This window comes from Semicossyphus pulcher, unplaced genomic scaffold, assembly GCF_022749685.1.
Source record: "Semicossyphus pulcher isolate SPU_LCO1_2020_fin unplaced genomic scaffold, fSemPul1.0.p SCAF_25, whole genome shotgun sequence".
NCBI lineage: Eukaryota > Metazoa > Chordata > Actinopteri > Labriformes > Labridae > Semicossyphus > Semicossyphus pulcher.
Genome location: NW_027211699.1, coordinates 9,841,985 through 10,418,700, shown reverse-complemented (window position 1 = coordinate 10,418,700; position 576,716 = coordinate 9,841,985). Strand labels below are relative to the sequence as shown.

The following is a 576,716-nucleotide window of genomic DNA, read 5'->3' as shown; positions in this document are numbered from 1 at the left end:
AGTGAAGGAAGGTTCACACTCATCACCCTTTGCAACAGACTTTTCCTCATCTTTCCCACTTATTGATTTGAATCCACAGTTCACCCTTTTCATATACTTTGTTACATCTTCTTGTCTTGAATCTGCCCTCTGCATATACGCATGATTTTACTCACTGTAACCTTTTCCATTCTTGATCCTTGTCTTCATGCACCTCTACAGTAGCCTGCAGGTAACATAATGTTGCTGTAGTCACGTGTAGTGTATAATTGCAAATACTAGTTAAAATTGTATTTATAACGTGATATTAGCAGTCCTAGAAGTAGCTTGTTGTCTTTGGTGGTGGCGGTGTCTTAATGTATTTGCTGTGATGTTCGTTCGTATGTAGAAGCCGACTGTCCATTAATTCTTCAACCAAGTTTTCAAAGTAATAACTAGGTTTATGTATCATTTAATTTAAAGAGCTTGCAAAACACAGACTACTTCCTTTTCAGTATCATTTGTTGCTAAATACTGCACTTCAATCAATCAATCAATCAATCAATCAATCAAATTTTATTTGTATAGCCAAATCATAACCAGAGTTATCTCGAGACACTTTACAGAAAGAGCAGGTCTAGACCGACTCTTTGTTCTGTTATTTAAAGAGAGGCCCAACATGAATCACCATGAGCAGCACTTAGCAATTCGGCACATTGGCAGTAAAACTTCCTTTTAACAGGCAGAAACCTCGAGCAGAACCAGACTCATGTTGAACAGCCATCTGCCTCGACTGGATGGGCCGAACATGGGAAAGAAGGAGATGCAGGATAGAGACAGGCAAAGAGAGCAACAACAACATATGTCCTTGTTACATTTAAACCCGGTAACTGCCAGTTGTTGTGTAGGTAACCGAACCAAAAGACAAAGCTAGCATTAGCTTGCTAATATAGCCTACAACTTAAGTAAAAGAGGTAATATGGAGTACTGTCGACAAAACAGACGTACAACTTGATAAATGCGACTACGTAACAAGTTGTTAAGATGTCTGGTGCACCTCTAAAACTGTTTTTTGGAAGTTATGCTAGCTCGTGATAGCATATGGATGTTTCCTAGCAACCCATTTACAAATTAGATAAGACATTTTTTATTGATTTTACCACTCAAACAAATTCATTTGAAACTAGAGTCCAGTAACAAAGAAATAAGTTCTTTGCATTCAAACTTCGTGAAGGATTTAGCTGGTGCGACCCCGTCAGGTGCATCACTTATATATTTATGCCGATGTCAGTCAGTCCGTCTGTCATTGATCTCTTAGATACGCATAATTTGGCACAAATGAGAAGTTAGATTAAGACTTTTTTCATAAGATGGATTGTTTAAAGCCATACCTCAGATACTAACAGAGCTAAGACTGGCGTAACCCCACGGACCGGTCCTTAGATCCAGACAAACTGTAAATAGATAGATTAAAACCTAAAGCAAGCAAAAAGTATTGTAAACAGTGAGAGAACATGCCATTGGCTGCAACCTGTGATGGCTCAGATAATTCTAAGTATCAATATGTCTGTTATCCTCTTTAATTGTACATTTGTGTACAGTGTGCCGAATCATTTTTTCCAAACCATTTCCTTTCCTTTGCTTGAAAAACATGTTACAGAAAGGATCAGAGATGTGTTATGCATCCTCCTGCAGCTGTTTTAATTCATGTTTTTGTTCTTTATTCAGAGCTCTATGAGAAGGACTTCAGTGGACAGAACGCGATCTACTGGGAGGTCATTTACCCTTTTCCTCTGTCAAACAGAGACGTATCCTTCTGTGCATTAAGTACTAATTATAGAATTGAAATCGGGCTATAATGGAGGATCCGTTCACAGAGTGTCTTCCCTAACTGCTCCGACCTCAGTACGTGTACATGAGGGAGCGCAGAGACCTGGACGTGGACGGCAGGAAGATCTGGGTGATCCTGGCCAGAAGTTCTCCGGAGACGGCGTGTGCAGAGAAGAAAGGGATCCTGCGAGTCAAAGACTACAAGCAGAGCGTGGCGTTGGAGAGCGATGGAGCCTGTGGAACAAGAGGTAACACTTTCAAGATACTAAAGCAACTCTTCATGAACAGATATCAAGCATTTCTTATTGCAAACTGTTATTTATTGTAAAAAATAACAGATTTAATGGTTTCATGCAGCTGTGATATCGATTATGAATGTTTGTTGGTTTCAGTTTTCTTGAATTACTTCGACAACCCCGGGGGCATGATTCCTAGCTGGCTGGTGAACTGGGCGGCTAAGGTGAGTGCACACAATATTTGCTGAACTTTATTGTAATCATTTTAATACAGTATACACAAACAATGCAATCATGAAACATTCATAGTTTTGCCTGATAGGAAAAATATGACCGGTTAAAATTCCTTAGCTGCACAAGAAAAGAAAAAGAAACAGATTCAGAGTTTAAAAAATTAGGACGTGGTCTTGTAGTGATTTTTAACACATGTCACTCTAAGACTAAATCAGCAACAAAAGGAAAACAGCTGCGTTTCTCTTCCTGTTTCTGTCAGCAAACAAATAACTTGGTGTGAGGATTACAGTTTTGAAGCTTCGGGTTCGGCATTTCGACAAACAGAGGTTTTAAATTGTAGCATCATTAGCGTGCATGACATCTTTACCCCACTTTGTGCTCACCCACTGATGCTTTGTGTAACATGCATGCACCTGAAATAGCTTTAATAGTTTTATTGTCATTAAATCTCAGTAACTGTTTGTTGTGGCTTCATAGCGCTGTAGTGAGACAGATCTCAGCCCACGTGTGACTTGTTAGATACAGTGAAACTGCCACTCAGCGGAGACAGATGGACAGGCGCTCCACAGCCGAAACAGAACGTGTAGTTGGTGTCCATCAGAGAAATCCTGGTACTGAGCCGAGCTAACAGCTCATCACACTGGGCACTGGTCAGCCTCAAGGAGCTGGAAGCAGCAGGAGAGTTAATCCAGACAGTTCCTGGAGAAGGAGGGGACATTAAACGAGCTGTGTGTGAATTCAGGTGATGTTATGAACCCTGACATGGACATATCTGCAGGGATGCATGTATAAATTACCTGAATACGATCCCGCCTTCCTCTTGCAGAAGTACATTGAGGTAAACATTTCTGAGGGTGTTAAAAGCTTCTCTCGCAGGCCTCCATAAAGCTCCGCTCCTGCTTTATGGTCTCCATCATTATTATTTGCAGATGTGTTGCAGGGTGATGTCAACAGCTCCTCTGCACCTGGGCGGGTCCGACACGTTTGTCACATGACGCTCACTGATGGATGCTCTTTGTGTGTCTTTCTTTAACAGACTGGAGTCCCAGCGTTCTTAACAAACATGCAGAAGGCCTGCAGCAACTACAGCAAGTATTGCCAGGAGAAATGAGCCCAGCTGACGGGAGGAAGGCTCGTGCACAAGGGCTTGAATGTATTTGTCTTGTTTTAGATTTGGGAGGTATTTTAATGCTTTATGATCAAATGTGTCTTTACTGTATGGGGTGAATGAGGCTCGGTGTGGGATGCTACTCGTTGATGTAGCATGCTGTTGACTCAGGCATGACGTGCATGACCGGCCGCCCTCATTAACAGGCTGGTGTGAAATCAATTCTGTAGCTGTATTTAACTCTACTGTATCGTCTTTACTGTGCAATCACTTGAAGCTCCAGATTTAGGAGCTTTTTTAGATTATTTTTAAGTCCTGTTTATGTAGAGAAAACTGGACTGTACTGTTTTGTACGGAAGCCCTGAGAGGCAAGTGAACATTTTTTTTCTCAGACAGTTTAAAAAATAAGAAAAAAGTTAGTCTGGGTAATTTTTCTAGGTTCCCTTTTTTCCTGGGAAATCAGGGGGAAAAGTTGTGGAAGAAGGAAAAAACTTTTATTCCGGCTCATTTTATTTGTGTTTGTTGTTGTAATCCCCATTTCGACCACAAGAGGCTGTAGTGCATTGTAAATAGGACTAAAAGCGATCGTTCTTTCTTTTAGTTTAGTTTAATTTCCTCCATGGCGTGCATTTTAAATGAAAGGTAGCTACATACTTTATATTTTGTGTATGTAAGTGAGCTAATTGTAGTATCATGTCTTTTTTTGGATGTAAATTTATTTTGTGGATGAAGAAATTAAAACACCTTGATTTTTTTGGTCTAATTTAACATACAGACTAGAGAAGAAAAAAAAATCTGCCAAACTATTTTTTTATCACCTTTTCATAAACACAGGAGAGAAAACAAATTGAAAGGAGGTAGATATGGATCAGAAACATTTTTCCCTCTCTGGCCTCTCAGGGCTTCCGTAGAATTTGGAGGTAAAATTACAGCTTCTCACATTGGACTTCACTTCTTTCCGTTGTTTTGAATCAGTTTACTGTACATGTTAAATGTTTAAGATGGAATATGATTTGGTTTATTGTATGTCTATAAGCACTTGAATCCTCAAATTGTCCGTGAAAAGTAAAGGACAAATCTGTACTTTTAAAGGAATGTTGCCTGACTTGTGATTATGATATGCTATGCTGATTTATTATGGGTGCATATGGTCAAAGATGTGACATAATACTGTAGTGATCTAGTCCGTACCTTAGTTCCTCTGTATGATATCAGGAGGATGTGATTTAATCTGGTCATGAAAAGCTGATTACTGTGTAATACTGCTGTGTTAATGACATGTATAAACTGATTTGAAATTCAGATCTACACTCTGTCTATTGTTGCATTTTCTCACATCCTCTCACATACAATTCAGCTTTACTAGTAAAATAATCATCTCAAAAGTTTAATGTTTGCATTCACTGCCATTTTGGGCTGCTATGATGTTAAACGTAGCACTATTTACTTCATAATACCTATGTAAACGCTGCATCCTGTAATAAATCAATAAAAAGCAGTACTTGAGCATTATACCTGGATACTAGACTGTAGAGAAAAATCTGAATTTGGCTAGTCAAAACAAAACCTTAGCATGCTAGCTAGCTACCTGTTATGAATGTATGCTACCTGGCTACTCCTGTTTGTTGCTGTCTGTGATAAAGTCGCAAAGATAACACTGTATTAGAATATAACACAGACATTTTTAAGCTAACAGGACAGACTAGCTTTAAAAGCAGAAGGACTTTAGCTTTGTATCAGGGAGGTACAATTAAGATGACAAACCGTAGCCTGCTAATGCTAGCCAAGCTGGATGTAAACAGAAGTAGCTTAACTTGACACAGTTTTTTAAAATTATTTTCTGTGATATTTTTGCTACGTCATGTAAAGCTAATACACTTTAAGTTTTAATAAGTATGGTTTCTTATTACTTGTTAGACTTTTTGAAGGATTAAACTAATTAACTATGCTACATTAGGTTTTGGGGTGTTAGCTTAGCCCTGTTTTGTGAATCACTGAACTCAATATCCATTTTCTTCAGGAAGATAAATCATTGTCCAACAAACACACAGTTTGTCAATTTAATCAGTTAAGTTAGCTTCTGTTAGTGTTACACTATATACATTTATTTTAGCATTTACAGAATAACATTTATATTTTTTCTTATGTTGTTGGTTGTGGTCACAGAAATGAGTTTCAGTTTCTCCCAGGTCTGTCACTCTGAAGAAGGAGCTCTTCCATGAAATGTAGAAGCTAAGGTGTGAAATATACAAGAGCCAGCAGGTTTGGGACTTCTTTCCATAAAGAAGGTGATCCTGTGACACATCTCTGTCCACAGAAACGTTATACGGAAGCAGACAGCCGGATCCCATGAAGGTTGGAGTCTAGCGTTGTTGAGGGGGCTGATGCAGATGTTCGATGAGCCAGACGTGCACTGATGAGTCTGAAACGTTCACCAGGTTTGTAACTGACGTTCATCTCTGAATTCTGGTCAAATGGATGTGTGCACGTGAACATGAAATCCAGACATGATAAACAAACATCCCAGAGCCACGGACGTTATTCTGCTGCTATTACAGCCTCTACTTCGTAAGACATCAAAACAGACACATTTTATACATGCAGTGTAAGTCGACCTCTCGCTGCCTCGGAGGACTTCTCAGTGGAAACAATGAATTGCAGGGTCATTTCCTTGTTGCCCTTATAATCATCCTGATTACTCCCCCACCACGCTGATAAAAGAGAAACCATACGACCCACCCATCCACCCCTATCCGTCTTCTCTCTGCTGATCAGCGGTTAAAGCTGTGAAGCGTCGGCCCAGATGTTTCCTGAAGGAAGAAGTTGGTCGTTGTTTCCTGTGAGGTCACTTTTCTGACGGTTCTGATGGGTTGTTTTATTTCCCCCCTTTACCGTCTGTCTGCCATAGTAGGAAGCCTGGATCTTTGCATTAGCCACTTTAAATGGAGCCTTTTGAAATGTAATCAATTTAAAAGTTTAAACACAAGAAACATTTGAAAATCGAATAAACAGGCAGTTTGAGACGGTTGCAGAAGAGAAGTTTAAACCTGTATTAAGACCTCAGGATTGGAGAATTTGGACGTTGTTAAAGGAGTAGGTCACAGTTTTCCAGGCAGCATTATGGTCATGGATGTATTGTGATATTTTTCTCAGCTGTGAACAAAGTAATGCAGTACAGGGATGCTCTGAATGAGGATGCATTTACACCAAACCTTATCAAGCGCTCGGCTCAGACACATCTTTGATGTTTTTCTGCCCTCTGCTGGAGGAAGTCGTGCATTGAAAGGTAAAAGTGTTGCCTGTGCTTTGAGAACAGAATAAACTCTGAAGGACGACAACAATCGCTAACTCTTAAGTGCACACTTAAATATGAATGACAGCTAGCATGTTTCTTTTGTCATTGCTTTAGTGCAGGCCTGGAATATCTGGGGGGAAATAGCTTAGAGCAAGAGCAGGTTTAAGCAAAGATGGATAGAAGATGTGAAAGATGTGAAGACGAAACGGGACAATAAAACATGTGAAGAATAAGAATTAAACATTTTTAGTGCCTAAATTTAAACAAGACTATTTTTAATCCAACAAGACACTGAGGGGCAAATTGTGGAACAAATTTCGGACACGTGTTCTGGCAGAAGCAACAAAACCAGTGTCCACATGCGCCGATGCTATCCATTTATTCAGCATTGTCTTTGAAATATACAAAACAAGGTTTCCATTAATCAGCTCTTAATATGAAACAGATAAACTCAACTTAAAAGCTGTTTGCTTCATTTGCACCCCTGACCACATTCCCTTGGAGCCTTCCCAGCTAGAAATATTTTGTTCTAAGAATGTTCTGAGAATGTTACGTGCGACGTTCTGGTAATGTTTTGAGCGGAAAGTTTTTATTCGGTTCCCAGAATGATCCTTTTATTAGCAGGAGAACGTTCTCTGAAAACATCTTCAGAAAGTTGCATTGAGAACGTTCAAGTCACATTTCAGGAATGTTTTATAAATCACGTTCTGATAGTTCAGGCCGAACTAACATCCTGAAAGGATCCTCAGCATGTTGCAGTGAGCGTGTTCTACCTTTGTTTTTATGTGACGTTGAGCAAATGTTTTATTAAAGGCGTTCTGACGTCCCAGGCCTCGATAACATCCTGAAAAGATCTTCAGCATGTTGCAGTTAAAACGTTTAAGTTTTAACGTTACAAGAACTTCATTTGAAATGATAAACATCCTTAAAATGTTCTTTGGATATTAGATTAAAACGTTTTCTTTCTAACGTAATTAGAACTTGTGGGTGATGTTATGGGAACGTCCCCTGCTCGCTGGGTTGGCTTTATGCACAGAAACCGCCCAGTGTGAGGCGTCTGAGATACAACCTAATGCATAACAATCTGCGTACCTAGTATCTCATGCGAAGAAGAAAAAAAAACACATTGTGGCTTCAACAACATTTACAGAAAAATACATTTACTAATGACACCTCAAACACCTCTCACAGCCTTGTGTCTGTAGTTCCATAGCTTTGGTGTATAGCTTCTAAGAGGTCTGAGCTGCTGGTCGTCTCTTATTGGTGGGATAGATTCTCTTAACACGGCTGCAGAGGATCTCCGAAGCTGTGAAGGACCCGAACCATGAAGAGATTTAGACGGATAGACAAGTTCAGACACTTTAAAATGAATCCTAAAAGATGCTAAAAGTCAGCGCAGGTTTGTTTCGACTGGGGTGACATGTTCTCTCTTTTTGTTGTAGTTAAAACCTGGCAGTACAGTGCTGGAATAATTGTGATTTAACAATGGATTGCATTGAAATACCTTTAAAATAGAATTACTAATCTAATCTACATGAAAAGAAAGCATGACGAAAGAGAGAGAGATTTTTAGTCATGAAAAGATGCAGATATGTAAAGTTTTACTCCCGAGTCGATGTTATAATTGAATCTAAAATGTTTTCATCCGTTTGTTCGGGAGTCTCAGCGGCAGCAGTGACAGAAATCAGACGTTCGATCCTCTTTAACATTTTATCCTCAGGAATGTCTCGGGTGAATAATATTCAGCGCTGGAGTTTTTCCACTGCCAGTCTCTCACAAATGGAAGACAAATATATTCCTTGGCCGGCCGTTTGTGTTTCGGAGCGCGGTTCTTGTGATTGGTAATATACAGGGCTAATTAGCTTAAGAAAGTGATCTAGTTTTTCTGCTGGACGGCTGCTCCCCCCTTCACGTCAGCTCAGATTTCCCAGGTGCCTCGCTGTCTGCCAGAGGTAACAAAATAATGGCTCTGCTTGGAAGCCTATTTTTCAACCTGGTTTTTCAGTGATTTTTAATAGATTTCTGTTACAGATATTGGTTTACTCTGGGGAATCTCTGACCCTCAAAGGGCTTTTCTGTGTTTTCTTCTTTTTGTACACTCCGCTGTGCTAATCAGCTGTGTTTTAGTGGAAGGCCTTCTGCTCCATTATGCATGCAGATTCACATGAAAGCTCAACGTGAGACCATTTTACAGAGAGGGAAACTGGAGGTACCAATTACAGTCCTTGGATTTCTTTTATTCTTTATCACAGGATTAAAGAAAAATCCTGATGTTAGGGTGTTCCTGCATCCACACCACAGTTGTCATGGTTAATCTGGTAAATATCATTAATTTATCATGGAGTTTGCTTTTTGTTCATCCCTACCTAGAGGATTTTATGTGATATAAATGTCTGTAAAGCCACTATATATCGCAAACTGAGTAAAAGGGAAATTCTGGTATTTTCAAACCTTTTAAAATCGTATTTTTTTATTTGGGTCTACATGACTAATAGGTAAAACGTTTTTCCTCAGCCTGCAGCAGTGAAACAGGCTGTAATGGCTGTGACATAATCCTTGATGGGTCAAAGGTCGTCCACTAACAGTTCTTGTTGTTTCCACTGACAGGCTCAGATTGTTATTCTAAGTGTGTGACAACATGACAGAAAGGATCCCTACAGAGATAGACCTTTTTGTTACAGAGGAAGATGATTGTTTTAACCACACACAGACGTTACATCGCTCTCTGCACACACACCAGACTCCACTGACAAAAACGCTATTTTAAGCATTTGGAAGAATATGTTTCCCAAATATTGTGTTGGGTCTAAACTAACATATTAAAGCATAAGAGACACACTATAACAAAAATAAACTAAGTGGTTGATGCAGAAGTCGACTAGCGCCTCCTGTGTTCTGCAAGGTAAAAATTGCAGTTTTTTTTCAATGGAGTCTGGTGTCTTTGGAGAAAACGGTGAATAGGTGGGTTAGGGTTTAAAAAAAGTCATTTAGACCCCAAAATATGTAAAAAGTATAGTTTAAAAGGTGTTAAAAAAAACATTCAGCTTATGAGTGGCAAAAAGAAGCACTTTTAAAAAGATAGGCTGTATTAATTTGAGCCAGAAAACGAGGCCAAAGAAATGCAGCAGAGCGGGGTTGTGGCTGCTGCATTTGGCGTGCAATGCATCATGGAAGATGTAGGCACTGATGGCAAGGATCAGCAAGCAGGCGATATCGGCTTTCCCTGAGTGTAAAGCAGGCGCTGAAGAGCAAAAAAATAATGTACATCAAGATAAGTTTCTGATTCAGAATTGTGGAGATGAAGTTATTAGATAAGGAGAGAAAACTTACAACGCATGCCAAACTCTGATAATGCAGAAAGAAAGTTCCACCTTTTGCTTTGTCTTGACCTGAAAAGGCGTCCTCTAAAAAATAATTGAATTGATTCAGTCTGTACTGTATTGAACATGTATTTAATCAGGGAGAGACTCTTGGACAGACACCAGCTGATAATGTTGTGATGTCTGTCCAACATTTTTCCTCAGGCTGCAAAAGTTACATAACCCAGTTTTCTTTGCAGTCATGCAGCTCAATGTCAACATCAGCGACTGTTTCTCTCTGCCAGCTTCAGTCAAATAAATCAAACACCGAACATGTTGAGCTAATTCACTGAATAATAATTCATCAAACTGCACTGAGTTTAAGTGGTTATTCACAGAGGTTCCCTATAAATGAGGGGGTTGTTTTCAGGCGGTGTAATTTAGATATGATCTATGTGTGCATGTAGGGAACTGCCAGAAGGTTAAGAGTTTTTAAACATACTTTTATTTTCTTTGGGAAATATTAAAGAACTGCATTATTCTTAATATCAAGCTGCCAATTAAACTTCTAGAGAAGCTATCCTGATGCTTCACTAAAGATTTAAGACCATTTAAAAACAAGCTCACCTCTAAGATTAGCCGCTGTCTTTGTAACCGTCTTCCATCCTCATTCTGTGCAGACAGACTTTGCTTTACTTTAAAGTAGCAGTATATTTTACCTGCTTAATGACTGAATGTGGTAGGCTATCCATACTGTACATTTTAGATTAGGGGGGCTTTAAAGATAATGTTGTCAAGATCTTCTTCCACCTAAATGCCCGACTGATCAGCTGTTTGACAGACACTATAAATACTTTTAAAGTACGGTTTTGAAGTTCCATGTTTGGCATTGGTGCTGCCACCATCTTGATTTTCTAGAGCCAGAAGTGACCATATTTGATTGAGAGGGTGGAGCTGTAGAGGATCCAGAGGTTAACAAACGCTAACTTATTAGCTAATGCTAGATCTAGCTTGTTTTGCAGGGTGCATCTGCAATTCAAGGTCACGTAAGGTAATATCACATTTCTCCTGGATTCCCTCGTTGTTCTTGGAGTACCACAGGGATCCATGCTTGGACCTCGGCTGTTTTATATTTGCTTTCTGTAGCTATATTGTCAGAACAATCCATCATTTTCAATGTTATGCAGATGATACCCAATTATTCTTATCAATGAGGCATAAAGAAACAAATCTGCTGAAGAAAGTTTAAGCCTGCCTTAACGACTTAAAGACCTGGATGAGCAGAACATTTCTGCGACAGTCCAAACAGCCTAGAATAGAATGCATGTACAGTCTTCTCACCGGCAAGACGTTGGATCATCCACATACGGGTCTATCCTGTTAAATTGGTTCTTTACATTCTGTGATATTGACATGTGGCTTTTGAGAAAACAAGCACTACAACAACTCCTGTTAGTGGTTTCCAAACATAGTAAAAGGCAGACACACTGCAGTAAAGTTGACCCCCTCTTTACTGTACGTTTACTGCTGCCTGTCTCTGCTAGTACGGATCTGATTGCATAACAGCATCACTCATGTTCTGCACGCTTAATGCCAGCTATTTGTTTTCCTGGGAGTTTTTTTTCTTGCATTCATTAAAAATAATTGTGTTTTTTAACCGGAGCATACCACAGACTGGCACCTCCTCTGAGTCGCAGCTCTTCTGCGGGCCAACATAAGCTCTGCATACCAAGGAGGGACGACTAGTGTTTACCTCTCCCCACCGGCACAGACCGACGGCAGACTGACTGAGGGTCCTCTCCTCCTTTTTTCTTCTGTGGTTTCTGGCAGCCAGCGCCAGATTCCTGCATGTCTATCACTGCAATCAGCAGGCCAGACCCAAAGTCAGCCAAGCAGCTTGAAACAAAGCAGCAAGAACGGCTGAGCGGAGAGGAGGTGAAGCGTTTCTTTCTGAGAGGAAGGATCTGCGCTTTGCTGTTTGTTATCTTCTCTTTCTTGATAAGCCAAAGTTGCTGCACTCTCCATTTCCTCCTCCTCCTCAGAAGAACTTGTTTTAACACCATCTTGAATAAGTCCGTATATTTTCTCCATGGTCCAGGTGATTTATGATTGGCTCCTCAAATTATGTCATTACCCCTCTCCTCCTCCTCCTTTGTCTTTGCGTAACCGTACACATAAAACCAAAGTACGTGCTGATATGCTTAACGTCTTATTTAAATGGCAGACGGTGTAAAGCATCCAGAAAATAAGGGTGTCGGTTAAAAATGCATGTAATGCAGAGACATGTTTACCGAGGAATGATAAATAGCGATGATTTGCGCTGGCACCATCCGAGTGCTTTTCTTGGAGTGCAGCTTTACCTTCTGTGATTATTTGGATTAGACTAAATCAAACTTAAAGCGCTCCAGAAACGGGAGAGAAACACGAGCAGCAGAGAAAGTTTTTCTCTCTTTGAAAAATGAAACAAACGTTTGACCTGTGACCGAAGTCGTAAGTTGTAAAAAGCAGTAAGTAGGTTCAGTTTTAGCGAGCAGAGCTGTCTCAGAGCTCTTTACATAAATACACATTAAATGCCACCATTAGAAACGTGCACAAATTTGCTCAATCGATCGAGTTAGTTTGAAGCAGTTTGTACACAAACACAGCGACATTTAAACAACAAATAAATCGTAGATAAAGAGCTGAATGTGGAACATGATCTTAAATGAACACTGATTTATAAAACTATGAATGAACACCATAAAAGAAGAAAAACAGACACAACCACGACCTCACTAAGACGCTTTAAAAAGCTGTATTTTCATTTAGTTTTGACTTTATTATGAAGATATCAGATATCGCAGGAATATCAGCAGTTTGAATATCAGTCGTGTGATTGATTTATCCGTCCTCTTCTACATTTTATTTAACCTTTATTTGGGACAGTAATCTCATGGAGACAAACCAACCGAGATATCAGCGTTGAAATATGGTTGGAAACAGGGTGAAATCTGAACGTCTAAAATACGGTTACAACATCAACGATTGTTTTATAATTCAGATAACTTGTTAATTTTAGCGTAGAAAGGGTGACAAAAGTGATGATTGTAGCAGTGTTTCTCCAGCAGTGGGTTAAATCTGTTCTACACAAAGACGTGATTTCAACAGATTTTCATAGGAAAATCTAAAACACGGCGCTTTATGGGAGTGTGATGTTAAAATCGCTGTGCAGCTCTGACTACGAAGGCAGAGCGACCGCTGGATGCTGATGGAGTTCATTATTAGCTGACGGAAAGACGAGTCTTCAGAGACATCGGTGGTCGACGGTGATGAATGCTGGACTTGAATGCAGCTGGCGTGAGATTGACTCTTTGAGATTTGTCGTGCTGAGTTTGATAAACAGACTGAATGAGTGATAGCTACAATAAGAGCCTAACCACCGTAACATCTTCACTGGTTACTAACCCTGTCTCCAGCGCGTCTGTGACGTCAGACGGTGACGCAGCAGAAAAGAGACCGACAGGAGGATACTTCACTGGCAATGGGAAAAGAGACAATCAGCATTTATAAGCGGGTCTTCCCGGGTCTGACAGACCTGCATCAACGCGCTAAATTTCAGTGGGAAAGTATTATACAATCATTTGAGCCGCTCAGTATGAGCTGCGACTTGAAAATGGCCGTTAATATGTGCGTGAATGTGTGATGAATCTTGTGACAGAAGCAGATTTCCTGCTGAAATCAACAACTTTGACTTTTTGGGTCTTTTCAATGAAAAAATTGTCATTGAGACACAACAGTTCTCATTCTTAAGAGACACTCAGGCTGTATCTTTAACCTTTTAATGCAGCTGCAATCTTGACCGGGAGGACATCCAGTAGAGTCAAAGTTCATCATAATCATGGAAGCTAGAGTATGTGATGCAGTTAGATTAAAGTGTGTCATATTCGTTCTAGAGGTAAAGGAACGTTCTGTGTATGACAGTTAATGATGTCACCACTCTGAGCTCTGATTGGCTCGGTTGTTAATCACAAAACACAACACGGCTCAGCACAACACCAGACCTGCCGTTGGAACAATCAATTGTTGGTAGATATCCAGAGGCCTGAAAACATGCGATTAAATGTTATAACAACAAATATTGTAATTATTAAACTGTAATGGAGGGAAAATGTTTAAATGCTGCTGTGAAGGACGTCTGGGTTGAGACGTGTGTGCTGTAATAAGCAAATACTGCGAGTATCTTATATTGGGTTTCTTTCTGATTAATTATCTGTATCTGTTTATTTTTAACTTTTACTCGTCGGGCCAAAAGTAAACGCTTTATAAATGTCTTATTCTGCCGTGAGGCAACTGCCTCATGCTTCATTTCACACCGTTATTATCAAATTATCCCAGAGTGACATCGTGCTACGCTCCGCGCAGACACCAAAGAAGAAGAAAAAGCGCGTTTGTAGATATGAATCTGTGTGTCTCCTCTGTTATTTGTGTTGCGGTAACCCCACACTCTCTCCTGAGCAGTGAAACAGTTTTAAGAGAATTGTTTGTTATTTCACACCGAGCGCACGGAGCCAGCAGTAAACCCGTCTGTGAACTTAAGTGCTCTTCTATAAACTTCCCAACAGTGTATTCCCCAGTAAAAGGAAAAAAAGTGTTGGTCAGAGATGGATAGGGGGCAGTTTGGGACCAATAAACCCAAAATACACAAATACCTCAAATGAGATGTCTCATTGTGGCCCTGCAGACTGATTTACTGATTCCCAGAATCAAAGGCCGTCACCCTCGTTCTGTCGCCTTCCACAAACAAAGAGGGAGTCGGGGGAGGACGCACAATGGCTCAGACAATATTACTGTTATTATCACCCTGCTTTTGTTCAAATCACTGGTAATGTATATAATCCCTGTGCTGCTGACAGAAGTGTTGAAGTCTCGCTTCTGCAAACTCGTAACTCAGAGCTTTATGCTCAGCAGCCCCCGAGAAGGCGAGAGAAAACCCGGCCGAAGTCTTGACAGGCGAGTCTTTGAGTTTAGTTTGAATTTACCAAGGGGCCGACGTATGTGCAGGTCTCCTCTCCAAAAGGACCATGGCGGAGACACAGGAAAGGCTCTTTACTGGTTGGATAACTAATTTATTCCTACCCCTTAACTATAACGTGCGGAAGTTTCATGGACGATAACAGTTTCAAACATGAACATACACTCTGTTAATATCAAAGAAAAGAGAGAGAGAGGAAAATATTAGTTTTAAGGTTTTTATTTCTTGCTTTATACATTTCTGGTGCTTTATGAGTGCAGAACATTTATCATGATTTATTTTCACTATTTGTTTTTTTGTGCAGTTTGATTTTATAATGTGCAAGAGCCGTGCTTAAACCAAAAAGTGTTGTTTGATTTCTTTTATGACGGACGACAAATTTACATTCATAATTATGTAGGTGGATTAGCGCTGTTGCCTCACAGCTAGAAGGTTCCTGGTTCGATTCCCGGTTTGGACGTTGTGGGCCTTTCTGTGTGGAGTCTGCATGTTCTCCCCGTGCATGCTCCCCGCCGGGTACTCCGGCTTCCTCCCACAGTCCAAAGACATGCTCGTTAGGTTCATCGGTGACTCTGTAGGTGTGAATGTGAGCATGAAAGGTTGTCTGTCTGTGTGTCAGCCCTGTGATTGACAGGTGACCTGTCCAGGTGTAACCCCCCACCTCTTGCCCAATGGATAATTATGCAACAAAAATGTTCTTAATTATTCTGAATCATTTAAATATTTGCATGTGTTTAGCAACGCAGGAATGAAGGTGACATCGAACACAACCTAAACTTTGTCTTTGTCGTTGTCTTCCACACAACTCTTAAATTGTTTCTTTATTGAATGGAGTTTGGCTTGAACATTTCTAATGCAACATTACGTCGTCAGGAGAACTTCTCTGATAGGTTTGTGTGTCAGGCGCAAAATTCAATTAATTCAGTGTTTTCACGCCGTTATTATTAGGAACATGCTGCACACACACGAGCCCGAAATACACACGGAGCGTTTGATTCGACTTGCAGGTTTTACTTTGAGCATTAAAGCAAAAGTAAAATGTCAGAATTTCAACCTGAAGCTTCATATTTTTGTTCTGGGATCAGAAAAATAAAAGATAAGGCTCCTTCTTCCTCGTCTGACCTGATCTCTTCCTGCTGTCCAGTAATGCTCTCAGATACGACTGAATCCTGCTCTTTGTCGGCTCTTTTCTTCCCCTGTTACGAACCCAGTTATAAGAGCAGTAATTCAGGCTCTGGCGGGAGCACATCTTGCAGGATCATTAATGCCACTGCTCATTACGGCTCCGGCCTTGAATCCGAACTCAGCGGCAGGAATCCAAAGAGTTTAACGGCTGCAGCCATGGACACAGAAACTCTTAAACTCCTGCGTGTTGCATCAGTTTTTTGATTGATTTATCTTTGGCTCAACAACCGTCTGCTTCCTCTTACACAAACAAAGTTAACAAAATAAGAGTGTGTACATAAATTATTCAATCTACCTCAATTAAATCCGGTTATTTTGTTAGCGTGTTTCCAGAATCAGGAGATAGGCCGAGCTCCAGCCTCTCCGGGTTGTTGTCGCTGTTAACTTTGTGTTTGTAATTAGTTTAATTCCACGGTTATTAAACCGTCGGACAAACGCTGACAGGAATCCGAGCTGCAGAATCTCACAGATCCTGTCTGGATGAGTCTGGTGCCGCGGTTCTTCCGTGGGCTGATTCCTCAAGTTGTAGTTTGTTTAAACACACGCACACAATCAGGAGCAGGCTGAACTGTACAAATATTATGGGAGGACACCGTTCACCTCAGAGCACCGTCTTCATAAGAAGGCTGGGATGAGATGGTCTCTAATCTGAGCAAGTGTGATAACATCAGCCTCGTCCAGGTTCACTGTTTCATGATGTATCATCTCATCACAGGGCCAGTAAGATGCCTACGGAAGCCCAGGAAGGCAATTGAGGAAAAAAATGTGTTCATTGTTTTTCTAAGTTAGATTTCTTGTTGTCCTCTCTTCTGTTTGAAAAGAAGGAAAATAAGTTTTTCCAGGATCACTTTGTAAGTTAACTTTTTGTCTCATCTTGTGTACGTGTTGTTGTAATACAGATTTCGGCCACGAGAGGCTCCAGTGCACCACCACTACCTCATGGTTTTAGAATACATTTCTACCGAAATAAAGCCATGACAGTGATGTTACATAGAAAATATGAGTATTTTCTGGAAATATAAACTCACCTGGAAGTAATAGAATATACCTCCAGGACAGTTGAGAAGGTGGATTACTGGTGCACAATGTACGGTGGCCGACAAGGGCGATCGCGCTGTGTTGCATGTGTTTTCTTTCTTCTAATGGAAACCGTTCGGGTCGTTGCAGCACGACTGCCCTTGTCGGCCACCGTAAAATAGTAAAGGAGTATTATAACAACACTTTTAAAAATGAGCGATACAAAATAAACGTGTCAACGAGGGATGCACCGATTGAGAAAATCAGGGAAGATACGGATGTTTCAAACAACAGTTTTACCGATGGCCGATACGGATGTTATTTTCAGTAACTGTAATTTGTAATTGTTAACGCCCTCGTCTGGATAAGAAATGAACTTTAATTATGAAAAATAAATGTTATTATTTCAGATTCCCAAAACGTCTTTTTATTGAAACTTCTTTCACATAAAAATAATCTGTTTTCACAAAATAACTCTTCAGCCTGTTTTAGAAAGTCTTTCTGAAAACAAACACTTTAATGTTACATTTAAATTTACTGCACTGTTAAAGCAGTTAAATAATAAAAACATTGGTGCATGCTTCCTTATTCGCCGATGGCCGATGGCCGATGTCCGATGTCCGATGTCTGTCAACACGGCCGATATCGGCCGATTCCGATGTTCCGCCGATGCATCGGTGCATCCCTAGTTCCCTAACAGAATTTTCCCGCCCACCTACTTTACAGATAAAGAAATTAAAGGACATGTTTTTCCGTTTGTTGTAAATAAACAGAAAACAGTTCAGATCAAACTTGAACATGGATCTCTGGAAGTCATTTTTCTCTCCTACCTGTCAGGGCTTCCACTGATGCCTGAGTTTTGTTACAGATCAAAAGAGCACAACATTGGCAACAAGCATTTTATATATTTTGAATTATATTTTTTGTCTTCTGGTGCTTCCAGTAAAAAGTGCCTTTGCCAAAAGTTTGCAACGCCTAGTGACACATCTCAGCTTGTTTTTTGGCTTGAACGATGGCTCAAAACTCCAAAGAATTCAGTTTACTACGGAATAAAACAAGGAGAGCAAAGATTCCTCACATTAGATCTACAGGGATGGAAGAAAGGCAATCACTTCCTGTGTTTCAGTTGTCTGTTCCATTTCCTTTTTTGATCACCTTTTACCTGTAATGACCTTTACTGTTTTAAAACAGGCCTTTATGTGACAGATAAGCACACCTTTGTAGTGACAGGGTGTTCATCACTTCCTCCTAGAATATACAGCCTCTGATTATGCGTGTTAGCGTCTAATCCGCACGCTCTAAGTGGTTTACCTGCCGCTGGTCTGGATTCGAGCTGGATTGAGAGGAGCAGCTTCGGCTCTTTGTAGTCCCCAGAGGGTCCGGGCTGGACGGGGCTTTGTTTAGTCTGACCCTCCGTGTGTCTCTTCTGCTCTTTAAGCCTTTGGAGACGCCAATCTGAGAGAGTCTGAATGACCGGCAGAAGATCATTCACTGTCAGCAGAGCATGGCCTCTTAACTGCTGCACCTCAGCCCATCACGCAGCGTTACTGTCCTACAACAGACAGACATGCAAACAGCAGTGCGAGCTGCCTGCAGACTTCAGCTGGAGTCAGACTGACGTTTAAGAAGCAGAAAAAGGTGAACTCATAGCTGTGAGTCAGACTCGGAGTCGGGTGGATATTTTCGTACTTCAGTGTCTGTGAATCTGAATCGGAGCGATAAATGTTCTTAGACGTGTGATGGATTTTCACGGCACGGTGGAGAAACGGTCAGAGGAGCTGAATGTAAAAACAGACGGAGCTGAAGATGATGGATGGACGTCAGATTTATCATACAGACACATCATCGTTCCAGTCCATTTAAACTGCAGTTCCTCCATCATTTTACTGTGACAGACAGGAGGGCATTAAAATTACATCAAGCTAATGTAAAGCTAACGTCAGGAGGATCATTCCTCTCTGACAGCTAAATGGGCCTTTTCTTCGTGCCTTAATTCCTCTTGCGACAACATAAAAAGTTGATACAATCCAAATACATATCGATATGTAAACACAACATGCTAAATTATTAGTCGTACAAGCTCATAAATTATACGTTTCCCAAAACCTGCACAGGTTATTTCACTGAGGCTTTATTCTGCATCTCTGTCACGTCTCATTTTACAGTGATGTGGACACCGCAGCGAATCGGTGGAAGATATATTGACTACATCCAGCTAGCCTTTCTGGTGTAACAGTATTAAGAAAATCCTCTGGTGTAGGTTTTACCTTTTCACTCGCTTGTTGGTTGATTTTAATATCTGGCTGATCCGGTCCAGTTTCTTTAATCCGTAATTTTTCACTTAAACTTCTCCTCTCCAACGGATTTACACAGAGGACGCTTTTACGGAGCGTACAGAGTTGTTTGCGGTGTCGGCGTCCATCATTGTCATTTCCATCACTCATAGACTGATCAGACTTCAACCACCGAGACTAACTGAATTTACCCGAAGGGCGATTATTTTCTACGACGCAGATTGGCGCTTTTTCCAGCGCCCCTAAAGCAGAGACGAGTAGCCTAATGCTTGTTTCCCACATTTCCAATGAACATTAATTAATGTATATGTTTTTTTGTATATATACATGTGTATATATATTACGTATTTAAATTAAAAAAGTTATTTTGTTAATATTAGATTTTTTAAAAACGCCCTAGCGCCCTCTATTGGCCAGCCGCCACTGGTACATTAACATACTACTGGTGTTCTGCTACATGTGCTGCAGACAGTGTAGAGAGTGTTATTAACTCTGGATTTTTTTTATGACTTCAAGTTTATTGATTTTCAAGTTTTCAACAACACAAATCCACAACGTACAGAACCAAACGATGAGAGGCAAAATGATGAAAAATAAAGATGAAATCTGTGAGGCTGACATCTGTTCGAGAACAGAAACAGACAAAACAAGAATAACAAAAAAAAGTACCTTGTGGACAACATCTTAATCACTCAAAGATTGTAATATAATGAAACAGAAAGGCTTACTATCATTGCATGCTTAACAAAATTTGCTGTGCAGCTCCTACAACATGAATATCACTCTCTACATGCCCACAAACATTCACCTAAACTTCCACATGCATTTGATTACCCTGCACCTTTATCTTCAGCACAATGTTTTCTCATCTAAAAATATATCTCTATAGAGGTCTTATTGCACGTTTTTAGCTATAAAAGCCCTCAGCAGAAGTTACATAATTTAACCCTTGAAAGACGGTGAGGAATGCACGCAGAGGTTCCTGGTAGGAGTGGATTTCGAGGGGTTCCTGTTAGTTTTAATGATGCAATATGGGGTCAATACATTTGTTCTAAGGATGAAAGAAGTTAAGTAGGTTTTTTAAACAGCCGATGCTCCTGTCTTTGCCTTCATATGGGCATTTAGGCACAGCGTGTGTTGTTTTTTAATAAAGCAGCAGCTCGAGTCGACAGGGATCGACCATCCGGGTTTCTGAGACGAGTTAAAGATCGTAAGCTGGGTGTCTCTGCTCTGCACCCAGTGGGCTTAAACATATATCACACTGGCAGAAGGCTGTTTGCTTTCAACCCCCCCTCAGCCGGGCAGACCGCTGATCCCCTCCTCGTCTCTATCTCGCAGTGAATCCCCTCTAACGTTGAGTTTTCACAGCCAAACAGCACCCATGCTGGCCGAGAATTTCTTTGATCCCAGAGGAGCTCGAATGTGACGGAGCTACTGAAAAACCTTCCTCTGCCGGGTTAATGACGTGTACTTAACCTAAAACTAACACAGTGAAAGGAAAAGTCGAGTTTTAAACCAGGAAAATATCTCCAACAACACTCGAAAGCAACTCAGTGAGCATCTAGTTTATTAAAGGTTAAAAGCAGTTATAAATTCAAGGTGTCGGGTACGTTGTCCTGGGATACATACTCAGAAATAAACACCACGTACAGAAACTTAAACCCTCAGGCTGCGTTGGTCGACCCAACTTTATTTTGTATTAACAAATGATCTCAATAGAAAACCAAAAAAAAATTCACATTGTTTTATTGTTTGATATTTTGTATCTTGTGTTGTTGTGTGTGTGTTATTGTTGAGTTTGTTCTTTAGTGTCCCTAACGTTTGTTCATTTTTAAAGCCCACGGAGGGACGAGAAATGCAAATGAGCTTAGGCTATAAATGCTGTAGTGCGTTGCATCGGTTTACATGCTTCATGTGTTTCCTTATACAAATAAACAACAAATAAATGAATAAGTGATATTTAATTATTTAAGCAAACAAAAAAACAAACATTTTTCAGCTTTATAAATGACCCTCAATAATTAAATCATTATCAAATGTGTTGATTAAAGTCCTGTCACTTATCTCACTAATTAGTCACCTGGTGCTGCAGATAGTGTTTCCCTGTGTTCTCGTAGCGCCTCTGATAAATGTTGTTGCTCCGAGGGAAATCTACATTGATAGATGGTCTGCCACGTTGTGACACAGCAATTTGGCCTGGAATGGAGCACTGTCACCGAGGTCCAGTGATCAAAGGGGTCACCGGGGTCAGCAGGACAGTTCACAGTCTTCACACCAGAACCAGCCCTCCTTCACAATCCTGCACATTTCGACATCTCCTCCCCTGCTGGGCGAACTCTGGAGGCCGGACGTTAGGCTGCAGGCGAATCATTTCCAACATTTTACTTTGAGACGCATTGTGAAACATTTATAAGTAGGCTAGTATTAGTTAGTACTGTAGTTTCAAGCAGATACGTGTTAACTCCAAACACTGTAATTTAATGAACACTATGAAAAAGTTCTTATAAGACATTAAAGTGTTATAAACCGTTTAATCAATGTGCTAAAAGAGGGATTTAAAGGCACAGTATGTTATTCCTGCTTCTAGGCGTCTGTTTAATGACCTCATGGAGCAGTGAAGGATCATGGGAGTTGTTGTCTTTGTAATAACTCGAAAACCGAAAATCTATCTGACGTGATTCAGCCAGAAGTCTCGGTAAAGGTAAGCTAACAAAGTTTAATTCTTGTTACTTTTAGTCACATTCATGACATTTTATTCATTGTTGTATTTGGATGAATAGCCACCACCAACGTTAGCTAATGTAGCTACATTTTTCTTTTATGTTCCCCCGAAAGATTGGGAAGAAAATTAAATGAAAAAGAAAAACTGGGGATTATTGTGGGTTTAAACTTTTTGGAAAAAACATCTAACTGATTTATATGGAAGCCCTAAGCGGACATCTTTATCTCGTTATCTTGAGATAATGTGATAAATAAGTCGAGATCTCGAGAAAACAACCAAAATGTAACCCTAACCTTTGGCACGGGAAAACGGAGTAATTAAAATGTTTGGATGTATGTCCGCTTAGGGCTTCCGTACACATCACTATACATGTAAGATATATCACATCTTGGGGCAAGCAGGTCCAAGACGACTTCGGTGTTTGGGTGCATTTTTGATCGAAAGACAAATATAAATATTTTGATATTTGATGAATCATTTTGGTGATTTTAACAATCAGAAAGTTAAATATTTTCTGGTTCCAGCTCCTGAAATGTGAAGATTTGCTGCTTTGTGTCGTCTTGTAAATAAAATGTCTTTGATTTGAGACGTTGGTTAATCGTTAAAATAATAGATTTATCGATTAGGAAATTGTCAGTTGCAGTCTCAGACTTCAGCTCTGAGTGTTGCGTCTTGATGTGGAGTTCAAAATGAAGCTCGATTGAATTTTCCAGAGCAAACAAAATGTTTCGTTTTTCATCTTTGTGTACAAGTCAGAGAGACAACAACAAATGAACAACAACAAACAGCAGACTGGATGTAATCTGAAGAAGGGTCTCGGTTAAATGTTTGATTATTCAGGGGTCCGTGAAGTTAAATATTTGCAGATCTCGTGTCTTGGAAGCAAATTGTGAATGCAAACTGCTTCTGCTGTTCACTGTGTAGTTTAACTCTTATTATCTGCTGTGTCTGTTTCCCTTTGTATTCCTGTCAGAGGTGCAGCAGATCCAAGCTTTCAATGAAGCTGTGCAGCCACCTCAGGGCCAAAAGATGACGCAGGTTGATTCAACACGTGACTCTGACTCGTGTCCTGTGTGGACACTAAACGCAGCACCTACTGCAGCATGTCTTTACATTTCATCGTGCGTGAGAAAAATGCTTCAGAAAACAAACAGGCGGCCGCCCGACGCAGTGGAAAAAGTCTCTCTCTCTCTGTGTTTATGTGACGGTCTAATTTAAACCAAAACAGATCTCATTGGTACAAATTGCCTGTTAATTTGCTTGTGTGCAACGCAGATGTTCTGCTTCAGAGTCCAGTAAATCTGCCCTCAAGAATCCCTCCAAAAACGTTTAAGTGTCCTGATACAACGCTTAAGAGAACTTTTGTAAATCCCACTAAAGACTACACATGCATTAACATGCACGCACTCCATCCTGGTCCTTACTGGACTTAACCTGGCCATCTCCTGGTTCCAAGGTCACGGAGCTAAGGACGGAGCTCATTTGTCACAGATGGCGACTTGTCATCGTTAAGGTCTCGTCTTTATGCTGACTGATTTTCAGGTAGATTGGATTAAGCTCCAAGGAGGAGTTTGTTAAAGCATGAGCCCATTTTACATGTAGATATAGATTTAAACGTTTTTCTGTTTCCAAGCACCTTTAGAAACTAACAACGTTTCTCAAGTAGCCTAAGCCTAATTTTTAATGACCTTAAACTTCGAGTTTTTGGACACCTTTACACCTTCTGCAGAGCTGTGCATTTTTGAGCACATGAAGGGCCCGGTCAGACGGAGTGCGTTGTGCAGGCTGTAAAACGTGAGGCGCACCGCACTGCCTTTTTTGTTGAAGCGTACGGTTAAAAACAGAGCAGCTCGCCTTGCTGCTGTTAAGGCAACCACCGAATCATTAGCTGTCCTTAACCTAACCGTTTGTAAACTGACAGAAGGCCCGCCTCTCCTTTCATCCGATTGGCCAATAAGAAGAAACGCCCATGACGTCGTGCGTTTTCCTGCTGTGAGTTGTTTTTTCAGCGAGAGGCGCACGGAGAGGAAAAACGTGAGGCGCTCTGCAACGCAAAAGCAGCGCGCGAAAAGCTTCTAATTGAAAACAACAACAGAAAAGCCCCCAGCTGCCAAAACACGTTCTGTCTGATCGAGTCCCTCAAAAACTGTAGCAACACCTGAAGCCTCTTTAAAGACACGTACTGTACATGTTTTAGAAACGGAGGCCCCTGTATGCGTTTTCAAACAGCTTCAGCTCTGTTAAAACTATACGGATTTCTGAGCAACTTTGGACCCTGAAAAAGTTTTTAGGTCCTTAAAATTATGATTCAATTTGGAAAAAGAAGGAAATGATCATTAAAACATAGAATTAATAATTATCCTGGTGATTCCTATAGTCTTACTTATGAGCAACGTTAGCACATTAGTTTTACTGAAAGTGCATTTTAATGAACAGTACATCGGCATCCAGGTGCCTACAGGAAGATTTAAAGTTGTAATAAACACATAAAAAATCACTTTAATCTTCTTACAACTACATTTTAGTTTATTAACGATTCATTAATTATTTAAATTCTGCCAACAAACACTAAATAATGGGACTAAAAGTCTGAAAACAATAAGTTAGTTCCTAAGGCCCGTTCTGATGAATGTAACATGAAGCGACGTCTTTATGCTCCTGCAGGCGATCCAGGAATTCTGTGAACCGTCGGCGTGTGTAAATCAGAGATAATCAGCCACCTGAGCAGGTAGGATCTCTCACTAGTGTTTTTATGTTTGACCAAAGAGAGAAGGAGTCAAACATCCGACACATTTCCAGCGTCTTGCTGCAGGGCCCCGGGGAAGAATGCGTCTCCCACTAAAGCGTCACCTCTTAAAGAAAGCAGATTACGTTACATACAAACATGTCATTTGTGGGACACTGGGGTGGAAATGTCTCCCCGGGGAGCAATCAGACTGACTCCAGCTTTTTAAAAAGTCTCCTCTCTCCGCCACTCCTCATTTTTCAGACTCCTGGAATTAGTCGAAATCTAAGCTCGCAGTATTTGCCTTCCCCGCACAGCTCGGTTACATTGATTAGAAATCAATTAACATTTTCCTGCTTTTGGAAGTCGCTTTGTAATTTAACTCCAGAGATAAATCAGAGCCGGGAACATTTTCTCTGCTGCAAAGAGTCTGCAGCACCTTTTCTGTTTTATCTGAAGTTTAAGAGCAAGAAATCCAGACACAAAACTTATGCAATTATGTTTTTTCAATGTTTTAATGTCCAACAAGAGCAAATTCTTTCTGCATAAAATCAATAAAAACACAATTAAGAGGAGGGCACTGCAACATAAGAGTCCAAGCCACTTCATTTCACTGATTAAATGCATCTTTAAAACGGCTCTGAATACATAATTTAATCTTTCATTTAATGTTACTCAGACAGGAGGAAATGGTGCGTTTGTTGTGCACTACTTCCTGCAGCACGTTTGGTGCTGTTGTGAATGTTTTGAGGAACAGGAAACACAAAGAATGTGGCTTATTAACGTGTTTTTAATAGTTTTTGGACGACGGTTGAGCTCTACGGCGCAGCGGGAGAAGGTTTTGGATGTAAATCTTCAGTTGTATGAAGTTATTGTTGGTTTTGGCATTATTCTGGGATTCGTTCCAAGAAGAAAAACATATAAAATCTGCACAATTCTCTCCTTAAAAGATAAAACACTTCTAGACTGACTTTGCTTTCCGTTCCTTTTGCTGTCAGGCTTCTGTACCACTCGACAAAGCTGCAGTTTGCACGTTTATTTCTTCTTTAGTTTCTATAATCCTGTGCCAACAAACCAATCACACATTTATGATGGAGGAAACATCTTTACATCACAAACTGGGGCCAGTTTTTCTCATCAAAACCTACAAAAAGCAAATAAAACATGATGTGGTAAAAGTGATATCTGTTCTTCAAAAATTAGCCGTCAATAACCCACAAAACTGTCTCCTTTAATTTGACGATGAAAGACGTCAACTCTTCCAAAGATTGTGCAAAGACAGTAAACGCACCATCTCTTAATTCTTAGCAGGGTTCTCGTCAGCTGATCTGAGAGACTTTAGGTAACTGTCTGGCCTCTTTGGGTTACATGCTGGAGCCAGAAGACCCAGACCCGGTCTATCCTGTAAACTCCAGCACCAGAGAGGGCATCTGCTCGGTCGGGGTGTCTGTATAAAGTCGCTCTGTAAAATTTACACGCTTGGCACTGGAATAAAGCGGCAGCCATTCCTGTGGAAGCAGCGCCGGTCATTAAGCATAATTTGTCTGCCCTGCCCGCGCAGCAAACGCACAGAGCAGTGTGAGTAAAGCCAGCGTGAGCTCGTCTTCTGAGCTGTCATGAGGAGGGATGGAGGGGGGCCCCATGCTGGGCGGTGGTGGGAGGGGGCAGACAGCGACAGAGAGGCTGGCTGGGGGGAGCTCCCACAGGACTGTTTGGGGACAGCACAGCAACCCGAGGAGGGACCCCCACCTACAACCGCTGCACCACCCCCTCCTGCAGCCGCGTGTCTGACGTTAAAACAACAGCCCCCGCGGCCAGCCAGGCTCCATCGCCCCTGCTGGATTTACGCTTGTTTCTCAGTTCCCAGCGCCCTCTGCTACACCCCCCCTCTGTCTCCTGCTCCATCCTCCATCAGCCAGAGATCCTCTCCTCTTCCTTTTGCACTCTTATACACAACTTTGACAGACGCTTAGTTTTACCTTCATCTACTTGCAAAAATATTCCGTCCTGCAGCTGTTTTTATTAACTTTGATAATTATCAAGCGCCACATTATCAGAGCTTGAGTGTGCGTTTATCCAGGAGGGTTTTGGACATACTGACACACAGATCAGAGACCAGTGAGACTCAGAGACGAGTCCAGGTCTTGTGGAGACATCTAGGACATGGTTATATTGTCTTGCGAGGGCAGAAACTCGCAGAAACAGAGTTTTTAAGGGACAACGTTGCACATAGGAGTCGATGCATTTTAAAACAAATCCTCATATAGATGACAAAAAGGCTGTTTTTTTTTAAGGCCTTCCAAGAACCTGTATGGTTCAGGTGTAAAGCCCGTCCCTGCAGGAAGTGTGGTTGGCTGTTCAGCTAAGTGAGTCAGTGCACAAGAAGAGAAGCGAAAGGCAGGAAAGCATGCAAACAACCAGTCCCATCTTCTTTCATGAGCAAAGTTCCCCGTCTTCGCTGCTGCTTCTCTGCTGTCCGTTTGGTGCGTCTGCAGCTTAAAACAACCGACACTGAAAACTCAATGTACCCCTGGCCCATCTGAACTCACCCCCTTCCTGTTACACTACTTCCTGTTTAGGCGCTGACGTAACCTCAGGTTACTTTAGCTGTTTAAACAAATAAACTCTTGTTTTATAGATAAAGGATTCCACTTCTTCGTAGTCTTAGTTAGGTTTGCCATACCCACTGAAATATCGCACCAATAAAAATGTGTCCGTCTATTTTTCTGCCTATTTCAGGTCGCACTAGCTCCATCATCCTGTTACTGACAGCCTTTTCCTGGCCTCTCACCCATTGCATGCTGGGATACTTGCACTTGTACCGTCATAAACGACAAAGAAAAGCTGCAAATTCTCACATTAAAATATTTGATTGAAAAATGACTTTCACATTTTCAGGATCATCCAGTCAGAAGTGGCCTATAAAGTGTGCAACCCCAAACCAAACCAAGTCTTTTCTATGTTATTTATACTATGTCTACATTCTTGCTAATACCAGTGTTGTGACCAAGTCATCTTTGCTCAAGTCCCAACTAAGTTTTTCAAGCAAGTCAAGTCCTTTTTTTTCCACCTAACATCCAGCACTCTGACCTGTAGTATCCGCTCTTTATAAAGACAAATCACAAGGTGTTAGCAGCCCGTCTCATAATGATATTATTGACCAATCTTTATAACCTGTTCAGAAGTATGACAGTGAATTGTATCTGTGTTATCTTGGCACAGACGCAGCCATGATGATGGTCTGCTCTGAGAGCGTGTTGAGTAGTAACGAGTACGACTGATGAGGCTTCTCTTTGGGGGCTTTGATGTTGCGTGTTGCCATAGCGAGGAGTTTGACTGACAGCCAGTCCTCCAATCATGACCATCACATACCGGGGAGCTTTTTGAGTCGTCCAATCATGATTCCCAGTTTGCGCTGCGTACATACTTGATAGTTAGACAGAAACTTGACAACATTTAGTTTTATCATTTTATATTTAACAGCTAACATTCAAACTTATGAACACACACAAACCATCCGAGTCATCAGGCCTCAAGTCAAGTCAAGTCATTTATTTTTTGTCAAGTCAAGTCATCAAAAGTGACTCGAGTCCAAGTCACAAAGTCTGAAGTCCACGTCTCTGGCTAACACCTTGTCATTTAGAAACATGTAACATGTGCTCCATTCACACCGACACTACGGTGTCGTAGTGCACTACGACAGACTTTTAAAAACGCTGCTGACCTCATTTTAGTCAGAAAACGTTTGTGTTTCTCTGAGTGAAGAAGGAGACTTGAAAAAGACGACGCGATGACGTCTTTTGGTCTCGTAACAACAGACTGCACTTTACTTTCAGTAGCAGCTTGATGTCGGTTAAGACAAAGTGACCTCTGGTCGTTCTTCACTTTTCTACATTAATGTTCTTCATTCGTTTATTTGCTGCCAATAAACAACTGCAGAGCAAACACTCTGCTGCTTGTTTACACCAGCATGCCCGTGCCCACTGTAGCTGTGTGATATTCTTTCTCAGGAGTGTTAGTTAGGACAGAAATGAGAGAGATTGTTTCCTTTTCAAAGCTGTTGGTGCTCCACAAATAAACCTATAAAGGCCGACCTTAATCCTCCCCGATCGAGAGTCTGTAGCACAAAACTGTTCGGGCTCTGATGTGTCAACTTTCTGACAAACCGGAGACGTGAACCAGCCGAGCTGCTGTTAAAGAACAGAGCACAGAAACGTCACCGCCTCAGCGTCACGTCTGATGATGAAAGAGAAGAAAAACGCGCTCCTGTCTGCCAGAACGTGAATGAAATCCTGTCTGTGTGAATTCACAGCAACAACACTGTCGCATGTTGAACCAACAGAGAGCTGAGGTGTGAATGAGAGGAGGTGTGAGGAGCGAGCAGAGCCAATAAAGTGATTATAGGTTCCTTCCTATCGGGCCTGACGGGGAGACTCGACAGCAGCTGATAGTTAAACACACGGAGCTGTGAGTGACAGTGAACACACCTTTTAAATTAAATCACTCAGATTTAGTCTGAAACAATTAAAGTTATTTTATTTGTTGATTCAGAAGTTCAAAGATTTGTTCGATGTTCCAGAGCAACTAATCAGGCGTCATGATTCTGATACTTTTTGATTTAATGTCATTTATTCTGCATGTTAGAAATGAGTGCAAAACGCCTTCAAACTGCTTCTTTTGCTTAATAAAAAGGCCAAAAACTAAGATATTCAAAAGCTTATAATCAGTCACGGACACCGAGAAACAAGACGAGGTCAAAACCTGGTATGTGGCTGACCGCATCAGGTCACTGGAAGCTTGGCGTGTGCGTGACGGCTGCAGGACGTGTTCATTTTCATTTTAAATGCACGCCGAAAATGTAGAGAGTAGGAGGCTTGCCTATTTTTACCGCGATGTTGCAACTCTCTCTCTTTATGGCTCTGTAAGACTCACTCACTCACTCAGTAAGTCACATACAGACCCACGTGTGACCCATGTGTAGGGCTGACCCCGGCGGGCAGCCGAAAAGGCAAATGTGAGAAGAAGGCAGGATTTTTCACTTAAACTGACTCTGATCCTTCAGATCATTCTGTAGACTGACTAAGTGATGAATTAACTTGCTGTTTAGGTAACTTCTCGTTCCTTTATTTAAATCCTGTTTCTGATGGAAACCCAGTAAATTAAGATTGCATGAAAGTTTCCAAGTTGTTGTTGTTTGAGTCCTGTTTAAGCTAATCCCAAATACAAACTGTAATAGCTCCAGCTTTCGTTCTTTTTGCAGAAGACTTCTCCTATATTGGCATCTTATTGTCACATGCAGTTTAAAACGAGGTATAAATGCATGTGCGACAACGCCAGGTCGAGTCTTGCTGGGGGAGATAATAGTTGCATAATCCCGTTTAAATTAATTAATTAAAACAATAAAACATAACAGCAGCAGCAAATGTTTAGAACGTGCAGAAGCTGTAGGCTGAAGTTTTTAAAGATACACAAAGAAATCACATCACAATAAGCATGGAGCAATGTATTTCTATTGCATTTAACTCAATATATTTGTGTCTTAAACTCTGTTCATTCTTTGTATTTTCTGTACTTATACTTAAATCAAACATTAGCTTTTATTGACTTACATAACCTCTGTAATTAGGTTGCACAGATTCCAGGGACATTTGAAAAAACTGCAAGAAACTGCTAGAAAAGGAAGTAAGAGTAAGTACTTGAGCATCAGTCCGCACACATCTGCACGTCACCACGACAGTCTTTCAGAAGCCTCCTTCAGCTGAATGTCTGCATGAAATCGCTCCTTCTTTTTGACTGGACGCAGAGCAGAGACTGACATGAAGGTGAGGTATGATGTCATGAGTCTGTCGCCCGTCGCTTAACCACTCCTCAGTGAAAGTGACTGCCTGTCTGTCTACCTGCCTGCTTTACCTCCTGGTTGCGTCTCACCCCTCTTACGGTCTCACCCCGATCTGCTGCGGCGGCGGCCGGAGCTGTGGAGGTGAGCTGGGAAGCGCCTGGGTGGCAGGGCAACACACGGGGCCTCCCTGGCTGGCGCCTGTAATTTTACCTTCCCATTCATCAGCCAGAGATATTAATAATAACAGCACATCTGGATTCACTTTACTGTCTCCTGTTAACCCTTTCCTCTGCAGCGCTGACTGCTACTGCAGCCGCTGGCCCAACAACCCCCCTTTTCCCTCCAGACACAAGTCCCATTCCTCTCGCTGTCAGTCTTCATTTCTCTGTCTCACAGGCGGCTGCTGTTTCCTTTCTCAGCCTCTCAGAGAGCCGGCCAGCTCATCTGAAAAACTGTGTGTGCTCACTCAGGTCCAGCCAGAGGAGCTGTCTGCTGATGGCACAAGGAAGAGGCATTACATTTAAATAACGTGTACAGCTATTCAATCCTTAACTATTATTTATCTTTACAAATGTGTGTAAACAAATTGAATAATTTTGATTTGCACAAGGGAATCCAGAGTGGATACACTTTTCTACATTACTTACCATTGCTGCACTGTAATGCAGCAGATACCCCTTTCCCACCTAAATTTAGTGTGTTGGTTTTTCAGACCCGGGAAGACCTGCTTTTAGATGCTGATTGTCTCTTTTCCCATTGCCAGTGAAGTATCCTCCTGTCAGTCTCTTTTCTGCTGCGTCACCGTCTGACGTCACAAACACGCTGGAGACATGGTTAGTAACCAGTGAAGATGTTACGGTGGTTAGCTCTTTATTCTATCTATTACTCATTCAGTCTGTTTATCAAACTTGGCGCAGACAAATTTTGAACGATGTTCGAGCGCTGCTCGGACGGAGACGGGCGGAGTTTGTAGCTGAGATGACGAGGAGTCGCAGAAGTTACTGACGGAGCATAGCATCGCGCCGGGAAGGGGGCGGAGATTAGCGTGTCGACACGGGTTTTGTGTTCCCATCAATGCCAATCGGAGCCGAGGCCATAATTACCCAGGTCGACTGCAGAGTCATTTGGTCTGAATGCCGATTGTAACCTTTCCCACTAAGCAAAGAAGCCGAGTGTTAGCGTGTTTTTTAACCAGTGGGACAGCAGCTTTATTTGCATAAAGTCTGCTTAACTGTCTCCAGTCACTTAGACGCCTAGGTCTGTCCGCCATCCTTCCCCTCTTTTGACTCTCCTCGACTCTTCAACAGTCTTCAAAGCCCAAATTTTCTCCTGGTTAAATAAAGGTTAAATAAAATAAATAAATAAAACATTCTGCGTCTGTGTGACTTAATTCTCAATACCAGCAGGTGGCGGTAGTTTGTTTTGGTCATTCAAAAAGGGAAAGCAGAAGCCATTGCTACAACTCTGGCTCAGCACTTAGACATTTAGAGAATAAAGCTGCTCCAAATGAAGAGAATATTTTAAAACAGGGTGCAAACATGGAAGGATGAAGAAGACATCGGTAACAACAAGGGGTTATCTGCTTATGTAGACATGTTCAGTTGCCAAAGCCTGTTTGAACACCATTTGGCCAACACTGCATGGACTTCAAACCTATACCAGAATGTCTTGTTCCTTTCCGACAAAGTGTGCATTCTTGTTCAGTGATCTGGTTATAGAGATCAAAGAGAGACTGACCACTTCAGTCGGACTAGCTGGTCCAACCCCTGAATTGTATCCTGCTGCCTGGACTCCGCAGGGTGGTCAAGTAAGCAGTGGCATCTTCAGGGTTGTTTCGCTGATAGGCCAACGACACCTCCAGAGGCTTCAGCAGTGGATCCTGGCTTCCCAGGCTCACCGCCTAGATGCCATCAGCTCACCTGGGAACCCAGGTGGGGTCTTTTCGCTTCATGCAGTGCCACTGACTGCCCTCTTCAGCAGCTCTGGAGAGCTCCTTTTTGGCTTGGTGGAGGGCGTTGCCTCGCATCCCCATCTCACGGAGAAGGTTTGGTGGTGAGCCTACTTCAACTGGCCGGACCTTCAATTTCCAGCCTTGATGTTGGGCGTCAGCTACAAGCTCAGCGTCCCTCAACTTCTTGCGCTCGTAGGTATAGAAGACACACAACCAAAGACAGAGCAATGTAGAGTGTTATGGGAGGCAGTGGGATGCAACCTGGACCAAGCATGGAAGGCTTGGTATGGCCATTTGGTCCAGGTATAAACAATTTTGCCTTCAGATTTGATGACGAAATTTTCCACAAACTAGTTTGTTCCAAGTATACCGAATATTAACCGCTCTATTTGAGAGTGTCCCCTTCTACACTACCTGAACAGGTTTGTTTACGCACATAATTCAGTGGAGAAAGAGCTAATCAGCATTTGAGTTTTCTCACCGCGCCAGTCCAAAAATGAGAATCGTTTTAAGTCGACATGAGACTGGAGAGTAAAAACATTGGCCTGGCTGTGTGCCGCCGCAACTCCAGCAGTGTATACAGGACGAGTGTCCGCAGACACCTCGGCGTGGAGGCAGAGTAAATCACCCGCTGAGCTGTCTATAGGTGGAGTCAGGGCCCGGCTACTGGCCGCCAGGCTTGGCTCCTCGCCCGTCGCCCCGAGCCTCCCGCTGGTGGCAACAGGTGACAGAGGTCTGCTGTGTGTAGAGCTGACAGCCCCCCTCTTTCAAAGCATAGGAACACTTGCTTCATTACCACCAGACCCCCCCCTACCCGAGCTGAGAGAGAGACAGGGAGACAGACAGGAGCAGAGAGGCTTTACTGCTGTTTGTGTGCCACTAAAGTTTGAGAGGAGGCAAAAAGCTCAGTGTGCATCACTCATCTGCTCATGAGTCAACACTCATGATGTCACACGCTGCCGTGCCAGCCTCACACACAACTATACTGTATAACCAAATTTTGGTATAAAAGACCTTATTTATTAAAGAAAGGGGGAGAGTCGGCTCTTTTTCCATGCAGTGGACTGAGCCGTACCTCCCAGAGAGCCCCGACTGTTAAACCATCGTGCCACAAACAACCTGCTAAAAACACTTAGAGTATTTCTCCCAAACAGAAATAAACACTGGCCAATTAGTGTTCTTATTTTTGGAACTGTTCGAGCTGCCAGAGGAGTTGAAAATATAACGGACCAGACGTGGCCTGACACGGAGGAGGACTGCACTCTCGGCCCTCCAGGAGCTGCTGCGGCTATCACAGCGAGCTCGGGGATAGTTTATGTCCATGAAATGAATCCTCGCTGCGGAACAATAGCGCCACTATTATCCAGCACAGAGAGAGATGAATTCACACGAGGACAGGGCATCTTGATTTATGAAGTGTGAATTAGGAGCTGAGAGTTTGAGACCAAGGTGGGGTTGGCGGGCTGGTGGAGGGGGTTGCATGGCACAAACAGCCGTCTGTGTTTGAGGGGCTGGAGACACCGCGACCTCCCGTCATCCCCCCACCTCCACCTCCACCTCCACCCTCACTACGCTCTGACTCCGGCCTGTTCGCTGGTTTGCAGTGGGCTCTGGCACGGCTGCAGCGCTGGCTTCTGATGATCCGTAGAAATCCAGCCGGATCGCCACGCGGGGATCAACGCCTCTGCCTCTGCAGGGGCGTTAAATGCCCCCCGCTAGCTGCAGCAGACGCCTGCTAGCTGCTGTGTGTCTGCGCTGGTCGTCAGGCTTCATTTATATCACACGACGGGTTGATGGAGTGCTGAGTCATCCATCAAGAGCTCAAGTGTTTACTTTGATTCCAGTAAAATAAAGGCTGACCTGGACTTGTTCTAAAGCCAACATGGCAAAGTGAGAGAGGCTGCATGCTGATTGGTCGATACCAACCAGGGTTAGACCAGTACAACCTGATGCATTAAAGCTAACTCTAGGAGATACTGTTTGACCTGCAGGCTGGGACATGTATAGTTCAGGTGTAGTTCAGTTTTAGGCCATAACAAAGCCACCAGTTGACCTATTTTGCGCACTTTAACTTGAGTAACACTTTATACCTGACTCACAGTGCAGATTTGAATCCTTTCAACCACACAATCTCTCCAGGACTTTTTGTGTTTTTGAAGACAGAAAGAGAAGAACATATTTTCCTCCAGCTTCCCCTGAAGAGTCTCTGAACCCTCAAACGGAAGCACTGTTTGTTTCTTCATGTATATCGCACCCACGGGCCCGTCTCTCACCTGTATGCCTGAGCTACAAATTCAGCCTCCTGAGTGATCACCGAGCACTTTGGTCCGACTGTTGGTTTAATGACTTTGTTTGGATGCAGAGTTTCTGTCTGTGAGAGGTTTTATGGAGGAATGGAAGGAACACACACTCACACCAGGCTTTGAGCATCCACTCTGCAACCTGTGGGAAAAATGAGCTAAATGTGCTAATTATAGAGCTCGTTAAAAGCCACAGATATTTATGAGTGTTCTCTGCAACCTGACAATGGCTCTGTATAGATTTTACATTAAAGCTTCAGTTGAATCATATCTTACTGAATGTCAGAAATGTTGACTGATCTTAATGACAATCTGTCCCTAAGCTAAAGCTAATTAATTTCAGATATGAGACACATGACTGCATAAAAATGACTACTCAAATATTGATTTTAAAGTGTCTGACAACTTTACAGAGGCATCCCTATTAGAGATAAACATTTGTTTAAAGAATAGGATCCTTTTTTAAAACCAGAAACAGCCGTTACATCGCTCTCTTCAAAGCCACCAGACTCCATTGACCAAAACAGTAATTTAGACGTACAGACTTGCTTGAATATCACTGCTTAGACCAGGGATTCTGTTTGTGCTATTTTGTGACTTTGGTGTTTAAGTGGTTAGTTCAGTTCCAAAACAACACTTATGAAACACAGGACAACATACAAAAATCACTCCGATCAAAGTAGAGGTAGATCAGCAACTCCTGTATTCTGCCAAGTTAAATTACTGTTTTTGTCAATGGAGTCTGGTGGCTTTGAAGAGAGGTTAAAAAAGCATCCTATTTGACTAAAGGTCTGTCTCTGTAAGGATGCTTTCTGTAATGTTGTCAAAGAGAAAGATGCTGTCTTTAAAACCAAACAGCTGTTACACCACTTCCAAGCCACCAGACTCCATTGACAAAAACGTTGCAACGTTCCCATTTTCACCTTGCAGAACATGGGAGATGCTGGTCTACCTTTGCTTATACCAGTTATTCTGTTTGTATTATTGTGGGAATTTGGTGGTTTAATTGATTTGTTTAATTGATCAACTAACCGATAAAGGCAGTGATAGACCAGCAACTCCTGTATTTTGCCAAGTAATATGACTGTTTTTGTCAATGGAGTCTGGTGGCTTTGGAAGGAGCGATGTAGCAGCTGTTTCTGGTTAATAAATACATCTTTCTCATTGACAAAAGGGTCTATCTCTGTAGGGGTCCTGTAATGTTGTAAAAGGGAAACATGCTGTCTTTAAAACCAAAACCAGACTCCATTGACAAAAACTGTAATTTTAGCTTGCAGAATATGGGAGTTGCTGTTCGACTTTCGATTTTTGTGTTATTGTTTGTGTTTTAAGTGGTTGTTTTGGTTCTTACACAATATTTGTGTACTGCACAACAACACAAAATCTAACTGATTAAGGCAGAGGTAGACCAGCAACTCCTGTGTTCTGAGCTAGTAAAATTATTGGTTTTGTCAATGGAGTCTGGTGGCTTTGAAGAACGTCTGTTTCTAGTTAAAAAAATCATCTTCCTCCGTAACAAAAAGGCCATTACGGCCTGTTTCACTGCTGCTGGCGCAATTCCAAAATGTTTTGTACCCACTGATATTTAGACTCCAAAATATTTCAAAAACGTTCCCAGCTTTAAAAACACCACAGTTACCTTTTAAATTCTCAAACAGAGCAAGAATAGCGTGACCTGCAAGAATGCAAATCAACCATCGGCGTCATGGTCAGCGGTCAGAAGTACCAATTAATTTTAATTAAGCTCACAGCAGGAGTGATCATTGTGATTGTGTGGGAATGGAAAAAAGCGCCAAACAAACTAGCAAATTGCACACCTCCCATGTGCCAGAGTAAACAGAACAGCACCCACTTCACGTCTGTGTGTATTCAGCTTGGCAATGTGGCCTCAATTAGCACGAGGTGTGAAACAGCGAACTGAGGGGAGATAAAGCTGGAAAGGTGCTTTGTGTTGTCTGATTGACACTGTAACAGCTCTCTGTCATTGGTAACCTTCTGCACAAAGCCTCTGCTGCTCGGATGATTTTGTTTCTCCTAAGTCAGACTCTCTAAAGTATCTCCGGCCTTTTTGTGGTTGGCTCTAGCATGGATGAAAGCTATCAGAGTCACAGAGTCCTCTCTGCTGTGTGTGTGTTTCTACCTGAGCGTGCCGTTTCTTGCTTTCACCGCTGAAGCTCTCTGCCAAAAGAGAAGTCTGCTTTTCTTCACTAAATGAGAAATCAGCAGGGAAGTCTACAATGACCTGCGCTCGGCTCAAACAGGGAGATTCATTTTAAACGCATATCCTTAAGCGCAGGTTTAAACGTCTTCTCGGGGACCAGACCCCGCTTGGAAAAAGGTCATTACACCAGCAGGTTTATTAGCCAACGGGAGCCGTGTTTGGTTAGCTCAAGAATAAAAAAAAAACTCCTCAATTATGCAGGCGTCTGTCTCAAGTGGAACCTGTCATTTTAAGGAGGAATATTTCACTATCGAAACGTTCCTGTGGTAAAACAGTAGGAAGGGATTAGTAGAAACAAAAACAACTCAGCGTTAAATGAGCCTGGCAATCCTGATGACACTTAATGAGAACCATATTTGGACTTCACCCGTGCAGCCACGTTAGAAATGAAATATTCCAACGTGTGAAATATAATTAAACATGTCAGTTTCCCTTTGAAAATTCCTCAAGAGTGCAATGAAGCACTTTAAAGGGTACTTCAGGTATTTAGAAACCTGGGCCCTGGCTGCAGTGTACTCTGTCACGTCCTCTAAAGAAGTTGTTTCCACTGACAGGCTCAGATTGTTATTCTAAGTGTCTGACAACATTACAGAACGGATCCCAACAGAGTTGGACCTTTTTGTTACAGAGGACGGTGCTTATTTTAGCCAGAAACAGGCGTTCTCTTCAACCCCACCAAACTCCATGGACAAAAACTGCAATTTTATCTGTCAGAACACAGGAGATACTGGTCTACTGCAGCTTAGACCAGTTAGTCTGTTTGTGTTATTTTCTGAATTTGGTGTTTTAATTGGTGAGCTCTAACAACAACAACACAAAGAAACTATCCGATCAAGGCAGTGGTAGATCAGCAACTCCCATGTTCTGTGGGGTAAAATTACTGTTTTTATCAATGGGGTCTGGTGGCTTTGAACCCCTGACAGCAGTAAAAAAACGACCAGTAACTTTAAAAAAAAAGCGTTTATATTTCTCTCTTTACAGCTACCAGAGTCCATTTATAAAAACAGCAATTTTACCACAGTAGTTACTGTTTTACTGCTGCCTCAATTGGATAGTTTGTTTGTGTTATCCTGTGACTTTGGTGTTTTTAGTTTTTAGTTTAGATCCGACACAAAATTTGTCCAACACACAATAACAAAACAATCACTTAATTGAGACAGCGGTAGATAAGTAACTCCCATGTTCTAAGACGTTAAATTAGTGTTTTTGTCAATGGAGTCTGGTGGCTTGGAACACACGTCATCACAAAAAAAAAAAGACAGTTTGAGGCAGTGGCAGAGCAGCAACTCCTGTCATATGCAAGGTAAAACTAAGATGAGACTGAGAGGCTTTCTTTTAAATGAAAATAGTGTTTATATAGGGGTCTTTACAGCCACCAGACTCCATTTACAAAAACAGCAATTTTACCACGATAGTTGCTGCTTTACTGCTGCCTCAGTTGGATAGTTTGTTTGTGTTATTGGGTGACTTTGGTGTTTTACAGTTTTAGTTTGGATCCGACACACAATAACAGAAAATAAATGAATTAATAGAGACAGCCGAAGTAACTCCTGTGTTCTGTGAGGTTAAATTGCTGTTTTTATCAATGGAGTCTGGTGTGTCTGCAGAGAGCGATGTAACGTCTGTGTGTGGTTAAAACAATCATCTTCCTCTGTAACAAAAAGGTCTATCTCTGTAGGGATCCTTTCTGTCATGTTGTCACACACTTAGAATAACAATCTGAGCCTGTCAGTGGAGCTCTTGTCCAAAACATGTTTGTCATCTAAACTCCAAATATCTAAAGATTGTGCCCCGGTTTGAAAAGAACTTGAATTGCCCTTAAAATAAGGTCATCTTCTCCATTAAAATAAGTGATTCATGTTTAATCCAGTATGCTTTAAAATCAGTGCTTTCTTAATGCGGTTTAGGAGGCAGACAGCAGGTTTATACGTGTCTGTATGTGTGAGCAGTTTACTCCGCACCGTCCCACATGAATGCTGGATTGAACCTAATCTGTCAAGCGTTTTTTTGGGGGGCGATAGTTTATGATACGTGCTGGTCAGATGAAAAATATAACGGTGACATTTTCCAGACTTTTCACCATCATTTGACCGTAAACTAAATGAGTCGTGTGCTTCGAGCGCTTGTGTGAATTAGCTCATTCAAAATGAAACAGAGATGCATTTATCTCAAGCGGATGGTTTATGGCTGATGTAGCAGCTGGCTAAGTTCTTCCATTAAATTATTTTTTCAAAGAATGATTCTCTGAGCTTGAGTTTAGACAGGTTCGCAAATTGTGATACTTTCCATGGCTTGCTGCTTAGCTGAGCGTTGTTTATTTGGGCGCTAATTTGGCCGGCTTTATTGAGAGGCTCGCTGTGGCAGCGTTACAGGCAGAAATATTGTCCCACTTGAGTTGGACACGAGCTGTAAATACGCTGCAAAAAGTCTACTTAACAAGCCATTGCATGCCATATTCAGGCTGTAAATCCTGCCTGTCCTCAGATGAGTGAAATGTTCTGCTAATTGGGTGATATGATTTGGCTTTTTATGTGCAGTGTGCGATGTTTGATTGTGTCTTTAATCAAGACATTAGTGAGCAAGTTGGAGCAAACGGCTTTCTCCTCACGTTTCCTCTGAAGTGCTGCAGCTTTCATGTCTGTCAGTATCACGCTCATTTCAGCTTTTAATTAACGTTGTGAATATGATATTAATACGTTTGATCATTAATCTAACAGGTAAGTCTAAGAAATATAAATATTGTGCATGCCTTTTGCATCATTCTTGATTCATTCCTGCAGATTTCCTTCAAATTCAGCCTCGTGTGTTTGGTTCTTTTGAAACTTTAGGATCTCCTCGAGAATTTAATGTGAATTTTAATGAGTTTGAAAAATGTCTGTTGTTGCTTATTTAGCAAATTTAATCAGCAGGTACATATGAAGTTTGTGCTAAAGGACATCAAAACTAATGTCAAAGATAAAATTGTCCAAACGTGGCTGATGATTGTATTTTATGCAGTGAGGATTAGGACACATATATGTTCAAATATATAAGGTACTCTTTAATCAATAATTTAAACATTTGGTTCTTTATCTGCAAGCTGCATCACAGCTTTGTGCATGCCTCCTTTCTTTCTTTCATCCATCCCACTGCAGAAAACATACCACATGTTACAGCTCCCTGTTGGATAAAAGTCACGATTTTTTCAATCAATTTGTTTATAGTGACTTCATATTGTTTTCTGTTTCATTTTAAATCAAAACTACCAGTGGAAAAGCAGCCGTTTCTGCAGTATTAACAGATGGAACTTTTATTGATGTTTGCTCTGCGTCTGTAGTTAAAGTTCCATACATTACAGGGCTCACTTTGAAGGAGACAGATACAGATTCATTTAACTTTTTTCCTATCATTTTATTTTGCACAATATGCAAAGTCCCTGTCGCTTCCCGAAACCACTTTTAAGCAGATTTCTGGATGACGTTAAACATCCTTTGTGGTCCTTGTATGCTTCATGTGTTGGCAGGATGAGGGTGAAATCTGTGCTCGTCAAAACTTAGTCCAAGTTGGTGAAATATTTTGAACCTTTACCAAGAATTAAAAGTACGTAAAGTTCTGCAAAATGTGCCTAAAGTTTCAAATTTAAAAGTATTAAGTGTGCAGAAAAATGTCCGCTGTCTGTGTGACGTTTAATGGCTGCGTTTGCTCTTCATGTGGTGACGAAGAGGCTAATTTTCAGGTTTTAATTTACAGCAATACGTCTAATAATACATTTAAAAATAGATCCGGTTTTTAAATAAAATCCAATGCAGCAAAGAAACTGGTGAACAGAGCAGTCAGTCTGATGAGTGGGGAACTAGAGAATAAAGGAACTTCCTGAGTAAATGCTTGTTATAGTTCCTTGTTCAGAGGAAGTCACAGGTAGGTCCTGTAGGACTCTGCGCCGGTACCTTTGGGTTCTTCATTCTGCAGCTCAGGCCGAAGGATCCTCCAGATGAAACGACTCCAACAATCATTCCCACTGTGAGAATGATTTAAGGACGTCTGGAAAACCGACAGGGGGCGTCTCCTCTCGCTGCATGCCCCCACCTCCTCCCCCTCCCCTCCTCCCCCTCCCCTCCTCCTCCTCCTCTTCAGCGCGGTGGAAGAAGGAGGTATTGGGGATCTCCTCCTAGACAACAAACCCACATTCAAAGAGGGGGCACACGAATTACGTCACGCTGCGTGCGGAGGATATAACGGAGGTCGCGGGTTACTCTCACTCACTCACAGCTCTTTCTGATGTGGAGACACCGCGAGCATCATGCCGAGCCCGCGCGCACGGACCCCGAGGAGACATCTGAGCTTTGTCACCCAGTTTGCCATAACGAATAGTTTCCACTGATGCTAAATGGAACGAGTTCTTTTATTCCTGTGACGGACTTTCATCATGGGAAACTGACTTTTTAAAGGGACACTCGAGACGCAGGTTTGGATACCTCTCACGCGTAATTGCGCACAAGAAAGCGGCCCTTTAGCAGCTCCGTGTGCGCACTGATCTCACCTCTGGACCGTGTGTCATGGATCAGCCTCAGCAGTGTGTGGCCATGTATCTGCTGGTGCTCTCCCTCGGACTCCTGATGGACAGGGGGATCTGTCAGCACTACTACCTCCTGCGCCCCATCCCGAGTGACAGCCTGCCGCTGGTGGAGTTAAAAGAGGACCCGGACCCGGTCTTCGACCCCAAGGAGCGGGACCTTAACGAGACCGAGCTGAAGAGCGTGCTGGGGGACTTTGACAGCCGCTTTTTGTCCGTTTTACCCCCCGTGGAGGACAAGTTCACCGGGAACGAGGAGCTGGAGGACTTTGACATCCAGAAGCCCGGTGGAGTACTCCCGAAGGAGATACGAGCGGTGGATTTCGACGTCCAGTTGGGCAAGAAGCACAAGCCGAGTAAGAAACTGAAGCGGCGGCTGCAGCAGTGGCTGTGGGCGTACTCGTTCTGCCCGGTCGTGTACACGTGGACCGACCTGGGGAACAGGTTCTGGCCGCGGTTCGTGCGCGTGGGCAGCTGCCTCAGCAAAAGGTCGTGTTCGGTTCCGGAGGGGATGGTGTGCAAACCCGCGAACTCGACCCACCTGACGGTGCTCAGATGGAGGTGCGTGCAAAGGAAAGGGGGGCTGAAGTGCGCGTGGATACCGGTGCAGTACCCGATCATCACAGACTGTAAATGTTCCTGTTCGAGTTAAAAAAAAGACTGAAAATAACTTATAAGCTCATTATTTTGTGATTCTTCTCTCACGTGCACTACCGAGTGTAGGAATGTATTTTCTGTATATGCGGTGCCATGCAGTTCTATATAGCTCCCTGTACAAAGTCAGTATTATTTTGTAACCAGAGTCTACTTTATTTGTGGAGAATATTGGTTATATATTTTGTATTTATGGAGATCTGGCGCACAGAGCCACGTAAGGACTCGCTGTTCTGTCCATATTTGGATGAAGCAGATCGACCTCAGAGTGGATTATTGATACTGCCATGTGTCTGTGACGTGTTTTATCCTGTAAATTAAGGAAATGTGCTATTTATTCTTTATATTCGTACAATAAAACGACACTGAAACGACTTTAAAGGCTTTTCCTTTCTTCCTTTCATGCGTGGTCACCTGCCACAGTGCGCGCAAAGTGTCGCACCATTTTACGCACCACCTACTTCTTACAATCACGCGGTGATATCCCGCCGCAGGGTGTCAGGTTTGATCCCTGTTAACATTTAACACTTCAATTACAGAAACAGAAGAGGATCAAGTGTTTGATTAGAGGTGTTTGGAAACTGATATTTCTGATTAAAATCAAATAAGGATCCAGCCTCCAGCGCAGCAGCTCTATCTTATCTCACCTGTCAGTCAAACATCAGACCCATTACATGCTGATAAAGGACGGAGCAGTGATGCAGTGATTGAAGGAATCAGCAGCTGCTAACAGTTCTCACTCTTTCATCTGCACGACCCCTCCTCCCCGTTTGCAGCCCAGCAGGAGCTGAGGAGGAGAGGAGAGGAGAGGAGGAGAGGAGAGGAGAAGAGGAGAAGAGGAGAGGAGAGGAGAGGAGAGGAGGAGAGGAGGCTGATGCTCCTCATGTCTCTCTTACTGAATCTATGACACCATTACAGGCTTAATGTCGTATACTGTAAAGATTTTAACATGCAGCCTTTATAACATGCTATATATTGCAATATACTTTACATATTTTCACATAAATCTTTTTGCAGCCATATTTTTACACATATTTACAGTCAGCATCTGTACATCGTAGTTTAATGTACCTTATGAGTTACAAATACTGAGATGCTTTCTGTGTTAATCTGCACTAACAGGTAACTAAAGCTGTCGAAGGAATCCTTACATCTCTTTTCAGAACAATGTTACAAAGTGTTATAACGAGACGGGGAAGATAAAAGATCGCAGAGGACAAATAATATTTACAAAAGCTTTTTTGTGCTGCTTCTTTTTGAGTAAATTCACCGTGTTTCCCCGCACGTGTGAAGTCATTGACCAAACTCACTTCTTTGATATTTAAAATATTGATCCCGCGTGGTCTGTAAAGTTGTATCAACATGAGGACGTCTTTTACTCTTTCACTCACTGATGTTTGTGTCAGCGCTGATTTCACATGAGGTGCTTTTCGACAGCAGGAACTTTCACAGGAACCAGGGTCTGAACTTAGATCCAGGGTATTAGTCCCCCTGAAAAGTTCCTGCTCAGGGGGTAGAACTTTCCAAAGGTCCAGGAACTTTCAGGGCGGGGCCTGCAGTGCTGAACATTTCTGATTGGTCGAGTACTCACAGTTTTATTTCACCCACTAGGGCTGCATGATGTTGGAAAAAAACACATAGTAGCAATATCTTGGTTTGTTTTGTGATATTTATTGCGATATAGTCGTAGTAAGTGAGACAGTGATCCTCCCGTCTCTTATCAATGCTTTAATAAGGCCTACTTCTGCAGCCGCCGAAATAAAGAGTACAACATTTAGATTCTGCCTTGCACAGATTGAATGTGCACGTGCAGCATTTCATGTGTCTGACTTTAGTGTCATTCAGTTTTCACACATTTCATTTGGAGTCGTGTCCCTGAAATCGACCGGAAGTGATGTCAGAAGACGAACAGCTCGCTCAGCCAATAGACTGCTTTATCGGAGCGTTTGTCCCGGTCGCTCACAGTGAATGTGTCGTGTGTTCAAATGCCTCAAAACACCACAACTTTCATCGCAATGTTTTAAAGACACTGCGGTGACATCAGGTGTTTGTGGCCGCAGAAATCACATTTCTTCTGCTGCTTAAACCACTCATTCATAACACTCCTGTATTACGTTGCTGCAGTAATAACTTATTGGGGTCTTAAGTAAATATATTAAATGATAAAATGTCTAACTTGTACTTTAATGTACTTTGTCGTGCAGCAGGTCTCATGTTGTTTGTTCTCAGTGTGTCAGTGCCTCTTTAATAACCTTACAGATCAGCGTTGTTCTTCCAGCGCTGCGTAACGCTCATCGTTTGGCTCCAAACATCCGTAATTGCTTCACATCTTGGCAGTCAGGTACCCTCCTCATTTTACTACCACCACATAATAGCTGTTTCTGCTGCCGGAGTCTGATGCTAATTCATCTCTTAAACTCTTCAACCGTCTCTGTTTTCCACAGCGTCACATATATTCTACTTCAGCTCCTTCCAGCACTTTATTAAAGGCACATGAACGTAACGGCTGCTCCGTCACATCAAACAGAAAATACTGTCGACGTCTTCTCAATTATTTTATTAACATTTCCCCAAAATTCAAAGTGACAATTTAGTGCTTTTGGAAACTTTGGGATCATCAGCAGATCCAAAGTGCTTCAGGTTTAAACACAGAAGGAGCCTCCGCTGGGTCACGCAGCATTTAAGAAGTGAAAAATAACAGTTGTTAATAAATTAGCGCCTCTAATCGTCTGCGTGTCTGCTCCTCTCTCCGACTAAAGACGACTCCCCCCTCCCTCTGTTCTTCCACAGCCTCCGCCGGGCAGACTGTGGGGCACCAGCAAGCCTGTGTTTTGTTTTACTTGTGTTTAGTCCGTAATGATGCTCCTTAGCCTCAGAGCCAGCTCTGCACGTACACACGCTGCACACAAATCCCCGTTCTTGTCACCGGATAGCAATGTAAGGGCGAAGATCTCCACTACAGCGCTTAAACAAACACAGTAAACAGCCTGCGACGTGCGTGTGTGTGTTGGATCCTGAGCGTTTGACGCTGATCCTCCTGTCTTTTCCATGATTCTGTTTGTCCTGTCGCGTTAAGCTCACCGCCGTCCGGCTTCACAGCGACAAGCTCCGTGGATATCCTCCTATTTCAGGTGATGTGTGTCACAGTTAAAGCTGCCACGAGGATTAAAGGATGGACGGTTAACAGCTGCCCCGGAAAAATCACCGAAAAGTTTCTTATAACTTTTGCTTTCTACTATATTTGAACCTTTACTGCTTTAAGTAACAGGTGGCCTACTGAGTTTAACTCAGCTTTCTTTTGTTCCCTCTTGGCTGAATAAGAAGTCTGTGAAGACCCTCCAGCTGGTCCAAAATACGTCTGCATGTGTTCTGACAGGGACGAGGAAATAGATCTTACTGCAGCGCTGCAGGATAGCTCGGTGGATCGAGGAAGATCCAAGAGGAGGCGATGTGTGTTTAAGAGCTAAGGGAAGCTAGATGGAGTCTATAGTCTTAGTTGTCGCCGCCAAACGAAGCCTTTACCTTCATACAGCCATTTAACCACTGCTATACCCAACGTTACAATATCGCCCCCGTATTAGCTTCTCTGGCTCGCTGTAAAACCTTAATAATCCTTTTCACCTATAAAGCCATCACATCTTAAAGAGCTCAAAGTGCCCTTTAACCCCTTACCGTCCCAGGATGCAGGCCTGCTTGTGGTACCTAAAGTCTCATTTCAAGACATTCTGCACCTGAAATTTCCAGAGCTGCCCTTTCACACCTCCCTCCCAGCGAGAAGGACATGACGTAAAAAAGTACACTGCTGACGTCCCCGCAACTGGTGAACAGTTTCAGCGTAGGCCCTCGCAGCCAGAAGCTCCTGAATCTCCTCCTCTCTGCCGTCTGCAGACGTCTCGGCTGTTGTCGTCTCAGGCTCGGACCAGCCCCTAGTTATGCTGCTATAGGCTTACACCTCTTCCTAGCATACAGCGAGGAACTAAGATGGAGCGTGTACAGTTGTCCAGATATAATACAAGCAATGCAAGTGTGTTAAACTTCCCAAATGTTGAACGGTCATCTTGATTGGGGAACTATCTTATTTTTACTCGCTTGTTTGCATCCCTTCCAAGACTGAAACCATTAAGGTGCTTCTTCTCGTCTGTTTAAAGCCAGCTTTCTTGGATAAGTTGTGTATCTTTAGGTGTCTTATAGATAAAAATGGATAAATTAATAGATTTTAAACCATTTAAAACGTTCCTAACGACCTCAAACGTCCGCTCTTGTTTCTAATCATATCTGAGAAACCTGTTCTTCTCCCAGTTTCTATCTTCCCCTCCGTGTTGCTGCTGTAGCTCGGGCACAGCGCTGAAGCCGGTCAGATGATTTGTGTGTGGAGTAATACGTGTTGACAGGGCGCTCGGTGCCTGCTAATACCAGCTGCAGACTGGAGGATGTGGGGCCGCTAGCACCCGTCGTCACTCCTGAGCCGGCTCTCAGCTCTCAGTGGCGTCCGCTGAGCGCGGCCTCGGCTGTCCGCAGATCTCTGCAGCCTGAGATACCCGGGCAGGCGGTGTAATGCTTTTAGCCACCAGTAATCCATTAACTTAATGATCTCTTGGGTTGGGGCTTGTTTTATTGCCTCTCCACTCCCTCCCCCCTTTAACCTAATCAACCTTTTTTCTGTGCAGATATTCTGAAGCCAAAACCTCGCTGCTGATTAAATTCTCCTACAGGCTGCAGATATTTTCCTGATCAAAGCAAACTTCTCCTTGTTAGTTTTGCCAACAATATCAAACACAAGTCGTTCATTTTTCACTACAGATGATACAATTAGTTTTAATACCGCTGACTGGCTCATTAATAGGCCAGAGGTAGCCTTAGCAGCAGAGCTCAGAGGCAGACTCACGAGTTGTGTTTACTCAGTGGAAATGACAAATTTCAAAGATGCTGTTAAACAGTGGAGCACATGAAAGGATGTGCTGTAATGATCACGTCTGAAGGCTTTGAATAAACTTGGACCTCGACTCTGTGATAAAATGATTCACAAAGTTTGTTCTGCTGAAAACCTTTTGATCCTTATAATGCTCATAACGCAGAGAGAGTTTTTACTGGTGAGAACGAACGTTTCTTTTGTTTATAGAAGAGTCTTTATGTTGGAGGTACAGTGAGCTTTTATTCCAAAGATTGTAAAGTCCCCAAAGATGTCAACTTAATCAGCATCATCAAGCTGATTTAGACGTGAGAAATGTCCTTACGATGATGCGACCAACACGTTCTCACTACCAGCTCTTTTAAACTGCTCGGTCAACGGCTCGGCTTCAAAATATGATGATCTAGGCGCCCGTCTGAAGACACTTTTGCCCATGCAAGGCCCCGCCATTACTTTAGGGGTAGTAAATAATCAAACATATTCAAAGCTTGCTGGGAAACGCTTCCCATTTTATGAGTTTTATATGGTCGCAGTTTGTTCAACAATAAATCAACTTGGTTATTTCCTGGAAAAAGAATATTGTTTGGTTTGCACTTGTGTACCTTTTTGAGAGCCAGTGTGAGGTCTTTATACGTTACCTCTTAAAACTCTTAAACGGTTGCTTTTCTGCAGTGACACTGATGAGAGAAGGGTGAAAATCATTTCGACCAAGCTTGTTGTTTCCTGCATATAGGACCATTTTTGAGGTCACGAATCTATCTGACCCACATTTCAACTTCTCTTTAAGGAGTATTTCACAGCTTGTCAGTGAAGACAACCCCTGCTTTAATGACCTGAGTGATCTGTCAATACGATCAAATATAAAGAACTCTCTCTCATTCACTGTCCAGATGTCCGGCTGTGGCTTCGGCAGAGGCCTCAGGGAAACATCCCTGAATGAAGGCAGGTGTTCGCGCCCAGCTGAACAGGGAACAGCTGTTTCTGTTGTTCACACAGCTCAGATATGAACCTGTCGCTGGGTTAAAGCCTCATTCTGTTTCGTCTGATATTTTGTTCATTGTAAATAGAAAGTTTTTATGCTCCTGTTGAGAGTGACCCTCAGGTGTTCAGCCAGCAACTGTTGGTGTCAGTTGGTTTTTCCCATCGCTAATAACGACAACCTCTCCTGTAGCATTTCCTGATAAACTCTGAGTCTCTGCCTCAAGCTCAGGAGTGTAAGTATCTCGGGGTCTTGTTCACGAGTGGGGGTAAAATGGATCGTGAAATTGACAGGCGGATCAGTGCAGCATCAGCAGTAATGCGGGCGTTGTACCAGACCGTCGTGGTGAAGAGGGAGCTTTCGATTTACCAGTCGATCTACGTTCCAACCCTCACCTGTGGTCACAAGCTGACCGAAAGAATACAGAGCTGCTACAGCGGCTGAAATGAGTTTCCTTCGCCGCTTCTCCTTCGCATCGCAAGGAGCCAGTTGAGGTGGTTCAGGCATGTGGTTAGGATGCCTCCTGGGAGGTTTTCCGGGCACATCCAACTGGGAGGAGACCCCGGGGCAGACCCAGGGCTCGCTGGAGGGATTATATATCCCGTCAGGCCTGGGAACGCCTCGGGATCCCCCAGGAGGAACTGGGAAATGTTGGGAGAGGGACGCCTGGGTCACCTTGCTTAGCCTGCTGCCACCGCGACCCGGCCCCGGGTAAGCGGAACATAATGGATGGATGGATGGATGAAATTGTTGGGTTTCCATCATAGACTGCGTAGAAGAAGCAGACTTACCGTTGGATGTTACCAATTGGTTTTTGGAGTCTCAAGTATGGAATTTTGCCCGGTGCCATCTTTGTTTTCTAGAGCCAGAACTTTCAAGTAAAAACAAGATATACTATAAAATGATCGTTACCAAGGAAGTAGCTGAAAGCTTACATTACAGTTTTGTAGTGTTACCTGATTATTGAGGTATGGCCTTGTAGTTAGGGTCGGGTTTCCATGGCCTGACTTTGTACCATATCCCAATGATTTCTAGTAAAAAGTCTCTGGTATAAACTGCCAACTAACCTCCGTGTTGGAGCCATAAAGAGGGCAATTGATAAATTAAGTTACTGAAATCAGTGAGCACTGAATACGAGGAGCGTTTGTCGCTGCCCTGCATGAGCAGTTTGTTGGTGTGCAGTCCTCTGAAAGGCAGACACGTCCTGTCAAAAGTTCTATTTGTTTGGTAAAGGATGCTGTTTGGCATGCGGCCCAGTTCATTGTGCTCTCCCACACATCAGATAATTGGAGGGCTTTTGAAATATCCTCTCTGCTGCTGCTGCTGCTCCCCGTCCTGGTCACGATGTTCAAACCGAGATGCGTGGCAAGGTTGATGTTGATTTTTCCAGCATTTTTGTCCGCTGTAAATTTCGTCGAGCTGGGTTTGATGACTTGTGCGGGGGTGATCCTGCTGTTTGATGTCCAGAGCTCGTTAATCCAAACCTCATCTGGTATGCAAGGTCAGACCCAATACTTTGATGTGCACGGGCCGGCTCTGCCAAGTCTGGAGAGTCGAGAGGGCACTGTTCGTTTATGAAAGATCAGGAACTGTAGCAACCCTGACACATTTTGGCTTTTGTCCATCGACTACTGTGAGGATGAGGTCTGGTTTGTTAAAGGGGCCTCCAGGCTGAAAGCGCACACATGAACGTTTCCTGAGAAGCTGAATCAAATACAAATCTTTCCCCAAACATGCAGGGTAATTGGAGGAATGTGTGGAACCTTCATGTTTTCCTCAGGGAGGCATCAGGGCAGTTTATAAGATGAAAGCTCCGTGATAACTCTGAACATATAAACGAAATATTAGCCGATATTAACCTACAACGTTCATTTGCTTTTTTAAGACTTATTGAATTGTCTTTTTGATAAAACCTCTGCCATCCCTGTACCCCATAAAAACAAGACATAATGAATCATTTGTTCGTTTTGGGTGACGAGTTTTGATTGATTTGCAAGAGCTTGAAACTTTCTTGCATGTTTGGTTCAAGTTCCTTGGAAACGGGGAGGAATGAGTAGAAACAGTGTGTTTGTTATGTAAAATAAAGCAACAACAGCCCCCAGTTTGCACCCAGCACAGGAATTCAGTGCAATTAACTCTTGAGCGTCGCATGTAAATATGAAGGATTGGGGCTCCGCGGGCAGGCCGGCACTCACTCACACACAGGGATCCTGGGCCTTTGTTCTCCCGGGGCTTTGGCTGGCCGCCACACTGCCTCAGTTGGCGGCACCTAGCTATAATTTTCTCACAATGGCTGGCGTGTGAGCCGTCCATCATTCCTCTCCCGTGTCTCCCTGTTTCTCCCAAGCATCCCCCCCTCACCCTCCACTCGCTGGCACCTCTCGAGCCTGGAGCAAATTCAGGTTTACCCATTCCTGAGTGCTTGCCAAGTCTTTCCTATCATTCTGTCATCTTGCACAACTAAACAAGCCGCCTAAGGATATTTATTAATTCGCTGTCTTCACACTTGGCTGAGCTTTGATCAGATGTTTAGTATCTAAACAGATCATTTTTTTGAGATCTGAGGGATCTCAGATGTACTCAAGGATCTCTGCAAATTGTTTCCAGATCCAACTCCTTTTGATTTAGCCTCTCACCTGCAGTAACTTTCTGAAAGGTATAACAAGGAGTTCTGCTCTGCTGATCTTTTCATACTCGTTAATATTCAAGGTAAAGGTGGCAAAGGAATTGGCCATAGGATGGTTGCAGAGTGACATAAACCAGCAAGGATGTCGCTGTTTGATTTGGATTTAATGATTCATTATTTGATGTTGCTTGCATTGCATTGCTTAATACACGTGGGTTTCATCATCGGACTTTGACTTCCTGCAGTGTAGCATTCTGGATGTGCTAATTTAAATCCTTGTAAAGTCAGTCAATGCTTAAGTTCAGATAACAATGCAACAATTCCTTAGGTCTAACCACAGCGTTTGTCTGAACCTGACCAGAGAATCAAAAGGAATCACTGGAGTCGAACCATGTTTCTGGATTTGTTTTGTATTCGCAGTCTTGTCTTCAGGTTTTCATGCATGCCCAGAGGTTTTGGGTCAGAATGGTTCAGGACAATTCACAATACTTGGCTTGTCCTGGTAGCTTTAAGATGATGGGAGGCGAGGTGTCTGGTTTGGGAAATTGGGAATACGTTGGCAGCTTTCCTGGAAAGGCTCAGCTGGATTTTCTGTCTTTCTTTCTTCTCCCTTGGTATTGAACATTACCTGGATGGACTCCAAGTGTTGTTCAAATGGGTTCAACTTATAGAAATACAGTACATCATGCTATTATTGTGCATCAGTAAAGGTGAACACTCTGTTTGCTGGCAGCCACATTCTGCTGATCTCTTCAGGTCTGCAAGGAGTCCTCAGGACGGGTTCTGTGTAGCTCCCTTTGCAGCCTGTTCTCATTTCCAACTTGAGAGCTGGGGACCACTCTAGTGCATTTCTGGACACTGGTTTCTAGCTTATTGTTTTGAGGTCTGATGATGGCGTTTGAAGAGCAAGAAAGTCCGTTTGGCGTGACAGTGGAGGGTGATGGACAGGTCAGTAAAACACAGGACTATCCAGTACACCAGGGTTCCAACGCGTTCTTATTCCTGGTCATCAAATACCGCTGCGTTATCACAGCCTTCTGCCACCTCATACATGCGCCAAAGGTAGTTAGCTCCCTTGTCTCCTGGGCGAAGGTAGGTCCCATCAATTCCACCCTGCGAGGACCTTCTTGGTCTTTACACTATCTCAAACAGCTGCTTGTCTGATTGCTAATAGCACAGCAGTAACTCAACAGTACCCTGATTACCTACTGTGCCTTTATTGGGGTAGTTTGGGACATGTTTTCAATTTCGATCCGTGATCTTGACCAGTGGAACTTTGAGTTAAAGTTTCAGGAGTCATTCGTAGTTGTTGAAGTTTGTCTCAGCATGCTGGCATACCTCATGACGCTGAAGGAAAAGTGGCTTGGTTTAGCGCTGTTTTGCTGTAGGGGCAGGAGGTGATGATACAACTTAAAATGAAGAGGGGGTCATAGACTTCAGTTGACCAGAAACTTCCAGAGGACACAGGACCTTGTCTTGCTAAGGCATCACTTGGGAGTTTCACCGTTTGGTCGTCAAAGACTCAGAAGAATGTGAGTGCATGCGACAACCTGAGACGATCTGAGAATGACGGATTTGGCACCTCAGTCTAAAGCAGGATTACTGAAAGTTCATAAAACATGAAGGTTATCAGGAGCAAAAGCCCTCCAGCACCAGAATATGAGACTGAAACAACTTCACGGCTCCATCCTGATGACTGAGCACCATCATTAACACGCCTGTGGTTGGCTGATATAATTGCCTTCTGTCAAGGTGCTGCACAAACATGTCACATAAATCCTGTATGTTTTATGGGTAGGACGTAATCCCACATTTCAGCAGTGAGATTTAAGCAAATCTGTCCGCCACAAAGAAACATTTCTTCATTGTGTATTTCTCACTTATTGGAAATGAAAACCTGACAGACAAGTATCTCACACTCAACCTGCAGGCTTTAATACTCACAGTATTTAGATTTGGCTTAACAGGCGTTTCAGAAGTTATTGTTAGTCATGAAACTGTTCCAGCATGTGACTCCTCCTAAAACCACAAATTGCCGTTTTTACATTTCTGTTTGTGTAAGAGTCAAACAAACAAGATACAACGTGTTAATTAGTGAGTTTCAGGAGAGAGCCAGGCTAGCTGTTTCCCCATGCTTACTTGCATTCTTTTATGCTAAGCTAAGCTAATCTCTTTACAGCTGCTGCTCCAAACCAAACACACAGATCTGATAGTCGAGCCAATTTCCTCATCGGATTCTTCAGAGCCGATTTCCTCATCAGATTCTTGGACAGAAACTGAAAGAAGAGTCCCCCCCACCCCTTAAACTTGGACATATTTGCTGGATACGAAGCATAAAGATCTCATACTGTTGTCGTTTATTGAAGACTCAATGTCCAAATCGATGACATGTAACACCATGGGTTGCATCCCAATTCCCCTAGTTGGTCCCACCCTTCCATTGGCGCTCTACGATGGAGTGTTTGGTGGCCTGCTCCTTTCGGGTAGTGGTCTTCTAGCGCCTTGGCTTAACTGCACGCCTGAACGTCGCATGTGCATCGTGGAACCTCTTGCGTTTCATTTCCTGGGCCATGTCAACAGATTAGAGCAGCCTCAGCCGAGCCGGGGCTCGTGCACCGTTGCAGCGCCGCAAGTCTAGAATTTGGGACTCTTGCACATTTTTCTGCAAGCCCAGCGTGGTTTGGGGCAAAGTAGACTGTGAAACGGATCTATTGATAGTCATATTGGCATAATACCAGCAATATTACACCTCTCACCTCAATGTTATTGTCTGTATCTGTAGAATATGTCAAGTGCAAGAAATGTGCGACTGCCAAACCAATCAGGACTCTTTGCTCCAACATTTTGGGGGCAGTAACAAAAAGAACAGCACTTAAAGTAAAGTACAACATAAAGCATCTGTAAGAACACCTGAATGAGCTAGGAAGGGAGGATGAAACCTCATGCGGCTTTGGTAGAAAATATCTGGGCTTCAAACTACAAAACACAGCAACATCAAAACTGGAGTAAGGCACAACTACACCTTGCTAATTTTAACAGTTTAAGTCTCACAAGTGTTGAAGCGTCTTCCCTTGAACTGTGCCTGTTCTCAAGGACATTTCCTCGTGCCTTTTCTCCGTTGTTCTGCAGATCCAGACTCACAAACCGTCATTCTTTTCCTCTACCTACTTTGAGGGCAAAGCTGCCCGAACAGAGAGAAGAAGAAGAACGCTTATAAAACAGAGGAACACGGGAAGCAGGCGGCAGAGGATGGAAGACAGCAGATTTATCACCCGACCGTGGAGTGGAAAGAAGTGCTGCTCGTCTGGAGAGCCGGTTTCCACTTCACTTTAATTCAGTGTGAAGAGTTCGGGACACACGAGTGCGGTTTGGGGAAGATAAATGGGAAACCCAGGCGTTTTCCATCCAGACTGACACCTCTCTGTATTCTGATCTGTAATGAACCCTCTCGGTTAGTTGTTGACAGGATTCAGAGGTTAATCTGCTGCATGTTGATTCAGGATTTCAAGCATGTCTTGTTTTGGGTTTGAACTTCAGATGAGTGTCCAAATTTGTTTTCGGCATCTGAATGTTCTTTTTTTCTCACACGATTTTCATCCAGGGAATATTAACGACAGCTGCTGTGTTCTGAACAGCAAGAAAGACGTTTATTTTAGGGGATATCTGCCCCCTAGTGGTGCAGATGTGCGCAGATGTTTTCCACAGCTTAGAGATGATGGATACAGCGTGCAAAAGCATGTTAAATAGGACTTTTGTTTGCACAGGACATTAGCTAAGCTTTTGTCTGATATATCTCGATCTGTGACTGACAGCGAGGAGTCTGATTGGACGGGACGGTTCCTCCAAATATTTGATTTAAAACCTTTTTTTTAAATACTTTCCAACGTGTGCGTTTGAAGACATTCTGTATCTGCACAAAGAAACCTGCACTAAATGGCACGTGTGATGAAAGTAAAATGACTTGGCCCTCATATTCTGGGGTCACAGGCACGTCAACGTCTGCTTTATTACCGTAGCATGTTAACCTGAAGCGCCGCTTGCCATCCAAGAAGAAGCAGAGGAGCTGCATGAAAATGATTACAACACAATTATATCGGCCACTTTGTTGCGACTCCTCGCTGCCCAGCTGTCTGCCGCCTGCTGCCAAGAAATGGATTAGTTTCACCGCTCCTCTAATAAGACTGTTAGACCAACAGCGTGAGCTCAAATAAATGAATGAAAGCTGCGGATGGGGTGACAGAAATAGATTAATAATGTCGGGCTGCGGCGTGTGTCTTCATCCAGTCAGAGCTGGAAAAGTGGCAGAAGCAAGAGGAGCTTCTCATTATCTGTGGGCAGCCACAAGACTCTCAGCAGCATCAAAAAGCTGTCAAACGTTCTCACACAGGACAGGCCGACGTCAAACAGAGAGTGTTTTGTATCCCCGGAGGGCAGAAGCACAACCAAGGCGGTAATAAAACTCAAGCAGACCATGTTGGTCCTGTAAACGTAATCTGCAAAGTGTTAATTACAACCTGGCGCCTCTGTGAAGCTGTGTGTGCTGGAAGTCAGCTGAGTCGTCAGCGGCGTCCTGATCTCCTTTCCAAACAACACGGCTCGAGCCATGGCGACAGCCCTGGAAACGAGATTGTCCCTCTGTTGACGCTCCCGTTTGAATGGGCCGCTTTAAACAAATTAAGAGCCGGTCGGATGCTGTGTTTGTGTGCAGCCCTTTCTCCTCGGGGGTGGGGGGTCGCAGCCAGAGATCCTGTGTTGTTTACTGTCATTCATGTGAAGGGCCGACGGTTTGTGTGTTTACCACACACAACTTCTCACAGATGACACTCAATGAAAGTGCTCTTTACACGGCATTATGGCCCACACAGCAGCGAGACGCCGCGGCTGCAGAGCTGCAATCATTAATCAGAAAGACAATTGTCCAAAATCAAACGTGTTTTTAAACCTGAGCTTTGACCTGACCTCACTTTTTGGGTCTAAATGACTAAAAGGTACAACACATTTAATTTTTTTCCCAGCAGTTAGTCAGCTGGCAGTAATGGCTGCAACATAAAAATGTGAAAATACATTTAATTCCCTTTGAAGTGTCTGACAGTGCTCGACCTTTTTGTCAGAATCCTCTTTTTAAACCAAAAACAGCCGATGCGTCCGTCTCTCCAGAGATTCGTTAGACACAAGGAATCATTTTAACCCACAGAACACACAAGTTCCTGATGGGTTAGTTTCTTTGTGTTATTGTGTGGTACAAAGATGATTAGCTTTATCCACACTAACAGTTTAAATCACCAAAGTCACACAAGTGATTGTTGCAGCTTTAGACCAGGTAACCCTCGGCCCAGTGAGGTAACATTACAGTTTTTGTCTACGGAGTCTGGTGATTTAACAGAGACAAAAAGCTTTGGGTCTTTTTCAACCAAAAATGCCCAAACTTTAATGAGGAGCTTCTCTTGATCATTTAAAATCTTTTGACTACATTTCCAATAAAAAAAGGAATTTTCCGGACGTCTTCTTGGACAGGAAACTGGTAATTGATTTATTGAGACAGTATTTGAAAGACTCATCGATTATGAAAACAGCGGCCAGCTGTCGGCTCTGTTTGATCTTTTGGAGCGTAAAAACAGTTTTTATTCTCACTCTGCCTTTCAGGATTTTCATCCCTCCTCTCCTTTGTGAGACTTAATTCAGAAGCCTCTGTCTCCGTCCTCCTCGCTCTGTGCGGCCCCAGAGGACAGGGGTTCAGTCAATGAGCCCCTCTTTCAGATTTTGTTATTTTGTTATTGTGTAATGGCCTCCGAAGGTTGAAGGATGGCTCCTCTACAGGTCTCCCCGAGGAGCAGGCCCACTATCTAGACATTAATCTACTGCTGTGAGACAGACACGCTTGTTTAGCTAGCACAAAGCCCAGTAAGCTGTTGTCTCTGAGAAAAAAGCTGGCCGTCTCCAGAGCCACTGGAGGCTGCGATGGCTGGAGCCAGAGTAATGACCTGTGAAATTCACCGATAGACTTGTCCTGTTGCACACAGGTCCGCCGGCACCGGGCCTTGTTCGCGGCCTGCCGCTGATTTATCAGCGTGCCTCTGCTGGTGCCATGGGCTTTATGGGGTTTTATGTGGGTCGACCAAAGGACCCCAGTTTGGGGGAAATTAATGCAGTGTTTGTGCGTGTCAAAGCCTGAAAAAGCTGAATTTAAAACTGTTTCTTATCCATTGAAATGGTTTAAAAAGATACACTTTAGGTTTCCAGATAAATAGTCAATATTTGAGCTCTATTTCCACTAGTGTATCACAGCAATGGCTTCAAATATTTACACTGCTTTGTCCTGTGAAACAGTCAATATTTTCTCTCCTCCTCAATCAGATTAGGATGTGAGGCTGAAAGTAAAGGAGAGGCGCCTTTGAAGGTGGTAAGGAGAGGAGCTGTGTCTTCCCCAGAGCAGATTATACAAAGATCAGAAGGGCAAACTCCCCGCTGGCACCTTCTGTCTGCAAGATACAGTTTGACTTTGTTACCTCGGCCTCACAGCAGAGGGAGATTCCTCCTGATTCCTGCCCCGTGGGTGTTAAAGAAACTGCTGGCTGGAAGAGAAATCTGATTTAATGTTGGAAGTGTTTTAGAACATAACTCCTCAGACTTTGTGACACTTCTCTTTCATCTCCTCTGGTTCTCTCGATTATCTAGAAGCAGTGGTTAACCGTATTGTGTTATTGCTTAATCAAGTGTAATTAAGGCAACAGACATGTAAGATGTCTGAACTTGACACATGTTTCACAGCCAACAAACAAGAGGCTACACCTAAGCGGGCGGCTGTGCAAAATGCTAATGTCAGCATGCTAACTTGTTGATATTTTCTGTTAACATTTGCTAGTCAGCACAAAACACAAAGTTCAGCACAGGCTGATGAAAATGTTGTGCTGTGGGGCATTTACTGTATATGAAAGTAGGTTTAGGATTTGGTTTCAAAAGAGAAGCTAATGCAGGTTTAACTCGATTAGTTCCTAACTGCCAGCGAGGGGCAATCTCAGCACCATGTTGATTTTGTAAGTTATGGTCCCAACCATGATGACCTGACATTTAGGATAAAGCAGTAGCAATGGGTTCCAAAAAAAGATGACATCATTTGGCGTGCCACAAGGCGGAGTTTTAGGTCCCCTGATTTTTCTTTCTTAATTGCCTGTTTTATGATCCAGGGACACAGTTGTGAGAATTTGATGCAACTACATGTTGCCATTCATCCAACCCTGGGTCCAGTTGGTACCTTTTTAAATGTGTGTTAGATAAACAGTGTAGTTGTTCTTGATGTAATTCGTCAGACTTACCGTAACCGTGGTACGACTTTTTGGCTCCACCGATCAACAGTACACTGAGTTTATGGCAGATCCATCTCATTTAATTCTGCTGCAATTTTTAATTGATGTTCAACAGTTAATAAGGACATTAATGGAAATTGCACTGTATTATTTCCTTCAATTAAAATTAGTTAAAATAATAATATTATCAAACTCAGGTTGGGCCCAAAGATCCAACCTTTACCGCCCTGTCCAAAGTTATTTTAAGATCTTATTAGTAGCTTCAAGTTACCAGATGTTGGCAGCTGAAAATTTCATGACACTCAGAAAATGTGGTTCATTAAAATGTTTATTTTCTCGTTTGTAAATGAAACTTTTATTTTGCAGTAACTTAGAAACCCAAGAAATTAAATGCACTTTTATTTCACTTCTTATCTGCACCTCATATGTTGCTGTTTGGTTCATACGTTGACATGTTTGTGTTCGAGGCTTCCAGTTAAGTGTTTTGTATAATAGGTGTCCGTCACATTTTACAGGTAGCTGAATGTTGTTTATGACATCAGATACCAAGACTAATCAATAGGTCTCTCTCTGCCTGCTTGCCCTTCAGGTGTCCGTGAATTCACAGGGAAGGAGGCGGAGTCCAGGCCGTGTAATAAAAGTAAGCTTGGAGGGAAAAAGTGACAGATGTGGAGGGCCTGTGCCAGCGCGAAAAAGCGAGAGTGGGACTGTCAGACATGTCGACTCCGGCGTAGTGATGGATGGAGAGTGAGGTAAGACAGATGACATCGTCTGTCTGAGGCCGTGTTGTCATAGTGGAGGATTGCCGCTTGTCTTAACCTCTCAATATCAGAGAGCAAACTGAAGTTTGTTTACACTGCTCCAGTGGAGTGATTTAGAATGAGGGGGCTCGGGAGACGAGGGTGTGGAAGGTATGCTCGCTGGAGGGTCGGATCAGGTTTCTAAACATTCCCTTTGAAATCGAATAGCGGCCATCCCAGGCGTTTCAAACTCAACCAGCCCCGCTTGGTCGCAATCCTCAAGATAGAGAGGAGTCCAAACACAAATACAAACACAGTTTAATATCAGTGTCAGTGCTGGCCTTTAAGTACTCGTGTTAGTCAACATCTACAGGCTGGATTCTGCCAGAAGTACAGGGTGAATAAGGGCCTCTAGTTTTTATGGAAGAGCATTCGGGACATGCAGGAGGAAAGTGTTTTTAGTTTTGCATTTCAAGAAGTGGAACAATCAAGCTCATTACCAGATATGAGTAAATAATCAGAGGAGGAATGTGTTTTTTGTTTTTGCATATTGACGAGAACATCACCAGTTATGGAGAACAAAGTCGAAATGTTGTACAAAAAAAGTCCAAATGCGAAGAATGAAACACATTCAGAGTTTAAGAATTATTCTCAAGTATAAGAAAAGAAAATTCAAGCAGCAAGATTTAAAGATTTATTTATTTATTTTGTCCTTGAAGAGGAAAGTACGGTGGCCTGGAGCAGCCTTTTCCTTTTGCATGTGTTTTCTGGGTTTGTGTTTCTTTAATGCATTTGTTTTCGGCCTTTTGCAGCACCTTCTTTTTCCATCGTTGCTTTTGTTTTAGACTTTCTCATTCTGTTTTCTTCCGTTTCTTCTAATGGAAACCGTTCAGGCCGTTGCAGCACGATTGCCCTCTTTGGCCACCGTAGGAAAGTCACCGTTTGAGAATAAAGTCGAAATTGTAAGAAAAAAAGTTGATCTTTCTGGATTGTTGCCGGATATAAAAAGAAGAAATGAAGTTTCTTGAAAACCAGTTAAAAATAAAGACAAACGTTGAGAACAAAATGCAAATGTCCAGAGTATAATGTCAACTGTATTCTAGCTTTGTAAAATATATATCTAATGTTCTGTTCTGATTGGCACCAATATTCCTCCATACGTTCGGTATGCAGCTTTTCTTTTCTTGATGAGATATTTTGTAGTTTTCTGATTATTTTAAGCCTTGACGATTATTGTCAGCCTGCAAAGGTAAGTAAAACATTTTCTGCAAATAATAAGGTGAAAAAAAAAGTCCTCCTCTGCTCCTAATCAGGCGTTTGTTTGCATCTTGTGTATCAGTTGCTTACATTAAACAAAGCATCATGGAAAAATCTTATTTCTGGCTTTTAAACAAAGACCGGAGCGGAGCGGAGAGCTGATTGATTTACGACATCTTGTGTTGCTAAAACAATAAGACGTCCTGGGGAAAAACACCAAAACATCCCTGGAGATGAACTTGCTGAATGCTCTTCCAAACAGCGCGGTGCGGGGTGTGTGTTATTGCGATGGAAGATGGATTGGAGTCTGGCTTATTTTGCCAGGAGTCAGGTGTGGGGGATCGGGGTTGGTGCATCGGCGCTGGGGGCGAGCAGGGAGGGTTTAGGCTCTTTTCCAACCCCGGCCTGAAGTCAGCGCTGGGCCGAGTTTGTTGGATATGTGTGTGTGTGTGTGTGTGTGTGTGTTGGGCTGGGGGTAGTTGGGATTACACTGTCACACTGTTCATACTGTTTATGCATACCAGGCCACTGTGAGTGCCTCTTTGTCGCGTAAGTGTTTACTTGAATTTATTTTGGGAGAGTTCCACATGACTGCGACGGGGATCTCTATAAATTATGGAATCGAGCGCTTTGTGTAGTGATAACTTCTGTCAGGTCGTCGGGCTGTGTGACAGTGTTTTTAAGAGCGTGTAAATACAGGGGGTGCTGAGAGAGGGAGAGGGGTGTCCGGGTGTTGAAAGGTGCTGCAGACTTTCTTGTTCATTTAGTCTCTTCAGCAGAACAATAACAACGCTTGCACTTACTCACACACGTTTAGTGCTGAGAAACAGCAGTGGAATATATTGTAACTACTATTAAGTATTATAAAGTTAAATCCTCAAAGACTTTCAGTTAAATGAGCGTCTGTTTGAGCCACATGAAACCCAAGTCCACCACAGCCTTCTTGGGTCTTATGTATATAATAATAAGCACCCACGCTTAAGAAAGTAGTGTCCGTCCAGATTGGAAATGTTGTTATGTATTGGGTTTTAAATGGTCATGACTTTGCTTGGATATTTATTTAATCTCTTGCCCTAATCATTGGAAAAACACGGCAGCTATTTGCCTCTTCACACCTACCTTTAGCAGCTTTTACGGGCCAAGTATTGACGACCACGGGTGTCTCGCATCGATTGCAGTTGCCCTTTTTCGGAGTTAGGATCAGGCTGTTGATCGAGCCATCGTTTACGCATAGCTTTGATAACAAACAGGGACATCTCAGCTAACAGTGCTTGTGTATGCTAACGGCTAATTATGATATGGATAGCAAAACATTTTGCAGCTCACAACTTCCAGACAGGACTTCTGCTTCCTCTGATTCTGACTCACTGTTTTCTTCAGAGGCAGCAAAATGAGCTGCTTTCCGAATCTTTACTTTCACTCAGATTTTTGTGAGAGTTAAAATCAAACCTGCATTTTTACAATTTCAAGCCACCTTTTCAGACGCATTAGGGCACAAACACTACTTAGCTAAACCTGGAGGAAAGTCCTGAGCTGTTTGACCCGTCCATCATCCTGTAGGTGTTATCATTAGCTCACAGTTACATGGCTTATTGCCAACACATGGCCTTTATTTAATAATGCTTAAACGTTTTGAAATAGTCTTAATAGGTCATTGATTCGCTATAGATAACATAGCACTTTTTTGTTACAGTTGCAGGTCATGCATTTTTACACAGGTCAAGTGAGGCGAAAGCTGGACACAACAAAACGTCCCATGCTTGGAGAGATTATCTGGGTTACCAAGTGAGTGCCAAATCAAAAGTTAAGTTATTCTGTGGTTGCCTTAAGTCGTGTACAGCCAAGCCACACACACGCAAGACCTACAGAGAGCCAGAGGCAAATCAATACTGAGAATCCACATCTTTCACTCTGGACAAAGTGTAAGTATGCTGCTGTGCAAAGGTTATAAAGTCGGTTCTGTTGTGGTTTTAAATCTGTAGCCTTTTATTTCAGAGTCTGATAAATTACACTTATGTTTGCTGCATATAATAACTGTCAGGATTTTAATCTCCAGTGTGTAAACCAACAGATTATACAATTATGCTTCATGAAGACACTGAAGAGCCGTAAAGTTCAAGGACAACAGCACCACCCTGTGGCCGCAGCCGTGGATGTGTCCCCCGGTCACATTTGAAAGGTGGTTTTAGATGGGACTTTTTTAGCAGGCTGGTTTAATGTGAATTAAAGATCAAATCCCGTCTTCACATGTTGGAAATGTTTTCTGACAAAACATTTTAACCCATCTACTACATCCCAAACATACTGAATGTTTAGCAGCAGATGTCCACATTAAAGAAGCGGACATATTTTTTACTCGACAGAAAAGAAAAACACGACTCAGACAGAAGGTTGTACCATTTATTAGTCCGTTTGACAAGCGGCACAATACAAGGATTGATGACGCTGTCCTACCCTGAACGGCTCTCGGTTTGAAATAAATAGATTGTAAAGAAAACAACAGTCTCTTGAGATGGTTAGTAGATCTAAAAACATAATTATATCTGTTTAGGAAAGCAGATACAATAAGAACACCTTGCATTACCCCATGTGGTAGGTATACATGCATTGTGGTGGAGTCTAAACTAATCTGTCCCTAACTCCTGATGCACTTTGAAAGAAATCCATGCTGGGGTCGATATATACGGTTGAAAAGGCACCGAATGTTGTGCACGATTTCACCTGTTGCTCGTGTAATTAAAGAAAGACCTCATTTTGTTTTGCCTATCCTAAAGGAAACTACTTCTAATAAGGCATCAAATGTTTGTCTGTCCAATGCACTTGTGATCCAGCGGGCCTTTTCCGGTCCAAAACAACACGGCCACGAAAATAAGGACGGTCCGCTCTCCGTGCTATACTCTAGGGGTACTCCTTTATTGAACAACCTGAAATTCTAGCTATCTTTGGGGTAATGCCTTTTGTGTGGAGTCTTTGAGAGGAAGAAAGGCACAGTCTGCAGAGCAGGATTAGACAGGAGAGTTCAGTCGAAGTGCTTGGTTGCTGAACTCCTCTCGAGGGAGCAGAAAGTAGCTCGCATTGTTGTGGTTTCTTTTCCGTTGCATCAGATAAAAACCTTTTCTTTTTTTCTTTTCTGGGAGGTTCCGGGCCTGCAGCTCCTGAAGCCGTGCAGGCAGGCGGGGGTGAAAAGTCTGCAGCTGCAAGTGAAAAAACAACTCCACACTTTGTTTTTGACAAACCAGCAGCAGCAGACAGAACGAATCTGGTGTTCTGTGGCCAAACGTTTTATTGTCTAGCCACACCCAACCTCTCCCACGATGGCTTCAGAGCCACAAAGGCTCATGGGACGCTTTGACGGAGAGGCATCATGAGGTGTGCAGCCGTGTCAACACAAACACTTATCCTCTCCGTATTTCGTCCATATTAACTACATCTCTAGTCTGATATGGTCATGATAAGTTGCTGGTGGATATCTTGTTGAAGGACAGCTGACGCAAAATTCAGCCCGGATCGAAGGAGTCTTATCTGAACGCTGGAGCGGAGCAGACGTTTTATCCGACCCCACCAATGTGCTTCAACGTCGCTTCTGCTCGAGCTGGTCGCTGCTACTAAAAGAGGTTCATCCAGCATGAGAGTCCAATACATTTAGAGCTATATAAAGACAGTTATATATAGGACACAGTGATGTATACCCTGGAGGGACAGGTCTTCCCATCCCATGAGAAATGAATATACAAATGCAGCAAACGTAGGAAAAAAGAGGTAGCTAATTTATGAAAAATAAACAACACTATACTAAGAATTAAAAGCTGGTTCGCTATTGGTTGATATGAATTCACAACATTGACATATTTTGAACTAAATGTCTGCTAGCCACAAAAGAAGCTAAACATCTCGCTCATGCTACGCTTTCACCTTCATTAAGACATTAATCTTATCTGCTGGTTTATATCAAAACAAAACAAAGAACAGATCAACAGGAATTCATGTTTGAATCCTAAATATGGTGATACTAAAAAGATGAATAAGTTATGTTGTCCAGGATCCCAGTGACGACACAAATTCGGACTCGCTGAACGCTCAGAGATCTGGCTCTTGGAGGAGATCAGGCAGGTCCAAAATTCAGACTCCATGGGTAGTGTCCTTCCTCGACTGTTAGCACACATGAGCAAATAAATAAAAGTCAATTAACCTCCATTCCTCCACACGTTCCTCTTGAATTATCCGGCTGAAGATTTATGGAAACTCGCCTCTGCTTCAACGCCCGTGTGGTTTGCAGGTTCAGTAGTTACGGATGCTAAAGAAGCCCACGCTGGTCGGCGACTCCTTGACTGTGACGGTAACTAGATTAGCCGTGACATCCGTTACAAACACGTGCTCTATCAGGCTTCTCGTCGGCTTCCAGTCCTGGTTCTGGATCGCTCCTGTGCCATCCTGTCCGGCGTATGGAGAGTCCTGGTCAGAGTCGGAGCTGCTCTCGTCCTCCCCCGTGCTCATGTCGTTCATTTTGGCTTTCTTGCCGTCTTTGGAGGATGATCTTTCCTGCTGGATCTGGACCTCCGTGGGAGGTTTCTGCATGCTGCTCTTCTCCAGCCTGCCTTGCACTCTCTGAGTCTGGATTTCAGTCGCCTCCATGACCTTGTCCACTCCAGGCTGGCTCTTCCTCGCAGGTAGTCTCCCAGGTGTCGCCGGGCTCTTTGGGAGAATATACTCCTGATTTTGTGTGACGGGCGTCTTCCTCGCTGGGTTTGTTGCGTTTCTTAGGCCTGACACTGGAGTTGTGCCATTTCCAGGAGCATCTTTGCTTTGCACCAGTTTGTTCTGAAGGTTTAGAGGCTGAAGACCAGAACCTTGATTGGAGGAGGCGTTCTTAGATGGTACGGACGCCACTGCTTTAGTGTTGGGTATCCGCTGCAGTGTTGACACAGGGGCCTGGGGTTTCTTTTGTCCATTGGGGGAACTGAGCGTATGCTGAGTGGTCCCTTGAACGGGGTGTTTGGATGTATTCAAATTCAACGCTGCGACCCCTTTTGATTTACTCGCAGCTGCTTTCAAATCCAGACTTGTCCCGCTGTTTACGCTGGAGACGGACAGTTTACCCTCCGTGACATTCCTGCTCGGGGTGGATTTGTTCAGGGCGGGGGAGGCAGGTTGGACGGACCTGCCGGATCCCACAGAACTCACTGAGTTTTTAACCGCCCCTGCTTGGGTCAGAGAGCTCCTGTTCTGACCACCCACTGCATCCCGAGGCGATCCCCGATGGAAGCCCATGAAGGTGAAGCTTGCCGGGTGAACAGGCTTCTTGATCGCCCCTGGAAGATCCAAATCTTTGGAGGGCTTCAGGATCTTGCGAGCGCCCTTGCTCTGCTGAAATTCCTTCACGTCGGGGGATAGAGGTTTCTTGCTCCGTTTCTTTGGGGGCTCCTGTTTCGCCACGACAATCTGCGCCTTCTTCTGGGGGACGGGATGAAGCTCTCGCGTTCTGACGCTCGGGTTCGCCTGTTTCGCGTCATCATCGTCGTCCGATGAGGAATCGGAGGAGGAACAGGAGGACGAGGAATCAGAGGAGGAGGATGAGCCGGATGAAGAGCTGCTTGACTTTGGAGCTTCAGGCACATTTTCCTAAAATTAAGGGTAAATATGAGACACTGTGTGCGACGCCTTCAAAGAATGATCCTCTGCTTCAAGTTCTACTTACCAATATTTTCCGTGGTCGTCCTCTCGGCCTTTTCCCTTTCTTACGCATCAGAAGCTCCTTTTCTTGCTCTCTGTGAAAGTAAACATTCAAGAAAGGCTTCATGGAAGATTGAGTCCAACATTTTCCGTAAATTGTCTTATTTTTAAAGACTGTTGTGATGAAATTCAAGTTATTTGTGAGCATGAAGTAGATCAGCAATATGATAGCCAACAAATATCTTTAGAAACAGCATATAACCATCATAACTATGGATGCAAAAAGTCTATAACGGCTAAGATTGTTCGAGTCACTTGAACATAAATGACTGTGTTGCAAAGCTGATTTAGAAGTTCAAGGATAGACCACGCGATGGTGTGTTAATAACGCGATAAGGACACTCACTTCTTGTTGAATGCAGCCAACAGTCTCGGGTCCAGGATGTTTTCTTGGGGCTCCCAGCTGTTGTGTCTGAAATAAAGCGACATGAAGAGTGTCAAACACCACAGTGACAAAGACAGTTTGATCATTCGGCGATGGCTCAGTGGTTGAGTCGGTTCTGTCCCAATCGGAAGGTTGGCGATTCGATCCCTGACTGCTACAGTCTACATGTTGAAGTGTTCTTGGGCGAGACATTGAACCCCAAATTTCTCCTCTAGGCACAGCCAGCAGTGTATGAATGTAGTTCGCTCCTGACTGGAGATTGGCACGTTGCCATCAGAAGGGCTAGAAAAGAGCTCCAGTCCGTTTTACCACTCAGAAACAGGGGGCTCTTTTGTTTCAACAGCTAGTAACTCACTGAGGACAACCTGTGTTACCTGAGACAAATTCTCTCATTCACGTCGCATTCAGGTCCCATTCAGGTAAGCTTAAAACAAGGCCGGAACTAAAGTCCGTTATTCAGTAATAATGAAGAAAACAACACTTCAAACTGGGACTTGTTTGCTTTTAAGAGACAAATAGACCAAGTAGTGCTTTAAAGAGCGAGTAGTTCAGACACAATGAATTTACAACCTAATAAATTAAAACTCCTCCAGCTTATTATATAAAACAAGACAGATTTTCTTCTTGCATTTCAACCTCTGACCAACTGCTCGTGTCTGCAGATCTCCACAGTGTAATTTAACAACCACACAAACCTTTAACAAAGTCAGAATTGCTGAGTAGCTGTTGCTACTTGACAAAATAGTCAAGTCTTGACTTTTTTTTGCACTCATTTTATGCAACAGCTGTCCAACTGTGCAGAGGTGATGACACAGGCAGGTTTTGAATTTCTCTTACAAAAATGAAACGGAACAAGCTTCACTATCAATTTGCGAAGGCTAAAAATAGGATGCACGAGGGAAGAGTGGAGAATTTGGTGCATTTTTGGCGCTGTAGCAGAAACATGTGGGGACTTTTTGGGAAAGTTTTCTTTCTTTCTCTTACAGACACCGAATCAGATTCAGTTCTGAGTTCTAGTTCTTTCCAAAGCGAGCATGACTGTGGTGAAAATGCTACCTGTTCATCGCTGTACAAAATGAACACGCCAGGAAGGAAGGACTTTTTTAGGCTGTGAAAGAGCTCTAACATGTACGGGAAGACATGAAAATAAATTGGGTACTTAGTCCAAATTTTGCCGTCATTTAATGCTAACATTTACTTTTTTCTCTACATTTTCTTTTTCTGATTGTTACTTATTATTATTATATTATTTGTACAAACAGAGGGGAATAAAAACTTCCTTAACAGCAAAAACTATCTGAAAACAGACACAGTTTTAAAGTGATCTCAACTACATGTATGTTTAATGGCCTTTCTCTCCATCACTTGTTGTTGAATAGCCTATTCTGATCGGCAGTCCCCAGTGAAATAATCAACCCCCACCCTTCCCCTGCACACACACGCACACTCACTCACACGCACACACACACACACACACACACACACACACACACACACACACACACACACACACACACACACAAAGGATGTGGGTCTAACAGAAAGCCATGGAGCTGGCAGGCAACAGTGTGCATTGATGGTGGATTACAGCAACAATGTGGAGTGAACAGAAAGGGCAAGTGACAAGAAATGAAGGCAGACTGGAGCCTTAAAAGCAGCAACATAAAGGCACAGTAAAAACAGACTAACATATATTTAGAATTAGGAGTTATGTAACAATTGTAATGTTATGCAAGGACGTTATTAATCAAATATTAAATAGGAAAATTAGAGTGTTTGGTTTTTGAGTCCTACACAATAAAACTTGTCTAAAGTAGGGGATAAAATAACATAAACGTCACGATAAACTGGATAAAAAGAGAGAAAAAAACAGACAAATAAAATGAATATACCTTTTGTGTTTGGCTTTTCGCTAACTTCCCCAAATTTGCGGTGTTATGAACAAAAGAAAGCGAATGTAAAGGGATAATTTGGGAGCTAATTTCGAACAAACTACCAACAGAAACAAAATATGGTGGTATCGCTCCGCTGTTGTTGTGTTGACTCGGTAAATTGACGTAAAACTCGTAACGTCAACGCAACAGTTGAACTAAAAGCAACAAGCGACACGTTGTTGTTGTTTTCATTGTTTCGGGCAGAGCAGCACCACTTGTACTTACTTGGATGACCATCCCCTCCACTTCACCAGAAACTCCAACTTGCCCTGAAAGAAAACCAACAAAGAAGAGCGTTTATAAGAAGCCGCGACGCTAAAAACATCATCTGTAAAAGTAACACTGTTCTCACAGCTCGGACCTTTCTCAGCCGTTTGTTTAAAATGCATTCCGCATCAAAAACCTGCTCTCCCACGGCGCTCAGCTCCTCCATGTCTGCCTTCGCCCCGAATAAGAATCCTTTATCAAAAGACAAGAGGCGCGTCCAGCCAATCACAATTGCGCTCGTGTGGGACCGGATGTTCATCGCTTTGCCTTCAAAATAGAAGTCTTGTCAGCGAAAGCACTAACCGTAGTCGCTGGAAAGTTCGTTTAGCAGATTGAACAGTTGTCTAAACAAGAAAATTACTGTTTATCCATAGTTAGGCTTACGTTGTGATGTTATAAACGAAAGTCATGGTTTCGTAGATTTGTGAGTCAACTCTAATCTGCCCGATAGTTAACGTCAATCCTCGCTTATTAAAAAGTAAAGTCATAGGTATCTATGGCTATTTTTCATCCGTTTTCCAAGGCCAGATGTTAAACACTCACTGTTATATAACATAAAACGTCTCTTAGAACATTTGGATCTACAATATATATAGCATAAATTAGTGGCACTTGTGGGGGAATGAGCTATAATAAGTAAAGCAATGTCAGTTGTCGTCTTAGTTATGTAATGTAATTTAGTAATGTAAGTTTTTAATGTAGCCTTAACATTTGTAAGTTGATTAAGGTAATTGCTAAATTACATTAAATTCATGTAGGCCTAAATTATTTGATTGAAAGATTTGTTTCAAGATTCATTTTATAGTTTGTCTGAGAGGTAAATTTCTCATCCTTATTAGAATCAGAATCAGAATCAGCTTTGTTGGCCAGGTATGTACACATGCAAGGCATTGACTCCAGTTTAACTTCGTTCTCTATGTACAAGCATTAAACATTAAAAATGAAACTAAAAACTACAAGCCTGCATTAAACATTAGATATTAAACTAATATATACACGCCTACATTAAACATTAAGTCAAAAAATTTATTTAAAACAAAAAATAATGTCCAGGTGTCACTTTAGTGTGCTTAAGATAAAATGAACTTAACATTTAGAACATTTGTTAGTATAGTTATTTTTATATTTATAATACATTTAGAATATAAGACAAAAATATTCCCGTAAGTCGTCAAGAATACTTCAGTTTTGAAATTCATAACCGGAAGTTCCGTGCTGTGGTGCGGAACTTGACGCTTTTACACGACGAGGCGGGCAACTGTGAATGGGGTTGCTTAAATCTGTCCCTTGGCAGCCACCGTCTTCTGATCGAAACCCTTATTGTAAATAAAAGTGAGTTCACGGATGTGATAGAAGAGTAATAATAGAAGTAATGATAGTAGTGTTACATAAATAAAAGACACTGACATATACAGTTAAACTTTAAACCATATTTTAGACTGATAGGTGTATAACGTTTAATATTATTACACAGTGTCTTTATATGTTTTATAGTTGTTATAAAATAAAGACAATGTAATGTACATTAGAAATTAACATCAGTAGCTGATTAATGTATATATAAATTTAATTTAATCATATTTAAATGGAGTGTATGCATTTAAACATTTAATTTAGAACATAGATAGATACATATAAACCTTGTTCATTTACACACTGCAGCAGGAGTTTCAAACAAATACTGAGCAAAATCAGCAAAAACTGAGCTTTGAAAAACATCCTTGATTTTATTCTATTCTCACAATTCTGTTTATTTGCGTTCTCGATTTGTAAAGAAAGTAATAATTGCTGCAGCGGTTATGTACATCTCTTTTCTTTGGTTCCTCGTGTGCTTCACAGAGTTCATTTCCTCAAAGGCGGCCGTGTCTCAATCTGTATGAAGTGTTTTTGTGTGAAGCTCAAAATGAAGTTTGTTTTATATTTTCTTTTTCTGGGAGGTGGTCTGAACTCCCCGATCTGAAAAACAGAGAAAGAGAAAGTCATGCAGAGCGAGCTGAGAGAAAATATGATTGTTTATTAACTATAAGTAGAATGGCATGAAAACGTATCGTGCCATCATCCTGCAATGAATGATCATTTTATAAGCAAAACCTAATCACAAATAAAACGTACTCTACCTTCTGCTCTTGCGTCTGTTCTTCAGTAGGTTGTGCGACGTCACTGCTACAAAAACTACAACAAGAAATCCAGCCACTGCAGACAGCCCGATGAAGAGCTTAGACGGGTGATTTACAGGTTCACCTGAAACCAAGCAGGAAATAGATTTTAAAGCTTGGTTAGACTCATTTAACCTCTTACTAAAATTTGACCTGATATAGAATATCTTTTTATTTTTGTTTAACCACATTTGCTTTATTTTTTTAATTATTATTTGTCTGCCTCTTACCTAAACATTTAAATTCCCCCACTGTTAAAGTACTGCCCTGACTTATGCACTAAGTAGCACCAACTGACCACCTGATGGCGCTTTAACAGCTCTAATGTCTGTCTCCCTCCCTGTGCAGCCCAGACACGAGATCCCTCTGTATGTTCTGAGCTTAAAGAACAGACCAACACCATAATGAATGTATCGCACCAACAAACATTGTGTGTCAAAGCCTGTTACACACATTATTCCTTGTGTTTGCAGTGTAAAAGCTGGGTGACGTTAACACACACTGACTGGGTCCCACACACCATCCGGCTGCACAGAATGTTTACAAAAGCACCACATGTGGATTCATCCGCCGCTGAAAATAGTAACCGTCTGCTTGTTTTATTAAAAAGAACTTTTAAAAATCAAACTGTAGATTTGTGAGACACATTTAAAGATTTATCTTCTGAATTAGAAACATGTCAAGTGTTTCGATCCTTTTAATGCAAATGTTTATAATCAGAAACATATCAGATATTTATGGATGCCTGCATTCTCCTTTCAAATTAAATGAATGATTTTCACTTTCTCAGTTTAATACTAATGCCTCTATATGACCTACAAAAGCTAACTGAACCTCTATATAGTTATTTTTTACGCCCAAGTTGAATTTCGACAGCCTTTATTTAGATTTTCTCGGCAAAAATTCAGAGTTAGTAGTACTTTAAATGACATTAAACCACAGTTAAAGTAACCAGGAGGATCATTTATTATATATTTTCAGCAAAATATTTAATTTCTGTCTAAAAACCTCACCGTAAATTTGCACGTATGTGAAGCTCCTCTTATCTATTGAACTTAATTCCCCTGCCTTTGCCTTTGACCCGTTTATCTCTGGCTGTTTTTCTGTAGCTATCCAGTTAAACAAACTCTACATTCTTGTTACAAAATACTTCTTTTAATTCTCTTTCTTTTGTAGTCATGGCTCTGAAAATGTACCATGTTCCCACCAGTACTTTTATAAACATTTGTGCTGCCTGTAACTGTAACAAAACTGTATTATGGAACAAAAATGATTAACAAATCAAATGCTCTGCGCACATGTACAGGACAGAATCAGCAAAGAGTACATTTTCCACTTTGTCCACAGGGAACGCACAAATATTACACAGAGTAATCCCTAACCCTGTAAGACCAGACCCCTGGCCTCAGATCTAAAGCCCTCCTTTCTTATAACCTTTACAAACTTACCACAGCTGTCACACCTACTCCAGCTTTAACCCACAGTAGCTGTGATTCGTTATATATGTAGTCAGAAATGATGGATGAATGGCCTAGTAACGCAGGAGCAGGTGTTGAAGCGACACACTTTCTCGGCCTCGGGGAGAGACTCATTAGTCCGATACAAACTCACCCTGTTTGGGGCTTGTGACCAGCATGTGTTTGGTGGCGTTCAGGTGGCCGTCGTTGACCTCCGGCGTGATGCCCAGGATGTGACACATCAAGGGGTAGATGTTAACCGTCTCAAAGGGCCCCACCTCCAGGCTCCTGTGAAACGCCGGACCCACTGCCCTGAAGAAGGCCTTCATGTCCAGCTCCTGGTTGTCAAAGCCGTGCTCGCCCTTGTGGAACTGAACTGGAAAATACTGCAGGGACACAAAGGAAGGGATAACACAACGTGCATGACCCAGTTTGTTACATTCAATTAGATTTGTACTGTTTCATAAGCCAGTGATGTTAGACACAGGACAACAGAGTTCACATGCTGTGCTTTAGTCAGCAGAGGGAGGTATTGGCCAAGCAAAAAAAACATGCCCAGGTTGGAAAATAAAAGCCTGTCTTGTCTTTGTGACTGCTACCATCCGATGAAAATGGCTAAACAAGAATTGAATCCATCGCTCAAGTGTTTCATTTGCATATTTTAACTAAATAGACATGAATTCTTTGATATTTCTTGTTTATGAAAGAATTATCTGTTTACCTGGTTATCTTAAGCTGTTATGTAACAGTGCTTATCCTTCTCTGAGATCAAACTAAAAGGCGTTAAAGTGGCCATAAAGGGAGTGAAATAACACTCAGATAATACCGTTATGATCCTAACCTATATTCTTTAGATAACCTGTTTCATCAGTGGATCCACAGACTGATTATTTCCCTCATATTCAGCATTTCTTATTGAATTACTTTGAAATGAATGATAATTTAATGGTTCCCCGTACTGACTGACACATTCGGCGGCAAAGTTACAGCACAGTGGAGTGACTGAGCGAGCGTGCAGCCAAGAGAAAATGCTAATTCTGAATTCTGAGGCATGAATAGCTTCATGAAGCATTTGAGAGCCCTGCATGTCATCAGCCCGGCCTGGATTATCCCGAGGACATGCAAATGCACTTGATTAAAATTGTAATGTACTAAGATTAGAATTGAACTGCTCAAAAGAGTCCAGTTTCACCAGTTTCTATGAGCAAAGTACGACTGGTGCTTTTAGCATTTCTGTGGTCAAGACGTGAAGATAGTTCTTGTTTGAACTGCGCGGCGTCTGAGACTGCTCACCTGTTCTTCTATCTGTATCATTACATCAGGGCTTGTCATTTAATTCATCCAGTTTACTGTTTTATTATAATCATATAAATGACTGCTTGTTGTTAACGAGTTACCAAGCAATTACAGCAGGATGGTAGCAGCCTTCCTGGAAGTACTGTTTGCACGAGCTGCACTCTGCAGTCGGGCATGTTGATGGGGCACAAATGGCAACCTGAGGTAACTGTTTACTTTAAAGGGTAAATCAATAGGCCTTGCAGTGGGCAGAAAACTGCTGCTGCACATCTTTCTATTGTTTTAAACTTTCAGGTTTCATTTGTGGACAAACACAAGTCACTGATGCATTTTTAGGTTTGCAAAATGATTACCTGCAGCCTTTCAGGTCTCCGACGTATCCTCAAACAGAGGTTGGTATGATATCTTCTGAAAAGTTATGCATCATAATCACATTAATGTCCAACGCTTTCTCATGCACGGTCATCGAATACTGATGCTTGGTCGTCGGTTGGTTTCCTTCCTTTCTAACATGGTACTGGGTCTGTTTTAAGTTAACCTTTAGTGTCCTTTTTTAACACTTGGTAAATGTCTGTGTGGTCAGGTTGAGGCATAAAAACTACTTGGTTCATTTTAGGAGATGCATTCAGTGGTCATGGGTTGTTCTGCCTGATAAAAGGACGTTTTTCTTGCTCTTGGTGGGTTAATGTACGGTCTCTCTGTAAATATTATAACACAGAGTACAGCCAAGACTTGCTTCTTATGTAAGGTGTCATGAGATCATTTTTGTTAGGATTTGGCGCTATACAAATAAAAATTGATTGGTTGATTGACACAGGAACCGAACCCTGTTGCTGCAGATGGGTCTACATTGGAGTTATCCAAAAGGCTTGCGTCTCTCGCAAATGCTAAAGAGTTCCCCGTGTGCCTAAATGAGATTGGCTCACAATCACGGGTCATATATGACCTATAGTGCATTACTTTGTAGGCGTAAGTAAAAGCATTAAATGGGACGGGCCTCTACCAACGACCATTTCTTGAGCAAGAAAGAAACAAACAGAAACTTTGACGTTATCTGTCAACCCACCCCGTTGATGACATATCCGGGATCGGCCCATAAAACGATGGGGAGGATCCGATCATTTTTGGCGAAGTGGAGACGCTCTGGCATCTCTTCCTTCTTGTACACATGGAGGTGTGGATGGGACCCCTTCAAGGCGTTGTACACCTTCTCCAGCTTCCCCGGCTTTGGCAACAACATTCCAGATGGGCCAAAGTCTACCAGGTGAAAGGACAGGTCACGAAAAGAGAAGCCCGGGATCTTGGACAGGGTGATCTCTTTCACCAGGCCGTTGCGGTACACTGAGGTCATGCCGTGGTCTGCTGTGATCAGGATGTTCAGGTGGCTGGCAAGCCCATGTCGCTCAGCCGAGTGTCGGATGTATCCCACCGTTCGGTCCACTTGCTTCACCATCTCCCGGCGCTCCGGGGAGTCAGGGCCGTATCTGTGGCCTGTGCCGTCCGGCTCGCCAAAGTACAAGGATACAAAGTCCAGATCCTGGTCCCTGAACCAGCCCATCACTTTGTCAGCGTTCTGTCTCCAAGCGGTCTCATTCTTGTAGTTGTAAAGTATTGGCTCCACTTCCCGAACCATAGCAACCTGTCCCTGGTAACTGGAAGCTGTGCCAGGAAAGTGAAGAGAGCCAGCTTTTAGGCCCTGGAAGGGTAGGAAAAACAGACACATTAGCATCACACACATAAAATATGCAACACATTCACTCCAAACTCGGCAAATACAGCAGCTTTGTCAGGGGCCCTATACTTCAAAATACGATGCTCTACTTGTATCCCTCTGACAGTATATCAAAGCTCCTTAGTAAAGTTAGTCATGCATCAATAATAGTTCCAATTTGGTTTGGTTAAGGAACCAAAACCATTTGGTTTACTTTTAGGAAAAAGATCCTGGTTTGGGTTTAAGGAAGTTTCCATCATACATACACGTAAGTTACGTAATTAACAACTGGTTGAAAGTCCAGTGTTTGTTTCACCTATCCATTGCCCTGACCTCCACCTCAAGCTGACTCTTGTACTCACCCTACTACCTTAGCATACTTTAACAGCACAGCAAAACAATACGCAAGAGGACAGGGTCCAGAAAGAAAGGTAGAGGGGTACCTAGAGAATCATATTGTGAAGCAAATGGTCACTGTCCAAGCGGCCATATTCGACAAGTTGGGTTTGAGAACCAGCTGAAATATGATGCATGTAAATGGCATGCCAAAGGTTCATCATACAAGTAAACCAGATCATCAGCTGTGAGATTTTCATTGATTTTCTTACTTCCTCTTTTGGCAGCCTTACAGCCGCTGTTATTTGCATGCAGTTCACATCCACACACTCAAAATAATTTGCCATATAACTGCGGTGATCTGCCTCAAATTATTCAGCAGGCCTTCAGAGGTGTTTTGTCAAGAGAAATGGTTTCTCGTGCTGTAAACAGCAAAACAGTCTCTCACGGAGATAAGCTGGAAATTGTGCTGCACAGACCTGTCTCTGCGCTGTGATCCAGATAGGCAGACTGCCATTGTCCCACCACTCATTCACAAACTGAGTCTGATAGTACGGCTTCGTCTGAGTGGTGGTTGTGTTGAACCACATGTTGTGGATTACCCCGTGGTTCTCAATGTAGCGGCCTACAGAAGAGAATCGCTGTCAGTCTGCTTGCACTCATTATTCATAGCGTGACACATTCACATTAAAAATTCTATCAACTTAACGGGCTGAGTGGCATGACGCTTTTGGACAAGGTCTTATGACCAACTTCGGAGATTAGAGGAATTTAATTTCAAGGAAGTTAAATTTCTTTTAGCTGGCGCTGATGATTTGAGAGTCAAAATAAGAAAGAGGAGCACAGAATTCTTCCCTCAGTCATCCAAGCATAATTATCTTACTCAGCTATAAAAGCTGTTGGACCCTGGGACATTCAATTACAACTAATTCCTTTTTCCTGTGGCTTTTTTCAATCCTTCCCAAGTTAAACCCAGAGCTGGTTCCTATTCTGCCATGATATGCAGATCCCCTGCCAACTGGGGAGCACTGTTGTAGAAAATGAAACACTTTACCTGTCAAGAGGGTGAAGTGTGAAGGGCTGGTGATAGTGAGGTAAGGAGGTGTGACATACAGAGCTTTGACTCCGTCCCTGGCCATTTTGTCGAGGTGCGGCGTGTCCACATCGCGGTCGTAATCCCAACGGAAGCCATCGAAGGAGATCAGCAGCACCTTCTGTCGCTGTTGTTTGTTTGCCGGGGCCCCGTGGATGGCCGAGGCCCAGAGGAGGCACAGACTCGCAGTCCACAACATGGTGAAAACAGGCACTGCACAGATCTTGGACTGACTCTATCCTCCAGCTGCAGCGCTCTTTAAAAGGCGATCCACCTCTTTGCTTCTCACCTGAGGCCTTTAAAGCCAACAGCTTCTGAGCAAAGTTTCTTCAGCTAATCTTATCTGGTAGATTGGATGGACTTTCTGCGTGCAGCCCGATGATGTTTATGAGCCTATTTTACAGCTGGTTGTTGTGTTCACAGTGAATTTCAACCCCCCTGATTTGCTCTTGAGGACTGGCAGTTAAAGCAGATTAATCTCCCCGGGCATCACGGCTGTTTGTTTCCCTCTAACTCGCTTGTTGATGCTGTCTTTCTGTTTGTCTGGCCGCCCGTCTGTGCGCTGCAGTTTCCTGTATATCATTGACAATGGGGGAATGACACTTTGATGGGTTTCACCTTGAGTTGGGATGGTGCATGATTGATCTGACACCAGGAAAATGAAGAGGAAAATGAGAGTGTATATCTCTTCGTCAGCTCGCAGTGGTCTCTGGGGAAGAAGCGACCCTAATAGACATATTCATTTTAATAACCCCGGTGTGTATTTTAGCCCCGGGATATTGTTAAAAGATCTTCTAAAATCTACATTGATTTCTTTAGCAGCTGCCATGAAGGTGGACAAACTATTCAAACTGCAGCCTCCTCACTGTTTCAGATCATACTCAGCTCATCCACTCATTATATATCACTTGCATTGTGATGTAATCTTATCAACGTCCATCAAATTGCCAGACAAGGTAACTCTTCAAATTGGTTCTTTATTGTGTGTGTCCTTGGCAGAGGTTCAAGGGAATCGTCCAATCTTTATGGAGATAAGGGATAACATTCATCAGCTTTCATTTACCTCATTCATATTCATTAGCTTCCTCATATTAACTCTATCCGCTCGTCGTCCAATGTCAGCAAGATTCGAAGGAGTGTGTTTTGGACTGCTGAGACCGGAGCAAGTCTCAGATCTTTGCTATGAGAACTTTATCAAACACACACACTCTGAACTTGAGGGGCAAGCAAACTTTATCTGACCTGCTCAGTCTCTGCACAGAACCTCCTCAGGGATTCTCACATTTTCTTGAAGGAGAAAAGTCAGGTTTTTGCCTTTAGCACTCCCTGCTGCCTGTGCAGCACCACTGCAGCGCACCTTCCACAGACCAAAACAACTTCATCAGGCTGAGCGGGAGCATAAAGCACAACTCAGGAGCAGGGTATTTCCCAGGCTGAATTTGAAGTGGTAAATTAGACTCTTGTTTTATGATACCTTCGGATCTTTCTTTGACAGTCAGTGAATCCTCTGAGAGATTGAAAAGTGCACACTAAAAACTTTCACTGAAAACCAAAAAAACTTTAAACCAACTGAACAAAAACTAACTGGAGATAAAATCATTTGTTGGAAGGAATTGTAAGTTTATGTTTAAGACTCTTTTACTCGTTTTAAAATGTATTAAGGCTCATGCTGTACAAAGGTGCAGGATAAACCCAAGTTAATTATTTCCATGAAACACAATGAGAAACACATGAACAAGCCATCAAGGTCATTTCATACAGACAGCTTCTCTGTGCAACGAATGGTTGGCCCATGTCTACATTGTACTTTTACCTTTGCAATCTTGTTGCCTTGACTTATTTCAAATGCTTTTTCTCTAGAATCTGTTCAACTGAAGCTCAAAGGTTTTTTCAGTCAACAAACATAATAGTTATTGAGACTGTCATGAAAAAATACACAGATCGAAGTTTTTATCAAATTCTGCTAAATAAACCAAACATCGATCCAAAAACATTCTGAAGTTATTTGATCTTTTTTGAGACATAATCATTTTTATGAAGAGAGTGCAAAGATACTTTGATAGTTTAGATAAACAATGCCTGAATGTATTTGTTCTTATGGTGATGTCATTTCTTGGGGTATCCTCAAATGGTTCATATCCCTAAAACGTTCACAACTTGAAGGTTAGATATTTAAGTTCAGTCAGAAATCTCACGTTTGTGATGGTTTGAAATGTTTGCTTGTGTTTAGCATCGAGGCTCAGAGCTCATCACTCCTTGCAGATTTATTTTACATGCAGAAATTTGAGAAGTGATGAGATCAAAGTCTGGGCTGAAAGTCTGAGCGCAGTACTGATAAATCTTGCAGCTTAAATAAACCACCACATTAGGAGGAAGTGTTTGTTGCTCCATTTTTGCAATGTTTTTTTTTATCAATGAATGTACAACATTGTTTTGCCAAACATTGACGTCTTAGCTTTCAGGTGCAAAAAGAATGAATTCTCGGGCTATTACGGTTTTTATCACAGACTGATTTAAACAGGATTATAAACTGATTTCTGAAGATTATTTTTTGGGCCGTGTTGCTTGTATTGATAGGAGAGCTGAGGACAGACAGGGAGTATGGGGAGAAGAGAGTGGGGGAGGACATGCAGCAAAGGCCGAGGGCAAGAGTCGGGGTGGGGGTGTTTGCTCTGACTGCCCCAGAACCTGATTTCTGACGGTTAAAAAATCCATATTTACCTTGATGTGAAAAGCTTGGATTCATAATCCAAAAATATGCCGTTGTACACGCAAGAGCACTGGCCAAATAAGGGATATAATAGTAGACATGGTCATATTTTAGGAGGTTTGTTTATCTGTTTGATCATTCAGCAGCTGACCTAATCTGTGAACCTCTGATTGGATCATTCTAATAGAACCTACGTATGTACAGTCAGTACGGGTATTAACGAGCAGCATTTATGGAGACAATAATTAGGTGTGGTTTGATGTGTGCTGTCCTCAGATGCACACTTACACACAGCTGACTCTTTAAAGATGAACACAATCGCTAAATATATATTTGTAATGTTGCTGCTGCAGCCTTTTTATTTTTACATACAGCAGCTATAAGCAAAGCTGCTCCGTGTCAGCCAGTTCAAATGTAAGTAGGTGTTTTAGTGCTGTACACCTGGATGTAAGGATGTATATTTTATGCAATAGACCTAAATGTCACAAGTTATAGCACATAATTTATATAACTTAGGATTTAAGCTGTTTTTGTCCTCTTATCCTAAAAGTAGCATTTTTAAACATTTTATACTCAAAGTTTTATTAAATAAGAAAGTTTCAAGTGTCTCAAAAACAGTTTCTGCAGAGCACATAAAAAGTTCTGCACTTCTTGAATCAGAATTTCAGATGAAACAGGAGTGAGATCCAAATGTAAAACACATAAACACAAGCCTCCTTTAAAGGCACATATAAAATTCTGCTCTGCATCTGTATTCTGCTCGCTTTGCAGTTTGAATGGCACGCGGCTTCTCTCCCTGCTGTGACTGGAAGTAGACCATCAGGTTCATGCCAGCGTGCGCAGATCGATGTGTTTTGAATTGTGAGCAAACAAACTTTTAATGCATGAATGGCTTATTATCAAGTTACATGCAGGCAGGTCCAGGCATAAAACTTCAAACCACAGGAGAAATCCACTGGAGGTGTGCTGCACTCCAACAAATCTGCTCCGAACAACTGCTACACATGTTTTTCTTAATGAACCAACAGTCTGTCCAACATAGCTAACTACCGTCATGCAGGAGGAACTCAGTATGTTGTTTTTATTTGGTTTTGTTCAGAGGCAAAGAGCTCAAACCAGATTATATGTAAAATATTGATCATAATTCAAATTAACTGTGCACCCTCATGAAGTTGTTCACTGCCAAAAATGTTTCAACAGATATTTTTATAGACCGGCACATATATTAACATTTCTTGAATCAGAATTTAAATTTTCTTTTTTGGGCAAAATGCCAGAAAACATCAAACTTTGACCCCCAGCCAAGGCCACGCCCCTTGATGAAAACTCAAGCTTTTAATATCTTTTAATATTCGATGTCTTGTCAATACACTGACTGAATTCGAAGAGGATCGGATGAAGTCCCTAGGAAAAGTTCGTCAAAGTATGGAACCTGTAAATATGCCGAAATAGGCCAAAAATGAACACAACATACAAAATGGCTGACTTCCTGTTTGTCTACATTTCCGCCCGATTTTGTTAAGGCATCAATGATTTACCATCGACTCTGAGTACTTAGTTCTTATTGATCTTATTGATCTCCAGTCGAGGCAGATGTCTGTTCAAAATGAGCCTGGTTCTGCTCGAGGTTTCTGCCTGTTAAAGGAAGTTTTTCTGCCACTACTGCCAAATGTTGTTAAGTACATTTATAGTGGATTCATGTTGGGTTTCTCTCTAAATAATATTAAAAAGAGTATGGTCTATAGCTGCTCTTTATGTAAAGTGTCTTGAGATCCACCTTTACCTCGGTAAACTTGTGAAGTCAGGACCATCAAATCACTATAGATTTATCGTTGCTTTAAGAGGCTTAGATCCATATTTATGTAATATTATTCATATTTTTATAATAATAATTAAACAAATGGAAAATGGTTGCAACCAAAAATATAACCACATCGGTTGTGCAACAGCTAGTGGCTGAAGTAGTTTATTCAGGATATTGAAGTCTAGAGGTGATGATGGCTCAAAGAAACACAAGAGATCAAATATAGTGTGTTACATATATGAAATGTCGCTCATTGTTTACCTGTCCGGCCTCAGCTTCACCTTTTCTGGTTCACTCTTACAGCTTAAGAGTTATTTTCAACCGATGCAGGAAGCCATTTTCAGCACCCCCCCCTAACTATTTGGCGCCCGAAAGCTGGTGGCCACAGTGAGAGTGACGCATTTAGCATCAAGAAAATCTGATTTTTATTTATTTATGTATTAGGCCTTTCATGCCTTTATTTGAGAGAGAGGTCAGTGGATAGTGTTGGAAACGGGGAAAGAGAGAGTGGACAGACGGTGGGGGTCAAACCCGGGGTTGCATGTGACGCATTATTGAACCGCTTAGTTAAACCAACACCCCAACAGTCAGATATTTTGCTCAGAAGTTGGTGGAGACCAATAACAGAGATAAAAGAGAGTGAAATTGGACTTAAGTTCACGTTTGCATGCACTGAAACACCTCTTTAGTGCCAACTTCCTGCCTTTGCACTGATCATTGCCATATAGTCAATTTTAATTCCTTGTATTTGTACACATAGGCCTACTTTGCCAATTGAAGTAATTCTAAATGATTGGACATAATTGGCTGATACATAATGGCAGCAAAAGATGATCATTTATAGCTTGGTTCCCAGCCCTCAGCCTTGGACAAGTCATGGAGAGATCCAGAATGAAAGGAACAATCAGGATATTTGTTTCATTTACATCCATTGTTTTTGTTGCTAGCTAGTGGCTAGCATTAACCATCTTACACTCAAACATGAGTGTGTGTTTCCTCACACAGAGTCTATATGTGAAGCTGCTGCTGTTATGTGTGTTGACGTTGATTGGCTAACAATGAGATTAACATTTAGAGTGGGTGGCGGTCGGTTCTGCCTGAGTGGCACAGTGTGCGTAACGTACTGTATTAAAACTGCACAGCAGGAATATGACAGCACATATTCCTATAATAATAATAATACAGTAGTTCTTCCACCAGCAGGCCACTAGCATGTAATCATTTCCTCTTCGGTCCAGTTGCTAACCTGCAGAGTATCAGCTTTCCTCTTCACTACGTCTTCCTCCGCTCTCCTGAACAGTCTGCATGGTAAACATGGCTGCTCTTTCTCTGCTGGCTGCTGCTTGTAAAAGGTTGTGTCTCCAGCGGTTATAAAGCAGAGCGGAAAAATATGAAATGTTGTTAATGATCAGCTAAAGACTTCAATAACTATAGATTAAACTGTGCTTTGAGAAGGATGATTTGAACTTTGACCTTAAAGCTAACTTTGACACAACTTACCCGGTCAATAGCCAGATGTGTCAACATTTAAAGAAAAAACATTTTGTCGCAATATTCAATATCTTTTCTATTTTGATTGACGATTTTCAGGCCCCAAAATACTTCTCTCTGTCTATGTTTGCCCAAAATGTATTTTTTAGAAAGAAAGTTGTTTGATCCTAAAACAACTTAAATCAGAGTCTTATCAAACTGTTTTACAGTCAGAGTCGAGATTCTGATCTGCCTTTAAAGAAGAAAATAAACATCCCTCATGGAGTTTTCTTCCACTAGAGTTCACAGACAATTAACATTAATGCCTTCCTGACTTGTGATAGTTTGCTATTGTTGTGAGGGCGGCGGCTGCTCTGGCGATCAGGACAGCACGTGTCCGTGATGAAGCTTTAGCCAGATTATAGCACCATCGTCTGGGTAAAACGCGCACCGTACCTCTCTCTGCGTTTTATACTGGTATGTTGGTCACACAGGTACGACCCACTTTTTAGACGAAAAATAAAAAGTGCGTTTATACACCGAATTTTACGGTACTCAGAAAAATGGTATCACAATATGCATAAGCTACAGTAAAAATATACAAATATACAAATAAAAATTAAAACATTAAAGCTTAAAAATGGAAATAATTCAACTGACGAAATATTTTCTTAATGTTTCTACATTTTCTTTTGGATGTTTTGTCGGTTTATTTAGCAAAATCTGATAAAAATACAAGCTGGATTTTAGTTTTTATTCATGGCACAATTTCAATACTATTGCTGATGATTAAGGTGTGTTGACTTACATAAGCTTGCATCTTACATTGTACAGATTCTAGTTTTATGACGCATTTGAAATTAATAAAATTTGTAGGCACCCAATTGAAGACTTATTTCTACTGCAGAGTTCAAAAGGGTCAAAATTTAAATGAAGTTGTTTAGACGTCGCCTCAGATTTAGATATTTTGTCGTAAATATTTGTGTGTACATTTTGTCCTGATGGACATGAAGAGTCTCTAAAATAAGCCTCATTCTGACTTTTGGGGTTAACAACATAGTTGGGTAAATATGGAATATTGTCGCTGTAGTGGACAATGCTGAGCTGACATGCTATACGCAATGTGTAGTAAATGGCCAATATTACCTGAAATATCTCTGACGTGTGTGTGTGTGTGAGACGCAGAGAGGGAGAACGGAGGTGAGAGAGTGAGTAAGAGCCGGGAGCAGAGTGGAGGAGGCTCAGGCTTGTGGAGGCAGCTCGGCTGATTTGCGGCTTCATTCCAGCGCGTGGGCCCTTTCAGGCTCCGCTGCCTGTAACAGGTTGACGTGATAAACTCTGTAGTCGAGCCAGTCAGATGTGGCACGGCGGAGGCGCCCTCCTCCTCGCTCCTCTCCCCTTGGCCTGGTGTCTCATTGTGGCGCTGTGGGGCTCCTGTGTGCTGGCATTACACTTTCACACGGCAGTAATTGATTTCTTTAATTTGCTTCAAGAGAAACTGTTGTCAGCCAAGCAGGCAGCCATTTTTCAGGGCCACTTTAATTAAATGCCAGGTCTTTAGGTGTGATATGAAATTCGTTTGGCTCCTCTGATCTTCTACTCCTCAGACAATTCATTAACATTTTCCTTCTCTGCCTTTATGCTTTACACAAAGCTTCAAAAAGGAGCTCATCAGTGACATTTCGGTTCCTGCGCTATATACATTCAATCATTTATTTAAGTGCATTCAAACTAGAGATTAAGTGCAGTGTGGCTGTTTCACTTGAGATAATACAGAGTCTGTCGAGCCGCAGTCGGCCGAGGAATTCAAGAGAATAATAAAAAAGCAGGCCTCAGTTGGGTGTCTTTTATTGGAGGCTCTGTTATATCTTGTGGAAGAATTGACTGCAGTGAATGTCAGAATTATCCTTTAAGAAAGGAGGAGACGTAGACCTGAATCTTTGGGCTCGAAATGACAACTGGGGCTGGAAGGTCTCCAGTAGATCGCTTCAGCCTGCAGCAGTGAAACAGGCTGTAATGGCTGCAACATAATCCTTGAAGGGTCAAAGTGCGTCCACTTAAGTTCTTGTTGTTTCCACTGACAGGCTCAGATTGTTCTTCTAAGTGTGTGACAACATGACAGAAAGGATCCCTACAGAGATAGACCTTTGTGTTACAGAGGAAGATGATTGTTTTAACCACACACAGACGTTACATCGCTCTCTGCAAACACACCAGACTCCATTCATAAAAACATTGATTTTACTGCTGACCAATTGAGGGAGTGGTAGTGCAGCAACTCCTGCGTTTGTGTGGGCCTCACATTTTTGGGGGTTTAAATGGTGCAAAAAGTTTTAAAATTTCTGGCAGCGGTGAAACGGGAAAAGTGCGTCCACTAAAGGAGCTTCTCCAGGCTCAGATTGTGATTTAAATCAGAATCAGGGTTTATTGCCAAGTAGGTTTACTCATACAAGGAAAGAAGCACGTCTTCTGTCATGCAACAAAAAATATACAACAAACAATAAAAATAATCAATAATATGATATAAAATATTTACAAAACTGTCTAAAAACATGACAGAAAGGATCCCTACAGAGACAGACTTTTTCGTTCAAGAAGGAAGGTGATTTTTTTAACCAGAGACCGACGTTGCATCGCACTCCGCAAATCCACCAGACTCCATTGAAAAAAACAGTGATTTTACCTGGCACAAACGCAGGAGTTGCTGCTCTACCAATGCCTCAATTGGTCAGCTTGTTTGTGGTGTCGTGTTGTGTTTAGTCAAAGCTTACACATCAACACACCAAAGTCACACAGCTTTACAAAAAAAACTAAGCATTTAGGCAGTGGAAGGACCAGCATCTCCCATATTCTACCAGTAAAATCTACTGTTTTTCCAATGGAGTCTGGTGTGCTTACAGAGTCCGATGTAACATCAGTTTCTGTTTAGAAAAATCAAGAAAATGTGAGGCTCCCCTTTAAATCTTCCTCACTTTGTTTTTTAGCGGCTCCATCAGTCCATGTCGGTGGTGAACATCCTGCTGCCCTGTCACAACGATCAGAAGTGTCATTAGCCCTATAATCTGACTGGAATTATAGGTTCAGCAGTGTCACATCACTTTAACATCTCACATGTAATACCTGATGGAATAACACAGGCAGGTGTATCTTTAGTCCAAAGCAGCAGAACCATTTATTTCAGCCATAATAGCAGGGCAGCAGGCACACCTCCCTAATAATATCCTGATGCCTCCCCACTCGCTGTGACTCAGAGATCTTCTGAAAGGCCCCTCTCCACTCATCCTCACAGAGTGGCCTTCCTCTCATGGAGATGAACAGCAGCTGCCTCCTCCTGCCTCCCACCATACGTCAACACATCAGCACCACTCTGCCTGCCTGCTGCTGCTGCTGCCTTCAAACACCGAAAAAATATGAGGCCTCGCTAAACCCGAAAAAATAAACCTGCTGCAGTTCACATTACAATGGCTGATGTGTATTGACAGGTATATTTTTGCTGGAGGATGCCTCAGTTAAAGCCAGACTGAGCTAGCAGAGCAGGATTTTGTGTCCTAGTTGTGGGATTGAGAGGAAAAATGAGGGAATGTGTGGAGAGTCGGGGGCGGACATGTGTGGTTTTTACTGAAACAACTCTGATTGACACCATGTTTGACACAGATATTCCTGGTCTCCAGAGGATGGATCTTAATGACTTTAAACACTCCAACATGTCAGAGTTTCACTCATCAAATTAAAAACAACAGAAGGAGTCGGGATTGTTACAGACAATCATGGTTCCCAGAAGTGGGTATACTCTTAATTCATGCCCTGTTTTTTAGCAGCCCATTCAGCAAAGGATAGACGCCCCGTTATATAAACAGCGACATGTAAGACTACTCTATTTAGTTTACCCAAAAATGGGCCAGTAGTATTTGCCACTGTACCGGCATCTTTAGCTGTGGGCTAAGATTAGCGTAGATTCGCGAGGACATTTGCAATTGATAAAGGAAATCTTTGTTTGAATAGCTCGCTGCATCTTACCTGGCTGTTCATAAACGTTACATAGCGTATTCTAACGGCGAATAGTTTAAAAGTGAACTCACAAAATTACTGTTAGGCAATAATTCTTTTCCCAGGTATCCCCCGCCCTACTCTGCCTCTGATTGGCTCATCAGTCCTGCATAATGAGTACTGGCCAATGAGAGGCAGCGAAGGGTGGGTCATGCATGCCACCATCCTATGAAAGATAATTGTGCAGTTTGGCTCGCATACATGAATGCTGCGCATCAGAGGGGATTGAGAAGTGGGTATACGGCGTACCCACATATACCCTGCACTACACCATTGAGCCCGCCCCTGGAAGTCCGGCTGATGTGGCTGCGTCTCACTCTGCTGCTGAATTTCAATAAATATTAATTATAATTGAGAGTTGTTTTCCATACATATTTCTGTGTTTGAAAGCATGATCGATGTGGCAACGGATACCTCAAGGCTGGACTTGAATCAGTTTAATTACTGTGTGCAGAGGTGTTTATTTTGTAGCTGTAGAGGTCTGTTTGTTAGCAGAGAGGAAACGTCTGCGTCACACTTTTAAGAAGTCACATAACCAAGAAAACAACTAGTCTGCTGTGGGGACATAAAGTAAAATAAACACATCATTAAATATTTATTTCACATAGCATAAATACTGACATGTATAAATGTTGAAGTTAAATCCACACCACGGATCTGCGAGCCGCCCCTGCATAAATAACTCCAAGCACTGGAGGTGAAAAAAAGCTAATAAACATGTCGACTTTAAAGAAGCTGTCCACACAAACATGTTAGTTTGTGACAAACTGAAGAATCACGCCGCGTGCGATGTCGGGGCTTTGTCCCAAATGAATAAAAGAAAGGGTTTTCATCTGGAAATGGAGCGGGAGGCGTTGTAAATGGGACATTAAAAGGAATCCCACATCAATTTCCCACACCAAATGCTGCATAACAGGAGCCATTTTGACAAAGTAGCCGTGTGATTATTTTTTATTTCCATTTGAAAGCAATTAGCTGAAAGGTCCTTCCCTTGAGTTCTGTGGCAGAATGTGTGGAATGACTCAGGATAATTGCTGTGAAATGAACAGAGTGCCAAGTTGAGAGAAGCACGAAAAACCACAAGGGTTCCCTCTCTATGGAAACGCCCTCTGCCTTTGTCAGTGCACCAGGAAATTAGGCAGCAAGTGATAACTGGGCTTGAATGAGTAACAAATGCAGGGGGGCGAGTGATATTTACTCCATTTCAAGCCATTACAGAAATTGAGTGTTTCCCCACGTCTCACGCTGTGCCTACTGAGCGCTGGATACAGGAGGAGGAGGGTCATTAAACATGGCAGCCGCCAGCGACGTGCTGCAGAACGCGCGCTTGAACAACACGGCGCTCGCACACCACCGATGGGCAGGACAGATATAATGAAGCCCGGCGCTGTCAGAGCATGGCACCGACTGATGATACTGATGCCTGAGAGGAGGACAAGGTGTGAGACGAGAGACGGGGCTGAGACGGAGTTTGCAGCTCGTCGCCTGTCTTTGCCAAAAGCTGCCTCCTCGGCTGCTGCCCTAATTGCTGCCTTGCTTGGAGGCAGCGCTCCCTCGGTGTGCCTCTCATGCCCCCCTTAATTACGTCAGCCGAAGAGGAACGTGATTGTTATTGTCATTACTCTCGTTAGTAATTAAGCAGCTATTGACTCCGTCCCTACATCAGCCTGTTTGATTAGGCCCGAGGTCTGCACATATGGATCGGGGCTCTCTCGCCATGTTGCAGCCGGAGAACGCCGCAACGCCATCTCTTGTCGGGGATACATGCCGAAGAAGAAGAGGAGGATGGAGAAGAAGAAGGAAGAACTTAACTTCCTTTTTCTGTCAATGAAGCAGACAATCACGATGGAGCACATTTACCTTTCAGACTACATCATTCTTGTTGACAGTGGAGCTGGAGGACACGGGAATCAACCAACGCCGGGATGTCAAGAATGTGCTGAATGGATGCTAAGGTGGAGGCGGTGCGGTTTTGACTTGGCAGTGATGGAAAGAAATATAATAATGTAGCAGCAGAGCCCTGAAAAAGAGAAGAAAATCAATGTTTTGTGACTTATCCTGCTCTTAAGTCTCTCAAGGAAAAGTTTCAAATTAAGAAAAGATACTTGAAACCCTTCCAGCGCAAAGTGAAAGTTGATTCTTGACCTCTGAGGCGGTTTTATTTTCTGAAGGTTCGTTTAAAGCTTTTGTGGTCTGAGCGCCATAAGAAGGAAACCTTGAGTTAACAGCAGTAATGTCCACAGAAGCGGTTTCCATAGAGCCTTTTTTATTCACCGACTCAGTCTGAATTTAACACATTGGTTTATTTTGCATTTTAAGGCGGTATTTGGACTTTCCCAGGACAGTCACCTGGATGTAAAACAAATTTCCACTCGGAGACAATGAAGTTATGTTCACGTTGAAGTTCTTTTTTTTAGTCGTAGGTACACGTCGTGCCTACAACAAAAAAACACTTTCAGTGCCAGCCAGAAATATTGCATTACGTGGTGGTGGTGATCACAGCTCATCAAAGAGACGACAGTTTGTGTCAAGAAGAAGAAAAAGTCTATCTTCACATGTAATCTCAGCCCAAACCGTGAAGTACTCAGGTGTGTAAACCTAAAAAAAGTGGTTGCAGTTCGGTTAGGTGTAGGTCAGTGACTGTATGTAAAGATGGCCGATGCGTCTCCTCCTCCTCTCGTACTAAAAAGAAGCCTAACCCCCCCCTGAGTGGGCGCTGCCATCTTGCTCATCTGTATCCAGAGTGTGTGCAGTAAAGATCGTCCGCCCCTTCCTCTACCCGACACACACCTTTACCTTGGCGTGTCGGAGCCCTCAGGTGTCCTTGGCGTGTTGGAGCCCTCAGGTGTCCTTGGCGTGTTGGAGCCCTCAGGTGTCCTTGGCGTGTTGGAGCCCTCAGGTGGGCTCAGTCTGCAGCAGAACAGCTTCTTGTGTCGGTCTGAAGCAGATATTCACGCTGATGGAAAGTTCAATGACTGTAGTGTTAGTGTTAGTTACGTCTCCTCTCGCCGTTCCTCCTCTACTCTGCTACTCGGGAACAGAACGCTGCAGGAGCCCCATTTGTCAACAGAGCTGTCAATCATGAGGCCACACCCCCTTTTTATAGCATCAAGTAACTAATTAAAATTAACTAGTCAGAAAAATGAACACTTGGACATAAATCAGCATGATAAGAACTAACTATGAAGACAGAAACCATGTTTGACGTGTATTTTGATTTTATAGTTTGACTCATGTCCCATCTGTTAACATGGAGGAGGCGGGGCTTTTTGAGCTATACTGCAGCCAGTCAGCAGGGGGCGATAGAGAGGGTTTGGCCTCTCTTTATGGGAGCTGTCATGTCGGCCATCTTTTTTAAAACAACAAAACATGCCTCCAATGTTATTACTTGATTCAAGTATTTTAGTCCACGTACACGTTTGTGCGACCGGGTTGAAAAGGTTCCTCGTTGACTCGGCACGCTTTCATCCACAGGAGGAATAAAGGCTCAGTAACCTATAAAGATAATGGTGCGATAAGTAGACGTCAAGGGTCAAATTTCAGTCATCAAGAGCCGGCAGCTGCTCCTGATACAAATTGCATTAAGGCCTATTTGGTGTGGGTGGGGTCCCATTGCCTGGCACTGGGTCCTGGGTTGGTGTGTCAGTACGTATCCCCATCAGCTCTGATCACGTACTGGTCGTAATGATCGCAGTGGAATAAAATGTGTTTTCACAGGTGAGACTGAGAGTGTGAAACGTGAAGTGCCGGAGAAAATTGCTGCTCTTTTTGACCGCGGCTGCTCGTTAATTGGTCGGAGCATCGTGCAGCTGCCAGTGTTGGTGTTCTTTCTCTTCGTCTGTTCAGGTCCACCGCTTTTTGGATCTGGTGAAATTATCTTTCCTGCACGTCTGTTTCAGTCTGAAATGGTGGAGGAGGGCTGAATTTGTTTGTGCGCTCACAGACGACTCGGCGCTGACACGTTTTTAAACTTTAAATGAGATTTTCTTTGTAAACGATTTAGAGAAAGTGACATAAGTTCTGTTGGTTCGTGTAAACACAGAAGTCACTGCAGTGACAACTTATCACCAAAGGTGTCACCAAAATCAAAGGCGCTCAGATCCTGCTGGTTGCCGTTTAAAGCCTCAGGGATCCCCTGCCTTTGGGGAAGTGGCAGAGAGGGATGAGAATAATAGTCTGAGTATAGAAGAGGGAGTTCAATAATCGTGCAGGAGTGACAAGGACCCAAAAGCAATTCCTGACTGAGCACTAATCCCCACTTTTTTCATGGGACGCACAGAGAGCGAGATAAGCCTGGAGGTTAATGCAGAGGCGTCTCTGCTCTGTCCTCGACGGTGACAGCCCCCTGACAGGCGGACCCCAGCAGCACGCCTTGTTTATGCTAATGCAGGTGGCCCGGGCCAGCTCCCACACTGAGCGCGCAGATAGAGACGTCAGAGGCTCGTCAGAGTGGCACTCTTACCTCTCTCCAGGCCGCCCAGGATCTCTGCGCTTGCATGTGTGGGATTGGCCGTGGAGGAAAACCCGGGGTGAGGGAGATGAGCTAGGTGAGGCCTCCCTCCCCTCTCATCATCTGTGGACGCTTCATCTCCTTCTTCACACTTCGTTTGAACCATTATGACATCTCGGAGAGAGAAAGAGAGAGAGGAAGCTGCTTCTGATGCACGCAGCTCTTATACGGACTGTTCCTGTTTTATGGGGCGGACCCTGACAGTTACAATCTGAATATCTACGCGCTGCCAGTGTTTCCTTCATGTTCGATGCACGCTTTGTGTTAATAAAACAGGCCATGTCTTTTTTGATATTAAACCACATTGTGAGCTTTAACTGTAACTATATTGGGGAATTTTGGGGGGCTGTCGAATGTGCACCAATTTGCCACGGATTGACCGTGCACAGTTACACAGGAGGCTTCTTCCTTAAACCCTTTAACCTCCTGCTCAACCATTTGGTACAGCACATTTTAAGTCACTACATCTTAATGGAAAATGTGTTAAACTTAACTCAACCTGATTGAGCCATCTCTACTATTCGGTGGAGATATGCTATGCTGAAAAAATCCACCAGATTGTGCAGTGTCTGAAAGTGGTGGTTCCTTTTCAGTCTGCCGCCTACCAGGATGTGAGCAGCCAAAAACGTAGGTCCGACATGTGTACTCGGTCTGGCTACATTTTCGACGGTAAGCATATTTTCTCGACGTATTATGGTTTCAGAGGTCTAACTGAACAGAATCAAGTTACTTTATACGTCAAAAATAAGTTTAATAAGGGTCAAACAATTTTTTATTATAAACATGCTCAACCAAACGGTTGATTTAGTGCTTTATGGTAAAGGTAATGATACAAAGGTAATGTAAATAAAATTGACTCCTGCCATGAAATAAAAACCTTTTGAATAATCATATTTTTCAATATGACACAATTAATGTTAGTTCATTACATATATGTTAAAATAAATTCATTAATACGATTTTTTAACTGTTTAAAAACATCCTCTACCAAACGGTTGATTTGTCATTGTCAGGTAAAGGTAGCAATAAAATAGAAAAAATTCCAGTTTTTAGTAGATAAAAAATGTATGAATATTCACTCTTGTTATTACCATGTCAGTAACACTATTCCATTACATATTTGAATTTAAAAAATCCATCATTAAAATGTTTTACCATTTCTAAAATGTTTGGAAAGTACATAAGGTAAATCTCTAGACTAAATACATGGGAATAATACTCATACTGGTAAAACTATTAATTCTATGGTAACAAACTGAAACATTTTGATATATGTGAACATATTACTACTGTTACAAGATAACATGTTTTAAGGAGTTTGAGATGCACAGATCAAGAATATATCCGAAGAGGGGAAGGTACCATCGGCGTGACTGGGCTGGGGTCTTGTACAGGTGTAACAGCATGTCAGAAAGGTCACTGCCGCCCATATGCTGATTGTAGGCAGGAATGAGTGAGCTCATGTGGATTAAAGTAGAAAAAGTGGATCTAATGCCCAATGCATTCAGAAATGCAATGTTCTGTGTTCGAATGAAAACCTGCAATGTCTTGTAGCATACCATGAGATGCAAAGTGGATTTAATGCCCCCAAAAACATCTGTGATGCTTATTTCTTCAAAAAAGTCAGCATGTGACTTGTTCTACCTATTTCAGTATTGTATACATTTTCATACTTTTACCACAGAGCTTCATGTCAACCGTTTGGTGGAGGACAAAATCTCAAGAATTGTGGGGTCTGTTAAAAAAACAAACATTGATTGTTGTTGTTATTGTCCAAATGCATAAAAAATAATTGCAAAACATTTTTCCATTGCTGTTTTCTTTGTGAGGATGTTAAAGGGTTAAACTCAGCTCTGAGTTTGTTTCACATCATTTTGAATGTGATATGTTGGATTTCTGGAGCATTTTGAAGACGCCGCTAATGTCTCTGTCAACGTGCAAAGGCCCGGGGGTTTTGAAGAGACAGTAGTTGTAAACTTTGTCAGCAGATCTTCCTCCAACGATCAGACACCTCACTTCCTGGTGTCCGCCCTGCGACCGCTCTGCACACGTGCCATCTTCCGTTGTCTCCTTGTTTATCCGTTTGCTTCTCTGAGGTATCGTCCTCATCATCTGCCTTGTCTCTCACTGATGAATGGTTGCGCCTCGGTGACCTGCCCCGCCCCCCCTCCTCTTGTTTGTGTCAGTGTGATGTAGGGCTGACCCGTGGAGGGGGGGAGCAAGGTGGGGACATTGAGACAGATGAAGGGTCAGGGATGTGTGCTGAGAAGCTTCTCCTTTGGGTCTCCTTCACCCCTGCGTGCTCGACCCGCGCCAGCCTTTCATTCTAATCTGATGATAATGATATTTGCTCAGGACGACCTCTGCTTGCACAGTGTAATTACCCACCCAGCTTTCTATGATCTCAGCTATTGGAAATCGATGGGCCATAAGAGGGCCCCATCAGAGCTTATTATTATCACTGCTCGCTTTTCGTTACAGCGCGATCAGATTTAATATGTTGTCCACTTTTTTACTGCATGTTTTCCCCCCTTTTTTTACGAAGACCGCTGCGAGTGTTGTTAAGTCAATGCCGTGGGGGGGGTTCCTTTGAATATGCACTCATCGTAATTCTTTAAAAACATTTGATGCTTCGCTCATTTTAGCCTGCAAAGATAGAATCCCAATCACAGACAATCAAAGTTTTAATAATCTACTCAAACGCTCCCTAAACTCTCCGGCGAGTGCAACCAAAGCAGCCTCTGAGTGTTTTTTGTCTCCTTAATAGCACCTTTGGCTTCGCAGCACTCAGCAGCTCCATGCTTATCCATGTATTTGTGAGTGGATGCCTATTTAAATGGGTTAGGTGAATCTGCTCTGGATGACTCCCTCCATTAGCTACTCATCCAGGGTTAAGTACCCTCTGGAACAGACGGCACCGGCCATCAGGTGACCCTGCCTCTGCAAAGCCGTGATTGAGACACTTCAGTCGAAGGCCTCGCTGCCGTGACCTTCCCAAAGCTTCCTGCAAATAGACCTTTCTTGTAGCGCCAAGGGGATGCGTGTGGTCCACTGATCTGGACATTATTGCCACCGCTCCGGCCTTTTGAAAGCCGAACTTGTTATTCGGAGAGTAAAGCAGTGTCTTTGCGGTGACCTTCGCGCTTGTTATTGTCAGCCTTGTCAAAGAGATAAGAGGATCACAGGTGAGATTTCATCATTGAGGGTAAACGAGGCCAGAGTTAAGACTTTTTGGACTGAGCCTGGCGATACAATTAAACAGCGACAATGCCGGCCTTGAAGGAGGTGTTCTTTATTTATTTTGCTTGGTTCAGGTCGTCGCTTGAGTTGTACGTCTTACTCCCACAGCTTCTATGAGCGGCAATTTCCTTTTATTGACCCCAGTAAAGTGCCTGGCTCTGTAAACGTCAGGGGACTGTCATGTTTTTTATGAGCTAAAGGAACCTAATAACACAGCAATCAGCATTTATTTGAAGACGGCACTTTTGTGGGTTCACGGATTTCGACCATTGTGGGTCCTCACAAAGGAATTCAATGCCAAACACGTCCCCAAATGCACAGGGGATCTTCTGACCTCGGGATAACAGCGATCGTATCTTAAGGTCGCGGAGTCTCGAGGAGGTCGCAAGGTGGATTTTGATGAAACAAACATTCTAGATACAAATATGAAAAGGATTAAAGCGGGGGCAGAGAGGTCAAAGGACGGAGGAAAGAGGATTGTGGGTGGTCGCTGGCGTTCAGGGATTGGTGGTGAAAATGTATTTTTAGCCCAGGACAGAAAAGGTGACAAAGGAGGAGAGGTGGAAGTGATCGATATGTTTGTGCAAAAGGCAGAGGACTGCTGAGACACAACAGTGGAAGTCATGAGTGAAGCGGTCCCTCAAGGGGACGGCAGGCTCGGTCAGTGTGGAGACACAACGAATGAGGGAATGCTTGCAGAGATATGGCTGATGAGCAGGGGGAGTGCTGGGGGTGTGGGGGTGCTACTAAGTGACAGGAAATATTTGTTATGAACAAACTGTAGGCCATCTGAACACAAGAGGAAAGTCCAGACCTCCAGTAATACGGCTGAGAAAAGACGACATGCAAAGAGATGTTGGCAGGAGGAGCTGAAGCTGGTCCAGTTCTATTCTGAGAGGAATCAGAATGAAGATTTCGCTTTAATATGTCCTACTCCCAAAAGTGATCCGAAGTAAACATGTTACTACAGATCTTTGCCAAACTTATATGGCTGTAAAAGTGCTTCAGCTAAACTTAATTTACTGCTAGTTGATCAAAAATACACGGTTAAATTATCATCGGACTAAAACTATTGTTTGTTTGTCTGATTCTCTTCCACCAATCTGTCTTTTCTAAACTGGACATCGTGAAATTTCCTCCCCCCAGAATCTGTGACACAACATAACACACTGTTTTTATTAAACCACTTTCCCCTCTCCTCCAAAAGTAATACAAACGCTGTTTTTCTGTTTTAAAGTATCTTTCAAACAAATTTAACCAACCAGAGAACAAAATTTATACTGACGTCAGTTTCTGTCACGAGACTTCTGAATATCAACATCATGTCATCATCGAGCTGCATCGCCTCGAGAAAATGGTGTCGCCCATTACTTGTAAATATCCGAGACTGTCCGCACCAGAAATATGACCGTATAGGTTGTCCGACGCCGCTAGTGGCCGTCGTAGTTATCACAGGATACAACAATCAATCAGACAATCACAGGGCTGTCACCCGCTGACTTGTAACACCTAAAGTTAATGTCAACATGAAGGGTAAAGTTAGTAGCGTATAACCCAAACCAGAATTCTCTTTATAAACAAAACAAAGACGTTTGGTCCCAACATGTGAGGACACGTCGCTTGTCATTCATAGAGATGTTTATTTAGGAAACACTCACAGGTCGTATGAGAGCGTAGAAACATAAACCACGGGTTGAGTGTCAAAGAGTTTTCTCTTATTGTTGTTCTCTACGGAAGCCCTAAGCGGACATGCATCCGTACATTTTATTTACTCTGTTTTCCCGTCATAAGAAGAAGAAGAACTGGACTTCTTTATCTCGTTATCTCGAGATCAGACAGACAGAACAACAGGCTGGTCACTGTGATGTCACAGAGCAGGACATGCCATGCTGCCGTCGCCCACACTGATGAGGTCAGTTCAGCCTGTTTTAATGTTTGTTTGGTGCTTTTGCAGCTCCGAGGATATGAGTTATGATCATGTGACGTTATGGTGCTGCAGCTTTGTTATCAAGAAGACAAAATAAATAAGTCGAGATCTCAAGAAAACAACTGGAAATTACTCATTATCATGCACAATAAAAATGTATGGATGCATGTCCGCTCAGGGCTTCTGTAGTTCTCTCCACAACATCCGAGCTAACTCCACCTGTCGAGGAAAACTGGAATGTGGTAAAAATCCAACAAGCGGTCTTTTTGTCGAGATTCTAAAGGTACTTCCCACTTTCAACGTTAATGTACTCAAGCAGCCTTTGGTCTTTACTGCACAGTGTGTGTGTGTGTATTTGCCTGACGTTCTGCGTGTGAGCGTGAGCATGCATGCGTGTTTTTCTCTCAGCTGTGACTGGTTAAATGATTTCTTGAAGGGCTATAGAGAGACCATTTCATTTTGGCACCTAATAACAGGCAGGTCACAGTGTGCCCCGGCTGATCCTCTTTGATATGGTCCGTGCACTTGCCCAAGCCCTCTTTCACAGGTGCCAATCATTATAATCAAGCTCCCCAACCCCCCACTCCGTCCTCCAGCCCCAGCTCCGTCTCCACCCCAACCCCTGAGGGCAGGTGGGGGCTTCACAGCAGTCGTGTTGAGGAAGAGGAGAGTTTAATCTGCCCCCTTTCTTTGACCCTTTCTAAAGCCGGTTGGCAATCTTATTCCCCATCGCAGCTTTCTTTAACATACGCTTGTGAGTAAAACGTCCATTGGAAGTTTCTGCTCTGAACTCTGAGCACTGAAATGTGTCTGCAGAGATCCGAACATGCACGCTTTGCTTTGTGCAAGGGCATCCTGACAGGAGGAACTAATGATTTGGGAAGGCAGAGCTTTCCACACTCGTGTACCCCGGACACATTTCCAGCTGGTGCCGGGATTCAAAGGGGTCACCTGGCAAAGGCCAAAGGTCAAATGTGAACTTGGTTTCCAGATTATATTTAGAGATTGGCTGCCTCTGACACTGCCCTTTTCTGAGATGAATTACTAACTTTATTGCCGCCTCCCCCCCGACGGACTGGTCAGTGTTAAACCAATGACAGCAAGACAGAATCAAATTGAACTCCAGATCAAATCAGGGCGAACTGGCGCCAACGGCAGCCGCACCTTAATGAAAGCTCGTCGCCCGGCTGATTGCTCCTGTTTGTCACATTTTTTGATGCTGTTTCGTTTCCAAAGAACTGGTTGGATCGCCAAATCCAGCTTGTTGTAGGTAAAGTGGTAACATGTTGCACACACAGCTGGTCACAGCGTCTTGTTACCATCAGCAGGTTTGTCCACAGATTCAGCAGAGATCTTTGAGTCATCATTAATTATTCTCCTGCAACAAGACGACCAACTCAAGCTTAGAAATCGTGTGCAAACAAACCCCGTCCAGGTACTCCTTTTGTTTTATTAAGAAGTGAATTTACAATATATCACATAACCGGAGCACTGCTTATTCATGTATTTATTCATGTATTCATTCGTGCCCAGGGCCAACCATCATGTGGTTTACATTTGTGCTCTCCATGTTACATAGGAGAGGGATCTATATTCTGTCACAAAGTGATTGTTTTTCTTTAATGCAGTCTCTTCTAACGGCGAATATGAAAACAATCCAGTGAAGCAGCCGTATAAATACATGTATTCTGTCAGTCTTATGTAAGGATTAGGTGGGCGTAATCCTGAAATAAACCACATTTTGTTCTACAGGTACACAGGCACAGATAATATAACCTATATACGGCTTCTCAAACACCAATGAATGTCATTATTGCAGCTTCTCCCCTCTCGTTCCTGTTGTTGAGTCCATTGTGATGCATTAGTTCAGTTTCTGGAGATTTAACTACCCAAAAAACCGAGCTACTTCCTGTCACACGCAGGACTGTTGTCCTTGCTCTCCTTCCCATTTTGGGAGACAATTATTCTGCCGTCTGCTCTTATCAGAAACTCTAAAAGCTGAAGTTGTTTTCTGCCAGAGGAAAAGCACCATCAGTCGTCTTTAAGGACCCTTTTAGCCTAAAACCATCAAACCAAACTCCATCCTGTTGCATCGCGGTGTGGACCTCTGTCAGACGTGTTTATGCTGATTGTATTAGAGTTTCAAAATGACCTTTAACCTGAGTCAGTTTAGTAAACTATCGTGCTTTAATAAGCCGTAATATTGTGTAATAAAACCACTGGATATCTGTCGTATGTCTAAGTGAAGTCTTCAGATGTCTTTGTATGTCACAGTAACATACAATATCTATACCGCTTATCCTGTTCAGGGTCACAGGGGGGCTGGAGCCGATCCCAGCTGTCATTGGGCGAGAGGCGGGGTTACACCTGGACTGATCAGCAGTCAATCACAGGGCTGACACACATAGACAGACAACCTTTCACACTCAAATTTAGAGTCACCAATGGACCTAATGAGCATGTCTTTGGACTGTGGGAGGAAGCCGAAATACCCGGAGGGAACCCACGCATGCACGGGGAGAACATGCAGACTCCACACAGAAAAGCCCACTACGTCTGAACCGGGACTCGAACCACCACCACCGTGCAGCCCTACGGGAACATACGATTTAACACAAATTGTTGGTGTAGTTGTTAGGCGCGAATGTGCGCGAGGCGATGCAAGAATGATTATGTGACTCAAACCTGATTAGCCGTGAGATTCCTCTGGATCACCGAGATTGTAGATGGAATAATTGTTTCAATAAAGTTGTTCTTCACTTCAGTGGAGGTCTATGACTCAATCACAGAACACAAAAGTGAACTAAAAAACTGGACGACATCATGAGGTCTGAAAGTATGTAGCTGGCACTTTTCTACAAGTCACGTTAGCACTAGCATCAACATCTCCTCCTACTGGCTGTCATCTGCAAACACTGGGTTGCATAAATACTCCATATACCAGATATACCAGGCATGTGTGTGAGTAAGGTGGCACAAAAATTAGCTTCACCTGTCTGAACTCAGTGTGCGTCACTTTACTGGGTAAAATAACTGCAGTGGACCCCTTAGAGACGACAGTGACGCCACAAACGGTGCTTTTGCTCCTCGGTCTCGATACACTGATAAGTTAAAACAAGGCTTCTTAAAAGCAGCCTGTTTCTGAGTCGCTGAGACGAGCTTGATGTCTGTCATCAAACGGTTTCTTTGTCTCCTATAAATGGGCGGCTCGGTTGATCGTCTGCAGTGATACAAAAATCTGTGTTTTTCTTTTTGCGACGGAAGAATTTCAACACTAATTTTGACTTTAAACTCGGGAGAAGCGGTGTTTCCGTTTCCACGCGGTGCAGAGAATTAAACAACCTTTAAAAAGGTCAGAATGTGCAGAGGTGGCAGGTTCTGTTTGTCGACGTATTTCTACATGTTAGGAGTGATGAGTCATCGGTAAACACTGTGAGGACACGCCGCTTCCCGAATGTGACTTCTGTGGGTTTAAGTCTGCATGTACTTTTATTTAACTTTATTCCTGCTCGTCAGTGTGTGTTGTTTTCACTCCTCTCCACACTGCTGCATATTCAGCGGAGGCTGCGGCGGCAGGAGGAGTGGTAGCAGCATGGCCTGAACCTGTGTTTTAGCCCTAATCTGTAATTGCATCCAGTGAAGGAGGAACGGCCTCTCTGACGTGACCGGCCACGGAGCACGGGGCCGGAGCGGCCGCGCAGAGCCACAGAGCGATGGAGAGATTGAGCAGGAACAGCAAACACAGATAAAAATGAATAAAAAAGGGGAAAAGCAAACGGATTGACTTTGGTAAGAGGTCACTTTTGAAAGTCCTCCCAAGTGATTGTTCGAAAGTACCATTTTTTCTCAGTTCAGGACACCCCAGAGATGTGAAGTGTAAGGTTATAGTATGGCCCAGTGCTCTATATTAATGGTGACTTTGGCTCACCTAATACGGATTCTCAGGGTTATAGCCCCCGGGTGCCTGCTGAGCAGAATGTGAATGCAAAAAGAGCCGATCCCTCTCCCCATCCCCTCCCTGGTCACCAGGGCCCCACCAGCCCTCGCTCAAGGTTACAGCTCGTACCGCCTGGCAGCTATGAAGCCATCACGGCTGATTTTAAATGATACCCTGGACTGGCCACCACTTAATGTGTTCCCTCTCCCTTTACTTTTTCTTTAAACTCTTGATTATCCCCTTTTCAGCTGGATATTGTAATGCATGATCAGAGGAGAGGCTGAATGGGGAAGACGCGTTTCTCCTTGAGTCGGTCGCCGGAGTTCCTGCTGGGAGAGAAAAAGGGGAGGTTATGATCAAGGGCCTGCCTCTTAAGCCCTGAGCGACGCGCAGGCTTTGCTTCTTTTTTTTTTGCAGAGCGTTTCAATGTGATCCGAGGCTCCGTATAAATAATTTGCTTTGCTAAAATCCTGCACAACAAGCCTCTGGAAGTCTGACACGTCACGCGAACACGTTCCAGGGAAACACGGCTCTCGCTTCCCGTTGCTCGGTTCCTCCTGCAGGAGAAGAAGTCGCCGCCTCGGCTGTGAAATGATCCCTCCAAAGGACACTGACACTTTTTGTGTGTTACTCCCTTCTCATTGCTCATGTAGATTCCGCTAATGCTTACTTGACGAGTAAAAATGTTATTCTAATGATGGTAGAGGGAGCAGGGTTTTTGCAGGTAGTTGTTATGGAAACTGCAGCTGCAGCTTAACTGTACGATAAGCCTCCTCTCTTACCCCCCCTCCATCTCCTCTTCCTTTTCGATCTAGTGAACACAGCATGCCGGAGTCATTACCAGAGTACAAATGGTTAAGGACAGAGCCGAGACGTGGGGGACAACATTCAGTCAGATGTTGGAGGATGTGTGCAAACTGTTCGCCGTCGTTATCTGTGTTGTTTCTGTCCGATTGTGGAACACTTGTTTTCCTCTCTTTAGTGCTCACTATTGATTTACATTTAGCCGCCTAAAACAGCTCATTATAATCTGCTGTTTGTTTTGTGTCTAGATGCAAAATCAACAAAGTCACGCTGAAATTCACAAAATTGGTTAAAATTCTCAAACAAGTTTTATTGTCGTTTCAGTCGCACAAGCAATTATATCATTTCCAGACCCTGAGAAGCTTCTCTGTCTCCCACCTTAATATCCAGCCATCGTTTGTAGCAGTGTTCGCACAGAAACATCCGGATGATTGGAATTAGCAAACTGTTTTATACATAAACTGTTATCTCAATAATAAAAGGCTCAGAAGTATTACAGGTAAACTAGTTGCGTCTGAGATGAGCAGAAAACACAGTCAAACAGCTGATCTTGTTGTGTACCAGAGCGTAGCCAAGAAAGAATAGGTCAAATATAGTATTATACATATACATACATATATACATATACAGTTTAATACCAATGTAGTTGGTATAAAAAACAACATTGCTTATTTTGTATTTGATTTCCAACCATATGTAAACACTATGACGATGTATTAGGGCCACTGTGTAAAAACAAAAAATGTTGCTGGAGGAAAAAAACGTGAAAATTCTGAGATTAAAATTACCGAGAAAAAAAAAGAGGCAAATTTGTGAGAAAATAACTCGCAAATTTATGCGCACGAGTCTTTTCTCTGGACACCCACACAAACACTTACACACTTAATATAGTCGTCAACAACAACCTTGGTGCTGTTTGTTGTTTAAGCCTCCATCCAAACAACACCACTGATTTAAAGTAGTTTGTATGTTCTGTCTGTAATGTTTGTTTCCTTTCAGTCGGCGTCATGAGGTCGTAGGGTAACTGTCATGTGTGATGGTAACCCCTGGGGCAAACAGGCAGCATAGAAACGTGTTTCTGCAGCAGAGGGTTGCTCAGTCTTTCTCCTCTCTGCAGTCTTCTTCTTGAGTGCAGAGAGGCTGAATCAGCTCGAGCTCCGTGCCATGCACGCCTGTGTGAGCAGCAGAGCCAACAGGGCCGAGAGGAGACGTCTTCTTTTTGAGGGGTCGCAGTTCATAAAGGTTCCTATAAACACGATTTTACCACTTTTAGTTTCTATTTATAAAGTCATAAATTTGCTGTTTTTTTCACGTATTTTCCACTTTTTCTGGCAAATTTACGACATTTATCTTTTTCTCGAAATATGACTCTTCTCCTCCGGCTCCATTTTTTTTTCTTTTTAACACTGGCCCAAATAAATCGTAGAAAAATAACGTCAGATAAACAAAAAAAAATTACATATAGCATTAATTTTAAAGTCATATGGCTAGGTCAGTTATATTTTCAAGTTAACAAAACTGATGTTAAAAATGGTCACATGACATCGCCTTCCAACCACCGCTTTATATCAGAATTTGACGTAGCCACTGTGACGTCAACCAGTGGTTTGTGGACTGCAGCTTTGCAGCCTCCAGTTTGGACGTTGGCTCGCCATCTTGCTTTTTCAGAGCTGGAAGTGACCATATTTGGACGACCTTGTTGACAGGTTGTAGTAGTAGAAACTCCCAGGTAGCTCCGCCCTAACCCCTCCCCTCTTCCTGGTCTGTGTGGCTCTCAATTGGAGCATCAGTGACTAAATGAACATCATGCTGTGTTGAAGAAGACTTGAAACTAGAGACTGAGACCATAAACTCATTAGTTCACTGAGGCTCATTCTGCATCGACCCTTTTTCGTTCTGACTTATTTTTTACACCAGTGCGGTCACCCCCTGCTGTCCGTTAGAAAGACAGCAGGTTCTTATGCTTGGACACAGAAACTACTTGGAAAATATAACGTTACCAGCAGCCTGCCGTGTCAAATGTTAAGGTTACACTTGGAGTAAAATATTAACCCGCAGGTACGATGGAATCACACCAGTATAATAACTGTAGGCTTACAGTAGGTGTCTCCCTGTGACTCGTGCTGAGGTTCAGGGCGAGGAGGAAGTCATCCCTCCGTCCTCCTCCTTCTGTTTGACTAACGTTTGTTTTCACTGAGCACTTCTCAGAGGCCGGTCTGAAGTCTAAATTAGGGTTTTAAACGAAGGCTGGACGCGTCTCTTTTAGGCTGTAATTTGAAGCCTAATACTGGGTTTGCTTGTCTAGGCTGAGCGTGTCCCCTTTAATCATGTGTTTTATTAAATTGCCATGTTTTAATTGATTGAGGCATTATCACAGAGTGCTCAAATGATGCTGGATCCCCCCCGCTGCGGGTGTAAGAAGCTGCAGCTGGAATTTCTTTCCCATGTAGACTTCTTAGCACCAACACAAGCGGCGCAATTAGTCAGTGATGGGAACCTTTTATTAAGAAGTACCTTTAGATAGTTTGACGGAGGAGACCTCGCAGATTCTGCGCACAGCTTGACTTTGACCGGACAAAAAGAGGTTGGATTGCAGACGACTGAAGGCCAAACAAAATGAAATTACTCTGAATAAAAAAGTGGATATTTTGACATTTGTATTTGTGCCTGCCTTCGACGTGGCTGGTTATAGGATTGAACTGTTTGCGGTGACTAATGAGCTCCGTGTGAGATCACTCAAGGTTACAGCCGGCAGCACCGCAGCTCAGCGCGACTCTTTTCCCTCCAGTTCCTGCCGAGGCTCCGTCTCACTGAACTTCCACAAACTTCAGCTGAAACTGCGGTGATGTCAGTAATGATCTCCGAGTAAACCCAGCTAAAATAGCACGGTGACCTCATTATTGTTTCCATAGTTACAGAATGGCAGGGTTACTGTTCCTATCTATAGCTGCATTCACTTCACACAAAATGCTGCATTTTCACAGATCGTAGTGCTTAGCGGCTAAATAGCAAAAAGACGCTCCTGATGATCTTTGAAGGCGTGTCGGTTTGATGCTGCCGGTTACTCGCATGTCTCTCTTTGAAAGAAGGAATATGTGTGGGAAACGTCGATGCATGGCTGTTGATAACGTTTACATCCGTGTTTCGGGATCTTATTTATCAAATATTATCATCATTTAAATTGCACAAACAATGATATCAGTTCCAAACTGCTTCTCCACCGCCCACCCACCTATCCCACTTTCTGTGCCAGAGAAAGCATCACACACTTAATTGAACCAGCTGGCTTTGTCAGGCAGAGATCCAAAACATGGATCTATATTTACTAGATTATATCACTGTACATGAATCGAGAAAAATAAAATTAAAGTCATGTAGTGATGAAAGAGCCCGCTGTCTCTCAGGCCTGAAACAGGTAGAAACAAACCAGCGAGCAGAGGAGAAGCAGCCGGTTTGCATGTGGTTAAAAAGCAGGTTTGATATCCTGGATTATATTTGGCTTCACCACCGAGGTGTCGTCTTTGTTGTTCTGTTTCACAGGCACAGTCATGCCTGTGCTGTTTGATATTTCGGTGACTCATCGTAAATTGGACTGCGCCAAAGGTGAGGGGGAGGCACAGCGGGGGGCGAGTCAGCAAAACTGGGACAGAATGGTGTCAAGAATAACAAGCGTTTTGGGTTTATTGTCTGCTCGGTCTAGGTCAAATGTTTACACCACAACTTACTGACATGTTTGCTAATTGTGCACCACATTAGTCCATCACAAGCGTTACTATGCAGTGGCTCAGGACGCTTTATAACGAGAGCAGGTCGAGACCGGACTCTTTATGTTCCTGGCTGCAGAGATGTGTTTCCATCTCAGTGACACACACTCACCGGCCACTTCATTAGGTACACCTGTACAATCATATGCAGCTCAGTACAACAGCGCTGCCATGGACTGTGTGTGTGTAAATTATACTGAGATGTGTCTCTAATATTTTGTCCTCCCTATTTACATACACGAGGGGGCCAGAGTATTAGGAACACCTCAGTACAGCCGCACCACCACATCATCGAATTAACACCTCAGTGACAGGTTAGAAAGAAGCCTGTACATTACAGGCAACATGAAATCTTATGGCTGAGCTGGTGTGTTGGGTTACATTTTTTCAGCACCCATCGTCAGGGCAACCGGTGGACATAAATGTGTCAAACGAAGACAAGACTTTCACCCAGGACGTAACGTCTCGTAATTTATTTATACAACTTGTCTGATTTAGGTCCTTGAGCCCGACAGATTTGGGACTTTTGAGACATAAAGTCTATACCTCACGATACCAGATTAACTTCTTCGGACAATTCTTTTCCGCTCACGTTACAAAATCGAGTCAAAAATCTGTTTAGGGAGTCAAAAAGCTTAAATTAAAATACCGATATTTGGCGACAGCCTATCGATAATTGTATTGCTGAGTGAGGTCGACTGGATATTGCTGTATCGATATCTTGTCACAACCCTAATACGAATTACCCCAACCATTGTTTTCTGCATCATAGATTCTTTAAAAAAGTTTCCATATTGTGAAAATATTAAATCTGCAACAGACCCCTTATCGGCCTGATAATATGGTCAAACCAATATATCAGTCAGGAGCTGTAAGTCCCTGTTTTTAACCCAAACACGATCTTTATCTAAACGTAATCATGTGAAACAACGACAGCTCGATGTTAAAAAGGCTTCCTTCTGCTTCCACGTGCACTTTGCATTAGAATTGTTTCTGTGATGCTAACATGCAACACGTGCCACTAGCGTGTTAGCAGTGTCGAGGTTTTTGTCATTGCATGTGTTTCTGTCATGAATGGTTGCGTGAATTGAAAGTGAGCTCAAACGCCGATGTAAGTTGCTCACAGGAGGAGTTCAGTTTATCCTGAAGGTGTCGGACGGGGTCGAGGGGGGTTCTTTGACACGGCTTGGGAACAATCTGCCTGAGCGCACCGGGGCCTTCCCCAAACTGTTCCCGCTGTGTGCTGAAGCTTTAAGATTTCCTTTTATTGGAGCCAAGAAGCCCAAACAGCCCCGGGCCAAGAAGACACAGGCAAGTACGCACACAGGATGTCCACTTACCTCCCAGCACATATTAAGTCTCTAACAGGAGTTCCCAAAAGATGCAGGAAACATTTTATAATCATGTAATTGCTAGAAAACAAAGCCTAACAAAGCCTAGAGAATAAATGATCATTTCATTCAATAAAACATCTCACACGTTGCGTGTGCAGGTGAGCTCCAAAAGGTTGTTTTTAATGTGCACAATGTTAAAACACAGAGCGAGATGTTAACAGAATAACTAAACATACACACCGTCTTTATTTAAAGAGTGTTTTCTGCTCGCTGCTCCCCGGAGTGTCACCCAACACGCTCGTGATTTCTCATTTCGCAGAGAGTAGCACGACTCCATCTTAGAGACTCCGATTGAGCGGCCCGACCACGCATTGTTGAACCGCGGGTTCAGCTGCAGACAGGTGCTCCTGAATATTCATTGGCAGTAAGCCCTCACAGATTCTAATCACTGTCAATATGTGTGCACTTTGCAACTGTCAACTATTCAGAAAACAAAATGTGCCCCCCGCTCAGCCTGCTTATGAAAATGTATGATGCAGGTAGAAAATAGTTTGCAGTATATTTAACTGAGATTTATTATCGGCTCGAGCGATGGGACTGTTTTTAGATTCTGTGCAGTCATGGGGAGTGAAGGTGCCTTTTTATGTCACAGATAATCTTTGTGAATATGTCTGTCTCATACTAATGATGCTCACATACCAAATGAATGTCCAGTACGGCAACCAATATGTTTCCGGTATTGGTTATCGATGAACCTGAGCAACAGATATCTTACTTTACGAGCAGACTGTTCCCTCATTAGCACATGAAGAAATGAAACGTCTTCTTTCAGCCTCAGGTCAGCTTCTTTTCCTTCAACCCTGTCTCAACTGTCCGTCTGCAAAAAACTTGTAGCCGCCTTCATTGTCCTCCAGGATCTATCCTGCTTCGGCGTGTCACCGTCCTGACGCCGAAGACAACAGCTGCTCAAACTCTGCCAGCTCCTTGTTACGGTGACATCCACACATCCCCGTCCTGCTTGTTTCCACTCTTTAAAAAAGGTTAGTGTCCAGAAACTCTTCATGGTGATGTGCAAACATTTGTTTTCAGCAACTTTCTGACAACAGTCGGAGCCATTCAGCGAATATCTGACAGGGTCCTGCAACACTTTCAGTCAAGATGATTCTGCTGAGGGTCAGATCTATCTCACAGCTGTGGTGAGGGATGTGTCTGAAACTTTCAATAATACCTTTCCCCTCAGTGAGCAGCTCATAGCAAGCCACTAAGGTTACACTACAGACATCAGGTAATAACTCAACGTTCCTGAAAGAGTAAATAAATCAGCACTGGGGGATTCAAACTCTTATACCCCCCAGATTTTCCAGTTGTTTTGTCCACCACTTTCCATTGCCATTGTTTCCGTGTTGCTGCCGCGACTTTAACACATTAATTGCCAAAACAATCAACGTCAGCCATCAACACGTTTAGTTGTGGACACGCCGCTGACTGTCTGCATCAGAAGAAGAGCTTTGAACTGAAGCTTTTAGAGAGGATGGATGCAGCAGTAAAGTGGGTTAATAAGACATGGGAGACTGCATCACATTTCACAGTGTTTTCTTTCTCTCTTTAGTTTCCTTGAGCCCAAACCGTGATGTATATTTCCCATCTACAAAGATGGGTCCTTTTAAACAGAAGCACATCGATTTTTGGAACAGCATTATGTGTTTTGGAAGTCGCTGACAAACAGGGCTGCTCTGCATAAGGACACAGACGCAGGAGCATCCTTGCCTCATCATCAGAGTCTGGAGAAGCCTCTGTGTTTGAGGGTTTTAGCCTTTAATAAAAACCAGACTCTCTCTGAGAGGAGGTCTGCGTGAGGCTTGTTGCATCGATAAAGTGTCTGTGTTGGTTTCCATGAACCCAAACGATGATCCACATCCCTTTTCTGATGCAAGGATGGATTCTTTTAAACATGAGCACATGTTTGAAACTCCTGTCAGAGAGCGCCGAGGCCTTGATGTAGAAGATTTTACACCTTTTTATGTTTCCTAAAATCAAACGCTGTCCTACAACCTGCTGCACGAGCCCTGGGCCTGAGGACTGCTCTGATTGGGGATGAGGAACGCGAGGTCAGAGCCAATGCCACTGCCAGGGCTGACTGAGTCATTTTACACTCTGTCATCACTCTTATCACAATTTTAGCCCCTCTTTCACTCTATCTTGATTGGTCACTCTTCTCTGGAACACGTCTGCACCCTAGAGGCTTTATCTGTGATTCCTTATCGTCCCTAACTCTGCCGATCTCTCTCTGCTCCCCCTCTCTTTTTCTCTCTGCACCTCCCTCACTCTTTCTTCCTGTTTGTCGGTTGCTCGTCATGTTTGTGTTTCTCTATCTCCTGGACTTATATCTTAAAGCAAACAGAGTTGAGGTAAAGTAGATGTCGGCCTCTCCAGGGGACGTCTTCCCCGGTCGTGTTTCTTGGTTTTAATCACGCAGATGAACTTATCGCTGCTGTACATCTGTGACGATAGCCGGACGTTACACTTTGCACAATGTCAGCCAGGCTTGACACTAATTATGATATTTTCAAAGGCAGTCAGATTCACAGCAGTAGCACATTTATGCAGGATCCATTTAAATTCTTAATTGTGCCTTACTGTTAAAAGCAGATAGCCTGGGTATTTGGTGTATAGCCGTAGGAGCTGTTTGCCCTTGGCGATTCTTTCATCTTCAGATTTAATAGCACGAGTCAAACAGTGTTTGGTAAATTTGACTGGGGTACATCAAGTAGCTGGAGTTCCTTGTGCTAATATTGACCTGAAGGAGCGGGTGAAAGAGGAACGTGTGGGACATGAAGATCCCTCCGAGATAGAGCAGGGACCGGATGCCGCGAACATTGTTAGAGGACGGCTGTGTTTGATATGTGTCCTTTGTCTTTCTTGCCTTGAAAGTCACTCGTATCCAAGACTTTTGTTTAGCATCTGATTTTCATAATGAAGGTGACGGAAGCTGCTTTAAGGTCTTTCAACTCCGCTTTGAGGTTTCGTACGAACCTGGAACAGAGTTCAGTCGACACTTCCTTTCAGACGGAGTACCATGTACCTCTCAGTGCATAATGAGAGCTTCAGGTACGGATGTTTTTATTCACCGTTCTTATTAATTACACATGAGGAGTAATGTCCTAGGATTGGTGTATAACCCCTGCAGTTAGAGCCGAGTTCGGTGTTCAGGAAAAAGGTGTTGAGTTTAGGAAACAGGTTGAAACAAAAACAATTTCACTTCAATCAAGACTCAAACCCGTCTCCTGGATTTAACAACGTCGTTACGTTTTACTTTTAGATTACTTTTATCTGACGTCGTCTCGTTTTTGTCTTTTTATTGCTTTTATTTCTTCTGATTCCTTTTGTTCCATCTTTACTCCTGTCTGCTGTGTTTTTACATTTTTGTCCTCTTGGTTTAAACTAAGATTGACCAAAGCTTTTGTGTTGTCTTACTGTGTCGGCCATGTTGTTTTGGGGTCCATTCTGTTGCCTGCTGAGTTTCCTGTTTTGCTTTGTTTGTCAAAGCACTGGTAAACTCTTGTTTTTAAAGGTGTTATATAAATAAAGTTATTATTATTATTGATATTATCATAACATCAATACCAGTGGCAGTGTCTGAAATGCCTCCAAATGTCCTAAAATAGGTATCAGGTTTAAGGCAATGCACTGATGTGATATCAGGATGTATTAGCCCTCCAAAGAATGGACTGTCTTTTTCTCTGAAACAGAAATGACGACTGTGTCTCAGTTCAGGGGCCGCATCCTTCGAAGGACACGGTCTACGGAGGATCATTCATAGCCGCACCTAGAAGAGACGGACCGGTCTACGGAGGATTTTTCTGTTCGCGTCACAAGGTTACTGTTACCTAGCAACGGGTAGCTAGCTGGCAAGTTGTTTGTTTCAAGGCCCCTTTCGTTATTTTTAACATGTGTATCTCTAGATATTTGATTGAGTTGAAACCAAAAACTTTACTCCTCGGCCGCTTGAGAATCCACATGCACTCGATGGATCCTTTGAAGCCAGGGATAAGGAGGATGCATCTGAAGGAGCCTTTGAAACGCAATGGGCCTTCAAATACGTCCTCCGAAATATGCAGCCTCTGAATTGGGACACAGCTAGGATTTATTTTGGCTGCAAAGAGTAACGACTGTCTTATACCCCTTTCCCACTGGAATAAGCTCGTTGACGCAGGTTTTTCAGACGCATGAAGACCCTCTTATAGATGCTGATGGTCTCTTTTCCCATTGCCAGTGAAGTATCCTCCTGTTGGTCTCTTTTCTGCTGCGTCACCGTCTGACGTCACAAACGCGCCGGAGACAGGGTTAGTAACCAGTGAAGATGTTACGGTGGTTAGGTCTTTATTGTATCTATCACTCATTCAGTCTGTTTATCAAACTCAGCGCTGACAAATTTGGAACGATGTTCGGCGCTGCTCGGACGGAGACGGGCAGAATTTGTAGCTGTTAAGACGAGGAGTCGCAGAAGTTACCGACGGAGCATAGCATCGCGCCTGAAAGGGGCGGGGTAGCGGGTTTTTTGACCAGTGGGAAAGCGGCTTTAGAGTGGAGAAGAACTGATTTCAGGTAAATAACCATGTGACGATAGAATGGACGAGGCACGTCAGGAGGGTCAGCGAGACGATCGTGCAGCCTGTGTTGGATTTCCAGCATTACTTTGTTACAAAGTGCAAACAGTGAACGACAGCAGTGAGATAAGCAAGAGATAAGTAAGTGAGACAGATTCTATGAAAGCTTTAACCACAAAGGTTTTAGTTTTGTTATAGCCGGACGTCTGCCTCACTGGATGAGCTTGTGTCATTTTTATGGCAGCATAAATACAAGGTATAGACTGCAGTGGCACTAATCAGTCTGTAATAGTAGTAATAATGTTAATATTATAAATACATATTTTAAATCAGTGCCTCTTCATTAAATGTGCTTTGTGTTTGATGAAGTCTCTCGTCCCTGAATGTGTGCTCTTGACTCTTAATGGCACATTAGTATGTGTGCGAGACTCCCCGTAACACCTGCCTTTCCCATTTCCTGCTCTCCAGTTCATTCAGCGGCACATTGTGCTGGCACCGAGCGGACTTTTGATGAGTATTTTGGCACCTAAAACATTTTCCCACTCTTTGAAGTGAATATGTTTTAGAAGCGGCTTGAAGCCCTCGCCGTCTGTGTTTAGTGAAGCTGCGGTTATCGCGGGTTACAGATCTGGAGACTTCCATCATTTCCCTGTTTATCAGTTAATTCTGGCCAAAATGACTTATTGCTATTTCCGCTATTTGTCTAATGGAACAGCATTATCGAGTCTCTGTTTTTATGAGATAATGCCCGGGAAGACAGTGTTCAAGGTCTGGCGTGGTCTACCAGATGTCAGATTAGCAGAAGAAAAGGCACTGTAAATAAAAGCACTGGCAGTCTTGCTGTTGAAAACCACTTTACGCAGCATTGTGAGGTATCAAAACCATCTGCCTATTACAGTCTTGACTGTGTTAAAATCCAATGCATGGCCTTGTTGCATCCATATATAAAGCAAGTGAAGGCATTGTACCGTTAAAAAAAAGGGTTGTCCAGTTCCCAGTGAGCCCCAGTCGCTGCGAACATTGTCTTATGTTTGCTCCATGTTGTCATTCTCAGCACATTTCATAATGGATGAACATATTTCCTTCGTATACAGGAAAGCGCTGATAATGAGAGTTCTCGTTCTTTAGAATTTGCACCACTGATGATAATGGACTTCATTATGTCCCTCTTCCAGTAAGCTGTCACCCTGAACAAATTTAAATTAGCCAGCCCCGGAACAGATCTTACACCAAGATTATTTCCATTCAAGGCACCATTTGGAGCTGTTTTGATTCCCTTTAATACAGGACTTTTTCACTCCAGCAAGCAGCAGCAGCCCTGTTTATTTGACTGTCACAACATTATAAATTACTGGCAGCTCTCTAAGCAATGACACGAGGGGGGGAAAGTCACCTCGAACCAGCCGGGGCTAAAAGAACGGGCTGGTGTGAAGGATGCTGGCTCACCGGCTCCGAACAGGGCAAGGTGGGGTCTTGGGCGAGGGACCCTGAGGGAGCCATGTGGTGGAAACCATACTGTGACTCATTCGATAAAGTTAATTAATGATATTTTATACATAATGAGGGTCGGTCTCCCGTGCGGTCCCCCCTCGGCTCGGGTTCATGGAGGGACAGCAGTTTTGCTGCGGCTGCAGGGAACAATGTGGAAACACAACAAGGGTTGTGTCAGGTTGTGTTGAGGTCATTTTGTTCTGACTTTGTCTGTTTGAAACACACATTTTTCTTGACAGAAGACTGTAATGATCATCGGCTTGTGCTTCTACTTGTTATATGAAAGCTATTGTTAATATTTAGCCATGATAACAACGATTATTAGCTTTTTTACCTGTCAAAATGTATGTGTCATGTTGTCACTTCAGCTGCTTTACAAACACGCATGTCCTCTTTCAGGACCTGATGATAATGTTTAAACATGCCTGATGATTCCCAACATGCAGGTGATCAAACATAAGGTGAGCAACGCAAAGAGTCACCACCAAACAGCAGTGATGGCAACACTGTCGACTAAACAGGGAGAAATAGACGTGTGTGCAAAGCTCAGATGAGTCTGAACTGATATAACCAACAGACACATGACACAGCACACCTTTAACCTTTAACCTTTAACAAAACACTGTTTTCACTAATGCTAAGATGTTCTGTTAAAGGGTTGTGATACCATATAAACTGGATGTTGCTGTGCATGTCAAAATGTTCTTGGTTCAGAGCATAGACTGTAAACAGGAAGTGGATATCACCACTGTGCGTGTCGTCAGCCATTAGTTTGAGTTTATTATTATAATTAGAGATGGGTCAGGATCTCTGAATAGTCAAAGAGTCATTCATTTTTTATATTCACTAATATCTCATCATGTAATGCGGTAGCGCATCTGAAAGCTGTTTGCTAACCGCCATTAAATAACCAAAGAAGAAGAAAGCATTAGTGCCAGGTGGCGATGCAGAAACTTCTGCAGCCTTCGAGTTACGGTCAAATAGTTCCCAGTGAATATTAAGTAGTATTTTTTGCTTGAAATGCCCCTCCCTAATATTTACAGATTAACTGCCAGTTCTATGGTAGACGTTTATGCAATCGATTTTATACTCTGTAACCAGTGACGTCGCCATTAGAAAGTATCAGTTCAGTGTTCAAAGTAGGGCTGTCGATCGATTACAACAAATCAACTAATTAATCGCAGTGCTGCTGCGCACAGGACATGGGAATGAATTACAATATGATTTATTTCACTGGTCTGAAAAAGACGTGAGATTTGTCGCTAGTTGCTTTAGAGAAAAAAGAGAGATTGGCAACACTCACAGGAAGTGCCACAGGAAGTAAACACAGCTGCGTTAATTGCGTTATTTTTTTTTTTACGCGTTAAATATTTTTGAATGAATCGCAAAAATTACTGCGTTGATTTTGACAGCACAAGTTTAAAGCATTTGAATACAAGAGGCCGTCTACTTCCTACACAGAGTCCACAGTTGAGAGGCATAACAAGGCAGACTCGTCAGATTGTGTATAGAAAACCTTATTTTGAAAGGCACTTTCTTACCCTTTGTACTGAACAGGAAAACACAGTCTGGCTGCAGACCTGCACTCTCAGGTCGGTTCTGTTGCAGGCCCCACTGTCAGGACAGGAAATTGCACCCAATAAATTACATAATAAAATCGTGTTGATACTTCAGGTTTCATCATTTATCTTTCAATTGTTCTTCTGTTAGCCTGGCGAACAATATCTTATTTATACTCATTATTAATGCATTCTGTAAAAACAGGAGATAAACGGGAGTCACATGTATTTATAGAAACAATAAAGCTCCTTTAGTCGGCTGTTGGAGCTTAAGGTTCCCTTCTCTTTCTGGAAACTTCTTATTCAGAATTTCCCTTTGAGAAATACGTGCGTTTTACTGCAATTAGCTCAATTTAATATGAAAACCAGACAACTGTAGGACACAAGAAGCTAGCAGGTCTACTCGTACTGTAAACATTCAGACTTTTAGAGGCCAATATGTATTTTAATTTGCAGCGGACGAAAACGAGTGACAAGTCCGTCACTTCCTGTCCTGACAGTGGAGCCTGCAAAGGAACCGGCCTGAGAGTCTGCAGCCAGAGCCCTCTCGGAAAACGCCGGAACAGACAGGAAGACTGATGGAAAAGCAGTCTGTAAAACTCGAGCATTAACAACACCGCTAGTGGGAGATAAAAGCAAAGCAACTGTGTCTACTATTCTCTCATTGTTGTCAATAAATATACCAATATGTCACATCTGATTTAACAGTATGCAGACGATTAAAGATACTACATGAAGCATCTGTATCGTGGAGAGCTGGATTGGTGACGTGCCAAAACAACAACATCAGGCCTGCATGGTTTTCAGCAGCTCTTCCTTCTTTCAGAGTAAAATGTGTTGATCACAGTATGAAGTGTACACACTGAAATTAAAATACGCAGCCAAGCTTTCCCACATTTAGTGTTTATCCGTCTGTGGGCCGATGAGTCAGACTTGCTGCCAGTTTGTGCTTCTGATTAGCATGTTTTCAGCTGTATTGACTGATGGTGAGACTCCAGCCCGGCTTTCCTCGAAAAAGGTGTAATAAACAGAACCTGGGGAGGCTGCAGCATCTGCATTAACACCTTGCCGGGTTGTCTCCTAGGGCCCAGGAGCCGAGGACAGTGCCTTCCCTTCACACCTCGTTACTCCTGTTCCCTCCCATGACCTTTCCCTGCAGGCAAACACGCACCCCATGAGACGGCAAGCCAATCAGTACCCCTCTCCCATCCAGCCCCACCTCTCCCAACCCTTCCTCTTTGCCTCGTTCTCTCTTTCCTCTGCCCAAAAACACCATCCCTGCCACTGTCACGGACTCTCTCTCTGAGTGGTATTGTTGTCACCGGCCCCATCATTGTCCTCCACTCCATCAGTCAGCGCTGTTTACGTTCAGCTGATTTTTGCTTTGAATCACTCCAGTGGAAACTGATGTGACCTTGAAGAGAATGTCTTTTAAACCTGAAGAGGAAGGAGAGCACTCTTTGAAAGTCTTGTCTTTCATGTCACTAATAGACAGGAGGCTGTCTGAATTACCTTTTTTTCCGCTCTTTTTTTTTGACCAATCATTACAAAGATCAGGACAGGCTTGAATGCATCAAGCCTTGGAGAGTGAAAATGGAGTTCTCCAGGTGAAAGGAAAAAAACAGGCCCTCTGGCAAGGTTGCGTGGTTTGTCTTTGATGCTCCTGGTTTGACATGAGGAACTCACCTTGACTGGGTCATTTATTCAGACACACTCTAAGTCACCTGGCACCGGGAGGCTGAGCGACAATTGCGTTTAGCCTTCATGGAGCACTGGTGCCAGGTCACCAGCAAACATCTATATTTTAAACTTTTAATGGCCCGTCGCAGTTTGACTGGTTATCCAAAATTCATAACATTTTTTTCTACCCTGGATAGAATATTAAAAAGCTTCTGCTCTCAACTTTAATTATCGGTTAATTTCCCTCCAAAAAAAAGTTTTAAAGTCTCCCAAAAAGTAAGAAGAAGTGAAAGAAGGCATGAGAAACATGTAAATGCTGCAGAAGCACTGGCAAGATGGCACTGCCCTTATCCTTTATCCCTGCTACCGTCTGAACAAACCATCCCAACCTGACCTAGGACGACTGCAAGTCTCACACCGTAGATGAGTTGCAAACTGCAGTGTGGCGAGTCAGAGCACAGAAAAACCCTGTTAATTGGTCCAGTCTGGCTGGCCCCTGTCAGACGAGGCCTTTCATGGCCTTTTCATGGGTTTCTCCTGGGAGAACTGAGGAGGCTGCCTGTAATGAGGCACCGTACCTGGTTGCAGAGGGGGGAATCAGGAGGGTCACTCGTGGGCAATTAGGGAGAAATAATGAGAGCTTTCTCTTTCGCTCTGTCTCTGTTTTTACCTACCCCCCCCTCCTGTGAGGACGGTGGCTCATCAGGTAACTTTTTAGGCGAGGGGGGTCCTGTGAGAGGCAGCGCAAAGCCAAAAGTAGCAGTGCAAGAAGAGAGCCAGAGCTTTGAGGATCTTCAACAAATATGCACAGCATTCACCACATATGCTGCAGCTCCGTCAATCTTCAAACCCATCAGCTATAAACTTATTCTCTCTCTGGGGCCGACGGCCAATATTTTAAGGGCTTTCGGTGTAGCCGGGAGATATTTGGATAACTGATATCCAGGCCAACACTTCCTCTCTCGTCCTGTCACTTTTATTGAGTCCAACAAGCAACTTGAAGCACAACAAAGGAGTTTGAAATGAGAGATAACACCTACACGGATTGTTATCTTCACTCATATGTACGATTCAAAGATTGATAAAATGCTAAATTGTTGGTGATGATAGCATGGAGGCCACAAATTTTGTTTTCTGTACAACTGTTTTCCGGCCTAAAGCCAAAGCCCACTGCGAGCGACTGACAACCTTCGGGAGCTTCCGGTGTAGCCAGCAGTTAGGGATGCCGCTACTTTGTTTACAGCCTGACTAGCAACGTGAGAAACAAGATTGTTTGGAGTTGAGAGATGGTGGACGGATACCAAAACACGGTCCCATGCCTTACAGATACTGTATTTATTATGCAGTAAATGAAGATCAGCTGCTCTGAACCATTAAAGACCAAACATGCCTGTGCTACCTGCTACATACCAGACATGTTGTTCAGGCCCAAGGACTAACATGAGACACTGTAGCTTAGCATGTACACAGTTCATTATACAGGGCTAATATGAGATGCTACATGTTAGCGTGTACACAGTTCAAATACAGGGCCGAGATGAGATGCTACATGTTAGCATGTACACAGTTCATTATACAGGGCCAATATGAGATGCTACATGTTAGCGTGTATACAGTTCAGTATACAGGGCTGAGATGAGATGCTACATGTTAGCATGTATACAGTTAAGTATACATGGACAAGATGAGATGCTACATGTTAGCGTGTACACAGTTCAGTATACATGGACAAGATGAGATGCTACATGTTAGCATGTATACAGTTCAGTATACAGGGCTGAGATGAGATGCTACATGTTAGCGTGTATACAGTTCAGTATACAGGGCCAAGATGAGATGCTACATGTTAGCGTGTATACAGTTCAGTATACAGGGCTGAGATGAGATGCTACATGTTAGCATGAATACAGTATATTATACAGGCCCAAGATGAGATGCTACATGTTAGCATGTATACAGTTCATTATACAGGGCTAATATGAGATGCTACATGTTAGCGTGTACACAGTTCAAATACAGGGCCGAGATGAGATGCTACATGTTAGCATGTACACAGTTCATTATACAGGGCCAATATGAGATGCTACATGTTAGCGTGTATACAGTTCAGTATACAGGGCTGAGATGAGATGCTACATGTTAGCATGTATACAGTTAAGTATACATGGACAAGATGAGATGCTACATGTTAGCGTGTACACAGTTCAGTATACATGGACAAGATGAGATGCTACATGTTAGCATGTATACAGTTCAGTATACAGGGCTGAGATGAGATGCTACATGTTAGCGTGTATACAGTTCAGTATACAGGGCCAAGATGAGATGCTACATGTTAGCGTGTATACAGTTCAGTATACAGGGCTGAGATGAGATGCTACATGTTAGCATGAATACAGTATATTATACAGGCCCAAGATGAGATGCTACATGTTAGCATGTATACAGTTCAGTATACAGGGCTGAGATGAGATGCTACATGTTAGCGTGTATACAGTTCAGTATACAGGGCTGAGATGAGATGCTACATGTTAGCGTGTATACAGTTCAGTATACAGGGCTGAGATGAGATGCTACATGTTAGCATGAATACAGTATATTATACAGGCCCAAGATGAGATGCTACATGTTAGCATGTATACAGTTTAGTATACAGGGCCAAGATGAGATGCTACATGTTAGCGTGTATACAGTTCAGTATACAGGGCTGAGATGAGATGCTACATGTTAGCATGTATACAGTTCATTATACAGGGCTGAGATGAGATGCTACATGTTAGCATGTATACAGTTCAGTATACAGGGCCGAGATGAGATGCTACATGTTAGCATGTATACAGTTCATTATACAGGGCCAATATGAGATGCTACATGTTAGCGTGTATACAGTTCATTATACAGGGCTGAGATGAGATGCTACATGTTAGCGTGTATACAGTTCATTATACAGGGCTGAGATGAGATGCTACATGTTAGCATGTATACAGTTCAGTATACAGGGCTGAGATGAGATGCTACATGTTAGCATGTATACAGTTCATTATACAGGGCTGAGATGAGATGCTACATGTTAGCGTGTATACAGTTCAGTATACAGGGCTGAGATGAGATGCTACATGTTAGCATGTATACAGTTCATTATACAGGGCCAATATGAGATGCTACATGTTAGCATGTATACAGTTCATTATACAGGGCTGAGATGAGATGCTACATGTTAGCATGTATACAGTTCAGTATACAGGCCCAAGATGAGATGCTACATGTTAGCATGTATACAGTTCATTATACAGGGCCAATATGAGATGCTACATGTTAGCGTGTATACAGTTCATTATACAGGGCCAATATGAGATGCTACATGTTAGCGTGTATACAGTTCAGTATACAGGGCTGAGATGAGATGCTACATGTTAGCATGTATACAGTTCATTATACAGGGCTGAGATGAGATGCTACATGTTAGCATGTATACAGTTCATTATACAGGGCTGAGATGAGATGCTACATGTTAGCGTGTATACAGTTCATTATACAGGGCTGAGATGAGATGCTACATGTTAGCGTGTATACAGTTCATTATACAGGGCTGAGATGAGATGCTACATATTAGCGTGTATACAGTTCATTATACAGGACTAGCTCTCCAATCACTCCTGGGATTCCAGTATTTTATGCAGCTGCCGTTAGCTACTTTAGCTGCTTGTGGCTGCTGCCTGTCTGGAGACACATTTCCACTTCTTTGACAGAGATTGATGTGCTGCTTGTCCCTGGCTGTAATAGCACTCAATATCCACTGCACTTAATATCCAAATGGCACCAAATCAAAATCACCGCCAGTCTTGACACCGGGGTGAAACACCTCGGTTAAGTGCAGCGCCTTATTTACATGCACAGGGCCGATTCATTTTTTTAAGCAGTTGAAGGGTGATCAATAATTTACATGCAGGTAAGTGCCGTAGATGTGTGAAATTGTCTGGACGCCTCTGAGAATAATGGAGTGTTTGAATCGCTATGCACATGGTTAGAGTTGTTATTAGCAGAAAGATCCATAGAAATGATATTGTTAGAGAATAATTTAGTTGTGCCTGTTTATGTGTGAAGAAGCCTGAGCATATGAGATAAACATTCTTCCTTTGTGCAGCCTTAAGGTTGTGCATTAAATCAGACTGTGAGGCCCACAAACTGAAATCAGTGTGAAGCTGGTCCTCCCACTTCCTTCTACTTCAGTGATAATCACAGATTCCCTCTTTACCGGCAGCCCCGGTCTTGTTTTTATTCTTGTTTAGCCTTCAATTTTGCTTTTGCTGCTTTCAAAACCCTTTTGAATACATTTCTCGTCGAGGGAAACTAATCCACGGCGGGTTGAAATGTACCTGCTGCCCTTTCCCGTGGACGGGTCGCACATTAAGCTTGAAGGGGAAACAATAATGCTGCCGCAGACGGGGACCGAAGGCTGCATTTTGCATTCAGCTTTTGTTATTTTGAAGTGGTTCGACACAACTCTGACGGCATGACAGATTTAGGTTAGAATCCAGACCTTGTTTTGAATCTCGCCTCGGATAAAGGACCATTAATGTTATAGCAGTAGTGGAAATCTCTCCCTGGTTAAAGCTCCATCTGTGCACACGAGGAGCAAACGTGCACAAGGCAGTAAAAAATGAATGTGAGGATTGCGAGATGGCCCAGGGAGTCTGTTACGCTGATAGAAAATGTAAAGTGCTATAGTCATGGATGTAATGTAGAATGATTGTCTGTCTCCCCTGTTTATTTGCCGGTGTAAGGGCTGTAATGGAGACAAATGCTCGCCTGAGCCTGTGAACCTGCTGCTTTGGCAATCTAACGCCTCGCTATATGTAGCCGCGGAGGCAGCCTGCACTGAGAGGACTGTGTGAAGGCAGGTGAGAGGTCCTCAGGTGACTAACCTGGCTTTTATGCCTTAATGACTCCTTGTTACTCTCATAGCTATTTCCCAATTGCCACCAGCAATTCCACCCTCTGTGTCCATTAGATGCAGGGAACATGGATCAATATGTGATGCAATTTCCCTGGGGAATGAAGCAGGCTTCTTTAGGGTGGCTGGCCCACTGTCTCCCCCTCTTTCTCTCTCTCTCTCTCTCTCTCCTGCTTCCTCCTCCTCTTTCCCATGCTATGCTGAGTAAGCCTCAGGTAGGTGTTGCAGAGACAAAAGATTCTTGCTCGATCACTTATCTATATAAAGTAAAATTCACCGACGACAGGAAACACTTTGTAACAGCAGCTTAAACAGAAACCTGTCACCCAGGGCTCTCCAAGGCAGATACAGAATGAGTCATCACCAGCCCGACACCCACCCAATCGCGGGGCTGGCACTCAGCATGCCAGCAACATCATCTGCCTTACAAGGAATGTTGCCCAGCTATTATCTTTGAACAATGAGACACGCTTTGCTAGTATTCGATTTCGCAAAGGTCAACATCATTTTGCCACTGGAGTAAAGTGTTGTTTTCATAATGAATATGCCCTAGATTATGCACAGACACAACACAGCCTATACAGTGTGGGAGCATTAAAACCCAGGGAGCAGAGCACATTATAAAGCAATCGCATACTTTTGTTAAGAAAACTGTAAAAGTCACTACCTCTTCTTTTAGTTTGGTGCTTTACTGCAAATTGTGTTATTCATTTAACCGCTGCAAAAGCCATTAGTAATAAAAGTAATGCTGAGCTGCAGAGAAAGAGGCTCTTCAGTTCTGGCCCTCTTTAATTAGTTATATGTATTTAATTATATTTATGCCATGAGGAACATCAATGTGAGTAAAAACGTTGTTACTCGTCCCCGTCATGATCTGTCCATGATCTGTAAAGCCGACAGCTTTTCTGGGACTGTGTCAAGTTTTACCACAAACAATCTACTTAAAATTCAGCTGTAGTTCGTGAGGTTGGTCTCTGTCTCAAGACTACTTTGCAATGAACTTGGTCTTCTCTAGAAATCATCATTGTCTTGTCTCGGCCTCAGACAACTTTATTTCAAGACTGGTGAAGACCACAGCTGCAGAGATATACATCCAGTCTGATTCATTGTAATTGGACGCAAAATGTCCTCCTTCCAGTATCAACCAACAACTTGTTTCTCATTCGTTATTGTTAATGTGGATCTTTCAAATCAATTTGATCAATAGTGACCATGGGTAAGATGTTAGTCTGTAGGTCTTTGTCCTGACCCGGTGTCACCCTGCTTTGGTCTTGGTCTTGCCTTGGTTTTGATGCTCTCTGGTCTTGGTCAAGACTTGATCATGGTTGAGATATTCTTGACTACAAAGCTACCTAAAAAAAAAGGCCAACAAATACATGTTTTGAAACATTTATGTCCCAAAACAACTTCTCCCACCAGAACAACTTCAGTGTTTTTCTTCAACTTCGACTCATCAGCCTTCAGACTTTAAAGGATTTATCATTTCAGCTTTTTGCATTGGATTGCAGCGACGCTTTGTCAAAACTAACAAATGTGTTTAGTTTAAAGTTTGCTCAGTTTCACTCTGGATTTGCCTTTTTAGCATTACAGTTGCTCCAAACTGGACACGTGTGCTATCTTCTCATGACGATTCAGCCTTAAAGTTGAGCTGAAACGGCATTTCGAGAGTATCTAGCTTCCGTATCGTGACGTATTTCTGAGTGAAACAGGATGTGCAGGCGGGACATATCATTAGAAGGATTTGATTTGATCGTTGAGAAGTGGGCGTAGACAGACGTTCTCCACAGCACAGTAGCTAGCTAACTGACCGAGCGTTCTTGGTGCTCTGCGGCTAAATGTTGCAGATTGATTGGTTGAAATTGTTTGGTGCTAACTTACGTAAGCACACGTGAAATTTAGTTTTACCGGAAGAAAAAATGATCAGATTTTGATGTAAGAATATGAAGAAATGGATTTTCTGTATTTTTTTGGCCTATATTGTCACATAGATGCACAATATCACCGGGGAAGTGATCTAAAAGGATTAAAATTACATTTTTCATTTCACCTCGACTTTAAGGGCTCACAACCAACATGTCCAGGCTTCCAGTGTAGGCAGTGGATATCCGGATAACTAACGGTGGGTATCTGGGCCAAAACTTCCTCTTCCATGCGCTGGTCATTGTTTAAAGTCTGACTGCAACTTGGGACTAGATTGTTAGCTGCACACGTATGCAGATATCTGTTTATAGAGATCAATTACAACAGATGATGTGCTCTGGCAGGGTTCCCACGCCTCCTGGAAACACCTGGACGTTGATTAAAATGACCAAATATCCTGGAAATAATTTATGTTGTCCTGGAAAATTTTAATTTACTTTAGCCCCTCGCTCAGATCGCCTGCGTAAACCTGGGTGTGTATTTTTGTTTGAAACATGTTTGTTGGGTTAAACTGTGCGGTATGACTCCAATGTCTCCTCCTAGTGGTCGCGGTATTTTTAAACCCATTTCTGAGTTTTGACCCTTTGAGGTTGCTGTACCTGGTTAGTGTGCAGTATTGGAGCAGCAGATTGTTAGCGAAGTAAAGTGAGCAGAGAGTGGGAACCCTGTCTGGGATTGCTTTTACGCCTTCTGCCTCTTTGCTCTCTGCACGACTTGTTTTACTTTAACGCGAATGGTCGATACTACTCTGACTAGAAATGGAGTACAAACAGAAACCAGAACACTTTGGATACCAAAAGTCTCGTCCCCCTGCCCACAGTTTCTCTATTCATATGAAGAAGTCTGCTCATAGAGATAACAGCCGGCCTGGCTCTGGGTGCACCCGCTGATTCTTTCAGGTTGTTTGGTAAAAGCCTTGTATTGATGGGGGCTGTCAAGTGCAGCATCCGAATTCTTCCTTGCTGTGATAGTTTGCAGCTTTTGTCGAGGTTAATTTCTTCATGACAAAAGTTGTAAATGCAAAATGCAATGTTTACAAGGCAATGGAGCACAATTTTTCTCTCCAGTCCGCCCTGCCACGGGTCAGTGATTTTCTGTGGGCTTTAGGTTTTTGTAGTTAGCACAGTGTAGCAGTTGAAAGATGTGCATGGTGCGCTGGGTGATCAGAAAGTCTGAAATTGGCCCAGAGAGAGCACCGCTGTCAGAAAAAAGACCACAGCATTGAAGAAACGAAATGGAAAATGCCATCCCCTGCTGAGTGAATGAATACACGAGTTTCTCTGTGAACTTTTGGTCGTGCCGCTTGGATCACAGCATCAGCGAAAAGCACTCTTAACAGTCTACAGGTTTCTAAAGGGTATAATAAAACAGGGCGGGTTATTTATTTCAAATGCATAGGTTCGGGTGAAGTGGGAGCAGGAAGAGGGTATTACTCTCATAAAAAATGTCAGCGTGAAAGCAGAAGGAACAGTTAACATCTTCACTTTGTCCCATTGTTGTGTTCGTCCGCAGGAAGATATTTCTGTCAGGCCTTCGATGTTGACTTGAAAAGATGTTGCAGGTGTCTTCCTCCCTGTCTTTAATCAACACACAATGTTATCTTCCTCCAGCTCCGGCCCTGCGTTTGTTTCCTCTGACTGTTTCACGACTGTGCCGCGGCGACTGAATGGCACCATTTTTAGATGAAAGAGCAGAACGACACCCCGGAAAGACAAGACGGGAAAAAAGGAACGGAATGAAAGAGCGGAGACAAAAGCGACCAAAAAAAGTCTCGCTCAGGATCTGAAGGAGAGACATCAATATGTGTGGGCAGTGTTAAATAATTTACTGCTCCCTGATCAGACCCTATTTAATTAGTCCTTGTTCCGCTGATTTAATCAGACCCCTCTTGGTTGGGGTTTTGGGCTATGAACTGTGAGGAGAGAAGAAGTATCATATGGTGGCCTGCTGTGTGATCACAGCGGGGCCTCAGGTAGAGGACACGGGGACACGTCCTGACGGCTGGCTCCAGTTATTGCTAACAAAACTAACAGGGCACAGCAGCCGACCCCAGTGTTTCCTGTAAGCAGGCTCACAGGTTGCCGTCGAACACCTTGTGTGGCTTCTCTTAACAAGGGTTAGCCTTCTAATTATGTTCCTCTAAACATGTTATACAATTATCTGACTATGTGACGGTGCACAGGCGGCCCACTACCAACTGGTTCAATACTACAGCCTGGTCAGCAGCCCATTGCTTCAAAATATAACACTGTAGGTACCCCTCTGGTGTCATAAGACCTGCCCTCACTGGAGGGGGAAACTATCAGTGGCTCTCCATTCACTTTGTATTGCTTCCTCCTCCTCCTGACTTTGTCTGTGAGCAAATGATTGCCTATAAGCTGCAGCAGGGTAACTACGATTTCCTCCACACAGAAAACGTCGAATGTTTAAGGAGACAAAATCGGACACAGGCCATAAAAAATGAGCCATCGGCAGGTACAGCATGAAAGCTGAGAGGTTAGAGCTAAAATAAGCTCGGCCTAGTTTTGATCTTTGATAAACAGTGGTCTTACCTTTCCATTAGATAGTTGTAAACATGAAAGTAACCGACTGCTGACACATCAGTGGGATCATTTCTTCAAGAAAAACAAGGTGAGGCAAAGAGACGCAGAGACGGTTTTGCAATGTAGCTTTTCCTTTCAGGTGGACACTGTGCTGAAATAATCCTTTGATAATCTGTGGTCTAATGTTTTTAGCTCGTTACAATCATTTTGTAAGTGTTGTGGCACCAGTTTTACCTCCTCCAGAGGACCTCGTTTGAAGCGCTCGGTCTGCATTGTCTTGATGTGCTGTTGCAGTCAGGTGAGCGTGCAGAGCCCTCTAGTCTGTCTGTGGTGGATAATATCAATAGTCAATGTTGACTCACTGTAAAAGTTCAATTTATATAAAATACCTCGGATACTAAACCTGCTTTGTCGGCACATTAGCGGCGTGATGTTTGTTATGTTACAAACGTACCGTTTCCCTCTGAACTTAAACAGGTATTTTGATGCCAAACTTTTGGGCCACGTGCTCATTATGTTTCCACATCCGATACTCAAAGAATGTAAAATGTTTGCGACCTTATTATGAAAGTCAAACTTGACGTTGCTCGCTTGATTGCGGCAGCCTAAACCGCCGAACTGATGAGTTGGGATTGACGATGTCCCCTCAGCCCCTTCCTCAGGATTAGTGGCAGCATCTGCAGATCTTTCTGGTAAAGACAGCAGGGAAGAAGAGGTGCATCTAAGAATTGTGTTGCCCAAGGCCAGTTTTGAGGAAGAGCAAGCCGCGAGGGGATCCAATTTCAGGCCATTTCCTCCCGGAAAAGATTGTCTGAAGTGGAAAATCACAGCTGATGGTCCACTAGCATGGCTTTCAGGCCACTAGATGGCCGTACAGAAATCCTCGTACAAATCAGTTTTCTGAAAAAAGGGGTTATGATGAAAAAAGGAAAGGTTGGACAGATGACCATCTGTGCCCTTTGCTGAAAGATCGTGTTCTCGGTTCTTCCCACACTGAAGAGACCGACTACCAGAGCATTTCTTTCCTCACACTGTGGGATAGACATGAATCTGCAAGTGAGAGGACATTGAATTTGTTTTAAGCTTCACTCCCACAACGTGCAGCCAGTGCTGAGGTATACACTTTGATTTGTGACATGCAGAGACTGGGGAAAAGAGAAGAAGAAGAGGAAGAGAAAGAAGAAGCTAGGGGAACAGAAGTGTAGTGCCCCGCTGAGGTAATTTGCCGTGGGTCTTATAGAGCTTACTTGCACTGCTGGCAGAGTCATATGCAGGCTGATACGGGAAAAGGAGAAGATGTGGGAACAGCGTGAGAAGCCAGCAGAATCACAAGTGTTGTGGCTTTGCCTTGTAGCTTCAGAGGAAATAAGAAAGAGTGAGACGGAGAGAAGGCTGGGAGTGGAGTAGGGTTTAACTAATACTCAAACAAAGGCACCTGAGCATGTGTGCAGGCACATGTGCGCGCGTGCAGTCATCATCCGGTGCATCGGGGAAGGCCAATTTTCATGGGAGCGTAGCAGTTTTGAGCACACATAAGCGCCTGTGACACCTTTGGCAGTGCCAGAGCCCGGCACATCAGCCGGCGCTGACAGCATGGCTGGCACATGCCTGAGGGGCTGGGAAACTTCCCCTCTATAATTGCATCCCATGTCAACCTGTGACAAGTCAGGCTCAACCAGCACGGGAGCTCACTAATCACCGGCCAGACGACCTCCACCTCCTTTACCCTCTCGTTCCTCACCTACCCCCACTTTCACCCGCTGCTCGACACACTCCCACACCGGCTTCCTGCCGTCCATCTTTGTTTTTGCATCTGTTGTGGTTTCACCTCTGAGCAAACTTTCGTGTCTTTATCTCTGCAGCAGCCAAAGCAGTCCTGTCTCATTAGTCCGCTGCTTTAAAGGTATCTGTTAGAGTCCCTCTCTGTCCACTGTTTTTTTTGTTAACACTCTTTATGATTCACAAAATGAGTTCATAGCTGGACGTAATCCAGAACCATGCACACCAAATTGCCAGATTGGATTGTTATAGTGCAGAGGTTTGTCTTGATCTCACTGGAACCCCACCGTCTTCATCTTCCCCTGACTCAGGAGCCTGGTCGGAGCCGCTGTAGGATGCCATAGTGTTGTATTTCCTGCTGTCCAACCTGCCTCTGAAAATCCAGGTCCTGCTCTGTTAGCTAGGAGGCTGCTGGGTGCAGTTCTGTTGCCTGCTGCACAACTCTATGCCAGCATTCAGCGTTTGGTCCCACGCCAGCCCTGGACTTAAAACCTTGCCCTCTTGGTGGTTCCGTACTAAGGAGTGTAAACACTAACACTCCTTCGGTGATTCAAGCCTCTTTTCAGGCTAACTAAGCTAGGAAGCTAATGGCGACCAGCAGGCAACCGGTCTATCAGGGAACTCTGCTAACCGAGAGTTCAGAGAGAGCAGGCGGAGGGAGAACCAGGAAGTATTTTATCCATAATATGATAAAGTCTTCAGCTAGGCCCGACCACCAGAAACGCCCAAATAAGGTGGGTAAACTTTGACCTCGACCCTATAGCTACATGAGGTCATGTCACTGCGCCTTGGCAGGCTCGGAGGATGTTGTACGGCTTCCAGCTTCTGCAACAGGCACACAACCTGATTTAGCAAACAGTGTGGTTCATCAGCATCGTCGGAACATGACTCAGAAATACATTTAATCACCCTGTAGTGGGACTTAAACGTAGCCGTATTATTCCCTCCTTTTCTCGCTGGCACTCTCCAGCTGACACATTTCACTAATTTCACATAAATTACATCAAATTTGTTAAAACGGGTGCTGGGATGAAAAAGATAATAGACTGTTTAGTTAAACAGGTCTGCAGGAGCTTCTTCACACCTCCCGTGAAAAGTCTGAGTGTGACTACGATACAGTCAGTCACCAGAGGCGCTGTAGCAATGCACCTTTGTGACTTCAGACCTGGGGGGCGATTCGCAACAAGTTTACATGCGTGACGGCAAGTTTGTAGAAGTCTGAACGGACGGAGAGTCCTTGTGATCTTCGATAAGAGATATGAGTGTTGTGCGAGTGTGTGACCACATCTTTGATCTCTGAGTGATGTGTGTGTGTGTGTGTGTGTGTGTGAGAGAAAAAGAGCGACACAGTGCTCGTGCCTGCTGCCTCCTACAGATTGAGGTGAGAGCAGCCAGGTGGGGCCCCGGCCGTGTCTGTGTGCCACAGTAACTGGATGTGATGGCTGGCCTCTGGGGATCTCTGCCTTAGAAGTGCTAAACGAGCGAAGCAGAGCAATCACACTCTTCCTGTGTGCGTATGTGTGTGTGTGTGTGTGTCGCATGCCCGCACACACCTATTTTTGCTTTCCTGTTGCCAGTGGCTCCGTGTCTGCGTGGGCGTGCGTGTCTGCTATAAAGGACACTGCATTTATCTGCGGACTAAATATAAGCGCCAACGCGATGGATGATAACATAAAAAGGCCTTTAATGTGTTAAATGTTGCCTGGTAACAAGGCTTTTAAATAACAAATACACAAACATGGCCGCCGCTGCAGGTCAGCGCGGTGACGATAAGTGCTGCAGACAGTGCACATGCGGTGGAGCTGTAGCGCTGCGACTCCAGTCACAAAGGTGGTGACAAGACACTGGTTCCAGACTGGAGAGTGTGACCCCCCCCCCTCCTCTAAACACCCCCTCCCTCTTCATGTCTCATTGTGATTGTTAGCCTGATGCCCCTGAAAGGGCAAACTGCCCCCCAGCCCTTCATTAACCAAATGGAATTGACTTAATTCAATTAAGGAGTAAAATTTTCCTCCCATGAGAGGAGGCGATGTTTGTGTGCATTTATCCTTTTGCACATCAGCCCTGACTGTGTGTGTGTGTGTGTGTGTGTTCCCCTGCATGCTCCCACATATATTACAACCGGTGCAATGAGCTCTCATGCATATGAAAACAAGGTAAACGAGTGTGTCACAGGTTGCGTTCTTGCCGCGGGGCCAACAGAGGCCCCGGTAGTGACGATACAGAGGCCTCCGGTAGCACCTGGGCCCCCACGGCTCCGCCCGCGCCCTTGTGCGCCGCCACAGCCCGAGGTGAATGCCAAGAAGTCTCCGAGCCACTCCATCAAGCAGCACCCCCCCCTCACCCCCCAACCCAGGGGAACACCAGCCAATGAATTACAGATTAGATCATTGTTACAGGATCATAACAGTGATCTAATTGCCAATTTCTCTTTTTAATTGAATTTGGTGGAGTGAAGAGGCAGAGATAGGATTCATGGGACTTTGTGTGCAGCCGATTTGGAGTCGGCCCGCTGTTGACCGGACGCGACGGGTAATTAGGGGAAAAAATACCGGAGCTTGACATTCGGCTGCAATCTGGGCGTCGACTGCAGAGACGTCAGGCCCGATATCCTCCACCCTGCTTCTCGCTCAGACTGAATCTGCTTGTGGAGCGTGTAGGGTGTTGGCTCGCTGACATTAGTTAAATTGTATTGACAGCATGAGGACTCAGAGTTAAATCAAGGTACATGGGTTGCACACATTATCTTGGTGATACTGATTTATTATCATCGACTTTCTACATTTAACAGCAGTTTAGATGGAATATGAAAATAATCACCACTTTTTGGTCCACTTGTGATGTTTAGAAATGGTCGTAAAACAGCACGTGGAGACCATAGCGGCCAGATTGCTTTCCTCCATATCCAAATGATGTGCTTTCCATCATATCTCCTGAACCAAACACGATAACAGGGTGAGGGTGATGTCTACTCCAATGATTTGAAGGTCAAAGGTTACAATGGTACCACTGACTGCCTCACAAAGTGTTCAGGTGAATAGTTCACAGGGAATTTAGGGACTTTGCTGGAGAGAACCTCGGCTAGACATATATAATATGGTTGTTGCCTGTTTTGTTGAGATTTTCAAGCTAATTCCTTTTCTTCATTTGCTCTGTTACAGTTACTGTAAATAACAATACCCAATATGACCCCAGGACTGATGGCATATCTAATAGAGCAGAGGTTCTTACAGACCATGTCCCACATACCTCTACCAGGGGTGGGAATCACAGGGTAACGCGGCATACCGTATGATACGATATGATTCAATGCGCGATACGATATGACATGCAATACGACACGACATGCGATATGATACAATACAATACGCAATATTGTGAGACACGCTACAATACGCAATATGGTACGGTACGATGCGCGATACGGTACGGTATGATACATGATACGATACGCGGTATGGTACGGTAAGATACGCGATACGGTACGGTATGATACATGATACAATACGCAATATGGTACGGTACGATACGATACAAGATACAATGCCCGATATGATACACGGTACGATACGATACGCGGTATGGTACGGTATGATTCATGATACGATTCGCTATATGGTACGGTACGATACGATACCCGACACGATACGTGATATGGTACGGTGCGATACGATATCCGATACGATACGTGATATGGTACGGTACGATACGATACAAGATACAATGCCCGATATGATACACGGTACGATACGATACACGATACGATACGCGATATGGTACGGTGCGATACGATACCCGATACGATACGTGATATGGTACGGTGCGATACGATACCCGATACGATACGTGATATGGTACGGTACGATACGATACAAGATACAATGCCCGATATGATACACGGTACGATACGATACACGATACGATACGGGATATGGTACGGTATGATACATGATACGATACGCGGTATGGTACGGTACGATGTGATATTGTACGGTACGATGCGATACACGGTATGGTACGATATGATACCCGATACGATACCCGATACGATACGTGATATGGTATGGTACAATACATGGTATGGTACGGTACGATGCACAATGTGATACACAATATGGTACGGTACGAAACGATACCCGATACGATACGCGGTATTGGTACGGTATGATACATGATACGATACGTGGTATGGTACGCGATATGGTACGTACGGTACGGTACAATATGCAATTTAATGCGCAATATGGTACGGTACGATACGCGATACGATACGTGATATGTAATGATACACGATATGGTACGGTACGATGCGTGTTACGAAATGCGTTACCATACGATTCGCAATATGGTACGGTACAATACACTAGCCGGGGCCCACAATAACAGTTACATAATGATACAGCGATTCTGCGATAATTGATAAGTCACAAGACAGTCATGAATGTATGAACAATGTACTGCAATTTGGTGTCAGTTTCAATGAATGAAACGTGTTTTTAGTCTGTAAACTAAATTTACAGAACTGAAGAAAAATTGTAAAAACAAATCAGGCCTTAGCTTTGAAAGTGGCCGCTGCATCTCTTAACTTCTTCTCACCGCTGTCCGACATTTTCCCACTGTCGTTTTCTTCTTCTTTTATCTCACTGTCAACGTCTTCATCTGCCATTCGTTTCCGTGACCCTCATTCGTGTCATAAGTGCCCCCGTGAGGAGTCAGGAAGTAGTGACACACTGAGACTTTGTTTAGAGCACCGTATATTTGTAAATTAAAATATCGACATCGCTAATTGTACTGCACGAGTCAGGACGACTATATATTGCCGTAACGATATTTTGTCCCATCCCTAACCTCTACCTGTCATAGATACCCACGAGGATGAAAGAGCTACCATGCTAACCAAAATAACAACAACAGCCATTTTGAATTTCTTGACTTTGAATCGAACCTACGTTAAGTCACTGATTCTTGCTGCGTCCCGTGTCATGTTGTTAGCACCCGATGCTAAGCACAGCCACATTTATAATTATTCTTGTTTATTTGAGTTTAATTTTTACATCATTTAAATGTGACATGGACACATCGTGTCTGTTCTCTGTGATGAACTGAGATCAGATGACAGTATGTTGTTTCCCTGTGTTACAGAAACATCCCCACACATCACCTGGCCCCCCCCCGCCCTGCGTCTGCTGTTCTGTTTGTTCTCTTGTTTTGTTTTGTCTGCTGCACATGTCTTTACCGTGCATCTTTAGCCCGCTGCTCTCTGACCCGGCATGATCTAATTGCAGTTTGTCTGTGTCTCCCCCCTGCGTGCCCCCCTCCATCCTCACCCCCGCCTCCTCACCCCTCCATCCAGTCCAGACCATAAATGAGCTCCACAGTGTTGTCTGATTATAGCTCGGTTAAATTAGATGAGATAAGTTAGCCCCGCGTCTCCTGCACAGCCTTGCTTGAGAGCTGACAAGCCCAATACATCTGCTGTGGCCATGGTAATTGAGATGGGGAGGGGAGGAGGGGGGTAGGATGTGAGGGAGTGATGTGTGTGTGTGTGTGTGTGTGTGTGTGTAGAGGCGTGTGAATGGGAGTAGAGGAGGAGGGGGGGGGGGCTCCCTCTGTCTCTTGTTCCTCAGTACCTGTCATTGATGAGGAGCCAAGGAGAAGCTTCAGCTTGAAGCTGTCATCGGCCCTCTGAATGTGTCTGCCTCACTCTATCATCCCTCCCTCCTCATCCTCTCTCTCCCTCTCTCTCCCTGTGTGTGTGTGTGTGATGTGGATGCAGAGTGTGTGAGTCGTGAGCCAGCCAGCTAAGCGTGTGTGCACCGTAGGAATCCGTGCGACCAGGCTCTCGAGGCGTTCAAATCGGAGACGCCGGCAGAGCGACTGGGGTGCTCGCCCGCCACCCTGACACCACCGAGACCGACGCTCCCTCTCCCGGACTGACAGGCCAATCGCAGGCCACCGCTCGCCCTCCCTTCCCACAGCACGCTCTCTCTCTTTCTCTCTCACACTCACTCCTCCTCCTCTTCTTTCTCTCTCACTCCGGTTCTCATTCCTTTGCGCTCAATCCGTGCATCCCCTCCTCCTCCTCCTCCTCCTCCTCCTCCACATCCTCCTCCTCCTCCTCCTCCTCACACCTTTTGGTCCGAAGAGGAAGAGGAAGCCCAGCCCAGCGAGAGACGCTGAGAGGATGAAACTCTGACACGCCGACAGACCACAGGGAAACAAGAGCACAACTGTGAGTACAGCAGTCCTTTCACCTCTCACTCAGGCTTAACGCTGTCACACACACCTCCACTCTCACACACACACACGCACGTGTCCGGCACATTTACTTCAAACACTTGACTCCATATCCAGAAGTCAGCCTCCATCCTCTGCTCGAGTGTCTCTGTGTTTCTCCGGCAGTCAGAGAAGTGCAGCGACGTGTCTTTGTAACATGTGTTTCTTCATGTCGCCTCTTTGCATCGAGCTTCGTCTGGTCGTTCTTCCGTGTGCTGCTCAGGATGCAAACCAAAACAATCCAGCACAAGTGTGTTTCACACTTTACAATGTGTGTGTGACATTTCTGCACGCTTTAATGGATTCACTTTTATGCTCTCTGCAAAAAGTCAACAGCACATTTTTCTTTGTTTGGGCTCAGATGAAAAATCACCCCGGCAATATGCAAGGTCAACTGAATAATGTTTCACACGCTGCGCCTCATGTTGTGAGCTCCTTTTGTTTGTGCCGTTGCTGCTGTTTTTATTGGCAATATAGGCACGCTGGATCACCACATGAGGAAAGCATCCCTGTTCTTATCTCCCATCTTAAACGTATAAGCTGCTATAAGCCAATAGATGCCCGCGGGGTGAAAAAAGGGGGCGTACTTTCTTCTCAACAGCACAAGAATCCCAAGCAATCCCCACTGCTTATTGTTTAGCGCTCAGCCAGGGGGAGGTCTGCATGCACGCCGCGGCTGATCTGCACCGTTTGCGCCACACTATTTTTGATTATGTTCCCGGTTCATCTCTGGCCGAGGCGATTTCCTATTTCCTTCTCCCATTTCGAGAGCGGGGAGTATAATATGATAGCGGGGAAGTGCAGACAGTGGATCCGTACAGAGGACACAGATTGCATTTCCCCTGGAGAATGCTCCGGCTGTATTAAAGGCACTGGAGGGCTGCTCGGCACTTGTCATCACCGCTAGTAATGCCGGTGAGGGGGGGGGGAGTAGACGTGGTGTTTACGGCCACTCTCTCATTTAAAGAGCTCCCATTGGCCCCTAATGCCACAGCTGCATCACACCGGCCGGTTGCAATCCAGGTTATATTACATCTGCGAGGCCCAGGATATTGCGTGGCGCCTCGCTTTGCTGTGACAATCTGATGAGCAAATGTAGAAAATGAAAAGATATATATGTTAAACATCCAGCCGTATATTGGATTTGTTGTTGCACTATAAACTCCAGGAGTGAGAAGTACAGTATTTGCATTTTAATGATTTGATTTAACATGCACTGCGGCGCCTGTTTACGCTCCAAATTGAATTCATATTACTCCTCGTTTCTTCTGCAGCTCTACTTGTTGTCATTTTATAACATTTCTTTGTAGTTAATTTATAATGGTAATGATTTTCTGACATGTTTAGCTGCTATAGGTGATATTTCTTTTGTTCCCCACGTTGCTGAATCCAAATGAGGGATTGATTTTGACTGTTTGAAATGAGAAGTGACACATCAATGGCTCTCGAGGCCCAACGAGCCTCTGGTCGCCCGTGTGTCAGCAGAAGTGAATGAAAAAGCCTGAGACTCACTTCCTCCTCTGTCTGGCCTTGGCAAATTTACAGAACCCTTGTGGTTTAACACACACAGACACACACACACACACACACACACACACACACAACGTTAAATCAAGGTAAACAAGACAATTATCTATCCTGCTCTCCTCTGTAGTTGCCCCCCTTTTTTCCCAGGCGAGGATTATTGGAAAAGACTGATTAGAGTTGGAGTTAAAAGGCAAACTGATTCAGTGTCCTACATACCTGCACGGCCCATGCATCACCTGTAACTACCATCAAAGCTCCGGTATTCTTTGCGCAGGAAGATTACAAAAGCTACATCACAGAAAGTAATTTAAACTCTCTCCATTAATGCGGCTTTCATTTCGGACTCGCCCGCGGCTTTCACTGAAAACTCCTCTTATTTAAAAGGGAAAGTCTGCCTGCGTCTGACTTGGTCACATTCATCTGCTCCATGTTGCGCGTTTCATTGTTGAGAAATGTATTAAAGGGAAGTTAAAAGCCTGCCATGCAAGGAAACATATACCTTTAACCCCCGAGGTGCCGGCGTTCTCTGCCGTTATTAAAGCGCCTTACGATAAGTTACCGCCGTCACGTATTTATGACTATCTGCTCGTGTATCTGCGCTTATTGATTACATGGTTGGTATCCAGTCCCGATCATCAATAGAGATCCTTACAAGGCGAGGGCCAGATAGTCTTTCCACTCTCCCTGAAGGCTCAATTACACAGCGAGCACGAGGAAGTGCGGGGGGGAAGCTTCTGACAAGGTCAAATTATATATGTCAGCCTCAAATCATGCGGCGGCGCTTTTCGGCCACATCTGAATGTATGAAGAAAGACCAACAGTCAATAAATGTTGTATGCTCGAGCTCCTGAAATATTCAGATACTTTGCTGATTAAATGATGTGGACTGGAAGAGGCGTTTGAGGCCCCTCTGGGTGTTTCCACTCCACCTGACTTTGGGCTGTTGGATGAAGTAATTGCACATCTTGAATAAATGAGTGAAGGAATTCACTAATTTGCCGACTTGTTACCATTTAAACGATTTTGATTACAATTGCAAAGCCCATCATACGTGTTCCAGCCTTGACTCCGGCGCAGCGCTGCGAGAACAGTTGTAATTGGTGCTCTGCCGGGCTGTTCGCTCTCTCTCGTGCTCTTAGACAATGAAAAACACGGTCTATTCACAAACTCATGAATATCACAATTCAGCGATGAAGGACTTGTGTAGAAAATACTGAGAGAAGTTCTTCCGTCTCTTGGTCGAGAGCCAAAAAGCAGAATTGATTTGTTGGGTGAGCTTTGGAAGGATGGCGTCTCCTGAAAGAACCTTTGTGAGGAAGATGGTAATTGTAGGCCGAAGTGCTGCAGGAGGATTAGCCTACGACTGCAGGTCATTTCACCTGACAGCAGCCTGGACACTGGAACATGTTGTAAGGGTCAACGCTGCTTCTGATTTACCTGTTGTGTTTCTATTCATGCAGGTAGCTTTGTTTCATCTGTCTGATATCTGTCAGCAGCACAAAAACATGGAGGGCAATGGAGTATTGTTGGAGTCCCGGATATTATATATGGCTAAAGTAATATTCCATCCATCCATCCATTATCTATCTACGTTTATCCTGTTCAGGGTCGCGGGGGGGCTGGAGCCTATCCCAGCTGTCATTGGGCGAGAGGCGGGGTTACACCCTGAACTGATCACCAATCACAGGCTCTAAAGCAAAATCATCAGTGCAAATAATTATTAGTCAGACAATTCCCTAATCATTTTTTATGATAGATAAATGTATCATATGGATTTTGAAATGTTAGCAAACATAAGACATGTTTTAAAAATTATCCAAAACCTGAAGTCTACTTCCATACAAGACCGAGAAGCCTAAAAACAGGTTGTTCCAATATTAGAATATTCATTAATTTATAAATAATGGAAAAGTTAATGCGACTATTATCTTGTCTTAAAAATATGTTTTCTATTGTTTTTATCGGCGCCTGGTTGTAAGCAGTGCTGCCGCCAGGCGGCGGCTGTAGCGCATCTGAACCGCCATTAAATAACAAGAGAAGAAGAAAGCAATAGTGCCGCGTGCCGGTAAAGTGCCGTCAAAGAGTCGTGTGTGGAGCTCCGTCATGAGGTCACTTTTAAACTTTGCCAGGTAACAGTTGCTCATCATCTCCGCTCTGTCACATCAGAGCAGAACATAACCAGCAGTCAGTCTCTCTCTTTCTCCTCGTGTCTGCGTGTCGTATATTTACTACAAACACGTAGCTTTTAAAATAGTTACAGATTATTAATACAGATAAATCTAGTTTTGTTTGTGGTGCTAAAACATTGAGAAATAACAGGAAGGTGCTCGACAGTGTCCTAATGAAGTATATATGATAATAGCCGGAGCGAAGCTAACACAAACCTGACGCTGTGCAGGTTTTAAGGAACATACAGGAAATGACATCACAGTAAGCAGAAATAAGAAAGTATTTGCAAATAAAAATTACTTTGCATTATGTTCATAAAAATATTTCCAAGTCTATAAATAATTTGCAAACCTGAAATGACTGCTGATGTTTTATTTTACAGTTAAAATAGCTGGATTGGATCATTAAATGTGTTATTATAGTTTAGTGACATATTGACCTTTGAGCTCAGGTCGTACAGGTTTTAGGGACATGAAGCCTTATACTCCATACCAATGCAGAACTGGTGGTCCGTTTCTATTGCAAAGTTCAAAGGTTAAATGGACTCAGGTGTGATGAAGTCGCAGGTAATGTCCCCTTAATGATGCAGACTAAACAGGACTGTTGAGTTTGAGCTGTAACTGTCCTTGCAGGGCGGAGGCGGTGCGTCAGATCTCTCCGAGCCCGGGAAAGTAAACCCAAACTGTTTACATGATCCGTTATCACTCGGGGTGAGAGAAACACTGTGTTTGTGAATTACCTTGTTAAAGTTGTCCTGTACCTAAATTGTGCCGCGCAAGTGTTTATTCAGTCCGTTTTATTAGAAAGTTTATAGCAGCCCTGGGTGGGCTTCAGCCGCTCAGTCGCTATTTAATCAGCCTCTACCCCCAGCGTTAACCTTCATTACCTCTCTGTGTCATTCTCTGCAGGGTCATGCAAAGTATCATCAAATATTTATGATATTAATAACTGCCTTTAGGAAGGAAAAAAGGAACATAAATAAATCTGCCTGGCAAAGCACACGATTAAGAAGTCCATTCCATTTAATAAATGGGGTGAAGGGGAAATAAAAGGGCAGTCCTGGAGCAGAGGGAGGGCGAGACGTTACAAAACAGCCACTCAAAGATGGAGATGCTACGAATTAGCAGCAGCAGACGTCCTTTGTGCTGCAGCGGGGCATTTCTCGTGTAAATTTGTGCATTATCTGCTGTGCAATTGTTCTTCTGAGAGCTTATGCGAGCCTGAGAGGAATCGTTGTTGTGGATGGCTTGAGCATCCACGCTCCCCTGGGGGGGCCTCCTACATCGACAGACTCCAAATAGACAAACATGCAGACACCCACACACATGCGCGCACATATGTACACAGAGCTGTTTAGCATGGGAGCCGATTGAGGCAGCGCCCAACATTAATTATCTGTTTTTCAGCCGAGGTCTGGTGACAGTGATTAGAGCGAGGGGTTTTTTGGAGAGTGCTGCACACGCGGTCTAATGAGGAAAACTGGCCTCTCTATAGAGCTCTCCAGGCACACTTGATCTGCTCCGTGGCTCTGCAAGTGTATTTGTGTGTGCGCATGTGTGTGTGTGCACAAGTGTGTGGGTGTGACTGTTGCTCCTCCAGGCTCGCTGCTCGCAGAGACACACTGTGCATGTGAGCGTTCGGAGCTGATGTAAGAGTCCAGACACTCCCAAAGCAGAAAAAGGTCTTTTACATAATTGCCGTTTAATTGTGTCGTATTGTGTCGATTAATGTTCGGTTTGCTGGTCGAGGCTAAAAGCTTGAGCTGCTTAAAAAATAATGTGATTCTGCGAGCAGACCACATGACAGCATGGACCCGTCTGCATCCCATGGAGTCTGTTTTGGAAAAAGAAGCAAGCTGCTTTGCTTGTGAGAGAATTATAAATGGCTGTGTCCAAACTTTGGCAGCACTGAGCCAAAAATACTCTGCACAGTAGTGTCGGAGCAGCAGTGCATCTTGTGCTCGTCTCAAAACAAAGGCAGGGTTTTTCTACAGGCTGACTTGAATCAGGTTTTAAAATTCAGAGTCAAATGCTCACAAGGTTCAGCGTACTTTGACCTAAATATGCTCCGATACGCTGCAGGGTTTCACATGTAAAACATTGTTTTATGTGAACATGACAGAGTCAAACTGAACCGAGCGCCGAGACATTTTCAGCAGCAGGAGCGGCAGATTGCATGGCTGGAAATAGTAGTTTTCCTTCACCAGAAGCACTGGTCCAGCTCATCGGCTCTCCAGTGTTGTAGACTAAATCACATTTGTGAAAATGCCAATGTTGGTGTGCACCTGACTGATAGATTTCTGGTTGGCTTTAGGCGAGGACCTACACGTCATTTTCCACACCATTTTGTCCCAAAGTCGATTACTTTGCCTCGGCAGCGATGGCCGCCTCTGAATTGAACCACACATTTAGCAGTGGAGCTGCCAATAAAAGTCAGAGAGCCCGGGCTTCCATCAGCGTAATGATATTTCAGCCTCAGTATTAGTTCAGCACTGTTCTCCACCGCCGTTTCTGCTCAATTAAAGATGGTCCATATTTAAATATGTAGGAAATCACAGAACGCCGGCCGGGCCCGTGTGCACTCAGATATGCTGCCCAATGGTTAAATGATGAAGTTTGAAATGGACTTTTTTTATAAAGCGGCTCCACACCTTTCGAGTTTGAATAAGGGGAACTGTTCATTTGTAGCTGTGAGAATTTCCTTTAACGTTATTGATGTAGATTAACTTTTAAAAAGGTAAGTAAGTGAAATGTGAAATAATTCATCAAGAGGCAGCCATGTAGGAAATGTGATTTTCACTGGCAGAAAAAGCTCGTAGACCATTACCCCAAACAGAGGGAGTAGATTAAGGGCGGGTCTGTCTCTCGCTCTCTCTCTCTCGCTCGCTCGTCGGGCCTTACAGTATGAATAGCACATTTCCAACTAAATTGCCAGGCAGAGCGGAGGAAATAAATTTCAGCTAGTGTCAGCCCTGTGCGCTCGTGGTTTGGAACTTCCGTTGTCTTCCCCCGTCCCCGACCACTTCGGCTTTATTTAGCGGGAGCTGTCATTTCCCATAAATCCCTAGGAGGAGGCGTCCGTCAGAGCTGCCAGCTCCCCTGTGTGGAGCACCTGTAACAGGGGAGCGAAGTGACAGTTGTGCCGGGACGGTCCCGTCAAACGCGCAGACACACACACAGAGGATTGTTGCTCTGAGACCTTTGTAGGTTTCCAAACAGAGAAGCAGCTGAAGAATCGATTTATCATGAGAGGAGATGATTTGAATATTTTTACCTGTTTTCTTAAAGCACAATTTAAATAAATATTAGACTGTTCTCACGAGCCTCAGTCAGTGTTTTCTATTTGTGTCTGAGCCTGTCAGGCGCGACACCTGAATAAATGACCGCCGTGTAAGAACGTACAGTGCTCACAAGGACATGTTATCTGTCATTTGTCATTTGCGGCAGACTAATTGTTTTATTATATTTATGAATGCCGCTTTAAAATGCTCGCGAGGTTGGAAAGAGAGAAGTCTCCTTCCTCCTTTTTTATCAGATTCAGCTGTCAGCACACATGCTCCATCATCTGCGCTCCAGGAAATTAGAAAGGAGAAACGTTTGACAGCACAATTTCACAAAACACCGCCACGCCATCATTTCATTTTCTCTCAACCCTTTTTTTTCCTCCATTTATTTATTTCATTGTCTTTTGAAAAACAAACAGAGCGATAACAGCGGCTCCTTTCAGGTAATTTATCCTCGTTGCCGTGTTACTCCTCGCACGGCTTTAACCTCGGCTGATTAGAGAGAGCACAGGTGGGATGTTGGCCAATCAAAAGAGGAGGGTCATATCGTGTAGGGGATGACAAACGTGAATAAAAGGCGGTTTGATGAGTTATTGGAGGTGTTGCTTGGTCCGGTTCTGTCCTTGGCCTGCTGCTAGTGACCAAGACAGCAGGAAGTCACCAGTGCACGTGCAGCCACGGCGGTTATACATCACCAATATCAGTAGCTGACGGCTGCTTATCTCACAGGTATCGATTGGAGGACTTTGCAGGGGGGACCAAAGCACCGCGGCCAATCAATGGGGGCATTTCATTCTCCTTGAACGTCTGCTTTTTGATCCCACCACCGATTGGCCGGGCTAACTCCGATACTGACGGGATTTTTTCTCCTCTGTGTTATGAAAAGCAGTGGGAGGAGAGTGATGAACACTTTGGTGTTGGCAGCCTGCTGAGCTTCTCGCGGATGTGCACGGCATATGTGCGAGGATCCTGTTGTGTTTCCCCCCTCGCTGCCAAGAACCACAGATCTCGCTCAGAGGTTTGATTTAAATTTGCACTCTAATTTGGGTACACATAATTCCATCACAGAGATACGGAGACCGAAAAAGCTTCCGCTCTCACAGAGTTCCCCTGGATTACCTCCACAGTCTCTGCAGCCGACGAACATGTGTAATGTGTGCAGACGCTGGGAGAGATCTTTGTGTTCCACACGGTTGTTGGAGATTTCACAGATTTAACCAGCTTTGCTCTCCACAGCTGACTTTTGAAGCCATTAAAGCCAATTGTAAACAGAATCTGTCTATTTTCAGCAAATTGACATCTGCAAGTAAGTTTTTACGCGGTTACAAGGGACGCAGTCTGTTCCAGGAGGCTGGTTCCAAACCTCATGGTTGGGAGCGCCCGAGGAGTCACAGGATAAGTCTGAGGATTTGGAGGATGATTATCAAGATGGTGAAGAAGCTCCACAAAATGCAGCTCATTATCGCTGACTGTATGGTCTGGAAAAAAGGGAAGTTTGGGTTCATTATTATTACTTTTTTAGCATTTACATGAGAGACAGGAGAGCGGATAGTTTCAGAAACAGGAAGAGAGATTGGGGACGACATGCAACGAAGGGCCCGAGGGTCGGAGTCGAACCTGGGGCCACCGCATCGAGGACTGTAGCCTCTGAACACGGGACGATTTAACCACTGAGCTAATCTGGTGCCCCAGTGTTGACTAGTTTCACACGGGTCTTAAACTCTGGTCTGTAGGGTGAAAGTTTCTGTCTGACTCATCCCCGACCACCCCGACAGACATTGTTGCTCTTTGTACTACGTCACCTGACTACAGCCGCTGGAGGTCTCTGCCTACTAATGACCCCAATGGACAGAACTTATCTGTTACTTAAATGTCCTCTGTCCCCTTGAGAGGAAACCTTATGGAGAGAACATTTCATGTAGCCAAGTGGGAGCTGTTGTCCAACAGAAACACGGCAGCACACATGAAATACTACCTTGTCCATTCAGTCGCCGTCTTTACGGCACTACTTTGACTCGTCTGTTTTGGATGAGCGTGTGAAGCAGGTGAAATATGTGGACGTTTTATTTAGAAGTTAAAATATTGATCGTGAGATCAGGGGATAAAAGGTTGATGGAGTTTTTGTCAGTCTGGCTTTGGCATGACTCATCATCATGTTTGTAATGAGGATGACTTACAGTCTTAAAAATGTGCTAATTAATCCTCTGACATTTACGGGACAGTAAATCTCAGACGGAGGACACTATCGTGTTTGTCCTCTTCTCTGTTTGTGCAAATAACCCAGCAGCCAAGGTTGTTTCAGTTTGAGAAGTTCGGATGAGTATGTTCAACATATTCTCATACAGCTTATATCTTCCTGTCCTGGTTTGTTTCATGGTACCTATTAGCATCTGTTTTAAGGGTTGTTTTCCCTTCTCCTAAAAGTTCAGCCTTTACCACTAAATATGACTCCGTGCAGACTATATCGGCCTTTCTATGTCCATTCGTACATGCTGGACGTGGGTTTATATTCGAATGTCTGGGCACGACATTTTGTAGGTATCACGACAAATATTTCACTTGGTCGTCCTCTGTTCATCTGGCCCGCTCGCCAGTGCTTTCTGCCCCTGCATCTCACTTAAGAGCGTCCACGTATGTTAACGTGGTTGATGCCCATGTGTCGGCTCGCACAGCACCGGCTCGCTCGCTGGGAGCTTCATCTCCTCCAAACAGAAACACAATCTGCAAATGTAAGGCTTCTGCTTCCTGTCATGCTCAGTAGGTCTGTCAGTGCTAGCTAAAGTAGCCAATGCTACATGATGTATTGATGATAAAGGCATCCATTGGCTCCATTATGTAAACCTTCAAGGATCAACACATCATAATTGTTGTCTGTAAGGGGCTTCCAGTCTCTGCCGTCTGATATGCTGTCGTTCACTCTCCGTACTTCGTGTTGTGTCTCATATTGAATTCATAAGCCAGTCATGCAGGAGAACGGAGCGCCTCTCTGTGATTCATTCTCAGATGGAAAACGAACAAAGATGGTTATGCCACTCTATTTGTGGTTGTGCTGGATCCGGAGAGATGGCTGTTTGCATAATACGTTTCTTATAGGTCTCCTTAACCTTTGCGGAAGGCTTATTGACTCTCACTAACCTTGCAGGGAGCTGCTGGAGGACAGGAGATGATGAGCGTGCTCAGTGTATGGAAAAAGGCCTATGTGGAGGTTTTTCCGCCCCCACCTGCCCTTGCCGAACGAAACCTCTACCAACGCTTTGCTCGACCTTTGCCTTCTGATCCCTGTTACCATGGTGAAGCTCACAATGCTGAGAATCCAGGCACAGCAGACGTATGAAACAGTAACTCAGTGTGCCTTTGATGTACTTCCTGCAGGTACTGCATAAAAATAACGCTGGCTAAGACAGAGGTAAAATAAGGTGAGGACACGAAGATAATCTCAGCACATTGATCATGTTGAGTAAATTATAAGTCAGATTTTCACGGGCCCCTCCTCGACACAACTTTCAGTATCCTCCTCCTCTGACCAGCAGGGGCTCCTTCGCCCCCCCGAGGCCCTCAGCTGTGAAACTGCACCGTCTATTTTAAACTGTCCAGTTAGTATTACTCTCCTGACTGAATGTAGACAAACACTACTTATCCCAACACCCCTGACTCTGAACTGTATCCTAGCAACATTTTTGGCAGGAAAACACCAATTCAAACATGATGGCCGACCTCCGCGCTTCCTCTCTTGGACCGATTTCAACAATTCTCCAAGCAAGTACTCGACCTGTAGTATTTCTTTTTCCTGCTTCATTCTAACCAACAGAAAAGTTTTCAGAGTGATTTTATAAAAAGTACAATACACAAGATTTGAGTCATGAGTAAATTCATCAATTGTTCCATTTATGGCAATATACCGTGTAAAGAGATTGTAAGGTAAGAGAGTTAACCCTGTGTAAGGGTATTTACTGTAACCCTAACCAATTAAGGTCATGGTAGACGAGCAGCCCTCATGCTCTTCAAGGAAAAGATATTAGTTTTGTCAAAGAGTCTGGTGGCTTTGAACAAAGCCTTCTAACAGCTGATTATGATTCCAAAACAAGCATCTCCCTCTGTAACAAAAAGGTATATCTCTCTGTAGGGATGCTTTCTGTAATGTTCACCCTGTTCAGGCACAGTTGCAGCCTGTTTTCCAGCAACCTACTGGAGGAAACGGAAACCTTTTTGACCCCAGAATGAGTGAACATAGAGCCCAGATTAAATTAAAACCTTTAATGGAACCAATGGGACCCACAACCTCGAAGGCGGTGCCTGTACTCATAAATTGTGTCCCAATCCAGGGGCTGCAGCCTTCGAAGGCCGATTGCGTCACAGAAGCGCGTCGAAGGCCGTCCCAATTCGGCGGCTTCTTCAGATGCGGCCGACAAATGCGTCCTCCGTTTCCCCGGGCGCAAAGGATGCACCCGATGGATCCTTCGCGGCCCACCGTATCCCAAAATGCATTGCGCGCCAATTCAACTAAATGGCAGACTTTAACGCGGCCGAGGAATAAACGTCTCAACTCAATTGAATAGCAAGTGTTACACATGTTTAAGAAAACGAAAGGGCCCTTGAAACAAATTATCTTTAAAATAATATGCTAACTTACCCGACGTTAGTTATGCTAGTTAGTTAGCCCGCTAGCTACCTGCTGCTAGGCGGCAGGAGCGGCGTTTGGTGACGCAAGGGCAGACCAGACCGTCTCATTTCAGTTTGGCTTTAACGTCTGTGCAGGCTATGAATGGAGCATGCTCCGTGGACCGCCTCCTTCGAAAGCTGTGAATGAAGCGCTTCTAAACGTAACTTATATCAGCCTGCAGCAGAACTCTGAACACAGAAGGAGAGAAACAAGAATATGTTTTCTTAATCGTATTTATCTTGCAACTGTTTATGCAGGTGCAAAGAGCTGAACTGTATCATTTCAACTTCAGCCACCTTTGGAACAAATGTTACGAGACCACGACCTATAAACGACACGATCACAATCAGTGTTACAGTTTGGCCACAGAATGGCAGATTCTACATGAATCGTCCAGGCTCGGTTCACTCGTCTTGTTTCCCCTTTAATCCAAAGAGGAACAAGCAGAGACATAAACAAAAATGAAAGCAGCCTCACACCAAACACCCCAAATATCTCCATGCGATATATTAAACAGACCTTGTAAATAAATTCCAGAGAGGCAACTGAGAAATTTGTCTGTAAAAGAGTTCTTAAAAGGCTCGACTCTTTTTTTGAGAGTAAATATTTACTTCACTTTTATGTTTTTAATTCGGCTCTGCACAGAAACTCGATTTGGCTTTCGGCGGATTTGAAGAGAATACAAAACTACCTGATAAAATACCACAAATATCACATGTTTAGGATGATTTTTCTTGCAGAAGAATGTTGACAAAGACGGGGCAGGGCCTCTATGGTTTGAGTAAAATGAACCGTCAGTCTGCCAGCAGGTAGGCTGGTAATGCATCAAACAGAACCTGCTGTATGACTGTGTTTTTCCTCGTCTCGGATGTTAAATCCAGAGAATGGGGTCTTGTGTTTGGTGGTGTTGCAGGAGACCAGGGAGGGGTCAAAACAAGACGGAGCTGTCGAAACACTGAGAGCCATCCTTCAAGTCTGACTGTAGTGGTTAAAGGGCAGCCAGGCTCTTAAAGAAACCATTAGCATTTAGATTTGAGACGCTCCCCCCACAGAGCAGCGGGGAGCGGTTGCGTCACACCTCAGACTTTTTCTGCCTTGAGTGGGCCCAAGTGGCAGCTCTGTAGCTCTGATCAATCTCTCAATATGCCTAAATTGCTTTGGATGACCTCCTCGAGAAGAGGCAGGCTTGGCCGTACTGATGCTCCTCCAATCAATAGCAGATGCTATCATTGCCCATCAACAATGAAGTGTGTTTAATGGAGGTCAGGGCATGGAAGATGTAATTCATTTTAATTTGTAAATTGTGGCATGACAAAATTCTAATCAGGGCGCTTTGCTATCAGATATGCAGACTTCAGAGCCGCGCGCTCCGTCTCTTGCTCTCGCTCCTCCTCGGCCTCATTTGCATTCATGTCTGTCTGTGAATCCACACAGGACCGGGAAGCATGAATGTATACATGACATATATTAAATATCAGTCAGCATCGAGTATCACTGAGCTTTTAATGCTGAGCGTTTCTATTTTAAAGTGTATCGTCTCTACCAGGACAACTTTCCCTCAGAAACACACCCGTGCACGTGTTCCACCTCATTAAGTAAAGATTGAAAAGATTACAAATATGACATGTGCAATTTATTATCTTAATTAATTCACTGTCTTCCGTGGGAGACAGGCAGGGCGGCTCTGTCATCTAGAAACCATTTTTCGGCGAGGATGTTCATAGGAAGCCGACGCCGTGTTGTTCGCCTAGATTAGTGTAAGAGGTGAGCCTTTTCCATCTCTCCTTCCATTTCGGCTAAATTTGCCTCAGCCACAGTAATATGCACCGCAGGATCTTTCCCCTCCCCGTGAGCGGAAATGCAATTGGAATGGGATGCGGCCGTCCGTTGTGATTGTGTGCAGATGAACCTGTCTGCCCTTGCACCCCGTGCATGAGTGAGGCCGCGCAATGCTCATCGTCTGCAGAGGCCTCTCAGTGCAGCAGAGAGGAGGGCAGGTCCGGGGGGTCACCGTCTCCGCACAAGGCTGCATGCTCGCCGAGCTGTGACCAATACAATCGCTAGAGAAGATCGCCACGCCGTTTCAAATGGATTACGCTCCCTTTCAGCTTAGAGGAAAATTGGCAAAAGCCTCCTGTCATTGTTGGCATAAACACAGAATGGGTGGCTGTCATTACAGAAATACTCAAGTCAAGGATACTGCCAGTGAAAAAATCTGTTTTTGTGCACTATCAAAGAGCCTTGACGAATGCACATTCTTTTAAAAATGATGGGCTGAAACTATTCAAGGACTGTTGTACCTCCCCCATCAGCTGTAACGCAGAAATCCATGTGTGAATTATGGAGAATGATTATTGATGAGAGGCAAGGACATCGTGTTGTATAGAAAAAAGGAAGCTTCAGAAGCAAGCGGCACCAACCCCCGTCTTCACTCTCCAGCGTCCCCATTGATTTATCAGGACTCTATTTTTAGTTGCACATGGAACAGTAATGGATTCATGGGAATTAACAATGATTCATGCGAAGCTAATATCAGAGATTTCAGAGGCTCGATTAATGCTGGAGAAATTCAGCACCTCAACTCTCCCAATTATTCATAATATTTCTCCAGCTACATAAACACAGATGCTTCAACCTTATCAGGAAGGCTTGTTAAAACGGAGCCCGTGTGCCTGCTCTCTCTTACACCGTAAGAACATCTAATGGATCGCAATTAATAGCGTGAACTTTTTACCTTCACGGTTCAACTGTTCATGGAGTAATGTTTTTGGATTCCTGTTATCAGCACAGAACGACTGTAAAGCCATGCAGTGGAATACACCATTCATCCCTGCTGGTATCTTTCCTGTTGTTTTCAATCACTAAGATTTCTTTTGTACGTGGTCTTCAAAGCTTCTCATTTTAAATGTGTGGCTTTATTTAATTCTAGCCTGGGTTCAAACTTCTGCATCGCCTCCCTCATCTTCAACGTTAAACGGCGAGACACACAGATCTGATGTTCCAGGACTGCAGATAAAGAACGTATCTCTAAAGAGAACTATCTGTAGGCGAACGCAGTCGTCCACCACATTGTTGTCTCTGAACTCTAACTCCATTCTAGTTGCTTGTCGGACGGTAAATACAAACCGCTGTACTCTTAGAGGAAGTCCTGGCCGGGGAATATCAGTCATCCAGACATGCTTTGGTGGAACTGGAACATTTGAAACGTTGGCTGTATTTCCAGAAGCTGAATCATGTCGATGATAGCAGATGGGTTTCAGGTTGGGTTGAAACTAGCCTGGGTCTTCTTCTCGATCACTGCCCTGACCTTTGACTTTCATTGTTTAAAATGGTAGCAGTCGTTCTGCTTCCTGCCTTTGTGTCTTTCCCCCCCTGTGCGCCTCGCCCTCATTGTCCTCCCCCGTCTCTTTTGCCAGTTTTTGTCCAACCGTTGCTCCTTGTGTGGATTTGGTTTCCCGTGGCCGTACCGATGTTTCACCGTGTTTTCTGGACTTTGTAAGTTTAAATTGGATATTTATTTCTGACCGGTTCCCCTTGGACTCTCAAACTGTAAGCCTTAGCTTTGGTCTTTTTGTTTATTGAATTCATTCTGCAGTTGGGTCCTCTGCATGTGAATGCACAGTCCTTAGACAAGGTGTTTCCGTTTATAGTTTGGGCAGCATTGGCCAATCAAATTTGGGCGGTCTTTGGTTGTTTACAGGAAGACAGTCCATGTGGAGAGCAGAAGAGATGGCCGTAAAGCATCCCAGAATCCTTTGGCGTTCATCAATTTAGCTTTTCATTGATCTATAAAAACAGATATACATAGACATCAATCAGATTGTCGATGTCGCCTCTCAACTCCAACTCCATTCTTGTGTCTTGTGTTGCTAGTCGGACTGTAAATGATGACCAACGCATCGAGAAGTCTTTGTCAGTATATTCAGTTACACGTTCCCTGATAGTCTTGGCCGAACGGTGAACCCCGCAATATAGCTCGTTACCACCAGGGGCTAAATTGTCGTCAAACTAAAGCAGATTGGTTTGAAGATTAGTTCATACTCGCCTGATCCAAGACTTTAAAAGACAGGATAAAGAATGTCCAGAAACCATCAAATGACAATGAGAGAGTTGGATCAAAGTGGCAGAGAGCCTACATGAGATTTACACTGACAAATTAAAAAACTTTTCCCTTCGGAGCAGATGCATCAAGCCTCACTGATTGGTCAGGCCAAAATAACAACCCCTCCCAAACAGGAAACGGCCAGCAAGAACATAATGTCAGGCTGAATAATGAAGTGGAACCGAATGGCATTTCAGCTCGATTGTCAGGCTCGGGTTATACAGCGTCATTTGTTGGTCCGCAATTGAGTTTAGATTGAATTAGTCGGTTTGCTTCTCTGGATGAATGAGCACTAAGTCTGCGGCTCTGCGTTTATGAAGACTTGTCGGAAGTTGCAGTTGATCCTAAAAGGTTTGACTGCTCTGATCTTTTGTCCGGATAATTCAATCAGCCAAACATTGAGAGCCTGCAGCTGGAAAATGTTGTGTGAGGTCAACCGTGCAGATGCAAACTGGAGGAGATGAGACCGTTAGAAAAACCTCGACCGTTTTCTACTTTGCATTTCCAATTGGCAGCGCTTGTTTCAGTCTGAGAAAAGCTTTAATCAAGATGGAAGTAATGGGGGGAGCATGCAGTACCAAGCAATCCTTTAAGTTAACTTTGCTATGTTTAACGTAGATTCATCTCTATCAACATGACCAAAGAACATGACCAGCCTTTCCTCGTGTTATATTAATCTAATCGTTGTTCTTGATCTCAATAGTTTCATCTAGAGAATCACTGACAAAGCTTTGAAACTATAAACTTAAAGTTACTCCTAACTTGGTTTGCACATCTAACCTGACAAATACTTTTATATTTATATTTATAAACACATTTATATTTGTAACATTTATTGCCATGTAGTCATGGACACCTCCTCCTTAGCTCAGTCCAGCTTGCACTGAACTGTCTCCCATTTTCCTCGACTCCTTTCTCCGGGAAGCCCGCTGAGCTAACGTGTTGCTTCCATGACTCGTTAAGTTTAAAATGCTGGTTGCCAAAGGTAAAGAAATGAGTACATTGGTCCAACTTCTCTTTTTTTCAGTGCAGTAAATACCCATCATGCATTTTAAACTTGAGCTATTTGCAGTACCAGCAGAACTTGCAGACAGGCCGAACAGTACAAGGTTGTCTAGAAACATTGTCCCAGTTGCACGAACTAATCCGAGGACTCGCTGTGAATGGTTTCCATTGGTACAACTTTCTGCAGAGGAGATAATCCACACTATCGAGTGGGTTTATTTGAATACAGGCAGAGGAAGAAGTCATTTCAGTGTTATTACCCCAACAGATGCCCCGTGGAAGGAGCAGAAGCACACTGTAAGCATGCACTGACAGAGTTAGTTTGGGTGTGTAACATTAAATAGTTTGACTGCTGCTTGGTCGGTGCACAGCGAGTCATGGCAGCGGCCTGGTCCTCTGTTAGGACAGCACAGGAGTCAGTCCTTCTTAGACGTGTACTTCACAGCAGCACTTGTGTCGCAGTCCTCGCCTCACAACATTAACCTTACCTCAGAACTCCAGATAGCATCTTGTTGTTGTTGTCGACAGGATCAATGAAGCACAGAGAGCTCCTTTAGCTTTGAGTTTATGAAAGGAATTATGAGACGGTTCTCATGAGTTTAGTCTTCCAAGCGAGACTTTTCTTCTAACAGCTCTGCAGTGTCTGGCAGAGAAGACTCAGGTCTCCTGTTGAGTCAATATGTTTCCTCTCAGAGCTTTTCTTGGCAAATATACTGAATAGAAGTACTTCACTCAGTGTCCTGTACCATCAATGTCTGCCTCTATCAACTGCCTCACTTCTGTTGTCTCACTTTTTCATTAGTGGGATAAGCCTTAATAAGCCTGCCTTTGACTGGTGACGATGCTTTAGGTGAAAACAACGTGTGGTGTTGATTGGATTTGATCCTGTCTCCTTGAAACACAACATAAACTATAAACACCAACGCTCTGTCATGGCCGTTGGCGTCTCGTAAAGATATACACGGTACCTTAAGAGACATGAGACACATCTGGTTTTTAACTAAGTACGAGGTAGTAAAAGAACTGCTCCAGTCTTCAGCATGTAGGTCAGGTGACGTAGAAATGCAGATATAGTCTGACTCATTCATCACCCCAACAATGACCCAAAGCAAAGAACACGGACGCATCACCAACCTGAGTGTAAAACCAAAAGTCAGCGCAGAGTGACGTCGTGTTTCTGTGTCGAAACAAACGTTCTCTGCTTGTTTTACGTTAACGCACATGTGAGAGAGGAAGAAAACAGACTTGTTCGTCTTCATGAAACATCAAAGGAAAACTGGGTGTTTGACGATATGAGGACCTACCTTGGCTCAAAACTACAGAAACAAGGTTATCAAATGAATCCTTACTTAGGGAGTATAATTACTGTACTATTGTCCTGTTAAAACCTTTGTGTTTACCACTGAATGCAGCGCGTAGAAGACAAAAAAAGTTCCATTCTACAGAAGAAAGCATGTACAAGTAGAAGAGACGGTCTGTGCGATAAAGTCAGCGTGCCACGTCGGCGTGTCCGAGTCCAGGTCGTGTAACATCTTGTGGCCTCGACGTTCCTCTGTGCTTCTTCTTCTGAAGTTCTCTGAGAGCCGCCGAATCACACTGTGAAACTTCTGAGCCGTTTTAAATCACCTGCTGCTCACCGCTACCCGGAGCTGTCCAAAAGCATTTGAAGCAATTCACTTGTCAAAATGTGGCACTTTTACTTTTCAGACCTGTTACGCAGCCATCACTCCTCTAATCAATAATTAATGCTTTCAGTCAGCTCCTGTCCAAGCCTCTGAATTGTGAGAGTACGCCACTTCAAACTTAACAATGTGATGTGGTCCTGGCTCCCTGTGTTGCACCGAGATAATATTTAAAAAAAAACACTTTTTGTGACATCAAAAATAAGTTTGAAATATCAAACAGCCCACAAAGCTTTTATTTTTGCAGTTGTCATGGTGGAATGAATGACAGCTTTATGGCGTGGACTTAGCGTGCAGAAGTCTGAAGTTAGTGAAAAAGAGTTTTATTGTATGTGAAGAATGTTTTCAAAGCTCGGTAATATTTCTCACTTTATCTAAACTGTGCACCAGCGTACCTCCAAATTATCTCCTCCCGCTGCCGCTCCTCCTCCAAGAAACGGACAAACACTTCACACGGGCCTTTCATATCGCAAATGTTTTTTTCATTACTTCACAATCTTTGGAAATTGGACTCAAATGCCGTCCATGAATGCACCATGAACTAAAGTTAAACATTTAAAAAGCAGCTCCACACCCTGCCACACGATCTAGCCCAGCGTTCACACCAGCTCTGATGTTACCGATCAAAACAGTGTCAGAACTGACTTTTACACTAATTCTGTTAGAAAAACAATGACTTGTCTAAAAGCTCGCCCTGTTCACAGCTGGGAGGAGCCTTTCCCAGCATGCACTGGTGGAGGGTGGGGTCCACCTTTAGATGAATCAGGTTTAAACACTTTCTTGCAGAGGGGCTTCATGCAAACGACTGAACCGCGGTGAGCGCCTGAAACGTCTTACCTGGAATATAAAACACGTGACAAGACGAAGGCTCTCCTGCTCACTGTGAGTTCATCTTTCACGTTGTCAGACGGTAAACACGAAAAGGTGCATGTAATAAAAAGGTCAAATCAATAGTGATTCTTTTAATGAATACAAGTACATAAAGACACACCAGACAAGGAGATGCAACTGGTTATCGCCTTACACACAGGATGTGTCAGCTAAAGACGAAGCCACACTAAAAATTCTCACAAGTTAAGTTTACTTAAAAAATTAGGAAACTTATTATCTGGTGTGACGTGTTATCAGAGTAAGCTGTACTTTTTAAAGACGTGAACGTACACTGTAAAACCTGATCAGTTAGTTAAACCGACTCTTTTACTTATTGTTAAGGTAACTTAAAGTCGAGGTGAAATGAAAAATGACATTTTAATCCTTAATCCGTTTGACAATATAGGCCAAAAAAAATACAGAAAATCCATTTCTTCGTATTCTTATATCAAAATCTGATCATTTTTTCTTCCGGTAAAACTAAATTTCACGCGTGCTTACGTAAGTTAGCACCAAACAATTTTAACCAATCAATCTGCAACATTTAGTCGCAGAGCACCAAGAACGCTCGGTCAGTTAGCTAGCTACTGCGCTGTGGAGAACGTCTGTCTACGCCCACTTCTCAACGATCCAATCAAATCCCTCTAATGATATGTCCCGCCTGCACGTCCTGTTTCACTCGGAAATACGTCACGATACGGAAGCTAGATACTCTCGAAATGCTGTTTCAGCTCGACTTTAAATAAAGTAAACAGGAACCTTTCCATTCAGTGTACTGAATTTAAAATGAGTATTTGAAGATGAACTTAGTTCAGTAGTTTATCTGAATCATTTCAGGTGAGGAAACCGATTACCTCAAACCTTTTAAGCTGCATTAACACAAAACAAACACAGTAAAAATCTATTTATAGAAAAACAAAAATTCAGTAGCGTCCATGTCATGTGACCCAGTGTCCTCAGATCAATGTCAGATGTTAACACTCACTTTGACAAATGAGACGCTCCTCATTACGTTGGATTTAATTGCTGCTAATATTTTATATTCATATTTTAATGAGAGGAAAGAACGAGTACACAATAATCATGTTTAAGTTACTGTTAATTCATTGGGACGAGTTACGTCACATTTCTTTAACATGTTTGCTGTCGGCTTTTACAGCTGTGATGAAGCGTTACCCTCACTGCTTCAGAGATTCTTTTATTTTTTTAATTAAAATGAGTTTTTTCTTTCCATCCTTGTAATCCAACAAAGATTACACCTTCCAACATAAGACAGAATTTCCTTCTGAAGAGGACCGTCTTACTTTGATCATTCAGATATGATCTTGTTCTACTCGATCGATTCAAGTTCGTCGTGGATTTATTTTTAGTGTGTTAGTTTTCAGTGAAGCGTCATTTTGGCTTTTTAACACAGATCCTCATTTAAACCAACTTTGGGATCTAAATGACTAATGTGGGTAAATGCACAGATCAAAGTGTGTCAGCTCAAAGTGCATTTTTAGTTCAATAATAAGACGTGTTTTTAACCAAAAACAATAATTTAAGCGATATCAGGAGAGAGCCGTGATGATATCCAGAACAACATCACGACCTCCAGTGTGATATTGTTAAGTGACCAATAGAAGTCAACAGTAATTCCACAAACTCAAGTAGTTCCACAACTTAACTGAAACTGGACTGTTGTTGCCAAGCAACCTGAACATTGTCCTGCTCTCTGTGTCGACAGGTGACCACAGATCAGCTGTTTTATCATCAGTTTGATCAGTGTGGTCATACTCAGTCTGCTGTAATGTTAACAGTATTCAGAACGCCTGCCTGAGGCGGAGTGATACACAGAGTGAGAAGTCCCAGTGATGTTCTCTATATCAGCACTCATGGAATGCCTCTTATCCAATCAGATCACCTGGTTGGAGCTAACTGCTGTACATTACATCGTAACAGTGAAACTACCTCGCAGTGGCTCCATTCACCCCTCGCTAAGCTCCTCCCTTGACCGGCCAATGTCCAATCCTACGTTAGCAACCGTAACTAGGTGTGGGAAGCCCGTCAAGCTTTCAGATGCCGTAGCAGTGTTCATATGTCTGACAGCAGATTTAGCAATGGCGTCATATTTTTTAAGCTTTTCCAAAGCCAGAAACTGGAGAGGAGAGATGGACGTGGACATGGATTACATTTGTGGAAGACAGCACCTGCAGCTTAATCCGGCGAAGATCAACATAAACTCCTTCGTTTATATTCCAAGTTGAGGCGCTAACTTGGCTAGGTTAGCAAGTTAATCCAGATCCAGCGTGTGGATATGTGAGCGATTTCCTGACGAGCAAAGAAGAACATTGTTGTCCCTGTATGATTGTCCTAAACATGAATTGTCGAGACGTGGTGCCTCCACTGACAAACGATATTATGGATGCAGCTATTTGGGAACTATTTTTCCAGAAATGTGCTATTATTTCCCTTGGAACATCTCTCACTGTTATAGTTGCATTAATATTTACATGCTGGTGTGAAAGCCTGATAGGCGTAGGAACAGTAACCGAGGGGGGCGGGGCTTAGCGAAGGGTCGATTCGTTTACTTCTTTTTAGTTATCGTGTCTCACAAAAAACTCGCTTTGACCATTTTAAATATCAAAGTCAAACAATAAAACAAACCAACACATTCACTGCGGCAGCACGAGACAGCAGCTCCTGTGTTCTGCAAGGAGATATCAGTGTTTCTGTCAGTGGAGTGTGGTGGCTTTGAGCAGAGCGATGGAACAGCTGTTTATGGTGCAACAAGAAAAGTTCTCCCTCTGTAATCAGATACTTCATCCAAGGATCACGGTGCAGCCATCACAGCCTGTTTGGCAGCCGCCGGCTCAGGAAACTAGCAGCTGCGATTCTACAAAGTTCTCGCTCCTAAAAATGAGAGAAAGGTTTAAAAACACCAGAAATCCCCTTTAATACACACCTCGTTAAAACAGCTCTTTTTTTGAACAACGAGGAACGTTCAAATAATGTCAGGCTGAAACAAAAGATATGAGCTTCACCCAAAGCAGACGTGCAGGAGTGCTTCAACACCTGAGAGAATATTAAAATGTATCTGCCAGTCTGCGGGCGCGTAATACGATGTGAAAGATGGGGCGGAAAGCAGAGAGGAGTGAGGGCCAACCTCTCATCACCTGGTCACCCAGACAGGCAGACAGAGCGCCGGCCGTCTGTCCACACGTCTGATTTCCATCCCCCTGGCACACTGGGTAATAGAGATCAGTAATTGGGTGCTATAAATCCTGGCCGAGGACAAGGTGGGTCAGAACAGGCTGATTACTTAGGCATTACAGTCAATCTAAGCAAGTCCTTGAATTGAAAGATTTGGTGAGGTGGATTCTCATTATCGGGCTCGGTGCATGTATGCATTTGTGAGCGAGAGTAAGGGCCAAGGTCCCCTTCCCGTCCCCTGTTGTAGGATGACATTATGCAATGCTCCAACGCCCTCAGCCGCGCAGACTCGTAAACATCACAACAAATTTATTTTCCTCATCCTGCTCAGTTTTACAAGAATGTTTTCAGAATCGGTGGAACGGCCCGCCTGGAGTTTTAAGACCTCTCCATGCGAACGGCTCCTCGGCGCGTTAAGGACCTCCGTCTGGGCGGCACGTTCGCGGCAGGTTCGGCGTCAGACCGCGGGAAGGCCTTCAGCTTAAACCAGCAACAGGCGTGAAGCAGGACTCTCGCCATCTGCCTCCATCATCCCTCAGCTTCAGCGGTGTTTATCTTAGCCGGAGAACAAGCTCTCAGGATGATTAGGCCGTCATTTAACAGGAAGCAGATTGATGGCTAAATGAAACGCACCTTTCTGTTATTTTTCATCTCCGGGCCGATGAGCTAAATCCACTTTAAGCTCCTCGGAAAGAAAAAAGAGTCTATGGAAGGTGAATTAGAGAGTAAAGCCGATAGTCTTTCTCAGCATTCTCTCCAGCTGAGGGTGTGACTTACTGGATTATGGGAACAGTAGTTTCTGCTCCAGCCCCCCTTAACTCCTCTGATGTGGCTTTTATATTCCTGCCTATTTTCAGACAGATTTTTTGAACACATTCTGACTGTGAATTTCTTCATCACAAGTTTCCCTGCTCCTTTGTGCCAAAAAAAACCTCTTTAATTCACAGAACTCAAATCATTTGTCTGAGAAATAAAATCAGCAGAGGCCTAAAAAAAACAGTGATGTGGCTTGAATCCCAAATAAGAGCTAAATGAGCAAATGTGATAAATTATCTCAGCATACATTTGGAGCTGCGCAGAAAAAAAGATATATGACAAATTTATGCTGTGGCATCAGAGCAAACCCCTGCAGTGTGAAGTGTTCCCACTCAGAAAAGCACTCATGCTACCATCATCCCTCGACTCCTATAACAGCATGCTACTTCACTTAGCAGCCTCCATTTGGGATACAGCACAAACACTGTTTTAGCGCTTTTATCTTAATGCACTGCAACACTCTGCAGCACTAAAGGCATGATTATTGTACAGAGATAGGAGCGCCGCGCATTTAAGCAAGACGTATTTAGGCAGAACTTAGCACCAAGCTAACCACTCAAGGGCACACGGCGATGTGATTCTCATTGCTCACTTGGTTCATTTAGTTAAATGGACTCTTCCCATATATTTTAATATATCAGACTAATTCCTGCATCGTTATCCCGGTTTAAACCAGAACGTCCTGCTGAGCGTGGTCACTGATTTAGAGAGGAATTTATTCAGCAGATACCAGCAGCCGACGGTCGCTTTAACCCTTTGAACTCCACGTGGATACATCACATTGGCATGTTTTCTTACGCCTGGATCCCACAGGATCCGTCTCCGGCATATTTCGTCTGTGCCGCAGTTCTGGTCCGTCAAACGACGCAAGCCCTCGCCCACAGGAAGCGTGTGTGATCCACAGTGCTGGCCCAAGCAGCTGGATTCGCAAGATCACAAGATCGAGCGAGAATTGCAAAATCACGCGATAACATCAACGTTAAACAGAGCAACACACAAACTACAGTTCACAGTTTGCACCGCCGAGGTTCTTTTCTTCAAGATCTCAGTGTGTTGTTGTTGTGAAAACGGAAAAAAAAACGGGAGTCTGTATCGGTCTGTACGTGGTGTTTTATTTTGAAATGACCGCGTGCTGTATGCTGTTTTCGTGTGTGACTTCCTGTTTGGAACGATCTGCTCTGTTCCGCTTGACGCGTGCTTGAAGCAACCTCCGTCGCAAATAGACCCGGAGGCCGTCTCCGGCGCGTCCCAGAAGCGTGTCTCCACTCTGCTCCGCTAAAGATACGCGCCGGAGAAAAAACCTAGAAACAACAACCAAAGTTTGTATACAGAGTTTTTTGAGGATATATATCTATTTTGTTTTTTAAAATATGTTTTATTGTTTTTGTGATTTAATCTGCAAAGAAATACTTTGCCTTCAATAGTGTTTTTCTTATTGTGATCAAGTGACTTCTTCAAACACTTTATAGTCCTTGAATCTGTGCAACATAAAGGTTATTTAAGTTTTGTAAATAAACTCTACATACTCTACGTACTCTATGTACGGTACGCGCTGCAACGGCCCAAACAGTTTCCATTAGAAGAAACAGGCTGCAAATTCAAAAACACATGCAGAAGTCCAAAACACATGCAATCACGGAAACACGCTGCAAATGAAAAAGACGTGCTGCACAAAGAAACAAATGAGTCAACATCAAACGTGCTGCAAACCGAGGTCACACACGATCAAGAAAACACGTGCAAAAGAAAAAGGCTGCAAATCCAGTCAACACAACAGAAGTGCTCCAGGCCTGTAGGGGGCGCTTGGTGTACGTGTTGCTTCCCTTGGCTACGGATCTAAGTGAGCCTGACACCGGGCAGAGTCTTACTCGCAGCAGCGGTTACCGTAGCAGAGCTACCTGTCCATCAGGAGCTGAGATTTCTTTGCTCATGTTGTAAAGTTGTGTTTCTGCACAGCAGTCAGGTACGTGACCAACAGCCTTGTCTCCCTCTCCTGCCAACAACAAACCTGTGCTGCTGAGCGCCCCCTTTTCTTTTGCATGTGTTTTAAATGTGCAGCCTGTAACGTAACAAAATGACATCATCAGGAAGCAGACAAATGTCTCAGCGTGCAGCTGCAACAAGAATAAAGTCTTCAGCTACAACAGTTTATGTGTTCGACTGATTCAAACAGGATCATGTTAAAACAACTCCTCTGTTTTTAACCATCAGCATGCTGGTGTGGCTGTGACATCCTGCTGAAAGGAAAGAAGCAGCTGAAGGTTAGAGGGATCAAAGTCTGGTTTCCTTCCATGTTTGTGAGCAGCACATGGCTGCCGTGTCTTTGTGGTGAAGCCAGGTGTGGAGGTGAGCCTCAGCAGAGCTTCAGGCGCCACACCTCTCTGAAAGCGTCTTCAGCAGGGAGGATAAAACGTCCGTCACCCTCGGCTGTGAGCGTGCGAGGACCTAGTGTGACAGCCTGGCTTGTTCTCACACTTTCAGAGGCCACTGATTTAATAGAGGCACATTGTCAGCGCTGACCTCATCCTCTGATGTCTTCACAGCTAATGCCCTTACATGTGACATTGACACTCAGTAAGACAAACAGTAAAGGAGGGAGATGGATCGGCTGAGAGGCTCATACGTCTCACTCTGGATGGAGGAGAATGATGGGTAAAGACAGCAGTGTCAACAGGAAAGAGCAAAATCAAGCATGACATCATTTTGTCTTGTCGTCATGTTGTGTGATGTTAAAATGAACCATAATCTGTCTCAAAGTGAACGCTCTTTGTTAAAGTTGTAGCAACACAAACATGCTGAAACTTTTACATTAAAATGTGACTAAAGCTAATCAGGAAAAAAACGAGATGCAACCAAAGAGAGAGGAGGAGGGAGAAGTCCAACACATGTAGGTTGTGAATGGATGCCCTTCAGACAGCAGAGGCTGCTCAGACAGGCTGCAAAGAGAGAGGATCCAACATCATCACGTATTAGCTGCTTTTGTGGCGAGCTGTGCTGCTGCTTTGATTACTGCCTGTTATTAAAGGCAACCTGTTGCATCAACATCACGTCTAAATTGTTCTCTAAAGTGATGTCAGCTTTAGAAACTTAAGTCAAAGTTTATTAGTACCTACGCTTCGAAGCAGGTGATGAAGACGTAGGCTCCTCAACGCTCACTTTCGAATGAAACCGCAAAGATCCGGCACGTCGGCGTGTTTAACATCAGAACAGCTTGTGTCTGTCTGAAGCAGATATTCACGCTGATGGAAAGTTCAATGACTGTAGTGTTAGTGTTTGTCAACAGAGCTGTCAATCATGAGGCCACACCCCCTTTTTATAGCATCAGATAACTAATTAAAAGTAAACTTGTCAGAAAAATGAACACTTGGACATAAATCAGCAGGATAAGAACTAACTATAATGACAGAAACCATGTTTGACGTGTATTTTGATTTTATAGTTTGACTAACACGGAGGAGGCGGGCTTTATGACCTGTCAGCAGGGGGCGACAGAGAGGGTTTGGCTTCACTGTCATGTCGGCCATCTTTTTTTACAGCCTATGGAATCGAATAATAGTCTCCTTTTTGAGAGTCCCGCCCCTACCCGACTTTAGCGCTCTCGCTACAGTGTCACCGGACATCAACATAATAAGAGGGCAGCGTCCAGAGATGAGCTAAGAGGGGTAACTACATCGTTATATTTTCAAACACAGAGCCTCTGACCGAGCTGCTTTATTTGGTGGAGTCGACCTTAAAGGAAAACCTAAAGATCAATTCAAAGAGAGACAAACGGAGAGTAACACCACAGCTGCCGTAAAGCAGAAAGCCGCCGTGTCACAGAAGTCGGAGGGAGTCGGGATCGAAGAGATGTTTACCAGATGATCTGAAATACTCAGCCTTGAAAAGGTGCAGGGACGTGCTGGACTGAGATATGAAAATTTCCTCCCACCTGAGCAAAAACAAAATATGGATTTAAAGTAAAAAAAAACCTCAAATGAAATTCTGCAGCAAAGAAAAGCTGATTTGAAAACTGAAGTAACCTTGATTTGATTTCTCTCCTTGCTCCGCCGCGCTGTGTTTTATTATGTTTGTGTTGTATTATACTCACTGTTCATACATAGCTGAACTCTGCTTAATGGACTAACCTGCCAAACTCACAGCAGCACAAACATAAAGGACCTGCTGTTTTTAAAATGATTGAGCCATGACTTGTCAGCCGGCGTCTACTTTCGTCCTTGAATGCTAAATACGTGATGTTTATGCAGAGTCACGTACGCACTCCCAGAGGATCTTAGGCTGGATTTCCAAACTCTTAAAACAAATCTTAACATGTTGTCAGCATAACAATGTCAATAAAATGACACTTCACTTTCTGTGTCAGCGAGGTACTTCTCTTTCCCAAAACAGGAAAAGCTTCAATAACCCCCCCACCTTCCCCCCCCTCCAGCATTTCACATTATCTAAATCTGTGACACCGTTTCTACAATCAGCCTGACAGCTGCCCTAAAACAAATTAAAATGTATGAACTGAAAAATGCAAATGCAATCCAACTCATTTCAGAAAGTTTCCTGTTGTTTAAATGTTTGCTGTAATCATTGTTCACGCTGTGGAGGGCAAACCCAGAGGCATATTTTATTAATGTTTAAAACTCTATTTTTATTGGCAACTTTCTGACACAGAAGTTGAAGAAAAGTTTGTCTTTGCAGAGTTAGGCCGTCTCACTGCTTGTATCAGTAATTGCAGGAGACAGTTTTCTTTCCCTTCTGAGGTTCACTTGATTTATTGAAATGTGGTTAAAACTCTTTGCAGTCAAGTTTTATGGAAGCTTTGTTGATGTGATGTGCGTATACATTGTGCACGATGTATTTTAGGCTTATACTAAACACCACGCTGCCGGTTGCTGTGACGACGCTCCGTTTAGCAAACATGTCCGTAAACTCCTCATAGAACAGTTCATATATAACTTTTGAAAAGGTATGCTCAATTTTTAATCCTATGAATGTGCAATGCCCGTGCAAGCGTGGAGCACTTTTGTTGCGTTGACTGGATTTACATTTGGATTTTTTTTGCACGTTTTCTGGGTTTGACTTTGCATCGTTTCTGTTTTTGCAGCACGTTTGATGTTAATTAGTTTCAGCCTTCCATCCATCCATCCATCATCTATACCGCTTATCCTAGAGGTGGGGCTGGAGCCTATCCCAGCTGTCATTGGGCGAGAGGCAGGGTTCACCTTGGACTGGTCGCCAGTCAATCACAGGGCTCGACTTTTGCATGTGTTCCTGATTCTGCAGCCTGTTCCTTCTAATGGAAACCGTTTGGGCTGTTGCAGCGCGGTTGCCCTTGTCGGCCACCATGAAACGCATTCCTAGGATGCAAAACATTGTAATGTTTCAACGTCTTGAAATACCTATGCTCAGTCCCGGCCCACTTTGGTGTGTTTCAGGATACCCTTTGGCGTCTGTTTTAAGTTTTTCTTCCTTCTGTGTCGTAAACATTAAATGGTCGGCTTGGTTCAGTGAAGTCGGGGGGTCTGCTGTTGGTAGAGTTGGTCGACCCCCACTCGGGAGGTTGGCGGTTCGAAGTGTCAAAGTGTCCTTGGCACGACACTGAACCCAAATCTGCTCCTGTAGTTACTTCCTGATTGGAGATTGGCACTTTGCATAGCAGCCTAGAAATAGATATATACGTGCGGTCCGTTTACTATTAAAGGCAAGAACAGAAGAAGTCTCTGGAAACCTGTTCTCTTGTACTTTGTTGTTGACCCATCCGTACCCTCCACCGCCAACCCAAGAACATCCAGCTTGTTCTTCCTTCTAAAAGACTTGGACAGCAGGAACAGTTGCTTTCTGAGTCTAATATCACTGCTGATGGGTTCATTGGAGGTAAACAATGGAAGAAGTGTGTTTCATGCAGACTACCAATGATTCCTTGTGCATCGTTATTAGATGGCAAGAGGTACGACTGAGCGTGAAGAGAGAATGTAGGTTCTGCATTAATATAGCACTTTGCTTTGCATTGGTATAGATCCGGACAGTTAATGAGATCGGCCAGCGCCTCTCCTGGCCCCAAACAAACATGCAGACTGGATTCCTTGGCTGTCTTTGTTTGGGTAAAATTGTCGTTCACGCTGATATTTAGTCTCTGTTGGGGGGAAAGGACCAAAAACAAAGGATCCTTCACTTCCAGTAATGCTTCTTAATAGTGTCTCTTTTGACCCCCCCTGCCTGATAACCACCCATGTTTTTAACACTCCACACCAGCAGTCATAATGAAGGCTTTTTACCAAACTATATCTACCCAGATGACGTCATTTGGACTTTTAAAACTCTTCTGAAACCACAGAAACTCCATTCAATGCAGCACCGTACCATTAATTTACCGGGCTGAGTCGGGCCCTGGTAAACTGATCTGATTACCAAACAAACCACTGTTTCATCGGTGAATCCACTGAACCTTTGCTTTGGGTCGTAAACTTTCTGGTTTTCATTTGAAGCTGGAAGATCTGAACCGTTCGGAACCCCAAACTAAAAACTCTGAAAGTGCAAATGTGCCATGAAATCAAAGGTTATTTGTCCAAGTGTCATCAAGCCGTCGATCAAAACGAACATCTATGTTACGCTTTTTAAACCACCCTCAGCAAATCAGAGTTTCTCACCTGTGAAATTCACCTGATGCGTCATCAACTAACGAGCTTAATTTGGAAAGGAAATGAAGGGAAGACAAGGAGAGGAGAAGAAAGATGAAGAGGGGGAGGAAGTGTGAGGGGAGTCTCCGCCGCCCACCGCTGCCTGGCCCTGACACCTTGTGAAGAGTGCTCATTCATCACGCGGCGCAGGGCTTGAGCCTCCGTAAATCACTGTGGATAAAGGACGCGCCATAAAGAATGGAATTGTGAAGGTAAGGGTTTTAAATCCCCCTAGATGATCCGAGATAAACACGGAGAGACTTTTGACAGTCCCTCGTTACCGCCACGAGCGAGAGGAGCTGTCACCGCTCCCTCCTTTGCCTTTCATCTCTTGGTAACAGTCTGGCTGCTAATATCCTCAATTATCTCGGCAATATGTTGCTGGGAAAAAGGGAAAGTTCCGAGGAGGCATTCGCACAATTTAAAAGTTTTAATTTGACAGCTTGTGGTGTAATGATGGCTTGTGATGAGTGTAGAGGGGGCCTGCGAGCCCACACTGACTGTGTGACAAGCGATTGGGCCGGACTGAGAATGGTTTGTGGATGTCAGGACTCCCTGGATCAGATGTCAGGAAGCCAAATAGATGATTCACAGGTTGATGTGGAAAAGAAACTCCGGGCTCCTAATTGCAGGAGGCAGTGGCATTTCTTCTGGTGGAGGAAAGGCAAAGAAGTCCTTCACCTGAAGTCCTTTTTACAGCGAAATTAGATGCATTAGGTTCAATTTTTCCAGATAATGTTTGTCATAATGTGTCGTGTTAATGCGTACGACACCTCCATGACATTTTCCCACTTTTGCCTCAGACAGAATTGTACAAAAGCAGCAAAGTGTTTTCTGCTCCTGAATGCATCCAGACCTACAGGAGACATGGCAGAGAGCATTTGCATAGACAGAGCAGCCGTCCGTCTCATAATGACGGCGAAGTCACAGTGCATGATGGAGACACAAAGGGCACGAGACTGTCGTGTGAAGGTTGACTCGCAGGAAATATCCTCCCACCTCGGTACCTAGCCAGGTAATTGTCTTTTTCCCTCTTCTTTTCCTTCTGATATATATACATAGCTTCTACTTGGAGGATAAACCAATCGATCACTCCAAGTGTCTCAAGTAATAAGCGAAAGTGATAAATCACGGCTTTGCACTCAGGTTTATGAAATATGGTCCGTCCTGCAGGTGTGGATGCATTATCTAGCAGTCAGTGTTCCTGGGCTTAAGGTGCTGGTGTCGGAGCACGTAGGCAGCACTGTGCTGCCACTAATAGGAGGATCCGCCTACGGTGGAAGTGCCTACTCCATCAAGGGCTTTGTGCTGCAGTGCAATTAGTACACAAAATATTAACATAAGGATCAGACGTGGCGTTTCCACCGGGGCGCAACTTAAAAGTTCAAGGTAGTTCACGTCGCCCGTAGTTGTGATCTTTTTTTCTCGAGTAATTGCCTCAGGTTCATTCAGCTTGAATCAGTATAAGGTGAAGTCGCTAGCCTCAGTGGCATAATGACAGAGTACACACTTTCTGTCTCACATTAACAGCCTTTTCTTGATAGATAAAAGTCCCAAATAATGGCTTCTGTGATGGAGTGAAACCAGGATAACAAATTGGCCCTTTGTGATAACAACCCCCCTGTGAGCTTCTCGGCCGAGCGAGATAGACAGACGGCTTTGAGGAGAGTCAGGTCTGCAGCAGCGTTGCGCCAGGGGAAAAGGCTCCATGCCCTGCAGAAGGATGGATAGTGGAGATTTGTAATGGTTCCTCCTTTCTTTTGACAAAGTAACCCAACCTGCAACTTTCATCCTCGTTGGCTGAGTGAAAGGGCATTGGCAGAGGAGCCGGCCGGAGATAAGTGAGGTCTGTCGCTCCGGCTGGGACGTTATAAATTGCAGCTACCTCAATCATGCGCTTGAGACAAGCGAGCTGTCTCCTGTGACAACCTCCCTTTGACTTGACATGCAAAAAAACAAATTGATACAAGGCGGAGAAGCAGAGATTGAAAAGAATGAGCGCTGAGCAGATGTGGGGGGTGATGTCTTCCTCCACAACTCTTATTTAACATTACATAATACAGGATTTTATATTAAATTAAAACGCTGTACGCTCTTCTTATAAAGAGAGGGAGGGCTGCAGAATAACACCAGTGTATTAAAATCACTCTCCTTATTTAAATGTATTTAATGTAGAACAAGTTGTATTCCTGCTCTCAGTGGAGGCATTATATGTTTTTTATCTCAATTATGTGAGCAAATCCTTAAATTAGAGGTTAAATGAAGGTTAAAGCCTCTCCTCCACCCACCAACTTAACATGTTGATCCACTGAGTGTGCAGTTAACTGGATCAGTGATGATATCTTCTTAAAGGGGAATTGTGGTATTAAAACTGGGCATTGCATTAGCCGCTGCTGTGAAACAGGCTGTTATGGCTGCAACTGTTTCCACTGACAGGCTCAGATTGTTATTCTAAGTGTGTGACAACATGACAGAAAGGATCCCTACAGAGATAGACCTTCTTGTTACAGAGGAAGATGATTGTTTTTAACCACAAACAGACGTTACATCGCTCTCTGCAAACACACCAGACTCCATTGATAAAAACAGTATTTTTGCCTTACAGAGCACAGGAGCTGCTGCTCTACTGCCATCTTGATCTGTTAGTATTTTTTGTTATTTTGCAACTTTGGTTGTTTTGGATCTATGACAATTTTTATGTGTCATACAATTACTTACACAAACTCTACCATAGAGGCAGCGGTAGACGGGCAACTCCCATGTTCTGTGAGGTAAAATTACTGTTTTTCTGAATGGACTCTGGTGGCTTTGAATGTCTGACATTACAGAAAGGATCCCTACAGAGAAAGAACTTTTTATTTAAGAGGAAGATGCATTTTTAAAACCTGAAACAGCTGTTACATCGTTTTCTTCAAAGCCACCAGACTCCATTCAGAAAAATGGTAATTTAGCCTTGCAGAACACAGGAGTTACTGTTCTGACGCTGCCTCTACCGCTGAATTTGTTTCCATTATTATGTCAATTTCGGTGTTCATATTATATTCGTATAATTTACATTAACACAGAAAAATGATCTAATTGATCCAGAAGTACAACAGCAACTCCTGTGTTCTGTGAGGTAAAATTGATGTTTTTGTGAATGGAGTCTGGTGGCTTTGAATCTCTGAGATTACAGAAAGGATCCCTACAGAGAAAGACCTTTTTTGTGACAGAGGATGTTTTATGTTTTTTTTCCCCCAGAAACAGACGTCACATCGCTCTCTTCAAAGCCACCAGACTCCAGTAACAAAAACAGGAATTTTAGTGGGCACATGTGAGTTCCTGGTCTACAGCTGCCTAGACCAGTTAGTTAGTTAGTTAGAGTTATTGTGTACTTCTCTTAGGACGCACATTTGCCTGCAGAGATGAAGACATCTATTGAAGCAATAACAAAACTTTCTTTGTCCCTAAACCCACACATGTACAAAGAAAATAGTCCCGGGTTTTAAATGATCAGATTTCATCTTTTAAAAGATTTAAAATCTCAACACTGCTGTGTTTTCTCAGAGACAACATCCTGTTTAGAAGGACAGTAACCTAACATACCTGTCGTGGACAGTTTATCGGTTTTAACAGATTTTGTAAGCAAACATGTCTTTAAATGAACCCCAACAATCTGCATGACTTTCTGTGAACTAACCCGTTAATGCTCTTAACCAGCCGCAGTGAAGCCTCACAGGTGTTTTACTTTTGTGGGCTAATTAGACCTTTTGCTCTGCCTGTGTGGGCGCGTGCAGACTGCAGCTGACTGACATCTCAGCCGATCTTTTGCTTATTTTAACACCTGTTAAAGTATAATTGAGTTTGATGTACAGGGCCTTTTATAACCTGTGATACACATTATAGTAGAGATTAATTCTGCAGCGATGTATCTTATGGATCAGCTTGTAAGCGTGCCATCCATTTCTGCAGGTCAGCAGCATCAATGGACGTTTTCTCTGTTGCTAAGTGCTGCAAATGGGAAAGATTCTTCTGTTCTACGTGATGCAAAAGAGATTACACAACCTCGCTGTGTGTTTTATGTGGGTGTTTCCATGGACAAGCACAGTACTTTGTTGATCAAAGTCACTCTGCAGTAGTGCAGATATTTGACAGAGGAGTTGGGCTGAGGAGATAGATGTTTACTTTTAACCCACACTCCCACCGAGTCGGCTCTCGCTCTGGAACAAATCTTTTGACTTTTTTTGCTCTTGTTTTGACCGTATGCACAACACAGATCTTTTGTTATTGTGGACCTAAAGCCAGGCATTAGCTCTTTGGCAAAGTCTCAGACAGGGGTATTAATCACATGACCACAGTTCACTGAACTCTGCCTTGAAATATGAGACTCATTTCTCCTTCCTGGATAATCAACTTACGGGGAGAAAAAATCTGATACTTCACCTTGAAATGCTTCATAACTTGCTTTGTGGGATTTTAAACTCGTCATGCTCACGCCTGATTATACCGGGCTGAAAGAAAACTAATGAAATAAAAAAAAAAAGCTGGAATTCTGCAGCACAGCTTCTTTAACACATGCATACCACTCTGTGCATGCCAACAAGCAGATGAATAAATCTACATGAAAGCTCATATTAATTGAAATGTTGTTTTCCTTCTTTTAAAGCCGACAGCAGATGCAAAAAATTGGACTACATGAGGTATATTTTGGCCAATTGTGCCTACAGAACGGGCCAAGGATGCAGCTATGCCACACCGTTTTCTTTCAAGATCATCAATCAATCACTGAGCCTGTTTTATAACTTCACAGGATTAATGTGAAGGCCTGTGACACAGTTGTGTGCCTCTCTTTGTGCATGGGAAACATTGTACAGTGTGTCTCTCTCAAACTAAACCTTCCACTTTAATTTAAGCTGTGGTCTTTCTTTCTAAGCCTTACCAGCATAAAATACAAACTATTGTCTCCGTAAGAAAACCCTTAAAAACATTGGTGTACATTAGTATTCCTGTTTGGCACGTTGAAGGAGGAAACACTGCAAGATTCACACCTGATATTGTCGGTGGTTTCAGTATGCTCGTGAATATTGTTGGTCTCTTTTTTGGTTTCACACGTTTTATGCAAATGATGCACTCGTCAGATGCTAAGTTTTAACACAATAACACCTTACTGAGCCTAAAATATTCTTAGAGGACACGTTTGTTGCTGTTCACCGAAACATCAAGTCTCCACTAACATCTCAATAAGTTCCTCTCACAGTGCTAGCTGCTGCTAGCGAACATGTTCTCTGTGGACTGAACTCCTGATCCTGCCTGGTAAACTTTTTTCCTTGAGGCTTATTAACTCAGTTTCTGTTGGACTTTTGTGGTTTGATTCCTCGCCCACGGTTAGCTCGCTTACGGATGAGAGTTTTCTTTATAGTGAAGTAGCAAGAGCAGGAGGGTCTGGGTTTTGTTGACGTGGCTAAAGTTGGGCGCTAAAGTCAGGCGCATGCCAAGCCTCGGATTTTTGTTTTTTTATGAGATTTTTCAAAGATTGGTATCGTGCAGCGTTACTATTTAAAGACTCCATTGAGATTATTTCCCATCATGCTCCTGGTTAAAAATGTACAAGAAAAAAGACGAACAAAGACGCAGCTTTTAGCCACAGCCGCCCTTATGTGTGTGTGGTTTGTGTTACAGAGTGAGTATTTTGAACTTATTAGTTGAGTAAGTACTTAAAGGGCCAGTACTTACTTAAAGGGGGGGGTAGGTAGGTGTCAGATGAAGGGATTAACTACACACTGCCTTTGTTTACATTTTCCTGGGCAAACATTTAAAGTGAGTGATACATGTTACAAAGGAAGCAGGATGAGACTTTTCAGTTAAAAAGCACCACTTAAACATGTACAGGACAAAAGAGATAAGAAGTACGGCTTTGTCCACAGGGGGCGCCAAAATCAACACAAACCGAGGGTTCCTCACAGGAGCTTTAGGATCAACAGTTTACAGTGTACCTCAAACTCTCTCTGGTTTGTACGGGCTAACCACCGTCGTGCTAACACCTTGTGCTAATAGCAAAGGAGCAAATGCAGATTCCCTTCTTTACATGGCTTGCTTTCTCCTGTTTGGTGCTGGAGGGCGCTCTAATGGTTCTTTACTATGTTTACGTCACGTTGTTTGTATGAGCCAAGACTTAAGATAACACTCAGCCTGTTTGACTTCAGAGGAAAGGCCACAATAAAAAAAGAACAATTGTCTGAGAGTGAAGTTGGTGCACAGTCTGGCACAAGCTTACATTTCTATGTAGCATGAACAATATGTACAAGCTCTAATCGACAGCAGGAAGGAAGCAGTGTTTGTTATATCGTCAGCGTTAACGTAGCTTCCTGCTACAGTTTACTGCTTTCCTCACACGCCCACATGCCTAACAAAATAACCAAAATGCCAACATTTCCTCCCATTTCTTAAACTTTGGAAAACCCCAATTACTCTGAGAGACTTGAGAAGGAGAAGAATGATTATTCATGAAGGCGGTCAGATGTTAGAGGTCAGAGTGGTTCCCTGATGGTTCCACGTCCTCGTGCTGAGCAAAGCCTCCCCTGTCACCTCCACTGCGCCTCTCCTCTCAAACAACACTCTGCATTCAATCTTTTCAGGAGAAGCTGTGCCCTTCCTACCAACACACTGATGTTTAATTCATTCCCGGACACCTGGGGGACACTCATAACAACAACAGGAAAAAACAAAAGGAGGGAGAGAGAGAGAGGGAGAGACGGGGGGAGGGGAGGACAGAAATTAGAAGGAACTAAATGTTTGCTTTGTATTCGCTATCCGTGGGTGTGGAATGAATGAAGACCAAGCAGATTTAAGACGTTTGAGAGGGAACATCAGGGAAGTGAAGACAAATAAATCCTGTTTCCGTCAGTGAAGATGCTGCTGGACACCTCGGCGTGCTCCCTCTTAATCAGAGGTTGATTAAGCGCACTTTCAGAGGCATGGATTAGGGGGCTCCCCTCGGACTCGGCTAAATTGGTCGGAAGGGAAGGAAGGCAGAGTGTTGAGCACTGCTGAGGGAACTTTTGATGTGTCAGTCAGAGAGTCTGGCATGGTTTGCTTTTATTGACCTTCCCTTCCTTGATTTGTGACAGATCCCCTGGTGCTGGGGTAGGTGGGGAAGGTGCCTGAGAGGGTGGGGAAGGTTAGAGGAGAATCAGCTTTTGAAGAATTTCCAAATTCTGCTGATCCGGTGGAGCTGCCACAAGCATTTCCTGAGATTCATAACAATGAAGGGCATGGAAGTACGCAGCGTCTGCAGCCTTGACGGTTTTTTGAAGATTATATTTCTGTCATCTTTGCTTTATTTGACAACAACAGGAATAGGCATGTGGCAAGGGTCCCGGGGCAGGACCCAGATCCAGGATGTTCCACCTACATGTGTGCCGCTGATCTGCCTCCCTGGCCTCGTCATATTTTATCAGCAGATTGAAATACGCTCAGATCGCCTCGGCACCTCAGTTCAGCCCTAAATATGTGCGACCCCCTGCGTGGACAGTGTGTGTCACTTATGGATTTATGGTTAATAATAGCCTGATGCTTTCTCCTGCTGTCACACCGGTTTGTAACCCCTTCACACGAGGAATGGCATTATTCATGTTGCGGCGGTGGCACTGCTATTAATGTAATGAGTCAGGCTGTTAATGTGATCCCGCTTCAGACACAAAGGGGATCTCTCAACCTGAGCTCCTGCCGCAGACAGGAGACCTCTGCGCCCTACATAACAACGACGGGACGTGTCATCGCTGATTTATTTTGCCCTTGAACCTCCTCGTGATGGGACCTTGTGGGATAGCCTTTAAAAGAAGCGCCCAGAGATGAAATGAATGCTCTGTACCAAACTATTGAAAGACGTGCGCTACAGGCTGAAGGCTTTTAGAGGGAGTGCTGTAATCTAAAATGTGCTATTTCTCACACACAGCACACAGCTCCGGGATGGGCTGATCTGATGAATCTGACTTGACCTGTGAGCAGCAGTGGCTGCCTCCTGCATCGGCTGGCCATGAGAGGAATCTGCAATGGATTCCACATAGATAGAAATCAATTCAAATTCAGCCGCGGCTCTGTACCCCGATAAGGCACCGCTACACCTATACTCACAAATTTCATAATGAATAGATAAGCATTAATGTAATTTCAAACTGTCAGCGCCTGCCAGATGGCATGTCATGAATGGGCTTATCATTGTGCCATGATTTTATTTACATCCAAGGGCCCGGCTCATTTGTGTACGATCCATAAACACGACGCCATGGTAACGGCAAACGGAGGTGCATCTCTGGAAGTGTTTTAAACAGCCTTATTAACTGAGTCCACTTGCTCATGTAATTAATGTCTGCTTACAATGCAGCTAATATCCGCTGTGTAACCTGTGAAGACACACAATAATTATGTGAGCGTTTGAGTGACAGAGATCTGGAAAGCAAATAGAGGAGGCCTGTCCTCGGCCTCATCAGGAGGGGCAGAGTGTTGGCCCAGGTTAATAGGCATCCTCCAGGGAGGGATTAGCCGGAGTTAAAGAAGGTAAGGAGGGCGCCATTTGAATTCAGTGTAATAATGTCAAATACCTTAAAAGCCTCTCCTCTACACTTTTGCAAGTTCTTGGTCCAAGGCTTTCTGAAGTTCCCCACGCAGGCTTTTAAAGACACCAAGATCCTGTGAAAGAATATTCGAGCTGGACACCGGACCATCCACAAATAGCCAGCCATCTGTTTCCTGCTTTTACAGCAGCCAAAGAGTGAGCCAGAAAACATTCTCAAACCGAGCGAGTCTTCTTTAGTCAGGAACAAAGGAGGAGGACAAAAAGAGCTTTGAGTGCAGAAACTGAAGAAGTCGCAGGAGGCAAAGTCCAGCAAGTTGTCCGGATCCTGAGAGTCAGCGCGGGGAGGAAATCTTATGGTATAAGGGGAATGCCACTTGTAGTGGAGTGGACCTGTGATCGATTGGGATGTGAAGTGGCTTAGCCGTACCTCTGTGTGTCAATAGCTTCCCCCTCTCCCTCGACCCTGTGATAAAACAGAGGCTCACGGTGCTAAATCTCAGTCCTGGTACACCTGTGAAACTGCCTGTATGATGACATTTTTATCTTTCACTTGATTTACCGCTAAATCCCTCGATCACGCGATCCAAAGTTTAACTACAGCAAACTCACGGCCCGGGCACAAGACCAAGACGAGCTAAAGGTTGACGGCACATTAGGATGCGCTCCACAGCGCCATAGATTGAGACAAGGATTTAATTGGCTCCATATCGGGGTTAGATAGCAGCGTTGTTGACTTTTGATTAGAAAAACTAGAAGAACAAGGTGACTTGATATCGTGGTGATAAGCAAAAATCCCAACTCGATCACATCAATAAGTTTCTCAGGTGCACGTAGGTGGCTCACCTTGTAACCAATGACAGTGGGCGCAGTGGCTCGCTGGCAGATAGACATCAGAGCGTTCCTTGTAAGCGTGCTTTGTCATACATTTATTGCTGTGTGTGCAGGCTCTGTTTTCCTTACAAGCGTTCCGGTTGTTCTCCGCGTACTGTTAACGTGGAGGTCAAGCCGCTCAAAGGCATTCATTTTCTGCAGCGTTAATGTTGGTTAATTCACAGCGTGTCACATGGCAGCTCTTAAAAGTAAAGGTCAACTCTGAGCTGCACATTATCGCTTTTAAATGTGTTTTATAGGAATCTGAGCAGATTCTCCGCCGCACATTACCACAACCTGAATCACCCTTTGCACGCTTTTTACCTTCACACAAGAAGCAAACTGTGAACGACTGTGTCACAGCATACATCAAGTTATTCATTTCACTTCTCAAAGATTAGCCAGATTATTCAAACTCATTACCAAATATGGAAGCAGGGAGGTCTCTTCATTTGCCTACCTATAACCCAAACAGCCTGCGTCGTTAGAGAGGGCTGCAGAGTGCTGTTACAGTTCTCAAACCTCTCACAGGCGACCAGGACATCATTGTTTGTGTTTCTGAAAAAGGATCATAAATAAAACAGCTAGAGAAGAATGTGCACGACCAACATTAGTTTTAGGTTGTACATATTTTTTGGGAAATGAACCTTGAGAAGATACTACAAGAAATTAGCATGAAAAAACACGAATTTTGGCACTGACTTGCATCCAAACGCCTTTGCACTCTGCTCATCAAATGGAGAAGATCTCAAAAACGAGGAAATGTACGAGATTGAAAATTCTTCTTGAGTCTTAGGAAATATAGAAATCTTTTCTCCACAGTTACTATTGTTTGCATTCACATGTTTTATGTGTTTATTTAGCAAATTCAATGTCCGAATTTTTAATTTTCTTTGATTTCTAACACAATTTTGATACTTTCATCAATTATTTTTGGTTAGTGACTTGCATAATCTTTTATATTTCTAAAAAAATATGACGCAATTCAAGATCCTCCAAGAAATTAATATCACAAGAAGCAAAATAACCAATAAAGGCAATGGCAGACGTTTGCATTGCAGGGTTCAAGGGGTTTATTGGTTTCCCCCATTTGTGAATCATTTTAGTTCCTGCATCAATCGGACACCACAGACAGAGGAAAAAAATGTAAGACATGACAGCTCCCATAAAGAGAGGCCAAACCCTCCCTATCGCCCCCTGCTGACTGGCTGCAGTATAGCTCATAAAGCCCGCCTCCTCCATGTTAACAGATGGGACATGAGTCAAACTATAAAATCAAAATACATGGTACAAAAACATGGTTTCTGTCATTATAGTCATTACAGTCATTGAACTTTCCATAAGCGTGAATATCTGCTTCAGACCGACACAAGAAGCTGTTCTCTGCCATTAAAATATCTTAATAGTTCCTGAAAGTTCAATATATTGGGGGGGAAAAGGCAACAATAGCTTTAGCTTATAGTCCAAAGGAGCCCTAACTCATGGCGTGAAAGTCAAATGCATTACATGTTAGATAATTCTTTCTGTAGAGCCAAATCGTCTGATAGAGAATGTGTGGTTCAAAGGCTGATTAAAAATGTATAGTTGATAGTTTAGAGAAAAATCCTGTGCAGCATCGCAGCATCCTGTTTTAAAGTCCTTGAAGAGAGTCCTTGAAAAATCTGATTACTGTTCAATGCTCAGGGTTTTTGGGGTCGCTACAAGTGAAATTTTTGCATTTGTATTTTTCCTAATTTGACTTCCTGTCCCTCGCTGGGAATCTAACCTTGGCCTTAAATTCATATTGACCAGAACACAGAGCTAGATTACTTCTTTTTACTCCTCTGAGAAAATAATATTTCTAAAAGCCAAGAGGTCATGATTTATTTCAATACCACACAGAACATTTTGCTACTCGAGTTTTTAACTTTCAAACTTGTTGAATGTGTGAAACGCGCCCACCTCTTTTTATTCAAGCTGCTCTCAGCTGCAAGAAGTCAGATTTTCCATCAGAGGAAATATTCAGGTTTGTGCTACTTTACCATCCATTATCTGCACCGCTTCTCCTGTTCAGGGTCACAGGGGGGGGTGGGGCCTACCCCAGCTGTCATTGGGCGAGAGGCGGGGTTACACCTGAACAGGTCGCCTGTCAATCACAGAGACAGACAACCTTTCACTCTCAATTAAAAAGGAACCTTCTGGCTATAAGACGACAGCGCTAACCACTGCAGTCTATTTTTCATAGTTTTTAATGGAACCGTTGTTCATATGCTCGTGTTCTTTTACGCAGCATTCCGAGCTCGTTCCTTTAATCCCAAAAATGCCGTATAGCTCTAATGTGCGGCTTTTGGAGTTAGTCACTTACTTTATATTTGACATTCAGCCGTGTAAAATGTCTGCAGCTGCCGTACATGCAGATTCCAGGTCGAGCCCCGTGTGTGCGACACAGTGTTGACATTACGTCTCTTTGTCTCAGCCTGTTATCTTTGTGCCCCACGGTTTGCTTCACTCGTTCCAAAACACCGCTCTATGTGTCTTTAGTCGTGAGCATATTAGTCTCCATGGTAACTCTTTTTTACCAATACTTCATTGGCGCCAAATGACCCTGTACTGTTACTTGGCTTCTCGCTGCTTTGTGTGGAAGTGTTTTCTTTTGGAGATTAAACGTTCGGAGGCAAATTGAGGTCCTGCTGGTATTATCGCCGGGATATTGAATAAGCATATGTGGGAAAATACCAAAGCGTGGAACTGTAACACATCATTTGAAAACAGATTATGATGTGTTTCTGTGCTTGTGAGGGGCCAACACGGGTGATGTCGGGGGTAGTGCTCAGTTTTATCAGGTGGAAACAGTGAGTGGAAGGTAGCACCAAACACATTTCACTGCTGTTTGATTCCTCGACTCTTTAATACAACATGTAACAGCAAACACTTCTTCAAATCTGCCTGTAGTCGTTTTATGTAAGCATGTTTTACTTCCTCTGCTTCCACCTGCTTGTATCGAACAGTATGTGTTCGGGATTCCCCCTGGAATATTTATTCCTCTCTTCAAACCCTTCCGCAGATAATTGCTGGAAGGAAGCGCCCAGGAAGGTCAGCCAAGAATCCCGCCGTAGGTGCCAAAGTGAAATCTACAGGACTACAATTACTTGGACAGACTGAGGCTGCGGAGCAAAGTGAATGACAGGTAGGAAATAATTCATATGAATCACCTGCTGTATTATGAATAACCACCTGCTGAGAGGACATAGCACGGTCAGTTATCCTCGGAATTGCTTCTGAATAGCCCTTTTTGTCATTTGTTGGTAATTGCCTTAATTCTCTGGGTAATATAGTGAAATTAACCTCCGAGAACATTTCTTCCTTATGGCATTTATTAGACAAGGTTGAAGTTGACATGCCAGCAGTCACACAATTATATTTAGATTATTCCACTCCGCTCGCAATTTGGCTTCCTCTTTTCATGTCGACACTTTAGAGGAGAGTTTTTCCTTCCGCTCATAACTCATCATCTTTATTTTCACAAAACATACACTGTTGAATCCTACACGAAGGGCGTCCTTTAAGAAATTCAGGATCACTCACTTCTATTTTTTATTTAGGATACATCTGACCTTGTAGTGAACAGACATAAAAAGGCTGTCAGTCAAGCCATCACGCCGTCTTTGTTTCTTTGTGCTTGTCATTCTCCTGAGGAGTCGAGCCGCGCCGACTTAAATCTAGTGATTCTACGCTTCTGGCAAAATGCTTCTCTGTCCTCCTTTCTACCCAACTCAGCGACCGCCTCGGGGTAAGGTGGAACGAAGGTGAAAAAAAAAGTTTGAGATGGATGGTTACAGAATATAATATAGGCTGGTGGATGGTAAAATAGTTACGTTTTTATTAATGATTAATTCCAACTAAACTTTCCATCATGCTATAGTAAAGAATAAGGAGGGTGAGAGACTGCACTCGTTTTTACAGTCAAAGTGATTTATTTTGTGTCAGGAGATGTGCACTCTACGTTCACTGAACATTTTTAACATGGGATAAAGACCAAATGTGTTGCTAGAGCACAGGCTCTGCTGTGGTAACCACTTAAATAAGTGTCCTGTATTTGCTACGAATGTTTTCTCCAACACGTACTCATACCATCGGATGTTAGCGATCTTACATTCTGCCCGGTTACAACATGAAACATTACTTTCCGTCCTCTTAAGTTTGTGTTCGATTTGAAAAGTGAAGGCTAGTTAGCTTAGCTTGCTAACATTAGCCCTGATTCCACTCGATGTTTTTTGGGGCGGCTGTGGCTCAGTGGTAGAGTCAGTCGTCTCTCAATCGGCAGGTTAATATTAATCAGAATCAGCTTTATTGGCCAGGTGTGAACACATGCAAGTCTTTGACTCTGGTTTAACTTTGCTCTCAGGATGTACACTTAAACACTAAATATTAAACTAGTGTCTACAAGCCTGCGAAAGACAATAGTGCCAAAATGAGGAGTGCAACGATGCTGAACTATTTAATATTGTTTGCGTAATAATGTGCATCATTTATACACAGTTATCACTAATAAAGGCAGAAGCTCGGAGCCAAATAAAAAGAAAGTGGTCGCTTTGAAACCAATATTCAAAACAAAGATTTGTGGCCTGCTATCACGACCAAGCCTCCAATCAATAGCAATTATTAAAGACGCAGACACCAGATGACGACATGCAGCGAGTTATTAATGTGTCCTGATGCTGTTCATGATTAGTGACTATAAATGCACCAGCAAACATGTACTTATTTCCATTAATTTCAGTTTGAATGCACTGAAATGTCCTCATTTTTCATCTTAATCTTCAATTATCGATGTTTATATACTTCCATTGTCAGATAAAATAAATGGTATGTTAATGCGAGCGTGATGCTGAATGTTAACGGTTCAAACAGAGGCCCGCGTCACCTTTAACCCGGCGTGTTGGTTTGTGTTTGGCTGTGTCGCCGTGTGTCGCCTCAGATGTCTGCGTGTTGTTGACCGCAGTGTTTAGGGGCATTTCAGACGTTTGAGCGTCTAACCACAAGCTGGCCGAGCGACTCAAACCCCTCAGCACAACATCAAACATCACAGTATCTCACTGCTTGGCTCAGTTTCACATAAACAGATCAAGGCTAGCACAATGTTTTTTATTCCAGTTGATATGGAAATGTCACATCATTTCAAAGAGAACTTCTGTTTTATTCATGTCTAATATCCTTTTACTTCTGACTGTCTGATACTGGCCTGGGAGGGCTGCCATGCAGCAAAATAGGCTTTACTGTAGCAGATACAGTGCACTGCACATGCAATTGTTTTGCTGCAGATAAAGTGAAAATCTCAAATTGAAAATACATTTTCCTGAACACTTCTAAGGAAGAATAAATCCGCTTCCTGTACGGATTCAAACCCCGCTTTGAGACAAATGTTTCAGAACCGTCCGGAGGACGTTGTTTCATACCGTCCTTTGAAAGATAAAAAAGGTTTTATTATTTAAAAGCAGAATAAACTGAATACCTGTCGCCTCCTCCTCTTATTGTGACAGCAGCTGTTCACGTTTCCCACCGTGCATTAGCAGATGTGATGCTCTCTCTTTAAAGAATGAAAGTATTGGGACTGCCAGCTCCGCGGCAGCTAACAGGAAGATGTCTGTGTGCTAACGTTTCTGATTTCAATTTATTTTTCATAATATTACACATTTATATTTTTCTTAATAATGCCGATGACACTGTAATTAGTTTCTGTACTCAAGCAAGATATCTCGAAGCAATTAGGGCAGAATGTGTAGATAATTGGAATAATTCATCTGGGGCTGCAACTTACAATTATGTTCCTTATCATTAATCTGCCTATTGTTCTTTTGAGTAATTGATGAACAATATGGTGTATGAAATGTCAGAAAAGATTGCCAAATGCCCATTAAACGTTCCTAACCCGAGGTGACTCAAACTAACACACTAAAAACTGTTTGCTATCATGTCACAGGACACTCTCTGTTGGACTCGTATGTGTATGTTTAAAGTTTTGAGTTGGGGTCCTAGATTGTTGCACAAAACAGAAGTTGTGTCTGCGTTCAGGAGCTGCATCCTCTGAAGGATGAGTCATTCGTAGCCTGTGCGGACGCTGAAGCTGAACTGAGACGATCTGCTCTACGGAGGATTTCCTTCCTCTTTACAAGCTGTCGGAGTCACCAGCTGTTCACGCCCTTACCTTCGCCGCTCCTGTTGCCGAGCAACATGTAGCTAGCTTGCTAAGCTAACATAACTGATGTCACGTGACTTAACCTATTATTTTAAAGATAATTAGTGTATATCTCTAGCTATTCGATTGAGTTGAAACCAAAGACATTTAACGCTTATTCCTCGGCCGCTTGAGTCCCCCATCTTGTTTGAATTGGCGCACAATGAATCTCAGGATACGTTGGGCTGAAGGAAACACCCGATGGATCCTTCGTGGCATCTGAAGGAGCCTTTGAAATGGGACAGCCTTCAACGGCACTGTGATGAAATCGACCTCCAAATTCGTCCTTGGAAGGATGCAGCCCCTGGATTGGACACAGCTCTAGACTTGAACTGATGACGGAAACATATTTCAGATTTGTAACTAGTTTGAGTTTTGTCCCGTGTGTGTGTGTTTGTTTGTATCAATAATTTCCAGTGAGTTATGGGAACATTTTGTCCAGCTGCTTTGGATTAGTAACCCAACAGCCCGTACAAATGATTTCTAGAACTGAAGATGTTTCTCTTTTTTGTTAGTCAGTGAATTCTAACATGTTATTAGAGAATGAAATCTGTGTGTTTTGGCTGCTTTTGCTTCTTATTTTGCTGTGATTTTAGGAATAAGCATTTAATTCAATGAATTATCTGTGAAGGCTGAACACGTGATGTATAATTATTATAACTCTCTTTTCCAAAAATGGAGCAAACATAGAATATCAGCCATTTTCACTGCTGTCTTTGAGCTGGCTTTACATGCATACACAAACCAAACCATCCACCCTGTTTCACGTTAACCATGTGACCAACAGACCTCACCACGTGTCAGAAAGGTAGACTCATAGACAGACACTAAGGGTGCCTTGAATCAGCACCTTGGACATTTTTGCATCACTTTTCATAGTCTCTCTTTCTTCACATGATTTGTGCTCTCCTGCACAACACAGTTTAATTTAAAGCTTTAGATATTTTGCTGATGAAGTTTGACCTTCTGTTTGCAATGCTTATATAATCATCTCTTCACAGTACTTACCTATTTCATGCAAAGATGATATATATAATAAATACACATGAAGCATCACTTCTCTCACGCCAGAGGCAATGAGCTAGCAGGTACCATTTGTTTAAACCCTTGGAGTGCAGACGGAGCAGTTGTTTGGCAGCAGCAGTGCTTTGAACTTAAACACTTTGTGATCTCATTCAGGCGTGCTACAGCAGCGTGTCCGGATGGCTTGTGTATGACTGGCACCTTCCTCGAGGCCCCGGCTTAATGTTTCCACGAGTGCGTCTGCTGCCACACCCTATATATCTCCATTCTCAATTAAACATGGCTGGAATGGGAAATGAACATAGGGCACATCATAAAAAGCTTGATAAGAGAGCTAATACAATTACATGGGAGTGATTAGAAAAGGTTAAATAGGTGATCTATTACATTGATCTTAAATGCATTCAGACGTAATTTAATTTAACAGTGCTATAATGCTGTAGTTAAAGTATGTCCTATTAGTGTTTGGAGCCTGCATGTGTAACGATTAATTATTGAATAATTGTTCATGCATTTCAACAGTGGCAGGCTCTGAAGGGTGATTTATTTTCTTCAGTGGCTGTACAGAGATAGGGCTTAATTACAGTGGATAGCCTTATCTCCCCTCTCTAATCCTCTCTTTGGAGTCTCCCGCGTTCACGCCATCTAGTCGTCGATATCATCAGACTGTTGGCAGAGCCAGACAGAGAAAGTGATCCCCAATTTCTCCGTCACATTAAGGCTCATTCATGAAGTCTCCGCTGTGGACCTGATTTAAGAACTCCAAAGAGGGAGGAAAGAGGAGTCGCTGAGTGCTGGAAAAGCTCTCCCCCCGGCCTGAGGTCGGCACGGCCGGCACATTAACCACTTGTGCCGTCTTTGTCGGCCGGACTGAAGAGCGCGTGGTCAAATCTGATCACATAATAGGCCCAGGATATTACCCACTTTACCACCTCACTTCAAGTAAAACTGTACGTCTGTTATTCACAGCGATGTCTGCTAGAGCTGCAACAGTTACTCAATTAATCGATTACTGACTCCAACAATTTGCTGCTTTTCTTTGTTATGTATAACAGTTCACGTGGAGCCGTAGCATTTTGGACTGTTGGTCGGACAAAGACGCATTTTGAAGACGCCACTTTGGAAACTGTGATGAGCATTTTTCACCATTTTGTTTCGCCATTTTATAGACTAAATGTTAACTAATTAATGGTGAAACTAATCTGCAGATCTTGCAGCTGGCAGCTATTGTAAACTGCATTTTAAATGCCAAATGGAAGTGGGATCATCTGTCGTCCAGCGTTACAGTCCAGCTACAGTGAAGTGATGTTCAAGCCTTACAGTCTCACAGAAAGATGTGAAACGTCCAAAACTTTTAATGCAATAACTGAGTTTAACCGGGACATGTGGGGGTGGCACGTAATGTGTTAAAGTTACATGTTGGAGCCGTGAAACAAGGCCAGAGGACATTCAAAGAGGGTTCTGTTTTCATGGTGGATACATGAGACATCTGGGAAGTCTGGTGATGGATGGATGGATGGATGGATCTGGGATTCTGCTTGGTGTTTAATTTCAGGATAGACTGATGAACAAAACACGGCTTCAGTCTAACCTTATTAAAACCTGGGACCATGTATAAAGCCTGGTTTGGGTCAGACATAATTGGTGGAGCAGTTTAGACTTGAACACAGTGGACAGACACTCGTACCACGTGCTGTTACAGGACTGTAGGAAGTAAAAAACAAAAGAAGAATCTGTTTACTCAGTCGGCACAGGATGATGACGTGTAAAGAGACATGGAGTCTGCTTGGGGATGCATTCAGGAGCGATGGATGTGTCAAACAAAAGATTTCACCAAAGGGACTAGAGCTCGAGTTTCATGTGACACCAGAGCCAACATTGGCTGTTATACTTTTTCGCCATGTACGTAATGTGAAGTTAATTATGTCATGCACTTAACCAGTATACTGTACATACACATCTTTACTCACATAAGTCCTTATTTTAACCCAAACCAGCTCTTTTCCAAACCTAACCAAGCAGTGGCATCAGCATACGTTATAACTTGTGGCTTGTTGAGTCGTTTACAGGGACGTTATTGAGTTCCTTAGTTTTGAGATATGAGGTTAAAGTATTTTTTCATAGTAGGTTCTACCTTCTTTTTGTCAGCAAAAATATAACAACTTCCGGTGTGTATTGCAATGGTATTAAGTCAATACAGTGAGCTATGTCAGGGAAGTCTGCACCCCGAGGGGGACTTGCTGGAAGTCTGCAGAGAGTCTGCTTGGCTTTGCTTGTGGACCGGGGAGTACACCTACAAAGTCTGAAGCCTGCAAGAGGGTACACTACTTCCCGCGTTAGTGCCGAAGAGTCCACGGTTGGATAAATGTCCTTGGGTTACTGGCCTTAGAATAACAACTACGACTTCTTCTACAAGGAAACAACCAGTGTGCTCTGCTTATGGCAGGCAGGTTTATTTAGCTTTCGGACAGTGGCTGGTTAAATCATCTTTTAGGTGTAAATCTGCCAGGTCCAGGATTTGCATGCGGGAGAATAAAACTTTAAATGAGCATTGCCTGTACCTACCAACGCTGGCAGAGGTTAGGAAGTGAGTAACAACTAAATAAAAGGAAGAGGACGGTCTGACAAGAAGATAACTGAAGGTCTTAACATGAGAAAACCACGTCAACTTTCCAGTGTTGGTTTTGGAAACACTAGAAAGTGGACGTGCATGGTTGATGAAGTGGAATTTTACACACTGACTGTCTTTGAGTCCTTCCCTGCCCTTCCTGTTTTCTGGAGGGATGAACACGGCGCTGGAGATGCTCCGTATGCTGATTTCCCGGGGAGATGACAGGAGAGGCTGGATGTTCTGCTGTACTGTTATTGGCTGAGTGGGTTCATGTGTGTCGGAGCAGCAGGCTTGTGACTAGTTAGGGCATCCTTAACATGAGAGCCAACGCTGCATTCACAGCTTTTAGCGACCGAAGAGAGGAATGTCAAACCGAACGACAGATTCTCTCCTAAACCGTCGTTCGGCTGCGTTCAGGCTCTCTGACAGCTCAACTAGAAACTGACACCAGTCCCAATGCAAAGAGACAAGTTAGATAACTAATTAGAGCAGAGATCCAACACAAGTGTTTAATGAAGACGTCCTGGAAGAAGAAGAAGACTTCTTTTGTCACCCTTCTTACAGTAGGTGCTTCTTGCTTCTGGAAGTTTTTGATGTAAGTTAAAGTTTTCTTTAATTGCTGTTCGTAGCTTCATAATGATCCACCCTTCCCCTGATGTCGTTCAGTTTTAGAAGATGAATGCGTTTTAAGGAACATTAAGCTCATTTGCTCCCATTTATTCTAACTAAAGATATTTTTTCATCTTAATGATTCTTACATTAAGTTTCATGGAATACTTTGTACAAAAGTACAAAAAGTAAAACTTGAATTTGCTCATATCTTTTTGTCACTATTCTAACGTCTCAGCTTCCTGTCATGGACTGTAAATACTAAATGGACATAGCCAACATGACCTCACCCATTGGATTGTGGACGACCTTGAAGCCTTGATTTTGGGGCATTGGCCGTCGCCATCTTGGATTCTTAGAGTCAAATAGGCTGGATACGCCTTCCTATGTCTCTATCCCAAGTTACAGCTTGCTGCTGAAGCGACTTATCAACCATAAGGTAGCCACGCCTTAAAGCTTACTGTGCTTTACCTTATCCTAAATGGGACCGTAAATGAACGCCATGCTGTGCTGATGAAGCCTTTAAAGTTGAGACCAGAAACTCGTTAGGAAAATATTCACCGATGGTCCAAGTTGGGAAACAGTGGGCTCATTTTATTGCCGTCTATACCATCCAGAAAGAATGCAGCTTTTAGGCACTCCCACATTGGCTTGACTTTTTGGATCAAAGAGGCTTCATTGACTTCTTATGAACATTAAATGCTTCCTGTAATACACGTCTTCCCATCTGAAATGGTTTTAAGGCCCCGGTTTTTAGGCAGTGCAGTTGTTTCTTCGACACTAAATGTGGACAAAAAGTGGATTTGCTTGGCGATGAATGTTTCTGTGGCTGATATTTTAACCTCAAATGATGAACCTTTTTTTCACAATAGCGTGCGATTGTCAATTAACACCTCAAGTAATTAATTCTATTAATTACGCAGCCGATTAGCACTTTAATGACGGAAAAGATAAACAGAGAATGCCAGTGTGAGTGGTGTTTCTTCTGTCAGATATATGATGTCCACAGGCCTGCAGAGATTTGGTAACGCTAAAAGTTAGATGATATTCCCCTCTTCACCCGTGTGTAAAAAGTATAGACAATTATCGGCTTCATCAATATACAATGAACTTCCACATTAGTGCATCTCTGTTTTTCCCCTGATGAATATTTGAGTCTGCTTCCTCATTAAACCTTTAACAATAAATGCAATTTTAAAAACCACACACTTCAGCTTCCTGTCAACCAATTATCAACTTATTGCTTCTGATTGCAACTTTAATTCATTCCCACCTCCTCCTTCTTTCTCCCTAATATTGCAGCATCAAAATTTAAAAGAAGGTAATAACACTAAGCCGTCCTCCTTCCTGAAATGTAATCAATATTCAAACGAGGTGGCTGATTTCTGCTAACTGAATACCATATGCCGGCACCTGATGTTATAGTGATGGTAATAGCACTGTCAAGTTTGACAATGTGGAGAAAGCAATACTGTCATTCCCCATATTCACTTTTGAAAATCTCATTTTGCTTTCATCTCTTCACTAACACAGAGCTGTCAACATGTAATTCAATGAGTGTCAGCACTGTGCTTCAACGTTTCCTTCATCTGTTTCGCCAACAGTGCTCGCCCCATCCAGCACGACTTTACTTCTGCTGTGTTAAATCACGTTACGACCACTTTGCTTGTGCTTGTGGGTAATTAGAATACAAAACATCTTCCCGCTTTTTATATTATGCGCAGATTTTTGCCGAAGGTCTCAGTTTTGTGGGTCACATCAGATCTGAAAGTGGCGCATTTATTCAAAGTCACAGATGAAATGGGCTGTCAGAGGGGAGGAAACTGAAACCAGTCAATCTCTCAGGCATTGTAGCTCACTATCTACAAACACTTATATAGTATATACCCTATAGGACAAGTGATACCTGTGTATCAAACTTCAATGCTCTTCCTCTGTGCCATCGGAAACTGTCCAAACTGTTCCTTTAGAACCACGAACACACAGCCTTATTGTGCGATCCTTTTGCTCTGGCTGTTCCCATTCACTGTTCATGTGTGCACCGTGAAAAGTATCGCACTAGCATTTGTATAAAACACACACATGATCGTGAGCCAATCACGACCCATTTGCAGCTGTATTGGACGCAGCAGGAGAAAGCAATGAGGTGAAGTCGTGTGCAGACTGTTTGCTTGTGTCGGTGGTTGGGGACAATGGATGGGTCAAACAACGACATCCACATTCACACTGGAGCTGCATTACTATCTCGCATGCGATATGCTCGTGTGCCTTTACGTATATATATATTATGTATTATATATATTACGTATAGTATCGCTGCTGTCTAATGCTGATTTCCACACCATGTCGCATTGCATTTTGAGGCTCTTATTTAACTGTATTTAATGTTTAAATCATTTTTAAGTCTTAAATGATTCTAAAATGTAGTTGTATTGTGGTCTTGCACATCAGCTTAAAGTTTCGTAAGTTGTAAGTCACCAAATTAAATTTTGAGATGTTATTTTAAACCACACCGTGATGTGTTCACAAAACTCAAATAGTTTCTTCGCCTAAATCAAACCAAACAGACCGTCTCATGTTAAACTCATGTTCGAAAGCACTTAACTGACAGGTTCTAAAGGATATCATGAAAACGATGGTACATTCATGGTGTTAGATTACGAATGGGGGCCATGACAAAGCGTCAGTGTTTGAAGACCCTGGATGAATGTGTGATATTTGGTCGACTCGCAAAAAGTTGTGCGTACGATATCGGAAGAACTGTTGTTTGTCTTTTTTAAAATGTTATCCATCACTTGTTTTACCCGTCCTTTACTTTGAGCTGTCTCGTCTCGTGTCGTCTCGAGGTCGGGATGATGCGATTGAAATGTGTTCAAAACCCAACTTTTTCTAAGCACTTAAAGGACTTGTCGTCATTGTTATATGATCTTCATGGTTCATCTCCATTAGCTCGTACAACATGGTGGAAAGCTACACAACGTGAGCACGTGGACCTTGACAGGGAAAATGTGTTGTCAACCGCAAGGTCAAGAACGAAATTTGAAACTCGACTTTGAGTGAACACGAACGTGAAGTCCTCTAAACGCCACCAGATCCAATCCCACAATGGTCATTTCCATGACGACTAAGCAGATGAAACAGAACAGAAAGTAAAAGAAGCTCAGGGTGAGGTTGTTTTGTCAGCAGCTGTTTCTCAGCCAGTCAGAGACAGGACTCGTGTAACACACAAAGAACAATAACTGAGCACTGTTATAAAAAAAGAAAGGCATTTCCAGGCAGACATGTTCGGTCCTCACACAGGATCTGAGTCACATGTTTAATCTGCTTCCTTGTAAAATACTTTTATCTGCTCCCTTTCTTTCCCGGAGATCCAAAGATTCAAACGGATCATTTACATACAAAGGGATGATCCCTCTTCCTCAGCCCGTACAAGTGTCTGGAATTATCCGCTGTAGTGCTACTTGTGTTGTTGGCTTGTTTTCACCATAAGACGTGTGAACAACACTTCAGTTGTTTCCAAGCAGGCCGACACTACACTCATTTTCATCAGCACTCTTGTTCAGGTAATGTTCCTTCAGGCTGGCTGATTTCAGGGCTTATCTTGTTAAGAGCCCCCTGCTTCGCCGCAGATCTGCGCGGCTGTCAGAGGCACGGCCCGCACATTTCAGGGCTGTTACTGGCGATGGTAGAATGACACTAATTAAAGTCATTGATGTTAAAAATCAGGCGCCGCGCGTCCCGCTTGTTTTGTCACAAAAGCTCAGATAGCTCCTCAACCTGGCCCCCGCCGTGTCGTTATCATGTCATTTGTTTTCAAGCCATGTGGAGAAACTAGCGTGTGTGTGTCACTTCATTAAAAATAAAACACACCTCAGGATGGCAGAGAGCTCTGCTTCAGCTATTTACATTTTAATTTAAGCTGAGGCATTCATTTGCTTATGCAGGGTGTGATACTATAGCTCACTGAGCCCAACTTTAATCTAGCTTTTATTACAACCGAGCTAAATGAACAAAGCAAAGACTATTTATAAAGCGCCTTACTTCCCTCCCAGCTGACATCATGTTCGATCCATGGTTTCAGTATTCGGTGAGTCACACTCCAAACCTGAGTCTTTACTGAATCAGTGGGTCTGATTTTTGGAGGAACTGGTGTTTTGTTTTCCCTAAACTTGCAACTTTTGGGCCAACAGTAGCAGGCTGTAACCGCACTGCTATTCAGCAAGCCTTCCGACCCATATCACCACCTCTAACGAGACCCACAGGAGCTGATTTAATGCTACAATCAATGGCAGGTGACACGTCCACACACCTACACGGTTTGGGTTTATAATTTTAGGCACCAAGACTAAACGTGGAGGTTTAGGTTAGTAAGTAAGCTTTGTTAGGACGTTATTTACAGATTGTAAACCCCCATCATCGAGGTGAAAGTCTTGTGCTTGTATGAACCATCCATCACCCCTGACCGCCACACCAAGACCTTGAACTACACACTGACCTGCTGCATGTAAACACAGTGCAGGTGAGCGCCTCAGTTTGTCCCACTCATTCGGCGAGCGTGAGGTATCTGCCCACACGTTTCCTCTCGCTGTTTGCATAGAGACGGCGCCAAACGGACACATTTTATTGGATACATCAGTCGATACTGATTTAAATTAGCTGATCAGAATTATTCAAAAGGCCTTTCTGAAATGACTTAAGGCCCTGATTCGACCCAAGGACCACCATTTGAATAACCCTGCCTTGGGGTGTAATGAATTGACGACCTTTGATTTGAGAGTTTTGCTTCAGTAGCCACACTTCACCTTCCTGTTGTCGGAACGGCTTCACCGGCGCTCCATGCATGTTCCACCTTTTATTTATGGCCGTAGCAGCATCTGGCTGGCAGCCACAGCCCGCCGCCCCCCCTGCTTAAGATGCAGTGGAGCCTCTATGGGTTAGGAGGGCCAGCTCTATCAATCTGCTCCCTTCCGGCCCCCACGTTCCCCAGCGCGGTTAATCACTGCCACTAATTAGTGCTAATTACTCATGGCTGCCCGGGAGAGCCCCCCTCGCTGGCTCACACTGATCTGAAGGTCCTCCGTGGCACCCCGCTGCTTGGCATTCCTCAGGTACAGGACGTGGGAGGTGCTGAGGGGACGGAGGAGGCTACAGGGGAGCTCATCTCTTCTAATTTCCCTTTTTTTGGGCCGATATTTTTTGCTAAATCAAACACATCCCTGCTGTTTAGCCTCCAGCGGCTGCAGGTAGAAGGCCTGGTCCCAGGGCTCCGGCAGACTGGTTTGCGCTGGTCTGCTTTGGTCTGGCTGATGGCCTTGTCTGCATGCGCAGGCCCCGGCCAGGCTTAATGAGCCAGCACCTTTTTGCTCCCTCTGTCATTAATTGTCTGCGGCCGTGACTCTGTGGGTTACGTCGCGTTTGGCTGACTTTTTTTTCCCCCAGTAATTTTGCTTTAATAGATTCAATTTGCTTTCATTTGCTTTGTATTGATTTATTTGTCCTGCTTTGTCTTGTCAACCATAGAAACCTATAATTTCTCACAAAAGTTTGTGAGAAAAAGGCCGAGAAAAAAAGCGTATTTAATTTGCTAATATTGAGCGTGTTATTAAAAAAAAGAGAAATGACAAATGATGTTGACGCGGCGTGCAAGTGAGGCTTGACTAAAGCTGAACTCGTTGCTCGCAGGCGAGAAGAGAGCATGAAAATATTCCAGATTTCAGATCAGCGCGGACCGGAGCTTAATAACAGGGTGAGAGGTTGTGAAGTCTGACGGGTCACGCTGCTAAATGCTATCATTTGATCTGTCAGGCTTTAACCTGTCCAAAAAGCAGGACAATCTCTTCTATCAGGTAATGGAAGGTGAGCGTGTCACCCCAACCCTAAATAATCATACAGTGACAGCAGATTGGGGAAAATGAATAAATTGGTATTTCAGAACAACAGTTTAGACAAAGGGCTGAGGATGGGTCTGAAATAGATTGCTTTAGCCTCTGTCGGAGGGACGCGGAGCACGGCACCGAGTGTCACCGGGAATCAACGGGAGTGTAAAGCCTTTACCTCTCACTGACCTCCAAATGTGAAGCGTCCAGCTGTAGTAACTGTGACAGATGAACCAGCCACAGCCATCACACACACGCACACGCACACACACACACACACACACACACACACAGAGTCAGACAGATTCAAACTGAAAGTTTCAAAAAGATAAAAGTAAAAGCTCTGAGGTCGCTCTGACTGAAACAACCTGAACTCACAGAAATATACGAGCTGACCTCGACCTCTCAGCACCACATTATGTGATGGTTATGTTCTAAAGGTTCTGTGTCTGCCTACAGAAAGTATGCCAATACAAAAGGAGAGGGACATTTCCTTTTATAACAAGTTATTAGTGTTGCACCACGGCAGCAGTTTGGTCGTGTAGCCACCAAAAGTACACAAGATGGTGGTTTGGGTTAAAAAAATGTCCGACATCAGTTGAGTTACGTTTGTAAAATACTTTATGTTCATGTATGTGACGTAAATAAGATGTGGTTAAAGGTACATACATGGATTACATGTTAAGACTAGGTTATGAATGTGACATAAAAAGTTAAAACCCACGTCAGTGAAGTTTTTTATTACCTTAGGTTACTTCATGTTACATAATGTGATGTAAAATTGTATGTAAAAAATATATACTCGCAAGTTAGCAAGTTGCATCCTTGCGTTACATTATGTTACGTATGAGACATAAGTAACATTATGTTTCATAAAAGAAAATAACTCACTGGTTTCGTCTAGAAAAACAGTGTAGTTTGTGTTAAAATAAATACTCACTCGATATTTGATTTTATGCCGATATTTTCCAACCCTTTTTGCCGATTTCGATACCGATATATGAGACACCTGTTTTTTTCCACCTAACTGCAGAGAGCATCAAGTCCCCCTGTAGTGGAACTGATATCATGCCTACTCTTAGTGGCCCACTGGCAGGTGCAGAGATAACAGAATACAGTGCTTTTTAAAATGTGCACATTCACTGGGTAATATAAGAAAAGTATTTAAACTGAGGTTTGGTACAAAATGTTGATTTATTTGAATGTAGCATTTTTTTCTTTTTTAGGGAATCATCGAGCATTTAGGTAGAATTAAAGCGCTGTGTTATCGGCGTAAAATATCGGCAGAAAAATGATAATATCGTGCATCCCTAATACTTATATAAGTTATATGAGTTTCTTTATGTTAGGTATGAGACTGAAAAAGAACGTCGTGTCGGGTTAATATAAGTTGTTATCCCTGTAAAGTTACATTCTTATGTTACATTGTGTCACGCACTGGGCGTAAGTTAAGTGAGAAAAGCAACTACTCGGTTATTTCTGGGAAAAATATTCTAGTTTGGGTAAAAATCAGATATTAATAATGTTACATATGAACATTACTTTATGTTATTTGATGTAAACATGGCTGGCTTGTGGTTTGGGTTGAAGTTCTGCATGTTTTTTACTTTCTGTTACGTATGGGACGTAGAAACATGGTTGGACAAACTGTGGACTAACATGGTTATATAATATTAAGTAATGTTACGTTTCATACATCTACATTAAAAGGTTGTCTTATTGGTTAAAATAAGTTAGTGATATGTACCGTATATATTAATGTAACGCCTATGATGTAAGTGACCTTCACTTATGACGATGTTGCACGTACCTGTGCTTTATAGAAGAGGCGTTATGAGTCACCATGACGCAAAATCTGGTCTCCTTAATGAAAGTGTTTGTGTGACCCATTCAACACTTTGGCCAGAGGTTAAAGGGTGAGTTAGCATTGGGCAGCCTCCCAGGACAGGTTTGAATGTATAACACAGAGTGAAGCAGGGTGAGCTCAGCCAACCTACACAGGGTGAATATAACCCGAACCCTAACCCTGACCCAGAGCAGTCTACTAAGAAACCAAACTCAGTTTAGTCCTGTTTGTGGTGCTCATCATTGATCAAAGGTTACAAATAGGATCCTATATTTCCCACAGTTATAAACAGCATGTTTCTTATCTCATGCAACAGCCGCCCAACAACATGAAACCTAATGTTTCTTTCCCGGCCAGTATTCCATATCAATCAACCTTTACATGTGTGCTCTTACACCTACCTTACATCAGGTCTCCATAAACTCTCGCTAACAGCTACGAGAAACACAAAGCTCTTTAATGTCAGCCGCACATATGCTTTAAGAAACGAACGTTAACATTTGATTTCTGACGGATCTTAAAGTCTGTTTCATTTCAAAGTACATCTTTTATTTTACGTGTGAAGTGATGTCATCATGAAGGAACTGCTTTATAGTTGGTACATTAAGATTCTCTAGTTTCACGCACCTGTTGTTATTGTGTACCTTCTTTATCATGAGCTTTACTTAGGGAATAAAGCTCTTTAGCAGTAACCTATAACCAACTGAAATGATTTGGTTGAACAGAGGACGCTTCGACCAAGCCTGACCCTCCAAACAAACACGTCAGTTCTGGGCTTAAGTTGTGCAAAGCTAAAAAACAAAGCATATAGAGGGTCTCTACATGAGGCTAACTTACTATGAGTTAAAATGTGCTTTAAACCAGGACTCACACTCTTCTTTTGTCACATTCAGGTGGAGGTATGAAGTGTTAGAAACTTATTTTCACCACTTAACTTTTATAAAGACTTTTATAAAAGCCTCATAAATGTGCTTGTAATTCATTATAGACATAATCGTCTTCAGCGCGGGAAGTTTGCCAAGTTGTCATGGATTGAAATGTTCCAGATTTCCGTTTCTTTTACACTTTTGTCAGTGTTTGCTTAAAAGCTATTATTCAAACTTCATTCTTGACCTTGGTAGCAGCAGTTTGAGTCTACAGTCGAACAGCAGCGCAGGGCTCATTGAGCTGCTCTGGAGCTTTTTTTACATGGCACACAACTTTTAAAAAATGGAAATGCGAACACCTACAAGTCAATTATGATCGGGCTGTCAGTGAAGATCGTGCAATGTGATTGAAAGCTCCAGGACACCTACAATACGAGGCAATATGAAGCAGGTTTTAACAGCTAAAATAATTTATTTTGCAGTGAGAAAAATGATTGAAATAATCTTATTAAGCTCGAGAAATGTTCAGCTTGTTTTCAAGAAAAATAGGATTTTATAACAAAACCACAAGGGCAAAAATTTGGAAAAAGGTACAATAATAATCACTTGTGATATGCGGGCGTATAAATGTAACAGCAAACAGAAACAGGAGATTGTCAGAAACTGAATTTTTGAGTTTATGTTCAATCAGCAGCTGAACTGAGCTGACCAGACGCTCTCGCATTGAAGCATTTCTTATCTTTGTGATATTTGCCGCCAAGGCCAAATAAAAGCTCTACAGCTATACAGACAGGTTAGACCATGAATAGAAAACACTCAATGTTTATGCCTCTCTGTGTCATTACTTTCAGGGAGAATAGCAGCGGTTTTGAAAGCAATCTCAGTCGCAGCCTCTCAAAGAAAAAGGGAAAGTGTCAGAATCAGAAAGGCATCCGGCGGGAGCGTAAACTTTTATACAAATGACAGGAGGACGCTCTCTCTCTACCCTGATGGATTCCTTTCTCTCTGATGACAGGAAGGTGAAATTAAGTTCTGGTCTTTCAGAGGAGCTCCAACAAGTGTGCTGACAACAAAAGATATTTTTTAATTGAGTTATGTCGAGGTCTGCATTAGCTTTTGTCACATTAGGAAGAGAATAAATTAATAGAGTTGCCGCTGTCATTGAATCAAACATTTATTTCCCCGTCTGCGGTCACAGTGAGCTGCTTTTGTGTCTCAATTCTCAAGTTTTCTAATCAGGTAGACGGTTAACGGCTGTATGGGCACGATATCAGGAGCAAACAACAAAACAACCACATATATCACTTCTTACCGCTCTTCAGAACAACACATGGATGTTTCTGATCTGATGCTTCGATATTTAATCATTTCTCTATTCAAACTGTTACGAATGACCCACTTCTGAATGACTTTAAGGAGAAATTGTAGTTTTAGCTCAAAATAACGTCTTCATAAAGGTTAAAGAACCTTTTATCATGCTAACAGTATTCAGCACATGGTCAGGAGATGGGAACGTTCAAGGTTATTGGTAAAGGAAGCTTTGACTGGTGTTAGGAAAATGTCTTTTGTTGACCCAACCGTCCACCCAAACCTCCTCCCTTTGTGTGTTTTTATAAGAGAGATTTTGAATCTCCCATTGATCCAATTTTTTTAACATCTTTTTGGAAAAACAATTTGAACCAAATCAAACTTTACAGACATTTATTTCACCTTTGTGCCCAACTTTCACTGCCTGTCCAGAATCCACGCCCCCAGTTCCACCCCTGCAACCAGTTGGTGGCAGTAAAGCACCTCCAAGATGGTTTGCCAACCTTCAATAATCACTAGAAGAAGAAAGAGACACACTCGCCTTCTGTTTAAGCTTGCAGTGAGAACCTGCCAGTACCAAGACGGATGCTGTGCCCGAAACCGCATACTAACGTACTGCCTACTACATACTCAAACAGTATGTACTGCATACTGCCTACTAACCTGACTATTAGGATACCGTTGGCATCATACTCAGAGCCGTCTTCTCCGTATGACGTGACTTAATCGTTTACATATGTCCGGTCTGATCTCCGGTCCATCTCCGCCATAGTAGAAGCTGAATAGCCGCAATGCATTTTGGGGCGGCTGAGTACAACCAGTGAGCTCCCGTCTCATACTCAAATGTCCGGGCCGATCTCGTATACATCCGGGCATTTCTTGCATACACGAAGTTGCATACTATGAGATGGGAACGCATGACACACTCAATTTTACGTCAGGGTTAGTATGATTAGTATGATTAGTATGATAGTATGCGGTTTGGGACACACCGGTAGACACGTTGGACAAACTTGGCGTCACATGGCGTAGCTTAATGTTTACACCAAACGATGTTTACACCCTTAGCATGTCGTTTACCCTCGCCCAATCAATAAACATCAGCCATTCAGCCGTTTACTTTGACAAGGACACACAAGTGTTTGGCTGACATTGATATTCAACTATTTTAATCGTTGCGGAAGAAATTATCGCGCAGTGCATGCTGGTACTTGTAGGCACTGCTGGCAATACTCCACAGTGGAATTCATTGCTTTAATTAGTGTAAAATTACAATTCATATAAAAATAACAGTACTTGTTTTAGATCAAACAACAGAGCAATATATCAATAAGTTGCAGTTTGATCCACTTGGAGCTGCTACAACATTAAAGGGCTACTGACATGTAAATCTCTCTTTTATCTGCATTATATATAACACAGGATAATATACATTTCACTGGGCAGTTCTTCTGCATAATGTGTACTGTTAGACTTACATTGAAGCGCTGGATCACACGTCTTTAAATTATGTAGATTAAGTGTATCAAGTTGATATTTCCAGTAGCATAGGAGCAGAACTTTATTCATGTCACATATCGGACAGATAGGAATACAATGTGCTTCACATTCATGCACGTCCTGCTAGATGGAGCCAGTCTAATTGCACTGAGCGTTTCCTCTGCAGCAGTGCCCTTAACTGTGCTCAGCATTGTTTTATGCAAGCATTGTTTCTCTCTCGTGCTCATTTCTTGTAGCGGAAACTGAAATACCAAAGCAATAGTTTTTCAGAACAAATTCCTCTCAATAGAGGATATGAAGCCTCTTTACGGTTTGAAAAGACATTTAAATCTAGTCAGTATGTCTCCCTTGAAAGTGTCTTCATCTTTCCAATAAGATAAATTCCCTCCGCACAAACTTTGTTCATTAAACCTCCGAGATTCATTCAGGTTTATTTTTAGAGATATATTCATTCTTATTGCCGTGTTGATTTTCTGCACAGTCTTGTGGGTTTATAGTCTGTTGCTGCAGCTTCTCCGGCAGCGCGTTTTCTCGGAGCAAACATGAGTGAGATGAGGTTAGAGGTGATCTCCTCTATCGTGGATTTCAGTGCGTTTTAAAAAGTCGTGTCCAGGGACAGGAATGTTGTCCTCTTTGTCAGGAATCTGCAGCATTCATACATCCAGCTGTGTTTTCCTCTGGTCCCTGACAACATCTGGTGTGTGAAGGTTGAGTTCCCTTCCCGTCCTTAAGCACCCAGTAAAATACTTTTAAATCATATTAGTCAAAACTTTGTAGCAAATTATAGAATGAATAGAGATATCCTGTGCCAAGTTTTCAATTGCAAAGGATCTTCTTTGGTATTTGGAGCAGCCTTTGCTAAAACAAAGCCCCCCCTCATCGCTATAAAAGATGCCAAATCTGTGCTTTGTTTATGGGAGTCTTCAGGAGGATTTGTCTGCATGATACTCTGTTTGCTTTGTGTTACATTTCCTCCACCACTCTAAACCCAAAATACTTTCACATAATTGAGAAACAGCGGGTGTCAGATGACAATGCTGTATCTGCAAATAATGTTTTTATCACCACATTGTTAACTTCTCCACATGCTAATGTATGCAGATGTCCCCAAAAAGCCTCTAACAGGCACCTCCGTCGAAGAATTAGAACGAAGCTCTTCACTTTGCACCAACGGTTTGTAAATTGGAAATAATATTTCAGCAGAAATGTCACCGACAGCATCAAACAAACTGTAATCTGTTGCATTCAACCAACTCTTAATTGACCTTTTGTTCTATTCTCTCTTTTCATTTCTTCTTTAGTCTCAGTTCACAAGAAATATAGCCGTAAACCTGCAGCAAAAGAGCCAAATCTAAAGGCCATTCTTATTCATTAGCTGGAGCTCGCAGCGTTGTTGGCTGTCACTGCCACCGAGGGGCCCGTCCATGTCTGCAGCTGACATCTGTTGGCATAATGCAGCGTCCAGTGCTGTGATAGGCAACGGGAACTGATTTATAAGGTTGCCTGTTTAAGTGGGTGTCTTAAGGTAATTATAAACTGGTGGGGGGGTTGCTACTAATTGCACCTTCCCTGATCTGTAATGAAGGCCAAACAGCGTGAACGAGCTCATCCTGCGCGTCTCGGGCAGCTGAGCTTGACCGGTTAGTGTTTGGTTTAGCTCTGGGCTGGAGCTCCTCACCTGCTGTTACGCTGCGTCTTCAGCCAATTCCTCTTGAGTAATTAACTGTGATGCCACATATGGCGCGGTGGTGGAGATGTGATCGCTGGCGGATGCAGAGGAAGTGGAAGAGAAAAACTGAACACGAGGAACCCTGCGGTGACCAAAGCTCCAAACACCCAGCGCGAGCACAAATGGGGTGACTGGAAAATTCTTTTGACATGCACAATTAAAAACAAATGTTGTTTCCACACGACACAAATTAGTGTAATTAATCACTGAACAAATGAATTATTAGGAAGATTAGAAAATGAGGTAGATTAAGTACACCAATGAGGCTTGAATTATTAACAATATTTGTATCAGTTGATGAAGATGTTGTGGAAAGAGAGAACATTCTGCCAACATAAGATGAAGTCATTAGAGGAGGAGTTTTGCATTCAAGAGAAACAAAGTGAAGAGCTGCAAACACCATAGCCTATTCTACTACTCTCATTGTCTCGTGTCTACTACATATGATTTCACCCTTACTAACTACGTTAATGTATTTTCACTCTGTATGTATGAATGCAGTTTTTATTAAAGACATGCATGAATGTAGACACAGTTCTTGACAGGATTTAGGAAAGGGTGATTTGCTGAGATGGTGCAGCAGGTTGATTGTCTAGTAAGCAGCCCAGGTATCAAGGCCTGCCTCAAGTATAGAGTATAGGTTGTGTAAATGTTGGATGAACCACTTTGTTGATCCATTTTCGTCTATATAGAAAGGATAGCTGAAGAGAGAGACAGTAAATATTGGGAGGAGAGAATGGGCGATGTCATGCAGCAAGGGGATGATGGTTGGAGTGGAGCCCCGGGCCGTGCATCGAGGACTGTGGCCTCTGTACTTTGGGGCGCATGCTCTAACCCCTGAGCTATTATGGTGCCCCGTATGAGGCCACGTTTACGCAAACCCTTTGACGTGACCATATTGATCAGAGATTGGTACCGGAGAAGAACAAGGGGTTGGCAAAGGGGTTACCTGCAACTCTGCTCTACTGTATAAAAGTCCAGTGTTATTTGACCCGTCCATTGCCCCAACTTGGCCCCAAAGCGGACTATACTGCTATTTCTACTACGTCACTTTGCTTTCCACGTGCTGGATGGCCGGAGCAGTTGCTCCGAGCGTCTAATATGACTGCAGATGGGTCCAAATTGGCTCAAGACTCGATGGATCATATACAAATTATAGTGCTTTTATTTTCAGTCAGTGTAACAGTGAGTGGGAACAGCTTGGAGAGTGCAGTGTGCGTAGAGTGATTATTTATGAATAATGTATGTTATTAATATTGAGTTAAATTAAATGAATGGAGAGTATAGCGCACAGTGATAGAGACGATGCATGTAAGAGACGGTAATTAAGTTTTAGAAGTTGACCAGAATGAAAAGTGGAATTCATATTCAACATTTCTGAGAAGTGAAACGGCTCGAAACACTCGATAAGCACTGCAGGATTTTATTTTACTATTTTTTTTGGTAGAAGACATTATGATGGCCACAAATGATTTTGGTTTATAAAGGTTTTGTCAATTTATCAAATAAGCACAATAAGCTGCATTTAAAGATCAGTGTTGTTAAAGCTTCAGGTATTAAAACAGGGGAGGTGAAGCTGCGTTTAAGCACTGAGTTACAGAGGAAGAGTTTCAGTCGAGTGAGTGACACAAAAGCAAGATTAGGGGATCAAGTGCTGAAAGATGAGAGAGGAATTTAGTGGAATTGACAGCACATTCAAGGGTTTCCGAGAGGAAGAGAAGACAAGAGACAGGGCGATAATTTTAGAGATTTGAAGGGTCAAGATTAAGCTGCCTGATAATAAGCAGAGTGAAATGAACCAATTTTGAAAATATATGCTGATGCAGTCAGGAGGAGCGAGACAAAGGGAGGGTTGTCAGTGCTTCCACAAATGACTCGGTATCAGACAACAGGCTTTTGGAAATATTGGATTGTACAGTCAGACAGTTACTCTGCCAGCCGCACTATATTTATGCACAGATCATATTCGAGGCTGCATTAGGCCTCCCGCACGCTGCCGGTTCTTCACGGTAAATGCAAAAGACCAATAAAGAATCCAGATTTCTCGAGGATGTAATTAGCCAATCGTTTCTAATAGTGTCCATAGCAATGCATTTGCACGGCGGTGTCATTTTACCCCGAGCAATATGCCTTGGAGTGTAATTTCTGCTCGAGCGTTTAGACACAGAGCTATCGATTGCATTCAGTGAATGATCTGCTCAGAAACCCATCATCTGCTTTAATAATGTCACTCACCGCCACATTCTCTCTGCTTGGTTCCCATTAATAGCCAGGCGACGTGACATTGTCAACATTCACTGCTCAAACAACAGGCTCTTTGAAGCATGGCCGCTTTGCAATTGGGTCATTTAATCAATTTATACAATTGAACCTATTTAACATATTGATATGCAGTTACCCTGTAATGTGTGCGGCCTTTTATCCCCCCACCGAGAGAAGGAAACTCCAAGGGAGCTTTTCAGATCTTCTGCCGTTATTTATCATGTGACATTTAGCTGGGCCCTGATGGCGGCAGCTCTCCACTTTAATTAAAGGTTCAACCTCTTCACTGGATGACAAATTGACTGGTTTGTGCCTTGGAAAAGTGGAGGAACATGTCTAGTCCACCCTGGCCCTCGCTAACGCTGGGCTAACACCAGGGAGAGGAAGGAAGAGCTGGCATTTCAGGCAGCGAGCAAGGTCAGAGAGAGAGCCGCATTATCCACCGCACAGCTCTCTGGGGCTAAAAAAAACACAAATATTTCCATCTTTTATCAGGTCTGTTGTGAAATTATTTTTATGGTGGAAAAAATGTCATTAAAATAGTTTTTTTCTTTTCTTTGAGTAGAAACGACAGGTACAATGCAACTTACATTTTATACAAACCAAACAAAATAGAACTAGAGCAGAGTTCTCTTTGTGAAGCAGATAACCAGCTGTTCAACATGTTAACTGTTCTTTTATCTGAAATCTGTTGGGTATGGGTATCGATAAGGATTTCTCAATTCGATTTGATTCGATTCGATATCGATTTGTTTTGGGTTATTTCAGTTACAACATCAGAGCACCTCTAACCTGGTACATTATCAATATTTTTCATGTTTCCAGTAAGAATTGAGTTACGTCATGTACTTTTTATTCAACATGACAAACACACAGCATTCATCACAGCATTAACAATTCTATTGATTAAACAGCTTATTAACTTTTGTTCCAGTTCCAGATTTGTAGTCTGAACATCTTGCTCGCGGTTTTGATTAAACTAACTGGGGTTCAACTTGCACGAGATCTCACAGCGCGACGAACAAAATTCACAGGAGACTAAGAGCTATGGAGAAAGGCATACTGTATAACAACACGCCGAAAATACACTCGCGGTCAAAGCTGATGCTAACAGAGAGCAACATAAACATTAGTACAAAACTAACGTACATATTCATAGCTGTACACCATAAGAAGAGTCTGTCGGCGATCACTGATGTCTCCATAGTAGCTGCAGTAAACAAGTCTGGGCATGTCTCCCTCGTGGGGATGCGCTGAGTCGTGCTGCATTCAGGAGCGCTCAGAAATGTGAGTGATCAGACACGTTTTTACACATATTTTTAAAGATCAATCTCTGGATTTATTAATCGATATTAGGTCATTCAAATGATTATCGATTTTTTAAACCCAGCCTTATCATTAACACAGTTAATCCTTCATTAAATATGTCACTCTGTAGTCTCAAAGCAAATGTTATTTTTTCCATCACAGATATTTCACGCATCAAATAAGACCAGTTTGCTCATACGGGTGGTCCTTGACGTAACCCTTTTACCGACATGGCTTTTTTTTGCTCCTTGCATCATAATGAATCTAAATAATCACATCATGCAGAAGAACAGCCAAGAAGTGATCTTGTAGCATCTAGGTTCATCCTCACCCAAGTTCAGGACCTGAAAACAAACATAAATCTTCATTTTTTAACCGTTAAACGTGCACTCTTTGATGTCTTTCTTTTAATCCCAGAACAATCCCAAAATACATGACAATGATTCGCTCTCACAGTATATCCTCTCCAGCAGGCTTCCTGCTGTTAGAAAATATCTGACCGTATATTCTGATAAAACTCTCCCAGCACAGCGAGTTGGCTGATTTCCATTGCTCAGAGTAAGTTTTCCTCGCTTTCCCACTTGATTTTTATGTAGGATTTGTTCACCCGGCCTAATCCTTGATGTTTTTCTCTCTTTGTTTGTTCCTTACATTATTTCCTCCTTGTGTTGTCTTTTGTTAAGTTTTTTGTGACCTTCTGTTTGTGCAGATGCGAGATCTGCAACTCGGTCTGCAGCGGCAAATGGCTAATGGTCCATCCCCCGGTTATTTTACGGCAGGCTGGAGAATATGTCCACTTTGCATGGTTCCCTTCTTCCATTTTTCAAACTTCGCCTGAGTTGGGGGGTGACACAGCTTGAAACGGGTTTCAGGAGAAGCAGCAACACAAATGGAAGAGTAAGCCCAGATGATACAATCACTTTGTTCAGCATGAACACTTCTGCAAACATGCTGAGGGGGGGTTAGGGGGGGCTTCTGCAGGGCAGGCGCCAAGGCTTCTGTGTAAGATGAGATGGTGTAAACAGGCAGATTGGCCCTCTTCTCAACGTTAGCTCCTTGAGATTTCATGCTGGCTGGATTTATAGAGAGTCACAGTGCATTGGGATGTGCCTGGGGCTCCTCTGGGGGCCAGTATCACAGAGAGCACAGAGCTGTGAACTTCAGATGATAAACCAAATATAAATCCATAAAAAACATGAATACATTGAACCGTCTTAAAAATAGAGGCCGCTCTTTTTATTGGGAGCCATCCTCCCTCCTCGGCCTTCATTTTCATTATGTCTGCACGTCATACTTTCCCCCCTTTATTGCATATTTTATCGTTGTTGTGTTTGGAAATTAAGTTTGGTGAGCTCATATTCTCTCTTATCCTTGTCCATTTGTGTTTGGTCTCCTCCTTTCAAACTTTATTCTCTGAAGGATTTTGGGCCTCGTCTCTGCATGTAGCGACATTTTTACTCTTTACTGGATACGAGGACGGTCAGAAGAGTGAAGCAATATCATCTATTTTAGACTTGGAATATGGTGACTTGACACTCTATCTGCTTTTTTGAGCTCATACATGATGTTTGTGAAAGTATCAGTACATTTTTATTCCACAATCTAAAAACCTGTGATAGTTTTTTTAGGTAGTTTTGTTCATTTCAAACTAAAATATTTCATTTTTAAAATGAAATCACAAACTTCTGTTGGTCTGTATAGATATATAGACTATAGAGATGTTAAACTAACCTTTACAGGTAGGTTAGATTTATAGAACAATAATGAAACATATCAAAACTATATCAGAATTTGAACCTAACAACTGTTTTTACAGGAATATTTCATTTTCATACCCAACAGAAAAAAGGATTAAATGCAAATGTAATGCACCAAAATTAAATCTCCCTTTCAGTACCATGGACAGCTCCACTAATTTTAATATTCAATAGAAAATAATCTCAAAATGAGACATAAAAATAAAAAGGTGACAGTATACCGAATCGACAGGCTGCAGCTTGTCGCTCCTCTTGGATCCATATTTCTGCAAATTATTCAACAATCTGTTAGTGACATAAACATCAGGTCAGCGTGAAGATGTTCAGTCTCATCGCTCAGCATCGACTGTTCTTAAATTCCAGCACTTTATCACATATCTTTAAATAAAACACATTATTTTATGTGTTTCATGTGGACTACTGGTGAGAAAGAATTCATCTGAATAAGGAGGGATACATTTGCCCCCATCATAGATAAGAGATGTACAGTCATAAATCACCGCTTTACATTTTTATACTGCCACACAGATAATAATTACCTTCACTTAATCTCTTCATAATCAAATCTAAGCCATACTTTTTTAATGTCATATTTTCTGCAGGCATTTGATCAGATATTTTGTATGTTGAAACATGCATGTAGCTTTTTTTTAATTGATGGTGGAAGGATGTTAATCTTCTTTCTTAAACGGAATACGACTCGGTGTTAAGTTGGTCATTAGTGCCAGTGCAGGAGGACTATTGTTATTTTTGTTGTCCATATCGGACAGGAGAAGCAGCTCGTCCCTCTGCAGCAGCAGCATGCACGAGGACCGATGGAGGGACGGCGGCTCCTTAATAACGGTCCCCGAGCAGAGGGGACAGTCTTTTCGGCTAGAGGCCCCACTTCCTTGACAGCCCCTGGGATCTCTTTGTCCTGTTGTAAACTATTCTGAAGGAAGGACATTTAATTGCCCGGCACACACTAATGAGTTTGCAAACTAATTAAAGGGGGTATATTACGCCCTGTGGAGGCCCACATCACTAAGAAAGCCAGGGACATCTTTAATGAGGAGCCTTGATAACCCTTCAAAGGAGGAATGTGTAGTGTCTGTAATGATGCCCAGGGTAAAGCCGAGCTCAGCCAGGGAAAAGTGTGTGTGTGTGTGTGTGTGTCCCTCACCTCGGGTGTGTGGAGACTTGCAAGCAGATGCCAAGTGTTTTCAGTCCATCGCCCACAGCTACCTACCTACATGTCCTAATCAAAGAGCTTCACTCTCCTTCCAATAGGTTCAAAGAGAGCGGCTCGGGCTCCTCTCTCAGTGGGTGGTACACACAGACTTCTGGGTTGTTTCATTTTTCTCTATTGTATTATTCACTTCAGAATAATTTGCTTTATTAAGGAATCAGAGGAGGCATTTAAGCAGCATTTTTATGAGCAACTTGTATGACCTATATTGCACATGTGAATGGAAACACACGCAGAGAGAAAATCTTGGCTGGGTTAGGCAAGAATCTGACAGATGGACCCCAAGTCCTCTAAAGGTGCTCGCTTTTTATCTTTATTAAAAGAATCCCCACAGAGATGCTGCTTTTTGCTCAGGTGGGGTCCTTTTTTAAACCAGAAACACCTGTTTTATCGCTCCCTTTACACACACCAGACTCCATTGACAAAAACGGTAATTTTAGCTTTCAGATAAAAAGAGTTGCTGCATTGATTGGTTAGTTAGTTTGTGTTACTGTGTGAGTTTGGTGTTTGAAATGCTTAGTTTGGATTAATCATAATATTTGTGTCGCACACTATAAAACAAAAATAATTAAACTACTGAGGCAGACTTAGATCTGCAACTCTCATTTCAAACAAGGCAAAATGACTAATTTTGTCAATGTAGTCTGGTGGCGTCAAAGAGAGCGATGTAACAGACGTTTCTAGTTTCAAAAAAGCAGAGATAGGCTAAACTTTTTGGTTATTTAATTCCCCTTTATTGTATTATGCACTTTAAAGAATCCACAGCTTTATTAAAGAATCAGAGTTATATCACATTTCTGCATGAAGACACATGCAGAGGAGACGGAGGGAGAGTCTTGGCTGGGTGAGAAAGGCAGGGGCATGAATCGGACAGATGGACTGAATTTGCCATCAGAATCGATGAAGGTCATGATTAGTGCTCATTTTGTAATTCATTAAATCACCCAGGGTGCTTTATGTGTTCAAACAAATTAAACTCTGTGACTGTTGCTGCGGTTTACCCGCCTCTCTCTGTGATATCTGCCTGAGCTCCTGCTGCGGCTCGCTGCAGCCTGCAGCCCTTTTCCTCTCGCTAAAGTCAACCCCCCCCCCCCAGTAAACAAGTGCTTCTTTTTTTTGTTTGGTCACAATATTTTCCTCCCAGACAGTGACGGCTGTTATTTCGCCCGTGGCTCCTGTCAAAACTAACATGGCTTAATTGACTGCGAGCGAATGAGCTCCTGGATTGATCCTGTCAGGCTCCTCAGGAAGTGATGCTGCTCCATCTGTGAGGCGCAACTCCAGCGACAGCAGCAATCTGTTGCTTGGGAATGAGCCAAGTCTTAAAAAAAGGGGGGGAAAAAGTCAGAATTACAGAAAGTACCTCAGGCGCTGTGTGTATTCTGATCAGCTGTCAGTGATGACACACTCAGATGAACACGCACATGGAGATGCAACTCAGAGAAGGAGACAGAAAGACAGACATGCACATATACACAATGTAATTTTTGCATCATGGTTAGCAATGTCACATTCAAGGGGCCCTGCGTCTCTCCCTGAAGGTACGGCAGGAATCAGAATGGTCTTGTCTGGCTTGTTAGACATTTGATGTCAGGCGACGTTGTCCTCGGGGTATATCCAAAATACAGCCTGTCATCTATTCCTGCACCGCTCTCATTTGTCCAAACTATCGTGGCATATACTGTCATCTTAGGTTTTTACCTGTAACTCAACTCAGCCGGGCCTGGTCGTGACCCCGCCAGCCTTTCACCTCGTCCTCTCCTCCTCTCTGTCCTCGCCTTCCTTTCATCTCTCACACTCTATCTCTTCAGCTGGAGATACTGTATTTCCCCAGCTAAAGTGCACCGTGCAGCAGCGCCTTCTGGCTCGATTAAATATTTAGACGGCTGTCTATGTCGGCGGTGGCTCCGGAGACGCCGAGGAATAATCTGGGAGACAGCTGCTATGGCACATCTGGGTGTCACTGATAGCAGAGGAAGGTGTGCGGCTGGTGTTGCTATGGAGGGGGAGACTTAAGAGACACAGCTGTCAATCAGACGGGTGGTAACGGGTGCCTGGGCTTCATAGCGTCCCTGCATGGTGGGCCCGGCTCGCGCAGACTGATGCCTGACAGGCTGAGGCTGCCGCTGACGTCTGGGCCGAATGCACTTTTTGGTGGGGACGACCATATGCTAATGTTGCCACAGGCCACACGCTATTCTTTAAAAATACATCAGTTAAACTGTCATACACCTCAATCTAACCCAGCTAAAGGTACTTTTTGTGTTTTTATCCTGCGCTTGATTTCTCTTTTTACATAACTAAATGAATAACAGGTACGAAAAGGTTTTAGAATTACTACGATAGATCAAAGCACGTCCACCAAAAGTTAAGTTCTAAGTGTCTGACAACAGTACAGAAAGGATCCCCACAGAGATGGACCTTTTTGTTACTAAATTAGATCGTTTTTTAATCAGTTACAGCTGTTACATTAATCTTTTCGAGGCCACCAGACTCCATTGAGAAAAACAGTAATTTTACCCTGCAGCACACGGTAGCTGCATGCCTACCGCTGCATCGATCGAGTTGTCTGTTTGTGTTATTGTGTGACTTTGGTGTTTCAAACGGTTAGGTCAGATCCAACAACATACTTGTGTTTATCAGAATAACCAATAAACTAACCGGTTTAGGTCGCAGCAACTCCTGTGGTCTTCAAAGTAAAATGACTGTTTTTTTCAATGGAGTCTGGTGGCTTTAAAAATAAGCTGTTTCTTGCTTAAAAAGATCATCTTCCTCCGTAACAAAAAGGTCTATCTCTGTAGGGATCCTTTCTGTAATGTTGTCACACACTTAGAAGAACAATCTGAGCCTGTCAGTGATTTAAAACCAGCACCAGGAACTTTGACCGAGCACATATGCAGGATTACATTGCAACCATTTCAGCCCCTTTCTGAAGTTTTTGTACCCATAAGTCATTAAGACTCCAAAATATGTAAAGCAGGAACTGGAATGAGCCTTTAATCTCGTACTGAGAACATGCTTTAATGATAACTTCAAAATAAAAGCAGCGTATAATCGCTCTTATCTTTCAGTGTCACTGTGACTTCCTGCAGGAAACATTTGGGGGTTTTAAATAGTGCTGATCCTTGTTTAGGTTTGCTGGTAACAGGGTGGCTGTAGGTGCAATGTGTCAGAACATTTGAGGAAGATTGAGTGTGAAAAGCCGCCCACTTCTTCCCCCCCCCCCGCACTCCTCATCCGCCAGCAGCCTGAACTTGGAGGCTGCACGGCGGCGCTACGAGGCCGGCTGGCCTGAAAATCACTTTGTGTTCCTCTCCCAGGCACATGCGGCGCGGATGCGTCTCCACTCGGCTCAGGCCCTCCCGACACACCGTGATTAATGGCACTCGCTTCCCTCCCCATCTCATTCTGTTACTGTCAGAGTTAAGTGGGCCGAAGACAATAATAAACAGTCAGTCTTCTGTGAACCCCCTAACACGATCATTCCACCCCACCCCGTTCCCCCCTTTCCAATGAGAAAAAGAGGAAGAGAGATGGAGTGAGAGATAGAGAGGAAGTGTGTGCATGTGTTTGTGTGTATACGTGCTGCAAAAGAGCCACAAATGCAGGTTAAAGACACAGAAATGGGGCTCGGTAATGGAAAAGGAGGATGGGAGATATGTCAGTGAGTCATGTGAATTGTGCCGCACAGAAAGGGAGAATTGTTCGTTTAATCTGAAAGAAATTGGCTTTTTAACTACAAATTAAACTTATATTATGCGTAGTTACATTTTACACATTTCTATGCTCTCATTTCTTTTTATATTTGTAGATCAAGTTGCTCCTAATGACTTTCTGTTTCTGTTTAATCAGTGCTTTTTAAAAATAACACTTTCCTCCAGATGGCATTGATTACATAACTAATACTGTAATGAGAGGTTTTACTATGAGGGCTGTTTCTTGCAGCAGTTTATTCTTGGGGTCCCCGGGGGCCGGTGGGTGGTCCTCGCACGATAAACATGTTGTTAGGATGAGAGATAACAAACAGTTGATTACATACATGTACAATATGTTCACATATGATGTACAGGGAAGGCAGGAGAACATATGTGCACGAAAGCTAACAAGGGGAATGATGTGTGGGGGGCAACAGCAATAAATACTTAATGCAGCTTTGTTTGTGTTTGTTTTCTTTTTAACAACAGATCCTTGAAACACTTCTCGTTATAGCTCATCATGTTTTAGAACAAAAGACGTCTGTTTTTAAACACGTTGAGTTCTTGTGACGTCAGTTTCGTGCTCTTGAGCGCCACCCACTGGCGATAATAGGTAATTATGGTAGGACACTTCCCAGTTTAAGCAGACGTCCACGGTTGGCTCCGGTTGTAACTCTTGATTTTCCTGGCTGACGGTCGCTTTCCTTTTCAGACTGTTTGCTTCATCTGAGCGTCGAGTTTGTTTCTTCTTCTTTGGAGTTTCACTTCTTGTTGAAGTTGTATCTGTAGTCATCCATCTTTTCTTTGTTTGTTCAGCCATAGTAGATTACTGTTTACTCACAACACTTGCAGAGAGCGGAAAAGCAGCCGCTTAGCTCCGCCTACCCTCTCTGGCAGACCAACCACTGCTGGCTGATGGAAAACGCGTCACTAACTGGGCGCCGCTTGTGACAGCCAGTCCATAATAATACTATATACTGCAAATGTGGAGGCTTTCATCAGTGGTTTCATTCACCATTGTGTTACCTCATTTAGCGATAGAGACTTAGTTTAGTTTAGTTAAAGCTGTTTACTTGCAGATGGTATTAAAAAGTCTGTTTTAGTTCAAATCTACGGAAGCCCAAGGTGGACATGCATCCTTACATTTTATTTACTTTTTTCCCCTGATTAGTTATTTCTGGTTCTTGTTGACTTATTCATCTCATTATCTCGATATGAGTTATCATGATCATAACATGTGTCTCCGGAGCTGCAAACAGAAACAGGCTTACCTGACCTCATCAGTGTGGGCGATGGCAGCATGGCGTGTCCTGCTCTGTGACATCACAGTGGGCAGCCTGTTGTTACTACGAGAAAACCAGCTTTGTTATCTCGAGATAACGAGTTAAATAAGTCGAGATCTGGAGAAAACAACAGAAATAACACGGGATGTTATGAAGGGAAAACAGAGTAAATAAAATGTATGGATGCATGTCCACTTCGGGCTTCCGTACACATCTTTCATGTATCTTATATTATACAGTAATTTTCTATGGAAATACATATAAAGCTGTGGGTGCTCAGAACACTAGAAAAAGCACATGTGCATGTGTAAAACAAATGATATCACTTTAAGTTTTTCTGTGTAACTTTAAGTACTTTAATTCTCAACATAGGGTTCAGTTTGCTTTATCTCACCAGGATAATCCGCCCATCTTTCCAGGCAGTCCTGGGTTTACACGTGCCAATATTTGATCAGATACACGCTGAACACTGTCTCCACAAGACGGATTTATCGATTACAACTGCAGCGTTTTGCCATCCCATCATCAGGTTATACTCAGCATATGGCCAATAAGATCCATACACAGTTTACCTCACCTGATTTAACACAGGTATGAAGCCGTGTCGACCTTTAACATCAATCATGTCAACATGAGCCCGTCAGATTATTTATGGTTCTCCCCGTAGGTCGTGATGTTCTTCACTGCGACTCTTCTGCCTGTTTCCAGACAGAAGCAGAGTCAAAAGTTCAGCTTAAAAAAGTCGAGATGTTAAAATAAATGTTTAACTTACTGTGACTTTTACAAACACGCTGCATGCAGTGTTTTACCAGAAGAAGAAGAAGAATGACATTTTTTAAGTAAAGATGAGAGAAGAGAAGCTCCCTCTTATGGTTTTGTGTTATAGAGCATTTTTAAACATTGATTATTGGAACAGTTTTGCTTCAGATTTCCATGTTTATTGATCATCTGACTACGGCTGCACGATGAATCCTTTAACCAAAGCAATTAGGATAGTGAGGCAAACTGACTGCAACACATGGAGCTGCTACTTTATTGTTACTTGTGAACATGCACGAGACGCTCCTGCTGTCACAGATCATGTCGAGGCAGGCTTTTAGTTAAACGTGGTGGCTTACGAGTGAGTGTATTGGCGTTATCAGCGGCACCTCATCCCCGTGCTCGTTAACACTATGGCCTGGTAACGAAGCGAACATGCCGCAGAGTGTCTTTAGCGGCTACACCTGCAGCGCACACAGCGTGTGGCTGTGTGTGCCGACAGGAAGTAGGAGACGGTGAGCGTTCGTTTACAAAAGTTACCGTCACCGAGTGATCACGCTGCTTAAACATTGTTTTCAACTCTTTTAGAACGGTCGATGACGTACCGTGTAAATAATGCAGCTGCAGAAGTCTGTTTGTGTTTGCTTAAAGACCCCTCCAGTGAATTCCAGTGTTTAACCTTGTAAACATCTTCAGGTGGTGTTCATGTGCTACAAGACATGTCAGGGAAACATCAGCAGTCATCACCATGGCTCGGCCTGTCTGCTTTTAATGCAGTGTACCAAGGACAGGCTGAACAACATGCTTTCTGATTGGCACAAACCTAAGGAGCCAATCCCGTTAATGGGCGGGGTGACGCTATGCATATCATTATGTGTAACCTATGGCAACCACTTCTGCGATGCGTGAGCCAGGTGTAACCGCCATTTTTGCAAACTCACGCTAACGCTAACGTTACTACTGCTAATTACTACATTTCAAGCTAGCTAATTTTCAACAAGTTGCCACTAACGATGGCAGAGATGTGTTTTGTTTGAGCGTAGTGGGCGGGGCCTATGAGGGAGAAGGAGGAGATGCTTTGGGAGGGTTTTTACGAGCTGTTCCACTTTGAAGGGGCTCCTGATTTGTCTCTAAGATAGCTGTAAGGTAAAGGGTTTAAGATGCAAAGAGTTTTAGAATATTAACGCTTTTTACGACCCATATGTGTTTGGTAAAGATCATGGTCATTATTATATGAGAAAAAGCAGATATCAGGTGTCCGGGGCAACGGATGAGTCCGACAAACGCAGGACTTTCACTCAGGAGACCAGAGATACAGTCCTGCGTGAGTTCTAAGTAAGTCTACCTAAAGCAAGAAGAAGAGATTGAGACGGCTGCAGCAGGGGACAGAGAAGTGAACATGTAGGTGACACTTTGGATCTCAGACCTGCGGCTTAAGTCACCAGCGAGCCGTCTCTTCCTGCAGCTCCGGCCTCCTCCTCTTCCTCCCTCCCCAGGCCTGTCACTCCACTCCTCCTCCAGTCCAGCCCTCCCTTCTTCTCTTTCAGTTTCTGCGAGACGCCGACCAACACGGAGCTCATGCGGCCGCAGCATCGTTTAATCCTCTGAGGGTTTCCGTACACAAGCAGGAATAAAGAATCAGCGTTTGAGTTCCAGTCACTGACCTCGGTTTCGGGGCCTCGAAAGCCTCCACCGAGGCCGCGAGACCACCATTACATCCCCCCCCGTCCTCTCCCTCCTCCTCCTCTTCTTCTTCTATTTCTTATTACCGGGGCTGACCTGCCTCACGGCCCTGAGCTCAGTGACCGAGAAATCCTCCGTCCCCTCGCCGTCCCCGTCCTCCTTGCTGCAGGTGGATTGTCTTTGTGTCTACCGGAGTGGCCTCGGAGAAATGAAGTGCCGTGATCTCATCACGCCGAGCCCATTGTTTTCACTCTCATGCACACTGTGTAATAGCCATGGAGATAAGGGGATGATTCAGGCCTTTCACGCAAGGAAATGTGAAAAAGCCCTGCCTGTGAAAAAGTGAAATTACTGTTTTGATGGCTTTTGATGGCGGGGGGCATAATTGCTGGATGGAAGGAAGGATGGAGGGTGAAATACACGTCGGAGATTAGTATTTCTAATACTGGAGACGATGGTGGGAGGCCTGCAGAAGGTTATGCACGCAGTGGGTAGTTCTAATGAAGCTGCCATCTATGCAGAATAGCAGATTGACTAAAATAGCTCATTGTTCTTCTTTCCACAGCAACCTTTGCCCCGCTGGATTGAAACTACATTCCTGATGGCAGCGCTGATTGTGATATTGTGCGGCGCTCATAGCCATAGTAACGGTGATTATTTTCACATTGTTTGTGCATGGAATAGCAGCCGGAGCCTTCAGGAACGAGGAAACGAGCTTAAGTATTTTTGGCAACTGGCATAAGGCTCATCAACGCATGCAGACAACACAGGTCGGAGGATTACAGCTTGTAGTAATGACAGGGGCAGAGCGTAAATAGTATAAATACTCCCTGGGATTATAATTAGCCTTACTCCGCGCGTTTAGACACACTCAAGTGGAACTAAAACCTTATTGACTTCTGGAGACAATTTCATATTAATTGGATGCCTCTACTTTCTCGCTGTCGGTTTCTTCGGGTTTGTTTTGGAGGCTGCTGACAAACGCGGCGCGGTGCAATAACAGAGAGAGGAGCGGATTAGCATTAGCAACAGCAGCACCCATTCCAACGCAACAAAAAAACAAAAAACGCACCCTTTCTTTGCCGTGCACGGAGGAGAGAGAGGGAGGGGGAGGGAGGGAGTCGGAGCAGCTTCGAGGCCGCCGATGAAAAGCAACTAAAAAGTGCAAAAAGGGGATCAATGTGAGGCAGGCTGATAGATTAGGTGCATGTTGTAGGGCTGTATCCCTCGGGTGGAGGTGAGGCGGACGGGGTTTCCTGGTGATGCTGGGGCGGCAGGACATGAGAGGAATTAATGTGTCTGCCACCGCCGCCCCCTCAAACACACACATACTATATTTCATCTTCCATCTCAGCATTCAGCATATGTCCTCCTCCCTCTTTGTCTGCCGCCACCCCCCTCCCTCGCTCTGTCGGCACACCGGCCACAAATTTCTCCCTTATTTTCCATCCAGAAGTGGGGGAAAGTTGTAAAGCTAATTAAAGAGCGGGGATGCGGCAGCCCGACAGATGTGCACTGAGATGGGTGCTATTGAGTAGCGGGGATAATGGTGTGTGGACCTGGTGGGCAGCGGGGGTGGTGTTGGAGGGAGCTCCTACCTGGGCGTGCATGTTAATCAGCGCGCCTGTCTGTTGAGAGCCGGGGAATTAAGGGGGAAGGGAAGCGTGTCGCCAGCCTCCAGTGAGGAGACAAGGCTGGCAAGCTGATTAAGAGCACAAATTTGCCAGTTTGGTCAGACAGGGAGATATGTGTACCAAGGAGGAAAAGGGCAAGAAAAGTGTGTATTGATTAACAGTGCTGCAGGTGGTGGAGTTCAGGGGGAGAGCGGAGGGAGGAAATCTACCTACCGTTGTCAAACTAAATATTTCACAGTACTTGAAGGCATCACAATACTTCAAAGGGGGCAGGAATCACAAAATGGCCATCGCGTATCTGTAGGGAGGCTGTGGAAGTTGATAAATGTTAATAACTTAATGATTTCTCGACCCGGTGCTGAGATTTCTCCCCGTGAAAACTCACCTCGCCCGGCGCTCCGAACAAAAAAACTCGCAGCCTGATGAATTTCATGACATTCACAGTCTCCTTCACGTCCGCACGCATTTACAGCTGCTCAGCAATGGAGGACGCAGCCTCAGTGTGAGCGAGCAACAATCCGGTGATGAAAGCTCCTGGCTCGTTTTCAAGCCCAAAACGGAAAATGACAAAGAGTGTTCGACTCGCATCAAAAGGGAAGAATGTCGTCCTGAATCACTGACAGGCAGACGCAGGGATAACCTACAGATACCTTTGAAGCAGACATCACTGACTTTAGCTTTTTACAGCCAAAGTCAGTCATTAACCTGCTCCACATTACAGTGCATGGCAGTGTGCAACATACAGGAGATGAAAGCTGCTGTATGCATGCTGAATATTCATGGAGGGGGTTTAAAGTATGTCTCCTGTGTTGGGGAGTAATGAACTACATGTCATTAAAGTGGTCGTGTAGGGGCGTCGGTTTAGCTCAGCGGTCCTCGATGCGGCGGCCCTGGGCTGGACTCCCGCCCTCGGGCCTGTCTCCGTAAATAAAAGCATAAAAGGCCACAAATATTAGTCGTTAAATTACTTTTACGTGCAATTTTTTTGTGCAGGTAAATACAAACAATATTTGGGCATAAATTATCTGAACGTTGCTTGTATACTTTTTAACTGCCAGACCTCTGAAGGCGGCTCGTGCAGGCCATGGATTCATCATGATGCTCAATGTTCAGAGACTGGCTAACTTAGCTTAGCACCTGGACTCTGGTTTCTGCTTGATGGACATTTTGTAATGAAGCTGCTGAGGTTAGGAACTCTAGTCAGTGATATGGGGTGTGTGGGATATCCTTTGAGCGTTTATTGTGAACTAAATTATAGGTACACAGACGCACAGGCGCTGTTCTTGTTTATTGTATTACATGTGAGTGGAACAAAAGCCCACGTTAGCTACTTAGGCTATGCTATCTCTACAATTAACACCTCACAATATAGACTAAAAACTTTAAAGGCTTACAAGAAATAAACAGTGCTGAGCAGGTGTTAGAGACTGTAAGATAACAGCTTCTAAATAGGCAACAGTACTTCTCAATTTAAACAGGCGTGTTAATTGCTTCACAATCAGCTGTTAAACAGAAACTATCGTCTTTACAATAAAATACATTAGCACTCACTCGTGGTCGTGGACGCGCGCAAACCGTGGAGACACCTGAAACGTGGCTTCTGTTAAACGTCTACCTTTAGCTGAAAATGAACTGCCAGCGCGAGCCGCGAGCAAAAAAAGGTTGTTGCCTAGCAACGAGGTAAAACGTCACTGTGCATACGTCTTCCCGTTCCCTGAGCCTTCTGCACACATTTCCTTCGACTCTTCCTGCAACAGAGGGTTGTTTTCTTTGTTTTTGTTTTATGTGGATGGCCTGTGAACAAGTGGGCACTTTTTGAAATGCACTGAATTGACCTGCATTTTTCTCGCTGGCGTGCGGCTTTCTTGTAACGTCTATTGTCGGAAACGGGAAGGGGCCGAGGGCGGGAGTCGAACCCTGAGACTGTAGCCTCTGTATACGCGTCGCCGATTTAACCGCTGAGCTAAACCAGCGCCCGCAGCTTTGTTACATTGTTGCATCACATGTTGTTCAACCACCCCCACTCCCCTGTGGCTGTGGCTGACCAGTTTTCAGAGTTTTCTGTGTAAGTGTGTGCAGTTAGAGCAGCTAGATTGGTGCGCAGCTGGAATGATCCACCAATCAGGAGAGAGCACCCTCCGACTCACCCTTTAAGAACCCAGCTCGTCGTTCAAGGCAGCTTTGCCCGAGCCAGCTCGCCTCTGTGCCTCTCGTGCTGTTAGCCCTTTTATTATTAGCATTGTTGTAAATGGTTGTAAGCTTCCTGAGAGGCACTCGTTCTGTCCGGACTGCGACAGGAAGTGGTTTTATTCCAGGATCACACACTCACGTAGGATAGTTCATTAGACACTCTAGGTTTAAGGGTGCTGTTCATTTGTTGTTTGGTTTGATTATTAAGGTTTTATTTCTATTTATTTGTTCCACTTTTTAGAAAGAGTCTGTGTTTTAACTCGAGCTTAAAGTCCTCCTTTTGTTCGACTTATTTATTGATTTGGTTTCTTTTTTACAAAATGTTTTTTTGATGACGCTCGAGTCAGTCAAACTCAATTTCTCCCCCTCGTAGCTTTGCTGTTGTTCCACGTCTGCCAGCACAAAGTAAATAATAGCTTACAAAGAAATGCTTTTATAACAGCTTCCTAAGAAAGTCTTAATAAACTCTTAATATCTCCTGGAAATGGATGTCAGATTGAACGTAGCATCCTCACAGTTACAGAACAATCGGACTGAAGGTGTGATTTTTGTTTGTACAGAACATTAGAGATGCCCGACATCCTGTCATCATCGCTCACTGATGAAAAGAAAGATTAAACACTCGTCCTGAGTGTCTATGGATTCTTTCCCACTTCACAATGTCCAAGGATTTAACGTGATTCTCTCCACGACGCTCAGTGAAACTGAACCAAACTCCTTTGCTGCTGAAGTTACACAAAAGACAAGAGACACAATGAAAGATGACAAGACAGTTAAGCACGAGGACTCTGAGTGGAATCAGGTGCCATGAACGCAAAGTGCTGTCAAGCCTGTGAAGAAAACGAGGCCCTCAAAACAGTAAAAGTTCTTATTGATACAAAGCTGTTTATAATGTTGTGCATCGCATGAAAACATCTTACAGCCATGAGATTAGCTCGGGCTTTTGTTTTTAACTTTATTGTCACTTTGTCAAGATTACAGGAACAAAGGAAAACATCATCACCTTGGGGTGGATGTAGGTGAAGCAGCCGCGTACGGAGGGAGGAGTTTTTTTTAGTTTTTTAAAACCAAATATGTTGCTATGGTTACCCTTTAGACAGCAGCATCGTATAAAAACTAAAGCTGTGTCCCAGTCCAGCTGCAGCCTTCGAAGGAGGCGGCCCACGGAGCATGCTCCGTTCGTAGCCTGCGTAGACGTTAAGACAAACTGAAATGAGACGGTCTGGTCTAACCTTGCGTCGCCAAACACCGCTCCCGTTGCCTACTAACAGATAGCTAGTGGGCTATCCTAACTAACATTGCGTAAGTTAACCTGTTATTTTAAAGATAATTTGTTTTGAGGGCCCTTTTGTTTTCTTAAACATGTGTATCTCTGTCTATTCGATTGAGTTGAAAGTTTAATCCTTGGCTGCGTAAAAGTCCGCCATTTCGTTTGAATTGGCACGCAATGCATCTTGGGATATGCAATCGGCCTTCAAATACGGCCTCGAGGGCTGCAGCCGCTGGACTGGGACACAGCTTATGTTTAAAAGAGGCTTTGCACTTTGGATGCAAATGATTCTTTAAATCACCTGTGGTCATGAGCTTTGGGTAGTAACCGAAAGAACAAGATTGCGGATACAAGCGGCCGAAATGAGTTTCCTCCACAGGGTGTCTGGGCTCAGCCTTAGAGAGAGGGTAAGGAGCTCGGACATCTGGAGGGAGCTCGGAGAAGAGCCGCTGCTCCTTCACATCGGAAGGAGCCAGTCGAGGTGGTTCGGGCATCTGATTAGGATGCCTCCTGGGCGCCTCCCTGTGGAGGTTTTCCGGGCACGTCCAACTTGGAGAAGAACCCAGGGCAGACCCAGAGCTCGCTGGAGGGGTTATATATCCCGTCTGACCTGGGAACGCCTCGGGATCCCCCAGGAGGAGCTGGAAAACATGTAGAGTCACGCCTGGGTCATCTTGCTGAGCCTGCTGGCACCACGACCCGGCTCCGGATAAACGGAAGAATACGGATGGATGGATTCTTTAAGTTGTGTTTTTTGTTGCGTTAAAATCATAAATACAAAAGTAAAATTAAACTTCACAATTATTTAAATCGAAAATTTCAAACTGCTTCAAAATAGAGAAATAAGAGAAAATTATGTGTAGACGCATTTAAAAATTAGCATTTGCTCCTCCCACAGTCCAAAGACATGCTCGTGAGGTTCACTGGTGACTCTTGTAGGTGTGAGCGTGAGAGGTTGTCTGTCTCTGGTGTAACCCCGCCTCCTGCCCAATGACAGCTGGGATAGGCTCCACCCCCCCGCGATAATGATGTCATTAAATCCAGCCGTTCCACTGTGATTGGATCACGACACTTCCTGATCAGAGTTGATATTCACATCAAAGAACAGGAGTGATTTGTGTCAGTGACACCTTGTAAACAACACAAAAGTTTTCCACACACGAGTGCACCGTAATTCCCTCCCATGGATAGATGTTTTCCTCCCCACATATCTGCGAGTTTTTAATTAGAATTATCTCTTTTCAGCCGCGCGCCCTGATCTCATTGCTGCCCTAATTGTTGTTATTTACACAGCAAAGGTTTATGGGTATTTATCGACATTTCCCTTCCCCGATCTCAGTGTCTGCGGTTGATAATGAGTGGGGAAATTATTTTTAACACTCAGTCATTATCTCTGTGTTCAAGTAGTCTTTCCTTTTAATATGCTAATGCGGCTGATATAATCAGCTGGTAATTGTAAAACACTTCAAGTACGACACATTTTGTGGCGCTCGCTCCTGAATGAAGAAATCACAGACAGGCAGAGCTGCGGTCGGATCTGTTTGTGTCCTCGGGAGACGTTGTGGAGGGAACGCCCGCCATTCGATCCCGCATGGCACCAATCCAAATCACACACACACACACACACACACTCCTATAGAAGTGTGTAGGCTGTGTAGTGATGCCCCCACCAGCACCACCCACTCCTGCAGCTTTCTCTTTCTTAAAATCCACCTTTGATTAGCATTGATCCTCCCATATGGTTGGTTTATACCTGCTAGCTATTCATGTCACAGCATCTTAAATGAATCTTTTTTTATTGCGCGTTAACCAGAATGATGAAAGGAGTGTTCTCCCCACGTCCTCCGGGAATGCTCCTGCTTTTCTGTGGGAAAGGATGGAATCCTGACTTTGTTTTTCTCCTTCGGCTGTTATTTCCCCGAAGAGAAGAGAAGGAGTGAAGGGAGCTATGAGTGATCGACTCTGCCTTTATTCTCCAGGTTTTCGGGGGATTTGAAGTTATTGAAAGTCTGGGGATGGGTGACAGCTTGGAGATGTCTGTGTGATGCCCACTGGGTGTGCGCCGGCCATCGTGTGTGCGTGCGTGCGTGCACACGCAGACACGCACGTGTCCAACCCTTGCAGGCGGGGAGGCAGAGGGCACGGGCTCCATGTTCTCAAATACATGTTATTCTTGCGGCCAATCATTTCTGCTCACACATGACATCTCTCCCAGATTGATTTCATTCAGCTGTAGAGGGCGGCAAGATCAAACAAATGTTGTCTGAAATAGCGGCGGCGGTGCAGGGAGGAGGGAGGGGGGAGGAGGGGGGGTCAGGGGTGGGAGGTTGCTGGCTTGAAAGATGAAGTGAGGGATGGAAATGGAGAGAGAGAGAATCAGTCATCCAGTCAGGCCTGTGCCATGCGGTGACATGGTATAGCGAGGGAAGGTCTATAAAGCAACGATCCTTTCAACGTCTCCTCTTCACAGCGAGGCGGCTTTCTGGAGAGGTGGAGGTGGTGGGGGAGGTGGGGGGGGCCCTTTTCCTTCACGATGCCTCTGAGTACCCATGCAAGGAATAATGGATGCGTAATATGGAACGACAGCTTGCAGAGCACTATCATTAATGTTGTAATTCACTTTTAGTGTTTCTACTATTGCGCTGCAACAGGAGGCACAGATGTCACCTGAATCTGCTCCTTCTAGCAGCCAGAGCACACCCGCTTTTCACCAGCTGTCTTGGAATGCACCCTGCCAGCCCCCCCCTGTGTGGGCAAATGTGGGCATGAGTGTGTGTGTGTGTGTGTGTGTGTGTGTGTGCGTGGTCCTGCTTGCTCGCCTTTTGAATGCAAGTTTGTCTTTTTGGACGGAGCTTGTTTCGTTTTATGTTCGTTACTTTAGTGCAGCTTTGTTCCTAAACGTACTCCAGGGTTTAGTTTGAACTTCAGCGTCGTGTTTAAGGATAAATAATCGCTGCTGCGTGTTCTGTGAGGCGGCGAGAGGGTTTGATCTTTATCATCTCTTCTTCTAATCGGATAGAAGACGAGGTTGCACTTCTCTTTTGGACGTTTCCTCCAGTAACGTCAGTCCGTAACTTTTACGCGTTACAGGACAAACATCCTGCTTTCACACATTCACACATTAGAAACACAGGTTGATTATTTAATGTGCTTCATGTTACACAATTGATGCACAGTTAATGTCTTTCTTTGTCTTTAATGTCTCTGAGTTTGGTGTGTAGTCTCGTGAGTGTTTGAATGTCTTCTTACTGTTTTATCATTTTACGTACCTGCCCCGGACAACGGGCGGGAAATAGCAACTTGCTGAAACCTGCTGCAAACCACGTCTCCTTGTTTTATATGAGGTTAACGTTCTTTGTGCGTCGTCCCTGCTCAAATATAGAAACACAAAATAACAAACACTGGACTCCTCCCAATCTGTGTGAAAACTTTTTAATATTATTGTTTGTATTTCTTTTAATACTAATTATTAGTTTAAGTTGATCTGCAAAGCTGCAGAGATGAAGGAACTTTATTCAGAGTCAGTTTGAACTTAGAGAAAAAGGTGTGTTTAAAAAAACAACAGCAGGACAAATAAATTGATAAATGAATATGAGTCAAAGGGAACTCGTGGAGAAGCTGTGACAAATCATTTTTCCACTTTGTACATGATTTTTTTTTAATAATAAGGTGGTTAACAAATAAAAAATTGTTAAAGTTTTAACTTTTTTTGTGGCTGAAATGTTTCAAACTTGTTTTTTGTTTAAATTTAACCTTAGAGCCGAGAGCTGCTCGTACGTATAAGTAGAAACTGTGGGTATAATAAGCTGAAGCTTCAGCCTACTCCTTTTCAGTCTTGTTTTCTTTATTTCTTTATAATGTTTTTATTTCTGTGTGTCTTTATTTCGGCTTTTAGTCGACTCAATTAAGCAAAACATAAAAACCGTCAAACCTGCCCTGGAAACGATCAAACAGGAGAGCTGATGCACCTCTGCACACTTGTGCAGCGTTCTTAAAGTTAATTTAATGTTTATATTAAATTTTAAGTCAGTTTTATTTTAGAGGCATTTTTGAACGAGGCAGATTCAAAGAAAAGGAACATCTGAATAAATGTGTTAAAAATCATATTTAAAGCTCAGAATCTTTACAGATAATAACCTCAGCATTATTAATACAAACTAAAATAATTCTTGTGTGTAAAAAAAAATGACACATGACAGCCCTCTTAAGGCAGCTCAATTACTGAGTGTTACTGAATGGAGCCGGGCTTCACAGTTAACTATTAAACGGTGGCATCGCTGTACAAACAAGCTCTAAAGATAATGCATCAAAAACAAATGAAACGGCACCACTGTATCATTCTGAAAAAATACAACTTGCTCAGTTTTATCAAATTTTCTTTTATTAAATGTATTTTTAAATGTGTAAATAATCTCGCCCCTGCTGTACTTCGTCCATATGTCACAGAAACAAATGCTAATAGAACAGCCACCAGGGGATCAGCTAACTGCAACTGTAAGGTGGCACAGCGTTAAACTACTTTCGGCCAATCAACACACTTCTGGAATGCACCACCATCAGAAATAAAACCACAAACTGATAAGAAGACTTTTAATGAAAAGGTGAAACACTGGCTGAAACTAAATCAAACCTGCGACCACTGAAGTCGGATCATGCACACAGGCACGTTAAACACACATTCTATATGTGCCACTTTTAAAATGATTGGTGTATTTTTTATTTTTTTTGTGTGTAATTTTTAAAAACTTAAATACATTATAACGTATGAGAATGCAACTTAAGTTTGTGCTCTAGTTAAAGATGACTTGTTCTGACCTTTTAGTAGAAATGCCTAACCAGGGATGGGGGCTGCAAATTAGCCTCGGCTAGACACCCTGTATGCAATACATATGTATCTGTAACCTGTCACAATGTGTTTGCATTGTCCCTGAAAAAAATAAACTAATAAAAAAAAAGAATAGTGAGTAAGAAAGGTTAACAGACACAGACGTGGTTCTGTTGGCCTCGCGGCGCCGCCCCTCTCTGGCCGCGCCTCTTTGCATCGAGGTTAATGAAATGCAAATGTTCAAACATTTTGTCACATTCCTTCAAAGTGCAGTGTTTTCTTTTCTGAGGCAAAAATGCAAAACAATAAGTAAATACCGATATGGATTTCACGGACACCGAGGCTCTAATTGAACCAGGTGTGATTAGCATATTGTTTGTGCTCCACGCTGCACCGTAGGCCTGTTTGTGTTAGACGGGCGACCTGCATGGAAATGAGCGCTTTGAAAAAAAAATCAACACAAAATGTATCCTATTCCTTTAAAAGGGGGCACAAATTTAGTGTGAAGATCATCCTGGCAAAACCACAGAGGGAAATGTCAGCGAGGGGAAAAAAAAGGTTCAAAGAGAAAATAGCTGACTGACTCTGTAAGTGAAGCTAAGCTCAAAATGAAAAATGTTCATTATATGCCCGTCAAGGTGAAAGGAAGCCATCTCTCGCTGCTGCAGTTAAAATGTCGACCTCTCGTTCTCCGAGGGCGAAAATGTAAAAAGAGGAGAAAACGCTGCTCTCTCTCTCTCTCTCTCTCTCTGTGTGTGTGTGTGTGTTAGTGTGTGTGTGTGTGCGTGCATACATGTTCTGCGTGTGTGTGAGTGACTGAGCTGAGCTCCAGTTCAGACAAGGGCAGCGATGTTAATGGTGCCGCTCAGTAAAATGACCCTCACATCCGTTTCTTCATACATTTTACAGAAGTCCTCATATTTTCCCCGTGTCAGCACTGTTTGCGTATCATTGTTGTGTGTGTGTGCGTGCGTGCGCGTGTGTGTGACCTCTACAACGAGCCCGCCGCGCCCTCTCGGACCTGCGCTTGTCTCTTTGTGTGTACCTGCTCATGTAAAGGCTGTTAGATCGCCCTCAGGATGCATTTTATTCAGCAGTGAAGCAGAATGTTCCGGTTGACCTCTGCAGATCACAGATGCCGTCCCCGGTGCCTCATTACTGACAATTTATATAATCTAATGCTACTTGAATCGCTCGCTGTGTTGGCGAATGTGTTTATTTTTAAAGCAGCTCTCGTTCGGGCCGTCGTGATGCTACAAATCGTCTGAAAGAACAGAGCAGCAGGTGGGGGCCGAGCAGCTGACCACACTTCCCGTCTAAAGATTTCAGAAACGACCCTCGTGGCTCGACTGCAGATGAAGCCTCGCAGCTTTTTGATTTGTTGGATGGTGTGCTCGTGCCAAGGCCCGTTACAGTTTTCATAAGGACTGGATGCCAGGCTTTAACTATCTGTTGTGGATTATGAGCTCACCTTCCACCTCTCCGTCTTTGCTGGAAGACTCTCGCGTTATTATGAATGCGAGCAGCGACATTAAAGTAAAACTGGGTGCAGAAATAATTTCTCATCATTAGAAAGTTTGCGAAGGTTTAACCTTTTTTTAATCTTTGTGATGCATTGATTAAAAAAGGTTTCAGTGAAATTCTTTTTATTGTCCACAAATCCATTTAAAGCTAATGCACGATGCACAAGATAATCAATCTGGTGCTGATTCCCTCCTTCAGACAAAAGTAACAGAGTCCTGATGTTCTGACGGTTCTAAAGGTGATCTCTCCAGATGTTCCTGTGGTGTGACGGATGTTCAGAGTGATTTTACTTCCCCCGATCTGCTCAGAAGAACGCCATGGTGACATGTTCAGTATTTACGATCTGATATCCTGCCGAGCACGCTCTCTGTGGATCGTCGCGTGGAACCAAACAATCAGCCAATCAGGAAGCGAGATGACAGAAGCAGGAAGCAAAACAACCGCAGCCATGGCGACAAAAGCAAACGTGCAGCATAAAGTAACATGTGCAGCCCGTGTTCACGCCGTCTCCATCTTTTCTATCATCGCCAGTTCTTCCTGCCCGTCGTCCGCCATGTTTGTTTACTCTAAAGTCTCGTTTGAGCGCCAGAGATCCTGTGAGCTTTCCAGCCGTGAGAGTCGGACTCTGGTTGTTGGTGAATGAATGTGCTGTTTGGGTCATATTGTTGTAATCACCTGTCGTCACGTGTGCGTTCTCTCTGCTAAGATTTGAAACATCTTTCAGAGCGGACCAGCAGCCTCAACACTTCTATTGTTTCCAGCAACTATTAAAACCAAATCAGTGAGCTGAGCTGCTGCACCCTGTGACTCCTTCTTCATTACAGTGAACTTCATCTTTATTCACTCCCCCGCACTTTCATGCTGCTGGAATAACTAACTTAAGCAATACATGTGTATTCATCCGCTGGAGAAAATAGTTCCCAAACAAACTTCTGTGCTTTAATTAAAGGATATGTTTGAGTCATGTTTATAAAGATCTTGTGAGCTCACAGCTGAGAGGCACAGACAGGAAGTCAGGAAGGACACATTGTTGGTTTTGGTCGTCTGTAATGAAAGCACAGAAGAAGCAGAATTATACTTTAGATGTTCATTTTCTACAATTTAAAACAAGAACAAAAATATAACTCATTATTACGCTTTGAGCTTAATGACTTTATTCCCACAGAAATATTCTGACCGTAGACGACAGCATTCAAAGTGCCTGTTTGTAATTTATTTTTAAACTAAATGTGTCTTGCTTGTTACTCATATGACTGAGTATGACCACCTAACACGCTGTCCTCTCTTGTTCCGACAGACACTGATTGGTACGGTGTGCCGTCGACACCAGACTTCACCCTCAGCTTCAGCAACAAGTGATTTCTCCTTCGTTCCCAACACCTCCGACCTCTGACCTCCGACCTTCTCACAGGTAGGATGACTCACTTTCACAAGACGTTCATACCTCATTGATAGTGTCATAAATGCTCATCTTGTAGTGGCGAGTAAACAGGGAGAGAAACAGAATCTGCACACAAGACTAAAGCCTCCAAGCGTTAACGGACAAGAAGGAGGCAGTGAAACAGCGAGACTTATTTATGGATCCATTTAGAAACACAGTTTAACCGTCTCACTCCCAACGCGTCAAATACTGCAGCTTGTTCAGTGACCCAGAGCTTCATATCCTGCAAGCATCTGCTTTACACATGCACGATTTTTCGGGGGCCGTTTATGCCTTAATTCAGAGAGAGAGAGAGAGAGGGAGAGGGAGAGGGGGAGAGAGAGAGAGAGAGGACAGTTGAACCCAGGGCCACCACATCGAGGACTGCCGCCTCTGTATATGGGACACACCCGATTTAAGCGCTGAGCTAAACCGGCTCCCCATGCAGTGTCTGATTAACTGTTAACACATGCAGTGTCGGGCTAGACTTTCAAAATAAAGCTGTCAAATTAGCAATTCTAAACAAGCAAAGCCCTGTTAGACTTTCAAAATAAAACCTTCTAATTAACACTAAACATTTTAAAAGGTGTGGAAGTACTGCAAAAATGTATTCATGCTTAACGTGGTGAAACGGGAGCAGTTCTTTAAGGTTTACGCACCAAAACAACTTTGTTATGTTCAGCGTTTTGGTTAAATAATCAGAATCAGAACTTATTGTAGGTTTACAGATACGTTTAGGTGCAGAACAATGAACACAGATGTTGAATAAAAATAAGTAAAAAGCTATTAAACAGTAGTTCTCCTGCTGAAATAGAACAGGATAAAAATGAGACAATAAGAATGAGATATAAAAAACAAAAGAGCTGCACAGATGTGCAGGTATGTGCAAGACGACGGTTGTGCAAATATTTAACAGTCTAAAAAAACCATAATGCAATGTAAACAGACAATATATAAAGGGCATTGATGTAAGTTAAGGCCAGTTCAGATCAATGATTCACGACGAGCCTGGATGCAAAAGAATCCCTCGACATTGTAAACGTTCTAAACTTTGCCGCTCACATCAAAGCAACGCAGCGAGCACAGACGCAGCTGAGCGTCTCCATAGCAACGACGCACTGACATACCCCACTACCTCTGCGTTAATACTATAACGTTAGTATGAATTAACTAGACTGGATTTCTGTTAGCGTCATAAATTGTTACTCTGACCACATCTTCTGTTTGAGTCCTTAAAGAATTAAGCTCAGAAGGAAGGGTTAATTAAATGCTATTCATGTGCGTGTGTGTGTGGACACACACTTGATGCCACCCCTGCATGAGACAGTGCCCCAGTTGGGCCACCGCAGTCAAAGTCTGGATCCGCCCCTGACAGTGACGTGCTCGCAATGTTAGCTGTAACTTTGACGGAGAGTTAGGAAAGAGAGGATCTGGAACATTCTTCAGCTACGGCGACGCATACTCCAAGTTTCCTGATTGGCTGAAGTGAAATAGTGACATCATTCCGTTCTAAATGTTAATAACTGTGGGCCTTATTAATGAATAATACTGTATTAGATTTTCTAACGAGTTAGTTATGTGTTTTATTATGACACTTCAGAAAAGAGTTCTGGTTCCGAGTTGAATCCCAGCCTCTGAAGAGCTTTTCACGCTGCATTAGCCGGACAACCAGAGAGCAGACAACAAAGGAGGAATCTACAGCTTCATGTTCTGAAGCGTCAGGCAACAGAAGAAGCTGCTGCGTCTGAGACGTCGAGGGTTACTGACCAGACAACAATAACAAGGAGAGGAAAAAGTTTGTTCTCCCCAAATTTAGGATCTAATAAAACGAGAAACGAGAGAATGTGAAGCTTCTCTTTTTTCTCACTTGAAGAATAAAAGAACAAAAAACTGTTATTTTTTCTCACAGAACTAAAAGTAAAGAAAGTCGTTTGTTCGGCTGCGATGCCCGAAAAGTAAAATTAATAAAGCAGAGAAATCCTTCTCAGTACACTGCCTCTGCACTTTCTCATTATTTAGCTCATCTGCTAATTAAAAGACGTCTCAGCAGGTCTTTAAATGCCATATTGACTTAAGTTACAATCCGCCGGACAACAAAGAAACACCATTTCTCTTCTGTTGCCATTTCGTGTAATGAGCCTCTGCTGCCTCGTCCCCGCGCGCGGCGTTCAGACTGCTTTGTCTCGTCAGCCCGAGCTATATGCAGACGGTTAGACGACATGAGGACTGACTCATTGGAATGATAATCCAGTGTGTGTCTGCACTTACGGAGGATATCTCGAAGCATGTCACACTCGCATCAAAGCCGCTGTTGTAATTTTCTTTTCAAGGGCAACTTGAAAGAGGAGTCGGGAAGAAAGTGGCATTAGTTTCTTGTTTTCTCCTACGAGGCAGCCGGTTCAAAAGTAACCCGGCGCTTTTTCTGATGGGAGTGTAGGATGATTCAGCAGGAAGCCAACAGCCCGTCTGACTGATTCACATTTAAACATAAACAGAAATATGGCTGCTCCCGGGAGCTCCGCGCAGGAATGGAAAGTAGCCCCAAATTTCACAGCAGCAAATCAAACGTCTTTTTATTTAACTCTTCCTCTGTTTCCCCGTCCTCGATGGCTCCCTGTAGCATTGCACACACATAACAGCGCCTACTGATTGGGCTTATTTGAAGCACGCACCCTGACACAAAAATGGAGAAGAGGAGATTTTCCCGTGTCACGAAGGGATTGAATGTGGTTCTCCAGAAGAGGAGGGCCCTGAGAGGATTATATGGCTCAGTGGGCGCTGCATTGTGTGGGGAGTGGATACAGCAGGTACCCACCGAATCCCAGCCAAGAGACAGACACAGTGTTGCTAGGGATAATGTTGCCTCCCAGCAATTAAACTCTGGAGGTTTTGGAGTGGTTTAGGAGGAAGCTTGTTAAATTATCCCATCGCTTCTTTCCCCCCTTTTCTCTCCCTGTCACTCTGCCTCTCTGTTATTTCTGTTTCACTGCAGAACTACAGGGGGAGTCAGTCGCCTGCACTGCTCCGCTGCTTCATTCAATCCTCTTGTGTTCTTCCTTTGCATCTTTTTCAATCGCATACAGAAACAATGCACACACAAATAAGGCAAATGCGCACACACACACACACACACACACACACACACACACACATTCCGGAGAGAAAAAGTGAGACTAAAAATGCTCAAAGCTGCCAGGTGATGGCACCTTTGAATTATGAACATAAGCTTTTAAAAAAACACAAATTAAAACTGTTAAATGCTCATAATTATCAAAAAGGTTTTTTTCTTGCACTAATAATTTGCAAACAGGAGATTAAACTCGACGATGAGTCACAGGCTGTGTGAATATTCTAAAGCTCGTCATTACTGTGACGTGCGCGAGCTTTGCAGGACAACACTCCTCTTACCGGCTTCACTCAAGGCTTCCATGTGTCATCACATCTGTCTGTAGTTAAACAACGTGAGCACGTCTCCCCTGCTCTGGCGTCCCTTTTAAAACCACCATCTTTCATCAAGCGCGCTCAGATCCAGGGACCGGTTGCTGTCTGGCTGTCCTGAGGTCAAAGTTGAAGCTCGGGGGTGACCGAGCCTTTTCCAGTCACAGCTCCAAAGCTCTGGAACGGCTGTCCCTCACACCGCCTGTCTTTAAATCACGCACTTTTCCTCCTCGGCCTTTGGCTCTGCACCTTTAGTTACCTTTTCCTTTCCTTTCAGTCCTTTCACTATTTTATTGAGTGTTTGATTGATTTGACTGTTTTTAAATGTGCTTTATAAATACATTTGGATTGGATGCATCAGACTCAAACTTTGTGCTTCATGGGCCTTTTTTTATGTTTGTATATTTTATTAAAATACAGCTGAGCTGACGTTTTTATTCCCTCCATCATTTTCCACCTTTTGTATGTTTGTGTCAAACAGTGAGCCGTATTTATCTTTCCTTAAAGGTTCAAACACATTTACTCAGTTTCTCCACTCATGTGCAACGATAGACGGATATTTGTCCATTTCTATTTTATGCTACTTTGTGCGTCTCCTCCACTAAATTTAAAAAGTGATGTACTTTTGTTCTTCTTCTGCAGCTGCAGGAGCAGATAAATATTTTCTATATAAAACGACCCTCTTCATATTGCACTCTTCGAACGCGTTTTTGCGTGCTGCTTTTGCGTTGCTGAGCGCCTCACGTTTTTCCGCTCGAGTTGCAAAACTTCAACTCAAAGCAGGAAAACGTAATTGGTTTTTTTTTCTCATTGTCCAATCGGATGAATGGAGAGGCGGGCCTTCTGTGGGGGTGACGACATCGAGTGATCGCCGTGATCTTTCCTCTTCCTGAAGGTCTCATGTCCCCACACAGATCTGTTCTCCATGTGGAACACCTTTACCGAGATATAACTAATCTATTGAACACAGATTAAGTTTATTAGCTAGCCAAAATAAATGTGAACAGTAACAGTTAGATTGACAGCTGATGATTGGGTGGTTGCCTTAACAACAGCTGCTGCTCTGTCTGATCGAGCTCTTCATATAACAAAGAGTTCCGTCCTGCTCTTTTTGTGAAGTGTGTTGAGGTAACTTTGGTTATGATTTGGCACTATAAATAAAATATGATTGATTGATTGACATAAAGATGCCATAAAAAGTAAATCTTGGGTTGATTGGAGGAACATTTTTACAGATTCAGACATTGCATTTACATTTTTTGCTCTTGAATTTGAAATATCGAAGTGTGTTGTTGGTTGATGTCCACTTGATGTCCTACATCCTGTGGAAAGGAGTGCTGCTTTAGCTCAGTCAAAGCAGGCGTCCCATGTACAGTCCTCGTCGCACTGATCGCAGGCTCGACTCCCGGCCTGCTGATCGTCTGGTGCGTGTCCTCCCCGACTCTCTGCTCCACACAGTTCCTGTCTCTTTTCAGCTTTCCTTTCTAATAAAGGCAAAAAAATGATCTTGTGGAAATAGTCGGAAGACCGGTTTCTCCGAGGAACGCGTGGATGCGGGGTTAATTCTTTTTCACTGGGCCGCACACAGCGAGCAGAAAGACCGCCCGACTCCAGAACCAGCTCACAAACAGATCGCTCTCGTTCTCCGATGCTCGTGCTGGATTCACTTTGTTGTTATTTGTCTTTGAGTTCAACCTCATAAAACTCCTGCCTTGCTTTTGGTTTTATGGGGGGCGGTGTCGCTCACTAACTTTGACCACTGTCCTCGTCCTCGGGCGAACAAACAGCCCATTTCAAAGGTGAAAGTCCGTGGCATTTCCTCTTAAAAAACATCCTCTCATTTATTTCCAAACGCGGCACTGTGCTTCCTCATACCCTTGGGACTTCTGTGTCCGTAGTTCCAGGTCGGTTCCCAACAGCACAGCAATGCTGCGCTAACCTCTTTTCCATACACACACACACACACACACACAGACCCTCACCCACACACACCCCAAGGTAACTGTGGGTAGTGGAGCCCCAAAGCTTCGTCGTCCAGGACAAATTGGTAGCAAGCGGCTCATTTACTCGGAGCCGTCATGAATGGACTGTGCCGTGACTGTGTAAACAAGTGCAAAGACTCCCAAGGGCATTCCTGCATAAATAATGACTCCAAGAGATGTTTGCCATTTGTACCACTCACTGGTTGCAGACATGGGTCAGCTAGTCTCCTCTGTGGGGAGTCTTCAGTAAACAACAGCCGCCGTGTCCATTAAGGACTGTGTGGAAAGTTTACCTGGTCACAGGTGCGGGGGCTGGTCTCCCAGGCCGGGGGGACTGGGGATTGTTTTGGCTTGTTCTCCTGCTTTTTTGGGAGCTTTTGGAGGCCGACTCACTCTCAGGCTTCCTGCTTTGGTGTGACCAAAAGTGAACTTCATTAGAGGTGTTTGTTTGAAACAAGAAACGACCGAGCCGAAGTTTCATGGACTCATTGGAAGTTATTCCGTCTCGTGGACGTTTGAGGGGTTGTGTTTTGTCATTCTGCCAGAGCAGAGATTTCAGCGGCAGGTGAGGAGTCAGAGCGCATCACATCTCCTGTCATTTCAGCCGACCGTCGGCCTGTCGACGGCTCCCTCCAGAAAGTATTCTTTTGGTTTAGCGGGCTAGATGAACTGGAGGAGCTTCCTGTTGCTGCCGGTTGATTTCTAACAAGTTGTTTTGGCACTCTTAATTTTCAGTAGTGTTTTTCTCACCTCCTTTAATTAACTGGACGGAAGTATTCAACACGCCGAGTGTGATTAAAATTGCTGAAAACATCAGGTTGACATTAGAGGAGGCAGTAATGTGGCTGTAAACACGGATTGTTTTGTTCTGGTTTCATGTTGATTAAACTGTTGAAAGGCAACGTGCTCTTATTTATGAAAATGTGCTCCTATAAAACACAACACACACTGCGTTTACTCGTCTTTAAATAGCTTCATCAATGCCTCGTTTAATGTTACACCACATTCCTGTTACACCACGAAGCTGCATCTTTGTCTTATTTTAGTCCTGTGGGTCGGGACGCGACGGCAGGGAGAGAGTTTGTTACTGACGTCCCCAAACCTTAAACTCATCCAGTGCACAGGTGATTCTTTTACAGCTTGTATTAACAGATCAGCCAGTTTTATATGAGGCCGATCAGCAGAGTTATTTGCAGCCGCATTCATTTAAAAGGAGTCAGGTCAGAGTGGAATATTTGGGCAGATAATGGCGCTTCCTGTACACACATCAGAGCAATCCATGCGTTGGATTGTAAGATAATTTGTCATGGAGATGTCCCACTTTGGACCAAAGTCCTGGACCAACCGTCACAAACTGCCACAGAGCCGTTAAAAGGACCTGAACGCACCTCTCCTCTCGTTGTAGCTTGTGTCGGGAAGTGAGCAGCGGTTGAGCGAGTAAGAGAGAGAGCGCGGGGTGAGGATATATGCGAGCGGAGCAAAGAGTGCAGGTGTCAATCTAGCAGTGGTCTTATATTTAACATCGTACCTGGAGCGGCATTCAAAGCGTTTAAGGCAACTGCCTATATCGCCTATGCCTCGAGCCGGCCCTGCACAGAGCCGCAGACCTGTGCTGCTCCTCTTCTTCTTCACTGACCTGCCATCATCTCCACCTCCATGAGCTTTATGTTCTCGTTCTGTCGTCGCCGCACATCAGCGGCTGCCGGGGAATCTCTGCAGTCGGCTGTGTGTTTTAGCCGACCACCCGGGCTGCAAACAGCACTCCGAATAGTGTTTCATAATTGTTTGGCATATACGTTTCCGCTCGGAGCGTGGGTTTGAGGGAGAATGGAGCGAAGAGGATGTGTCAGTGGGAGAGAGGGGAAGAAATAAAGAGGGAGACAAAGCGACACCCACTCCTCATTAGCTTAAACATTGCGTGTATCCGTTATCCTGTAAGATAACAGTGAGGAAAAAGGAGAAGCGGAAGCCCACATGTACTGCGCCACAACATGGGATGGAGATATAAAACAAATCCCCACACTTAGACTCCGCCATCTGTTCATGTTGGAGAAGAGCACGCCTTTGCGACACTCCCCCCCCCCTCCCTTAGAAACCATCATACAGCTTGACAAAGTGACACGCCTGGATGCCAGCCCTGTGGCTGCACACTCTCTCTCTCTCCTCCACTTTCTTCCACATAGTTTGCATATCTAAATCCACTTTTTGATAGCATATGCGAAATACAATGTGACATAATACATTTTGAGCTCCATGTGAGAAATGGAATTATCTCGGCGGTGATTGTTTGCGCGGTGTTACAGTAATCACTTTCTTCCGGGAGCGACGACGTGACTCACTCACAACTTGACCTGCTGTCATTATCTATTCCCTCTGACAGTATTTATGCATTTGGCTTGATATTTTGTTTTCCTTCAGGTGAATTAGAAATGAATTTGGAAATAGGATAAATAAATAAAAGGATGATGAAAAAATGAGTAATCCCCCTTGCAAATTGGAACAAGGAGTAAATCCCAGCGGCAGTAAATCCTCCTCTGTTTCCATCGCTCTCTTTTCTCTCTCAAAATGGTGTTTGGATGCTTCAGAGGAAGTGGTCGATGCTCACAGTGAACACACGTCATGGGCTGCTTCCCCGTGAGCTCCACAGCCAGACTAACTCCCCGGTGGTCTAATTGATACAGGATGTGTTTTCCAAACTCTAGAGGAAGGTCACATCGCATGAGTCCGACGCACCGCCGAGACATACACAGCACAGCAGAGGCCTTATCTGTACCACGAGTGACTCTGGAGATGTTGCAGATGTATAGTAATAGTTCTCCTCACATTGAGACCGACTGGACCTGTTGTGCTTTATTTACCAGCTGATTCACATTTTAAATGTCATTTTTATGGCGCAGGGAAAAGGACAAAATTGAAACTATTGAGAGGCCGAACGAGGCTACTGATCCGGCCAATGATAAGCCAGCTCAGGTAACTGAGAGGCCGCCTATTCATTCGACCAGGGTGGCATCTAACATAGCAACCCCTCGGATCGGCTACTGGATCTGCTGGTCATTAGCTTCTGAGGCTGGCGACTAGCACGCCGAAGCTAGCGACATTAGCCATTGATTTGACTGGTCTTCTTTTTCTGTTGTATTTTAGTGGCGTACTGGAGCCATATGCGCCGTGTTACCGCCTGGGAAGCCTCTGAAGCTAATGACCAGCCGATCCAGTAGGTGATCCAGTGGGTTGCTAGCTTTGGTGTGCTAGTTTCCGGCCTCTGAAGCTAACGACCAGCCTGTCCAGTAGGCGATCCAGTGGGTTGCTGTGTTACTCGCATGACTTGCCGCCCTGGTCGAATGAATAGCTGGCATCTCATTTACCACCGCCGGCCTCTCAGTTACCTGCGCTGGCTTGTCATTGGCCAGATCAGTAGCTGGCTTCGGCACTACATAGCCTCTCAATAGTCTTAATTTTGTCCTTCTCCCTGCACCATAATATTTGAGCCTTATTGATGCAATTAAGATCAGAAAAAAGCCGTTTCTGCAGCGTTTGTTTATTTCAATACTCTGTTTCAAAGCGCACAAACATGACCCCTGACCCTCCTTAGCTCTAAAGCCCAAAGGATTTCTGATTGGGATTCAACAAACAGTTTAGAAGCTAAACCTTTATCAACTTTTCATGCTTATAAAATAAAAACACGAGACTGCCTTACTGACTGTTTCTGACATTATACTCCCATCCAACATCTTTAGTTTTCTGGAAAGAAAAGCAGGATTTGGCGCTGATGATGGGTTAAACAAGTAAATACTGATACGGTATTTCCTGAAACTACAGGTTGAGCTACTGATCTGGAAAAATTAAGAGACCACTCCACATGTTCCTTAAATCTCTCTCTACCTGTCATGTCTGAACCACCTGAATGTGAACAAGAGGGAGAGGGGGAACAAAGCCGAGCTGCTCCGAGAGCGGCCGAACGTCACCCAGCAGCACTGTGACAGGCTGGAGGAGAGCAGGCAGAGAGGCACGAGAGCTGTGATTAAAAACCAGCTTATTTACCAAACACTGACCTGTGAACTCTGCCTGAGTCACAACATGAGTATTCTGTTGTTTCAACAGGAACATGAACCGGTTTTCTTTATTCGAGCTCTGAAAAACATATTTTGGTTTTCTTAACCAGTCGTCATTTTCTGCCAATAAAAGAGCTCAATGAGAATATTTGATTTGGACGTAGAAGAAATGTTGTTTACAATAAAACAAACACAAACGTATAAACAGAAGAAGCAGAGAAAAACAGATGTCTGCAGTGATCTCTGTGTGGCGCTGTAAGCAACCTAAAGACTGAAGTGGACGTCGCCATCGTGAGTTATTGATGCAATGTTGACTTTTTGGATCTTATTCTGATAAATCAATCAATAAACAATACGATCAGAAGCGTGATCACTTAGCCACATGCTTGTTAGTGAAGGACGTAAACACTGAAGAACAGCTCGAAGGGTTAAACCGTGTTGGTGCATTAATTGTCGCCAGCACAGAATCGTCCTTCCTCCGGATTGCTGTGGATTAATTGGAGCTCGTGTCTCTCTGTGTTTTGGGCATTAGTTTGTGGGCGACACACCCCCTCCCGCCCGCCCGCCTCTGCCAGGCGGTGACACATGGCCGGCTGTGCATCATTTTTTTTTGCAGCGTTTGGTCGAAGCCGTGTCCTCTCTCCACGGCCCCCAGCCTGCTTCCACTGGCCGTAAAGAGGACATCCATCAGGACAGGTGTAATTTGCCATGCAGTCACGCTTCTCTGCTAATACAATTTGTTAACCACTTGTTAAGTGTGTGTGTGTGTGTGTGTGTGTGTGTGAGACGGACCCGTGCATTTGCTTTATTTTCCTTCAACTTTGCTTCATTTTCATTCGTGTCCTTTTGAGTTCTCGGCTGCTTTAAAGGACGCAGTCGATCCTAATTGGCTCGTTGGCTAATTAACTTTCATTTTATGGAAATAATTAAGAATTTGTTCTCTTCTCTTTTAATCCTGTTGAACATGGCCGACATGAAAAGAGCCCTGAGCTTTCAACTCATAGATGCAGTGATAATTTGCAGGCTTGACGTGACGGTCCGCCCGCCGCTCTTCGCTCTCCAAACTATTTGTTGCTCGGTGACATTGAAGTGACCCAGAAAATTCTATGTCATTAAATGCTTGGAGGATATTTCGCTGGTTTGTTCGGCCGTTCTTCTCGCTGGAGTTTTTTTAAAGTGTCATCCTTTTCATCCGTCTGCTGTAATGAAATTCTACAATTACTGTGCTCTTCAGGCCTGTTTGTTTTCTCCTCCTGCTTCCTCTCACTCTTGCATCACAGCCCCAGCTCTGCACTGAACGCCAGCAAATGGCTTTCCTAGATACCCTCACACAATGCAGTTTAATTCTGGTTACACAACACTAGATGTCACTCCAATGTTCTGAGATTAGTTTGATGTGACTGCATTTGCCCACAACCTAGGTGGACATCCCTCTTCGCCTTTTAGTGCGTTTCCTCACATCAGCTCGCACGCCTTCACTTCACATTACATCACGTCTCCCCGTAGTTAACCACGGATCAAATGCTCGTGTCATGCGAGTCGGAGATGCTGCCTCAGATAAGCAGATTTAAAGTGTGTGTTATTTGAGCAGAAAAGTGAAGAGGGGTTAGCGCTGTGGTGTGATCCCGGGTCTCGAGGGGAGGCTCCCGCTTGTCAGAATGTGCTGTTGCAGGATCTTCCTGATGAAGTCATTAAGAAGTCATTAAGAAACCATTAAGAATCATTAAGTCGGCGAGGTGGCACTCCGATGCGCGCACAGCGAAGCGCCAGGCATCAGGAAAACTTGTTAATCACGCAGTTTATTTGTTTCCCCAGTGTGAGACTGTAAATACTATGACAGTGTGTTGAAGTGTGCCTCCTAATGAAAGTCTGTATTAGCTCCTTCGCCAGTGTGTGAACGCCCGTCTCCAGAGGGGCCACTCTCATCATCACACAATGGCTGCCTCCTCGCCAGCTTACTCTCTAAAGCAATAAACAAGAGCACGCGTTTCTGATTCTGTTCACTCATTTTCCCCTTAATCGGCCAGGTGGCTGCTTTGGAAGATGGCAGAGGAATCGGGGAGCTGTGTTTTTGTCCTTTCCGCTTTGATTTGGAATAAATGCACCGCTGGAATAAAAGCACAAAAAATATGCTTCTGTGTGAGGTAGTGATACGTCTGTAGCTGTCAAAGATAGGGACAACACCCGCCAGAGAACACACTAGAGCTCTGACAGATTCAAATCCAGATATCCAGCTGGAAATATACATTAAATATCCCATAAAAGATCGTTTCATATATTACATGCATCTTTAATGTGCATCTTTGATGATGTTCAGGGGAAGGGTCACAGGTCGTTACCGGAGCCTTGACCTCACTGCATTCTGCAGCCCAACAGATGAAACTAAGAACCTTAAATAAGTGTTGATCTTTTCCGTCTTTTCTTGTGTCACAACTGTAAAAACAAAACAACTGGATTTTATTGCAGTTGAATGTTCTGACCAACAGAAAATAGTCCCTAATTTTGAAGGCATATTGCATGATATTTGAGCAATCAGAGCTAACGGGTGTCTGCATTTTGGGCTGCTCTTGCTCTGTCAGTCAAACTTTAAAAAGGGGTAAAATGTTCTATTTAAATTCCAGCTTGTAACACTTTTAAATTAGGAAAAGTCCAAGGGGTTAAATATGTTTGCAAGGCACCGTATGTTATGTTAGCCCAAATATGTAAACTCTACCTTCGTGTATCTTTCCACAAACATTAAAGGAAACATCATAAATCCATAAATATTGGATCTTTGCGTATCCAGCTCCCTCGTACTGTACGTGCACGCGTGCCTGCCAAGTGTCGGCACTCGTCATGCGTATATGCGTGCCCTCAGTGTTTTTCCAGCTGATTGTGTGCGACCACTAGAAGCTCCATACTGTGACAGGTCGGGAGGCGGAGGGCGCTGCTTCACCAACCACTGAAGAGCTCTTATCTTACTCATTAGGCCTGAGCGAGATGTTGCCCTCCCCCATAATTATCTCCATACAGTAAATCTCTCATTAGGAGGTCGCTCTAAAGCGGACCCTCAGAGACACGGGGGCTATCTCCTGGATGATGAGGGCTGAGGTGCCACCTGACGCTGCTATCAGACAGACTGAGGCTCGATGGGGCCGGCACACATTCAAGGTCCTTCATGACAGGAGGTGAGGGGTAATTTAACCACATTTATTAGTAGTTAAACTTGGTACATATTTGATGGTAGTTGAAGTAGTCAATATTTCCTGCAGGTCTTTTCCTTGTTACAAGTCCAGAATGAATCGCTTGGACAGGTGAAGGTCTTAGGGTTATTCAGGGGGGTCACCAGTGAAACTATTGACTCTCAATTTGAAATAAATAAAATATTCAGTAAAGTTTTTAGACTCTAGTTTCTGGAGGAAGGTGTCTGACTGATGCACTTTGATATTTCTCACCGCTGTTATTACATTTATTTGGGCGTGTGACATAGATCTCTCCTGAGAGTAACTTTGCCGTAGTTTAACTTCTTCAAAACTAGAAAGTAGTCACTTTGGTCCTTTGAAAACACCTCATCAGCAGCTCTGACACGACATCTATCAGTCATCCTTGAAATGTTCCCGGGCCTCTGAATCATTTAACGCCTCATCCGCTTCCTGCTGTGACCGAACATCCAGAATAAACAATAAAAAATGCAGGTGCAGCCTCGTAAATCCCTGCATGAACTTTTACTGTCGTTCAGCTGTTTGCAGCCTTCGAGGAATATTGACATAAGTGCTGTCAAAATAGCAGAAAAGCTGCTTGACAGATGGCTTTCAGCTGCCATATTCAGCTTATGGATGTGGCTTTGTCCGCACATTTGGCTCGACACCTCTCCCCGCCGCTTTTCTAGCCGAAAAACACAACCCTCCTGCTGACCGCATGACCCGGGTCAACCGACTTCTCTCAGGGATTAATCCTTGCTGTGTGTAAACACATTAACTGGCAATTAATATGGTGATTCTGCTCCAGATGTGCTTGTAAAAGTGGAGTTTGGACTTGGCAGGCAGCTTTTTGCATCCATATGGGTTAGCTGCCGAAGCAATATTCCACCTGCTCCTGCCGCCATTATTTTTCACACATGCAAACAAATGCCCCAAATGAGAGAGCCACAGCATTTGGTTTAGCTGATGAGGAAGGAGGGGGGAGGAGGAGGAGGGGGGGTACCTCATTCCTGCAGCATTCATATACACCTGGTTAGTATGTGTAGAGAATCTGTTTCTGCTCTTCCGTTATGTTAATTCCCGTCCTCCTCCCACTCTCCGAACATGATGATGTGAGGGTTTCATCAACAGCTGCAACTGTCTGTCGAGTGATACAACATTACTGCAGTATCAGTAGTTTTCCGTCAACTAGTAAAACTTTGTCAAACTTTCAAACTGTCGGATTGCATTGATAACGTGGAAGAAAATGATGTAAAGCGGGGAAATAGTTTGAAGCCTGTAGCGGCGGCTCAATCACCGTCTGTGACATTTCACCTCAACCTGCTAACTGAGACGCGCACGCCGCGCAGGATCCCTCAAACAAATTGAACCGAATTGTGCTAAATTACTTTTTTTATCGATCCGGCTTATTTTCGAGCCGTGTAATTGAATCCTCCTATTACTAGGCCTATATATCATCTTTGCTTATAAAGAAAGGGGCGATCAATACAAAAATAATAGTGACTCTCTTTGAGAATGAGCCAATGTGAAACATGATGCTGCACTATTATCATTCAAAAGCAGCGTGGCAACCCGATCTGCCTCACATTGTACCGTCGCAGCGTCAGTGGCAAAGGTCTTATCTGCCTGGCAGCATGGAGGCATTAAAATAAAACAAACAGGGAAAATAACACACTGAAACTGATAAAACTCGTGCCGTGTGCCAACCACAAACTTCATTTCCACCCTGCGTGTCGGATGACTGGATGTTCGCCTGTTGCTCTGCAGTCTTCCTCAGTCAGGTGCATGCAGGTCACAGCTGAGATATTGTGTAACGCCTGCTGAGACCATCAGTGGCATCAACCAGCTGCAGAAAGAGTGATTGCATACAAGCTCTGTTAACTCCTCTTCTCATCAGGATTTCCTCAAAATACACCCACTTATTCAGAATTCAGAGCAGCAGCTAAAAGCGGCTAGTTTTCATGTCACACATCCTCTCAGTTTTTTTTTTCTATCTCTGCCACAAAAATTGCAGCACTCTCATCACCCACAAGATCGACTCCATGATAGAAATATAAATGTATGCATATTTTAAAGCCGTCCTCGGTAGAAAACACCCACATTTTAATGCTTTTGTACTGAATAATCACAGGATTCCCAGGCTGGTTGCATCAGTTCCTTCTCTTCGCTCTGCCTTTGCCTCTGTGTGTTTAAAAAGCAGGTGTACAGGAACACATTGATCTTATTTTTGACATGACAAGTTACTCTGGTGAATTAAAACTCATTAAATGTTCATCTTGCATACAACAGTAAACCTCAGATGCAGATGTTAACCTTGCAGATATTGCCATTCAGTGTTTGTACTTCCATCTAATGAAAGTAATGCATGATAAGTTGTATATTAACCACATTTTTGAGAGCCTACGTAAAAGGTGACATCTTAAAACTGCTGTCTTTAAACGGCCTCTAAAGGGTACCTTGAATCAATAGCTAAAGGGTAAATTTGAACAGTTGCTAAAGGGTATATTGGAACAGTAGCTAAAGGGTATATCGGAACAGTAGCGAGAGGGTAGGGGTCTCCAACCCTGCTCCTGGAGAGCTACCTTCCTGCATTTTTTAGCTTTCTCCGTACTCTAACACACCTGATTCGAATGTTTTGCTCGTTATCAATCCCCTGAGACGCTTCGGTTAGTTGGTAACGTCGCAGATCATTCAAATCAGATGTGTTAGAGTACAGAGAAACCTAAAACATGCAGTAAGGTAGCTCTCCAGGAGCAGTGTTGGAGACCCCTGCTATAGGGTATATTGGACCAGTAGCCAAAGGGTATATTGGAACAGTAGCTATAGGGTATATTGGAACATTTGCTAAAGGTTATATTGGAACAGTTTCTAAAGGGTATATTGGAACAGTAGCTAAATGGTATATTGGAACAGTTGCTACAGGGTATATTGGAACAGTAGCTAAAGGGTATATTGGAACAGTTGCTACAGGGTATATTGGAACAGTTGCTAAAGGGTATATTGGAACTGTAGCTATAGGGTATATTGGAACAGTTGCTAAAGGGTATATTGGAACTGTAGCTATAGGGTATATTGGAACAGTAGCTATAGGGTATATTGGAAGAGTTGCTAAAGGTTATATTTGAACAGTTTCTAAAGGGTATATTGGAACAGTAGCTAAATTGGAACAGTTGCTATAGGGTATATTGGAACAGTAGCTATAGGGTATATTGGAACAGTTGCTAAAGGATATATTGGAACAGTAGCTAAGGGGTATATTGGAACAGTAGTTAAATTGGAACAGTAGCTATAGGGTATATTGGAACAGTAGCTATAGGGTATATTGGAACAGTTGCTAAAGGGTATATTGGAACAGTAGCTAAGGGCTTAAATTGGCCACTTAAGGGTACATTAATTCAGATGTTAAACAATCACCATCAGATGAATCTTTATGAGATGCAAAAGGTGGGACTAGTGGATAGGAGCGCAGTAGATGCATAAGAACAGAATTAAGCACAAAAAAAACTACACTTAATTTTTATATAATTATATTCCAATATGTTTTATGAGGATACGTATAACTTTAATAGTTGTGTGCCTTATCTGTTCAAGTCTTTTCTGTTCCAAAGGGCCACAGTCCAATGCATGGAGCCTTCAGGGAGATAATGATCAATGGATGACAAACGTTTATTTACTATCATCCTAAAATATTTTATTTCTCGCTAGGAAATTAAGTCAGTAGGGAAAAAAAGTCTAACATGCATTTCCCTCAGTAAATGAAAACATGAAACAAACACTACTTCCACTCCAGGAGGACTTCATTACTAATATCCACTGTGTGACAGGAAGCGGTGGGATTTGTGGGAAATGTGACATTAATTTTGAGAAACACAACCACCAATATCACCGCTTGCCACAAAGGAATCACAATTAATTGGACTATATTGCTGCACTGTAAGTTCATGTTAAAAAATGCTTTACGTGGCACTTTTAAAGGCAGTGGGGGATGCTTTGGCTTAAATTAGACATCAACAGAAAGAAACTAAAACAAGACACCAGGCTGCTGGCTGTTTCTCGAGTAACAGCTACAAACCTCCCACTCTCTCCCTCATGGGGTCTGTCCTCCAGCCCGGCCCGGATGGACTAGTGCTCCCCTGATGGTTGCATCCTTTCCCCTGAGGTCCGCCGTGTGCCGACGGGCAAAGGGGAGAGATGCACTAGCAGACGCTGGCCACAGTTGCTCTGCCTGGCATGAGCATCGTTTTGGCTCCGAGCAGACCCGAGTCTTCCAAGAGCTCTGTCTTTTCCGGGCCGGCCTGAGCGCCCGCATGGGGCCTGGCATGCTGAGCGTGAGCTTGGCATCCCGGACAAACAACAGGAGGTGGAGGCATCCTCGCTCTTTCTCTCGCCTGATGATCTGCTCCAAGGACGATTTCCCTTCTTTCAAAACTGGCTGCGGTTAGGAACACAGCAGCAGCAGCAGCAGCAGCAGCGTTTACAGACCTTCAAAAGGAACAGAATAGAACAAAAAGGAACTGTGGGAATATGTTTGATTTGCCTGAAACATATTGTAAAGAATCACATCCAGGCTAATTAAATTCTATTCATGTTTGGACGCAGACAGATTGACATGCAGAAGATGCAGTATATGTTTGAATCTGTGGTTGTGCCTTGGCCTCTGTGCTTTAGCAAAATATTTTGCCAAAACACGGATACCTCAGTATTTGCCAGATTTACTCAATTTGTGCTTATTGTGGAATATAAACTAATGGCATGTTTGTTACTGCAGGGACTGTGAGACTATGTTGATAGTCAGTCTGAACTCACACTATGTTTCACTGCATCATTTAATCTGACATTGTTTTTACATCCTAGACTGTATAAAAGAAGTAGCTATAGCCACTGGGAGCGTCACTATTAGCTTGTGGACCGCTGTTTTGATGCCTGAATAAGGCAGTTTTTGTTGTTGCCATGTTGGATTTCTGGAGCCTGAAGTGACCATCTTTGGATGTAAGGGGGAGCTAGACAGGAGCTAGGGGTTAGCAAATGCTAAGTTAAGTTATCAGCAAACTCTAGTGCTAGCTTGGTCAGCAAGATGCATCCCTAATTCATTGTACTTGTGATATCAACTGGGATGCTAATTGGGTTGCAAAAAAACAACAACCTTGAAACGGCAGCTTTAGATGACCTTAAAACAGTTGATTAAGAGTACCATAAAAATGTTGCTAAGGGGTACCTTAAAATTCCCCTAAAGGGTACCTTAGTAGCTAACGGGTATATTAGAACAGTAGATAAACAGTATATTGGAACAGTAGCTAAAGGGTATATTGGAACAGTAGCTAAAGGGTATATTGGAACAGTAGCTAAAGGGTATATTGGAACAGTAGCTAAAGGGTATATTAGAACAGTAGATAAACAGTATATTGGAACAGTAGCTAAAGGGTATATTAGAACAGTAGATAAACAGTATATTGGAACAGTAGCTAAAGGGTATATTGGAACAGTAGCTAAAGGGTATATTGAAACAGTAGATAAATGGTATATTGGAACAGTAGCTAAAGGGTATATTAGAACAGTAGCTAAAGGGTATATTGGTACAGAAGCTAAAGGGTATATTGGAACAGTAGCTAAAGGGTATATTAGAACAGTAGCTAAAGGGTATATTGGTACAGTAGCTAAAGGGTATATTGAAACAGTAGCTAAACGGTATATTGGAACAGTAGCTAAACAGTATATTGGAACAGTAGATAAACGGTATATTGGTACAGAAGCTAAAGGGTATATTAGAACAGTAGCTAAAGGGTATATTGGTACAGTAGCTAAAGGGTATATATATATATTATATATTGGAACAGTATGAAAAGCTGACTCCTCTTCCAGAGTGTCTTTTAATACAACTAAATGGTAAAGTGATGTTTTTCACCAAGTTGCATCATTATAGCAACTTGTCAATCACAGGAGCCCACGCCCAAAATCAGACCCTCATTAGTCTCCTATTTAACTCTTGACTTGAAACTTGGTATTGAGACCATAAACTCATTAGGAAGATGTCTGGTCACCACTCAAGTGAAAAGAAGGATCATTTTCTCAATGACTTCTCTGGACATTAGACCAAATGCAGTTTTAAGGCACTTCCTCATTGGCTTTACTTTGACAACCAGAGGCTCCAACCACTTCTATTGTTCACATCAGAACATTTCTGTTTGTGACTGGTGGCATCATTATGAATCAACACAGACATGGTTAACAGTAGCAAGCTAGCAGCTATCAATGTTTTTTTTTCTTTATGTCAATATGACTTAAACATTCATGTCATTAAACAACTGATTACATCAGAAAAAGAATCAAAAATATTAATATCTTGATTCGAAAATATTACAAACAACAACTTACTCTGACTTTTGATTGTAGCACAAATAGCTGGGACAATATAATGTAAAACGTCAGATGTTTTTGCACATAATTAATATAAAAATTCAGTCCTGCATAAATTAAGTTAATACATATTTCACATTTACGTATAAAAATCCTGATTAAATAATGGCAGCAGAAAGTTGGCAGGCTGTGTATGCAACAAAGTGTTTTGTAAATATAAAAATTCAACCTTTTTTTCCTACATTTTAACACTTGTGCATCACAAACCGGCGATGCAATTATCTCAAGTTTGATGTACTTACAACAAAACATCTCATCTTAGAAATCCTGTAAACACCTGTCGCTGTATTCAGAATCAATGTCAAGTCAGCTCCGAGCATTAATTAACAAACTGTTGTGCCAAAAGCTGCCAAATGATATCCAGAAGAGCATCAGAATGCTGCTGCCAGCTGTATTGTTCTGTATCTATTACTGCTTTTAATTCAGAACACTTTCTACAGCTGTCCACAAGAATCTAACTTGTTCCATTACAGCATATTTTGAAAGTTAGCAGTTACAAAAGGTCAAAAGTGAGCCGCCATGTGAGAAGCAACCATCCACTCTGTCCTGCTTGTTATTCACGGAGCTTTAAAAACACACAACTCTTATATTTGATTTACATCTCCATCACTCTTTCCTATGTGTCCACATTATCATATTGATCCCGTACTGTGGCTAATGAGCCGCGAGCTATACTCTCCTCACTTCTCCCACCACGCTGACTGACCAACAGGACATCTGAATCCTAACAACGTCCTTCAGGCGTCACGTGACCCAAAAAGGAGCATCTCATTTCCATACGGAGCTCTGCGGATGGCTAGTTTCCCGACCGCCCCAGCTGATGAAAATAAAGGAAACTGTATTTTAAAGCAGCGCCCTTCCCGCAACCCCCATAATTCATGCTGTTTATGATGTAAATATTTCAGAGAGGTGAGATGACCCCACAGCATGGCAAAGGCCATTAATAATCATAAAAAATATGAACCGCCCTCTCGGTGATTAATTGCATGCGTTTTGCATAATGCTTTGTTTGCTGTGAGCTTTAAGCAATTTACCATCGGCAGCCCAAACTGTCAAAGTAACCAAGGCTACTTCAAAGTGATATTTGTGCCTGTATCACTAGTTACTCAACAGTTATCTCCATAAAGGCTCAGAGAGAGTCAGCCTGTTATGAAACCAAGAACTGTGAGTCTGCAGAGAAGCATTTCTGCAAACACTTCACAGAGAGGGAAGCCTCAAAGTGTCCTCAATAGAAAAGTAGAGAGGTAAAAAGCTCCATAGCACCGTGATGGGATGAGTCCTGCATTGTGTAATAGATTCATACTCATATCTAAAATGTGAAACCTCTTTGTGAATGAATGAATGGATTTCCTGATTAAAGACAGGTATAGTACACTGAACTTTATTTATATTATTATTAGAGATTTTACTGCCAAGAAGTACTTGTTTAATATTGACTTTAGTGAGATGAGGGCAACAAATGTCGGCCAAGTGAACCTAAGATCTTGGCACCTTCAACACTTCTTGCTGGCTCAGCTGAGAGCAGTTCGTCTAATGGATCACTGATGTTAACTTAAATTATGAGAACGTTTCCTTTTATGGAAAACAAAGCGACCGTCTGCTCTGCTGCTATACTGTAAATAAATAGTTACTTGCTTTAACATTGAAAGAAGATTGACGAGGTTGTCATCACTGAGTATTGGAGTATTACTATAAATAGTTATCACTGATTGTGCCTGTTCTTTTTCCTTCTGTCGTAGCATGCTAGCCAGCGTTAGCCTCTTCTTTAAAACACAGTCCGCTGCTCCATCTTATTGTAGACATCGCTCTCATTGGCTGTTGAGGTCCTGCTCGATGGCTGACCAAATCATCTCGATTCTACTCTGTGATTATATCAAACAGCTTTGAAATTATTAGAACAGACTGGATGTGTAAAACGCTCACATTACCGCATTAAGCTGGGCCCAACATGGCTACCAAACCAAGGGCCCAACCAGATTTCTCCTCTGATAGTCAGAAGCATAGACTGTATAAAAAGATGGCCAACATGACAGCTCCCTTAAAGTGAAGCCAAACCCTCTCTGTCGCCCCCTGCTGACTGGCTGCAGTATAGCTCATAAAGCCCGCCTCCTCCATGTAAACAGATGGGACTCGAGTCAAACTATAAAATGAAAATACACGTCAAACATGGTTTCTGTCATTAAAGTTAGTTGTTATCATGCTGATTTATGTCCAAGTGTTCATTTTTCTGACAAGTTTACTTTTAATTAGTTATTTGATGCTATAAAAAGGGGGTGTGGCCTCATGATTGACAGCTCTGTTGACAAATGGGGCTCCTGCAGCGTTCTGTTCCCGAGTAGCAGAGTAGAGGAGGAACGACGAGAGGAGACGTAACTAACACTAACACTACAGTCATTGAACTTTGCATCAGCGTGAATATCTGCTTCAGACCGACACGAGAAGCTGACGTGTCCCGGTAAGTGTTTGGTCGTCATATTTAATCATTGATGAGCAGAAACGGCGTTTGTGTGAGTAAAGGTGTTCAGACAGGTTTACGCTTTGATTGGTCCTAGTAATAGGTGTAAAGGAATATTGTGTATTGAACAGAGTGCTTCAGAGTTCTGATGAAGGCTCTGTGCTGTAACGACGGTGCTTTCTGCTGTGATGTGAGCCAAATAAACGAGTGAGTATTTTGTCCTTCACTTGGAAAACTGAGAGGTGTTACTTTATAATTTGTTTGGGAAAATGTTATGTTTCAGAACTTTCTAATTAGGTATGATTATAAGTTGTGTAAACTTTTTCCAAAGTGCGGCATTTTCACGTTTTATCGTGCCGATTTGTCCACCCAAAAACTGCAGTGACATATTTCAAAGTTGCAAAAGCAAACACAGATTTGAGAAGCGGGTTTCTCCAATATCTCAGGTGTAAAACACACAAAACAAACATTTATCTTATTGTGTAACTGTCATTAAATTTCAACATGAAGGCTTCCAGGAGGATTTTAAATTAGATGCAATATTTGAAGGGAAGTTTGCTTAATCAGCTCATCGTTTTAGGGGCGCAAGACAAAACACGTTTTGCCTTTAATCTAAGAAACTAAACACCTGAAGGTTCATGAAACTAGCGCACATGTATCATCTCCCATGTGCCTGTACTCACTTGTTGCATACAGCAAACGTGTGCACCCTGGTTGATGCTTTTTTATAGTCTCCTCTGCAGTCATAAAATCCACCTCGGCCTCTCACAGTTACATTTGGTGGTAAATCTGCTGGATCTTTCTTACAGCACAAAGACAGATTGCTTCACGGCCCAAGACAGGAAGCATGTATTGTTCTCTGGGTGTGTACAGAGAGGGAGCATCAAACAGGAGAAAGCCAAGTCAGTGTTTGTTTGTGTCCTTGTGGCAAAACGCACTTCCAAGTTATCTGAGAGGAAATTGAAGAGAGAGAATGATCCTTACAGTTTGAGATGGGCTGCGTGCTTGATATCGCATGTGTGACCAATTAAAACACACAGCTGTTCTTTCTCCCATCTGTTTGAAGCGGCTCTGTATTATAGACCGTTTTGGATGTGATGTGTCATTCTCACAATGAATCACCGGGCTCCTCATTTGTTCTCATCAGCCGAGCTGCTGTCTGATTTATCCTCATCCATCTCCTGTCCTCTTCTTCTGTCGTGGTGGAATCTTAACTTGGACGATTAGACAACACAAACAAGTTTAAAACAACAGTTTTACTGGAAATGAGATCTTAAAGTTAGACTGCGAGACTTTTCAAAGTAGACGGAACATTTTCTTTCTTTATGCTGCTGCAGGCTTACTTGGTGTGACCGGTAGCTTAACAAATAGTAGATCGACTACAGTTGTGTGTTCTGCAGAAAAATCAATGTTTGCTTGACTTACACAGAGTAAGTTATGAAAAGAAGAGAGGCGGATCTACTCATACATACTCATACAACAGTCCGTATGTCTGGTTAAAGTTATGCAACCCTAAACCCTTACAATTGTCCGTGTTCTCAGCCCATGGCCGCCATACATCAAAGGTTTGTCGTTGCCCCCTTAAGCGGGATACACACGAGAAGATAAACAAGCTGGTTTTGGGCCTGATTCCCTCCTTCAGGCAAAAGGAAGTCCTGATGTTTTGATGGTTCTAAAGATGATCTCTCCAGATGTTCCTGTGGTGTGAGCGATGTTAAGAGGGATTTGACTTCCCCCGATCTGCTTGGAAGAACCCCGAGGACAGCCGAGCATGCGCTCTGTGGAACGCCATGTGCAAACAAGTGATAGCCAATCAGGAAGTAAGCCGACCGAAGAAGGAAGCACAACGACCTCAGCCTTGGCGACAAAAGCATAGCCCGTGTTCACGCCATCTCCACCACTTCATCCACAGTTTGTTCTTTTTTCTTCATGAATTTTCAGTTAAAAGTCCAAAAACTATCATCACCAATTATTCCTGCCCGTCGGCCGCCATCTTTGTTTACTCTGAAGTCTCGTTTGAGCGCCAGAGATTTAGTGACTGTTGAATCGATCCTTATCTGTCGTCGTGTGTGGGCTCTCTCATCATCTTTTAGTGTGGTGCCAGGCCTCGCTTAAGCAACTGTTCATCATCCTTTTAACCCTTTAGAATCTGTTTAAAATGATGTTGTGTTTGGTTATGATTAAGGAGCAAAAACTGCTTCGGTAAGTTTAGGAAACATCGTGGTGTGGGTTCATATTATAACCTGATTTTGACTTTTGTTTGACACAGGACTTGAACCTCGGTCTCCTCGGTGAAAGTCCTACATAGACCGTTAACCCCCATCCTAAACGAGCTATAAACGCCTCTCTATTACGTTAGCAGACTCCCCCGCGTTGTCGTCTGAGCGTCTTATATTGCTGTAAAAGGTTTCAGATTGGCTCATGATGAATAATAATCAATTACTTCAAGCTGCTGGAAGTACAAATAGATATCGTGAACACATTTGTTTCCTGTCTGTGTTCCTGTTTCGCTCTCTGAAACAGTCTAGTTGTGTTGATGTCTCCAAACCCACTGACTCCTGAGTCTTGCATAAAGACGGAACATGAAGCGTACCATTATGCTGTAAAAAATTACAAAGCTTTCTTGCTTTAAAGGAGAAACCGATGAAGACAAAAAAGCCGGCACTATGCCAATGGCTGAGCAGCTACAGCACCAATTATCCTGAAAATAGTGCCGTTTCTTTAATGTTATTTTTAGTGCTAAAACAAGTTGGCAACGTTAAAACGATAAAATGTGTCAGTGATTTATCAAGCAAGAACGTAAATCATGGTTCAGGCTTCTCCATCATGAGGATATGTTGCTCTGTTATATCATTGTACATAGAATATGCGACCATGTGGGGATGAGCTGTTTTTATTTATCCTCCGTTTAACCAGGAAAACAATCTGTTCAGAGGACGTCCCTCAGGAGTCTGACAACATGTGACGGATGTTTTACAGTATTTTCTGACACTTGAGGGAATAAACAATTAATCAATTCATTGTTGAAATAATTGACTGATCAGAGAAGTAAGTAACTACCTGCAGCACCAGAACTACATTTCACAGACGTGTGAGGACAGTCTGATCCTGAGGTTGACTGAGTCTCGGGCGTATTGGATCAAGCAGACAGAAAAAAGTGACCAAACAAAGGGCTTCTCTGGTGGAACATTGCGAGCGCTGGCAGTCAATAGTCTTATTTGATGTAGATTCCTGGGAGGCTGAACGAACCCACAGCCTGAGTGAAGGTTGGCCCTGGATACAAACCACTGCCTCCCCTCTCTTTGGACAAAGACAATACATCTTCTGGCCTTGTGAAACAGGTGCTGGCAATTTAGCCCCGACCAGCGAGACACGGCGTCTGATTGGAGCGGAGCCGGATCAGATCGTTCCCGTCCAATTGAGCCACAACCAGCTGACATTTTCACAGTATTTAATAAAAGCCACTCTTGATTAGCGAGGCCTAACCACAATCTTTTTATTTATTCTCTGCGGCAGAAAGCATTAATTCAGAGTAATTAATGAACAAGTGGTGGAGGGCCTGGGAACAGCTGCCTCCTCTGGGAGGCTGGAGGAAGGGACTCTTTCCTTTGCCCTGATTAGATGCACTCCATTTCCAAGCTCCCCATGACACTCTTACTGTCTAATGATAGCTGCTGCTGTAGTGGTGTACCTGGGTTTCATATTGTACAACATGCTGGATGGAGCTGGGACTGTTTTGGCTTTCTGATTACAGCTGCTGTGCAACATAACCATGTTTCTTTGGGAACAGTATAATGCTGGGGTGTGCAGGCTCACTGCTTTCTCACTGCATGGAAAATGATGACTACTTAAGCTGTCTCTGATACAGCTTATTCAGGCCAAATGTTTATAGTGATTTAGTGACCTCTAATGGCTTTAGTAATTATGACCGGAGGAAGGGCGAGAGTCAGGTGAGATATTATATAAGACGTCCATTTTGGGGGTGCTTGGAGGCGACTGATGGGTCAAACTAACACGAGATCTTCATCCAGGGGAGTCCGTGGCACAAGTGAAAATAAGTCAAGGTTGATGTCTGATTTTTGGATGGGGAGTGAGTCTCTGCCTCAAGTGAAGGGGCGTAAGTATCTCGGGGTCTTGTTCACGAGTGAGGGTAGAATGGATGGTGAGATTGACAGGCGGATCGGTGCAGCATCAGCAGTAATGCGGGCGTCGTACCGGACCGTCGTGGTGAAGAGGGAGCTGAGCCGGAAGGCGATTTACCAGTCGAGCTACGTTCCAACCCTCACCTGTGATCACGAGCTGTGGGTAGTGACTGAAAGAATGAGATCGCGGATACAAGCGACCGGAATGAGTTTCCTTATGAGGGTGTCTGGGCTCAACGTTAGAAAGACGGTAAGGAGCTCCGAGATCCGGGGGGAGCTCAGAGTAGAGCTGCTTCTCCAGTTGAGGTGGTTTGAGTATCTGGTTAGGATGCCTCCTGGGCACCTCCCTCTTGGCACGTCCAACTAGGAGGAGACCCCGGGGCAGAACCAGAGCTCGCTGGAGGGATTATATATCCCGTCTGGCCTGGGAACGCCTCAGGATCACCCAGGAGGAGCTGGGAAATGTTGCTGGGGAGAGGGACACATGGGTCACCTTACTGAGCCTGCTGCCACCGTGACTCGACCCAGGATAAGCGGAAGATAATGGATGGATGGTTTGGGTGGGTTGGGGTGGATTAAATCCAGAGATTTTGAAAGTATCCAACTGGAAATATATCAATGACACCATCCCAACAACAAACAACGAACGCCGCCTGCCTTATGGTGGAGTTTTTGAGGTACCATTGGACAGAGGAGGGTAACCAAATTGATCACATCGCCTGCCCTATCCAACTAGCATTCCCAGCATAACCTCGCTGCATAACGTCACTGAGTCGTTACCGTGCCTTTACCTAACAAAAGCACGTCTGTTTTACTGTATTTACCAGTACGAATGTGTTGGTGTACGGACATGTTGCCTTGCATCGACTGGAGCGCTAATTCAGGAAAAGAAACAGCTATGTTGTCGTATGTGTTGGAGGTATTGTTGGAACAATGCTGTGCTGTTTTGTCCAGACTCACCACTTTCTTACTTCATGGAGCGTCGATCACACCCATAGTTCAGTTTCAAATCAGTGCAGAACATAATCATGATCAATTCATGAATATTCAAGTAACTAAAAGCCGCTTGGCGCGTTCCTTCCTGCAGCCACTGTTTAAAAAGTGAAATTCACAACAACTGATTAGAAGCGAACTGAGATGAAAGTGTTAAAATCTAAAACAGCCCATTTTCCAAACATGATTTCATGCAGCAGCCACAGCAGACGTGTTATGAGTCCATTTGGAGTCGTTCATTTTGCCATCCATCTTATAATGTGCCCATTCCTGCACTGCGTTTTATTTTTTATTCAGTTCAGAGTCATTTTGTTGTCTTCCTGCAGCCCTTCCCGTCTCATATCCTCTGTCTTTGGCTGTCACTCGATTTTAGTCAGACGGATAAGCTGATCTCTTTTATCCACACTTGATCTTTTTCTCTTTTATCACCACGTCTTGATTTTTTTTTTCCCCCTGACATCCCTCTTCCTTCCAGTTGGCTGGCCATAGAGCTCCGCTTTATGAAAACAGTTTAGACTTGAAAGGCAGGAGCGAGGTGGCGTGGGGGGGGGTGGGAGAGGAGGGGGGGGGGTCGACTAGCCCACAGGTCAGACTTTCTTTTCGCATCTTGTCTGTCAACGTGAAAGCAAGGCCTCAGTGGTTGGCATCCTATTAGCCACTAATTGTCTGCTTGCTTCTTCCTCCTGGCTGAAGACCTGGGCTTAAATTTAGACCTGCTTACATGCCAAAAAGTAAGTTTATCCTCCCACAAGGAAGCGCTGGATGTGGTGTGAAGCCGGAGGAAATTGTTTCCTCTTTCCTTCCTTCCTGGCTGAGACAGGTGGGAGTCAAAGTTTCATTGCTGACATAGACCTCATTTATACTGTGGAGGAAACGTGACCATTAAGACCCGATTCCTCTGCACCTCATTCTGTTAATCGGTAATTATGATACGCAACGTGCCTATCAATCAATCGATGTAAAGACAAATGTATTTATTTTTATTTTGTCCTTTTAGTCTTCGTCACTTTCACATTAAAAGAAGCATCAATCTGTCGAAACACCTGGAGCTTCTAATAAAAGTGACTATTTCTAAACACTCAAGAGTCGTATTATTAACGTTACATTTCCCCATGTTTAGTAGACATATTGTTAATTGTACCCACATAATTCTGCAGTTTGACTCCACCTTCTGAAGCTCACGTTATGTAACTGTCTGCCGTTGCACCAGCCGCAGACAGAGCACTGCTCATGTTCTGTTTCTGACGGGGTACATTTTGATTATCTCTCAGTTCAATAATGACATTCTCTGTGTCATCAAACAGGCAATAATCATCTAAACTTTTTTATCAGGAGTAAGTGGGAGTGTTTATTTCCCTCCGCCGTCTAACTGTCCCTGTGTGAACCATCAGTGGAAATCAAACTGAACACTCTTATTCCCCATAATTGGTAAAATAATTTCAGAAACTCAGACTGACACGAGTGAACCGCTGTGTGAACAAAACTCTACAGACATACCTGGTGATTTAGTGCTATTACCATCATAACGCTATGTGCTATAAGATAGACGGAGCAGCTGGTCCAATTTTCGCCCGAGACTCTCGATAATCACTCGACAGTGTTTGGGCGACATTACAATGATTAGTATTTGTCGAGACACGTGTAGCCACGCTATGTGCGGGTTTTAGATATTACATTTCATAGTATGCCGACGATTAGATGGTATGCATGATCAAGCTCTGATGGTGTCACGTTGGAAACGGACAGCATATTTTATTCAACCTTCTGTTCTAATTTGTTTGAATGTATGAATAATGAGGAGAGCGGAGCGGCTGTCTATTGAACCTTGTATTTATGGGCCCAATGCATTAGAAAGTGCAATTCCTGAATGATAGAGAAAGCCATTAAAGTAGTAATAAAATTGCAAATGTCTTCCTTCTCTGTTTTCCTGCCTTTCAGTACGGGCAGCCGAACACGTCGCTCTCACCAGCTGCGTGCGAGCCTCTGGCGAACACATACATAGCAATATGATACAGAACACATTTCCCAATCCAATTCCTCCCCGCTGCGTCGGTGAAACACTTGGTGAGATCCATCTTTTTCAATTACGCCGAGAGAGGACACGCATTCCTTTAAGCCTGGAGGGAGAGGGAGGTTTTAAGGACAGGTCTCATCCCCAGATCTCAGGCTGCATTAAAATGTATTGGTGCCATTGGATATTGAAGGAGAATCTGCAGGATTAATCGGTGAGAGGCTTGCTGAGGAATCGTCGTCCGGAGACATACACTTACTTACAGGAAAGACTGCTGTGATAACAGATTAGAAAACACCAGCAGCATGGCAGTGCATCTTAAACTGAAGGATGTGTGTTTTGAATCAGGATCATATGTTTCACTGGAATTGTGTTTTAATGAAGGTCTGCGCACAAAACTTAAACAATCCATGCAATTCATCTATTCTCCACCGATTACCTGGGTCATGCTGGCATTAAGGCGAGGTAGGCAAGACTTCCTTTATAACCACGTTATCCAAGCTCTTCCTGTGCTACTGAGATGTTCTACCTCCAGAGATGCACAAGTCTGCAACAGGGTCCCAGTTGGGACTGTCCAACCAAAAATATGATACGAGTCAGTACAACAGCTAATCATGACCCTTGTTTACATTGACTGGCGGCAACCTCTAGTGGCCCTGTTAACTATTATGAAAGAAAAGGAGAAACTCTGCTGTATAAATAATGATACAGTCTGTTAGGGGTCGTGGTTAATTGGTGATGGAGAGGTCAAACAAACCAAAGACTTCCTCCAAGAATATTGAAGTGTAAATTGTGTAAACGTACCGTAACCCAACTTCGTGGTTTAGCTCACACCACGATCTTTTCTTCACTAACATAACAAATTAGCCCGGTTGTTTAAATCCAACCAAACGTTAGTCATGTGTTACACATGTTTGTCTTGAACGATCGTGTAAGTATTTGGACTTTTTGCCTCCCATAGCAGGCACGCAACTTTATGAAACACTTTAAGTTGGGGCGCTGGTGTGGCTTGGTTGGTAGAGCTGGCGCCCCGTGTCACTGATCGCAGGTTCGACTCCTGGTCTGCCGATCTATTTGGTGCATGTGTTCCCCCACTCTCTACTCCCCACATTTCCTGTCTCTCTTTGGCTTTCCTACATAATAAAAGGCAAAATGCCAAAACAATTATCTTTAAAAAAACAAACAAACAAAAAACAAATTGACTGAGCAATACCCTTACGAAAATGTCACACGTGAAAACCACATGTGAATAGTCCACATGTGAACCAAACACACATGTGGTTTTAGGACTCATGTGTTTTTCATGTTGTTATTTCCACATGTGAAAAATACATGTGAACTGCAACCACATGTGATTACTTCACATGTGACACATTAATCCACATGTGAAAATATAATATATATATAGGAAAATATCCTCTTAAAGGACCAAGCTTTGGATTTTAGGAACAGATGACCCATGTGATCATATGGGTTTGAGGTCTTGTTGTACCAGTCGGATGTGCCCATGATACTTCCTGGAAGGCGCCCTAGTCAGACGCCCAGTCCGCCTTAAGTGGCTCCTTAGACGCACTTGTTCCTCTACAAGCAGCTGCTGGAATCTTAGGGCGACTCCAGCCACCAAAGCTCACTACATATGTCAGAGTAGGTGATAGAACAATGTCACATTGTATTTATAAATAGGTCGACTGTAATCATATTTAAGCTAAGACATGAGAAGGTAATAAAATAACCGGACTGTGAAGCCTAAAGGTGTAAGCAGAGATTCGGCCTCTGATGGTGTCGTCCAGCCTCAGTGTGAAGGAGCAGGAGCTGTGCAGTTAAAGGTTACAGGAGCGGAGTGCGCCCCCAGCCAGGCCCCCCTCACAGTGCACTATAATCAGTTCAGTATGTGATCATGGTGTTCGGTGTGTGATCACTCACAAACCCTATTGTGAATGGGGATTGGAAACACCAGGACTCTTATGAGTAATGGACAGAGAGGGGTCCCTGTTCTCTCACCCCCCTTCTCCATCATACACTGCCACACTGCCCTGCAGGCAGGCGTTAGGGGAGGGTGGGTGAGCCGCGCCAGCGGGTGGGGAGGGCAGCGAGTGTTTGATGTTCGCCCCACCTTACCCATGATTCACAGCTGGTCATTTGTTTTGCTTTATGTAGCGCGGCGTGAGCGCTGCAGCGGCCTTTCTGATCACCTTAAACATGCACGGGGGTGTGTGAAACCACGCCGGCAACAAGCCAACGCATCCTCGGCTCCTAATCAGGGAGCCAGGCAGCATCCCTCCTCCTCCTCCTCCTCTTTCTAGTCCCCGCTCCCCTGACCGACCAGAGGAAGGGAATTACATTTCCCTTGGGTGGCCCAGCGCTGGGAAACAAGCCCCCACTGGCCTCGTGTTGGGGGGAAGATGAAGATAGCCTGTGGGGTAGATTGAAAAAGTGACAAAATCTTCCCCAAATCAGAAAGGTGACCTAGCCCAGATTGTTTGGCAGATTAAAAGTCTAAGTTTGTGATACTTTTCATTTGTCAGGCTACGGTGATTGATTTGTGCTCTAAACCCCTTTTAAGTGCAGAGGCATCACGGCAGTCACAAGAGGCTGCGTCTCCCCCAATGACATTAAGAACACTGAGGCAGAGATATAGAGAGGCTCCAACCTCCGCCGTCACACTGTTTCTGTTTTGTTCCATCCCTGTGCCCGGTGATGAAAGAATTAATCGATTGAACGACGAGTCAATTTACAGAAAATGGAGTTTTGATCATCGCCAACTCTCGAGCACAAATGCAGTTTGAGCATTTTAAATGAGAAGATTTTATTTATTTTTACATTTTGGACGGTCGGTTGGAGAAAACCAATAATTTGAATCAAAATGGAAATTTTCTCTATTTTTTTAAACGTTTAGTTTTTGTTGAATTAAGCTCCCAGAATATTGTTCTCTCTTATTTGCTTTAGTTGTACAAGTGACCTTTTATGTTTTTACTTATTCAAATTATTCATAAATCCTTTGACTTCTTTATTTAGTTGCATATTTTCTGCTAAATTAATCTGCTCTGAGTTCGGCTGTAAGAGAAAAGACACGTCGTGATAAACACCGGCTTTTAAGACGCCTGCATTAGAGAATGACGACTTTTAACTGCACATTATGTTTGTGCTGTAACGTCGACATACCTCGTCTCTATCAACAGTCTTATCTAAACCTTGTTATTCCATTAATGCTTTTGTGGAGGCTCCATAAAGAGCGGTTTAAATAGGCTCCGGATGCCTCTTGCCCGATTCTGACCCCGTGAAGGTCACTGTCAGTCTTTGTAGTAAAACTTTATGGGATGAAAGAATCCCCAACCGAGTGGAGACCTTGGTCTGTAATTGCTTGATACCCTTCTGCTTAACAGAAGAGAAAGAGAGAGAGCGAGAGTGACTGAGGCTCCGACAGCCAGAGAGTCTCATCTGCGAATATCACAGATGAGATTGAGTGACATGGACTTGAATATTCCCGATGATTCAGTTGGGCGCAGCGATCGGGGCTCATCCTCCATTGTTTTTTCCGTCGGGCCACAGATGGGATAAGAGTGCGAGGGGGCTTTTGTTGTCTCTGTGCTCATCGCTGCTCTGTTCTTTATGATCCCGATGTCCCCCGTCTATTCTACACACAACCAGCGATTGTCTGTGCAAACAAAACCCCCCTCCCGAGTGATCACTTTCATTGAACCATAGACAGTGTATGAAAATATGTTCTCCGGTATTCAGGCATGGGAAAGGGCAGCCGTCAACAATACCTCTGCCTTTTTCAATTCGCAGCGCACATCAAAAGACAACAAGGGAGAAATGCAGGACAGTTGCCAAGGACTTCACACTTTTTTTTTCTTTCATTGTGGCTTTTTGTGTCCTCTTCATAAAGAATAACAATGGCTTATTGTCTCCGCCTCTCGCTCGGAGCCAGGCAGGGACTATCAAAGGAAGAGTAATAGGACGTGCAGGTTGGGGCATATGCTAGCGCAGACATGGCCCCTAAACTTCCTCTCCATCATTCTCTCCATTTACCCACCGCTGAGGCACATCTGGGTCCAGGTGGCATCCAAACATGTTGTCAGCATGTTGTGGTAACCGCCTTAATGGCTCGAGTCATTCTAACTGACACGATGGGAAAACAGACATGGCAGAGTCTCACTCAGCCCCTTTATCTTGTGTTTACCCACCACTGTTCCATTGATAACAAAGAGCCTCACACCTCCACGGCCGGCTGCAGCCCCGACACGGCCGGCCAGGTTAGACTCCGCTGGGGTTTTCGCGGAGCAGATCAAATAGAACAGATACCCGCGCGGAGGAGGTCGATTGTGCAAACACATGACTGCAAATTAACAGCGAGCGAGATTGAATAACAGTTTTTTGTGCAACTTTCTTTAACGTACAGTTTGTCAAAGTAAACATTGCACATTTTATTATTTCAATCCGCATCAAACTGGCCTTTCTGATGAGGGAATGGAAATAAAATGACACCCCAGAGATACAAGATCTTTACATACCTTTAAAAATGGAGTCAAAATGTAGTTTGTCACGACGTCTGTTCGAAACCAAGCCAAGCCAAAGTTTCGTGCTCTTCGATAACAAACAAAGTTCATGCAAAGACGAGAAGACAAAGAAATCGACAAGACTTTGTGACAGCGCTGGAAGATATTCACGCCGTCTGATCATCTGCTGTTTTGAGATAACAACTGAAATAATACCCACAATGCTTTTCAGGGCAGTCATGAGGGCCAGTGGCCTCTTTGTCACGCTGATAACCTGCTCCAAGATGTTAGCAGCTGTGTTTATTTAGAACCCACAAGCTCAGCCGTAAAGTTCAGTCAGTGCACACACACACACACACACACACACACACACACACACACACACACACACACACATTGAGGCGACATAGTCAGCTTGGTAAGTGTGTGTATGAATCACTTCCTGATACACCTTTATTTTACCCACACACACAAGCTAATGCGTAAAATGTTTAAAATAAAGGATAAAAGTTGGCTCCGGATGAATCCTAATGAGCTCAACTCCCAAGATGAGCTCGAGGATTTTTAATTGACAGCACAGTCAGCTTGTTGCCTCCACACACACACACGCACACACACACACGCACACACACATGCACATCAAATAAATTGGCCCTCGCCTCCGCTGAGCTTCGAGTGTTGCACACGAGCTTCCAGGTACATCCTTAAAAGTGAGGCTTCTCTAATAAAACTTAAGAGATCTGCGCGTGTTTGTGGTGATGTGCGGAGACGCGGTGACCCCCGAGGAGTTAAGGATATTATCTGGACAGAGGGGGGGTGGCGCGAACCGCCATAAGTTATACTGAGACGTGCACTTATGTTTAATTAACGCAGAGTTCAAGAACTGCTGGCTTCATCCGTTACAGAGACGGGCAGACGGAAGCGGCTCTAATTGGGGATGAGGGAAAAAAAGCAGCAGAAAAAAAACAATTGAGCTGAGATGACGGGTCGTGCGTTAAGGTCAACGTTTTTCATAGAAACCCCCGATCCTCTCTCCCGCGCAGCATGATTAACTTTGTCACAGCTTCATTTTCTATTTGTGCGAGCTGAGATAATGAGTTTAGAGTTGAAGCTATAATTCATATATTATCAATTTCCGCCTCAGTCGGGGAAAAAAAAGTTACTTTTACGATTTGTTAGTGCTGGAAACGAGTCGGTGGTGTGACCCAGGGACGGACCAGGTGACTCAGGTAATCACAGATGGACTGATTATTTCATTCTGTCAGGGGCAGCAGGCACGTTCATGCAGACTGCTGTCTCACACACACACACACACACACACACACCCTTAGTGAGATCATGTGGCTCATCTGATTCATTTTCTTATGAAAACATTGGCAGAAAATATTTTTTTTCCACAATGAAAACACAACAAAACAAACAACTAAATGACTTCACGTGTTACAGTTTTGTCAACAAATTTAAATCACATAACACATTCTCTGCATCCCATTTCTTGTAAAACCGCTTTAAAACCAAAATGTCTCTTTAGAAATTAAAAAGCCGTTTGACCTCTCGCACTTCTAAGTAGAATTATGTGGTAATATTTATCTCTAATGTAAGCTGTTGTAAGCAGTTCTAGGATTTATGGGATAAATGCATCCAGACAAACGCAGATAAACTAATGTTGCAGTGATGATTCAGGGGCTGCGGGTGTGACGGTTGTGTTCATACACTGTCTTACATGTGTTTAGAGACAGAGTCAAAATATAGGTCGTCTCTTTAACAGTTTATTACAACACATATGTTTACATTAAGGCGATGTTGTAAATATGACTGTAGTAGAGGAGCTGGTGTAGTAACACCTGGCCCACGCTACAAGATGTTTTAAATCTAAACAGGTGTGTAAAATTTGAGAGAGCCGACACATGACAGTTTTGTTCCTGTAGCTCGGAGAGCAACGATCTGACCCAAACAGCACACCGCACACTGACACATTCATTCAACAGTCCGACTCTCAAAACTGGAAATCTCGCAAAATCTCTGGCGGTCAAACGAGACTTTAGAGTAAACAAACATGGCGGACGACGGGCAGGAAGAATTGGAGATGATTGAAGAACAAACTGTGGATGAAGTGGTGGAGACGGCCTGAGCACGGGCTGTACCTGTTACTTTATGCTGCACGTTTGCTTTTGTCGCCATGGCTGCGGTTTTTGGGCTTCCTGCTTCGGTCAGCTTGCTTCCTGATTGGCTGTCATTTGTTTCCACGTGACGATCCGCAGAGAGTGTGCTTGACAGGATATTAGATCGTAGATACTGAATGTTTAACATTTGAAATCACAGAGAGCAGAGATCATCTTTAGAACCATCAGAACATCAGGACTCTGTTACTTTTGTCTGAAGGAGGGATCAGGCCCAAACTCTGTAGTGTGGACCCTGCTTCATAAGAGGAAAGGTCCATTTGTGGCGCCAGTGGGAGGGTCGAACCGCACGAGGTCGAGTCCTGTTTCAAACCAAAAGACAGCATGACAGAATGAGCGATTTTGTTTCAACCAAAAGCACATGTTTTTGTCCACCTTGCTCGGTGAACCAGACGAGGACTGTTTTAACCTTAAGCCCGTGTTCCAAGTGTTTGTCCTGCATAGACACGTGTTGGCATGAGGACGTTTCGCGTGCCGTTGAATACAGAAACTGCACCAAAGCATTAAAAAAAAGATTATTCCACAACGAAATCACAAGCTTATACCAACACTTGTGACTGTTAGCGGCACAACGATTCATCGACATTGTAGGCAAAAATTGGTAACAAAATGAGTCGCCAACAAATTTAATTATTGATAAATTGGTTACGTCATGTTTTTCACGCTGTGCGCAGACATGACATCGTTTTCCGGAGCCGAGTTGCTGAGGGGTGAGCCATCTCGCATCCTTACTGTCTCTGCTGAGAGTTGTGCAGCAAAACAGCGACCGGGAAGCAACAGGTAAACAAAATGTGGCAAAATGGCGGCGGCCGATGCAACACCATCGCGTCCTAAAGCGGGAGCACGTCGGTGATGAGCGAGCATTGAGGCACGATGGAGTTGTGTATTTTTTCGTTGGTTTTAAACGGACTGATTGTTTTTCCTGTTTTGTGTCTGTCGGAGCCGAATCAGCAGCAGAGTTTATTAAAGACATATTTGTGAATGAAGAACTACATTTAAAGCTGAAATAAGAGACGTTGTGTAATCGATAATCGATGAATAGCCGACTCAAAACAGTCGTTAGGCTTAGGGTTAAACCCTGACTGTTCACACACAACAAAAGGTGTTTGCTCTTTTGAAGCACGCTTTGGAAACACCTCAAACTTTCAGTTCTTTTCTAGAAACAGTGAAATATTAGCATTCAGCCGTTTCCTGAGGTCAGCTGGGGAAGAAATGTGAAACTATAGCCGCAAATGAAAAGAAAGGTCAGTCCTTTTTGCAGGGACGGTGGTAAAAATGTATGTTAGTGAAGAATTGGAGATTAAGTAAAGACGTGCGGCCCCGGCACAGACCTTGTTTTAACTTGTCATCTCTGATTTACTCCTGCAGATGGAATATTAAGTATGTTCTTTTAAACACAAGAGGGAGTTAAAAAAAAAAAAAAAACGGCAGAGAAAGGGAATTAATCCGCTTGGCTTTATTTTGATAATGTTTGAGAGCTACGCCTGCCCAAATCCATCGGCAGAGCTGCTCCACTTTCTCTTCCACAGACAAGCCAATTCTTAATCCCAATTCATCTAATTGTACCTCAGAGTGCTAATAAATATTGTTATGAATTATTCAGGCTCTGAGTGGGCTGATGACACAGAAACGGGTGCAGTGAGCAGAATTCAAAGCACTCCAAATTGGAAATGGGAAAGTGCACTAAATTCTCTCCGAATCTGAATTAATGAAAGTTACATGGAAAATGAATAGTGTAGGGACCTTCTCCACACGATGATTGTTCTAATGGGGATGTTAGTGCAACTGTCCGAGGCAGAATGCTGTTAGTTCACAGAATACAAGCTGATATAAAAGGTAAGTGGCATTAAACCGTAATGTTGTCAGTGATAATAAACACCGCTGCATTAATACGCTCAAGTTTCTGCACTCAGACACTAAACGGCATCGTCTGCGCCCAGCGTGGCACCAGGGTGCCTCTGTCGCAGAGAAGTGGTGCGATAATCTGTCCACGCCGCACCTGGCGCTCGTTTTATGTCGTTTAAGTGCCGCTTTTAATGCATTCATCTCTTAATTTGCCGCCCAGATACTGTATGTTTTCAAATGTCAGCCATGTTCTGCACAGCTGGGGGTTTTACAACTTGCTTCACGGCTGCAGGTCCGCAGGGAGCAACCAGGGATTAGGCTCTGTGGCAGCATTGTGCCGAGGCCTGTCTCGTCGCGGTGCTGTTCCACTACTGAGCTCCACTAATGGCCACGGCTCAGACCGGGCCTCATTAAGGCAAACTGACACCAGGAAACGGGGGCTTGCGGTAGGCGTGATTAGATTAAAAGTTCAGACAAGCCTTTGGTCTGTGTAATTTGTGGGGCTCCGGTGATACACAAATAAACAAAACGCAAGAGCACTTTAGAAACAACCCCCTTAATTAGCTCATTGGGACTTGGGTAAGCAATATCAACACCGTGGCCTTGGGCTCTGGAAGTAGCTGCTGGAATAAGGGAGGAGCGCGGGGGGAGGTGTGGGGGATGGAGCTGAAGGGAAATGAGGGACAGGAGAATTATTCACCGTAGAGTCATGTTTGTGTGAGTGTTAGTTTTCGGCGGCGGAAGCTGGCGGGAGGTCATTGGAAGCAGCAGCGCAGGTCCAAGCTGCTGATTTGGGGCTGGAATTAAAATGTTCCACAGCTGTTTGGCTGGTCTCTGTACCCTGACTAATGAGTTGTGGAACAGGCTGATATCGCGCCAGTCGGTGACATCCTCACTCCGACCAGTCAACTGTTTCAAAGTGTTTTCTGACTAAAATACCACCTGCCCCACTCAGCTGTTGCTGCAAACAGCTGCCTGTCTAACACGTGGACCGCAGTGCGCTGCAGGCAAACTTAACTTTTCATCAGACCGACGGCACAATTAAGGAGGCTTTTCGTACCTGACACCAGATACAGACGCACTCCTGACGTGACGACTCTTGTTTGCATGCTCGTTCATCCACTGGAGCAGAAGCCGCTGTTGTTCCTGCTGACAGACCCCCGTAATCTAAGGTTCACAATCTGTATCAAAGCTCCACAATGAAGACAACATGTCCCCTTTAAACCGCCGAATCCAAACAGCGAGCTCCTCCTTTGTGTGCCGACGCTGGAGGTGCAGCTGCCTCCTGAATGCCTCCATCAAGGTTGTCCTGAATATCATTTAGAAATTTGTGAGAATGAAAATAGCCACATCGTTTCATTCATAATCTCTGAATGACAAGATGCAGTTATTCTGCAGCTTTCAGCTTGGGAGGAAGGACGAGATGAAAAGCCAAACAAATCAAACAAACAAAAGAAGAAACAACCTTGACAGTCAGGGGCCGCCTGTACAAGTCAAACGCCCGTCCAATTATTCGGGTCTCTTGCCAGCGCTGATTGGACCCCCGTCTGACGGATTGAAGTGGTTTCTGAGCCCCGGTGCCGGCCCTGGATGTTTTGATGCCAGTTTGTTGGTAATTAAAGAGAGTGATCCTTGTCTAGCAGAATATGAACCATCACCACGTGTCAGCAGATGCATTCCGTCCGCAGCGTCTGTGCTTCTGTAACACCTTTGATAAGGTATAGTATATATTTCTTCCTGTGGGAGCACCATCAGTAAACATTATTATAGAAGCTGCATGATAGCTAATCTGATTGATGGCTCATGCATGAGTAATGGTGACACATAAGTGATGGATAGTGTTAATATCTTTGAAAACATTTTTCCCTCTAAAGAAGGGAGCAGCAGGCAGCCGCGCTCTTACACTTATTTTCCATCCACCAGTTAACTTCCATTTATCATTTGTCAAAATATGTGTGCTAAAATGTATTTTTACTTCTTCTCTTACTCTCCGCGCTCGATAAAATTTCCCATGCGGTGATTTGCAGGTGATAGGTAATCAGATTTAAGTGATTCTCCAAACCTTTAACATTTAAAATTGTCATTTCAGACCAGCTGTCAGAGAGAAGAGGAGAGGGAGGCAGGTTGTGTGTGTGTGTGTGTGTGTGTTGTCATGGCTGCAGTGTGTTTAATAGGCCCGTGGCAGGTGATGGAGAAAGTTGGTGGATTTTTAATAAGAGATGTGCTTTTTCTGTTTGCTTATTGACTCAGACAGAGAGGGAACTTTCTGTTATTCAGAAGCCTGATCACGTTAATCAGTTCTGAAACGTATGAAGGCATGTGATAATAATAGTCCGGTCTCCTTCTGCATCAGATAAATAAACTGTGGAGACTTGCAGAGTTTGGGGCGCTGAACATTTTGTCTGCCACGGTGGCTGATCGTCACCGTAAACATCTTCCCCCAGTCAAAATTATATAACTTCAATAAGCAGCCGTGACTTAAAAACGATGCGTGGGAACACCACCTCCTACTTCCTTGTACCCGATCGTAACGACAACTGGAGAGAAAGAGCTGTCCGAACTGTTTGGAGGATGTAAATAACACTAAACAAACCTGAAAGATCCAGGCTGGTAAGACGGAGCTGCTCCTGCGACTCCTTTGTTGTGATGTAGTATTGTGCAACAGTGCGACGGGAAATTGTGTACTGCACACTTGAATGGAGAGTTCCAGCATGCTTGCATCAGAATTCAGTGTCAGAGGCTTTTCTACTCTGACGGGCCCAGAAAACGAAGACGAGGAAATCATGAAGCTGTGAGCTCGCACTGCAGAGAGAACACGTTAAGGTTAAAGATATCATCTGGAAGGTTCTCATGTAAATAAATGTCTGTCTCTGAATGAGGTGACAGGATGGTGACTGAGCCGATGGCCCACTGATGAAAGCCTTTGCAGTATTACAGACTGGGTGTCTGTGGCGGCTGCTTTTCCGCTCTCTGCAAGTGTTGTGAGTAAACAGTAATCTACTGTGGCTGAACAAACAAAGAAAAGATGGATGACTACAGATACAACTTGAAAAGGAAAGCGACCGCCAGCGAGAGTTACAACCGGAGCCAACCGAGGACGACTGCTTATGTCGGATGTATGCAATACCTTTTTATCACCGCCAAATAGAACGAAACAGAACTTTGAGATTAGCACTATTAGAAACGAATGCAACTAAGGGTGTAATTCATGAATGGGGAAAAGCAAAGCAGCACTCTTCCACTTACCCGGGGTCGGGTCGCGGTGGCAGCAGGCTACGCAAGTTAGCCCAGGTGACAAGACTCTGTTTGATTCTCCTCATGGCTCGTTTTTTTAGTCCACAGGAGAAAACACGGGCGACTTGACGAAGGGTTTCACAGAAGGTGACTTAGACGAACTGGCACAGGGACCGAGGAAGACAAAGGCTGTGTTCGAAATCACATACTGTGCTATCAGTCAGTATTCTTTTTCTGTAACGACGCAGTACGAGGAACAGAAAGTCTTGATTGGAAGATTAGATTGCACCTGCAAAACACTTACACCCCTTTCCCACCTAAAATTAGCGTGTTGACGCAGGTTTTTCAGATGCAAGAAGACCCACTTATAAATGCCGATTGTCTCTTTTCCCATTGCCAGTGAAGTATCCTCCTGTCGGTCTCTTTTCTGCTGCGTCACCGTCTGACGTCACAAACGTGCTGGAGACAGGGTTAGTAACCAGTGAAGATGTTACGGTGGTTAGCTCTTTATTGTATCTATTACTCATTCAGTCTGTTGATCAAACTCAGTGCAGACATATTTGGAGCGATGTTCGAGCGCTGCTCGGACGGAGACAGGCGGAGTTTGTAGCTGAGATGACGAGGAGTCGCAGAAGTTACCGACGGAGCATAGCATCGCGCCGGAGAGGGGGCGGAGATTAGCGCGTCAACATGGGTTTTGTGTTCCCATCAATGCCGATCGGAGCCGAGGCCATAATTACCTGGGTCTACTGCAGAGTCATGTGACCCAGGTCTGAAAGCTGACTGTTTTTTGTCCAGTGGGAAAGCGGCTTTAGATGAGTAATCTACAACAAAGTGTTGATTTGTTAAAAGCAACATGATTATTGGCTCATATTTGTAAATAAAAAGAACTCATCTCTCTTAAATAATTCAAAAATACATTTATAAATTATTTTATTTGACTTTTGTTTCACGTTTTCCCCCGGCCTGTGATTTTTCGGCCGGCCTTTATTTGTTCGTGCCGACCACGCCCCCGGCTATTTATAGAGAGACGGCTTTTATTTGACAGTTTACGGTATTTACAGTATTTTGGTGTTGTACTGAAACTCTGGTATCACATTGGCATTGTTTTTTTATTGAAATGATATCCAGCATAGCAGAAGAAGAAGGTAAACAAAGGTTTGGTGCTGAGCGTCGAGGGGTTGTGAAAATGACAGAAACGTCAGGCCGCTTTCTTTCCCTTTTAGATTCCTGTCTTCAGGTTTCTGCCACCCACAGAGCTAAATCAAGGGGCCAAGTCGAGCTCATTTTTGCTCTATATGTGTGTGTTTGTCTGTGTGTGGCGGGGTGAGGGTCACGGGGAGCTGTGAAGTGCAGCAGTCCCATGCCTGTCAGCGAGCCTACACCGCACGCCTCGTCCAAAGGCCAGCCCTGAGCCGTGGAGAGCGCCGCGGTCGCCTCCACACCGCTCTGCTCCCAAAACATCCACCAAACAAAACCCAGAGAGCGAGCAAACACAACCTCAAAGTAATATTATACAACATACACTCGGTGTGTTTGCGCAGGGGCACTCTGTTTACAGTAGACATTACAGTATATACATAGTGTATATATAAACCAGCTCATAGAAGGTGTAAGCGCACACACCACCACCACACACTCATCTCAGGAAGTACAGAGTAGGAGGACAAGCCGGGTATCTCATCTCTTCCCCTCTTCCTGTCACACTGCGGTGGTGTGGTGGATTCAGGCCTTGTGTTTGCCACAAAAGGCCTCCTACGTGCCTGGAGGCCAACTCCTACAGGCCGGTTTTACCCAGCAGGTTTCCTCCCACCAGGATCCCGTCTGAATCATTAACTCTTTCTGAGGCTTTTCCACAGTGGCAGGCATCCGCGGAGCTAAAGCCAGCTAACCGTTAGCTCTGAGGTCACTGTCATTACGTGTCAGAATTTAGCAGCACTCCTACGTGACAAAGATTGTTCTTCGTCCGACAGAAAGCTTTACATCCTCGTGAACAATCTTTCTTTTTCTACCTGCACAATAACACACAGGTAAAAACTGTTCTGCAGGCAGGAATAAAATCACTGGTTGAGGAATAATGTGCACAGCATAATAACCACCACTTTTACTGAGTGCATTTTACCAGAGCTAAGATATAAAACTGCTTCATTATGTAATCTTCTCTCCACATTTTCATCTGGGTGTGACAGGTTTGCTTTTCGTGCTTTTTGGCTTCAGATTTTTGGCTGCAACTAATGAGATTATTCCTCCGCCTGGTTCTGACCTCTTAACTGTCGAACACATCTCAGGCGGCTTTAGCTATGGGAAATAGGTTGGTGTTGTGCTCAGAGGCCTTTGACTTGTCATAGCAGGAGAAGCACAGGTGTTACTAATATAGCAATAGCCATTTCTGTGTCTTCTTGGCACAGCTAGAATCTATTACAAACAAAACTAGAATAACCGCCTCGTCAAGTTGCACTTTACATCCAGTCTGTCCAGACGCATACAGCTAAGACCTTGAAGGAATCTGATCAAAGGTATTCAGTATGTTTCCTGGTGAAACGTGGATGCTTCACACACATCTTCAACCCGGCAGCACAGAAGATCTAAACAATCAGCAGTTTCAAGGTGAGCACCAAAGACCAGCGTCACTAATTCAGTATCTGGCCAAATATGGTCACAAGTTCTGTTCCTGAGTTATGGCGTTGAATAATAGTGTTTTTGCAGAACATTATGTTGTCACTGTGAAGTTGACCTTTGACCTTTTGGTTATAAAAAAGCATCACTTTATCACCTATTTTGTCATTTGTCATACAGTAATTAGCGCATGCATTCTTGAGTTATAGGTAAAAACGTGTAACGTGTAGTCACAGTGACCTTGACCTTTGACCTTTGACCACCAAATTATTAACAGTTCATCTTTGAGTCGAAGTAGACGTTTGTGCCAAATTTGAAGAAATTCCTTCAAGGCGCTCCTGAGATGTCGTGTTCACACGAATGGGACGGACGGACGGACGGACAACCTGAAAACATGACGCCTCCGGCCACGGCAAACGACGGAGACACTGGTGACAACACTACTGTTTTTTTTTATGAAACTATAAATGCTTTTAATCTGCCCTCTTTCTTTATCACAAAAGTCTAAATGGCTTAAAAGTTTTGGAATCGCTCAAGTTGATTGATTCAGCCGGCAGCCACGAAACAGCCTGTAACGGCTGCAACATACTCGATAAAAGTGCGTCCACTAAAAGTTCTTGTTGTTTCCGCTGACAGGCTCAGATTGTCTGACACGATACAGAATGGATCCCTACAGATATAGACCTTTTTTTTTTAAAGAGGAAGATCCTTTTTTATCCAGTAACAGCTCTTACATCTCTCTCTTCAAAGCCACCAGACTCCATTGATAAAAAGACGAATTTAAGCTCACAGACAACAGGAGTTGTTGGTCTATCCGTGCCTCAATTGGTTCGTTTGTTTTTGTTATCGTGTGACTTTGGTGTTTGAAATGGTGAGTCGGAAACACCGTAACACACAAAAAACAAACTAACCAGTTGAGTGAGCAACAAACAAATCCTGGTTTTTGTGATGTAAATTTGCTGTTTTTGTCAATGGAGTCTGGTTGCTTCAAAGAGTAAAGAAAAAAGCTGTTTTTATGTTCCTTTTAATCATTTAGACCAAAAATTTTATTACCCTTGAATTACCCTTTAAGTGCTGCTCACAACTACAACCGCAGAATGGGAACGAGCAGTGCGACCGAAACATCAATCCCTGATTGGTTTGGGTTTAAATTATAACCCCCTCCTAAACAGGAAACATCATATATGAACATGATGTCAGGACTAATAATGAAGTCAAAACGCAGTCAGATTATCGGGCTGATTAATCCCTCTTTCTGCCTCCCTTCCCTCTCCAAGAAACACTGTTGATAAGCACAACTCCAGTCTGCTGTCTCACCCCAGGAGACATTCATTTCTCTGAGATGACCTTCAGAGAAAAGCCAGTGACACGACAAGATTAGTATGTTAGAGGATAATGGGTTGTGTGTGTGTGCGTGTCTTTGTGTGTTTCAGGGGTCAGGGACGTTTCAAGGGGGAGTCATTAACAAAAGTCACCAGCAAAATACAAGTAAACTCTCTGAGTCAACCTGTTCAGAGAGAAGTGAAGTTGTTGTGCAGTAATACAACAGAAACAGCAGATTGATCCAAGCAAAGAACTGTGGTATTGGTGCACTTCACAAAGGATGGCGTAGATGGTGTATTAGGGCCACTGTAAAAAAAAAAAACAGAGCCGAAAGAGAAGAGTAGTAATCCGAGAAAAAGGTCGAAAATTCGGACATTAAAGCCGTACATTTTCCAGAACAAAGAGGCACATTTATTTGAGTCTTAAATTCGCATGAACCGAAAACAAGTCATTTCGTAGATGTTTTATCTTTAATGCAGGTGAGTTCCTTTTAGTATCCGTCCCCGGTAACCCTGGAGGCAAACGGGGAGCATAGAAACGTTTTGCAGCGAAGGGTCGCTCAGTCTCTCTCCCCTATGAGGTCTGCTTCTTGTGTGCAGAAAAAACAGGTTAAATATGCTCAGGGCTCCGTGCCATGCACGCCTGTGTGAGCAGCAGAGCCGACAGGGCAGAGGAGAGACACAGGTGAATCAGAGGGAGGGGGCTGTGAACCCCAACCTACTTTTGGGGGGGTCACGGCTCAGAAAGGTTCCTATGAACACGATTTTACTAGTTTTTGTTTCTCGCAAATTTAAGACTTCATAACCTCATCATTTTGCCATTTCTTTCTGGCAAATTTACGACTTTAATCTAAGATTTTTTGAGTTTTTTCTGGTAATATCACTCTTCTCCTCCGGCTCAGTTTTTTTGCTCTTTTACGATGGCCCTAACACGCCGTCAAACTTCTGACTGTCAGTGAAGACATAAATACATTTCTAGCTATTTTGACAGAACTTAATGGGCTTGTATAAATGAAACTGACCGACAGAGCAGCAGGTCTTTCACCACTCTAGATCTGCAGATAACCGTGCTTTAAGCGGTTGATCAAAAGTTGCATTTGTAGGAAAATTAAGGAAAGAATAGATTTTGGCCGTAGTGATGAGAGGACCAATTATATTAAGTTGTTCACCTGCTGCCCTCTCTGCCGCCGAGCGAGCAGCAAGTCCGCTGCCTGTTTAGTCTGATAAATAAACAACAGCAGTCAGTCACAGAATCTCCTCTGTGGGAAACACCAAGTTAAACTAGCTCCTTCACAAGTTAATGAATCAGACACAGACTGTTCAGCTTTGATAACTCTCCAGCTCCACCCTCTCACCTCTGTTATGTTTACGCTCCGGTAAACCAACATGGCGGCGGCCATATTTTCGGCTTAATTTACGCAGTCAAGAAAGCAATGGGTGACGTGACGTGGCTACGTCCATTATTTATACAGTCTAAGGTCATATATAAAGCAGCAGATGCAGAACACTTAAACTCGGCCTTCTAGTCCAGCCTGCTTTTCCAGATGATTGCAAGAACTTTAACGTGATTATTACAGCGCCACCTTGAGGTCAACAAGTGTAATTTTATGTGCCTGAGCAGTTGATTGACTTTGCATCCGTTCCACCAATTTTGGTGAGTTTTGGTCGCAGAGTTTTTGCTGCAGGAACATTTTTACAGCCTACCATCTTTATTTGCACCATGTCGACTTTGCAATCCTGCTAGCTACCACCGCTGTAGTTGAGCTCAGCCTACGGTGACAGTGATTGATGTGAGGGTGTCGGCTGCACTTGGCTTTAAAAATAGAAGTGAATATAGTAATGACGACCTTAAGACATTCTCTTTTAAATGTGCTGAATAATTAGACACAAACTTCCACCATCTTCATCAGAGCATCATCTTCAACTCTGGATCCAACACCAACCATCAGGACGCATGTCGGAGGCGACTCTGATGTCATAATGAGTCTGGACAGAATCAATAAACATCAGCTGTGTGATGGATGAAGACCCAGAGCCCCGCGCGATGTCTATCTCCACTGTGATCCACTTATACTCGGATACAAATTAGCATGTCTTCTTTAACGAAGGAACAAAAAAACAAGGCGAGCTTCTCGGGGGACTGTTGTCTAATTTTTTTCTGCGTCGCGCTTGATTGGGCTCGGTGGCGTCCTAGTGGCCCATTCCAGTCACCATCAACTAACTGCTGTACTCTGGGGCCCGAGACCTGACTTAATCAGACCAGATATACATAAATAGCAGGCCAGCCATATGGTTCCACTGTGACGGCTAGTCCTCATTACATCGGGTCTTTACAACAGCTAGCGAGCAGCTACCTACAGAGCGTCTCCAGCAGGGTTTAATATAAATAATAAACAGCTGCACATTATGAGTTTAGCGAAGGCCTACAGTATGTGCACTGTATACGTGGTGCCGTAGCCTCGGGCAATGCAACGTTTACCATATGTGCCAGCCCTTTAGGTCAGCGTGGAGCTGAATGCACAACATGTAATTTCATTCCAACTCTCCGCTTGTCAGGCAGGCTGGTGCAGGAAGGGGGGGGTGAATGTATCGGCGCTGCTGGCTGTGGAGTTGGTGGGAGGAAATCTATAAATGTTTGCCGTATATTGTGTCAGAAGCGGTGTAATTGTAGCCCATTAAATCAGCAGGGTGTCCGGTGGGCTAGCTCTGATGAAACGCCGCTCCGCCATCCACAGCGGGGTCAGCAGGCTGGGGATCAGCCGGGTGATTTAAGGCCCGAGTCGCTGGTTAATAGTTAATGAGAGTGACTCGTTCGGAGGCTCCTGATGGTTTCAAAGGTCTGTTGGGCGCAGGAGCAGCGGCCTCGTAGCTACTCAGAGGCAACAGAGAGGTCTAATCACTTTGTTAAATAAAGATGGCCTTCATTTTATCCCCCATGCTCGCAGTGAGATGGAAAACAAACACATCAGATACACCTACGCGCTGCTGCCTCATCTCCTGCCCTGTCCCGCAGCCAGATTTACAGCTGTCCCCGTCGCCTCTGCTACTTGTTCCCTCTGAATTTTTTTTGTCCTGTTGTTCATCATTTTTCCATTTTTCAGGCCTGCGTGCGTCAAGCCATAACTCAGAATGGCTGGACACCTTGTCATTCAGCCATTTCCCGGGGAAAAATAAAGAGGCTGTTTTTTAAAGGGAGGGGAGGGGCTGGGATAAAAACCTCTGAGGCTTTAACACACAGACGCTTCCAAGGGCCCCCTCCACCCAGAACTACAGCTGGGAGGAGTGATAAGTGAGAGAATCAAGGGCACATTAGTCTGCAGAGAGAGCGAGGAGAGAACGCACCTACAGTAGGAAGCTATTATTACTACAGGTGTTTAGCTAATGCATAAAGTGGCCATTATCAGAGCACAGCGGCCACACTTCTCCCTTCGGATCAGAGGTGTTTATTGGTTTATTAGAATCCACACTGACTTCACTGTACCAATTTAACGCAGCGGAATTGAAATAGAGCGAGATATTAGTGTCGTCTGCAGGAGCACAGAGAGCTGCAGCCCGTTAATGTGGTTTCATTATGAGAGAGGGTTTGGATGGTGTGCATGTGAGGCCTGCAGAGGTTATTCTGGAGTAGGACTGGACTAATTCAAACGGAGAGAGAGAGAGGGAGAGGCTGCATCCATTTTTACTTTTCTTAGAGATCTGTTTTTTAAAAATGTTCTTTACTCGTAGAGCTGCAGATTCTAGACTGTATTACAAAGTAAAAGCATGAACGTCCAGGCTCTGAGAGGTACCTGCTGTGAATAAAATTAAAAAACAAAACACTAAAATAAAGAACTTGGCTGCAGTGTGTAAATCAGCTGGATGGGGATTGTCTTGCTGCACGTCGTCGGCCATGTTGGCTTCAAGTCCTCTCAGACGTCAGACCTCTTCTCCGCAGTCGAACGTTCCCTTTCGTTCTTTTTTAATTTCCATCATGTTGCATCTGTTGTGTGTGATATGCACTCATGGATACGTCAATTAAATCGTCTTTTCTGGGCGTTGTTGTCCCGTCCATTTAGGGAGAAATGGGTCATAATGTTCGAGGAGTTTGATTGTTTTGGCTTTGAGGTTTCTTATACACCAGAACTAGTTTGTATTACACGTGAAAATGATGCATCCTGATGCATAACATGCAAATGCAGAAAAAACACAACTTTACGTTTGAAGAAAACTTCTGGAGCTTCGTTTTTATTTTGTGCAAAGCTGGTTTTCAAGCGGCCGTTCGCTGCAGACGGATTGTGATGATATGTCTCAGAGATGTTCAGAGCTGCACTGATAACATGCCAATGGGCTGAGGTAATGATTGCATTAAGGTAGCAGAAGAAAACGTACCTAACATGTTACATTTAAGGAGACTCCCCTTCAGATTGCCTTCCTGCCTTCGAGTGTCTGTCTGTCTTTACATCCTGTGCGAGTCTGCGCACTCGGCATCATGCAGCCGGCTTTCTGTGTCTGTACCTTGTTGGCTGTGAGAAAAGACAGAGATTGGGTGAGAGCCGCAGAGAGACTCTCCAGGGTTTAGAGAGAATGCTCATTAAGGCCTCCTATAGCACAGCCAGCTCATTCCTCACAGTCCCAGCGGCCGGCTCTACTACGCTCCGCTTCCTCACCACATCCTCTCCCCCCTCTTTATCTGCTCTCCTCTATTTCTGTCTCCTTCTCTCTCTGTCTCCTTCCCCTGTCTGCGTCTCACCTGCTTCCTTCCCGCTCGGCCCTCCACCTGCCATTTGGCAAGCTCAACCTGCAGATGTTTTTTTTTTTTTTGTACGTTGAGGAGACGGCGATGTGATGGCTCGTAAGACTGTGGACTACTTTAGCAAATTAAAAAAGAAAGCAAATACAGTGTGGTTTGAGTTAACCCTGTGAAGCAGGCGGCCTCAGGGGGGATGGCTGTTTGCATAATCCTGTTTAAATTGATCTAAAATAATAAGTGTAATAGCTGCAGCACTCGTTCTTTCTGCAGCCGGAAGCTAAAACGTCCATTTTAAATGTCGTCGGGCTGTGTGCACGCTGCCGACATCGTTACCCTCAGGTATGTGCAAGGAAAAAGGCAACACGCAAGAGCACGCCTTCTGCTGCAGGAAATGTGAAACGTTTAAACTGACCTGAAATAAAAAGCCATGAAAGACAAAGCTCGACTTCTGCAGCTTAGATTACCTGCAGGTGGAATCACATCCCATTTTCATCGCCCATTTTTGCAGAGTTTTGAGGGTTTAACATAAAACAAAGCACGTCGCTGTCTTCACCTGTTATTTGCATACTTTAGTTTAATTGGCCTGTTCCTAATTTTTAGGCAGCACGTCCGCAGGTGGAAAACAACAAACAGCAGCTGGACGTAACTGATCATTTCCATTTTTTTAAATGCAGAACTTTCCTAAACTCCGTGTGCGCACACTTCCTGGTCTTGATGTCTCTGTGAGTGGAGAGGGCGGAGGTGCTGAACAGGTGGAGCCGTCACCGGTGAGCCCAGCTGTGAACCTCTGAAAGCTCTCCGCCGCTTCAGAGACAGTTTTATATTTAACTCCTCAGATATTCTCACAATTAGGAGCCGAACGCTCGTCTTTGTTTCTGCCTCATTTCCTGGTTTGAAGTTAATGAGGTTACTGTGTTACTGCAGAAATATCTCATGCAGCAGCTTTAAAGGATAATGCTGCTGTTATTCTTTATTTTCACACAACAAATCCCCCGAAGAGACCGGAGCCAGCACCGAGTTCATCCCGATGCTGCTGAAGTTAAAGCCTCCGAGTGCGAGAGTCCATGAACAAAGAAAGTGTGTTTTATTCTGGAGCAACAGTATTTTGAGTTTCTAGAAAGTTTCTTTGTGCTGGAGGTTCCTATTTACCTAAATGCAACTTGTGTTCTTAATAATGTCCAAGAAAATCTAAGCGGGGAAACTTCAGGCTGTTGGAACATGGACGCTTCTTCTTAGTGTGTAATGTCATTATGAGCCGGACGGCTCGGCTGCTGGTCCCTCTTGGTTTGGCTAATTTTTTCTTATTTTTCTTCCTGCTAAAACTCTGCACACAGCTCCAGTCCTTTATTGAACTTTCCTAACTGGTTTGTGATGAAAAAAAAAAGTGCAAAATTCAGATTTTTTAAGGGTTGATTTCAAAGTTTGTGAGTTCAAGAACAGAGAGATGCTAAATAAGCAGCTTCACCGAAACTCAGGCACCTTGCTGCCTTAATTAGAGGCGAAGATCTCAGTTTCATTCTCTTTGGCGGCACCTGTGGTGACAAACGGTAACTGCAGGACCACACTTCCCAGATATCCAGACAGGGCTGCATGTGTGACGTCCACGGTTGGCTCCGGTTGTAACTCTTGATTTTCCTGGCTGACGGTCGCTTTCCTTTTCAGACTGTTTGCTTCATCTGAGCGTCGAGTTTGTTTCTTCTTCTTTGGATTTTCACTTCTTGTTGAAGTTGTATCTGTAGTCATCCATCTTTTCTTTGTTTGTTCAGCCATAGTAGATTACTGTTTACTCGCAACACTTGCAGAGAGCGGAGAAGCAGCCGCTTAGCTCCGCCTACCCTCTCTGGCAGACCAACCACTGCTGGCTGATGGAAACACGTCACTAACTGGGCGCCGCCACAGACACCCAGCCCATAATAATACTATATACTGCAAATGCAAAGGCTTTCATCAGTGGGCCATAGGCTCAGTCATTGTGTTACCTCATTCAGAGAGAGAGAGAGACTTACAGACATTTATTCACAGATTTGTAGTTTGATTTGGTCTGTCCGTTAAAAATACTGCAGGTTTTATCCCTTAACACAAATATCTGTGATGCCATAATTAAAAGAAAGTTTAGTCGATATATCCTAACATAGACTGCGTGTGCGTGTGTGTGAGCGTGTGTGTGTGTGTGTGTGTGTGTGTGTGTGTGTGTGTGCGTGTGTGTGTGTGCTGCGTGCATTTGCGTGCTGGTGTGTACAGATGAGTGTTAGTGACGTTATCTGTCACACAGACAGGCGGCCCGCTGTTAGCTTGATTACCGTTGGCCAGCCGAACGCTTGACCCGCGAGCGGTCGAGGCCCCAGCGGTGGCAGCGGTGGGAGCATTATCCACCTCCACCCCTGCCTGTGTATAATGGCCGCGCCGTGTGATCGATGGCCTGTGTACCTGTGGAGCCCAGCAGCTACAAAGCCACACGCACACACACACACACACACACACTTACAAACGGCTCTCATAAAGGCCAGGAGACACACAGAGCTCCTCAGGAAACACCTCCAAGTCACACCCTGACACATGGATCCATTACACAGGCTTGACTGGATGTATGGTATATTCATCATGTTGTCCAAACACACTGCAGCCTGGACGCAGTCGCCTGAATGCAGAGTTGTTCAGCAGTGTAACAGCTGCTTTAAAAGAATCTTAACATGCTCTCAGTTCATTTGTTGCTGCTAAAACATTGAGTTGTACATGTGTAAAACAGGCAGTAATTGTGTTGATTTTGGCGCCCCCTGTGGACAAAGTGCTACATCTCCTCTCTTTGCTGATTTTGATTTTATTAACAAAAAATCTCCTTTCTTTTAACGCATCACTCGCTGCAAATCTTTAGCGTGGAAAATATAGAAAAAAGGCTGATGTGGCGGCACAAAGTTAATCGCCTCGTCTGACACCTTCCCCCCGGGAGCGGTTACAGGCATTAAAAACAACTATAAAGAAATAATCAATCGTCCTCCCGATGATCGTGTTTGCTGTTGCAGGTCATATAGATGCATCAGTGTTCATTTCAGTCACAACCAGATAAAAACTCCTCAACGGAGCTTCAAAGCGGCTGTAAGGAACTCTCAGTGTGTCTTGATTTTGGCGCCCCCTGTGGCCAAAAGCAGTATGCCTCATGTAAAAACGTTTGGCTAGCGTGTGCAAAGGTTTTGGAAGCAATTAATAATAATAACTTTATTTATATAGCACCTATCTAAACAAGGAAACAAAGTGCTTTACAGAATACATTGAATAGAACAAAATTAAAACATAGACAGACTTCATAAAATAAATACAAAGTTATAAAATAAGAACAAATCAAATAAATAGATAAATGGCTGCAGCACATAAAATACCAATCAATCATTAAAAAAGGCCTTCCTATAAAAATATGTTTTAAGCAAAGATTTAAAAGCAGGTGATGAGTTTGCCAGCCTGACGTCCTCGGGCAGAGAGCTCCAGAGCTTGCGGGCTCAAACGCCTCGTCACCCTTGGTTACCAGCCTTGACCGAGGAACAGCTAATAAATGTGCTCTGGAGGATCTGGGCTCACGATTTGGAACGTAAGGTGTTAACAGCTCTGTAGTGTAAGTTAGGGTCAGACCGTGTCGTGCTTTAAAAGTTATTACAAGAATCTTAAAATCAATCCTGCATGTAACAGGAAGCCGATGAAGGGAGGGAAGGGTCGGGCTCATGTGGGAGCTACGGGTAAAAAGTGCGTTACAATCCAGAGGTGAAAAAACAAAGGTGTGAATAAGTCTTACTAATGGAGACACCGTTTGCAGCTTTAAACTTGAGTAGCGTTCACCTCGTTTAGAATCAGAATCGGAATCCGGTTTATTGTAACGTTTACACATATAAGGAATTTGGTTTTGTGTTTCGGTGCAGAACAATTAACACAGAACTAAAATAAAAATAAGTCAAACATAGACAATAAGAATACAGATATGAAAAACAATATGTTTAATAAAAAAATGTGTAATTAAAAACTGTGCAGGATATGAAGAGTGCAGGAAGCTGACAGTAACACAGAGTCTGATTTAGAGTCCGAACATTGGTGAAATGTGTTTCATATGTTATTGATAAAGCTGCTCTTGTTAGCGTTCACTGTAATGTTGTGTTTTCATAATAACAAGCCAACAGCAGGACACAGCTCGGCAGCAAGGCCAACATGTCCACCGTGACCTGCACGGACTGTGCACACGTCTCATGATGTATTTCATGAATAAAAGACACGTGCACGAGGAGGAGGCGCCGGGTTTTCTTTCTGCTGCTTTTTAACCGGCTTACCAACAACTCACTTGCAAACTTCAGAATCCGACCTAATTCAGCGGTGACAGGCGTTAAGAGTTACAACAAAGACCTGCTGATGGTCTCGTTTGCTGTTGTAGGTCTTTAAAATGTCGACTTTATAAAAATGAGTTAAAAACTCCTCACATAATTTTTTTTACAAATTTCAAGGCCGACCTTTTACTGAAACCATCTGCAGGACTGTAAAAACATTCCTTCACTATTAAACCGTGCGTGGAATTCCCTGAACGCCGAGTTGCTTAAACGTTAAAGGAGCTTCACGCGTCCCCCTTTGCTTCAGAGACTGTCAAAGGATTTCAGAATAAGAGCGTATTCATCATCGCTGCTGAATTCCTTGAATGCCGAATTGTCCGAACAAGCTTTTCACCTCTCCAACATTTTTATTTTTTTGCTTCAGAGAAATATTAGCGGAGGCTTTCACATAAACAGTCTTCACATATTCTAAAAAGCTTTGCTGTGTTGTCGAGCATCCTTGTTTGACTGCAGGAACACGCCATGCCTGACTTTGTGAATGCAGCAGGAGGAAGAAAAGCAGGTTCAAATGAAGCTGTGCTCAACACGGCGTGTTTATTTGTTCCTTTTCATGTGAGAGGATGCCGCTGTAGCCGGATCACACGTCCATAAGCAGGACCGGATTCCTCGAAAGCTCTGCGTGTGGTACTATATGGGATATTCCCTGTGCACACCTATGTTCCCTGCACCGTCCTGTTCCTGTCCATCTCCTCCATAAATAAAACCCCACCTGCTTGATCTTTTCAAAACTCCCCGTTTGTCCTTTGGAGAGCCAAGGTTACCGTGTCCATCGCTCCCCTCCCGCCGCCGCGGAGATCTGTCAACAAACTTCTGAAGACTTTCTCGCTTGGCAAACTTAAAGAGGAGCGGGGTTGTCCCAGGAGGTAATCAAGCTCCTTCTCCCCGCAAACCGGTATCTTTAAACAGAATAGATAAAGGAAGGAGCGGGTCATGCAGGAGAGCTCAGGTACTCGGCAGGAAAAGTTCAGCGTATTGATGTGCTGCAAAGGGCTGCGGCTTCACAGAGAGAGGAGCCCGTCAGACCCCAGGCTTGGTACCTGCACAGGTAGCCCAAAGGGAGCTCGGTTAGCGCCCAGAGAAATTGACTTACTCTCTCTTTCTGTTCCTTTTTTTCCTCTCTCCTTCTAACTCAAACGAAAAGCTCTCTCACTCTCAACTTTTGTGGAAAAAAGAAGAAAAAAACACATTGGATAAATGACTGTCTTCTTCACTGGAGACTAATGATCCACTGGTGTCTTTCGGTTTTGGCACTGAAAGTGGAGAAGAGCTTTGATGATGGAGGATTGCGGCTGACAGATAAAAGCTGGATGCCCCCTCCCCTCCCCCCGTCTCCGAGAAGCGCCCCATCTCTCATACTACTTAGTTATGTGCTCCACTGTTATTGCTATGGTAACCCATTGTTATTTTATTTCATCTTTGCCACAGAAGTTCAAGCTGCAGGCGGAAGGAGCCGGTCTGAATCGAGGTTGCGTCTCGCTCTCTAAGTCTGCCTCCCTCGTCGGGCTTTGTCTGCCTCTTGCTCGTCTGTATCCGCTCATCGTACAGAGATCCCTTATATAACGCATCGGCGTGTCATTGAACCGCAGATCTTCTATAAGTGCTCTCTATGTGTTCCTCCAGCGTCAGTTTAAGGGGTCTTTTGTTCGTCGTCCCCGTCAGGCCTTTGGGTAAACACTCACCTTCATACTTCTTCTGTGACGCGATGATACAATGAAAGGTCACGACGCCGTGGCTCCATGTCCAAGGTTCTCACTGATCTTTGTATTCTCTGCACTGACTTCCTTACCCTCCTTCTTCAGTAAAAAGGTTTCTTTTGCAAATTCAGCTGCATTATTTAGCAAATTGCTGTTCTCAGATATTAAAGGGTAGAAAGGACGTGAACTCCCTGAGAAAATTGGCCTGGTTTCAAGCCCTCTCCTCCCCTCCCCGCCACATCCCTCACTTTTTCATCCGAGCACAATTTGATTTGACTTGATTTGATTTGAGCCCTGCCACTTTCAGTTTGAATAAGGTAACCAAGAGTTATTTGCCAGGAGAGACAAGGGCCGCACCGGCCGGGAAGGTTTGATGAATTTTCACGCTGCTTAAAAATTCTAACTTTGCTTTATTCAAATGTTACACCTGACTACAAAGAGCCGGTGTTTGATGAGGTGTATGAGATGTAAATGTCGAATGGAGCCCCTCCACTTATCTGCCCCGCCGAGGAAGGTGCCCGGCATCGTAATCATCTGATCTGAATAGATTCAAAGTGTGCTCCTTTTATGTGAATGAGTGCTGCTCCATTGCTTTGACGGGGGGAGCCGTACAGTAACGCCCCCCAGGGCTGCCGGATCAGATGGAGCAGGATGGGAGATGTGTGCTGCACCTTTCTCAGGATTCAGTTATTTTTTCTCAGGAGGAGGAACACTTCAGAGCTCAGACTCCCGCACATTCAGGCTGCAGTTGGGCCTGATTTTTATTTCCCCAAAATCAACTGCTCGTTTCTTTTCCTTCAAGATCCCTTTTACACAGGACGTCTTCACAAAGGCGCTGTTTGACTTTTATGAATATGACCTCGACCTCGGCGGTCATCAGCTACAGTCTGACAACGATGCAGCCTGTGGGGACAACGGGGCATGTAGCCCCGGTTAGCGATAAATGACTTTGTGCTGCGTTGTTTACAGAAAAAGTGACTGACTTTAATTAACGGGTCTTACCTTTGCTGAAATTTCAACATCATGATGCAGATTAGTAACAAGGTCTGTCGTCAAGAGGAGAAGAACACTACTTTAAAATGCTCGGAGGTCGGATCGATCATTTTCCGATGCATTCGTGGCTGTTGGGAAATCTGAACGCTGAACGGCTTTCATGACACATGACGCGTTGAATTTTTGATCTAGAGCAGATTGTTAGCTGTTAGCATGCAGACGTCTGTTTATAGAGGCTGACTCGTGGATTACGTTCCGCCTGCTTTTGCTCTCCACACGGACTGTTTTTCCTGCGCAGCCTGCTGATGCGTGAATGCTCAACGTAGCTCGGACTACGAGCGTGCTACAAACGGAAACCAGAACACTTGCTGTCCCTGTAAATACAGACGAATATAACCTGAGAGGAAACGTAACGTCTACAAACAAGGCTCCGGTTGATTACAATTAATAATTAGGAAGACAGCAGGACTACTTCAGTTTAGTCGATTTAGGCGTTACTTAAAGTTATGCTGTAATTTATCTCTGTGGTACAATGGCTTATATTTTACCAAAGCATGGATCCAGAAGGTTAGATTAAAGCTAGGTTAAGTGCAGGATCTGGACCAACCAGGCCATGGTGCAGCTAGGATGCTGCTAGCATTGATGATGCTGACATTAACGTCAGTTTCTCAGGGCGTAGCTGTATCCATAATTCGACCGTGTCAGAAGGTGTTCTTCTGAGGCCGCGTTGAGCTACAACAGAGCATTGGCTCTCCCTTATTGCCAGCTGATGTTGCAGAGTGCAAGAGAGCAAGAATGTCCATGCAGGCTTCCATATCTCAGCCATGAATTTGCCCCATGTATTCACTGTTATAGACTACGGCCTTACATGTTGATGATTTAAAAACATGCCTTTCTCGCTGCAGCCACTGGGGGCCTCAGTGAGCTCCCTGCATCAATGCAAACGGCATCGATTTCACACACATTTCCTTTCTTCCGTCGTCCAGCAGCTCTTTTTTGAACCTTCGCACTTCTTATTGTCGGCCGCTTGAAGTCGTTTGGAGTGACTCCACTCTTGTATGTATAGCGAGCCACTCTGGATGAGAGTGTCGGCTCAATGTCTAACATGTAAATGTATGTAAATGTGAGACCTCCTGTGTACAACTCCATGTCTGACTGTGCATAACCATCAGCAGCTCCAGTAGGGAACCACATCAGCTCCTTTCATTCAGTACCCCACTGCTCCGAGTCTCTCTGCAGCTCCTCTGCAGCAGCATCCAGCGCTGAGGTCGCAGGGAAATCAAACTGTCCATTTCTTTAACGAATGCTAATATCTGAGACAGGATCTGTGCGATTGAACAGCAGATGTTTTGCTCTGGTATCATCAGCAGAGCGGCTCTTTGCTGGTACAGTAGCTAACGGATGAGCTCATGGATTAATGCACATCTACCTCTGTGCACGTGGCCGAGCCTCTGTATGGCTATGCATCTGTCTGGGGGCAAACTAAGCTCAACCTTAACGCTATGCGCGTGTGACTAAGAGAATGTGTGTGCGGGAGCATGCAAAGGCTTGTTTTTGTTGGTGTGTATTTGTGTGTGAGCCCCTGAATCAAGCTGCTCGCTGCCTGCCTGTCTGTCGTCCCCTCCAGAGGGTCATTCAGCCCCTCTTCCAGCTTCTAATCCCGTCTGTCCGGGGGAGATAGAGGGGAGCGGACGGCTGCGGCGCACCCGGGGCGCCGCAAACACAATCACCAGCCTTTCACAGACACTTAACGGGGCTTTGCGCTTGTTCAACAAGGCAAAACGCAGCAGGAGGGATCAATTTAATACAAGGCCTGACTCAAATGGAAAGAGGGTAAATAAATAAGCAATGACAGCAAGGACTGTCGCACAATTTGTGTAGTGGCTGTCCACTTTCTCTCAGTCTCCCCTCTGCCGCTTTTCAGGGTAGCACCAATATGATTCCATTTCCTCCCTCTGCGGCATGCAGGGACGAGCCGAGAAAGAGCAACCCTGGCTCCTCTCTCTCATCAGGGTGTGTTATTTTAATAAATCACTTCTGCCATTGCTTGGTACATTAATTCCCCGGGCCCAGAGGGCTGTGTTGCCACTAGCAGCGATCTGCATGAGGCGCTAAATGATGTGGGGGATCCCCCGGTGAGAGAACAGAGGCTCTCTGAATCTTCCCTCCATCTCAGCCTTGTCGGTTGGCTCTCACCCTGGGCTGGCCCGGCTCTCAGCAGACATCATAATCAGAAGAGAGCCAAGGCCTCATCGTGTCGCACATACCAATGAGACGCACATATAGCCAGGAGGGAAGTCACCTGACACCTCCCTGTGCAGACAGTAGCCCCGCGCTTGGCTTCATCACGCTTCTTTGCTCTGGGGCTTTATCGCACCATGCACGTATAGGGAAACGACGTGTGTGTGGCGTGCACTCTCTCTAAACAGAGTCCTCGAGCCGTGTGTATTCTCTCGGGGAGTTTCTCCTTTTCTGTGTAATCCAAAAACAATAGGTCTCACAGCAGTTTAACCTGCACCTCCATAACGTCTCGTTTTGCACAAATGTTCCACTTGTCAAATGAAATTCCATCACGTTGTTACGTACCGAGAACATCATGGCCCTCGGAATGAGCCACGTGTCTGCAGGTGGCGGCATGCATAAACACTTCGAAGATGTGGCTGTTTTACAAGGCTGCTTGATTGAATCCAGCACAGTGTGAGTGCACAGAGGCAGGTGGTAGGAGTAGCAGCCCGCCAAAGTATTAACACTGGCACTGGTAGTGTTGATGGGAGTGATGTGAATGTATCTTTCCACTGGGGGTTCCCAGACACCTCCACTTCCCCTGCAACATCTTGATGCATCGTGGACTGCCTTGCAGCTTTTTCCCCACTTATACATCATAACTCCTCACACAGAGGTGAGGTTGCCATTGGTATGCACAGACAACACCGGCAGATTCACCACCCAGAATACCGCTGGGAGATTATACCCTTCCCGCTCCACGCAGCAGGGATTCGGCCACCGTAAATAGAGCGCTTGGGAGTGCGCGGTGTGCACGGAATGACAGAGCACCGCAGCCGCCGAGCACGCCGGCAGACGCCGAGCACGACTTCAAGGACTGCCCGGCAAACACAGTAATCTCTCATGCTTTCGGTTGTGGGTTTAACCTTTTCCTACGGGGGGACTCAGAAAGCGTTGCACTTGAGATCCGTCTGGCTGATTGTCAATGTACAGTGGGCCAACCGTCGGAGCGTGCAGCACAAAAGCCACAAAATCTCCTGGACATCGGAAAAGATATATCACATGAGTAGCAGGAGGAAAATAACTTTGGTGCAGAAGTTGTTCACACAGTAACCCTGTTGTTTCTTTAAGGGGTGGTCCAGTGTTGTAAAACTGGACCCTGAAACTATTATTGTGTCGGTTGGATTAAAGCTAACCCTTTAAAAGTCAAACACGAATAAAAACAAACTTGTTTAAGGTTCCGATAGACAACAAACCCTCCTGTTCTTACAGGTAAAATGACCTGGTCTGGTGTCTTTGCAGAGAGCAGCACACAGCTGTTTCTGGCTGTAAAAAAAGCACATTACATCGATCAGGAACATCCGCTCTGAAAGATTAAGAAGCTTTTTGTATCAGCAAGACCCCAGAAAATGTAAAAATACTGGAACCCTCCTTTAAGCTGCTCAGTCGAGGCAGACATTCTGCCCAAATCACAGCTTACAGAAGAGAAAATTGGCCCCATTTATTTGCTTTTTGCTCAAACATTAAACTAGTTTATTAATAAATTATTCACCATATGTTTATATCCAAACTTCTGAGGGATGGAGCACGAGTTGTAGCGGCGGCACAGCATGCAGATCAAATGGTAAATGGAAAGCCGCAGCTCCTCTGAAGGGCTGCCGTAGTATCGCAGTTAAAACGTGAATGACAGCCAGAGAGGTATAATTTGAAGGAGTGTAATGACTCGCTGTTGCTATGGTGTGCAATGACACACAGTGGAAGCACAGACGCAGCGCAGTGAAATTCTACATGGAGGTACTTTGGCATGTTTTAACAACAGGCCCAGCTACCTATTACATGATGAATGGATGAATAATGCAGGTGTGTTCCCAAATACTTCCAGTTAAATTGAAACAGCTTCAGCAGCTCCTGTTTCTGCACGTTTCCATTTGTCTAACTCTCGCACACTCTGACCCATTAAAGCTGCATCTGTGCATTTGACTTATTACGGGCATGGAGGGCTGTCTTAATTAATAAGCAGGCATCCACCAAACTAATCTGCCTGTGTTGTGAAGTCTGTCCTTTCCATTAAGTGGGACTCACATTATCTCCTAATCAAATTAGTCACTTAATTGTGGCCCTCCCTTGATGGATCCCATGAAAAAAGGAGCGCCGTGTTTGCTGGAGGGGGATGTGTGAAGATGGAACGCGGCTGTTTCATTACGATATGAATTTTTTAATAACCAAAGCGTTCGCTGTCATCTCCTTGCTTTGAACCTTTTGCAAAGGGTGAAGTTGAATTTGACATTTTATCCACTCTCACAGCCGAGTGTCTAGCTGGTGTGTTGGGGGCTAAGTATCTAGCCCAAGGCCACTACCCAATTGCCCAACAGGGGATTGACCCCTGTCATCCGCTGATCACTAGTCTGCTTTCTTAATCACTTCCCCACACCGCCTGCTGCACTACCTGATCTTAGTCAATACATTAGTGCCTCCAGCCCTGATGGAGCAGCTATTCCCAGAGTCATGATTAAGGGCGGAAACCTTATGTGACCAAAGATGCCACTCCGTCCATCCTCGGCTGTGGCCCCCGGGATCTCACATTTTCAGGGGGAGCGGAGGCTGCACCCCCGCGGGCGCCAGAGAGGTTGCAGTGGCCGGCGTCCGCGGGGGGGAAAACCCTGGGCGTCTGATGAATGTCGGCATGCGTGGTCGTTTGTCCCGCTGATGGAGTTTTATCCCCTGCCCTTTCAGAGCGGCCGCACAATAAAGAGAGCCACAGCCAAGCGTGACAGGTTAACCCAACAGTAATAGAATAGTCTTAATAGTCTGGCTTGAGCCAAAGTGGGCGGCGGGGCCGGCCAAATCGCTGGCTACCTCGGCGGCGAGAGTGCAGGGGTGGACACCGGCTCGCGCTGTTGTTGTCAGACGGGGAAGCAAGGACAAAGAGGGCAGCGTGATGGCTTAATGGGTGGTTTGATGGCTTCATAGGGTGAAACTGAGAGGGCAAACCAAACAAATGAAACGGGGCACGGGGGGCATTATACTAAACAGAAATTAGCCGTATATAAGCGTGACGTCAAACAATTGTAGCGCTTATATATTTTATAGGATCCTTGAGCTTCAGCTGAGCGGCATTGTCTCCCTCTGCCTCTCGTTCACAGGGAGGATGATTTATAGTGGATGCTATGACACGGTGGTGATGCCGATACACAAGGTAGAAAATAAACAGGATCACGCCGAGCAAACAGTCAGAAGAGATTTAGATGATGTTGTCATGACGTTGACGTAAACGTGCCTGTTTTCTGGCAGATAATCCTCACAAAGAGAATCCTCCAGGCTACATGCACCCGCGCAGGCAGCGCTGCTGTCGGTGTTTGTTTCTGTAGCACCTCCGCCTGCAGTTTGTCATGTCTGACTCGGGCTTTAATTAGGCCTGCGAATTGAAGCGGCGGCAGCAGGGGCTGGGAGCCCTCTGTCCACAGCTCAGCCGTCCTCCACGGCGTCTCCTCGGAGGACCTCTCCGCTCTGTGTGGTTAAGATAATAGAGGCTCGCTCAGAAGATGTTAATTGAGGGGAGATAAAGTGCAGTAGTGGCTGGAGGGATGCGATGTGCGGGGGTGGAGGGGAAGGAGGGAGGGCTACCTGATTAGAGGTGTTTGACTTACAGCTCTTCTTTTTGGTGATATATGTACTGCTCGCTTTTCAAAGAGGACGGAAGAACATACAGGAGCAGCATGCATCAAAAAGGCAGACCTAAAAGACAGTTATTAAAGTTCCTCCTGAATCATTTGTGTTGTTCGCCGCTGTGCCGCTGTGCCGCGCCGCACTAGCCTTGCAAGGCCCGATAAGCCGGGAGGATTAATATATTTTACCTCTCAGTGGCTGCTGGAGTTGAATGGTGCTGTCAGGTTGTGCAATGTGGAGTTCGGAGTCAGGCTCTTTGAAGATGTTTTAGGAATGAGAAAGGTGTAGCAGCCCGGCCACTGCTTGTACACATACCTGGTGATAGTAATGCGCTGTATGTCATATCGAACCCTGTAATTAGACGCTTAGAGCAACTCTCCGGTTGTCTGGCGGGTGGGGACATCGACCTAGGCTGGATTAAGTCGTGTTGAGATGCCAAATTGGGGCCTTGACAAAGCGTTGACCTCGGGGTGACGAAGCGTCACAAACGAAGATGAGGATTTGTCGTGAAGCCACACAAGCAGGTAAAAGAGGAGGCAGACTCTGCGTTGGCCTGAGAAGAAGAAAAGAAGTGATCAGACCAAAACAGCTGGACTGACAGAAGCTGCATTAATAGTTGCATATGTCTGAAGCAAGGAGAAACTGAAAGAGACGAAAAAATAGACCCCTCCACCGGCCCGAGAGAGGACAGGGGGAACGAGAGAGAGGAGGGGAGGACGAAAAAGGCAGAAAACAGCGCGAGCAGCCTCTATAATTGCCTCGATGCCGCTGGGATTGCTTTCATTCAATTGAAGCGTTCTCTACTCTGTACATTTTAAGGTGGAGAAGCATGCGCGCGCCGCTCGCGGTTGTGGTGGGGGGTTGGGGTGGATGTTGGGTCGGGTGGCGTGGGCGGCCGGGAGATCCGACGGTGCCCTCCCCTCTTTCTGTAACACGCAGCGATGAGGGCGATATAGCTCCCCTGTAGCGGCTGAATCTCCGGCATCAGTGTGAGCAGCAGAGAGAGAGAGAGAGAGAGAGCAAGCGAGTGAGAGATAGTGTGAGAGAGAGAGAGAGAGAACAGTGCGATGGAAGAGTGAGGTAGCGATAAGGAGGTAGGTGGACCGCAGATCAGACCTGTCAGATGTGATTGCGCACCCAAGTGCAACCCCGCATGTGAGTGTGTGTGTGTGTGTATTTTATATTTCCCAAAGACAACCTACCTCCTCACCCCCTCCTCACTCATAACAACACACAGCATCACTGCCCGAACACACACACACACACACACACACACACACACACATACGCACATTCCTCGAGGAATCCTTTATTTCTTTATTTGGGCTCTGTGCATTGGATGCTCTGCTCCCTCCTCCTCCCTCGTCTTCTTCTTCTTCTTCTTCTCCTCCTCCTCCGTGTCCTGCTCTTCTCTCCTCCTCCTCCTCCTCCTCCTCTCCCCTCTTTGCCGCTCTCACAGCCTAGTTTTCTTTTTTTTCTCCCTCTTCAATCTCGTGTGTGCAGGTTGTATCTGACGGAGGGACCGGTTGCCGCGCTCCCCATCCCCGCGCTCCTTCAACAACAACAACTGTGAGTATTCTCATGCTAATTTGGCTTCTCCAGCCTTCCCCGGCGTCGGTTTGCCTCTGTCTCTCTTTCTCTCCTCCTTTTTTTTTCATATTCTTTGCCTCTTTAATGTTTTCACCCATCGCGCAAAACGCGGCGCGGCAGCAGCGCGGGAAGGGAAGGGAAAGAAGTGGAGACAAAAAGGAATGAGAGAGGATGCAGGGAAATAGAGAGAGGAGAGGGGGGGAGAGGGATTGCTGCTGCCGCCGCCGCCGCTGCTGCTGCTGCTGCTGCGAGCATCCCGTTCTGCTTTCGGAGGTGTTTCTCTCGGAGGATGGAGGAATTGCCGAAGGGATGAAGGGGGCGGGTCTTGGTTTTGTGAGTAGATAGTTGTGCGAGAATGATAGGGGATGTTGTTGACAAGCATGGAGTGGCTCATCAGACAGCCGGGCAGCTGGAACCAAGGTTTTCTCTGTTGACTAAACTTCTGATTCATCCGTCACTTTCTATATTTACACGTAGAGGCACCTCTCCTCTGTCTCCTGTCCTGTGCCTTCACTGACACTGCTCTATTTTTTATGCTGGAACGAGGACTCTCGTGTTAAACAGTCATCTCTCACGATGATGCGAGATGTGTCCTGGGCAGATGGAAGATGAATCGTGGAGGGATGTTTGTCTTGGTTCATACCTACGCCAAGATGTGCTGAGCATATGTGTGTGCCATTCATAATGTGCGGTTAGTTTTAATGACTTCAGTAGCAGCTGCTCAAATTAGCGTTTTTCATTCAACATTTGTGCCCACATGTGTGTGTGTGTGTGTGTGTGTGTGTGTGTGTTTACAGAAGGAAGCATTTTCTCCCAGAGCTTCTTCGTATGCACACACAGTAATGAGTACAGAGTGCATGTGCAGTGTGTGTGTGATGCATGTGTGTGGAGGTCAGTAAGTCAGCGTCCGTTCCCACACGCTGCCCTTTGATCAAAGGGCCACATTTAGTCCGCCCACGGCGTGTGTCTGAGCCATATGAAGAGTGGGTGGACTCTGTGCGCGCGTGTGTGTGTAGGCTGAGATGGATAGGCCCCGTGCCCCCACTGCAACGCCATTGCTAATGGGCACGCAGGTCAGCAGGGGTTGGACGCGCATCCGGCTGTGCGGATATGTCACCGAGACCAAAAAGCCTCTCTCGGGCCTTCGCCGGGTACTCACGAAAAAACGTGAATCTTTGTCAGAAAAAAAAAAAAAGCATATTGGGCCAACAGAACCGCTCGGAACACACTTTGGCAGATTCATTTGGCAGAGTTAAAGGGATTGATCTGAGCGTGGCAATTAGGCAAATTTCAGAACTAAGCATCTGGCGAGGCGAGAACGTTTCGCCTGGCAGAGGATTACCATTTTAGTTCCATTTTGAGAAAGCCCAGAATGTGTTATTTCACAGCACTCCAGCAGCAGGCAGAACCGGCTCATGAGGGATCTCTGTGCCGCGTTGATGTTGTGTATGTTGATTTCCGCGACCTGCGAAGTAAGAGTAGCGCTCTGATTAATGATGATTAGGTTTAATATGTGTGTTCGTAGCCGCGGCGCGCCGACCTCCCTTTCCCCGGCCTTTATGAAAATGAATCGTCGGAGTGAAATGCCCGGGATGATCGCAGCCTGCCGATGAGCTTGCTTTCTAAAGTAGGCTGATATAAATGAGAACCATTCCCCCAATTACGGAAGATTAGGTTACCCTCCACCAATCTGAATCCTTAAATCCCTTCTGTTTTTACAGCTCTGTCTGCCGAATGTAATTCAGCCCGGAGACCTGGGCAGAATAGCAATAAAAGAAGGTAGAAACTTTAGCAGTGAAAGCCAGGCAGTAAAAATATCCACTGGGAGAGAGAGCTAAAGCACATGATAATTGACACAGCGCTGTGTTGCAGTTGGCTGTAATTAACTGTGTGTAACAGAGGTTGTCAGTTCGAACAGAGAGAGAGCCCAGACTATCTTAGAGTATTTAAGACACTTGAAAGTGCAACATTTATCGCGTCTCTGCAGCTTTCAGCGAGGGTGCGTCTCAGGTAAGCTCGGCTGCATTCATCCAGATCTCTTACCACAGGCCCATTCAGACATTACACACAGCTTCCTTATCCTCTGTGCGGCAGTTTGAACACATGAAAAATCAAAAGGAGCCATTGTTTCTGGGGCGAGCGCGCACACACAAAAAAAAAAGCTTATCATCTATTTTTAGTGCACTTTTCCTCATTGTTGCCTGGGCCACGATTCATGCTTACGTCTCGCGGTTGTGTTGCCATAAACTATGTTGTGCTTCGCAGCCAGGCGCTGGCTGGTGACAACTCTCACCCACACGTTAGTGATCTATGAGCCATATACCACGGGCCCCCTGCTGCCTCACCAGCCGCTTTCCCAATGCTCAGGACCACAACAATGTCATTCTCCCCCTGCGTGATAGCACCCATATGCGCCCGGAGCACCTGTATTAGCGTAATGTGCCAACCCTTTATTTCTCATCACTTATCACAACCCCGCTACACGCTGCACCGAAAAGGGGGGGAAAGCTCATAAAGATAAAAATCACATTTCACTAGAGGGTGCTTGTGTGACAGTGATATATGCTGCGAGCATCCTGCCACCTCATTGAGATGGGAGTGAGTTCTGGGTGGCTAAATCAATTTGTGCAAAGGCTGTTGGCGCTCGGATTGGTGTCGTGATATGATCTTTGTTGTCCATTTTTAGAGGTCAGCGCAGCGACAAGGGCAAAAGAACCTGACCGCTTTCTCTCTTGTTTCGAGCCTGGTAAACGATCCCCCCCAAGAGGATTGTGGGTAAAGTCAGTCCTGATCAAAAAGGTATATGTTAAGGTCCCCCCCCCTTGGTTAAGATACTATGGATTCTCTATTAAGAATCTACTTTCATCCATTACCGCACGCATCTTGATAGAGTGTCCAGAGCCAGAGGCGAGCTCCGTCCGTGCATTAATCGCCGTAATTACTCACACAGGGTGACAGTGATCGTGGAGGTGCGTCTGAGTACATGTACCAGTAGAGGACTGGGGGGTGGTGGTGCTGGTGCTGGTGGTTGTAGACGAGTCGATAGGTGAATCTGACTCCTGCTATTGTTAGAGATCTCCGGTCAGGAAGGAATGAAAAGACGGCTTCAAGATGTGTCAGCAGAGTCGAGCTACTTCCTCACATCCACCTCAGGAGGGATGATATTATGTTTTACATCGTGACGGTTCGGCCCTGAGGGTTAAATCACATGTCACAAGCATGTGTGGTATCCTGCGCTCATCGTCCGGCCTTTCTGATGCCAACAAGACGCTGGAGAACATCTTCATGAATTTATTTGCAGTGGATGATGCCACAGTGAGCGGGTCCTCCATAACAAAGTACAGTGAATGAAGAGCTTTGGTGCCACGAGGACGAGAGAGAGAGAGAGAGAGAGAGAGAGAGAGAGGGGGCACCAGCCCAGTTTAAGCTAACCTGCAGCTTTTAGCGTCTTTTAGGATCGATTTTAACTTTTGTTTTAAAGCTCTGACTTGATTCTTTGTAGTTCTGTGATCCATCTGCAGACACGTTTCTAAATACAGACTGATCACACACTTTTTAAACTCCCCGGAGCTGCCTACAAAGGCTGCGAGGGATGCAAACTCTGTGACCAATTATAATGAAAAATTGTATTTACTTAAAATTGCCTTTAACTAGCTGACACTCTTTGTTTAATTCTTATTTTATTGTTCTTAAGCACGTCTCATCTTCAGCACAAACACGTTCTCCCTCCTTGTTTTTGTTTGCTCACTATTTGATTGAATTTATTTATCGTCTTGTTCTGTAACTTTCCTTTGAATCCCTTCGAGCTGCTCGCCCTGCAGGAAAGGTGCTGTATAAATCAAGTTTTATCATTATTATAATGCATCAGAACATGTTTTTCATAAGGCAGGAAGTACACAGCCCTCTGTTTGTCCTTTGATGCACACGATGTGTTTGGTGCTCTCAGTCCACGGGGAGCAAACCGAAAGCACACACCGGGTGTGAATCACTCGAGCAACATGAAAAAAACAGAGAAGTCAAAGTTCCCTTTCATCAAATTTACCGAGGAAGACGTCACCGCTCCGGCCACACTCTTTTGACCGACTTGTGATCTCTGGGAAGTGCAGCGCAAAATCACCACAGCAACGACTGCTTAGCAACAAAGATGTTGCCAACATAAAAAGCAAAAAAAAAAAAAAAAGAGAAGAAAACAAAGAAACAACAAAAAGAGAGATCTCAGAACCATCACTTGATTTAGCACGCGGGAATATAATTGCTGCGCGTTTGTTTTATGGCACAGGCGTCGGCTGCACAGATGTTCGGTGTGAGAGATGCTCGTAAAGAAAAGGAGGCAAGTGGTCAAATGAAGGCTGTCAAGTCAGGGAAATAAAAAGCGGAGGAGGGATGAGCTGAACATGCTGCAGCTCCGAGGGCTCCCTATTGTCTCTACAAGGGCAGCGGAGTTTGTCTCTTTTTGTTACGCTGCTGAAATGTGCCTCATAACGATGTCGACGTGCCCGCTTAATAAGAATGCCATTGTCGGACATAAAAAGTGAATGGAGTTTAATAGGTGGATGTCTGCCACTTCCCGTCTTATCTCGCAGTGACTTTCACTTTCTTGTTCCGCCTGCAGCAAGTAATCATGGGAAATGTATACGTCTCAGAGACGCCGATTTTAATGAAGGGTGGTTTTTAGCATCATAGAAACGAGGAAAAAAAGGATGTTTGGGAAGCGCGTTCTTCTGCACACACATGGACACTTTATTTTAGGGGGGGGGTTGCTTATTAATCACAGCAGAACCATGTCTGATATTAGCGTTCAGGAGATGAAACCAGGCTGGAACGACAGAGTTGAATATTTGAACATCTCAGTGCTGATGTGTGCAAAGCAGAGTGGTGTGTCTGCAGGGGAGGCTTTGAAATTTCATCCACTCCATCCCTTTTAACTCTGCAGAGGGGAATGTGTGTGTCTCGCTCCAGTCGGCCAATGGCTGTTAGGAAAGCTCCTGAACACCCCCTCCACCACCACCACCGCCACCGCTGCTGCCACCGCCACCCCTCCACCCATTCACACACACACACGCTCCTCGCTATCTGCCTCTCCTCTCCTCCTCCTCCTCCTCTACTCCACAGACCTGCATTGTGTCAGATAGTTTAATGTGAAATTGCTTTTCTTTCAAATTTCCCTCTGGAAACGCAGGTCGTCGCAAAAAACTGTTACATCTCATAATGGCGTGTTATTGTTGTTCTTTCATACGAGTCCTTGGCTTCTGAGTGCATGATTTTTTTCAGAGCCGAGCTGAGGTCACACTCGGCTATTTTTCCCTCCGCTGCTGCCGCTGCCGCTCCTCCTCTCTTTTTGCCATCTCGGATTCTACACCGCCGCTGCTGCTGCTGCGCCCACGGTAACCCCGCTGAAAAATTTATCACCACCTCACTCTATGATTACGCTCTGCATTAGCAGGGCTTAAATTTAATTTGTCGGCGGGCCCTCGCGGCAAGTGCTACGGGCCTGGCCTATCAGAGACACTTTGTAAAGGCCCTGGAAGAGCCTCCCGGGGTGATCCTATCAGTCAGACACACTGTCAGCAGACACACTCAGTTAGTCAGCATTGAGTCAGAAATGTGGCCCAGCCAAGCCACACGCCACCGTTGGCTGCTCCGCTGGGCCGCTGCTGTGGGCATCGAGCTCCCCCGCCTGCCAATCAAAGCTCCAGCAAGGATGCTGACCTTTGTTCCCCCTGTTGAAATGAATGCTCTTCAACAGGTGATCCAACCGACATCCCTGCCTCGGCACCCTCAAGTTTAAATATAGCATACTTTCCTTCTCCCCTCCGCACCCCCCCCTGCACATTAGCCTGTTACAGCACGGCTGTATGTTTGTGTCAGGCGCTCTGTAGGATGCACTCACATTATTTCATATATTTTTAGACTTTATTCAGTACACAATGTCAATCGCTTTAATAATAATCACCTGTCTTAGAGTGGCTATTAGCGTCTTCCACTCCTGTGATTTACATTAATACCCGGTGGTTAATGTCATGTTTCCTCACTGAGAGTATGTGGAACGTTTAAGTGCGCGGCGCTACCTCTGCAGTAATGCGCTCTGTGATTATGCTCCCTTTTTGCGATGCCTTATTTTTTACTCTCACATTTTCATCCTCACAGACGACTATCAAAATAGCTTGATCTGAGGCCACTCAAGGCTGCTTTTATCGCCGCTCGCACAACGAGAAGGTCAATTTTCAAGGCATTTCACGGGGGGAAATGTTTAAACCAGCCAGTTACTAAGAGAACCAAGAGGGTCTCATGCTTCCTGTGGCTCTAATTGGGATCCATTTTCATTTTCATGTGGTTTTAAATGTCAAGAACAGAGCGCACGTAAAGTGTTTTGAATTTGCTCAGGAAGGCCTCAGTCCTCGGGTCAGACAGGTTGAAAGCATATTGGTTTATTATGAAAAGAAGACACAGTGTGAGAAGGCACTCTGTAGCCGAGAAGAAGGAAAAAAAGATGATATACTGCCTCTGACCTCATCCGTGGTCCACTGAGAACATAATGTCAAAAGTTGCCAGCGCCTTTCTTCATTTGACAGAAACAAATCCTCAGGAAGGGCTCAGTGGCCCTCCCTCCCCGCGTGCAGGCTGAACACTCTCCTCGCCTGTGTGGGTCTCCCCTGGGTGCTCCAGTCTGCCCGCACAGCCCCAAGATATTCAAGTTTGCTGGACTGGAGACCCCCGCTCCCCTCAGATTCATGAATGTATGTGTTATAGTGCTCGGTCACATCAGGAAGTGGCCGAGCAGAATTCATAAGTTAACTTGGTTTTAGTGAAAAGTTAGATTACATACAGGCTGAGGCGAGGCAGCCACTGGTTGTGCGTGGTGTTATTCATTCCTGCTGTTTGCTGTGCACAGAAACTTCACTGTGTGCAGGGTCAATGGACACGACGAGGACAGTTTGATCGGCGCAGCTTGTCATTCGGCAAAGCCTGGCCTTATCAATGACGCAGCTTTCCCATTGATCAAAAAAACACGCTAACACTCGGCTGTTTTGCTTAGTGGGAAAGGTTACAATCTGCATTCAGACCCGGGTCACATGACTCTGCAGTCGACCCGGGTTATTATCGCCTCGGCTCCGAGCGGCATTGATGGGAACACAAAACCCGGTCGACACGCTAATCTCCGCCCCCGTCTGTAACTTCTGTGACTCCTCGTCATCTCAGCTACAAACTCCACCCGTCTCCGTCCAAGCAGCGCTCGAACATCGTTCCAAATGTGTCGACGCCGAGTTTGATAAACAGACTGAATGAGTAATAGATAAAAGAAAGACTGAACCACCGTAACATCTTCACTGGTTACTAACCCTGTCTCCGGCGTGTTTGTGACGTCAGACGATGACGCAGCAGAAAAGAGACCGACAGGAGGATACTTCACTGGCAATGGGAAAAGAGACAATCGGCATCTATAAGCGGGTCTTCCCGGGTCTGAAAAACCTGTTGTTCTGGTTGGAAGTTACAAACAACATATTTTGTCATTTAATTTGAGTATTTGCTGTAGAATGAGCGTGCGTCCTCTTGTTTCGGTCCTTCCTGTTCCTTCCTCCAAAGGTCAGAAGTGTCACATGTTTTGCGCCTGCACAGATTCCTGTCACATTTGTGCAAAAGCAAACAAATCCACACATTGCAGCAGTTCCAATTAAATTTGAGTTTAATATAATTCTAAACTTTACAAATGCTGAGGTGGACGGGTCCATAGCCTGGTGATTTGTCCAGAAACTGTCTGGCTTGAATAATATAGCTCTCAGCCTGCACCTAAAGCATGCAGGACGTATGTGACCATGAATAGCTGCTAGGACAATAAATTAATGAAAAACCCCGGAGCCTGGATTTTGTATCCGAGGTTCAAATGCAATTTTTCTTCCTGTAACAATACATAATCCCCTGTCCAAGCAGGCCTGTGTTTCTACCTTAAACATCCCTTTCATTCCTTCATTTAATAAATGACACCCAGAGGACGAAACGGGGACAAGTCCCCGCTGACACCTGTGAAATATAGACTGATAATGCTCCTGCCACTCGCTTAATGCCGCTCCCTTCCACCTCCTCGGGTCTGACAGGCCGGCCCGACGCATGTATCATAATGAGCGGATCTCTGCGCCGTCAATTAGGAGCACCTTAAGCATGTGACTGAACTTCTGCGATTCCCGAGATCAAGGCGGAGATGAAGGATGCATCCCGGCTCATGGGAGCGAACACTTTTCTCCTTCGAGGTGCACGTAGCATCCCCCTCAGTTTTAGCTCTTTCTGCTAGCAGAGCCTCTGTTGCTCCTTTATTTGGTGTATGTGTGCGCCGTGGATATGAGGCGGTGGTCCCAGGGGTGGTGTGACGGAGAGGAGCAGAGCGTACCGGCTCCCTGCACGTCCTCCCTCCTGCAGATGTGGAAAAACTCCGTCAGTCATTGTCTGCGCGGCTCACTTTGAATGATTTAATTACTTGCTTTAGACTTGAGCAATTATAGCTGAGCAGCACATATGTTAATTATATCTGACCTCACATTTTTGCTGCTCTGTTAATTGTTCGCTCAGATGACATTCTGAGATGACTGTCATTGCTGCCTGCGTATCGGGCGATTTAAGGGAGGAATGGCGGTGAAACGGCTGAGGGGCAGATTTCGAGGGAGGGAAAAGTTTAAGCTGCAGCGTTTGGTTCCAGATGGAGGGGGTCACGGCGTGTGGGCCTCATGACATGTCCTTTTAACCCCTCCTGTCTGTTTATGTCGCTAAAGGTTGTGTACATCCCCTCCCTTCTGTGTATTTGTTTGTTCATTTGATTCGTAGAAAGGACAAATGAAGCATAAAGTCAATATTCTGGCTATGTAGCACAGTTAGCATAAAGCTAATATTCATCTGCAGGCCTTTTAGAATAAATGAACCATCGTAGTGAGGTCTGTTTATTGAGCAGTCTGTAAACAGCTGGATGACAGCTCTGTTTGTCGGTAACACACTCACACACACTCGCCGCTTTGAGGACCATGCTACGATTTTCTCTGTTAGCATCTGTTAGCTAATGCTGTTAGCATTTAAGACGCAGCGGGATTGCATCTGTTGTTGTTGTTTGCTTCATCTGAGCGTCGAGTTTGTTTCTTCTTCTTTGGATTTTCACTTCTTGTTGAAGTTGTATCTGTAGTCATCCATCTTTTCTTTGTGTGTTCAGCCATAGTAGATTACTGTTTACTCGCAACACTTGCAGAGAGCGGAGAAGCAGCCGCTTAGCTCCGCCTACCCTCTCTGGCAGACCAACCACTGCTGGCTGATGGAAGACGCGTCACTAACTGGGCGCCGCTTGTGACACCCAGTCCATAATAATACTATATACTGCAAATGCAAAGGCTTTCATCAGTGGGCCGTAGGCTCAGTCACCATTGTGTTACAGAGATTAACAGACATTTATTTACATGAAAATCTTCCAGATTGTTGCTTGAATGTCTCTCACTCGCTTCATAGATAAGAGGCGCCGGCTGCTGTTGTGAACGTATGTCGACATTTAAAAGTCCATACCCCGAATATAAGACGATCCCACTTTTTCAGATGTATTTCCAGGGAAAAAAAGATGTACATTTGGACCAATACAGTATATATGTAATATATATAGGGGTACAAATACTTTAAGTATTTAAGTTTTCAGGTACCTGGGTATTTATTTCTCTGAAAAGCTTTTTTATTTTCTCCCCCACATTTAAAACACAAATATCTATTTTCTTACGTCTCACGTACAGGCTCATTATTTTAGCTTACATGCATTTAAGGTCAATAATCAATCATCTTTATTTTGCATTACATGCGAGTAATTATCTGTGGCCCTGAAGTTGCATTTCACAGTTTTCCTAAGATAAAGATTTGCATCTCCTTTTCTGCAGTCGACGATCAAAGAGTGTTTTTATGAACTATTTTTAACAGACTAACAAGCATGCATAACAGCTGAGGACTGATGCTGCAGAAACTGCGAGTGTTGGCAGGGAGGACTCCGGTAAGACGATGCCAGTAATCTGTACACAGCACCCATGTTTAGCAAACAGGCCAATCTGCAATGTGTTTTTGTACAAACAGAATAAATGGACGAGTGAAGCTAAGATGAACTGAAGCCAGCTCTCTCTGGATGCGGGACTCACTTCCTGTTGTTTATCAGATGATGCATTTTGTTTTGCTCTTGCCATTATTGCCCAGGAAACATCTAAACCCACTAATGTCCCACTTCCAAGCCCGTGCTGTCTCTTCTAATGCATGCTTGCTTCCGGAAGTGCTCGGCTCCTAAAATCCATTAAAAACAGCTTGCAGGGACAAATTGCTACCTGAACTAATACATCTTGTTGAACGGCACATGTATTGCGAATTTCCCCGAACATGGTTTTATCACACAGCTTATTATCACATTTAATGGGGGCTGTTTTCACTTTTGCCATTACTGCACACTGTGGTTTAATTCTCCTGGCAGCGAGGAGGCAGAGCAGAAGTTAAGGCGGCGTGGAAGGCAGATACACACAGCGAGCTCTTCAAATTCATTTTGTCTTGTGATATGATTGCAGCTGTGTGACTGTGGCCTTTTATAGAGCGGTGGAAGGAGAAATGAAAAATACATGTGCCGCTCAACGCAATTACATTTGTTAATGCTGCAGTATGTCTCTGCGTGCTCCTTCTAACGGACTGTGCTTTTTGTTTGTCACCTTAAGTGAGCGGAGACGTTTCCTGTTTCACTTCGCTACACTGGAGCTGAGTTTGGGGGAAATAGGGGGAACCTGCGGCGCCGTGTTCAGATGATACACTTTCTTTTTGATTTAAGAAACATCTGGTGCAACACAGGTCACGTTTGTCAAGGCATAATCATTTCTTTTCACCAGAAACAGCCGTTACATCTCTTTCTTCAAACGCCACCAGACTCCATTGACAAAAACAGTAATTTTAACCTGCATAATACAGGAGTTGCTGGTCGATTGCTGCAACAATCTGTTAGCCTTTTTTGTGTAAGTGTGTGTCACACAAATATTTTATGGGATGCCAACTAACCGTATAATACACCAAAGTCACATAATAACACAAGCAGATTAATCAATCCAGCCAACAACTCACATGTTCTGCAACGTAAAATTAGTGTTTTTTTCAATGGAGTCTGGTGGCGTAAAGAGAGCAATGCAACAGCTGCAAGAAATGCTTCTTTCTCTTCAGCAAAGAGGTCAATCTCTTTAGGGATCCTTTTTTAATGTTATTAGACACAAATCTGAGCCTGTCATACTTTGTCATTTCCCCTACCGGATTTCGTTGCAGCCATTGCAGTGGTGTTTTTTTATACGTTTACTTTTTATACCTCTTCATTCTGTCTGTCATTCAGACTTCAGAAGTTTTTTAATTTGACAGTATTATCTGCATCATAAAAAGCCTGATTTATTGTCTTGTTTGGATCTGTTGCTAAAATTGAAATGACAAAGTTATGACTTAGTAAACAGGAAGTGAATCTTCTTAAAATTTAAATCATTTTAACCCACTCTCCTGCTTCACTCCCGATTTGTAATTCTCCCGATTATCTCCCTCTTTCACACTGATACCAGTCAAACGGGTGTTCCTCAACCTCCGTGTGGGATATGTGTCCTGGCAGCGCAACTGGAGGCAGCGGCACGCCTGCGCAAACTGCTTTACCTGGCGTGCATAAGCGTTGCTCCTCGCGGCGGCAGCTCGCTACCTCTCTACCGCTTAGCTCGCTGCTGAAAGTGGCTGAAATGAGGCGAAAGAAGAAACAATACGCCTCCCAATTTAACCCCACTTGGTGTGAGAAATTCCTCTTTATTGCTGATACATACCAGGCATTTTGTAAGGTGTGTAGAACGGAGAACACGATGGGAAATATGATGTTAGCAAACATGCTAGCTGTGCCAACATTGAGGCACACACACTCATTTTTCTTTGATTGATTTTAATGTGAACCTTGAAGGTAACACTAATTAAAAGTCACGTTTCTAGCATATCTTTCATTTATTAATCTGTGGTTTACGGTTATAAGTCCACAGGGTTGCAGGTATCCCTCTTTTTCACATCCTAATGTTGCAGGTGTGCAGAAGCGTTGAAACCAGAGATCGAGCTTTACAGTCTTTTTCAGTAACATTCATGCGCAGGGCAGACCTCGACAGGGCCCCTGTTTGTGTTAAAAAAGGCATTAGAGCTTAAACATTGTGTTCATGCAGCGGCTGTCCTATCTGAAGCCTCCTGGAACAAAAGACATTAATATTATGGGCACTCAAAGTATGATAGAAAGCCATTATAGGAAACGGGATGTATTTTCTGAATGCTTTCCAGCTGTGAAACATATTTAAATTGCTTTTCTTACTCGCTGTGCAGCTGGAAAAAGAACAAATATTTCTGTACAGGAGGATCATTGTGCATTGTCATTCCAATTAGCGCCTTTTAATAGTCGCCTGGTGAACGATATATTCTGTCACGTCCCTGTTGGTGAGCTGCAGCTTAAGTCTGCTCGTCTGTTAATACTCACTGTTGTGCTCATTTTCCAGCCTTGATATTAAATCATTTAGCTGTTTTTCTTCTGACTGATGCACCCGCTATGTGGGCACAGACGATTTGTCCTCTTTGGAACTGATATGTAACTTTGAAAAGTCACATAAGTGCCGGTTGCCAGACTTCTTTTGTCGATGACAACGCTGCTGCTCATTGGCATTCAACCTAACATGAGTCACCGCTGTAGCAGCGTTTGTAATTGTTATTAAGTTACACCGAAGAACTCTTTCTCTATTAGGTGTTATTTTACATTGCGGCTAATGTTGCAGTACACTTCATGCTGTCGGTGTGTGTGTGTGTGTGTGTGTGAGCGCTCGTCTGTTTTGGTTGAGGCTCCGAGCTCATGGCAGCACACATTCATTAAGCGCACTGGCTCAGGCTTCTCCTCACTAGGATTCACAGACAGCTGTCAGTTCAGTGAGGGACTCCTGCACTGATTGTACATCAACATTCACTCCGACTTGCACATTCGGCTGCACATATACTCACTCCGACATCTACATACCCGTCTACACGGGGCGGCTGCAGTGTGAGCGCTGGGTGACTGTCAGGACCAATTACGCAGCGGCGACCTTTGCACCCCGAGTGTCTGAATGAGCAAGCTGACGTCGGTGTCAGAGTGGATGCTGAGATATTTGAGTGAAGAAATGTTGAATTGAAAGATGTATTAATAGATGCTCTTACCATGTGGTGGCAGAAGAGTCCTGCAAACAGTTGCACATTTAAAGATCCTGCAGCAGCGTCAACATGCGACTGAATCAGCTGTGATGAAGTAACAAAGAGAGGCAGATGTTTTCTGGTTTAAGCCTCTTAAATGTGCAGATTTTATTTCTTCTTTTTGCACTCCTGGTCAGACATTACAAGACTTTCAAAAATGCAACCTTTGGCTTTGAACCCTGCGAGAAGCATGAAAGTAAATAACAAAAAGGAAGGAGTGAAAAAATGTGTCCTTGCAGCCTGTGCGTACATCTTTACAACTTTACCTGCTGCCATAAGAAAGTTTCACCAGCTCGTCTCTCCGTTGTTTGCTTTAACATATGTCTCATTTTACTTTACCTCACTGTTCCCGTCTGTTGCTGCAGTAAGGAGTTTTTTTTCTTCATTGGTATTCAGATATGCTGGCCCGAGGTGGCAATCTGTTAAAGAACGTGGAGGGGGGTGTCACCTCTCAGTTAAGGCTGCGCTGCCATCCTCGAGGCCTGGTGTGCTTGGACAGCTGGCCTCAGAGTTAGCGAGTGTGACTGTGGAGGAATGGACGCTAAATAACAGAGCCCACAGCTCTTGGCCTCCCCGCCCGGGCCGGCTGGCTGGGCTGCTAGCAGGCGTGACGCGACAGGACGGAGGGCCAGAGCCAGCTACAATCCATTACTTTTACCTGAGGAAGAGCAGAGGGGGAGTGATGGGGAGGAAGGGAGGGAGAGATTGAGTTAGGGGCCAGAGCACCTTTCAGCGCTCTCTTCTGCATGCTAATTCCGAGCAGCGCTTCGAAAGGGATCAAAATCTGCAGGCTGAGAAACGCGGCCTCTCGACTCACTAAAGGGAGAAAAAAATCTTCTTTCCTGCTCGATGCTTCGCTGCAGACCGGTTTGCACACATATGCATATTATCACACAGCTGCACGGGGTTTAAATAAAGTGTCTGAGAGGCCGGTGTCCCCTGAGCGTTACGTCAGCCGGCTCCATATAGATGTGGAGATTGAACCTGGAAATTCAAGATTGGATGTTATTCTTTTGTGCTCTTTTAATTATACCTACTTGATGCATTACACAAAATACATCTTCTGTTGGCAAAGCAAATCTGTTAAAGAATGAAAGATGTGCAAATTGTATTTAAATTTATGGATATTTGAGAGAAGTCAGCATTCTTTTTGTTAAATCCATCTGCTTTAGGATAAAGAACCGATAAGAAAGTGGCCTGATAAGAGAGGAGGAAAAGGAAGGGGGAGGTATTATAAGCCTACCTGTCACATATCACATGTTGCTGCTCACACACATCCACACCGGCGCGAGAATTTCCCATGCAGGCCAGGCACAGAACGCGATGAGCATTTGTGCAGAGGAGCATGAAGCAGAGGGTGATTTTTGAGGCGCTGCTTAAAGCTATCACTATCGGAGTGGAAAGTACACATGACAACTGGTTTGCAGGTTCCAAATGAGAAACCACCACAAACAGTGCAGGTGGGGGGGCGAGTGGGGGAGACGCAGCCTGGATTGGCACCCAGTGACAGTGATAAATTTCACCAATCGTCCAGTGTGAAGATCTGTCTAATCTTCGCGGTGGCTCGCAGCGGGGTAGGACCCCATCACTCTCCCATTATTTGACAACAAAACATCCGCGGAGAGCAGCGAGCCAGGTTCAGTTAGCTCCAATACACTCCCCGCATACACAAACACCCAGCGAGGGGGGATTATCAAGTGGCTCTGTAGCCGGCCGTTAAAGGGGCAGGCCATTAAAATGCAACCACCTATCCCCACTCCAACGCTGGAGTGGCTGAAAGAGAACAAAACAATCCGTCAATAGCCTTTAATTTTGAATAGAGAGCAAATAAAATCCAATGCCTGTAATGGGCTTCATTTTCCTGCACACTCTTGAAATTGATTCGATGGCTTAATTTGGCGACTGGCAGGTGGGGGTGCGATTGGCAAACATATACGGCTGCATGCAGCTCGCCGCCGCTGACTCCATAAACAGCATTTGCAGCAGTTTAGCAACAAACCATTTTTCCGAGGCCATGCATCACGGCCCATATGCATCCATCACGGCCATGTGCTGCTCTGCTGGCAGTCGCTCGCTCGGCGTTTACACCCAAAATGTTATTTTGATTTCACTGACACAGAGATAATGTTTCATAACACACAGTCAGTCACGAATTAGCCCATCTGTCTGTTTGAGCTCCCCGGTGCTGATGGAGTCTCTCTGTGTTTGTGTTTGTGCGTGCGTGTGTGTGTGTGTGTGTGTGTGTGTGTTTGACCACAGTGGCTCAGCCCTCCTCTCCCCACCAGGATTCAGTGACGGCTGTCAGCTCATTGAGTGACTCCTCCGCAGATTGTATTTGAGCCAAAATCCTGATCCCTCGTCGTGCTGCTCCTCTCGTGCTTTGCTTTCTCGCTCCTTCCCCCGGCTTGTCGACATGCATATGCTGACACACTCGCACATGTATATACAAGCACTCACATACACACACAGACACACAGAAGGGGATGGTATGTTGTGCAGCTTTTTGGATTCAACAGGAGACACAGTGGATCTCGTCTCAGTGAGCTCGCTCAACAGTTTCCCCCCTTCAGAAACCAAACCACAGCCTGTCATGTGACGTTAATGTTCCTCTTTATTGTTAAAGGACATGTTTACTGCAGTTCAGGCTTCTTAATCCCACTTCAAGTGGCTCAGTGGCCTGAAGCGTTTATAAGGATTCTGTTTCTACCACATTCAAGTCAAAGGGCAGAAAACAAACGCTCTGAAAACTATCAATGAATTTATCCTGCAAGCAAACGTTTTCTGTGCAGCCAGAGCGACTGCAGCAGACTAAATGTAACGAAACAATATGACTTTATAGCTTTAATGTGTATTAAAGAGTTTTATGCACAAAGGCGTGTGTCAGGCTTGCTCTTCTGTGCTGTGATTGGCTGGTACTTCGTCCTACGACTGGAGAGGAAACCTTAAGTTCTGCAACTTAACCGAGTAGTTTTGTGGCCTGCACTTAAAGGTGTGCGCTGCAGGTGTTATATGATGTGACACCACAGGGTGTGGGCCTTTTTGCATCCCTGCGTTTGAAGGATTTACAGATGTCACAACATTTATCTACCTGATGCTGACTGACTGTCTCTCGCGTCTCTGACGATCACTTTTTCTTCCACCGCGAGCTTCACAGAGGAGGCCGAGCTGTGGCTGTTAGCGTTGCATGCGTGCAGCCTTGTGATTGGCCGATGCTTTAAAAGCCTTTATGTCACATTGCTGATGTCAGTCTGAGTGCATCAGAAGCAGATTGAATTCGTTGTTGATTTTTGGCGTCTTCTTTTGGAGAAATAAGAATAAAACGTTCTTTCTTTCTTTCTTTCCTGACAGCAGTTCATGTCCCTCTTTGTGTTGTCAGAAAAGACGCGTCTGCAGCACCTGACCTTGTGCTATTTGTACTTTCCAAGGTAACAGCGAAGTATAGAGAATTGCAGTATTAGTGGGAATTAACTTTACTTTTCACAATTAAACCTAAATGACTCTGTGTCAGTGTTTCTGCTCCGTTACAAACAAAACTTTAACACATCTCTCCCTCTCCATCCGCTCCTTCTTCCTCATCAAAGAACAGCAGAAAGCCTTTGTGCAGGAAGTCGAGCATCGCAGAACAATTTAGATCATGGTTTGAATTTTAAAATCTGAATCCAAGAAGAAAAATGATTTCAGTCTGAATGAGAAATTGAAGCTTTCTCGAGTGTTTTTCATATCCTCCTCCTTGTCAAACTCTCCTTTTATTGTCTTTTTTCCTCCTCTCCTCGCTCTCTCTCTCTCCCCCTAAACCTCAGCCATTGCCCGCACACCATTTCCTAAACAAGTACAAAGCAATGATGATGCCCAGATTGAGAACCGGTGCGATTTACATGACTGATTAGAGTGTAATTTCACACTTATTTGCATGGATCCCCTCAACATCCTCGCAGAGCTAATGGATTGTTAGAGCTCTGCAGCCCAGGCCATGTAGATGAGGCTGAGCAAGATGGAGTGAAAGACGGAGAAAAAGAAGACAGAGAGGCAGACAAAGTTCAAGTTAAAGTTCAAGGACATTTATCTCCATAGCCCTTTATCACGCAGAGGTCTCAAAGGTCTTTAAGGGGACGAACAAAAAAGAAGAGGAGAGAAGAAAGACGGGAAAAGAATTTAAAATCCAATTACAGCCAACTAATCAGCGGCCAATCACAAAACAAAATGAAACAGAGTGTTGAAGAGACGTGGCCGCTCACCAGTCCTCCTAATCAGCTGAGAGAAAGACAGGCGGATGATTTATTAAGCTCAGGAAAATCTGCTCGATAAAATAGCTCCACACGTCTCTGCAGGGCCTCTTCATTCCATTAATACGCACTGAGTGATGCTCACCTGTTGGCAGTTTGAACTGAGACTAGTTAAACCAAAAAACACTGTATTTACCTCAAAATGAGTCGCTGCTAAATAGTCATGACCACTAACCAACAAATAATGGCTGCAATTGATTCTTCTACTACCTCTCTGAAGCTGCACGTTCAGCATTTTGCCATCACAAAGTTGGATTTATAGAGCCAGAAGTGACCATATCTTGACGAGAGGGTGGAGCTGGAGGGAGCGGGACGTCTCATTTCAGTTCGGCCTCAGCGTCGACACAGGCTACGAATGGCTCATCCTCCGTAGACCACGTCCTTCGAAGGATGCAGCCCCTGAACTGAGAAACAGTAGCTTGTAAGCTAGCAAGCTAATGGATGTGTTTACCCTGAAATGAGAAGGATTATGGTCTGTTAGTCCATAAACAAATCTCCAAAAGGCTCCAACAGCACAAACACAGCCCAGAGGTTACGTTCAGTGACTGAATTAGCTGAGGGGACACCTAGCAGACAGCTAGCCGCTAGTCACTCAGAGAGGCCACGCCCCTAATGATGCATCACTTTAAGCCTTTAATGTGACGGAAAAAAGCTGTAGAGGTTAAACAATGTTTGTACCAGGCTGTAAACATGTTTATTTCTGCTGTAATGTTTTTAAAGTTATTTTAACATGGGGCCTAATAGGGGTTGACTCACTTTGGGGTCAGCCTCAAGTGGCCACTAGAGGAACTGCAGTTTTAGGTACATCTCAGCTTCAGCCCACTTTTTCAGCTGAGGAGGTTGCAGCTGCAAAATTAAGGCAACAAAAACAATGAACAAACTTTAAACACAAACTTTGTGATGGACTGGTGCAACCATTCAGTGTTTGAAGAGTATATAAAGGTCAAAGGTTAAAGAGCATGACGGTATAGACAGGATGTATAGATCCTTCTGGTGTTCAAGGCTGCAGAGGGTTTGTGTGGCTGCTATTAGCGGTCAAACGCGTGCCACGGGGTCTACATATCTGACTGTAAAAATGCACTAAAGCCGCCCGGCTCGGCTCTATAAAGTGCACTGTTTTATTTTTCTCTACAGATGCCATTTATAGTTTTGTCTGAGAATTTCATCAGTGCTTTTATGAGAGGTGGGCCGTATTTGACATCGCTTTTATGAGGCCAGTTACTTTTTATGTGAAGCCTTCAGTGGAAATGTTGATGCGCTATGATTGCTGGATTGGTGAAGTTTATAGGGATGAGTGCTTCTGTCCAACATACAGAGTCTGCTCGACACACAGGAAGACACGGGGAAGCGTTCGCTCGGAGCTCTGAAGTTAAACTTAAATCTAATTTCTTCAGGATTAGACGAATGTCGAGCTCTTATTTTCATTATTTTGCGATTTCTTCCTTCATTTTTTTTTCTCTCCCCCGGCACCAACTCTCGCTTTCCTACAACAACAAGTAATTAATTTCCACATGTTGTCATTAGTTAAACCAGTTAAAAAAAGAATTATGGCCAACACCATGCAAATAGTGATTAATTGTCGCTGGCTTTAGTCCATTTGTTCTCATGGAAGCTGTACAGGGAAGCTCCCCGGGTGATTCATTTCTCCTGCTTCCAGAGATACGTAGCTCGTCTGCCTTTTCATCACCCCTTTTTTGTTTCTCATTGTTCCCCTTCACTTTCATCATAAGCCGCATGCTAATGTACAGTGCGGCTGGGGTAGAGGCAGGAATATATCATTTTCTGATTACATTCTATAAATGGATCTGTGGCTATTTGCACAGAGGAAGTGTCACGGCGACATTAGATATGAAAAGCTGACTTTTCGGCGCAGGTACACCCGCAGCAGGTTGTCAGAATGTCCGTGTGCTCTGTGGCAGCTCGCCGCTCTGACGGCGAACGCCGCTGAGGGAATTACCGGCCGTCACGGGGAAGCTCTATTAGAATATCTGTGATGGATCCCAGAGTGAGGGTTGACGTTGAGGCTTTTTTTTCCCAGTGATTTTTTGGGTACCTTATGCATAAATGGTGCAATTCAGACTGCTACTTAAGCCCTTTGCAGAGGTGCTTAAGTCTTCTCTCGCACACAATTTCCTCCCCGCTCATTCTGACATTGAACTGAAGTGCAAAGCCGCGCTGCTCCGAGCGACTCGCACACTCAGAGTGTCCATTTGCATTATTTAAGGGTTCCTGTGAAAGCCGACACAGTTTCCAACCTGTATTTAAACAATCTGAGATGTTATGAGTGCTGATGCTCATATTATTACACAGAGAGATGCATTTATATTTGTGCTCAGCGCTTCACCTAAAGGAACCATGAATTAAAAACAACATGCACTAAAGAGAGGCGAAGAAATATATTTAACCTAGGATGATTTGTTTGTCTTAATTTATGTTTAAGTTTATTCGCACATTTTAGACCAATTGTAAAGCAGCAGGGAATTAAAATAATCAAGGCAGGAACTGACAAGAAGATTTATTGATCCCCCATTGGAGGGACTTGTTACAGCTCCAAGTAAAGGACGGGGTAAAACAAGTGGTGGATAAAAAAAGGCACGGTGTGTGTCATGTGATCTAGTTGATGATAAGTAAAGTTGCAGAATAAATAACAGTTGCACATGAGAAGTGATTGCACACATAATTTGCGCGGTATGGACGAGGTAATGTAGATGCAGAAGTATACGTACCATTATACTATAATAATATGTTACAGTAGATATGCACATAGAAAATGAGTGCAAAGCAGCTGCCATGTAGTGCCTGATGGACGTGGAAGTGTTCTGATGCTGATGTTAAAAGCAGGGATGAAGGACCTGCAGCAGCGCTCCTTCTTGCAAGGTGGGTGAAGCAGTTTGCAAGAAGGAGAAGAGGCCTGGGTAACTCTGTCCAGCTCCTCCTGAGACACACACAGATTTATTTGGCGAAAGATCAAAGCTGATAGAAGCTTTATCTTGTTCCGTTTATGTGGGTCTGTTTCTGTTTCACTTATTCCAGATCAAACATATTTTGTAAATTGCTGAGTCAAATTTAGCTCATTTTTGAGGCGTGTGAAATCGAAGTGACCTGATTTAACATTTTAATCTTTTACATTTTAGTTTGAAGCATGCACAGCTGTGAGTGCCCTGGCGTTTGAGGACGGAAAAATACAAAAGCAGAAGCAGAAACATTTTAACAATAATCCGATCAAACTTTGGGTCTGAAGCACAGCTCTCCTAAAGACGGCCTCCACAGGCTCCGAGGCTCACCGCGCTGCAGCGTATTAGCGGGGCACGGGCTGCAGGATCTTCCTGCGTTTATCTACAACATATCAGTTAAAGAGAAACTCCGAAACAAAATATAAAAAACTATCCAACATCTTTGTTCTCGGTGACCAGAGGGAGCTGAACAACCCCCCTCGACACTTTTTAAAATCTTGTTGTGCTCGCTGAATCACCACCAGGTCTAACCTGCTGTACCGCAGCTCCAACGCCTCTCCACCACTTACTGTACTGTACCTCGGTCCAGTCTGCTCCAAACCCCCACGCTGCCACCCCCTCCACGCTCTGTACTGTACTCTTCATCTCTCCTCTTTGTCTTCCTCTCTCTCTCTCCCTCCTCCTCGCCACGGTGGGGCTCTGCCAGGGGCTTGTGATCGGATTTAGCGCTGCGTTCTCACTCCGTCTCCCGGAGATGAGTGACAGATGGTGGCCATTAGTGTATATTCCATGCATCTGTTGCAAGGCGCTAATTTATCTCATTAGGGGAACGTGTGGAGGGGGAGGAGGAGTGTGTAGGAGCGGGATGGAGCATTTTATTATGAGTGTAAAACACAGGGAAAGATGCACCGAGCTGGCTGATAGACACACAGAGAGAGGAAGGGGGCGGAGCATCAGAGTCGTGAGGTCATGGAGTACAAGCGCCAGACTCTGAGGTTCCTCTGCGTGTGTGTGTGTGTGTGCGGGTTTACAGTGTGTTCTGTGGGTCATTTAGTGGGGCCCTGCAGACGATCCCACTCACATATGTGCTCCCCACCCACAGTCACTCGCTCGCATTAGCAGCCACACCTCTGTCATACTGTGTATTTACATTAACAGAGGCATGCAGTGCATATGCTCAGGCTTAATTAATGTTCCACTGAGCTGATGTGCTCGCCTAAACGCTGCACAGAGGCAGCGTGTGTGTGTTTGCTGGGGGATGGGTCGGCATCGTCTGCAGGATAAACCGTTACTGAGGTGATGTAAGCTGCACGTTTAGTCTAAAAATAGGATTATATTTGTCCTGTGCTCTGGCTATGGTAAATAGGTTCTGATTGGCTGGAAGGAGTCCAATAAAAATGTGTATTTTACCCTCTTAGAACTGATGGCCGTGTGGGACTATTTTACGCTATTTTACTGAAAGAATTCAAAGTTAAACGGACTTCAAATAATAATGTTATGACTCTAACTTCATGTTGTTTTATTCTTCACTTCCGCCTGCGCATTATATTTTATATCAGGACACTGTTGTGAGTTATTGCTTCATTTATTTATTAGTTTAAAGGGGCCGCATATATTTTGCATGGGTTTCACATTTTTGGCCGTTTATTGTTCACAGTGAAATTATTACGTGTTCTTCCAGAATGACATGTTTAAAAAGGTCGCCTCGGAAACGGGCTGTTCAGAACAGCTGCAGGTTCCTACGTAGAACCTCGCTTTGGCTGCAATCGACCAATCGTCATTCACCGTCGTTCACCTCACACGAGCTTGTACACCACTCCGATACCGCCTGGTGATTCTGGCTCGTACAGGCCGAATACCCGATCCCAGAGCAGCCATGTTTGGAGTGACAGTGCAGCGCGGCCGCAGCAGCTACGCGGTCACTCCAAATACTGTCAGCCAATCGTGGCGAAGGTCTAATGTTTGAACACGGCTTGTTCGTTTCAGGAGGAAGGAGAGGCTATAAATAAAAACATGTGTACAATTTTTAACAAACAAAAACAAACTACACCAACGTGATTGAAAAACACATTAGAATAATAGAAAATTGCACAACTAAAATTTGTCCAATTTAAAGCAGCACATCATGATTCAGAACCAGGTGAGCTGCACATTTGATTCATGTTTCTGCCAGCTAGCTCTAGCTCTGGTTTGGTCTTCTCCAGCTCCTAAAAACACTGGTCTTAAGCGGCTAATAGCTCCGCTACATTAGCTAGCTTGTCTGTGTTTCCTCACACTTCCTCATGTTACATCACGCACTAGTGTAAGAATCACGATCAGTGCAGCTTTAGATTAAATGGTCGTCTACGAGTCTTTTTCCTGTTGTTGTGATTGCTCATGGCGATACGACCGTACTGCACAGATATAAGCTGTCAATCAATCAGTGTAATCGCTGCCCTCGGTCTCTTAATGAGGGCTGATTGTTTCTCCAGCGGGGGCTGAATCTCTTTCTTTACTCTCCTTCCTTTCTTAATGCAGGTGCTGATGACAGCTCCATATTTGACTTAATGCAATAATACTATAGCGCGGCGATGAATCAAAACCTGCGCCTGAGCCTGTCGTGTGAGCCGCTCGGCTCTGATTAGAAAGTATTGCTCTTAAAAGGCGCCACATGCATTATTTTGACATTAATACTCATTACTGCAGGAGTTCTGACTCCCTGTTAAACAATGGAGCGAAAGCAGGGAAGATTGGCAGCCTCCTCCGCTTTTCTTACAGTGTGGTATTGTTACAGAAGCGAGGCTGAAGTTTTCCACACAAGATTTTAGTTCAGAAAACACCAGCTGAGAATCAATTTGAGCCCAGCAGCTGGACACCGGGCCGGTCTGCGAGCTTTCTGTGGACGATTGAGAAAATGAGCAGTGCCGTGTTTTTCAAGTTGGAATGAAGGAGCTAAAAGTTCAGACTCTCTGACACGGCCAGAGTTTAATCTACGGAAGCCCTAACGGGGACAAAAAACATTCTGCCGATACATTTTGAAAGTTTGATCTCCTGTGCTTATTTGTGCATGGAGAAATGTAAACTCACCTGCAGGAACCTTGGGGGAAAATTCCTCCGCTCGTGGCTCAAATCTTTATTGTTTTCACCTGTTTTCAAAGATTAAAAAAGGATCCAAGATTATATTTGCTGCTTTTCACGGCCAGTTTAAAAGAAAAAAGGGACTTTTAGATTCGTCCTTTATTTTCAAAGAAATAAAAAATAATTACTTTCACTGATATATTTACCAGCTCAAACTCTCCACCTGCTTACATATAAAAATAAAATGATTAATAAGGGACGCCATGATTGAAAGAGAAAAACGAGCAGCTCCTTTTCCTCCCTCTCTCTCTCTTCTCTTCCGTAAACAGCAACAGAAAAATTTACTGTGTTTATCTTTTACATTAGAATTAATACCTTTTACATTAAGCCTAAAAAAAGCAGCGTTTTCTTTAATGAATAAGGCAGAAAGCTTTATTGGAAACGTGGTGTGAAAAAGAAATATGAGGTAGAGGCTGCGGATCATTGCAGCCACAGTCTCATTTGTTTGCAGTAATTACACCAACAGTAGGTCTACTAATTACTTCAACAATAACACAGTGATGATTAAAAAAGTGAAAATGTCGGAGCAGCCGAAGGTAGCACGCGTCTATCCTCCTTATGGACTTAAAGTGCAGCAGTGAGCATGTTTGAATTCAGTCCGAAGTGTTAACCAAAGTGGATTAAAGGGGCCGGTACTCTGTTCACAAACTGCCTAATACCTCCAAAAGATTGTTTCAGCACATATTCATGAATAAAGAGTGAGTTTAAGGAGATTTGGCATCAGGGCTCTTATTGACCCGTCTTCTGTGTACGCTTTCTGCAGGGCTATCTGCGAGCCCAGGGGAGGGATTTAGCCTGCCCAGGAAAAATCTAATATTTCTCCACATTAAAGTCAAATAAAAGCCACCTGGCAGCCCGTGTGTGTGTGCGGCGGGGAGATGATACAGTGCTGACCTACAGCCATTCACCGCAGCCCGAGTTAAACACTCTGGTTTGGCCTCCTGCTATCTGCTCCGGGTGCCACAAGAGGTGACACATTCTCATAAGCAGGCGGGAGGCCACAGTGGGTGTTGATACGCTGTCGATTGATGTGTGTGTGCGCGTCTGGCTGTACGTGAGGTGAGGCTGGGTGAGCTGTTCCTGCAGCTACATGTTATATTTAGGAAACAGGCTTTTGTATCCAGTGAAAGAAGACACAGCAGCATTTTCCTGTTTGTTATTTCAGGCAGGGGGAGCGTGAGTAAGGAGATAGGCGATGCATTCAGGGTACATTATGTTATTTTGGCTGATTTATAATTCACATAATGTTCTTCTTAGTATTTTTGTAAAGTGCTTCAGGTTTTGTACGAGCTGCTGTTTGTGTACGGGTCATTAAAACCACTCAAACATTTTCTAATACAGTTTTATTTTTTATTGATGTTTATATCTTAGAGGAGTTTGGTGCGCCATGCTCTCATTTTTCTCCTCACACATTTTCTGTTAACCAAGGTGGTTTGAACATCTCTAATGTGTTCCAACTGTTTTGATTAAGTTTAAAAGTGACGCTATTTATCAACCAATTAGGCCCTGGCAGCTTTGCATCGAACAAACACCGAATAAACATGTTACAATAAAGCTGCAAGAATAAACGTAACTATGGAAAACACACACACGCAACAAAAAAAGGGAAAATATTTGCTTGTTATGAATTTAATGTACAAGGTTACATAATGAATATCTGATCTGTAAATCATCTGTCCTGTGTGTGTTCTTCTTCTGCTGCCCTCTAGTCTAACTTTCATTTGTCCCAAACTTTATTAATGTCAGCGTTTTATCAAAGGCAGCGCAGACACACACTCCGTCACACCTTTAGCTTTTAAATAACCACTTTAGCTTTCATCGCCTGATGCTGCAGAAAAAGTCTTTTTAAACTTTTTCACCGTTTGTTTGTTTTGGAGTCGTGGCCCTCTCACGTGATCGCTTGTAAAGTGGTCATGGCGAGCGTTGTGTCTTCACCCTGAATGACCTGAACCATGAAATCATTTTGAGAAAATACTCATTTATTTTAGTCTTCATTAAACCCTCTGACAAAAACGAAAGAAAGAAAGAAAGAAAGAAAGAGCGCATCGCATGCATGAGATTTGTTTTGATGCATCGGCCGTTTACTGGTTCGTCCTTCAAAAGTCCGTCACAGAGCTTCATCACCACAAAACTGCACCAAGCGTCTTAAAGCTCTGTGAGGAGTTTCTGATGGTTATGAAACAGACTGAAATTAATTCTGATGACTCTGTATGAGCTACAAAGGCAAACCGGAGCATCAGAAGGAAGCTTGGTTATTTCTATAAAGTTATTTTTAATGCCTGAAGCTGCTGGCGGGGGGGCAGGTGTCAGACGGAGACGCTGCCTTTGTTTACATTTTCCAGGGCAAACATTTAAAGTGAGCGATACATGTGACTGTTAGAGAAAGCAGGAGGAGACTTTTCAGGTAAAAAGCACCACTTAGGCATGTACAGGACAAAATCAGCAAAGAGAGAAGAGGTACGGCTTCGTCCACAGGGGGCGCCAACATCAACACAAACTGAAAGTTCCTCACAGGAGCTTTAAAGGACACACATTTTAACCCCTTGAGCTCCGATAATTCTTTAAATTCTCCCTCGATCGCTACAAACTTATTTGTTTTATATTGTACAACAATGTGTTGTTGTGAAAATCAATTTGCAAAATAAAATGATGAGAAAGAGAGACAATAACTCATCCTTTATTGTGATAAAGCAGGTTGCACGTAGGATGCACGTTATCGGTATCTGTGACGTATCAGCATCAGCAGATATGTCGCTTCTCTGCCGATAATTTCCCCCACTAAAATAATTAATTAATTCTGCCTAAATGCCCGGTGGCTTCCCTCCTTCGACAGTTCACTTTTTAGCCTTCACCTGGAGTTTAACAACCTGCTACCGTGAGCACCTCGTAACCCTCTTTTTCTTAATAAATGTTTAGTTTTTAGTAAAGTTTAATTAGTTTTCTTGTATTGCTCAGTGAATGTGCACATTTTAAAAAAGCGCTGTATGATGTTATTTCTGCATCTGACAATAAGAGTAGGCATGATATCAACTCCACTACAGGGAGACGTCATGCTCTCTGCAGTTAGGTGTTAAAAAAACATCTGCCTAATATATCGGTATCGAAATCGGCAAAAAGGGGGGTGGGAAGTATCGGCATATCGGCAAAAAATCCAATATTGTGCATCCCCAGTATGTATAATATATTTTTGTATTTACTGGTTTATTCTCAGGGACAATGCACATTAATCAACATGACTTTAAAAGTGCCAGTGTTAGCCAAAAGGCTCATTTTCAGCTGCCATTAAAACAACAAATAAAACACACATATGAAATACACAGCAGGAAAAGCAAAGCGCGAACAGGCTAAAAAAAGCTTGGGACAATAAGGACATATAAGCAACAATACACACAGGCCAGTGTGAACAAGCGGTTAAAACACGACACATAAAATCACACTGCGAAGGACGTCAAACAATCAGCACAAATCATTCAGACATGACAACATAACATCACATGACAGAAGACAGGCGAGAACATCGGGCGAGAGCAGACAGGGCAAGCATGCAGTATATATATATATATATATAGTATATATAGTATACATATGTAGTATATGCAGAATGAATACTGATACATTTACAGATACATTATCTTCAATACCTGCAGTATCTAATTTGATACACACATCTTCAACAGGATTTTACTAAATTATTAGCTCATTACACGTTGCTTTAATCCAGTAAATATTCCTCTTGAAGTTTCAGAAACTATTTCAAAGTTTTTCTTTTTTCTTTACTTTTTTAAAAATTGGCAAAAACATCCGTGAAAAAAAACACTCATGTGTCTCAGACCCCATTTTTGATGTCTCATCCAAAGGTCGTCAGGGTCATTTATGTTTCCCTCTTTTATCTGTTCACTGCACGTGTTTTATCACACTAATGATGCAGAGGTCACAAACCTGTGTTTAAATTAAATTATGCTACACTATATGTCTTTATAGGTCTTTACTTGTCTTGACATAAAATACATAAAATCTATCTTTGTTGTTTTTGTCTTGGCTCATGCATATAGTGAACTTAAGTGTTGTGAACATTGTCAACAACCAATGGGAGCGCTCTCTCGGCCCCAAACAGGAAGCAGCAAACAGAGTAGAAAGTAAACATGGAGGAGACTCAGTGTCCTCACTGAATTAGTCACGATTGTTTGACAAAGTTAGCACACACTGTTAGCGTCATGTCGAGTTCAGGTGAGAAAGTTTAAAGTAGCAGGGAGGGAGGGAATGCCTCACTAGTGGCCTGTTAGCTTGTAATGCTAACCTAGCTTAAGCCTCAGTCATGTCAGATAACACAAACACCCAGCATGCACAGCTGCAGCTGCTCCTGACTCTGCTCCATCGCTGCATGTATTGTATAAAAGGTGTAACACAAATAAGGATTATTGTTATCTTGTTTTTGTCCTAAACGGTGGCTCCTTGTGACCGATGCAGAAAGCTTCTGAAATGTGAAAGTGCACAAATACTATAATGGAGCGAGACGCACAAAGGTTGGAAACACAGCGAGAGTGTGAACGATGGCGACGATTTAAATGGTATAATCTGGATTTGAATTATTGCTGCGTGATTAAGCTTCGTCAATCTCCTCTGGAGGGTTGCTTTCCAGTTGCTCCTATTTTCTTCTCAGTGCGTCATGAATGACATTATCAGGAGATTTCATCGCTGCCTGTGTAGTGGCTCATTTGGGAAAATAAGTGAAAAGTCGTCAGACAGCAAAGAAGAAATAACGCACCACACCGGCCTAGTTAAATGACACCTTTTGGGATAAATATTGAGATTCAGTCGCAGGTTTGGGGGAGCTTTATTGCAGAATCGCAGGATCTTTATCTCAGTTTATGCTTCCATGGCTGCAGCAGCAAGCGTTTTGTTCATATCTCTGTGTACTTGTGTCTGTCTGCCGTCACATGTCTCTGTGAAGCTGCTGTATTGTGTGTTCCCCGCCGCCTGCAGCCTCGTTGGATGAAAGCGGCGTTGGTGGCGGATGAGGCTCAGATGCAGGCAGCCCGCGGTGAATCGGTGAGCAGCGACTTGTCTTTATGGGGGCCAGGTCACCGGGAGGTCTCCTTTCATGAAGGTGACAGATGTACAGGGAGATGCACAACACTGTGCTTGTGTGTGTGTGTGTGCGCGAGAGGAGGTTCCTCTTTTTGGATTTTTGCATTGATCAAATTAGACCTCCCCGTAGATGAGAATGTTCATTTAAATGTCAACACTGATATTAGCAGGCCTCCTGTGAAATATGGCGGATCGGGCGGAATCATTTAGATGTCAGCCTTCGTTTTATGTCTTCACTTTAGTGATGAATGGCACCAGTTTGTGTCTACTGAGCGCATTCAAGGGGAAGGTCTCATCATGTCAAGTCAATATTCAAATTGGGAGATGGAAATTTTTTGAGGAGAGGAAGGAGGAGAGTTTTTGAAGACTTTTAAGCAGCAGCATTCATCATCACCGCGTGTGGAAAAACACACGACAAATGAGTTCTCTGGGGTTGTGGGGTTCACCGTCATCTCAGTCGTCTGGTGTAAGCTGCTCATGAAACTCTAAGTTTGTGTTTTTTGTCTCCTTTGGCAGTTACAAATAGTCAAGTTCAATGACTACACTTTGTCAACAGCCAATAGGAGCGCTCTCTCCAGCACCAACAGGAAGCAGAGTAGATAGTAAACATGGAGGGGTCTCTAAGAAGAGCTGCTGTCAGCATGTCATAACTGATGCAATGCTATAGTTGGATGCTAGCGACCCCCTGGCTTGTGATGCTAACCCAGCTAACGTGCAATTCTCTGCACACACACACGAGCAGCTGTGGCCAAAAGCTGCTTCAACTTCTGCTCCAATGTTTGTTTTTCTTCCACCTGGTGCATGATGGGAAATAATCTCAACAGGAAGCTAGTTCAAATGCTGCATACTCCCGAATAAAGTCATATTTAGTCAAATGATCCCATTCTGACAGTCGGTGCTGCAGTTAATATGAATTATGATCTGCGACAGAGAGGGGCATTTCTTACCTTGAATTCGTCTAACAGGTTAATCCAGCCATGACAGGAGGCCGTTTGAATACATCAGTCCTTTCTGCACATGCAGTAGTACAGTGCGCTTTCTCTGCAGAGCTGCTTCTACACTTCTTGTCCGACTCACCACAAACTTCTCCCGAGCCCTGAAGCTAAAGTACATAGCAGCTGCATCCCGGCTAGAAGTCAGGCTGACACCCTGAATAATTCACTCCGCTCTATCAACATGTTCTGAAAAAAAAAACTGAAAGAAAGAAAAAGTCCTCGCGGCTTCTTTCCCTCCTCCTCTCCTTTTTGTTTCATTATAAATCACACACCTCCTGTTTTCTCTCGCTCCTTTCTCAGGCTCCGGTTTGATGTGCTGAGATGCATTGAGAGCCGTGTGACACTAACAAAGCTAAAGTAGCTGGGATACACCCCCTCTGAGAGATAGGCAGCCAGACAGGCACCTGTGTGCTTGTCAGCCTCCCTTTGTGTCAGCAACCTAATTGGGAACAATTAGCCCAAAGGTTGTTTTACATGGCAGGACATGATAGACTTCAGTTATTCCATTGTTCCTGGTTTGTGAATGGCGCTATCTGAGCGCAGCTCTGATTGGAATTGTCTTTCCTGACGAGGCACGGCGGCGTGTCAGCCCGTCAAAAAGACACTTCCTGAAAGCTTCCTGAAAACAGGCGGCAGAGTTGTTGAGGTCACTGTCATCAGACGAGCAGGCGTGCAGCCTCAGCGCATGTATCTCATGATCGGGTTGAGGTTGGGGGCTGCGGGGGCGGGCTGCATCAACAAGCCTCTCATTTCTATCAGCGTTTGTACCGAGAAAATAAGAGGCTGTCATCCAACAACAGTACAACCATGCGTGTGCACGGTATGATCAGTTACGGTGATAATAAGTCATGATGGATCCTCATAATGACTCCGCTGGCTTTGCCGTCGAGCACACATCATCACCTTTCCCTTCCACGCTCGTTTGTGAACACGCAGAGGCCAGCTCGGCCCGCTGGTTGCCAAATGGAGCTAACCCGAAGCCAGCCGGCGCTGAGTCTCCTGTCTCCTGTGGCTCTGGAGGGGAAGCCATCTTCTGAGGCCAAGGCAGCGTCTCCTCGACAGATCCCTCTCCTCTGTCACTCTGCGGGCGCGAGTATGTTTGTGTCAGAGAGTGTTCCACTTCCTCTCCGTCTGCATGAGCCCAACACCGGCCTTCATTCACATGATTAAGAAATACACATACATACATTTATAGTGAGCATTTGTTAATAGTTGTTTTCTGACGCCTTCTGAGCAGCTGAAAGTTAGTTGCATGTCCGTCACGTCTCGTTTAGGAAATTGTAGCGGGGGGTAATTCCACTCCGTCTTGAACCTTTAAGCGTTTTGCATGTAAAGCAGACATGATGACCACAACGCTGTGGATGAATAATGTGCTCCATGATTAGGAATCAAACCTCGGTTACAGCAGCATCAGCTAGATCTCCGAGCACAGTCAGTGTATGGGTGAAAACATGTCAGCTGTAGTGATGATAAAACAGTTTTTAATCATGTTAAAAGTATGATATTTTTTGCACTTTGACCCCTGACATTATTATCATTGGACTCGTGTTTGTGTCCACCTGTCGACTGGGACATTCACGCAGCAGAAAGCCGCCTACCCCAGGTTTTAGCTGCACACATCTATTCACTGCAGGTAGCTAGCTTATGTTAGCATCTGTTAAAATGACGGCTCTGCAGCTCTGCAGGTCGAGCTGAAAGATCTCCTGGTCTGTCTGCGTGATGTTCGGTCACAGGCAGCTTATGCATTAAAAAACCAGCAGCCTGTGGAAACTAAAGAATGAACAGCAAGACTAAATCAGATGCAGTAAATGTGCCGTAGATCTAAAACTAGGAGCTAGACGATCCTTAGAAGCTCAGCAGAGTTTGTGATCATCCTCCACCAGCCCACCATTAATTCTTTGTTAGAAAACTACTGACAGGTGGAGCGTACATGTTAGTTTGATTATCATTGAGTAAGCAGTGTCCGTGTCCTGACATGGCCCCGCTTCTGTTTCAGAGGCTTTCCCAGCCTGACAAAAATAAAAGTGCGGAGGAAGTATTGAACACTTTTCTTCTTTTGGACGAGTATTGGACGTCGATGTGCAACTTGTGCACCTACGTCTTCTTCTGTTCTCCGCTTTGTGTTTGTATCAGCAAAATATTCTGTCGTGCATGTGTGTCCACTCCGCTTTGGGACACCTGCCACAGTCTGCCCACATCCTTTTGTGCTTTGCTGCTGGAGCTGAGTGGGTTTATGTGCGGGGCAGTATGGTCCTGCAGGGAGGGGGGGGGGGGTGCTGGTGGTGGTTTGTGTTGGCAGGCGTGCAGCTCCTGATCCATGGCTTCGCTCTTTCTTTAGAGCGGGGCCTTGGCTGTCGTTACCGGAAGTAGCAGCAGGAGGATGGCAGAGTGTTGTAATAGCCAGCACTGTGTTGGTGTTGTATTTGTGATATAAATACAGAGAAGAAATACCTGTGTACTCACACGGCCGCTCTGTATTCTCATGCCAGACGTGAGCATGTTACTCATTTTGTTTGTTTACATTCAGCCTGCTTATGAATATGATTTGAATGAGTATCCAAGCAGCTCATCGTGCATATGCATGCCTGTGCATGTTTTCACTGACTGTGTTTGTGTGCACGCTCGTGTGTGTGTGTGTGTACCAGCGGGTGCAGCTTGCAGCTCAGTGTGTTTATATATTCCTGCTCTCAGTGTGCGTCCGGCACTGCGGCACTGCGCCCAGCTTCACCTGAGGCCAAGGAATGTCCTCTCTTCCTCCTCCTCCTCCTCCCAGCGTCCCTCACACTCTTCGCCCACGCCCTCAGCGGGGCAGCGGGCGCCTCCGCTCGGCCCGGGCCAAACAGACCTGCCGGGCATCTGGGTCGACTGAACCTATCCGCACTCACCTGGACCTGGACAAGGTCAGGAAGTTGGGAAAGAATACATAAGCGCAGGATGCTCAGGCCTGGGGCGAGGAAGAGCGAGGCAGCGTGAACCCAGCAGACCTTCTGTTCCCTTTCATAAGGAATTCCAGCGTACAGTCAGAGCAGGCCGAGAGAAACCTACACTTTTTCCAATAATTCGATGATCAGGAGGTTACAGTGAAAACAAAACGAAAGCACAAAATGAAACTCAGCCAAGGTCAGTAAAAGTAGACGAGCTGCGTGTTCCGATACGTGTTTCCTTCGCCCCACAACACGGCGAGTCTTCTCCGCGCTCGGGCTGCTGTGGGAATGAGTGAACCCGGGGGTTATTCTGGGGATTTTCATGCTGTGCTGCACACCAAATAGGCAGAACCACAGTCAGTCAGAGCAGGCAGAGAAATTCAGAACTAACCCCGGGATCACTCAGTGTCTACAGCAAAAAAAAAAAGAAGCCGGATCTCTCCTTCACCGCCCTGCGTTCTCACACAGCAGACAGCGTAGCTTTGTCTCGTCAATCCCACACTCCCAGAATTCAAACTAATACAAGCCCGGCCCACGAGTGTCTGACTCCGTCAGGATGCGGAGCTACAAGAGATTTGCTTCACTTCAGCGCCTTTGAAACAGGTTTTTCCCTCATCGCCACTGTCTGTTTGACTTTTAAAGATGATACTCCCGAGGAATACGGGCATGGCTTTGCTGGTAGACGGCAAAGAGGAGGATTGTGGGTAACGCAGTAGACGGCGGCCTCTGACTGGGAGCCACTCAGCTCGTCTAATGCCAGCAGGGTTTACTCTCGACGTCGAAATGGGCCTGAACTACTTTCCATGCTGGTGTAATTCCCTGGATATTTTCCGAGGCCTCGATTCCCTCTCACCAGCTCATTCTCTCACTGTCAGCCCTCCCGCTCCCCCCTTCCTCTGTCCCCTCTTCCTTACCCTCATTTTTATCACCGTCGTTAAACTGGACCTCCTCGCCCCCCGACAGCGGTTTTTATAGTCCTTGAAGTTATTAAACATGTATAATTACTTTTAGTCAGTTCTGCCGTGGGGAGATGGAGAGCGAGTGCAGAGGGAGAGGATGGAGATGGAGGGAGGGGGGCGGTGGAGACAAATAGAGTTGGATTTTGTGTGCTCGTATATCCTCATTCTTCATGGAGAGAGTGGGAGCTGTGAGTGTGTGTGTGTGTGTGTGTGTGTGTGTGTGTGTGTGTGTGTGTGTGTGTGTGTGAGAGTGTGTGTGTGTGTGTGTGTGTGTGTGTGTGTGTGTGTGAGTGCGGGAATGTTTGCCCTCCCGCTACATCCTGCTCATATTTCTTTTATTGGCTGTGTGGCGGTGCTGGTGGAGGGCCCGGGGCAGCCGCAGGGACAGCAGGTGCAGCCTCTCTGTGCTACTGTATTAGTGGCTATAAAGGCACGGACTGCCCAGGAGTGAAGTGCATGCTGGGAGAGATCCGAGCAGCTGCAGAAACGGCCACATGGGCCTCCATTGTTTAGAGCGGTGTTCATCTCCTATTCATTATTCACAGGCCGGCTGCGTGTGTGTGTGTGTGTGTGTGTGTGTGAGCAGCTCTAATTTAATCTTTCTATTTTTTTTACTCTGTTTCCTTTTGAAGCGGAGTCGGGAGTGTTAAGGTCAAGCTCCAGTAGGGGGCACTCACCCCGTCGTGAGGTGCTGACAATTGATTTAGGTCATCCGGTGAAGGACGTACAGAGAGAGAGGTTCGTATGGCGTTTCGGACATGAGCATGTGCGCACGCTAAATATACACCAGGAGACGGTTTGTGCTTCTTCTTCTTCTTCTTCTCCGGAGGATTTAACTCCTGTTTCACCGGCTGAGTCTGTTTCCTCTGCGCGGCTCAGAGAGGTGACACGATGCGTCCGCTCCGCTCAGGACGCAGGGGCTGATGGGTATAGAGAGGCAGGGGGCGAGCCGGGCTGGTTGTTGATGCATTTTTTGGAAGGGGTCGGCTGAGGACAGAGAGGTGGTGAGAGTCTGTGGCATTTCTGTCTGCATGGGGACATCTGGTGGCCGCCGACGGGACTGCAGTGTGGAACAACAACATGAACGTTTCTGCTTCTGCGTCTGCAGATCTGAACTGCAGCTGTGTGAAGAGTTTATAAGAGATGGATGAAGCTGTTTCCTTTTAAGCATTTGTGACTGCATGCACAACTTGTGGAGCACTTACCTGATGTGTTTATTATCTTTTCTTCAGCATCAATATTCAGATCATTTGATGTAGCGCAGCTCTTGCCGTTGATCTCAAAACATACACTTGCAGTCGTTTGTGTGCACGCTGCTCTGAATGACTGGCCTCTCCTCACTGTGCTGTAGTCCTGTTATCAGCCTCGTCCAGTAGATGGCAGCAGTGCTCTGGGTTTGTGTCACCGTAGAGACACACGCCTCTTGTATGTGAAGGAATGAAGCGTTTATTAAGCTCTCATATTTCTGTATTTGTGTGATTCTTTCCTTTTAATTTAACACAATAATCACTTTTTGTTTTTTTATGTAACAAAGGAAATAATGCTCTTAATGAAACGATCTCACATCCTGTCTTATTGATCTCCTTCCCTTATTTAAAAGACGACATTCAGCAGGAAATTACACGACCACGGCTTAAAGGCTGCAAAGGTTCCTGTCTCTATAAGTAATCAGAAGAGGGTTTATTGAGATGAAGGTTTACACATGGAACGAATTTATGAAGCTGTTTTTGTAGTAAAAATAGAGAGTGTTAAAAAATGAAGCAGGAGAACTCTTTATGTCAAGAAAAAATATAAAATGATATTGATTAAAATAAATGAAATATATTTCAAAAGTGTAATAAAAGAGCTGTATTACATCATCAAGGCCGCCTGCATTAACGTGGTTTCATCATTTACCTGATTTATTTGTTATAAAGGTGCAGATCACAACATCACGCCGTCCAAATTGCGAGTAAACTCCTGCACGATTTCCAATTTGCAACGTTTCGGTGCTCGACTTTCATCGTCACAATAAGTAAACAAATAAACAAATTAATAAATCACCAGCAACAGCCTCCTGGAAACACAACATGGCGCTGGTTCAGCTCAGCGGTTAAATCGGTGACCGTACAGAGGCTGTAGTCCTCGATGTGGCGACCCCGGGTTCAGCTCCCGCCCTCGGCCCGCTGCCCCGTGTCATCCCCACTCTCGCTTCCCTTGTTTCCACCACTACCAACTGTCCTCTCTAAAACTAAAGGCATAAAAAGCCCCAACAAATAAATAAATAAATAATAATGAAAACCAAACATGTTACAGAAATGATCCATAACTAATTATCAGTTCAAAAATTCACTTTAAAGGAACCAGTGAGCTATAATCAACCAAGACAGAAAACATGACAGCAGCTCATGAAACCGAAATACTTCATTAATAATATAATTATTACAATTAATCACCACTCAGCACTCAGCAAGCACAGAACCTGGGCAGACAGAGCGTCCACCATAGCTGCCCGAGACTGCACCGACCTGACCTCCTTCAAATCTCTGATCAAGACCCAATTTGTTAGAACGTTCATTGTTTTAATTGTTTCCTCTTGTTGTGTTTCTTCTGTTCTTATTTGGTTTCTTTAGCTGTTTTAATTTATTATTATTTATTATCATTATTATAGTCAAGAAACAGCCCCGACGATCGGCCCCAAAATAACAGTCAAAGAATGAGCCTCCACGGCGGGTCGTCTGAGAACACAGAAATCAATCACAGTGTCTACAACAAGTACATCCCACATCAAGACGAGATAAAAAATAAATAGACACAAAGAAACAGGTCAGCTGACTGTAAAGAATGATCCTGATTAACAATGTGGGAACAGATTCAGAATCCTCTGAAAACATCGCGAAAATAATTAATGAACAAAAATATTCAGTTAAATACGACAGACGTCGTAGAGAAGTCGGCCTTTTGTTGTGATTCAGCCTTAGGTAAAAGTGTTGTCCTGTACGTGTAAATGTTTCTTAAGAGGAGGAAGATTTCTTCTTATTATTATTATCATTTTGCATTTGTGAATAAAGTTTGAATGTCGAGAGTGTTGAGAGTGAAGAGGAGCTTCCTGTGTCAGTTTGATTTTATTTGCTTCCCTGACACTTAAACTGAAAGTTTTTTTTTAATATTATTTAAACACAAAATTACAAGAAATCTTCCTCTTGAATTTGGTTTTTTAAAGATAATTATTTTGTGGCTTTTGCCTTTATGTGTCGGACAGCTGCGATCTGTCGTCTGCTCGACCGGCTGAGCTAAACCAGCGCCCGGAATGTGTTCCTGGTACCAGACCCTGAGCGCTGTGGAACCATTGCAGGGAAATACATTTTTTCTCACAATGCATGCAGATCTAAAGAGCGGCTTTGCTTTACAAAGGGGACTTTTTTGAAATCTTGACATCGGAGGTGTTTTCACTTTAATGCTCCTGAAGATGAACCTTCATGGATTTACAGGATGATTTATTTTTCATTGACACAGTAACTTTGTTTTCTGATGATTTACAACCTTAAGTTCACTCGTTTTTCTGCTGTAAGTCGTCGAGAGTAAAATTATCTTCAGCGTTTCGAGAAACGAGTCAAAGCACTCGAGCCAAACGAACATTTGGACTCTGGTCCCGGCAGAGTTCTGCCGCTCTTACTGACACGCTGAATCACAAGTGTCGTTAGTTTTGCAGTTTGCATACAAATCACATTCACAAAAACATTTTCAGCCCAAAAATCAGCCAGTGTTGACTGTGTTTCAGGACGAGAAGGAGCAGACTCATTCATGTGTAATTATCAGTGCTGTTCTGATGTCATGTGTGCAGCACATACAGAGTCCCAGGCCCGCTCCAGCAGCAGCAGCACACTGAGAATAAAGTGGGAAAGCCTCCCTGTGAATGTATCAGCAGCGCTCTGCCAGCTGCCTGTCTGGAATAAACAAACACAGGCTTATTTGTTGCAGGCGGAAATAGGCAGAATCAAACTCTATGCCGCTTATTAAAAAGCTCTCCTAATCTTTCGCAGAGCACACATTGCTCTGAGATAAAGACCACCAAATTAATTACCGGTTAATTATCATTTCTCACACTGCTCGTTTCCAAAGAGGACAATGGCGTCTTTTCCCTCCTTTCCTCGGTCCCGCTCCTCCTCCGAACATAGGTTTCTCCTCTCTTTTTCACGGCCTGATAAAGTGTTTATTTATTCCTACAGTATATTTGGCACGAGCAACCTTTTCCCAGTTACCTCTGGAGCATCTGCACTTGAGCATGCTCGGGGAGAGAAAGAGGAAATATGATTTGAATGCAAATCAGTGATGTAAACACAGACAAGCAGCAACATGTTGTGCTGATTATGGAATAATATTCAAATAGAGAATATTCAGGAGGAGAAAGAAAACCTCAACAGGGTGGATAATCACTTCAGTGAGACTGTCAATGAGTGAAAAGAGATGATGAATATTTACAGTAAACAGTGAGATGACTGTACTTAACCGTGTGTCCTTTCACAACATGATTAAACTGTAATGTTTAAATTATGGAAATGTTTGATTGTGCATTGTTCCCGTCTGACGGGAAGCAGCAGCTTTGAGTCTTCAGACAGGCAGGTAAAGGAAGACGAGGAATCACGCTACTTCTGACATGCCTTTAGGCGAGGCGCTTTACATCGCGCAGGCATCAATCAGGATTCCTGCACACGGCGACGAGCTCCTTCAGTTTAACTCTGCTGATGTTCTTCACTTTTGTGTCATCAAAGAGCAAAAACAACAAAGAACACATCCTGCTAACAGCGACCGTCTGTGTTCTCTGCTGCCTCTGGGCCACAGAGCCGCGTTGTCGTCCACAAACTATTTAAAACACATGTTGTTTAATTACCATGAACACGTAATCTTATACATGCCATCCTCACTAGTGCACGAGCTGTGGACAAATCCGCCGCAGAAAATAGTCCCTTAAAAATGCACAATTTCCTCCAGTTCTGTGTACGTTTGTTAAGAACTCCAGTGCCCTGCTAAGCTTAAATTTAAAACATGAGATTCTGTACCCTGAGCAGACTTCGGACTTACCCTGTCCGCCATGTTTCCGAGTCGTGCATCCCGACTTCCTCTTCTTCTGACTTTAGGAGCCGTCATGTGACTTTTTCCAGTTACAAAGTAATTGTTGTGATTATTATGAATCCACATGAATGCAGGGTGTGAGCCACAGACAGGACGTGTGCAGGGTTTTGGTCACTTCTTGGAATTTAATGACCGTTAACCAAAGAAAAAAATGCCTGCAGACTTTACGCCACGCTGTGGTTTTGTTGTGTGGTGAATTTGTTTTGGCTTTTCTGTCTTCAAAGTAGCATCTGTCCTCCAATTTATAAGTTCATGAGATTCTGCAAAGTGCTCTGATCTGGCCTGAAATTTGTCACGCTGCAAACCTGATCGACCCTTTTGGTTTTGAGCCTGTTGTTTCTTTATACTGACTTCAGTTTAAACACATTAAATACCTTCACCTGACCCAGGTTAGCGTATTTCAATCTTTCATGTTGCAAACTGTTGCAACAAAACAAACCTCATGATTTGCATGGCTGCGGTTTAAGATGTTTACCTGCAAAAATGACACATGGATCTTATTTAACTCATCATCTTGTTATTTCCAGTCCGTCTCTGTCAGCTCATCCTTTGAGGTAAAAGTGTATTTAAACAAAAGGGTTGATTAAATAAAAAGGTCTTGTGTCACCGCCTGTGTTCATCTTAACACAGCAGTAAGTGCAGCGCCGTTAGCGTCCCTGGTGGCTGCAGCATCCAGAGGCACCGCATGAGCACACATAAAGTCTGCTGGGATGTGGAGGATTGTAATTTGGCCCTTAAGTCTAACAGTTAATGACAAATCAGTAAAGAAGAGGTCAGAGGTCACATCAAATGAGACACCACGCACACACGGGCTAATTAAGGGGATCTCTTAGCACTTAGAAAGAGACGGTTGCATTCTCTACATGAGGACGTGTAAAGCTTGAAATAGTTGGGAGCCATGAGCGATGACAAGTGAAGCAAACAGCGTAGCAGTTTAGATCATTAGTCTGTTTCTGCTCTTAAAAACACTGGGGACCGTCATGTGTTTCACGGGTCCTTATGTAAAGTCACAGAATTTAAAGGGTCTCAGTTCAGTTCTCTTTGGCGACACCTTATGGAGATAAACGGTAATTGCGGGAGCTCCAGTTGTAACTCTTGATTTTCCTGGCTGACGGTCGCTTTCCTTTTCAGACTGTTTGCTTCATCTGAGCGTCGAGTTTGTTTCTTCTTCTTTGGATTTTCACTTCTTGTTGAAGTTGTATCTGTAGTCATCCATCTTTCCTTTGTTTGTTCAGCCATAGTAGATTACTGTTTACTCGCAACGCGTGCAGAGGGCGGAGAAGCAGCCGCTTAGCTCCGCCTACCCTCTCTGGCAGACCAACCACTGCTGGCTGATGGAAAACGCGTCACTAACTGGGCGCCGCCACAGACACCCAGTCCATAATAATACTATATACTGCAGATGCAAAGGCTTTCATCAGTGGGCCACAGGCTCAGTCACCATTGTGTAACCTCATTAGGCGATAGATAGAGACTTAACAGACATGTATTTATGTTGGTAGGAAAACGGTTAAAATATAACAAATAAAACGCTTTGTTTTGTTTTAACACGTTGCATTATGCCGCTTTATATTTACTTCCTTTTGGACCATGAAAACATCCTGTTTAAATTACAATCTTACTTCGAAAATAAAACACATTTCAGGAGACTTAATCTGGGAGGAACAACTACAACGACACTGACACATCTTCTGTATGAATTCTTCCTGGTTTTAAACGAAGCTCCTCTAAAGGCAAAAGTACATTTTACCCCAAACACATTCTTCCATAGCAGCTAAGCCGAGCTGCCATATTGCTGCTAGCGCTGCATGCTAAGTTCCCCTCATTGCTACTGTACTGTTTGCCCCACCGGCGGCTGCCAGTGTCAAAGACCTGACTTTGCTTCAAAGCTGGTGACAAACAGTAGAGAAGTGCAGCTGCACAGAGCGGCCCCGAGTGTGCCTCTGTAGAGCCGTATGAATAAGAAGAAGCTGTAAAACCTGTTCAACAAACCTTTTCTCTCCACACTGTAAAGGAGTAAATGCTGGAGCCACGCTGCTTTAATGCTGCCTGGCCTCCTCATAAAGAGCCAGCGTGGAGGAGCAGCGGCGTGTTCTGGGGCTGGAGCAGGTACACGGGCGCGATGATAAGACCGGGGACGCTGAGGAGACCCGCCACAAATGAAAGGCTAAGTAAGGCAGGCAGGCGATCTTGTCATCACATTAGCCCGGGCCTCATTGTAATTGTGAGGCTGCTGCTGTCAGCCCCGGTGCAGCGCAGAGCTCCCCCAGCCAGAGCTGCAGCCAGAGCCCCGGATAAAGTGCTCCGCCGACTGGAGATAATTGAAAATCCAAAAAGACTCGGGCTAATTTGATTACGGCAGGCAATCGCTGAATTGTTCCCATTATTAAAGGGATTTGATTATGACATGAAGTCAAGTAATTATTGGTGGTGAAACTGCAGGAGCTGTCCCTTCTGATGAGGGCCACTGCTACAGGGAAACAATGGTCCCTGTGTGTGTGTGTGTCTGTGTGTGTGTGAGCATGAAGGTAATTCGTGTTCAGAAGCAATCACAGGAATAACTAAATGTCAGGTTGTAATAGATCTTAAGCTTAATCCTGAGTGTTCCTGCAGATTGGACATGAACTGAAATGAATTTGTTGATGCACTTATTGTTGCATTGACACGAACGTTACACACAACAAGCGGATAAGGAAACTATTTGTAAAATATAAACTTCAGAAACCAGTGATTCTATAATGTGCAGAAGGTATTTTGATGCTGAAACACTCTTTTGTTCTACAGATTGAAAAATGGTTTGAAGGTGAATCAGGCTCCGTTTAGATTCTTCCTAAGAAAGCTCTGATATCACATTTTCAACCACACGTCTTTTATTTTATTGCCAGGTTTATAAAAACAATTTTGAGAAGATTATTTTACTTTTCATTATTTTAAAATTAAAGTCTAAATGTTGAGAATGAAGTCAAAATGTCTGGAGTCGAGTCGTGCTGTTACTATCAGTGCCCGGCACGAGGACAAATTAATCAGGAGGACGATATTTTATACATTTCTACTTTAAAAATCGCCGTGAGTAAATAAGTGCATGAAGTTTATTTGGTATAGCACCTTTCACGGAGCTGAAGTGCTCCACAAAATATTGCAATAATAGTAACAACAATCATAAAACACAAATGTGCAAAATGACGTTTTTTAAGCTGCTTTTTAAAAGCGTCAGTAGGAAACAATTGGAAGGCACGATCACCTTCTGTTTACGGTGCGACACGAGAGAGACGCGTAGACTCTGCTCAGAGGACCTGAGGGACCTACAGGTAGAGATGGATATTGTGCAGGGCTTTATAAATGAAAACAAGGAGGAAGCCAATGTCAGGAAAATAAGATCATGTGACTTACCTGGTCAGCAGCCTTGCAGCATCGTTCTGGATCATTTGTAGACGGTGCAGGGACGACTCACTGACGCAGTTATTAATTATTCCTTTTAGAGCAGAATAAAATTTAATTAATCACGAAGGAAATTCTCGTGCCGGTTGCTCCAAAGTAAAAAACGATGAATACAAAATAACTCACATATAAGTGAAATGCACAATCTGAAGTGTAAAGAGGTTAAATGCAAAGAGACGGTGTCTTATATAATAACACAAGTATAATAAGCTGTTAACAGAATTAAGTCGTATTTGCAGTGAAAATAAGAAGTAATAAAAACTGCACGACATGATGACTGTTAAGAAGAGGAATAGTGCTCGTAAGTGGTGGTGTTGCACACAATAATGCAATCTATAAATATAAATAAAGCCCCTGATATTGAGGGAGATATTGCACAGGATAATGAACATAAGTTGCATCAAGTTGCACGTGCTCCACGTTTCCTCCTGCTGAACGGGGAGGAGTTACACCGCGTGATGGAGAGAGGGAAGACAGTAGGTAAGACTTCCTGTGCTGCTCCTCGGTGGTCTCAGTCTCCAGCTGAAGGTGATCTGGTCGGACTCCATGTGGCGTGCAGGAGGTGAGAGGTGTTGTCCCTGATACGCCTGGAACTAATTCTGAAAATCGACAATTTAACTTTATTCTTCAAATTAAATTGAAACATATTCCTCTCCTTTGTTGTTCTGCGTTGCCTCTGAAAACAGAACAAATGTGTCCTGAAGGAGCTCCAACTTAAATCAATGTCACTGTAGTAAATGTAGTTACATCTCCGGCTAAGAGGGGGAGCGTTTAAGGTGTTTTCACTGCTGTCAGATGCTGCCAGAATATAACATGACGACAGCTAAAACACACGAGGGAGACGTGGTCCCGATCTGACCGGTCATCAGCTGTGAGATAAAAAAAAAACTGCAGCACAAATATATAAAACAATAAAAGTACAGCGCTGCTCAGGCCGATGTATATTACATCTGTGCAGGCAGCAGTATGGCTCTGCAAGCTGTTTTTTAATGGATTCTTGGGAGCAATGGGCGCAGGAGCAAACCTGCAGCCCAACAGACTGTCGTGCACTTTCTGAAATACATCTCTAGGTTTCAACTTCTCCACGTTTTAACGGCAGAGAGAGGGAAGGAAAAGTGAAATTGCAGCAGTTTTATCCTCTCACTTTTGATTCATCACTTCCTGAAGACGAGGCAGCGCTACAGACAGCGGAGTATAATTTGGGCAAATAGAGTGAAACTACAGCATCTCACTTAGGGGACGAGGAGGAAGCGCTTCTCTGTTTCTGCCCCACTTAAGTGATTTAGGCTGATGGGATGGGTGTGTTTGTGTGGCGCGCAGCTTTTGGCTCAACTGCAACAAATCTGCGTTTGCTTGCAGGGGCCGCTTCGGGGCAGGGACAGGTGAATAAAGGAAAGTTCAATAGTTCGACACGCTCATCATTCTCAGCGTTTCCTCCCCTCTTACTGCGCGCTGATTTAAATATCAGCTGAATTCACTGAACACCCCCATTAAGGCCAGAGACAAGTCATGTGTAATGTATGCCCCCTCATGCATTCGCCACACACACCGCCTCTCCTTGTTCTGCCTTTGGGCGCTAAATTCATATGAGGGATTAAGAATCCTTTGTCACTGGACCCCATTGACATTTGAGTGAGCATTAGTGAAATTATAACTGCATCTGGACAATATCCATCCACGTTCTGCCCCCGATGTGATGTGACGATGGGCTTGGGGGGAAGCGATGCAGCCGCACGGTGCGACCAGAAGGGAGCAGTCTTGTGCCTGGGAGTGTGTGTGTGTGTGCTTTTCGCCGTGTGTTTGTGAGTGTCTGTACAGTACATGCACACACAGGGTATGCAGAGATGGGAGTGTGGAAGTGTAAAAGAGTGATTTTGTCCCTTTTGTATCTCAGCGAGCGGCGCCCTTAGTTCTGCTTGGGTGGAGGTATGAAGAGTCGCAGTGGGGGAAAAAGGCGCAGCTCTCTTTAAGATAGGCTTTACCCACTCGAGTGTCCCCATTTGAGACACAGTGCCCAGCTTATCCTGCCCCCCCCAAAAGCACCTTTGACTAGGCCAGCCTCCCTCGTAGGAAAAAAAGAGGCGCTCCCCCCACCCTGCTGGCCCTCGCTCGAGCAGCGAGGGCAACCAGACCGGCAGGGATGACTCATCCTCAGCCTCCCGTCCTCCTCGATCTCTCTCTCCTTTAACCAAATTTGAAAGCGATTGTGTTTGTAATTCACCTCTGCGCTCGAATAAAGCCACGCTGCTATCCGAAATGAGCTTTATATACTGTAGATGTGCGACGGCTGCTCGTGCTCCCCCATCCTCAGTGGCAGCAATAGAACATGAGTGGTTTGAGGTTTATTTATTTATGCCTTTCGGGCTCTCCTTTCCTCTTCATTTTGGGGCTAAGAAATGGCAAGCAAGTGCCGCTGAGGCTGAAGAGATTAGGTTAGCATTGATTGCTTTATTGGTGTGGTTGGATTGTTTCGTATCTGGGAACATTTGATGTAAGCACAGACATTTGTCTTGTCTCGTGCTGTCTCTGTTTCGCCGAAAAATCATTCATTTCTCTCAGTGCGTGGGATTTATTGGTGAAACAGAGACGGGGGGGGGGAACGCTTTTTGTTATGCACTCTGTATATTTTGATGAATGGAGGAGTGCGAGTCCAATCTTTGGCCCTGCTATTATCACCCTCATTGGAACTATTGCGAGTAATGTTCCAATTTTAATCAACACCTAATTACATCTAATAATGCACATGTAGGTAATCGGCAGTGGTAATTACTACGTATTCCACCCTGAGAGGTATAGATCCGCAGCAGCCTATAGGGAGCTCTGCTGCTGCCGACTTTGGGATGTACAGCAGCATTGATCATAAAAGTCAATCATGACACACATTATAGTAACTTTTTTATGAGGGCTCTGCAGCGTTATGCAATCCCTCCTCCTCAGTTTGATGCCCCTTCCTTTATTTATTGTGCTGAGCTGGTGCTATCCCCTCCAGACCTCATTGTGGATGTGTTTGAGCGCGTCGATACCATACTCTTTTGGCATCAGCCATCAATAGTCCACCCATTAAAATGTGGAATTGCTTAACGCAACACAGTAAGATGCATTTCTCTGTATGGAGACGGGTATTTGCAAATAGCCCTCAGATCAATGGTCTTTTACTGCCTTCTGAAACCATTGTCTGCAAAACAATTGGAAATCTTTGGGAGAGTATAGTGGGGGCAGCGTGAGAGGAGCTGGAAGAGGCGAAGCATCCCAGCACAGCGGCGAATTAATTACCCTTGTGAAGAATGAAGGTCTGTGAGATTTGCTTTTTGGGCCATTATCAAGTGACACTGCGAACGATTGTTTGTCCCTCTCTGGGTAATGTAGCCCAAACAATGGCTGGCCCAGGCCATCATACGGATCATTAGCAGCTCGCCATGGGACCCCGTCCTGCGAAGTCGCCCTTCCGGGGGGAGCCGAGGGGTTGCTGGGTGCTCTGCCTTCTCGCTCGTACCGGGGGACAGACAGCTGACAGCCCACAGGAGGAGACGGGCACCGGCTTGCCGCTCATTAGGAATGGATGCACTCGAGTCGGGTCATCAGAGCAAATCCCGAAGGGCGAGAGCGCGGCTATTACCGCGACTGTTAGACTGCCGAGGGACACCAAAGCTCTCGAAGACACCAGAGACACAAGATGGTGCCTGCGAGTCCAAATAACAAATGCCAGCAGTGTGTTTTCTGTGGTTGGATTTGCTGTTGGGTTTATTCTGAACAGTTTAGAATAATGAAAGGAGGTTGTTCACTCTTAAGCATGCACCATCAGTCTGAGGCGTTCAGCGTGTTTGGAGTTTGTCCCATTTAGTCACATCCCAGAGGAGAGGCGCCAACTTTCCCCTTACATCAGAAGGAGTCACATGGCTCCATCATGTCACTAGATAACCAACTAATCGTGTCGGGGCACGTCTTTGGCTTGCATTGTGACCCATGCTATGTGCTGCTTCTGCTTTATATGTGACACTAGCATCCCTTTGTTTGCACCGATTGACTTTTCTTATTGCTGTTATACATCATTCCAAACACGGTTAGTGTAGAAACGAGCTTCAGCGGTTTGATTCCAAACGACTAATAGCTGACCTGCTGGCTGCTGTGTCCGGGCTGGTTCTCCGTGTGTGACGACACTGTTGGCCTGTTTGGTTGATTGTTGTAACCGTGGTTCTGATGGACGTCTCCCTTCAAGACATTATTCACTTGTATGGTCATTCTTGTATTTATACAATTTCAGCGCTTTGTTTGTGTACTTTAGGGACCAATTCACTGATACGATCAAACGTTTTTTGGAAGTCTTCCAGCAGATGACCTCAAGGTAATCGTTTGAGGCAACTCCACCTGATCAAAGTGTGTCCACTAAAATTACTACTAAACTACCTTTCTGTAAACAACTACTCTCTCTTCAACTCTGACTCCATTTTCCACCATTGCCTTCCTCCAACAGCCCACCTCCTGCAAGACTTCTGCCTGATGGTAAAAGGTCGATCTCTTTAGGGATCCTTCCCACAATCGTCATCAAACCAAACAATGAGAGACATTTTTTTCGGCCGAGCTTCTGCGTCTGAAATAAAACCGTATTTTGGCTCCTTCTTTGTGAGGAAGCTGATCTGAACGTTTCATTCTTTCAGAAGGAGGACCGATAACAGATGTCTCAATTTAAGGCTTTTCTACCCGCGCCGTTATATCAGCACCAAAACAAGCGAGCCGACAAAATGAATGAATAAACGAGTAAAACATTTTACCTTGAACCTGGAGTCCAATTTATTTGTCCAAACAGACGTATAATTTAATTCCATTGCATGTTTTCAGTATCGTGTGCATTGCAAGAGAAACACATTTCCCCAGCCAAATGGGAAAAGCACAAACACAATTGGCAAGGTGCTGATGGATTTTATGTACAGAGGATGCATAATGCCCCGTGTCAAAAAAGCAAAGTGAAATTTCCTGTTAAATATGCAAAATCCCGGCTGTCTATTGAATGATAATGGCTCGGCACCTTGTCGCTGGGTTGCTGACTCCGTTGGCTGCGCTTCAAAGGCCTGTTGACTAACTTTGAAAAGACCTTGTGTTTCCTGACTCTGGGCTTTCTAAGATTGGACAAATGCAGCAGAAAGAGGGCTGTACGAGTGCCAGTCACGGCTTCCCCGAGACGCCGGAGGGATGTCAGCCTTTGAAGTGATAAAGACCCACTGTTTCTCAACACTGCCGTTTCAATATGGCCGAGCTCTGTGATGCGCTCATGTTTTTTAAAAATGGCCGTGTTTCTTTTGCCCACCGTGTCTTTCTTTGGGAGGGGGTCGCGTTCTGCGTGAGTTCTGCACGAGCTCCTCTGTTTGCACTTTCTGTGAAGTTGGGGTATCTGGGTTCGAGCGTGTTTGTCGCCGTACGTGGACACCCTGGAGGCGGGGGCTGTTTTTCATGGCTCGGGTTTGGCAGCTGAGTTCTATTTAAGGGATGTTTAATGCTCAGCAAAGAATTGTGTATTAGACGAAAGTGTATTCCAACATGGTGGCACACGTTTGGGGAAGCCCCCCTCCAGTTTCAACAGACAAATGTCCCGAAGCTAGCTGCTTAAAGAAATGGTTTCCCCATTTGTGTCAAAGACTTCATGAGCTTAAAACAGACAGTAATGGACACCTCAAACAAACCCTAAAGGTGCCTTATAAGAGATGCAAATTGGCATTAACAATGATGCCTAACTCTTCTTAAGATATCATACAAACAAACTCTCATTTCAGTCAGACAATTCACGTTGTTATAGTTTGAAATGTTTGTTGCAGCAGCAGAACACAGCTTTTGTTTGACGTCTCGGCTCCGACCTCATCACTCCTCGCTGATTTATTTCCATGCAGGAATTGAGGAGTGATGAGATGATATCTTGAACCCCCCTATTCGTAGCTTGCAGGTGGATGCTGTGGTGGTGGTGGGGCTGAAGAGCGCAGTACTGGTGCAGGGCCGTGATGCAATGACAGGGCAGAGGGAGAGACAGGAACTCCTGCAGCTTAAATAGACCGCCAAGTGTTTGTCAGGTGATGTGGAAGTGACGTATATCAATTATTAAAATCAGTGCAGCTCGAGTTGTCTGGCTGAACTAGCTCGCAGGCGTCGCCCCATATTTGATACTCTCAAAAACTAGGCAGCTTAGCTCCATGTCGGGGTTATTTAATGCTCAGCAAAGAACTATATATCAGATAAAAGTGTATTCCAACATGGTGGCACACGTCTGAGGAAGGCCCCCCTCCAGATGCATCAGAAAAAATGTCCCGAAGCGAGCATGAAGAAATGGTTTCCCCAGTTTGGTGTCAAAGAGCCGAGACTTCATGAGCGTTAAACAGAAAGTATTAGACACCTTAAAACAGACCCTAAAGGCGCCTTATTACTGATGCAAATGGGAACCTTAAAACAGACCATGTTTGTTTAGCATTAAACACTTGAAACCAACACAGTGAGCTCTCATGTTGAGATGTTTCCACACAGTTCTGTCCGCTTTGCGCGTCTTGTAATTCATCATCACGGTAAAGCTTTACACCTGCCTCCTGATTCCGCCGAATCCAGCGTGCACGGCGCGCTCTGCGCCCACCGGTTGTTATGTCACACGTGTAAAGGCTTAATAAATGGTGTGTGTAGCTCCACTTCATGAAAAATGGGCTGCTCCTCGTAATCAATGCGAGAGCAACGTGATTCCGGCTGGCCATTATTCTGTTGGCCTAATCATTTGAAGAAGCCGAGACAAACTACCACCTGTGCTCTGAGCATTGATCATGTGTAGGTATTCTATTAAATCTAATAATACACTTTCTTTTGGCTAAATCACCCTGCACATTTCAATACCAAATGACTTCTGTTCATTCTATTAAAGTGGAACTACTCTCAATTATGTTTCATAGTCCTATTGTCTGATGCTAATGAAGATGAAACACTTTCATTTTTCCACTTAATTAGTTCATATTTAACAAAGGTGCTGTGCCATCAGACTCCAAAGAAGGAGCGCTTTTCTTTCCTGCTCCTCCTCCTCCTCCCCCCTCTCTCTGCGTCTCCTTCCCTCCTGTGGCATTGAAAATAATCCCCCTGCTTTCATCCTGTAACAGAAATCGTCTTTTTCTCTTTTTAACGCTGTTTTAATTGAATCCCTCAAAAGAATCCACCTGATCCTCGTGTTTTTTTTTTTCCTGAATGAGCTTATGTGTTGTGAATGCGCTGATACTCCAGGTCCAGTTGGCAGGCAGTGCCAAGGACAGCTAATTGAAGGTGAATTGATAATGCCCCAGCTGTCTGTGTGTTGCAGCCTCATAGCCGGTCTGCTGTGCGCGTCTTTGATAAGTAATTCATCTGTTTGGCCTCGCAGCACTGCCTTGTTGCTTTCATGTCACTCTCTCTCTCTCGCTCTCGCTCTCTCTCTTCCTGTGTGTGTGCGTGTGTGTGTGTGTGTGAAGCCTTGGATGCTCCCTCCCCCAGGCTATGTGTCTGTAGTCATGGTCAACAGGGGGTGAATCCTCTGCTCTCTCTGCTCTCGCACTCTTGGTCTCTGGGTGGCATTATGGTACTTCATCTCTCTCTCGCAGGCTTCTAATTGGACCCACTCCCAACCCGCCCCAAAAACTCTGCACCTATGCTCATCGAAACTTCAGACCTGAGACTCCCACTGATGTAGCACCCAGAGGTGCAGCTCACCAGGACTCCACTGACCTGCTCCCAAACCTCGTTCGCCCCCGTGAACCACCAACCCCCCCCCCCGCTCCTTTTTGCAGCACGATTCATTAACATGTTTGAGGTGGACGTGGCGGGGCCACAGAGCGGCGTCTGAATCAATGCCCTCGCCTCCCAATCTGCCCTTTATCATGTTAATATGATTTCCATTGATGGAACGCTTTTTCAAAATGGCATCCCTCTATGGTTTTACATATTGACTTTTTAATTCATGGCCCTCAGTGCCGCATCACTCTTGTTGTGCCGCCACTGCAAGAGCGCTCCCAGATCAGAGACGGATGTTGCTTGAGTGTGGAATTGACTTCAGGGCAGTGTTTTTTATTTTCTCTTTTTTTCTGACTTTGTGCGTGCGTGTGTGTGTGTGTTTTTGTGTGTATCCAGCTCCACCCCTTTCTCTGAGCGCCGCTGTCTCCCCGATGCTGTGTGTGTGTGTGTGTGTGTGTTCTCTCGTTAGGGCCCGAGCAGACAGAAAAAAAACTCCACTTCAGTTTCATGTCGCTGGGGCGATGAGTAACTCGTCTCTTTGCTAATGTTCTCACCAAAATACAACCCGGCCTCAGTAGTAATAATGTTTACAGCTCCTCCCAATAGCCAGTGGAGAATTGCCTGAACCTGTAACATAGCTATAACAGGAAATGGAGAATTTAATGCCCCGTAGAGTTACGTCTTACCAGCAGTAAAATAGATATTTTATTATACATTATGAAGGCTGAAGGATGTCTTTCCTGTTTGTGGTGCTTTTCTGAGGAGCTCACCTGCCTGTTGTTTTGTTTTGCAGGTTTAAAATATCGCGTCATAAAGAGACCCGGTGAAGAGCAGACGGTTATTTTTAACGGAGCTCTGAGTCTCAGCTTGTTTCAAACATTCGCTGCATTACATGTTTAATTGAGATCCGGAAAGTTGGGAAAATTCCTGGATTAGAATTAGAGTGAGCGCCTGAAGGCAGCGTTGTTTTGTAGAATGCAAAGGTCGGAGGTTTTGGGAGATTCTGCCGCGTGTCGTGTCGGGGTCACTGTGGTTTGAATCGTGTTCATGTTGTCCTGATGAAAACATGAAAACATTGGACATATAATTGTTGCCACACATTCCTTCAGGCCAAATAGACTCACCAGGTACCCTTTGGACTCTTATGCTTAACGTCTGTGTCAAGGTACCTTTTAGCATCTGATTCAATGTATGCTTGTTGTTTCAAATTAGCCTTTAGCATCAGTTTAAAGGCATCCTGGAGTGGCTGTTTCAAGCTACCAAATCGTCACCAGTTTGGGGTTTAAGGCACGCTTCAGAATCTCTTTTCAGGTACCCTTTCGTGTGGGCTTCAAGGTCCTTGTTGGCATCTGTTTCAAGGCACTCTGTCTGTTTTAAGGTACCATTCAGAATCTGTTTTAACATAACCTTTAGCATCTGTATGGTATCCCTAAGTGGCTGTTTAAAGGCACCATCCAGGCTGTTTTAAGTTAGGACAGAAACAGGGAACTTTATCTGTAACCGTAGGTAGATTTGGTTTACAATGAGAGTTTAATCCGCACACAATCAACAGCACAGACATGCAAGAGGCCGGCACAGGCTCAGTGTCAGTCGCAGCATGGGCATGCAGTCACGGTACCATTTAGTGTTTGTTTCAAGGCCCCTGTCAGAGTCAGGTTCACGGCACTCTTTGGCATCTGTTTCAAGGTAACATTCTTAAGGGACCAGTGTGTTTTAAGGTACCCTTCAGCGTCTGCTTCAAGGCATCCTTAAGTGGCTGTTTGAAGGTACCCTACAGTCCCCGATTCAAGGTAGCTTTTAGCATCCTTTTCACGGCTCACTTTCAAGTCTGTTTTAAGGTAGGTCAGGTCAGGTTATTTTTTTTGTACCCGTTGGTAGATTTGGTTTACAGTGAGTGAGTCGGCCTCCTTTAACGCACACACAATCAACAGCACAGGACATGACAGACTTGGTAGACATGCAAGAGGACGGCGCTCAGTGGCGGTCGCAGCGTGTGCATGCACCTGGGTAAGCTTTGCATCTGTTTTCGGTACCATTTAGTTTCTGTTTTAAGGGAACAGTTTTAAGGTACCAGTCTGTTTTAAGATAACCTTCAGTGTCTGTTTCAAGACACTCCTTAGTGCCTGTTTTAAGGCACCCTTAGGTGGCTGTTTGGAGGCACCCTATAGTCACCGAGTCAAGGTAGCTTTTCAGGGTTTTTGTTTCAGGGCATTTTAAGTCTGTTTTGAGGAACCATTCAGCGTCTGTTTAGTGTTTGTTTCCATGTGGTTGTACACAATCCAGAATCGTCTCTGCTAACAGTTAGCTTTCATGCTAAAGGCAAAGTAAGTCTTTCCTGAATCACTCCAAGAGGTTTTGTCCTTCCTCCGTAAAGTATACAAGTCGTGCTTAGTGTTGGAATAACGGTCTCATTGAAAACACCAATGGCGCATGGATAAACTTATAATACAGTTAAGACTCCTGGTTTAAAAATATGGTTACCCTACTCACGAGGTGACTGCTGTAGCTGCCATGCTAAATGTTCATTAGCTGGGTGAGCAAGCTGTTAGCCAATAACAACCCTTGTTTCTGTTCTGTCCCCTCCGTCATTCTGTCAAACATCATCCTACATTGTGTTTGATCAAACTAAACAGTGAGAGCGGGAAAAGAAGGACGTTCCTTCAGACAAAGTTTAATTAAATTAAAAAGTAGAGGTGCTGTTGAAACCACGCAGTGTTCAGGCAGTTGTCTGATGCCTTTAAGGGACATCAAATAGCTGCTGTGAACTTCATCACCACCAACTGTGAGCAACACTTGACTGCTCGTATATCGGTCAATTAAATGAAAATGAAATCATTGTCAGCGCCCCAACATTTGATGCGCAGTGATTCAATCATCCAATCACACGAGCGCGCCGCATCATAAAGCGTTTCATTTACAGCGGCAGCAGCCGCAGCCAGCCAATCACTTTGTCTTTGCTTTGGCGGTTGACACTGAGCTTCAGCCATGTACGTCTGGGGGCTCCTCGGTGGAGAGCTTTGCAGATCTATGTTGAGCTCACTGATTAAGCAATGGCTCTTCTCTCCATTTCAAATGACAAGCTGCCAGGGACTTTGGTTTTAAATTGTGCAATTAGTGATCTGGCATGCTTTGCTTGGCTTCAGTCAGACTCAAATCCCAGTCCAGGGCCTCGCCGAAGCACAGTCGACAACACATACTCCAGGAGCATTTGTCAGACAAATTCATCTGAGCCTCCACTTCCACTCGGCTCTCTGAGCACACTAACCTCCCTCAAATGTCAGCCAGAGTATTTACTGTCTCACCGGTGGGTAAACAGTGGTGATCCAGGTTAGGTAGCACCAGATTTACTGATTCTTCTCATTCGGAGCGCAGAATAATTCACTTTTACTTGTTGTTTTTTTCCAGTGTGCACCCTCCTCTACCAAAAGTCGAGCTCACATTCACTGTGTTCAGAATGATCTATTTCCCTGCAGTCATAAATTACAAATATATTTACATTTACAATATCCACCTAGGACTGCTCTAATAAATCTACATAATCTTGTTGGGTTTGCTGCAGCAAATATCTAAATGAGGTTACTCGTTTTAGGTTGCAAACTTCCAAAGCAGCCACCTCTTGATCATTATGTTGGCTCCAAAATGAAACCGGGCTTATATAACATAATTATTACTGTACTATATAAATAACCTAAGCTTGAATAATATTGGGAACAGCTTAGATAATAGCCTTAATATTTAATTTCCCCTTTGAAGTCGCGGCTTGCTACATTAAAAGTTCAAGAAGAATATGGTAAAACTTGTCATCCCCACCAAGATTCATTTGAACATGTATTTTTAATGGACTCTTGTAGGAGTCGAATTTCCACTGCTCGTCGAAGTGCTTTCATTTCTGCACTAGTTTGTTTCATGTCTAAAGCCGAGCATCAGGAGTCTCGCGTCTGACCAGCTGGGATTTAATGTGCCTTGCTGATAGATGAAAAACTTGCTAAGTTGCAGAAAAAAATATTCTGAATTACAAGTACCTTTCCCCCTCCTCCTCCCCCTCCTCCTCCTCCTCCTCCTCCTCTCTTTGCATCCAGAAGTACAGCTGGATACTAAATATTATTTTTCTGCTTGGCGGAAACCACAATCATTTGCAGAAACGGCATTATCTCCCATTTACGACTGCTGTATTTGCTGCGGTAATTAACTTTTTAATGCTGGGAATTTTGATACCTATTACAAATTAGCACAATTTTTTGTGAGCCTCTCATCGGGGACACAACAAACACGAGACGTTACACACATTAGGATGCAAATTTCCCCCTCTGCAGCTTTTGTTCTGTCGCAGTGACAACTGTTGGATGGTCCCGGCGAGCAGACGCAGCCAAACAGGATGTTCGAACATTCATCCACAATGGATCCAAGCGGCAGCGGTGAGGAGGGATAAAACTGAAGAATCATGGCCTACAGTATACGTCCCAATTTTCAGTTTGGGCTTTCAAATCTATGAGAGCGATTTTTACTGATGATCGCTTCCCTCCCTCAGGAGCAGGAGCCGTAAATGTTTTTAGAATCTGGCACAGGAATCCCGTCTCCCTGCCAGCGTGTATCTTTCTGCTGTTTAATATGTTTGAACCAGTCGTCACTGTCAGCGCTGGAAAGAAACTCGCTGCATTTCATTCTGCACTTTGCAGCGGTACAAATTTTAAGTAAGAAAGTAGTTTTACTCATGGATACTCATAAATGCAGAAAAAAGCAACATGCATGTGCAGATAAAATACAGACTCTGTGCAGGAAAGGCAAGTCTGCAGAGACGACTTTCATGAAGCATTTTAAGGCATCGTACATACTGAGCGGCATCCTCTGTGATTGTTGCTTCCTAAAACGTCTGATCTGATGCAGCTTTTTAAAAAAGTCGCGATGTTTTAAGTTGTTTTTTTGTTGTTGTTTGTTTGTTTTTGTCTTCTGACATCACTTTCAGTTTCAGGGTTCCAAATAAACTGAACGACACTGAAGTCAGCAGCCACAAAATGCTCTTTACACACTGCTCGTGCACATTCAGTGCTATCCACGTGTGCAAAGAAGAACCTACGCTTTACTTGTTATTTCTGCTGCATCAACATAAAACCCCTGATAAGCGCTGCACGCTGACACAAACATCACAAACTGATGCTTCATAGCAAAGTGTCAGGAGCAGGACCACACCTCAACCGCGCCTCTTCCGGCATTCCCATGAATTCAAACCTGCCCCTCGCTCTCGTCTCCTGCAGCCCTCCCTCCCTCCCTTTCTTTCTGTCCTCCTCTCTGTGGAGAACTGAGGGGGTTCGTCGTGCCTGGGCAGATTCCCCAAAACGCTTACCACAAGAACTTCAACTTAAATTAAACTTAAATTGTTACGTCACGGCCTGTTGATGGTGTGCTCCTCGCTAGTGAACAAGTCAGTAATACAGTGAAAGAAGCCCTCAGGGGATCAATATTTTGAAGATAGCAGCTTTCTGCTTGCAGGGAAACAGGATGATCGCTCACATTTGCAGGAAAGTTGTGGCGACTGGTTGAATTCGCGTGAATTCGTGGGAACGCAACTTTGCAAGAAGTGATGTGAGATGTTTTCTAAACGCTGAGGAGAGTCAGAGAAGGGACGCTACGATCTGTCTGACCAGGTGTCTTGGTTTCGGTTTGCAGGCCTGGCTGCAGGAGCTGCAGGTGCAGAGAGGGATCGCAGGAGGCATCATTTGTGATCCCTCATGTATTTAATCTAATTTTCATCTTCTTTAGTCTTTTTACTGATTTCAATTCAGTGATTTTTAATAATTTTATAGTTTTGTAATGTTTTAGTCTTGTAAACTTTTATCTTTTGTCAGTTTTTGTTCAGATTTTTCGTCCAGTTGTTTAAAGTTTTTAAGTTTTTTGGATTAAAATGAACTTATTGGACTTTCTGTCCTTTTCTTCCCTTTATTTTCTTGGTTTGGTCCTTTTGAGATGTGAAATGATCTCCTGTAAAACATGTGAGACTGAACCTGACTGAGAGATGAAAAGATGTCGGATTGAAGGAGGGAAATCAGTTCCACGTGAGGATTTGTGTCGCATGCGTGAACCGTCGTCGTGAAGCACAGCAGGTGTTTTTTTCACGGCCCCATCACGCCACACATGACACTGATCACATCCATTAATCACGTCTCTCTCAGCGCTCGGGCGTTCAGGCGGACCGTGAGCATTGTGTACTGTGATGTAATATCCACAGCTGGACTTGCATGTGATGGAGAAACGCCCGCACGTTTCATCCACATCGCCCCACCACAGCAGTTTGCTGCTCTCCCTAAGCTAACATAGCAATTACAGGCGCTGTCAGTCACTGTCAGACGCGGCATCGGTGATCAATCCAGCCCATTGGACTCAGGACATTAGACATGAACATACATGCAGGGGAGTTAAATCCTCCCCCAGCTCCCCGGCCGGCTGTTCAGCCTGCTCCCTCCGCTGGGATCCAACGGGGATCCATTTTGTGTTGCCGGCTGCTGTTTCTGCGGCTACTTTTCAAACCACATCTGTCACTTTCAAGCCACAAAACTCCGACTGATCCGCTCCATGCACAAAAACCCAACGATCACGACTAACAAAAACCCTATGTTTGACAATGTGCCTCGTGTTTTAGGCCTTATTCTGTTGAATAACTGACCATGATGACGACTCTAAATATAACAAAAATTAATCCAACTGTGCAAAACATCCAAGTGCAGTGTCAGGTTTTGTATCAGAATGCAAAAAGTCCAATTGCCCCGAATGCATTGCAGCAGTAAAGTGTGGACCAGTGGTTGTAGCACACATTGAGAAGACGATGCCACACGTGTACAGACGGATGTGAATCAGTCTTCAGAGCGACGCCTCTTGTTAAACTTCACAGAGAGAAGTCGTTTCAGTTTGTGGAGCTGTCTCATCAACGTCTGCATTTCTCTTACAGCATGCATCTGATCTGTTAACGTATCCTTTGTATGATTCAGCAGCTGTTTTAGGGCATCCTTTCGCGGGAGCACACTTCCCAGATATCCAGACAGTGCTGCATGTGTGACGTCCACGGTCGGCTCCGGTTGTAACTCTTGATTTTCCTGGCTGACGGTCGCTTTCCTTTTCAGACTGTTTGCTTCATCTGAGCGTCGAGTTTGTTTCTTCTTCTTTGGATTTTCACTTCTTGTTGAAGTTGTATCTGTAGTCATCCATCTTTTCTTTGTGTGTTCAGCCATAGTAGATTACTGTTTACTCGCAACACTTGCAGAGAGCGGAAAAGCAGCCGCTTAGCTCCGCCTACCCTCTCTGGGAGACCAACCACTGCTGGCTGATGGAAAACGCGTCACTAACTGGGCGCCGCTTGTGACACCCGGTCCATAATAATACTATATACTGCAAATCCAAAGGCTTCCATCAGTGGGCCATAGGCTCAGTCACCATTTAAAGTGAAATGATTTGTTTGCTTCAGTTTCGGCACAAACAAAACGACTGAAGAAGAGCTCAAAGGTCACACAGATTCAAATGAACACGTTCATGTTCATGTATTCGTGTTCTTTAGCAGCACTGAGCTGCTCGTCTTCAGTCGTAGTAATGATTTGTTGTGGTCATCGTTCGGACTCGGTGGGCACAATCTGCAGAGATATGTTTCCCTTTGACATCTGAACTGATCTGTTCTTAAACTCCTGCAAATGTTCACACGAACCGGCTTCAGCAGCACCGCCAGCTGCACCGTCTGCATTGCTAGCAGCGCTAAAACACAGTGCTCGGCAACTCCCGGTACCTCTAGGATCGTGAGGCTGCAGAGTAAACTACGCTCATGTTCTTGTTCATGAGTTGCCAAATGATTCGTTCAGTTCGCCAAAAATATGAGCACGTTCAACGGATGCGCTCTTTTAGCATCAAACCCCAGTTCAGTTAAAGTTAAACTTTATGTTTGAATAGCCACAACATACCTGAGAGGTGGGGGCAGCAAGTGGTGACTGACCCTCTGCCCCATCATGCTCTGCACACGCCCCTGCAAGCTTCAGCAGGAGGTCAATAACTGAAGTCGAGCCAAGTGAGGAGACCAGAGGCAGATTACATGATCACAAAATAACTCCGGGAACACTGCGAGCTCCACAGATGGATGGATTTAAGAGGATGTGAGCTGGAGTTTTTCCTCTAAGTGCACAGTTATCACAGTGTCAACCCTCTGAGGGGAAGAAGGCATAATAGCCCCATTCTTAACTTCATTTCATTGTAGCTCCCGTGCATGTGCATTACTCTCACACGCCCCTGTCGCCCTCGCGCAGCACAACAGATAGAGATCTATAACTACGATCGCCCGTCTGGGGGGAACCGAAGGGGGGAGAGCGAGGGCTCTGTGAGGCTACGGGTCCCCGCCTGCACGCCTGCACGCCTGCACGCCTGCACCGCCGCGCTCCTGCATGGGTAAAGAAACAGGCATACACGCTGACCTCAGAGCTGTTGTTTAATCACCAGGGCATTTTAATGGCTTGTCAGAGTAATGAAATATGGTTGGAGGCTACCTGGTGCAAACATTACGATAAATCCCTCTCACACAAGCCTACGCAGGGCTTAATGGTTATAAATCATCACTTTGGGGAGAGAAAAATGACAGCTATTAAAATAATGAATGGGATGATTAATTTTTCACATTAAAGATTAAAAGCTATGAGAGGTATCATCAGATATTTGAGCCGCCGTAAACGTTTGAAAGTGAGAGCTTATTTTCTGCACTTTACGACGCCCTCCGTTTCTTCACTGTCATCCAAGTTTCTGCCCCTTTTTTTTATTTCCCCCTCTTTTCTGCGTGTGTGTGCGCGCGCCTGCTGACACACACAGGCATCCCTTACACCTAATTTGTGCTCTTGTAAAAGTGCTCTGAGGAAAAAGCCTTGAAGAACACTCATTGCTCGAGGCAGTACAGGACCCTCTCAGCCTCTCTGCAGGGGCTCCTCAAGGCTCTCACCGACATTATTTCACACCTCTAAAGCTGTCATACCTATAGCCTCTCACAAGAAGAATAAGAGGAGCTGGCCAGAGGTAGTTTGCTTTGTGTTTTCCGCTGTGCTTGTCAGCTTTCCCGTGCTACATCTGCTCTGATGCTAGCCAGAGCTGATTAGTCAACTTCCTGCTTGTCGAACGGAGAGGCGCGCTCACTGAGCTGGCGTTAAACCTCATGTATAGACAAACCATGACAAGCACCCCGTCTCCGTCAGACGGCTCCCAGAGGAAGGTGTGTTATTGCACGTGCGTTCCTAATTCCGCTTCTCTTCCAGGGGACTCGCCGCGTTGTTCCGACATATATCACCCAAATTGCAAGGCGAAAGATTAGAGAGGAGAAGCGTAATTAGAACATTAATAACCATACATGTTAGGGAACATAAGTAATTGAGTTTTTTATGATGAATGGGAATGTAAACAAAAGGCAGGAGAGAGTGAGAGCTTCAATTAGATATTCCGAGCAGGGCCGTGTCTCAGCAGAGACGTTCGATGGAGGCTTCTCCCACCGTCGCCCAATTATTTCTGTGTTCCCAGGCAATGATAGCGTTGCTTGTCCATCTGCAGCCTTCAAAGGGATATTCAAATCGTCTCATTGAAGCAACGGCTCCATTTGTTGGCAGAGAATAAATTGTTGGCTTGGAATTTTTTTTTTTTCGCCCCGCTCAGAGCAAAGCCAGGTATTTGTGCAGCTAAAGTTATTTACAAAGTGGTGGGAAATTTAAACGACTCCTCTGGCGTTTCCGCGTGCCGCCTCTTTCTTTGATTTCTGCCTCTTTCCGTGTGTGTGTGTGTTTTTCCTGTTTTCATTTCGCATGCTGTCACCGGAGACTCCGTGATGGCCGCCCACACCTCCTTCATGTTCCTCCAGCTCCTTCTTTTCTCCCCCCGCCGTCTGCTAATGATCCAGGGACACCAAATAAAGGGCCACTGAAACAAAATGGCCACCTTAGCTGCCCACTTATATCTCAACCCTCCCCTCTCGAATCAATTCTGACATTTCATTCTGCCCTTATAGAAGGTAATGGTGCATTCAGAGGTTGTTACCGATAATGTTGAAACGGTATTGCTTGGTTTCATTGGATACTGTAACCTCTGCTGGACGGCTCCTCTCGTCTCTCCTCTCCACCTCCTTCCCCGTCGTCTCGCTCTCACGCCGAGGCCGCCTCAAATCTCTCTTTTTTCATTTTCTGTTCACAAGTAACCAACCGTGTTTGTATTTTCCTCCCACTCTTGTGTTCACACAACATGAAGTGAAAACACCCTTTTAAGTCGGCTAGTCAATATGCTGTTTCTAATATATTATTTACTGCCTATGGGCTGTATATCAGAATGCACTAAACAACTGTTTCGCTTTTGCTCTCATAATCATGTCGGGAGAAATCACAGAGCCAGATGTCTGGCCCTCGTTTTACAGCATTTATGTTTTCCTCCGAGTTTATGTAAAATTCATCCTCCCCTGTTTTATTTATTCCCCCGTTTTCACAGACTCAACAATTAGTCAATTCCCAATCAACAAGAGAAAAGAAATTGCTTTTAATTACTTTTGATAAATGACAAATTGTGTTGGCATGGCTCCCTGCGAATGCTTAATCAGGTGCTGGGCGGGGTGGGGAGGCGGGTACCGGGGAGAAGGGATTTCTGCTGGGAGGAAATCAATGCGCTCTCTCCGCGGTTCACCGGCTGGGCTTCTGGGCAGCAGCCAACCCGAGGCCCGCGTGAGATACACAAGTCAGCAGAAAAGCAGCCGCCGTGTGAGAGCGGCCGCACGCTGAGGCACAAACACGCTGCACATGTACGCGCCGTATGCACCGTATGCACCGGCTGCAGCAGGCGACGTGTGTGCCGGCTGTAATGTAAGAAGGTGTGTTTTAGACGCTTTGATCAGGGGAGTGAAGGGATCATTCACTGTAACGTCTTCTTTGGGAACGACAGGCCGCATGAACGGAAACGTGCACTTGTCAACTTCATTCCAGCTTGTGACAAAAGAGGAACAGTTCCTAAATGTAAATCTCTTCCAGGATTACAAAGTGTTATATGTTCTTTGTGTGCAGGATGAGGTACGTCCTCTGACCGAGGCAGGCTGCAGGTTTCTCCCTGTCTGTGTGCTCAGCCAGACAAACCACAGCTTTATTCTTCACATGTAGACATGAGACGACTTTGACCCCCTTCTCCTCTTTAACTTAAAATAATTCTAATTAAGTTCTCAAATGTCTAACCGTCCCTTTGAACACCAGGTAACGGCTGCACTTTCTAACGTGAGCTGTATTCCCTCCTCTCTGCAGGGTTCTTCAGCACCTGTGGCAGCAGCAGCGAGTCGAGTGACCCAGCTTCAGCCCCACCGGCTTTACCTGTACATGGAGACCCCCAGCTGGGCAGGTAAGCCTCTCCACACACCCCTTCTAGCCCCTGATGACCGTGTGGCGTGCACTGATGTGCCTGTCTGTCTGCAGGTGTCTTATACATCCAAGTGGAAAAGTTTGGTCCGTGAATTTGTTTTGTTTTACGATGCACAAACACAGAAGAAGAATTAAAATCTTTCCCGACAATATCTAACATAACTCCCAAACCTCATTAAGAACTATTAAAACAAGGTGAAGATTTAAAACAAGGCATGATCTGTAACTGCACGGCCTACTCTCTCCTTAATTTAACTCAATGATTTTCCTGTGAGAATCGACAGAAGAACCAGAAACAACCAGAGAAGTTCTGTATTTATCCGCTCAGATGTAGAGAAACACTGACTTCTGGACCTCACCATCGTGTCACGCTCTCGGCCTTTGCTCCTGACAGTCAGAAGTCTGCTGGAGGCCTGTGTCAGTTAACCGTGTAGGTAGATGTTGCGTGATTCATCTCCTCTCGGTCCGTTTGAAAGTTGCTCTCAGATTTCCGGAGCGCTCCGGTTCTCGCCCGGCTTCGCACGAGGAGCTCCGGAGTCGGAGGAAACGGCTTCACGCCCTCTCGCTGTGGATGCATCCCGGCTGTAATATAGCCTGTATGTATGCACGCCTTACTCTCCCCTATCCGGCCATATTGTGCTAATGTGTGCTGGTTAAGTAGCGGAAGACTAGAGAAAGACTCTTATCCATATGCCTGAGAGCCCAGGAGCCGGCGTGATCTCTCCCCAGATGGAGTCCTCTGCCTCCCCTCCCGTCCTCGGCGGAGCCATATAGCAGGTGGCAGCGAGGATCAATGGGCCTCCGCCATTACCTCCTCTCCACTTCACATCTCCAGCCTCATCTCCAGGGGGGGCCCGCGGGGCACGCTGCGCATCTCGCTGCAGCACACCGGGAGAAATAGGGACGTTTTCCATTAGTCTAATTGCTCGGTTATAGTTCTATATTATTGCCGTGATCACCACTGCGGCTTGGTAATGATGGACCTCCCGTGCCCCCACGTATAGCTGGTGGGTGTTATGTCTCCCCCGTCACCGCCCATTGAAGCTCGCTTGCAGTGGGTGTAGGAGGAGAGAGAACAAACTTAATGCAGAGAAGAAAACAGGAGGATAAACAACGGAACGAGAGAGAGAGGGAGCTCTTCAAATGTTTTGATGTAAGAGTTTAATCAAATAGCCTCGGCTATTTACATTCTCAACAGGTGCGGCGTCGGGCTGATTTATGGAACAAACACTGGAGTTGTAGTGCTTGTTCATTTGCCTGCGCGGAAAAAAAACTGGCAATATGGGGCTAATTTGCAATAATTTGCTGCTGCTGTGGCCACTGGTTAAGAATGTTTATATAATCATGATATAATAAGAAAAATGAAAATGAGTTTTTCACGCAGTTCAGGCCCTGTCAAACACAGCTCACGGACTCGCTAAATGATAATTACGTTCCTCAAGCACGGCATTACATTTCACCCTCTTACATGGACTTTGTTCGCGCTAAATGGAGGGAGTATTATTTTCCCTGCGAGACGATATGACCCGGTATTATTCCCACATACGGTGGAAGGTTTCCCCTCCTCGTCAGCGATTACACGAGGAGTCTTCCATCAGTCAGCAGACGAGGTGAGGATTATAATGAATTAATTTGCCCTCACAGACTTCTCCTTTCTTCTTCTGTTTATAATATCCCATTAGCATAACGCCGTCTCTCATGATCGGGACGTTGGCAGAGCTTCAGTTTAAGCCGCGGCCGACTAATCGCTGCTGAATATTTCACAGCTGACCTGTAGCTCTCCCTACAGGTCAGCACATGAAAGCCGCTTCCTGTTTTCCTTCGTTTACAGTACGACTGTTGCTGATTATCTCGCCTCATGTTCCTGAGAAGAAGAAAATCCTTGGCCGTGATTCCTGCTTTTCTTTTTTTTTTTGTTACAGGTGTGGGTATTGATCTTTTGCCTTTGCTGCGGGGGCTTGTGTTCACTTAAAAGGCCCACTGATGTAGCAGAGCTTATTAAACAAATAGGCCAGAGAACAAGGCCACAACCGCTTTGAATCATGGAGGAGGCTGCCCGTCTTAAAGCACCACTGTATCAAATATGAAACGCTCTGCTAACAAGGTGTGTAATCTATTTTAATCAGATCATATTTTATGAAACAAGGAGAGGCTTGAACTTAAGTAAGAGAGAAAGATGGAGACTCTGGTCGGGGGGGGCGGGGATTGTATTTTGAAATTGAATGTGACGGCCGGGGACCATGACTTGATTTTACATGCATGGCTTTATAATGAAGCCACGCCAAATGGTCAGTTATGGTTAACTTTAGGGGGAGCGGGAGCCCTGCTGTAATGGGAGGCTAATTCAGGGCCCATAACGCCTTGACAGGCTGCAGAGCGGAGCTGGAATATGGATAAGGATGTGCGTTGGAGGCTCCGGGGCTGAAGTAAAGGTCTGTATTTGTCTGCAAATTGCCAGGTTGCCTGAGGATATAACAGGGTCAACAGCAGCGCGCCGCGCCTCCCTGAGTGTACACAGCCGCATCGCAGACATAAATATGATACAGACACACACTCGGCCAGACGCACGGACTCGCTAACTCGCTCAAAGTGACTCGCAGGAGTGACTTCATGTTGTCATCGCCATTCAGGCCATGATCCTCCTTATATATCTTTACAGTGGCTGGGCTCGCAGCCGAGTGTTTTCAATCACGCTTTTTTCTCTTCTTGCACCATAAATTGTTTCAGATCCTGTGACACTGACTCTGTTATGAATATATGAATATATATATATACACTCCCAGGACCTCAGGAAGCTCCACCGTAGTCCCCTCGAGGTAATGGATAGAGAGACATTATATACTGCTCGGGGAAGCATCACTTGGGTTTTTAATAATCATAAGAAAACATTTAACATCCAATCTCTGCCCGCAGCACTTAAACACAACATCAAGTCTGAGTTTTATTTTGAAGGTAACAGAGTCGTACACTTCCTCCTCTTCCTCCCTGCTGCTGTTACGCTCAATGATCACGCAGAGATGTCACAGATAGCGCTCTGCGAGACAATCGTCTCCAGGATTTAAAAGTGTGGAGACACGGGGCGGCCCGTAATGGCTGCAACGTCCCCGAAAAGTTCTTGGTTTTGCCACAGACAGGCTCACATTGTTATTCGAAGCATCTGGAGAAAGGATCACGACAGCGATGGACCTTTTTGTTGCAGCAAGGTCCTTCTTTATGAGCAGAACAGCTCTCCTCAAAGACACCAGACTTCATTGTCATGTTATGTCAGAAGAGGAAGGAGAGGCTGGACTTTCACCTCTTAGTTTACTTGTTATTTTCTGTCTCTGGTGTTTGAAATGTTTCATTTATACACATAAATATCTAATAAACAAAAAGAATTAATGGGCTCAGTTTAACGAAGATTGAAAGTTTTAAAATAAAGTTCCTGTTCTAACGAGGAGGCAGAGACGGCAAATAAGGACATACTTTTTCACGCTACTTCCTGTGAAAAATGCCAAATAATTCCCCTCATATCAGTCACTGCTACACGATAAATAAAAGCATTTAACTCTCATCTAAAGGTGGCAGGTGTCACACAGTATTTAGTGCCTTTTCATAGTGTGTGTTTTGTTAAACTCTCCACGTTTTCCTGGCCGTGAGTGTTTCCCAGACCCCTCCGATAACCACTACAGGGGTGATGAGGAAAGAGAGGGAAGGGGGGGGAGGAGGAGGAGGAGGAGCAGAGGGAGGAAGAGGAGGGGTGCCTGCGTCTTTAAAAGCTAGATGGAGTGAGGGAGTGGGGCGGACGGGTGGCTGGCAGGATTGTGCTGACGGCAGGGCTTTGGTTCAGAGCATGCCCATTAGAGGGAGCCATAAATCCTGGGCTCTCTGGGCCGGGCTGTGTCAGCAGTCCACTGAATGAATTGATTTTAAACGCCACTGAAAAAAAGAGAAAGTGCGGGAGAGAGAGAAAGACAGAGAGAGGGAGGGAGAGAGAGTGACTATTTAATTCACCCTCCGCCAGAAGCCCACACCCCCGTTCCACCCCACTTCTCAATTCAGGCCTGAAAAGGGGGAGGAGAGACGTCTAGAAACACTGAAACTGTCACCGGCAACAAGCCCAGGGCTACGCGGCCCCCACACGTTTGATTTAAACAGGAGGGAGACACACAAACCAAATACATAATCTCAAATTCCATACCGCATTTGTTCTCTCCCACCCCTCTAATTTCTGCTCTCAGCCCTCTCCTTTTATATCTCCACAAGAGAAATGAGACATATCGTAAAAAAGAGCGGAGAAAAGGCGCCGCTGCATTTGAAATTCAAATGTGTTGGATTTTGAAATTGATGTATGTGTTTATTCATTTACGAGCAGCATCCATGTGTGCATGCATTTATATATTATCAGCAGCAATGAAACGCTGCAAAGACGGCTGGTCGCCCGTCTCTCTCCCCCGCGTGCCCCCTCGCCTTTGTTTCATCGCAAGAAATATGTCTGCAAACAGACACACAGTAAATTGTGCATGAGGACCGGATTCAGGCGGCCATACTTATTTAATGCAAACACATTTAGTGTCTGTGCTAACTTTCTGTTTGTCACACTTTACACCCACGCGCTGACATCCCTCTGTGTACCTGTTGGTGCGTCCTCAGACGTGATGGTGAGCGCGTGCTGCAGGGAGCCGTGTTGCAAAACACAGAGAGGCCGAGCTGAGGACACGCTGCAAAACAACGGGAGTAAAGGGCAAGCAGGGCGTCATCATGTACGCAAACACAAAACAATAACTTTAATACCAACCCTTGAACAGTTTAAATACAGACAATAAGACTTCATTTGAACATTGGGAAACATTTAGACTGTAGAAAACGTTTTTTAAACATCAACGAGATTCACTTCCCAAAACTTTACGAGCCAACATTCACCTGTTCCTGTCTGCTGTTTGACATGTGCATCTGACTTGCTGCTGCAGAGGGATGAGCACGCTGGAAATGCTTTGCCTTGAAACCACAACAATTAGCTAAATTAGCTAGATGCTAAAAACCTGTGGAAGCGGCGATCATTTCCTGTTAGCGCTCACACAGAATATTAAAGTCGAGCCAAAAGTTCTGTTTGTATTTATTTATTTGGAAACCAAATTAAAATTGTAACAAATTCTGTTCATATCATTTTAACATGAATGATATGACGGAGGGCGGAGGGATTGGGGAGGGGGTGGTGTTTGGTTGGGGAAGGGTGGGGGGGGTGCTGCGTCCTCTCTGGCTCATTACGCTGTTTAAAGAGCCGGCGCCTCCGAATCACCTGCCCGGCTCCACGCTTCAAACACGCTCAGCCACCAGGGATCATACATCAACTTCCCCATCGGTCCCCCCGGCTTCACTTTTTCACTCTTTGCCTCCCGACACACGGCGCTCACATGTGTGCGCCGAACGTGGGAAACAGACAGCACCGCCGGTTGAATACTGATGTCACGCCGTCCACAAAAAGAATAATAAATTAGTTACAAAGCAGCCGTGTGTTGTTCTGCGTGTGATTGTAAATTTTATCGAACGCTTCCAGTGGATTCTGCAGCTTCTGAGGCCCAGTTTGTGGCCTCAACACTCCTAATGCGTGGCTCTCCTCTGCATGTAAAAGTACACTTTCTCATGCCTAATTACCCACGGGCTACGGCATGAAGAGGGCTCGCTGCGTATTACTACAAAGATTGCGAGGATATTTCACTTTGAAAAATGGCAAAGCACACAGGACTAAGGGCTTGATTACAAGGAGTGGGGCACACAGCCTCTACATCTTCCTTCCCTCATTTCAATTATGGCTGACTGGAGGCACGGTGCTGCCACCATCCTCAAATAAAACTAAAATATGATAAAGCTGAAATATCAGGCCCGGGACTGCTCCCAGCCTGCAGCCATGTAAGGCGCAGATACCCGCCACGTAATTACAACATTTGCCAATATTTTTGTGACGGGACTTTCAACGTGGATGTGAGTGAGAGGGGGGGAGGGAAGGCATGAGGAGCGTTCATGGCACATGATAAAAAGCACATTTCATTCTGCCCTTCCCTATGGATAACAGGAGACATGCCTGCATCGCGCTGCCGCCGCCCTCCTATACGTGAAGTGTAGGATAGCAGTGTTATTTTTAAGTAGTGAGATCATTACTCATGTGTAAGATGCACGAGCTAAGAGAGGCTCCGCTGTCATAACAGAGGAGGGTGAGCATGGGGAGCGCCGGAAAGAGCATGTCGTTCCCAGTTAGATGTTCCATGAAAAAGGTGCTCCTGTGTTTGAAATCAGGCATCCAGGCAGCTGTGAGCAAATGTTATTTATATTTCCTTTAATAGAGGACAGAGAAACATGCGACAAAGCAGCTTCTTTATTCTGCTCATGTTTGCCCTTTTAAAAGCTGCCCCTCCACGACCCCCTGCAGCTGGAGGTGATGCGTGATGTGGCCGATTTGTCGCCGTGACGCCCCCGACAAGGTGGATCTCTTCTGGTGCCCGGATTTCTCGATGGCCTCGGCACCCCAGGTGGCCGCGGTCCGGCCTGCGTTACGTCAGTGTTAATAACGGTCCGGCATGCTCGCCGTGCCGCCTGTGACACGCGGGGTCAACGCTCGCAGATCCGGGGCTTTCAGAGGAAATCCCAGCCAGCGTGGCGCAGAGTTTCCTGCTTCACGGGGAGCACGAGAATGGATGTGAATTGACAGGAGGATTTGGCACCAGTGTAATCATTCTTAGCACATTTTAAATTTACCCGTTAATTGCTTTGAGAATTGTCTCGGTTCAAGCTCTGTTTGTTTGTGTGAAGCTGCAGTTTATAAGATTTACAGATTAAATTTTGCAAAAACACATATGTTTATGAGACGAGCGCGCGGGGACCTGACATGTCGACTCTCAGCTGAGTCGTGTGAGAATTATCTTTCTATAAAGCCGCTCTCTGTAAGCACGGCACCGCTGTGGCCATAAAACACAAGGAGACTCAGTTTTCAGGAGTTTCTACTTCCTCATTTCTTTTTTGAAATACTGATTAAAATTGAGGAAAGAAAAACTTTGAAGTGGAGCATTTCAGATTCTGAGTTATGCAGCTTTTAAAGAGCGAGACTTGATACATTTTTGAAGTATTTTACTATTTATTTAGCAGATTTTGTAGAAGTACATAATATATCATTTTAAAGATCTGATCGTGCTCATTAAATGTGAAAAACAACTTCTCCTCTTCCTCTGCTGTGATTTACTGGACTCAGTCAGCAGAGCTCTTCAGATAAAGAATCTCAGACTCCTCGTTTTGTTTTGTTTTTCATGTTGTCATTTTTTATCTCCGACACTTGAAGTAGCTCCAGCAGCTGCTTTTCAAAGCGAGGGAGGAAATGTTTTTCAGAGGGAAGGAGCCTCTGCAGCAGAATCAAGAACGATTCCGCCCCCTTCGCTCGTCACAGTGTGGGGGATTCAATCAAAAGTCTGCCCTGTGACCTGTTCTCCGAGAAACAAACAGCCAGCAGAGTCTCCGAAGACCAAAGCCATCAGAGGAGGGCGGCCTGCGTGCGAGCTAAATCGTGGCACCTTTCTGAAAGCTTCCATCATGGAAAAATTGTTAGTTGTCGCAGTGGAGAGTGACTAGCATGGCGGTACATTGATACATTGATGCAGTGAATGTCTCGGACAGTGCAGTAAAAGTGCTGAGGTTGAAATTAAGCTGTTATCTCTGGCATGTATCACTGGGGAGGCAAGAAGCAGTGGTGCAAAGGCAGCAGCCTGTTTGCTTTACTGTTATTGCCTCTGCACGTCCGTCCTCGTCTGACTCTCCTCCTGCTCGGACATTTTCAATGCAACACTAAGTCTGTGCGTCTTTGATGTCGAGATAAACTTAATTAAAACTACTGCATGTTGCATTTTAACGCATAAGCATCATTGGACAAAGTGGCGGGACGATGCAGAACGCTGACCTCGTTACAGAAGAGTTTAGTTCTGCTTATTTCAGATGTTAAAATCGGGTCAAAGTTGTGTTTGGAAAATGTTCCAGTTTTGGTGAGAATTGTAGTTTAACCATGCATTGTTTTAAAGAGGCTGTGGTGCATAATCAGCAGCTTGTTAGTGGTTTGTTTTTATCTACACTGTCCTGTCCAGCTGTCCTGGTATCACAATCACTGTGGAGGGAGTCGTTAAATCATGTTATGAATCATTTCATGAACCTTTAACGATGAACCTCACGATTGTGGTCTTATTATCATAAATTCTTTCTTGTTGCCTTTATTCATTTTAAGCACTTTAGATGCTGCTTTGATCCACAGACTGTATAAAAAGATGGCCGACATGACAGCTCCCTAAAAGTGAAGCCAAACCCTCTCTGTCGCCCCCTTTCTGACTGGCTGCAGTATAGCTCATAAAGCCCGCCTCCTCCATGTTAACAGATGGGACATGAGTCAAACTATAAAATCAAAATACACGTCAAATACATTTTTCTCAAACTTGGTTTCTGTCATTATAGTTAGTTCTTATCATGCTGATTTATGTCCACGTGTTCATTTTTATCACAAGTTTACTTTTAATCAGTTATTTGATGCTATAAAAAGGGGGCGTGGCCTCCTGATTGACAGCTCTGTTGACAAATGTGGCGTAACTAACACTAACACTACAGTCATTGAACTTAACCATGAATATCTGCTTGCTTCAGACCGACACAAGAAGCTGTTCTGATGTTAGATACGCCGACGTGTCGGATCTTTGGTAAGTTTAATATGTGTTTTGGTTATGGCTCCACCCGTCGATCTCTACTGGCTCCAAATGACATCACCATTGCAAGATGGCAGCGCCCATCACGGGGGGTATTTTGGCTTCAATTTTGTGCAATGAGAGCAGATGGAGACGAGTTGTCCATCTTTATATACAGTCATTGCTTTGATCTTCTTTCTGATTAACTTCACTTCGCCGTCTTTCGGATGCTACTGTCGGCGATACTCTTGCTGCAGATATCTCCCAACACCTTACTGAGCACCATGTGTTTGATCCCTGTAAGGCTTTTAACTTTAAAATACTGATACCTTAAAGGCAATACAAATACTAGTTTCCATTTGAACAGAGGGAGCTTTTAAATTGTTGTTAAATAAAATAAACTACCTGTATTTCCATCATTTATCTGCAGTTGTTTTACAGCATTCAACAGGAAGAGGGAGCTGTTCCGTTAGTGCACACAAAGACGTTTCCACAGAGTCAGATTAATCAAATATTAATTAGCAATTTCTCATCTTCAATCGGGGAGAAAATCTTTAAAGAAACAAACAATACCAGGAAGTGTCGTATGAAACTTTCCCAAGCAGCACCGAAAACACTTTCATGAGCTGGAGGCTATAATGGTCTCATTTATTTACAAGTGAGGTAAACAAATGTATCACAATTAATTTGACAATGATGTATAGATGTTCAAAATGCTGCACATAGCACCTTTAAAAAACCCGTTTCAATGCATATTATCATACAGCCGACAGTGAGTAATTTCCTTTAGGCATAACAATTGGTTGATGTGACAGTGCAAGATAATGACCGGAATCAACAGATTGGTGTTTAAAGATGGAGAAGAGATACCATCCTTCAAAGTGCGGGCCTCCGCGTGTTCCCAGATTCCCTCCAAACATGAAGGGCATTATGCTTTCTGGATCCACGAGATAAGTTTGCTCGTTAAAAGTTCAGGGCACCCGTACGTCATATTTGTCTTCCTCGGGTGCAGCGAGCGAGGGGAACATAGGTGGAGGTGCTGGTTCTGTCACGCCGCGCTGACAACCCCATGAGTAATCTGGTGCATGATAAACAGAGGGTCGAGGTGTCACGGGAACACCTCAGCGACTGGCACAAGGGTAATTACTCTTCCTGCGTGGGTGCAACTCAAAATTTTTGAACCTTTTCTTTCTCCAATCATACTTGATGGATTGAGTGGAAGAGGGCGATCATCTGGTTCTTAGCAGGCTCACTGAGCGTGGTAGGCCTCTGTTGATTAATGATATCTGCTGCAAGTCACCAAAAGCGGAAATTAAGTATTTCTGTTTAAATGTAACATTTGTCTCCTTTGCTGCTGTTGAGAAAGGCATTTGTCAAAATCCCCAGGCTTTGGCGAAAGGTGGATTTCCTCTGGGAGCACGCTGGGAATTACTCCCTACTTTCACATTAATGGCATTCAGTGTTCCTATTTTATACCTTGAATCTACTTCTCACCCCTTCACCTTTACAGCACATTCTGAATAAGGAATCGCTCCCTTTTAAAAACCCTTGGCCGCCTGACAGTTTAGGAATAAGCGTGTTGTGGATTTCTCCAGAAAGACGAGGAATGACCTTGGCTGTATGAAAGGAAGTAATTGCTGATGGCATCTCTGTCTGCGGGGGGCACACGGGAGGGGTTCTGGTGGTTTCACTGGTTGAGTTGGGTTACTGTTCCAGCCCTGCCGTTGCTGGAACAGAACAGACTCCAGCTCCTGAGGAGACTAATGGTTACAGGGCCTGGCCATCGTCCAGTGCTGCCCCAGCCACTGCCTCTCCCGTCGCTGGGATATCATTACCTCCAATGTGTTACATCAGACTCGCTTGGTCAGGCTCTGAAACAGTCAATACTCCACAATTTAGAAAATCAGCCAAGTTTGCAGAAACAAAGAGGCAATATCGGAAATAAAGACGGATATATAATCTGACGCCAGGCATTTTTTCGTGCTGGCTGAATTATTTGTTGTCCGGAAGGTGGGGACGTGGTGGGGCTGGAGGGGAGGGAGGGAGGGAGGGGGGGTGGGAGCCAGGGATCTGTCAGGGGGGTTAGAGGAGGTGGTCAAGCGGCCTGAATAAACGTGCAAATCACAGCGCCCAACCACTGACCCTCCCCATCTCATACAAGCAGCCTCTACTTTTTCCATCAATGGAAATCTAATTGCTTGAAAAGCGATCAATGGAAACTAAATTGGTTTTGTGTGGAAGCGCACGTGGAATAAGCTCTGAGCTGTTTTAATGTGTGTTGGTTTTGCATCTTAAATCATGGTAATATTTGAAGCGGGCCTCTGCTCTCCGGAGGGGGTAAAGTTTGGTAGTGTCGAGACATCGGGGAGGAGGAGGCACTCAATCAAGCTCCTAATAAAAATCACAGGCTTAATTGTTTTTCCAAACTCATAAATCGTCCGACTTACTGGGTTAATATTAAGACTTATACGAGGACGGTGGTGTGCTTGTTTCAGAGCGGCCGGGAGCTGCTCTTTGTGGAGCTGCGACCACTGATAACCCTCTAGTGATCTGATATGACTAATCCCCTCTAATCCTTAATACACTCCTTAACATGCTCCTAACTGACAGCAGTCGATATGGGTGCACTCCTCCGTCTTATCGCTGATCTCTTTGTCTTTGTACACTCTCCGCAGTGAAACTCGCTCTTCCACTCATCCTTCTGACCGCGGATCACTGGCACATCTGCGTGAGTGTCACACATTTTAGCTGCGAGTGCTTCTCGATAAGGAGAGGGTTGATCAGAGTTTTGAAATTGCACCGACTTGCAAGGTTACCCGAGGGCTCATTGAAAGAGGAGAGAGAGTGTAGTGGTGGGGGAACGGTAGAAAGCAAGACCTTTTTCTACCGCAGTATCTGAAAGTGCTGCTTTTTTCCCCACTCGTCTCTCCCAGCGGACAGCTAGATGGACTGCTCAGGAGGTTGGGATGTGGCTGGTGGCCGCCGCTCGTGTAGCCTTACCCAGGAAAGAACAGTCCCAGCAGAGTAATTTATTGACAGCATTGAGATGTGTTTCTGGCCAGGTGCTTCTCTCAGCCATCCCTCAGGTGCTTATCTATCAGTTATCAGTGCAGACAGAGCACAGACCCAGGTTGTATTTCTGTCTGCTATTGTAATTACATTGTAATTGATCCGAGGGTGTGCTGGGCAGTGCCCATGCAGTAACTTTGCAAAGGCTTTCTTTCCTCCTGTTATCTGGAGAAGTGCTACAGTATCGCTGTAAGCAAACCTTGATGGTTTTTACAACCTTTTGTTGCCGGATGAAAGTCGTCCCTAATCAAGAGATAAAAAAGTGATTACACGGCAGACGCTGTTAAACTGAAAGATATTTAACCAGGACAACTTATTCTCAGACTTATATGATGTATTATGCAGAGTTTTGTTTATCTTGTATCTTACGTGTGTCTAATGCGTCATCATCCCTGGTCATCAAATACAAACGCCTGACTTAGGAGACGCACAAGGTAGCATCTGTTTCGCTGCCAAAGTGTCTGAAGGTCGAGACCACATCATGTCCAGCGTTGAATTCGTAACATGATTGTCTTTTAGTTCCATATAGAACCTTGAATCCTGGTCGCCCGTCTAAAAGTCCTGCATCGTTTGATCCGTGTTCTTCCTCTTCTCCGGGGTCGGGTCGCGGTGGCAGCAGACTAAGCAAGGCGACCCAGACTTCCCTCTCTCCAGCAATGTTTTCCAGCTCCTCCTAGGGGATCCTGAGGCGTTCCCAGGCCAGGTGGGATATATAATCCCTCCAGCGAGCTCTGGGTCTACCCCGGGGTCTCCTCCCAGGTGGACGTGCCCGGAAAACTTCCAAAGGTAGGCGCCCAGGACGCATCCTAATCAGATGCCCAAACCACCTCAAGTGTACAAAGAATGTTTATAACAAGTATAGCCAACGTGGAGTCACCTGTTGGTTTGTTTTTGGAACCAGACAAGACCATATTTGGACAAAAGCATGGCTATTCCTGTTGATAGGTCACTGCGGTAGCGACTTGTCATCTACACAGGTGGCCACACCCTTAAGCGTACCCTCTATACCGTCTGAACGGGATCATGATTCACAAAATGAACATCATGCTGTCATGAAGAAGACTTGAAACTAGCAATCACAAGGTTATCTTAAGGTTAATAATCACGACCCCTGCTGGCCATTAGAAAGAATGCAGGTTTAAGGCCCTGTATGGGGCCATGTCCACTTCCTGTATACAGCCTATGCTTCCCACATGTAGGACAGCTGGAGCAGTTCCTCTAAGTGCTGCAAAAAGGTCCAAATCGGCACAAGATGACGTTCGTTACATGCAGATCACAGTGCATCACTTTTTATTTGTGTGCAAACTGTAAATAAGAGCAGCCTGAGCGAGAGTCATAACATGGACATGCAAAAACACATACAGAACATGACAAACGTTGACTTGTTCCCGTGTGCACATTTGTATTTATCCCAAAAAGCCTGAGACAGAAACGTTCACACGTCAATATCGTCTTCGTTGGAATTAATGTTGATCCTGTAAATCCGAGAGCCTGTCTCTTCAGTATGTGCGCCGTCACTCTCACAACAACAAACAGAGCGGTTTGTGTATCATTCCAATCACGCATATTAACCAGCCCTCGCCACACATCAATCTTCCCGACGCCATTTTGTAACTGATGCTGAAATGATGTTATAAATGATGTTTGAAAATATCCCCATGCCGCCCTGCATCAGCAGTCTGAAGGCCCGATCAGATGTTCTCCGCACACATCTGCGAGCTGCATTCACCTCCGGGAAATTAGCAATCAACCTTTAAGCAGCCAGCACCTGTATAAGGAACACAGCGTTTCCCCCCATCCTGCCGCTCGTAATGTCAGGTCGCACACTCTGCGCGCCCGTTGTGTCGAAAATGTTATTGTTATGTTGATAGTAATTTCACATTGCTAATCACTGTCGTGGCATGTAATTTGCATGTCGGCTCCTTCTGTGTAATAACAACAGCCTGAAAGCTGTGCAGAGACGCTGTGAAACCAGCGCTGGTCCATGCTGTTGCAGCTCTTGAAGCTCTTGTGCAGTCTAATGTAAGTATGCACGCTCTCCCTCATGATCCCTCATTTATCATTTTGACACTGGCTACTTTTTTGAAGTGGAGAAAAATGTTGCAGTCAGCTCTTCCTTTGGTCTCGGAAAAATATGTGCGAATGAGTGCGCGTGTGTGTCGCGCGTGCGTGCCCTCGACTGCTTGTGGAAGATAGAGAAGAAGAACGTGTGTGTGAGCGTGCGTGCACGTGCCTTTATGTTATTCTGTGTGTGTGTACATGCATCAGTATGATTAAGGAGCATGGGAACATGGCACCGGCTATTTACTGCTGATAAACCAGAGTGTGCATATGTTGTTGTGTTGCAGAGCCGTTCCTATGCTGCTTGTTATTCTTCTTCTGATGCTCCATCTATCCTGCTTTATGTAAGACAAATTGTATCCTATTTTAAGACGCTTGTTGACCCGATGCAGAAACAAAACGTTCCAAACTCGAGCACCATTTTAGCTCACTTAAGTCGACTTTATGTAACAGTCCGCCGTCGTTCAGCCACCTTTCAATCCAATTATTACCTAGAAACACTGTTTAGCAGAACTCCTGACATTTACCTGCGCTCGGACTAATATCCCCGTTAAATGGCATCAATAGGTATCTGAATAGGTATCTGTATTGATCGCCATGCGATCGATTGCTGACATTATGATCCCTCTTACAGTGTGCTGGTGGAAGCCTCTGATAAACAGTCTGATCCATCTAGCTGCACTGGGGGATAATGTTACTTGGCTTTTCTGTTGTGTGTGTGCATGCGTGTGTATGTGTGTGAATGCGTGTGTGTGTGTGTGTGTGTGTGTGTGTGTCATGGCAGGTTACAAATGAGTTTGTTTGTGCTCTGGCCGCAGAAACCTTTTATGCCCCGGGCTGTGTGTGTTGTGTGGGTGGGTCTTGGTGAATGTGATAGAGACTAAGGATCTGTATGTGTGTGTGTATACGTGTGTGTGTGTGTGTGTGTGCCCAAATAGCTTTATATGAGTGGGATGGTTATGAGTTTGCCTTTTTAGTATTTTGCCTGTTGTTGCCACCCTAAGCCATATAGTTTCCTGTCCAGGCGGTTTCGATCCCCGTGCTCGCGATGAGGTCAAGCAGGTGACCTATTGGTAAAAGTGCCTTGCGTGCCAATAAATGCCTAGCAGTATTAATCACATAGGAGCCCTCACTCTGCGGAGAGGTCAATGCTTTAAAGGGCACCCAGAGAGCTGCCTAAGACTGAAATACAGCCAGGGCATCTTTCCGGTTGAATGTACCAAAAGTTTTATTAGTTCCCCCAATGAGGTCACTCTGCCCTGCATAAATGAAATCTGTCGATATCCCATTATAGGCTTTTGGAACTTGATTGTGAGGCATCTGTCAGATGCATATTTCATTCTAAATTTAGTTAGCCGGCTGTAAGTAATGCATACATTACCACCAGCTTATTTCCCAGTGTACACGGCTGCAGAACATCTGTTTTTCTATTAAGTGAGAGATGAAATATTAATCGGAAAGCAGATCTGGTGCGAGTCAATCACTGACAGACCGCAGTGACAGCTGCTGTGAAAGTAACACTATCATGTCAGGTGTCTGCCTGCATCCATCTGATCACAGCATCAACAACAGACTGTAGCTCAGAGCCAAAACACGTGCAGGGTTCACCGGATCAAATGGACTGTTTTATTAACTGGGTCGATCTGAGCTGCTAATTGGAGAGCAGTTACAGTTAAAGAAATGTAGCGTTGGTTTGTTCAAAAGGACTCACAACCTGAAAGTTACCTCAGCGCTGCAGCTTCAGATGCAGGTACACACAGGGAGGAACGGGGCCCCTATATAAGGATCAAAGCTGTTTAAACGTAACCTGATTGGGTAGTGCTGATAAAATCGTAAAACTGTGCAGTGCAAAAGAGAAAAAAGGAAATGGATTGAATACAGTTTTGGTTTTGATCTGATCTGTAAGAACATTTTCATTTGATCAGAAAAGGCGACTTATCTCGATCACAGGATTCTCGGTGGATTTCAGGAACCAGATGCAAAATTAAACCTTTAAATTGGCACAACAGAACAACGTATTTGTTTGGCTGTCACAGAGATAAACACAGACATTAGCCTCATAATGAAGCCTTTCGGTTTGGTGAATAAAGTCCCATTTAGAGCACTGGTAATTCTTATGGTTTAGTCTTTAATTTATTATATAGTTAATTAGTGTTTCATTGTTTAGTTACCATTTCCTGTTTTATTATTGTCACAGTCCTGAGTTTGGTTTTCAGTGTTTCCTGTTTTATTTTGTAGTTCTTGCCATCTTGTTTTACTTCCTTCCTTTGTTTCTTTTCCCGCCCTGCCCTCATTGTTTTCACCTGTGTTGATTAGTCTCACCTGTCCCTGTTTACCTCCCCGTGTATGTAGTCTCTGTCTTCATGTGTCTTTGCCAGTTCATTGCGTCTACGCTCTAAAACCCTGGTTACCTGTACTCTGTTGGGTTTTTGGTTGTACCTTTTTGTTGGACTTTATGTTGGACCTTTGTGGACTCTTGAACAGTAAGCCTTTGTTTTTGCCTGGTTTTGTGTTTTTGTCTGCACCTGTGTCCTCTCCCTTTTCTTGTTTCACCTCAAACCGTGACGGTAATATATTAATTTCAAACGTTTGTATATGACTCTGGCTGAAAATGCGGCATCGATCCTGGGTGGCAAAAAACAAACATCTGAACTTTCCAAATCCTGATAATTGTGATCCAGATTAAACTTTGAAACATCAGGGACCTGGTAGGAAGACATGTCTCTCTGAAATCAACCGTTTGTATAATGAAAATGAGAGGAACGCTGATGGCCATAATCTTCTGCAGAATGAGTGAGAAATCTGCGTCGGCTCAAAGTCACTCCCATGTACGACTGCCTTAACAGATGTGCACAATCAATATAATGTATGCTGCACATTTCCCTCTCTGCGCTCTGCCTTTAAACACGCTGCACGGTTAGAAAACATCTGATGAACTCCTGTGACGTAATGTTTCAGCAGAGAACTGGTGAACACATGAAAGTGATTTCACCTGGGCACAGAAGAGTGCACTGTGACCCTCTGTGATGGATTTCACATTAATCACTAAATACATCATCCACCCATCGAATGTATCAATCCACTCGATGAATTCACTGAACAAACACAGATCCATACTATGCAATTATTGCCCTCTAAATAGCCCCTTTGAAAAAGCTAATTGTATGTCAATACCGCTCAAAGGCAGATGCTATTGATGCGCAGCATTCGAAGAATTTAGTATTTGGCTGTGTTGCCAGGTGACGGGCACTAGACCTTGGCTGGAGGTGCTTCTATTGAATGCGTCTCCTCCTCTCGACTAATGAGCGTCGCCACGTTTCTTTCAGGACGATGTGAAACGTTGTGATCTCCAACAGTAACAGCATATGCATTTAAGCATTAAGATCATCACTTATAACATTCATTATGAGCGTCAGTTCAATCAGACTAATCTACAGTAAGTGACTCTACAGTCTCTATTAGCCTCTCCATTTCTTTAAGTGTTGCTTAACACCAGGATGTATACAGTGGATAAATTGATTAGATTGTATTATGACACAAAAGGCATATCAGTGCAGCACGAGCATGCCGAATGATTTTATTAGACTGTAGGAATTCTAATTGCGTAAAGTTAAAGCTCCGCTCGTGTAAATGTGTATTTGTTGTTAGAAACTGCTGCTATTAGTCTTTTTTATTGTTTTTTTTTTAAACAAACAGAATTATTATGGCAGAAAGAAATGTACAATGTTTACAAAGTACTTAGTGTGCAGACCAAGGCTGCACAATCCTCTGGATCCTCAAAGCAAACACCCGAAGCACATTTTGATTTAACTGAAATGTTGACGTCGTTACTTAGTGACAAATCATCATGAGATATGTTTGCGTCATGAGATTGTTTAGAAATGTGTGACGTGTGAACATTGGCTACAGACCAAAAACAGACCTTCTGTGTGACGTCATTCTCATTGCTGATATCATTTACACTAACAGAACATGATGGCACTGAAAACATGAGATCTGTATGGAAGCCCTGAAAGGCAAATGAGAAAAAAAAAATGGTGATCCATTTTTCAAACACCCCAGTCTTTGTTCTCTCTGCTGTACGTATGAGTTATAAATAGGATTGAAAAAATATTTTAAAAAATCAAAGTTACGGAAGCCCTTAGCAGACATGCACGCATACATTTCATTTGATCTCATGATAACGAATTATTTCAGTTTCTTTTCTCGAGATCTCGACTTATTTATCTCGTTATCTCGAGATAACAAAGCTGCACCACTGTACCGTCGGATGGAAGCATGTCCCCTTAGGGCTTCCGTACAAAGTGGCCTATTTTTCCATCATTTTTTCCTTCTGTTTATGAAGTCCAAGAAAAGATTTAAAGAGTTTTTCATAGGTCCCTTTTTTTATCTGTGAAAATAGGTGGAAAAAAGTTTGAGCAGGTGAAAATAATATTATATTTGTCCACGCACTTTTAACACAAGGTAACTACATACATTTGAGTGTTGACATTTCTTTTGGCATTAAAGGTATTTTAGTGCATTGAGTTATTAAAACTCTCCTGGAATAAAACAGGAATCATTTCAGTCTAATTGTGACCAAGTGGTGCACTTCTGCCCCCTGTGGCAGAATTAAGTATTACCACCACAAATGCTTTGGAAAAAAAATTTTTTTTTTACTATTGTTTTAGTGAAAAAAAATATCCTTGCAAATGTTTTCTCCACTTGGTAAAAGCATTTCCTCCTACTGTTTCAAAGATTAACATAAAAATGAAGTAATTTTTAAATATTAAACTGGCAAAAAAATACATTTAAGATCAGACTTAGAAAATGGATCAAGAGAATGTTTTATTTTTCACTTGCCCCTCCGGGCTTCTGTACGTCACTGACCGAAGTTAGGAAAAACAAAAAAGCAAAACAATAAAAATAAAAATAAAGCTAAATAGAATAAAATCTGACTGGATTTGCAGTGAGGACAGTGTAAATTTCAACATCCAAATCAGACGTGCAGTTCAATAATAAAGCAAGCATTGTCCCTATGACCCACATGCTGGATCAGGGACTTCCATCGTACGGCGGCACACGGCACGGCTGCACTGTACATCCCTGCAGATTTCCCTTCAGGCCCGACTGTGCGCCGATACGAGCAGACCTGTCCTCCCTCTTGAGCTAAAGATGCTCGGACATTAGCATACACAGGTTGTCACGGGTAAATGAATGACAAGACTTTCATCTCCCGATGTGTCAGCCTCGCTTAGCGGTGACACGGTTCAATGTGCCCGCAAAGTGCCACTTCGGTCGCCTGTGGAACCAGCATGCGATTGAAACCCTGCCTCACAGAGATTACTTAATAAATAGAATAATTTCGCCATCAATATTATCCTAGCTTTGTGACAATGTCAAAAGAGAGCAAGAAAACAACCCATCTATATTTGTTATGAAACTTTGCCATCCTCCCCGTGTGGTGCGCAGCCGTTTAGAGCATAATGAAAAATGGAGGTATGTTTTTGTACATACAGGAAGAGATGCGTTCATGTGTTTTCTTCACTCGGCTTCTGCATTTTGCTGTAAATTTCCTCCCTCTGCCGTGTTTTCATCACATTTGACTTGTGATGCGGTTGGTCACGGCGCAGTTTTATTATTTGCCACATGCAGAAGCACGCGGCGTCTGATCTCTGTCGCTCTACTTAACTCCGATAGTTAAAGGCATGTCGATTAGTTTTTGTTGGGGGTATTTAATGCTCATTAAAAACTCACTTTGCAGAGAGAACGTGTAAAACCTGAATGTTTTATGGGACCTGTCTCTATGACTTTGACTCGTTCTGCGAGAAGCGGCTCCGATTTTTTGCAGAGCCACCCGCGATCCAGTCCCCAAAACTTCTGACGTCCTGTCCCCAGAATGGATGACATCTTGATTCCCCGGTAATGAAATCATCACTGGGATATTGCAGACGGTTTTAATTCTGATTAAAAGTCATTTTTTAAAGAGATGACCTCAAACATCTCATTCTCTCATCTCCGCTCTAATTCTTCATTTCCCATTGCTCCGAGCCGAAGTCCTGAGTTTGCAAAATTCCGCTCGCGAATAGAAGACGTTTATCAAATTTCTCCATTAATCTGATGTGCAGGCCTTGATTAAAATGCTACCCCACACAGACAACGCAGATGCTCAAAGTGCAGACTTACAGGAATATACAGATTGATACAGATGTGCTGTGCGCCTCTACCTTGTTCGGACGCAGAGGGTGGCTGCGGTGGGAATCGATAAAGGGAATGCTCTGTGATCGGGGGGGTCGGCTTTTGTCTTTAGTGTTTATCCTGACTCAGCACAAAGTCAAAAAGGCAGCATGTGACCGAAGGAAAGACTGATGTGCAGAATACCCCCTCCTTCTCCTCTACCTCCTCCCTCCTGTCGGTATCTGGCGGTCAGGGAATCCACAGAGCGAGCAGAGATTGATTCTCCCCCCACCCAGAGACAGGGCTTGTTTTTCACGTAGGGTGATATGAGACTTTCAGAGACGGTCTGGGAGAGGGGTGGGGGGGTATTGTGTGCAGGGGCGGTGGGATTGGTATTGGTGGGGATGACAGGATGGTGATGTGGGGATAGGCAGGACTGATTGGAGTCGAGAAAGAAGTGAGAAACTGAGACAGAGATGGAAAAGCAGCGGCCTGCTCCCTGAGACTGAAGGGATCGCTCCGCTGCTTCATTCCAAACATCCCGAGCCCTGAGACTCCGCTCAGGCCGGCTGCTGCTGCTGCTGCTGCTTCTGGACAAGTTGTCCTCCGGCGTATAGATCCGCTGTCTTCTAATGCTGATTGATATTAATCAAATTGTCTTTGACTGACACAGCAGCCAAGAGGCACAATTCTTTAACCCAAAAGGCAATTTTCTAAAATGGGCCCGGGTTGAAGTCTGCAGGCGTTCACGCCGACTGCTCCTGCCAGGGCCACTGACCCCTGGATAGCACATGTAATGGATGAGTACATATGCCTTGTGCTGTCTCCCTCTCTCTCTGAGCGGAGGAGACATGAACTAATTAATTACGGGGGATGTTGGCCAGGCTGGACGCTGACACGATCGTTGTGGCTGTGTGGTTATTGACTACTCCACAGAGGAAAGTTGCTCATTTAGCACTGTGTTGCGAGCCTGGGAGGTCACTGATCATTGTGGAAGGAGCATATGCTCTGTGTTTGTCTGTCTCTCGCCTTGTGTTTGCTCCTGTCACCAGCAATGTGTGCATATGTCTTCTTCCTTTGTGTGAGAGGTATTCATGTCATGATGAAACCAGTGGACATTTGCATATAGTCACATTTTTATGCAGCAAGTGTTAAAGCAGGGCCCGATACACGCGCAGCTTTTATTTCTCCAAGCTCAAGAGTGGTTGTGGACATTCCAAGTACATGGCAAGTAGAGTAGATTAGAGGGTTATGCCCTTGAACATCTCCGGTTCTCTGTATTATTCTGAAAATATAGATTACAGACTTGGGGTCAGGGAGAGCGCCACAGGAGACTATAGAAAACCACTGCAATCATCTCAGCCAGTCTCCAGCCCTGATTCACAGATGCTTTTGAAATTCTAATGCGCGCCAAGATGGATGTGGAAAAGTACTCAACTGCAGCTTAAAAACACATAAATTATGATGACCATCCTTTTACAAAACAGATAGCCTTAATGGCGGGGCCTAACTGTGTCCGAGCTTATGGCGTCTCAGCTTTAAACGGCGCACCTCAGGGACCCGTCGCCGTGCTACAGATCAACCTCGCTCTTTAGGGGAGAAGATGCTTTTCTAATTGCTTTGACTTTTGGCTTTTGGTTCTCGGGCCTGCGTACCGGGGGCCAATGAGAGGCTGAGGAGGGAAGGCCTTGTGGGAGACGAGTTGGGCAAGTGTTCGGATATTGTCAATGGGGGAGGTTAAGGTGGAGTCTGTGATTGTGCTGCTGTTTTATTTATGAGGGTTAACACAAGGCTCAGATTCATGGTGGGAATCGAGATACGAGCTTTACTTCAAAGTTCTCTGACAGGTAGGTTTGGGTGTTGATGCCTTGGTCTGACTTAGAGCTAGTTCCAGATACGAATTGGTAATTTTTGAATCCACTTATTGATCCCTAAAGCAGAACTTTGGACCTATCCATTTTTAAATGGATCTGCCCCCAAAACAGAGTATTGATCGTCTGTGCAACAGCTTATTACGACTCATATTTTATCCATCTTACCAAGTAGTTTCAGTGCCAAACCAGACTGTGACCATGACAACGAAAACCACGCTTTCCATGTAGGCGTTTGCTGCCATCCATAAGGGCGATTATTGAGCTCCTTTGCGTTGTATTGAGGATAGCATCAATAACTGATGTGGTCATACGGGTTGGAGGAGTTGTCGGAATATAGCTGGTTGTTGCTTTTACTCAAATGGTATGCAACGAATAAAATCCATCCAAATCCATCTACAAGACGAGAACGAAACGGATTCGTTTGTCTTCATATGTCAAATATCTGCCTGTTGTTTGTGTTCGCTGAGACCCCCACCAGAACAGGAATAAGAACCCTCAAAGAGGAGGAGGTTACAATTAAAAAAAAAGAAAAACTGTTAATAAATTATACCTTTAGTATCTTTTCTCTCTCTGCTGTCATAAATCCAATAAAGCTAAGGTCCTGGGGGTCTCCTCATAATAGATGAAGACAAAACTCCCCCCGGGACCAATTAGACCATCAGGAAATTACTATCTATTGGATTGTATACCATTAGAAAAATCATATTGAGGATCTTTTCACCAAACACTTGTCAGGAAAACATGATGATTCACACGAGGCCGAGAGGTTTCATCCGATTTTAACGGCACCCTGTTAGTGATTGCCGGTTGCACTGGGTGCTGGCTGTGAACATCAGTGTCGGCGTAATGACCCGGCCGTATCAGAATCTAACAGCTGATGGTGAAGGAGTGACAGTTGCCTTTTTTCATCCCCAGCTGATGGAGGTGACAGTGATGTGGCACAGACAGGTGACAGGAGGGAATTGGCAGGTGTATCTTGTTGCAGTTGTTTGGAGGGGGAGGCTGAAGCTGTGGGTGGTGGGATGATCCTCTGCCTGGCCAGAGGGAGATGGTGATTCATACATTTTTAATGTTTTTTCAGTGGGGTGCTTACGCAGCTCCTCGTTACTGCCCATCCAACCTGTCATGGCATCGGGCCCACCAAGCCAGGCAACAGGCCCTCCTTTACAAACCTCAATAATTTAGTGCATGTGTTTACAGAACGTTGACAAAGTCAAGTGCACCGGCCACTGTATACGTCCCCGGATGAATAATACATGTGGCCGGTTCAGGAATTGTGCCTAGCAGTATGGAAGTTCAGATCTACCACACATAAGCAGAGTAAATGTCCTGACATTTCAAATATCCACTGTGCTGAAATGTGCTGAACGCACAGAACTGCTCTGTGAAGAGAGAGAGAGTTGGTTAGAGGGTGGTGGTGGTGGTTGGGGGGGGCAGTTGGTGATGGTGGGAGGGGTGAGGATTGTGATTCAGAAATAAAGAGTCTCCCTTTCAGAACAATGGTCTGAAAGCAACTCTGAGTGTCCACAGGCTCCATGACGGGATGTCTGATTCGTCCCCGCTTTGATCTGATGTTTGAGATGCTCAGAAGGACTACATACCGAGAGAACGTGTGGGTGTTATGTTAAGACAGAATGACAATTTATTTCCCAATCGAAGACTTGGAGTCCAAGCTGTGGTCCCTGGAGGATGTGAACACAGATGAGGAGTTCTGCGGAGGGAAGGCAGGAAACGTTTGGTGTTTACTCTTCGATTGAATGACATGTCGAATCAATTTTTTTTCCAAAGTCCAACATGTTCTCATCAAATACCATTGCTGTGTAACAGCCCCTTTTTTGCCCCCTCATACACTGTAGGGTACTAGTACTTGTAGTACCCTAGTACCCTTTAGCTTCTGTTTCTCGGTACCCTTCAGTGTCTGTTTTAAGGTACTCAGACCATTCCAAGGAAGTTTCTATTTCAAATCACCTTTAGCATCCGCTTCATGGTACCCTGAAGCAACTTTTTTATGTTACCATAAAGCGTCCTTATCAAGGTACCCTTTCACATCTGATTTAGTTACCTTTAAGGGATTGTTTTTAAGGTCTTCCTTTTTAATGTGTTCTAAACGTTGGTTATGTTAAAGCAAAGAAGCAACTTGTTGTGGGTGAAAATAATTATTGAACGTTGACGTTTTGGGGACTTCGACCCCCGTCAGCGAGGTGAAAGTCTTGTATCGTTTGAGCAATCCATCGCTCTCAGCATCTTTGCCACGCCACAGTTTGTCATATTGCTGCGGTAGCGTCCACATCGGCTCTTGATTACAAAGGTTATGTATAAATTACAGGTCATTACTTTTCAAAAGTTCAAGTATGAGAACACTGTGAGGTAATCCACAGGCGTGAACCAGTAAACAGTGCCCCCCTGTTGTTTTATTTTATCCCTTTGTTCTTAAAAGTAACAATCGGATGGGAGCATTTACATCTCAGCAAGCCGCTGAGCCGTTTACAGTGGACACAGATGTAAACACCTCCCTTCAGACACCCCCAATCAAAGCGATTTGTATGCACGCCATGACATGTGTGCAATGCGGTGGATCACATTTCAAATCCGGTTATTTGCGAGGAAGACATTATGCAATATTGTGTTAGACCTGTGTACACTACATACGCAAACACAAACAGACATTGCTTGCATTCAGTTTTCCCCAGGCGGCATCATTGTTTCTGAAATGAAGCAGACAGCAAACATTTCCTGTTTGTTACATTGTAGGTATTATGCCGTCTCCTCTGGAGCAGACGCCTGAACCGCTGTTAGAGGCTTAAAGAATACACACTGTCGCAATCCTAATAAGGACTGCACGCCTAATGAATGAATCCCACATATTCAGATGGAAGTTCAGTAATCAGAGAGAGAAACATGCTCCAAACACACCTCTGATGGAGGTGGCAGGAACACGGCAGGTTGCCCTTTGTCTCTTTTTCTAACCTGCCAGTCTAAGTGACCAGCCAATCAAGTACTGCAGGCAACCACTGCCCCAAAGTGCCTCAAAGCCCCATGATTCATTGCATCAGTTGGTGTATTGTAACTGCATTAATTACAAATGCACGCATTTCCAACAGATTCATTCACCAACAGCCAGAGTCCGACTCTCACGGCTGGGAATCTCACCAAATCTCTGGCGGTCAAACGAGACTTTAGAGTAAACAAACATGGTGGACGACGGGCAGGAAGAATTGGTGATGGTAGTTTTGGGACTTTTTACAGAGAATTCAGAAAGAATAAAGGACAAACTGTGGATGAAGTGGTGGAGACGCCGCCATGGTCGCCATGTTCAGGTTTCTTCCCAATTGGCTATCGTTTGGTTCCACGTGACGATCCACAGAGAGCGTGCCCGACTGTCCTTGGGGTTTCCCCCACACAACAGGACATCAGATCGTAAATATTGAACATGTTTAAAATTTACGATTTGAAATTGGTGAGGCTGCGACGTTCTTCCGAGCAGATCGGTGGAAGTAAAATCACTCTTAACATCCCTCGCACATCAGGAACGTCTGGAGAGATCGTCTTTAGAACCATCAGAACATCAGGACTTTGCTTACTTTTGTCTGAAGGAGGGAATCTTCTAGTGTGTACCCCGCCTTATGAGAGGTAATGTTGTTTTGTCGAGCCAAAAACAGCTGTTCCACCATCGTCTTCAAAGCCACCAGACTTCATTGACGACTGTCATTTTACCTCACAGAACTCGAGTTGTTTGCCTCTGAAATAATATAACAATGAACTTTAAAACACGTAAAAAAAATAGGGACAACGTTGAAAAATACCTGCATGTGTTTTTTAACCCCATCATCTTATGGGACTTCTGGGCTTCCGTAGTTTAGAAGGAACAACACGTCATGTCAATAAAGTGTCAACATTCATATCTGTCAGCAAAACAGATCACAGTGGATTGACCTGCGGGGAAAGTGGCTATAAGGTATTACAGGGTGGTTGTTGGGAGTATTTGTAATGTACATACACACTCATGTAAGCGCTGCATTCACCTGCGGGGGACGTGTTGACAGGAGCTGACTCTTGATTGAGGGGCTGTCCCTCTATGCCTTTGCAGATTTATGACTGAGAGGATTTGTGTCCGGTCCAACTTATCTTGCTGATAGACAGCCTTGTAGATTTCCTCTGAGTGGATTTATGCTCTGTGGGCACCGGCGCTGTTGGGGGCGGTGCTCTCGCCTCACATATCCCCCGTTTTTACACTTTATTTGAACTTTACATGTCCACACGGCTGTGTCGTGCCGCTCTGAGTGGCTCTCAACCTCCAGTCATTTACTAGAAATGTAATTATTTATGCTCCAGCGTAGAGACATGATTTTATAAGGAGCCTCACATTTTATCTAATTCTCCCTCGTCTCTGAAGATGGGCGATAATGGTGTTGAATTTCCACCGAAGCCATATATGGAATATTATTTTACTACATTATTTTAAAGTCAGCATGATTTATGGGGCCCAGACTCAAGACGTGATGATCGTAATTAATCTGAACCGTCGTGAGAGGAAAAGGCCAACCACTGATCTGTACACGGCATATGGCTGTGGGATCTTATTCTCCCTGCACCAAATCTCACTGCTTTCACCTGAATCAGCAGGTTTGACTTCCCTGTGAAGGGGTGCTCTGCCAGACTCCAGTCATCCGGTCATCACTCTCTCACACAGTGGACTGTTTACCCGTACGGTTGAAATGGTGTGATCCCAAAAAACACGGACAGCAGAGCAGAAAGAAAAGAACCTTTGATGGCAGAAACCATCATGTGTCTCTCCTTATTGAGGGCGTAAAATGGACGTGAGTAATCAGGTTATAACCTGCTTTTTGAAGTTGTACAAACACACGATTTTAAATCATTGTTTCTAAATTTTAAACCACAGCAACAGTCAGTCACAGCATCACTTCCTTTTCAAAAGACTACTAGTAAATGGAAGCACAAAAAATAGACTATCATTGTCCCTGTGGAAAATAAGCCTTGGACTTCACAGTGCTCTGATACAGTTAAAAAATACACAGCAGTGCAGTCATACATCAATGGCACATTAAATGGACTGTAAGCTAGTCGACCACTCAAATCTGCTTTTACTCTACATGTCACATTCACCCATTCACACACACATTCAGAGGCCGCCACATAAAGTGTCAATCAGTCGTCACATTCACACACTGATGGCTGAGCCACTGGGAGCAATTTGGGGTTCTGTCTTGCCTAAGGACACGTCAACATGTCGACTGAGGGAGCTGGGGATCAAACCACCAACCTCCCGATCGAGCCTCGGCCGCCACATTAGCATCATCATGACAAAATGTAATTGTTCAGCGGCTGCTTGGATTCTTCTAACGATATCATTATTATCATCGTAGTAGTAATCATTACACTTCCTGTTTCTGGTGGGGACGTTCTTTACGTCTCTGAGTGAAATTGGAATCAGCTGTGGTCGCCACAAATTTCCCAATGGTTATTCCCATGATAATCTGTGTGTAAGGAAAATGTACAGTGATTCATTTTTTGACTGATGTTGTTTGAGGAGTATCTTATGGTGGGGACGGAATGGATGGATGGATTGGTTTGGGGTGCGGTTGGTAGTCGTGGGTCTGAGTTGCGTTTTGATTCGATTTAAGAGACGTGTGTTTCTCGTCTTTTTATTGTTAATGTGTGTAATAAAAAAAACAAAAACAAATTTCCCAGTGGTTTAATATTAAACAGAAATAAGTGTAATCTGTTTCAGCGTAGTTCTTTGAGCTGCTGTTCTTGCAGGAGGACAGGCTTTATGCTATATTTACCGTTGTTGACAAGCTGTGTCCGAGCATTTTTAAATGAGACTGGTCATACTTTTGGTGTCTGCTAATCTTTTATGTAATCAAACACCTGCTAATGGACTGCATATTTTCTGCAGACAACATGAATCATGTTAATGTTAATGTGTACAGCAGAAGGATGTTGTGCTAACTGATTTTAAAACGTGACCACAGACGGAAACGGATGTGAAGCAGTTTAAAAAAAAAACTGTAATCATACACACAAGGTTTTGTTCCATGTATGTACCACATCCTGAACATAATAAGAACGAGATAAGCTGTATAAATGGAACACTCATGTCTGTGTTAACAGACTACTTGTACACATTTTTAGGCGGGAAACAGGGAGGATCGTATTTGAGCGTGCACGCCCCAGGACCGAGGGACTAGCTCGTATGCTGACCTCCTCAAAGCGAGCACATTTGCAGAAATAAAACTCATCTGAGCCTCCGACCGGCAAGACAAAGGAGACACAAGTAGCTGGAGAGCTGGAAAGACAGAGAAAATTCTGAGTAATATTGATCTTAGTTAATTAGATTCCTATCTAGTCTCTGGGGACTGGTGTTCCGGCAACACATTTTAGAGTGAAGAAAGTGGCTGAGAGATATACCAGTATATGAACTCAGTTAATTTAATTTCAAAGCCCCGAGTACAAAATGTGATTTGATTATTGGGAATATTTTTCATGTCTAATTACAATTTCTCTTTTCTCCCCTAAAGTTTATCTAAACTTTTTTCTCTCTCTCTTTCTTAGTGAATCCTAATGAAGCTCAGTCCATGTTTAGAAGTAATGACCGAGTATTTATCCCCCCACCCGGTCCCTCCCCATGCAGTGCAGTAATTCAATATGTAGAGCAGTGAAAATTAGATTAGAAAGTGAACCCTGATATTCTTCGTTTTCTTCACACATTCAAGCTAAATGAATTTGCACATTGAATCACTAATTAGAAGGTATTTTATTTCACTTTACCGCGAGGAGGTGCCTGTGCAATAAAAAATGGTATCATAAGGTAAGTCCAATTATCGGTCCTTGTTGATGCTTTTAGTAAAACGTGAGCAGGTTGCAATTAAACTAAACATAAAAGCATAAGGCATGATTTCAGGTACGGTGCAGTGTTATGGTTTCAGTGTTAGTAGCTGTGTCTCAATTCGGGGGATGCATCCTCGGAAGGACGCGGTCAATAGAGGCGTCAACAGCTTGTTGATGTTATAAAAACATGAGTGTACATGATGTTTTATTTTGAAATGACCGGATGCTGTATGCTGTTTTCTGTCTGACTTCCTGTTTGGAATGATCTGCTCCGTTCAGCTTGACGCGTGCTTTAAGCGGCCTCCGTCAAAAATAGACCCGGCGCGTATCTTTAGAGGAGCAGAGCGGAGAGACAGGCCATGGCGCTTGCCATGTAATCACAAGCATTGACTTGAATTGATGCGATCGACTCTGGAGGTCACGGCGCACACGGAACTGTGGCTCCAGTTGCCTAGCAACAGCTGGCTAACTAGCTATAATAACTAACTTCACGTAACTTAACCTATTATTTTAAAGACTATTTGTTTCAAGGCCTCTTTCGTTATGTTAACATTTGTATCGCAGCTATTCGATTGAGTTGAAACCAGAAACTTTACATGTAAAGTGTACTCCTCGGCTGTCTGAGAGTCCAACATATTATTTGAATTGGCGTGCAATGAACCTCGGGATATGTTGGGCTGTGAAGGATGCACCTGATGGATCCTTCATGGCCCAGGAAAAAGGAGGACGCATCTGAAGGAGCCTTTAAAACGGGACAGCCTTCGATGCGCCGCTGTGACGAAATCGGCCTTCAAATACGTCCTTCCAAGGATGCAGCCTCTGAATTGGGACACAGCTAATAATGGGAGTAGCCTCTGTGATGTCACCTAGTGGTTTGTCGTCCACCTTTTTGAGGCCTTGAGTTTGGAAATGTTTTCCCCCTGTATGGTTGTCATGATGGGGAAATGTGCTGTACAGACAAATATCTATTGTAATTGTTTGTACACGTTTATTTCTGCTGTAAAGTTGGACACATCAATATAGGGTCTATATAGTGTTTGACTCGCTTTTGGAGCCGGCCTCAAATGGCCACCTGAGGAACTGCAGTTTTTCGGCGCTCCCGCATTGGTTTCATTTCTCAGCCAAGCTGGTTGCCGGTTGGTTTTCACTGTGCTCCTGTTTGTGTGCTGGCTCTCCTCTCCACTTCCTGGATGTGTATTTGTGTGTGAAGGCAGGGGGGAGGGGTCATGTTGGGAAGCAGCGGCCTGACGTCCCGGGGCCACACACCAGGTCACCGGCTTTCATGGCTGATCTGTTTGTCATAATGGCTTTTAAAAGGTCACGTGTTGATTAAAATGACTGATCGTTAAAAGCATCCGTCGGTAACGCACATGCACACACACACATGCACACACATATCCCCGGGTCATGTCCAACGGTGTATAGTGGCATTTGTTATGGATGGATGCAGAGAGGGCCACAGATACATGAATTAGCGGAGTAGGTCAGGCAAATATATGAAAAGCTCCACACTTCACGGACACGTCACATTTTTCTTGTGTCACTCCAGCGAGCGTGCACGTGAGCGATGTTTTAAGTGGTGCGGTCAAAAGCAGAGAAACAGGACGAGCAGAGACAGAGAGGTGTAAAAGGCATGTATTCTCTCCACACACAGGAGAGGCTTTGCAGCAAAACAGTTGCTGTCAGTGAGTGGCCGGCTGTGTGGGGACGTACCTGCGTCTCACTTAAACCCTCCACCCCCTTTCCTGAGCTGCTCCCCGCCCCCAGGCATCCCGTTGTATGGGGGCTATAATTGTTGCTGTAAATTCTGCCGCTCCCCTACGCCCCTGTCTTAACCGCCCATTACGCATGGTTCACTACGGCCCTTGTTGATTGCAGCTGTCAAGAAGAGCAGATTTATGCACTGTGGCTCCGAGATGGAGGGATGGAAGGGAGGAGAGAGAGAAGGGTGATTAGGGGGAGGCGGGTTTATTGGGTGAGCCCACGCTTGACCCCCTCCTCCGGCCCGGTTTATTCTTGCTGGTGTAGGTGGAGATGAGTGAGGGTGATAACCCGCAGCAGCCTGGCACAGAGAACTTGGTCCGAGCCTGCAAGATGGAGGAAGGAGCGAGCGCTCTGAAGTGGGCTGCTGGTGATGAGATCTCAGCCTGATCCGCTGAGCTTTGTTGTGTATGTGTGTGTGTGTGTTTTTTCTGTTCACACACACTCTCTTCCCAGCCAGCCTCTCAGACACCCTGTCCTTTCTCAGAAAACACCACTTGTGTAACAAAGGCTGCTAATCTGTTGAGTACAGCAGTGAGCCCAGTGTGTGTGCGCGCGCGTGTGTGTGGGAGCACTTCCTCAGCCCATCACAGTCCACTGTGGTCACACTCTAATCCACTGAGCCATCACAGCACTAAAATAAACCATTATACTCTGATAGGTCCTCGGCTCGGCTCTGTGGCACACTGATGTTATGAATCAACTGAAAACTAATCAGTTAACAGTAAACGGGTTAATTAACTTTAAACTGGTCAGACTAAACAAAGACATTATTTTAGGTCTGTGAGATTGTTTTGTTTCTTTATTGGCTGTTTAAATAAGTAATAAACACGTCATCTCGTGTGTTATATGTTGGTACTGTATGTGTTTTGCAGTATGTGTCACTACTTACATTTTAATGTGGCGTCATGATTCATCCCGTTGTGTATTTATGTCACTTTATTTGACAGTGTTATATATTAGGGATCAAGTGTACTTTGCATTCATGTTCATATCAATATTAGAGTGTAGACAATGTAAACAATGCTTTGTTTAGCAGCATGTCGTGTTATTATGTGTTATGATTTTCCATTTCCTGTGTGTTGTTCTTAATGAATGTTATGTGTTTATGTATCATTCTGTCTTTTAAATATTTTCGTGTTATTTTCTGTTTTGTCTGTCGAGTAATGTTAACGTTATGTAATATATAAAGTGTCATATTTTCTTTTAATTGTTTGTCCAAAACTCTTATTTTAAGTTTTGTTAAAAGTTACGTTAAGTTAAAGTCATTTTATTTGTCATATGAAACATTGTTATGTTTTGTGTTTTTATATCATTTTTAATGTTTGTCAGAAAGTCACGTTATCTCATGTTTTTGTTTAAACGTCAACTTATTTTGTGTCCTTAAATTATTTTATTATGATTTCGTGTTTTGTCTACAAAGTTATTTAATGTGTTACACATTGTGTATCGTTATGTACGGAAGCCCGAAGCGGACATGCATCCATACATTTTATTTACTGTTTCCCTGTGATAACAAGTAATTTCCGGTTGTTTTCTTGACTTATTTATCTCGTTATCTCGAGATAACAACGCTGCAGCACCGTAACGTCACATGATCATATCCCCAGAGCTGCAAAAGCACCAAACAAACCTAGAAACAGGCTTAATTAACTTCATCAGTGTGGGCGATGGCAGCATGTCCTGCTCTGTAACATCACAGTGACCAGCCTGTTGGTCTGTTTTCTAGATCGACAGAAAATGATCAAAAACCAGCTTTGTTATCTTGAGATAACGAGATAAATAAGCTGTGATGAAATTACTCGTTATTGAGGGAAAACAGTAAATAAAATGTATGGATGCATGTCCGCTTAGGGCCTCCATAGTTATCCTCTGTGTTGTCATATTATTTTGTTTATCCATTTTGTTATGTTCAAGTTCTGTAATGTGTTACATGGTGTTATGTATCGTTATCTACGGAAGCCCTAAGCGGACATGCAGCCATACATTTTATTTACATGTTTGCTTCGGGCCTCCGTAGTTATCCTTTGTTTTATGTCAAATTATTTTGTTTGTCCAAATTTGTTATTCCATGTTTTATCTGCATAGTTATGTTAAAGTTATGACATGTTTTATATTATTTGTTGTTACGTGTTTTGCTTTTGTTTGTTTGTTTGTGAAAGTTCGGCCATGTGTCATGTTATGTAACATATGCGATTCTAATTTTCCTTTGATTGTTTACAATAGGCACTGAATCTGTGTGTAGTTTATTGTCATGTTGTGTGTAGGTGTGTTTTCATTCATGTTAAATGTTGTTCATTCCGCATGTTGTCAGTCGTGTGTTTTTCATTTCATATTGATAATTGTCATGATATGATGTATGTGTTGGGAGCTTGTCAAGGTAACAGGTGATCAATATTAAGCTGGTTTTATGTTTTCTTTCTGTCTCGGCGTATTTTCCATCCTCTTTCGTCCCACTAGTGTCTTTTAAACTGATCCGTCCGCACTCTGGAGCCGAAGCTTCTGTTAGATAGAGATAGATAGAGCTTGTTGCCCAGTTGGCAGCATTACTGTAACGCGGCTAAACGTGCACAAGTCTCTAAGTGGTCTCTAAGTTGTCCTGCGGGATGATGGGATGCCATAGTAGCAGCAGTAATGGAATTACAGGAAAGACCCTGCCCTGGTCGCACTGGCGAAAGGTACAAATGGAGGATGAGATGGAGTGAGGAAACAGAGCCAGAGCTAACAGACCAATCTACACTCTGGCACTTATGGAATTACCCAGTTCACCTTCTTTAGGCCAAATAATCAATGGAGCTCATTAATAATTCACACAGTCTTAGGAGGGAACCATAACTGTCATAAATGGTAATCTTGTTTGATCATTACAATCCTTTTCATTGGGATAAACAGACAACATTATTCATCAGCAGGAAGTATAAATATTCATGACACGCACACGTTCTGTATACAGAATAGCAAGCGGCCTGCAGGAAAAATATATATCCAGCCTGTATCGATGTCGTTTCCCCCGAATGATGAAATAATTTACAGAATTGATTAAGATGAAGGCTAATCTTTACGAGGCATATATGGCTGAATATGAATGCAGCCCAGTGCTCCGTCATGTGGCAGACGGATGATAAGCTGGCGTTTGTCTTTCAGCCGAGCGTCATGGAAACATCACGGGGAGTCAGGAAGCACTGTCCGTGAACATGCTCCCTCTCATGCCCGCCACAATATGTCACCTCCATTCCTTCATTTGCCAGCGAGGGTATGAAGTCTGAACCGCTTTGAATTTTTATTTATAGCTCATTTCCTTCCTTAGACTCGCGGAAAACACAATCACGGTTACTGCTGCAATCCATATCTATCTGTTGTGTCTGAAATAAGTGCCATGATATTAGATTGTGAAGACAGCGGTTTGCTTATGAGTAGGAAGAAACAGATGGGCTATTACAGATACAGAGACGGAAGCAAATTGAGGTCACCGAGCAGGTCTTGCGAATCGTGCGTTCAAGACGTCGGGCGTCGGTGTAAAGGAAGGAAGGAGTTTTGTTTAAAGAGGTGTCTTTGGCGCAAATGTATTCAGCGCATATGGGAGAGGACGGGCCTCTGGGCACAGACAGCCGTCAATGGGTAGGGATAATTTGATGAATGCATTCCCCGCTCCCCCCCCCGCCCTTTTCATAACCAGATTTCTTCTTCTCTGGCTTTATTTTTGTCTCTCAGATAAAGTGAGAGTGCTGGAATTTGCTATTCATGCCGGCTCGTCCGTATGACCGCGGGGCTGGGTGACTTCGGGAAAAAAAACAACTGAATCTCTCTGTTCAGCCTCCCTGCAGCATTGTTCCTCCTCTTTGAGCCGGTGTTGCTCAACATGCGAGGCTGTTTAGAGAGGAGTCTGTGGCTGTGTCTAAAATGTAAATGATGGGCTGTCATTACAGCCAGCATCAAACGCACGAGGCAGGTTTTGTGTTTTAGCTGTTTCTATCTTCAGCCACAGGATCTGATCTCCGCTTTGTTTTCCCTTTTTCCTCACAAGTGTGTCGGTGCGTGTACAGGATGCGTGGGAGCAGCCACTGAACGCAAGCTACTCACCACCGGGGAGCGATTTAAGGGCCTTTTATAGAGATAGATCCGACCGGTTTACTGGGCTGAAGCTGGCTACCAAGAATTGTGACAGACATGTGCCTGCTAGACCTCATACATAAACCACTGGGGTGTTTGTATGCATTTCTGTCTGTGTGTGTGTTATGGGAGATAGCGATAGCTGTTGTATCTCTGCTCACGTGCCTTGCCTTCAATTGCCCAATCAGTCAGTGGACCCTTCAGACAGTCTCCTCTTAATAAGGAAGCTTCCAGCCCAATTCCCACAGATAGCCTAAGTAAATCAAACCGGTGAGGAGGAGAGGAGAGCCTCTTCAATCAGGCTCTAGAGAATGGAGCCTGGGCAACTCTGGCACTCCAGACAATAAGAGAGAGAGGGAGGGGGAGGAGGAGATACAGTGATATTCCCGTATGGTGATGACTACTCTCTCAGTGAGGTATACCATTCATCCGGCCTCAGCCATCTTCTCAGAGCTGCATCTCTGCACCCTGAGGTCCTCTACACTCTGCATCCTGCCGTAAAACATTCCCTATTGTAATTCATGTTATGCCGCCAGAGCCTGGGCCTTTGGTACGGGCTTGCAAGCGCTCGCACCCCCACCCCTTCTTCCCCCACCTCGCTCGCAGCCTTATAATACGGTCCTCATGGCGAGCTGAGCGAGCCATAATACCATGTTTTGTATTCAAACCTGATAGCGGCCATTTCAGCAAAGCCACAAACCAGGGGCCCCAGCTTGCACGTTGGTCAGGGTTCAGGTTGGACCATTCAGAGCGGTCCCACGTCGGCAATTTGGGGGCTAGAGCGCTCCAGGCCACATGCGCCTTGTCCGTCCATCACAGGTGAAGAGGAGTTAAGGGGGACAAGAGGGAGCGGTGCAAAGGGGAGGGAAGTTGAAAGGCGAGGCCCTGGCATCTGCATCCGGCCAGGCCAGCAGATGTGGCGATCCTGCTCTATTTGAGCTAAAGTGATGATTAAGGGATCATGGCCCTTAAATAGACAATCCTGTTTACCCAGTTTAGGGCTGCAATCAATCCGCCACTCGCCAGATTAATTGAGACGCTTCCGATTGATTTTCTTTTTTTTTTTTTCTTCCCTCACTTCCCTCCTCCTTCTCCTCCTCCTCCTCCTCTTCTCCTGCTTGGCCTTCCTATCAATGACTTCTCAAACTGCGAGGCCATAATTCATGAGGGAGGCTGCAGGGGTGGAGAGGGCTGAGTGCATAGGTAAGTGCATGTAAAAATGTATGACATCACGTTAACGCTGTACACGAGGGGCTCGACAGTGATGACGTACTGAGAGAGATGTTTAGTTTAACACAGTCGAGCTGTTCTCCATATCTCACCTATTTAGTCCTCATTATACACACCTCTTCTGCCTTGTCTTCATTACCTAAATGTATGTCGGTACAGGAAATGTCATAAGACTCGTCGGGGGAGGAGATCTCTATATTTTTTCACCTGTAACCATCCTCATTAGAGACAAAGGAGGCATGAGTTAATTAGTCCAAAAGGATGAACTTTAGCAACATGAGGAAGTGAGACATCCGCTGTCTGTTGGAAAAGAGGTGCTAAAAAGAAAAGCCACTTGAAGCCTGTTACCTTCATATTTAAGGGGATTGTCTTGTCAGGGTGAGAGTAAGAAAATGACATCGCTTGAGTCATGGACGAGCGTTTTCTTAGCGTTGTCGTGGTCTTGGTTCTCTCCAGTCTGGGTCATAAGTTGGTTCGTCTTGGCTACAGCTCATGTAGACATGTCTTGACGTATGTTTATGCACATTTAATTGGCTTGGAATCAGCTGTCTGTTCACTCATTTATTTATTTTGATGGTAGAATGATGGGAAGGGAAGGTGATCACGACCGAGCTCGTCTCCTGCAGATCTCCTTCATGTGAGACATTGTCTGTCAGCCATCACCACCATCTGTCAGCGCAGAGAATCTTTAAAGACTCTTCTCTGCACTTTGCCTTCAGGGCAAACACATTTCTCATGTTGCTACCCTCTCCCGCCATCACTCCGACGTCCCCCCCAACCCCAGCTTCCAATAAGCCCAGGAAAAACAAAAGCTGGAAAACAAGGCAATGAGGGTATCAGTTTTGGCAGCGCCTTCTGAGCGCTCACTCTCACCGAGGCAGATTTGTCAGGCTTTGTGAGGCTGCTCCTTGACAGCTTAAGCACAGCAGCTACCTCGCTGTGCATTTCTGAAACGTTGTGTGAAAAGTAGCCATAGATCATCTCTGCATCCCTTTCCTCTGGTCAGGAGGAAGCAGCGTGGATGATTGCATGAGCATGTTATGTTAATCAGGCTGGTAATGCAGTTTGCCTGTTGTTGATGCTTTATTGAATGTGACAGTGAACATCAACAGGGACAAGATGACATGTAGTTAGCCGAACACCAAGCGTCGAAAAACAAAAAGGAGCGTTCCTGCAATCGATTCCTCGTCGCCTGTCACCTGAATAATAAATTCATTGGTCATAAACAACCACAGTTTGGTTTGTGGTATGTAAGCGAGTATGGAAACCTGTTTCACAGACACCAGATGCACTTGTAGTGCACTCAGTGAAGCGGTATGCTTTTATACTCAAAACATACCAAAGCATATGCTTGCCACATGATGCTTCATGCCACATATGTATAAAACATCTTAAATATAGATTTCTCAGATGAGACCTGCAGGTGCGCAAGCAAGGTGCTTTGTGGAAGCGCGGCACTTCCTCCTTCTGTCTTGTGCTCTAATTTGATTACAGACTGATTAAACCCTCCCTAATGCAGTCAGAGCTACGGCATGCTAATGTAATAAAATCACTTACAGCTAAAACAGGTTAGCTTAATTGGCAGGAGGCACGATGCTGGGATTTGCATTAAATTATTTATTTGCTTAGCAGACGCCCTTATGCAGGGCAACTCTCAATTCCATTATACACATTAGCCATTTGCGCAGCCAATTTAGCTTGAGCACCTCGTTCAAGGATAGAACAACAAGTGTCGAATCGCCCCCTCCACCGCTACCCCCGTCCACACACCACGCCGCCGTCCCTCCATTTTGTGTGCTCGCGTTTCCTGAGGAACATCAAAGGAACAGGAAGTGGTTCCTGGATGGCGGAGCAGCAGTGACACATTGTTGGCACCCTGGCAGAAGCCTCTAAAAGTATTTTTGCCTTCCAGCAATCCGGCATGTCCACTCAGTGTCTGGTGTTAAACATAAACAGCACACAGCAGCATTAGTGCGCCGTCCCGGTCAGTCCACTGAAAGTCAAAGCGTAATTGAGCTGCTCCATTAGCACCGGGATCAACCAGATGGTGCCCTCGTTCTTTTATTCACCCATTTATGTGGGTATGTCATTCTTCCAAGTGTAAAAAAAAGAAAAGCAAAGGATGGAATGAGTGTTTGGATGCTTGTGTGTGTATGTGTGTTTGTGAGGGGAGTGGGGGTGCTTAGGGATAACAGTGGGCGCCTTCAGACTCCCACCTGTTAACTAATCTTCCGGCCTGTTCTGTCAGCACGATCATCTCTTCCTCCACCAGCCTAATGGCTAACCTAGTTATCAGACTAACTGTACACACCACTGATTGGTGTCCACACTTACACGAATGAATTCCACTGATGTCTGTATGATGTGGGTGCACGGCCTCGTCGTTTGTCTAAGTTTCACAGAATTGAAAACCTCAGGAAACCTTTTTAAAAGTGACGATCAGGAATTAATTTGTCCAGTTTTTTTCACTGATGCTACAAACAACTGCCAGACCCAATGTAACAGAAACACATGAAATGATGATGCCGCTCTTAACACAACATAACGCGGTGGTGCCACCTGGAAATGCTAAAGGAGAGAGTCCGTTTGCAGTTCGCCTCTAGTCCGTGACCAATCTGGATTTGGTGTTTGCAGGAAAAACAGTCCGTGTGGAGAGCAAAAGCAGTAATGCTCCGGCGGTATGACATCCCAGCTCCCATCAGCATCATCTGATGACGATTTAGCTTCTTATTAATCTCTATAAACAAACATCTGCAGAAAGCTCAGCAACAATCTGTCAAAAATTTCAACTTGACGCTGTGAGACAAAAGCCGATCATTGCTCCCGACTTTTTTCCCAACTTCCTTGAATGCATCATAAATGATGGCTCCGCCCTCCGTCTCATGTTAAAGTAGTGTTCTTCTCCTCTTGAGGACAGACCTGACAAAGCTTCATGTTGTTCCTAATCTGCATCATGATGTTGTTCTTTCAGCAAACTGAAGAGCCGTTAATTAAAGTCGATCACAAGAAAATCTGTTTCTGTTTGGGCTTCATCCCGCTGCAGTAAGCCAGAGTGCAGGGTGGTGCAGTGGTTAGCGCTGTCGCCTCACAGCTAGAAGGTTCCCGGTTCGAATCCTGGTGTGGAAGTAGTGGGCCTTTCTGTGTGGAGCCTGCATGTTCTACCCGTGCATGCGTGGGTTCCCTACGTGTACTTCCTGTCACAGTCCAAAGATATGCTCGTTAGGTTCATTGGTGTAACCCCGCCTCTCGTCCAATGACAGCTGGGATAGGCTGTAGATATAGCGCTATAGATAATGGATGGACAAACATAAAAAAGGCAGAAAGAGATGATGAACATGTGATTAAAACAACAAACTGTGACGTTTCCCGCTCAGTAATTGTGTTGATGAGAATCCATTTCTGATTAGGCGACACTTGCCAAGGTTTGTATTTGGCTTTTGCGCATTCAATTTGCTTTACATTTAATACAGTGTCTTTCACCCAGTAACAGAACTGGCTGCCTGCCACAGAGGCTTTTGATTGGAATTGAATGCACAGTCATTTTCTCTAATATAAATCAATACTCTCCAAACCTGCCACAACACATTTTAGACGCTCACTATTGCTCAGTTGCAGTTTGGAGCACTAGTGAAACGGTCAAACGGTTGACACATTTCTGAGGCGCGAGATGAGTCTGTTTGTGAAATGTTGGAAAACAAATCACTTAAGAACCACTCAGACGTAATCATATTACCTTTCTAAGTAAGAAGTTTCTCCTGAACTTCTCAGCGTGTCTGAGTGTGTGCCGACGGCTGTGGGCGGCATCGTGTTGGCTCCGTTGATTCTCCGTGTTTACAGTCCTGTTTGAAGTGTGATGAGGGTTAAACGGCGGTATCGCTTTTTAAAAGGAGTGTATTACAAAGTTGACCAAATTATCAGACGCTGGATTCCTGGCTGCACCGTTTGTGTTTCTCTCCGCTCCTTTCTTCTGTTTTTTTCTTTGTTTTTTTCGCTGCAACAACAGTATTGTTTGCATTAAGGGCCTGGCTGGAGTAAATGGAGCTGTTTTCAATTAGTTTTCAAAGTGCTTATCCCATTAAAGGTAATGACTTATTGATTTAATGACAGTGGCGCTTTTGGTGTGAAACGTGGTGCTATTATGACTCTCTCCTCCGTTGTTTGAAAGGGGCCAGCGATACAGAGCCGGGTGAACGCCTTCAGTCTCAGCCTTCCCATGACCGCCGTGCTTGTTGTTTTTGCAGCGGTCCCCGGGTCATTATTGAGTGGCATAAGTAACTCTGTGCTCGCAGGGCGGAGCAGGTGATTTTTCTCCTCCTGGCCTTGTGCCAGCGGTGTCAGCTGGGATCCAGGAGCCATCACAGAGGTGGGAGAGCCTGATGTCATTGTCAATGTTCCTGTGCGTCCCGCAAACCGCAGTGCAGAGGAAGCGATGGAGGGCCCCGTGCAAGCTAATGTGCCCGCTGCCTCCCCGTGGGTTCCACTTTGCCATGCAGCCATATGGCCCGCGCTCCTCCCCTCAGTAATCCCTCACCGGTGTCAGCATCCAGCCCAGGAGGGCCACACTTTTGTGTTTGCTCCTTCTCACTCTCACGCTCGGTCTGTCTTCCTCGCCCTCATCTTTCTCCTTCCCTCACATTTTTTCTCCCTTCTTTGGCATTCTGCGTGTCTCCCTGTTGAACTCCTTTTGTTTGCTGTCTCATTCTTTCGGCGTGCTAAAGGTTGAACCATTGTTTTTTAACCTTGACAGAACTTTCAGAGGCCGAGCAGCTCATCGCTACAGTAATATGCACCCCGCCGAGATAATTGGCTTTCACTTATAACTCATTATTGGTTCCTTGCTAATGTTCTGCGTGTCCTCCGTATCCTCACAACCAGTTCAAGGCTGAAAATGTCTTATTTGCTGTTAGAAATCTTTTAGAGATATCCTCACACAGACTCTGTCATCCACGTTTCACTTTCTTTCCACTAATTGAGCCGAACAGAAGTGGGCTGTAAGAAATAACCAGGAGCAGTATGAGTTATTTAGCTTCCCTGTTCCACTGATCCCCTTTACTCTGCCGGAGTATGCATATGTACTGGACCAGGAGGAAAGATGTGCAGTTGCTGACAGTCGCTGTTTCGAGTAATGAGACAAGTGATAAGTCAGCTAGCGACCTTGTCTTATTCCCTTTTGCTTTCTCTGTCTCATTTAAGCGTGAGATATAAACTGAATGCATAACTGACTGTGCTGGGAGGGCGAGCAGTTACGTCTGTATCTGCCTCTGTAATAAGATATAAAACACAGTCGAACAGCTGGACTCAAGAGCTGAAGCAGTCACACAATTAACAAGTTCAACTTTAAGAGAACTCATTTTTCTATTTTCAGGTATTTGTTGGTTTCCGTGCGGTCGTTGGAGAACGTTAATTGCATTAAATGGATCTAGAATACAAACCGTAATACCTCGAGCCTTCAGTCTTTTTGCAACTTAAAGCTAAAGCGTCTGTCTTTCTCGTCATTATGTTGTAAGCACGTTGACGACGAATGTGTGTCAGAGCAGCGTCTACTCTGCGAGTAGCAAAGATGAGTCTCTAAGTCAGCCAATGGTAGTTGCAATTCGTGGCCACAACTTTGCAACCGACTCGTAGACTTATTTCTTAATCAGCATAAATGGAAGTCAAATGAGAATGCATTAATAGGATTGGTTTATCCAGATGTTGCGGAAATGTACACATTCACTGCTCTTTCTAATTAATCTTGCCCGCTCATCGAGCCGATCGATAACTTGAAATCAAAAATGAAGAGATCACATGGTTTAACATGGATTCCTTGGCTGTTGGCATATATTTACTTGCGCTCAGCAGCGGTGAGAAATACACTCGACACGTAAAACAAACAGAAGAGGAGCAGCAGAAAAGTTGTCGCGTGTTACGCCCGCCTCCTGCACAGCGTACACGGCTGGAGGAGATTGCAGCATTGAATCACATTGGAGCGGTTCTGTCCCGGCACACGCGTGTTAAAATGATGCTTCAAATATGTTACCTGTGCAGATTCCCTGTCACGTCACATCTGGTCTAAACATAGTACAATATTGATATAAAATAAAAACCATCAGAGTGAAACGATAACAAACTTTATCTTTAGGATGGACAGATTTTATGTACGACCTTTTGATGATGCTTCAACAACATGCGTCAGACCAGGCAGAAGAATCAGTGTCGGAGTCTCTGCACTCGCTCGTAAAACAAAATCAACAACAAGAAAATGAACATAATTCAAATAACAAATAACATGTTTTCATGTTTCTTGATTCTGCTTTTGATCGATATGTTTGTTCCAGTTTATTCAACAACATTTATGAGAAAACAAACAGATTCTTGAACATCTTCTGACCTGTCAGCCGTGTGTGAGAGCTCTGGAACATGAATGTTTGGTTGTTTGCCATAACAGCAGCGCTGACAGAAACTGATAAACCAGCAGAAGAATCCCAGGCCGAGCTGATTGTGAGTCTGTGTTCCTAACTGTGAAAACACCACAGCAATGACCTCTTATCACCAGAGACGGGGACACGATCAATAAAAGAATGAACCTGCAGAGTATCTCTGATGAGGACGTCGACATGTAATGGAAACTTTTTAAGCCCAAAGTAAAGAAGCTCGGCTCCCTCCGTTATCTGATTGTCATTTTTAACTGCCTCTGGTGGCTTTCGGAGTCGGAAGAAGTCGCAGCGAGAAGCTCGCAGCTTGTCGAGCCCGTATACAGTTATTGAACAGCTTGAGTCACTGCTCACTGTCAGCTGGCAACTTGATTTCTGTTTCCCCGAGGAAGGAAATGAAATTATACGTGTGTGATTGACGCAGCCTATAGTATGCACACCTTCCCTATTTTATTAGGCTTTACGACGGCCATAAGAGCTTTCTTTCATTTATTTATATTTGTTTGCTTTTATCTCATTCCACTTCTTTTGGTTTACTTTCATTTTAGAACTTTTTATTCTTTATTTATATTTAAAACATATTGTTTGATATTTAAGCTGTGTCCCAATCCACAGGCTGCAGCCTTCGAAGGAGGCGGTCCACGGAGCATGCTCCATTCAGCCTTCGTAGACGTTAAAGCCGAACTGAAAGGAGACGGTCTGGTCTACCCTTGCATCACCAAACGCCGCTCCTGTCACCTAGCAACAGGTAGTTAGCGGGCTACCTTACTTTAAAGATCATTTGTTTCATGGGCCCTTTCGTTTTCTTAAACGTGTAACACGTGCTATTCGATTGAGTTGAAACCAAAAACGTTGACATTTTAACGTGTGTTCCTCGGCCGTTTAAAAGTCCGCCATCTTGTTTGAATTGCCACGCAATGCAACTCAGGATACATTGGCCCGCGAAGGATGCACCCGATGGATCCTTTTTGGACAGGGAAATGAAGCTTGAGGCTGAGCCTTCGAATTGGGAAAGCCTTTGATGCGCTTCTGTGACGCAATCGGCCTACGAGGGCTGCAGCCCCTGGATTGGGACACAGCTTTAGTTTACTCTTTGACGTGTTTTAAGCCAAACGTGTGTAACAGCACTGCGGTAATGATGTCAACATGTTTTAAGTGTCTGATAACATTATGAGAATCATTTCTACAGAGTTAGACATTCTGTGAAAGAGTAAGTTGTTTTTTTAATCAGAAACAGATGTAACATAACATCGAACCCATCAAGGCAGCGGCAGACAGGCAACTCCTGTGGCCTGTGAGGTCAAATGACCGTTTTTGTCCATGGAGTCTGGTGGCTTTGAAGATGTATCTCTGCAGGGACCCTCTTTGTAATGTTCTCAGACACTCCAATAGTCAGTGGAAACAAAAGCAACTTAAAGGACATGCTAGTTTCACTGAGCGCATTGCCCCCGAGGATTACATCCAGCCATTACAGCCGGTTTCACCGCTGCAGACTGAAGCAATCTTCATGAGCACTTCCAAAAGTTTCTGTAACAATTCAGACGCCAAAATATGTAAAAAAAAAAAAAAAAATTGGGCCAAGGTTTAATAATAGCTGAATTCCCCTACAGCCTCACTTATGATACAAATAAATGTAGTGTGTCACAGTTTGCAAGATTACAGATCCAATGTTATCATTGTTTTCATTTACCTGCAGGCTATTCTACACAGGGGGGGGGGATTGAAGAGAGTGTGACAACAGCCCCAGTGCTCAGCATATGTGAGATTAAATGAACACTGTGCTTTCCACTGCAGCGTGTGCACGCACAGTAGACCAAAGGAGACATCTCATTTGTTCCAGCGCCTCACAGTCTTTGTACAGAACCTGGTCAGAGCAGCGGTCCGGAGTCAGTTGGGCCAGAGGCCAGCAGAGGAGTGAAAAGGCTCTCATACGATACAGGCATGAAAGTTCGGGCCTGTTTGGCGTACTGCATTCACATCGCCCCGAGCTGTGAGAGGTTGGTGCAACAGCACACCACCTAGTATAACAAACACGAGGACAAAAGTAGAGAGCAATATAGTAGAAGATCACAAGGTCAGCTGAGAGTAGAGCCACGAGGTTACGGTCCTCCCCCGGATAATTCTTATAAATAGAGCAGAGCTGTGTTTCAGTCCAAGAGTTTTTATGCAAATTATAACGTATTACAGCGAGGACGCTGCAAACGGCCATTTGCTTTTTAATACTGGAAAAAAATGTATTCAAAATTTGATGTTTCAACAGAAGCACTTTTTGTGAAGCGTGTTGGTTATGGACGATAATATGATACTGTACGTGTGCCAAATGTCTTCGCTCAAGTCGGCACAAGAGTTCATGAGAAAATAGAAAAATGTAATTCCTGGATCAGCACCAAGAAACTTCTGACTCGATCCGATGAGAGGCACAAGAAGAAAATAAAACCTGTTAGTTACAGGGAACAGATACAAATATATTAAATAGTAACTGTAGATTAAATGTGTTCTACAGAAACACTACATGACGTAATCTGACCTCGAGCAGAGTTCAACTACAGACACAAAAACATACCCTGTAGCTACACAATACGACAGTTTGTGGGCCCACTATGACCACCACATTTTATCCCTGTTGTTCACGCAAGCATATAATAATAAAAAATAATAATAATAATAATAACTTTATTTATATAGCACCTTTAAAAACAGAATGTTTACAAAGTGCTTCGACAGACAAAGCAAAGGCAGGAACTCAGGAGGATTACGGAATACAAAACAGATTTAAGGAACTTTCAACAATGAGGCCAAAACGAGGATATTCAAAAGAAGAAGAGTTGGCCAAACAGGAACAGAGGCGTTTTGAGCAATAAGCAATGCAAATTAAGAGAGAAATTAATGAAATAATTAAATAAAAATAAAAGCAATGAAAGACCATAAAAGGTTATAATAAATAAAAAAAAAAAAAGACGACATAAATAAAAAGACAACATCACATCAGAGGAAGAGAGATAAATAAATAAATGAATAAAAAAAGGGTTGGGATCAATAAAATGACAAAAGAGGTAAATAAATAAATGAAGGAGTAGAAAAATAAGTAAAATAATTCAAATTTAATTAAAGCCATAAATGATGGTAGGAATAGGAACAGATGACTGCATATAAAACATTTTCAGAATGCATTTAAAAAGGTAAACATCACATAAAAGCAAGTCTGTAAAAATAAGTTTTAAGAAGTGATTTAAAAGAAGTCACCGACTCTGCACGCCTCCTCTCCTCAGGCAGGACGCTCCAAAGCCGAGGGGCTCTGACGGCAAAAGCATGGTCACCTTTAGATTTGAGCCTCGACTTTGGAACGACCAGAAGGCCCCCATCTGAGAATCTAAGGGTAGCGAGATGGCTCATAAGGGGTCAGCATTAGTTGATGCAGATGCTCGGGCTCTTATGTGAGAACATGTGTTCACAAAGATCTTAAGTTTTTAATTTAAAACAATATTTACAAAGTTTCACACTTTAAGAAAGCTGTTAAATTGCGTTAAAAGGTCTTTGTTGGTTTTATAAAAGCTTCGGTTGGGCCACCAAAAACAGGATCTTGGTTGCAGTGTTGCCGTTCCTTAAAAACATTGTTGTCCTTCCCTGTTGAGTTAGGATTGTCCTCCGTACCTTGAGAATAACCTTTTGTTTTCCCTCCATTAAAATGAGCTGAAAAGAAAGCTGCTTAACTTGTCTGTTACTAAACCATCATTTGAAAGTACCCGCTTATTCTTAATAATTACTTAGCTCATAAATGAAGTGAATTATGTCGTGTATTTTACATGCCAGCCACTGGTTTCAAGTGACGGCACAAACAGAAAAAGTCCAGCTTCCTTATTATGAAGATGTCACCCAGTGCTGCAGAACAACAGGGATGAAGTTACTAATTCAATCATCAAAACTAATACACTGCACATGACCTTTACTTTTAATTCTATTAGAGGACAATCTGTGAAAAAAACTTGGGATAGATAGATCAAGTTGCCTCCGAGAGTCTAAATTAGTCGTACCTTTGCTGAATTTAATGAAGGTGGTCAAATGCAAATGTGGTTCTGTGGGCTGCGTGAGGGTGTGTGCTGTTGTCTGTCTAGCGTGGTGCGATGATGGATCGGGCTGCCAGCAGACTGGGGTTTCACTAATACTGGAGCCTCAGTAGAAAGAAGGGGAGGGATGCATTAATGGATGTGTGAGTTTGTGTGTGTGTGTGTGTGTGTGTGTGTGTGAGTGTGAGTGTGTGTGTACCTGCATGTTCAAGTTGGATGTGTGCGCTTAGGTGCAGGTATTTCAGTAGGACTGTGAGCAGTGGAGCACAATACTGCAGAAGAAAAGCTGAGGGTGCGCTTTGTCGCGGCCTTTTGGCGCCTCATTCAGAAGCTTTAGGTACCATTTAGGACGCCCAAGGTACGTATGTGGTGGCCTTTTCCTCCGTCTTACAGTGGGTTAACATCGAACATAGTGTTTGGTTAGGTTCAGGCAAGAAACAATAAACACGATGTTTACACTTGAGCCGCTTTCCCACTGGTCAAAAAACAATCGCTAACACCCAACATCAGCATTCAGACCCGGGTCACATGACTCTGCAGGAGACCCGGGTAATTATCGCCTCGGCTCCGATCGGCATTGATGGGAACACAAAACCCATGTTGACACGCTAATCTCCGCCCCCTTTTCGACGCGATGTTGTGCTCCGTCGGTGAATTCTGCGACTCCTCTTCATCTCAGCTACAAATTCTGCCCGTCTCCGTCCGAGCAGCGCTCAAACATCGTTCCAAGTTTATCGGCGGCGAGTTTGCTAAACAGACTGAATGAGTAATAGATACAATAAAGACCTAACCACTGTAACATCTTCACTGGTTACTAACCCTGTCTCTGGCGCGTTTGTGACGTCAGACGGTGACGCAGCAGAAAAGAGGCTGACAGGAAGATACTTCACTGGCAATGGGAAAAGAGACAATCGGCATCTATAAGCGGGTCTGAAAAACCTGCGTCAACGCGTTAATGTCGGTGGGAAAGGTGTAATATAGACGCATATGTATGGCTGTCCTCTGTCTGACATGTTAAAGTCAAACATACTGTTTGGTTACGTTAAGGACTTGATCACTTGGGCGACATCCATCCCTAACCTTCACTCTTCTACGTCACTAACAGTAATTTCTCTGAAGGACTAATATTCCTCTGGAATGGGTTTACGTCACATTTAGTTGAAAGCACCTTGCGTCTCTTGCAGCGGGCGTGTAGGGCCGTGAAAAAGCGTCTGTATTTAACACCTTGTGAAAGAGAACGAGCAGCAAAGGGAAGTTCAACCCTTTTCCAGCAACTATCATTAACCATCGAGGGACCCTGAACGTTTACAGCTAAATTAATGGCAATCTGACTGACAGTTATAAGATCAAAAGTTGCTCAGGACCAAGGTGTCGAGGACACACCTGCCTCACATTACTATCTTCAGATCCGACACTTATTGGATGGACCATATTGCTCACCAGCACAGCTGGAAGCAGCAGCACTGACAGCCACCTTATATTACTCCGGTGATGTTGTCTCAAACGGTCATAGTCGTAAAACTTTCATTTTACTGACTGGAAATTGCTTAACAGTGTAAGTATGCAGCGTCCCAACTCAAGATGGCCAATCTGGGCAGCTGCTACTTTGAGAGTTGCTGCGTTACGACTCTGCGGAGTGTAAACAGCAGTATATATCTGTGTGTGTGTGTGTGTGCGTGTGATTGAAAGCCTCGGCAGCACACCTGCTAGGCTTGGACCAGCAGTGTCTCTGGACCTCATATCCCATTCAGGCGGGCTCCTGTGCAGAACAGGAGCATATGGTCTAAAAAAAAAAACCGAGTTCTTCCTTCCTTTGTGCCACCGTTTTACAGAAGGCCCATATACCCTCAGCACTCCCTGGAAAGCTGTTCCTTCTTCTTCTTCTTACCCGCAGCACTTTGCCCCTGTCTGTCTCCGCCACCTCATCTGTGATGGCTTTGGCGGGGTTCATCATCTGACATATGAATATAGACACCCTGGGAGGCAAACTGAGTGGGATGATATCTTCACTCTGCTAAAATAACTGTATGACTTGAATATATAATTAAATTCAAACGCGGGTGTCTTTTGGCATTGATGCTGTATCTCTCTGTGAGATTATTCTCAACAAGCACGCGGAGAAAATATTTTGGGGCTGATTTAGAAAACATCATATTCCCATTTAGAAAGAAAAAAAATGTCTGTAGGAGGCAGTGGATGGATTACTTCTGCACACGAGATGGTGGGATTGTTGCACTCCTATGTGCTGTTCGCTGGTGATGTGTTTTCTCATCGATGCAGAGATTTGGGTTGAAGGAGCGCCTCCACTCTGGAGGAACACCTGTTTCAGCCTGCCTCCAGATGGTTAGCAAATCTAAATGCATTTTATATGATGTCACACTAATCTGAATATAGCATGGCGTGCACATCAAAACCTATGCCTTAGGTGGTGACGCTGGCATCCATATGCCTTCATACATGGAGCATGTTTACAGTAATGTTGTTTAATGGCCATATTTTGCCTGCACAGACGGTGTTACTGCGAGAGAAGGAAGTGAAATATACACAAAGAAAAATGTTCACAATCTTAAACCGCTTTCAAACCGAAATCAGCGTGTTGGCGCAGGTTTTTCAGACCCGGGAAGACCCGCTTATACATGCCGATTGTCTCTTTTCCCATTGCCAGTGAAGTATCCTCCTGTTGGTCTCTTCGCGCCCGAAACAGGGTTAGTAACCAGTGAAGATGTTACGGTGGTTAGGTCTTTATTGTATCTAATACTCATTCAGTCTGTTTATCAAACTCAGCGCCGACAAATTTGGAACGATGTTCGAGCGCTGCTCGGACGGAGACGGGCGGAGTTTGTAGCTGACATAGACGTTACCAGACGGAGATTAACGTGTCAACACAGGTTGTGTTGTCATCACTGCCGATCGGAGCCGAGGCGATATTTACCCGGGTCTACTGCAGAGTCATGAGACCCGGCTGATTGAAGCCTTTCTCACTGAGCAAAAAAGCCGGGTGTTAGCGTGTTTCTTGAAGCAGCTTTAGACATCAGACACATGCTTGGATTTCTTCTGCTTTTATATTTACTCTGACTTATTTAGTGGCTGGAGACCAGCACTGCTTGGACCACAAGAACATCTACACCAGTGTCAACACAAAAGACTGACAGGCGGCAGCTTCGGTTCAGAAATACTGATGCTGAGACTGACGGAAACACTGTTTAAAACCACTCCCAGCTTCACACTTCATAGCTGGAACACATTATCCAATCAGTAAGCGAGCCAACGTTAACGGTAGCACATAAACATGCATACTTACACATTGGCCAAAGCTTTGATCACCACTCTGCCTTCATCCTCCACAGCCTTGCGTGACATCCCCTGTGTGATGTGTTACTAAGGAGCCGATGCCCCGGCTTCATACGTCCGCATGTATATTTAATGTCCTCTCTGGTGCATTAGAGAGCAGTGCAGCTGAGCTACCAAGTTCTTGTCGGTTCACCAGTGTCCACACGTGTTAGCAAAGATTCCTGTGCATTAGCCTGGGAATAGTTACACGGTATATTCACGTGGGTGTGTTTTCTGCATTTGCTGATCAATAATTAAAGATGTGTAACATATTCCATAAAGCGTATTTTTAGATCAGTCTCTCTCTTTTCCTTCGCGTGTGTGTTTAGTTGGTTTAACTTAAATATCTGCTCTGTTCGGCCTCTGCATATGTGAGTGTGAGTCTGTGAGTAGCCCCAGCCCCTGTGATCCATCCTCCTCTGCACCAGGGTTAAAGCCGCACACTCAGGGCACAGGGGCTGCAGGAGGGAAAGCGCGGGTGGGCGGCTCATTAGACAGCACTCCCCGCGGAGTGTGAAGGAGAAAAACACCCATTAGCAAAACAAACGATGTGCCCATCGCTCACACAAACACGCCAATTGTTTACCGAGAGCCAGGCGGCCCAGCCCATCGGCAACCTGCGCCTGCTGGGGGCTTCCTGTCAATGTACTTCCGGGGTCATGCATGCGGGTAAGGGAGGGATATATGCAGTACCTTATGGATGCCTGTGGTGCGTTTACTGTACGAGCACAAGTGTTGGAGGACAAGAGGACCAATATTCAAGAAGTTATAGAAGAATATTCATACACGTTTCAGGCTTTAAATCACATTCCCTCTGACCCAGATATCTGACACCTAAACTCACATCCGAGCATCTTCTGATCCGTGCCTCCGATCAGCATCATGAAGACTGTTTATAAGTGCTATTCTCAAATCACTATCACAAACATGACTGGATGAGAATGTGTGAATCACATCGCCACATGATTTGCCAGGCTTGGATTGGATGCAGTCCACATTGAGAGTTTATTTACAGGTCCAGTGTGTAAGGCTGGGTTTCTATTGGCAGACATGGAATGTGATATTCTGAAGTATGTTTTCATTAGTGTTAAATCACCTGAAAATAGGAACAATTGTGTTTTTGTTACCTTAGAAAGAGCTTTCATGTACAGACGGAGCTTTGATCCAAGGAGTTCGCCATGCGTCTACAGGAGCCAAAGTCTGACAAACCAAACACAGTCTCCAGAGAGTCAGAGACAACAGATACAACCGAAAACATAAAGCAGAAAAATAATTACTTACGCACGATCATTTGATTCAGGAAATGTATTTTTTAGGGGCATCTTTTGTTGCATTTATTGGATAATGACAACTGAAGATACGCGGGAAAGACAAGGGAGGCCAAGGAGAGAAGGGATGCGGCAAAGGCTTGTGTTGGGTGGAACCAAGGCTGCTGTGATAAGGGCTATAAGATCTACTAGGTGAGTTACCTCGTCGCCCCTCTAAGGTGACACCTTAAAATGTCTGACGTTTGTCTGACCAAATCTTAAAGATGTTAAAGATATAACCTTGAATATGTTCATGTAAATAAATGTCCGTTAAGTCTCTATCTCTCTCTGAATGAGGTAACACAATGGTGACTGAGCCTATGGCCCACTGATGAAAGCCTTTGCATCTGCAGTATATAGTATTATTATGGACTGGGTGTCTGTGGCGGCGCCCAGTTAGTGACGCGTTTTCCATCAGCCAGCAGTGGTTGGTCTGCCAGAGAGGGTAGGCGGAGCTAAGCGGCTGCTTTTCCGCTCTCTGCAAGTGTTGCGAGTAAACAGAAATCTACTATGGCTGAACAAACAAAGAAAAGATGGATGACTACAGATACAACTTCAAAAATAAGTGAAAATCCAGAGAAAAAGAAACAAACTCGACGTCAGATGAAGCAAACAGTCTGAAAAGGAAAGCGACCGTCAGCCAGGAAAATCAAGAGTTACAACCGGAGCCAACCGTGGACGTCCGGTTACAGTTTATCGCCATTAGAGGCGCCAAAGAGAACGAAACCGAAAGTCACAGTCGTACAAAACAAAAGCAGCAATATTTGGTGTATTTGTTTGGTATTTTTGTCCAATCAATGAGCTTAGAATGAGTTTGTTTGCTGTAGCTTCAGCGCTCAACATAAATAGACTAAAGAGACACTCCATCACCGTGATGACAGTAATATGAAATATGTTCCGTCTGTACGGTGTATGCATGTGTCACTGTGTAGTGAGCAGCAGGCTGGGCGTATCCTCCGGGGTAATTAGCGGATCTGAGACAGGTTCATCTCTCTGACCTCTGACCCCCCAGGAGTTGTCTTCCAACTCTTACCTCCCTCCCCTCTTACCCTCCTGCCCCTGATGTCAGCGCTGTCATCTCCTTATGACTCTCTGCCAAACAAAAGACCGAACAGCATTTGATCCGCGGGTAGCAGCACCAGTGCTAATTTGCTATTATGCGTCATCTTCCAGTCATTTGTTTAGCTGACTGGCTACACAGTGTGTGTTACGGTCTGCTGGCTCTGTCTGCGGCGTCCTCCTGCCGTCAGGTGAATGATGGAGATCATTTCCATCAGATGAAAATCAGGCCAAGCATCACTCCTCTTGTTTTTCTTTTTTTCCTCCTGGCTCGTCGTGAAGCCGGAGTTATCTGGAGTCTCGGTTTCACAGCTTCAGATCTTACATGGAATCACCAAACCCTGAGCCCCTCCTCCGCTGTGGTCCCTATCACAAGTCATGCAGATGACTAGTTTGCTAGCCTGCCAGAGGAGGTGGGAGGTTTGTCTCTCCCCTCTCTTGTCTCTACGTCTCGCTACAGCCGGATAATTAGCTGCCGACTGTCAGATAATTAGCCAGGCTGCATCTAATTTTGGTCACAACCTCGGACGATAATGGTCAAATGAAATCAATGGCATACAGAAATGCGTGGGATTAGCTAAGCAGCATGTGCTCAATTAGCTCATTCCAAATGGTCTGTCCCGATTAATGAGTAAGTTGCTTTGTGTTAATGGCTTCAGACACATCATCGTGATTATATCTCTTAATATCTGAAATATAAATGAATAGGAATATTGACTCTATGTTAATGTGTCGTCCTCTGTTTCTGCGAGGGTCCCTCTCTCTCTGAAGCAGCCTTGTTATATCTCAAGCCGTGTCACCTACTGATACCAGCCGAGGTGTTGAGCGAGAAGGAATGGATAATAACGAGAGCCATTGTGTGGCTTCCTTTTTCCTGCCGCCAGTTTTTCAACCAAACACCCTTCAGTACAGGTCTTCTGAAAATATTGCAGTAGCTTCCTGAGTTGAGCATTTTGTCAAGAAAATGATCTCCACCAAGACGTTCGGGTTGCCTGGAAGTGCCATTAAGTTGAGTAGCAAGTGTAATAGGCAGGTGTGACTGAGGAAATACCCCACCTTCAAACCCCCGCTGACACCTCCCAGTGCCAGCCGGGGATTTGGGTTAATGCGGAGTTATAAAGACATTCAGTAGAAATGGAGGATTGGAGGCGTATATCATCGTGATGCACCTCTGTGTGATGACAGCCGTACTGTATGTGACGGTAAATCCTTGATACTTATGCATCATTTCCTATTTCTTGCTCGCTGACGAGCGAGGGAACGTACCGGCAGTCATACAACAGTTTCTGCTGAAGCATCCGTCTCTCTGCGAGCCAAAGCGGCGGCACTCTGCTGTTGAGTGGCAGACGTGGCTGCCTGCAAAGCTACAAACAGCCGACTGTCAGGGCCATTGATTTGGTTACATGCAACGAATAATGCAATCATCTGCAGCGTTGGTTTCAAACTGCACTTTTGGTCAAAACACATGAGCAATACAATTAGAGCCAACCGAACGTTCACCTCTCTCTAATTTGTTTCCAAAACTCTCCACTGTAGCATCCATCTCCGTTTGAATGCTGCCTTCCTGCTCTAACTGTGACCAAATGTACTTCTCATATCATTGCGTACAGTTTTCCTGTGCGGTATGAGATTACTATCGACATTTCAGGGGCACTCCCTCCTGGTTTTACTTCCAAATAAGGTAATTTAGATTGGCTGAACTTTTTTTGCATGTGCAGGTTTCTGTTCCCGTCTGACTTTACTGAAGCCAGCTCTGTTTCTAGAGTACCGTGTTATTATTGCTGATAAAATCATGGCCAAAACTAAGAAAAATAACTTTTAATAAATCCGTATCAGACGGTGTGTTTGGTGAGATTGGATGGAACTGGACCAGGCGTCTCATCCAAGCTCCTGTCATCTCCGCGGCAGCCCGACGGGTCTCATTTGGCGGCCATTTTCCCCCTTTGGGTTTTTTCAGAGATTTCCTCTCGCCGGTGATTTTTGGGAAGAGGGAGGATGTTGTGCACGTGTCTGCGCACGTGCACGCGTGCACACATACCTGCGCATGTTGTGTATGTTTCCCTAACTCACTCCCCTATGCACTTTGTTCCTTGGTATCTTTTGCCAGGGAACTTTGTGTGACATTAGTATTCCGACAACATCGCAGGGGTCATGCGATCTACACCCTGCTCCCTCCCAGCAGTGCATCTCGTTGCCCCCCCCGTCCCTCCTCACTATGTCTTGCTCTCCCCTTCCCTCCCCTCTCTCCATTTTGTGGGCTGCAGCACTGCATTAACTAGAAGCACGAGGAACAAATAAAAATAGATGGGCAAAGTTGTGAGATGTGAGCCCTAAGGGACGCACTGTACGGATGTACGTTTTCTGTGCACATTTGGAGCGGCCTTTCTCGTCAAAGAATATTACCCCCCGCCCCCCCCCCCCCCCCCCTTCCTCACCCCACCTCACCCCTCCCATCTTTGGATCAAGGCAGTAATTCAATTGGGGATAGACAAGAGCAGGATTTCCTTGATGCTTTTTTTCCTTTCCTTATAAACGGGTTGTCTGCCTGTCAGCATTGATAATGCTAGCTGCTGCACACTGCGGCTAACTCTTCCCAGCCCGCGCTGCCATCCTCCATACTGCCCCGGCATTGAGGAGCTTCTCCATGATTTACTCTATGCTTGTCTGCCCATCTGGCTTTTTTCTCGTTGGCTCTCCCTCCGAGGACTCGCTGCCCGTCTCTCATTCTCTCCCGCTGATCTGTTTTTCTGTTTGACAATCTAAGCATTGTCCATCTGATACGTCTGTGTGTCCAGGGCTATCTTTCCATCTGTGGAGATGGGAATGAAATGTGATCTGACAGGGGGCTGGATTTACTGTATGCTAGCGTACAGCCACTCAGTCAGCCCTGATCTCTGCCTCTCTGTTTGAGTATCTGAGCTAATTCATCCTCTGGCATATCTATCTGACCGTCAACGCTGGGTTAAGTAATGGTCAGAAATAAGCTGCTCAACAGCAGCAGGTAGTCCGAAGCTACTCGCATCATCAGACAGCTAACAAGGATCCCCATAAGTAAGTGATGTACAGGCTGACAGGTGTGATCGACCAAAAGCCTCAACGCCGAGTGTGGTCGGTTTCCTCTGAGAGCTTCATCTTTGAGATTTTACTCTGACACTTTCCTGACAGTCTTGACTTCAGAAGTGTTTCTACCACTGAGACGCGCTGTTATCATTTTCCAGAATGTTCAACATCATGTTAATGGATGTCAGGGGAATGTGACAAGGTGTGGCGAACATCACAGCCGCACTTTAACCGGCTCGACTTTAATTTTGTCACTTTAATTCAGAGCAAAGATCGAGCAGGGTTCAGACGTGGGGCAGGGACCGGTGAACCCTATCAGCTGAGTTTAGTGGTTAGCCAGGTGTGTGTAATATTTTGTAACATTGACCAAACACTAACACTCTCAGTCAAGGAGGAGAGATGTAGTCTGTTCTTGGGAGCACTTGTGGATATGGAGATTATAACGAATGCAAACCTTCAACAATCAAGTTTGTTTTACTTGTATTTAGGGATTCACGATATTTGCCAATATCTGATATGCCAATATTTTCCAACCCTTTTTACCGATTGCCGATTTCGATACCAATATATTTGGCACATGTTTTTTTTCCACCTAATTGCAGATAACATCAAGTCTCCCCTGTAGTGGAATTGATATAATGCCTACTCTTATTGTAGTGAACACAAACTGCCATACTGCAGACATCTTGCAACCTTCTTCATGCTCAACAGAAGAGACGTCGTACAAAAGATCACTCACGTTTCTGAGCGCACCTGAATGCAGCATCCCCCCGAAACACAGCAGTGAGGGAGACATGCCCGGACTTGTTTACTGCACCTACTACGGAGACATCAGTGATCGCAGACGGACTCTTTTTATCGTGTGTGCGTCCATGAATATGTGAGTTAGTTTTGCACTGATGTTTATGTTACTCTCTGTTAGCGTCGGCTTTGGCTGCGAGTGTATTTTCGGCGTGTTTGATGTTGTTAAGTCGGTAAAATGACGAGAATGTGAGCTAACTGTGAGCTAGTTAAGAGCTGTGACTTTTTAGTCTTTATTTGTATGTTGTTGATAACTTTGTGCCGGCAGTACGTCAAGCTTTCTTTGGGAATCATCGTGCATTGACGAAGAATGAAAGCGTTGTTTTATTGGCGGAAAATATCTGCAGAAAAATGACACATCTGCCGATGCTGATGTGTCATTTTCGAACCATAATCTGCTGATAATATTGGGCATCCCTACTTGTATTCTATGATGCTTATTTCATAGACTTAAACAACTTACATTACCTGTTCATGAAGGCGAATCCTGTAGACAAGGGACGAGATTTAGGCATCAAAAACATTCTAGCTCGTAGTCTTAGTAATCTGAGTAGCGATCGCATTTGGGCAAGCTTTGGTTACGAACATGTGGTGTGCAAGAGAGGTGGAAGACGTTGGCTGAAAGGCATTCCCTGAACCAATGCTCCATAATCTGATGATCACTTAACTTTTTATAAACAGACCTGTGCATCCGAGTGCAAATAAGAATCTAGTCGTAGATGTCTTCTCTCAACTCCAGCTCCATTCCTCGTTTCAAGATGCTCGTCTCACTGTAAACAATGACTGATACATGGACGAGGAAATCTGCGTCATTTTGTGGATAGGACCATGGGTTCTTCCAAAGCTGCAAAGACAAGGCAACGAATAAAACCACACCTTCACACACTAAAGCTATGTGTTCTGAGACTATGATGTCTTACAACTTTTTGATGCATAGCCCTACGAATGTGTGACATGTTCACATCCCTGCTTTTCAAATCCCAACACTGTGACACATCCCCCTTTTTGGCCTCTCATACACACACAAGGTAGCGCTTCTCTCAAGGTCTGTTTCCTTCCTCTCAAACTCTGAGCAAGCATAAAACTGTCTGTAAGGTTTGGGCACAAAAACTACGTCAGGAAACACATCACGGCATGGGTACAAATTCTAACAACGCTGACTGTTGTTTCACGCTGGAGCCAAAGGCCTCAACAGAACACTTGCCTGAAATCTGTGGAAAGGTTGGCTAATGATGTCAGAGTATTGAGAAAATCCAAATCTGGTCTTAATCATGTAGATGTGAATGTTTTATCAGATGGAGTCTCAGAGTGGAGCGCAGGTCCAAAACAAAACCAGAGAACAAGATGGAGAGAGCGAGAGTAATAGGCTGCATCAGAGTGGTGAGGAAGCTAATGCCTCCCGAGACTGTTTGTAAGTGAGGGAGGCCTTTGGATGGCGAGCTGCCTTCAGTATGTGCATTACTCAGCCACATAAATCTGGGAGCCCCCGCCTCGCCTGCCTGCTTTGGTTTGGCTTTAATTACCTGAGCTATCCTGCACTCACCACCAGCACTTCCCTAATGGGGCTGCCTCGCTTGGGCATCACTCACACTCAGTCCGGCCAGCTGGCAGGATGGCCTGGGGGGGGGAGCCTGGCCCTCCTATTATAACTCCAAGTCTGTGCCCTAACACACCTGTAGTCTGAGTGTGTGTGTGTGTGTGTGTGTGTGTGTGTGTGCGTGTGTGTGTGGCTGTCCATCTTCTCAGCTGTCACATAAACTAGTTTTTGCAACAGGGAAACAGAACGTTCAGATTCCTCTTATTAAAAGTCCTAAAATATTAACTGCTGTGTTATTGAGCTTGTGCTGACCAACACTAACCACTAATTCAGTCCTCCATTAGCCCGTTAAGTTTCAGGTTAGTGATGTGTCCTCAGGGGGGGTCTGCTGTCAGTCAGCGAGATGTCGAGGCAGCTTCACCACTTGTCAGGAATGTGTGCTTTCATTCTCCTTGTGTACGGCTGCCTAACAATGTGCCAAGAGCTTTCAGCGCCGACTTAAAATGCATCAGAGCTTTTTTGTTCTCCCTGGTGAAAAGACATAGAGAAGACTTGGTATGAGCTCCTCGCGTCCCAGCCGCCATTGAATGTCTCACAGTGACCTTGGAGATTATTGCTATACTAGACAGAAAAAATGCTATATGTTTGTCAAGAGCTGTCTGTCATCAATGAGCTTTTGTGTTGGCTATCGATCGGCTCCTGGGCAGGACACCGGGGTTGATGGATGCACAACAAACAGACTGTGCATCGCCAGCAAGCGGCCCAGCCAGCGGGCCCCCCTCATGATGGGATGTCAAGTCCGGGAGGCTGCCGCTCGTCCCTCAGGCTCGCTTCCTCCCTCAGACGTGAATTCACCCAAGTGCTGCCACCCCCCTCCCGCCGCCTCAGCCTGATGCAGAATGGAGCTGCCTCCCTAAATGGCGGTTCATTAGTAAACATGAAGTGGATTACTGTAGTTTAGCCCTGCTACCCGTGCGTCGATAGCAGGCCCTGATTGCTTTGTAAAATGTAGCGATCTGCTAGCGAGAGCTGTGCCACTGTATCTGCAGCATGCACATATAAAGATAACGACACAATTCCCCTATCAGTTGACCTGGTTTCTCTTCAGTTAGCGAGCTTCAGCCCCCAGGGTGCAATTGAGAGCGCCTTGGTCCGATACTGGATACAACTGTAATGCCAGGCGCAATGCAACAATCATCATCCCCTGTGATTTTGGCGATTTTTCAGGAAGTGAGCTACCACTGCTACATTATTCAGCCTCTGTCTCACAGACAAGACAGAATGGCATTAAAGTTAATATTCCAGCCGGTGCTGTTGCGTGCAAAAAGAAGCTGCATTGTTATGTATTTCTATTATTGTGGCAAAAGGCATCCAGTTGGAAAATCAGCTGTTGTGAAGTTAGTTTCCCTCTCCTGACTGGCTGCTTAGCACGAGTATTCTACAGTACGAGCCCAGACTGATCAATCTGCTCTGATATTTTAGAGACTCCACTTCCACCAGTATGCTGCTGCTGCTGCTGCCCAGTACTCTCCCAGATCACCAATATAATCCACCTGTGGCAACGACAGATCTTAAACACAGACGTCGTATACTCACAATTACAAACAGTTTAGTCCCACCAACACCAGAAGGAAATCTATTCATGGATCTCCACTGACTTTGGACTGGGTGCCTTTTGTTTGTTAAAGCCACTAAATGTGAACGCCAGCTGCTAACTGTGATATCAATAGTAACTCAGCATTCAGTGAACAATCGAAATGAGATGGCATAGCTTCTGATTCTGACTCAGACCACTCAAACATACTGTTTAGCATGCTGATTGTCACATGCACCTTTGCTGTACAGGTGAGTCAAAATGTGATTGGCCACACCCACAAAGTCCTGACAAATCAGCTGCAAAATGAGCTGTTTTTTTGATCTAGGTTTTGTGATAGTTGTGACGGTTTATTTTCTCTCAGGTCGTAGTACATGCTTGATGAGACTCTAAACTTCTGTTTACCATTTCAACCTACATTTTTAAGAGGTGGATAGAGGCGATAAGACATGAGCCATCAGCAGGACGAATGTGAGAAATGTGGGTCGTGACAGTCAGTTATTTGGAGGTTAGGGTTGAAGCTATACAGGCCTGGGTTTGACCATTGTTTAACTGTGCGTTCACACCGAACGCAAAAAGACGTGAATCGGCAACAAGATTCTATACAAAGTCAATGCAATGACGCAGGTAGACGCGAAATTCGCGTCAGGCGGCATGAATGACGCGAATGATTGCGACGCAAAATCCTGTGTGTTGAAAAAATTGGTCTTCCTCTGTGAATTCACGTGGTGTAGCGAAAGCCTATCAACATTGAGATTCTCCTGACGCCGTCGGTTACCATGGAGACAAGCCTTGCTTCCTCTCCTCCATTCCGGAAGCGAAGGGCGAATATTCGCCTGTTATTTTGATCCACCAGTCAAACTCAAGCGAATATTCGCTTTGCGTAACGATGATCTTTGCCTAGTGATCCCAAATAATACCTGTAAATACCAAAGTATTAAACTTCTAGCCTTGGTAGGATCATGTCTCCAAGAAAAACAAGGTAAAGAGAGGGTGGACTGAGATGTTTGCCAATAAACCATTTACCTTCTGGTAGACAGAGGACCCTAAGATAACAATATAACATCTTGTGTTTTAGCTAGCTACCGGCATGTTGGTTCTCTCTTTACAGACAACACATCTCAAAATAAATCAGCAAGCAGCAATTGACCTCTACAGTTAAACAGCTCACAAAACAGGAAACATCACAAAATATAAACTGTGAGTTTGTTAGCGCCTGTAAGCATCTTTCTTTATAGTTTTACTGTCACCATTATCCCAAACATCTGGGCCAAGAGTGTGTGGCACTAAAGCCTTTGTAACTGGCACAAAAAATTCAGCCATACTGTGCCTTTCACAGGTGCTGGACTGGATCCAAATTGATAACAATTTTTCAGAGTTTGCAGACTCAATAACACTTAGAAGGATACAGGAAACAACAGCGCCGGACATGGAGGGGAGGTCTGGCAGATTACAGGAGATTTGTCGGCCCCTGGGAGTTCTCACTCAGCTGATGTTGACAAAGCACGGCTGATGTAGGTTAGAGGAAAAAAAGCCTTTTTGTAAGAGAAACCATTCATGTATACAGACTCCAGTATGATGCACTTCTTTGTCTTTTCCTCCTCTACCCCCTTCTCTTGCACCAAGGGTAGAACATCAATGAATAATTCATCAGTCAAATCCAAAAATCTATGAAATAAAATCATTTGTTGCCCTATAGTGTGCTTGACAGAGAGATTGTTTATAAGGGTGGTAAAGCAGGACTCGAGCGTTGGTAACAATCAATAGTCTGATGGAATCCCGAGGCCCTCGCTTGTTGCCAGCGCACATCCAGACTGAGACATCAAAACAGCTTTTGGTTTCTCTGCTCTCGTTTGTTTCTCTGCAGCGTCTCCGGCCAGATGGGCAGTTCGCAGCGTTTTCATTGGTCGTTTTTTGCATTTGCATTATTTATTTCTGCATTTCTCTGCACATCTTGAGGTTGTCATTAGGCGCAGTATGTTGCAATGATGCTGACAACAATTAGGATAATAACGCTGTGACCGATCGTAATGGTGATAATGATAATGTAGAGATAATGATAAGAAGAAATGGAAATGACTGTAGCAAATAGGGTTTCTGTTTTCAGTGTGAATCCACGACAGCAACAACACACTTCTCTTACACCGATAATAATAATTATTATTCAAATGATGCTGCTGCTGCATGTCATTACAAACAGGAGGGGTCAAAGCACCAGTTACCCCACCACCCCCCAGTAGTGAGAAGTGCCCCATGCAGATGACTTATTAATCTGTTAATAGTGAACAGGCCTGTGCACTAATGAGGAAAGATTAAAGAGAGTGAGGGAAGGAAGGACAAAGACGGGCATAGAAGAGTTGTGTTTGCAACGTTGTCATGTAACAGAATCAGCGAAGGCAGAGATGTGCTTGATGCTGAGCTGTGAACGCCTCCTGACGTCCTGACGTTGACAGAGCAAACAAAACATGAATTTCTGCTTCTTTACAATCTGCATCATGACATCGCATTTCTGCAGCATTTGACTGATGAAATTGCAGCAAAATCTACTAATTTTGATTCATACTGCTGCCAGATTTTGACCGATATGCGACTAGCTAAATACAGTGAAACTACCACTCACACCAGATACAGATTATATACATATATACATATACAGAGGCTATAGGCCTGGGTTCAACTCCCACCCTTTGCTGCGTGTCATCCCCACTCTCTCTTCCCCCATCTCCGCCAGCATCCACTGTCCTCTCTAGCATATCACAGCAGGTGCAGTGCAGGTGTTTATCGTAGCATTGATGATGGCTGTATTCCATTTAGATGCTTCAGTTGCATGGTCCTGGTTGTGTGCATGCCTACTGCCTGTCATGGCTTTCTCAGACACCTGAATAGAACACAGCCATTATTATTAACACCTGTGCTTTTCCACCTGTTAGAAGTCAACATGTCCGCTGTGATTATCTTGTATTGTTAATGGGTGAATATGTGGTGGTTGTGCTAAACCAACCCAAACAGAGAGGAATTATCTGAAATTCGTATCAATATTTGGTTTGACACAACTGAAGTGAACCAAAGTTTATTTTTTTGTTACATAAAAGTTCAAATATGTTTTATTCCTTATGTTTCCTACAGGAGCTCCAGTACCAGAAACACTAGTGTAAAAGAATGCATGCTATAGCAGCTTAATTGGACGCTATAGCGCACCGAAAGCCCATAAGGTGGAGAGGGTTTCTCACATACGGCCCATTTGACCACACAGTGAACATAATGCAATCAGAGAGCAGTTGTGTGTCTCTGCTGTGTTTGGATCTTTATCAGCTCCCTCCTGCTTTTTGCCCTCTTTAATTTCCTTGCAGCAGAGAAATGTACATTATTTTCACTTTAAATTCAACAACCGATCTATTAAAGCGCCGCTGTGTTATGAGAAAGGGAAGACCACAGAGAATCCCCCGTGGGGAGTAATGCTCTCTACTGTATGTAGGTGTGTATACATTCTGTAGATAGAAATTGGCCCTAATCGGCCCTGCGGCTTGCAACAAAAAAAAAAAAAGGAATCCACTTAGCAACGTGGCTAATTTGCATAGCTTTGAAGAAAACAGGGTCTGTGTTTAGTCAGCTTAGATGGCACAAGCAGGGAGAACGTCAGAGTCTGACACTCGGCGGGAGACGAAGCAGCTGGCTGACTGGTTTGTCTGACGGTAAGGCTGGATGGATGGCTGGCCGGCTGCACTGGTGTTCTTTGATGTACTCTCATCAAACGTGCGTGGATGAGGTGCTGAGGTACGTCTGCGGCGGAACCTGCTGAAACAGTAGCTGGTAGATTTTGTGAAGATGATTGTGTTACCTAAAATGCACCAAAATCAGTAAAATAGAGATCATTTTCTTGTTTCTGGTATGTTAGCTAGCATGCTAAATTAGCTGCTAACTACAGCAGATCTTGTCAATGTGCCCGGATCACAGAAGCCTCTAAACATGTTTCAGCTTCAACAGAATAGTTCCACATTTAGAAGCATGCCACAGACAGATGGTTAGCTTAGCTTAGCATAATGAACAGAAAGATGGGTCATTTTTGTATCGATGCAATATGTTCAGGAAGGTGTTGGACGGGGCAACGCTAGCTGTTTTCCATTGTTTCCAGTCATTATGCTAAGCTAAACGTCACCTGTCAGTGGCTTCATTTATTTATCGTAGGTAACAGATATGTAGTTGCCATAAATCTCCTCAAATTGGCATAAAAGCAAGAATTTCCCCCGAAAATCTTGAATATTTCCTGGATTATTATCATTTGTCGGGAGATGGATCAGCACGCTGCATCAGAATCGGTTGAAAAATAGTCCTTTGTGTCATCTACTACAGCGAACATAAATCAGACTATTACACATTCATCATTTGCGAAATGAACAACACTGAAACGACCACACTAATTTCTCATTAAAGGCCGATACATCAGCCAATCATGACGCGTCTGACACCCACTGTCTTTTCCCTCCTGACCTCCTGTCTCCTGTCGCTGCGTCTCTCACAGCTCAGCAGACTTTGATTTAAGGTCTCTGCAGCAGTTTATGGTGTATATATCCTAAACGGACGTTTTAATAGGCTTTTTACTCTTTTTTTTTTCATTGTATTTTGCAATGTAAGCACTAATCATAAATTATAATAATTGTAATTTGTTGCTGCAGGCTGGAAACCTTGCGCGGTGTCTCTTAAATGTCACAAAGAGAAAGAGCTTGTTGGAGGTTGACTTGATGGAAATTAATAAAAGGTGTTTTTTTTCAGCCTATATAGAATCATGCAAACACCAAGCTCATAACTTAGCCCTCCACCCCCGACCCTATCCTCTAAATATGGTCATTTCTGGCTCCAAAAAACAAGATGGCGACAACCAGGATTCCAATTGTAAGGCCTGATTTCAAGTTTCAAGTCTTCTTCAACACAGCACGATGTTTATTTAGTAAATTATGGTCCCGTTTAGAGTCAGGGTTCTTTAAGGATGCGTCTATGTTTAGCATTTGACTGTACTAAAAGACACTAGCTGTGTCCCAATCCAGGGGCTGCAGCCTTCGAAGGCCATATCTGAAGGCCGATTGCGTCACAGAATTGCTTGAAGGCTGTCCCATTTCGAAGGCAGATGCGGTCGACAAAGACGTCGACCGCATCCCTGGGCCGCGATAGATGCAACGGTTGCATCCTTCGTGGCCCAACGTATCCCGAGATGCATTGCACGCCAATTCAAACGAAATGGCCCTTGAGACAAATTATTTTTAAAATTAAAGGTTAAGTTATTCGACGTTAATTATGCTAGCCCACTAGCCACCTGTTGCTAGGCGACAGGAGCGGCATTTGGTGATGCAAGGGTAGACCAGACCGTCTCATTTCAGTTCAGCTTTAACGTCTACGCAGGCTGTGAATGAAGCATGCTCCGTGGACCGCCTCCTTCGAAGGCTGCAGCCGGTGGATTGGGACACATTTAGGTAGGATTAGCATTCATATTAATGACACAGTTGGGGTGAATTCCTTTTGTACCTTGCTAACCAAGCTAGCATTAGCATTAGTGGATTACTTTGCATTTTCTGACCACTCACGTCACTCCAACTCGTCCAGATATGGACCTATCGGGCGGCTGTGGCTCAGTCGGTCGGTCGTCTCTCAATCAGAAGATCCCTGACTGCTACAGTCACATGTCAACGTCTCATTGGGCAAGACACTGAACCCTGAATTGCTCCCGAAGGCAGAGCCATCGATGTACGAATGCCTATAGATCCTGATTAGAGTTTGGCACTTAGGCCTTTGCCATCAGTGTGTGAATGGGTGAATGTGACAACAGCACTTTGAGTGGTCTGAAGACTAGAAAAGTGCTCTATAAGCACAGTCCATTTACCATTTACCTTTTGTCTGTAGTAGAGGTCACAGAGTTTCTGGAATCATCCGTGTGAAAGGATGCACAAGACATTTGGAATATTCCCATTGGATTAAACTACGCTACCAGTGAAAACATGGCGTCTCTGGCTTGAACATTTCACTCAGAGAAAACAATTGAAAGCTTCTTCTCAAAGCAGAAACAAGATGATACAGAATAAAGCGTGTTTGTTGAGCAGTTCAGATCATCTGCTGGCAGTTTTAACGTTCACACGCAGGTTAGATTAACCTTTGAATGCACTGATGAAGTGATGTTTTCCCGGGATAACAAAAGAAAAAGCACATCTGCATTTGAGCGTGTTCCCGTCCCTCGTCTGCCTCCGTGTTTCTTATTCATATTCTCTTTGCTCAGGAAAGTGCCATCAGGCTCTGAGGCAATTTACAGTACCTTTGAACACGTCCTTAACGGTACCATCATGCGTCCATCAGTGCCACAGCGAACACGATTTTATTACTCAATTTGATTCCATACAAGGTTCATTCCCCACATTTTTTATGCATCGTGGGCTTAGCTCAGGCAGAAAATAATCTGGACAGCGAGGGGCTCTGTATTACGGTTCAAACAGGATAAAGCACTGACAAATTTCGGACCGGAGGACTAGTGAGCGGGGAGGACAGGGAGAAAGAGAGATTAAGAGCTACACCATTATTTACCTCCTCCTCTAAGGTGCAGGATACTCTGTCGTTTATAAATGTTGCTAGCTGTTATTGGTTACCTCGCAGGCTTTTGGGGAAAGAGGAAAGGAAAATGAAAAAAAAAAAAAAACTTTGGGAAAGACCCAGGAGGGGGTTCGATACAACTTTAATAATGCGTAGCAGGAGCTAAATGAGCCATTCTGCGGTACTTTAAGACGTCTTCCCTCCACCCATCCCCCCTCTCCCCACCCTCCACCTCACCCCCCTCACGGTCTCAGGGCCTGAATTATTAAAAGTGTTGTTTTCCCTTATTGCATTGCAGCAATGTGCCTCGTTGCTAGAAGTGAGCTGCACATTCTGGAGTTTGAATGCTTAAAGCTTTCCACCTCCAACGGCACAGAGCCAACGGGGGAGGGGGCCGGAGAGCAGGGGGCCGGGGGGCGGCACACTCACGGTCACCTTTTAAGTTCACAATATACTCGAATGGTTTCCCTTCATTTCTCTCTGATATTAAGCAGGTTGTGTTTTAGTTTACCGTGCTGTAACTAAAGATTATTTCCAGTGTCAAACGTATCAAAAACATTAACGTGCCCGGTACGATGTCAACAAGCCAAAACCAAAACACATACTGGTTCACATCTGCCTAGACCGGTAGCACCATTCAATTATTCTGTAATTACAGTTATTTAACATGCATTATCAACTATTCACAGTTTTTAACTCCTCAAAAGTGCAAAGAAGTTTTACGTTTGCTTGGTTTTGGACTGTTGAAATCGTACAGTGAATTTGAATGTTTTTGGAAAGGTCGACACTGGAAATAATTAACAATGCATCGGCAGATATGTGATATTTTGTGCCAGTAAAACAACTTTAATTCTTCCTAAATGCTCGATGATTCCCTAAAAGGTCTTGACGTGACACTACGGCATTAACTCGGCACGAGTGTGCACACTGCCTGCACCACACGTCTCCCGTCGAGCGTGAAGAAGGGTGCACGATGTCTGCAGTATGGCAGTTTTTGGCCACTACAATAAGAGCAGGCATGATATCAGTTCCACTACAGGGGAGGCTTGATGTTCTCTGCAATTAGATGGAAAAAACACGTGCCTAATATATCGGTATCGAAATCGTTAAAAAGGGCTGAAAAATTTTGTCATATCAGATATCAGCAAAGAATCCAATATCGTGCATCCGTAGAAATAATCTGCAGCATGGTAAAATAAAAGTGTTTAATATCAGAGAGAGATAAATTGAAGGAAACCATACGAGCATGTTGTAAACTTCTGAGGTGAGCGTGACCGTTAGACACACGTGTGTAAGTGTGTGTGCTGCCCTCCGGCCTCCTGCTCTCCGGCCCCCTCCCCTGTAGAACCGTATCTCTCTCATCCTTACAGTTAGCTTTGTTTTTAGCTTTGCTGAGATCTATTGTAACTTAAAAGCCTGAAAGAAACTGGAATATGAGTTAATTTAAATGTTAAACTTGTTCCCATAAACCTTCTTTAGGATTCAAGTATAAACTAATGTAATAAATCATAAAATCCATCAGTGCAGGACACATGTGACGAACCTGATATGATGTTTTGTTGATGTGATGCATCACGCTTCACGCAATGTTTCGCAAAGTTTGAAACATTGTGAAGTTGAAGGTTACATATTGACACGCAGAATAATTTATGAGCAGGTTAAGTCCTGAAATGTTGGCCTTGAAGTGTACGTCGGCTGAGCTGCATGTATGTCTGCACTGAGATAAAACAAGAAGCTCTGACTTGCAGCCAAAAGAAAATTGAGCCAGACTCAAGCAGGCATCACTCACTTAATAAAACAATACCCTCTCCTCCTCTTCGTCTGCTCTCGCAGGTATTGTACATGCTCGATGATTTTACCTATTAAATAATCTGCTGCCTTCAGTTAAATGCTTTTTTCTGATACAAACATTTCAGTGCAGGAATAAAAAGTTGATAATACAAAGTCGACTGCAGGTTGAATTCCTCCACCGCTCCTCGCAAGCCACACACACACACACACACACACACACACACACACACACACCCACACTGCTGCACACTTTAATCACACAATTAATAATTAATCAGAGGTTGGGCTCGATGCTGTCGAGTCTGCAGATGAGAGAACACCCAAGTGCTGAGAGGGGCCCTAAAAAAGCCGGATTAACAACCAAAAAAAAGGATCGTCAACAGTTCAGCGCAAACCAGCCGGCTACATGTCATCAGTTTAGGTTAGATGATATTTAATCAGAGAGAAAAAGACACTTAAGTGAGCCAACATGCAGCGCTGAATCTTTTATAAATCGTGTTTAAAAGTAAAAGAATAAAAAAGCCTCTGCGGAGTTTGTGAGGGAGAAAATGAACCTGTCTTTTCTACGTGACATTTTCAACCTGCACATAAGGAGAATTAGATGATATGCTCTGCTCGCTGCATGTAAACACCATTAATAACAGCATAACAAAGTGCCTATAGAGGAGCAGGTCAGGGACGAGTCTTTGTGCGCCATGTTACCCAACAGTAAACACCCCAGCATTGATTTTAATGTGCAACATCAGTCTGGAATTGATCGTAACAAACACAGATGATCATTTTGTTCAATTTATTTATTCCCACTGATTACTGTTAGCAGAGATCAAAAGGCCTCGCTTTGCATCCTCTTTCTTCTTTATTAGCCGTGCATGCTCCCCAGTGTTGCAGCAGAGAGCAGAGTGTTTACCCAGCTGTAATTACAACATGCACAATGACCTCATTCTGCTGTGTCAGGAGCGGTAATGTATAGCCCTTGATCTTAAACTGCAAAGAAAAACGGTATGCACTTATTTCAATATGCTGACTACATTCCCGGCATTTTTTAGACGTTGCCGTGACGGCGGATCAGAATTTGATATAAGCAGTGGTGCTCCTATTCGTCTGACGAGGTCTCTCTCTGCCTTAATATGCATTCAATAATGTGAAATGATATTAGCTGTAGGAGCTCATTGACTGTGCACTCGGGGTCTCGCGGTGTCTCTCCGTCTCCGTCTGTGTCGTGCTCTTTATCTGTTCCTCTTCCACACACACATGCACAGAAGGAATGGAGGAGGAGACGGGGGGAGGCTTGAACCGCGGATAGCAACAGCAGCAGAGCAATCACACTGAAGAAATGCCCCCCACGCCTGGCCCATTAATAACAGTAATACGCACACCGCGCCCAAGCCAGCACTGCCGAAAGCACCACTGACACTTTAATGGGCATTTTTTACTTTTGTTTTTAAATAATGCATGTGCTGCTTGTCAGCACTGCTTCACTCCACCCCTGGTGTGCCTTTGCAGCGTTCCTTTGTGCAGAAATTACAATGGGGACCTGTGTTTGCTGTGCCGCCTGCTCCATAAGCTGCATTCATCACATACATGGGGACGCCAGTGTGCACTACATCACACTCCTGGGGACATGTGTGTGTGGGCACACATGCATGTGTTTTTGTTTGTGAGGGCCGCTCATTGGCACCAAGCTAATTAAGAGTGTGTGTGTGAGAGCAGTGGACGGCGCTTCTATAGGGGGGCTGATGCTATACATTTTACTGCAGCGTTGTGGTGTTACTGTCAAGCATATGCTGTGAGGCTTATTTATATCAGCTCTGATTTAACAAGGGAAGCCTCAGCGAGAGAAAGTTAACTGGAACTTGCAGGTTGGGTCGGAGTAATGAACATGACTGAACATGCAGATCGTAAACTTATTCATGCTCAGAGAGTTATTCAGACGGGGGGGGGAGACGTTTCCAAGACTACAAGACGACTTATTCATGTGCAGCATCACTTCTCAACATGTGCAATACTTCTTTACTTATCTACACTTATTTATGTGCCCTTTATTGTAATGCTGCTGTAACACATAAAGGAGTATCTTATCTCCTTTAGGTAACAACAGACGAGCTTTGTTAAAGAACAAACATTAACAAGCATGTGTTTACAACACAGGAAGGTGAGACACATCGAACATGTATTTGTGTTTTAATATAAAATCTGTTCCTGCACTAAAAACTGTCTGAAACTATCTGCACAAAACAAACTCTGCAGCGTGATGCAGTTTAGTTAATGTAATGGCGCTCATTCAGATGTGGGCAGGTAGTTGTGGCCTCCGAGACTGTGAACGCGTAATCCTGTTAAAATTGATCTAAGATGAAAAAGCAAATAGGTGGAGCATAACTAGATTACAGGCACAGATTGTTGGGATGTAAAGCATTTGTTTCAACTCGAAGAGGTGACATCACAATACAGCAAAGCACATATAGAAGCACAGTTTTCTGTTGCAGTAGAAACCTGAACAAAGCCTTCACACTCTGTTAAACATTTCTACACTGAAAACTGTTTCGGCTCAGTGTGCACCGTGTGTGTGTGAAACAACGTGATGGAAAACGTCTGGATATTTTTTTAATAATGATACTTTTTCAATACTTTAATTTATTATAAGGCTTTATTGACTTACATAACCTTTTAGCTGAGGTTGTGCACATTCTACCAACATGTGAAAATACTCACCAAAGAGGGCGCTGCTGGGCCGTTTGTCCTGCTCTGTTTGAGGGTTCAGAGGTTATAAGTGAAATGCTGCTTTTAATATCATGATGCTACTGCAGGTTAAACTTTTAGACTTCTGTTTGTGGTCACTATTATCACCTCCGTCATTCAGTTATTAGTAAAGAGTGTTGTTGGATGAGCCCGGCTTGGTTGTGAAACTTTATTGATTGTGGACAAGCTACCTATCTGTATTAGTCATTACATGTAAGGTCAATAAACCTCTGAAATCAATATTTATAACAATCGATGATGCATTCACTATTATTTCCTCTGATTGCCTTTTTCCCCTCAGAGCTCGCCGTCCTGCCGCCCGAGCGCGCTCACTCGCCCCCTGGCTGCTTCCTGTCTGTTTAAATGACGCCCGCCTGTGTTTCTTCTTGTCCCCGCAGGAAACACGTTGTGTAAGTCAGGAAGCATTGCTGTCTTCGGGAACGTGGTGTACAGCGGCCTGCTGAACGACCACCTCTGGCATTTGGGAGTGCCCCTCTTTACAAGACTGGTAAGAGCAGCGCACCCCCGTGTGCACGTTTTTTGTTGAACCCAAACATGCTGCATGTGCGCAAGTCCCCGACGTCTCTAATGGGCTGCGTCTGATGCGTCCTCTGCTGACATGTGTTAGTTAAAGTTATCCTCAGCGTGCAGGATGTGACAGTGCACTGCGTGGATGTTAGACCAGGGAACCCCTCTGCATCTTCGGATCTCATTTCACATCAGGCTTTAGCTTCATGCGCACGGGTCCCATGTGAGGCAAACCAAAGATGCATCCTGTCTGGGCCTTAAAAACACAGGTGCAGACGTTTGTGCGTTAGTTTCCCTCACTTTGAAGCCAGCCTGGTGTCGAGTTTGCCCTCAGAAAGGCCCCCTTCATAATGCATGAAATCTTGTTTTAAGGCAACAACTTAAAAAAATCACAAGGCTTTAATTAAGAGCTGGAACAGCTGAAGCCGTGTGTTAAGAATTAATAACTGTCCATCCCTTACTGTCAAAGGGAAATTGAAAGTTTGTTTTACACACTCTCACTCGTGCAGGATTACGTGCTCGCAGAGATTCTTCTGAGAGGCGTAAACCTGGAGGATCACAGAGCAGCTTTCCCAGAGAAAAGGAAAATTCAGCACAGCACTTTTTCTTCCTGTTAATTACCCTCTTTCTGAGCGGGTCGCAAGTTTTCATCAATGTTTATTATTGATTAAATCTGTCGCTGTGGCTGTCATTTATGAGCCGGGAATTACTGTTGATTGGTGCACAAGGGTTGCATATAATTGGGTTACATTAAATAGATAATTCAGCTGATCTCATAAATGTCTAATGTGAAGGCTTGTTTGATTATCAATTAATGTCAAACGGAGACGCGAGAGGCTGTTAGGATCCAGTTGGGTTTGCTTGTGAAGAAATAGATTCAGAATAGATTCAGAAGCTTTTCCCAACATGACTGCGAGCTTTTGGCTCGTGCAGTGGGAAATATATATGATGTATATAATGCACGTAAATAATTCACGTTAGACTGGAGCGTGCACGCGCTGACACCAAGTACACGCTGCAGCTGGTAAACAAGTGTTTGAAAGATGCAACACATCGAGACGTGACAGCCGCCAGAGATTTCAGTTTAACACAAACTGTGACTCGTTTTCTGTTGTTGCTCGTCATGCAGAGAGAGAAGAAAGAAACTGATACACTGATGTTTTCATCGTCCAGAAAATGGTATTAGTCAGCCATTTAAAGTTTCTCCAAGAAATCCCCTTTAAAGGATTTTGCAGCATCACGTTGTCCCTTGATTAATACTGGCAGATAAAATAAGTTGTATAATTTGTTGTAGCTCTTTAAGAGCGTTGAAAAAAAGAAGCCTGATGATGTAAACGTGAACTCGTCTGGGTTTTTGCAACACAGGCTTGCACGGCAATTCTTAGCAGAAAGCCTGGGTTACACACAGACGCTACGGAGGTCAAAAATGTTTGCATTTAAAGGGAAAGTCCAGTTTTTTAAAACCTGAATACGTGTGTTAGATCCAAATCAACCTGTAAAAACAATTAAGTCACACAATAACACAAACAGTCTGACCCATGGTGGAAGTGGTGGACCAGCAGCTCCCACTTTCTGAAAAAAATAAATTAATAAAATCGCTGTTTTTGTCAGTGGAGTCTGGTGGCAGTTAAGTAATGTTTCAACTCTGTAATCCAGGTGATTGTCTATGACCCATGCATTGATTATCCATGGTTATGAAGTGCACAGCATTTATTTGGTTTCAGGTGATAAAAATCAACAAATGAATGAATGAAAGGCGCACACGAAGAGTGAAATAAAGGCCAACAAAACACAGTATCTACCTGGTTTTAGAACATTTAAGGATGAAAGGAGATAAAAGTGTTCCAATATTTCCGTTGCAGCATGACCCAACATGTAAAGGGTTAATATGAATGTGTGCGTGAACACACACACACACACACACACACACACAAACACACACACACACACACACACACACACACACTTTGCTCGTGTGATGACAGAAAACGGCCCCTTTCATGGCCTCTGTGTCCCTCGGCGGGCCGCCCGAGTAACGACCGTGCTCGCAGGCCGCGGGAGCACTTGTTGAAGCGAAAGGTGCGACTTCCTGCGGTGACAGAAAGGTGTGGCCTCGTGTAGCGCTCTGTGCACCTGCTGCCGACACACCAGTGGTATCAGCATGACACACAGCAAGCCTTCACATCCCCAACACACAGCCCCTAATTACTGCAGAGCCCTGGGCCAGCGCTGCCTGCTCAATGCCAGGGTGTAAACACTGCATTATTAACACTACATACAGTCTGTGCACACGACTATGTTTAATATACTCGACGCATGTCTACACGGAGGCGTTACTTCAGCGGGATTCTTTACATGGAGCCGTACAATAGATTTATTGTTGCTCAGAGAGGGAGCTCCAAAATCAGCAGATGGGCGCTTTGCTGCGTACAGTGTAATGTGTGCTTACAAATGATGTTTAATGATGTCTTCCAGGGCTGAGAAACAACACATTACCGCTTTCAAGGCTAAATACGCCGGCGATGTGAGATACGGGAGTAAAAGACATTTAAACGCAGGTATTCTTCTTCTTCTATTACGCATATTTATCGCCTGTTGGGATGTCGAGACGGCGTAACACGATTTCTTCTCTGTTACTGCTGCGAACTTATCCTCCAATTTTGTTTATGTTATTAAAGGAAGCCAAATAATAGTGCCTTTTAGAGAGGCTCCGAACCCCTCCCTGATCTTATCCTGCGCAGGCTTTCTGAGGGCTGGAGCCTTTCCCAGAATGCAATGGGTGTGAAACAGGCCTCTCCGCAGACAACTCACCAGTTTTTTTTTCCTGACATTTTTCTAGACGGACAACAATTCAAACTTCCAACTATTGACAAAACGACAGAAAGTGTGTGCTGCTGCGTTGGTAAACACCAGATCCAGACCTGTAAATATATCAAACAGAACACTTTGTTTTTGTGGCCACGGCGGAGTGCGTTTGATGCCCAGAAAGATGCCTCAATTCAGATACTTCTCTTGGTACACTGCCATGTATTATACTGTGCATGTTACTGCATACACCTGGTGTAAATACATGCAGTGCAGAAAGTCACACAGGACTTTGTGGTCTTAAATTGAACCTGTCAGAACTTCTCAAAGCTGCTTTTTAATCGTGCAACATTTCACCACGACTGTCGGGCACAAAAATATCAGTCGCCTCATTTTCTGGCTCGACTTCTGTTCAGTTTTGTGTAAATGAATAATCATGAATGTGCTTTAAATTGTAGTTTCGTGTCTGAGCTCCCTGTTTCGCATCTTCTGACGCCATCTGAGCAAATGACCCTTCGGTAAGCCCCTCCCTTGATCGGCCACCGTCCAATCCTACGTTAGCAACCGTAACTAGGCGAGGGAGGCCTGTGAAGCTTTCAGAACAAGGAGAGATGCGGAAACGCTTTTCCAAAGCCAAAATCTCGAGAGGAGAGACGTCAGACATGGATTATAAATTGTGGAAGACAGTCGGCTTGCCTCCGCTTGCGATCCTGTCTGGCCTTTGCTGCCCGCACCGATGATATCTGCACAGCCTTTGTTTTACCACCTCTTGGTTTGTGCCATTGTTGTGGCAGATTTTGTTGGGCTTTCCCGTTGTGCCTTTAGGAGATCCAGTGTTTGGATGAAGCACATGATATTCGAGCGATATCCTGACGCGCTTTAAACTAAATGAAAAAGTGGGATGATTCAGTTTTGCTCGCAGTGGGCTGAAACATATTAGATCATGAGAGTTATAGGGAGTCACATCTAAACATTAGCTTAAAATAAAACTTTATATTGACTCACCCTGCTGTGCAAGAACGTTGTTGTTCCTGTGTGATTTTCCTATAGTTGAAAATACCATAATATTTACATGCCGGTGCGAAAGCTTGACATGCGTAGCAACAGTAACCAAGGAGGGCGGGACTTAGCAAAGGGTCTTAGTGAGAAGTGTCCTGCATTCCTACACCGCACAGGTACTCAAAGTGCACTGCCATAAACGTCGCTCTGAACCCGCTTGTGTCGTAAAAATAGACTCGCTGCAGGTTTAAATAACTGTTCATCCTGACGTTCCTGTGATTCCAAGCTTTTTCCCAAAGAGAACGCGGTAAAGACGCAGCCAATCAAACAAAGAAACGTTCACGTACAAACCAGAATTCAGCTCATGTGACTGTTTTTAGCTGCATGTTAGCAGAACGTATTTAGCAGCAGCCACTTCCTGTCAGTCCTGCACACACGTGATGCTTCAGAAGGCACTGAGGGGGAATGAACTAAACAGCTCCTCATGTGTCAGTACTAAAACAGTCTCTCCACAGCTTTGCTTTGGCTGTGCTGTAGTTGGTATAGAAATGTCAATACCTACCTGTGGAGCTGATGAACACGGCCGAGGATCCTCGTCAGCCAGTTGTAAAACAGGTCACTCCATAAAGTGAAGTGTGTGATTAGAGAAAAGGAGCCTCGTATAGACTCGGGATGGAGCCGCATCTCTTCCTGCCCTCGCGCTGACCAGCCGGGTCTCCCGCCAGCTGAGGCCAGCCGGCGCGGGGCCGAGTGTTTGATGAATGAGGACGATAGGTCGAGCAAGCCGTAACTGAAGCCCAGAACTCCGCCGGGATTCGGTGTGAAGTGAGAACTCGTGGGGGAAGTGCGGCTCATTGTCTCCTCTGGAGTCTTTCTAATGACAGAGATGTGAGTGCAGTTTGACAGAAGATGTTCTGTAAGTAGCAGCGCACTACAGAGGAGAGGTGAGATCGTCATGAAATATTAAGACAACAGAACTCGAGTCGGTGAGAGTCGGAGACATTTTAGGAAGAGCGTGCTCTGTGTGAGGCCTTCACTTCCTCCTCTCTCTGAAAGCTCTATCTTTATAATGGATGGCAGAGTCTCCGGGGAGTGTCTAGACTATGGTGGGAAATCTAAATGGTCGGGAAAGCCACTCGCATCCTCGGAAAGCAGTGTGGGAGAACAGCAGCTGGGGGGGGGGGGACGCAGGAAGCATGGAGAACCGGGTCTGCACCCCGAGCTACGCCAGCGTCACCCGAGTTCCATTTTTCATCTGTAATTGAAGGAGATTCCTGGAAAGGAGTCGTGGGGATTAAATGAAGCTGAAATGCCCTCAGATTCTTATTTTCTACCTTCTTCCCTAATCCCTCCAACCCAGAGTGCCCTCAGCTTCAAGACCATGATGCTCTCTGTCTGCTCCCACACCACCCCCGCCCGCCTGCCTGCACCTTCCCCTCCGGTTCCCCCGGTTTTTTTTATGCCTCCACCCTTCTTCTCCCCCTCCCTCTCTCTCCCTCAGTTATTTATGAACAGGACTTGAAATAGACTTTAGTATTTGATAAAAGCGTGATCCTTAATCCGAGTTGCCTGAGAAGTGCATTTCATTTTTATTTCCCATCAGAGATTGATGGAGGGGTGGGGGCGGTTACCCTCTCTGTGATTGCTAATGTAAATTCATTGGGTTCTGGTGGACATGTTAAAAGATATGGAGGCCTTGTATGTGCGCGGCACTGCCAACAATAAGAGATTGTGTGTGCAGAGAGATGGAGAGGCTGGATTGTGACAGAGAGGTCAGGAGAGAGGAACAGCCGGAGATGTGTTCCATGCACGTCTGCATTTATCAGAAACATAAACAACTCCTGTGAAACATCAGAAAACTTGAGATTGTCTGAACGCCATTATGTGCCTTCACACTTCAGCGTGCACTTGTGCCTTCCTGGAGGAGGCGGGAAAATAAAACGGGTGATAAATTCAAGATGACAGTTACGCCATATGAACGAGGCCCCTCGTGTATCAATTCGCTCAAAAGCCAGCTGCAAATTTAACTCAGCCTCCTTATGTGGCAATTACCGATGGGTAACACAACCTGAATGTATCTGCTCTGTTCATTACGCCGATGTTCTCTATAGCTCGCAAATGTTCTTTAGGATCCTACAGCAAATTAGCTCATCCCTCAGGACGTCTTTTATTGGATGATGCAGCGCCGGAGGACGCCGCAAAAACCACTGGAGCTCTCCGCAGCCCGGGCAGCCACAGGGTTAATATTTAAAAGCGCGATGCTCCCAGTCGTGTATTGATGATATGTTTTGAAAATTGCTGAGGCAGGCTCATTGTTACAGTGCTGTCTAGAAGATAGCCAAACCCCCCCCCCTCCCTCTCCCAGGTTCCCCCTCCCCCCTTTACAGCCGCCAGATGGAAAACACACTAAAGCTTGTAATGCAATATAGCTTGGCACACGAAGGTGTTTCTTCTTCACGTCGGCCTCTGATCCGCCACAAAAAGGTCGTCTTATTTTTACCAAGTCACCAGCTGACCGCTGAGTTCGGCTGCTTGAAGCGGCGATAAGAGCGAGCACGAGCGCCGCAGCTAAGAGTAGAAAACAAGTGGAGAGCAGGCTGTGCTTCCCAGTTGCCGGTGGCATACTTTAAGGTTTTCTCTGAGAACCCCCCCCCCACCCCCTCCCTCTCTTCTTCCTCTTCAGCATTGTCTTCCTCTTCTCTTCAGTGAACCAGAACTGCCACAACTTCAGTGCAACATCTCACTCACAGGCAGCAACAAGAAGAAAGAGGAGCAATCTTTTAGTCCTCCACTTTCACCAGCATCATCATCAACACAAGTCACCCCCCCCCACCCTCCCCGCAGAGCTCTCCACCAGCTTCCTGCCTCCCTCCCTCCCTCCCCCCTCCCTCCCCGGGACACTGAATTTTACAGTACCGTCTGCAGGATCCCGGTTTGTTCGGCGCTCTCCTCTATGCAGAGCAACACGGCTCCGGTGGAGGAACGCTGGAGGCAGCTGTCAAGCGCGCAGGCTGCTGCTGCTGCTGCTGCTGCTCTAGTTGAGCCTCGGCGCCGTACCGACTGATTTCACATTCACCAATAAGAGACGGCACAGGGGGGAGAGAAAGAGAGAGAGAGAGAGAGGGAGAGAGCAGAGAGAGACAGAGGGAGAGTCTCGAAGTGAGTGGTGTTGGAGAGGCAAGTGGAGTGGAAGAGTGTCAAAAGAAAAAAGAGGTTACAACACCTCCCCAGCTCTCTCTCTTTTCTTTCTCCCGTCTGCTTTTTTACCCCCTTTTTGCTTGTGTTGACTCAAAGGAAAAAGAAGAAGAAGAAGAAGAGACAGCAGGGTGAGCTTTTAAATATTAACTGAGAGAAAGAAGCGAAAGAAGAAAAAGAAGAGGAAGAAGAAGAAGAAGGGGGGAAACCTCAAGTCAAGCCCCATTGAACAGTTGAGCGGGAGGCTGCAGCCTCAGAGGAACAGGGACCAGTGAAGCTCTCTGTCCACACGCTCGGACTCCTCTTCACTGGCTGGACTGGTCCCAGTGCTCGGCCCTTCTCTCCTCCGCCCACCCGCCTGCTCACACCTGTCCTGCTTCCACCATGATGATGTACTTTTGGGTGAGTACCCCCCCCACCCCCCCACCCCTCCCACGAAGTGTGTCCCCCCTGTTTTTGCTCCGGCACTGGCATTGGAGAGCTGCTGTGTTTGATGTGTGCGTCAGAGTGTGTTCGAGCCCTTACAGTATATACAGTGAGTTTAAGTGTGTATGTGTGAGGGAGGGGGGGGTGCGGGGTGGGGGTCGCGCCTCCCACATGCATGAACAGAGCCGTTATGTCTCCATGTGTTTTATGGATGCTGGATGCTGCAGCCAGATGCTACAGAGGCCTGCGTGTCCGGATTTATTCAGCCTCTAAAGAGAGAGGATGTCGGGCTGTGATTGTTGCCCACACTAATACCTTTACAAGTACAGTCATTCAACTTCCTCTGACAGTTAAACTACCCAGCATGCAGCCTGTCTGTCATGTGAAACTATACCTTGCCGATTTAGCGTCTGAGGAGGAACCACTCGGGGTCTTCTGGGGACACATTTTGATCTCCTTTCGTCTTGTGGAGTTGTTTTTCTTGGCTATATATCCGAGTCAGTCTCCTTTTTTTCTGTCCTTCCATAAATGAAGCAGCATTAAGCGCAGAATGAGGACGATTACAGATTGTTAACCAGGAGCTGCTGATTAATTCTGTTTGAGATCTTGTGCGATTAGTCAGATTGGTTTTGTCTCCTCCGTGGTTTGTTTTCTCACCACAACAATACCCGCCCAGCGCTCGCTGCTTTCTGCATTTACAGAAACACAAAGTGAATGAAATTATCCTCCAAAGAAACACACGTTTTCCTGCATTACTGCTGTTTAACAGCCAGAGCGATAATACAGTTACGGATGTGTCTGCAGACTGTGTGTGTGTGTGAAGCTATCGGTCGTGAGCTCAGATTTCTGGGGAGAGAGCCTCTTTTTTTTTTGGGTGGGGGAGCAGGTTTATTTACCTCCGTATATGACTGAATACTTTCTTTAAGAGTGAGAGCAAAACATGAATAACAAAAGCATGATAAGCAAGCTATGAATGAAGCAGCGCTGGGTATCGATCTGCAGCTCAGATATCCAGAGAGAGAGGATGTATTGGGGCTAAAAGTTACTCTAAGTGGAGAAAATGAGCTTCAGTTTGAACCGCAAGAAAACTTTGTTTCCAGTCGAGTGGAAGTGACAGGGAGGGTGTTCGATTTCCAAATTATGTCACAACTAAAAGAAAACAATACAGCGTGCGGTGTTTGTCTTTAGAGGCCGCGCTCCGGCTCAGGCCTCCCTGATACTCGTCTTGCGATGCCTCCTGGGCGTCGGTGCGCACTGAGGGAGGCTCGTCTCTGTCTTGTGGCCTCTTTGAAGGCGCGCTGCGAGGATGCAGCTCCTCTTTTTCTCCACCTCCGGCTTCATCACTGATTCTCCCTGCAGCCGGGCAGAGCCATGACCACGCAGACAGATGCAGGAGTAGAGTAATGCTCAAGTTTACAGCCTGCAGGCTCCTGAGTGTGACGGGGCTTCTGTGTGTGTTTATGACCATCCATTAGTGTTGGGCTGAATAAAAAAGATAAAACAGGTTCAAAATTAAATTTACCTGACAAAATATTTTTCGACCGGCCATAAAACTGCTTAATAGCTCGTCATTAAAAACCACTGTGGGAACATATACTGAGGAACTGTACTGCACTAACATTTACAGATGCTCACCGTGATGTTTATATTTAAAGACAAATATTCTGCACTGTTGGGGCGCTGGTTTGGCTCGGTTGGTGGAGCAGGCATCCCATGTATAGAGGCTACAGTCCTCGTCGCACTGATCGCAGGTTCGACTCCCGGTCTGCCGATCCGTTTGGTGCGTGTCATCCCCCACTCTCTGCTCCCCGCATTTCCTGTCTGTCTTCAGCTATCCTATGAATAAAGGCAAAAAAAGCCAAAAAAATAATCTTAAAAAAAAAAAAAAAAAAAAAAATATTCTGCACTGCTGGATAAATTATCAGAGCGGCATTTAATATAAAACATTTGTTTTTTATGGATAAAATCAGATCAGCTCCACCTTTAGCAGCTGCAACACATGAACACATGAATGCATTCATTATTAAAGTCAGTAATATAATGTTTCTGAAAAGAGAGTTTTTACTTTGGTGCAATAAATTTATTTTGATTCTTCTTCAGTAGCGTTTTGAATGCAGGACTGTAACACAGAATGTCCACTCTGTGTTTTTGTTAAATCTTATTTTACTGTTAAAAGTCACACACTCGCAGAAACATTCTCCTCTGTGGTACAAAGCTTGATTAGCGTTAGCAAAGATGCTCTACGACAAAGTAAACGTAACGACAGCGTCGGTGGACACGAGGGTCAATCAAAGAAGTGCACTGAATTTTTCACAAGTGGCATGCAGCTGACAGCGAGCTCGAGGCCGGACAGCTGATTGTTTTATTGTTGTAGTGAATTTCAGACATATATTTTTATCCTCATTGATCGGTGGGTGCTAAACATTATTTATTAAGTCTTATTTTCAGTGAAGTAGGAAAACATTTCCTAATGATCACAGAAGCCAAATATTCAGAGTTGGTTGTAAATTTTGTCAAAAGGCAAAAAAGAAAAAATGTTTGTTTCCACTGTGAAAAAAATATAAATACATAAATATCAAATGTTTCACCATTTTGTCTCCAAACCATCGACGGTTACGAGGAAGACTTAAACTGATTCTGCTTTTTCAGTTTTACAGGAGGAATATTTAAATCTTTTTATCTACAATATTCTACTGACAACCCTAAAATGTTACACTGTCATACTGGAAAGAATCAAAGCATTGCAGTGATAGTAAAAGTGCTGCAGGACGATGTTGATCAATAGAAAATGATTCGGATGCATTAATCCAGAAGAGATAATAAATACTCTCTCGGTCCTGTTCAGAGAAAATAATTTGCTTCTTTTCGCTGTTTTATTTTTAAACCATGTTTCTGGTTCTGGACTGAAAAATGAGTCCTAATAAATTCTTAACTAACAATTAAGGAAGCATTCTGAAAGCAGTTTGTGTTTCACAGTGTTCTAACGTTTAGACGAAACATTTCATCGATTAGACTACGAAGGTTTTAGATGAACAGAAAATGAGAATGAGGTTTGTTGGTGTTGTAATGTTATAACAGAGCAACCAGGAGACAGCCGTGCAGAGGCAGCAAGAGTAAGACTGCAGCTTCATGCAACCCTGCAGGAAGCAGCGCTGCAGAATGATGTGCATCATCTTTGCTGCAGCTCTCAGATCAACATCCATGCTGCAGCAGACACATGAAAAGTGAAGCTGCAAGAGTCTCACATTGCACTTGTCAGTCCTGCGAACATCACAACCAGTGCATGATCAATGATTTACCAGCCATCTCTGGTATCTACAGCGCGTGGGTGGCAGTGTGTGTGTGTGTGCGTTTGTCGGCCAGCGTTTAGCTGTGAGAGGAGGGTGGGACCGCCTCCTGTTTGAACTGCAGGTGGTGAGCATTACCTGCGGTCCCTCCGGAGGCCTGTCAGCCGTGCATCAGTCTGGGGAACCTGCAAGCTCCCCTCATTAGAATATTTATTCACCAAGCAGATGTTCTTATCCGGGGCAATTACCTTTGGCTTACATTTCCCTATTGCCCACTGATATAGATGAATGTGTATACAAAGACGTCCCACGTTATGCATGGGGCCCCTGGGTGCCAACCACCTTTCTTCCCCGTATGCATGGCGGGCGCGCCAACGACCGTCTGGTCTGCCACAGAGCAACCCAAACCCAACCTCAGCTCCACTGTGGTAATTGGAGAAAGTGCAGGCGACATCTCCTGCGATGGCCACACAGTGATGGAGAGACGGCCTGTATATCATTCTCTCCACCCGGCTGTTCCTTTGCATTAGAGCCAGAGAGAAAAAGGGAAGAGGCATGGAGTGGAGAAACCATGCATGCTTCTGTCCTCCCCTCAGTGTGATGAATAATTTAGCAGTGCAGGGCCCTCGCTGTCGAGTGGAGATGGTGGTAATGGGGAGACTGGATATATATGGCATGGCAAGGAGCAATGGTTTACGTTAGACTTCCCCGACCAATGCACTCGAGTGTGCCGCAGGCTGCTCACACGGTGTGTTTGGCCTGCATTAATGCTTTGTTTTTATCGGAGGAAAAAACGGCGTCCACAAGCAGCGGCTTAAAAATCAGGAAGTAGTCAGTTTAAGGCTTTTGGAGCGGCGGTCATTAGCAGGAGTGGATTCCCTTTAGGCAGATGCTCAATCAAAGCTGCTGTGATTCGCTCATATATGCTGCATTATACTGCAAATTGTATGTGTAGGTTCCACAGAAGATAAAGAATAGCTGGGAGCGCTCCTGCATCTGCCCTTATTGCACGGTGCATATATGTGCAGCATGTGTTGTGGTTACAATGCATGCCTCCGGTGAGACATTAGAAACGCACGCGGAGGCGTTTGCAGCCCAACCAGCAGATGATGTTGAAATTCATGGCGGACGGCGCGCAGAGGCAGAGCTGATCAGCCATTCTGTGCGGGAGGGCAGCGAGTCCAGGCCGCCGGTTTCATATTGCAAGATGAAGTGCTTGCGATCGTTTGTTAATGTATTAATTGATCTGTGTCCTCAGACGGGCGCATCAGGAGTAGTGTCACGTAGACTCTTTAGTACTCCCCGAGATGCCTTCATTAGCTGCTGCTGGCCGGCTCTCCACCCCCATTACAGGGCCGCGTTGCCACACACTTTACCTGACTGCTGTAATAACTTTAGACATTTCTATCTCCCCCGGCAAGTCGTCCGACAGCCAGAACAGTTTGGGGGCTTAACATCAAATGTGAGGCTGCTCTTTGAAAGGCTTATACTGCAGGTGATTCACTCCGGGGTCTGTCACGTGCATGCCGTTGTTTTGTCTGCGGGTTGTTGCTCCCCTTTTTCTTACAAGTTTGAGGAACGGCTGTTGCAATCAGTCATTAACTTGAGCTCAATGTTTTATAATCTGGAAGGCACACATGCCTTTGTAGCAGAGCTGATGTAAGAGCTCTGCTACAAAGCCGGGCTAAGGAAGCAGCCGAGTCGAGTACATCCAGGAAACGTGTTATCTGTTTAAGCACTAATACCAATCGAGCAACAGGACGGAAACTGTACATGTTTTCAGGTTCAATCTGACGACATACAAGATGCATTGTTGAGGAAAATGAGATCGGATGAGATTGATTTTCTTTTTCTTTCACTCTGTGGGATCATTAGCAATCGCTAGCTTAGCAGTGGTAGTAACAATAATTCTGCCAGCTTTGGGTCTCTTCCCCTTGGGGCTAATGGGTCTAGAGCCCAGCTAATTGTGATTAGGCTCTGACAGCAGGTTTTACTTGCAGGATTTTCACACCACAGTCCTCTTTGATATGAGCCGCACAGCTGATAAAGAGATTAGATACAGAAGGAGAGAGAGAGAGAGGATGGAGAGGAAGGAGGGAGAGGGAGGGGGTGTTCTTAAACTACAGAAAGACACCTACACCGGGGAAATCACTGGCGAGTTTAGCAGGAGGAAAATAGATCCGGACGCAGTAAAAGCCTTGCGCTCGCTTATTGCACCTGCTATCATTAGCGCTTTTGTACACATGGTCAGCCTCCCAGGGAAAAGTCATTATCCAGCTGTGCCGTTATTTTTCTGCTGTTTTCTCCTAGTGGAGTGTGACTTCAGGGCTATAGCCAGCGCACCATTTAATGCCTCCAACACAATAAAGGACTCCAGCCTTAATGATGTGGGATTGGATGGCCATGCCTCAGGTTGTCCAGGGGCTTGTGAGCTGTTACCACGAGCGGCCATTTTGCCTCGCCGCTGTCGAGGCTCCGTGTCAATTCGACTCCAGCCATTCCAAAGGAGGCGAAAATAAAAGTCCGATTTAATGATTAACTGCGGCGGCGTTGTTTAAAGCCTCCTCTCTCTCTCTTCAGGAGAACGAGAGAATAAAAGCTCGAGCAGCTAAACAATGAGGAGAGGAAGGAGCCGGTGGAGTAGTAGGATGGAAAGTTGCCAGCGCACGCCAACTTGCCAGAACACGAGGCGATATTGTCTGCTTTTCACTCAAACAGCGAGCAGTGAATCACACGCAGAGGGCTGTGTGATTATGCACAATAATGTTTTAAAGCAAAGCGAAGCAGACGTTTTACATCTTACTAACTCTGTGAATTAAATATTAAGACTCCGGCTTCTGCAACAAACGATAATCCAAAGAAAACTGGAGCAGAGGTTCAAAGATTTTGCCCCAAATTTCACGATGTCTTAAACCCTAAAAATAGAACAGAAGGCATCGTTTGAGCTTCGACAGTCGAACAACACGTACGTTTCCGGATCACAGCGTGTGTCACTGAAGCTGTGGCCTGAAAACGTCCCCCTTCAGCTGATGTATGGAAAGAAATGGCCTCTCTCAGCACTCATTTGCACAAGTTCTCTTTCCTTTAGTTGAGAATGTGCTCCAACAGAAGTATCTGTTAAATAGCATCTCGTTTTAATTATTTTCTGCTGTCTTATTTATTTATTTATTTTTTTGCGGTCGGCCTGTTGCGCCTGCCAGTAACTCCAGAAGTCTCTCATGGCACTTCTTCATCCTCTCCTCGGCAGCGTTTTAGCAGAAGGCGTGCGCATCGCTAACACGCCTGTGCCATAGATATGCCCCGAAGTGTCAGCTCTCACATAAGGAAAAGATTGGAGGAGAAGCCCCTGTGAGAACGGCAGCAACATATCCACTGGCAAGCTGCCACGCATGATAAGAAAACCACGTCTGCCCTCTCTCTCTCCCTTGCTCTCTCTCGCAGTAGCTAATGTCATTTGTGCATTTTTATGGTTTTATGCTCAAACAGAATCATCGAGTGTTTAAACTTCTGAAACAAACATGTAGGCTTTGTGGTTATTGTGATAAATCTCTGACAAGTGTGTTTAAAGCTTTATGGAGTAAAATTAAATTAAAGTTATGGAAGGAAGAAAAAAACATCTTATTCAGGCCGGAACAAAAAAGAGATTATTACCTGTTAATAAGGTAAAAAAGGGAGGAAATACACCGTTGTTTTAACTTAACGACGTGAAGGTTTATGACAGAAATACAAAGTTTATGCAAAGGCTCTGAGGTGTGCCAATTGTCATCCAGGTGTCTGCTGATGGGTGCATGAGTGACGTGTGTAAAGACGGCCAAAGCCAACCAAACAATAACACGGTGCCCAGAGCACGGCGAGCCACACGCAGTGCAGGCCAGCTCTTAAATGCACACGGTACTCGCAGGTGCACAGAAGCCACGCCTACCAGGGGCCTGCAACACAGGAAAGAGAGACACTGAAAGGAGACAACACAAAGCAGGAAGGCCATCACAATATAAATTATTTGATCTTATTTTCCTTAACAACAGATATGTCGATATATTAAAACCCACATTAACACATATAAGTTATACAGACAGAAATTAGCCTCAGTGCTCGTGACAGATGCACATGTCTATAGTGCAATTAAAAAGTTACACATGGTGCACGTTTGATTTGCTGACTACAGCATCAACATTTATCCAAACTGCAGAGTTAAAGTATGAAGAATTATACTGTTAGTATTACAATTTTTATTTAACTCATTTTATTTCTTTCCTAAACTTAAACATGTGATTTTTATGCCTCAACCTCACCAAGCAGACCTTAAAACAGACTCTCACAGATGCTACCCTTGTGTGTCACATTTAAACATATTAATGCACGTTGATGTTAGCTTCATAGTAAATAAATCTAAACAAATATTAATAATAGTTAGAATCAGTCCCGTGGTTTGTCTGTAGTGTGAGTAAATATCAGGGCAAAGTGTGCAAATGTTCGTGAGGTTGGTGCAGGAAGCATCCTCATTTACATCAGCAGAGCAGCTGAGTAGAGGTGGAAATCCTGCAGGTGTAGTGCGGTCTCTATAGAGATATATATTTAAATATATGTAGAGAAAAAGTAATCCAGCCATGTGTAGGCTGTGATCTCTAAAGACGCTCATATGAGCGTTTCCACCTCTGTTTTTCATACATGTGTTTAACTTTATGGTTGCTGAGGCTCCATTCAAACCTTGTTATATACTATTCTCAATCAATCCCGGGGAGTGTAAACCCCCCTGTCACGTAAAGAGGGGTTAAGAAACAATGTGGCACACAGGCTGTAAAATTAATGGCAGGAGAGTGACATTAGTGTTATAGGTTATTGACCGATTTCATGGAATTTATGACCCTAATCGAGAGGAAGTGTCAAAGGGAATGAAGCAAATAAGAGTGGCGGTGACAGCAGGGCCGCTCTGTGGCCACTGGACACCACAATCTGAGCCTTCCCAGTAAATTGTGGCTGGGACTTTATAAGTCTCGGTGGAGGCCCCGCTCACTCGGGCTGCCTGGGTCCTGAGGCCATGCCCCCGGCCTACCTCCATCCTCCGGGTCAGACACAGCCGGCTCGGCGATGATGAGAAATGCTACTTCATCTCACCTCGTGTCAGGTTTAGCCTCTCTCCGTGTCAGCACGTTTGCGTGTGTGTGTGTTTATGTGCTTCCACACGCACATGCACGCTCCTGTCGGTGTGATTAAAGTGTGTTTGTGGGGTGAGGTGTATTTTCTCATGTAGTTTTCATGATCATTATATAACCTGCTGTATGTTTGTAGCTACGTGTGTGTGCTTCCTGTGCGGTGCGAGCTGGTCAAAGCTGCTGTTTGAGCTCCAACTAGAAACAGAAATATTCAGCAGAGCTCAAAGGGCCAGTCCGTACAGATGACTGAACCCCTGCTGATAAATAATTCTCACTTAAAATGCTGTATAATGACACAGATGTCATTGTATCCCCTCTCCACACATATATAGATATCTCTCTCTATATATACCCTTAAAAACAACCTTAAACAACCTTTCTGTTCTGACCTTTGGATGGACTTTCTATCTTAGCGTCTCTAATTGTGTTTTATGTGTTTTCTCAACCTAAAAATGGTGTCGAAAAATAACCAAACTGCTTATTATTTTAGTTAACAAGTTTATTATTGCTGCAGGTCCAACATTTATCAAATGTAAAATGCAAGCTTTATTATTTTTAGTCTAACCAGGTGTTTTCAGGTGCTTTCTATTCATTGTCTCTAACTTGAATGCCTTATTTTGAAGGCCTGTATGGGTGTTGCTCATTTATCATGCTAACTTTATCGCTTATTTTAAAGTGTAAACGGACGTTGCATACAGTATTTCTTCTTGCTAGGTTAGCCGTGGAGCACCTGTTGTACGGGTTCCTGGATCGAGCATGTGTTGGGAGGGTTACATTAGGAATGCATTCCAATACAGTTACTAATTACCTGTTAAAAAATGTAATCAGTGGATTACTTCAAAACTATATCTGCAAATTAAGACAAGAGAAAATAAGTTTTAATACTTTTCTAATGTGCGGATGCTCGTTTAAATGAATAACACATTTAAATGCCCTTTGTTAAGTCTGCTGTTCACACTACATCACACTCAAACTTCATGTAGACCGCCATAAACTTACTCCAGTCTGAGGCTTGTGTTCTCACACCATCCCGCCATCACCAGAGTCTCTATTTTTCTGTAGTAGAAGAAGACGACAGGTTAGCTAACATTTTTAACTGGAATTCTGTGCAGCTGACTTTAGCGGTTGGTCTCATCTGTAAATGTTTCTTTACATTAGATGTCGAGTCCTTGGACAATGACAGCCGGAAGGCATAACATGTTGCTTCCATTTTCCACCCAGTGAAAGCATTTGTTTCACCACAGGCCATGGCAACCATAGACTGTTGATGGCAACCATAAGCTGTGTCCTCATTCAGGGGCTGCAGCCTTCAAAGGCCGTATTTGAAGGCTGACTGCATCACAGAAGCGCGTCGAAGGCTGTCCCATTTTCCAAGGCTCCTTCAGATGCAGCCGACAAATGCGTCTTCCGTTTCCCAGCCCACGAAGGATCCATCGGGTGCATCCTTCCCGGCCCGGGAAACAGAGGACGAATTTGTCGGTCCAACGTATCCCGAGATGCATAGTGCTCCAACTCAGACGAGCTGGGGGACTTTTACGTGGCCGAGAAATACACTTTTTAATGTAAAAGTTTTTCATTTCAACTCCGCGAAAGGGCCCTTGAGACAAATTTAAAATAATAGTTTAACTTACTCGACGTTAGTTATGCTAGCTAGTTAGCCTGCCCGCTACCTGTTGCTAGGAGACAGGAGCGGTGTGTGGTGATGCAAGGGTAGACCAGACCGTCTCATTTCAGTTCAGCTTTAACGGTCTGCACAGGCTATGAATGGAGCATCCTCTGTGGATTGGGACACAGCTATAGACTGTTGACTTTTGTGTTGTGAAGTGTTGTGATGTGTGCACGCAGGTGCATGGTATGATCATTTTATTTTTTATTTATTTAACCTTTAACCTTTACTTAGAACCTTTATTTAACAAGTCATTAAGAACAAATTCTTATTTACAGTGGCAGCCTGGCAAAAGGCAAAGCCTCCTAAGGGGATGGAGGTAGCGGCTAAAAACAAAATGTCAAAAGTTAAAACAGGCAGAAGCACACATCCAAACACTGACAACATGCAGCACATACATGGCATGCAGTCTAGCACACAAGCATTGGGCAGGTAGCTAGCAGGCAAACAGTGACAGGCAATACAACAAGACAAGCGAAGCATACATAAGCAGTACGACAAACAGGAGAGACAGAAACAGCAGCAAAGTGACAACATGCACAGGACAACAGGAAGCAGCAAACGGAGACGGTCAGACGAACGGTTAAGAAATGAGACGCCAGATGTTAAAGAGCATCTTTGGTATTATATCGTCTTCAATTTCAAATTGTAATCCTGCTAGTAATCTTTATTTTTAATCATGTATCTGTAATGTTATTACTCTTTTTTTTTCTGTAACTGTAACCAAATACAGTTGCAGTTACTTCAGTTACTCCCCAAGCCTGGTGATGAGTTGGGAGTGAAAGCATGTAGAAAAATGATGATTCGCTGACGGAAGCTGAGATTAACGTGTCCGCAAATTTGTTTTAAAATCACATATTTAACATGCAGATCGTCCAACAACAGCTTGACTTTTTGTTCTGTTATTCCACCAAAATGCAAATGACTTTGTGTAAAAACTCTGCCTGAAAAACATTCAGAAAAACGTCACATTTTTGACAGAGCTGAGGAGCTTTACGTTACACTATGTGCAGCTGAGTTGACTAAACTTCGATCCACTCCCACAGAGGAAATGCAGAAGTGTCAGTGAACCCGGTCACAGCCACCAAATGACTGAAAAGTCACGGTTACTGTCAATAACCTCTAAATATAAACGCAAAATTCATCAGTTCACCTGAATTCATGCAAGAACCAGACACTAAATCTGGCTTCACATGTTAATAATCCATATGTTTACTAACTTCACAAAGCTGGCTTCACTAAATTGTCCTTGTGCATGCAAAAGACTCCTCACATAAATGACAGAACTTGTAAATAGTTCAGCGTTCCCTGATAAAAACACTTTTTGCCATGCCTGCTAACATACAAAGGGAATAAAAGCAGCAGAGTTAACGTTCGTCTGATCCCGCCTGGAAAATCTTCTCTTGAATGTTTTCTTCAGGTGCACAGAGCTGCTGCTAAATAGAGGCAGGGAATGAATATTTAAAACAGACTCACTTCACCCAAAGACGCTTTCATTCATCTAAAAATAGCAGCTGACATTATCTTGCTGTCAACAACTTGGTTCGGGCCTCCCTACAAGCGGCGACTCGGTGCCGTTTGTTCACCCGCGGGTCCTTCAGGCTATGTGAGGACGGTCTGCTGCGGCGGCGGTGCTTTCTGCCGTTCTGCCCCAGCAGCTCTGTGGCTTTGTGCGCTGGCTTTTGTTGCAGCGCACTAACCTGCTTTAAAATCCCTTTAGTGTGGTTGTGACATGCTGTGCTATCACATCGTGGCCTCTGCAGAATGTATAGAGCCATTCAGACACTGTGCAGAGTGAAATGAGTTTTATCCAGCGGTTGACGATTGAATGTAATGGCACTCTCTCCGGGGAGCAGAGTTTTCTATCCACTGATGTTCACACTGATACGATGCAGCGCTCGCTCTGCGCCGCCGAGGAGCAGCTTGGTCTCAGCTCTTTTAAATTATGCATTTTCATGACTTGAATATGGGAAGAGAGTGTGCCACTTTTGGACGTTTACATGAAACAAAACGGATGCAATGTCTCACATGTTACGTAACAGCATGGGCATATGGATGCGTTAGTGTTGCATCATTTTGTGGGGAAAATATCAGTTTCATCGAAGTTGTTGTGCTTTTAGTGGAAAACATGAGATGGAAAATGATGTTGCATGAGCACAAAGTGAATAACACTGATGGTTTCAGAGCTCACAAACGACGCCTAATAAGAGTTAATATCATGAATGTTTGTGGCTCGAGAGCTTCCGTGACAGCTTCATCCCGAGACACGACAGAGACAAACAGGAAGTGCATTTCTCTGCAGGCTGATGGACGGCGTGACACGCTCTCTGTTTTTCATACACTGATGAACATATAAACAAGGACAGGCCTCTCCTCCTCTCATCAGCAGCAGCGCCGTGGTATTTGACAGGGGAGCGCAGTTGTATGCTTTTTAATTAAAAAGAAAATTCAATAACCTTATCAAGACTTGCCATTTTACTTTGAGACGTATTGATCGGCCGTTCAGTTATGCAGATCCGCAGCAGCTTTCATCTTCTGGGCAATTCTGCGTGGCGGCCTCTGGTTACTGAAAAGATCTCATTTCAGAAAATCTATTTCATATATTATTCAGGTTCTGTTTAGTTCGGCTTACAATACAATATTCAAATATGTTGTAATGCCATGTACAGTGTGTCTTAATATCAAAGGGTGACAGATTAGGGGTTCAAACGGAGGCAAGGCTGAAAAATGACTTTATTTATATGGCACATTTTTAAAAAAAAGTGTTGGTGGCTGCATGACAAAGAGGAAAGCAAGGGAAAACTGCACATTGGACTGTTTATAAAGCAAACAGACAAAAGTGAGCTTAATACGAATGTTGTCTCCTGCAGGCAGCTCAAACATCTCACTCATTTTGACCCTATAATTCAGACTTTAATCTCAGAATTCAGACTTAATTAGCTGAAGAAAAAAATAAAACTATAACTATATTTTCTGTCAGAGCAAAATCAGACCTCTAACGCTTACCTGAAAGTTTGACCTGAGCATGTTAGACAGCGAGTTTGGTCATAAATGGAGAGAATCTCGGAGATACGAGACAGACAGGGCCTTTAAAGTTACAACACATATATAAGAGTTGTTTCTAAGATGCTGGAAGAAAATGTAAAAGAAGCTAAAACAGGGGCGCAGGTTGGTGCAGCGAGCGTCCCGTGTGCCTTCAGTCCTCGTAGCACTGGTCGCAGGTTTGGCTCCCGGTCTGTGACCGTTTGGTGCATGTCATCCCTCCCTCTCTCCTCCCCATGTTTCCTGTCTCTCTTCAGCTCTCCTATACTATAATGTCAAAAAATAAAGAAGCTAAAACAGGTTTAATATGACCACATTGTTAAGTTGCCGTCTCTGTATGTAGCAGCCTAAAGCAGTTTATGATGTTTATTTCATCTGCATAGAATAATTTAATGTACAGTATTTACAGATTGATGTAATTTAATAAGTTAAGTTTAATTCCTTAAATTCATTCTGTGCATGGAGTATTTACATGTCACTAGTAGCTGGACGACTTTATTGCTTTTTACTCGTAGCTGTTCCTTTAAGTGGCTTTGATCTACAGAGAGAACTTTAGTTTCAGACTGCAGAAGCAGATTGGAGCCTCTCTTTCTCTCTTGTTGGAAAGCCTTTGGAATGGACATTTTATTTGTACCTGTTGCTTATTTTATTTAAGTAAACAGTTAAACGTTTTACCGAGTGTATTTTTTGGTGTGGAATACGATCGAGGGAATCGTTAGAGCGTCAAGAATCAGTATGTCTGCAGATTTCTGCGGTGTCTGGCCTTTATATATGAATCTCTCCTTGAGCGTGTTGCTCCATGTTTGTGTCTATATATTGCAATAAAAGAAAATCAGTATGGTGTGCAATCTCAAAATATTCTACCATAGAGTTAAAACACCTACAACAAAAGACTTTAAATACACCGCCCGGTCCTCCTGGAATGATGTGCAAGGGTACATGAACATGTCACAGCTGATCACCGTGTTAAGTTCTTCTCCTCTCCCTTCTGAATGGAGCTAGTTTACACAATAACCGCCTCTTTCTGAGAAACATTTGAAACAAAGTAAGAAATGTGAATCCTGTGTGAAGGTGAGCTTTGTCACCAGAGACTGCGGACAGGATGGACAAACTCCCCTCAGCGCGAGGAGGGGAACTGTGCCGCTGATGATCCGTCGCAGCAGTAGGCTAATTGCCCCACACACCTCTGTGTGTCTCTCTTTTCCATTCAATATGTCTGCTAATGGAATTAAAAACATGTTGCCAGGGGTCTTTTGCAATTTGGAAAATAAGTCCATTAAGTTCATTAATTTAATAATGGGCAATAATAATGAATAAAAAGTATTGCTCAATTAGAGGGGAGCGTACGGTTGGCTGTTTCACATTCATTCGAAATCACCTCGGTGTGCAATAGCTTAATGAGATTATAATGGAATTGATATCGCATAGGTAGTGAATTAAAGCGTTACCAGAGAAGCCATTAGGAGTGAAATTCTAATCCTGAAACACTTGTCATCGTCAAATAGGATTCTACTTTTGTTATTAGCGTCAGTGGAAGTGGTGAGGAGCGCAGAGGCTGACGGCACATCTCTGCTCACCATGATGGTGATGGAATGAAGGGAATTTCCTGGATGCAAAAAGCTCGATCTGAGGAGCATTAAACATCTCTAAACAAGCTTATTTCATGTCTTCTCAACAGACAGTTTGTGTTCTTTGGTCCTTAAGAATCTAAAGAAGATATTGTAACTTGATTCTATCTTCATCATGAAGCTGTCTGACAAACACGGGCAAGAACAAAACCGCTTTTTATCTCTTCACAAATTAAGAACACATAATGCAAAAGGAACTCACTGCTTTATTGTCAGTCTAACAGCGCAGAGCTGTAATCATGCATCCTATAGAAGACCAGACCACAGACAGAGCATGCTTTATATAACTGTACATTTCTTTTACATCTCAAAGATGGTGTTTGATTGCACATATTTCCTGCAAAGATAATGTCATTTCTAGAATACACAGATTTTAAGCAAAATATGCAGGTTTTCGTGGTTAATTCCAGGGTAGATAGCTTTATTTGAGGATGATTGCAATAGCATTAGTGCTACATGAAGGCACGTCTCCACCAAAATAAGTAAATACTTCTTTAATCTCATCTTTATATCATAAAAATATACTTGTTTTAAGTCTGTCTGCACTTGTTTGTAAGAGGGGGTATTCTGCTGTTTCGTGGGTGAAGTTTCAAATCTGGCGGTAAAAGTGTAGGTGCTTTTTGACAGCAGGAACGTTCCCCAGGAACTAGGAACCTTTTGAGGAAATGTGCGTTTCGACAGCAGTAACCAGGGTTTAAATTTAGTTCCAGGGTAATTGATTTACCCCCTGAAAAGTCCCTGCTCGGGGGGGTAGTACTTTCCAAAGGTCAAGGAACCTTCAGGGCGGGGCCTGCAGTGCTGATCGTTTCAGATTGATGGCAGTGTTTTATTTCACCCGGCATGTTGTAGTGCAGTTATCTTCCCGGGACTTTAGGCAACGCAGACAACAATGGGCCACAGGAGCCATTTAGTTCCTTGAAGAGAAGAGAACTAAAAGTTCCTGGTACTTTTGGTGGAAAAGCACCTTATGTTGGAGTAATCCCCAGGCTTCTCAGCTCAGTCTGCAGGCTGCTGTGAACGCCAGGTTTCACACTGTATTTTCTACAACCCTGCACTTTGTGACGTCACAATAGGGGCGGGGTTTCTTAAAGGGACAGAGCTGACTAAGTGGTTTCAGGCAGAGGCTGTATGAGGGCCTGCACAGAGCACCAGTGTGAGAAACATGAGGAGTTTTTTGAGCTGTAAATTATACTAAGCTACTCCACAGAGTGAAATATGAAGCTTGAAATTAGCATAATACCCCCCGTCATTCTGGTGAGTGACTTGGGTCTGTTGGATGATAATTTATAACATTTAAATGTTCCATCTCTCTCCACGAGTTTTTAAGAGCCGTCTCTTTGCAGGGATGTGTGAATGTCAGGCAGCCCCTCAGTATTTGTTTGCTATTGTATCAGTGCTGTATTGGTGGCATCAGCCCATTGATCCCATCAGCGGCCGCCTCCTCGGGTTTCACAGCCAGTGTTTCCAGACCAGCAAAGCTGCTGAGGACTTCAGTTAAAATGACACAGACAGCACATTCATAGTAATCTAAAAAGGTCAGGATAAATTACACTGCTTATTTCAGTGAAAAAGGCAGGTAATGTGATCCGCAGTGAGTAGTTTGTCATGCCGGCTCCGGTACATTCTCTCTGCCGCAGGTTTGACTCTTTGACTTTTACACGGCTGACACTTGATGTCAATTTACCGTCTCGTTTAAGACCAGGAGGGATCGGACGAGATGAACTTTTCCTTTTCATCAAGATATTACAATAATTTGAGCTGTTTTATATTCATAATGGCTCTTTTACAGGAACACTTAAAATAATGTGTCGTTGGAGGATGTTGTTAAAATCAGAAATAGATTGCTTCATAATTTAACTTTTCATTTAATGTGGGCGCAGTGATACACCTTATAAATCCACCATATCAGCAGTTTGTGCAGCTTCAGCAAGGCAAGCATGTCAGAATGTATAATCAGTGTCAGTCTTAATGTACTATATATAATGTATAATGTGCTCCACATAACAGCTTCAATCAAAAAGTGAGATCTCTGCAGTTTGACTGATGTGGAAACAAGAAATCAATCAGGAGGACGTCAAAGAGTTTACAGGACTTTTTCATGGAGCTGCCGAAAGGAGCTTTTTTTTTTAGCTCAGTCTTTTTTATGTTAAAGATACAATAATAATAAAAAAAAGAATCAAACAGAAATATTTTGTTTTCAGATGGAAAAAATACAAATCTTTAGATTCTGCACATAAAATATTCTCATGAATTCACAGAGAGCTAAAATCTGAATGGAACATTTTTTATGAAGAAAAATCTGCAACAAGAACAAAGTGAATCACATGAAGAAGATGATAAGGCCTCATGTGAGTTCTGATTTTAATGTCAGAATTCTGAGAATTACAGTTTTAATTTCTTCAGCTAAAAAACAATAGGACTATAAAGTCCTAATTCTGAGTTAAGAGTAAAAATTCTGAGATTAAAGTTTTAATTATGAGTTCCATTTTGAATTCTTGGTTCCCGTGTCCACTAATGGCATTTTTTGCGCTGGCAGAGCGTGTCTCACTCTTACCGTTGCTTGGTTGCTCGGCACTTTGCCTCCCTTTGGTAGCGACCGTTAAGTCTGCTTTAAATCGCTCTGTTTGCTTCATATTTGCTTTAATTCAAGGACATTTTACAAAGAAAACAAAAACAATGAAAGGAATCGTGTCCTGGCGTTAGCAGCAGCTCTACACCTTTTCAAATTGTACCCTTGTAAAAACAAAAGGATTAGCTTCCCCTCTGCCATTGTTGTTGACAAAGTTGATATCAGAAGTCCCACCCCTTCTTGAATTTGAATGGCCAGTGAGGGAGAAGTGACATTGACGAGTGCAGCAGTGTTCCAAAAGGTTTTTTTGTGAGAGTGCAACGACAAAAAAACAGTGACGTGAGGGCGGTTTGCGCTGAGGACGCTGAGCTGCTTTGCTTTTTATTGCCAGTGCAAAAAACGTTGTAAATGGACACAGACGCTTAGATTAATGTCTGAGTTCTGAGTTACAAGTTGGAGTTTAACGGCGACATATTTAGGATGAGGTCCTGAATCTGAGTTTAAAGTCAGACTCTTGAGCTGAAAGATTCTGCCTTTACACCTGTGACTGTAATCGTATCCTGTATCCTCTGAGTTTGGTTGCAGAGTCTTTGGACTATTGTAGTAAAAAAAAAAAAAAGAAGTCAAATGAGGATTTAGGTTGATGTGAGGGGAGAGCAGAGCGGAGACGACAGCACTGAGCATCCTAAAAAAGAATGAAAGGAATTAATCAGTAAGATATGGTTGTCTGCGATATGAAAATAGGCCTGTGTGTGTGAAGCTCTCGGCGTGTGTGTGTGTGTGTGTGTGTGTGTGTGTGTGTTTGATGGAGAGAAATGGAGGTCTTACAGTGAAAAGAAGCCACTGTTTGACAGAATGAGACAAAAGGAACGAGGGAAGTCCCGGATATACATCCTGCTGTTAATCCTGAGCAAAGCGAGGGCTGTATATACTCGGCTGTACGTGTGTGCATATGGGCCGACATGTGTGTGTGTGCTTAATTAATATTTAAGCCACCTTCAGCAGACCCTGGAAAGGAAGGAAAGGGGATTGTGTTCTCATGGATCCTTTAATCCTCTGAATTAGCAGTTTAATAACAAGAAGCCATTTGTAGATTAGTAAGATCAAGCTTCCAAGACGTGCTTGTGTACAATCTACTTAAATGCTTTGATTTTTGATGTCAGAAAATTCCCCTCACACACGCCGCATATACAGTGAGCGTGCAGCTGTGCATTTATGGCTGTGAGGGCGAGGCGCGGACTATTTGATCTTTCGTTTTTTATTTTAGATAAGAGCTGAAATGAATAGCTGAAAAAAGAGGAGCAGGAAATGATGATGGAGTGGAAGTGGAAACATCCGAACATTTTTAGTTTACATTTATCTGTCTGTAGGGAAACCTCCCAGGATGCACCAGGACAACAGACACATGCACACAATCCTTTTACTGGTGTTACAGCAAGTCTGTGAAATAATCCAGAAAATACAATAAATCAGATCATTGACATGGACACGAATGTCTAGCTGTCAATCAAAGTATTTAATTCGCAACTATATTTTCTGCCTGTAACACAAAAGCCCTTACATAGGGCCTTTCTCAAACCACTCCCTACACACTTCCACTCCGTCTGCGTGCTCGCATGGAGGCTCCGCCACATTGAGCGAAACCTGTGTGGCGTGGGAGTGGGTTGTTAAACTGTCCATCATGAGATGAGAGACATGAATTAAAGTTTCGTGTTATCACTCGTACAAACGAGAATTAAGCATGAAATAATATCCTGACTTCAGCGTCTTAAAGTGAACGTTACATTCAGGATCTAATAAACCGTTTTCTTGTCTAGAAACGAAACAAGTGAAAAGTTTGAAGTGTTTATGTTCACAGGGACGGCTGTAAAAGCTCCAAGTTTATTTTCCTCGTGATGTGGAGTGATTTTAATGACTCTGCCTCGCTGGAATTTACGTCGCTTTTGTTATAAGTACGACACGTAACCATGGTTACACACATTTCCTGCCTCCGCCGGAGTGAGGGGAGTTCGTCTGTAATTAATCCCTTCACCTAAACGAAGGGTGCGCCGTTCAGCTGCGAGTGTAACGTCAAACAGAGCTCACTCCGCGACGGAGTGTGAGTGGGAAGGCCCAGGGTCATGTGATGTTGTATACACAGCCAGTAAGTGATGAAGGGGTCAACAAGCATGCAACTTTAATCCAGGAGACGCAGTGTGAGTCCTGTCGGACACTAAAAGTTATTTTAAGTAATCATAAAGTGCGTATCGTGACTTCTCTACCTTCCTGTTAAGTTTCCTTAAAATGCATTTTGACCAAATCCTCCGTCTGTTGTTCCTTAACGAGATGCTCTGAACGCCGAAACATAAAAAGCCTGACACAGTTTTTGCACCACAGCTATTTGTAAAAAAAGCTTTTTCAGCGCTGAGATTAAAAGAAGTAAAAGTCTCCACACCTCAAGTCTAACATGTCAGTCTGAAGGATCATAAACATGAACAGGTTTAGACACCCCGCTGTGTGCACATGTACATCTTTGTGTTCTTCATTGACTGGTTGTTTCCGAGTGTGTGGTCCCGTCTGTGTGTGTGTGTGTGTGTGTGTGTGTACAAAGCGCTGTATTTTGCACCAACACAGCCCCTGTGATCCTCACACACACACACACACACACCTAGATCCCATCTCTTGTATCGGCGCTCGGCGTCATCATTTGCCAGCGATGACAGCCGCCTCTGTTTAAACCGCCGCAGATCAGCGTGTCACAGCAGCCGCCGTGTTTCTAATCATCCGCGCGCAGAAAATCTCCGTCTTTGTTGGCGTTCGCTGATAGCGTCTGTGTTATCCCCGACTCTCCCAACCCGGCCAATATCAGAGATTGATTGCTTTTGTCTTGTTATCGGGGTCGTTCAGGTGAGATTGACATGTGCTCGCAGGATAAGGAGGCTCTCTGACGCTGCAGGAGGGGGTCCTCTGTACAGTACGGCAGCGTGCGCGCCGTTTAAACATGCATGATGACCTGCATGAAATGTTGATGATGAGTAATCAGCTGCATCATCGCGGCTGTAAATAGGTCAAAGAGCCTCACTTACTGTTTCGGCAGATGTGTGTGTGAGCAAATGCATTTCCTGTGCCAAACAGGAAAAGAAATTTGCTCAAATTTTGCTCTAAAATCTCCTTTTAGCACGTGTAAGCTCAGACTGGCGCCTCACTCCACCAAACTGATGGTGCAGAGCAGAAATAAAGACCTCAGACAGACGAATGTTTGTTGCAAACTGGATTCTCTGGGCCACTCCGCCTGGCAGTTGCCGGAGTGGCTTCATGCTCTGCACACTAGCCACACGTCCTAAATAATTCACACTCTACTTGAGAATTCTCCAACGGACTCGCTGCCGCCATTAGACAGTCTCTGGCTGCCAGTTTTTCTTTTCTTTTTCGGAGGGTTGGTTTCCACATTGTGACTCCAACACTACAACCTCAACTCCCCAAAAAATGGAGAAAAAGAAGAAGATGGCGCAGAGGGTGAGAAGGGGGGAAGGAATGAAAAACGAGTAACATCTCAGGTCGATGAGAGTTCATGGGCAATCCGATACATAAAAACAAGTTTACATGCATAACACTTCAACATTAAGATTTTTCACACAGTTCAGCATATTTTCTAGAACTCTCCCTCTGCATTTTTTTTAATCTGAGACGCGTCTTTGACAATGTCTTCCTCATACAAAATGCATGAGCGCTTGTGGATCGATACAGGCCCTTTAATCTCTCTACATAGACAGCTCCCGCGCTCAGGCGCTGAACCCACACCCATGGGTGCCACCGCTGCAGCCCAGATCAGAGGCCAGGAGCGGGAGAGAGATCAGGCCAACCACCAGAGTCACCGTCACAGGGGGTCACGGCCCCCTGAGGTGCGCCCGTTCACTATGGAAAACAGAATCTCACATTGCCCCTTTTTTATGCTTCGTGCAAACGTTAAAGTCAAATCAGGTGCTCACTTAAAGAATATGTGAAGAGATAAAGAGGGAAGTCATCGTTCTCTCTGTTTGTTGAGCCACAGAGGCCAGTATTACTCTCTGTGCTGTTCTTTTGCTTTGTTTTTCTACCTTAAAAAACCATAAAATCCAAACACTGTTCTGCTGCTTCCAGATGCATAAAGCACACAATGCAAGAAGACAGATTCACCTTCTTTGCTTAGAAAAGAGTGGAAATACTGCAGACTACTTTGAAGCAAAGCTGGTGCAGATTTTACAGAGGTTATACTTGCATATGTCCATGTATCATAATGTTGTCCAGAAACTATTAAAAACACATGGATGAGCCACACTGTTGCACGGTCCTTATACTGTCCATATAACTAGAAAGATATTGCACTGTAGTTCCAATATAAGTCATGTCATTGTGAGCTAATTTGAAGCTCTTACCTGAAGTGCACTGTGGTGCTGTTTTAGAGAGTGTTATATAGTCAGCTTTATGAGGCTGTAAGGGGACAAGACGGGTCAAACAAAGCTAGTTATTGTAACGCTGGGCATGAGTTGCTGTTTTGTTGCAGTTGGTTATTGATGGAGGTGTCCACCATAGTGGGCAATTGGCTGGGAAGTTGTTTTTCGGGGGAGAGCTAAGGAAAGAGAGGAGTTAGCAGACCTATTGTTGTTTTTACACCTCGACCTTAGGTTAGCTGTTAGCTGTTAGCTGTTAGCTGCAGCAAGGAAATAAAACTGGCCTCTCTTGGGCTAGCAATGCACATCGGCCTTCTCTCGTTTTTCCTCCAACCGTCTAACTACCCCGCAACGCCACATTATTATTATGTTCGATATACGATGTTCGAGTGCTGCTCGGACGGAGACGGGCGGAATTTGTAGCTGTGCGCATCATAGCGTCACGCCGGAAAGGGGGCGGAGATTAGTGTGTCGACACAGGTTTTGTGTTCCCATCAATGCTGATCGGAGCTGTGGCGATAATTACACGGGTCTACTGCAGAGTCATGTGACCCGGGTCTGAATGCCGATTGTTACCTTTCCCACGAAGCAAAAAAGGAGGGTGTTAGCGGGTGTTAGCAGGTTTTTTGGCCAGTGGGAAAGCGGCTTAAAGGTACCTTGAAACGGATGCTTAAAAGGAACAAGCTTGTGCGTCTGTAAGAGATGCAAAAGGGGGGTCTGTGATATATGTTGGTATTCACCAACCAGGGATGGGAGTCTTTTGGACATTCGTCGGATTACACTTGAAAAACTGTACTTAACCTTCTGTGGACGTCAGACGAGCTGTTCTGTGAGGATGTTGCCGAGTTGCTGCCCACCACTGAAACGACATCTGTTCAAAACACCCACCAGTGCTCAGAGAAGCAAACATTGTGATATTTCAGGAGCTGTATTTAGGTTAATTCAGTCTTTTGTTCCATCAGTTTGGGATACAGATTGTTACAGTGGATATTCGAGATGTCACAGCTTATGTGTGATTACACAGAACTGTGACTGTCTTTCAGCCGAGGCTCTTCTGCTGAGGTGCCTGAGCGGAAGCGCGGGGCTGCCACAGAAACAGAAAGCCTTTTTTCTTTTTCCTTTTTTTTGTCGTAAATTTTGCACACAATGGAAGATTGCTTTGGCTTCCTTTTATCAACACTTTTGTTTACTTAGGATGTGCCAAATGCAGGATTTAGTGTCACATTTGTCTGAGTGTCTGGCACTTTTCACTGAGCTCATACTTCTGCAGCTCTTATTATCAGCCATTTTGAAGCTGTTACTCATTTTGCCAGTCATTTAGTTATTTTTGAGACGTTGTCATTTTCATGTAGAGGGTACACTCTGCCTGCGTGGAGCTTTGATCATATTTAGTACAAACAGATTTAGGAAACAAAGAAGAGGCACTGAAGGTTTCTTCAGAACCTTGGTGTTGGTGTAAATATTAAATGAGGTAAGACACATTATTGCATTTAACAAAAGTAGACGTTCTCAAAGGAAAACAAGGCCAAACAGAATAAAACATGATCACCTCATCTGAGCTGTAGAAATGTTGCTCGTGTAAACAGTTGAGAAACTCTTTTGATTAAGGCGCAGGTGATCAGCTCGCACGCTTTAGTTGGAGAGAGAAAAAGTTAAGTAATGAACAAGAAGATTTGAAAACGAGTCGAGACGCAGAGCGATCAGTAAAGTCGAGTATATCGGGGCCCACCCCCGGATAATGTGTGGCGTTTTAGAAATGATCCAATATGGCTGATGCATCAGCGCTGCCTCCCCATTGTCTTCCACCCTCAACAATCCCTCCCTCACCTCCTCCTCCCCCATAATGCAATGCAGCTTTTGTTCACTCATTCTTTTAACCGTTTCTTTGGCTGCGACTTGTCACGACGGGACAAATTAAGGAAGCGGTAATAGGGTTATGTCAAGTAGACGGAGGTGCTGGCTCTGTGTGGATGCCTCCCTCCCTCTGTCTCCATGAAAGGTTACTGCGCTCGCTGGGTTTTGTCTCCCCCGCTGTAATGAGAAAGGCAACGGACGAGCCTCTATCAGTCCTGCAACACCTACTGACAGATAGCATTTAGAGACTGGAGAAAAAGAAGCATTAGGGAAAGAGCGAGCGAGCGTCACAGGAAGTAATACAGCAACATGAGCATGACTGATCACAACGGACACGCATGACCAACAAAAACAATCCCTCTCGCCGAGGGTGCTGTGCTTGAACATTTACCTATGACACCTTCATGTGTATATGTATGTATGTTTGTAATTTCCTTTCTCAGAGATCTGCGCCGCGCAGAGTTTCCATCGGAACCGTTGATATTATGCCCCCAACAGGACGGCATTAAAACCAGACATGTTCTAAAATATTGAGCAGGGATCGCTGCATTTTGGTTCAGTATGATATTACATTCCCACTCTCTGATATTACACTCACATTTCTTCCACCTCCTTTGGGCAGAATTTCTTAAGCCCTTTCTCTTCGAGCCGCCATCGTTCCGGGGCAGATGTCCGTGGAAAATCTGTATCAGCGTGAGAGTCCCTGTAGCTACGTTTTGATGGCGCTGGAATGGGAAGAATGCAGGAGGTGGCGGGGTGGTTGTTGTTGTGTGCTGCTGGTGATATGGTCAGAGGGCAGAGTTGGATCTTAGGTAACAACATCAGACGCTCCGGGCACTTCATGCTACGCAGGAGGGTTTTAAAGCCCTGCAGGTTTCCACACTAAAAAACACATCCACAGCCAGAGACACACCAACAGAGATACAAACACCCAAACACTGAGGGAAACACATCGGGATTGGGACAGAGGCACGCACCCACACAAACTTTATATTTAGAGCTGCTATTTGAGTACTACTTCACAAAACACGAGCGCTTACCAAACAGGCATCCGAAGAAAAAAAGACACTGGGAGAAGAAATATGCTACATAAAACATTCAGCAGCAAGATTTATGAAAAGGCCTTTTGGAACAAATGCTGTTTGGGAAGTGATTCAAAGGAAGGCATTGATTTAGCCTCTGCAACAACAAGAGCCTGCAGGCTGTAATGGTAAGCTGGCTAACTTTTAGTCGTAAGCCTTTTATTTTGAAGTTTAGTCTTGGAAAATTGTTAAGCCCAAGGTTCAGAGATGGAGCACGTGGCGAGACATTGATGAACCTTCTTACTTTGTATAATCTAATGAAGGCAGTCCGTCGATTGTACGGACGCCAGGATTGTTGGAATCTGGATCATTTTTAAGAAATCAAATTTCCCCGTGCTCGACCGTTCCACGATGATAATAAAAGTTTGTTTGGCATTTTACGTTATTAAGTTATCTTTTTATTAAATCACACAAATCGAGTGTCCACTTTAGGTATGATGGAAAATGAGCTGGATTGATTTAAAAGAGCTTTTGGCAGGTGTAGATGTTTGGAGTGGCGATAGATTAGCACATGTACAGTATGTATCTTTTTTTCCCTTAGTAAGTGATCAATTGTTTAATCTATTAATAATGAAAACATTTCTTGTTTTATTCAACCAACAGTCCAAAGCTCAGAGATATTTCATTCATGATGCTGGAAACAATTCAGTTTAACACATTTGCCCTCGAGTCAAAGATTAAATCAAGGTAGTGCTACTCAGAGCCTTTACCTTAGCCTACGCAATGAGCTTATACTAGTGTTAGCATTACGCGAGTGCTGGCGTGGCCATGTTGCTCTGCAATTACACCCCTTAGCCACTAGTTGGCGGTGTTGTTTCTATGCTATTGTGTTGGTCTTTGGCTGGACGGATGGATGGATGGATGGACAACAAAACAACACTTACTATAACAGAAAATACGCCAATGGACATTAAGACTAGCGAGCTCATCCTTCAGGTTTTAGGTTGATGGGAAGCCAACAGTCTTTGGCGGACATCAAGAAACCAGCAACGAGCAGTGTCCTCCATAGTTTTGGAGCAGTGCCACCCAGTGGTCTTTGTCACAGGGCCGTGCAGGTGCATGGGGAGATGCACGTACAGCTAAAGCTTGGCCTGTGGTGTACCTTTGGGCTGAGGCTGCTGCGTACCTACAACACAGGTTTCATTCATTGATTTTTAAATACACCAAGGGTTGACTGTAAGTACACCAATATGTTTTAATATACAACACAGACATGTTGAACATAAGTCATCAAGGTGTTTCCGATGCTGATAGTTGTACAGTTACAGACGCACATATATTCACACATTTCATGACACCTCCGGGCCCGGCTGACGCTCCACTCCCGTATGATATGTGTGTGCTGGAGGCCGCCGCGGCCCCGTGCGCGTGGAAGTATTGATGTACCATTTCTCACCCGCCGCTGCTAAATATGAGCGCCTGGTAGCTGCAGCGTGAACCCCTGACCCCTCTGGGAGACACAGCAGCGTTCACGGCTGTGGGAAATAGGTCTCTGGTTCCCCAACTGCCTGTTTAGAGTAATGGTCAAAGGTATGGCTGCTGGAAGGGAACATTACTGGGCATGACCAATCTGCTCCCAAATGGAATACACTTTATGTCACCGCACCAATCTGTGTAATTGACTTCGCTTTGGGCTGCAGCCATTATGGTTAAGGTTGCTTTTTTATTTTTTGACAGAACGTCAATGAAATCTGAAATGCACAGGGATGGTGGATTTTGAAAATGATTGCTTTTGATAGATTTGAATTGTGGGACATTCTGGCAATAAAGAAACCCCTGATATGTGTAATGTGCTCGTCCAGCAGCACATGCTGTCAGGTATCTTCACACTCAGTCCCCACACGTCCACGGCACTGCTAGCTTCCCCTGCTGCCAGGTAGTATCCACTCGAGCTGTTGGATCAGGGACTGATTTAGGCCTGGGACAACAGGTGAATGCAATTAACAAGGTGGCAGAGGAGAAACGCAGTAATACTCTGGACCCTCAGGGGTGGATTTCAGAACACTGGCCTGACTTATTGATCTGCAACTTAGCAAGATAACAGTACTACTTGCTTGTGCTTGTGTGTGTGCGCTCTTGCACTTCTGGGTTATAAAAATAAACAGAATGAAGAAGAAGAAGAGAAATTACTTCATTTATCCCTCAGGGAAACGCTGCAGAGTGAAGTTAAGGCGGAATTCACTCCTACAAGCAGAGAGTGTGGTTTGGGCTCGAGTGTAGAGTTAAAGCTAGAGTAAGGATTGGTTTGAAGTAAGAGTAGCATTCTCTTATACGCATTAGATTAGCGGTAAGTGGGCCAATCTTGTACCATTAATTGTCCCGGTAAAGGATCTTAACGTGGGTAAGGAGCGAGGATAACCTATGACAGGTTGAGATGTTGTTTTACATACCAACAGAAGATGTAAGTGTAGCTCTACAGACATGCCCTGTTGTCTCTCTCGTGTTCATTTATTGCCTGCTATTGAGCTCACTCCTAACTAACCACTCTGACCCCCGAAGACAAAACACGCACATGCATATTCGCTGCCTGACATATTCGCCTCCCCATGTACATTCACGAGTCACACGCTTACATGCACCATGTGACATCATCCCCGAGAGCGACTCTTGCCACCACTGAATTTTTCATCATTGATCTGATGTGATTTCCATGCTTGGCCGTCCCTCTGCCCTGTCAGCTCTCTCTCTATCATCGCCTCTGTCGGCCTGGAGGCCTAACTGGGCGTGAGCCATCGCTATAGTTTGTTGTCTCCCACAATGCCCCAACAAAACCCTCCCCTGTCTTCCACCCACCACCTCGGACTATCGCACACCTCCTGGCCTCGGCGCTACACCGCCACGAGCAAAGCAGACCTTTGGATAAGAGGGTGGTATGTATTGACGTATTGACGCTGACTGTCCGCTGCCATAAAGCTCCATCACCCCCTCCTTTCCTTCCTTGTCAGAGCAGCAGCAGGAGCAGTAGCCGGTGTGTGTGTATGTGTAGAGGGTTGATGTATGACAGTGTGGGAGGCAGAGTCAGTACCCCTCGGTTTCTGCTCTGCCTCCTCCGGTGGAAGCTTTCGAAACGTCCTAATATGTGGCCGGAGCTCAGTGAGCGATGGCCGGAGCCAACCTGCTGATCTTAGCACCGGGTGCATTAGTTTGCCATAAAGAAGCAGTGATTTTGAGACGCGGCAGGCGAAAACATATGAGGATGAATGACACCATATAAAAGCCAAGCTCTGTTTCAAAATCCATTAGGAGAAGCAAGTGAGCTCAGCTCCAAACGCAGCAAAAGCCAGGCCCCCACATCCTCTCCCCGCGTCCAATAGAGGCATGGATCGCAGATCACTCTTGCAGTTCCTCCCTTAACTGTCCATTTAATCAAAATTTTTAATCAATGCATTAGTACATGACAGCTGTGAAGGGAGAAAAAGCATACTTCACTCGGTGCCAGATATTGGCATCCAAAGATAGGTGGGAGATGAATGCGGCTCATTTGGTGCTGAGATTGAACAAGTGCTTTTTTTCCCGTGTGTGTGTGTGTGTGTGTGTGTGTGTTCATGCGCACTTTCTCCTGGATGTTCGGAGTGTGATAGCGCGTGTGTTTCTGTATGTGTATGCGCCTTCATGAAAGCTCCCTCCCTCCCCATGGCACTGCCTCCTAATTACTCAGATCTGCGCTCAAAGTGAAGAAATAATGAACGAGAGCTTTAATTATGCCTCCAGACAAAGGATCCCCGATGCCTCCACAACACCGCTGGCACGCTGAGATGGGTGAGGGCAGGTTAAACAGGAGCCCTTTCCTCTGGGTGCAGAAAGCTGGTCAGCCTTGAATACAGACCGAGCCTGCAACCTGACATGCTGCCGGAGAAGGCGGATATCAGCGGGGAGGAGGGAAGTTTGTAAAATGGACTCTACATAGGTTTGTTATCTTTAACAGATATGACACAACCTTTAATTAGCGGGGATCCCTGAAGCTCCGGGCCTGAGATATAATCAGCGGACCTTTAGCGGGAGCACAACCCCTCTCTTGATACTCCCGGGGGCCGGCTGATCGAGGCGTCCTCGTGCCCCCTCTTCTACAGCGGGGTTGGCTGGCACTCTGGAGATGCCAGATAATGAGGAAACCTGTCAGAGGGGCACTTCAAGGGTGCCCCTCCAAAGGCCTCGCTCTTCTCAACAAATCCAGCAGCACCAAACACTGCTGCTTTGTTTTCTTCAGAGGGAGCCTCCAGAGGTCCGGGTTGTGTGTCCGGCGGGGCGGGGTGGGGGCGGTTAGGGGAACCAAACTGCTCCCTGCCGGACTCTGTGCAATCTCTTCTGCAGCTCGACTGATCACATCAGTGGGTTGGATGGTGTGATTATAACCCACACTAGGGCCGACACTCGAAATTCAAACATATGTTGGATGGAAAAATTCATATTCAAACCATAATGACCAGTATAGATTTAATATATAAGACTCTATAGGACCCTTTGAAGTCGTTTACCTTGTAAAAACTCACCCTCAGCTCGACCTCATGCCTGCCCCTTAGACCTTTCAGTAAACTAAATTAAAAATGGAGGACAATCCAGATCCAAACCGCCCTGAGCGAACAGAATCGACACCCCAAAATACCCGAGAGGCAGTGTGTGGAAGTATTTTGGTTTCAACTTTTAAATGTAATTTATGTCATTTGAAATTCTTTCAAACGTACATTTTTGGAAGCCTGAACGCCCCATATGTCAGAGTTTCATATTTAATTTCACACAGATTTACAAAGTTGCTGTTAGTGCACCATCCTCACCCTGACATCTGTGTGCTTCAAACTCTGGTGGTCCTCCTGATGGGGGAGCTGTGTCCATGGTGAAGTGCAGTGGTGCTCAGCTACTCCTCTATCCTTACTTACATGACTTTACTTCCAATTCCTGCAGCTTCTTTTCCTCCTCAACATTTCAAAGGAGAATTTTCACTACATTTCTCTCACAGCTATAGTTACTAATTAATAGAAACCAGCGCTGTCGCTGTAAGAGAGGACACTGAGTTACTGTTCTCAGTGTTTCTCAGCCAGTTTAGAGACCAGGGGCTTCTTTACGTTACAATATTAATCACTGATCACACATTTGGCTGTTTTATAGACTGATTTCAGTCGTTTTAGTCTCAGTGTATTTACATTTCTTTACTTTGAGGCAGTTTTAAATATGATTATGTATGTTCCCCATACAAGAACATTTATTCCTGCAGTATTGAAGCTTTTGAAAGAAAGAAAATTAGATTTAAAAGTTGAATAAAACATGACAAATGCAAATTTGTTAAACTTAATATTAAAAATATGAACATTCATTTAAGATTTTACATAAAAAGCTTCAACATTTTGCAAAATGTTTTTGTGGCATAGATAACGACAGCACGAAGAATCAAGTTCAACCTCGCCTGGACATGATCACACTTTGGTCTACATAATGTGTGTTTTATTTCAATAATACAGTTTGCTTATGGTACTTAAAGTGGCAGTTAGCAACATGAACAGTCCAGTGTAAAAAACCTTCTGACTCTCTGTATCACACCGCGACACCAAACATGCATTTGTGTGTGCCGCGCAGCCGCTGTGCGTGCGTCTCTCTGCAGCACCGAGGCAAGGAGAGAGAGAGAGAGAGAGAGAGAGAGAGAGAGAGAGCGATGTTGTTTATTCCAAAAAGTGTTTTTTATTGTTGGCAAAATGTTCAAATACAATTAAAGTTATATTATAGTTATGATTGTTGGTGTGACCACCTTTTTACCTGTAGGCGTTGGAGCTTAGTGCTACCGTTAGCTGTTATTGTAAGAGCTACCGTTACCTATCAAGAAGGAACAGGGCAACCTCAGGATCCGTCTCCGGCTCAATGCTCGTGATTCCACTGCACACGCCGCGGTCCGTCTCCGCTCTGCTCCGCTAAAGATATGTGACGCGTCTATTTTTGACGGAGGCCGCTTCAAGCACACATCAAGCTGAGCAGACTAGATCGTTCCAAACAGGAAGTCACACACGAAAACAGCTCACAGTATCCAGTCATTTCAAAATAAAACACCATGTACAGACCGGTACAGTAACCGCGGCACAGACGGAACGCGCCGGACACGGATCCTGTGGGATCCAGACTCCCACTCGTCTGATCCCTCTTTTTATTGAAGGCTCTCTTCTTTCTCCTTCCTTCTTTTTGCTTCTTTAGCAGTAAGTGCCGTTATCGGCAAAGGAGGTTCAGGAAATTTACCGCAACTTAAATTTCCTGAACGTCCTTCGTCACGTAGAAGCCGGATGATGCTAGCTTGTACAGAGTCGCTGTGATTGGCCAGTTACGTGGAAAGCTAACCCTGATTGGTTCTTTGATTCAGACTGGACACATTTTTTAACAAAGTAAATACAAAGGGGCGGGGCTTACAGTCACAGATCACAATGTGTAGTTTTAACCAAACTCTTGTGAAGTGATGTCGCCTGCTGTAGCTTTAGCCTACTTTTACATAACACTAGTTCTGAATGCAGGGCGCTTATTAACGGATTCTTTTACACAACTCTTAAGCAGAGGATCTGACTCCTTCTCCCTCCACGGTCAGAGTAATGGGAGTTAAGGGAAATAAACAGTCATCTCTTATGAAGATTAGTGCAAGTGCGCTGTATTGATCAGCGGTCATGCGATGAACAGTGGAGAACAGGAATGCGCCGCCAATCGTTTGGGCCCCATTAGTCGCCGCTTGTATTGCCTTTGATTATTGCTGACTGAGCTCCCAGCGCATGTGATGGCTTTTTACTGCAAGAAGTGCTGCTTTCAGGCTTTTCATGAGGAGCACAGCCTAACAACACGTCTCCCATCAGGCTACAGCTGTCCTACACACAGAGGTGTGTGTGTTAGAGGAGATTAAAACCAGATTTAAAAGCTTGTGATGATTTAAATCAGCTGAATCTTAGAACACAAACTCAACACAAGCGGTGACAATCAAACACGTTTGAGTCCTTCCTCGGAGGGTAAATGGTGTTCGATAGTGGGCCAGCATCACGGTCTCCAAAGACAGACGTGACAAGAGCCGACAGTGACAGTGATGATGATGGTGATTGTGGTAATAATGATTATGCTGATTATTACGGGGCTGCCACCGCGATGTGGTGATTGCACCGCCAGGAAGAAAAAGAAGCAGACAAAGGGCGAGAGTGACAAAACTGATGAAGAGGATGATGATGATGATTAAGATCACTTTTTTATTTTTTCATTCTTTTGGTGATCAACTGCGAGCCGTTCGCAGCGGTTGTTGATCTTTCTTTAATTGGCAGAACAGCAGTGCGGGGAGTTAACCGAGGATATCTCCACCGCGTTTGAGGGCTTTGATTTCACATGACAAAAAGAAAAAGGCACTGTTGAGAACATTCCAGCAACTCCCTTTGAAGGGAGTGATCTGGCAGTGCTCATTTGAATTATTAACTGGGTGAGACAGACAGAGCAAAAAAAAAAAAGGGAGCAAAAGAGCGAGACAGAAAAACACACAGAGGAGAGACGGGGAGACGGAGGCCTGTCTTTACACGTCAGATATCTGCGATGACCGATCTTTGCATCACACTGTCGGGAACATTATGCAGACTGTTAAAGGTAATAACTGGCTCTCTATGGAGGTGTGCATTTCTGTTGAGTTCATGAACAAGTATGAATGTGTAATTATAGGTCAGCTGTCCCCCTGCCGCCTGCCTGGAATTATTTAATCTGCAGAGGGAGCGTCCCAGAGGGAGTTAATTCTCCTCTGTGGTTGGGTTGTGTCTCCCACAGCGGGACTCTAGTATGTCTGCCAACGCACCAATTCAAGAAGGTGAGACTTCAGGTAATTCCCTAATTTTAAGTTTGCCTTGCAATTAAGCCTGTTGTCTCTTAACTTGTTTAGAAAGTGACCCAGTAATTGTTTCCTAACAACGCTTCAATTCAGCCGGCAAAAGCAAGATTTTAGTCGATTCTCAAACATCTTTACCGTTGCATCAGTTCCATCCATGACCTTTTTGTGGCAACCCTCGCCCATCATTTGATGCAGGAGGATAACATCTATGTTCTTAGTCGTGCATAAAGAGATCCGAGTAGCTTAGTTGCTTCGTCTTCAAGCAATAAATGAGCACAAAACTATTTCAATTGCTGGGAAAAACCTGGGATTCGGACAGCGAGCCACTCAGAGATCTGGGACCAGGCTGCAAAATGTGCCACACAAAAAAACAATCATGTAAGGAAGAAGTTCCAAGAAGGTGGCAAAGTGCTTTACATACAAGAGATCATGCACAAGTAAAATCCTGCACAAGCAGAGTAGCATACATTCATACACACATACAAGCAAGATGCACAGACCTAATGTTCTGGGGTCGACTGTTCCAGAGTTCAGGGGCTGCAAATTGAAATGCACGATCACCTCTTGATTTGAAGTGCGATCAAGGACGTGTGTCAGACTGACTGTAACAATGTCACTCAATTAAGACGGGCATATTGCGTCTCTCAAAGCACATCATGATTTTTAGGAGCAGTTTTAATTACCAGGTTTGTCAGGTCATAAAACAGACCCTGGACTTTGTATCTCTCCTCTTGTGCACGCACTCCAGGTCTGCTCTGTAATATTTCGGGCAGTTACGTTTCAGTAAATATATATTTTTGGAAAACATCAGGTCCTGACCCATGTTCCACCGGTGTCGAGGCGCTGAGCCTTTGAAGCCGGGGCTGTGTTGGATAAGATTAAAGATACATTTCTTACATGTTCCTGTAACTTTAAGGTAATGGAGTCTCCACAAACCAACGGGCGCCTGTGATGTAACGATCTTGTACATTCTCTTTGTCTGTTTCTTTTAAAGCCGTTTCAAACGGACTTAATCAAAGCACATTCACAGGAAGCTCTGAGTTGTTTTGCGTGTACAGTTTAGCGTGCGCTACAGTCCATGCATGGCTGGATGCACATTAGTGAGCAGGAGCAGATGAAGGAGGACGTCAGCAGCACGACTAATAAAAGGCGTTCCTTTGTTTTAATGCATCTTCCTCTTCCTCACAGATATGTCTGTTATACGTGCTGTACAGTATGTGTCCTTGAGCGCGCGCACACACACAGGCGGGGGGGGAGGGAGGTGCTGCTGGCCACCGAGGGGGTGTGTGTTTATGTGTGTGTTTGCGGGGTGGGGGGGCTGCAATTAAAAGGCAGCATGCAGTGTCCCACGAGGTGCTAATGCCCAGGATCAGCTGTTCTAATGTCATTCACATCCCCTCTGTTATTCAGCCGGCCCCCGTTTGATGTATGAATCCATCGGGGACTTCATCAGTAACCCCCACACCCCCTCTCCCACCCCCCAATGCTACCACCACTTTTATAACCCCACCCTAACCTACCCAACCCCCTGTCGGCTCTACAACCCCTCCTCCTTCTCCTCCTCCTCCTCCTTGGCGTGCACAGAACCTCCCCTTCTGTGTCTGAATGCTTATGTTGGCTTTTATCACGCTCAAAGTAAACAGAGTCGCGCCAGGGATAGTGAGAGAGAGAGAGAGAGAGAGAGAGAGCGAGAGAGAGACAGAGACAGAGAGAGAGCATTAGTGATAAAGGTGGAACATGCACATTGTCTGCGCAGCGCTCGCATCCCTGCTACATCTTCAATAGAGACACAAAAGCCAGCAAAAAGGAAATTTTAAAGGCAAGAGGAGGCAGAAGAAAGGAAGTGATCCGAAGAGAGAGAGAGAGTGAGTGGGAGCAAGCGAGCCAGAGAGAGAGAGCGAAAGAGAGAGGGATAGAGAGAGAGAGAGAGAGGAAGAAAAGGATCTCCCTGCTAAATGCGCAAAGCGTCCCGTCACCCCACGCTCAGCTCCATGGCCAACTCCGGCTGCCTGCTGCTCTCCGGCTCCGGGATGCTACCTCACTCGCTCCAGTGTCCCCCCGCGTTCCTCTACCTGCCCGAGGTAAGACTGAATGAAGCTCGCTTTGTCGCCCTCCCCCTTCCTCCCTCCCTCCCTCCCTCTCTCTTCTGCTCTCTCTCTCCTCACTCAGTCTGCATCCGTGCCGTTTCATTCCTCCGCGCGCTCCTCCGGCGGCACGTGATAGCATCCGCGCTGGCTTTTGTGTTGTTACCCTGAGTACTTTCACCCCCTCTAACCCCTGACCCTCACCCTGCCTGCCGGCCTTTGTGGGGGGAAAACGGGGATTTCTCGAGGTGATCGGAGGAGGTCCAGCTCTTTTAATTGTATCCTCTCAACCATCCTGTTCTTCATTTCCTCTGCTCCCTCCCCTGCCTCCTTATTAGAGTGAAATTAAAGCGGTGAATTAGGGATGTCTGTGACGTGGGGCCACGCGCTGTTTGTGTACATCACTCACTTCATGACTCATTGTGTTTGGAAATGTTTTCTCGGGTCACTTTTGTTGTGCTCGTACATCCTCATCACGTCTGTGCTGCCAGGAGGAGGCTGTTAGTCAGCTTTTAGAATAAATCATCTCTCAGATTTACCGTCTTTTCTTCGGCCGTTTGAGAAGAATGATGCAAAGAAACACTTTTAAATGTGCTGAAAAATTCTGTTACCTAATCTGACCCCGACTCGGATCAGCTCGGAAACATTTACAAACGGAAAAGGATGTGTTTTTTAAAAAGCACATTTTCATCTCCTCCTCTGGAAGTTTTGGGAGCTGCGAGGCCTTTAGGAGCAAAACACAAAATTATATGTTACATTGTTGGTATTTAAATTACGCTCCAGCTGCACTTTGATTGCAATTTAGTTCTGTAACTCGAATATAAAACCGTCTCTGAATTTCAATGTCTCTTCTCTTAATCCTTATACATCTTTAATTTTAAGGATGTTTCAAAGGTAAAAATGTGCTGCTGTAGACGAACAAATCGCACAGCACAAACAGATTTTAATAAGACATTTAAACAGCTTCTGTTGTGCTGAGAATTATTTATCAGAAGGCCCACAGCGAGCTCTGTAATCTCTCCATTTTTCTAACAGTGTAACACTCGGAATAATTACACATCTCTGCAAATGAACATTGATTTTCCCTTTTTGGTTTCTTGTCCTTCTTTGGAAATTGATTCTGTCACTGATCCGCGTGTTCTGTGAAACCTGAAGACTTCAATTTTCTGAAAAAAATCAACAACAGGGCGACTCTTAAGAGGCCGTGTGTCTGCTGAATTATTCACAGCTTTTAATTCACCAAGTTGGGACGGGGGTGCTGCTGCTAGTGCGGGGATGATGGGATCTGGTTGGGTGTGGGTGGGTTGGTGGGGGTCGAGCATCCAATTCAGTTTTTACTACCAGCAGCATGTGTTGCAGTAAACAGAGTGTGTTACTGCAGCTGATTGAGGGGAAATAACGGCGCTCGCGGTTGAAACTCCTGCTTTCTCATTTGGAGTCCTACTCCTCCCCCTTTCTCCCCCACCATCATGGTAATGGCCCTCACCTCCTCCCACCCATCTGTCCAGAGCGGGCACCTCTCCGCCGGGTACGAGGGCGACCAGGTGCCGTTAAAAAAACACACCAACTCTTCTTCTCCTCCTGAAATAAAGAGGAGGTTAGGTGTGATCATCTGCGGCCTCAGGTTTCTGATCTGCAAACAATCCACATTTAAGATGAATTATTTCTTCATTTAATTGGATAATTTTCTATGTAAGCGCCCCCGTCTTCAGATGAATAACGTTTTAATAGTTTGCATTTTGTGCCAGGCTGCGAGAATCCTCCTGAGCTCGAGTAAAAATGTGAGCAAAGTGAGGTGAGGTGGTTTTACCTGCCACTACATCCCTGCTACATCCAAATCCTCAGGACGGACAGTAAGCCTCTCGAGCGTGTGTGTGTGTGTGTGTGTGTGTGTGTGTGTGTGTGTGTGAGTGTGTTTAACCACAGTATGTTGCTTTAAAAGTCCAAGACGGCGCTGAAATTGACACTTCCTGTGTGCTATTTTCATGAAACATCCCTTTTTGTTTGAGACCTCTTTAATGTATCAGCAGCTTTTGTTCTTTCTCTTTTTTTCCCTCTTTGCGGTAAATCCTCGCCCTGCAGCGCTGCGAGGGGAAACAACCCTCTGAATCACACTGTGGCCAGCATCCCCCCTGCCTCCCCCCCCCCCCCCCCCCCACACACACACACACCATCCCTCTCCTCCCACATCCTTCGTAGGATGCTTGCCCCTGTTTCCCGCCTCCCCTCTTTCCTCCCCCCTGCCACGGTGCGGGGCTGCAGCGTGGGCTCGTGTGAGATGACAGCCAGAGAACAGAAGGGGAATAGATTGAGGTGATAGCCTCTGCCTCGCAGTTTGTTTGCATTTCAAATAAGACACTGTATTAAGTTGGGCTGCGAACAGCTTTGCTTATTATGTGTGAACATGGCGCCGCATGATATCACAGGAAGACAGGAGTTTATTACATAAAAGATTAGCGAAGCATACCTTGCCTTTATTTGTGTGCAGCAGTGTTTGGGTGTGTGTTCCCAGGCAGTTTGCTTTGATGCTCTTTGTAGTCGGCTGCAGCGCGTCCAAATCCCGGCTAAATGTTTGTTTTCATTAACACAAGGAGAGACTCCCCGCCGCGTGGAGGGAGAACTGTGCGCTTCTGATTACAAAAAAAGTGAAGGGCTGTCCCTCTGCTCCTCTCGCAGGGTGCCGGCTCCATCCCTCCGCAGGATGATGTCACTTTTCTCCTTCCGTCAATTTGTATAGCAGAGGCTCATTTCGTGAGTTACGGTGCTGGATATTGAGGGAGTTATGAATTACTGTGTGGTGAGGCTTTTACGGGACGCAATGCTCAGCGCTGTAGGCCCGTATTAAAGTATAAATATATTTATGGCACAAACCGAAGCTGACGGGGGGAGCTCAGGTTGGCTCATGGTAGTTAGTGGCTGTCTTCAGAGCCATAAAAACATGGCATCTCATGGATTTTCTATTTACCAGGCACTGGGTGGGCATATGGCAACGCTCGTAAATGTAACTCTATTATCTAAGACGGTGCTGTTGGGTGGGAAGCGGGGTGTTAGTTACGTCTAAAGAGGAAAAAGCAGCAGTTGTTATTGTCTTCACGTCACATCTCTCTCGCCGTCTTCGCCTCGGACTTATCTCCACATCTCCCGTTTTCTAAAAATTGCCTCCCTTTGATTTGTAATTGGATTTTCTATCATGGCATTCCGCTGCGCTGATGTCTATTGTTATTGTTGCATCTATTGATTTCTTTTTTGTGGCTTCGTCGGTCGGGCTGTTTTGAATTTCCCCCTTAACTGTACACGGCTTGGGTATCGCTCTAAATGGTTAGGTCACCTAGAAGAGGCGATCCTTTTATGTCGGTGGATCCTGGGAGGAATTGCCCGGGCTCTCTGGTTTCAGGGCCTCCTCCTCCTCTCCTCCTCCTCGCGCTGATCTCTTTTCTACCACTGTGCTGGAACCCTCCCTCCTCACACACACACACACACACACACACACACACACTGATACATCTGGTGAAAGGCGAGGGATGCAGAGAGGAGAGGACTGGGAATACTCGTGACACACTTCCCCCTCGGTTCAGGCCTTGATCCTGCCTCCCAAAGCGCTGCTATTCACAGGGACTTTAGATATCGAAGGATTCAGGTTGGGCGGTCTCTCGGGGACCGACTAATGCGAGCCGCGCAGAGACGGCTCCTTCCTGAGGGATAATTATTGTAGGCCAAGCTGTACTATTGACAGCTGTAAATGGAGATGCTGTCTGTGACTGGGGAGGCCTAATAGGTTTTTGTCCCTACATGGGCTCTCGTTAGGCCAGTGTGGGAGCATCAGAGATGAGTTTGAGAAATGAGCCCCGGCCTCGCTGGGCTTCAAATGGGAGTCAGAGAGACCACCGCCCCCCCGTCCTGACCTCTGGGGGAAAAGGGTTAACACACAATAGTTCTGTTTCGATCCACTGCTCGACTCTTACTGTTCTAATGCTGCCATCGTCTTCAAAGGATCGGGCGGGTGATCTTTCATATTTCTCTTATTGTCGTCAAGCACACGTCAGTGAGCTGCACTGTTGCGCCGGCTGATGTGTGCCTTCATTACACATGCAGTTTATTTTGAATCAATCGCACAAACCCTGCCTTCTGCTGCGAATACTCTCTAAAGCACCGGATGTGGATTAATCCGCCGCTGAAAATAGTCCCTAATAAATGCAGGATTATTCCCCTGTCTGTTGGCTAAAACTACTGTGGCCACCTTATTAAATACTCACTAGTGCAGCAGATGTGGATTAATCCGCCGCTGAAAATAGTCCCCAATAATGCAGGATGTTTCTTAACTAAAACTTCTGTTTGACCTTTTTAAGAAAATAACTAAACCTTCAAATAAGTGTAACTAAATGTTTTTGAGTGTTATAAATGCTTCCAATGATTTCCGTCTTCCTGCTAGAGACAGGAAGTGAAGAATCCTTCAAAGACAGACACAAACTAACACTTCGTTGTGGTCTTTTCACAGCGTTTGTTGACAATAAAAATCAGACAATCCCCGTCAAATGCACTTATTCTTCCTGTTCCTGCTTCTCCCATAGGATCAGCTGTTTTTCAAAAATGAAGTTATGTGTTTGTGAGAACCAGTGTGCTTGGGTCGGACCTGTTGTCCAGAGACAGCTACAAATAATCTGATAACAAATGATGTCATAGACGACGCCAAAAGTTGAGATATTTCAGCGTTCTTCTCTCCGGGCCTCGCCGCATGCCACCGATTGTTCACTAAACTTCTATTTGTTTTTCCTGAATCCGTGCGCATGAAGCCGCACACGTTTGGGAACTTTGATCAGGATGAAAACATAAAAACTCCAGCCGTTACTTCACCCACTTACAAGTCACAGCCGGATCTTATAGTTAAGGCGTTTGTCACATCACACGCCTTCTTGATTTCTCTCTCTCTTGTGTTGTTATAGGTAAACGCTGTATTTCAAACATTTCCATTATATCATAAAGCGATGCCAGCTTTGTTGTTTTTCAGTCAATTTATCCGAGCACAATTCACTCAGATTCAATCAGGCACAAATAAAAAAAAAAACTCAATTTCATGGGCTCTGGAATATACCTCTCAATATGCTCCATGTTTTGGTGTGAAATCATTCCGAGTCTTTCTCTCGCCGCCGTTCAGCTGTTTTGTCCCTTAAACAGCTGATTCATAGCGGCATAACAAAGGCGGAGGGACTGATTGAAATGTTTTCTCACTTTTCTCGTGGCCCGGAGGAGAATTGTAAATCACAGCTCAGTCGTTTATTTTGAAATTTCATTTGGTGAGTGAGCGAGTGCTGCCTTGTTCTTCACAGAGACTTCACAGTCAGCCTGACTTGTGTGTGTTTTTTTTCTTAAGGCTACCCACCGTCTTACTCCACTAGACCTTTGTAAATGGAACAAAATTAAATTTGTTCCCTGTATAGAAGAATGGCACGGAGCAGGAGATTTACACACCAACAAAGCTTTCCCACTGGGCTCTGGCTGTATTTTAATGCGGGCGTGTTTCCGAGCTTACATATGGATGTGAATTCTTGTCATCTTTAGGTGGAGGCTCGCAGGGCTTTGCATGCACGCTGCTGTGCAGTGCATCAATAAATGTGTATTTACATTTTGCCAATAATGCTAAATATCCTCCAGTCATTAATGGTGAGCGTTAGCCTGTAGTGCTCCTGTCTATATTCTGGACCTATAGTGTCGCTGAATTAGCATGTGCAGTGCTGCTGATGCTAATATACTCCACTTCTGAAAACAAAGATGCACTTACAAATGTCCACACCTCACAGTAACTACTTTTTTTAAAGGTGGGAATTGCTTCAAAGAGAAAATATGACATCATGAAAGATGTTCCGTTACCTGTAGGGCTGAAAATAAAGAACTTTATGATCCGTCCAGGTGACGCCATGTCTGCGTTTCAACTCTTTAATTTATTAAACATAATAAGTCAATGTTTGCGACACACATGGGGACATAAAGGAGCTTTTTCTATGTAGAATAATCACAGACATTTTAAATTAAATCAGGAACCTGCTGGAAAAACACAAGACGGCGTCAGATGCTTAACAGTCGACTACGGAAGCCCTTAAAGACATTTCTAGCCAAACGACAGATTAATGTTAGAGAACCTGGCAACACATTGTATGAACTTTGAAGTGTTTAGAGTCGATGGAGAAATTTAAACTCACCTGTAATTAAAGATGATTGCTTTCAGTCCTGTTGAAACATGGGGCCGTGGTGCACTGCTGCCTCGTGTGGCAAGAGAGAGGATTACAACAACAACACTTAAAAATGAGCCTAATTAATGTTTTACCTGTTTCACTGACGTTAAAAATGTTTACACTTATTTTCATAGAAAATAATATATATGTATATATACTTAACAATTTCAAAGACAGAAGAAAAAACAAAAAAACATTTTTGTACAAACTTAAAAAAAAAATTATCGGAAAATTATCAAATCAATTATTTTTTTTCACCTGGCAAATCTTTTTAAATTTTTTTCTTTAAAATCTATTTTACAGACAAAAAACTTTCCTCGCTAACCTTTTCTTTTTTTTCTTACACGTGGCAAAACTTAATTTTTGTCACCTGTTTCATGATTATGGTCACTGGGCAAAACAATGAGCTCTCCCTGAGCCGCGTAGTGCTGAATAAGAGAAGATAAAACACGTACAATAAAATCTAGAATATTCTACAGATATAAAACAGCTTGTTTACAGAACCGAGAGGAAGAGGAACCTAGAAAGCCTCTTCAGGCTTCCGTACTTTTCATTTTCCTTGCTGTTTTTTGACAGCACTTGGAGGCTGTATAGGACGTCTCTATAACTAATGTGTTATATGATGGAATAATTCAGCGGGATGAAAAAGGTTCAGCCAAAGGTCGCTGGTCGCAGAGGGGTGATGACACTCACCGCTGTCAAATCTGCATTGCAGTGGCCTTATTTCCCACCCGGGCCTTTTAATGCCGCTCAGGAATGTCCGCTCGGTTTAGAAATCTCTGCTGCTCGGCTCGCTCGAGCGCTCCTTTAGGCCAAACGCAGACCGTGAGTGAGGAGAGGGGACTGGTGAGGAGGGGGGGGGGTGGACAAGACACGACACCTCCATGCCTTTACACCGCAGGAGCTCTCGCCACATCACACACACACGTACACACACACACACACGCTTACACTTACAGGAGGATAACCTCGCTGTAGCAACCTTTTTTTTTTACCCTCACACTATAATCTGTCCCGAGGTTTTCTCTTTCTGCAAATGGCACGCTAAAATGCTCAAGCAGCCAGAGCAGCTTGAGTCCAATTATTTCTTTACTGCAGTATCTGAGCCAGCTGTGATTAGTATGTTTATAATGTAGTGTCACTCTCACACTGTCCTTCAAGCATTCTCCTCTCGGTGGGATCCTCTCAAATGAGACGTATTAGCCTGTGTGCTGAGTTAACAGAGTGGCCGTACGAGTGAAAGCAAAAAGAAGCTATCACGAGCCATTAAAAGCACTGCACCTTTTTATCACCAGCAGCTTAATGGCAGTGGTGAACAGCAAAGCATTATTACCGCTTCTCCCTGTGCTCCTGCAAGCGTGTTTTCTCCGCCGCCAGAAGAAACACTGCTGACAAATAGATCTCCAGGCAAACGCTGAAATTTTGTTTTTCAAAAGGTCATTATCCGTCTTCATCGGAGCGGCGGGCGCGCTGCTCGGGAGCCAAGTGTGAGGAAATTATTCCTCATATCAAACCGGCCTAAGAAGTTCTGTTTCCCCTCCTTTCTGATCTCGTTATTTCATTTTTAAAGGATGCAAGCGTACAGTGTGTTTGACTACTAAGAGGCACCCTGGGTCACCCGCTAAAGAAGATCAATATTTGAACTATGCTGTTGTGGGTCAGCATGTACGCCTGTATAAAATTAAATGGGGCTTGAAATTGATTTCAAGTTCTCCTTGAAAAAAAGTCTCCAGGTATTCTGATGCGAAGCGGAGAGGAGAGGCGATGACCTCCACCCAGGCACATTCATAATTGTTTTTGTTTCTCCAAATTAAATGAGCCCTTTTATTATTATTATTATTATTTCTGGATTGCAGAGCTGGGGGTCCGAAATTGCCAGTTATGGCACGTTCGTTTTTAGAGACCTAAAGTAATATAAAGTAATGGCTGCGATTCCCAGCACATCTCCACCGGCTACTCCCTCCGCCTCTGAGAAACAAATGATTACAGGATGGACTCCAGAATAAAAAACGGGGCCTTCGTTTTGGTTAATCTCAGCTCGGTGCTGCGCGAACAGCAGGAGGGGAAAAACAGCAGAAGCTCAGACTTTGTTTTTCTTTTTCCCTCGCGGGCAACAAACAGGTATCCAACTGATTACTCTGCTTTGGGTAATCTGTAAGAAAGGAGAGAAGCTCATGTAATTTATCCCAAATCAGAGCCCCCTTCCTCCTCCTCCTCCTCCTCCTCCTCTTCCTCCTCATTTTTCCTCTCCTCAGATGGAGAGTCTAAATATCACTACTTTCTCTCGCAGCACTTTGTTAGTGGAGCACGCCTCTGTGTTTTTCTAAAATCATCTATCAAGGTGAGATCTGTGGGAAAGAGCAGCGCCTCGGGCTTCCTCTCCGTGTGCTTATGAGGTTTTATTAGGTCCCACAGGACGGCTGCTTTGGTGTGTGTTAAAAACAAATGGAACTTACAAATTACAGATTACAGCCTCCGCAGGCTCGTGCATCCACCTCCAACTGTGTATTAGTGTGTGTGCGTGTGTGTGTGTGCAGAGACAGGTGTAAGTGTGGCCAGTTGATGAAGGGTTTTGTGTGTTTGTGAGGACAGTGGTGCAGCAGCCCCACGTCAAGGTGCTGCGGCTGCTGCGAGGGAAATGATGCACAGGTGATGGTTTCTTTTATGGGTGGGGGTGTCCAGGAGGAGTCATGTGATTGGTTCATGAAATTAATCCTGTTCTGAGAGAAATTTGACAGCCATTTAGACGGGGTGACCGAGGATGTTTTTGCATTCCTAACTGAGCATGTGCAGCCTCCAGTCGCCCGTGATTTTATTTGTTCAGCCTTTAAGACGTTGGTGTCTGAGCTCGCTGTCCCCGAGGCAGAACAATAAAAGTTGAATAAAACCTCATTTGTGGCGCCTCAGTGTAAACAGTGATCAGTGGAACTACTTTTTACTGAAGAAATAGTCCCTTTGAAAGCTGTTGGCAGCGTGTTCTGTAAATAATGCAGACACATTCATTGGGAGAATCTCAAAAAATCACACCCAATCTATCAGGATGAGTCAGAAAACCTGCTTATTTCTCGCCTACTTTGTGCGAAGCGTCCCTTTAAACGGCAACACTCTGTCATGGCTCAGCAGGGACGAGGATTTTCCTTTGCCCACTCCTCCTATTCATCCCCTTCCTTCTAATTTAATGACTCAGAATTGTAACTCCCAACATTGTTATCATTCAGCAATAGCGAGTAATGAATAGCAATTAACGTTTTCAAAGGAGGGAGTAAAGCTTGAGAGACGCCGCTTTTCACCCAGAAATGTTGAAACAGCGCGGCGGTGGGAGATACTGTCATGTAGAGAAAAGGGCCTAATTTATCCGTCCAGCTGTTTTTGGTAAATAACTTTTTTCTTCCCGTCACACAGACTGCTATCAGCACAAACACGAGTAATCATTCTAATATCCAACACAGTCTGGCTTCCTCAATGAACTGTAATAAAGTGTAATAAATTACTCTGCACATTTTGTGTCCAATGATTGCTCTTTCTGGTGCCGGGAGAGGAAGTGCTAATTAACTGGATATGAATGGAATTCCGGGGCAGCGTGGTATCAACGGCGAGGGAGACAAATGCGATTTAGCTCTGTCGCGAGCGAGTGGAAAATTGCTGTGTAAATAGGAGGTTGTTGCGGCAAGAGCGTTTTTCTGTGTGCTTACATTTCACGGGTGAGAATCCAATCTCACAGGGCAGCATGTGCGGACTGCCCTCTCTGATACACTCCACCGTCCTCCACCTACTCTATGATAGCGCTCTAAAAGCTCCCCCAAATCTCTTCACACACACTCACACACACACACACACACACACACACGCTGACACACAGAAACACAAACACATATTTCAAATCGGTAAAAGCCATTGTCGAGCCGCGGAGCCGCGCCAGCTTGAGGTAAAGATGTAAGCAGAGGCTGGCAATTTGACTCATCTTCCAATTCAACAAATTCCCCCGACACTTGATTTCACGCAACGTAAACAGAGCAAATTCTAATTGTCACACTTGTCCTCTCTTTTACTCTCCTCCTGCATATTTACTCGTAGCTTTTACCCGGATGTAGTGTGTGCTTCAGTCGGGAAAAAACCCTCCTCGTCCACTCACTCCTCTCAGCGCTCCCCCCTTTTTGTGCCTCTTCTCGCTCCTTCATGTGTAGCTGCAGCCGGGGCTGTTTTTATCTATGGGTTTGGGCAGTTTTGGAGAGAATTACGGTGACAGAGCCATGGAAATGATAGGCCGGCAGTGAGATATCTCTGCCTCATAAATTCTACATTGCTCAAGATAATTTACGAGGGAGGTTTGTGTGCGTAAGACAGACGCTGCTTCCATGGTATCCATCCACTCCACGGCCCTTCATTCACTCACTTCAGCCCTGCGAGTGCAGTCGATTTATCAAAACTGAATTTATTCTCACTTTCGTTCCTTTCATTCCCAAAGCATCACTTTGAATGATTATGATAATTTTCTTCACTCTTTTATTTTTTGCTCAGAATCTGCCCGGATATTATTTGTTCTGTCAGGATTATTACAGACAAAAGAGCAAACTAGTAGATCTTTGTCCATGTGTCTGCTTCTTTACAACTGAGAGGCCTTGGTGATGAGGTATTCTGCCATCAGCAAAGGTCAGCGGCTCCCCTGATTGTGCTGCACGAGCACGAGGCCAGGCCAAAAGGCAAGACGGCTCTGACATCGGTAATCATTCTTCATGCATATTTCTGTTTGAGCGCTCTCTGTGCACTAAACTTGGAAACCTTAAAAAACCGAAGAAAGCATCTCGGGATGAGATGCTGAGGTCAGTTTTTTCCGTACATTACTGCAGCTTTTTTCTGCAAACTTTCAGACATTGACGTCGCTCCGGAGAGGAGAATTGGATTTTCTGTTCTGATGTTTATTTAGTTTGCATTGTCCGTGTTCTCTCTGCGTACACGCGTCCTCTTTCTGGTTTTATTTTCTGCTTTTCTCGACGAGGTCTGAATTCTCTCTCCTGCGTTGCAGGCTGATTCGATGAGCAGAGTATGACTGCAGCCCGAGGGCAATAGAAGTTTACAACTCAGTTAGTACCGGGCTCTGTGTCTCTATCCAGTTAGCTTTCAGGCCTGTCTTTTGGTTGCAGGAGTGCCTCCAGTCTCTCCTCGCTGCATTCCTCTTCTTCAATAAGACCATCGCAATTCCACCGTGTGGAATTACAAAATGGAGGGAGAAACACCCTTAACCCTTAAAACTCTGCATTTTAAAATGGTCTGCCAGTATGTTAACTGGTGTTCTGCTTCTTGTGACGGCGTTTTCAAACTCCCCTGGAATCTGCACAGCCTCAGACAGATGACATATCGATTTAAAACCTGTCTTAACAATCCAGAAGTGATCCGAGCCGTTTACATTTATTCTCTTAATAACTGTGATGTCATTTCTTGGAGCGTCTTTAATGCTTTATATCCCTAAAATCTGCACAACCTAAAAGGTATTAAAGTTGCGTTATTTATGCTCCAGCTGTAATGTTTTTTATTTAAGATCAACAGGATGATGCAAACAGCGGTCGGCCATGTTTTACACCACATGTAATGTGATGACGTCATCAGGCTCGTACAGTTTTTATTTGAGATCGATTGAAACGGAAACATGTTAAAAACGATCTCGTGCGACCGCCTGCAGGACCGAAGGGGCCGCGCGTAGAGTCCAGCGGGTGAACTGAAGTACAGACTGTCCCACCGAAGAACCGCCGACTTGATCTACATGTAGGACGTTTGCTCGGGGGGTTAGGAGCTGCACGTCAGCCGCTGTGTTTGTGTTTGAGGAATACTCTATAGGTTTTCCAATCAGAGCCAGTATTCCCAACACGACTCTGATGTCAGCGCACCTGCTTATTGCCGCGGCATACCTGTGTCGTTTTAACTAGACAGGATGCACAATGGAAGCAGACAAGGCTCTTTCACAGGGGAGTTAATCTAATCTACTCCCGCTCAACTTGGACATTCGCTGTCACTGACACGCCGGCGTCGTCTCCAATAAAACAGGTGAAGGCAGAGCACGTCGGCTGCGGCTCTGCAGGTAACTGGGGCTGGCACTCATGCTGGGCTTTCATGTTTAACCCTCCACGGGCTCCTATCCAATCATTATACATGAGCATTCATTCTCAATTTGGGCTCCTCCGACTTCCAATCAGTTGTTTTTGCCGTCTCTTCCTGTCAGAGAAGCGAGCGTGATGCCGCTGACAGGATAGCTTTCCAAAAATATGTTGTGTTGTAGTTTTGTCAGGTGTTTGGGGCTTTAAAATCCACCACAAGGCAGATGTTAACATACCCTCTCTTTCTTCTCCCGTCTCGCTGTCTCTGTGAAGGTGTGTGTGTGTGTGTTTGAGTGAATGCACAGGTGACGAGTCAGTAATTCAAGTGCTCAGCAGCAGGTTATTTCCTCTGAACCGGGGCCCTTATTTAATGGTAATTGTAGCAATTAGCATGTGAATGAGGTAAGAATTGGATAATAGAACTAAGATAAATATTGATGTTAATTCACATTGGAGGAGTAGTGTGTAGGGGGGGTGTACAGGTTCCTGTAAATTTATCCTGAACTCTCATTTGCATGCATTAATGCGGCGGCAATTACCAGCTCAAAAAACATCAACGCCGCTGACGTTCAAAATAAATCAATTACTCGTCTTCCAAGGCGACTATGTGGTATCAGGAGAAAATGGATTCAGGCCCAGAGAGGTGTTTTCAACTTTCCTTCCCTCTGCCTTATTTACTTTGGTGTCTGAACCAGTAACCAGCAGCTGGGAAGGTTAAATGACATCCATCACCTGTCAGACGGCTGACCTGGGGATGAGGCTTTTCATTTTGACTTTGTAATAACTGCAGCTTCGCTCACAAAATGAGACGGATGACCTTGCTTGGTCCGTTTGGTAGGCTCCCTGAAGCTCCCTCATCGCAGGTATATAACAGGTGATGAGCCTGTGTCATTTTCTCCAGCGAGACATGCTGGGAGTTCTCCTGTTGGAGGGGGTAAAGACGGAAGGCAGTGGGGGGTGGGTGCGGGCCGGTTTGTAATGACCAGTGGCTCAAAGGAGAAGTGACCCAGGGTAGCTGATGCCTGGATGCAGCGGGGGTCTTGGTGGGCTGCTGTGACTGAGCAGTTGTTGGGGTGGAAGTAAAAAACAGTCCCGGAAGGCGGCCCGCCATCTGGACATCGGGCCGTGTCTGCAAATCAGCAGTGTGCATCCAGCGGGGCCGATCTCTACCCCCACCCTCGCACACGCTCGTACCAAACATTACAATCGTACGGCCTCTTGAAAATATACGCCAACATTCGCATCAGCCACCCCCGTCCTCTTGCACCCCCCCACCCCTCTTTCCCCCCAGTCTGCTGTTTTTGAAAGAAAAATGTGAGAGGAGAAAAAAGCGAGGGAAAGAGTGCAGTGCCAGGGGCGGGCGGTGGAGAAAACCTCATTTCTTCCGGCGTGCTGCAGCGAGTGGGTTATTGAGGTGGCTGTAATTTGATAAGGAGAGGAAACTCAATGGACTGTGAGCAAGTCAGCAGTTTGAGGCCAGTCACATTTCTGATGTGATGTGGAGGTGGTGGTGGTGGTGGTGGTGGTGATAGTGGAAGGGAGGGAAGCTAGAGGGGAAGAGAGGGAGATTGAGGAGGAGAGGGGAGAGCGGGGTTCCCTGACATCGGCCGACTCTCCTCTGCTCCCTGGGAACAGAGAGGAAAGAGGAGCACTTATCCTCCTCTTCAGGTCCGATTGTCTCTCGGACGACGCCAGAGGCACATTCCCAGGCAGATGGCCCATATACATCGGCCTGATCACTTCTAATCTGGTGATCTCCCTGCAGAGCCCCGTCGAACCCTTCCCCCTTCTATTTCAAACGCTCACGCCTTTATCCCCACCTTTCCCTCCGTGCTCTGAATTCCACTCTTCCTCACAAAGTCACTTTTTGTTGTTGTGGCTGTTTCTCGCTCGCTAGATAAGAGACACAAGTGTGATCAGCGGAACCTTTGAAGTTCCCATAAATAATCGGGCAGCGTGGCCCACTCCCGAGCCCTCAGCTTCCAGTTCAGATCAAAGATTAGCCTCACGTCGGCCCCAGCCCTGGAATAAAGCACTTTATTGGATTCCAAAAGCTGGGCAAGCAGGCCCCTTTCTCTCTCACCGCGGGTCCCTCGTCAGACACGAGGCCCGAAGACTTTCACACGCAGCCTATCGAGCTGTTTGTACTCCCAGGATCCACAAGAAAGAGAAAACAAGAAAGCCTGAACAATGCTGACTTTTTAATCAACACCACGTTCAGAGGCAATCAGCAACCAAGGCCCGATGTCTTAGAAATCTCTTTGTGGAGGAAAAAATGGGACGAGGGGATTTTTGAAGTTACTGTTAAACAGGCTGTAAAATGCTCCCTCAGACCTGCGGGGCATTTGGATCTGGCGAGCCCATGCAGGCAGTCAGGGCTGTTCACACATGAGCAGGCGCTCTCATCTGGCTGAGGGCGAAGTCAATCTGAGGGCCCGGTGTTTGAGAATGGCAGCCCACCATTCAAAAGGTCGGCGCCGGGCTTTCTCTGGCTCGTGGTCACACGTCTTTCTGGGGTATGATGCCGGACGACACTCCAGGTTAGAAAAACTGGCTCGGGCCGATTCTCCGATGCCCGCCTGAAATGAACGCCGCCAGCATTTAGATGTCTGAAGAACTAAAGGGTAGGCTGGTCTGTTGTTAGCTGGTTAAAGACAGGGCTCACTGGCTCTTTTGTGAAGGATGAAAAACGATGTCCCCTCCGCATGCTAGACCGCTCCGAGGAAGAAACGCCTGATGAGGGTGGGGGGCTGCAGCTCCTCCAAAACCCTCCAGAAGAGCAGAATTATCTTCCCTTTATGTACCTCCCACTCGCCACCTTTCAACGAGTCTCCTTTACCACTCAGCACCAAGAGTTACTGTCAAGACTTTACAGGTCTGCAGGAGCATCAACAACACTGTGTAAAACATTAACAGGCCTGTTTAATATCCCCATCCTCCGTCGCTACAGCTCTCCCAACATTGCACATTTTTGACAATAGGTAATACTCAAATCTCTCTTCCGGAGCCTAAATCCCCATAAAAACACATCTCATCGTGGCAGCTGTATTCTCCGGGGATTTGATGTTGGTGTCATGAAAAGCCATACTGTGCGAGCACACTGAAACAACCCACGCACAGATTAGGCCGGTCATACCAGCTCTCTCTCAATTTTTTACACTTTTCCCTTTATATTTTCCTTTTGAATTACTCTGGGTAAACAGCTGAGGATTGTACCGAAGGGAGGGATTTTACGAGCAGGAGAGAATGTAATGACAATAATAAAAAGTATAAAAAAACATCATCACTGCGAGATGAAAATTGTTTCACCGCTTTCAAAGGTGTGGAGTACAGAGGGAGGCCGAGCGAGCCCAAAGAGGAGATGAGAAATAATTCTGTCAGCAGACACTTTCTCCCCTACACCAGCCCATTGCACTCCTAATTGATAAATGATGTCCGTTCATTTCATCAAGGTCAGCGGACAATTAAAACATTCCTGATTTATCAGCCAACGAACGGAAACCAAAATCAGCAGAGATCGCAGGCAACAAACCTTGATGTTTGATGACTTCAACACACACACACACACACACATGCACACACACGCGCTGCAGAGGAGTGTGACCTGAGCAGCTCACCGGGGGTATCAAATCACTCTCGGCCCGGAGTGACACTCCTGCTGCTCCCAAGCGTGCAGACTCCCAGGCACACAGGGAGCATATCTGTACCTCACATCTCTTTACTTCAATATGCCGATATTTTTCTCTTTAATTGTCCTCTTTTTAATCCAACAGATGTTTTAACTTTAACATGAAAGCATTTATAAAAGAGGACATTAATGCAGAGAAACCAAAACAAATGCGACAAAAGAAAACCAATTAAGATAAGCTCAAGTATTTAAGCATATGTTTGTGAATGGGAGCTCCTTGTTGCTAGCTTTGGACAGCTGTGATGGGCCGGGGTTTCACGTGTACATATCCATATTTGTCCCCCCCTTCGCTGCTCTGCGTCCTCCTGTTCGGGGCAGTTTGCAGGTCACGTCGCCTCAGAAACAGCCCCCGCCCCTGCAGGAGGTGCTCCTTCATTTCTTTCTCTGTTGCAAATGTGCGAAATCTTTTTCAGAATATGTCCGCTCTAACTTTTTTAATTTTTTAAAATGCATCCCTTTTTTCCACACAAGCTACACAGCGACATCCTAATCCAGAAATGAGAAGAAGCATTCGTGTTAATCTGTGAGATAAAGCAGCACCAGATCCGGCGCCGTCGTGCCAAAGCCTCTCGTGCTTCTGCTTTTTGGTGAATCTCCACTTCCAGAATCTGCATTACCTTTGCATATGAATTAAAAAGGTCATTACAAAGTCTCCTTTTTGATGTCTGACTGATAAATAATATATATAAGCTTTTGCAAGATATGCTCTTTCAAGTTCTATCAGCGGATCTTTTCTTAATATATGCGCTACATTACTGTGCATGCACACCCTTCGGTGCACATCCCCCCATGCATACTCTGGATGTATGTTAATGACTTTAATGGGCTGTTCTGTTTCCATTTAATCAGAATCTAAGTTCTGGGATACAGCTGTGTGTTGAGCGGTGTCGAGGCATCGTGTTCAGGCCCAGCTGAACGCTCCCGCTGCCTGCTTCAAACCCGCACTCCCAGCTTCCCCAAGACTGCCCGAGACGCCTACTTGATTGCACTCTGCCGGCGCGCATGTGTGTATGTGTGTGTGTGTGTGTGTGTGTGTGTGTGTGGAGGGGGAGGTGTCAGGTGGAGTTTAATGTTCTTAAGAGAGAAATCTCAGTGTGAGAGAATGAAATATAAGAAGCGGGCTTGATGTGTGGCGACTGCAGTCTAACAGTTTTCACCTCAGATGCTTTCGCTTCCTCGCTGCTTCAGTGCAGACTCGATAATGGTTCTTGCAGAGGCTTTCCAGCTTCCTCCCTCCCACGGACTGCGATGATTTTATGGGCTGGAAAAGAACAAAAGAGATAAACAGGAATGCATTTCCTTATCAACTATAATGAGTTGCCTCACATTTCAGCGTTTACTTCTGGTCCTCTCTCGTCTCCTCTCCCTGCCTCCTCCTCCTCGAGCCTCCCTGTGGTGTTTCTTTGGCACACCCCCCCCGTCTCCGAGCAGCCCATCTAACTGAACCTGATACTGAGATTTGTGCGGCTAATTCCCTGCACTCACACTGCTCAGTGTGGTGTCATAATTGGCACACCATTGATTTATGTCTCCTCTTACAGCGCCCTGAATGGCTGATGAGTCGGGCTTCCTGTCATAATAGGCCTTGTCCAGGCCTCTTGCCGCTCGGCTGCTCACCGCACTTCTTCCTGTCCTCCGCTATTTGTTGTGGCTGAAACGCAGCTGAAACTATGTTAATTTCCTTCTTACACGGGGACAACATGGGACAAGCTCTCATATTTTACCTTGTAGCTAATAACATTCGGTACATTTCGAATCATTAATGGGCTTCAAACCCACATAAATCAAATGTTCAAACTGTGTTAGCCGGTAATCACATTGCAGTTGCGTTGCAGTAATGCGAGCAGGACTACACGAGAGGTTAATGGCTTGAGTGCGTTGTTTTGTTCATTTTAAAGTGAGACATAATTTTTATAAGGCTGACCCATGTTTGAAGCGTGTTCCCTCCCTCGTATAGGCAGCCAGCGGGGGGGCTGTGGCTCCTGCTGCGAGCTGGTCTCTCCCAGGGGACCGCTGTAATCTCGTTGTCCCACAGCAGGGGGTGGAGAGAGGAGGTGTGGATGAGGGCTGCAGCCCTGGGGAGTCCCCGGCTCCGCCGAGAGCACTTTCTCCATCTTCCCAGCTCGCTTTGTTCGGCCGAAAAGCTGAAAGTAAGCAGGAAAGATGCGCTCGTCATCACAAGGGCTCCTTTGCCAGCTCTGTGCTCATTGATTTGTTTGTTGCATCTGATGAGGGAGGAACTGAGAGAGGTGTCCAAGCTTCCTGACAGGTGTTGACATAGTTGTAACATGCTTGTGACATGCAATTGAAGCCTATTTCCCATCATGACCTCTTTACAACAAACTCACACTTTTGCACATCATCGTATGGTTCTGTGAATTGATAGATTTATGAAAGATGTATGGAAAGCTGTAAGCCATGTGGCTGCTAGGAATAGCACAATACTATCTTCTGCCTTGATGTTGTTGTTTTTTCTTTATGCTTGCATTTCATTAAAGTTTTAGTTGGCTGGCTTTGAGAAGTCAGATAGAATCACAGAGGCAGTAGATGCATTGAAATCAGACTGAAGCAGACAGGGTGAGCGATGGAGCTGCGTCGAGGGTCGACTGGGTTAGGAGTGTTGAGCTAGAGATGCAAGCAAAGCTAAGATCAGTGGAGGGCTTCAGCCCCCGGGCGTGGCCCTGCCTCCTCAAACTCCCCGCGTTCACGGAGCTGCTGATCAGACAGGCGGGGCCGGGCCGAGACGAGTTGTCAGGCAGGAGTCAGGAATCCATAGGAGGCTGTGCGAGAGCAGCAGCACGTGGCTAGGAAGGGAGGAAAACAGCGTGGAAGGAGAGGAGGAAGGAAGGAGTGGCAGGGAGGCAAGCAGAAAAACCCCAGACCTTGTGTTTCTAAAGCCCAACTCATACATTGCTAATGCCTGGAGTAATATGGGTTCATTCATAATGGATAAACCCTTGGCCCCTGCTTGCAAAGTATATCATGCGCACTGTAAAGAGGTTAAAGATTGGGCTGTGTTTGCCAGGAATGTGGCGACCACTTTTGGCCCGTGCATTAGTGTGTGCTATTGTTGCGAATGTGGGATGCAGGGAGGGGCCCCTGCATCACCGGCCCGGGGCACGTGGTGCACAGACAGTCAGATGTAACCCAGCTGAAGATCCTCTGCGTGTTGAGATCTCACTCAGTCCTAGCTTGCTCTGGTCTGCGGCTTGCTCGAGTATTTTATTTCACTTATTGCCGCCTTAACATTGGTGCACATGAGCCAGAGGGGCATTAAAGGATGGGTCGGCCTTTTTTTAATATCATAATTAAGGGATGACGGTATCAGAGGCTGTGTGTTGTACGGCAGACAGGGAGGCTGTGTGGCTGTCACATGCCAGAGATCAGTCAGTGCTGCTGGGTGGCGCTCTGCAGCCTAACATCTGCTGCTACACCAAAAAGCTGCGGTCCTCGAGGTGGCTTTTAACTTCAGCTTCATTGACAGTTAAGAACGCACGCAATAAAAGAACACAGAGGATACAACGTTAGGAGAAGTTGGCGTCACAAGCTGAGCTCCTCGGCTGCTAGCTGGGCCAAACGCGGCGCAGTGCAGAGATGAACTGTTTTTGAAGATTGGTGAAACTCTCCTTTTTTCTGTCCCTCTGTTTCTCTTCACCGTGGTGACTGTGCACATAAATCAGCACTCCTGTTTGGCCCCATTACCGAGCACTTCCTCCGCCACCATCCGGCCTCCTCCCCCTCTGCTCCGCTGCCTAAACAATGCATGAACCTCTCAAAGGGCAAAATGCTGTACCACTTAGCAAATGCATATTTTATAGTGTGTAAAACTATGTACTGCCTGCCTTTTGACTGCCCCCCTTTTTGCTAATCCGCCCCCTCTTGCTACTGGAGGGCCTTGGCTGCGTCGTTACTGATTGGCTCTCCTGCAGGGTCAAAGGTCATCCCCAATCTTCTGCCACATAACAGCTGGCGCTTCTTTAAGTAGCATTCAAATTGGTTCTTTTGATAAGGCACAGTGCTTTGGCACACCAAATGTGTTAAATGTATTTTCCCATAATTGCATCAAGCCCTTGAATCCCTTTGTCAGATTACGGACGGCACAGTGGAGTCCAAATGGAGGGCAAGACTGTAAAGAGTCCAATAAAAGCTGCGAGAACTTATGAGAATAATGTATCACAGAATCGTGGTTATGGCTTCATTTACGCCCACAAGCCCGCCTGCTCATGTTCTGTGGTCCCATAATTCTTGAGCAATCATCCAGAAGCCTCCTTAATGCTCGGCGTTTCAGTCAGGGATCACTGAGCATTCTCCTTAGGTCAGTGGTCTTTGGGTTAATGATCTTATTACAGAGCCGCGGCTTTCAGTATAGGATGCCTGTTTGGCAGGGACAGAGGCACGACATGATCGCTCGTCCTTTTTTAACGCTTCCTCGCAAATTCTTTCCGGCGTCTCATGCAGATGCACCGGCTGGGCGTGACGTCACGTCTGACTTTAAGTTACGCCCTGTTTGTGTTGCACCCGGTGCATCTTTTACGCCTAGGATGGAGCAGGCGTGAGTTCAGTTAAATCCACGGTAAAACAAACGGTAAAAGTAACGGTCACAAAACTTACAACGGCAGCGCGTCTTGTTGTTTTACAGGATGTGTAAAAGGGCGGTGAAATGAGAGAGAGAGAGTCATCCGTGATCGGACCGTAAGTTGATATGTTTTTGTTCCTGCACTGAATTGAAGAGCTCTCCCCTCGGCTCCGGCACTTGTCGGACAGCAATGCGGCGCTGTCCCCGCCATGCAGGTGCTGATAACGCTCAGATTTTGTGCCAGTAGGACCTTTTAAAACACAGAGCGAGACATGATACATGTTCAGCGGGCAACGGCGTGCTTGATTATTTATGTTTCTTCATTTCACTATCCGTAACGTTAACTTTTTTTACGTGGACGTGCATCATAAGACCAGGCGCAGCTACGACCGGTGTCAGTCGGGCTCGGTGCACTCGGTGTAAATTCCATTCAAGAAGTCGGTCGTACCTAAGTTGGACATAAGAGAGCTGGTGCACTCGGCTCCTGTAACGTGGTTAATATGAAACTTAAGATTACGCAAATTTAAAAAAAGGTTCAGGACGCACATCATGTTGGGTGTTAAAGGGGCCGGAAGTCCCTTGTGGTGTGACCTATTGATCGCTCCGGATCACCAGGCCAAGCAGACTTTATCAATCTCACGAATACATCACACGATACAGACGCTAAAAGGTACACTGTGCGTACGTATGAAGCTTTACAAAGCGTCCGTATTTGACGCCTTTTTACGCCTCTGTTTTGTTGCATCCTCCCCTCCAGCCCGCCTTGTAACCACTCTTTTACTCACGTCACACGGCTGTGTGTGTGTGTGTGTGTGTGTGGATGGAATTCACTCAGAAACTTTCTTCCTTTTTGCAACTTACCCACATACCTCACCTCTTTGGCCTCCATTTCCGACTTCCCTCCCTCGCCCCTTCCCATCTCTCCATTTCCCCCCTTTCTCTGTTTTTTTCTACCCATCTCTTTCTTTCAATTTCTCTCTCTCTCCCCCTCTCTCTCTGCTGATCGATATTTGGGGCTGAATTGGCTGAAAGGGGAAAAGAAGCCTGTAAAATTGAGGAGACAGGCTGTTGGAGGGTAGCCAGCCTATCTCCCTGGCTTGTTTATGCTTCAGGAATGATTCCCAATACCAGATAACCTGCAGAAAAGTCAGCATGTGTCTGTCTTGAGGGATGGCCATGGATCCGCCAATTTCTAATTATCGGCCAGCCAACCACTTATTCAAACAGTATTTACTGTTATTAAAAATGTTAATTGCATTCCACATTAGGCTGTTTTTCGTGTCTCTTTATGCAATACTAATGAGTAAATAGGTTTTTATATCGGGTCGTTCACTAAAGTAAGATGCAAGAGGCTGCTGGGGTCACATGCTGGAATGTTCTGTCCGGTTTCTGCACCGTGGCGCTCTATATCTGTGTGTGTGCGTGCACAAAGGGGCCCCTTGGGGAGTTTGTCTTTCTCTATTTGTGTTTGTCAGGGGATTTTTTGAGGCAAACATACACTTCATCACTTTGACATTGATTAAAAATACATGGCCCTATTCTCGGGGACAGTCAGTGCACAAATCAGCACAGTGTTCAGTTCGGCACTCGCCGTCCAAAGCTCTCCGGCCCCTGCTCCTCCGGTCCTAGCATCCAGGCCTTTACTCCTTTAATTGCGGTGCTGCTCTGGGCAGCGTAACGGCAGCTCATAGGGCTGTGGGCGTGCATCCATCCGTCACTGCACTCCGCCACAGTCTACTGCTCCCACACACACTCAATGCAATCAAGTTTAAGGCAATGCTCTGGGTGATCATCGTTTTTAGGAGCAGTCAGAAAATCTGCCCGCGGGGATCATCCTCCTCTTTGCATCCTCTGTACCCCTCACGGCGAACGCAGACATCCTTCTGTCGCAGCTCCACTTTGTTGTTTCGATTCTTTGATGTTTGCTTCTTTGTTGCTTTGTCTCCCTCCGTCCCTACCTCTACTTTGGCCCAACCTCTATCCTCATTCCTCTCCTCACTCCGTCCCTGAGTGCCTCTCTTGTTTCCTTTGGCTCATCTGTTAAGTGGGAGATAAACCTCACTTGGCTTGTGTGGAAGTCTCTTCAGTGGGGACAATGTTATCTGAGATGAGGCAGTGCTCGGAGAAGCACAGAAAGGTATATGCTTGTGTGTGCGTGTGGGAATGTGTGTGTTCATACTCCCATGCGTACAAGCAAGCATTCGCTCTCAGGTGTGCGGTGCCCTCGCGGTTTGTTCCCTGTTGTGGTTGTGGGGACGAGCGTGCCCACTTCCTCCCTCGGCTAATGCAGCTCTTCCCACTCATCCCGCCACCCTCCGCTCTCCGAGAGTCTGGTGTGGTCGTCCGTGCCTAATGGGCTTACGTCTGGCCCGTTTTCAAGCTTTGCCAGCAGAATTGTTGCTCCATCGCTTGGTGCGGGGGCCATTTTGGTAGGTGGTGGTAACCCAGGCTGGGCAATTAGAGGGGTATATGGAGGGGTAACACATCCTCTGCTCCCCCTGCTCCTCATCACGGCGCTGGGGCGGGAGCTGCCGATCGATGGCTGGACCTGGAGGGGGAGTGGGGTTGCTGATTAGGGAGGGATCGGTTTGAGAGCCCCGGAGAAGCCACAGCCACTTCTTTTCCTCTGTCGTTCTCACTTCAGTATCTCCACCTCAGACGTTCTTGCCCCCGTTTGAAAGCAGTGTGTGTTTGTGTGTGTGTGTGTGTGCGCGTGCACTACCTTTACCCTGACATCAGTGTGACATGGCACTTAATGGACTCTGCCATGTGAAACAAGCACCCTCAGTTAATTACCTTGCCAAGGCCCTGGCCTTTCTGGAGCAGTTCATTCCCGCTTGGGCAGGGACTGCTCCTGCATGTGTGTGTGTGTGTGTGTGTGAGAGACATTGTGTGTGTGTGTGAGTGTGAATGCACGTGTGAGTGCACGAGCTCCCCATTGTAACTCTAATCCTCTGAAGTTGAATCAGATTCGGGCTCTTTCCCTCTAAAAACAAGTGTTTTGTTGTCGCCTTTGCACAAATGCAGCAGGCTGAGGCTAGAGGCGAGGCGCTAACAAAGAGCCAGAGATACAGTAAAGCTGGAGGCTATTCTGGGAGTGGAGGGCTGCAGTGGTACACTCCCTGAATAAGCTCGCCTCCCTGGCTTCATTCATGTGTCGATTAGCATTGAGTCCTCTCTCCTATCGCACGTTTGAATAGAACTGACAAGCACTTTGTCAACAGTTGCAAAAATGTCCCCTTTCAAATCTGTGTGTTTACTCGAACGGCTGAATCATGTGGAAACATGCATCGTTTTAATGTGCTCAGGATTCTGCACCAATATTTTGCTCCTTGTTTTCTTTAATCTTTAAAGAGTGTTTTCGCTCGTAGGATGCATTTTGTTATTCATACTTTTACCTCTCAGTTTAACCCAAAGAGTGCCTCAAGCGTGCATTCCTTCTGTAGGCCAGCAGGGGGTTGCAAAACAAAAGGTCAAGGTAACGAAGCTCCGTCCTCATGCCACCTTTGTCGTTCTACATTGGACCACGCAACGCCGAAGTTAGGCCCCCCCGTGTGTGTTTTTAAATAGCTTTTGCGCAAGCAAAACGTGCACGAGGTGTAAACAAAGCACATGCTTCAAATACACACACACGCCGCTGTTCCGCCCCGCCGGCTCTGCAGTTTACACAGACGCTGTTTCGCCTCTTTTGCTACAATGTTCCAATGTTACGATTTAATTTAGCAGAAGATAAAGACGGGAGGGAACGAAGTCAGGAAGAGCCAACAGCTTCAGGTGCGATCGGACACTGGGGTCGACAGGAAGTGTATCGGGCGTTTTTTTGTTTTGTTTATTTAAATAATAATAATCAACATCAACAACGTCAGTATAGTCATCATTACTATCATGCAAATCCTAGTCAGCATAAACTACATCCTCGCAGTATGTCCGATGCTCAGAGGCGGAACGTCTGCGTTCTACATAGAAGACGGAACGTCACAGAAGCGCAATCATCCCGCCTCTAACTGGCAGAGTAAAAAGGGCTAAAGTCTGTATATGAATTCGATTTGTCGTCTCAGTAAAAACGGTTTCATAATGAGTTCATGGTCTCAGTCTGTAGTTCCGATTCTTCATACAGCACAATGTTGCTTTTGTAAATCATTATTCAGTCATTATTAGCAGACGATTCAGTAGAGTTTGTTTTAGGGCGGGGCTGTCGATTGACAAATAACCAGGTGAGACATAACAAACAGATCCACCCGTTCGTCCTGAACGCTCACGTCTGGTTCCAAAGAGAGGAGGAGCCAAAATGTTGGCTGCGTCCACGTGTTGTGATCGGTCTGTAGTTTAACCCTGCTCACAGGGCAAAGAGACGTCTGTGATGTGGGACAGATTGCCCCCACGATTTGCTCTAAAACAGGCGGCGTGGAATAAAACATTTCAACTGAAGTCCAACTGAAACATCTTTTAGGTGTTCAGGCTGCGCGCTGTGTGCCTCTCTCGCTCTGCCTCAGTCTATATTTTGTATTTTTAAAGATGAGCATGAATATTGAAGAACGAGTCAAAATGGCTGTCGCCGTCTGACGTCTTTGATGTATTAAAGAATACACAATCAGTCAATCCAAACTTTTCAAACGTTTGTGGACTCCAAAGACGCCGCAAATCAGGATTGACAATATAAAGACATCAATGCACACCCGTCAAATATATCCAGTAATCTTATTTACGTCCTTTAAGAGAGGAAATATTGTTTAAATGCTTTATAGTGATAGAAGACGGCTTAAAAAAGAGAGCCACGTTTGAATATAAAACACATCTAGTTATATAATTACAGGTGGGTCAAAAAGTCGTCCACTCACTCTTGAAAACTTGAGCTTGAACTTTTCCTCCTGCTCGCCTCCTTCTTCGTGTGAAACCAGAATTAATCACGTTAATGTTGACAAACTGTAAAGCACCGTCAGACCTTGCAGTCCCACTTTTTGTCACCGTGATGTTTTATATTTGGCCGCAGAATGGATCGCTCCCCGTCCCTGGGTTCAGATGCTTTATTGGGGCTACCCGGTGTTTATCTCCGAATAACAGGTCGGGCCTCTAAATACTGTTTATACGTTTCTGTCGTGTGCTCGCTGAGACTTCTGAGAAGTGGCAATTTTCAGCAGAAATCAAAAAGAGGTATCGATTGCACCGCCGGAAAGTTCAACTCCCGGAATGAAGTATGGATGCGATTTGAAGGCTTGGAACTGAACTAAGGCACTTTGATCAGGAAATCTGAGGAGGCAACAATAGTGACATGGTTGTCTTCACTGCAGATGAAAGGAGAGTGGAGGTAGTTTTTTCCCTCCCTGTCTGTCTCCATCATGCATTTTACAGTAAACAGACTCTGACAGAGCTCCCGTCTCTCTTTGAGACGCATGTTATCCAGGATTCAATCACACTTGAATTCTGAAAAAAGTATCCTTTAATTAGTTCATTGTTCTTCACTGCTGCTTAGCTGAGATTATAGACACAGACAGCAGCTTTCATGTTCAGAAGTTCTGATGGATTCTCTTTGAGTGCGCCTCCTTTATTACTCATAAACTTCACAGCGAAGTCCAACGTGTGCCAGCCCAAAGTTAGCAGGCCTCTCCATCTCCCGAGTTGTTCCATTCGTCATGGCTGATTATACAGCATGCACTGCCAAAGTAGAGTGAGGCCTGGCTTTACCTTTGTCATTACCATAGTGAGGATATACACGACATCAGCTCTCTTTCAAACTTCCAGGCGGCAGGAGAGGCTTTGGCTGCCGGGCACTTCTGTACGGGGCGTCAACCGCCTTCATTAATGATGCAGGAGACACTGCCTCTTCTCCTGCCAAGTCAGACAGAGGGAGAGGAGAAGGGCCCCCGAACAGAACAGCCCCATGGGTTAGCCTCTAACAATGTCCCTCCTCCCCCCCTGCTGCACGCCCAACACTCCCCGCCTGCCTGCAGACTCAGTCCGACTCCCCCTCTACCTCATCCTGTCCGTCTCCGACCACAGCCAGGTTGAAACTGAACTGGTCCCAGAGCAGCAAAGGGGGGGAGGCAGGTGAGGAGGGAAAGGGAAGGAGGTAGAGTGACAGATAGCGGTTAAGGATGCTGACCGGAGCCTCAACCGCACTTTACCGGCCAGAGAGATAAGCTACATCCTGCTGGATTGGCGCTCGAGAGGGGACTCGGCCTCCCTTTCTGCACTCTCATTCAGCTCTTTTTTCACGCATCACAGCTCTACAATTCTGCGGGAGCAACTTGTGCATGTATCGGTATTAATGCAGTTTGTCCACCAGCGTGACTCAAGGTGCAGACAAAAATTTACAAGAGCTTAATTCAGGGGAAAAAAAGGTGCTATTTTTGATTAAAACACACGAAAAAAATGCTTTTATTTTTGTGCCATGGCTGCCCTCTGGCCTTCTTTTATCAAAGCAGCTGAATGAACCAATTTGTTGCTCTGACATGATTAGATAACAACACGCTGTTAATCTGAGGATGTCATATTTTATATCTTGTGCAACCATATGTAACACAGCCCTCAAAGTAAATACCTGCAAGCCTGTCTGGCTGCCGTCACCACCTGAACCTGCAGCATTCCTGTTCACTTGAAAACATTTTAGGAAACTGAGCCGAACTCCCAACTCGACCGCTCTTTCAAATAGCTCCTATATCGTGCAATTACAGGACTGCGGTTTTGGAGAATGTAAGCAGAAACCAATTTAAAATTTCTGCCGCTTTGAGGCGGCTTTGTGGCGGATGTAAGGGAAGAGGCGTGGAGCATCCCGCCCACATTGCCATAATTATTTGGCTGAAAACGATAACACACTTTAGTTGAGTTCTGTAACACTCAGCACAAACTCCGCAGCGGTTTGTAAGACACAAACGGACATGATTGAAAGGTGTACTAACCCTTGGAGATGGTGTCCTGCCATGCAAACTATCCCTCTTTTTCTCCATCTCTTCCCCACCCACTCCAAGCAAAGTGGCATTTCCATTTTAAGATTGCCTCCAAAGCCCCTTTGTGAATAGAATCGAATTACGCTGAAAAGCTCCGATTGATTCTTTCTGCGCACAATAGTTTTCATCATTTAAGCCAATCCCAGCAGGTTTCCCTTTTCTTGAAGTACCTATTGAATCCGGTCTGAGAAGTCATTGTGGCCATTTCATTGTTTCAAAATGGGTAAATGGGTGAATGGGTTCTGGGATCAGGAAACACAGCTCTGAGGAACCGTGTCAGAGGTGCCTGATGTGAGATGTAGATGGGATGAGGGGGGTCAAGAGTTCAGCCGGTACATGCTTGAGGTCCAGGGTATGCATTTCACTGCTTTAATACTCCAATGGTCTTGTCACAGAGTCTACCTAGAACCCAAGGGCCCCTTTTAATGGCAGCGTTGAGGACTGGATTCCTGCTCATTACGAGTGCTAATTTGCCACAAGGACAGAGCTGCAGAAAGCTCAGGTTCAGGCTCAAAGCGAAGCGAGAGGATTTTTAATGCACCGCACATTTTTTTTGATGGAAGAGAAAGAAAGAGAAGGGAGGTTATCCTGGAGGTGTTTGATAAATGAGCACCCACCATCCAGCTCTTTGCAGCCACCCACACCCAGGCCACCCTATCCACGCCCATCCCGAGCTTCTGATTACCCTTTGAGGGCGCCGTCATGCAGCCTTCATGGTCGTAATCTGGGTGCACACGCAGCATGGCGAGGCAGGGCAGGAGGCCCCACCCCAACGGTGATGAAAGGCAGAGCAGGTGAGGAGTTCACATCTGCGCCCAGGCTTTAATCAACTTTCCTGCAGACATGCAGTAATGTAAAACAGTGGATGAGAGGCCAATCCCATCTCTGACACTGTAACAACCCCCTCCCCAGCTGCCTTATCAAAAACTAAGTGAAGATGGAGAGCAAACAGGGGAACATCGCTTTTCCAACCCCGCTCAGTATCTACTGACATCAGCTGCCAAGTTTACCGGAGCTGGGAGGGGGGGGGGGGGGCTTCTGGAACAGACTCAAGCTTTGTCGTCACTCTCTGCTTTGACGAGCTACCTGTGCTGATGGACAAAGAGAACAGGGGCATTCTGGGTAGTCCACAAAGGGTTGAGTTGGATGAGTCCGCAGGAGCTGCCGCAAGTGATGTCGAGCCAGCGATACATGGATGAGATCCATGTGCAGTGTCACACCGGCGCAGCGTTGTATATCAGCGAGACACTCCAGTTCTCGTCTGGACGGACGCCAGTCTGATGAGCTGGATGCTGGGGCCTTTTTTGTTGTAAATTTTCCTCGCCTTTTTTTTTCTCCCCTCGTCAGCAGTGCACTTAAGGGTAAGAAAAAAAGCCGTGCTCTTTAAGGCTTAGCTTTTAAACCAGATACGAGACAGGGACTGAGGAGGCCTTTTTGTTGCATTAAAATGTGTGAAATGTGGATCATTGTGAAATGTCACCGACAGTCATGGTCACGTCCCCGCACCTGCTTCTGAGGCAACTTCCTGCGGCTGCGAGCGAGGGAATTAGACCATTAAGAGCAAGAAAAAGAAAACTTGGAGACTTTTCTGTGCGTGTGTGTGTGTGTGTGTGTGAGACAGAGAGAGACAAGAGCCTGCGAGCTGGTGTGTGTGTGTTTATGTGGGATGTTTTATTAAAGGTGTCTGTCTATTGTGTTTTAAAATGGAGCTTGCTTGACCTCCACCGCGCGACCGAGCGCTGTTGAAATATTTACCATCCGCAAAAATTGTCACTTTGCCCGCCGTCGCCCGATCAGTCATCTGGCCTGTGTGACCCTCGATTACTTCCACCCCTGCCTCCCTGTCAGGCCTACATGATCAGGCCCTGGTGGCTGCTTTTGTCCTTTTCCCCCTGTAATGTAGTATTTCATGCTTTCTTGCCCGATCTGCTCGATCAGCACTATTCCCTCTGTCCCTCTGCACTTCCCCCTAGTTCACCCCGTCCATTTCCTCCCTCCAGTGGTTTGACATACACGGCAGAGAGCGAGCTTTTCACCGAGGTGGGTTTGGCGAAGGTTCGGATCATGACGCTCTTATTGCATTCCGTCAGATCCCGTCCTGCGAGTAAAGGTTTCTCTCCAGACATTCATTTGTACGTTTAGGAAAGAGCCAGCATGTGCATCAGAGTGTTTCCCCCTCTGCTTCCTTTGGAAATGTTGTGTTATGTCGGGTGCTGTGACACAAATGCCTTTACCATCTTCTTGTGAGTCGGGACACTCGGACGTCCCCCGAAAATATTCAGCTTTTGTTTAGCCTTGTATTTCCTGTAACGCTGAGTATAATCTACGGTTTCTTACTTTCTTGGGATTAATGTGGAATAAAGAGGAAAGTGACCAGAAGATGATTTTATCCTGCTCTTGTCTGATTAAATTCCTGCCTGATATTATCTCCGAGCTCCTCACAGGGCAGACTGAACTTCCTTCAATGTTGACGGATACTTAGCTGTCACAGAGTAATTATAAAACAGTGTTATTCCCACCAAAAAGATGAATTAAAGTTTCCGCAGACAGCGGAGAGTAGAAGTTAATATGTAACATGAGCTTCCTGAATGAGATCACATATAATCCTCCTGCTCTTTCCCTCCGTCGTTGGATAAACACAGACAATCTCAAAGCTCTCTTTATTTATATCCTTAAGACCAAACCCAAACCTTGACTGTATATTTTTCTTTTGAAGATCCCTTCCACGGATTAAGGTGCTCCTAATTGACTCAATTATCCCGTCCAGTCAAAGTTTGAAAAGTAAAGTGTGGGTTGTGAGGATTTTTCTGGCATTAAGTCGTCATTGAGGGGGCACGCGGGCCCAGTGTATTTACTGCCAGAGCCCGCGTTTATCCGACCTGATGCCTCTAATGCGGGTATTAATCTCCACAATGCGTTCTCCCTCCAATATGGGTCGTGTCATCTCTGGTTAGTGGAGTCTCCTGATGAAATTGTCCAAAACTCCACCGATCAATCAGGCTTGCCGAGGGATTGATTTTCTTTCATCTTTCTCGTCTTCTCTTTTCTCTTCCTGCCCCTCTCGATTCCGGGGCCTCTGATGTTTCTCAATGTAAGACGAATGTCGCGCAGAGGGTAAAAGAATGGCTCGCTTTGACCCACACCTACAAAACATTTTTTTTTTTCCCAGCTTTCTTTCTCTTCCCCCTCAAACCCTCTCTTTTCTCTTCAGACGTCGGTCGAGGAAGCACCTCTCCCCCCCCTCCCCCTTCCTCTGCTCTCACCGCGATGTGCTGAAAAATATTTCTCCCAGTGTTAACAAAGCTCTTTTACTTCTCCTTTTTCTCTATTCATTGTCGGAGTAAAATAGTGAAAGGCTTCACGGCAGGCAGGTCTGCCCACAGTTTTCTTCTCCGGCTCGGGACGGCACAGCTCGACAGATCAACACCCCCCGCCCCCCATTTATATGGGCCTCACGACTTTCCCCATAATGAAATATTCACAGGTCACTGGTTCCCTGAGAAATGATGGGGGTCAGTCAATTGCTTTTCAGCGAGTAATTTTCTCCCCCTTCAGACGGCCCTGCTTGTCGTGTTGACAGTCATTAGCGCAGGAGGAAGGCTGGATCGAAGCGCAAGTGTGACACTTGTCAGACAGTCGCAGTCTTTAGCTCCTCTGCCTCGCTTTTATTTCCTACCACCTTTTCTTCTTCTATTTTACCAAGCCGCTGCGCTCCTGCCTGTGCACCCTGCTGCTTTTCAGCTGGATAAATCACGCCACTGCAGTTTTTCTTTTTATTTCCTGCAGCCTTTTTCTCCCCTGAGCTGGTTAATTCCATCCGGAGAATTCCCTCCGTGTTGCTGTGTAAGAATTAGCCACCGGCCTTCTAAATGCCCCCTTTTTTGTGTAATGATTCACTTTGAAACCAGGCCATCAAAAGCCAATCAAAAGAGACACTTCAGATTTGGTGATTGGTGATTAGACCTCTGGAAATCCCAGGGAAAGTTTAGCCAAGGCTCTTTTTTCTTTATGACTCGGCCTGACCTTTAAAGATATTACCATTTGACATGATGAATGGTGCACAGAGGAGACAGAGACTTTTCCTATTAACCAGCTTCGGTGGAGGGAGATCACACTCTTTCCTTAATCCCTCCCCCCCCACCTCTCTGTCCTTAAAGGGGGAAAGGGAGAAAGAGAGTCACGTCAAGCGGTGACACAGTGTTAAAAATGATTCGGGGGTGGTTTGAGCGGGGGTCTTCGGTGGTAAAGGCACCACAGATGGCTAGCCTGACCCCGAGGAAAACTCCAATTAGCTAACAGTAATGGCTGGGCCCGGTGCCTTGTGTCTGCAGGCAGCCGCGGCGCTGACCCTTAGGCCTCGCGTTCCCTCTATCTGCTGCGATGTGATGGAGAGCTGCACAGCGAGCATGGCAATCTGTTTCCATTGTGTCAGCTGCCACATAGTAGCACTGTATTCAGCGCACACACACGCTCACACACACACATGCATCTCTGTTTACACCAACATATCCAGCCGAATCTGGCCTTTAAAAAACACTGCATGCCACTCGACAGGCTTGTCTGACATGATGCAGGATTATTGCATTTCCAAAACTTGTTTTCAATTAAATTGATAAGGGCCGGATCATTTACTCTGCCCGGGTCAATTCTTTTTCAGTCCAGCTCGGTGGATGTACGGGTTGTTAGCCAGTTGGACTAAGTATCTCAGAAACAGGAAATGTGGTGAAAGTTGAAACATGCCAAAAACTTGGTTCTGACGTGTCTAACGATTTATTAGTCACAGTCCTCCACAGTCTTACAATCGAACGCTCTCCTATTAGCACTGTGCAGCCTTGGACATTTATGCCGTGTGATTGGATGTAAGTATCTGTTACGTTTTGATTGAATGAGTGTCCTCATTAGTTGACGAGTTTAATGGCTGCAGGTTGAATCTTGCACTGTACAAAAAGCGGTGCAATAATAGCGTTTGGGTTTTGAGAGGGCCCTTCTGCAACTGAATTACCGTAAAATCCAGAATATAAGTCGCAGTCTGTTTTTGAAGCATCCCAGAGGAGAAAAAGGTTTTCTATTAATTAATACAATTGGTGTACAAGTTATTTCAACACAATTTTTCATTTGAAACACACTCAAAACACAAATTACAGCCTGTCGAGTTTGCAATCCTGCTAGCTAACGGTGCTGGAGCTAACGGTAGCGGGCAGCCTGCGCTAACGTTGATTGTTTTGAGGGTGGCGGCTGCAATGCCGATCCCGACGGTGCACGTCGCTTACAACAGCAGGGAAAACGGCACTCTGATAGCGCCATCGTCTGGGTAAAATACCGTAACACAATAAAATACTTCTCTGCATTTTATGCTGGTACATTGGTCGCACCGGTATGTAGGACGCAGCCCACCTTTTAGATGAAAAATAATGTATTAAAAGTGCGTCTTATACACCGAATTTTAAGGTAAATATCATTCTTTGTATTCAAAAGTAAACAACGCGGGTCTGGTCTTGATGATGCTCGTCCATCATCAGGACCGGACCAGGGCAGTCAGACGGTCGCAGCATTATAAACAAACATAGAAATATAAGATCTGGATTTGGAGACAAATTCTTCACATTTGTTAGTCGTCATTTTAACACAGTAACAGTTCTTGTTTCCTTCCTTACAGATGCACTTCATGTCATTTCGTCTACACACATATCCCGCATGCTGCTGCAGATCACACACGTCCTTTCTGCCTCGTCGGCAGCAGCATTTCCTTTTGCAAACGGCTCAATTTGTGATTTCCAGCGTTCTTTAAACGTCTCAAATCGTTGACGAGGTGCCGGAGTAAAATAAGAACCCAGCTGCCTCTGTTTCCATAATTTTGTAATCCTGAACAAATTCCTCACATCTGCGGTAATTTCCCTCTGAATCAAAACAGAACAACTTTCCACATTTCTTCGGTGGCTTGTTTATTCATTCATTACTTCTTCCTTCTCATTCAACACGTGTTTGCTGAGTGTGCAGCCTCCTTTTTCAGGCGCCGCCCTGCAGAGCTCTCACGCAGCATGTTAACTCTCGGCGCAGTCCCGCTTTTCTGCTGATGGCTAACAAGCAGCTCAGTTAGGGGATAAGTGCTTGGCTGAAGGGCACGTGGTAATGTAGAGGAACGTTAATTTACCTGCCAACACTTTACGCTTGCAGCCAGAGTGAGGAGACATATTCAGGTTTCTGCTTCTACTGATAACAAACCCCTGAGTCCCTCTGAGTGAATACTACACATTAAGTATTATACAGTTAATCACATGCATGTTAATAAGGTGCAACTGTTTGTCCAAGAACAGAGGTTGTGTTTTGTGATTTACACGCAAAGTTTCCTTCTTGTTTAACATGAAAAAGTCGAGCCATGAGGTTTGATGTTGCAGGGACTCTGAGAAATACAAATGCAGATATAAATGCATGAAAAAGTAAGCTTTAAAAGTCCCTGTTTAATTATACACATCATATTGCCAGACTCTTGCCAATAGCAGCCCTGCTACGTTAACATAAAACGGCTCACAAATATGTCGTTTAAATGTAGAAAAGGGGGCGGTAGTTACAAAAACAGCTGCATACTTTCATTTTTACCAAACATTTTCCAAAAGAAGGAAAAAGTGTCACTCTTAGGGACTACTTTCAGCGCCAGATTAATCCACTTTAGCTGCTCGTGTGAGTGCTCCTGGTTGCAGGACGTGTGTGTGTGTGGCTGAGCTAAATAAACTACAGTGTGAGTGTGTGTTACCTGGTGCACAGTGACTTGTTAGTTGGATCCAGTCATTGCTACTTTTGGCTCTTTCAGGGGATTTGCTGACATTAACAGAATATCACCACCTTATCTTTTAACAGCACAAATGCCACTTTCAATTGCAGCCTCGTCCTTGTTCTGAATTTGTCGCGAGCATATTGAACGCAGAGTCGCTGCCCCGCAGTTCACAACAAAATGTCACCCTCCTCATAATGTGCGGAGCAGTTTGGCCTCGTGTGTCGGAGTCTGGGGGGGAGAAAAAGAGCAGACGTTATTACAAAGTTTTTACTTAAAGTGGCGATTAATTAAAAGAGAGAGAGATCTCTGCTTCCGCATCTCGGCGGCCGCATCCCGTCTCTTTTGCCTCTCCTCCGAGGGGGCAGATGTTTATACAGATGAGATGTTGCAGAGCAGCAGATATACGGCTCGATCAGAGAGCAGAGCGCTTTCAAACATGGTTTGATCTTGTTTGGATTTTGATAAACATGATCAGAATGAGAGCAGTCTTTTACATTACAGTATATCTGCATGTGTGTGTGTGTGTGTGAGTATTTTACATGTAAACAAGGGGCCTGCTGTGTATCACTATTACAGCTTGTGTCAACATGTAAACATTGCAGGGCATCAATCTTGCACTCAGCACAAGTGGACAGAGCTATTATGTTAAAAGCCCATTTGCCCGACATATTCTTAGCAAAGATGGCCTCTTGCAGTGGGAGGAGCCTCATCCTGCGAGTATTGATAGGCTCATTGATTGATTGATGGTCCCTGGTGATTTATCGATTCATCTCGGTTCCAAATGAGCTACGAGTGCTTTCCTGCCCAGAGGAAAACAAGCACACTCTCACACACGCCCCGTAATGAGAATCCACCGACTTATTCTGAGCCGCACGTACGTTCCCCTCTCGAATTTGATCTTTTTTTGGGGCGGGGGGGGGGGGGGGAGAGAGAGATGCACTATTTGATATTGAAAATGAAAATTGTTGCACGGTGTTGTGCTGTGAGATTTAAAGAAAGATTCAGTCAGGCAGAGCACTTTACCCCATCACTGTACAAAGTCAATCTCCTCCTCCCGAGCTTTTCAGAAGAGTTTCAGGGCGTCCTTAGGTAGTTAAAAGTGCATCGACTGTGGATGGGCTAGTGGGATGTGTAGATTAATGCAGTGGAAAGCCATCCCTCAAAGTGCTTAGAATAATTAGAGTCAGGCTTCCAACAGAATGGGCATGTCACTGGAGGAAATTGTATTTTTATTTACTGTGTCGGGTCTCCCTTGGCCTCGCGCTCGCTCTGTCTCTGCCTCTCTCCATTTGTACGGCGGCGGAGCTCCGTATTCAGCAGCCGGGTGTTTCTCAAAGTGTCTTAAAGGTGCTGTCAACGCGCCCGTGATGCATCTCCTGGATTTGTATCTCTGCGTGTTTCCACGTGTGGGCGCACACCATTTGTATTCTGGGCGGGCATTTGTATTCAGGAGGGGATCCAAGTTCTGTAGGTGTGCATATTCACCTATGTGTGAGAGCTGGTAACTGTAAATGTGCTGCATTAGCATGTGTTTGAACCTTTAAATGTGCATATATAATGTGTGTGTTTTTCTTTGTGGTGGAGCAGAGGTGGAGAGTAACAGTACCATTAAACAAGGATGGAGTACAGTTTGAAGGCACTCCTCAACTTAGGCTACTTTGTGTTTTATCAGGTATATCAAAGTTTACTTTTTACTCACACAACGTGGATTATTTCAACACTATTTCTATTTATTTTCAATTGCAAAACATTCAAAACAGATTTTATGGTACCTGAAGTAATTTAATATCACTTCACTACTGACCACACTCTAGAGAATTGTATCTACCTCTTAAGGCCTTTATACTGATATTAGACAGAGGGGAATCACTGCTGGACAAACCGAATTCCCCAAAGCATAATTTTCTGTGTTATATGTTCTATAAATAAGTTTACACATCAGGGTACATCAGAGAAAATATCAGCCCGATAATATCGGCCTACTGAAATATCAGTCGCGTTCTCGGAGCTGCCAAGAGGGTGAAAACTTGACATTGGCACATTTTAGTGTGATTTTAATATGAAAGAATGACCGTCGATTGTACTGTAGTTAACTTGAGTATAAAAATGGGAATAACAAATTGTAACACGTTCAGATAATATAAATATGATTTGTTATATTTAAAACCATCCTCGTAGAGAGGCAGCCTTTAAATCAGCTCCACATTCATTCTTTAGTCGGGGTCACTTTTTTACTAAATAAGTCTATAATGTATGACTGCAACAACTTTCCTTATAATAGCTACATGATACTTGTAGTGTTTTTATTGTTTTATTGCTGAGTGCTTCCTCAAACACTACCAGTGTGTGTGTGTGTGTGTGTGTGTGTGTGTGTGTGTGTGTGTGTGTTTGTGCGTGGTTGTGTTGCTGCCTGTTGGCCTGCGCACCAACGTGTGAAGGCATTTCCCATCTCAGTGCAGTGGACGCTGGTGGACAGCGAGGCGGGCCATTGATAAATTGATCACGGTGAAATTGTGGAGTAGTGAGACATGCTCTAAATCCCTCCCCCATCGCTACACATCCCACGCACACACACACACGCACGCACGCCGCGGCTCTGGCATCAATTATTGTGGATTGCGTGGTTGACAGAGTGTAAACCAGGTGCCAGCCCTCAATCCAATTAAAGAGATTTAATTGGAGAGAATAAATGGAGTGTGTCCACAAAGTGCTGCCTTACCCACATTTAGTCGTTTTTTTTACCTTTTTGAAAAGTAAGGTTTTGTTTATGAAAGACCGATTGAATCTAATAAAGCCTCAAGGCTGTTGCTTTCTCCCAGACTGCCTTGCTCCACAGGTCAGTAATGCAAACAATCCAATTTCTCCCGTCTGAGAGCTGCACTGGCATGTAGAAATGGGATTATTATCTAAAATGGGCCCAGCAGGTGTTTCTGTGATGCACTGTAATTTCAGGAGGGTGATAGTGTTTCGTGTGGTCCAGGCTTTAAATTCCCACAGACACTTTTAAAAGGAACATCGAACAAATAAGTTGGCAAATCTGCCACTCCGGCCCATTAGCCTTATTACCACAGATCAGGCTCCATAACGGGGCTGTTTGCCGAGCCGACTCCCTGTGCATCACGGGGCCGGGCGTCTGCGTGCAGCCGTCACAGCTTGAGGAGTTCGAGGAGCTAAGGAGAGGCGGTCAGGTGGCGCTCACGGTGGTCCCGACTTCTCCACACCTACTGTGGCTCTTTTCTATCCAAATGTGTCCCCGGGGACGAGAGAGTGTGGCTCATCTCTGTCGCCAGCACCCCCCCCCCCTCGCCTCCTCACAGGGGACAGACATGCATAATTCAGGATTGTTATCTGTCTGCTGCTAACCCCCTTCTTCCCCCTTACACACACACACACACACACACACACACACACACAGATCTGCAATGAAACAGTCTGACTGCACATCAATGATTCACCAGACAGCACCCCCCTGCCCCCCCTCCCTCCGTTGAGGGAATCATATGGAGCCGACAGGGACTCCACAAGCATGCAACTTCCTATAATTGGAATGAAAAAAGGGGCGAGTGAGGGAAATGCTGTATCAGGGAATCTGGCGAGAGCGGCAGAGGTGCTCAAACAGCCATTCAGCAGTGTCAACCAGCAGATGTGCGGCGTGGTGCGTACGCTGGCCCACTCGTTAGCCACCGGAGGAGAGGAGTCGAGAGAGAAAGTGAGAGGCGACGGAGCGCCGAGGGGTTTTAGGAGGGAGAAACTCTTTAGAGTTTGGCTTCATGTCTGTGAAGAAGACAGATTTTTACTGTCTGAAATGCAGCAGCAGCACTGGGACTGGAGACGCTCGCTGTAGCCTCCCAAAAAAACAAAAAAAAAATCCCTCCCGGCTTCCTGCTGCGAGCATCTCTGTTTCCCCAAGTTGCCCCAGCCTCTTCATCCTCTCTGTTCTCCTTCGCTCGTTCTCATCGCGCTCACCTTCTTCTTTCTTACACATCACAGGAGCAAATCAGCAGACAAGCGATTGTACAAGTTTTCTCAAGCTTTCAAGAATTACCACCATTTCATCATGGATAATCACAGTTAATAACCCTTCTCATTAAGGAGACGAGAATCACGGGTCATTAATATTGTTAATATCTTCTCCCGTTCCTTCTCTTCTTTCTCTCTTTATTCTCCCCCTCTCTGCGTGCCAGAGGGAGTGGAAACAAAAGGATGACTAAAAAAGAGCTTAGCGCGACAGTGATTAACCGATAGGGGTAGATGGACTGTGATGAATCAAAGTTATCTCTCAAATCTTAATAACTGGAATTAGCCCCTGATTAGATGAGCTTTGGCTACAGCAGGGAGTAGTCGGCATTTTCACTTCAAAGAATCCCGCCCATGTAAACCTGTCCCTCCTACCACTGCAGAGCGAAGGCAAAAAAAGGAAAAGACTCAGCGAGGCAAATAGGCCAATGGAATAAATTACAAAGGGAGACATAAGAGAGAGGAGACGATAACATAAACAACATGTTACACCTGTTCTCGCAGAAGCCGCTCATTGTCAGGCCTTCTTCTCCGTTTATCTCCCTTTCCCCTCTTTTCCGAACACGCTCGGGGTCCAGTGGGAGGTGTCAGTCTCTGTGACAGGGTCATAATGACAGTGGCACTCTCCTTCATTTGCATATGTTTGCCATTGTCACAGCGGTCAACGAATGTCATGTCGAGATTCCTGCATGCTTAAGTAATGGCATTTTGTCCCCACGAGGAACTCTGGCCCCCGTATCATAATCCCAGCATGCAGGGAAAAGAAGAGACTGAATTAACATGACAATCAGCTGATTCTAAAACAAATGTTGGCATTTTTATCCCCACTAGAATTTCAAAAGACTCATCTGTAGGCAGAGGAGCGGCACGGAGGAAGTCAGTTTATTGCTTAATAGAATTTGAAGCTGCTTTTATGGACCGGAGATGTTCAGAAGGACGGCCCGTGTGGAAGCCCAGCGTACTCCCCCAAAAGTAAGACAGGTACTATACAGCCTGACCAATATATCCTTTAGACCGATACTATCCTGCCGATATGAGCCGATTACAGATACACATTTTGGAGTGAAAGTTTTGTGATCGAACCACTGACATGACACCTACATTAGAGTAGGGATGCACGATATTATCGGCACATTATCAGTATCTGCAGATTATGGCTTGAAAAAGACACATCGGCATTTTTCTGCCAATATTTTCCGCCACTTTAATTCAATGAATAGCCGATGACTAAAAGTTAAACAACTTTCACAACTCTTAACAAGCCAACAGTTAGCTCACATTCTCATCATTTTACCGACTTAACAACACGACGAAAGTACACTCGCGGCCAAAGCCAACGCTAACAGAGAGTAACACAAACATCAGTGCAAAACTATCTTACATGTTCATGGACGCACACACAATAAAAATAATCCGTCTGCGATCGCTGATGTCTCCGTAGTAGGTGCAGTAAACAAGTCCGGGCATGTCTCCCTCACTGCCGTGTTTTGGGGGGATGCTGCATTCAGGTGTGCTCAGAAACGTGAGCGACCTTTTGTACAACGCCTCTTCCGTCAAGCCCGAAGAAGGGTGCAAGATGTCTGTGGTATGGCAGTTTTTGTCCACTACAATCAGAGTAGGAATGATTCCACGACAGGGGAGACTTGATGTTCTTTGCAGTAAGGTTGAAAAAAACATGTGCCTAATATATCGGTATCAAAATCAGCAATTAGCAAACATTGGATATCGGCAAAAAATCCAACATCATGCATCCCTAATTTCCAGGTGTATATGACAAGAGTGACAGAGCTGTTCTGTCATGTCGTCCAGGTCTTTACCCTGGTGATCAATAGCAATCTCAAAGGAGTCGTTGAGTTTGAGAGGAGTTTTAATAGAATTTATGTCAATATCACTTTGTTCTGACAACTTCAGAAGAACAAAAAAAGCCGAGAAGAGAAGTAGATGAAAAAGTTCTCTGGTGTGTTTTGACGGGGTCAAAGCAGCACGGCGTCTGTTCTCGCTAATAAATGAGTCTAAACACCAAACTGGATGCATCCCACAAGTTAATCCAAATTCTGACACCCAGTCTGGAGTAATTAGTCCCAGATGTAAATATCTGTTATGCAACAAAAGAGGCAACAGCACTGAAACAGACAATTATCTCCTCTTATGGCGTTGGCAAAATGCTCTGAGTCTAACCATGTGTAACTGATGGCTTTTTCACAGGGCCTCTAGGCTTATTCTGATGTGCTTTTTGTTTATTTATTTATCTGCATTTTTACCATGCACAGCCCGAGCCCAGACGAGGCTGCTGCGGCTGAGACAGACAGGTTCATTACATGTCACAGGAGTTCAAAGTGATCCTCTGTCTACTCTGTTTATTAAGTGGCGCTCCGGCGTCTCTGAGGTATAGAAACACTCGCAGTCGCATCGCTAAGAGTGGTCCCATCTCAGTACCGGGATCCGTGTGCAGCGCCTCCGCTGCAACATAATGAAGAAATCAGCAAGGGATTGAGGAAAATGAACTCTCTTTCTAATACCTCCATCCAAGGCCCGTGGAGCAAGTAAGTGTTCCCAATAATGAGGAAAAATCACGTTAGAGGGGATGAAACATATGTGACATGTGAAAGCGATTAAGCCTCTCGGAAAAAAAAGAGCAGCAGAAACATGCACCAAATCTAAATTGACTCGGACGTAGAGCGAAGACGCCGAGTGTTTATTTTCATGAATTGATTTCTCCACAAATGAGGTGGAAAAATGGAGAGACGGGAGTTTGCAAAGGGAGGAAATGTGAGACAAAACAATAACCCTCTCCCCCAGCCCAGTGGAAATCATAAACCTACTGTAGTGCCGAGGAGGACCGGGGTTTGGCCGGGGCGGGGGTGCGTTGTGAATCTGCATTAAATTGGGTTGCTTCTCCACATCTCCGCTCTCTCTCCCTGCTGTAATTGGTTGACTGGGGTGGGGTGGGGGGGGGGCAGGACCAAATATGTGCCTCATCATGAGAAACTCAGTTGAAGGTGTTTTGTTTTTTGCTGTAGTTGTTTACCTCCTTGAGCTCCTCTTTTTCTGGCTCACCTTGGATTCACTGTGTGGCATGTGGTTGTAATTAACACATGCTGCAGCCTCTGGTGAGTGTTAACAGAGAGACTTGGAGTAAGATCATGTGGCTCGCCTAATTAAAATGGACCCGGCTAGACAGCCTTTATTTATGCGCCTTCAAGACAAAATGAATGCCAGTTGCCTGTGGAAATCATCTCAGGCCGTCTTTTCTCGCCTGCCTGCCTGTCTGTGCGCGGGGCTACAATTAACCGAGCATCAGCAGCAGCAGAGCCGGGGACAACAAGAGGCTTTCATGCAGCTGCCTGAAAACCACTCAGTGTTTCGTTTGTGTTGCGTCAACTGATTGCCGCGCGCTGGCCTCCGCTGAGCTGCATTACACTTTTCACTATAAACTCTGCTCGGGTTTGCGCTGTGACGGCCCAGCGGGATTTGTCACAAGTTTGCCACCGTCGCTGTCAGGCGGTCATTAAAACCAAATGAGCGTTGTTCTGGAGAGAACAGCTCGATGCTTTGGAGGAGACACAAACAGATTTCAGGCTCAGGATTAAAATTAGAAAATGTTATGTCATGTGTAATCTGACAAAGCAACTTGCTTGTGTACATTCAGCGCAAAGGGGTGCGGCTGCGATGCTTTATGTTAAGTCAACATTGAAGCATTCGTGCTGTGTGGAAACACTGCAGAGCTGTTCATAAATCTATTTGAATTGCTCGGCGCATAGAGTCGTGCTTGAGACTATTAGTGTCATACAGTTGGGACCATGCAAAGCAGGAAGGCCTCTGCTGAAAAATGATCCACGCTGCATGTGACTGAGCTGAAGCCATAAAGCTGCCCACTCCATCACGGCTGAGATTGCCCGAGATTGATCAGCCCGCTCCCATTTGAGTGATTTCCCTCCGGATTCAATGCAACGCAATTAGTCGCCTGCCGTATTTTGCCTTCGCGCTGCTCTTTGACCCTCCATCGCACGTATGAGTCAGTGCAGCACTCTGCCGATATGAGTTCCTCCTAACAGCTCGTGTATTTGCACAGCCCCATCTCCTCTTGGCCTCTCAACACCGTCCCCTCCCTGCGCTGCTAAAGAGGATCACGGAATCGCTGGCGAGCAGCCAAGAAGTTGTACCTGCTGAGATGGAATATAGCCTTGACCATCCACACTGGTGTCTGTCTCTCCCTCTGAATGCTGGGAGTTTCTCTCAGACTGGCAGCCTCCGCAGTGGGCATCGGCACGTGGCCTCGCTGACCTCTTTGGCTCCTGATGCTGACTGTAAAAACCAAAACTCCACTCCAAAAGTGATCTCCTTAAGTAAGGGTTTCCAATCCAATTTTACGCAAGGAGAGTGCTCAAGATTAGAGATAGTGTTTTTTATTGTGCTCTTCAGTAATAGGAGGAGAAAGGGTGAAGGAGGGAAAGAGGAATGGAAGGGATGGCCGATCGATAAAGGCTGCTCTCTCCGGTTGTCTCTGTCGTCATGTCCGTGGAGACGAGGTTTGGCCGCTCGTGGCAGCAGGCTATGTAAGAGGGGCATTAAAGAGCTGCAAAGGGACCCCCTCTTCTCCCATAAACACGCCTGCATGTAGAGAAACACTCACAATTGTCCCAATATAACAACAACTCTTGCGCTATTCGCAGTGATAATGAACAGCAATCTCTTCCAGTGGAATGAGATGTGCTGTGTACCTGACTGGTTTGCCGTGGAGAGCTTTTCATTAGGCACCATGGATTATCTTGACGACGGCGAGTCAGCCCCAGTGAAAAGGGCACGTGGCCGCACTGGGACGAGCACAACTCCCCTGATTTGCATGGGCCCTTTTTTCTTCTCCCAGTTCATTTCTAGTCGAATAACTCGTTTGTCACATACATCAGAGGAAGGCGAAGATCATACGAGAGCCAGCGTTACTTTGTGTTTCACTAATGAGGCCTGTACTCTCCGCCTCTTTGCTTTTTGCCGTGCTGCCCTTTGAAACAGCAACGACATGGTGCTACAACACTCTGGCAGTTTTCTTTCTCCAAAACGGAGCTCCGGGCTGTCGTCCTGTTTGTGTGTCACTTGGCTTCGTCTCAGTTCTTTGCACTTGTTTAAGGCTCGAACAGCAGCAGACCTGACACAGATACGCTGGCCCGTGTGGCCTGTGAACGTAACGATTCACATTCTGACCGGAGCGCGGAGGGACGCTCGGAGGCAGACGATGACTTTACAAGTTTAATGGAACGTGTCATGAGAAATGCAGAACTGTGGCGCGAAGAAAAAACAGAGCAGTGGCTCCAGTAAAAGTGGGGAAAGTAAACTAAACCATAGATTTCCCCAAACTAAGGAACTGTCAAATAGAGCGCAGATGATGTAGCAAACAAGGAACTCGGAGCAGAAGCTCTCTGGCAACTTGCTCAAAAGCAGAAGCAAACAAAATAAAGCGCCCAAACAATGTTGTGTTCTTATGTTTACATGCACACTTCTGTCCCCATTTGTTTATGCTGTTCTGATCAGATTTGGGATGCTTGTACATGATTCCAGCCTTATTCCAGGTTCTGCATTGGTGCAGTAGTGCCTCTCACACATGCTCATCTTAACCAAGTAGTTTTGGTGCCTGCAGAAGTTTGTCCAGTTTGTTTGTCGTCCATGTTGCCCTCCATCACTTATTCAAGAAACACTCACATTCAGCCGAATTTGCTGCTTGGCCTTGTGTTTGTGTACACAACTGTCTGCGTCATGAACGTAATTGTTCACATACTTGTCTGTGCACTACGTGTGTTACTGGATACCTCTAGAGGGCGCACCAGAGAGCTCAGGCCGTATGCAACTACTGTATGTGCGGGATGTAAACAACAGACATGGAGACGCTCTAGGAGGTCATTCTGAGATCACAGCAGAAAAAAGCGAAAGCTTTGTGTGTTCGGTGGACTGTTCATGTGCAGACTGCATCTCACGTACGTGTGGTGTTAATTCATGAGGATGTGCACAGCTGATGCGTACGTGAACGCATAGTTAAAAGCGAGAACATCTCCCGCTGTAGAGGCTTGGAGCAAACACCATGTACCACATGTTATGGGTGGGAGGGCTTGTTCTGTCCACATGACCCTGCATTGCTTTGCCTCAGCCTTCTGCACGGAGACTCCTACGCATTACTGATGTTAATCATCTCATTGAAAAGGACGGGGAGTCTTTGCGTATGAACATTGGGTTGAACCAGAACAACCAAGCTGAGGATCTGATGCTGATATGATGATGAGCTGTGTATTAGTGGGCATGTTCACACAGTCGGCTCCTCCTCAGCAAATCCTTTAAAACACCAATCAGGTCGGTGGGCAGTGATCTTGACACTGGCCAACTAGAGGACATAACTGCTGCTTTGATCTCCTTAATGACATGAGCAGTGTTTGATGTACAAACAGTCGAACACAGCACCTTCGTGTTTCCAGGCTGCTGAGCTCTCTGTCTCTGCTGGACTGTGGAGCACCGACGTGTCGACGGTTTGCACAGGCTCGTTAAAAGGAGGACACGGGATCTGGTTGTACTTTCAGCTGTCATACCAGGAGGTGCGTCTTTTTTTAGGTAACCAACCCCATTCTCCTTTAAAAATGGGCGCTTAGAAGTTGAAAATTGCCAACATCAAGAGCTTCCTTGAATTAGGATGCCCCGCAATGCAAGTGTGTTATATAATGCCATGACTGGAGGGAGAGGAAAAGTAGAGCACAGGGGTAGAGATTAAAAAAGTTTCTGCATAAAACGAGAGGGGGGAGGAAGAGATGAGCATGAAAGGGAAAAGGGGGGCGGAGGGATTGAGAAAGAGACAGAGGAGATAGAAATACAGTATAATGAAAAAGAGAAGGGGGATTAGGTCAGGCAGGAGTGAGGGTCCGCTCGTACAGCGGGAGCAGCCTCGAGGCCCTGCAGGCTTCAGGAAGCTGGTCAATCCTTCTCCTCTCTCAAGGCTTCTGGCTTTTTTCATTTAGATAATGGAGCTTTTCCTTAATTGGCGGAGCGCAGTTAAGGCCGAGTTTTGTTTGCCAACACGTCAGAGTAGAATTATTTCCACTACATTTACAACACAGCGTTGCTCAGCGCTCTCATTAAAACCGCAGCCTTCCTGCTGCCCATGTAGAGCTTTCTGTGCGAGTCTGAGGCCAAACACCACTGCAGCAGAAAAACAGGATAAAACACGTTTACCTCGTATCGCACCATCCCCAGCCAGCGTGTAAAGGAAGAGACACAAACTTCTCTATCTGTTTACTGTTATTGTTTTTCTCCAATCATAAACCCTTACTCCTGCCTGCTATTGTGTGCTTTTCCTCCCCATCCGAAGAGTTCTGCATTGAGCGCACATGATCTGTATCTTTAAATTTGATTGAGGGTATTTGCAGGGGGGTGTTATTGGATTCCGGTGTTATTGTCTCACCTCTGTGTTTTTAATGTTGGGATGGATATCCGCTCCAGCAGCACTGATCTCACTGTTCTGCTCATTAGTCGGGATTCGCGGAGCGCCAGTGCAGCCGCAACAATAAGACACGCACTTCTGTAAGTCCGGCCATTACCGAGTTTAACAATGTGCACCAGCCAGAAAAGTCCATTATTTCTGTAGCTCATCATCTCGAGCATCCACACGAGACAAAGGCTCTGTGAATCTGCTTCATTGCAAAGGGCCATTTATCACTTAAGTCAGGAGCAAAGGCTCAAAAACACATGTGGCGTGTGAGTTCTCAAGGCTTAGGGGAGAAGGAGAGCTTTAGGAATCAGACTTGGTTACTGGGCACTGAAACGAGTGTGAAAGCTGTTAAATTCTCGGTCACATTTCTCGGCTTGTTTACGAGGTATTTGGGTATTTTAAAACTTACTTTCAAATATTCTAAAGGACTAAGTGGTGCAAAAGAATCCAGACCTGACACGGACAGAAGGGCAGGTTAGGGAGCGGAGGGAGCGCTCGTAAAGTGAGGCGCAGGTTAGTGTTAAAAGTAAGATAGTGGGGCCTGGAGACGCAGCAGCTGCTCCTCTAACAGACCTGTCATTGGAATCAAAGTCCCTAATCAAAATTTTATCAATTAATTGATCTTTCCTCTTGTGCTTTGCCATGAGTGCAATTGAGATTCCCCCTGACTCTTGCCCCTCCAACAGCGAGCCATGCTCTACAACATAAACTGTGTTCATTAGCGATGATCAAGGAGCGCTCTAATGTGAGCAGAGATGTGATATGATGGCTGTTTCCCCCTGACTTAGTTGGTTTGCAGGACAAGTTTCAGTGGCGAACTCGCGCTGCTCGTACAATCAAACGTTGTTCTCTAACTTTCATCTCACCACTTGCCTCTTGTTGTGTGTTTTCTCAGGGTAACCAAGAGGCCACCAACCCCCCAGAAGCGATGGCCCAGCCGTACACCCCAGCCCAGTACCCCCCTCCCCCACAGAATGGCATCCCCGCAGAGTTTGCGGCACCGCACCCGCTTCCGACACAGGACTACACCGGGCAGAGCCGGGTCCCAGAGCACGCCATGACCCTCTACACGCCCACACAGACGCACAGCGAGCCGGCCGGCACTGACAACAGCACGCCCGCCATCACCGCCACCACGACCGCACCGGTCAGTGTCCTCCATCATCTGCAAACACTGTTCCCCACACGCTGTCAGCAAGTAATATACACTATTCTCATTATTATACCTTTTCCCTTTTATATAACAGTTATCAGATGTTTAGAAAGCTTCTATTATAAAAGTAGGAAATGTATGTTTTGTAATGTCGACACGATTAGGAGCTTCTATTTTAGAGAAGATGAATCTGTTAATTCTCCCTCCTTGTTTCCCTTCCTGACTTTTGTGTCGCTGAGTAAAGTTTACGATAATATTTGTTCACTCTTACCATCGTCTGCCATTCTAACAATGCAACCTTTATCTCTTGAGCTCAGGGAAGTCGGCCATCTTGCTTTTTGGTGCAGCAGTTTATGTCTGTGTTGTGCAGAAGCAGCTGCATAGTGGTGCTGAACTGGTCTAACCTCAGGACCCACCAACGCCTCCTTAATGAAGACCCACATTTTTTAACCTGTCAAATTTATTTAATTGAAGTCTGTGCAGTTTGGACCTGAGATGGAACGAAACATTACAACACACAACAGTATAATAGTCAAGCAAAACGACAGCAGGCATCAGTGCATGAGAAGAACAGTGTGATTGAGCTACACTACAGCTGTGTCCTAGTCCAGCTGCAGCCTTCGAAGGAGGCGGCCCACTGAGCACGCTCCATTCGTAGCCTGCGTAGACGTTAAAGCCGAACTGAAATGAGACGTCTGGTCTACCCTTGCATCACCACATGCCGCTCCTATCGCCTAGCAACAGGTAGCTAACGGGCTAACTAGCGAGCATAATTAACGTCACGTAAGTTAACAAATTATTGTAAAGATAATTTTGTTTTCTTAAACATGTGTAACGCCAGCTATTCGATTGAGTTGAAACCAAAAACTTTTACATTTTAAAGGTTATTCCCCGGCCATTTCAAAATCCACCATTTTGTTTGAATTGCCGCACAATGAGTCTCGGGATACGTTGGGCCGCGAAGGATGCACCTGATGGATCCTTCGCGGCCGGGATCTCGAGGAGTTTGAAATGGTGATCAATTAATAAGAATGACGTCAATAATTATACATTTAAATGAATAAATGAATATAAATGACAAAAATAACTTAAAATTAGTTGCATTTAGCTGTCTTTTATTTTGAAAGGGTGGAGGGGGGGTTCATGTATTTTATTTTGAATTACAATTTAGGACAAGGACCAGGAACAACAGGAACGCTGATAACAGTGAGAAAATAAAGACATTTCGTAAGTTTTTATTTATTTACTTAATAACTAATCTATTTATCCCTCTTTATATTCCCGCTGTTATCATCATTCCAGTTGTTCCACATCCTGAATTGTAATCCAAAATAAAATCCACAAATCCCCCTCCATCCTTTCAAGATAAAAGGACATTTTAACAGATGACAAAGTGAACAGCTTGAAAGTTTCCAAATACAACAAACGAAGTTTCTGAATGTAGAAAGAAAATAGATGTGTTATCGTCCATGGCTCTTGTGTTACATGTGCCACAGCCTGGTTATACTCCCCTTCACTCCGCTCACCATCACAGTGTGTATATTTAAAGTATTGGCACTGGAGGTGGAACACAAACCCCTGGCAGTGCTGCATGTTGAGATACAGGTTTGGAAGTGAGTGAAATTCTAAATGATACATCTCATTCTCGTGTGCTCACACTCCCTCATATGGAACGCCCTGACCTGGGATTTACCTTCACAAGAGGCAGATGTAGATAAAAAGGAGGACGACTTAACTGCAAACTTTAGCGGCGCGTTCAGAAAGGCATTTAATGCCGACAGATGGAAAAAAATAAGACCTTCAGACCTTCTCTTCTCCTGTAGCATGAACACACCTGCTGGGGAGAGGTCACGGCGAGGCCACGGTGCTCCCGAGGCGGATCTGGGTCACTCATAAAGAGCATTATTAATAACTCCGTCCTCACAATTACTGCACGGCTACCGACGTTCGGCGGCAGAAAAGTGCTTATGAAGCACGAGCAGAGCGGAAGCGCCGCGTATTATCGCCGGCCTGTAATGTAGCAGTGTTTGATTTGAAGATTTGTGCGACGCTCTCCCACTGCTGCACGCTTATACGCTCCTCTTACAGTAATGGCTGCCACACAAGAGAGTTTAAAGTGAGGGGAGACTTGGCAGGAGGTTCAGCCTCCTCCTCCGACACTGTACACCACTCCTCCGCTCACTGTCTCCCACCGTCTCCCCCCTCTTTCCCTCTACATTTGATTTCATTTCATGTGCTCACCCGCTGTGAAGAAAGCCCAGAGATGGTGGCCATGGAGAGATGAGAGCTCGCCTTGCTTTCCTTCATGCGCTCCCTCTCGCTTTGCGCCATCCCTCCATGTTTCCCTCCATCTCTATTCTCTGCATCCCGGCTCTCCTCCTCTTCTCCACCCGTTTTCTTCTCGGGGAGGACAGAGGGATGAGATTAGTGGGGTCTAAACAGAGAGTCTAATCCTCGGGGGCCGCTGGTGTAGTGTCGCCCACCGCTGTGTTCCCCAGCTTTAATGACAGACCCAGCCTGTTTGCTCTGGGTGCTGCAGACGGGCCGGGTGCCTTTGATTAGGGCACCCTGCAGAAACACAGATTGAGGGAGCAGATCAGCAACTCTCCCCCGTCACACTCACCCTCCTCCCTTGGCTCAACTCTGCTGCGCTCAGCTTCTCTTCCCCACGACGACGCTTTACTCTGCACATCTTCTCGACTTAAAGACTTAAAAAGAGTCAAGAGAGAGTGAAAATTCAGTGAAACGTATGGATTCTGTGTGAATTCCCTGCAGAGCGCGGAGAGTGTGTATGTTTTAATGAGGCGCAGGGACTCTCCTCGCTTCTCCTCTCCTCTCTGTTCCTGTCTGTGTCTACCAGTCTGCTCCCTCTATCCTGGGGAAGGTGGCGCTGTCCAGAGCCAGACCTCTGGGACCTCGCTCTGTGCCGTGTTCAAACAAGCTGACTTGAAAGCAGGCGGCTTGAGGAAGAGAAGCAGACCCGAACTTTTCCTCCAAATCCTTGGAGATGAGGGGAGCAGAGGGCTGCCAGTGAGCTCCACTGGAGAGGAAAAAAATAAAAAAACTGAGCTCGTTATCTGGCTCAGTTCAAATAGTCTGAGTTTGGTTGAATTTCATGAGTAATCATTCTCTTTTCAGATAACAAATTAAGGCTGTGGCGTTAGGGCAGCACTCAATTCCAGATTTTTCACAGCCCCTGTCAGCAGCATGAAGACTTTCCAAAGGGTATTCTGGGGGACTGTGATAACACACACACACACACACACACACACACACACCACACACACACGAACATGCAAGGGCATAGAGCAAACATGGGGGAGCACATGCAAACATCTTCTCTGCTGTCTCTCATGAGCTGTGTTAGACCAGGGTGTAGCTTTCAGAGGAAGTGCTGATGGTTGACTTAAAGGGCCAGTTTGCCGATTTCCAACCTCAGTGCTATCACGCTATCGCGGGGAGCTAATGCCATTATGGTAGGCATTTGGATTTGCATTTGGACGACGCTATCCGCTTCTCCAACAGGCCCTGGAAAAACTACACTTCCTCAATCTAGGACGCCGCCTCCGACGTCATGTCCCGTTCAGAATCGTCAGGTTTGAAATGTAGACTGCAGACCTGAAGATTTTTCTGCGCGGTATATTCTCGTCGTATTTCGGACTCTGTACCGCTCTGAGCCGTTGCCTGCAGCGATTAATGTCCCTGACTGGAAAACGGTAGCATTTCACTCAAGTGTCTCTCGCTGGGCCGTTCCTTTTAGAGGGAGGGGAGCAATGCACGCTGGGTGTTGTAGGAATGTAGAATGGGTGAAACTACGAGCTATGGCGCCAATTTCAAATATTATTGCTTCTATCGATTACAGAGAACACCAGCTGTGACTGACCGTGTCTTTTTCCAGGGGAGAACTGTTCCTTTAAGTTTTTATAAATCCATCCTTGTACATTCTTTTATATCAGAACCAGATACTTTCTCATAAAGTTGTGTTAAATCATCTTTGTATTGATGATTAAATATGCGTTTAAAGCCTTATTGGTTCTTTAGCCTTAAATCTTCTGTGCATGATACGAATGGAAGTCCTACGACTGTCGACTTCTGTCGCCCAAAATAACTCGTCTACCTTCTGCAGCTTTATGTGAATCATGAGGAGGAGGAGGGAGCGGCCCCTCTGCTCCGCGCTCTCCTCTCCTCACACCCGCTGCTCTCCCAGGTGATGGAGGGGATATATTTGCAGCTTCTTTAGAAAAGGAAAACAAACAGTGGAGGAGCGGGAGAGAAAAAATAATGAATTAAAGCTCAGGCATTATAATTCTTGAGAGCGGAGACTCAGTATCCCCCCACTATTTAATCGGATGTAATCTACCTGCTTGGCAGCATTCCAATCAGATAGTTTCAATTATGCTCTTGTAATGCCACTCTGCGAGGAGGGGGAAAGTGCTGAGCAGAGCACTTTGCAGGCGATTTGCAAATAACAGCGAGGGAGTCTTTTAGAGAAATGACTGAACAGGAAGCCGGAGATTTGCTGGAGTTGACAGCTCTCTCACTCTCTGGTTTGCTGGCTTCAGCGGTGACGGCGTGTTTTGCATCCCACCTCCTCCTCCCCCTCCTCCCCGTGACAGCAGCTGTCGGGACAGTAAAGTGCCACTGAAGGTGGCCTCCTATGGTAATACGGAGGTAATTATTTTCCACTGCAACACCACCATCTCACAACCAGGCAGGCGGGCGGGCTGGAGCCTCGGGAGCGGTGTGCACAGGCAGGCGTTCCAGATCTCAGTGACACTCCAAGTTATTGAGTTAGTAGGAAGCAGTCTGGGAATGCTTGGGAGTCAGCAATTCAGTATTTGTGTTCTCCGTATGTGTATTTGCCCCCGATGTCAGCGTGCTGCCGGCCTGTCTGAGCGCAGAGTGAAAGTTAATCTGGATGTTTGCAAACAACTGCGCCTGCCGTGATAAAAAGGCAGACAGGCAGAGCTGGAGGACAGCGGCGCTCTGTAGTCTGGCAACATACGCTAAAGGTCGATAGTGTCATGTGTGACCGATGAAACAGATTGACCCACGGGGCTCTGGTACCTTGTCACCCTCCACGGTCCCAGCATCTGTCTGCAATGTGTCACCCCCGGGGCCCAACATGGCTACTCAGGCTATTAACCTCCAGCACGCGAGGACACGGCAGAGTTAAGACCCCTCCGCCCGACTCTCTCTGTCACAAATCCACTCCTTACCAGCTATCGGCCGGCACGGTGCGTTTCCCGGCTCCTCTGTCCTTCGCCACTTGTTAACCCTGTGGTCGTGATGCCTTCAAAGCTCAGGCGGGGACTCGGGAAGCTGCCACCAACCTGCCCTACCTGTGTGGCTGCAGGGGAAGACAAAGTGGGACCTTGAATCAAACAACTGTCACTGCTAACAATGTATGTCACCGTCTCGGAATGGGCCATAAAAACCAAATAAATGACGGCCATTACAGTGGAGATTGTGATTATGATAATGAGAATAATAAAGGCGATCATCATTACGATCATGATGATAATGATAATACTGTGATGATGAATTATAATGAATAAATCCCTACCCCATTTCCTAAATGGTGGGAAATGTATCACTAAGAGTGGCCTGGAGCCATCTGACAGCCTCGGAGCAGGGCGAGGGTTATCACTGTGTGCGTGTGCGTGCGTGCGCGCGCGTGTGTCATTTGAACCGTTTGTACTCCCGCAACAACCTGCTCCCTTTCCACGTCTGTATCTCGGTACAAGATTGTGTCTGTGTCTGTGACTTCCCAGCCAGTGTATAGTGTGTTTGCCGTGCTGCAGAGAGCACTTCCCAGGAGACCTTGCAGTTTACATATCACATTCAAACAGCTTTTGTGCTCAATATCTGCCACTTCCACTCCGTCGTTTCTCAGCCTCTCCCTCCGCTCTGTTTCTTTATTTAGTCTCCTTCCCAGTCACTAAATCAGGGTTCATTTTAATCGTTTGTGTGCATCGCAGAATAAAGATCAGAAAACCCACAGCTCTGTTTAAATCATAGACTCCATGTTAGAAGTGGACGTAGCGTCTAGGTTTTAAAAAGTTCCTTTAACCAGCTTTCTTCTTGCGGCCAGCAGGTGGCGACTTCACTGGTTAAGCCTCCTTTTCACTTGATTTATGACCTCAGTAAACATTTTCCTCGTGAGTTTATAGTCTCATTCTCTAGTGTCAAGTCTTCTTCAACACGGCATGATGTTCATATTGTAAGTTCTGGTCTCATTAAGAGTAAAATGGACAATAAAGCAGGGTATGCTCTCGGGTGTGGCTTCCTGTGATTGACAAGTCGCGTCCACAGCATCCTGTCAACGAGGACGGAGGCGTAACAATTCATATCCACCCTTGTTTCCAAATATGGTAAAAAAAACAAAACAAAGTATGGTGAAGGTACAAGAGATTGTTTTTTGCATGTTCCTGTTCAAAGTAAAGTAAAAACTATATGAGCGACTTTTTGCACAGACAGCTTCCGTCTTTCATGTCGTCATGTTTTTTGTAAAAATATTATTAAAGTAGTAATCTCACAGATCTCTTTGGCGGCACCTTATGGTGATAAACGGTAATTGCAGGAGCACACTTCCCATATATCCAGACAGTGCTGCATGTGTGACGTCCACGGTCGGCTCCGGTTGTAACTCTTGATTTTCCTGGCTGACGGTCGCTTTCCTTTTCAGACTGTTTGCTTCATCTGAGCGTCGAGTTTGTTTCTTCTTCTTTGGATTTTCACTTCTTGTTGAAGTTGTATCTGTAGTCATCCATCTTTTCTTTGTTTGTTCAGCCATAGCAGATTACTGTTTACTCGCAACACTTGCAGAGAGCGGAAAAGCAGCCGCTTAGCTCCGCCTACCCTCTCTGGCAGACCAACCACTGCTGGATGATGGAAAACGCGTCACTAACTGGGCGCCGCCACAGACACCCAGTCTGTAATAATACTATATACTGCAAATGCAAAGGCTTTCATCAGTGGGCCACAGGTTCAGTCACCATTGTGTTACCTCATTCAGAGATAGAGAGAGACTTAACAGACATTTACAAATACTCACATGACAATAATACAAATACTAATGTAGGCACTGGTGGAACATTTCCCTCCAATGTAACCAGAGGGTTTCAGTTGCTTAAAACTGCCGTCTCTGTAATCAGTCAGAGATGGTAGGTTAACATTTTGCCAAATAAAAGTACATGATTAATCCCACATGAGAGGATAAACTACGCTGCTTACGAAAAGGTTTTGTTCACAGAAAACACATCGGAAACAGAAACAAGGTCCATCTAAAGAGACGAGCCAGCGGCTCCCTCAGTGACATCCATCAGCGGTGTCACGGAGAGAAACAAGCGAGATTTGTCATTGACATCAGACACGTCATTTATATAGGAATGTCAGCATAGCATTCGCATAATGATGGAAACAACAACGCTGAGGGCTTTGGGCCTCGCACTCTGACGGCTGTGTGCAAACGTCACCAATAATGTGTCTTTAGTCTAGACATGTCAGGGCTCTGTGGGATCTATATCCACGCCTTTTTGTCAGCACCTTCAATCTTCCCTGTTGCTCAAGAGCTAAGTGCACGAGATTAATAAGTGGATTTGTAATGCACAACCTCAGGTTTGACACTATAAGTCATCGGCTGTTTATCGCTTTGGCTTTCTCGCCCGATTGAAAAATGGCAGACGCTGAGTAAGTTAGTTAGGCAGGCCTCCCACCCCACCCTGCACCCCGCCACCCCTCCTAACCCCCCCCTACCCCTTCTTATACTTCAGGGCCGGGAGGTACAGTATACTGTAGCAGCTAATGAGCAGCTTGTGTCTCTTCTCTGTTTGTTTCCCTCCGGCAGACAGATGATGTGACGCAAACAGAGGGCTCTCAGCAGCTCCAGCTCCAGCACTCAGACTCTTCAGAGAAGCAGCAGCCCAAAAGGTTACATGTCTCCAACATTCCCTTCCGCTTCCGGGACCCTGACCTAAGGCAAATGTTTGGGGTGAGTACCATTCATTACCATTAAGGCCTTTTCTGTTAGGTCTGGCCTTTGAAATAAATAAAGGTTTAATACTGAGAACACTCGGTAACAATGCAACTACACAGTCCAGGCCGCTCGTAAAAATCTAAGCTAACACCTGGTTAGAAGGGTATCCTGCAGCGTTTTATATTGTTGCCCCGTCTCGCCTGAACCAAAGCAGACCTCTGCTCACATCAAAGAATTATTACAACGTAATGTAGGAGCATTTGTGGCTTATTAAGCATCAGGGATAACAAGCAGTAGGGCTGCATCACAGAACAAAGCCAACATACTAACAGGGCTATTCTGGTATTTATAATTCTGGGCCTTCCTGATTGTTTTGTTTTCAGGTCTAAATGACAAATAGGATGAAAATACTTTGCTTCAGTCTGCAGCCCCAAAACAGGCTGTAATGGCTTCAACATAATCCTTAGGGGCAACCAGGCCCTGATCGAATTCTTATTCCCCTTTCCCACCGAAATCGACGCGTTGACGCCGAGAAGCCGAGGCAATAATTACCCGGGTCTCCTGCAGAGTCTGAATGCTGATTGTAACCTCTCCCACTAAGCAAAAAAGCCGGATGTTAGCGGGTTTATTGACCAGTGGGAAAGTAAGTGTCTGACAGCATTTCAGAAAGGAGCCCCTTAGAAATAAGAAGAGGATTGGACACGCGTTGCAGTCATTACAGCCTGTTTAGTGGCAGCAAACTAACACAATCTAACGGCTCTAATCCCAAAACATCTTTAATTTCTTTCACACAAATGTTTGGCTAACCTTAGGATGCTGTTTCACAAATGTCTCTGCACTCGGTGTGAACGATGCTGCCACGGACAAGGTTATGAAAAAACTCTTTAATTTCTTCCGTCTCGGCCCCAGGACTGTTTTGTTCTCAACATGAACAGGCTTCCTAAGTAGCTTTAGTCCATCATAAAAGATTGTTGGCTAATATCAGGACTGAGGGAATGATTTCTACCTGTTAGGGGATTACATATACAGAGTGGTCCGCTGCAATCCAATTGCATATCAGCATAGCAGAGGTCCTCAGCTGAATCTCTCTCTCCCTCTCTCTCTGTGTCTTGCCCAATTAATGAGCCAATGAATAGTTCAACAGCTCACCCTCGTGTCTCACAAAAGCCTCAATAAGAATTGAACCAAACATCCCCGATTCAATAACGATAATGGATCTGAATGGAGACGATTGCCAAAAATGTACTTTAAATGTTATGCGCTAATTGGACCATTAGAAGCCAGAGGCGTTAATTCTCATCGTTACGAAGACAACATCCAGCTGATGATATTAATTACTCGAGAGGCCCCGGCTCCGGCTTTATAAATTGTAGACAACATGGCTGCTCTTTCTCTCTGTGATTGTTGGCTTTATTGTTCCCAGCTCTGGTGCAGGTCGTGTGGAATCCAAATCGCCTCAGTAATTAGCTCGGAGGCTTTGTGTGCCTGGCCGCCTCGTACAGATATACGATACAAAATTGATCACATCCCACCCAGTGCCCCTCAATCAACCTACGCACACACGTGGTGCCCCTTCCTTCCCGTTACATGCCCTTCCCTTCTCGCTGGTTGGCAAAGCGGATAGAGGGTGGTGGGATTGATCGTCTTGGGCAGAGCTTGGCAAGGAGATAGCTGGTGTTCTCCACCCTCTGACACGGCCTCCACAATGAGCCTTTGTGTGATCAGCGTGTGCAAAGCCTCATCCCTCCAGCTCTAATGGCTTCTGGAGCGCCAACGGCTCAATACGCCATTACTGTTGTGCATGAGTGAAACCCACAGACGTGCAGGCAGGAAGACAGAGGGGAAGGGGAGTGAAGGTGCTGCACGGCCCACTAGAGAAGGCAGAGCAAAGCCCCGTCGGGAGCTCCATCTGCTCCTCCATAGCACGGAGACACCCAGCAGTAGAAAGCTTCTGAGCCGCCGCACCTTTAAACAGGAAGGGAGGGCCCGAGATGCACCCTGCATGTCACAGGATTAAGGGTGTGGAGCAACCTGTGAGTCTTTAACGAGGCGCTGAATGAAGGGCTCATTAGGGCGACCACAGCGGACCTTAATCAGTAATTAGAAACTGTGATCTCTGAGAGCTCGCAAGTGTGGAGGAAATGAAAACACTCCAAGTGCGAACGAGCTCTGTGCGGCACCCGCGCTGCGCTGCTTGAGGGTGCCCTCGTTTGTGCGACCGGGTTCTTCAGCAGTGCTTCTCTCAGTGCATGTAAGGGCTCTCACAGCGCTCCCCAGAGCAATCAGGACCTCTGCCCTCCCCCCGCCATCCTGCTGTCGCACTCGCTGCTGTGCCTTAACGTGCTCTGCGCTGGAGCTGTGCTGTTTGAATACACGGGGCTGCTGTCGTGTAATTATAGGGTTCTGAAGGGCTTAAAGATATTCAAGCTAATCAAAGGTGGAGGCGCAGCGGGCATGATCTTGTTTGTTGCTTTCACACGAGGAGGCTTAAGGCGGCAGAAACACAGTATTTAATTTCATTTAGGACAAAGGCAGCAAGAGTATTAAGGGACCATGCAGCCACTTTAACGCACATCACAATAAAACAATAGCTTGCTCATGTATTTTGTTCTTACAGCAACAATTTAGGCACCAAAACGACTCGTTAATGTTCAGGAAGAAATAAGTCAACTTCTTAAAAGATGGCAAATATGACCTTTGATTTCTCGTGGGAATTACAGCCGAGTCTTTGGATGAAAGCCCCGTGTGTGTTTGACCGACGAGTCGCCCCTTAAACACTTTTGTCTTCTTCAAACTACATGAAATGGAAAGAATAAACTAGAGAGGACTGCATCCAGAGATCACCCTGTGGAGTCTTAAATGTAGCAGGATGATTTGCAAAAGAGTCAGTTGTGATCAAAAAGCTGCTGGTGTGCTGCTCTGACTTGTGGATACTTCTGTTTCTGTTGTTTTTGAGTTGTTTTCTCGTCTGTGGATGAGCTCGCTGCAGCCTCTTAGATGACGTCAGCCTCCCTTGTCCTCCCTCTGGAGACTCCTCCCATTGAAGCTATTGTTTATCGGTGCTGCTGAGGCAGCTGTTTCTCTGTGTGTGTATGTGTGTGAATGCGTGTGAGTGGGTGGGTGGGGATAGCAGTGCATGAGATCACTGGTGAGCAGCGAGCAGTCCCCAGCGCCATGTGGAAATCCACAAAGACGACTTCCTCTGAAACTAATTAATCGACGCCACAAGCCCATTACGCTCGGTTAAAACAATTAGCATCTGCACATTGCGTGGGGAAAGCATTGTCATCTCAGGCGAGAAAGGGGCATCACGCTGGGATATAAATGCCTGTGTGTGTGATCGAGCCAGCACTTCCCATTCGAATCAATGATGCTAAGCGCCATATGAGGCAGATGTGTAGGATCTATGGAATCTCCTCTCCAGAACGGATATATAGGGGAGGAGATGCCCCCTGCTGAAACAGAGGAGGGGTTTAAATTAGCAAGTCTTGCTTTTTCCTTTAAAGGGGATTTAATGCTTTTTCAAACTGAGCTCTATTTTTAAAAAACTGGGAGCCAAAGGACTCGTAGATACAGAAGAATGACAGTCACTCCAGTTGATTGCTTCAGCTGTGAAACTGGCTGTAATGGCTGCAACTTAGCAAGCAAAGTACGTCCACTAAACGAGATTTAGCCACGGATAAGATTCGATTGGTATTCAATGTGTCCAAAATAGGGATGCACGATATTATCGGCACTGATTATCGGTATCTGTAGATAATGGCTTGATTATGCCAATATTTTCCGCCATTAAAACAACACTTTAATTCTGCCTAAATGCTCGATGATTCCCTAAAAAACTTGACGTAATGCTACGACATTAACTCAGCACGAGTGTGTGCGTGCACTGCCTGCGCAGAGTTATCAACAATATACAAATGAAGACTAAACAGTCACAGAAACTTAGCTCACATTCGTCATTTTACTGACTTACCAACACGGCGAAAATACACTCGCGGCCAACGCCGACGCTAACAGAGAGTAACATTAACATCAGCACAAAGCTAACTTACATGTTCATGGACTCACACGCGATAAAAAGAGTCCGTCTACGATCGCTGATGTCTCCTTAGTAGCTGCAGTAAACAAGTCCGGGCATGTCTCCCTCACTGCTGTGTTTTGGGGGGGGATGCTGCATTCAGGTGCGCTCAGAAACGTGAGTGATCAAAGCCTCTTCTGTCAAGCGTGAAGAAGGGTGCAAGATGTCTGCTGCATGGCAGTTTTTGGCCACTACAATAAGAGTAGGCATGATATCCACTCCACCACAGGGGAGACTTGATGTTCTATGCAGTTAGGTGGAAAAAAAACATGTGCCTAATATATCGGAAATAGGCAATCGGCAAAAAGGGTTGGACATTCTCTGCATATCGTATATCCCTGCATAGAGAGACCTTTTTATTACCCAGAAGCAGCCCCCAGACCTCAGTGATAAAAAAAGTACTTTCACCCTGCAGTGCATGTGAGCTGATGGTCTCCTACTTCCTCAATCAGCTTGTTTGTTTGTATTATTGTGTGAGTTTGGTGTTTTAAATGCTTTCTGCTGACCCAACACAGCAGACCAGTAACTCCCGTGCTATGCTGAGTAAAATGTTGGTGTCTTTGAAGCAGTTTAGTGAAGCATTTCCAAAACTTTTTTAGGCATTAAAAACACAAAATATGTAAAAATTGTGCCCAGTTTTAAAAAAACTGGAGTAACTCTTCAACTGTGTGCGGTGAGGTCACTGCGTAACCCTTTCAAGTGCAGGGAACATATGCTTTTCTCTAACCCATAAACCCTCACCTCCTCAAGCCCACTCCACTCACTGCAGCCAGATAATAGCCAGCTCCTCCTAACCCCTATTAGTGGCTCAGTCAAACGATCCATCCATTCCCATTGAGCGTCGACCACATGGAAGGCCCATTTCTTCCCTGTTGTGCTGAAATGAAGGCGACGCGGACCGCTTGACAGGGTAATTACTTTTAATGAAATAATACGGCCATTGTAGACAGCAATTAAAAGTCGCTCTCACTCCACTCATTAGAGGAACTTACAGTTTACTTTCATTCCTCTGTTTTCTAATGATCCGGAGGCAGGCCTGTTAAATCGAAAGGGCTGGAGCATGTTAACCCCTGGGGACCGGCCCTTAGGTCCTGTTGACTGTGAGAGCACACAAACAAAGAGAGGAAGAGAGAATAAAGATGAGACAGCGCGAGGCGAATAAAAGGATAAAAAAAAAAAAGGTACATTCGGACCGGATCTACCAAACTTTCCACGAGTCAGAGCTCAGATATCTGCTCGGGAGACTTGAAGAAGTCCCCAGGTGAGCATGAAGGTGGAGGGGGTTCAGTATCTGAAGACAACATCAAAATGTAATCCTGTTTCTTCTTGTGTGAAAACAAGCGAGCAAACAAACATCAGAGATGCTGATATGTAATCAAAGATCCAATGTGTTTACAGATGCTGTGATCTCATTTCATATAGTATCGATAGAAGTAGAAAAATGCATTAAAGCAGCAGCAGTTCTCTTTTTAAAGCATGCCAGCCAGCTTCAAGAAGTGTTTGCCGAGCTAACAAATGCAAATTGACCACCATTTCCTCACAAAAGTAACATTTCCATATTGCCTTAATGGTTTTTCTTTCTCCAGTCGTCCTTCTCATGAATTCACAGCCAGGAAGGCTTTTCTAACTCCGTCTCTGCCCGCTTCTTCTCTTCTCTTTTTCTTTTCTCTCTGCAGCAATTTGGAAAGATTTTAGATGTGGAGATTATCTTTAATGAGCGAGGATCCAAGGTAAGTGAACTAGAACGCCAGCTGCTTCATTACCATGTACTTCTTCTGTTTCCTAATGATGGCATTAGTGTAGTGTGTACATTGGCTGAGAGGAGTGGTCCCTAAGCCTGGTCCTGGAGAGCTGCATCCACCATGCCTCTCTCTTTCTCCGTCTCCCTCCCTCCCTATTGTTTTTGTTGTTGCAGCTCTAACCCGAGTTGTGAATCATTAGCCCTGTCAATCAATTCATTATTGAGCTGTTTCACAATTCACTTAATCCAGCAGCAGGCTGCAGGTCCTCAAGCTTATGGAATTTAAACTGCTTGTTCAGGGACCGGGGTTCTCTTTGAAGCCGACATTATGCAGGTTCTGTTATTCTGTTTTTAAATGTACCATAATTCAGGTAAGAATAGGGCTTAGGGATGTTTTGCAAACAAATGTAGTTCAGTTAAAAGGAAATTGAATCCTACTTTAACTTGACACTAAAACTTAGAAGAAAGAGGACATCAGCTGTTTGTGTGGGAGCTTTTAAATATTCAAATACATCCAACCTTAATCTGTAATTTAAGGTGCACGTTAAAGGATGAGTGTGACGTAAAGCTATCATCTTCTCACGGTCAACAAATCCTATGAAAGACCAACAAATGTGTTCGTCTCTCTCTCAGTATTATCGGCTGATATTTGCCAGCACTGACACATCGGTACCTGTGCAAATCTTTTTCCGATATGCATTGATATACATTTTTAAGGACTCAGGAAAACACACTTTGGTTTTGGATTTCCAAAGGATTTGTTGACATTAAAGGAAATACAGAATATAAACAGCCCTGTCCTTAAAAGTCTAAGAACACCAGCGAGCCGCTCCAAGTAGCCTCAGCTCTGCAGCTCCTCTGCAGTATCATTCTCCTAACCACCTACCATGGACAGGTGAAGCCTGCGGTGGTGTGAACAGCCGAGTGCTACTCATCCAGCTGTTCATTTAATAGAGTGTACTAAGCTCCACAGCTTTCCATTCATAAAGGAGACAGGATCCCTGGCTGGGGTGTTGAGGCATGAATACTATTGATTCCCATTCATACCTGGGAGTAGTCTGGGTTGGTATACAGGCACGCAGGGAGCCCTGGAACCCGGCGACGCCGCCGCACTCGGCCCCCCTCTGCCAGACAAGATTGAGCACCGGATAAACCTGCCTCCTCCGCCGTAACAAGCATTTATTGTTTGTGCCCTACAAAGCCATTACCCATGATGCCCCTCTCTCTCTCTCCCGCACCCCGTGTGCTACATAATGAACCTACCAGGCCATTAATAAACAATCTATTTCCTATGAAGCTTTGGCAATTTGCATTCAATATGTTTGTCTCCTTTGAAAAATGGTGGCTCCTCTCTCCCCTCTTGTAAGCTAATTATTTGTGCATGATAAAGAAAAAAAAGATAGAGGGGGTAACCGCAGTCGGGTGAATGTCCAAAGGATTAATTTTGCCCTCAATTCCTTTTTTGAATTTATTTCTTTATCTCTCTTTCCCCAAGGACAGGTCCCATGTTATTTATGCTAGGAATAGCAGCCCCGGAGATCCTGCGTATGCATACGAGATCACGCCGCTCGCCATCTCTCACATGTATTACATCCTCAAGCAATTATCAGGCAGCGTCGGCCATGCTCCCTCTTCCCCCTCTGCCCATGCCTCTATATAAGTATATATAGAAACCAAAGGAATGGGACTTGTTTGGCCAGCATATCATAATGCTCCCGCTATAGAGCTCAGGTCCAGTATCCCAGTCCACATAACTCAAGGAAGTGACAAACCCCCCAGGGGAGCGAGGGAGACAGAGAGTTGGGGGGATGGAAAGGAGAGGTTGGGTATATTTTGGTCGGGGTTTAAAGGCAGTATCCTCGCTCTTCTCTATCACAGAGGATGGTATTTGCGATGACACCATTCACTTTTTCGCATCAATGGGCCGGTGTAATTTTGCCTCCATAAAAATGTCCTACTTATTAGAGCAGTGGATTAGAAATAGTCAGAGATCAAGTCTCTCTGCGGAGACTCGCTCCTTCTACTGTTGCCCATGTCTTCAAAGGGAGGTGGGGGAGGAGGGGGAGTTTGTTTGAGCGGCCAGGCTGCTGAAGTTGTGTAGATAATTATACGACTATTATGGCAGCTAACAGTGTTTTGCATCCACTGCTTCCCTGACATTCACCCATGGCACCGGTGCTGTGCTGTTTAATTGGGTAAAGCAGGCAGGTTTGTTGGTGTTGTTGTGCGAGGTCATGTCACCGTTATCCTCTCTCCTCCACGGATCTCTCTGTTTGCTGTTTCCTGACGCCTCACTAACTGCCTCTAATTAATCTGGCTGCTTACAACTCGACTCTGCCACTGCTGCTGCTGCTGCACACCTATTCCTGTCTTCTCACTTCTCTTTCCCTTCTCTCCTTTTCTTTTTCTCTTTGTGCGTGCGTGCGTGTGTGTGTGTGTGTGTGTGTGTGTGTGTGTGTGCGTCCTCTCCTTCTCCCTTTTCTCCACCGGTGGCTAACGTGGCGCTCTCAGGGCTTTGGGTTTGTAACTTTTGAAACAAGCACAGATGCTGATCGTGCACGGGAGAAACTAAACGGTACAATCGTAGAGGGACGCAAAATAGAGGTGCTTTCATTTTTCCTCTTTTTCCCCTCATCTTTCTCTACTTCCTGCCTGCTGCCTCCTTAACGTACCTATAAACCCATGCATTAGCATGCGGCTGCTACATGTGTGTGTGTGTGTGGATATCTGAATGCCTGGATGCATGCATGCATAATGGTGCGCATAACTTGTCCTCAGTAGAATGCGGGATCCATACATGTCGACCCGGACACGCCAGTTGTCCATCATTACCTGACAATGCAGAATGAATGCATGCCTTCATCTTCTGGGTTCCCGTCTAATCCGAGAAGACCTGCATCCCCCTGTCACCATCGTTTAGTGTTGCCTGCTCTTATCCTGCTCTTGTTTACGAGCGGATCCCCCCCACTCAGTCATTCTCATCAGGTCAATAGAAGAAAATCAAAGCACTGTCTGTGTTTTTTTTTCGGGATCCATTTGTTTATCCGAGCAATTACTGAATTTGGAGGATGTTCTTTTTTTATCCATACCTCTGGGTAATTGGTGCATGCTTTTCCTCCTCTTTCCAGTAATTTAGTCATCTTTAAGAAAATTAAGAATGATGAATAAATTCATAAAAGGTGGCCCAAAATGCTGCAACAAACATTTGACATCATCATTTTTCATTTGTTTATTATATTATGAATTTGTCTTAATTTGTCTTGGTTTGCTGCCTGCCTTCCTCCCGTCCTGGATGTCTGACAGGTTCACGTGGAGGCTAAGTGATAACAGAAGATGTGCTTTATTGCTTCAAACAGGTGAACAACGCAACAGCACGAGTGATGACAAACAAAAAAGTGGCCAACCCTTACACGAATGGTAAGTGCAAAGCAGGGACAGATGCCAGTGAAGCCAGTGCATGCATTCTTTCTGATGGCCAGCTGGGGGAGACTCCACTTAATGCAAAGAGGTCTGATTCTATAGAGGTCTATGAGAAAATGACCCTACTCATGACTTTATTTAGTATGTCTATAAACATTTTCCCAATTAGTTTATAGTCTTTTTCTTCAGTAACGTTCAGTTTGAATATTTTGGTCTCATTTAGAGGATAACAGACACTTATGTAGGATATGAATTAGGGCGTGGCTACCTGTTATTAAAAGGTCACTACATTAGCGACAGGAAAAATGTCTTTTCAGTATTTGTTTGTCCTTAAAGTCACTCTGAGGTGTTCATTTTTAGTTTCTGTTAAAGCCTGTTTTTTGCTAAAATTCCCAGTTTTTGTAACCAATGCACCTTGCTAACCAAGCTTAGCTTAAAACCATCCCATGCTCCTCTCTAGTGCTGCCCTTTTATCCAAGTATTTTCACTTCTGGCTCCAAAAACCTTAAAAAGATTTAAATGTCAAACTCCACAAACGAATGTGCGACATCACAGTGGCTCTGTCCACTTTTACAGTCCATGCATAAAACCTAAAAAGTATATTTTCACTTAGTTCTCTTTGTAAGTTGTTTTTTTTGTTTGGTTCACCAGGCTGGAAGCTGAATCCAGTGGTAGGAGCTGTCTATGGTCCTGAACTGTATGCTGGTAAGAGACCTGCAGCCTCTACAGACAGAATTTTGAGTGTTTTTCTCTCTCTGCCTTCCACCACTTGTACCGCACCGTACCTGAGGCCACTATCAGCCACAGCCAATCCCAATCTGACCCCTGAAATTCTACAATCGGGCTCATCCTGCACCTACTGAACATGAAATTCCCCTCGAATCAAAGTGAATCTGAGAGCGGCCCAGATAAGCAGTGGATGATCCAAGCCTCTCTGAGTGGCTGAGGGAGCCTGAGCCATTGTTTGCGCGGTGTGCAACTGTAAAGCTGAAAAAAAAAATGATTTCAAGAGCAAGCGCCCCTGCAACTCTTATCAGATTGTGGAGGCTGCTGCTGTGGATGGATTTGCCAAGTGCGCCAGATTGACTTTTACAGAGCTAACCGAATAAGGGAGATTGAGTGAGCGATATTGTTGGCACCTACCCTGTCGAAGGCCGCTATTCCTTCTGGTCTCAGTAATGGAGGAATGAGATGAGCTCAGTGGGGTTTTCCCTATCTCTCTCTGCCTCGACATGCCAGCTTTATTGCTGTATGTTATATGAACCCTTTGCATTTTAATGAGGGGGAAATGGTACTATTTCATTTGGAAGAAGTGCTGAGCACATCGCGCCACTTTAACGGCTTTCCTTTCTGCTCATTAGACTAAAATCTGTTCATTCCCCGGACAGCTTTACGGCGAACCTCTAAATAACTGTCCATGACAGAAAGCAGTCATCTATCATTTTTATTTCATCCCCAACCCCTCACCCGCTCCAAGCCTCCTCCTCTCCCTCCCTCCCTCCCGCCTCCTCCTCCCCCCAAACATTCCATTGGTGTCGACATCTTCCCCTGATAATTATACACACGGACAAACACACACACATCCCTCATGCTCATATACATATACACTATACCATGGTCAGGAGCTTTCACTCAATCTGGACAGTAAAGCGGAATCAAACCTGCGTCCTGTTTTATATATTTCAAAGTCTCCACTGACAAAACATAATTTTACCTTCAGAACACAGCGGAAGTGACTTTGGTGTTTTTAAGTGTGAGCTCCGAAAGAACACGAAAAAACCGATTGAGGTAGCGACCAGCAGCTCCTAAATTCTGCACGCTAAAATAACAGTTTTTTCACTGCAGTCTGGTGGCATTTAAACAGCTGTTTCCGAACATCTTATTCTTCAACTCTTTAGGGATATTTTTCATAATGATGTCAGACACTTAAAATACCAATCTGAGCCTGTCAGTGGCAAAAAGACCTTTGATGGGGCACATTTGGAGCCAATATGTCTGCCCGCTGAAGCTATCTGCAGGAGCCATTCCAAAACCTTTTGTACCTGTTAGTAATTTAGATAAATGAAAATAGGGCCCAGGTTTAAAAATTCCATTCTAAGTAGGTCTTAACTTATATTAACAATCATTTCGCTGACCCATATGCACTTACAACACTATCCCCTGCCCTGTTTTTACACCCAGACCAAAGCATTCCAGCATACAGAAATAGATAACCTATGTAGAACACAGACACTAATACATGTCCCCTCTTTCATCCGCGCTTTCTCCATTTTACACTCGCACACACGCTCACGCACAAACACACGCACAGGCACACTTCCCAAATCATCTCATAAATCAGAGGGAGTGTGGTCCACCACTCCAGGCAGGGGAAGCAGGAGGGGTTGGGTGATTTATTGGCTGCTAATTTTTCAAGTCGTCTTGACATGGCACCGGAGTTTGCCAAGCCTAAACGACAACATATGCTTGCCAGCTGGGAAGATGGGAAACATAAATAAGAGATACATTTTTGAAACAAAACCCGCCCTGATGAGCAGCAAAAGGTAGCACTGAACGCAAGAATCAAACTAAGAAACACCTTTCACCGAGACGTTCCTCCCCTCTCTCAGAAAAGAAAACACAAGAATGAGGTTCGCCAGATTCAGGATGTATTCCAAAATCATTATAGCTACAGTTAATATACTTTTGGTGGGAGTAAAATGGGATATAAAGGCGATTAATCACTGTTTATCAGTCCTCATTTCTGTGCGGGAGATCAGTGAAATTGGGAGCCATAAATCCTGGCTCGGTGACAGCACACTTCGTCTCCATTCGTCCTGGCGCTACAGGTTTATTGTCCTCAAAACCCATTCAGGAGAATGACGGATGAGAGCCTCATGCCGGCTCCCCGCTCTTAACCTCTTCCAGGGCAGATTGGCTCCTCCTACTGATGGAGGAGGGGTGCTGGAGTGGGGGGAGTAGTTGGTAGGGTGCAGGCAGGTGGCGCCATGTCCTCTGCTGCCACCTAACACCCAAACCTCCCCCTGAGCCCTGCTGGGAGGGGGAAGGGGGGGTCGCGGTGCAGGAAATAGGAGCAAGGTGATTGGGTTCCCAGTCAAATGGAAGGATTGGCAATAAAACATGGCAATGGCACAAATCATGGTGTGTGAGAGCTGGTGGGCATCCAGTGTCAGCGCTCACCTTTGTCCTCTTTTCCTGCGCGCTGATCGGGTTTACATGCAAACTTTTGTCGAGCAAAACGCGGAATCTGCCTCTGCCTAACTCTCATCTGACTGGGTCCGTTTAAATTTCCTAATGACACATGCACATGTGCAAATGCACTGTATATAATAAGTATAGAAGGAGTGGCTTTGTAGCAGGTACAGTGCAGAGATTAATGTTTCTTGTTTTTAACCCTTAGACCTCTGCAACAGAAAGGGCCTGAAAAAAACAACATAATAATTCACTAGAAAAAATGAAATTGTGTCGTAACTTAAAAGAAATCTGATATATAGTAATCTAAGTTTAAATAATCAACACAAATATATAGAGATCAAGATCACGAAAAGAATGAAGGTTTTAGCTTCAACAGTTTTATTTTAGTGCGATTTAAGCAGGATTGAGCAACAGCAACCTCCCACAGCGGCTGTTTTCATATGTTAATTATAATATTTGTAAAGCTATTTTCAAGCTCAACGTGGATAACAATAAGGGATTTTTTTCCCAAGTGCTTCATTTGAAAATAGACTCAAAAACTGGCTAAAAATTGACATGCATGTTAGTATGTTACATTGTTTATCTACATATGATTAAATCACATGTTTTGCATGTGCTCATATTATTAATCTAAATAGTTAAAACAATTTATTTTATATCAAAATGTGGGATTCTTGCACCGTTCAGCTTTGTTATGACAATAATTGGCAAACTTTTCTGGCTTTTCCCTAATATTGGATGTTTTCAGCACCATGGACAGCTGCCTCTTAGAAATCCCTTCATATGGTCCGTCCCCTCAGGCGAACACAGAGAGGCTCTCCTCTCTGGCTAATTCAGGAGTCGGGAAAAGAGTAGTTTTGTATTTGAGGTGCAGTTTTGTTGAGGACTTGACGTGTAAAGCTAGCAGCTGTGTAAATGACAGAAAAGAAAGGCTAATTGCCGTCTTAATATATGTAGACAGATCCTTTCATTGTTGGAGTGTACGTTAGGGGGATAATTAAGCTCCAGACTCTTGATTAGATTAAGCTGTTTTTGGTCCCCAGTGCGTGGATTAAGTGCTCATTGCTCGATGTATTTGAGCAGGAAGTATTAGAGAGATCAACCTTGTGGAAAATCAGATCTTTCTTTATGGGAGCCGGTTATGACCCCATCATTGGCACAGAGCTGGATTACCTCGGGTCCAACTGGCTCTGCAGGTATTGAGCTTCTCTCAAGTTGACACATATGACATATGAGGTGCAGCGTGACCCCGCCGCCCTCCAGCGCATAACTCATATTTTCTCCAGCACCCCCCCTCCCGGAAAAAAAGGTGTTTGACTTTGGTGGCTAGACCAGGTTTGTGCTCTTGTACGCCGTGGCTGTTGTTGCTTTTCAGCGGCTTACCAAGGTGTGACAGTGCCTTTGATTTATGGGTTATTATTGAAGCAGTGTAGCCTATCGCCAACTCATTATAAGTTTACATTCACATACATCACCGCATGCATATCGCATACAAATTTCCCAAAAAATAAAGAATCAGGCAATTGGAGTCTCTGGGGCCAAGAAATAGCAGTGATTTGTTAAGAGCAGCGGGGAAAAAAACACACCATGGAAACTATCAAAGAGGATTGTTTTTGCCCTTTAGCAACCGCGCTCAGATGTCCAGTGCTCCAAAAAAAGAGACTAATTTAAATGTCAAGGTCAGCATTATAAATCACTTGGGGGAAAGGGGGCGCCCGGCGAGTCCAGGCAGTCTATTGGTATGTTGGCAGCAAACAAAGTGCCACGCACCTTGGTGCTGGGGGTGTGTAGGCGTTACCTGGCCAAATGAGACGCAGAGTTTGAATATGTGTGCAGACCCACTAATGGAGCGTGATGTTAATGGCAGAAGACATTAAACCTGGCTCTCTGTGTTTTTAAAAGCACCACTAATCTGTCTCCCTGTCAGCTTTATTGAAGCAGCGGGGCTAGGGTGTGCATCGTTCATTAGGATGCTCACTGGCCTCGTCCACCTGCAGGGTGAGCGCTGCACATGGCACGATAACGCCAGGCCGTCACTCCCCCCAGGCAGAAACTTACACACCACTGGTTATATACGAGCTGCCGTGGTTCTTTATTGCGGACCAGTTTATCTGCGATTGCAAAGGACTGCCTGCTGTCTCCTCAGTGGATGCGGGTTCATATGAAACACATCGGATACATGTTATTAACTTGTGTTACTCAACCCCCCACCCACCCATCCGAGCAAGACCAGACAGGAGCTTCACAGCTCCGCATCAGAGTGATCTCTGATTGGACAAACTCAAGTGGTCTGTGATGAATTCACCCAAAACATGTCACGGAAATGAATAAAGAAGAAAAAGGTGACGGGAGGGTGATGAGGGGGCGTTGCTGGGGATGAAGAATAATGGAGATGAGTGTGTTGTGATGGGCCAGGCATTGGGGGAGGGAGAGGCTGAAGAACAGAGAGAAGCGGCATGTGAGGGAATTTCGATTGCCGGAATAGACGAGGCAAACTTAATCATGTCCTGGATCGGTGTGTTTGTATGCACCTCCACAGCTTGTAATCAGACAGCCACTGGACTGATTGAAGGTTAAGTAGAGAGCTGCAGATCACATCGCCTGTCTTCTAATCTGCGACCGCCGACACTTTGTCGCACCATCACACCAACCCTCGCTTCACCCTGACGCCTTTTACCCCTACCCTCCCTCTCTGATCAGTGGTAGCCGTCAGCAGAGGACACATGTACCTGTGTGACTGGCTAAAGATGGTCCCAGATGGGTTTCCAGATAGGGGTCATCTCGAGGTTCGGGCCTTGGCTGTCCGGCCCATCTGCTCCATTTCCCCACGGGCAAAGCTCTGAATGTCTAGTCTGGTTGTTCAGCAACGTTCACCTCCCATTCGACTCAACACCTAGAAACGCCCTCTACCTCTCCCCCAGTCCACCCTCCCACTGTTCTCCTCGCTGCTAGCCCATTGTGTCTCAACTATGCAAAAGCCCTGGTGCGAAACTAGTGGTATTGCATCCATTACCTGCCTGTGCTTCAAGGCTGCCCCTCGCCAGGCATCAGGGAAGGATGCGTACAGCAAATGTGGATCCTTGCTGAGTACGGCACAATGCAGCGAGCTGGGAAAGGGGAGAGTGCTCGATGAGGCGCACCTAGAAAAGATTAAATCTATTGTTTCCTTGTCGTCCCCATAATGCATTCTGTCATAGGGAAAGCAGTGCCACACGTCTCTCTCTAATGTATTCTGTCATAAGGTAAGCAATGCCAAGTCGAGGATGTTCTCTGAAAGTCATTTTCTCTTCTCTCGTGTGTTTCCTTCCGTAGTAACAGGGTTTCCCTACCCTGCCACAGGCGCTACGGTGGCCTATAGGGGTGCCCACTTGCGAGGTCGGGGACGGGCTGTGTACAACACATTCCGCACAGCTCCACCGCCACCACCCATCCCAGCTTACGGAGCGTGAGTATTGAATCTCTAACGTCAAGACATTTTGTTGTGTTCATACTTTTGTATGTGATTATCAGACTTTTTAATCAAGCTTAATCCAAAAGGCAACTGGACTTCAAGAACTTCAACCAAGTCCAGTTGCCTTTTGGATTAAGCTAGAGTTATTACAAGCATTGTTAGTAGTGACTCGTTTAGATCATGTACTCCATGTTCAACATGGGAGCCAGCAGATAGGTGACATCACATATTGTTTTGTGAGACTGTTCACACCAAATGTTTGACGCTAAAGTCAGCCTGCGCAACACCTTATGATGAGCGTATTTAAAGGTGATGGAGTGTAACAAAGTCCATTTGGATGGCTGTCGGGAGTGATGGATAAGTCCAACAAACTCTTGACTTTCACCCAGTGGACCAGATTTCAAAGTGTAAAAACCAAAAGTGACTGTTTTGTCAGAGAGGTCCGCGACCTAGGGGTCATTTGTGACTCAGAGCTATTGTTTGACACCCAGGTGACTAAAGCTACGCAGTCCTGCTTTGCCAACTCAGACAGTTACCCAAAATCCACCAGACTGGACTATTGTAACGCACTTTATTCCGGTATCAGCAAGCGCAACATCCAAAGATTTCAATTAATTCAAAACGCTGCAGCCAGGCAACACCAAGAGACGCGACCATATCTCACCAGTCCTCGCTGCCCCTTTAGAATTGATTTTAAGATGTTATTGCTTGTTTTTAAAGCTTTAAATGTTCAGGCTCCGGCCTATATCTGTGAGCTGCTAACTCCTGAGCCTGAGATCTTCTGGCAGGGCTCTTCTAAGGGTTCCTAAATCTCGACTGGTCACAAAAGGTGATCTTTTAAAATGTTTTAACCCCAACAACAAACCTTTTTCTCCAAACTGAGCCGAGTAGTTTTAGTGCCCAAACAAAACTGCAAAGATTACACTCTAACCACATTTCCCATTGTCAAATTTAGGAAACAGTTTGATATCAAAGTTAGAGTCCAATATTTGTTGAAATAAAAATGCTGGTCTGAAGGTGTTGCGGTCCATTTTCTCTCTTTATTCTTCCAAGCGCTGTCTTTGGGGAGTATAATCATTGTTGGTATCTAGGTATGTACATGCTCCCACTCTGCCCGTCCTTATTTGTACGTTGTCTATTGACAAAGGAGGAACTAACAAAGCCACAGGGAGAGCTGTACAGAGCCGAGATAGCGTATTACTGGGCAGATCTCACTGGACTGTGACCAGGGCCTATGCTGATCTCCTGGCTTTGTGCAGCCCTGCCTCACACTCGTCTCTTATCAGCGGTGGTCTGTGTGGCCGTGGGAGAGGTCTGACGGAGGCCGGCCGGGGGCCCAGTATAGCTGTCTATCTGTGATTAGATCAGGATCCGTCTTACTGCAGAGAGACTCGCTGCTGAAGCCGGGAGTAGAAATCCCTCGTCCCCTTTCCCCTCCCTCCCACTCCAGGGCCCTTTGCTACCAATGGCAGCTGGTTGATTTATATAGCGGGGCCATGTGACGGAGCTCCTTCGCTGCCTCCTTTTGTCCCCCCCCTCCCAATCACCACCACCACCAGCCCTCCTGACAACACTGCAGCAACTGGAAAGACAAACAATTTTACCAGAGCAGAAAATTGGACCGGGATGTGAAACGGTTGCACTTTTCCCTTTAATGTGTCATTCATTATTTGTGCTACAGTTCGCTAAAGCCGCTAAGAGCTGACCCCACAGACCCACAAATGGGCCAAACAGGAGGAATGAGGCGAAGGGCTGGGATTCAGCGGGGTAGCATGTACGCCAAATCAACTAATGCTCCTTTCCTGTTCTCTCATTTCACAGGGTGGTGTACCAAGATGGCTTCTATGGTGCAGAGATCTATGTAAGTACAGTTGGCTTTTCCTCATGCCTGCTTTGATGAAACAGAAGTAAAGCAGACAAAAGCCCAGCCCTGGAGACAAAAACGTGATCTCCTCAGCCCCCAGCGTTCTCCCAGCCTCGCTGCCAAGGCGGCGTCGATTAGGCCTCTGTCTGCTGTGCCAAGAAACCCAACAACAAAATTTAAAACCCCCTCAGCTCCTCCCTCCTCTCTCTCTCCTCTCTTCCTATGATCTCAGACTTTGGCAAAGAGGCAGACCCGGGCTCAGTGTCCCGTGTCAAGTTAGGTCATTTCTTACTTTAGATTAGTCTGGGTTTTTGAGGTGGCTTGTCTTCTGCAACCCTCCCTCCCCTCTTCACGTTACCTCTTTCCTCCTCTCTCATGTTTTGTATTTGTGTACACTCAGAGAGTTTGGCTGGGATATCCCTGCCTGCCCCAAGGGGGTCTACACAGGCCTGAGTGGAGCCGGCTCCTCCCAGCCATCACCATGTGGGAGATAAGAGGAGCGGCAGCCGATAAAGGGATTAGCCATCCCTCTGGAGCTGTCCGTGCAGGCAGGGTCACATCAGGGGCTGGCCCTGCTGCACGGCGCCCTTGACAGAGAAAAGCACGGGCGCTGTGGAGATAATGCTGAAATTACCACGCTGCCCCACTTTGACATTAGTCCAAACGTTTGTGGGCGGCTGTAATTTGTCCCTTTGATTCTGCGGCGTTTTTTTCTCTGCATAGATAGCGAGATGACAGTGGGCGCTGTGGCAATGACAGTTGCCTCTCACTTTCACCCTGGCTACAAGCAGTGTCTGGGAATGAAACGCTGAACCCCGGTGATATATGACTTACACACCAGCCCACATGATAGGACTGTATTTCACTGGTTTTTATTGTAGCGACATCCACCACCGAAGTCGAGACCCAGGCTGTGCTCTGAGTGATATTGTTTGTCTCTCATGCTCATTCAGCCACCTCCAGCTAAGTCCTGCAACCCCCATGTCCCCTGACCAAGGCCTGGCCAGGTCGGCCCATCACTCAGCCCGTCATGCCAGCCCCTGGCGCTTTACTGCCATTAGTTTTGGCACTGGCCACTGCACTGCTTCAGACTGTGGGTGAAGGTCTCGAGCGACCACGAGGAAGCTGTCCCTTAGCCCTCAGTGTCCTCCGCGATCATTCAGTGGACACTGGCTAGCTGTCAAAGCCAGCCAATCGAAGCATCCTTATTGAAATGGATCACCTGCTGAAACATTAGCAGAAGGGGATGCATGCATCTATAAATATACTTTACATACATTGCGTGTGCTAATACATATGCATGCATGCACTCTCATATAGAAACACACATGAGCGCACACATACATGAATGCACAAACACACACTCCTCATGACAAAATAACAAATGTGCTGCACTGTTGTGTGCACGATTTGACAATGTGGGAGAGTGATTTATTGGCCTGTGTTTGTTCGGGCTGTTGCTGTAATCAGCGCAGTCCCAAGGCATGGCTGTCCCACAGGAAGTCATCTGCCTGACTTCCTGTCTCTGTGGAAAACCTTAAGGGGAATTGGGCGAGTGCGATTCAATCGCTGTGGCCCCTGACCTGATTTCATGTGCAGCCACAGCCGAGAGCATCGCGCCGTTGCCTCTCCATTGGACGTCATCCCCCCCCTGAGTTTAAAAATGAATGAAAACATGCATTATTAAAAGCCACCTATCCGACGTATGGACGCAGATGGGCACACACTCCACTGGCACTAATAGAAAAACAGTGGGAGAACAGCTTCATTTTTCAAAGAGAGTAATAGCAGCACTCCAGAATGAGGTCTTTAATTCCTTCCCCACTCTGGCAAATGAATACAGCGGTCCTGACTCCCCAATGGTCCGACCGTCTTCTGCCTTCTTACTTCATTTGTGAGCCAGGGGGGTCGTGTAAAAGGAAAAAGGGTGTCTTCAATAATGAAGCAGAAGAACCTCCTCAATCTAAAAATGGCTTGAATTTGGGGAGTTGGCTCACACGGCCTCTGTTCTGCTGTTGCTGCTACTTGGATAAGCCTCTCAGAACATCAGTCATTCCCCGGTTGCCACCGCTCGCCTAATGCTCCATATATCAAACAGCACCCTCTGGTGTCTGAAAGGGAACCTCCAGTTTGGGAGTGCAGGCTGATGATCAACATACTGTGCAGTGACATTTAACTATTAAGGCAATTTAAAGCTCTGTGTGTGCATTGTTGTCTGTGCGCCTCAGATGTAACCTTTCTGTGCAGGTTGAGCTTCATCACTGATTAACACTGTGGTATTCTTACAGGGTGGCTATGCAGCATACAGATTTGCCCAGCCCACCACCACCGCTGCTTACAGTGACAGGTGAGTTACCTCCTATTACGTTTGCATCTTTGTAGAAAGTCGGCTGCACTGAGAAGCAGAAATGACTCTTCATGTGCCCATGCATTATGCACAACAACTGTCATCAGAATGTGTTAAAGGGGAGTTCTGGGATTTTTAAACTTTTTAAAAAGGAGTGTAAATGACTAACAGGTACAAAATGTTTCAACTAAATTGAGGAAAGGGTCCCGACAGAAAAACACCTTTTTGAGTGACACACTTTTTAAACCGTCACATCTGTTACATTTCTCTCTTTAAAGGCCAACAGACCCTGTTAAGTTTACGTCGTTGCTCGTCCATCATTTGCTTGATCGCTTACTTTGTTTTTGTTATTTTCTTACTAAAGTGTTTGAAATGGTGAGTTTGGATGCAAAACAATATTTCTGCAACACGATACCACAAAAAAACTAAACGATGGAGGCAGTGGCAGATACGCTTGTTCTCCGAGGGGAAATTGCTGTTTTTGCAAATGGAGTCAGGTGACTTTGAAGAGAGCGATGCAACGTCTGTTTCTTGCTCTCTTCTGCAATGTTGTTAGACATTAAGAGTAACAACCAGACTTTTGGACCTCTTGGTCAATTGCAACCCAAATTATGCAAAAAAAAACCCCACAGGAATGACCCTCTAAGATGCTCTGCTTGAAATATTAAATTGTGTCTGATATGTTTTTCTGCAAGATATTACCTAAAAATCCTCCCGAGGCAACTCCTCCTCCTCCCTCATTAAACATTCCTGAATCTGCATAGGCCCCGCCCACTGTGCACATTTCCAACTGCCCTCTCTGTCGAGAAAACAAAACACGTCTCTGCCATCGTTTAGCGGCAGCTTGTTGAAACTTAGCTAGCTTGAAATGCAGTAATCAGTAGTAACGTTAACGTTAGTAGTCAGTAGTGAGTTTGCCAAAATTACGATGGTGGTTGCCATAGGTTACACATAATAATATGCGTAGCGTCACCCCGTCCGGGATCTTATAGATTTTGTAAGTGCATGAATCAGGATAGAACCACAGTGGTATCAAAGGCCTGAAATACAACATTATATTAATCTACTTTGGTTTCTGTCTCATTTGTGTTTCTTTCCATGAATTATAAACAATATGATTTTAAATCAAGGATTCGGTTTCATAGCACAGAAAACATTTTAAATCCAAACAGCTTCTTCTCCTTTAAGTGGGCAGACCTTGTGTTAGGCAAGAAGCAAAAGAGACACAGAGTTGTGTAGTTCATAATTAAATGATCAACAATAATATGAATCAATATGGACTTTGATCTAAAGTTTATCCTGCGGGCTGCCAAATAGAAAAGACTGAAGTATTCAAACATGAGGAAGGAAGACGAGTGCAAATCAAAACACATGACAGAATGAGTGTCGGCCATTGGTTGATGGAGGATGTGAGGATTGTGGGGCTGCCTCGTCAGGAAGGTCTCGACTTTCAGCAGGTTTCAGGACTTTTTCTTGCTCTTCACTTATCTTATCTATTAAGCAAACCGCCATATTCTTTTTTAGCTTGGAGCTAAAGAACGCAGGAAAAAAAGAACTAACCTTGTTGGACTGGATGAGAAAAGCAGTGATATATGTCGTGACTCTCTGCTTGTGATGGGAGAGTGGGTATATCACTGCGGTATTTATGAATGGCCTCAGGTCTGCGGAAGGGGCGGGAGGGAGAGAGAGAGAGGAGAGGGAGAGATGGACCGGCAGGGACTCTATCACTTCTGAGTGATGTCACTCTGGTTCAGGTGTGCTCCGTTTGAGGAGGCGGCGCTGATTCATTTCGGCCCCTGAAAGCCGTTGTCAGCCGGGGATGTGGGCTGGTTTGGGAATCTAATCTGGGAAGGATTGAGCATGTCACTTGTGATAACGTACACCCTGCCTGAGAGCCTGAAGATCATATCGATAATGTAAGATTTATCAGGCCTCGCCGCGGCTCGAATTATGAGCAGCCGTGCTCGGCGAGAGCAGAAATTGGACAGCAGCTTTTTTCTCTCTCCGAGTGATTTAATTCCTGTTTCTCTTGCCTATACTTTTCCCCGAGATTTAATGTAATTCGCCCCCAAGTTGTTTGTTTTGCTTTGTCTGTTTGTTTCCTTTTGAATAAGCGGTCATGCCCATTGGATCAATAGGGGTTTGTCGGTATTGTCTCAGCAATACCTTATCAGACTTAGACGCGGAGCAGTCAGCCAATCATAAAAAGAGGTCACCAGCCCTGTGAAAGGCGTGTGAAACCGCTGCAAAATATAAAACATGTATTATCTGAAAGGCTCACAGGCTGCATTACCAAAGCCCTTTGAGTAACTAAACAGAGTTCAATCCAGTGAGGCTGGTGCATTAAAGCGGCCTGTGAGGAGGCAGCGGTGCGGGGAAATAGCAACGTTAGTATTTTAACTACATGTCTCTGTTGTGAGCTGGAAGCGTCACTGTTTCATGAATCAACCAACGCAACCAGCCAAACCAGCCAAAGCTCACCATCAGTGCAGTCTGCAAACAGCAGCTAGCCAGCTGTTTAAGCTAGCTCGTGTTTCAATGTTGGCATAAAATGAATCTAATACCTCTTTCCCACCGAAATTAGCACGTTGACGCAACTTTTTAGACCCGGGAAAACCCGCTTATAGGTTGATTGTCTCTGTTCCCATTGCCAGTGAAGTATACTCCTTTCTGCTGCGTCGCCGTCAGGCGTAAAAAAAACAAGTCTCTACGAAACCAGTTTGGTGGCTAGACAAATTATTTGCTTGACATGTATGTAGTTAGATGCTAACATTGGCACAGAGTGGTCTTTATGAAAATACCACGATGATAGCATTGACTTGTCGTGAAGCTTCATTTAGTAACTGGTTGCTAAGCTCACCACACTTTCCCAATAACTCGGCCAACACTGGGAGCCAGTCACATTGCAGAGACCCTGCCCACGTCCAATCAGCTCTGTGGAGGCTCTGTGACATTGCACAGGGTGGTTTGACCTGCCGGTCGTCAGCAGTGCCACTTTGGTGAGAGTCATTTTGTAGATATATTAGCCTTAGAGGGCCTGTGGGGTTCGGTGCTCACAGAAGATAAGAGGACCAGGGAGACTTCCCCTGACCATCTCATGGCACCGACCTCCTCCCCAAGGAGCCGAGGCAGCCCTTTCCCATTTCACGTCCTGCTCACTGACCTTGGGTTCTGCCGGACTTAAATGGGGCCGAGCCGTATTTAGATCTTATATAACTCAATGTAGCTCATGCGAGAGCCATGCATGTCTTGTTGTCTCCTTTAGGAGAATTTCTCCCTCTCTCTCTCCACTTCTTTTTTTTATTCCTGGTTGATTCGGTGCCCTCAGTCCTTGGCTGGGTGTGCCTTATCTGCTCCGTGCAGACCCTCATTTGCAAGCGAGCATTGAGCAAAAAAAATGAAAGTAAATAGAGGAATATGTGAAGTCGAATAAATAAATAAATAAGGCAGACACATCTTGTCCTGTCTCAGAAGGAAATTGGAAGGATTAGTTCCAAACCAGCAACAATGAAAAGACAGGGGGCGTGAGCTCAGTGTGCAGCCTGGGTAAACAAGAACAGGGTGAGAGACCAAGCCCTCCAGCACCCACTGTGTTCCCTCTCTGCACCCGTCTTTCTCTCTCTGTGCTCATTACCCATTCCTTCCAGCCAATCAAGATGACAATGAAAAGACAAGTATAATTCACCAACCTTTGAACTCCCCTTTTTGAACCACCTTGTATGATGTAGGAAGCCCAGGAGGCCGGGGAGGGAAATAATTGATTGTGTTAGAGACTTGAAAGAGTTGACTTGAGGGCTGAAGCATTAAACAAGCATGCATAAATGTTCTGCTCTCCTTGTCAATGATAGATCAATGACTGTGTTCTCTCTGTGCCTCCTGTTGTGCAGCTATGGCAGAGTCTATGCAACGGCAGACCCCTACCACCACACGATTGGCCCTGCTGCCACATACAGTGTGGGGACTATGGTGAGTGTGTGAAACTGCCCCCCTGTTTCTGCCTGCAACCTCACAACACGAGCCAGCTCACACACGCACACACACACCTACACACACACACACACACACACACGACTCCAAAAGTAAAGACCAGAGGCTGCAGCAGTCACTGGTTTTTATTTATGTATCTATTCATTAATTGATTAAGCTTTTGTCACACTCTCTGGCACGCCCTAGTGGAGCTGAGCAGAACTGTAAAACACTCGGCATGTGAAAATTGGCTCAAACATTTAGTGCACCAAACTTATGTGATGCCATGCTCGCTCACCCTCATGAAATATTCATGTGAGTTCCTCCTGAAATGAGAATGAGTGATTACTGCAGTGTCTTTTTAACACAAACTTTGCATCTTACATAACATTTCCAAAAGCTTTCTGTTCATTCTACATCCCTTAACTCGTCGTGAGTGAGTTGGATCATCTTTATTTTTCCCCCATTCAGACAAACCAAACTTGAAGGGATGGAGTTGAATTGTTAATGTCTGTTTTTAGCTAGCTTTTGCAGCTACTGTAACATCAAAGATGAAAAAGTGAATAAATAAAAGAGCATCTTTTTTTAAGACGGAGAGAGTTTCTCTGTTGGTTTTTGTTTTTACGATGATGAGGGGATGGGACCGGGCTCACAGGCCAAAACCTCGAGATTAAGGACCTTCAAACGCATGCAGCAGTGTGCCGTGGGACATAAAAGAGAGAGCAAGACCAAGGGAGGGAGTTGTCTCGCCCTCCCTCCTCCTGCCCACAAGCTTGATGCAAGGCGTGCTCTCTGCTTGAGAAATGACTCAAATTTACCATTCCGGCATGCATGCGATTTTTCAACAACATAAAGCGTACAGTTCCCCGGTGCAGCTGCTAGCTAAAAGCTTTCATTAATTAAGACATTTCTTTTTCCTCTTCATTTACTTAATTAAAAATGTGCTTGAATGTTTTTTATACTTTCTTCTTTTTCCTCCAAATTTCCTTCCATTTCTCTGACACTTTGCTCGTCCTCTCGATCAAAGTACAAGACAGGATTTGGCCCCTAAAAATATCAGAGCTAATGTTGTGTGTGTTGGGAGCTCAGGGAGCTAACACAGACTCCAGAGGGTGTGTGTGCGTGTGTGTGCGTGTTCGTGTGGTGTTGAACAAATGGCGAGGCCAGTGGGAGCAGGGCTGCTCTCAGGACGACATCCAATAAACTCGCAAGTTAAAGAGAGAAGACCAGTTTGGTTCCTAATTCTTTAATCATATTTGATTAATGGTTCTCCAGCAGCGAGGAGTCATTTTTGCATTTAAAAGCTATACAATAATTAGTTCCTCTGAGGTTGGAAATTCTCTTTGCTCACTTCCAGCATACAGAAGCGTCTCGTATGGATGAAAGTTTCTTACGAGCAAGAGGGCTCCCCGAAATTAGGCAAAATTAGCCTTTGAAGACATTCAGTAGCCTTTGGAGTTTGAATTCCTAATTGCAGCAGAGCCACTGAAAGATGAGAGGAGGACTGTGTGTGTGTGTGTGTGTGTGCATGTGCAGGTGTGCATGCATAGGCCCACTTGCATGCTTTATTATGTGTGTCTGCCCTAGATATCTTGAGCATGGTGCTAAATCTAAGGGCTAATATCCTGTGGTGGTTCGCCCCCTCCAGAAAGGTGCAGACACCTCCGCTAGACATGAAAAGGAGCTGTGATTAAACCTCTCTGAACTTATTCTGCTTTAGTTGAATCTCTGATATTGTTACAGCCTCAAAAGAAACGGTTTCCTGAAGGGAAAAAAAGCACAAAGCACAGTATGTTTTAATTTATTTCTTGATGCAGTTAATTAAAGGAAATATGGACGCCTTTGTTTTTTAACAAAAAGCTCTTTTTGCTGCTAAAAAACATCTGCACCAATTAAACTCCAAGTCTACAAATCCACCTAAACTCCTGCTGACCCTGATCCTAACACACACTCCTGTTATTGGCTGAAATATATCAAAGTATCAGTCCACGATGTGCAAACCGTTATTCCACTATGTAAACCTGTAAAATAACTGAAGGAAGGAAATTTGTGGAGAAAGAGAAACGGACTAAAGCTGTCACCTGAATACTGATTGGTACTTTTTCATCTTTGATGTTGCAGGCTAGCCTATACAGAGGAGGGTACAGTCGCTTCACTCCCTACTAAAAGAAAAGAAAAAAGCGAGAAAAGACAGAGACATTACCCCAACAAACAAACAAATAAAAAAACAATCTAAAAAAAAAACCCAAACACAAAACAAGCCGGTCCTTGGTGGAGAGCTAAATCAAACTAAAAGCTTCCAGGTCCCATCCTGAGCCCCCCCTCCCCCGACACCCTCTCAAGCCGATATTTCTACAACAACCTATTTGATGTCATCATTGGTCTGCTCTTGTTTTGTATTCATTTTGTGCTTTTCTTTTGGAAAGTTTTATGCACATGTGCATTATCTTGATTGCTGTTTCTGGGTGCTGTGTCACCATAACCAATGTGAGCCTACTGCAGCACGCATGATGCATGCTCAGAGGTGTGTGTTTGCAGCCGCTGTCATCTGACTAAGAATATAACGGGGCATTTTTTTATGACATGACAAAAACATACCAGGTCTGATCAGGTTTGTACTGGTAAATAATCCATCCCAATGAACTGCTTTCTGTCTGCTCTCTTCCTTTAAACCTGCAGAAATAAAGGTGCAGTCCACGCGCCGACACATGCCTTGGTGATTCTTAGCTCAAAGACAGCACTGCTCTGACTGCTTTTGTTTTCCTTTAAACGTTGGAGTGTCCTACTGTTGTGCACTTGCAGTGGAGCCTTAACAGCTGTACTATGTTGTATGACAGCATGCAGAGTAAAAGGGTCATAAAGGTCAGATTTCTGTCTTGGACTCACACTGCTCGTGTTCCAGCCCCGTCTCCTGCAAATCTGTTTGAATGCAACTATTCTGCAATGGCGGTGATGTTTAAGGGGAAAAGGTCACGTTGGCCGGGTTACGTTCAGGAACAAACTCTTTTCTAGTGTTTCATACAAGTAAAGCGAAAGGTATATATTAGGATGGAGTCTTGTCTTTACCACCAGCAGCCAGGGCTCACATCTTACCTCATTCTACGTTAGCAGTGACGTTTTACAAACATCACAGGACCATATTTTGATTGCAAAAATCTCAGAAAGGCCTGTGCATGACATGGTTTAAAGGTGTGGACACACCAAAGGCGATGCAAAGTTTTCTTGTGGCCTGACAACACAAAGTCAATGCAAAAATGATACATGCATAAGGTGTTTTTAATTAGACAAAAAGCTAACAACGACTGCAACTTGTAGAAAGGTTGGATTAGTGCAACACGTCAATGAACTGATTCGTCATTAGAAACCGATTGGATTGTTGGTAGAACAAAAGAACAGTTGTTTCACTCTTCAGGTTCTGTAAAAGAAGTTACCAGATCAAAAGGTTGCACGACAGCGTGCAGGGGTTTCTCTTAATGTATTTGCTAAATGCAAATAGTTGCATGTGAATTGAATTTGCAGGAGACACGGTTGCATTCCCTCACTAATACACCATGGCAGATAAACACTCCACATGTTCCACGTTAACACACACACACACTGTAACGACACAGCACTGAGATGGGTGAACCTGACAGAGGGCTGTTTCTGCTAACCAGTCACCGGTCTCTTTTTTAAGCATTGCACAAAATGTTTTACCTCAGGATAAGCTAACTGAAACTCACAAACTAGAATACAGTGCTATTCACTTCTCAGCAGGCAGGATAGTTTCATCTCTAACACAACCAGCAGGTTTTTGTCCTCTTTGCAACACGGCTCTCCAGAAGAGCTGATTTTCATTTAAGCAGAGACCCCATGAGAGGACGATAAAATACGACTGTACTGTTGTTCTTATTAAAGCTAATGTATTATATATATGTAGACATATACTGTATAAAACATTTCAACTATATACACACACACACACACACACACACAAGTACAGTAAGATGTTATATAAAAGCACCCAGGAGGGAGGAGACATCATGTAAATGTGTGCAGAGTGCAGCAGTGGCTTCTATTACAACTTTGTGCTACGTGAGGTGGATGAAAAGAAAATCTGTGTGTAGCTACAACGAGCTGATTTCAGTGCAGCTATGGACTCTTAAGCTATTGCAAATTATATTTAATTTATATGTACTCACACAAGTGTTTGTGGTCTCAAAAAAAAAGTCTGTTTGTTGCACTTTATTTGTTTTTTTTTCAAGACTTTACAAGATGTAACATATTTATAAAAGGCTCATATACAGCTAGTTATGTTTAGTCGAGATGTTAAATGATATAGAGTCATGTTGTATATCAGAAAAGAAAATTAATCTCATAAGTCAAAGAAAATCTTTATGTGGATAAAAAAAAAACATTGTTCTTCCTTTTATATGCTCGTACGTACGCAACATCTGGGGTTTTATATGAGTCGAACTTTGAGTGTTATTTTTATCAGTTCAAACAGGAGGAGTGGTTTTGTTCTGCAGCAGAGAACACGCGTGGGCGTTCAGTTAGTGACCACTTTCAGTGAGCGAGGCTGCAATGAAATAGATTATTGTTTGTTTTCTGATCTGAATGTGTGTGCCTACGTGCTATATATATATGCATTAGAGTGTGTGTGTGCGTGTGTGTGTGTGTGTGTGTGTGTGAGGGAGGGACAGAGAGAGGAAGTGAATGCAGTTTGCTGACACTGTTGTTTTACATGACTTCACGCTACGTCCCTGTAATAACATGTCGACAGGTTAAATACAAAATAAATTAGCGGCAAGAAAAAAAGGAAAAATAATAACTACTTTGACTTTTTAGGTTTTACACATTTCTTCTCCTACACTGATATCTGAGCAGAACAAACACACACTGCAGAAGGGCTGATTATTGCATGAATCTGGCGATACGTTACGTATCACGACACAGGGGTTACGATGCAACATTTGACACTGTAACCAAGGCGAGATATTGTGCTTCTTTAATCTAATTTTAGTAAACCTGTTATTATACAGATTAGTGAACTTCATGCAATCAGAATAGTAGGAGCTGCATTAGACTGTATTAGTCTTTGCAACATTCGACATACTAGACATCTATTTTTACCTCTAGCAGTGAATGTCTTAGCACATAACCCAATGACTGTATATAAAGATGGACGACGCATCTTTCGTAACCAAAACACACACTTAGATTAACAGCGAGGATCGCACACGTCGGCGTGTTTAACAGCTTCTTGTGTCGGTCTGAAGCAGATATTCACGCTTATGGAAAGTTCAATGACTGTAGTATTAGTGTTAGTTACGTCTCCTCTCGCCGTTCCTCCTCTACTCTGCTACTCGGGAACAGAACACTGCAGGAGCCCCATTTGTCAACAGAGCTGTCAATCATGAGGCCACACCCCCTTTTTATAGCATCGAATAACTAATTAAAAGTAAACTTGTCAGAAAAATGAACACTTGGACATAAATCAGCATGATAAGAACTAACTATAATGACAGAAACCAAGTTTGACGTGTATTTTGATTTTATAGTTTGACTCATGTCCCATCTGTTAACATGGAGGAGGCGGGCTTTATGAGATATACTGCAGCCAGTCAGCAGGGGGCGATAGAGAGGGTTTGGCTTCACTTTTAGGGAGCTGTCATGTCGGCCATCTTTTTATACAGTCTATGACACTATTGAACCGTACATTCTGCACAGTCGTACTAATTTCCTTTGACTTATTACACAGTATATTAATCATATATTTTCTGACGACCTCTCATTTATTTATTTTCAAAACCTGCAAAACAAATCGTTTTAATGGATGTTAAAAGACCTGCTGGTTAACTGCTCAACATATATGTAGAAATGACTTAAATCAAAGGTAGTGGAGCGATGTTAGCCGATGCACATAACACACTAAAGCTTTTTACCTTCTCTAGCGTCATGTTGTTACAGGGACAGGTTGGAGAGCTGCTCCGATCAGTCTGCACAGGTGTGTCTCGAGTTTACAGAAGAAGTTAAAGATTAGCATTTACTGTTTCAGTGTCAGCTTATCAAGGCTTAAAGGCATAACATGTAAATAACTCTGGTATTGTGGAGGTCTGAGCCGTTTAATTATGCTAACAGTGAGTCAAACGTAATTTAAATGTGAATTTATAAAAGAAACACTTTGATATTTGATTTGTTTGCTTTTGTTGTATTCCATAACCAGCTTAATATGCAACCAGACCTCTATTTGATCCAAACATTTGTTAGTTCGTAATAGTTGTATTGAGAAATGTTTACAGAAAATAGTCTTTATCCATCATTTATATTTAATACAAGTATTCAATAAGCCCTGATAAGCTGGCAGGTGCATTTATTAAACCACCGAAAAGATTTGTACAAAAGAGAACCAAGCAAAAAAAGTGACAGTACCTGTAAATACATTTAAATGTATAGACACACACTATATCGCAATCCTCTCAGTAACTGTTTTATATGTATTCCTATATGAAGTGGGGTTATCTGTGTTTTCAATTCAGCTCAACTTGTTCTTGAACTGTATGTACTTTCTATATTGAGAATATATTGTCTGAAAGGTGTAAAGTAATTTACTTTGGATTAATTTCATAGGTTAAAGTATTTATCATGCCCCTTTCTTTCTTCATGGATTCTTTCTGTTGTCAGTATGTGACATATAAGTACTCTGATTGTTTTGAGTGTCAGAATAAAGCAGTTACAAGAACATTATGTCTGTTTCACACATGGATGTTTTGGGCTTTTTTTGTTTCACATTTATTTTTGGGGACATGTGCGCCTTATTTTTTTTACAACACTTTCTCACTCCATCCTCGTGGTGTCCAGCCATACTGAGAGTTGTGAAAGGGGCTATTGCTATGGTGGCCATGAGAGGTCAATCCAATGGGACATGAAAACATAAAAAGCAACCTTTCCAGTTTGAAAACTCAAAGAAGCAAAGAAAAATGTTGCAAACACAGAAAACAAAATGCTGCAGGACAAAATGTAAGCTTTTATTATTGTAGCAGAAGTTAGTGGCAGGACAACACCTTAGCTGTGTCTCGATTCGGGGGCTGCATCCTTCGAAGGACGCGGCCTACGGAGGACGAGTTATTTGTAGCTTGTGTAGACGCTAAGGCGGGACTGAAATGAGACAGTCTGGTCTCCGGAGGATTTCCTGTTTGCATCACCAAACATGGCTCCTGTCTCCTAGCAACAGGTAGCCAGTTGGCTAGCTAGCTTCATCACGTAACTTTCGTTATATATTTAGCATTTGTATCGCTAGCTCTTCGACTGAGTTGAAACCCAAAACTTTGTCATTTAAAAGTGTATTGTTCGGCCGCTCAAGAGTCCGCCATCTCCTTTCAGTTGGCGTCCAATGAAACTCGAGATGCACCTGATGGATCCTTCACAGGCGTCGCTCCATTTATTTCAACCCAAACCACTTCTTTTTCCAAGCTTAATCAAATAGTGTAACGGTGTAAACCAAACCAAACCGCTAGTTTCACATTGTAAACAATCTGTTTTTCACTTCAAACTCGTACGTATGAGGACGTGTCGCTTTCTACAGTAGGGGCATCAGTTTACTTAGCGCTCCGGTGGGATTGGAGGGTAGGAACAAACAACCACATGCATGCTTTTCTGTTCAGTGTTACAGAATCACACGGATTAAGTTGACTGCTCCTTGAATTGGCTCTCGTAGTTTCTGCAATGAAAACGATATTTATGGATCGACACGTCGTTCAAAAGCATTCGCTTCGATCCTGAAATCCAAACAGAAACTGGCTGACATGAACAAACTAAATTGACCTCAGAAACACCTGAAACCACAACCTGAACTCTCTGTATGGCTCGGTACGACGAGGTCTAAGTGGAACAAAGCATCTCTTCGTATCTGGGTGAAGCGGCCCTTTAATGGGCTCAACTTTTAATTACCAAAGGTAGACTTACTTAACAAACTATGAGTGTAAGAGAGAGAGAGACTCTTCTACCTGAGCTTACCCTCCCCTGGATCCTTCACGTCCGTGGGTGATTAATATATTTGTCTCTGCAGCCCGTTGAGTTCTAGGCTGCCTGTCAGAGAGGACTATATGTAGCTCCAGCTATTGTGCTCCCTCCCTGCTGAGCTATAAGGCTGCATGTGGATATTTTTGTATGAGGGGTCCCTAGCGAGCGCTCAGTAAAGCTGAGGTATAGAATAGATAGGGGAGGTGTTGAGGGCAGCTCCTCTATGAGAACAGATAGACACGAGGAGGGACGGGGTGGACGCTGATTGAGCGCGCCACTGGGTTGACTGTTTGTCTCTCTGGAGTGGAAGTTGGGCCGGGGGAAGGGGGCGGAGTTTTTACTCACTACAAAGGCAAATTAAAGCCTCGTCTTCTTTCATTTCTTAATTTATTTATTTTAGTCAGAAGCTCCACGAGGCTGCTGAAGATCGCTCTGAATTAGCGAGCATCTGTCGTGACGGGGGTCCCGGGACGCTCGCCTCGCCTCGCCTGCCCCCGACACCCACACACACCCCCACCCTCCACTCTCCTCTTTCCATCCAGCCCCATTACACTGAGACTTTTCTCTTTGCAGTGCCAAAGTGCCGATCTCCACTTGTATGATTACAGCGCACTCTGATCTTTATTCTGGGGAGAGCCGAAGCACTAGTTTTGGCAGGCGTGAGGCCGCTGCTCTCGCTTCTGTTATGTCGCATTATACAAGAACAGGATGAAAAGTGAATGAAGCTGTTGTCTCTCTGCTCCAAACTTTCTGCAGTCGAGCTTTAAGAATTGTTTCCTTTCAGCCACGGGTGCGTTTTAACACAACATTGTGAACTTTTCCGATCTTGTAAGAGTGTACGTTGTGTTGATTTTGGGGCGGAGTGTTGTTTATTTCATACATTATACCATATGTTTATTGTTTTCAAAGAGCCTATACTTTCTGTGACACTGCTAAAACTTCACAAACTTGCACTGAGCTGTTCCACATTGCCTCATAGCACCTCTCATTATGTATGCCTATCAGAAACATCACCTTCTGCATATTTACCAGTCTCCCCACTTTTCTCCCCCTGTTTCCAGTAAATACAAAAGGAAGAGCTGTACTCAGTATTGATGGACATCACAGATGAAAACAACGAAGAGAGGAGAACTAGCTTTAAGAAAAATAACACAAGAAGAAGACGAGAAGGAGTCCCTCTACTGAGGCTGGCGAGGGAATGACGGGAGGCGTACAAAGTGGCGCCGCGGCAGCGGTGTCAAACCAGCCACAAACTTGACAGACGGAGTGAGCCAGTTTCCACCAGGGACCACCTTTTTGCCGGGTAGAAAAAGACAGAGAGAGAATGAAAAGTGTCCCGTTATTATAAAACATTTTATTTTTCTATACTTTTGTGATTTACAATGGTAAAAAGTGTGTATAAAGCAGTATATATGTACAAATCTGTTTTTATGTTTTTTGGTAAGGGAGATGAACAGTTGGCCCTTGATGCTGATTCTGTGGTATGCAGGAAGGAGGCGGGAGGACCCCCCCCTCCTCTCTCTATGGCACACTGCTCTGTCGCCGAGGTTGTGTAAAAAACAAAAACATAAACAGAAAGGTGGCAGGGAGAGCTCGGCATCCAGGCGGACGCACTTTCTACGCTGTACTTCCTGTGGGTGGAGTCAAAGGTCAGCCTCCTGGTCTCACTGCTCCGCCTTCTTCCTTCCAACCTCCCCCCGACCTCCTCCCAACCTCCTTCCTTCCTTACTTACTTCCTTCCTTTTGGGCCTGTGATGTCGCACCTTCCCTCCTTGTTGCGGTGTCACTGACCGGCAGCGCCTACTGTTAGCAGCGTCCCTTGTGGATACTGTCGTGATGTCACTTTCTCCTGGCAGCACCATTGGGCATCCCCGCCCTCCCCAATGGGCAGCGTCACTGGTTTACAGCGTTGGGGAGTGGGGGGGTGAGCCACGGCGGGACGGTGAGACGGTATACAGCCGAGCCTCCCCGGTCTGCCCCTCTCCACGCCCCAGCAGAGGTCAAAGACTACGGACTAGTTAGAGCAAACGGCGCAGACGTCGCCGACTTTCCTCACCTGCCAGACTCCGAGCCCAAGCCTTTGTGTCACTCTGCACCGACGGACAAACTTTCAGACCAACGTGAGAACAAGGTGCGTACAACTACCAAGGATGCACGTTTCCACTCTGACGAGAATAACTCATCAACGTCCATGTAACTAATTGAATTATAATCGAATAATCCCATTGTACTACATCAGCAGGTGCATAACCAAAACACAAGCCTGAGGCATATAGACTATGTCGCTAGAAAAAACATTATAGAAATACAGTAGTGCCCATCCAACGGTAACAAGGAACGAGGGCTCAAATATGTCGATTTCTTTTATCAATGTATTCTGAGAATATTTATTTGTGTGTTTTTTCGTTTGGTTTTTTTGCAGCACTGAAAACTTTTAAAGAGGAAAAAAAATGATTTGGTGGAAGCGAAAAATTCTTTATATCAGGAGAGTCACTGTAAACGTGTTTAAACAAGAATGTTGGTTCAGTTCTTTGAATGTACATTAATGTCTAGGGTGTCCAATAAGTATGTATTCTTTTTCTGTATATAAATATATATACATATCTATTATATGGGCTGTGGTGATGTCAGGGAGTAGAGGGGGTGGGCAGGAAAGCCTCTGGCCCCCAACATAGATATCAGACCCCCCTCCCCCCCCCTCCAACTAAATATGTCCCTGATATTTACTGTAACATGTGATCATGTGTTATATGATTGAAAGTGTGATGGTGATAGTGTGAACTGATCTCCTCCCGACCCCCTCCCTCACCACACAAACACACACACACACAGACTTACACACACACTTTGCCCCATCAAATGCAAAACATCATCCTCCTTTTACCCCACAGACGCTTCAGGAAAAGAATCAGTAATTTGGCCCTTCATTGGAGCTGGGAAGACGTGCTAATTAGCGTAAGGTGTTGTGGGTGTCAGATAAAAGTTTATGAATATTGATTTTTCTTTTCTTACTTGAACCAAAGTATGATTTGAACACAGTCTCAGTGCTCTTTGATCAGGAGACAGCGAGACTCTGTGATGACGGCGGAGCCCGGATGTGTATTGACGTGACCCAGATTCCGTTCGCTCATCACCGCCGAGGAGGAAGAGCTCGCTGTTCTAATATAACGAGCCCCGCACTGATGAAGCCAAGCTTCCTGCAGCAGCCTCGCTTTATGAACTGCTGTTCTCATGCTGACCCTGGTGGGCGGGCGGTTTTATTGCATATTGGAAAAAACCTGCTGGCCCTGAAAAGAAACTTTTTTTTTCATAAGAGGCGAGCAGGTTCAGGTGAAGCACAACTTTGTTTGAGAGTTCAGGGTACACTACTTAGCTCATAGTGGTTTTGTGTGAATTGCTCCAAGAGGGAAACACTCGGTTAAGCTCCTGACTTCCTGTACAAAACTACAGTGTGTACTGTTAATATCCTGTACAGAAAATCTCACCTCACACTTCTTGAGTAACTTCATCTTATTTCAGGTTAAAAAAAAACTTGTTCTGAATCAGGGCTCCTACCCACGCGACCTCTGTTCATCTGTAGACAGCTTCTCATATATTACAAAGAGTATCTATATCATGGCAACTAACTGTTGTGAAGTCTAATTGGGGTAAAGTCGGTCATTTGTTCTCCCATGCTGCGATCATATGCAGGCTTAGCATTTTTATACCTGTAGGTTTGTTTCTGAGAGTCACGTGATTCACCTGGCCTACTTACAGACTTGTGGTGGGTCAGAAACAACTCGGGAGCAGGTTGGAGCTTCGCTTTGACGGGAACTTCCTGGGAGGCGAGGCGGCTCTGGGGGCAGGAACACCTGAGCTGAATGGTGGCGTTAAATGACAGAGACGGAGAGCCACAGTTTGTGTTTTGTTTCATTCTTTTGGCTAACAAAGCATTAAGGTTCGGTCACATGATCTGATTTTATCCACGGAACAATCTATGCACTTCACAACCAAAACAGATATGATGTCACACGTGCTCGGCCACTGTTATCTCCTTATTCTAGTTAGCTTGTAGTTCATAATTTTGTAGGCAATAAGGCTCTTTGCTGTATTTTATTCTTTACTTTTCTTATCGTCAGCTAACACGACGGAGAGACCAGAACTAGCAGCGCGTTAGTCCAACTCTCTCACGTCCTGTCTGTCGCTCTGCAGTGGTTCCAACTGAAGACATAAACCTTTAAAAGCAGCTCAAAAATATTTAGTTTCATGTTATTAAAAAAAACAAAGCGCATTAGTTTGGGACTATTTCCAGCAGCGGATTAACACGCTTAGTGCTCTAGTGAGTAATTAAACTATCAATGATTTCAAAGGCTTTCCTGGGCTTTGAGCTAAAAACTTTACTTTACTTTGTCAGAGAGGTGTTTCGGTAAAGATGTCAGAGGTCAGTATGTAGCATTTTTAAAAGTTGACGTCAACGCTCGACGCACAAAGATTTACAATTTTTCAAGAGCAAAGTTTGTAGTAAGGTTGTTTGTAGGGGTGTTGTCATTAGTAGTAGTAGTAGCAGTTAGTGACAGTGTAGTGTTTTAAGTGTGCTAAAATTAGCTTGAAGCTACAAGACAGGACACATGTTACTAAGTCAGGCATATCACTTCCTGTTTCGTACTTGTTTTAAAATCATAGTTACTCGGCTCTTAAAATCTTTATCATCAAAAAAAGTTTCCTGTAATATCCATCAGTAAGTCGTAGTAACCTACTAAGTGTCCTGATACAAACCAAGTAAAAATACGTTTTAAGGTACATTAAAATAAATTAAAATAAAACTCTTTATTTGAGACAAAAACGTCGACTGTTCGCTCGAACAATATGACCCTGTAGTTAAAAGCCATTTAGGACCTACGTTTGTAGCTAGGCGCTGACCTCGAGTGGCCAAAGTAGTGATAACGGGACATGTAATGTAACTCCTGTACATAATAAGGGTACTTATTTTAATCCAATCCACGGCCTTTATTCTAAACTAACGTGTAGTTTGGTGTATTAAAGGACAGCATGGGTTCGAGAAGTCGCATAAAAAGCTACAAAGCCGCTTGTCCTACGTGACGTTAGCTCCTGTCCTCGTCGCTTTCACTGAGTTACTGTATTTTTTGCATTAAAAGGTAAAGATAACTTAACTCCTATGCTTCATGGGAGCTGTAGTTTAATTCCGACAGAACATTCAGTTTTAAACACTCCTGAGATTTTACTGCTTGTGTCTGGTCTTCCTTTTCAGTCGCCGTTAGCTGCAGTGGTCCGGCATGGAGTCAAACATTTTATTCTTAAGTTTAGCTGCTTCTTTTTTTCTGTCCACAAAACGGTGGCTTTCTTTTTACTCTGCTCTGAAGCCAGTGAGTTTATTTCTGCTCCCAGAGAAGCTCTGCCTTCGCAGCAGCCGCCCGAACCTCCAGCCTGCTCCTCAGCCGCGGGATGGAGCGGGGAGCGGGGTTACAGCCACCCTCCCTCCCTTCCTTCAGATGCCTTCAGTGTAATGAACTGGTCCTGATCTTCCTGAGCACAACTGCTTGAGCTGTGACACTAGCAGGATGTCCCCCCCTCCCCCCTCTGAGAGTCCCCCGCCTCCCCCCTGACACCCTCCTCCCTCCATCCCAACTCCCCCCGCCCCCATTGCCTTCTAGTATGTGAGTCGACTGGCCCCTTTTGTATTCCTGGTGTTCTGTACATAAGACCCTCACCCCCTCCCTTGCCCCTCCCCCGTCCTCCCCTAGCTGTCCTTTCAGGGGGAAAAAGAAAAAAAATACATCCTCCGACTCCCCGAAATCTTGTATTTTGTTCTAATAATGACAAATTTATTTATAAGGATTTTTTAAAATCTATCTCTTTCTCCTTTTTGTAAATGTTCCAGTTAAATAAAGTTTAAAAATGTTAAAAAATTAAATGGATATATTGAAAGGTTAAAAAATGTCTCTAGAAGTCCCTGCCCCCCTCCTCTGGCTCTGTACTCTGAACTTTGTGTTTTTGTTTTTCTCTTTCTGTATGCTTCTCTTTACGTGCTTCAGATGAAGAGTTCTATTTATTATGACATTAACGTTATTATAATTATGACTAATTATTAATATTATCATCATCCTCATCATCCTCATTATTATCATTAATAAACTTGTCTACTTCAGCCTCCTGTCTCAGCGCTGTTTTGTGGTGACTGATGAGTTGCTGCGTGCTTTGGGGGGGGCGGATTGGGACTACAAATCCCATGACACAACATCACTGCAACACCATATGAGATGAGCCAGGTGGAACGGGGCGGGATGACGCTCGCAGACCCATTTGTCTTATGCCAAACCCCCTCCGGGTTTACAAGATGGAGAGCACCTGTCTGTCGGCGAGGCCGCCATTTACCTAACCGGAGCAAAGACAAACTCCGAGCGCGGAGCCGAGAGGAGGAGCACAGACGCTCGCCTTCAGGGGGATGGAGGAGAAACAAAAAACACAAATGTAAATACTTCAAAAGATCAGTGCCTTTCCATCACTGTTGACTTTGTTTAATCCTTTGAGCCTCGACAAACAATAGGAGATGGGATTGTTTTTGTCACAGCCCCAAAAAAAAACAGAAGAAAAATTGACATGCCAGAAAACACTGTTGTCATTTGTGTCGCTGCTGCTGCACATCAAACCGTGCTCACTGTGCTCTGTGCAATGCATGAACACGCCGTGCAGCCTTCTCTCACATGTAGGAGAGTTTCACAGCCCGAGGCCTGCAGCGAAACATTTAAATCCCACTCTTAGTTCTTTCTTTCATCAGTATGATTGAGCGATCAGAATCAGGGCTCAAATGAAAAGTAAATAAAGTTCAATCACAATGAAAGTTTGTCCGAGTACGCTGCTCAGTAAACACTTTTTAATACTTGATACTCTGCATAGTGCAGCCTGTTCTCAGTCACTGTTTCAGAGTGTTCCGCCAAAAACAGATTCATATATAATCCATGTTTTTTGAGCAAATGTGGACTTTTTCTTGGCAGCAGCAGACACTTGGAGCAACTGCGTCAGCCATCGATCATGTGGGAAGTGATGTGACGTAGAAGAAAGACAGGCAGGGGGTTTGAGAGGAGCGATGGATGAGTAAGAAAACAGTGGACCGTGGACCAGGAGAAGGAGAAACAAAAAGTCAGCATTGAGTTATTATTTAACCGACACCATTTAACAGACGCCACAAGGACGCATACGCTGAAAGGTACCTCGATGCAAATGCCCAATGGACGCTTGAAAGAAGTGGTTCTCTCCTGGTCTCGCCTCAGGACCCACCACCGCCTCCTTCATGACAAGTCGCGACCCAAAATTTTCAACCACTTCGACGCGGACGAAACATCACGAAACGTAACAGCATCAGAGTCAACCAAAATGACCAGCAGGAGGCAGCGCATCAGAGGAACATGATGTAACTGTATCAGTGGACACATGGAGTGTGCATAAACTGCACGTCATAGGAAACCCATGTCCTTCAAAATAAAAGCGCAGCCTTGTTCCCATAACTTTTTTTTCTCAAGCACACATCCATGACCCAGTTTTGGGTCCCAACCCACCAGTTGAGAACCACGGCACTAACTTTGACACAGCTGTGTTCTTTGAAACAGATGCTTCTTTGGAGTCCAAAGGGTTCTTTGTGCGACTGTTGCATGACTGGTGTTAACACAGCCTTTGTAAGGGTAAGAGTTTGCACAGGGTCAACATTAACTTTTAATCCTCTGGTGTGTTTTATATTCTATACAACGAGAAGGAATCAGCTGCTTCACACTTGCGTGGCACCCAGAACCATCAGTTTAAGACTTCTCCAGTCTTTACACCGTATTTCACCAGTAAAACAATATGTTCAGCACTAGTTCCTAATATTATACTTACTCCTTTTATGTATTGCAGCCGCCTTTCAGAAGTGTGCAAGAGACAGCACAGTGAGGGATGGTGAGAGGGTTTCTCCTCTGCTCGGCTCAGGAGACACATAGAAGACTTTAAACTGTGAATAAGGATAGTTTAAATCTTTGTAGAATGTGAACTCAAAGCAGGAAGTGCCAGTCAGTTATTAATTCAGTCAGTTGTGCTGTCTGTTACATACATGTAAAAATGCTGTCAGGAAATGAGGCCTTTTGAGCTCCGGAGCCACTCTGCGTCCCGGCCCCTGATGTTCTACCTAAAGCCTTGATAAAATGATGTTTGATGTTTGTCCCTGTCAGGGAGTGTTATTCCATCTTATTCCCACTTGGTGGCACTATCTATCCAACTCATGTCCGACCCTTCAGCGGAGTATTCCATCTTCCCTCGCAGCCTCAGCGTCTCCTCCGTCAGACACCTGATCCTCCTCCGGAGTGAAATATTATCTCCCCGTTTTATTCATACATGTAACGCTTGATTAAGGTCAGATGGAGATCTAAAAGATGATAAAAGCATCTGTTGGGCTCCAATAGAATCTGTCAACCCAACTGCAGCAATTGACCATAATCACACAATTATGAAGCGATGAGACACTTTGGCTTTATGGGGAGGGTGCTTTGCTAAAATGGCCCCACGTAAAACCCCATCTGTACAAATGGGCCTTGGATTTGAGCCAAAGCAGGGGCTAAAAGACCCGATATATCAAGTCACAGTACATCTAGCAGAGGGGAGCGAGTGTGTCCGTGTCAAAGGAAAACACGGCTCAAATATTTGTGGCCGCTATCAATTCTGTGGCGACAGGATTCCCTCGCGTAATTTTGGTGGCAAATAAAATTAACAAAGATGATTCATGAGCGCGGAGCAGCTGAGAACACAGCTCGCTCTTCAGTTGAGTCCAGTATTTATACGACAACAATTCATCTCGGCTGTCACGCGACAAGAGCGGAGAAGGATTCTACCACTGTTTGTTTCTTTCAGTGTGCAATATAAACTTTTCTTTACACACTTCAGACGTCTGCAGTCACGTCAGCAACGTGTCTGTTTCCATGTGCTTTTATTCCTTTTTATATCATTTAAATATTTGTCTTGCATGTACGTAAAGTATGAATTATGTGTATGTCAGTTTCTTGAAGTTATTCAATGTAATCGTTATTGCAAATAAGAAATATTTCAGGTTAAGACGGGAGCTAAAATCACTTCCCTTTAAGTGATGATGATGTCATCAAACCACATGAAGCATTTAGTTTTTTGGCTCGACTCATCCACATGATGTTGACATTCATTACATTTTATTATGTAGTTGGTGCTTTAGTAATATCCATTTGTTTAATTAATGAGACATTTCTTTGTTAAACTACGGAAGCCCAAAGCGGACATCATCCATCCATGTTATTTACTCTGTTAGCACTTAACTACGGAAGCCCTTAGCGGACATGCATCCATTCTTTTTATTTACTTGATAACAAGTCATTTCTGGTTGTTTTCTCAATTATCTTATTTATCTCGTTATCTCGAGATAACAAAGCTGCAGCAGCGTAACGTCAGGTGATCATAACTCGTATCTCCAGAGCTGCAAAAGAACCAAACAAACACAGAAACATATTTAACTGACCTCATCAGTGAGGGCGATGGCAGCATGGCATGTCCTGCTCTGTGACATCACAGTGAGCAGTGTTGTTCTGTTTTCTACATCAACACAGAATTATTTCAGCTTTGTTATCTCGAGATCACGAGAAAACAACAGGAGATTACTCGTTATCACGGGAAAACAGAGTAAATAAAATGTATGGATTTGTTCGCTTAGGGCTTCCGTAGTTAAGTATGAATTATGTTTATATATATGTAAAGAAGTGTCAGGGTCAGACGGGAGCTGTGTGTCATCAAAGACATTTTACTTTACTTCCTACCCATTTAAATGTTAAACTACGGAAGCCCTAAGCGGACATCATCCGTACATGTTATTTACTCCGTTTTCTCGTGATAACGAGTCATTTCTTGTTTTTTTCCCTCGAGATCTCGTCTTATTTATCTCTTTATCTCGAGAAAACAACCGGAAATTATCACAGGAAAACTGAGTAAATAAAATGTATGGCTGTATAAAACAATCAGAAGTGTCCAAGGGTGATGTGTTTAAATGATCAGTTATTTGTTGGACACGAAGCTGTGGCCAAAGATATCATCACCAGTGGATTTAAACAGAGGACAACAGTAAATCCTGACATTTGAGGAGCTGAGAATATTTGCATGTTTACTTAAAAGGAGACTCATGTATGGGTTATCTTTCCAGCACTATCTCAGTCACCATAACCAGAGTATTTGCAGGTCAAGACTTACATAACTTATGTTGCATTTACCAGTTGCATAAACCACACCGTATTTTTCCTAATCGCAGAGCTTTAAGTGTTCTGTGTGTGTGTGTGTGTGTGTGTGTGTGTGTGTGTTGTGGATGTTTGGGAGCTGCAGAATCTCACAGTAACTCAGACGGAGGGCGAGCAGCAGGCTTCTTGTCTGGAGCTTTAGACGGAGCATCCATCAGCTCGGCACTCCACCATCTGCCGCTAACACCACAGCGCTCGGTCCAGCTAAGTGCCATCTGCAGCCGCCTGCACTCACATCGCTCTGAGAAGTTCTGCTCTGGACTCACAACAAGTGCTGATTGGCTTTTAAACAGAACAACTGGCGCTACGTCCTGAAACATGGTGACCCTGTTTTTCTTAGAGAAGGACGTGCAAAGAGGATAATAAGAGGCATCATTGTGGATTACACGCTCCCTCTGCAGCAGGGAGTGGTTGGGGTGTTTCTTAACAAGCTGTAGTAACACTTTCTGTTCACAAGAGGGAGACAAACGGCCATAAATCACAAAGGTTTGGACATGCAGAGAGAAAGCAGTGCCCTACGTCCTGCACAGAAAGGATTATTAAAGACACAAAATAAGGCTCATAATCCTGCAGGTATCTTAAAGCTGAAGCTGCTCTGAAGGCAGAAACAATCCTCTCTCAGATGTTAGACTGGACACCACACACCGGCAAGTTCATACTATAGACTAGAGCATGCATCTGCTGCTGTTACCTGAAAGACTGCAGTGTAACCACTAACAAACATTTGTTATTGTAAATTTTCCAGTTATAGCTGCAACTTCAGTTACAGAAAGCTGCAGTGGTTTGTTGCACAGGTGAGTTACCCCAACATTAAAGCTCCTGTGGGGAGTTGTTTGATACTGGTGCATCTGTATGACCTACAAAAGCAAGCAAGACCAACAGTGACGAGATTGATTATCTCTTTATATTTTATATTTTAATGCCTGTTCCTGCTGCTGGTAGGCTGCAGTATTGGGGCGAGACAGCCTTTGTTTACATTTGTCACGGCAGAGATTCTCGATGAGTGATGTGTCTGAATGATAAAAGAAAGCAGGAGGAGATTTTTCACCAGAAAACACAACTTGCATGTGAACAGGACAAGATCAGAAAAGAGATAAAAGGTACCTCTTTGTCCACAGGGGGCACTAAAGCCGACACAGTTCCTCACAGGAGCTACTGTAGCTGCTGTAGAGAACAATGCAGCTCATAACATGTTTAAAAGTCTTTCAGCAGCTGATTCTGTCAGTGTGACGGGCAGGAAAATGCTGTAATGTCAGTTTAAAGTTGGCGTGGATTTGATGTTTGAAGCCTTTAGCATCCGTTTGTGCCCTGTGTTGTTTGACAGTTTACTCCCATAACCGCAGCGTGTAACTCATCTGTGCGTGGGTCCAAATTGTCTCAAGATTACGTAGGTAGCGTACAAATAAAGGTGCATCAGCTAGTCACACAAGCTGGAGCAGTGGTGACAGTGCGTACACAGACATTTGCATGCATTTAAAAGTGACTAAATGTCGTGCAGCCTTCTTGGGCCTCGCTGAGAAACTACCTGCGTGTGCTCGGCCTCGCCTGCAGACTCCCTCTAACATGAAGCACACAAGCAGGAAGAACTAGTGGCCTCTCACTCTGCTCTGACAGCTTAATATGATTGTGGTTTAATACCCATTATAAGAGTGTGGAGGTGCTGTCATTAGGAGCCCGGCCAGGCTGAAACACAGCATCCCTCCTTCAGCCGATTAGGGATAATAATGATCAGAATCCTGAAAAGCTGCAGCGCTAAAAATGGAAACAAAAGTGCTGACGGGAGCTCCGGACACAATTTGTGGAATTAGGTGAGCACACCGCTGATGACCCGCAGCATTGTGGGTAATGCAAGGTCAGACAGGGGAATTGGGTGATCTGAGAGCGGGGCATTGGAGAACTCACTTTGTTGGCAGGAGGCTGCGAATCACAGAGAGCAGAGACGATGAAGGAAGGAGGAGATGGAGAGAGAGAACAAAGGAGAACAAGGGAGGTAATGTTCGAGTTTTATGACTGCACAAAGTTTTTAAAACATCAGATGAAAATGTAAAATATGTCCAAAGCTTTAAGAGACGTTTGACTTTCTATTAACGCTGTTATAAAACAGGTTTAAAAAGTTAAACACAGAGCTTGTCGGACACCTCTCGGTGGTGGAAACTTCTCAGAAAGAGAGCAAAGACTTGTGCTTCTTTTCTTTAATGCACACTTCATAAGGAAGCTAAAAAGAGAGGGGGCCTTAAATTTGCCTCCTGCAGCAATTATTCTTTTTTAGCCATTCCCAAAATTAACTCAATCCGTTACAGCTGCGATGGGTGAAGCGATGTAACTGCTGGAGTGCAGTTTCAGCAGAAACAAGAGCTCAGCAGAGAGATGAGGTACACGTGGATTAATAACAGTGAGCTGCAGCAGAATGTACAAGTACATGCAGAATAAAGAGACACATTAAAGCTTTAGGAAAGATTTGAAGGCGTGAAGAAGGAAGGCTGCCACATGTTGCTATAAGTGGTAACCAAAGGTGTGTTTATAGATTTCCCACTAACAAAGGTCGTTCACAGGATTCACGCTAATGGCTTTGTATATTTGTCTTCATCTTTACGTCACTGTTTGTTTTCTTTTGGGGTTTCAGCTTGTTTCTGAAGGTATCGTCTGAAGTCTTTCATATTTCAATTGTTTTGTTCACACAAAGTTTTCTGGAAACTCAAAAGAGTTCGGAGGAAAAAGTTAAAGGTACGATTTGGACACTCACCCAAGCGCATAACACACTGAAAGTGATAATCTTGAAGATCTCAGTTTCCTCCTCTTTGGCGACACCATTGGCGATAAATGGTAATTACAGGAGCACACTTATATCCAGACAGTGCTGCGTGTGTGACGTCCACGGTTGGCTCCGGTTGTAACTCTTGACTGACTGACGGTCGCTTTCCTTCTTGTTGAAGTTGTATCTGTAGTCATCCATCTTTTCTTTGTTTGTTCAGCCATAGTAGATTACTGTTTACTCGCAACACTTGCAGAGAGCGGAAAAGCAGCCGCTTAGCTCCGCCTACCCTCTCTGGCAGACCAACCACTGCTGGCTGATGGAAAACGCGTCAGGAAACACATTAAAACTGCAAAGCTTTTCTAATCATTCTGCAGACTTTACGAAGCAGGCACCTGAAGCTTTTACTGAAGACTTTTGGAATAAGTTTAGCCAACTAATAACCGCTAATGTTGCTAATGTTGTTGTTGTTTTGTTGTTTCAAATGGAGTATTGATTCAACTGTGACTGAAGTTCTTTGCTTAATGTGAAACACCTTCAAAATGCTCCGTCCAGCCAACATGTGACCCACAGTAAAATGACAGTATCACCATGGTGATGCATCGGTCTGACTCTGCTCTGTCCTCTCTCTGCTGCCGCCCGGCGCAGGATTTAGAACCACTACTGGTGTCCATCTGCACACCGGATTTAAAATGTGGCTTCGCTGTGACCCGTCTGTCGTCCGAGGCCTCTGGAGACGGAGGCAGGAGAGGACGCCGTGCCAGGAAACACTCGCTCACTCTGACAGCCCCGGTCCTGCACAAACACGTGCAATAATGCTGCTTTTTAGATCATTATCAGGAGGTATGAAGCGTTCAGTCAGTTAGCTCATGAAGAGGTGCAAATGATCAGCTTCCTCAACCTGTGCTGGTTAGTATGACTCATGGGATTTATATCTTTCCTCTGCATCTTCATGTGGACCGCGAGGATAACTGTGCTCCGCCTGCTGCATCTACTCTCGGATTAAACGTTTGAGGATAAAAACATGTGTTTAAAGACCTGCAGGGTCAGTGTCAGGGCAGGAAAACGTATGACCTGTGAAAAATGAGGATGCACATGAGAGAATCTGTGCTGTGGACGATCCTGCCTGTTGGTTTAAGGCAGCTTACTGGGCGTCTGTTCCAGCCAAATCCATTTTTATTCACCCTGTGGATTATAGGGCTGCTTGGCAAGGCTGCCATAGTAGCACCACAGCCAAAAAAGGGACCATGCAGGTGGATGCCCTGCATGTAGAGCATGGAAAACTGTGGAATATATCTGACATACCTCCCAAATGCAGGATTTTTTCCTCTGTTTAAGCCAAGAGCAGAATCTCTGTGTGTGATGTTATCTCTGTGAGCGACCTTTAGAGGGCGCTGACACACTGGTGATGGGAGCAGCTGTCAGGACCGGCGCTGAGGACACACTTCTCAGCCGCAGCGTGTGTGTGTGAAGTCTCGGGGATGGTGCTAACAAGAGACGCTCGCCTGCAGAGAGCGTCCTCAATCAGACCTCTGAGGCCGTCAGCGCACGCAGGAGGGGGAAGAGGAAGCGGCTCCGTCTGACATCTTAAATCTGACTGTGATATTGTTTTCATCGTCACACTGCAAAGACCAATCAGAGCTTTAGAACAGACCTGTGTGCTCTTTAAAAACCCTTTGATCTTTTATATCACAGGACAGTGTACGGTGAATAAGTGGCTTTAAGAGGTCCTGAATGTTCTTATGCTCATCAGTCAAACTGTCTGTTGTTAGTTTTCACTTCATAAAACTTTATTAGCATAAAAATCTTTGAAAAATGTAAATACATGCAACAGTTTGTTTATAATTGAAGCTGATATGTTTTTATATGCGTGTGTTATAATGAGACGTCCTGTTTGTCTTTTACCAACCAATATCTCGTTATGAGCAGCCAATGAAGGCCAGTACAGTTCATCACAAATATATCAGTGTTGACCGATGACTGCACATGGATGGCGCGTCTCCATCTACTCTCATTAGCCACTCCGTAGCCACCTCCGCTAACCAAAACACACACTTAACGTCAGCATACGTCAGCGTATCTAACAGCAGAAAAGCTTCTTGTATCGCCTCCTCTACTCTGCTACTCGGGAACAGAACGCTGCTGGAGCCCCACTTGTCAACAGAACTGTCAATCATGAGGCCACGACCCCTTTTTATAGCATCAATAACTAATTAAAAGTAAACTTGTCAGAAAAATTTACTCTAATGTACTAAAATGTAACTATAATGACAGAAACCATATTTGACGTGTGTTTTGATTTCAGAGTTTGACTCATGTCCCATCTGTTAACATGAAGGAGGCGGGCTTTATGAGCTATACTGCAGTCAGGCAGCAGGGGGCGACAGAGAGGGTTTGGCTTCTATTTATGGGATCTGTCATGTTGGCCATCTTTTTTATAGTCTATGGTGTTGATATGTTTTCTGATGTGCCAGAAACAGTGAACAGAAAGGTTGTTTTTATCAAACCATATCATGTTTTAGGTGTTTAAAAAATCAGGTCAGTACGTCGTTTGGAAGCGTTTTTAGTCGGTCCACAGTTCGTGTATAATAATGTAAAATTTCCTTTTATTGAATGTATTGTTTAAAAAAGCTGTCTGTCATATCAGAGCAAATCCACATAAAGATAGTAAATATTAATTCTCAGATCAAATCATTTCTACTCTCTACTTTCTACTGTCGAACAAAGTTGTGTTTCAGTCTTGAGTAGTTTTAACCGCTCTCCTTGTTTCAGGCTTTGCTGCAGACTTTTGCTCTGAATAAATGAGGTCCAACACTGACGTGAGTGAAAAGGTCTCGCTCACTAGAATTGGGATATATGCAGATAATAGTATAACTGCCTGTGTGAGATTATCAGGTCTTGGATGCACTTGTGATTCAGTATAAATCAACATTAACTAGAAGCAGGTTCTGATGTCTTGTTGGAGCACAGACGGCAGCGGGGCCTCTGCAATAACGTTATTAAACTCTCCTGCATATTTAAGTTTTCTTTCACATACATCAGCTGCAGCAGCCGTCCGCCCAGGAACCCAGAGGCTCACTATCACTCAGGAAACATTCACTAATGTGTTTGGATCATAAACATCTCTACACTCTGCTTTGCAATTCTCCGAGCTTCACCGGCATGTGTCTGCCGTCAGGACACGTGTGTGAAGAAGATGTTAGCTTGTCAGAAACAGATTGTAAGACACTGATACATCAGCTCTGTACACACACAGAGCCAAGCTAAGCTCGGCTGCAGGTGTGACACAGATATGCAGGGAAATAAACCTGCTTGTATAACAGACAAGCTCTATACCTGGATGATTCCTGCTGCTCTTCTTCTTTAGCGACATGCAGCAGGAAACAGAGAAAATGGACGGGGGGCCTCAGCAGTGACTTGTTTACAGTCACTGCATCATCCATCAGGCAACAGGTCCGTGCTTGGCATGAGTTCCCAGAGTGCACAGATGCTTAATGGGATGACAGGTTGTGTCCAGGCTCTCAGGCCCCGACTGAAACGTCGCTGGCTGCTGGTCGGAGACACCAGACAGCCTCAGGACGCCCAGAGCACTCTGCATTCAGAGCGGCTCGCCGTGTCAGCCGGGGCTGCAGCTTCAGACGCTGCTGGATGGCAAGCAGACGTGTGAAGAGCCCAAACCTTATTTTGCTTTTGAAGGCAGACATGAGGCTTTTTATTTCCCCTACACTTACTTTACAGATTCTTTTTTTTTCTGTTTATAAACTCATAAACATTACAGGAATGTATCTCTATGACAATAAAGCATTTAAACATAATTAAAGTCGATGAGAATTGCACCTGCAGGGAGATCTCCGCCTTTGATCGTTGCAGACGCTTACTGCTGTCACGTTTCAAATCTATAAAACTTGTTGCAGGATTTAAACTTCATATTGATCCCTGATATTGGACACATGTCACTGGAAACTGAACAAGGCTTTAAAGTGAAACTACAAAACAGGACTGCAGGACTTATCGGGGGAACGTTATTGACGGTTATTAAATCTGAAATGCTTCCAAACAGCCGACGATGATCCGTTTGGAGGGTCTAACATTTCGCCCACCGCTCCAGACGTTTGATTTGTGTGTGTGTGTGTGTGTGTGTGTGTGTTTTATATTATGTCACTCTTGTACTCGGTGCTGCAGCCGCAGCGTTCAGGAAATGTTATCAAAGGCTGCCGCTGCAGGGTGCACAGCGCGGCGTGGCAGCTCCCCAGAAGTGAAGCCAAAACATCTTAAAGCGCCAGATTAGATACGCAGCAGAGTTTGTGAGAGCAGGACACACATTTGAACCGTCTCTCAGTCGTGTTCATTTATTTGTGCTTGAGATTAATATTTGATGGAGTGTGCAGCTTTGGTTTATTTTAAGTTCCGTGTCTGAAACTCGGTCAATTGTTCACAGCGAAGGTTGTTTTACAGCTTTTAAGAGACTTTATTTCAGTGTTTTGTTTAATTCTGCCTCCAACTGAGAAATAAATATTTAAATGTGGAGATGTTAAAGGTTGTCTGTAACCTAAACACTGCTTTTGGCCTGAAAAGAGCCAAATCAATACGAACTGAATATCTGCTATTATTAAACATCACTGCCACAAACTGACCGAGCACATGATGTTTATTCTAAAAAAGAAGGGGATGTTATTCCAGACATGTGATCACCATTCATCAGCAAACATGTAGAGATTCTGTTTGTTGGGATCTGTACTCTGATGTCAGACACAGCAGCGTTGGCAGAGAGCACTGAGACGCTCGCTTTCAGGGTGTAAGCCGAGACGCCATTGGTCAATACTCGGAGACGTCGGGGGTAAATTCAGCCTCCCTCCTGGGATCCGCCAAAGTCTCCTCGCTGTTCTTCCCCGCCGCAGTCACAGAAACACTTCTGAAAATAGCTCCAAGCGATCTTGGACAGAAAAGAAGGAGAGCGTGTTTGTAAAATGCCAGCAGTTTGAGCCACGGCGACGGCTAACGTGACGTTTGGTTAGCCGTCTGTGAGGATATCATGTAGCGTCAGATGTGCTTCTCTGCCATGTTGTCCGTTGGAGCGGGAAGGCCAGGCCACAAAGAGAGAGCATATGCCGGCCTTTCCCTCTGCTGCCGCCCCTGACATGTGTTACTTCCTCCTCGCTCAGCCCACCTGCTCGGCGTAGCCTTTTAGCTTACTATGAATGCCAGCCTACAGCAACAGTACGCACAATGTGTCAGTCTGCAGAGCTGCACGTTAGAGAGGCTGAATCAGCTTTGAATGAAAGATCAGAACTGCTCCATAATGATGTCAAATCACCGATAACTCATCTGTGGTTTTATGTTACAACCAACACAAATTCATCATCAGGATTAAAAGAGGATTTGGAGGTAATATTTATGACTTTGCTTGCATTATGGTGAAGAGACTTTTAATTTATATCCTATAATTCTTTTTCTTTTTCAAAGATGATTGTTTTGCATTTATTTATAACACAGCAGAAGAGAGACAGGAAATGTGGGGAGGAGAGAGTGGGGGATGACAAGCACCAGATGATCAGCAGACCGGGAGTCGAGCCTGCGATCAGTGCGTCGAGGATGGTAGCCTCTGTACATGGGGCGCCTGCTCTACCAGCTGAGCTAAACCAACGCCCCCCATACTTCTATAATGTAAAGGGCCCTAATATAGAAACTATCTTTACATGTTTTCAGGCCAAAACAACAAATACATGCAAAACGCTTTGAAACCGTTTCAATAGATCGCTTGTCTGGCAGCAGTGAAACAGGCTGTAATGGCTGCAACGTATTCCTTGGGGGCAAATGCACCAGAGCAAAATACGTCAACTAAAAGGTTGTTTTTTTTTGCAGCTGACAGGCTAAGATTGTTTTTCAAGACACTAACATCATTTTATGTAAGAATCCCGACAGACTTCAGATGCTTTATGAGTCAGAAACAGTCCTTACATCAAAGCCACCAGACTCCATTTACAAAATGGTCGTTTTATCTTGCAGAACAGAGCAGCTGCTACTCTACAGCGTCTTATGGTCTTATCAAGACCATAGCAAAGCCCATTTCTGTTCCTACATAATAATCAGAAGATTGTAAGATTGTAAGATGTATTCAAAGTGGGGCTGTCACTGAATATTCAACATTTCAATGTATAACTGAATAAAAAACGGAAATTCGGTTGCTAAAATGAAATTTTGCGTGTTCTCGTATGTCTTTTCCTGAAAACATGATAAAAATGTAATTAAACATATCTTATAAAAAACTCTCATGAGAATGCACACAAAACTGAAACGAGTTAATACAACAACCGTGCAGCGTGTGGCAGCGATGGTGGAGAAATCTAATCTCAGCCCGGCAGGAGAGAGAGAGAGTCTCTCACCCCCATCACAACAGACAGGTGTAGGTATGATGATCTTTATTTTTTTTTTTTTACATTTTGTTTATTGAAAACTATATGATGTACAATAAAGTGCAGTGGGTTGTACAGGAATATAAATGTAATGTAAGGCAGAGCCTAAACTAAGGGGTGTGTTGATCTTTTTAAAAGACATGTTTATGTTTAAGTAAAAGCACCTGTCACAGCACAGCTCGCTCGGAGCGCTGAGTGTCCGTTCTATTACCTGATTATTTTATTTGATTGTTTTGCGAGGTGAAGGAAGCCTGTGTTGATCTTTTTGAAATGCATGTTTATATTTAAATAAATCTTTACAGGTAAGTTTGCCTCTCGTTGTGATGGTCTGCCCTCTTGTGGACATATTGCACAAAAACAGATGTTCGAATAGTTCGAACCTTTTTGTTTCTTTTAGAAGGAATAATCAAACGTCATTTTTGGCAGCACTAGTTCAAAGTAGAAATACAAGGTTTTCTACTTTGGTATTACCCAAAGGTCGTGTCATGAAAACACAGTGGAAGACAGGAATGTGCTTCTTCTTTTACAGACTGTATAAGAGGACGTAGCCTCGTGGTTTCAAATGTGAAGCTAATGCAGCTTCAAAAAAACAAGATGGAGACGGACAAATGAGAAATCTGAGGCTTCAGAGCGGCGGTCCACAGTGACCACATTAGATGTCCCCAAACAGATCCCATAATTTCCTACAAAAAAACATCAGAACATCGTTACCTGCACGCTTTTACAGCCGATTTTTCCAATGCAAAGCTTTCTGATCTACAGAAGGTTTTAATCTGCCTTGACTTTGTGTCATTCACACATCTCTGCAAATCAGGGATTCCTAATCATTTGGGAAGAGGCAGTTAGAGCATGAACCGCAGGCCAGTGTAGTATCATGAGCCCCACCTTGTCTGACACCAGGCAGCTGTTCCTATTATCTCCTACAACAAGCTGCACAGACCAGAAACCAGAACAACAGCAGGCGACATGTAATCATCTCGTGCTTTACAGTCCTATCTGTTTGCCTTATCGATCATCTATCGACCGAGGAAAGCCAACTCTATATGCTGTTGATCACAAGCAGAGGATTCACGGACATTTATTATGGTACGGCCATCGATTGGGTCACGCGGCCCTGCCTCCACCATCGTCCGCTGAGAAACAAACACGGCCGTGCTGACACATCTCTCAGTGCTGCCCTGACAGGCTCATAAAACCCCACTGATGTCCTCCTGCCTGTGAGAGGGGATTCATTTTTCCAGGGATTCATCCACAGGGGAGAAATTAAGATTAATGGCTTCTTGTGCTCTGCTACAGTTTGCAATTGTCTCGGGGAGGGAGATTGTTTGCACCCTGGAAATGTAATATATGCAAATGTGACCTGGAAGTGCATAACTGGGTGCTGACACGCTGATGTGTTCAGGTGTGTAAGTGTAGAAGTGCAGCACAGGCTGCAACGCTGAAATGTAAAGAATCAGTGGCTTTGATTGACCGTGCAAATGAGCAGACACATTTCAGTGCTCTGAGCTCTAGGGGGGGCTCATGTCCTGACCCAAACAGGGGAGTGCAGCTTCAGGCAGGGAGTTTGTGGTGAGTTGGAGAGAAGAAGGGACAGACATGAGTCACCTGCAGACAGCCTGCACCGGTCTGTTACAGCCGAGTCTCTGTGCTGCTTCATGTCCTGAATACCAGCCTGACCTTTCACAAATTCAACTTTACACACCGCGCACACTCGAGACAACAACACCGAGGGTCTGAGCAGAAGAGGGGCAACTTTAATAAGCAGGGAGGAGATAATATATTCAATGATGACCAAGGTCAGCCAAGGTCAAAGCAGGAGGTTGTTTGTAGAGACTTTCTGGTAATCATTGTATCAGAGGTTTCTTTTAGCTCTTTCTTACACTCACAGAGATGCATCATATTTAAATAGCAGTCTGCATCGTCTGAGCGGGGTTTGACCCTTAACTACATCCTCTGCTGAGAGAAACTGCTGTGATTTACTGTGCAGCTAAACGAATCAGTGCACAAGAAGAGAAACAGAAGTGAGGAATGGAAGCAAACAAGTTCTTCCTCCTTCCACGTGCAAAGGGCCGAGGACAGTGCAACCTGTAATCAGACATAGTGTTAATGAGCAGAACCTATAACGGCTTGACCACTGCAACGTAAGTATGACCACATCACACCCATCCTTCAGTCACTACACCGGCTATGGCAATGACGTCTTTATCCCCCCAGGACTCAGCTTCGCACTTCCGAACTTCCACTCTGCCACTCCACATCTGTGGAATGCCCTCCCTGACCCCCTGAGGTCACCACAGAGTGTAAAAACCGTTAAAAAAGGACTCAAACTTTCCTCTTTAAAAGAGACGTTTCTTAATTCTGCTTTCTTTTATTTGTTGTTTTAATTACTGTGTTGTTTTTTATTACTTGTTCTTATTACCTGCTGGTTTTATTACCTGCTGGTTTGTGCTCACGTCTTTCTCCTGTAGCACTTTGAGATTTGCTTCAATTGTAAAGCACGTTATAAATAAAATGTACTATTATTATTGTTATTATTATTATTATAACGGACCTGTCTGTGGTGAGCATGAGTGGTTTGACCAACGCTGATTTATCATAACAAGAGTTAGTGTGTGTGCAGTGCTGAGTCTTCTTCCCCTTTTTTAAAGGCAAAAACAGGAGCTGGTTTTAGACTGGTCTACAGTGTTAGGCCAGTCTTAACATTGCTCATAGATTAGTCTAATGCAAGTTAGACTGTTTCACAAAAATAAAGACTGATTCATTTTAAACCAAAGAAATTAGACACCTTACGCCCAGGCTAACTCAGCTCAAAGAGCCGTGTTACCATGGTAACAATCAGTGACACCTGCTGACCAGTAGCACCATATCTTTGATGGTCCTTTCAACGGTCGGATTAACACTGTTGCTGCAATTTTCTGTGTCTTTTTTGTTGTTGTTAACTTTTCCAAGCAAAGTGCAGTTAAAACTTCCTCCATTTCCTGCTGAGATTAGATCAGTTGATCTACTCTAGTTATTAGAGTTAGATGCGGTTACTGAATTTAGACGTCAAACTGAAGACTGAATATTTGTTGTGTCTGAGAAAGTCAAAGTCTATCTTTGTGAAACCGGCCCCAGAGTGCTGCCAACTGATGGTACGGAGACCTACTTCCTGTCACACTGATGAGAAAGTCGTCAGTCTAAGACTTGGCAACGTGTTTAAGTGCAACTTGTTTGCCCAGACAGAGACGTGAGAGGCAACGCAACAGCTGGCCTTTGTTGCTGCTTGTTCTGGGATGGTGAGTCTCTGTGACTTACACACTGACATGCTGTACATGCAGGTTAGGTGCTATTAAATGTAATCTAACATGTATTGAACATGAATGAACAAGTATAAATGCAACCAAAGCAGCCAAGTTTCCAACATGGTGTCTCCGCTGTCTGAATCATCTGTTTCCTGTATTGATGCTTCATAGCAAAGTTTCAGGAGCAGGACCACACCTCAACCGTGCCTCTTCCGGCATTCCCATACATTCCAACCCGCCCCTCTCCTCCTCTTCCACTCTCGCTTTCTGCACCCCTTTTCAGACATTCTGCAAAAGCAACTTCATTGCATCCAGCTGTGTTGCAATCTTAAAAAGTCAATAACTGAAACTTCTGCATTAAGGCTCAAATGTAAACGTGTTCATGCACAGAGAAGAGACACTTTCCTGTGAGTGACGTATGAACGTCTGCACACGTATGAACCCACAGAAGAACACATCTTGTCGACAGTAAATCTCTGCGTGATGAGTTTTTCTCCTCATTAGCGACAAACTGCAGCTGGAAATCCACCAGTTTCAGGTGTTTGGCTCGTGTCCTGCAGTCATGAAGCCAAGCAGATTATTGACTCTTAAATCATTATTAAATCATCACGCTACAGAAACACAACAAGAAGACTAAAATATGCTTTTTATTAGCTTTGATATAAAAGGCCTAATTAGGTGTTCTACTGTAGGATCAGATTACAAAGGAGGGAAACAGATGACGTGTCCCCAGAAAGGAAGCGAAAATTCAATCATACAAATTCAAAGATTTCTGTGCTGCAATTTATAGTAACTGTTACCAGCACTTACACTAACACGATACATACAGAAGAACAATTATATTATATATATAAACCTTTGTGCACCTTTGGCCTGCTTTTCCTGGTTGACGCCACTTAGTCCCACTGAAGGGAAGTCTTAATGCTCCAGCATCATAGGGCTCAGGTTCACACCCACATATCAAACATGTCACTCAGCAAACACGTGCATTAATCTGCTGCTGTAACAGCCTCCACTCGTCGCAGGCTTCACTGCAGACATTTAGACCTTGCAGAAGGGATTTGCTCCCATTCAGCGTCCTAAGAATCAGCAGGTCGAGTTCAGGCCCGTCTTCCGGGTTCCTGTTCATCCTAAAGTTGAAGTTTGGATCCTGACAAAAACTGTTGCTGAAACACAAACGAACTAACCGACCAAAGCGGCAGTAAACCAGCAACTCCCGCGTTGCACGAGGTAAACTGTCGTTGAAGTCTGTTTGTGTTTTTTAAAAGTTGTTGCTTTGCCTTCTTTAAAACAGAACAGTAATTTTACCTTGCAGAATATGGGACTTGCTGGTCTACTGCTGTTATGTAACATTAAACATATATCGAGTTAGATCATCCATCTGTCTTGTTCAGGGTCGCAGGGGGGGCTGGAGGCTATCAGCTGCTCACATTCACACCTATGGGCAATTGAGAGTCATCAATGAACCTAACAAGCAGGTCTTTGGACTGTTCAAACTCCACACAGAAAGGCCCACTTTGTCCGAACCGTGGGTCAAACTTGGAGCTTTCCAGCTGTGAGGCGACAGAGTTAGATTAACCGTTTAAAACACCAAAGGTACAAAACAACACAAACTAACCGACGGAGGCAGCTGCAACTCCTTTGTTCTCTTTTAAGGTAAAATCACTGTTTTTGCCACTGGAGTTTGGTGGCTTTGAAGAGAGCGATGTAACGGCTGTTTCTGGTTTAAAAAAAGGATCTTTCTCCTGCACTAAAAGGTCAGGGGTCGTTTCTGTGATGCAGAATAACAACCTGAGCCTGTCAGCGGCAAAAACAAGCATTTACAGTGCATTTGCAGGGACGGTTACATTGCAGCTGTTGCAGCTTGCTTTGCTTCTGCAGGCTGAAACATTTTAATGGAGCAAAACTTTTTGTAACTTAAAGCCATTTATACCATATAATATGTAGAAATAGGACCCTGGTTTATTCCCCTTTCATATACCCGTAAATATACAGTCTAGAAAGACTGAGTAGATGTATACACAAACATTTGTACACACTGCTTGTGCACAGACACACACAGCTCACATTTCAAGAGATAATAGGAAGCAAAAGGCGAGCACTGACTCTGTGCGTCCCAGAGAGCATTTCAAGGACAAACCTGTTGATGTGAGCTGCAGCAAGACGGACCGGACACGGAGCGGAACGAGAGACGCCACAAACACAAGAGAGTGAGTTGACAAATGAAAGGGAGGAGAGGAGTGAGGAGAGATGATGCATCAAACTGTTAGGGTTGAAAGAGAGGCTGTAGTATGTTGAGAGTTGTGAGGCGGCCGGCACTCCAACAGCAGAGGGAGGGAAATAAACGGGAGGGGTGGGAGGGAGGGAGGGAAACAGAGAGGGAGGGAGGGAGAATGAGAGGATAAATCCTTACTACATAATGATTAGAGCTCACAAGCCCTTCCTGTGACACCGAGTGGAGGAATCAGGATTACAGCCGGTCAGAGAAGCCAGAGTGAGAGCTCTGCTGATGGAGGAAGGAGGGGCACAGGTAGGAAGAGAAATAAACAGGACAACAAGTGCAGTTAACTGAAGACAACAACAAACAAGGCGTGTTTCAAGGGGAGGCAGGGGGCAGATCCAAGCAGAGACATTTCAGAAGACACAAACTCCAGCGGCGGACTCGCATCTGTCCCCCTGCCCCGGCCATCTGTCGCCGGCCGCTGACATCCTCGTCCGGGCAGCTGGATCTCTTCTTATTTTCATGGAGCGGCGACAAGAGAGCGGCTCAATTCAGAGGAGGACGAAGACGGGCGGCTGGGAGAGGAAGACGAGGGTCACCCTGCAGGATGTGTGATTGATGGGACTCACAGTGTGGACAGGTGTCTCAGCCAAAGATGGAGTACTTGTGTGTCTTTCTGAACGCCGCAGCGACAAAGTGAAGAGCTGAATGTTGAGGATTTGTTTTTTTCACTGATATTTAAACACGCTGTAAGTTTCTGGCAGCTTTTCTGAAGTCTCATTCTCCAGCCAAGAGAGGATTTATCTTTTCCCCAGAGGTGAGCAGCTGCTGAAGACCTTAAAGAGACAACTGGCTCGTGCACCAAATATGCACGCTCGCAGGGTTCAGCTCAAAGCATTCTGGGACATCTTACCTGAAAACCCTCTTCAGATGGAGCTGTCTCAACTTTATCTCTAACGTGGAACATTTACCTGAGACTGCAAGTGCAACAGAAGACAGCCACTATTTGTTAATCTGTTTTCTTTACCTTCTCCTCCTCCTCCGGCACCTGCTCACTTCGATCTCCCTCCATCACTCCGTCCATCCTCCTCCTCCTCCTCTTCTTCTTCTTCCCTCCCCCCTTTTTCACCAGCGAGTGATAATGTGACCTTCTGCCAAAGTGCTGGAAACCATGCCACCGTCGCAGCGGGCTCCTCTGTTGCTGCCACTGAAATAGACTCAAACAAGTGCAGGGGAGAGGAAGAGGAAGGGAGGAGGGAGAGGAACGAAAGGAGAGGAGAGGAAAGAAGAGAAGAAGAGGGCCAAAAGGGGAGAGAGAAAAGGAAGAGAAAGGAGAGAGGGAAAAAAAGAGAAACAGGAACAGCTGAAGCTGCGGACACGGGATGAGTAGTGACGAGCCAGGGCTGGATGTGGATTGCCGACGCAGGTAACAGATCACCTTCATCTGCCACTTAGATGTGTCATCACTCCACATGATCACCTCATGTACCCGCTTGTTTATTCTTAATGCCCCAAAAAGCTCTTTTTAACTTGTTTGACCAAGTCTGGAAATGCTTTCTGCTTCTTTGCCTGGTGTTTGGAGGTGTGTTGTGGTTCCTAAGTCCCCCCTTCCTCCCGCTGTCCTCTAACTGTCAGAAGAGGAATTATCAGAGCGCAGAGGATCAGATCAAAAGCAGGACACGACAGCGTCCTTGTTAGGGCAGATCAGACGGCACGCTGTGTTTGTGTTTTGTGCCTGTTGTAGGTGTTTGTGGAGGTTGTAACTGTTGCTTTAACTCGCTGAGCTGCCGGCGGGATTAAGCAGCGCAGATCGATGCGTCATTGTAAATAGTTAGAGCAGCTGAGAGGGGCTTTGATACCTGCCTGCCGGACCCAGGATGCCGCCGCCGCCGCCGCTGCTGCTGCTGCTGCTGTGTGGGGAAATTGAACTGTCACTGAAGAGTGACTTTCCAGGATGCTGGAGAATGAGAGGTTCCTGTAATTACTGAAGGATCCGTTCGGCACTTTGGCTCCATGAATACAGAACAGTTCTTTTATGTTATTTTCCCAGAGCATGAGACCTGAATGGGTAAACTGAAAGATTTGTCTGGGATCAGTTCTAGAAGAAGTGACAGACACGCAGAGCAGACGAGGAAAATGATCAGGACATACTCACACTGACGTCCTGGGTGCGTGACCTTTCAAGGGGAATTTCTGCATTTTTAAACTTGGCTCTTATTTTTGCAGATATTGGGTCTAAATGACCAAAAGGTACAAAACATTTTGCTCCCGTAGACTTCTTCAGCTCGCAGCCACTAACTGGGCTGTAATGGCTGAGACGTGATCCACGTGGGAGTTCTTGTTGTTTCCACTGACAGGCTCAGGTTGTTATTCTAAGTGTGTGACAACATTACAGAAAGGATCCCTACAGAGAGAGACCTTTTATGTCAGGGTAAGAAAAAGATTATTAAAGCCACCGGACTCCAGGAAGGCAGGAGTTTCTGGTCAACTTGATTGGTTGCTTTGTTTGTGTAAGCCTTAATGTTGCGCAACAAAACAAACAAAACAATCTGTTAAGGCAGCTTTAACCTTTTTTCTGTGAGGTAAAAGTTCAGTGGCTTTGTGAGCGTGTGGAAAAGTTTTGTTTCTGGTTAAAAAAAAGGGATCTTACCTTCACAGAAAGGTCTGTCTCTGTCTCTAAAGTTGTCACATCACAATCTCAGCCTGTCAGTGGTGATAAAGCTCTTTTAGTGGACGTACTCTGACCAGCCAAAGACTGCGTTGAGGCCATGACAGCCTGTTTTTGCGGCTGCCGCCTGCAGAAGCAATTCTAAAACTTTGTGGCTTCAAGTCATTTACAAAATATATAAAAAGAAAACGTGCAAAATAAATAGGGCCACAGTTTAGAAGTACTGAAGTCCCCTTTAAGTTCACCCAGAGGAACAATCTCACACACAATAAGGCAATAAATCAAAAGATAACAGAAACCAAGCGCAGCAGAGCAGAACGGGAACAAAGCCATATTTCATATTAACACGTCCAAGAGATCACCGAAACCATCAGCTGCAGAGTCTAATAACGTGCAGAAGCAGCTGCTTATCAGCGATGTGTTTCCTCATTACAAAGTGTCAGGAATCCGTCTGAAGGCAGGGAGGAAGTCATCCATAACACCTGAGCGTGTCTGACTGAACGACGGTCTCTGTATCTCACAGCACCAGTTAGATTATTCTGTCACGGGCCGCAATCGCCTGTCGCACTGAAACTTGTTGGATGGTGAAACGAGAGTGAGGACGGTTTTAATGAAAAGAGGTCACATGACGGAGGAAGGTGGAGGTTCTTGTGTTTGATTGGTTCAAATCGGAGGCGACGGGGACGCAGTGAGACAAGACGTCCGCTGGGAGCAGGCCTGTAGCTCTGATTGGAGTCGGAGTCTCTTTCACACCTCTATGACTGATGAAAGGGTCCGCTCACACTTCACACAAAATATATTTTCCCGCTTTAAGACCATGACAAATTAATATGTTTTATCTCTGCAGAAAACATCATGAAGAGATTTATAAACCTTACACCTTTAACCAGGTAAATGTCATTTTAAAGGGTCTGTTTTCCCAAATTATAAAAACTTATGTCACTTGCCTCCTGGACGGTGGTTGGTTGAAACTCCAACAAAGAACATTAATCTGAGTGTTCTCGGGATGATTGACAAGAAAAAGAAGAAGAAAACAAAACATATTTCAGAGCAGATAAGTCCAAATGTTTGTTTTTCTGTTGTAAAAAAAAAAGAATAGTTTGACCTCTGACCTTTAGAGCTGCTCAGATGAAGCAATAGGAGAAGTATTCATCCACTCACAACTGCTACACGGCTGTAAGTAGACATAACTTTGCTTAAAAAGGGTCCAAAACTAAAGAAACCTCACTGGTTCCCAAACCTGTGGCTTCAGACAGAAGCAAAGTTCACATCCTCGTCTTCATCACAGGTTTTATAGTTAATGTTACGATACAATTTTCCCCTCACCAATACTGATTCCAAAACCTAGACTTGATATTGGCCGATACAGAGTACCCCTCTGACACAAGTGCAAAAAAAATATACAGGGGGTGAAACACTGATTGCAGACATGTTTCTTGCTCTCACACTATCTCATAGCACTGTGCTGTTTTTGTTTGTTATTGTCACATAGTTTTCGGAGCTAGTGAATTATGGTATCTGATTGTTGCATTGACTCGTTTACATCTCCTACCCCTCCCCCGCCCAACGATGGGAATCAGTGTTCTTGCCATGAAGACATTTTTGATTTTATTTCCCCAGATTTGTCGGTCTCTAACCTCAACATGAAGAAGGTGAACGGAAGTTCATCCGTGGTTCTTGTAGCAATATGTATAATTTTGCTTTGCAAGTTTTTAATTTAAAAGTTTTCACATTTATTTCTGTGGCTGTGAAACAAATCAGGCTTCGGTTAGCATCATAAAAGTTCCTTATTGGTTTAGTTAAGGATAAAATCACCCGCCCTGCCGCTGTAGGTTTAACTCTGTGCAGGTACAATATGTTTTTCCTCCACCGGCTCCACCTGAGGATGAATGAGAGTGTGGAATGAGACGGT

At 44.4% G+C, this 576,716-nt stretch overlaps 5 protein-coding genes across 15 annotated transcripts in view; 3 read left to right on the top strand and 2 right to left on the bottom strand.

Annotated features, from left to right (window-relative positions):
- Positions 1 to 4,824, top strand: part of pctp (phosphatidylcholine transfer protein) — a 6,137-nt gene extending 1,313 nt beyond the window's left edge. The window contains exons 3-6 of the mRNA XM_069676084.1: positions 1,687 to 1,766; positions 1,865 to 2,036; positions 2,181 to 2,248; positions 3,295 to 4,824. Coding sequence (XP_069532185.1) covers positions 1,687 to 1,766; positions 1,865 to 2,036; positions 2,181 to 2,248; positions 3,295 to 3,369 — 395 coding nt within the window. The 3' untranslated portion in view covers positions 3,370 to 4,824. The remainder of the gene's footprint in view (positions 1 to 1,686; positions 1,767 to 1,864; positions 2,037 to 2,180; positions 2,249 to 3,294) is intronic.
- A 36,936-nt stretch (positions 4,825 to 41,760) lies between these two features.
- Positions 41,761 to 42,429, top strand: LOC138604399 (noggin-like). The gene has a single exon (XM_069676323.1). It carries the CDS (start codon positions 41,761 to 41,763, stop codon positions 42,427 to 42,429), a length of 669 nt encoding a protein of 222 aa, XP_069532424.1.
- A 20,213-nt stretch (positions 42,430 to 62,642) lies between these two features.
- On the bottom strand, positions 62,643 to 68,731 carry cbx2 (chromobox homolog 2 (Drosophila Pc class)). Its single transcript, XM_069676053.1, has 5 exons — positions 68,657 to 68,731; positions 68,521 to 68,564; positions 66,323 to 66,388; positions 65,942 to 66,011; positions 62,643 to 65,865 (listed from the first exon to the last, which is right to left on the bottom strand). The coding sequence occupies exons 1-5, from the start codon at positions 68,726 to 68,728 to the stop codon at positions 64,525 to 64,527; spliced, it is 1,593 nt and encodes a 530-aa protein (XP_069532154.1). The 5' UTR covers positions 68,729 to 68,731; the 3' UTR covers positions 62,643 to 64,524.
- A 1,729-nt stretch (positions 68,732 to 70,460) lies between these two features.
- On the bottom strand, positions 70,461 to 76,810 carry LOC138604404 (ectonucleotide pyrophosphatase/phosphodiesterase family member 7-like). The gene is made up of 6 exons (XM_069676329.1): positions 76,573 to 76,810; positions 75,998 to 76,143; positions 74,538 to 75,167; positions 72,330 to 72,561; positions 70,680 to 70,803; positions 70,461 to 70,518 (listed from the first exon to the last, which is right to left on the bottom strand). Exons 1-6 carry the CDS (start codon positions 76,808 to 76,810, stop codon positions 70,461 to 70,463), a joined length of 1,428 nt encoding a protein of 475 aa, XP_069532430.1.
- Positions 76,811 to 132,741: 55,931 nt separating this feature from the next.
- Positions 132,742 to 553,340, top strand: LOC138604300 (RNA binding protein fox-1 homolog 3-like). 11 transcript variants are annotated; one of them, XM_069676201.1, is made up of 17 exons: positions 132,742 to 132,923; positions 175,406 to 175,528; positions 222,660 to 222,773; positions 286,311 to 286,376; positions 347,511 to 347,604; positions 418,082 to 418,191; positions 506,897 to 507,199; positions 515,004 to 515,147; positions 520,887 to 520,940; positions 523,463 to 523,555; positions 524,308 to 524,368; positions 525,023 to 525,076; positions 530,879 to 531,011; positions 532,839 to 532,878; positions 535,170 to 535,228; positions 539,116 to 539,194; positions 548,257 to 553,340. In XM_069676201.1, the coding sequence occupies exons 5-17, from the start codon at positions 347,583 to 347,585 to the stop codon at positions 548,257 to 548,259; spliced, it is 1,155 nt and encodes a 384-aa protein (XP_069532302.1). In that variant the 5' UTR covers positions 132,742 to 132,923; positions 175,406 to 175,528; positions 222,660 to 222,773; positions 286,311 to 286,376; positions 347,511 to 347,582; the 3' UTR covers positions 548,260 to 553,340. The 11 variants fall into 11 exon arrangements, with proteins under 11 accessions (XP_069532302.1, XP_069532303.1, XP_069532298.1 ...); XM_069676202.1 differs by lacking the exon at positions 548,257 to 553,340 and adding an exon at positions 541,316 to 545,920 and having other exon boundaries at positions 506,897 to 507,148; XM_069676197.1 differs by lacking the exon at positions 548,257 to 553,340 and adding an exon at positions 541,316 to 545,920.
- The last annotated feature ends 23,376 nt before the right edge of the window (positions 553,341 to 576,716 follow it).

What these genes read in the sequence shown, in the direction of transcription:
- LOC138604399 (XM_069676323.1), top strand. Translation starts at nt 41,761, where the DNA reads ATGGATCAGCCTCAGCAGTGTGTGGCCATGTATCTGCTGGTGCTCTCC.
- cbx2 (XM_069676053.1), bottom strand. Translation starts at nt 68,728, where the DNA reads ATGGAGGAGCTGAGCGCCGTGGGAGAGCAGGTTTTTGATGCGGAATGC. An exon ending in TGGAGGGGATGGTCATCCAA is followed by an intron (nt 66,389 to 68,520) that starts GTAAGTACAAGT and finishes GCTTTATTTCAG; the next exon opens with ACACAACAGCTGGGAGCCCC. An exon ending in GACGACCACGGAAAATATTG is followed by an intron (nt 65,866 to 65,941) that starts GTAAGTAGAACT and finishes CCTTAATTTTAG; the next exon opens with GAAAATGTGCCTGAAGCTCC.
- LOC138604404 (XM_069676329.1), bottom strand. Translation starts at nt 76,810, where the DNA reads ATGTTGTGGACTGCGAGTCTGTGCCTCCTCTGGGCCTCGGCCATCCAC. An exon ending in CCGGATATGTCATCAACGGG is followed by an intron (nt 72,562 to 74,537) that starts GTGGGTTGACAG and finishes GTGTCCCTGCAG; the next exon opens with TATTTTCCAGTTCAGTTCCA. An exon ending in AACAGACGCAAGAGCAGAAG is followed by an intron (nt 70,519 to 70,679) that starts GTAGAGTACGTT and finishes TCTGTTTTTCAG; the next exon opens with ATCGGGGAGTTCAGACCACC.
- LOC138604300 (XM_069676197.1), top strand. Translation starts at nt 347,583, where the DNA reads ATGGAGACCCCCAGCTGGGCAG. An exon ending in TCCCCACACGCTGTCAGCAA is followed by an intron (nt 507,200 to 515,003) that starts GTAATATACACT and finishes TCCCTCCGGCAG; the next exon opens with ACAGATGATGTGACGCAAAC. An exon ending in CATACAGTGTGGGGACTATG is followed by an intron (nt 539,195 to 541,315) that starts GTGAGTGTGTGA and finishes TTGATGTTGCAG; the next exon opens with GCTAGCCTATACAGAGGAGG.